The sequence below is a fragment of the Salvelinus alpinus genome, chromosome 32, assembly GCF_045679555.1.
Source record: "Salvelinus alpinus chromosome 32, SLU_Salpinus.1, whole genome shotgun sequence".
Taxonomy (NCBI): Eukaryota; Metazoa; Chordata; class Actinopteri; order Salmoniformes; family Salmonidae; genus Salvelinus; species Salvelinus alpinus.
In genome coordinates, this window is record NC_092117.1 from 21,315,238 (window position 1) to 21,891,953 (window position 576,716).

Below are 576,716 nucleotides of genomic sequence, written 5' to 3' on the forward strand. Positions count from 1 at the left end.
GTCCTTGGCCAGCTCTCCTGCTATCTCTCTCAGAATGACCTTCTTGATCCAAATCAGTCAGGTTTCAAGACTAGTCATTCAACTGAGACTGCTCTTCTCTGTGTCACGGAGGCGCTCCGCACTGCTAAAGCTAACTCTCTCTCCTCTGCTCTCATCCTTCTAGACCTATCGGCTGCCTTTGATACTGTGAACCATCAGATCCTCCTCTCCACCCTCTCCGAGCTGGGCATCTCCGGCGCGGCCCACGCTTGGATTGCGTCCTACTTGACAGGTCGCTCCTACCAGGTGGCGTGGCGAGAATCTGTCTCCGCACCACGTGCTCTCACCACTGGTGTCCCCCAGGGCTCTGTTCTAGGCCCTCTCCTATTCTCGCTATACACCAAGTCACTTGGCTCTGTCATATCCTCACATGGTCTCTCCTATCATTGCTATGCAGACGACACACAATTAATCTTCTCCTTTCCCCCCTCTGATAACCAGGTGGTGAATCGCATCTCTGCATGTCTGGCAGACATATCAGTGTGGATGACGGATCACCACCTCAAGCTGAACCTCGGCAAGACGGAGCTGCTCTTCCTCCCGGGGAAGGACTGCCCGTTCCATGATCTCGCCATCACGGTTGACAACTCCATTGTGTCCTCCTCCCAGAGTGCTAAGAACCTTGGCGTGATCCTGGACAACACCCTGTCGTTCTCAACTAACATCAAGGCGGTGACCCGTTCCTGTAGGTTCATGCTCTACAACATTCGCAGAGTACGACCCTGCCTCACGCAGGAAGCGGCGCAGGTCCTAATCCAGGCACTTGTCATCTCCCGTCTGGATTACTGCAACTCGCTGTTGGCTGGGCTCCCTGCCTGTGCCATTAAACCCCTACAACTCATCCAGAACGCCGCAGCCCGTCTGGTGTTCAACTTTCCCAAGTTCTCTCACGTCACCCCGCTCCTCCGCTCTCTCCACTGGCTTCCAGTTGAAGCTCGCATCCGCTACAAGACCATGGTGCTTGCCTACGGAGCTGTGAGGGGAACGGCACCTCCGTACCTTCAGGCTCTGATCAGGCCCTACACCCAAACAAGGGCACTGCGTTCATCCACCTCTGGCCTGCTCGCCTCCCTACCTCTGAGGAAGTACAGTTCCCGCTCAGCCCAGTCAAAACTGTTCGCTGCTCTGGCACCCCAATGGTGGAACAAACTCCCTCACGACGCCAGGTCAGCGGAGTCAATCACCACCTTCCGGAGACACCTGAAACCCCACCTCTTTAAGGAATACCTAGGATAGGATAAAGTAATCCTTCTAACCCCCCCCCTTAAAAGAGTTAGATGCACTATTGTAAAGTGGTTGTTCCACTGGATATCATAAGGTGAATGCACCAATTTGTAAGTCGCTCTGGATAAGAGCGTCTGCTAAATGACTTAAATGTAAATGTAAAATTTTGTGGGACTCTTTGTAGAGCGGATGGTGGTGGCTGAGAAATGTCTGCTTTAGCTCATGTAGCTCCTTCTGCAGGTCCTGAATGTGGCTGGTGTTGACTGTTCTGGACAGTTCCTCTCTAAGTCTGCACACTTCCATCCTGAGAGCCTGGTTGTCCTCCTCAACATTTTTCATTGCACACTACAGCGCCTTGATCTCATCCCTATGCTGACTCACCAGGCTGATCTCCTCCTCTGCTGTGATACTGCAGGTGTCACGTGTGAGAGACGCATGCTCAGGGCTGTGTCTGCTGCAGGCTAGAGAGGGACACTGGGGACTACATATTGGGGCACAGAGGGTGTGGAGGCTGTTGTAGGTTGTGACAGTGTAGAGGTTTTAAGTTCAGCAACAAGAGGTTTTATCTGGTCAAAGTAGGGGAAAAATTTATCCAGTCTGGCCTCTGAACCTTGAATCATCACAGTGCCATTATTATAAATATTAACGTTACATTTGGGGGTGAAATTAATGTAAAATTGTGTCATTGTTCTGTTTTCTGACATTTGAAGTTCCTTGTTGATCTTGTGGAGAGCTGTGTGCCAAGTATTAGGATCATCTGTGTAGAACAGAACGTCTCATTTTATTTCTTTGTTCGCTTTCAGGAGGAAGTTTGCCCTCTGAGTCTCTGGGGATTGTATTAGCAATTTAATTTATTTTTGAATTAATTTTTACCTGACTCAAGACTTTTTCCTTGTAGCATTTTCAGGATACGTGATGGCAAGGTCTCTGAAACAATGCTTAGAGAATGCATCCATCTTCATCTCCATGGTGACCTGTTTAAACATTACACTCTGTTCTAGAATGATATGCATGTGCCTCTAGATGAAAGCACTTATTTAAATAATGCACCTATAGGTGAATGTGACTTTTAATGTGCAGAACACAGCAATGAATTAAAATAACTAAACTGTTCACATATAATACAATTATTTTAAAAGAAATTGCAATTTCAGTAGGAGCTCTTAAGTGCTGCTGCTCGTGAATTGGTTGCTAGGAGACTGTTTTTGTTGCACAGCAAGTATTCTATTATTTGGTTTCAATAAATAAGAAAGGGGTTAAGTGATTTGAATGCTAATATCTCCAACTCAGAAACAGTAGGAACAGACTCAATACGTAAAACAGGATCCCCATTGGCTATAACATGTACTATTATCAGATTAACATATTTTTAATTATGTAATCTACCAGATCAGTTGCATCCATGGTCTGTATAATTACAGGGTGGCAAGTAGCCTAGCAGTTAGAGCTTTGGGCCAGTAACTGAAAGGTCGCTGGTTCAAATCACTGAGCCGACAAGGTGCCCTTGAGCAATGCACTTAACCCTGATTTGATCCAGGGATGACATACTACTATGGCTGACCCTGTAAAAAAACACATTTCTCTACACCAATCTGATGTATGTGACAATAAAACTTGCTTTATTGTGCACCGTGCAGCAATCTGGTGACAAATGGCACTCATTGTCCCTCTGGGATAGATCACCTACAGTACTGTCTGTCCCTTCTGCCTTTACCTGACCAGGGTTCAGTTAACCTAAAGCTTCGTAGCTAATGTTGCTCATAACAACCCCAGACCAAGACTATACGTAGTAAGCAAAGTGCTTCATTTGGGGAATTTCATTCAAACTGTGAGACTGGGTTTGAATTCTTTTTTGAGCCCTAATAATTAATATTAATTTATATTCATATTATTTGAAAAACTGTTGTATCTCATTGAGGCCGCATCTTAAACTAGAGTCAATTGGCGCACCCATAAATCACACGGTGACGTCATTTTAAATATTGAATATTGTGTTTATGCTAGAGACTTACCTTTTCTTCTCGTGGCTGCAGCTCAATCTACTCTTAATATAAAGTGTATGCCTATTCCACAACATGGGGCTACACACAAGAGGATCCGGACAAGAAAATGACTGCGGTGGATATTGCTAGCTAGCATGAGGATGAAAATGGCAGTTTCTGGGGAAAACTAGCAGCCTTTTAATCTTCTCGATAGAGCAGTGTGGATAAAGGTACAATTTAGAGTACAGTGGCATATCCCATCCCGCATTGAGGTATGTTTTCTGATCCATATCTCGCAATGGCTCCACGGTGTCTTAATGTAAACTTCTTCAGTCTAGGGTCTATTTTTATCCACTTCCTGTCTGACTGACGTGCCCAAAGTAAACTGCCTGTTACTCAGACGCAGAAGCCAGGATATGCATATAATTGGTACCATTGGATGTAAAACACTTTGAAGTTTGTAGAAATGTTAAAAATAATGTATGAGACTATAACACAATTGATATGGTAAGAGAAAATCCAAAGAAAAACTCTTACAATAGAAAGCTATGGGTTATATGCAATTCCAGCTTCCAGATTACAATTCCTCTGGCTTCCACTAGATGTCCACAGTCTTTGTTCAAGGTTTCAGGCTTGTTTCTTCCCAAACGAGGAAGAATTTTGAGTTTAGATATTGGGAGTCAGAGTTGCTTATTTTGCTTTTCTATTGAACATACTTCTTTCCGTATGAAATATTATAGTTTAATTACATTTTAGGGTACCTGAGGATTAAATAGAAATGTATTTTGACTTGTTTTAAAAAAAAGTTTAGGGTAGCTTTTTGGATTCCTTTCTCTGCATGTTGAACGAGTGGATTACTCAAATCAATGGCGCCAACTAAACAGACTTTTTGGGATATAAAGAAGGATTTTATCTAACAAAACGACCATGCATGTTGTAGCTGGAACCCTTTGGATTGCAAATCAGATGAAGATTTTCAAAAAGTAAGTGAATATTTAATCGCTGTTTGTGATTTTATGAAGCCAGTGCTGGTTGAAAAATATTTTGATGTGGGGTGCCGTCTTCAAACATACACATGGCATGCTTTCGCTGTAAAGCCTATTGTAAATCGGACAATGTAGTTAGATTAACAACAATTTAAGCTTTTAACTGATATAAGACACTTGTATGTACCAAGATGTTTAATATCCATAATTTTTATGATTATTTATTTGAATTGCGCACCCTCCAATTTCACCGGAAGATGTCGACTGTCCCAGAGAGGTTTTTAATGTAACTATGATTGCGTTCCAACCTCAGTCTAGGTCAGTGTAAATAAGCGTAATGGTAGGGTCGGCATCTTCTGGCAATAAGTCTAATAATTCCCCACTATCAAATGATGAAACTCTCATGAACACAACAGTGTTGGTTGTTTCGATCTACGGCAGTCGTCTGAACTCTCTATCACGGACGTTCTAATTTCAAAAGAGGTCTTCTCGCAAAACTGACTGAAAGTAACCCAGTACCGGGCTGTAAAAATGTGTCATGAATAACGTGACCAAACACGGGTCTATAGGACAGACACTTCAAAACCATATTCGTTATGATTTGACTGTATGTTTTGCTGTGTACAAAAGTTATTCAATGTGTTTCTATGGGCTATGGCAGTAAAGGACAATTTCAATGTTTAATTAAATAAAGACATGTTATATTTTTATACCAACAGGGCTCCTAAAATTCTAAAACAAATGGCTAAATTATACAATTTTAATGTACAGATACCCCAAAAAAGTATTTAATTAAGTACTTTACACCACTGAAAAAAGTAATTAAATATTGAAAACACTTACTAGATTTGACTACCACCAAGCTACTGCAAAATGTAGTTTAATCACTAGTTGAACTACATGTAGTTCACTACTCACCAACACTGCATTCCTTGTTATCTGTCTTCAAGTTTTGTGAACAAATGTGTTGGAAATTGAGGTTCTGTCTTCTATTGTAAGTTAGTCTCCAGCTAGTCTGTTGCATGCATGAAATGTTCCTCAGGTATTACATTTTAAGAAATGTAGATATAAAATCTCTTATTTGAAGATTCACCATGGGAGAGACTTCAATTCAAAAGGAGCAATGTAGCAAAGTACAGTATATGTAGGAAATACACAAAACACAGCAGGACCAGTGTATTTCCAATTCCAGGCACGGGAAACTTGAGAAATGTTGTAGATGAGTATTACTTGTGTATATTGTACACATGTTGAATGCTACCGTAAGGCAATCCTGACAAAGGTAAAGGGGGGTGACACATAATATCTCCTACAAAGCACTGACAGCTCTTCTCAAGTCCTCTGACCTTGGGGAGTAATTTTGCGGATCAATATTTGCCCGTATAGAGTGTGGACTGAGAGAACACACCAATACTTAAGATATGATGGGAGACAGAGACAATCTCAAGGACTAGTGGAGGGGAAAGTATTGGTTTTCAAATCATGTTTGGGTGAAACAAAACGTTTCTATGAATGTGCTAAAATATTTATGATTATGTGCGCTTCTACAGGGAATGTACACACATGGTTTAATAAATAAAAGAGTTAGTCTTTGTTCCTGTAAGGGCAATATCATGGCACAGAGGACTTTGTTATGCTGTTAATAATACCCCATAGGCTTCCTTAACATACATATCAAATCACCCTGTGAAATGGTTTCTTTACTGTGAGAGGAAATGCAGTATTGGAATTCAATATACAACAAAGTGGTTGAGAAATGAACTCTTGCATTGGTGATACTTGTAGTCTCAAAGCTTACCGTATGCTTCCCAGTCGAAACAGTTCCCGGATATATTATGATGAAATGTTGTGACGTTTTGGTCACTTGGGCTAGGGAAGGATTTGCTGTTCGCATTTTGTTTATTTTCTTGAGGCAAGTCGAAGTTCGGTAGCCCTTCATTGGTGATTGGTCAACAGTACTACTACTACTAGGAGTGGGAATTATGGACGGGATTCTTCAATTAAGTGTTTGTTGTCATCCACTTGAGAAATACTGCACCAAACATTTTAGTTAGATGTAGAAAGACCTCTGCAAAAAACGTCAAAATGAATTACAGGTTTATTGATTTATCTAACATTAATTCAGACAATTTTGGGAAGTGTTTCTGGCTATGTTGTTGCTATGGTGACGAAAGCAAAAGTTTTTAGGGAGAATGCGAGCACAGACGGTCGCTTCGCCTCGGAGAAAAACCTAACCTATTTATGAGGACGCCTTTAGATGTGGCATTTAGCTGACCTCTAACCTCTCTCCACCTTACAGGATCACACTTTATTATGGATTGTCCATCTGTCATAGTATCAACAAACTATCTGTTGATAAGCAACTGCTTTGTAAGGTTACGGTTAGGGTTAGGTTTAGAGTAAGGGTAAGGGTCAAGGTTAAGGCTAGGGTAAGGGTTAAGTTTAGGGTTTGGATAACGGTTAAGGTTAGGGTTAGGGCTAGGGTTAGGGTTAGTAGCAGTGGAGGCTCCTCAGAAAATGAAGGACTACCCTCCTCAGTGAATTTCATAAAAATGTAAATTGTAAAACATAAAAAAAGTTATCTTTTTATATAAAACTATTCTAATTATGATCAAGTCACCAAATAATTGATTAAAACACAGTAACCTCAACAGTACTCTGTAGGGTAGCACCCTGGTGTACGCAGAGGACAGCTGGCTTCCGACCTCCTCTGGGTACATTGCCTTCAATACAAAACCTAGGAGGCTTATGGTTCTCACCCCTTTCCATAGACTTACACAGTAATCCTCTTGCAGCATGAACTGACATGTTGTCCACCCAATCAAATGATTAGAAAATTAATCTAGTACTGAAAGCATTATCTACAGCTAGCTAGCACTGCAGTGCATAACATGTGGTGAGTAGTTGACTCAAAGAGAGAGAAAGACAGTAGTTGAACAGTTTTGAACAAATTCATTTTTTCAAAAATGGAGGAGAAGCAAGAGAGAAGTAGAGAGAGATTGTCATTGTTTTCACTTACTTAGCTAGAAAATGCAATTAGCTAGTTTAGCCTACTGAAACACCCTGCTCAAACAAATGGGTGTTATGTTAGCTAGCAGGCTATGATTTTCAAACACAACACTGGAACTCTTTCAAGTCAAGGTAAGCTTTTGGTTTTACTAATTTATTGCCACCGGGGCCCACCAGTGTAACTGCTTACTGACTGTACACTGTAATTTTACTGCATGATTGTAGTGAGTATAGTAACGCGTTAATTCTATTAGCTATGCTGACAATCACATTACTTTAGCTAATATAGTGATAACGATGTAGGCTGTGTGTAGAAGTTCGCCTTGGAAAGTTTTTTTTGCCTGGTCACATACAGCTGATGTGTTGTTCGTTGAAGTCCACAAGCAAAGGGAAGAGGTGAGAGGAGGAGAGCGCATAGATGCAAGAAGGAATACAACGTGGCTGCTATGAAAGTGAACTGTGTTTACACGTGATCAGGGGTGTATTCATTCTGCCGATTCTGTTGAAAAACATTTCGTAAACAGAAGCAAACGGAACAAAACGGGTATAAAAATACCTGGATTTGTCCAATGGAAACTCTTGTTTGCAACTGTTGGACTAATGATTACACCCTAGATCAACTAGATTCATGCACGAGTGTGCAAGGCGGTACACAATTTGTCCGTGTCACTGTCTGTCACCTCAAATTTGTCTCTCGAACTGTGTGCATGCACCTATGTTGTAAACTGTCATTCATAGGCTAGGTTGTAGCAACCTCATGATGGGTACAGTGAACATTTGAGTATCATGTAGTAGCCTAAACCTATCGCTGTTACAATATGAATGACAGTCATCCAATATGCCGTAATAGAAATAAGGCCTAGCTCATGAAAAAAAATGTTGTCCTCCCTCATCTTAAATGGCAATGACCACCACTGGTTAGTAGATAGTTGAAATGTTACTGATAGCCCTTGCATGTGTTGAGGCATTCCAAAAAGGTTCATGTAAATGGAAGATATCAGTTTAAGTGCAATTACTGGTCAAATAAGTTTAGCAAAAACTTAACCTTCAACTCTCAGCAAAGACAACCAAGATGACACAGCATCAACATCTGAGTCAGCAGCAACTGCCCATGGTATTGATTAGCACACCAAGCAGAAAGCAGACTAATGAAGTGCTTTGAGAGGCTAGTTAAGGATCATATCACCTCTACCTTACCTGACACCCTAGACACACTTCAATTTGCTTACCACCCCAATACATCCACAGACGATGCAATCGTCATTGAACTGCACACTGCCCTATCCCACCTGGACAAGAGGAATACCTATGTAAGAATGCTGTTCATTGACTATAGCTCAATGAACAGGCTGCCCCCAGGTGGTAGGAAACAACACCTCCACTTCACTGATCCTCAACACAGGGGCCCCACAAGGGTGTGTACAGTCCCCTCCTATACTCCCTTTTCACCCATGACTGCGTGGCCAAACACGCCTCCAACTCAATCATCAAGTTTGCAGATGACACAACCATAGTAGGCCTGATTACCAACAATGACGAGACAGCCTATAGGGAGGAAGTGAGGGACCTGGCGGTCTGCGTTGCCAAGGGCTAAAATAGATGTCAGTTCTATTTGTGACGCAGATCGCGCTGCAAGTCCTGCCTCTCCCATCTCCTCATTGGTTTATAGAAGCAGGTACCCACATGCCATCTCCTCATTGGTTATACCCACGTGGGTGACTGGAAGACGAACGAGGTCAGTGGCGATAATGCACCTAATTTATGAAAGTTGCCAATCACAATATAAAGTCAAGAGAAGAAAAAGCCTGGAAGGTGGAGAGATGACTAGAAACGATTCGGTTGACTGTTTTATGTGTGGATTAATTGGCAGCGTAGAGGACCTTGTGCATTTCAGGTAAAATAACAACTCAATATTTACATCCCAGGACAAATTAGCTAGCAACAGCAAGCTAGCTAAATAGGTCAAATTAGCTAGCAAGTGCAAGCTAGCTAGCTAAGTTGCCATAAATGTTTCATGCTTTTCGACCTGTCCCTAGATTAATATAATTAGTTCAGAGTTTGTTTTGATATTTTAACCTGCGTGTTGTGATCGCGTTTGGTGTGGGGGGACAAAATACATTTATGCACGATGGCGGATGATGGCGCACGCGCGCAGCTGGTTTGGGTGCAGTATTAGTGTATGTAAACTTCCGACTTCAACTGTATATACTGTATTCTATTCTACTGTATTTTAGCCAATGCCACTCTGACATTGCTCATCCTAATATTTATATATTTCTTAATTCCATTATTTTCCTTTTAGATTTGTGTGTATTATTGTGAATTGTTAATTATTTCTGCACTGTTGGAGCTAGGAAAACAAGCATTTCGCTGCAACCACAATAACATAAACTAAATATGTGTATGTGACCAATAACATTTGATTTGATAAGGCAGACTGTATTGCTGTGATCTCTGATGGATGGTCCAATGTACGTGGTGAAGGTATTATCAATTACATTGTCTGTACTCCCCAGCCAGCGTTTTACAAGCAAATTACTTGCAGATGAGCTGATCAAGATCATCAATGAACTTGGTTCCCCAAAAAGTTTTTTGCCATAGTTACAGACAATGAGGGAAATATGAAAGCTTGGAGTCAAGTCAAATAAGCCTTCCCTCACTTCACTCCAATCGGCAGTGCAGCTCATTCAGGACATTCCTTGAAGATGTGTTTTGGGACATTCCTTGAAGATGTGTTTTGGGAGCACGTTGGCAACTACCTGACCTTACTCACCCCAATTGCGTCTGCCATTAACCAGGTGGAGGGAGATGGGGCAGTCTGGTCAGATGTTTAATGACTCTTCACAGATCTGCGTGAGCAGATTGGTGCTGCACTGACAACGTCTTTGCTGGATGAAGCCGAAGAAGAGGCAGTTTTGGAAATGATTGACAAAAGGCAAGACTTCTGCACCAAGCTCATCCATGCAGCTTTTTGCTAAATCCAAAATGTGCCAGAAAGCCTCCAATCCTATCTGCGGAGCAGATAATGTCAGCATACGACATGACAGGTCATGGCACACCACCTTCAGCTGGATGAGGGAAAGGTTCTGGGGAGTTTGGCCAAATTCAGGACGTAGGATGGCTTGTGGAAAGATGATGGGATTTGGACTTCTGCTGAACACACCAGTGTGTCAAACTGGTAAAAGATACTCTGCAGCTTTGAAGCCTTGTCCTCCATTGCCTCAGTCATACTGCAGATACCACCTACATATGCCGTGTTGGAGTGCAATTGGTCACTCTTTGGGATTGCGCACACCAAGGTAATCTTTTTATAATGCATTGATGATGTCCTGGTTTTATTGTCTCTGTCTATTTCTGTATTTATTGGTGTTGTATGTATTGTACGCATCTTTTATTAAGGCGTGCGATAGGCTGACCAACAAAAGGGTCTATGGTGGCAAATGGTGGCATTTCGTTCTGAATTTGAAACTGTTTGAGCCAATAACAGATGTCACAACACAAGATGAAAGTGGCTCAGAAGAATATAAGTATGACGGCGGCCAGTTGTCCAAGTACTAATGCAGTTCAAGAAAGAGTTAAGAAAATATTTACCAAATAAAGTAAAGTAAAAAAATAATAAAAAGTAACACAATAAATAACAATAACGAGGCTATATACAGAGGGTACCGGAACCAAGTCAATATGCGGGGGTACAGCTGAGTCGAGGTAATTTGTACATGTAGGTAGGGGTAAAGTGATTATAAATAAACAATAAACAGCAATTAGCAAGGGGGTGGGTCAATGTAAATAGTCCAGGTGGCCATTTGATTAAGTGTTCAGCAGTCTTATGGCTTGGTGGTAGAAGCTGTTAAGGAGCCTTTTGCTTCTAGACTTTGCGCTCTGGTATCGCTTGCCGTGCGGTAGAAGAGAACAGTCTATGACTTGGGTGACTGGAGTTTTTGACAATTTTGGGTGCTTTCCTCTGACACAGCTTAGTATATACAGTAGGTCCTGGATGGCAGGAAGCTTGGCCCCAGTGATGTACTGGGCCGTACGCACTACCCTCTGTAGCGCCTTATGGTTAGATGCTCAGCAGTTGCCATACCAGGTGGTGATGCAACCGGTCAGGATGCTCTCAATGGTGCAGCTGTATAACTTTTTGAGGATCTGGGGACCCATGACAAGTCTTTTCAGTCTCCTGAGGGGGAAAAGGTGTTGTTGTGCCCTCTTCACGGCTGTCTTGGTGTGTTTGTATCTGCTTTAGTTTTTGCTTGTAAGCAGGAATCAGGAGGATAGAATTATGGTCGGATTTGCCAAATAGAGGGCGATGGTAAGCTTTGCATGCATCTCTGTGTGTGGAGTAAATGCGCTGAGTGTACAAAACATTAAGGACACTTTCCTAATATTGAGCTGCACCCCCACCCTTTTTCCATCAGAACAGCCTCAATTTCTCAGGGCATGGACTCTACAAGGTGTTGAAAGCATTCCACAGAGATTCTGGCCCATGCTGACTCCAATGCTTCCCACAGTTGTGTAAAATTGTCTGGATGTCCTTTGGGTGGTGGACCATTCTTGATACACACGCAAAACTGTTGAGAGTGAAAACCCAGCAGCGTTGCAGTTCTTGACACAAACCGGTAAACCTGGCACCTACTACCATACCTCGTTCAAAGGCACAAATATTTTGTCTTGCCCAGTCACCCTCTGAATGGCAAACATACACAATCCATGTATTCAGTTGTCTCAGGGCTTAAAAAATATTAGTTTAACCTGTCATCTTTCAACCTGTTTAACTTTGATTCATCTACATTGATTGAAGTGGACTTAACAAGTGACATCAGTAAGGGATCATAGCGTTCACCTTGATTCACCTGGTCAGTTTATGTCATAGAAAGAGCAGGTGTCCTTAATGTTTTGTACACTCAATGTATATCTTTGTTGTAAATGCTTTGGGGCGGCACTTGTGGCAGTTGAGAAAAATAAATAAAAACGTTTTTTATGTTAATTAATTATGTTCTCAATGATCTTTCCACTCATAGACAAGTTTTTAAAAAATGTACTAGGCAAGTCAGTTAAGAACAAATTCTTATTTTCAATGACGGCCTAGGAACAGTAGGTTAACTGCCCTGTTCAGGGGCAGAACGACAGATTTTTACCTTGTCAGTTCAGGGATTTGATCTTGCAACCTTTCGGTTACTAGTCCAATGCTCTAACCACTAACCGCCCCAGTGCGGCAGGTAGCCTAGGATTGACAAAGATGTAAAGAATGTGACGATTAAAGTTTAATTACCAAAATTACAATATATTACCATAAATTCCATGGTAATTACCAGTTACTGAATATTCCGTTAATTTTGGTAAACTACCAGTAGCGTTGCAACACTACTCCTGACTATTTATCTCTTCTCATTTTATGACAATAGGCTTCATCCAATTCAGTCTAAATGGATATGATTAAGATGAAAGAGAAGCATAGCCATGGGTGTAGGGGTGCTGATGATGCTGCAGCAACCTCTGAATAATAATAATAAATAAAAAATACAGATATGTTTTTGAATTAGTGTATTATAATTTTTTTCTCATAGAAGTGGTGCACTGGGCCTTTACTAGTCCAGTATTAGCAGACCAATTTAGCCATCTGAGGCACTGGCAAAAATGTTTTGTTGTTGTTTTTTATATGACTTTCCATTTAACATCAGTCATATGTTTGTAACCATTATGGTGGGCCACAGGAGGTTGGTGGCTCCTTAATTGGGGAAGACAGGTTCTTGGTAATGGCTGGAGCGGAATCAGTGGAATGGAGAAGGGTATCAAACACATGGATTCCATGTGTTTGATGTCATTGCATTCGCTCTGTTCCAGCCATTATTATGAACCGTCCTCCCCTCAACAGCCTCCACTGATGGGGCCCCAAGTATAACACAGAATTGTGATGGAATTCTGTATTGTTGGCTTGCTTTGTTTTTCATATGTTCACAAAACCGTGTTTAATGTTTTCTATCTGTGTTGTGTCACAATACAGGGTTACTCTCTCCACAGTGTACTTCTCATCACTGTCATATTCTCATTTCTACCACATACAGAATGTTATTTGAGTAGAACCAGAAGAAGTGCTCACGACTGCACTGCATTGTGTTATCTTTGTCTCATACTTCTGTTGAATGAACATGACACTTCCATTCTTCTACTTTGCTGTTGGTGAAAAGAAATGAATATTCAGTGTGTGGCCTATACTGAACGGCATCCTTCTCATACCTGAGCAGAACAGTATGATCAGTGTGATAAACAACTTCTCTCTATTTGATAAATAATCCAGGAGAAACACAGCATACCGACAGAGCCATGAAATGTTTATGCCGTCCTCTGCAAAACCCTTCGGAATATCAAGCAAAAAGAACCAAGAGTGATGAAAAGACACTGGGGAGAGTAGACCTGTATTTCTTACATATTTTTTCAAAGAAATGGAAGTACTCTTACTGAAAAAAGCCATCAAGTCCTGCTCAACAGGCTGGATGGTTTGGGTGTTGAGGTCACCGCACTCTCCTGTCTACAATCCTACCTCACCAACTGGAGCCACAACATCTCCATTAATGGCCATACCTCTGACTCTGCTGCTGTCACACAGGGTGTCCCCCAGAGCAATGTGCTGGGCCCCTTACTCTTCATAATCTCCAATTTAACCTCGACTACCACACCGAGATCCACAGAGCATTCGGAAAGTATTCAGACCCCTTCACTTCTTCCACATTTTGTTACGTTACAGCATTATTCTAAAATATATATATATATAAATGTCCTCATCATTCTACACATAATGAGAAAGCGAAAACAGGTAGATTTTTTGCAATAGTTTTTTTTTTACAAAAATGAAATACTTTATTTACATAAGTATTCAGACCCTTTGCTATGAGACTCGAAATTGAGCTCAGGTGCATCCTGTTTCCATTGATAAATTATTGCGATGTTTATACAACTTGATTGGAACCAACCTGTGGTAAATGTAATTGATTTTATTTGGAAAGGCACACACCTGTCTATTTAAGGACCCACTGTTGACCTTATGTGTATCTTTTTGTCAATAACACCTGGTGCGCGATGTCTAATATTAAAGAAGTCTCGAGGTATTGCTTGCCTGAGGTAGAGTACCTTATGATAAGCTGTCGACCCCACTATCTACCAAGAGAGTTATTCGTAGCCGTCTATTTACCACAACAAAGCAAAGCTGGCACTAAGACCGCTCTCAACCAACTCTATAAGGCCAAAAGCAAAGAAGAAAATATTCACCCAGAAGCGGCGCTCCTAGTGGCTGGGGACTTTAATGCAGGAAAACTTAAATCAGTTTTACCAAGTTTTTACCAGCATATCACATGTGCAACCAGGGGGGAAAAAATCCTAGACCACCTTTACTCCAGACACAGAGATGCATACAAAGCTCTCCCACGCCCTCCATTTGGCAAATCTGCCCACAGTTCTATCCTCCTGATTTCTGCTTACAAGCAAAAACTAAAGCAGGAAGTACCAGTGACTCACTCAATACAGAAGTGGTCAGATGACGCAGATGCTACACTACAGGACTGTTTTGCTAGCACAGACTGGAATATGTTCCGGGATTCATCCAATGGCTTTGAGGAATACCTCACCTCAGTCATTGGCTTCATCAATAAGTGTATCGATGACGTCGTCTCCACAGTGACTGTACGTACATATCCCAACCAGAAGCCATGGATTACAGGCAACATCCGCATCGAGCTGAAGGTTAGAACTGCCGCTTTCAAGGAGCGGGAGACTAATCCGAACGCTTATAAGAAATCCCACTTTGCCCTCAGATGAACCATCAAACATGCAAAGTGTCAATCCAGGATTAAGATTTAATCATACTACACCGGCTCTGATGCTCGCCGGATGTGGCATGGCTTGAAAACTATTACGGACTACAAAGGGAAACCAAGATGCGAGCTGCCCAGTGACACGAGCCTACCAAACGAGCTAAATGCAAGCAACACTGAAGCATGCATGAGAGCACCAGCTGTTCTGGATGACTGTGTGATAACGCTCTCAGTAGCCGATGTGAACAAAACCTTTAAACAGGTCAACATTCACAAAGCTGCTGGGCCAGACGGATTACCAGGACGTGTACTCAAAGAATACGCAGACCAACTGTCAAGTGTCTTCACTGAAATTTTCAACCTCTCCCTGACCGAGTCTGTAATATCTACATGTTTCAAGCAGACCACCATAGTCCCTGTGCCCAAGGAAGTGAAGGTAACCTCCCTAAGTGATTCCCGCCCCGTGGCACTCACGTTGGTAGCCATGAAGTGCTTTGAAAGGCTGGTCATGGCTCACATCAACACCATCCTCCTGGACACCCTTGACCCACTCCAATTCGCATACCACCCCAACAGATCCACAGATGACACAATCTCTATTGCACTCCCCACCGCCCTTTCTCACCTGGACAAAATGAACAAAATGAATGTGATAATGCTGTTCATCGACTACAGCTCAGCGTTCAACACCATAGTACCCTCAAAGCTCATCACTAAGCTAAGGACTCTGGGACTAAATACCTCTCTCTACACATGGATCTTGGACTTCCTGACGGGTCACCCCAGGTGGTAAGAGTAGGCAACAACACATCTGCCACGCTGATCCTTAACACTGGGGCCCCTCGGGGATGTGTACTTAGTCCCCTCCTGTATTCCCTGTTCACACACAACTGCGCGGCCAAGCACGACTCCAACACCATCATTAAGTTTGCTGACGACACAACAGTGGTAGGCCTGATCACCGACAATGATGAGACGGCCTATAGGGAGGAGATCAGAGAACTGGCTGTGTGGTGCAGGGACAACAACCTCTCCCTCAGTGTGAGCAAGACAAGGGAGCTGATCGTGGACTACAGGAAAAGGCAGGCCGAACAGGCCCCCATTTACATCAACGGGGCTGTAATGGAGCGGGTCAAGAGTTTCAAGTTCCTTGGTGTCCACATCACCAACTAATTATCATGGTCCAAATATACCAAGACAGTCGTGAAGAGGGTACGACAAAACCTTTTCCCCCTCAGGAGACTGGAAAGATTTGGCATGGGCCCCCATATCCTCAAAAGGTTCTACAGCTGCACCATCGAGAGCATCCTGACCGGTTGCATCACCGCCTGGTATGGAAACTGCTCGGCATCTGACCGTAAGGCGCTACAGAGGGTAGTGCGAACGGCCCAGTACATCACTGGGGCCAAGCTTACTGCCATCCAGGACCTATATAATGGGCGATGTGACTCCAGTCACCCAAGTCATAGACTGTTTTCTCTGCTACCGCACAGCAAGTGGTACCGGAGCGCCACATCTAGGACCAAAAGGTTACTCAACAGCCTCTACCCCTAAGCCATTAGACTGCTGAACAATTCAGAAAAATTGCCACCGGACAATTTACATTGACACCCCCCCCCTTGTACACTGCTGGTACTCGCTGTTTGTTTGTTACCTATGCATAGTCACATCGCCCCCACCTACATGTACAGATTACCTCAACTAGCCTGTACCCCTGCACACTGACCCGGTACCGTTGCCCTGTGTATATAGCCTCGTTATTGTTATTATTATTGTGGTACTTTTTATTATTACTTTTTATTTTAGCCTACTTGGTAAATGTTGTCTTCTTCTTGAACTGCACTGTTGGTTAAGGGCTTGTAAGTAAGCATTTCACGGTGAAGTCTACACTTGTTGTATTCGGCGCATGTGGCAAATAAAGTTTAATTTAATTTGAAAGTGGATGTCAGTGCAAAATCCAAGCCATGAGGTCAAAGAAATTGTACTTAGAGCTCCGAGACAGGATTGTGTCGAGGCACAGATCTGGGGAAGGGTACCAAAAAAACGTCTGCAGCATTGAAGGTCCCCAACAACACAGTGGCCTCCATCATTCTGAAATGGAAGAAGTTTGGAACCACCAAGACTTTTCCAAGAGCTGGCCGCCCGGCCAAACTGAGCAATCGGGGGAGAAGGGCCTTTGTCGGGAAGGTGACCAAGAACCCAATGGTCACCCTGACAGAGCTCTAGAGTTCCTCTGTGGAGATGGGAGAACCTTCCAGAAGGACAACCCATCTCTGTAGTACTCCACCAATCAGGCCTTTATGATAGAGTGGCCAGACGGAAGCCACTCCTCAGTAAAAGGCACATGACAGCCCGCTTGGAGTTTGCCAACAGACACCTAAAGGACTCTCAGACCATACGAAAAAAGATTCTCTGGTCTGATGAAACGAAGATTGAACTCTTTGACCTGAATGCCAAGTATCGCGTCTGGAGGAAACCTGTCACCATATCTACGGTGAAGCATGGTGGTGGTAGCAAAGTACAAAGAGATCCTTGATGAAAACCTGCTCCAGAGCGCTCAGGACCTCAGACTGGGGCGAAGGTTCACCTTCCAACAGGATAACGACCCTAAACACACAACCAAGACAACGCAGGAGTGGCTTTGAGACATGTCTCAGAATTTCCTTGAGTGGCCCAAACAGATCCCGAACTTGAACCCATTCGAACATCTCTGGAGAGACCTGAAAATAGCTGTGCAGCGACGCTCCTCCATCCAACCTGACAGAGCTTGAGAGGATTTGCAGAGAAGAATGGGATAAACTCCCCAAATACAGGTGTGCCAAGCATGTAGCGCCATACCGGAGAAGACTCGAGGCTGTAATCGCTTCCAAAAGTTCTTCAACAAAGTACTGAGTAAAGGAGCCTGAATACTTTTTAAAATATGGTGTTTTTATTTTTTATATATATTTTATATTATATTTTTATAAAAATGTATAAAAAACTGTTTTTGCTTTGTCATTAATGGGTATTGTGTGTAGATTGATGAGTTAAAAAAAAAGATATAAATACAATTTCGAATAAGGCTGTAACATAACATAATGTGGAAAAAGTCAAGGGGTCTGAATACTTTCCGAATGCACTGTGTGTATATATATATTTGATATATTTTCCTTTATAATTTTCCCCTAACCCTACCACCCTTCCCCCAATTGGAGTAAACTAATGCACAACAACACTTGACGAAATGGTCTATTACTCTGTCATGCTTTTATTTTTTGTTGTCCTTGACTACCTGGCTAAGTGCTTGCTCGCTAGCCTAACTTCCATTCATGGGCAACGTTAAGCTATTGAAATTATTGAAATTCCTCCCTCTCAGGCCAGGGGCACAATGTATTAATTCATGGTTGGTTCAGAATCGCCGTTATAATCATTGGCCAGTACAGAGAATTAAGTAAAAATTCCTATCTCCGTCCATGGCTAATTTAGGAAAGGGACAATTTTAGCTAGCTAGCTAGCCACCGGAGGACAACAACACAACGAGATGGAACAATTCAAGTGGTTTCTGGCAATGACGTATTCCTCCAATGCAATTGGCTTATATTTTACACTTTTTTATCAACGGAGGCCAAATGACTTCCCTTGCATTCAATGCTACAGGTGGCAACAATGTCATACTCTTTTGGACCAAACAGCATCAGATAGATGGCCTACACATACAGTGAGAGAGGGGCTCTGTTTCGCTCAGCTGCTTTCTCCGGTGAGATACATTCAGCCTCTTGTGAATTGAATGAAAATTATGAAACACAGAGAAACAAAATATACATTATTTTATGTATTTTTCTAATTTTATTCATGGCTTCCCTTGGTACCCATGAATCCCCACCACTGCTTAAATGTCCTGGTACTTGGTAGAGTTCATGATGCCATTGACCTAAACAAGGGCCCCACAAAGATCCACCACCATGTTTTACAGTAGGTATTAGGTTATTTTCTGCATAACATATGCATCCTTCTTTCGATGCCAAACTCACCACTGGTGTGCATAGCCAAAGAGCTCTATTTTCGTGTCATGTCACCATAGCACTGGTTCCAATCTAAGTGCCAATGCTATTGAGAAAATTCCAGGCATTTACATTTTCTGTTTGTTCTCAATAAGGCTTTTTTTCTGGAAACCCTTCCAATTTACCTATTGGCATGGAAGTGGCGTGTAATTGTAGATTTGGACTCATGGTGACCTGAAGATGCGACCAAGTTCTGTAATTCTCCAACTTTGGCCTCTGGGATTTTTCTTTGCGAACCATCTTCAAACCATCTTCCTCACTGTGCGTAGGGACAAGATACACTTGAATCCAAAACCAGCCAAGTTTACCACTGTTCCAGTGGTTTTTAAAGTCCCAATAGTAGTAAATTTAATTTTAGCAATTTTTTGTACCCATTGCCTGATTTATGAACGTCAACAACCATTTGTCTCTTTTCATTTGTGAGCTCTTTGCCTTTTCCCGTGGTGACAGATGACAAAAGGATTTTACATGCATGTTACCTAATTTTGATACCCCAGTGAAACATGAAGCTATGGAAGGCCATAATACAATATATAGTTCTTTAAACTGAGATTAGTTTTAAAAAGTAAAATGTCAATGCAGATTTTTTATTGTTTTTTCATTTATAAGAATCTTTAGGGCTGCCAGTAATTGACAGCTACACTATCTTGTTAAACAAGTGATACGAATTTCTCTGAGCAATTGTATTAGTATAAAATCATATAATTTCCCAAAATATTTGTTCATACAATATAGCTCAGTATTTTAATTATTCATTTTTTTACAATATTTTTAGCTCATCTTTATCAAGGTTGCCAATCATTTTATATTACTGGTTTCCTTTAGGCACCAAAAACACAATTAGCAAAGTTGGCAACCTCACCCTCAACATTGATGACACCATTGTCTCTCCCTTCTCCCACTCACGCAACCTTGGTGTCCTCCTGGAGTCCTTCGAATACCAAATCAGACATACTGTCAAATTCTCATTCTTCCACCTCTGCAACATTGCTAAAGTTAGGTCCTTCCTCTCCCATCATGCCCCTCATACATGCATTCATCTCCTCCCACCTTGACAATTGCAACTGTCTACTTTCCGGGATCAACTCAAGCTCCCTCAATACGTTTCAAATAATTCACAACTCTGCAGCCCGACTTCCCACCCATAGGTCCTGGCAGCACACTTTTTTGTCACATACATCGCATAGGTGCAATGAAATGTGTTGTTTTAGATGATCAGCCATAGTAGTAAGTCACCCCTGGAGCAAGTTAGGGTTAAGTGCCTTGCTCAAGAGCTCAGACAGATTTTTCACCTTGTCGGCTCAGGTATTTGAACCAGCAACCTTTCGGTTACAAGCCCAACACTCTAACTGCTAGGCTACCTGCCGCCCTTGTGAACCCTTTTTGGACATTTTTTTTTAACCTTTTTTGGCTCTAGGTACAACCCTCTCCTCCAGGGACAGCCGATGGAACCCTTTTCGGTTCTAGATAGCACCTTTTTTTCTAAGAGTGTAGCTGGCACAGCCAGAAAGTCATAAAATCAATTTTAAACCTAACCCTTACCACACTGCTAACCTTATAAGTCCAAAAAGCACATTTTTGTTTTGATAAATTTTTACAATATAGACAATTTTAACTTTGCAGTTGGCCCATCTAGCTCAAAATCGCTCAGTTCTGCTTCAAGGACAAGACTCATCCTAATCAAATTTCATATGTCTTTATGACAACATTATTTATGTTTAGACCTTTCAAAACCTTAAATGTAGAAGATGTCTTGATTAGTGAAATGTTTTACTTTTGTTATATGCCATCAATACATGTTACACCCAGCTAATGTGCATAGTGTAAAGAAGGCACCTAATACAGCTTTCCAACTAGTGAAGTTGTTAATAGACAAACAGGGATATTTGGCAAGTTATGTGTTGTGATTTTAAAGTACATTTGGCATTCAACCAGGCTTGCCAAAATATTTTCGTTTAGCAATAATACATTTCCCCCTTAGAGTCTATGAAACGACAAAAGTTGAGGCCTGCCTATTGTACTGAACTGTGACCATAAACTGAATGTATAAATTGTGTGGCTTTGAAAACTGAAACACTTCTTATTGGGTGTCCAACTTATGGAGAACATTTCACCCCAGCACATGTTTCTTTATGTTCGCCTGCCATATCACCATAGTAAAACATGATAATTAAAACTCTCACAAATTAACTAGCTATCTCTATCAGTGCGTCTCTCTCTGTCTGGGAGTCTGTGCTCTACTCTAAGAGGCCTGTTTTTTTAAACACCAGCTGGCAGCTCAGTGAAAAAGAGCCAATAAGTTGGAAAAATAACAAATAATGTAGTTATCTTATAACAAAGTAAAACATAAGTGTTGCACATTGATTTGAATGACTGATATGTCTGACAATCAGGGTTAGGGTTATGGTTAAGCCCGAGTATGGATGTAAGGCTAACCTGGCATAAGTCATGGCAAAATGTGTAACATTAGAAGAAATTGGCTTTAAAACTACTAAAATCTCACCACCCCATGGGAAAATGTGTAGAATTGCAGGAAAGTTGCTGTAAAACTGCAATCCAAAAAAAGGCTCTGTAAAGCAAACATATTTGGTTTACCATTTATTAATAACAGATCCCAACATGCAACAATTTCTAAGATTTTACTGAGTTACAGTTCATATAAGGAAATCAGTCAATTAGGCCCTAATCTATGGATTTCACATGACTGGGAAATGCCTTGAATAAAAGGTAGGGGCGTGGATCAAAAAATAAGTCAGTATCTGGTGTGACCACCATTTGTTTCATGCAGCGCGACAAATCTCCTTTGCATAGAGTTGATCAGGCTGTTGATTGTGGCCGGTGGAATGTTGTCCCACTCCTCTTCGATGGCTGTGCGAAGTTGCTGGAAATTGGCGGGAACTGGAACACGCTGTCGTACACGTCGATCCAGAGCATCCCAAACATGCTCAATGGGTGACTTGTCTGGTGAGTATGCAGGCCATGGAAGAACTGGGACATTTTCAGCTTCAAGGAATTGTGTACAGATCCTTGCGACATGGGGCCGTGCATTATCATGCTGAAACATGAGGTGATGGCGGCGGATGAACGGCATGACAATGGGCCTCAGGATCTCGTCATGGTGTCTCTGTGCATTCAAATTGCCATTGATAAAATGCAATTGTATTCATTGTCTGTAGCTTATGCCTGCCCATACCATAATCCCACCGTCACCATGGGGCACTCTGTTCACAACGTTAACATCTGCAAACCACACAACACCATAAACGTTGTCTGCCATCTGCCTGGTATAGTTGAAACTGTGATTCATCCGTGAAGAGTACACCTCTCCAGCGTGCCAGTGGCCATCGAAGGTGAGCATTTGCCCACTAAAGTCGGTTACAACACCAAACTGCAGTCAGGTCAAGACCCTGGTGAGGACAACGAGCACACAGATGAGCTTCCCTGAGACTGTTTCTGCAGTGTGAGCAGAAATTATTCAGTCGTGCAAACCCACTGTTTCATCAACTGTCCGGGTGGCTTGTCTCAGACCATCCCGCAGGTGAAGAAGCCGGATGTGGAGGTCCTGGGCTGGCGTGTTTACACGTGGTCTGCAATTGTGAGGCCGGTTGAAAGTACTGCTAAATTCTCTAAAACGACTTTTGAGATGGCTTATGGTAGAGAAATTAACATAAAATGATCTGGCAACAGCTCTGGTAGACATTCCTGCAGTCAGCATGCCAATTGCACCCTGCTCAAAACTTGAGACATCTGTGGCATTGTGTTATGTGACAAAATTGCCAATTTTAGTGACCTTTTATTTTCCCCAGCACAGGGTGTACCTGTGTAATGATCATGCTGTTTAATCAGCTTCTTGATATGCCACACCTGTCAGGTGGATGGATTATCATGGCAAAGGAGAAATTATTACTAACAGCGATATAAACTCATTTGTGCACAACATTTTTGTGAAATAAATGTTTTGTGCATATGGAACATTTCAGGGATCTTTTATTTCAGCTCCTGAAACATGGGACCAACACTTTGCATGTTTGTCACGCTCGTCATCCTCCTCATCTGAGGAGGAGAAGTTTGAAGGATCGGAGGACCAATATGCAGCGTGGTAAGTGTTCATCTTGATATTTATTATCATAGAGAACACTTAACGAAACTATACAAAAATAACAAACAACGAACGTGAAGCTAATAAATAATAGTGCTGACACAAAAACACTACACATAGACAATCACCCACAACCCACAATGACAAAACAGGCTACCTAAATATGGTTCCAAATCAGAGACAACGACTAACACCTGCCTCTGATTGAGAACCATATCAGGCCAAACACAGTAACAGACAAACTAGACCTACAACATAGAATGCCCACTCAGATCACACCCTGACCAAACAAAACATATAAACATACAAAGCAAACTATGGTCAGGGCGTGACAATGTTGCATTTATATTTTTGTTCAGTATATTAATATTAGAGTTTTTAATCCTCGTGCTAAGTTAATGTGCAGCAGGTAATTGTATAGCTAATAGGCTATATGTTTGTAGATTGACTGAGGTTCACCTCAGCTACAGCAACCAATATGAGAACGACTAGGGACCTCACTCAAACTCATAGCCTGGCTATGGCAAAATGTCAATATAAATCCTTTATAAAAGCCTTTGATAAAGACAGGTAAACTAGATAATAGGTAAATAACGTACATTTCTAAAAATAAGTTCATGATAGGGGTTCATTCCCAAACAGTCTGAATGGAATAATAAATTGGATGTGTGTGTCAACTCTTCCACTAGTACCAAAATTGTGAGATATTTTTGGAGTCAAATCAAACTGCAGACAGGCAGACACTTAAATCTAATTCTCTGTTTAAGATGGATGTCAGGTAGAAGATGCAGTCTATGATAACTGTCCTGACAGCTGGACAGTCAGTCTGCTTCCATTTCAAAAGGCATCAGCACCAGTGTTGGCACGGAAGGCATGTCAGCATAGCAGAACTAAACTGTTGTACGCTACAATAACTGCTGAGGAGGGATATGGTGTGTGAATTTAGATGCAAGTTTAGTGTGGGACAACTTTTTTTAGGTTATTCCTTCAGATTGAATCAAATGCTGGTCTCAGTTGGAAGTGAGACAAAGTTTGAACATACTGGGTCCATACTTGCGAACAGGGGCGCAACTTTCACTGGGGACGGGGGGACATTCTGAAATTGCATTATTGTCCCCCCAAGTTTTATCATTGGAATGTGACACAAAACAAGACAATGGTGTGCAACAGGACCATGCGGACGCCTCCGAGTGTCGGGAAGGCTGTTTGGAGTTCTTACCCGACTGGATTTAAAAAATTAAGCTGCGCCCCTAATTGCAAACATTTGAAAAAGTTTAACCTGGACCCCAAAATGAGCATCAGTCAATTACAATTGTCAACATAGTTGCACGTGATAGAACGCTACATTGTATTGTAGCTGGTCCCATCAGAGAACTGGCACATGTTAGCCGTATCCTAACTTCACCAGCTGACAGTAATTATTTCCTGTAACAAATTCCGCATCAGCCTATCAAAGATCTTGGACTTTATATCCACCAACCAGTGGCATTTATTAAAATAGGTCAACTTGGCCACCAGAGGGATATTTAGAAATTCCAAATTCAAAGGTTTTCTTTTGTTACACTAGGTCTGTAAACGTTAGTGACCCAATATTGCATGAAGCTTCCTTGACAAAGCGACTAGCTACTAAGGGATGGTTAGAAATGTACAGAATGGGGACCTGGAGGAAAATGGAGGAGTATCATGCTATTTCAATTTCAGTCAAGTGGAGGGTTTAGTATTTTTTTATTCTAGTCCAGGGGAGGGTCATGTCAATTGTAAATTATTAAATGTCTATATTTTCAGGTAGGCTATTTAACCAGGTAGGCTAGTTGAGAACAAGTTCTCATTTGCAACTGCGACCTGGCCAAGATAAAGCAAAGCAGTTCGACACATACAACAACACAGTTACACATGGAAATAACAAACATACAGTCAATAATACAGTAGAAAAAGTATATATACAGCATGTGCAAATGAGGTAGGATAAGGGAAGGTAAGGCAATAAATAGGCCATGGTGGCGAAATAATTACAGTATAGCAATTAAACACTGGAATGGTAGATGTGCAAGTAGAGATTTGCAAGTAGAGATAATGATTAATGTGCAAGTAGAGATACTGGGGTGCAAAGGAGCAAGAGAAATAAATAAATACATTAATGGGATGAGGTAGTTGGATGGGCTATTTACAGATGGGCTGTGTACAGGTGCAGCGATCTGTGAGCTGCTCTGACAGCTGGGGCTTAAAGCTAGTGAGGGAGATATGAGTCTTCAGCTTCAGTGATTTCAGTTCATTCCAGTCATTGGCAGCAGAGAACTGGAAGGAAAGGCGGCCAAAGGAAGAATTGGCTTTGGGGGTGACCAGTGAGATATACCTGCTGGAGCGCGTGCTATGGGTGGGTGCTGCTATGGTGACCAGTGAGCTGAGATAAGGCGAGGCTTTACCTAGCAGAGACTTGTAGATGACCTGGAGCCAGTGGGTTTGGCGACGAGTATGAAGCTTATTAGGCTATATCTGTGATTCTCCACTGGGTGCTCAATATCAATTGAACCTATAGGCTATTTAGTGTGGTCTCAATCTAATGATACATAACCTATAGTTATATAAAGTGCATGCTTGGAGAATCACAGAGCAAAGTACAATTTAGAAGAAAATGCTCTTCTATTCCGAATCTTTTGCACTGCTGGGAAGGTGTAAATAAAATTATGCTGTATTACACACTGAAATGGATATTCCAACCCCGGCCTGCTCTGGTTGCCTTTTTCTGTGCTGCCTAACCAATGGCGGTGCTGTGTAGGTCTTACGTGGCAGTTCAGGAGGAGAGTCAAAAATGGCACCCACAAACATGGCAGCTCTGCCTCTAGCTCCAAAGCAATTGTGCAGTCTTTAATTGTTTTGTATGTTATTTCTTACATTATTAGCCCAGAGAGTTTTTTGTGTTATTACATACAGCAGGAAATAACTTTTGAATATCAGAGCGATGGTAACTCACCAGTATTACAACCAGGAGTACGACTTTCCTGAATTGGATTCTTTGTTCCTACCCCCCTGGGCAATTGAACTTATCCCAGAGGCTGCTCCAAGAGGCTGCTCCACCGCTTCCGAGTATACTACTCGCTAATGTTCAGTCTCTGGAGTAGAAAAGTAGACGACCTCAGGGCGAGGATCTCCTTCCAGACAGACATCAGGGACTGTAACTTACTCTGTTTCACGGAATCATGGCTCTCTCCGGATATTTTGTCCCCTTCCATACAGCCATCTGGGTTCTAAGTTCATCGCACAAACAGGAATAAAGAACTCTCTGGGAAGAAGAAAGGCAGGGGTGAATGTTTCATGATTAACTACTCATGGCGTGATTGTGATAACATACAGAAACTCAAGTCCTTTTGATGAACCAACCTAGAATACCTCACAATCAGATGCTGACTTTATGACCTCCCAAGAGAATTCTCTTCGGTTATAGTCACAGCCGTGTATATTCCCCCTCAAGCCGATACCACGACGACCCTCAAGGAACTACACTGGACTTTGTGCAAACTGGAAACCACATATCCTGAGTCCGCATTTATTGTAGCTGAGAATTTTAACAAAGCAAATTTGAGGAAAACGCAACCGAAGTTCTATCAACACATTGACTGTAATACTTGTGCTGCTAAAATACTCGACCACTGCTACTCCAACTTCCGGGACACCTACAAGTGTCACGCCCTGTTCTGTTTCACCTGTCCTTGTGCTTGTCTCCACTCCCTCCAGGTGTCGCCCATCTTCCCCACTTATCCTCTTGGTATTTATACCTGTGTTTTCTGTCTGTCTGTGCCAGATCGTCTTGTTTGTCAAGCTTACCAGCGTTTGTCCTGTCAGCTCCTGTCTTTTCCCAGCCTCTCTTTTCTCGTCCTCCTGGTTTTTGACCCTTGCCTGTCCTGACCCTGTACCGGCCCGCCTGACCACTCTGCCTGTCCCTGACCCTGAGCTTGCCTGCCATCTTGTACCTTTGCTCCTACTCTGGATTATCGACCCCTGCCTGCCTTGACCTGTTGGTTGCCTGCCCCGTTGTTACAATTAATATTGTTACTTCACACTGTCTGCTCTTGGATCTTACCTTGATACATGATACAAGGCACTCCCCCATTCTCCCTTCGGCAAATCAGATCATGACTACATTTTGCTCATCCCTTCCTATAGGCAGAAACTCAAACACGAAGTACCCGTGCTAAGGTCCATTCAATGCTGGTCTGACCAATCAGAATCAATGCTTCAAGATTGTTTTGATCACGCGGACTGGGATATGTTCCAGGTAGCCGCTGAGAATTTATTCTATTTATTTTTATTTAACTAGGCAAGTCAGTTAAGAACAAATTCTTATTTACAATGACGGCCTACCAAAAGGCAAAAGGCCTCCTTAAAAATGTAAAATAAAAAATATATAAATATAGGACAAAACACACATCACGACAAGAGAGAAAACACTACATAAAGAGAGACCTAAGACAACAACATAGCAAGGCAGCAAGACATGACAACATAGCATGGTAGCAATACAACATGACAACAAAGCTCTCCAAAGGGTGGTGCGGTCTTCCCAAAACATCACCGGTGGCATACTGCCTGCCCTCCAGGACACTTACAGCGCCAGATGTCACAGGAAGGCCAAAATGACCATCAAGGACATCAACCACCTGAGCCACGGCCTGTTCACCCCGCTATCATCCAGAAGGTGAGTACAGTACAGGTACAGTACAGGTACATCAAATCTGGGACCAAGAGACTGACAAAAAGCTTCTATCTCAAGGCCATCAGACTGTTAACCTCTCTGGGATATGTGGGACGCTAGCGTCCCGTATGGCCAACATCCAGTGAAAATGCAGAGCGCCAAATTCAAATAAATTACTATAGAAATTACACTTTCATGAAATCACACATGCAATACACCAAATTATAGCTACACTTGTTGTAAATCCAGCCAAGGTGTCAGATTTAAAAAAGGCTTTACGAGGAAAGCACACCAAACGATTACGTTAGGTCAGTACATAGCCACCGAAAAACACAGCCATTTTTCCAGCCAAAGAGAGGAGTCACAAAAAGCATAAATAGAGATAAAATGAATCAATAACCTTTGATGATCTTCATCATATGACACTCATAGGACTTCATGTTACACAATGCATGTATGTTTTGATCGATAAAGTTCATATTTATATCCAAAAATCTCAGTTTACATTGGCGCGTTACGTTCAGTAATGTTTTGCTTCCTAAACATCCAGTGATTTTGCAGAGAGCCACATCAATTTACAGAAATACTCATCATAAACATTGATAAAAATACAAGTGTTATGCATGGAACTTCATATAAACTTCTCCTTAATGCAACCGCTGTGTCAGATTTCAAAAAAGCTTTACCGAAAAAGCACACCATGCAATAATCTGAGTACAGTGCTCAGAGCCCAAACAAGCCAAAGAGATATCCGCCATGTTGTGGAGTCAACAAAGTCAGAAATAGCATTATAAATATTCACTTACCTTTGATGATCTTCATCAGAGTGCACTCCCAGGAATCCCAGTTCCACAATAAATGTTAGATTTGTTCGATAAAGTCCATAATTTATGTCCAAACACCTCCTTTTGGTCGCGCGTTTAGTACACAATCCAAACTGACGACGCGCTGGCAGGTCCAGGTGAAAGTTCAGACGAAAAGTCATATTACAGTTCGTAGAAACATGTCAAACTAAGTATAGAATCAATCTTTAGGATGTTTTTATCATAAATCTTCAATAATGTTCCAACCGGAGAATTCCTTTGTCTTCAGAAATGCAATGGAACGCAAGCTACCTCTCATGTGAATGTGCATGACCAGCTCGTGGCACTCTGCCAGACCTCTGACTCAATCCCCTCTCATTCCCCCCTCCTTTAGGACAGAGTAGCAGGCAGTTTACTCTGGGCACCTTTTTACTGCCCCCCTGTTCCAAAGAAGTTAAATAGCCATCACTAGCTGACTACCACTCGATTACTCAATCAACTCTTCCTTGCTGAGCGGCCTTTGAGGTTCTGTCGATATAGGACTCATTTTACCGTGGATATAGATACTTTTGTACCTGTTTCCTCCAGCATCTTCACAAGGTCCTTTGCTGTTGTTCTGGGATTGATTTGCACTTTTCGCACCAAAGTACGTTCATCTCTAGGAGACAGACCTGAGAGGTATAACGGCTGCGTGGTCCCATGGTGTTTATACTTGTGTAGTATTGTTTGTACAGATAAATGTGGTACCTTCAGGCGTTTGGAAATTGCTCCCAAAGACGAACCAGACTTGCACAGTCAACTTAGTGTATGTAAACTCTGACCCACTGGAATTGTGACACAGTGAACTATAAGTGAAATAATCTGTCTGTAAACAATTGTTGGAAGAATTACTTGTGTCATGCACAAAGTAGATGTCCTAACCGACTTGCCAAAACTATAGTTTGTTAACATGAAATTTGTGGAGTGGTTGAAAACGAGTTTTAATGACTCCAACCTAAGTGTATGTAAACTTCTGACTTCAACTGTATATATTTCTTAACTCCATTATTTTACTTTAGATTTGTTTATATTGTTTTGAATTGTTAGATATTAGTGCACTGTTGGAGCTAGGAACACAAGCATTTTGCTACACCCGCAATAACATCTGCTAAATATGTGTATGTGACCAATACAATTTGATTTGATTTCTTCCGAAAGTTATTTTTGATGAGGCCTAGTCCAGAAAATGTCATGTTTTGTCTTTGATCATCATGTCTTGTCCCTGTGCTTCCCTCTGCTGGTCTTATTAGGTTCTTTCCCTCTTTCTATCTCTCTCTCTCCTCCTCCCTCTCTTCCTCTCCCGCTCTCTCTCTCTATCGTTCCGTTCCTGCTCCCAGCTGTTTCTCATTCTCCTAACGACCTCATTTACTCTTTCACACCTGTCCCCTATTTTGCCCTCTGATTAGAGTCCCTATTTCTCCCTCTGTTTTCCGCTTCTGTCCTTGTCGGATTCTTGTTTGATGTTTGCTGTTCTGTGTCCTTGTTCCGCCCTGTCGTGTTTTTGCCTTCTTCAGATGCTGCGTGTGAGCAGGTGTCTATGTCAGCTACGGCCTGTGCCTTCCTGAAGCGACCTGCAGTCTGTGGTCGCGTCTCCAGTCGTTCCTCTCTACTGACGAGAGGATTTCAGTTTCCTGTTTTGGATTTACCTTTGATAATATCCAGGAGAATCATTGTTTGTTTAATACTGGAATAAAGACTCTGTTTCTATTACGTCGCTTTTGGGTCCTCATTCACCAGCATAACAGAAAACTCTATATCGAGCATGCGGACTAGCTTATATGTTCTGTTCAGTTTGTGAAGGAGAGAAAAGATGAGAAGGTCAACTTTAATAGCGTTCTAATACTATAATTGATTTTGTGAAAACAATGTTTCTTGCCCATGATGCATTTATCAGAGTTATTGACCTCACAATAAGCCAGATCTGAGTAACTTACATTGTCGTGCTGAAAGTTGAAGCGGCAGCCTCGAGACAATCAATCGGAAATGAACAGCTCATTGTGCTGAAAGTAGGCAAATTCGAGTAGGCATAATTCATTTAAACCATCTTCATTTTAATTTGCCTTTACTAACAAGAGGGATTTGTGTTGGAGCCTCTTTCTTCCTGTTTAAGAAATGTGGTAGGTCCACCTATTTGACAGACGGAATTAGGCTATAGGCTGCTTTAGACATAGATTTGTCAGCCAATTCCTCCACCCAACATGCACTCTTTATGTAGCCTATGTCGTGACGTATTAGTTCATGTGACGACTGCTGCTCATCGAATGATTAACGGTTTATAATTGCCTGATTAAATTAATCAGGCAATTATTAACTCATTAACCTGGGGCACCATGGGAAAATTAGTTTTATTGAGTTTCTATTTCCCAAATTAACTCAAAGAATATCAGAATATCAATTTTACAACAGTCGCTAATTAATCAATTTCCTCTACAGTCTCATTCTGAACGTTGCATAATCCGGGAATCTGCACAAACCCAAGTCCCACCAATGAGTTCGTACCACACCAATTTCAGTTGATTATGTATTTACTAGAAAGCTAAAATTATAATAAAAGATACACATACACAAAACACAGTCTAGGCTATTGGTTAGAACTTAGTATAACGGGCCAACACACTCTGACGCGTGTTACCCAAAATGGGGATTCAAAAGAGAGAGAAAAAGAGAAAGTACACAAGAGAAATATACATTTGGGTGCATTTGTCAGCTATGCTTATTTTAACCCTAACCTTGCCTCGAACTGCCGCTCTTATGGGTCAGAATATAATGATGTAATTACGTGTTGAAGGTCTCCGCTGTGGGTCTCTGCGTGGACCGTTTCGTCTTCTCGGATGGCGCACTTCTCTGGTGGCCTCACGATGTCAGTATCCTTTTTGCTTAGTGGTCTGATTCCTCGCCCTCGTTCTGAAAGGGGTCTTCTGAGGACAGGGCTCACAGCGTAGGAATGAAAACAGTGTAGGTACACGCTTCGATGGGGAGTGGAGACCGGGTGATCTGTTCTAAATTCACCCTCTTAGACGCAGCTACTCATCCGTAGCATGGATAGAATAAGGTTCCTTTGTCTTCAACCTCGTGTTGCGTTTTGGGTTCGTTGACTACTCAGACCTTGGCTGCAGCTCGGGTCACTTAGTCTGATATGTTAATTCTTAACTCACATGTCTTATACCCTCGGGTCAGAAGTGGGCGTAACCGCCTTTATGGCAATTCTCTGGGCGTACGAAGTGATGAGGCAAGGTCTAGATTTTACTCAGATCCAATTTAGACAACTAACTTCACATTTCATCTTTACAAAAACATTCTCTTTGATTTGGACATTTTCCACACAATGTACAATGTATAAACATCAAGCACATATTAGGAAAACTCTTAAAGTTACAATGTTTTCGTTATAACGTCGTCCTTTGACTTTTAATAACATAACAAAAATTACATTCATTTTCATATACCATCTATCGTCATTACCACCATTGTGGCTGACGAAACCATTGTTCCAAAGTCCATTTATTGCATGTTTAATGTTCTGAGGCCGGTTCTCCATAGTGAGAGGACAAAGGAATTTTGTCTGTTGCCTAAGATTTACAATGGGAGTGAGGGGTCATAAAACCCCCACATCTTCATACCCCTAGATCTCTCCTCCTCTGTTGGGGTGAGAGATAATCTGTAGGGTTGTGGTCTCCTGTAACCTGACCTGATCAGGACAGTCATGACACCTACCTTCGTGTCAGTGAAGGGCTGGTAAGTGAAAACCAGGTCTCAAATGAGAGGGTATGCCATAGGCTTACCATTTATTAAAGGCCCAATGCATTAAAAAACATGAGTTTCCTGCATCTTATACATTGCATTCGGAAAGTTATTCAGACCCCTTGACTTTTTCCACATTTTGCTACATTACAGACATATTCTAAAATGGATTCAAATGTTTTTTCCCCCCTCATCAACTTACTCACAATACCCCATAATGACAAAACATAAACAGATTTTTTTACATTTTAGCACATTTATTTGAAAAAAACCTGAAAATATCACATTTACATAGGTATTCAGACCATTTACTCAGTACTTTGTTGATGCACCGTTGGCAGCGATTACAGCCTTGAGTCTTCTTGGGTATGACGCTACAAGGTTGGCACACCTGTATTTGGGGACTTTCTCCCATTTTTCTCTGCAGATCCACTCAAGCTCTGTCAGGTTGGATGGGATTGTCGCTGCACAGCTATTTTCAGGTCTCTCCAGAGATGTTCGATCAGGTTCAAGTGCGGACTATGGCTGGGCCACTCAAGGACATTCAGAGACTTTTCTCCAAGCCACTCCTACGTTGTCTTGGCTGTGTGCTTAAGGGCGTCCTGTTGGATGGTGAACTTTCGCCCCAGTCTGAGGTCCTGAGCGCTCTGGAGCAGGTTTTCATCAAGGATCTCTCTGTGCTTTGCTCTGTTATTCTTTCCCTCAATCCTGACTAGTCTCCCATTCCCTGCCACTGAAAAACGTCCCCACAGCATGAAGCTGCCACCACCATACTTTACCGTAGGGATGGTGGCAGGTTTCCTTTAGGTGCCTTTTGGAAAAAACTCTAAGCGGGCTGTCGTGCCTTTTACTGAGGAGTGGCTTCCGCCTGATTGGTGGAGTGCTGCAGAAATGGGTTGTCCTTCTGGAAGGTTCTCCCATCTCAACAGAGGAACTTTGGAGCTCTGTCAGAGTGACCATCGGGTTCTTGGTCACCTCTCTGACCAAGGCCCTTCTCCCCCGATTGCTCAGTTTGGCCGGGCGGGCGCTCTAGGAAGAGTCTTGGTATTTCCAAACTTCTTCCATTTAAAACCTCTCTAGGCTAGATGGGACGCTACCGTCCCACCTGACCAACATCCAGTGAAAGCGCAGGGCGCCAAATTCAAACTACAGAATTGTAAATATTTAACATTCTTGAAAATACATATGCAGTAGGTCAAAATAAAGCTTAACTTCTTGTTAATCCAGCCAAGGTGTCACATTTTAAAAAGGCTTTACGGCGAAAACATACCATCCGATTATCTGAGGACAGCACTCCATCAAACAAACACATGACAATCATATTTCAACCCGCCAGGCGCAACACAAAACTCAGAAATAACGATATAATTCATGCCTTACCTTTGAAGATATTCTTCTGTTGGCACTCCAAAATGTCTCATAAACATCACAAATGGTCCTTTTGTTTGATAATGTCCTTTTTTATATCCATAAAAACTCAGTTTAGCTGTTACCCTCCGTCAAAATGCATACAAAATGAATCCCAAACGTTACTAATAAACTTTTCCAAACAAGTTTAACAACATTAATAATCAAACCTTAGGTATCCTAATACGCAAATAAACAATCAAATTTAAGACGGAGAATCTTTAAGTCTTTTCCGGAGATAAACAACAAAGAACGCGTTTTCCTCCACGCGCTTGGAATCACTAAAGCCAAAATGGGAGCCACCTAGAAAAACTTCAATTTCCGGGTCATTTAAAAAGAAAAAAAGCCTGAAACTCTTTCTAAAGACTGTTGACATCTAGTGGAAGCACTAGGAACTGCAATTCGGGAGGACTTGGGCTTATAATTAAAATTCAAGCCATTGAAAACAGTGGTAAGCTGAATTTTTGGGGGGGGGGTGGTTTTCCATATCAGTTCTGTTATACTCACAGACATAATTCTAACCTCTCTGGTACCTCGACAACAGCCAGTGAAATTGCAGGGCGCCAAATTCAAAACAACAGAAATCCCATAATAAAAATTCCTCAAACATACAAGTATTATCCACCATTTTAAAGATAAACTTCTTGTAAATCCAACCAGTGTCCGATTTCAAAAAGGCTTTACTGCGAAAGCACATCATGCGATTATGTTAGGTCAGCACCTAGTCACAGAAAACCATACAGCCATTTTCCAGCCAAGGAGAGGGCTCACAAGTCAGAAATAGCGATTAAATTAATCACTAACCTTTGATGATCTTCATCAGATGGCACTCATAGGACTTCGTGTTACACAATGCATGTATGTTTTGTTCAATAAAGTTCATATTTATATCCAAAAATCTCAGTTTATATTAGCGCGTTAAGTTCAGAAATGCATTGTCTCAAACAAACATCCGGTGAAAGTGCAGAGAGCCACATCAAATTACAGAAATACTCATCATAAACATTGATAAACGAAATTAAACATACAAATAAAGATAAACTTCTCCTTAATGCAACCACTGTGTCAGATTTCAAAAAGACTTTACGGAGAAAGCACACTTTGCGATTATGTTAGGTCAGCACCTAGCCACAGAAACCCATACAGCCATTTTCCAGCCAAGGAGAGTGTCACAAAAGTCAGAAATAGCATTCAAATTAATCACTTACCTTTGATGATCTTCATCTGGTGGCACTCCCAGGTCTCCATGTTAGAAAATAAATGTTTGTTTTGTTCGATAATGTCCCTCTTTATGACCAAAAACCTCCTTTTTGTTTGCGCATTTTGTCCAGTAATCCGAATGCTTAAAACCTCTACCGCTTCTCTCTCCCGGATCCTGGATCCTCCTCATCAAAAAAGCTGACTAGCATAGCCTAGCCTAACGGGACAGGGATATCATATAATATAATTTTCATGAAATCACAAGTCCAATACAGCAAATGAAAGATAAACATCTTGTGAATCCAGCCATCATTTCCGAAACACAATATGTATTTCTATTAGCTAACCACAATAGCCAAACACACAACTGCATATTTTCACCATGTTTCCACCGCATAGGTAGCTTTCACAAAACCGACAAAATAGAGATAAAATTAGTCACTAACCAAGAAACAACTTCATCAGATGACAGTCTTATAACATGTTATACAATACATTTATGTTTTGTTCGAAAATTTGCATATTTGAGGTATAAATCATAGTTTTACATTGCAGCTACCATCAAAAATAGCACCAAAGCAGCCAGAATAATTACAGAGAGCAACGTGAAATACATAAATACTCATCATAAAACATTTATGAAAAATACATGGTGTACAGCAAATGAAAGATAAACATCTTGTGAATCCAGCCAATATTTCAGATTTTTTAAGTGTTTTACAGCGAAAACACAATATAGAATTATATTAGCTTACCACAATAGCCAAACACACAAACGCATTTATTCACCGCAAAGGTAGCTTTCGCAAAAACCAGCAAAAGATATAAAATTAATCACTAACCTTTGGACAACTTCATCAGATGACAGTCTTATAACATCATGTTATACAATACATTTATGTTTTGTTCGAAAATTTGCATATTTAGAGCTGCAAATCGTGGTTATACATTGTGAATACGTAGCAACATTTTCCCAGAATGTCCGGAGATATTTTGGACACTCACCTAATCTGACCAAAGAAGTCATCATAAACTTTACATAAAAATACTTGTTGTATGGCAAATGAAAGATACACTGGTTCTTAATGCAACAGCTGTGTTAGATTTTTAAATATAACTTTACTACAACATACAAAATACATTATTGTGAGACAGCGCTCACATATTCTCCACCCTGTTGGATTCTACATATTCCACAGAAATACGAAATAACATCATAAAGGTTTTCTTACTTTTGCTGAGCTTCCATCAGAATGTTGTACAAGGAGTCCTATTTCCAGAATAAATCGTTGTTTGGTTTTAGAATGTCCATTTCTCCTGTCGAATTCGCGCCACAATGCTAGCCAAGGTTGCTAACATTCCCACCCTCTCTTGGCGCAAAGAACGGAAAACTCCAAAAGTCCCAATAAACGTTGAATAAACTGATAAAACTCGGTTGAAAAAACCTACTTTATGATGTTATTATCATATGTATCAAATAAAATCAGAGCCGGAGATATTCGCCGTGTATACCGAACGCTTTTCAGAAGACAATGTCGAGCTCCCCTGCGCGCCTTCGAGGACAAAGAAAATACCGGACCTGTCACTCCAAAAGCTCTTATTCGACCTCAGATCAAGCTAGACACCCCATTCCATCTTCCACTGCCTGTTGACATCTAGTGGAAGGCGTATGAAGTGCATGCCAGTTGAATAGGCAGGCCCTGAAACAGAGCCTCGTTTTCAGATTTTTCACTTCCTGTATGGAAGTTTGCTGCCAAATGAGTTCTGTTTTACTCACAGATATAATTCAAACAGTTTTAGAAACTTGAGAGTGTTTTCTATCCAATATTAATAATAATATGCATATTGTATGATCTAGAATAGAGTACGAGGCCGTTTAAATTGGGCATGATTTTTTCCAAAGTGAAAACAGCGCCCCCTATTGACAAGAAGTTTTAAGGCGCGTGCACTAAGTCCAGACGAAAAGTTTTTAAAAAGTACAATAAAAGTTAGTAGAAACATGCCAAACGATGTTTAAAATCAATCTTCCAGTTGTTTTTGTCATAAATAATCAATAACCCTATTTCAACTGGACAAAAGCTTCGTCAATAGGAAAGGAGAAACAAGAAAGGCGCGTTCCCGATCAGGCGCATGGCTGATGAATGGAAATTTCCACTGGCCACTGATTGAAAGTGCTGTATCTCCCTCATTTTTCAGAGTAAAAGCCTGAAACCATGCCTAAAGACTGGCCACATGTAGAGGAAGCCAAAGAGCTTGTGAACTGGGTCCTAAGTCTTTGTATGGTGGATAGGCTTTCAATGGAAAAACAGCCTCTCAAAATAATAGTACTTCCTGGTTGGATTTTCCTCGGGTTTTCGCCTGCCATATCAGTTCTGTTATACTCACAGACATTATTTTATCAGTTTTGGAAACTTTAGAGTGTTTTCTATCCAAATATATCACTAATTATATGCATATCCTATCTTCTGGGCCTGAGTAGCAGGCAGTTTAATTTTGGGCATGCTTTTCATCCAAAATTCTGAATGCTGCGCCCTACCCTAGTGAAGTTAACAGTTTTAGAAAACACTCTAAAGTTTCTATCTAAATCTACCAATTATATGCATACCCTAGCTTCTGGGCCTGAGAAACAGGCAGTTTACTTTGGGAGCGCTTTTCATCCGGGCGTGAAAATACTGCCCCCGATCCCAAATAAGTTTTAAGACTGATGGAGGCCACTGTGTTCTTGGGGACCTTCAATGCTGCGGACATTTTTTGTACCCTTCCCCAGATCTGTGCCTCAACACAATCTTGTCTCGGAGTTCCATGGGCAATTCCCTATACTTCATGGCTTGGTTTTTGTTCTGACATGCACTGTCAACTGTGGGACCTTATATAGACAGGTGTATGCCTTTCCAAATCATGTCCAATCAATTGAATTTACCACAGGGGGACTACAGGATGATCAATGGAAACAGGATGTACCTGAGCTTAATTTCAAGTCTCATAGCAAACAGTCTGAATACTTATGTAAATAAGGTTTTTCATTTGTCATTATGGGGTATTGTGTGTAGATTGATGAGGGAAAAAAACAATTGCATCCATTTTAGAATAAGGATGTAACCTAACAAAATGTGGAAAAAGTAAAGGGCTCTGAATACTTTCCGAATGCACTGTATATATTTCCACACTATGAGATTGGAATAATACTGTCAAATTGTGAAAACTATGAAAACGCCATTTTAGTGTATGAGCTGTTTGAAAGGTCCACCTGAAATTTCAGCCTGTTTTAGTGGGATGGAGTTTTACTAGGTAATAGTTCCAAACCAATAACAGCTCATTTTCACTTTTCCCCTCCCCACTCCCTATAACGACACAAGGCGAGACCCAGATGCAGACACAGGAGGCAGATGGTTTGAGTCTCTGCTATTTATTGAACAACAAGGTGCAGGCAAGAGGCAGATCGAGGACAGGCAACAGTTCATAACTAGGTCAGAGTACAAACAGTACAGTGCGGCAGGCAGGCAGGCTCAAGGTCACGGGCAGACAGAATGGTCAGGCAGGGGGAGTCAGTGTCAGGGCAGGCAAAAGGTCACAACCAGGAGGACTAGAGAAGAGAGACTAGGAAAAACTGCTTGGAAAATCACTGGTTGACTTGGCAAGACAAGACAAACTGCATATAGACAAACAGAGAACAGAGGTATAAATACACTGAGGGTAATAGGAAAGATGGGTGACACCTGGAGGGGGGGTGGAGACAATCACAAGGACAGGTGAAGCAGATCAGGGTGTGACACTCCCAGACAGTCATAGTAAAAATCTTGCTTGAGAAATTGCTCTTTGCTAAGATTATTTTTTTTTGTCTTTGTCACCATTTAGTCGAAAATGTACGTAAGGTACTTAATTGTTACTCAGAAATTAGCATTGTACCTTTAAAGAAAATGTCAAAAAGCATAGGCATACCCCTTGAAAGTACCATGCTCAGATTTTTAATGCCGTCTGATAACTACGCCAACTACATCAACGATTTTAATTGACCAATTTGGAATTTGACCCGGGGACAGTTTTGTTGCAAACAAGACGCCCTGCATTTTAGAAATCCTGTATGATAAGATGAATGCATAGGCCTATCTCTGTCCATTCTTATGTTGCCAGATGGTCAAAGCACAAAGCTGTATTTATTTATATCCACTAGATGGAACTGTCCCTTTAAGAGGTCAGTAAATAATGTGTACAAGCTGTTATGGGATTGCGCCTATGCAGTGTGAAACAGTGAGAGCAAGCAATTACATTGGAGAGCTGTTGTAATCCAACGTGGGTACAACATTACTTTAGATGGATTGACATGAGGGTGTTAGCTTCTTGTTAACTGAATACCAGTGCTCCAAGAACCACGTTGTGGAGTTGTGAATATTATTTGAAGCTAACTAATAACACACAAACAATTATACATTTTCATGTCTTTATTGAACACACCGTGTAAACATTCACAATGCAGGGTGGGAAAAGTATGGGAACCCTTGGATTAAATAACTGGTTGACCCTCCTTTGGCAGCAATAACCACAACCAAACATTTTCTGTAGTTGCGGATCAGACCTGCACAATGGTCATGAGGAATTTTGGACCATTCCTCTTTACAAAACTGTTTCAGATCAGCAATATTATTGGGATGTCTTTTGTGAACTCATCTCGTGAGGTCATGCCACAGCATCTCAATTGGGTTGAGGTCAGGACCACTCCAGACGGTGTATTTTCTTCCGTTGAAGCCATTCTGTTTTTTATTTACTTCTGTGTTTTGGGTTGTTGTCCTGTTGCATCACCCAACTTCTGTTGAGCTTCAATTGGCAGACAGATAGCCTAACATTCTCCTGCAAAATGTTTTGATAAACTTGGGAATTCATTTTTCTGTCGATGATAGCAAGCTTTCCGGGCCCTGAGGCAGCAAAACAGCTCTAAACCATGATGCTCCCTCCACCATACTTTACAGTTGGGATGAGGTTTTGATGTTGGTGTGCTGTGCCTTTTTTTCTCCTAGTGTTTTGTGTTCCTTCCAAACAACTCAACTGTAGTTTCATCTTTCCACAGAATATTTTGCCAGTGGCGCTGTGGAACATCCAGGTGCACTTTTGCAAACTTCAGACGTGCAGCAATGTTTTTTTTGGACAGCAGTGGATTTTTCCGTGGTGTCCTCCGATGAACACCATTCTTGCTTAGTGTTTTACGTATTGTAGACTCGCCAACAGAGATGTTAGCATGTTCCAGAGATTTCTGTAAGTCTTTAGCTGACACTCTAGTATTCTTCATAGCTTCATCGGGATAGGGGGCAGCATTTCGACTTTGAACAAATTGCGTGCCCAAACGGAATTTCCTCCTACTCTGTCCCAGAAGGTAATACATGCATATTATTATTACTATTGTATAGAAAACACTCTGAAGTTTCTAAAACTGTTTGAATTATTTCTGTAAGTATAACAGAACTCATTTGGCAGACAAAAACCTGAGAAGAGGTCAAAACAGGAAATGAGAACTCGATTTTCAAAACAGTGTCAAATGATACCCCTTCTTATATGGATAAGCAAAGACTTCCTAGGGCTTCCACTAGATGTCACCGTCTTTAGATTTGAGTTATATGATTATACTATAAAGGAGGGGCTCATAGGAGCTATTTTACTGAGTGGTCGTCAGAAACTTTGTCTCTTTTGGCGCGCTCATGAGAGAGAGTGCTCTCGTTCCAATGCTCTTTCTTCAGACAATGAAATTCTCCGGTTGGATCCTTATTGATGATTAATGTAAAACACATACTAAATATGGATTGCATACATCATTTGAACTGTTTCTACGACCTGTAACGGAACTTTTTAAGTTTTTGTCTGGAGGGATTGCTCGTGCGTCATGAAAATGGATTTCTGGGCTGAACATGCTAACAACAAGTGGCTAAATGATGGGCTTTATGGAACTTTTCAGTCATTTATTGTCGATCTGGGAATTCTGGGAGTGCCTTCTGATGAAGTTATTCAAAGGTAAGTGCATATTTATAGTGTTTTTGTAGCTTTTGTTGACGCCAAAATGGCGACTATTTCTTTGGCTGGATTGTGCTCTGAGCGCCGTTCTCAGATTAATCTTTTTCCGTAAAGTTTATTTTGAAATCTGACACAGTGGTTGCATAGAGGATAAGTTTATCTTTAATTATGTGAATAACACTTGCATCTTTTATCAATGTTTATTATGAGTATTTCTGCAAAATCACCAGATGTTTTGGAATCAAAACATTACTGCACATAACGCGCCAATGTAAACTGAGATTTTTTTTATATATATATATGCACATTATCGAACAAAACATAAATGTATTGTGTAACATGATGTTATATGACTCATCTGATGAAGATGTTCAAAGGTTAATGATTAATTCTATCTCTATTTGTAGGTTTTGTGAAAGCTACCTTTGCTGTGAAAGAAATGTCTGTGCTTTTTTGGATTTGGTGGTGAGCTAACATAAATATATGTGGTGTTTTCGCTGTAAAACATTAAAAAAATCGGACATGTTGGCTGGATTCACAAGATGTTTATCTTTCATTTGCTGTTTTTGTCACGTTCTGACCTTTGTCACGTTCTGACCTTTGTTTTGTCTTTATTTAGTATGGTCAGGGCGTGAGTTGGGGTGGGCTGTCTATGTGTGTTTTTCTATGTTGGGGTTTTGTGTTCGGCCTGGTATGATTCTCAATCAGAGGCAGCTGTCAATCGTTGTCCCTGATTGAGAATCATACTTAGGCAGCCTGGGTTTCACTTTTGGTTTGTGGGTGTTTGTTGCCGTGTCAGTGTTTGTTCGCCACACGGTACTGTTTCGTTCGTTATTCTTCGTTTATTGTTTTGTTCCATTGTTCCGTGTTGCTTATTAAAAAGACATGAACACTTACCACGCTGCGCTTTGGTCCTCCTCGCTTTCTCCTAACGACGAGCGTTACAGAAACACCCACCAACCAAGGACCAAGCAGCGTGGTAACAGGCAGCGGCAGCAGGAGCAGCGCAAGAAGGAGGAATGGACATGGGAAGACGTTTTGGACGGCAAGGGTTGCTACACATGGGAAGAGATCCTGGCTGGAAAGGATCGCCTCCCATGGGAACAGGTGGAGGTAGCTAGGAGAGCAGAGGCAGCCAGAGAGAGGAGCCAGCGATGTGAGGAGGCAGCACGGCAGCGCGACAGGTACGAGAGGCAGCCCCCCAAAACATTTTTGGGGGGCACACGGGGAGTGTGGCTAAGCCAGGTAGCAGACCTGAGCTCACTCCTCGTGCTTATTATAAGCAGCGCGTTACTGGTCAGGCACCGTGTTATGTGGTTAAGCGCACGGTGTCCCCAGTACGTGCCCATAGCCCGGTGCGCTATAGGGCAGCCCCCCGAAAGTGTCATGCGAGTGTGGGCATCCAGCCAGGGCGTATTGTGCCTGCTCAGCGTGTCTGGTCTCCGGTACGCCGTTTCGGTCCAGGGTATCCTGCGCCGGCTCTGCGTGCTGTGGCTCCGGGGCGCTGGGAGGGTGCAGTGCGTCCTATGCCTGCGCTCCGCTCGTACCGGGCAAATGTGGGAGTGGAGCCTAAGGGAGAGGTGCGCATAGTAGGCACTAGATCTCCAGTGCTCACCCACAGCCCGGTTCAACCTGTGCCTGCACTCTGGAGGGTCCGGGCTAGAGTAGTTATCCAGCCTGGGGGAGTGGTGCCAAGACTGCGCACCGAGAGTGCTCATGCGAGTGCTCGGGCCTCCAGCCAGGGCGTCCTGTGCCTGCTCAGCGTGCTGGTCTCCGGTACGCCGTCCCAGTCCAGGCTGTCCTGCGCCGGCTCTGCGTGCTGTGGCTCCGGGGCGCTGGGAGGGTGCAGTGCGTCCTATGCCTGCGCTCCGCTCGTACCGGGCAAATGTGGGAGTGGAGCCTAAGGGAGAGGTGCGCATAGTAGGCACTAGATCTCCAGTGCTCACCCACAGCCCGGTTCAACCTGTGCCTGCACTCTGGAGGGTCCGGGCTAGAGTAGTTATCCAGCCTGGGGGAGTGGTGCCAAGACTGCGCACCAGAGCTCCAGTGCTCCCCCACAGCCCGGTCCTTCAGGTGCCTCCTCCTAACACCAAGCCTCCTGTAAGTCTCCCCAGCCTGGTGGGTCCTGTGGCAGCCCCACGCACCAGGCTGTCTCTCCATCTCCTCCCTACAGGTGTGCCCGTCTGTCCAGCGCCGCCTGCGCTGCCCATCTGCCCAGCACCGCCTGCGCTGCCCGTCTGCCCAGCGCCGCCTGAGCTACCCGTCTGACCAGCGCCGTCTGAGCTGCCCGTCTGCCAGGAGCCGCCAGAGCCGCCCGTCTGCCAGGAGCCGCCAGAGCCGCCAGCCAGCCAGGAGCCACCAGAGCCGCCAGTCAGCCAGGAGCCGCCAGCCAGCCAGGAGCCGCCAGAGCCGCCAGCCAGCCAGGATCCGCCAGAGCCGTCAGTCAGCCAGGCGATGCCAAAATCGCCCTTCACTCTGGAGCTGCCGGAGGCGTCCTTCACTCCAGCGCTGCTGGAGTCTCCCGCCTGTCCGGCGCTGCCGGAATTCCCCGTTCATTCGGGACCCATGTCTAGGGTCCCCAGTCCAAGGTCGGTGGCGAGGGTCGCCGCTTTAAAGAGGCCACGGAGGCGGGCGAAGAGGCGCACTAAAACTATGGTGAAGTGGGGTCCACGTCCCGCGCCAGAGCCGCCACCGCGGACAGATGCCCACCCAGACCCTCCCCTATAGGTTCAGGTTTTGCGGCCGGAGTCCGTAACCTTTGGGGGGGGGGGGTACTGTCACGTTCTGACCTTTATTTCCTTTGTTTTGTCTTTATTTAGTATGGTCAGGGCGTGAGTTGGGGTGGGCTGTCTATGTGTGTTTTTCTATGTTGGGGTTTTGTGTTCGGCCTGGTATGATTCTCAATCAGAGGCAGCTGTCAATCGTTGTCCCTGATTGAGAATCATACTTAGGCAGCCTGGGTTTCACTTTTGGTTTGTGGGTGTTTGTTGCCGTGTCAGTGTCACACGGTACTGTTTCGTTCGTTATTCTTCGTTTATTGTTTTGTTCCAGTGTTCCGTGTTGCTTATTAAAAAGACATGAACACTTACCACGCTGCGCTTTGGTCCTCCTCGCTTTCTCCTAACGACGAGCGTTACAGTATTGGACTTGTTAATGTGTGAAAGTTAAATATTTCAAAAAAATATTTTTGAATTTCCCGCGCTGCCTTTTCAGTGGAATGTGGCGGAACCCCAGTCCTAGACAGGTTTTAACCTCAGTGAACATTCTGCGCTGTGCTCTTGCAGTCATCTTTGCAGGATGGCCACTCCTAGGCAGAGTAGCAACAGTGCTGAACTTTCTCCATTTAAGGACAATTTATCTTACCGCGGACTGATGAACATCAAGGCTTTTAGAGATACTTTTGTAACCCTTTCCAGCTTTATGCAAGTCAACAATTCTTAATCTTATGTCGTCTGAGATTTATTTTGTTCGAGGCATGGTTCACATCAGGCAATGCTTCTTGTGAACAGCAAACAAAAATTTTGTGAGTGTTTTTTATAGGGCAAGGCAGCTCTAACCAACATCTCCAATTTTGTCTCGTTGATTGGATTCCAGGTTAACTGACTCCTGACTCCAATTAGCTTTTGGAGGAGTCATTAGCCTTGGGGTTCACATACATTTTCCAACATACACTGTGAATGTTTAATGTATGTATTCAATATAGACAAGAAAAATACAATAATTTGTGTGTTATTAGTTTAAGCACACTATGTTTGTCTATTGTTGTGACTTAGAAGATCAGATCAAATTTGATGACCAGTTTTTGCAGAATTTCAGGTAATTGCAAAGGGTTCACATACTTTTTCTTGCCACTGTACATAGTTAGTCTATCATTCTTTTATAGGCTACCTGCTGCTGAATAGTCCCTCTCTCTCCCCTAGGGAAACAGCCCACTTGCACAAGCAGATTATGCACCTCACACACACACAGAGACGCGCTGAATGCTAGGCATAATTCTGATCATGGCTGATATGGATACTGAACAAAAATATAAACACAACATGTAAAGTGTTCGTCCCATGTTTCATGAGCTGAAATAAAAGATCCCCGAAAAATGCAAAAAAATCTTGTTTCTTTCAAATGTTGTGCAGAAATTTGTTTACACCCCTGTTAGTGAGCATTTATCCTTTGACAAAATAATCCATCCACCTGACAGGTGTGGCATATCAAGAAGCTGATTAAACAGCATGATCATTACACAGGTGCACCTTGTCCTGGGGACAATAAAAGACCATTCTAAAATGTGCAGTTTTGTCACACAACACAATGCCACAGATGTCTTAAGTTTTGAGGGAGTGCGCAATTGACATGCTGACTGGAGGAATGTCCACTAGAGCTGTTGCCAGAGAATCTAATGTTCATTTCTCTACCATGCCGCCTCTAATGTAATTTTAGAGATTTTGGCAGTATGTCCAACAAGCCTCACAACCACAGACCACATGTAAGCATGCCAGCCCAGGACCACCGCTTCTGGCTTCTCCAACAGCGGGATCTCTGAGACCAGCCACCCAGACAGCTGATGAAACTGAGGAGTATTTTTGTCTTTAATAAAGACATTTTCTGAGGAAAAACTCATTCTGATTGCCTGGTCATGGCTCCCCAGTGAGTTGACCTGGCTCTCAAGTGGGTGGAACTATGCCCTCCCAGGCCCACCTATGGCTGTGCCCCTGCTTAGTCATGTGAAATCCATAACTTAGGACCTAATTAACTTATTTCAATTAACTGATTCCCTTATATGAACTGTAACTCAGTAAAATCTCTTGAAATTGTTGCATGTCTCATTTAAATTTTTAATTCAGTAAAAGATTTTTAAGTGATTGATAATACATATAATAATATATACCCCCCCCCCATTTTCTCCCCAATTACTTGATATTCAATTGTTAGTTACGATCTTGTTTCATTGCTGCAACTTCCCAACAGGCTCGGGAGGCGAAGGTTGAGTCATGCATCCTCCGAAACATGATCAGTCAAACCGCGCCTCTTAACACCAGCTTGCTTAACCCGGAAGCCAGACACACCAATGTGTTGGAGGAAACACTGTTCAACTGATGACCGGGGTCAGCCTGTAAGCTCCCGGCCCACCACAAAGAGTCGCTAGACCGCGATGAGCCAAATAAAGCCCCCCCCCCTGGCCAAAACCCTTCCCTAAACTGGATAACCCTAAGCTAATGGTGCGCCGCCCTACGGACCAATGTAATGCAGTGCCTTAGACTGCTTCGCCACTCGGGAGGCCCAGAATGTTAATTTCTATGTCGCAGGGATCTATCACCATCCCTCCGCCACAGCGGGCGCAATAAATACTGTGTCTGAGCCACTATCCCCATTCATAGCCTCTGAAATAGTGATATTGGGGGATCTGAATCTCAATTGGCTTACTCCCTTGTCTGAAGGTCTTAATCAGCATGTATTGATCTGAACACACGCCCACGCGTTTGAATGTAAAGACTCCTGCTAAATCCACTTTAATTGATCTCATACTTACAAATAACCCGAATAAATCCTCAATTAGTGGTGTCTTTTCCATGGACCTCAGTGATCACTGTCCCATAGTCTGTCAGAAACACAAACTTGTCTAAAACTAAACCATGCCTTATCACTAAGAGAAACTTTAAAACCTTCCATGAGCAAGGGCCCTTCCATGATTTTCTTATCTTGAAGGCTTACTTAGTGTTAACCCCTAAAAGTCTACGCTGTGGGTGAAGATATAAGAAAACTCAGGAAAGATATTTCTTTACACATATTTAACCCTAACAAAACTAGTTCCATACATCCATTCATTGTTTAAACGGTACCGGTGAGTAAAGCGGTTATTGAAGTGTCTCCTGGTCTGACAAACAGAGCTGTAGCTCTGCCACTTCCCACCGCAAATGCGGAAGTCTGATGCTGTGGATTGAGATGAAGCCCATGTAAAAAAAAAAAAAATGTTATCTCTCACTTAAACAGACTGATCTTGATGGGGATGTTTTTATTATGTACAGTTGAAGTCGGAAGCTTACATACACCTTAGCCAAATACATTTACACTCCGTTTTTTACAAATCCTGACATTTAATCTTAGTAAAAATTCCCTGTCTTAGGTCAGTTAAGATCACCACTTTATTTTATGAATGTGAAATGTCAGAATAATAGTAGAGAGAATGATTTATTTAAGATTTTATTTCTTTCATCACATTCCCAGTGGTTCAGAAGTTTACATACACTCAATTAGTATTTGGTAGCATTGCATTTAAATTGTTTAACTTGGGTCAAACGTTTCAGGAAGTCTTCCACAAGCTTCGCACAATAAGTTGGGTGAATTTTGGCTCATTCATCCTGACAGAGCTCGTGTAACTGAGTCAGGTTTGTAGGCCTCCTTGTTCGCACACGCTTTTTCAGTTCTGCCCACAAATCTTCTATAGGATTGAGGTCAGGGTTTTGTGATGCCCACTCTACCTTGACTTTGTTGTCCTTAAGCCATTTTTCCACAACTTTGAAAGTATGCTTGGGGTCATTGTCCATTTGGAAGACCCATTTGCGACCAAGCTTTAACTTCCTGACTGATGTCTTGAGATGTCTTGAGATGTTGCTTCAATATATCCACATAATCTATTTTGTGAAGTGCACCAGTCCCTCCTGCAGCAAGCACCCCCACAACATGATGCTGCCACCCCCGTGCTTCACGATTGGGAGGGTGTTCTTCTGCTTGCATCCTCCCCCTTTTTCCTCCAAACATAACGATGGTCATTATGGCCAAACAGATCTATTTTTGTTTCATCAGACCAGAGGACATTTCTCCAAAAAGTAAGATATTTGTCCCCATGTGCAGTTGCAAACCGTAGTCTGGCTTTTTTATGGCAATTTTGGAGCAGTGGCCTCTTCTTTGCTGAGCTGCCTTTCAGGTTCTGTCCATATATGACTCATTTTACTGTGGATATAGATACTTTTGTACCTGTTTACTCCAGCATCTTCACAAGGTCCTTTGCTGTTGTTCTGGGATTAATTTGCACTTTTTGCACCAAAGTACCTTCATCTCTAGGAGACAGACCTGAGAGGTATAATGGCTGCGTGGTCCCATGGTGTTTATACTTGTGTACTATTGTTTGTACAGATGAACATGGTACCTTCAGGCATTTGGAAATTGCTCCCAAGGATGAACCAGACTTGTGGAGGTCTACCATTTTTTAAGGTAGGCCTTGAAATACATTGGGAAAATGACTTGTGTCATGCACAAAGTAGATGTCCGTACCGACTTGCCAAAACTATAGTTTGTTAACATGAAATTTGTGGAGTGGTTGAAAAACGAGTTTTAATGACTCCAACCTAAGTGTATGTAAACTTCCGACTTCAACTGTACATACGGGTGCATCAATCGACTCTTAAGGATTAAAGTATGCCGGAGAGTGTATGGTTCAGTGTTGCTTGCCTCGAAGCGAGCATAGAAGGCATATTAGCTCGTCTGATAGGCTTGCATCACTGGGAAACTTGCGGCTGGCTTCCGTTTGTAATCTGTAATAGTTTGCAAGTCATGCCACATCCGAAGAGTGTCAGAGCTGGTGTAGTAGGCTTTGATCTTAGTCCTATATTGACACTTTACCTGTTTGATGGCTCATAGGAGGTATTAGCGGGATTTCTTATAAGCGTTCTGATCATTGTCCCGCTCCTTGAAAGCGACAGTTCTAGCCTTTAGCTCAGTGAGGATGTTGCCTGTAATCCATGGCTTTTTTTGGGGATATCTGCATATGGTTGTTGTGGGTGGGACGTCGTCGATGCACTTATTAATGAAGCCGGTGGCTGATGGTCACTCCTCAATGTTATCGGATGAATCCCAGAACATATTCCAGTCTGTGCTAGTGAAGCAGTCATGTAGTTTAGCATCCGTTTCATTGGACAACTTCCGTATTGTTGTGTGGTACTTCCTGTTTTAAGTTTTTGCTTGTAAGCAGTAATTCCCAGGTGAGTCATGCATCCCAAATATCTGATGGGGCACAAAGTACATGAGGATGCATATCTAAGCACATCTCTTGAGCTGTTTCTATCCTCCTGACAGGTAGTTTTTTTTAAAGAAACTAAATATGCTTCTCTGCATCTCTGCTTAAATCCGGGTAAAAGATTTGAAGGAGTGTGAGATGTATTTAGTACATGTAGTTATTTATTGCCTTTCTAAACTCTACCAACCTTGTCTGAAGGCATGCCAGCAAAGATAGCTAGACAAGCTAGCTACTCTAACTTGATGGATAGCCTGAAATTGCTTTTTGATAGCTAGTTATGAGGATGGGAGATTAGGAACCAATCTGGGCTAGTTAAAGCCAACATAATAAAATTGCTAGGTGGCTAGTGTCACGTTTGTCGTAGTGAGGAGACCAAGGCGTGATGTGAATACAATCTTCCTTAATAAAACGAAGAACACTTAAACAAACTAGCAAAAACAACAAAACGAACGTGAAGCTATAATAACAGAGTGCTGACATGCAACTACACATAGACAACTACCCATAGACAACTACCCACACAGACAGGTGGGAAAAGGCAACCTAAGTATGGTTCTCAATCAGAGACAACGATAGACAGCTGCCTCTGATTGAGAACCACACCCGGCCAAACACACAGAAATACAAATCATAGAAAAAAGAACATAGAATAACCACCCAAATCACACCCTGACCAAACCAAAATAGAGACATAAAAAGCTCTCTACGGTCAGGGCGTGACAGCTAGTAGTATTACAGAGAAACAAACAAACAAAAAATACATATTTTGCATCTACACACAATACCCCATAGTGATAAAGTGAAAACATGTTTTTAGAATCAATACTTTGTACCAATGGCGGTGATTAAAGCTTTAAGATGTCTTGGGTATGTCTGTATCTGCTTTATGCATATGGATATGTGGATTTTCCCCCATTCTTCCTTGCAGATTTTTTCAAGCTCTGTTGAGTTCGATGGGGAGTGGCGGTGAACAGCAATCTTCAAGTATTTCCACAGATTTTCAATTGTCAAGTCTGGGCTTTGGCTGGGTCACTAAAGGACTTTTACATTCTTGTTCTGAAGCCATTCCAGTGTTGCTTTGGCTGTATGCTTGGGTCATTGTCCTGTTGGAATATAAATCTTCGCCCCATTCTAATATTGTTTGCACTCTGTAGCAGGTTCTCATCAAGGATTTGTCTGTATTTGGCTCCATTCATTGTTCCCTTTACTCTTATCAGTCTCCCAGTCCCTGCCGAAGAAAAGCATCCCCATAGCATGATGCTTCCACCACCATGCTTCATGGTAGAGATGGTGTTAGACGGGTGATGATCTGTGCCTGGTTTTCTCCAGACATAGCGATTTGCATTTAGGCCAAAATGTAACATTTTTGTCTCTTCAGACCACAGAATCTTTTGCCTTTTGCTCTCAGACTCTTTCCACCTGCCTTTTTTTGCAAATTCCAGGCGTGCTGTCATGTGCCTTTTTCTCAGGAATGGATTCCGTCTGGCCACTCTCCCATAAAGCCCAGTGCTATAGAGACTGTTGTCTTTCTGGCAGGTTCTCCAATCTCAGCCAAGAAACTCTGTACTTCTGTCAGAGTGGTAATTGGGTTTTTGGTCACCTCCCTAACCAAGGTCTTTCTTGCCTGGTTGCTTAGTTTAGTTGGATGGCCAGCTCTAGGCAGAGTATGGGTAGTTCCATATTCAATTTCTCCACGATGGAGACTACTGTGCTCTTGGAAACTTTCAACACTATACATTGTTTTATACCCTTCCCCATATATATGCCTTATCACAATTCTATCTCTGTGATCTATGGACAGTTCCTTGGACTTCATGGTTTAGTTTCTGCTCTGACATGCACATTCAACTGTGGGACCTTATGTAGAATGGTGTGTTTCTTTCTAAATCATGTCCAAACAGTTAAATTGTCCACAGGTGGACTCCAATCAAGTTGTAGGATGATCAAATTTTTAGGATGATCAAATTTCTAAAAACATGTTTTCCCTTTCTATTCATGTGGTATTGTGTGTGCATATGGGTGAGAGAAAACAATCTATTTAATCAATTTGAATCCTGACTGTAACACAACAAAATGTGGAATAAGTAATGTGGTATGAATAGTTTCTGAAGGCACTTTATATACAGTACATGTCAAAAGTTTGGACACACCTACTTATTCAAGGCTTTTTGTTTATTTTTACAGTATTCTGTAAAACATCAAAAACTATGAAATAACACATGTGGAATCATGTAGTAACCAAAAAAGTCAAGGCAAAGTAGCCACCCTTTGCCTTGATGACAGCTTTGCACACTCTTGGCATTCTCTCAAACAGCTTCATGAGGTAGTCACCTGGAATGCATTTCAATTAACAGGTGTACCTTCTTGAAAGTTAATTTGTTGAATTTCTTTCCTTCTTAATGCGTTTGAGTCAATCAGTTGTGTTGTGACAAGGTAGGGGTGGTATACAGAAGGTAGCCCTATTTGGTAAAAGACCAAGCCCATATTATGGCACAAACAGCTCAAATAAGCAAAGAGAAACAACAGTCCATTACTTTAAGACATGAAGGTCAGTCAATATGGAAATGTCAAGAACTTTTAACTTTTCTTCAAGTGCAGTCGCATAAACCATCAAGCGCTATGATGAAACTGGCTCTTATGAGGCTCTCATGGCGGTCCTCATGAGAGCCAGTTTCATCATAGTGCTTGATGGTTTTTGCGATGACCCAGAGTTAACTCTGCTGCAGAGGATACATTAAAGTTACAAGCCTTACACAGAATCTCAAATGCAAAATATATTTTGATTTGTTTAACACTTTTTTGTATACTACATGATTACATATGTGTTATTTCATAGTTTTGATGTCTTCACTATTATTCTACAATGTAGAAAATAGTAAAAATAAGAAAACGCCTTTTGACCGGTAGTGTATTTATATACTGTATTCTATCCTATTCTAATGTATCTTAGTTTATGCCGCTCTGACATTGCTCGTCCAAATATTAATATATTCTAATTCCATTCCTTTACTTAGATTGTGTGTATTGTTCGATATTACTTGTTAGATATTACTGCACTGTTGGAGCTAGAAACACAAGCATTTCGCTACACACGCAATAACATCTGCTAAACACGTATATGTGACAAATACAATTTGATTTGATTTGACCACATAATTATAATAAACAATAACATCTGCTAAACACATCTGCTAAACACGTATATGTGACAAATACAATTTGATTTGATTTGATTTGACCACATAATTATAATAAACAACTGATTATCTGATAAGAAGTGTTAACATTTTAACACACCACAGAATTATAATAAAAAACTTAATTGTCTGATAAGAAGTGTTAACATTTTAACACACCACAGAATTATAATAAAAAACGTAATTGTCTGATAAGAAGTGTTAACACTTTAACACACCACAGAATTATAATAAAAAACTTAATTGTCTGATAAGAAGTGTTAACATTTTAACACACCACAGAATTATAATAAAAAACGTAATTGTCTGATAAGAAGTGTTAACACTTTAACACACCACATTACTCAACACATTGCAACAACAAAAAATGACACCTGCTCAGAGTTCTGCCATAAACCTTCCGCGGACCAATGACTGAGCCCCTGGTCATGTATGCGCACATGCGAACACACACATACTGTACATACACACACACAGACACGCACACGCTAAACGTCTGTCCCTTACCAGACACTTGCTTACTCTGACAGTGATCTGATTCACCACGAGGAACCTTTGGCAAGGCAGGCAGATATTAGTCTAGATTTCCTCAGTTGGGCTGTTTGTCAGGGGCTTTACTGTTTATTTGATCTGATGAACTGCAGCCCTTACAGTCATCTGGTGTCATAGCCACGGGAAGGTTTCCGCGCTGCAGACGGTTATATCGGTCCGCTAATACATGACTATTAACTGCACTACTTCTGTGAAATAATATATTTTTCTCAAATATATATATATACAGTACCAGTCAAAAGTTTGCACACACCTACTCATTCAAGGGCTTTTCTTTATTTTTACAATTTGGCTGAGCTGTCAAAGCAAAGGGTGGCTACTTCGAAGAATCTCATATATAAAATATATTTTGAACACTTTTTTGGTTACTACATGATTCCACATGTGCTATTTTATAGTGTTGATGTCTTCACTACTATTCTACAATGTAGAAAATAGTACAAATAAGAAAACTAAAGAAAAAGTAGGTGTGTCCAAACTTTTGACTGGTACTGTACATATATATTTTTTTTTCCGATTTTTCAGGGGGTGCTGTAGCACCCTCAGCACCCCTAGTTCTTGCGGCTATGTCTGGTGCACTCAACTATTGTACACTGAGTGTACAAAACATTAGGAACACCTTCGGAATGTTGAGTTACACCCTCTTTTGCCCTCAGAACAGTCTCAATTTGGTGTCCAAAGCCTTCTACAGGGATGCTGGCGCATGTTGACTCCAATGCTTCCCACAGTTGGCTGGATGTCCTTTGGGTGTTGGACATTTCTTGATACAGATGGGGAAGTGTTGAGCATGAAAAACCCAGCAGCGTTGCAGTTCTTGACTCTCTCAAACTGGTGCACTTGGTATCTACTACCATACCTCATTCAAAGGCACTTAAATAATTTGACCTGCCCATTTACCCTCTGAATGACACAATCCATCTCTCTATTGTCTCAAGGCTTAAACTTCTTATGGCTGGGGGCAGTATTGAGTAGCTTGGATGAATAAGGTGCCCAGAGGTGCCCAGAGTAAACAGCCTGCTCCTCAGTCCCAGTTGCTAATATATGCATATTATTAGTAGATTTGGATAGAAAAAACTCTGAAGTTTCTAAAACTGTTTGAATGATGTCTGTGAGTATAACAGAACTCATATGGCAGGCAAAAACCTGAGAAAGAATCCAACCAGGAAGTGGGAAATCTGAGGTTGGTCGTTTTTCAACTCATTCCCTATTGAAGATACAGTGGGATATGGGTCATGTTGCACTTCCTAAGGCTTCCACTAGATGTTTGAGGCTTCTACTGTGAAGTGGGGCCGAATGAGAGGGGAATGAGTCAGAGGTCTGGCAGAATGCTTTGAGCTTGTGACGCTCGTTCACGTGAGAGCGAGCTCTGTTCCATTTGCTTTTCTGAAGACAAAGGAATTCTCCGGTTGGAACGTTATTGAAGATTTATGTTAAAAACATCCTAAAGTTTGATTCTATACATCGTTTGACATGTTTCTACGGACTGTTACGGAACTTTTTGACATTTCGTCTGCTCCTAGTGAACGCGCTTCGTGACTTTGGATTTGTTTACAAAACGCGCGAACAAAAGTAGCTATTTGGAAATAAATGATTGACATTATCAAAACAAACATTTATTGTGGAACTGGGAGTCCTGAGAGTGCATTCTGATGAAGATCACCAAAGGTAAGTGAATATTTATCATGTTATTTCTGACTTCTGTTGACTGCACAATATGGCAGATATCTTTTTGTCTGGTTTGGGCTCTGAGCGCCGTACTCAGATTATTGCATGGTTTGCTTTTTCCGTAAAGCTTTTTTTAAATCTGACACAGAGGTTGCATTAAGGAGAAGTGGATCTAAAATTCCATGTATAACACTTGTATCTTCGATCAACGTTTATTATGAGTATTTCTGGAAATTGATGTGGCTCTCTGCAAAATCACCGGATGTTTTTGGAACTACTGAACATAACGCGTCAATGTATACTGAGATTCTTGGATATAAATATGAACTTTACCGAACAAAACATACATGTATTGTGTAACATGAAGTCCTATGAGTGTCATCTGATGAAGATCATCAAAGGTTAGTGATTCATTTTATCTCTATTTCTGCTTTTTGTGACTCCAGTCTTTGGCTGGAAAAATGGCTGTGTTTTTCTGTGACTTGGCGGTGACCTAACATAATCGTTCGTGGGGCTTTCGCTGTAAAGCCTATTTGAATTTGGACACTGTGGTGGGATTAACAACAAGATGACCTTTAAAATGGTATAAGATACTTGTATGTTTGAGGAATTTTAATTATGAGATTTCTGTTGTTTGAATTTGGCGCCCGTTAGCGGGATCTCAGCCATAAGAAGTGTTAAACATTCTTCTTTAACCCATTTCTTCCCCTTCATCTACAATGATTGAGTGGAGTTAACAGGTGACTTCAATAAGGGATCATAGCTTTCACCTGGATTCACCTGGTCAGTCTGTCATGGAAAGAGCTGGTGTTCCTAATTTGTTGTACACTCAGTGAATATCCTCTTCATCTTTGAAATGTATCTTTGAATTATCTCTGATTTTAGCCTCTAAGCTAATTATTTAGTAAATAATAAATGGCAATTATCTATGCAACATGATTGTCTGCATATTCTACATCAATTTCCCCAAGTAGGGGCTGAAGCTGGTACGGTGCATATCTGAGACGAGACGTTAAGTGTTGTTGGGGTACATGAGGTGTTGCTTCATCATCGCATCTCCATGGAGAGAACGACATTGGTCTGAGAAGGAGGAATACATGTAGGCTACTGTATGTCAACAAATGTGCATGTGGTCTCACTGTCAGGACCCGGTGCGAGAAACAGTCACTAAATCGGCAGAACCCAGAAGATGAGGCAGACACAGCAGTACTAGAGATGGTGGTTTAATAAAAAATAGATATCTTCCAAAATACAAAGAAAATCCACAAAGTGGTAAAAACAGCAAGGGAAAAACAAACCTCAAAAGACTAATCCAAAATACAAAAGAACAAAACCAGAGAACCTCTGGAAAATCCAACAAGAGAAAAATATATGTTCACAACAAGGCTTGGGCTGGGGCTGGGTGCTAACATACAAACACTGAGCAAGGAACTGAGGAACACACAGGGATTAAATACTAACAAGGGAACGACATACAGGTGCAAACAATAATTAGAGCAAGGGAAAAACAAAAGGTACAAAAAAGGTGCAATGGGGACATCTAGTGACAAAAAACCAGAACAGTCCTGGCCAAAACCTGACAGAATCCCCCTCCTAGGAACGGCTCCTGACGTTCCTACCAGCCTTCTCAGGGTGGAGGGCCCTGAACTGACGAATGAGGTCAGGGTCCAGTATGTCCTTGGCAGGAACCCAGGAGCGCTCCTCGGGACCGTAGCCTTCCCAGTCCACCAGATACTGCCAGGACCGCTGCACCCGGCGGGAGTCCAGTATCCGGTGGACGGTGTAAGCCGACTGGCCTCCGATGACACAGGGCGGAGGGGGAGGTCTGCCTGCCGGAATAAGGGGAGAAAAAACAACAGGTTTTAATAAAGAAATGTGAAATGTGGGATTGATTTTAAGGGATCTGGGTAAGTGCAGGCGAAAAGTAACGGGATTGACTCTCCTGGCAATCTTAAAGGGTCCGATGAATCTCTGGGACAGCTTGCGAGACTCCACCCGTAGCGGTAAGTTTTTTGTTGAGAGCCATACTCTCTGGCCGGGGTACAGGGTAGGACCGGGACGGCGACGTCTGTTGGCTTGTCGTTGGTACTGCTGTGAGGAACGCAGAAGATTAAGACGGGCCTTCTTCCACGTAAGCCGACAGCGTCTGATGAACCTCGAGGCTGAAGGCACTCTGACTTCTGCCTCCTGGTCCGGGAACAATAGAGGAGCATAGCCAAACTGACACTCGTGCGGGGATATACCAGTGGAGGAGGAGCACAAGGTGTTGTGCGCGTACTCGGCCCAAACAATGAAGGATGACCATGTGGATGGGTTGTTGGAAACCATACATCTGAGGGTGGTTTCCAGCTCCTGATTCATCCTCTCAGTTTGGCCGTTGGACTCCGGATGGTACCCTGAAGATAAACTGGCCGTGGCCCCTATGAGTTGGCAGAAGGCCTTCCAAAACCTTGAGGCGAACTGGGGACCTCTGTCGGAAACCATATCTTGCGGGATGCCAAAGACTCGGAACACATGGTTAATCACCAACTCAGCTGTTTCCTTGGCAGAAGGTAATTTGGTCAAGGGAACAAACCTGGCCGCCTTAGAAAACCTGTCGATGATGACTAGGATCGTAGTATTACCATGGGACGGAGGAAGGCCAGTAATAAAGTCCAGCGAGATATGGGACCAGGGTCGGTGGGGAATAGATAAAGGGTGAAGGAGTCCTTGAGGGCGGAGGTGAGAAGATTTGCCCTGGCAGCACACGGAACAGGCCTTGACGAAAGTGGCAACGTCTTCTTTTATGGTGGGCCACCAGAACTTACGCTGGATGAACTCCAAGGTGCGACCTACGCCCGGGTGACAGGTGAGGCGAGAGGAGTGCCCCCACAGAAGGACTTGGGACCTTGCTGCCTTGGGAACAAACAACCGATTAGCAGGACCTCCTCCAGGGCCCGGTTCGATGGCTTGAGCTTGTTTCACGGTATCCTCCACTTGCCACGAGATCGGAGCCACGATCTTAGCGGCAGGAAGAACAGTCATGTCAGTATCTTCTCGAATGGCAGGAGAGTAGACTCGTGACAAGGCATCCGGTTTGAGATTCTTCGACCCGGGTCTATAGGTGAGAATAAACTGGAATCGGCTGAAGAAAAGAGACCATCGAGCTTGTCTGGAGTTCAACCGCTTCGCCTGCTGGATATACTCCAGATTTTTGTGGTCCGTAAGCACTTGAAACGGTTGAGAAGCCCCCTCGAGCCAGTGTCTCCATTCCTTCAATGCCATCTTAACCGCTAGGAGTTCACGATCCCCCACATCGTAATTCCTCTCGGCCGGGGTAAGCCGGTGAGAGAAGAAGGCGCAAGGATGAAGCCTCTTGTCTTCACCCCTCTGAGACAGGACAGCTCCAACACCAACCTCTGATGCGTCTACCTCCACCACAAAAGGTTCATCCGCCGTCGGTAGTGTCAGGATGGGAGCAGAGAGGATGCGCTGCTTGAGTCCTTGGAAGGCCGTCTCAGCTTCTCTTCCCCACAGAAACCTTGTGTTGCCACCCTTGGTTAAAGCTGAGAGAGGGGCTGCCACCGAGCTGAAGTTCTTGATGAACTTGCGGTAGAAGTTAGTGAAGCCCAGGAAACGCTGAACTTCCTTAACGGACTTGAGGGTGGGCCAATCTGCTACCGCCCCTACCTTCTTGGGGTCCATCTGGACTCGACCGGGTTCCACTACAAATCCCAGGAACTGTACTCGAGAGGAATGGAATTCACACTTTTCCGGCTTAACGTACAAATGGCTGTCTAGGAGGCGTTTGAGCACTTGTCTGACATGCTTAGTGTGTTCTTGAAGGGAGCTCGAAAAGATGAGGATGTCATCCAAGTAAACAAACACGAAAATGTTAAGCATATCCCTAAGCACATCGTTTATGAGCGCTTGGAACACAGCCGGGGCGTTGGTCAGGCCGAAGGGCATCACCAAGTATTCGTAGTGACCAGTAGGCGTGTTGAAAGCGGTCTTCCACTCGTCACCGGGTTTGATCCGCACAAGATGGTATGCGTTCCGCAGGTCAAGCTTAGTGAAGACCACTGCTTCCTGGAGCAGCTCAAAGGCTGTGGCCATAAGGGGTAGCGGGTAGCGGTTACGGACGGTTATGGCATTAAGTCCCCGGTAGTCGATGCAAGGACGTAATCCCCCGTCTTTTTTGGCCACAAAGAAAAACCCTGCTCCCGCCGGCGAGGTGGATGGACGCATGAGGCCTGCTGCCAGAGCGTCCTTGATGTAGGTATCCATAGCAGCTCGTTCGGGAGGAGATAGGGAAAAGATCCGACCCCTGGGGGGGCAGGTGCCCGGAAACAGGTCGATGGGGCAATCGTAAGGTCTATGGGGTGGTAGTTTGGTGGCCCTCTGTTTGCTAAATACCGGTTTGAGGTCATGGTAACACTCGGGAACTCGGGACAGGTCGATGGATTCTAGAGACTCGGGAGGGGAACTCGGGGAACTTGGGAAGATACAAGTGGCTTGGCACGTAGGACCCCACTGCTTGATAGTGCCCACAGACCAGTCGATGTGAGGGTTATGGCTGTGAAGCCAGGGGTATCCAAGGACGAGAGGGAACTCGGAACACGAGGTCAGATGAAAGTTCATCACTTCCTGGTGTTGGGAAACTGAAAGACGCAAGGGGGTAGTGACACGAGTGACAAGTCCAGATCCCAAAGGGCTTCCATCCAACGTAGTAACCCTTATGGGGTCACTTAGAGGTTCAGAGGGAACGCCATTCTCCTTCGCCCAGACACCATCCATGAAGTTACCTGCGGCTCCAGAGTCTACCAAGGCTTGAAGGGGAAGCTCGTGGTTGTCCCAGGAAAGGGTAACTGGAATGAGCAGGCGGGAGTTGGATGGATGAGAGGAGGTTATGTTTCCCGTTACCGTCCTCCCAGGCCTGCACGGGAGAGTGCGTTTTCCCTGGAGCCCGGGACACGTGGAGAGGAAATGGCCCGGTTTGCCGCAATATAGACAGCATCGCTCCCTCATCCGGCGGTCTCTCTCAGCCTGGGAGATGCGTCCAACCTGCATGGGTTCCGGTGGAGTCAGCGGGGATAAAGGTGGAGACTCGGAGCTGGGACCGATAGGAGCTAGGGTGAGAGATCTACGGTTGAGCTCTCTCTCTCTCAGACGCTGGTCTATGCGTGAAGCCAACTTGATCAGGGACTCGAGGTTGTCCGGTGGTTCCCGAGTGGCCAGTTCATCTTGGATGGTGTCGGAAAGACCCTTCAAAAAGCACACTGTGAGCGCCTCGTCATTCCAGCCACTCGCTGCTGCCACCGTGCGGAACTGGATGGCATAGTCCGTCACGCTGCGCCGACCTTGGCGGAGAGTCAGGAGCTGTTTGGCTGAGTCAGGACCGCTGGTAGGACCTTGAAACACTCGCTTGAATTCTTCAGCAAAGGTAGAGTAGCTGGCACAGCAGGGACTTTGGGCATCCCACACAGCAGTAGCCCAGGCTAGGGCTTTTTCCGACAGCAGGGTGATGATATATGCTATCTTGGACCGGTCGGTGGGAAATGACGAGGGTTGCAGCTCGAAGGAGAGAGAACATTGGGTGAAAAACCCCTTACAACCACTCGGATCACCTGGGAACCGTTGGGGAGGCGGCAGACGAGGTTCAGCCAGGGGGTTAACTGCCACGGGCACTTGAATCTGATGAACTGGAGCAGAAGCGGTTGCAGGAGAAAGTTGATCAGAAATCTGCTTTATGGAAGTCATCATCTCCAACAGAAGTTGAGAATGTCCAGCCATTAAGACCTCTTGCTGAACCAGAGCAGCTTCGTGACGTTGGACAGTCCCCTCGTGGTGGGACAGCATGGGAAAAAAGTCCTGGGTACTGGCTGCCTCTGGGTTCATTTTAATGGCTCAGTGTTTCTGTCAGGACCCGGTGTGAGAAACAGTCACTAAATCGGCAGAACCCAGAAGATGAGGCAGACACAGCAGTACTAGAGATGGTGGTTTAATAAAAAATAGATATCTTCCAAAATACAAAGAAAATCCACAAAGTGGTAAAAACAGCAAGGGAAAAACAAACCTCAAAAGACTAATCCAAAATACAAAAGAACAAAACCAGAGAACCTCTGGAAAATCCAACAAGAGAAAAATATATGTTCACAACAAGGCTTGGGCTGGGGCTGGGTGCTAACATACAAACACTGAGCAAGGAACTGAGGAACACACAGGGATTAAATACTAACAAGGGAACGACATACAGGTGCAAACAATAATTAGAGCAAGGGAAAAACAAAAGGTACAAAAAAGGTGCAATGGGGACATCTAGTGACAAAAAAACAGAACAGTCCTGGCCAAAACCTGACACTCACTTGAGAAACACGACACAGTAATTGCAACCTTCTTCCCTACATAGGTTTGTAAAGGGTTCTTTTCAACTAATAGTTTTTTATGTATTTGCATGATGTCTTAGATTTCGAAGATTGAGTAGAGTTATAATGTTAAGCATAGTTTTGCTTCTGAGCAGACAGGTGGTCAATCATGTTAATGTGATCAATCAACCCATACAATTATCAATTGCTGTCTGTAGATTTCCATTTAAAGTTATTTCAGGCACATCACATGTTATTTGTATAACCAGCATATTATTAAATTATATCTACCATGTAACTTTGAAGTGCATGCCTTTCATATTTTAGTCAGTCCCCAAGTGTTTTTTCTCATTCCACACTCATACAATAATGAATCCTAGGATTTTCATCTGTTGTTGCTATGTGCTAATTTTATTGGAATAATTAGCATGGGTACGGTAGGCTGAAGACCTGTAATGGTATTTAAATTAAGATGCATATTTTTCTTAAGCCTTACTGTACGATTTGTTGTTATGTAATGGTGAAATGTTTAGAATCAGATGGAACATTCATTAATTACCCTTAGATAACGTAAATGTTTTTCAATCCTATCAACATGTTAAATGTGCAACCAGAGGGAAAAATATTCTAGAACACCTGTACTCCACACACAGAGACGCAAACAAAGCTCTCTCTCGCCCTCCATTTGGTAAATCCAACCACAACTCTATCCTCCTGATTCCTGCTTACAAGCAAAAATTAAAGCAGGAAGCACCAGTGACTCGTTCTATAAAAAAGTGGTCAGTGTCACGCCCTGGCCATAGAGAGGCTTTTATTCTCTATTTTGGTTAGGCCAGGGTGTGACTAGGGTGGGCATTCTAGTTTCTTTATTTCTATGTTTTCTGTTTCTATGTTTTGGCCGGGTATGGTTCTCAATCAGGGACAGCTGTCTATCGTTGTCTCTGATTGGGAATTATACTTAGGCGGCCTGTTTTATCACCTTAGTTGTGGGTAGTTGACTTTGTTAGTGGCCTGTAAACACCCTAGTAAGCTTCACGTTCGTTTTTGTTGTTTCTTGTTTTGTTGGCGACATTCTTAAATAAAAAGAAATGTACGCTCAGCACGCTGCACCTTGGTCCGGTCATTTCCCTGACGACGTGCGTGACAGAACTACCCACCACAAACGGACCAAGCAGCGTGGTAAGGAGGACTGGACATGGGAGGACATCCTGAATGGGAAAGGATCCTGGACGTGGTAGTAGATCCTGGCGGGAAAGGACCGCCTGCCGTGGGAGCAGGTGGAAGCAGCGAGGAAGACGGAGGCAGCGAGTAAATGGGCCCAGGATTACACAGGGTCACGGCTGGCATGTAAGACCGGGAGGCCACTCCCCCCAAAAATTGGGGGGGGGGACACACAAGGAGATTGGCTGAGTCAGGTTGGAGACCTGAGCCAACTCCTCATGCTTACCGTAGGGAGCGTGGTACTAGTCAGGCACCGTGTTATGAGGTGGAGCGCACGGTGTCTCCAGTGCGCGTTCACAGCCCGGTGCGCTACATTCCAGCTCCCCGCATCGGGCCAGGCTTGAGTGGGCATCCAGCCAGGACGGATGGTGCCGGCTCAGCGCATCTGGCCGCTAGTGCGTCTCTACGGCCCAGGATATCCTGCGCCGGCTTTGCACACTGTGTCTCCGGTGCGTCTGCACACCACAGTGCGTCCTGTGCCAGCGCCCCGCCTTTGCCGGGCAAAGGTAACCATCCAGCCAGGACGGGTTGTGCAGGCTCTATGCTCGAGACCTCCAGTGCGCCTCCACGGCCCAGTGTATCCGGTGCCTGCTCCAAGAACCAGGCCTCCAGTATGTCTCCCCAGCCTGGTGAGTCATGTGCCTGCTCCCAGAACCAGGCCTCCTGTATGTCTCCCCAGCCGGGTGAGTCCTGTGCCTGCTCCCAGAACCAGGCCTCCTGTATGTCTCCCCAGTCTGGTAAGCCCTGTGGCAGCTCCACACACCAAGCTGTCCATACGTCTCCTCACTCCAGTGATGATCCATGGCACGAAGCCGCCAGTGATGATCCATGGCACGAAGCCTCCAGTGATGATCCATGGCACGAAGCCTCCAGTGATGATCCATGGCACGAAGCCTCCAGTGATGATCCATGGCACGAAGCCTCCAGTGATGATTCATGGCACGAAGCCTCCAGTGATGATTCATGGCATGAAGCCTCCAGTATTGATCCGCAGTCCGGAGCCTGCAGCGCCGGTCTCCAGTCCGGAGCCTCCAGCGACGGCCTTCAGTCCGGAGCCTCCAACGACGGTCTCCAGTCCGGAACCTCCAACGACGTTCTCCAGTCCGGAGCCTCCAGAGACGGCCTCCAGTCCGGAGCCTCCAGTAACGGTCCCCAGTACGGAGCCGTCAGCGAGGGTCCACAGTCCGGGGACTGCAGCGAAAGTCCCCAGTCCAGAGGCGCCACCAAAGTGGGGGGAGCCAGAGGTGGAGTGGGGTCTGCGTCCCACACCGGAGCCGCCACCGAAGTAGATGCCCACCCGGACCCTCCCTATAGAGTCAGGTTTTGCGGACTGGAGGGGGGGGGGGGGGGGGGGGTACTGTCACGACCCTGGCCATAGAGAGACTTTTATTCTCTATTTTGGTTAGGCCAAGGTGTGACTAGGGTGGGCATTCTAGTTTCTTTATTTCTATTTTTCTGTTTCTATGTTTTGGCCCGGTATGGTTCTCAATCAGGGACAGCTGTCTATCCAGTGACATGAGCCTACCAGATGAGCTAAATCACTTCTATGCTCGCTTCGAGGCAAGCAACACTGAGGCATGCATGAGAGCATCAGCTGTTCCGGACGACTGTGTGATCATGCTCTCCATAGCCGATGTGAGTAAGACCTTTAAACAGGTCAACATTCACAAGGCTGCGGGGCCAGACGGATTAACAGGACGTGTGCTCTGGGCATGTGCTGACCAACTGGCAAGTGTCTTCACTGACATTTTCAACATGTCCCTGATTGAGTCTGTAATACCAACATGTTTCAAACAGACCACCATAGTCCCTGTGCACAAGAACACTAAGGCAACCTGCCTAAATGACTACAGACACGTAGCACTCATGTCTGTAGCCATGAAGTGCTTCGAAAGGCTGGTCATGGCTCACATCAACACCATTATCCCAGAATCCCGAGACCCACTCCAATTTGCATACCGCCCAAGCAGATCCACAGATGATGCAATCTATATTGCACTCCACACTGCCCTTTCCCACCTGGACAAAAGGAAAACCTATGTGAGAATGCTATTCATTGACTACAGCTCATCGTTCAACACCATAGTATCCTCAAAGCTCATCACTAAGCTAAGGATCCTGGGACTAAACACCTCCCTCTACAACTGGATCCTGGACTTCCTGACGGGCCGCCCTCAGGTGGTGAGGGTAGGTAGCAACACATGTGCCACGCTGATCCTCAACACTGGAGCCCCCCAGGGGTGCGTGCTCAGTCTCCTCCTGTACTCCCTGTTCACCCACGAATGCATGGCCAGGCACGACTCCAACACCATCATTAAGTTTGCAGATGACACAACAGTGGTAGGCCTGATCACCGACAACAACGAGACAGCCTATAGGGAGGAGGTCAGAGACCTGGCCGGGTGGTGCCAGAATAACAACCTGTCCCTCAATGTAACCAAGACTAAGCAGATGATTGTGGACTACAGGAAAATGAGGACTGAGCACGCCCCCATTCTCATCGACAGGTCTGTGGTGGAGCAGGTTGAGAGCTTCAAGTTCCTTGGTGTCCACATCACCAAATAACTAGAGTAGTCCAAACACACCAAGACAGTCGCACAACAAAGCCTATTCCCCCTCAGGAAACTAAGAAGATTTGGCATGGGTCCTGAGATCCTCAAAAGGTTCTACAGTTGCAACATCGAGAGCATCCTGACTGGTTGCATTACTGCCTGGTACGGCAATTGCTCGGCCTCCGACCGCAAGGCATGACAGAGGGTAGTGCGTACGGCACAGTACATCACTGGAGCTAAGCTGCCTGCCATCCAGGACCTCTACACCAGGCCAGAGGAAGGCCAGTGTCAGAGGAAGGCCCTAAAAATGGTCAAGACCCCAGCCACCCCAGTCATAGACTGTTCTCTCTACTACCGCATGGCATGCGGTACCGGAGTGCCAAGTCTAGGACAAAAAGGCTTCTCAACAGTTTTTACCCCCAAGCCATAAGACTCCTGAACAGGTAATCAAATGTCTACCCGGACTATCTTCATTGTGTGCCCCCCTCTTTTATGCTGCTGCTACTCTCTGTTTATCATATATGCATAGTCACTTTAACTATACATTCATGTACATACTACCTCAATTGTCCCGACCAACTAGTGCTCCCGCACATTGGCTAACCGGGCTATCTGCTTTGTGTCCCGCCACCCACCACCTGCCAACCACTCTTTTACGCTACTGCTACTCTCTGTTCATCATATAGGCATAGTCACTTTAACCATATCTACATGTACATACTACCTCAATCAGCCCGACTAACCGGTGTCTGTATGTAGCCTCGCTACTTTTATAGCTTCGCTACTGTATATAGCCTCGCTGCTGTTATTTTTCACTGTCTTTTTACTGTTGTTTTTATTTCTTTACTTACCTATTGTTCACCTAATACATGTTTTGCACTATTGGTTAGATCCTGTAAGTAAGCATTTCACTGTAAGTCTACACCTGTTGTATTCGGCGCACGTGACAAATAAACTTTGATTTGATTTGATTTTAAGTCTTTCATGGGGTTTTTCTGACAATTTGCAATCAGTCAATCAATCAAATGTATTTATTAATCCCTTTTTACATCAGCAGATGTCACAAAGTGCTTGTACAGAAACCCAGCCTAAAACCCCAAACAGCAAGCAATGCAGATTTCTAAGAAAAACTCCCTAGAAAGGCAGGAACCTAGGAAAAAACCTAGAGAAGAACCAGGCTCTGAGGGGTGGCCAGTCCTCTTCTGGCTGTGCCAGGTGGAGATAAGATTACATGGCCAATAAGGCCAGATTGTTTTTCAAGATGTTCAAACACTCATGAACATCTTGAAGAACAATCTGGCCTTATTGGCCATGTAATCGCTTTGCATTGCTTGCTGTTTGGGGTTTTAGGCTGGGTTTCTGTACAAGCACTTTGTGACATCTGCTGATGTAAAAAGGGATTAATAAATACATTTGATTGATTGATTGACCATCAGGGTCAAATAATAATAATCCCAGTGGTTATAGAGGGTGCAACAGTTCAGCACCTCAGAAGTAAATGTCATTTGGCTTTTCATAGCCGAGCATTCAGAGGTCAAGACAGCAGGTGCGGGGGGGAGAGAAAGAGAGAGAGAAAAAAAACAGGAGGAGACTGGAGCAGCAGTACAACCAGGTGGACTGGGGACAGCCAGGAGTCATCAGGCCAGGTGGTCCTGATGCATGGTCCTAGGGCTCAGGTCCTCCAGGAGGAGAGGGCGAGAGAATTAGAGGGAGCATACTTAATTAAATTCACACAAGACACCAGATAAAACAGGATAATTACAACAGATATAACAGACTGACCCAAGCCCCCCAGCACATACACTGCAGCAGTGTTCATACAGCAGGGCGATGATTACCTCGAAATATGATTTATTAATCAAGTCACACACATTAGTCTGTTTCCTCACTTGCATGTTTGCTTGTAAACAATGAATCCATTTACAAGATAATCAACAGCTTTCCATACGTTTCATCAGCCATTGATGTCAAATTGTGACCGACCGCCTTGATTCAGTCTTACAGTATGTAACAAAATTTGAAATAGTGTTTTTTACATTGGATAAAAGCATAGATACAGAGCTTCAAAATGGTAGGTCATACAATGGTATATCATACACTGCATTTGAGGAAAAGTCATTCTGCTTTGAAAGTTGATAAACGTGTAACCTCACTTTTGAGAAAATGGCCTTTGAATATTTTTGGCACCAACTGGAGAGCTCTTCTTTGTCTACACTCATTCAGCATCGTTCACATCCTCTTAAGCTTTAGCTCGACCCATCTCTTAAAAGCTTGATCTGAGCGTTCTGTACTAACAACAGCAGTCAAGCACCCAAGCTAACTTGCTATCTACTTCCAGAGAACAGCTCACTGAACATTACTCCCCCTAGCAGAGCTGGTTAGATTGTTTTTATGTTTTCCAGAGCATTGGTGACTGCAACTGTGCTGTCAGATTGTCCGTTAATAAATTCAGAGCGTTTCGCTCTCGGAGCGTTCAGAGCCTGCACTGGATGCTCTGGCTGAGGAGTAGGGTTGATCCGAGCGTTCTGACCTCACAACGGCAGTCAAGCACCCAAGCAAACTGGATGACATTGGCTCGCTTGCTAGCTACTTCTAGACACAAATGAGAGAATACCCCACTCTGATCATTTTACTCGCACTAGCAGAGCTGGTTAGGCTGTTTTCATGTTATCCACAGCGTTGGTGACTGTAACATGCTTACCACACAGCTCGCATCGCGGGCACAAACGTTGCGAAATAAATGTACACATACATGTTATTCAATCATTGCACCCACACTGGTCGCGCGTGTCAACGAGTTCTATTGGTGACGTTTGACACGCTGCAAGTCCCGCCTCTCCCATCTCCTCATTAGTTTTTGTAGCATAAACCCACGAGTGTGATCAAAAGATGAAGTGAAGTTCACACTCCAGTACAGTTGGTAGTGGTAATGCACCTTAACGTTGGTTGCCAACCGCCATAAAGTTCAAAGAAGAAGAAGAAGCCTGAAGGAGGAGAGATTACTAGAAACTAACTCTTATCTCTATTATTTTATCTGTGAATTAATGGTCGGAGTAGAGGACCTTGTGCATTTCAGGTAAAATAACAACCCAATGTTTATATTCCAGGACAAATTAACTAGCAACAGCAAGCTAGCTAACTAAATTGTCATAAATGTTTAATGGTTTTCGACCTGGCCCCAAATTAATATAGTTGGTTCCGATTTCGTTTTGATATTTCAACCTGTGTGTCCTGATCGCATCTAATGTGAGTGGACAAAATCAACATGCGCGCGATGGTGCATGTGGACGCACGCGCGTGAACGGTCTGGTCAGCATGTAACTGTGCTGCTGGCATCAATTTAATTATGCTTTTTTGTAAACGTTTACTGACACCGGCCATATTCAACAGGTATTAAGCATTCATCAGTTATTCTGCACTCTGGCACAGTCAGACGAGAGTGCTCTGAAATCGGAGTAGATGGCCAGACTGAATTTACCAATGCACCCAAAAAGGTTACTTGCATAGTGGAGTCTTTAGTTAAAACATGTAGCTAGCTAGCTAGGTAAACAATGAACCACAATCCCAACTCATGACGTTACTACCCTGCATGAATCTGCAGGTAGCTAACCAACCAGGTTCAATGTTAGCTAGCTAACATTAGGCTATAACTAGCCAAGCAAATGTCTCTGAGATACAAATAATAAGATCATACACGTAACATTAGCTAGCGAGCCAAACAAATAATGTTAGCTAGCTAGCTAACAGTACACTTTAAATGAAAACAACTTTCTGTACAAATTTGAAAAGTGTAATATCTGAAAATGTAGCTAGCTAGACTATCTTACCTGTGCTCTGAAATCGGAGTAGACAGCCAGAGCAAATTTACCAGCTACGTCTATCAACAGTTGTCTCAGTGACATTCTATTGAAATGGATACTTGCATAGTGGAGTCTTTTGTTAAGACATTTAGCTAGCTAGCTAACAGTATACTTTAACTTGAAATGAAAACGACTTTGTCAAAATGAGAAACGTGTAATATCTGAAAATGTAGCAAGCTAGACTATCTTGCCCATATACATCATGGTTGGTTGCTTCTCCCTGTCACGGATGCCATGGTTGCCCTTAGTTTGAAATTGTAATCCAGATACAGGTGTTATCTCCTTAACTATCATATTCTAATTCCACTGATTTCAAAACGCTATCCTCCAGAAAGTGGAGAGCAACATTTATGCAGTTCTACTAAGCAATATATATATTTTTTAAAGCCGCGTTAGGATCAGGATTACCTACACATACTAACCAGCTAAAATAGACAGAAGTATGCTGTATGGCAGACCAATCTGAACTAATCTCTCAGTATGTCCAGCCCACTCATTATCTCAACCAATCATGGCTAGCGGGAAGGTTGCTGACTTTTTCTGTGGCTAAACCAACTAGGCTTGTAATTTAACAACATATGGCATACAATTTGTTATTAAGGCAAATGAAAATTCATGTTCCAGAAGGCATTTCTGCCAAAAAAACACAATTTAGGGATCTATTTAATCAGATCCACTGTTGCCATCATCCACATAGCTGTTGTTTTGGCAGTGTAGGAGATCCCCAAGTGGCTCCAGGCATTTTACCTAAAGTGGACATTGCAATTCGCTGCATGAAGTCACATTAAGAGAAATCCCATGCAGCCTTGTTTACAAATTCGAACACTGGAATTATTTGGTTGAATGATTCTCAATTTGACCGTCATTATTTCTATATAGCCTACCCTTTCTAGTTGTGAACTTCTAATGCAAGTGGGATGGGTGTGGCTTCGTGACAATAACCAAGAGCAGCTGCTCACCAATTTGACAGCTCCAATGCAGTTCCACCTCTGACACTGCCAAAACATCAGCTATGCGGGTGTCGGCTATCGCCGGTTAACGCTTGAATCAAGGCCTTAATTTACTGGCAATTATTCACCTGAATGAATAATACTACAAAACATTGATTATATATGCAAATGAACTTATATCATAACATTTTTACCATCTTTTTTTATTCCATACAAGGGATATGTAAAATAATTAATACACACTGAGGTATATCAATTCGGTAACACTTACTTGACACCAAGCGTCATAACACGTTATGACACATCATAGCCATGTCATAACAGCTGACTTAACTTGTCATAACCTGTCATAATATGGTCATAACACTTATTTATGCCTGTTGTGACATGTCATTATTTTATGGCTGGTTATGACATCTACATAATGTCAAAACCCACATTTATTCAAATTTGTGTTTTCCCTGCCAAGAAGTTTCCTTTTGTTTGAAAATGTGTTTCTTAAGTCCTTTGACATTTTGTAACGAATTCTTTACGGTCATGTTTTTTCCCAACACATTAAAAAATATATATACTTAAAAAATATATATATATACATTATGACACTTTCATAAAGCATTATGTGTCACTTTACTTGGACTAAGAAAATGCACTTGATGACACGGTCAAAAAGCATTATGATCATCATAATCATATTAACCAGATAGGCCTATCACGTACATGCCCTTATATCAGTCATCAGTCAAAAAGAGGGTGTCTTGTCCTGCTCCAGTCAACAGAAACAGAGTACTGGGGTAGGTGCATGTCTAACATCAATATGTGTGAAATTACAATGCTAATTTAATATGGTCAATTTCAGAAAATTTTATATAACGTAAACATACTGTTGACACGTGTAATGGAATGTTTTGCCTTGTGTGGCAGGTTTTGAGTCTCTCTCTCTCTCTCTCTTTCGTTTTGGTAAGTTTGCTAGCGGTTTTCTTGTACTGTTGGCAGGTTTTCAGGCAGATGCCGTTAAGCACGTTGTTTCATTCCGGAGGCAAGTGTTCATGTTTCTGAATAACAATGAGCAACAGCTAAATGTGCATTTTAAAGTCAGGTATGGAGAGCGGCTCTACGCAGGGTTTGCCAGCAGTGATAGTCTACAGTGTTTTGAATATGGGGATTTGGGGCAAAAGAGCTTTCCGTGACCACATAAAGGCCATAGACAAGGTGAGGGTACAAGCGCCCGTGGGGGACATCGAGGTCAACGTGCAGGGGGAAATGAGACACAGACAGCAGAGGCTGGGCCTAGTCATGACAGAGATAGTGGGGTAGCTGAGGCTGGGTCTAGTCGAGCTATGGATGGTGGTGTAGCTGAGGCTGGGTCTAGTCAGGCTAGAAATGGTGGGGTAGCTGAGGCTGGGCCTAGTCGTGCTATGGATGGTAGTGTAGATGAGGCTGGGCCTAATCAGGCTAGAGATGGTGGGGTAGATGAGGCTGGGCCTAGTCATGCTATGGAGGGTGGTGTAGATTAGACTGGGTCTAGTCAGGTTATGCTAGTGGATGAGGAGTTGGGAAGTGTAAGAGACTAGGGGGAGGAGGAAATGGATGCTCCCAGCTCCTTCTTCTTTGGATTGGAAAGACAGAGCGGTGAAGCCAAGGGTATGCATTGTCTATGACTGTCTGATGGGTAGGTGACCTCTGTGGTGGGGGAGATGCGGGAGCGAACTGTGGAGTTTTATACTGAGTTGTATAGGGAATAAATGTGTATTCCTATGTGTGCTCAGGTCTTGTTTGCAGAGCTCCCTAAGCTCTATCTGGCACAGAGGGATGAAATGGACATTCCTCTGTTGTCCCATGAACTGGCAGAGGCCGTAACCCAAATGTAATTTTTTATGAAACTCCACTGGGAGTCCATCGACCCCCGGTGCACAACTGGGGGAGTTGTGCACCGGGGGTCGATGGACTCCCAGTGGAGTTTCATAAAAAATTCTGGGGAATAATTGGACTGGACTTCTTTTGTATGTTGCGTGAATGCGTTGGGGTATGAGAGTTGCCGATGAGCTGCCGTCGGGCGGAACTGACTCTCCTGCCCAAAAAGGGGACTTGTGTGAACTTAAGAACTGGAGGCTTGTGGCATTGGACTGCAAGATATTTGCCAAGGTTTTAATTTTTTTTATTTAACCAGGTAGGCTAGTTGAGAACAAGTTCTCATTTGCAACTGCGACCTGGCCAAGATAAAGAAAAGCAGTTCGACACATACAGCAACACAGAGTTACACATGGAATAAACAAACACACAATAAATAATACAGTAGAAAAATCTATATACAGCATGTGCAAATGAGGTAGGATAAGAGAGGTAAGGCAATAAATAGGCTATGGTGGCAAATTAATTACAATAACGCAATTAAACACTGGAATGGTAGGATGTGCAGAAAATGAATGTGCAAGATGAGATACTGGGGTGCAAAGGAGCAAGATAAATAAATAAATACAGTATGGGGATGAGGTAGATAAGGTCCTCTCTTTCAGACTGAAGTCCCATCTGGACTCGATAGTACATAAGGACCAAACATATTGTGTATCGGGACGCTCAATCATGGACAACTTGTTCTTAATCAGGGACATGTTGGACTTGTCGAGAGGTTCTAATGTGAACTTTGGACTAGTCTCTTTAGATCAAGAGAAGGCTTTTTATAGAGTGGACTATGAGTATCTGTTTAATGTTATGTCTGGGTTTGGGTTTGGGGAAAGGTTTTTGACCTGTGTGAAGATGTTGTATGCTGTGGCGTCATGTATGGTCAAGGTGGGAGGGGGGCTCAGTAGGCCAGTTAGGGTGAGACGGGGCATTAGACAAGGATGCCCTCTATCGTGGCAGTTATATACACTAGCCATTGAGCCTTTTTTGAGCCTGCTATGCAGGAGACTGCAGGGAGAGTGCTGGAAAGGCATGGGTCTGGTGACAGGCATAGCAGTGTCAGCGTATGCAGATTACATTTCTGTGATGGTCAGGGATGGTCAGGATATGCAGGCACTAGAGATTAGTCTGAAGGCGTACGAGGGAGCTTCATCAGCTAAGGTAAACTGGGGCAAGAGCAAAGCTCTGCTATGGGGGGGACAAGGACCCCTCCTCTGCTTCCAGGGGGTTTGCAGTGGGGTTGTGAAGGGCTTAAAATGTTGGGGGTGTACCTGGGCTCGGAGAGGTGGTTCGGGAAGAACTGGGAAGGGCTGTAACAGGCAGTGGTGTCAAGACTGGCCAGGTGGCTAAGTCACTTTAACTCCACCTACATGTACAGTTGAAGTCAGAAGTTTACATACACTTAGGTTGGAATCATTAAAACTCGTTTTCAACCACTCCACAAATTTCTTGTTAACAAACTATAGTTTTGGCAAGTCGATTAGGACATCTACTTTGTGTATGACACAATAAATTTTTCCAACGATTGTTTACAGACAGATTATTTCAGTTATAATTCACTGTATCACAATTCCAGTGGGTCAGAAGTTTACATACACTAAGTTGACTGTGCCTTTAAACAGCTGGGAAAATTCCAGAAAATTATGTCATGGCTTTAGAAGCTTCTGATGGGCTAATTGACAACATTTGAGTAAATTGGAGGTGTACCTGTGGATGTATTTCAAGGCTTACCTTCAAACGCACTGCCTCTTTGCTTGACATCATGGGAAAATCAAAAGAAATCAGCCAAGACCTCCGAAAAAAATGGTAGACCTCCACAAGTCTGGTTCATCCTTGGGAGCAATTTCCAAACGCCTGAAGGTACCACGTTCATCTGTACAAACAATAGTACGCAAGTATAAACACCATGGGACCACGCAGCCATCATACTGCTCAGGAAGGAGCTGCATTCTGTCTCCTAGAGATGAATGTACTTTGGTGTGAAAAGTGCAAATCAATCCAAGAACAACAGCAAAGGACCTTGTGAAGATGCTGGAGGACACAGGTACAAAAGTATTGATATCCACAGTAAAACAAGTCCTATTTTGACGTAACCTGAAAGGCCGCTCAGCAAGGAAGAAGCCACTGCTCCAAAACCGGCATAAAAAAAGCCAGACTACGGTTTGCAACTGCACATGGGGACAAAGATCATACTTTTTGGAGAAATGTCCTCTGGCCTGATGAAACAAAAATAGAACTGTTTGGCCATAATGACTATTGTTATGTTTGGAGTAAAATGGGGGAGGCTTGCAAGCAGAAGAACACCATGCCAACCGTGAAGCACGGGGGTGGCAGCATCATGTTGTGGGAGTGCTTTGCTGCAGGAGGGACTGGTGCACTTCACAAAATAGATGGCATCATGAGGTAGGGAAATTATGTGGATATATTGAAGCAACATCTCAAGACCTCAGTCAGGAAGTTAAAGCTTGGTCGCAAATGGGTCTTCCAAATAGACAATGACCCCAAGCATACTTCCAAAGTTGTGGCAAAATGGCTTAAGGACAACAAAGTCAAGGTATTGGAGTGTCCAGCACAAAGCCCTAACCTTAATCTCATAGAACATTTGTGGGCAGAACTGAAAAAGCGTGTGCGAGCAAGGAGGCCTTCAAACCTGACTCAGTTACACCAGCTCTGTCAGGAGGAATGGGCCAAAATCCTTATTGTGGGAAGCTTGTGGAAGGCTACCCGAAACGTTTGACCCAAGTTAAACAATTTAAAGGCAATGCTACCAAATACTAATTGAGTGTATGTAAACTTATGACCCACTGTGAATGTGCTGAAAGAAATAAAAGCTGAAATAAATCATTCTCTTTACTATTATTCTGACATTTCACATTCTTAAAATAAAGTGGTGATCCTAACTGACCTAAAACAGGGAATTTTTACAAGGATTAAATGCCAGGAATTGTGAAAAACTGAGTTTAAATGCATTTGGCAAAGGTGTATGTAAACTTCCGACTTCAATTGTACATATTACCTCAATTACCTCGACTAACCATTGCCACCGCACATTGATTAACTCTGTACCAGTACCCCCTGTATGTAGCCTCACTTCTGTTATTTTACAGCTGCTCTTTAATTATTTGTTACTATTATTTTTTACTTAACACTTATTTTTCTTACAACTGCATTGTTGGTTAAGGGCTTGTAAGTAAGAATTTTGCTGCAAGGTCTACACCTGTTGTATTCGGCGCATGTGACAAATACAATTTGATTTGATTTGAGATGTGGAGAAGTCTGTCCATAATAAACCACTGCTCTGCCTTTTGAACAACACTCTGAACAAGGCAGGTCCTACAGGCTCTAGTTTTGTCGCACCTGGACTACTGTTAAGTCTTGTGGTCAGGTGCCACAAAGAGAGAACTCTGAAAATTATAATTGGCTCAGAACAGCATGGCTGGCCCTTAAAAAGTACATGGAGAGCTAACATTAAAAATATGCATGTGAATCTCTCATGGCTCAAAGTGGAAGAAAGATTGACTTCATCACTACTTGTTTTTGGAAGAGGTGTTGACATGCTGAATGCACCGCGGTATCTATTTAAACTACTAGCACACAGCTCAGACACCCATGCATACCCCACAAGACATGCAACCAGAGGTCTCTTCACAGTCCCCAGAACAGACTATGGGAGGCACACAGTACTACATAGAGCCATGACTATTGAGCCATTGAACTCTATTCCACATCAGGTAACTGATGCAAGCAGTAGAATCAGATTTAAAAAAACAGTAAAGACTACACCTTATGGAACAGAGGGGACTGTGAAGAGACACACACACACATAGGCACAGACACACATACACATGATAAGACACATGTTCTACACACACATACACATACAGTGGGGAGAACAAGTATTTGATACACTGCCGATTTTGCAGGTTTTCCTACTTACAAAGCATGTAGAGGTCTGTAATTCTTATCATAGGTACACTTCAACTGTGAGAGACGGAATCTAAAACAAAAATCCAGAAAATCACATTGTATGATTTTTAAGTAATTAATTTGCATTACAGACCTCTACATGCTTTGTAAGTAGGAAAACCTGCAAAATCGGCAGTGTATCAAATACTTGTTCTCCCCACTGTAGATGTTGTATTGTAAATATGTGATAGTGGAGTAGTGGCCTGAGGGAACACATTAAATGTATTGGACAAAGTGTTGTGAAATGTAAAGTCATGTAATATTTCAAATTGTATATAACTGCCTTGGTGTTGCTGGACTCCAGGAAGAGTAGCTGGTGCCTTGGCAGCAGCTAACGGGGATACTTAATAAATACAAATACAAGTACAAATGTAACTCATGTTAATTTGCGTGTTCCTTAAAGTCTCAATGCTTATTTTTGCCTCAGGATATTAATTTAACACCATTTCATTTAGGAAAGTGTAACATGCAATTGTAATTGTGGATATTACAAGTTTCTTCCAAACTAACAGCCCCTCATTATACTCTACAGCCAAACAAACTCAACATGTGTCAGCTATGTGTTAAGTAAATAAATATTTTGTTTAGTCTTTGAAAACCTGAGGCCATTACGGAGCAGTGCCTCTACCTGGCAGATTATCATCTTTTGTTCAGCCTGGTGAAATGGGCAGGCAATGACATAGAGAGGATAAGAAACCCAATGGTGCCATTTTCTGCAGAAAACCAACCGTGCACACCATTGCTTTTACCTACGGAAACCAAGTAATTCAATAACGTTGCTCCAATACAACATCTCCACTTTTTGACAGAGCCAACATAGAACTGCTTAAATTAGCATTTGTGCTGGTGTGTGTGAAAAAGATGCACTAGCTGGGGAAATACAGTCAATAAGTCGTAGAATGCAACAACACCTGTCACCCCCGTCTACACCTCCTTTCATCCACTGTCTTCTACCTGGCCACGTTGCCATGGCAACTACAGCATTTAAGCACATACAATATAGTAGGCTCTGGGGGTCCACCTAAGCTTGTAGACTTGACCAGACAAATAGGGTTTGGTTCACCTTCAGTGATTCAAATGAAGCCTTAATAACTAATTAACTAATTTGGGGGGGGGGGGGGGGCAGCATTTCACTCTTCAGAGAGTGACGACAATGAACCTCCTGTTTTTTGCCAGCCAGATGTTCACGTGTAGATGAGAGGACATTTTAATTTTGTGTGTATGAAATGTGTCGTAGTCCAGTAGGCTATCACACAACATGTGTGGTTTTTATTACCTGTGGTGTATGATGAATCAATTATTAAACCCCTACTGTGTCAGACCTTAATACTAAATGAAATTCCCCATGTCCAAGTTTCATGTTAAAGGTGAACTCCACTTAAAAACTATATATAGTTTTTATATAGTAATATATTTATATATATATATATATAAATATTAGTCCACTCTTGATACAGTTCCAAAATGTTTTGCATGTCAGCAGTCAAGTTTTCAAGATATTGGCCTTAAGAAGAAAAGTGTCACCGGCCACATTATCATAATGATGCTAAATAGCTTCATAGTCCATCAGGCTGTTCTTACAGATGTCTAAACTGCTGAATAATGGATGTTGTTATTGTCAGCTCTAGTGTTGAATGGTATATCAGTACCACAGTAATATCACAGTACCAAAACATCATAATACTTATGATACCAACGTTTTAGAATACCATAGTACTATTTCATATGATACTACCAAATTTTCCTGTTAATAAAGTCCCTTCAGTTGAATTTAGGCGTCCTGCTAGCGGAACAACTTCAGGTGAAACTGGAGGGCGTGTAATTCAAATAAATAATCATAAAAATTATAAACATTTAGGTATATATAAGTGTCTAATGTCTGCTGAAATCTTAAATTCTTGTTAATCTAACTGCACTGTTCGATTTACAGTAGCTATTACAGCGAAAACATGCCATGTGATTGTTTGAGGACGGCACCCCACATCAAAATATTTTTCCACCGGCACAGGTTTCATACATTCACATATAACGATTAAATATTCACTTACTTTTTGAAAATCTTCCCCTGATTTGTCATCCAAAGGGTCCCAGCTATAACATGTAGTGTCGTTTTGTTAGATAAAATCCTTCTTTATATCCCAAAAAGTCAGTTTAGTTGGCGCCATCGATTTGAGTAATCCTCTCGTTCAACATGCAGAGAAAGGAATCCGAAAATCTACCCCTAAACGTTGTTTCAACAAGTCAAAATATGTTTCTATTTACTCCTCAGATATCCTAAAATGTAATCAAACTATAATATTTATTTTGGAAAGAAGTATGTTCAATAGGAAACCGATTTTAGCAGGTGCATAATTCCTTCATTGCGAGCGCAAACACGAATTTCCAAGACTGTGTCCTTCTACTAAAACTGTTATTTCTTATTTGTTTTTGAAGTTACAAGTCTGAAACATTGAACATAGACTGCTAACAGTAGAAGCCATAGGAATTTACAATATGACCTTTCTCTTGCATTTATATTCTGGTTGTTTTTACTTTGGGCAGGTCATTCAGGCAGGAAATTGAGAAAAAAGGGACCTATCCCTAAGAAGTTTTAAGCAACACTAGTCACTTGTATGCGACAGTCCAATACTATCCACTTCACTTTCATACACATATCACTTGTGGGAGCTGTAATCAGCCAGCCGGCAGCCACATCCCCTTCCAGCCATCACTCACCTGCTTCTCTCAGTCCGCAGAGTGCAGTGTGAGCAAAGTTGATACATTGTATAATTTCATAAAGCACAGGCCAGTCTGAGTAGGCTTTGCAAGTTCGCTGTCACGCAGTCTCTAGGTGCCAGAGAGGATAAATAGAGCACAGCTTCACGACAGGCAGGCTTGCAGCTTTACATCAAAGACAACGTATTGTCTCCAGCTCAAACGGTAATAAAAAATATGACCCATATTACTGGAGCTACCTTTTTCCCCTGCGTGTTTTCACACTGATTTTATATAATTTCACAAACCATGCCGCAGGTTGTTTTAAACTAATCCCGGGTTGCTAATTATTGGTTTGATAAACAATTTTGTTCAGTCAGGCAAATGTGATTGGCACATAAAGAAAGTAAAAGGGTCTGCTTCACCACTCATGAGATGTGTTTCAAAGGAAGGATTCATATGTAGGCCTAAACTGTATCAAACAATCTATCTCTTTCTGATGGTCCTTATATTCTGTTTGGTGCTTAACGTTTTCAAGTTGGGAAGTGTGTGTATGTGTTTGTGGGAGAGAGAGTGGTGTGTGTGTGTGTGTGTTTGAGAGAGAGAGAGGGAGGGAGGGAGCTCTGTGTGGGTCTCTTTACTGAAGAGTAAAGAAGGTTTCATGCCATGTTTTCTGCTTACTGCCACAATGTAATGCAGATCATTATGCATGTATATTCCTTTCTCCCATTTCTCCAGCCAAATCACAGGTAGGCCTTTGAAAATTTGAGCAAATCAGTCATTCTATGCAGCATTGTATTATACAGTGTGAAGTTAAATTCTATCTGTGTTGTATTGAGTAGAAGTGTGAATAGAAGGGACATGTTTTCTGTGTAGCACATGCTCATAATGTTTAGAAAAGAAAAAGCATCAGAGAGAATGGATGAAGAGGATGCTAGGTCACTCAGAATTTTCCCCCCTGTGGTGTCGTGATAATATGCGGTGTCGTGATACTTGGTCTGGTATGGTATTGTTAGTAAAATGTTGGTATCGTGACAACACTAGTCAGCTCAGCTCTCTCACTACCCATAGTCTATCAGCTAATAAGTAACGAGTTATGTCAAAATATGAAGACTCACTCCTAGCCTTAACCCCCACCCCTTCAAATATGTTAAGGATTGGAGCAGACATCTCAGTGTGATAACATCCTGTGCATTCTGTCTAACTGTCCCCTCCATGTATTCTAACAAGCTTCAAGACAACATTTTGTGAGACGTTTTTAGGCAGGCACATACAAGGACAATAGGCCAATTCCTGATGGGCCTTTCCTTTACAATTGGAACTATGGGAAGCTTCTACAGTAAAATATCATAATTTTCTTCTCTGGGCCTTTCAAAATCTAATGAGACCTCCAATAGAAGTTGGCTGGTCTGTCTATGTACATTAAGGACCACAAAGCAGCACATGCTTTTCCTGGACAGGGAGTGGGAGATACACACTCAACAGGAAATTGTGTCTGGCAGTTCGAGCAGCAAATATTTCAGGATTTAGCTGGCCAAAGCTAACACTTTAGTAATAATGACATTCTTGCTAATTTTAAAGAAGTACTATTCATTTGGTTAGATTTGTCTTTTTGATTAACAAAATGTTTTAAATTAGAAGCTTTGAAATAGGAAGCTTATTAGTTCAAAAGGACTGACATTCTCTATTGTTTTTTTATTGTATTTAAGACATTGAGAGCCTCAGATGATTTTCAGCAGATTTAAACCTTTTCTTTTAATTACACAATGTAAGGCTTCAGCTAGCACTTGCAGTTTGGTTTAGATTACAATGTTCTTCATTCTTTCTACAACAGGTCTTACTTTCTCAAAATGTATGAGTCATTTCATCCACATCTCGAATGACTGACAGATTGTGTTAGATGAGGCTAATTGTTACGACTTCTAGGAGTAGTGGGTGCGGAGTCAGGCGCAGAGAGCAGAGGGTTTAGGACAACCGTATGTATTCCGGTGACAGAAAAGGTCACGCCAAAAACACCAGGCGCATAAAATGACCGGCCCAAAAACAGGACCCAAACAGTCCGGAGAAAATAAGAAAAATGCACATCCACAAAACGAACTGAGAAACAAGCCCGCACAAAAGCAGGCGGGCATAACCGGCTTAAATAGCCCTAACCAAAACCCAAACAAGAAACAGGTGTAACCAATAAGACAAAACCAACAGAAAAGGAAAAGGGGATCGGTGGCAGCTAGTAGACCGGTGACGACGACTGCCGAGCGCCGCCCGAACAGGAAGACGAGCCACCTTCGGTGGGAGTCGTGACACTAATGATATGTTTGAACACCTTTTTTTTTTCAAATAACGTATTTTATTTACTTCCAATCTTCCATGGCAAAATGGAATTAATAATTTAGTAGATTAAAATCAGACCAGAAACAGAAATGTTGGACAGTGAATGTGTGCGTAAAAAAATTGATTCACGGAAACTGTCAGATGCATTATGTATTACATTTGTTTGGTGGCAGGTAGCATAGCAGTTAAGAGCGTTGGGCCAGTAACCCAAAGGTTGCTGGTTCAAATCCCAGAGCCGCCGCCTAGGTGAAAAATCAGTTGATGTACCCTTGAGCAAGGCACTTAACCCTAATTGCTCTGGATAAGAGTGTCTGCTAAAATTACAATGTAAATGTTTGCATGGGGTAAATAATTGGTCGGATGGTAAGAAAATACACGTGCTAACAGGTTGGATTGTTTCTATTGGTTATTTAAGTCAGATGTCATTGAGTTCTCCCTATGGGCATAGGGATGAGTGAACAGTGACTGATGAATCCCAGCATGGTCATAAGTCATGCAAGTCACATTCTGTACAACATATAAGTGTAATGCATTACCTATTTGGTATTATACTGTAAGTGATTGAGCGATCACGAGAAATATATTTTCCAGTGGTAAATATATATATCTTATCGAAATCATAATATCCCCCCAAGTTTGGTACTATCTGTGATTCAATTTGGAATATCCATTGAACAGTTAGGCTGTGACTACATGATAATGCTTTAATTTGTATAGTGTATTATGGGTGAAAGCATAAGCTAACTTTACATTAGTCTCTGCAATGAAGCATGTCTTGTTTAATTAAACACATCCAACAGTCCTGTCTCTCTAAATGGATTCTGATTGTGTATGTGTTATTGTGATGAAACAGTTGGCCAGGCTCAAGTTAACAAGAATCCACTATAAGAACATGTCTGGGTGTTACAGGGATTTGTATTGAACCCATTCCATCCTGGTAAAGTGCAAATCTCAGTAGGTTGTGGCAAACTGTATATGACACTAAAGCAAGCAAAATGTGAGCCCTGTGTACTTTGTTTGACCTTTAACTCCAAGCATGCTGTGTGACTTAGTGTTAACATACGGTTGTGTTTAGGAGTAGAAACAGTTTCATTCTGAGTCTCACTAGGTCCAACCTGAAAACAGAGCTGCACAAGCTTCTGTCAAAAATGATTGATGGGTAAATAACTGAAACTATGATGTTTCATTGCCGGAACTCTCTGAAAAAAGTGCCAGGATTATCAATGTAGTGAAGGAATCACATCAGAAGAAGAAACTTTGTTGATGTGTTTGTATTTAAGTTTTTCAACTGGAAGATCTTAGATGATGGATGCCATTGGCTGATGAGCAATTCCCATTAAGAAGAGGAAACTAGAAAAGATAGAACGACAGTTATCAAAGGCCAGGAGTTCTTCCAGTTAAACCTCTTCAACAAAGTCAGAGACTACACACAAGCCTGTCCTTTGTGATACTAGTCCACCTGCAATGGGACATACTGTACAGGGACACCAGAAGATGGATGGGATCAAACATAGATGAGGAAAAACTCAAGAAAGAATGTGAAGAAAGTATAGTAATCAGGGAAACCAACAGCCAGCCTGCCCATTGTAGTTCTCCAGCTCACCTACTACAAGACTGACAACAGCCTGTCCATACTAATTATCCTGTTCTCCACTGGACAACACAATCCATTTTCAAAGGGTGATTGGCTTTACAGATGTCTGTTGAATGCATGGAAACAACATTGTTTGCAATTGTATTTTTCTCTCTCTCTGTTCTTTTTATTATTTTACAAGAAAGGAATTATGCCACATGCTTATTAAACACATACTCAACTTCAAGGCAGAAGACAGTTTAGCCACCAGATATGCTTCCTTGTTCCTTTTAAGATAAGAGTAATGACATTGTGTATGTAAACCATAAAACACTGCGGATTGCAACACAACATGAAAAGATGCAGGTTAAGTGAATGACATTCTCTGTTTTAATACTGTATGGAAATACTGAATGGTAGGCCTACAACCAGGAGGCATTTGATGAATGCAACTTAGTTCGATATGGATGTACATACTGAACATGGGAGAAACTTATATTGGTTTCCATGTTGACATAATTCCCCCTGCCTTTAGAACAGTTGTACCATTTCAAACATTATGCAAGGATGTAAATATGGGTATGAACAATACTGAAAACCCCAGTGCTCAGACTCTAGTCTCACGCCTATTTCCTGTTGACAGATCAGTAGTCAAGTGTGATGAAACACACATCACATCTGTTGAAGATCAGCAACATATACTTAACATCACTGTACCACACCTTATAATCTTGTCACAAAAAAACGATATGCAGTGTAAATAACAGCACTGAGTAGGCCACAGGACATATGAGAGCGTTTTGATGTTTGTTCTGAAATGAAGTAACCTACAATCAATTTTGAACTGGACCATCACGTCACATCACCTCTTGTGCTGCCGTCTTCTGAAAGAAGACAACAAATTGGCCATTAGACAGCATGCATGGTAAGAAATTATTAGTAGCTAGTATAGTTATGGGTGAGCTATCGTGCCATGCTTCTCACTCTCTAACCTCTTGAGTGAATCGTGTACAGAACAGAATTTCATGTTCCATAGTTCTAGTTGTTAGTCTAATTGTCTGAAGGTGTATAAAGACTGCACCCCTAAACACTGATTTGATGTACAGGGTAAATTCAATATGCCCTGTTTTCTCAGTGAAAGTCTGTTGTACAGTACAATATGTACAGTACAACATGTTATTGCATACAGTTTAGTTTCTCCTGTGGTTTGACTCACAAATGGCTCTGTCACACTATTGGACATATGTAGGGAAATTTAGTTCCATAGAGAGGGTGGCATGCAAAATCTATTACAAAAGCAAAAAATAGAGTCATTTGTCTGAAAGCTTCAATCACGACTGAATCACAGAAAAAAACCTACTTAAGCAACAGTGGAGCTCTCTCTGTCTGCCTCTGACCAGCGCTGTAATTTCACATGGCAAGCATTCATGCCCCCTATCTGTGAGGTGTTTGGCTAACCTTCATCAACATTGGTCATGCAGCCTCTCACCAGCAGCTAAATGGCAGGAGATTATATGAGAATGGTCTCCATCTGACATGGGTGACAGCTTGCATTATCTCCCAGATGTGCCTCCTCTCCCCAAGAGCCACGTTAGTACAGCCTTAAAGCAACATTTTATATGCAACACCCACACAGTCACAATCCCTACTCAAAAGTGTTAGACAATGTCCCGAGGGGATGCCTCCTATTTGCAGCATATTCAATTAGACAAGCCAATTCTCCCTAGGATAAGGGGAAGAATTCTACAGTACACATCGTAATAAAAAGAAAACTGATTGGCTACAGTGACTGTCTGAATACATGATAATCAAGCCTCCTTGGGGATTGGATATCCTGTCAGCACTGTCAAAGTCACCCTCGCTTTATGCATTCATGTCTATTACCCCCCTGGGCCACGGTACACAGTACACACATATGTCCGAAGGAATAGAAGTGGCTGTAGTGGCAGGGGGACATGATTTCTATGCTGTAGAATATGAATTCAGCACTGATGATGAGGTAAAAAGGCTCGCCATTATGTAACCCTAGGATTAAATAATAATGGTTTAGCATTCTGGAGGGGTAATACTGAAAGTGACAGCTGGATTTTAAAGTTCCATAATAATGCATACATTAAACCACTACTGGAACCAGGTACAGTGCCTTCAGAAAGTATTCACACCTCTTGACTATTTCCCCCAAAATGTTGTTATACAGAATTAATTTAAAATAGATTAAATTGAGATGTTGTGTCACTGGCTTACACACAATACCCCAAAGTGGAATCATGTTTTTGATAATTTTTTTACTAATTAATTCAAAATGAAAAGCTGAAAAGTATTCAACCCATTTGTTATGGCAAGCCTAAATAAGCCCAAGAGTAAAACATTGCTTAACAAGTCACATAATAAGTTGCATAGACTCACTCTGTGTGCAATAATAGTGTTTAACATTATTTTTGAATGACTACCACATCTCTGTACCCCACATATACAGTTATCTGTAAAGTCCCTCAGTCAAGCAGTGAATTTCAAACACAACCACAAGAAAGGTTTTCCAATGCCTCGCAAAAAGGGCACCTATTGGTAGATGTAATTTTTTTTTTTTTTACATTTAAACAAAAATGACATTAAATACAATATCCCTTTGAGCTTATTAATTACACTTGGATGGTGTATCAATTCACCCAGTCACTACAAAGATACAGGCGTCATTCCTAACACAGTTGCCGGAGAGGAAGGAAACAACTCAGGGATTTCATGAGAACAATGGTGACTTTAAAACAGTTACAGAGTTTAATGGCTGTGATTGGAGAAAACGGAGGATGGATGAACAACATTGTAGTTACTCCTCAATACTAACCTAATTGTCACGCCCTGACCGTAGAGAGCCTCTTTATTTCTCTATTTGGTCAGATCAGGGTGTGATTAGGGTGGGCATTCTAGTTTTTCATTTTCTATGTTGGCCTGGGATGGTTCCCAATCAGAAGCAGCTGTCTATCGTTGTTTCTGATTGGGGATCATATTTAGGCAGCCTTTTTCCCACCTGGTGTTTGTAGGATCTTGTTTTTGTGTAGTGCCTGTTAGCCCTGCATTTGCGTCACGTTTCGTTTCTGTCTGTATTTTGTTTTGGTGATTTTCATTTATTAAAATATTATGTGGAACTCTATGCACACTGCGCCTTGGTCCAATCATTCAAACGATTGTGACACTAATTGACAGAGTGAAAAGAATGAAGCCTGTACAGAATAAAAATATTCCAAAACATGGAAAGTAAAGTAATAGTGCAAAAAATGTGGCAAAGTAATTCACTTTTTGTGTGAAAAAAAGGTGTTATAACACAAGGTGTTATGTTTGGGCCAAATCCAATAAAACAATTTACTGAGTACCACTTTTTTCAAGCATAGTGGTGGCTGCAACATGTTATTGATATGCTTGTCGTCATTAAGGACTGGGAAGTTTTTCAGGTTAAAAAATAAACATAATGTAGCTAAACACAGGCAAAATCCTAATTCAGTCTGCTTTCCACAACGCACTGGGAGATTAATTTACCTTTCAGCAGGACAATAACCTAAAACACAAGCCCAAATCTACACTGGAGCTGCTTAACAAGAACACAGTGAATGTTCCTGAACGGCTGAGTTACAGTTAAGACTTAAATCTACTTGAAAATCTATGGCAAGACCTGAAAATGGTTGTCTAGCAATGACCAACAACCAATTTGACAGAGCTTGAAGAATTTTGAAAAGAATAATGGGCAAATGTTGCACAATCCAAGTATGGAAAGCTCTTACATGCTGACCAGACCGGACATGTCGCGCTGCAAAATAAATGTACACATACATGTTATTCAATCATTGAACCCAAACTGCTCGCGTGCGTCAGCGAGCGTCTGCGTGTCCAGATGCTAAAATAGAAATTGGTTCTATTTGTGACGCTCAACACGCTGCAAGTCCGGCCTCTCCCATCTCCTCATTGGTTTTTAGGAACATATACCCACGTGGGTGATTGAAAGATGAATTTAGGTCCGTAATGCACCAAAAGTTGGTTGCCAACTGCCATATAAAGTCCAAAATAATAATAAGAATAATGAAGGAAGAAGGACAGATGACTAGAAACAAATTCGGTTTAATGTTTTATCTGTGGATGAATTGTCGGAGTAGCGGACCTTGTACATTTCAGATAATAGCAACCCAATGTTTATATCCCAGGACAAATGAGCTAGCAACGGCAAGCTAGCCAACTAAATTTACATAAATGTTCAACGTTTTTCGACCTGTCCCCAAATTAATATAATCGGTTCTGAGTTTGTTTTAATATTTCAAACCCGCGTGTCCTAATCGTGTTTGAACGTGATGGCACACGTGTTTCGGGGGACGCATGACTCAACCTTCGGCTCCCGAGCACGTTGGGGAATTGCAGAGGTGAGACCAGATCAAAAAGGGGTGTATTATGGTGTATTATGTATGTTATGGTGTATTGGGTGTAGTTGGGTGAGAAAAATATGTTTGGTAACCATATAGAATTCAGGCTGTAACACAACAAAATGTGTAATAAGTCAAGGGGTAGGAATACTTTCTCAAGGCACTGTAAATTACCTCGTTATATCCATAAGTGACAGTTTGATGCATGGATGAGCAGGAGCTGTCATTCTTATAGAGGGCCATAACCTTTGCATGTGCAGTCTGTCATCCTTGAATTCACATGAGTTAAGTGTCACAGACTTGTTGTGGAGGTGACCTCTAAAGGATTGATTTCTGCTTTATTTGTTCTTCCTTTTGGGCACGAGAGCAATAGATGGTTTGGTATGGCTCTGTGATGAAACCAAATAAGCTGAATTATAGAAATGTGAGAACAAATTGCTGTAGTCACTTCGATATTAAACTGCTCATTTATCAAGTAAATTACTTAACCCCTTAGTTTTCTGAGTTAGTGCCATTTCAAAAAATAAAATATTCAAGGGATATCTACACAGAGCTGTGTCTGAATACAATTTATTGAGAAACAAAACTATTTTGTCTCTGACCTCAGTGACTTGGTCCTGTAGGTACAGGATTCCCAAGTAATATCGAATGCAGTAAACATTTGAACCTTTCACTATGAAATGATGTGGTTTAGGGCCATTCTTCAGCCCTTCTTCTGATCTCTTATCTCAGTGGCAGCACTTACACAGTCACTCACAATAGACTGTCACCCAGTTAACAAAGGTGGACAGAAGACTTAAGGAAAGGTTCCCTGGCTCTTTGTTGATGTTATTTGCGAGGACAGAGTACATTAAATATGCATAAAGAGGAAGAGAAGATGTTGTCCAACCACAACACAGTGTTCCTTTGACTGTGGTTATTTTTGTTATAACCGGCCTTATTGATGTGGATGAGGAACTTTGAAGTTCTTAAAAACATGTTCAAGAGTAAACATGTTTGGAAATCATTTGTGAAGGCTGATGTAGAAGTGTAAAATCTAAGTTTAGACATAATCTACAGTTATTACACACAGGGAAAGTCAGCCTCATGCTTAAATGGGCAATCTGCAGTTGCTACATATTGGACTTATAAATAACCTTATGATTCTTGAAGAATATTACTTATAAATGCCTCATGAGCTTAGTTCAACTGTCGTACCCCATCAGAACCCATAAGGTTGTACACTGTAAATGTAAACAAACACTGTAAACTAAATGTAAACAAACACTGATGTAAACCATCTATAATTCATTGCTATTGATACATCAAATTACAGGTGAGCCACTTTCTCCTAAAGCACCATGTGGATTGATCTAATCAGTGCACAACGTGGAGTAAATTACCATGTAATTTATAACAAAACACCTTTTAATGAAACATTTTACAGATAAATAACACTCACCTTCAAACTTCTCCATCACAATGTGGGATGACTTTGTGGATCTGGGCTCACCCCTCATCAGTACCTCTTCAAAAGAAAAACAGAAAGGTTCATGCTAAGTGTCACCTTTGATGGTCAATTCAACATTTGACAGTGTGAGTGTGAATAAATGTAGCTCTTCAGTGAGCCTCACTCCCTGATAATTATTATGTGCTATTGATATTAGCCTGTCGCTAAACCTTTAGCCTGGACCCAAATTCTAACAATTCTAGGAACAGAGAACATTTTTGTAATGTTACCTGTAATGTTACCGCAGTATGAGTCATAATACACATAAAACTTAGTGGTCAAACAAGAAAATGATTCCAATCGTTTTTTCACCATTCAGTTTTCCCATAGGGGATTTTTTAGAAACGCTTAGAATAAGGTCTGTGTTTTGTGTAGGCTTACCCTGGCATGACGTTTTGATAACCGTGTAAATCTCTCTACGACAAGGTGGCTTTTTTCAATATATTCGCCTGTTTTTTCAGTTCATTCAGAAAGTATTCAGACCCCTTGACTTTTTCCACATTTTGTTATGTTACACCCTTATTCTAAAATTAATTAATTAAATCAATAAAATCTACACACAATACCCCATAATGACAAAACAAAAACAGTTTTATTTTTTCCCCAAATGTATTACAATTGTTTTTTAAGAAATACCTTATTTAAATAAGTATTCAGACCCTTTGCCATGAGACTAAAAATTGATCTCATGTGCATTCTGTTTCCATTGATCATCCTTGGAATCGGAATCCACCTGTGGTAAATTCAATTGATTGGACATGATTTGGAAAGGCATACACCTGTCTTTATAAGGTCCCACAGTTGACAGTGCATGTCAGAGCAAAAACCAAGCCATGAGGTCAAAGAAATTGTCCATAGAGCTCAGAGACAGGATTGTGTCGAGGCACAGATCTGGGGAAGGGTACCAAACACTTTCTGCAGCATTGAAGGTCCCCAAGAACACACACAGTGGCCTCATTCTTAAATGGAAGAAGTTTGGAACCACATAGACTCTTCCTAGAGCTGGCCGCCTGGGCCAAACTGAGAAATCTGGGGAGAAGGGCCTTGGTCAGGGAGGTGACCAAGAACCCAATGGTCACTCTGACAGAGCTCCAGAGTTCCTCTGTGGAGATGGGAGAACCTTCCAGAAGGACAACCATATCTGCAGCACTCCACCAATCAGGCCTTTATGGTAGAGTGGCCAGATGGAAGCCAATCCTCAGTAAAAGGTACATGACAGCCCACTTGGAGTTTGCCAAAAGGCAACTAAATGACTCTAAGACCATGAGAAACAAGATTATCTGGTCTTATGAAACCAAGATGTAACTTTTCGGCCTGAATGCCAAGCTTCACGTCTGGAGGAAACCTGGCCCATCTCTACGGTGGTGGCAGCATCATGCTGTGGAGATATTTTTCAGCGGCAGGGACTGGGAAACTAGTCAGGATCGAGGGAAAGATGAACGGAGCAAAGTACAGAGAGATCCTTGATGACCAACCGACCAGAGCTTGAGAGGTTCTGCAGAGAAGATGGAAGAAACTCCCCAAATACAGGTGTGCCATGCTTGTAGCGTCATACCCAAGAAGACTTGAGGCTGTAATCGCTGCCAAAAGTGCTTCAACAAAGGCTCTGAATGCTTATGTAAATGTGATATTTCAGTTTGCATTTTTTATACATTAGCAAAAATTTCTAAAAAACTGTTTTTGCTTTGTCATTATGCAGCTATTGTGTGGAGATTGATGATGTCACATCTGCTCCTGCTACGCCCTCTGGTGTTCATCCGGTGTCTTCTTGACCTGCAGTAACTCCCCCTGTACACTCTCTCTCTCTCCCTCTCTGTGTGATTGTGTGGTTGGAGACAGGTGTGCTGAGTCAGAGCAGATCCCTACCAGCTGCAACTCGTTCCATAATCAAGACCTCTACGAATACTCAGTCCTGCCACTTCCACTCTGCCAGATCATAATCTCTGCTCAGTCAGTTCATAATACTAGCCATGTATTATTACTCAAGTTCCTGTTACTCTGCTGTGCCTGTTTCCCTGCCTGACACCGTTTATCCTCTCATTGCAGTTACTGCTCTGTCTCTGGCTTCTGTTCCACATCTCACCACCCAACTACCTTGCTCTGGATTTTACTCACCACCACTACCTTGAATTCCCCTCAGGACCTGTTTACCCTGTTCTACTCAGCCAACTCCAACCTCAGTCTCCACATCTGGTTTTTCTGCAACTCATCCGAGCTTCCCCGGATCTGCACTCCATTTCTCTCTATGCAACAATAAATATAAATATCATCCCTGTTTCCTCATCTGAGTCTGCTCTTGGGTTCCCCTGTGTCACTCCGCTTAACAGATGAGGGAACAAAACAGTTTCATCAATTTTAGAATATGGCTGTAACGTAACAAAATGTAGAAAGTCAAAGGGTCTGAATACTTTCCGAATGCATTGTACCCCCAAAAATGAAATGCTAATTAGCTGCTGATGTGGCTATCATAAATAACTGCAAATGACATGATGACCTGGATGAGACAAAGGTAAGAATCTCTGGATTAAATATGTAATGTTAGCATTACATTTTGTAATGAATAAATTGGCTATATTCTTTTTAAATGTACAATTCTGTGAACTCTTGTGCAAGTTTTAAATTGACACAATACCTGTTAGCAAAGGTGTCAGTTAGATATGACGTGCAGGAACTTGCAGGGATTTGTAGTCTTGCATGATGTCTACTTTGATGCTAATTAGCATTTTAGAATCTGAGAGTAAATAGAGCCGAATATATTGATAGTCACCTTGTCCGAGAGAGAGTTACATTGTTATCAAAACGTCCCGCCAGGGTAACCCTACACGAAACACAGCCCTTATTTTAGATGATTGTTGGAAAAACAATTGTAACCATTTCCCTGTTTGACCGCTAGGTTTAATGGGTATTATGACACCTCCACTGTGGGGCTCTATGAATTATTTGTTTTTCAACGCCAAACCCACCGCCGGTGTGCATGGCCAAAGAGCTCTATTTTCATGTCATCTGACTATAGCACCGCCTGGAGTTTGTTCAACGCCATTGGCACTTGGATTGGAACCGGTGCTACGGTTAGATGAGATGAAAATAGAGCTCTTTGGCCAAGAACCAGTGGTGGGTTTGGCATTGAAAAACAGAAGCATATGCAGAAAGGTACCTCATACCTACAGTAACATATGGTGGTGGATCTTTGTTATGGGGCTATTTGGCTTCTTCTAGTCCCACGGCCCTTGTTAAGGTGAACGGCATCATGAACTTTACCAAGTACCAGAACATGTACTTGAACCCCGTTGAAAACCTGTGGTTTGATTTGAAGAGGGCAGTCCAGAGGACCAGACAAAGGATGTCAAGGATCTGGAAGGATTCTGTATGGAGGGATGGTCTAAGATCCCTCCCAATGTGTTCTACAGTTCATAAAACATTTAAGAGAAAAGCTCAGTGTCGTTATCCTCGCAAGGGGAGGGTGCTAGAGTATTGAAAACGGGCTGCCAAAACTGTTAACCTTTATCTTTTAGATTATTTTAGATTATTTTCTCAATTGTTTAATAACAGCTCTTTCTCTGAGAAATTGTATTAGTATAAAATGGGGCTATAAATTTCACAATTTTAACATATAATTAAATTTCACAATTTTAACATATAATTAAATTTCACAATTTTATATAATTTCACCATTTTCTTTTAGCATACAACATAGCTTGGTGTTTGTATTATTTATTTTCTAGTCTTTTTTGCTCATCTTTATCAAGGAAGCCGATAATTATGGACCTGATTGTATATGTTCTGGCATATGTTCTGGCTCTTGTCAGTGTTGCTTTCCCCAAAATCGCAGACTTTTGCTTTGACGTAACAAAGCTCTGATGCAAATATGTCTGTTCTTCCTGCAGAGAGTTTGCCATTATTTCATTCTGGATTATTTGACTCACACAGATTATATTTGGCTTGGATGTTACTCCTTAATGTAACATTCTGGTAAACATCTGTCCATGTCCATGGCAGCACTTTCTAGAGAAATATGTTGCTCAGAAAATGTGATAATAGGGAACTTGGCTACTCAGGGGAACTTATCTAGCTGAGATATGATAAAAGCCTTTCAATCACAATTTGATGAATCAAAGTGCCCTGCAGAGTCCATTCTTTGCCATAAAATGTATTATTTTTTCATAGAAAAAAGACTTCTACAGTAAGTATATCAAACAAGATTAGGATGGCTCCCTGAGAACTCCCTAATTATGAAACCTGTTAGGGCTCAAGAAACTGGACACCAGCACTCTAATCACAGCAACAAGAACAAGTGATATTGTTTAATCATACTGTAGTTTCAAATGACTTTGGTTTCAATTCCTGCCTGGCATTTTAAAAAGTAAAACAGAAAACAAATAGCTTTATTGATTCAATTATACCCCCTTGTCCTGCTAAATGAAGGCAGGCATATAACCACAGGTATCAAATCAGAAAAACGTTATAACATGTCTACTAGTTTTACAGCTGAATATGTGGTGACTAGCAAAGAGGACATCAACTCATCATTGGGAATACTCAAGTCGTTTTTGGTTTAGAAATAGTGTTGATTTACAGAATTGCGAGAGTAATTACAACACTGTATGATTTGACAGGCTCACAAAAATAAGATCCTATTTGATGTCAGAGTAATTACTTTGTGTATCCCCCAATTAGAGGATGTTATTAGCTGCTAAGATCAGAGAATTCAAAATGAGTAATGATTTGGAAGATAAATGGTCTAACACCTCTGAACTGTAGGCCTTATATAGATCATTTTCCCACGTTCGTGGAACCGCATTCACGGTAAACGCTACATAAACGCTGCGGTCGGCTCAGTTGGAAATTACCTTTAAATGTTAAGCGCATTTAAAGGCTGTAACAACAATATAGGTGTGTGTGTGTGTGTGTGTGTGTGTTTTGGATTGTGTCGTTTTTTCTTGTTTTTATGTTTTCGTATTCCTACAACTATTCTGACAATGTGGTGCCAGAACAGGCGTCCCCAGTAGGTAGTATAAACACGTACAGTTGAAGTCGGAAGTTTACATACACTTAGGTTGGAGTCATTAAAACTCATTTTTCAACCACTCCACAAATTTGTTAATAACAAACTATAGTTTTGGCAAGTCGGTTAGGACATCTACTTTCTGCATGACACAAGTAATTTTTCCAACAATTGTTTACAGACAGATTATTTCACTTATAATTCACTGTATCACAATTCCAGTGGGTCAGAAGTTTACATACACTAAGTTGACTGTGCCTTTAAACAGCTTGGAAAATTCAAGAAAATTTGAATCAATTGGAGGTGTACCTGTGGATGTATTTCAAGGCCTACCTTCAAACTCAGGGCCTCTTTGCTTGACATCATGGGAAAATCAAAATAAATCAGCCAACACTTCAGAAAAACAATTGTAGATCCCCACAAGTCTGGTTCATCCTTGGGAGCAATTTTCAAATGCCTGAAGGTACCACGTTCATCTGTACAAACAATAGTACGCAAATATAAACACCATGGGACCACGCAGCCGTCATACCGCTCAGGAAGGAGAAGTGTTCTGTCTCCTAGAGATGAACGTACTTTGGTATGAAAAGTGCAAATCAATCCAAGAACAACAGCAAAGGAAAATTTGTAGAAAATTTGTGGGCGGAACTGAAAAAGCGTGTGCGAGCAAAGAGGCCTACAAACCTGACTCAGTTACATCAGCTCTGTCAGGAGGAATGGGCCAAAATTCACCCAACTTATGGTGGGATATTTGTGGAAGGCTACCCAAAACGTTTGACCCAAGTTAAACAATTTAACGGCAACGCTACCAAATACTAATTGAGTGTATGTAAACTTCTGACTCACTGGGAATGTGATGAAAGAAATAAAATATGAAATAGATCATTCTCTCTACTATTATTCTGACATTTCACATTCTTAAAATAAAGTGGTAATCCTAACTGACATAAGACAGGGAAATTTTACAAAATGAAATTTCAGGAATTGTGAAAATCTGAGTTTTTAAATGTATTTGGATAAGGTGTATGTAAACTTCCGACTTCAACTGTATGCGTGTGTGTGTTTATGATTGTGTATTTCTTTCTTCTGATTTTATGTTTTAGTTTTCCTACAACTATTCTGACAACCTTTTGTTCTCAGACTTAAAGGACAAACACAAACAATCAACAAGGCTATGTATGCTGGCTTAGACCAGCAGCTCCTGGTAGAACAGTGGTGTCAGTAACATTGTCACTCTAACAATGAGTGCACTGCAGCTGGCATTCAGCTACAACTTACTGACGTCTGCTGATATTGCGGTACAGTCTGCAGCTTCAGTTATGGTTGTTTTCACTTAATGAATGTTTTTACTTTTATCAACCAATACTCCCACAATACAGTGCAACTATTAAATCAAAACAAATTGTATTGGTCACATACACATGGTTAGCAGAAGTTATTGCGAGTGTAACGAAATGCTTGTGCTTCTAGTTACGACACTGCAGCAATATCTAACATGTAATCTAACAATCCCACAACAACTATGCAATATACACAAATCTAAGTAAAGGAATGGAATAAGAATATAAAAATATGGATGAGCAATGACCGAGAGGGATAGGCAAGATGCAATAGATGGTATAGAATACAGTATATACATATGAGATGAGTAATGCAGGATATGTAAACATTATTAAAGTGGCATTGTTAAAGTTACTAGTGATCCATTTATTAAAGTGGCCAATGATTTCAAGTCCGTATGTAGGCAGTAGCCTCTCTGTGTTAGTAATGGCTGTTTAACATTCTGATGGCCTTAAGATAAAAGCTGTTTTTCAGTCTCTCGGTCCCAGCTTTGATGCACCTGTACTGACCACGCCTTCTGGATGATAGTGGGGTGAACAGGCAGTAGCTCAGGTGGTTGTTGTCCTTGATTTTCTTTTTGGCCTTCCTGTGACATCGGGTGCTGTAAGTGTCCTGGAGGGCAATTAGTTTGCCCCCGGTGATGCATTGTACAGACCGCATCACCCTCTGGAGAACCTTGCGGTTGTGGGCGGTGCAGTTGCCGTACCAGACGGTGATACAGCCCGGCAGGATGCTCTCATTTGTGCATCTGTAAAAGTTAGTGAGGGTTTTTGGTGACAAGCCACATTTCTTCAGCCTCCTGAGGTTGAAGAGGCGCTGTTGCACCTTCTTCACAACACTGTCTGTGTGGGTGGACCATTTCAGTTTGTCCATGATGTGTACGCCGAGGAACTTAAAACTATCCACCTTCTCCACTGCTGTCCCGTCAATGTGGATAGGGGGGGTACTCCCTCTGCTGTTTCCTGAAGTCCACGATCATCTCCTTTTGTTGACGTTGAGTGAGAGGTTGTTTTCCTGACACCACACTCCTCTCTGTAGGTTGTCTCGTCGTTGTTGGTAATCAAGCCTACTACTGTTGTGTCGTCTGCAAACTTGACGATTGCGTTGGAGGCGTGCATAGCCATGCAGTCATGGGTGAATAGGGAGTACAGGAGGGGACTGAGCATGCACCCTTGTGGGGCCCCAGTGTTGAGGATCAGCGAAGTGGAGATGTTGTTTCTTACCTTCACCACCTGGGGCGGCTCTTCAGGAAGTCCAGGACACAATTGCACAGGGTGGGGTTGAGACCCAGGGCCTCAAGCTTAATGATGAGCTTGGAGGGTGCTATGGTGTTGAATCCTGAGCTATTGTCAATGAACTGCATTCTTACATAGGTATTCCTCTTGTCCAAATAGGATAGGGCAGTGTGCAGCGTTATGGTGATTGCATCATCTGTGAACCGATTGGGGTGGTAAGCAAATTGAAGTGGGTCTAGGGTATCAGGTAGGGTGGAGGTGATATGATCCATTTAAATAACGTAAAATTGATCAGAAATACAGTGTACATAGACATGTTGTAAATTACTTTTGTAGCTGGAAATGGCAGATTCTTTATGGAATGTCTACAGTACATAGGCATACAGAGGCCCATTATCAGCAACCATCACTCCTGTGTTCCAATGGCACTTTGTGTTAGCTAATCCAAGCTTATCGTTTTAAAAGACTAATTGATCATTAGAAAACGCTTTTGCAATTATGTTAGCACTGCTGAAAACTGTTGTCCCTGATTAAAGAAGCAATAAAACTGGCCTTCTTTAGACTAGAGTATCTGGAGCATCAGGATTTGTGGGTTCGATTACAGGCTCAAAATGGCCAGAAACAAATAACTTTCTTCTGAAACTCGTCAGTTTATTCTTGTTCTGAGAAAGGAAGGCTATTCCATGTGAGAAATTGCCAAGACACTAAGGATCTCGTACAACATTGTGTAGTACTCCCTTCATAGAACAGCGCAAACTGGCTCTAACCAGAATAGAAAGAGGAGTGGGAGGCCCCGGTGCACAACTGAGCAAGAGGACAAGTACATTAGAGTGTCTAGTTTGAGAAACAGACGCCTCACAAGTCTTCAACTGGCAGCTTCATTAAATAGTACCCTCAAACACCAGTCTCAATGTCTACAGTGAAGAAGCGACTCCGGGATGCTGGCCTTCTAGGCAGAGTTCCTTTGTCCAGTGTCTGTGTTATTTTGCCCATCTTAATCTTTTATTTTTATTGGCCAGTCTGAGATATGGCTTTTTCTTTGCAACTCTGCCTATTCCAGACCATCCCGCAGCCGTCTTGACGTATTCAGTGCCCCATCAGATTTTTGCAGTGCATGACACTGCTCCCTGATATCCCTAAGGATGAAGTGAGAGCCGGGCCCACTAGCTTCTTATCCAGAGAGGCTCCTAGGGGTTCAGTGAAGCAGGTAGATCACCAAGGAAGGAGAGAGCTCATTAACCACAGGGAATATAATCACAATAGCTCTGCTTCCTGCTGCTCATAAGAACAAAGGGGGAAAAACACGACACAAGCAGTGTTAACTGACAAAGCGTTAAATGAATGGGGTGAGCCATACAAATGGGAATTAGCTGCCTTTCACGGTGTGGTAATTGAAAGTGGTGTCTGCCATTTGAAGTTTAGAATTTCATTAGTGCTCTAGCTGGGACAGGGTAGAGTAAGGACAGGGTAGAGGACCACTATAGTGTTGGCCAATCACTCAATCACACTACTTGATGAGGTGGCTCTGGTCTGGGACAGTACCTGAAAGGAAGGCCTGCCATAGAGAGTACATTATATGAACTGACCAGTCAAACGCTTTGGCAAAATCTGTTCACAGCTATAATTCCCAGTTAAAACACCGTAATCCAATGCAAATTAAATGTCAACATTGATAACTTGACAAGACAGTTGGTAGACCGTAGAGTATTACTTGGTAGTATTTAAGAATTGTATTTTTTTTCTGGGTGACTTACTTTCCTTAGGAGTTCCCTTTCATCATAAACTTTTAGGACAGAGCAGTAAGATGTTGAGTGTGGAAACATTGTTTAATACATACTAGGTCACTGATCCAGATGCCCCTTTCTTTAGGGGAGGGTGAGGTGGGGGTGGGGAGGATAGTTGCTCAGGCTGGGTTGATGAATATTTCACAGTCGGCCCTCCGCCTTGTCTCTCTACATCAGTTCACACCTGACGCAGCTCTGCCGTGCCTCTGGAATACACCGTCACCGTTCTCCGCTGTGTCCTTGTTCCTCCAGTGCACGAACGCCCAGACAGGCTGCATTAGAGGGCCGCGGTCGACAGGTAACCTTCCACTACTGTCCACTCCGGTTACAGCAGCACGGCCAAATGGCTTAGCAATTCTTTGCTGAGCTGTGTGTCCGGGATGTTTAGTGTTTTAAATGGATCAGACAGGCGTTAGAAAGAGGAAGACCAGAGGGCAAGAGAGCAGTGTAGTGTCCCTTAGGAAATGTATAGTGCAGCAGTCAATGTTTTCAACCAGGGAGAGAGAGAGCAAAGTTGCTGAGTCATTTTAATCCTGACTATCAGCGATCAGGACAGAAGCCGTGAGGTTGAGTGAGCGCTCTGTCACTAAAGATGCAGGTTAGAGACCACTTAAATAGAACTGATAGGTATTTCCGCTGCTGTCTGATGGTGTTGGCACTTTTCTCCTTCCTTGCCTTTTCTTCGTGGGCACTTTATGGCAGTCTAGATCAGTGCCCACACACTGAGGTATGATTAGTGTCAGATTTGGTCTTGGGCTTGTGGTAACAGAGTAATTCTGCTTTGTAGTAAATGATAAAGACCATGTCCCCAAGTGAAAACCAAAAAGAAAAATAGAATAGGCATTAATTCAACCCCCACCAGACCACCAACAGGAAATTAATGAATATATACAGCATAATTACCATTTTACCTTCTTATAGTTACGTAAGGAATAGGTAATTTGAGGTTACTGCAACTACACTCCCAGGTGCAATGTTTGTTTTGCATTTGTCAGAATCCAATTGAATTTCAACTAGAGCCCAATCAATCTCCAGAGATTCCCTGTGTCTTTTGGGGCCACAGATGCTAATGAGCTCTGATTGCAGGAGTGTCTGATTATCTGGGTGAGTCCAGCAAAGGCACAGAGGAAGACCCAGCTGTCCTGGCTGCTGCAAATCAACATCATTTCAGTCTTGGCATTTGCAGCCATGAGAGTGAAAGCAAATCTGTTTGCTGCTGTTTCATAACTGAGGTCTGAAACTGATAGGTGTTCTTTCTAAAGCTAATCAACATGGTTGAATGCATTTAGAATAGTATATTCTCCCACAGAAAATACAATTTTGGTGTTTTACTGTATCAAATTACTGTCACCCCAATATTGGCCTCCCCAATTGTGAGTTTTTTGTGGCTTTGGTAGGCTGATAGGGCTGCCCTCTTGCTTTGTCAGGGAAATTGTTGATATTCCATATGCTCATTAGATTAAGCGTTTTGGCAGCCAAGCTCCCTAGACTTGAATTTACAATACTTTACTCTTAGCTTGGAATTCTCAGATAATCAGTGTTTAGATGTTTTGTTTGAGTATTGTTAGCCACCACATAATGATGAACAAGGTATTTTTGGGGGAATGGAACAGTGTTGTTTGTGGGTTAGTTGCTATGCTGCACTGAGTGGTTGGGGAGCATTGTGGCCATGGAGCCCTGCAAGGCCTGACGTCTTTCAAAGGAGATGATCTTGGCGTCTGAGAAAATGTAACAATGACATATTTCAAGGTTGTCTAAACATTGCGTTAGTTATACAAGAAAATATGATATTAAATATTATTTTCTGGGTTGCCCATCTACATAGCTTTGCTCTCGCTCCCTGTCTCCGTCTCTCCCTCCCCCTACCGCTCTCTCTCGGCCTCAAGGGAGACAGTCCTTCATTATAGACATGGCCCAGTTTAGCATGTACGGAGCAGTTCCCATCGATCTGTTTGGCTCTCCAGACCTATCCCATAGCCCTCTCATTAGGGAGAGCCTGGGGGAAAGTGTTAGCACACGCACAGTAATAAGGGCAGATTTAACAAGGCTCATCTCACCCATCTTCATCTCTCCTCCTCAGACCACCCCTCTCCCCTCTTGAACTTCTTTACTGCAGCTCTGCTAAACACTCTCTCCCCTCTCCCTCATAATTCTCTCTCTTCCATCGCTCCCTGTCTGTCTCCCCCCCCCCCCCCCTTCCGTCCTCTACTGTGGAATACACACATCTCTATATTGTAAAACAAGTTATATTTCTATTATGTCTGGTTATCAGATCAAATCAAATTGTATTGGTCACATACACGTGGTTAGCAGATGTAATTGCGAGTGTAGCGAAATGCTTATGCTTCTAGATCCAACAGTGCAGCAGTATCTAACAGGTAATATCTAACAATTCCACAACAAAACCTAATATCTAACAAATTCCACAACAAAACCTAATACACACAATCTAGTAAAGGATTGGGATGAGAACATATAAGTATAAAATATATGGATGAGCAGTGACAGAGCGGCTAAGATGCAATAGATCGTAAAGAATAGATAGTGAAGATACAGTATACAGTATAAGAGATGAGTAATGTGAGATATGTACAATTCTTAAAGTGTCACTATTAAAGTAACTAGTGTTCCATTTATTAAAGTGGCCAATGATATCAAGTCTACAGAGAGGCATCCGCACCTGTACTGACCACGCCTTCTGGATGGAAGTGGGGTGAACAGGCAGTGGCTCAAGTGGTTATTGTCCTTGTTAATCTTTTTTGCCTTCCTGTGACATCGGGTGTTGTAGGTGTCCTGGAGGGCAGGTAGTTTGCCCCCGGTGATACATTGTGCAGACTGCACCACCCTCTGGAGAGCTTGCGGTTGTGGGCGGTGCAGTTGCCGAACCAGGCGGTGATACAGCCTGACAGGATGCTCTCAATTGTGAACCTGTAAAAGTTAGTGAGGGTTTTTGGTGACAAGCCAAATTTCTTCAACCTCCTGAGGTTACACGATGATGTAACACTAATAATGTTACATCATCATGATTCTGTATGTAGAATATCACAGCTATTCCCCAACACTGCACCATCATATCTCTTTTAACGCCTCTCATTCATCGCTATGAAATGTCCAATAAGAAGGTCAATGACAGATGTGAAGGGGAAAGAACACATTCTAAGATTGTGCCTGTCTATCAACAGAATCCATTTTCAGTGGAGCACCACAGAAAATGAGAGAGTGGAGCTGTGTGTGTGTGTGTGCGTGCGTGCGTGCGTGCGTGCGTGCGTGCGTGCGCCTGTGCCTGTGCGTTCGTGTCTGTTTAAGTGCTCTGAAAGAGTGTTGACCAGGAGCGTGTCTTTGAATAAAGGACAACTCTATTAGGTTTTGGAGGAGGAGAGCAGTGCTACAGTATATGACATCAGAGATTTTCTGGGCAGGTATTGAGTGATTGGTGTGTACCGAGTTAATCTCTCCCTTCCCAGTTTTAGGAGTACACACACTTTTAAGGCAGCTGTTCCTCTTGAAGCTAAACTGTGCCTTCCATCTCCATCGTGCTTGAGAGGCATTATCAATAGCTAGGCCATTCACTAAAGCAGCTAACCTCCCATCCCTATTCCTGTAGCAACAATCATTGAAATTGTTAAAAGGTAAAAAATAAAACTCAGATAAATGCAACAGTTGGACAATGGATGAAGATACCTTAAACATTTGTTGTTGTGTTACACAACCTAACACTGCTCCATCATTTCTGTTTCATCACTTCCCATTCATCGCTGTGAAATGTTATGTTTCACGTGTCCAATAGGAAGGTCAATGACAGATGTGGAGAGGAAAGAACACGTTCTAAGATTGTGCCTGTCTATCAACAGAAACCATTTCAGTTGAGCACCACAGAATGGGAGAGAGGGGAGCTTTGTGTGTGTCTGTCTGTTTAAGTGCTCTGAAAGAGAGGTGACCAGGAGCATGTCTCTGAATAAAGGACTATTAGGTTTTGGAGGAGGAGAGTAGTGATACTGTGCCTTCAGAAAGTATTCATACCCTTTGACTAATTCCACATTTTGTTGTGTTACAGCCTGAATTCAAAATGGATTAAATGGATTTTGCTCTTACCCATCTACACACAGCACCCAATAATTACAAAGTGAAAACATGTTTTTTAGAATTTTTAGCAAATTTATTGAAAATTAAATACAGAAATATCTCATTTAAAAGTATTCACACACATGAATTAATACTTTGTAGAACCAACTTTGGCAGCGATTACAGCATTGATTTGTCTTGGGCATGTCTGCATCAGCTTTGCACATATGGATTTGGGTATTTTCTCCCATTCTTCTTTGCAGATTTTCTCAAGCTCTGTTAAGTTAGATGGGGAGCGGCGGTGAACAGCAATCTTCAAGTCTTTCTACAGATTTTCAATGGGATTCAAGTCTGGGCTTTGGCTGGGACACTCAAGGACTTCCACATTGTTGTTTTGAAGCCACTGCAGCATTGCTTTGACTGTATGCATGGGGTCATTGTCCTGTTGGATCGTAAATCTTCACCCCAGTCTGTCGTTCTATTCAACTATTTGCCTCTAATTGGTTCCATTCATTGTTCCCGCTATCCTTAACGTCTCCCAGTCCCTGCCACTGAAAAGCATCCCTGTAGCATGATGCTGCCACCACCATGTTTTATGGTAGGGATGGTGTTAGACGGGTAATGAGCTGTGCCTGGTTTTCTCCAGATAAAATGCTTTGCATTCAGGCCATAGAGTTACATTTTTGTTGTTCATCTGGCAGGATCTCCCATCTCAGCCAAGGAACTCTGTAGTTATGTCAGAGTGGTCATTGGGTTCTTGGTCACCTCCATGACCAAGGTCCCTCTTGCCTGGTTGCTCAGTTTGGTTGGACGGCCAGCTCTAGATGCAATCTGGATAGTTCCATATTTTTTCCATTTCCCAATGATGGAGACCACTGAGCTCTTGGAAATGTTTAACAATCTAGAAATTGTTTTATACCCTCCCCCAGATGTATGCCTCATCACAATTCTATCTCTGAGATCTACTGACAGTTCCTTGGACTTCATGGTGTAGTTTCTGCTCTGACATGCACTGTCAACTGTGGGACCATACAGTATAGAGACAGGTGTGTTTCTCTCTAAATCTAAACAATCTCAAGGATGATCAAAGGAAATTGGATGCAACTGAGCTCAATTTAGAGTGTCATTGAAAAGGAGACTGAATAATTATGTAAATGACATATTTCTGTAATTAATTTAATACATTTGGTAAAATTTCTAAGCACATGTTATCCATTTGTCATTATGGGGTATTGTGTGCATATAGGTCAGACGAAATAGATCTAATCAATGTTTTATTCAGGCTGTAACACAACGAATGTGGAATAAGTAATGTGGTATGAATACTTTCTGAAGGCACTGTATATGACATCTAAGATTTTCCGGGCAGGTATACAGTGATTGGTGTGTACTGCACTAATCTCTCCCTACCCAGTTTTAAGAATACACACACTTTTAAGGCAGCTGTTCCTTTTAAAACTAAGCTGAGCCGTTCGTCTCCGCTGTGCTTGAAAGGCATTATCAATAGCTAGGCCATTCACTGAAGCAGCCAGCATCCCATCCTAGCAATGGTCGTCAAAATTGTTAAAAGGTTAAAAATACAATTCTGATAGATGCAACAGTGTGACAATGGATGAAGATACTCCAAACTTGAAGTTAAGATCCATTAGATATCGACTGAATTATAGCACATAAAACTTGTATTTTTGGACTCATCACAATAGTCCCTAATGACTTTGAGAAAATAACGTTGATCCATTCAAAGATGGCCACACTATTCCAGTAGTTGCACATTAGCACATATGCTAATATGCTAAAATACAATACTTCAGAAATCTTCTTGTCATGAACCATAGGACCAAATGACACCAAATTTGGAATGTAGACCCATAGTGCATGTCTTAGCTTAGTTTGAGAAAAGCTAAGGGATTGGTTAAAAAAAAGAGTGTCCACTTAAACCATAAATTATATATTTATTATTATAAATCCATTCCACAGTGGTGTATTAACTTGAAACATATCATGGGCATCCCTAAGATGAACCATACTGAATTTGGTGTTGGTATTTCAAAAAACAAGAAAACTATTAACAACTCATTTTTTGCATTTGTAACGTTAATGCACAAAATCATCTTCCTCTAATGAACCTTAAGTCAGATTCACTCCAGATGTTGTTTTTAGACTCATGATTGCACATAAAGGAAGATAGTTCCTACATGATAAAGTGCTTACTTTGTTATCCAACTGATCTTGTGTCCTTTCTGTCATACTGTGAACATCATTCATTGCTGCTCGCAGCTATATTTAGGAATTACTGTTCTCACGTTCTCTTGCGTAATTCAACAAGTGTGTCAAGAGAAGGATACCCACCCAATCAACAAGCCTTGCTCTAGAATTTTCCTGCATCACAGAATTTACATGAATTCACTGAAAACCTGCACTTACACACGATTATATTAAGCATTGCACTTCATGTAGCCTAAGTTTGGCTAGCTAATAGCCTAACCACCGATCAAGCAACATTACATTGGCAGAAAATTGTGAATGGACAAAACGTTAAAATCCTGTTGCTGCAGGGTTATTTTGCTGTGACAATATTGATCAAATTAAGATCTTACATCTCTACATACTTGTTGTTTGTGAGATCAGACATATCACTATAATCCAAGTTTTCATTTTTGGAAGTTGCTTTTCAACTATATTAAATGATTACTGTTTTCAATTGCACAAACAATGAACAGCCACCAAAATAAAGTTATCTTTCTTAATTTTTGTGTGTTTAGTGTTGAGTGTTGAGAAGTGTGAGACGATGCATTAAATCCAAGACCAAGAGTTGCCATTCTTATAGATGCAACGAAAAACCATTGTATTCCATTGAGCCCACTTCAGACTCAACCGGGGTGTGTTTGACTGACAGGTCATTACAAACTTTTCCACAGTTGTAACATGAATAGTAAAACACGAATGGCACCACCAATGCTGTGGAAAAGTCGCAAGAGTAAAAGGAAATCAATCAATTATTCCAGTGAGATTTAAGTGATTTTGCCCCCCTCAAATCCTCATGTGTGAGGGCCATACGTTTAGCTAATTTCTGTGCTGGATTGTACAGTATAGGTCCCTATAAAATATTGAAAGAATTGCCTATTTCTGTAGTTTTTTCCAAAAACGAATTCTCAGTTTTGTTTTTCCAGGTATCAGATTTGTCTGTTTTTTTAATTTTTCGCTTTCAAAATCACACTTTTTTTTGAACAGACCAACAATGCTTATAACTACATCAGGAGACCACTTTGGATGTCTGGGAAAAATCTAATTTTATTATTTTATTTTTGGGTGTAGATACCCTTTAATTCAAGTGCACAACAGCAAGAGACTTGTTTGGTCATGGTGTTTGTATAGCACACATGTTATTGCAGAGTTTGCTTAACAAATCGTCACTGGATTGATGCAAATAATCATGATATCATTCTACAACTTTGTAGTTAAAGGTCCAATACAGCCATTTTTATCTCAAATAGCTCAGTCAGGGTTTGCCTCTTCAGAAAGTTGAAGGAAAATATGATTCACTGATGAATTGTGTTCATGTCTTATGATAATCTTGGGCATATTCATTATTTTTCGAATAAATGCAATACATTTAGTTGATTTCCTACTAAATTCTATGTAAATTTTTGAATATTGTTGAATTCCGTTTTTATTGTTGATTCCGTGATTCCATCCGCATTCTACGCATCATGGATTTTTATAGGGCCCTAAGTGTAGGCAAAGCTCTCTAAGTATGGAGCTCAGTGGAGCCCAGAGGCTAGAATGCCACACCTTCTGCAGCTGTGCTTCTATGTTCTCCTGTTGGGAGGAAGTGGAATTCAACCATTGAGATGATAAAGCGGCCGTCAGTGGGGCTGGCCACATTTATCAATTTCTGACAAATACGCTACCGGCAACATCAATCTAGCCTAATCCCACCAACTGAGGGACAGGTGGGAGAGCGATCAGAAGGGTGTCCGTGACACGGTAGATCAGAGCAGGGAGGGGAGTCCCTCTGTTGTGTCCTATGAAGAAGAGGGAAAGCATCTAGGTGAGGCAGGAGATAAGGGGAGGATCTTGTGTGACACACTCAAGATCATTGATGTCATTTTTTTTATTTGTTGACGTCAACACAATATTTTGTTACTCATTGAGAAATTGGGCAATAAAATATGAATAAATATGTGGCACTTAAAAAAACTGACACTAAAGTAAAGGAACAATTTTTTGATGAGAGGCAGAACTTTAAACGGAAGGTTCTCAGTCATTAAACTGTGTTGCTCTGTCCATGATGAAGGACCTTCCCATTGAAGTGAATGAGGTTCCATGTGTTGCCTTTTTCCCTTCCCGTTACCTTAGCTTTCTTTTCCCCTTCCCGTTACCTTAGCTTTGTTTTTCCCTTCCCGTTACCTTAGCTTTGTTTTTCCCTTCCCGTTACCTTAGCTTTCTTTTCCCCTTCCCGTTACCTTAGCTTTCTTTTCCCCTTCCCGTTACCTTAGCTTTCTTTTCCCTTCCCGTTACCTTAGCTTTCTTTTCCCCTTCCCGTTACCTTAGCTTTCTTTTCCCCTTCCCGTTACCTTAGCTTTCTTTTCCCTTCCCGTTACCTTAGCTTTCTTTTTCCCTTCCCGTTATCTTAGCTTTCTTTTCCCTTCCTGTTACCTTAGCTTTCTTTTTCCCTTCCCTTCCCGTTACCTTAGCTTTCTTTTCCCCTTCCCGTTACCTTAGATTTCTTTTTCCCTTCCCGTTATCTTAGCTTTCTTTTCCCCTTCCCGTTACCTTAGCTTTCTTTTCCCCTTCCCGTTACCTTAGCTTTCTTTTCATTTTTGGCTGGCTGTATTTTTCTTTGTTAGTCATTCAAGTCTATTATGAAGATTGATTTCACACCACTTTAATCCTTTTCATTCTATAAAGGTTGCAATTATATTGTTGGAGCCACAATACCTCTATTGAAGTGGAGGTGTACGTCTTTATGATTGGCTGCTCAAGAGAGCTACAGACATAAGTTGAAAGTATATTTCATGCCCCTATCCCTCACTTTTTGTTCAACACCCACCTGGCTCCCTCTGCCCCGCAGGGCTGTCTACTGAGAGTGCTCCAACTCTACACCAACAAACATTAGTCTGTAATGACAGCAATAACACTGCCAGCTGGGGAAATATGGGCTTTGGAGACTCAATCATGAGGTAACAAATAGGAACGAAACAGGCAAACAGTAATATTATGACTTCTCAAGGCAGTGGTGCTCTATTTGAAATAAAATAGTTTTTGAGCAAATATCTGAAATATATGTTGTCTATGATCTAATGACAAGTCAAGGACGAGAAAGCACAAAGGAAGTTGCAGAAATGAAACAGTTCAAATCATCGCTGAGTATGCCATTCCCCTATTCCTTTCATCACTCTCTACAGAGAACAGATAGGCTTTTGAAAAATGTTGTGTGGCAGTCAGTAGAAACAGGAGGACATACCGGTAGCCTCTGTCAGACACAGGTGAAGTATGACCCACTTAACAGACTAGAAGATTTCTCTAACATGGCGAATCATTTCCATGTCAGCAAAATCAATGTAGTGGCAGAACAGCTGGCAATGAACTCCCCAAGAAATGTGCTGAGCCCTTCCTTCTAGTAGAGGGCCCTTGCCTTGCTTTGCCTCTACTACTCAGCCTAATTATTGAAATCTTGAGGTGCTACACATTAAACAGGTTCCCGACTTAAGATTTAAAGTGGTTGGAAATCTCTGAGGTGAGGATTTAAAATAAAATAAAAAATCTCATATTAGATTAATGTAATTCTGGCAAGATTTGGCGTGTCATATTATAGTGTGCTTTCGATTGATAGCTCATTTAATTAAGGTTTCGTTTTCATTATGTCTGTTCTCACCAATGACTGATATTTACACTAGATGACTGATGGGATTAAATGGGGGGGGGGGGGGTTGAAACCACCTTGCATCCATCTTGGTAATGCCCCACCTTTGTGAAAATATTTTCAAAACTATAGAAATGCATTTATTAATGTCTTCATTCATTTTTGCCACATTGTATTCAATTACAGACACCTTAATGCATACTTTTAAAGTATATTATGTGAGCTAAACATAAACAAATATATATACAGTACCTGTCAAGAGTTTGGACACACCTACTCATTCAAGGGTTTTTCTTAATATTTTACTATTTTCTACATTGTAGAATAATAGTGATGACATCAAAACTATGAAATAACACATATGGAATAATGTAGTAACCAAAAAAGCATAACGTGACACCCTTTGCCTTGATGACAGCTTTGCACACTCTTGGAATTCTCTAAACCAGCTTTATGAGGTAGTCACCTGGAATGCATTTCCATTAACAGGTGTGCCTTGTAAAAGTACATTTGTGGAATTTCTTTCCTTCTTAATGTGTTTGGGCCAATCAATTGTCTTGCGACAAGGTAGGGGTGGTATACAGAAGACAGCCCTATTAGGTAAAAGACCAAGTCCATATTATGGAAAGAACAGCTCAAATAAGCAAAGACAAACGACAGTCCATCACCATCATTACTTTAAACTTCTTATGGCTGCATCCCGCTACCGGGATCGATATGACAGCAGCCAGTGAAAGTGCAGAGCGCCAAATTCAAACAACAGAAATCTCATAATTAAAATTCCTCAAACATACATGTGTCATATCATTTTAACGGTAATCTTGTTGTTAATCCCACCAAAGTGTCCAATTTCAAATATGCTTTTCAGCGAAAGCACTACAAACGATTATGTTAGGTCACCACCAAACCACAATAAGCACAGCCATTTTTCCAGCGAAAGATAGCTTTCACAAAAAGCAGAAATAGAGAGAAAATTAATCACTAACCTTTGATTATCTTCATCAGATGACACTCATAGGACTTCATGTTACACAATACATGCATGTTTTGTTTGATAAAGTTCATATTTATAACAAAAAATCTGAGTTTACATTGGCGCGTTACATTCACTAGTTCCAAAAACATCAAGTGATTTTGCATAACCACATCGTTTCAACAGAAATACTCATCATAAATGTAGATGATGATACAAGTTATACACATGGAATTATAGATATACCTCTCCTTAATGCAACCGCTGTGTCAGATTTAAAAAAAAAAGCAAATCATGCAATAATCTGAGACGGAGCTCAGAACAATAGCCAAATTAGCCGCCATGTTGGGGTCAACAGAAACCAGAAAATACATGATAAATGTTTCCTTACCTTTGATGAACTTCATCAGAATGCAGTCCTAGGAATCCCAGGTCCACAATAAATGCTTGATTTGTTCGATAATGTCCGTTATTTATGTCCAATTAGCTACTTTGGTTAGCGCGTTAGCGGTAAACAATTCCAAAGTCACAAAGCGCATCCACTATAACGTGACGAAATGTCCAAAAGTTCCGTAACAGTCAGTAGAAACATGTCAAACGATGTATTGAATCAATCTTTAGAATGTTGTTAACATACATCTTGAATAACGTTCCGGAGAATTACATTGACTTCAGTTGAGCGATGGAACGGAGCTGCCTCTCACGTGAACGCGCGTGTTCAATGCGTGGTCACCTCATGGCAGTGGTGAATCATTCCTGTCTCCTTCGGCCCCCCTTCACATTAGAGTCATCAGACAAAGTTCTATTGACTGTTGACATATAGTGGAAGCCGTAGGAAGTGAAAACCCATCCATATCTCGCTGTAATTTCATTGGGAGCTTGGTTGAAAATCTACCAGCCTCAGAAAAAATCCAAACAGGAAGTGGAACTTCTCAGCTTTTTGCCTGCCATATGAGTTCTGTTATACTCACAGACATAATTCAAACCGTTTTAGAAACTTCAGAGTGTTTTCTATCCAATACGAATAATAATATGCATATATTAGCAACTAGGACTGAGGAGCAGGCAGTTTTGTCACGATCGTTATATGGTGGAAGAGAGGAGGACCAAGGCGCAGCGTGATAACAATACATTCTTCCTTTAATTAAGCGAAACGAAGAACACTATACAAACTATACAAAACAACAAACGAACGAACGTGATGCTATAAACAAATAGTGCTGACACAAACACTACACATAGACATAGACAATAACCCACGAACTACCCAATGAATATGGCTGCCTAAATATGGTTCCCAATCAGAGACAACGATAGACAGCTGTCTCTAATTGAGAACCAATCCAGGCAACCATAGACATACATCACACCTAGACTAGTAAACACCCATAGACAATAAAAAACACCTGCATCCCATAGTTTACTATGGGCACCTCTGTGCACCTTTCATCCAAGCTACTCAATACTGCCCCTGCAGCCATAAGAAGTTAAGACATGAAGGTCAGCCAATGCGGACAATTTCAAGAACTTTGAAAATGTAGTGCAGTCGCAAAAACCATCAAGCGCAATGATGAAACTGGCTCTCATGAGGATCGCCACAGGAATGGAAGACCCAGAGTTACCTCTGCTGCAGGGGATACGTTCATTAGAGTTACCAGACTCAGAAATTGCAGCCCAAATAAATGCTTCAGAGTTCAAGTAACAGACACATCTCAACATCAACTGTTCAGAGGAGACTGTGTGAATCAGGCCTTCATGGTCGAATTGCTGCAGAGAAACCACTACTAAAGGACACCAATAAGAAGAAGAGACTTGCCTGGCATCCACAATCACCCGACTTCAACCCAATTGAGATGGTTTGGGATGAGTTGGACTGCAGAGTGAAGGAAAAGCAGCCAACAAGTGCTCAGCATATGTGGGAACTCCTTCAAGACTGTTGGAAAAGCATTCGAGGTGAAGCTGGTTGAGAATGCCAAGAGTGTGCAAAGCTGTCATCGAGGCAAAGGGTGGCTACTTTGAAGAATCTCAAATATAAAATATATTTTGATTTGTTTAACACTGTTTTGGTTACTACATGATTCCATGTGTGTTATTTCATAGTTTTGATGTCTTCACTACTATTCTACAAATGTATAAAATAGTAAAAATAAAGAAAAACCCTTGACTGATTAGGTGTGTCCAAATTTTTTACGGGTATTTATTCCTTAAAGTATATCTATTTTTATTACTTATGTTACTGTCCCCAATATAACAAAAACATGCTTAAATACATGGAACTTTGTCCTTGAAATGTAATTGAATTACTGTAGAATTCCATTAATTCCTATGGAGGACTGCTCCTACTAGGGAGTGCCATTATGGCACACAGTTGGCTTCAAAGCCTCTCAATGGCCAATTCATAGCATCAGCAATCCAGGGTTTATACATCATTGGTTCTCACTGCCGTAATGTTATTTTAATATCATAATACTCCTGACATGATTATCCCTTCTCGTGTATGGGTGAAGCTTCTCATGGAAGAAGCTTCTCATGGATACTCAAAGATGAGTGTGTGTGTGGTATTCGTTGGCCTGATAGCATAGTATGCCCTATGTGTGGGTGAGTGTACTGTATGTTTAGGAGTGTTTGTGATTTTTTATTCCCAGTCATCTCAAGAGCCCCTTGTTCTTGGAGCACCTCTCATTAATCTTTCATAGGTCCTCTAGTCACCGTATGTATACTTTGGGCAATTAGCCGGTGTTCCCTGCTGTACAGTCTGGCCTGTGGTGAGCGAGTGATAAATCTTTGACGCGGTAGGTGTTGATAAATCAGTGGCAACAGGGCCCCTTAGGATCACCTCCACTACCATCATTAGCAACCAGGCTGCATCCTAAGACGGCTTTATAGTGAAGTGCTATTGATCTCCATAAACGTGGAGGGAGCAACACGTTCTCTTGCTCCTATCACGGTTATGTTGCGTTCTTCGTTTTGCTCCTGAAATAATGATTTGCTATCTCAGTCACACTTCAAACCATCCGCGAGGTTGTTTGATCTCTCAAGTACTGACACAGTCCTCCTAATTTGAGGCCAACTGAGAAACGACTGATAGTTTAGGCCGTGATCCTGTGTTCAGGGTTTCGTGTCTCTCTCTCTCTCTATTTGTTGTCTTTAGTCTGACGGAAGAAATAATTTCATACACCGGTCGGCGTTTGACAGGGATGAGATTCACCCGGTAATTGTGGCAAGTTTTTCTTCATGAGCCTTACATACAGACCAAGTGAGGTGGTGTTCGAAATTTGTTCTGGAAGATGCATTTTAACAGACCAATAAGCCTGAGGTAAATAAAAACACTGCAAAACATCCCTTTGAAATTTGCAAGATACAGAGAAATGTACAGTTTAGGAAGAAAATTGTGCTTACAAGTGATATGGACAACTTCAAAGCTAAGGCAACAAATGATCAATGCATTGATACTGAGTAATAAAGCAGAGAGGAGTTCAACTAATTGCATTGATGGCGTCAGTCTACCCAATACAAACTATTTAATCATCATTGACAAGGCCCAATTGATACCCTGATGAAGTTAGTAGTAATACTGCTTGCAAAGACTTTATTTCCCAACTCTTTCATGGGTCTATTTGGATACAGACCAGCTAAGACAAACTAATGACAGACTCTTACCTATTTTCATCCATAAAGATGCAAGTCGTAAATTCATACAAATAAGCCTGTCCTCAAAGGCTGGTTCTTGTAATGTATTTGTTATATACCAGCAGGATTTCATCAATATCGAGTGATCTCTCTGTCTGAACATACAGTAGACACTAGTTGGGGAGGAGAGAAAGGACACATAAGAAATATCTTCAAAGCTTGGTGGCATTTTCTGTATGTACCTGTCTCTCCCTTTATTGCTGTCTGAAACACAGACACACACACACACACACACACACACACACACACACACACACACACACACACACACACACACACACACACACACACACACACACACACACAGACAGACACAGTAGTGAAGCAGCTCCAATTGATTTCATGTCTGAATTCTGTACTTGGATGAATTATTCCACTCAGGTCAAAGTCTCTCGAATAATGAATATTAAAATTTGAGATAAAAGATTAGCCAGAAAAGCTAAGTGTGAATTATATCAAACATTAACATCTCAAACATGGATTGTGTTTATTAATTAATAATAACAAACTCAAACTTGAAAGAGAGGTTAAGGAGCTCTCTTTATATTTCCAAAAGCGTTCTCTCTCTCAGGCTTGTGTGTTTACAATCTTCAGTCGGAGGTCAAGGTTATGACACAGATCTTCTCACCTCTCTCAGACCTGTGTGAACACCTGATTAGAGTGAATAGCTTGCTGGGAGTAGGACATTCAATTATGTTGCCTTGGAGGCACCTGTGAAATAATGACTCTATTATTTTCTCACCTCGCAAACACTTTTTTCTCTGCAAATCAACATTGGATCAAAATGGGTAGTCTTTTTGAGATACTATTGTAACAACATATTGATGTACAGCAGTTATATAATGTAACATTGTAATAACAGGTTCATGTCCCTTCTGTGTTTTACATTGTATTACCAGGTTCATGTCCCTTCCGTGTTTTACATTGTAATACCAGGTTCATGTCCCTTCCGTATTTTACATTGTAGTACCAGGTCCATGTCCCTTCTGTATTTTACATTGTAAAACCAGGTTCATGTCCCTTCTGTGTTTTACATTGTAATACCGTCATACGTGTTTTTCCCACAGCAATAATCGAGTAAATGTACATTTTTATAAACAATGCAGCACTGTTACAAATGAATGTTGGATTGCATTCATTCACTGGATCAGCTTTTAGAATATAAAGGGAAAGGGAAAGGGGGATACCTAGTCAGTTAGACAACTGAATGCCTTCAACTGAAATGTGTCTTCCGCATTTAACCCAACCCCTCTGTAAAATCCCATTATTGACACCACTGCTTAGCCTACCAGTCTTACTGCTCAATATGCTATCTGATAATTGATAATTGTTCGCTGATGCAGGCCATTTACATATCTTTGAAGATGTCACATTGCAATTATAGTGTTCATCAGTTTGTATTATACATTCACTTTGAACATGAATCATACAGATTTTTCTATAGAGTAGCACATGTTTCTCAATGCCCAGCCAGTCCACAGCAAGTATGATCAGCATGTCCTGCAGCAAAGGAATGGTAACATCTATCCTTTGCACTGACTCATTGAAATTTGTATGAAAACACATGAGCGGTGTTTGAATAAATCAGCAAAATGGAGTCCAAAATAAGGGATTTTTAAAATGAAGGCTAGCGTCTGGGGATCTGATTATGACCGTGTTCTGCTGCCATCGTCTCTCTCACGTCCCTTTTTTTCACTTTCAAAACACCCCGTCTCGCCTGCAGCGTTTGTGAATATTTGAAAGTATCGCCTTGAGGAAGAGAGCAGAGTTGGCATCTCCCTTTAAGAGAGGCACGGTAGCCTACACTGTGGAAGTGAGGCAGAAAACTCCTCAAACAACGCAAGTTGAATGTAAAAAGTTCCTCTGTGCCTTTGTGCTGTGTCACAGTTTAGGTATTTAGAAGCCATTGTATGAATTGGCAAATGTTGCTTCATGGAGCAAAGATGAGAGGGATAAAAACAGAAAAATATCAAATGTTTCAATACATTTCCTTTAGATTAAAAACTGATAACTCATTAATGGACAAATCACAGACTAGCCATTCACATTGTTAATACTGTAAATGTTTCATTAAGGTAAGATCTTACTTGACCTGTAATTAATGCATAATAAAGAGAGTAAAAATGTATTTGATCAAACAAGCACTATAGATAGAATTATCATTACTCTCCAGGGTCTAGTGAGATTTGCTGAAAAGTTAACTGTCGGAATCAAGGCCAACCCTTTCCTTACCCACAACTCACTAGATGTTAATTAGCTCTAGCTGGTAAAGCTAGTGTGGGACCGTAATTAAGGGACTTTGATTTTGATAGCGGAAGCTGTAGCTCTAGGGCATAAAGAGCAGGGGTTGCTGGGGTAGCTCTTCAGTTTAGGGTTTGCGTGCCACGGCATGGGCGTATTCATTATGTCTATTCTGTTGCAAAACGTTTCTTAAATGGAAACAAACGGAACTAGAAACTCCCGTTTTGCCTAATGATTACATCCAAGGTTCCAGCTCTCTACTCATATGATCTCTCCTTACATTTGATTAGTCCCCTGAAGTTGTGTGGTCGCTCTAATTAAACATTGGAATCTATATCTGTGCATGGATATTTTTACCCTGGCCTCAAAGTAGAGATAATCAATTGAATCTGATAGTATTGTACAGAATAGTCAGACATACAGAATAAGTGGGGATGGGAGAACCTTGACCACCTGTCAGATTTCTTGTCAATCAGTCACCAAGAGTCTTTAAGTGCTTCCCACCAGTTTTCATTCACTTCTCAGCTAATCAACCTCCTACCAGTCTAATCTGTAACTTCAAAAAAGTGAAGTTCAAGTGCACAGTTTCTTGAATGCTTCAGCAGAATTAGATTAATATTCACATATTCTTAAAAGCTGTCACGTGGAGAGAGGTTAAAGTGAGCACACTCTTAAAGGGTGTCCTATGCAGAGATCGATGGTAGAGAATATGGTGCACTGTAGAGAATATTAGACTGGAAGGAAATTGAAGTGACTCCCTTTAACTCCCTTTCTCCCTGGCATGGTTTGCCTCTGCCCTGTAGGCACACGCACTACACACATTCAATAACAACACATTGGGATATTGGTGTCTCTAGAAACAAACACAGCGGGTAACATAGATTTTCTGTTTGCCGTTGTGAGTGACAGAGTGGCTCATTTCTTCGTTAAAATCACAAAGGGACACTTCATGACAACCATGACTAGTGTTGTTTTGTCACTGTCTCTATTGACACTGAAGTTCAAGTACGCACTTCCTCAGAGAGTTATGTGATCAACAAGTTCACACACACACATGCATCTTGCTTTATAGATGGGTTAGCTGACAATGTCATGAAAACGATGCTTGAGCTTCAAGGGGGCAGAAGGCTGTGTGTTGTTATGGTTCTGGATGGCCAGATACTGTAGCTAGCAACAATTACTAGAAACTGCCATTTGGTGAATCGTAAGTGGCTTGTTAAAGCTTGTTTGATCTTGTTCTTGATACCATGTCTTGTTTTGAAGTCACGTCTATGCTAATATGGCTAACATTTGCTAGTTAGCAAACCAAGAACTATAACAATGTATTTGAGGGACATGTGCTCATTGTGCAACTTTATTTACAGTACCAGTCAAAAGTTTGGGCACACCTACTCATTCCAGGATTTTTTCTACATTGTAGAATAATAGTAAAGACATCAACTATGAAATAACAAAAAAGTGTTAAACAAATCAAAATAAATGGTATATTTGAGATTCTTCAAAGTAGCCACCCTTTACCTTTAAGACAGCTTTGCACACTCTTTGCAGTTCCCACATATGCTGAGCACTTGTTGGCTGTTTTTTCTTCACTCTGCGGTCCAACTCAACCCAAACCATCTCAATTGGGTTGAGGTCGTGTGATTGTGGAAGCCAGGTCATCTGATGTAGCTCTCCATCACTCTGCTTTTGGTCAAATAGCCCTTACACAGCCTGGAGGTGTAAATGTAGAAAATAGTAAAAATAGAGAAAAACCCTTGAATGAGTAGATGTGTCCAAACTTGACTGGTACTGTATGTTTTTAATAAACATTGAAGACGAAATATAGTTTACATGTTATCAACAGAGATTTTGTTCTAAAATCTTTCATTTTAATTACTATGTTATTTTCCACAGGCGATATTCTGTAGCTGAGAGATTATTTACTGCTGATTAGCAAGGATGCAGGGACTCAATCTGTATTTCTGGACATAGCTATCATAGAGGAGGAAATATGAAACAAGAAGATCCTCCTTGTTCAAACACACAACCATAGACAACTGGGAGATGTTTGTTTACCTGACTTTTGCAAAACCTGGAACTCAGTAGACAGTGGACTCAGATATATACTTTTAGGATGAAAGCTTGCACATTCTGTATGTACACAGCTGAGAATTGTGTTTTTTATTCTGATCTTTCAAGGGGTGCTATAGCACCTTCAGCACCCCTACTTGCCGCGGCTATGCCAAGCTTTCAATAGAGCGACAGTGATTGGTGCGGAAGTGGGGTCAGGGTTCATACACTGTCCTGCCAAGTGAGGCTTCAAAAATATAGTTTCTTCAAAGACTCTGGTTCGCTCCCTTCCCCCTATTGCACCTTAGATGACTGGATCCTCCAGACTCTCCTTTGACTGATAACTCTCCCAAAGCTTCAAAGCTAGGCAACTAGCTGCAATACAGGCCCATGATACCCCAAAGACCTCTACAAACTGTGCTGTTATCTACAGTATGTGGGGTTTCTCATTCGTCTATCAAACCTACAGGGAATATCACTACAACTTCTGACATGGGATGTTGAAGTCAGCATTCTGCTCATTAGGATTCAGCTTTCAGCTGTGGAAATATTCTGTAGTTTGTTAGTGAAATATTACAATTTCTTTTACATTTTAGTCATTTAGCAGATGCTCTTAGCAGCACGTCTGGTCCTCAAATGTACATGGAGGGAGGGCCAATGTCAATAACATGCATGTCAGTCTCCTGGTTCAGAGTTGAGGAGAAATGAACTGCATCACTGCTGGTCTTTGTAAGAAGTATTGACGTGCTGAAAGTATCTAATTGTCTGTTCAACCAGTTAACACACAGCTAAAAAAAAACATACATACCCCACAAGACATGCAATCAGGGGTCTCTTCACAGTCCCCAAGTCCAGAACAGAGGCTGGAAGACGCACAGCACTGTATAGAGACCTCAAACTCAACTCTGGACCTTGAAGCCAGTTTCAGTTTTTTTTTCCATTGTTCCCCTCTAATCAGGGACTGATTTAGACACGGGACACCAGGTGTGTGCAATTAATTATCAGGTAGGACAGAAAACCAGCAGACTCCAAACCTCAAATGGTAAGAGTTGAATACCCCTGATATAGAGCAATGACTATATGGAATTCTCTTCCAGGTAACTCAGGCAAGCAATAAAATCTGTTTAAAAAAATAGATAAAACAAAACCTCAAGAAACAACACAGACTCTGACACACACACCCACGTACATTATTCTTATTATTATTCATTTTTCTTTATTTTCTCTTTCATCTTAAAATAGTCCTAGTGTTCTTTAGTCGTAGTGTTTTTACGTCATATTCAGTGGCGACACAGAGTTTATTTGAGCCCCACCTGTTAAGCTAAAAAAATATATATACACAAAAAATACTTTATTTAAATAAAAAAATGGCGCCTGTTTTGCATGTTATTTTGGAATTAATACATGGCACATATCAGTTTCCAAACAATGTATAAAAAAAATATTTGAGTTAATAAAAGCGCATGCAAACATGGTCTCTTTTTTGCTTTCTTGAGTAAGGCAGCTCCAAAATGCAGGTGTTTCAGCCTAGCTCAGTGCTTTTTGTGGTTGTAGGGCACCCAGTGGAAAACACAGGGTGTCGGGGTTGGTAATGTTCTCTAGTTGCGCCGTGATTGGCTCCGTGTTCTGTCACTCATGGGGACACTACGTCACCGCAAAATCTATGGGGAGAGCTTGAAAATTCAAGTCCCTTTGGTGCTGCCATAGAGTTATTTTAGAAGTGCCCATCCAAAAAGGCTTAAGGTCATTGGCCACACATAAAATGACGTCAAATCACATTATATCTACCATAGTTTTGATTGGACTGATCATGTCAACATCATACTTTCAAAATCTTAGCTAGCAAGCTAGCAGTCATCATCATGAATCAAGTTAACAATCTACTGGCAAATCCTTTTCAATATGAAAAGAAATGAAGAGAAATTATAGATAAAACGTATCAGGGCTCATTGGCCATTGGACATAAATATTATACAACAAGTTGGAAATCGCAAATTCAACAATGAGTTAGGAAGGAATCAGTGGCTTACTGCAAGCATTAGTGGAGTGGGTGTGTGATCCAAGTCTGAGTTTAAGGGTCTCTTTTCCTACAAGAGCACAAAACGTGGAAGCTACATTTAAAGCTGTCTTTGAAAAGCCAGTCAGGTAAAAAGCTTTCGTCTTAATTAAAGGGGCATTATATTTTGAGAGGCTTGAATATGCAAATAAGCCAATAGGCAGATGGGTAGCCTATATTGTCTAATTCTCTGTATGGTAATAATAATTAATTATATTTTGTAAAGTGGATTCTTGCATCATACAACACAATACAATGCAATTTACAGTAATCTATTTGGCCCATGCTGTTACAGACCAAGTAAATAATAATGAATTAATGTCAAGCCCTTCATAATGTAAAAACGTTTTTAAAAGTCTCATGCAATGTAGGCCTACATTGAACACCACCTATAGGCTATATCATAGAAATCAAAGCTATTTCCATGTGAAAATGTTATAGGATTTGCTACATTGGTTTGGTTGGTAGGCCTACACTATGCTCAGTCAAAATAGCCTATTGGCTACTGTCAAAAACTGTAAGGGTACAGCCTCAGTGTTCACTATAAACGTGCGCCGGAAATTGCACAAATTCAAGTTTCCGCTCACAAGACCTAAAATGTATCATTGGTCGTGTTGTTCTTTAGTCGTAGTGTTCTTAGTTAAAATGTGTGTTGCTGTTCCTGTCCATTAGAGTTCTGTATTTTGTCATGCTCTATGTTTTGTGTGGACCCCAGGAGGAGTAGCTGCTGCTTCTTCTACAGCTAATGGGGATCCGAATAAAATAATTTTAAAGAATCCTAAATCTTATCCAGAGCAACTTAGTTAGGACTAGAACAATTCAGAAAACAAGACACAGTAGATTCAGCACAACCTCCATTTATTCCATCCACAAAACTCATACAGCAGGGGCACAACACATCAGGAAAACCATAGATCTGTTGCCATCATAGAGACAGAGGACTCATCTTTGTATCTGTGCCTTTTTAGCATCTTTATCTTTTTATTTAACCTTTATTTAACTAGACAAGTCAGTTTAAGAACAAATTCTTATTTACAATGACAGCCTACCCCAGGCAAACTCTAGGCCAATTGTGCACCGGCCTATGGAACTCCCAATCACGGCCGGTTGTGATACAGCCAGGAATCGAACCAGGGTCTGTAGTGACACCTCTAGCACCGTGCCTTAGACCTCTGCGCCACACGGGAGCACTAGCATCTGTGACATGAGCAGCGCCATTGAGGCCATCTCCATTTTACTATAGTCAATTTTTTTCACGATTGGCTGGTCCCTCTTGATGACCCAGTTAGACATGGACTACAACAGGGTCACCAGGAGGGATCAACCAATGAAGTTGTAAGTCCCACCCAGTTGACTACATTAAAATGGCGCTACAGTACCCATGCTAATATGGCCTATAATTCTCTATGGTTGCCGTCACTCCTAGACGTAGTTGGCTGCAGAATCATTCATTCTCTCTTCCGCCTAGTATTACATTAATGAATGCCACTTGACACCCATATATCTGGCATGTCAGGTCTGAATCAGTTGATGAAAACAAGCAACAGACAACAATGGCCCACAATAACAGGGGCTGATGCAGCCTGCTTTAAAGCATGAATAAGCGGAATCCTGCACAACAACAACTTGACATCTTTCACTGCTTGACCTGAGGTAAATGACTCCAAAACAGACCTGGCAAGTTTGATACAGTCTTTATTGCTGTCTCACACAACCTCCAGGAGAAGGAACGTGACGTACAGTACAAACAGAGAAAGGAAAACACAAAAGAATCCAGTCAAATCTTTAACAAATCTCCAGTTTAGTGTTCCTTCAGTCGCAACTGTCATTTAAAGTGCATCGCTGATTAGCTTCAAAAAAAAAAATCCACTTGCATATAGGTAAACAACAGTTGTTAGGCATATAGCGTTGCTTCAATATCAGTGTGTATATTGGTTAATATAGCTGTTGTTTCTTACAATATTGCATGTTATGCAATGGGATAATGTATTACAGCAGGATGGGTGGATAGGTAATTTGACATGAAATACAGAAACAAGAAATGTTAAACATTGAAGATAGACATATACCTCTCACAACGGTTGTAATTACACTTTAGTAACTAAGTAACTAAGTAAGTAATCAACAAATGAGTTAACTGGTGTGTAAACTTCTAGTGGTTTATGTGTAAGTAGTGGAAAAACAGGAGGGAATTGTAGTCCTGTTGCATTAAAAGTGTAGGTAGATTCACAATTATTAATTAACCCCCATGTTGTTAGAAATGTGATCAGAGTACGCCCAAAGCCTTGACCGACAACCAAACAGCAGAGTGGACAACCCTATCCTAAACGGAACCTGCACAATTGCATCAAATATGTCATCTTTAACAACAGCTACAAAAAAGTAAAGTATAATATGCTAATGATGATAGGCAGGCAGCTATGTTCCATTAACTAACACAATGAACAAAAAAGGCTTGCTAGTTTTGCCACTAAAGAGAACGTGTTAGAAATGGCTAATTCATTCCGCTTGTTTTGTTGCAGTGTGGGCTCTTTGTTCTGGTTTAGCTAACTCAGGTGTCTCCGGCAATTTCTAACATGAGATCTACTTCAAAAAATGCTGCGAGCTACTCATTTATCTGCTTGCTTTTTTCTGTTGTTTCACTCAGACAATTACTTATCGAAAAACAACAAAATTGGATGTTCAGAATGCATAAATCACATCAAAATAAAAATGTCTTGATTTTTTTCCCAAAATGTATACATTTGAGTGTAATTCCCCTTTAATTCAAGTACACACCTAGCAAGAGACGAATGTGTTTGGCTAGCGATTTATCTGTTTAGGCCTAGTGCACATCATGGCAGAGTACGGGCTGCGAGATCGACCTGTTGGACCCCCGAGATAGTTATACTCCTGCTTTAGAATTATTGATGAAAGCTATTGATTGGCTGATGGAGAGAACAGCATTACCCTTTCTCCCTGGCTTTATTTCTGTGGCCTGTGGGCACATACTGTACACCTGACACACACACACACACCCAATGAAAACACTGCCAGATTGGTGTATCTAGAGACTCACACACATCCTCCCTTCTCACTAAAAACCAAGGTCCTATTGATTTCTCTGTTTGGAATTACCAAGCAGTATTGACTGACAGGTCCGGATGGCATGGGACATCTCACCATGGCAAACACAAATATTCTCTCTCCCACAAAACTCCCACACAAACACACACACACACACACACACACACACACACACACACACACACACACACACACACACACACACACACACACACACACACACACACACACACACACACACACACACACACACACACACACACACACACACACACACACACCTGTCATCACCTGGGCTCAGCTCAGTCCCCCAGGACCACACTGGCACCCATCTTGTCTTGCTGTAGGGGACAGATGGATCAATGTCCATATGAGAATTTTCCAGAAGTGTGTGTGTCTCTCAGTCGGTCGGATTTATACTAAATGAAAAAAACAAGACACTGTTGACCATCTAGCTTACTATAATACATTACTTGAAACAACACTACTGTGTACAGTGATTTGAATTTATGGACAGCGCTAAAGTGGTGAGAGTATTTGGTGTGTGTGTGTGTGTTATGTGTGTGTGTTTTCATGTGTGCATGGTATTAATGGGTACTGTAAAACAGAGAGTGCCAGAGGCATTAACTTACAGCCATAGCCCACATTCATGGAAGCTGCCATAGTCTGTCAGAAACTGTTTAACACACTCTCCATGTCTGAATGCATCCAAACGTTAACCACTATTCTGAAGAGGAGATAAACACAACCCTCAAATCCTCAAACTGACCTTAGCCCTAAACTCAAAATACAATAAACACTGACGTTGATCTCAGATGAAAGGGAGAGCACCCACACACAGACACACATCACCTTACATACTCATAGAGGTGAAATAGGACTACAAGATGAAATGTGGTTAATTCAGGAGAATTGTGTTTATGTTTGAGCCTCTTTCTTTGAATGATTCTTCATTCAACCCATTTCCCTGTTTGAGCAGAAAGCTCCACTCCTTATTTCTCCCCCCACCTCTTCTTTTTTTCTGTCATTCTATTTTTACCCTCTGGGAGAAATGTAACATTGCTGAGGTCATGGAAGACCATGGTCAAACCATGTTCTGCTGTTCCAGAGGAAGGACCCATGTGAGTGTGAGTAGAGTTGACCGGAGCATTCTGTACAGTCTTGGCGTTCTTAAAGAAAACACACGTGTGAGATTACCAGATAAAAAATATTAATGTTTGTCATATACAGAAAAATAATGAGTATGTGCAATGAAAGGCTGCTAAGTAAGTAAGTAACTGGACAATTTATGAAGGAGATTTGTCAGTTAGAAACAGTCCCTCCATGCATCTCAGTCATAACCATGAGGCTGTGGAAGAGGAGAGATGTGATACAGTATATAATATGTTTGATGATGTGAACTCTTCAATGGATCTTTGGCTTGGGGAGGCGTGACAGGATGGGGGGAACCAGGACTCTAGCTCTGAGAAGTCCCAGGTCTAGCATTTCCAGACTAGGGGGGCTGGTGCTCTCGAGGTCCCTCCTGACCTCCAGCGTGCAGGGCTGAGCAAGCACACTGCGGCCCAAGGAGGGGCCTACTGCCTGGGGACCAGAATTGAAGCAGGGTAGACCCCTGGAGGGAGGCGGCAGCTGCTTGGTCCTGTGGTTGGCCAGCAGTCCTACAGAGCCTGATCGGAAAAGAGAGCCATTAGCGTACCTCTGAGGCAGAGCTGGGACAGACACGCGTTTGTGGAGGCGAGGCCGCTGCAGGACGCGAGGGCAGCCAGGGCCCTCTGGAGAGGCTCGCTGCCCCCCGTCTGGCCTGGACAGCGCTCCTGTTGCTGGGCTGCTGGCTGCAGGGAGCCCCTGGGTAGGGCTGGGAGTGGTCCCAGGCCCTTCTCTGTCATTGATGTTGAGCTGGGTGCTGAGCAGCACGCTCAACTCATCTGGGTTGGGCACTGGGGGAGTGTCGACACCCCTGGCCGGGCTTCTAGCAGGGCGGTCAGAGTCTGTGCAAGGGGACCCATCTCCCCTGCTCCTCCTTCTCTGGGGGTCACTGTGGCCCTCGGTGAGGGCTGTTTTTACTAGTCTTTCCTGGGTGAGGTGCTCGTGGTGGCTGGGGCTGGAAGGCTGTAGTATTTGAAGCTATGGAAGAAAAACAAAAACATACACATGATTATCAATTCACCAGTAGTGAGTTATCCTTCTTAAAGGTCTATAATTGATGAAGATGTTAATTTACAGTGTAAATGTTTTCTATCTACAATTCCAGATGAGGTTTCCCCATTCAGTTTTTCAATTCATTCTTGGAACAAAAACTTGCCCTTAATTAAAAATGGGTGAAAACTGTAGACTGTGGACAGCGAGCCAAGATTCTTTGCCCTGAGGACTTGTTTGTACTCTAACAATCAGTGAGAGTAGTAGTAGTCAAACAGTGGTCCTCCCACCCACCTAGCATAGGCCAGTGCATCAGACAAACAGCAGATCTAACACTGAGTCAGGGAAGAGCACAGCTGGCTGCTAGCTGTGGGTCCTGAGTTCAGGGTGACCTATCAGTTAGTATGTGGTACGAGATTATTCTCCTGTCGGGAGAGAACCAGGCTGGAGCAAGGAAAGTCCATGGTTAGAGCAGGGTTTTGAGGGCAACCATACTCCACTCTTCTTTACCCTGTGGTGATATCCAGTGAGAGGGGAATGAAGGCTTGAGGTTGTGGTGGTCGGCGTTGTGTCTCTCAGACAGCCTGAGGGGTCATACATCAACCAGACTTCTGTAGACATAAAACAGACTGGTATACTACTGGTCTGTGGGCTTATATACATCCTAGTCAAAGGTGGCTGTTGGGAGGAGCTATAGGAGGACTGGCTCATTGTAGTGACTGGAATGGAATACATGGAACGGAGCCAAACAAGTGGTTTCCATATGTTTGATACCGTTCCATGTATTCCATTCCAGCCATTACAATGAGCCAGTCCTCCTATAGCTCCTTCCACCAGCCGCCTCTGCTCCTAGTCATTAACAAGTTCATGCTTTCTAGTCCTTTCTAGTGCTTTCTTTATTGTCTGTGAACCTGCAGTCAATAAAATGGGACATATCTTGTGATGATCATCCTCCTAAATCCTACCAATCCTTAGGAGACTGCCATCTTTATGATCTAGTATGAGTCAGTACTCTAGTTGTGCTCCAGGGCCCTGTGTCAGGGTGGAGCTGGGTTGGGCAGTCAATTCAGGAAGTGATTTGAATTTAAAATCAGAAAAAAAATGTGCTTCTACTTTTCAGTTTATTGAGAAGTCATTGAAAAGAAGTATCCTATTTCAATTATTGAATTGTATTGTTGGTTTACTTCCTGAATTGACTGCCTACAAACTGAATTGAGCCCAACCCTGCTCTGTGTGAATCCCTCCTAAGCCAAAGGGAACATACTTATGATGGCCCTGGTCTGGCCAAGGCAGTCCGCCTCAAACATCCAAGAGGAGACCAGGGAGGCGTCTGTTCCAGCAGTAACCTGACAGAGGCAATGGGATGATTAGGCCCACAGCTCCACCAGGTGGTCATCTCCCGTACTACACCAATCAGATATGGTAAACATCATGATTGTCTATGGTGATTATGCTTTTTATTAGATTACCATGAGTACCCACTATATGCCTCCTGCCTGCAATTCCTTTTTGATAACATTCTAGACATTGACAAGCACAACCACCAAAAAGAACGAATGTAACAAAATACATTACATCACCAAAAGTATGTGGACACCTCTCGTCGAACATCTCATTCCAAAATCTTGGGCATTAAAATATGGAGTTGGTCCCCCCTTTGCTGCTATAACAGCCTCCACTCTTCTGGGAAGGCTTTCCACTAGATGCTGGAACATTGCTGCTGGGACTTGCTTCCATTCAGCCACAAGAGAGTTAATGAGGTCGGGCACTTATGTTGGGCGATTAGGCCTGGCTCGCAGTTGGCGTTCCAATTTATCCCAAAGGTGTTCGATGGGGTTGAGGTCAGGGCTCTGTGCAGGCCAGTCAAGTTCTTCCACACCAACTGTCGACAAACCATTAATGTATGGACCTCGCTTTGTGCATGGGAGCATTGTCATGCTGAAACAAGAAAGGGCCTTCCCCAAACTGTTGCCACAAAGTTGGAAGCACAGAATCATCTAGAATGCCATTGTATGCTGTAGCATTAAGATTTCCCTTCACTGGAACTAAGGGGCCAAGCCCGAACCATGAAAAACAGCCCCGGACCATTATTCCTCCTCCACTAAACTTTACAGTTGGCACTATGCATTGGGGAATGTAGCGTTCTCCTGGCATCACCAAACCCAGATTCGTCCATCAGACTGCCAGAAGGTGAAGTGTGATTCATCACTCCAGAAAGCACGTTTCCATTGCTCCAGAGTCCAATGGCTTTACACCACTCCAGCTGACGCTTGGCATTGCGTGTAGTGATCTTAGGCTTGTGTGCGGCTGCTCGGCCATGGAAACCCATTTCATGAAGCTCCTGACGAAACAGTTCCTGTGCTGACGTTGCTTCCTGAGGCAGTTTGGAACTCGGTAGTGAGTTTTGCAACCGAGGACAGATGATTTTTTACACGCTACGCGCTTCAGAACTCGGCGGTCCCGTTCTGTGAGCTTGTGTGGCCTACCACTTCGCGGCTGATCCGTGGTTGCTCCTAGACGTTTCCAATTAACAATAACAGCACTTACAGTTGACCAGGGCAGCTCTAGCAGGGCAAAAAATTGACGAACTGACTTGTTGGAAAGGTGGCATCCTATGACGGTGCCACGTTGAAAGTCACTGAGCTCTTCAATAAGGCCATTCTACTGCCAATGTTTGTCTATGGAGATTGCATGGCTGTGTGCTCAAATTTTATACACCTGTCAGCAACGGGTGTGGCTAAAATAGCCAAATCCACTAATTTGAAGGGGTGTCCACATATTTTTGGTGATGTATGTATGAAAAAATAGCACACCATATTGAAATCTAAAGCAGAAATGTGTAAATAAATGAGAAATCGAGTGAATAGTTTTCTATCCCACAGGAGTGGCCAGTGTATAAATAAGAGGTTCTACATCTGTGATTTTGAGTGGACTGTCTATGAAGTACAATAGGACATCCCTTTATAACATAATTTACAAGTTATCTGCCCAGGCTATCAAACCAATCTCAACAACCCCATCCCACTGTGTCAATAAAACTACAGTGATTTAAGCATAATGAGTGCAGAAGGACCTAGATATTGTGGAATTGAAATATTATACTAATTTAGCTCCCTGGAAATCCCCCTATTATCACCCTCTGAATATTGCAAATGATGATCATTATCTATTTCAGCTCTAGTTTAGTGCACAATCGTATATTGGTTGCTGCGAAAATAGTGGCAATTTCAATTTTGTCTACATTACACTGCTCAGATTAGAGCCAATGATACAGGGGGAGAGAAGCCTGATTGCTTTCATTTGTCGACTGCTGGCTTAGCTAAACTGTTTGTGATTACATAGTGGGACAGCGAAAGCTGACAACAGAGATAATGGGGCTTCAAATACATGTGGCCTTGTTCAGGAGCTATATATTTTTTTGGAAAGCCAATTTAAAAATACAGTAGATGTTTATTGATGCATGCATTATAATTTAACAGAGCAATGCAGGCCCAGCAGGAAGACAAGGTAGACTCCAAACTCAACATGCATTATAATTTAACAGAGCAATGCAGGCCCAGCAGGAAGACAAGGTAGACTCCAAACTCAACATGCATTATCATTTAACAGAGCAATGCAGGCCCAGCAGGAAGACAAGGTAGACTCCAAACTCAACATGCATTATCATTTAACAGAGCAATGCAGGCCCAGCAGGAAGACAAGGTAGACTCCAAACTCAACATGCATTATCATTTAACAGAGCAATGCAGGCCCAGCAGGAAGACAAGGTAGACTCCAAACTCAACATGCATTATCATTTAACAGAGCAATGCAGGCCCAGCAGGAAGACAAGGTAGACTCCAAACTCAACATGCATTATCATTTAACAGAGCAATGCAGGCCCAGCAGGAAGACAAGGTAGACTCCAAACACAACATGCATTATAATTTAACAGAGCAATGCAGGCCCAGCAGGAAGACAAGGTAGACTCCAAACTCAACATGCATTATAATTTAACAGAGCAATGCAGGCCCAGCAGGAAGACAAGGTAGACTCCAAACTGAACCCAAGGCATGCAGATGCACATCAACACTGGCATGCTTTCATTGTGCCACGTCATGCTACGCCAGGGTGATGGTTAGACGGTTACTGTACCACGCTTTGTCAGTGATGTAATGCACAAGGTGCTCCATTCCTTGCCAAAGGCATTATGGGAGAGGCAGAGGGAGAGAAAGAACATTGACAAGGTATTCCCAGAGAGAGAGAGAGAAAGATGGGATGAGAGAGAGATCGATAGACAGATGAGAAAGACGAGCAGAAGGCAGACTGACAGAGGAGAGACACACACACAGGATTAAGATAGTAAGGTAGCTGAAAAGGAGCACTTGCATCAATGAGTGATGACATCTTCACTGGCATTCACATTTTCGTAGACAAATACCTTGACCAATGACCACTCCATCATAATGACTCAGTGTCCCATTCAGGCACAGTAAAAGACAGACATACTCACATCACACCTGAATTCAAGGGTTAAATGGTTAATTGCAAACAAGCTCAATCCAGTGCATTTGGCTACAACACATTAAAACAGCTCCCTCTTTCATCTCTCTCCCTCTCTCTCACTCTCATTCTGTGTTTACATGGTACGAGGTAGACGGCAAACCGGATGTCGTTGTTTTCAATAAGAGCATGACGGTCAATGCCATTGAGGTTGGCGGTGAATGGCGTCAGCTGCCAAGGTAGACGGGACTTGCCGTCAGAGTTCAAATATGAAAACTTTTGCCGTAGCGTTGTTTTTTCTATCGGATGTTGATTTGCACTGTTTGTTTACTGAAATCACCATAGCAACGCATTCCATCGTGCTCGTTTGCTTTTGCCGTCACAGTCTTTCTTGCTTTCTTGTCCCGCTTGGCCGACTGGTATAACGGTTTTTGCGTCCCTCATCTAAACGCAGGATAATATCATGTGTGGACTCATAACTCTGTCAATACACCCCTTTGATTGACAGCGGGATTGCCACATTATGTTTGTCAATCCTAATACAAGAGCAGCCAATAGACTGCCCCGGGTTGTGGAAACGCACCCTCCTTCGGAGTCTTGACTCCCTGTCACTGAACTCATCCAAGCATTAGCTAGTCTTGTTCCTTTACACTAGGGTGTCTGATAACGATCCAAGTCAATTTACTAAAACTACCCGCTGCATTTGCTCACTCAACCTTGCTACCAACTGATTTCCCCAAACACACAGGTGACTGAACTGAACACCACTCACCCACCTAACTGAATTCAAGTGTTAATGGGTAGATCATATTAAAAGGAAGAAAGTAATGACAGAGAGAAACATGTCAAGGGGGGCAGAGACACGGGATAATTGAGGGGAGCAGAGAAGGAGACAGAAGGGTAAGTGAGAGGGTCAGAGGGGGGTTGGGTTAGTGACTCACTCTGTCTGCGCTGGGGCATGCTGGTGCGGGGCGGCCCATGGTACTGGCTCTGCCAGGGGGAGAAGAAGGGGGCGGGCGGCACACCCTGCACAGAGAAAAGACAAAGGAGGCGTGACATACACTGACACACACACACACACACTGACTGACACACACACAGACACTGACTGACACACACACACACACACACACACACACACTGACAGACACTGACTGACAGACACACACTGACTGACACCGACTCACACACACACTGAAAGACACCGACTGACACCGACTGACACCGACTGAAACTGACACATACACACAGACACTGACTGACACACACACACACAGACATACTGACATACATACTGACACTGACAGACAGACTGACTGACATATTGACAGACATACAGACTGACACTGACAGACATACTGACACTGACAGACAGACTGACAGACAGACTGACAGACAGACTGACACTGACAGACTGACACTGACAGACAGACTGACAGACATACTGACACTGACAGACATACTGACACTGACAGACAGACTGACACTGACAGACATACTGACACTGACAGACATACTGACACTGACAGACATACTGACAGACAGACTGACATACTGACACTGACAGACTGACAGACATACTGACACTGACAGACATACAGACAGACTGACATACTGACACTGACAGACAGACATACATACTGACACTGACAGACAGACTGACACTGACAGACATACTGACACTGACAGACATACTGACACTGACAGACATACTGACACTGACTGACATACTGACAGACAGACAGACATACTGACACTGACAGACATACTGACATACTGACACTGACAGACATACTGACACTGACAGACATACTGACACTGACAGACATACTGACACTGACAGGCAGACTGACATACTGACACTGACAGACATACTGACAGACAGACTGACATACTGACACTGACAGACAGACTGACACTGACAGACAGACTGACACTGACAGACAGACTGACATACTGACACTGACAGACATACTGACAGACAGACTGACACTGACAGACAGACTGACATACATACTGACACTGACAGACAGACTGACACTGACAGACAGACTGACACTGACAGACATACTGACACTGACAGACATACTGACAGACAGACTGACATACTGACAGACAGACTGACAGACAGACTGACAGACAGACTGACATACTGACAGACATACTGACACTGACAGACTGACATACTGACACTGACACTGACAGACATACTGACACTGACAGACAGACTGACACTGACAGACACTGACATACTGACACTGACAGACTGACACTGACTGACACACAGAGACACTGACAGACACACACTGACAGAGACACTGACAGACACACACTGACAGAGACACTGACAGAAACACTGACACTGACAGACTGACACACACACTGACAATGACTGACACACACACAAACTGACAAACACACAAACTGACAAACACACAAACTGACAAACACACACACACACACACACACACACACACACACACACACACACACACACACACACACACACACACACACACACACACACACACACACACTGACTGACACACACACACTAACACAAACTGACTGAAACTGACACACAAACTGACTGAAACTGACACACACACTGACTGAAACTGACACACACACACCGACTGAAACTGACACACACACACACACACTGACTGAAACTGACACACACACACGCTGACTGAAACTGACACACACACGCTGACTGAAACTGACACACACACGCTGACTGAAACTGACACACACACACACACACACACACACACACACACACACTGACTGACACACACACACTAACACAAACTGACTGAAACTGACACACAAACTGACTGAAACTGACACACACACTGACTGAAACTGACACACACACACTGACTGAAACTGACACACACACACACTGACTGAAACTGACACACACACACACTGACTGAAACTGACACACACACGCTGACTGAAACTGACACACACACACGCACCGACTGAAACTGACACACACACACGCACCGACTAAAACACACACACGCACCGACTGAAACTGACACACACACACTGACTGAAACTGACACACAAACTGACTGAAACTGACACACAAACTGACTGAAACTGACACACAAACTGACTGAAACTGACACACAAACTGACTGAAACTGACACACACACTGACTGACACACACACTGACTGAAACTGACACACACACTGACTGAAACTGACACACACACACTGACTGAAACTGACACACACTGACTGACACACACACTGACAGACACTGTTTTCTCCACAAGACATCCAGCCATGTTATGAGCGATTGTGTGAGTAGGAAGCATGACGTCGACGAGCATGAAAAAACACACACCCTGTTAACATGCTAACGTTAGTGGGATGACGTTTCGACTTTGTAAAGACCATTTACAAAAGTAAGAAAGGTAGAGTCACATATTGTAAAGCCAGCCAGCCTGTCGCAGAACTAGTGCTTAATTTGACTTCTCATTTCCAGGTGAAGGAATGCAGGGAGGAAGAAGGAAGGGTTATCAACCCAATCTCTCCATTTCACTCTGCAGCCAGGGACAGACATCAATGTCAGTCAGCAGACAGCAAGTAGCCGAAATCAATTGTACCCCACTGTTCCTCCCACCCCCACCACCACCAAGACCACATCGCTCACTCTGTCTGTTATTTGTCTCCTCTTACATCCTCACTCTCTGTTTCCCTGCTCTAGGATGTCAATGCAAAAACATAACACTTTTGAAAGGCATACAAGTTAAAATGTATGTTGTACTTATGTGAACCTCTCTCCAATAGCTACTTCCTTTATTTTCAATCGCAGTCTCTCTCACTCGCTCTCTTTCCCACAGTCTATTACGTTTAGCATTGAATAATCAGACAGAATGTTTGTCTGTGTGTGAGGGCGAATGCCTGTCCTCAATAACCGCCCCAATCCCACCTGAAGAGTCCCAAACTGGGCATAAACATAAAAGCATTCTGGGTAAAAGAGGAGTGGAGGTGCGGCCGCAGGCGCTACGTTAACCAGAGATGACAGTCAACAGGTTCTCCTGACTGTTTGGGGCCGGCTCTTAAATTGCCCAAATCTCTTCAATCCGAGAGGGACATATATGCATCTAGGGTGAAAGAGATTGGACTCTCTGGGGGGCCCCGCGCTATTTCAAAGACCCCCACGGTTAGGGAAGTGGATGAGAAATGAGGTTTCTGATCAACCTCCTCCCTGTCATTCTTGTACAACACAATTACAGCAGTACCCTTCTGCATGGCCACCTGCCACGGCTTCATTTGCAGAAAGGAAAGTTTGAAATGGGAAAGAGGGCCTGGGCTAGCCTAGAGCTGACAGTGACTGGCATTTTTATTGGGCTGTCTGCAGCTCAGGGAGAGCTATCCCATCTTAATCTAACATTCTGGTGTGAAGACATAGCTACTTCCCATGTCTGACAGTTCAGGGGGAACACTTTTACTTTACTGACTTTATTGTCTCAGTGAAATGTTGTTGCAGTATCATGTACACGCTTAAAGTGGTGTTTAAATACAAATTGACAATAAAAAATTCATAACAGTTACATACAGTGTATACCGATGAAAGAAGACCAGCCTGCTGACCTTACTGGGTGGATAAGATCGGAACATTAACCAGAGCTGTTTAGAAGGTATATCACACCTGACACAAATGATTGTCTAGTTGTGTTTTTCCTATACCTACACCCAGAGGGGAGTAGTTCAAAGTCCAGGTACAGGGGGTGGCTTGGGTCTAAAAGGATTTTGTGAGCCTTGCGGAGGGCCCTGACCTTAAAGATCTCATCTAGGCCTGTCTGTTTGACTCCAAATACCTTGCTTGCTGTGGTGATAATCCTTCTCAGCATATTTTCTGTCTGACATTGCCAAACCAACAAACAATACAAAAAGTTTTAAAAAGTGAATACTTGCTGTACAAGATGTATAGGAGTGGGGACAAAACACATCCCTGTGGGGAGCCTGTCTTGGTGGTGCGTTGGTCTGATACACGGGGACCCACCTTGACCTCTGGCTCAGGAAGTCCAACAGCCACAACCCCCCACCCCCATCTAAGGAGAAGTCCCTTACGAGTGAGTCTCTGTGCCAGAATGTACGGCTGGATTGTGTTAAAGGCAGAAGAAATGTCAACTAACAGAACTCTGACATGGGATTTGGCGCCCTCTAGATATCTATAGACCATGTTGAGGAGCGTAAGAACGGCATCATCAACTCCTCTGCTGGGCTGATAGACTAAATGAAAAGGGTCGAGGATATGGCTTTTCACAATTTCTGCAAAGCATTTCATTACTAAGGATGTCAAGGCGACAGGGCAGTTGTCATTCAGCACAGAGGGATTAGATTCTTTAGGAATGTGTATAATTGTTGAGTTGTTCCACAACAATGGCAGGTGTTGCTGGATGAGGGAGGATTGGAAATGGTAAAAACACCAGATAATTGTTCAGCACAGTACTTTAACACTATTTTGTCTAGGCATGGGCTTTCGTGTGTATTACATCCCCTGAACAATTTCAAATCATCAACCTATTTAACAATAACCCTCTCACACATTTGTAATGACACTTTCATTAGTTGCACCTCGTCTGATTCAAATTGTAAGAAGAAAACATTCAGTTCATTAGCCATGTTCTTCCCCACATGTCCACTGATTTTGTCTGGGCCTCAAGCACACAAGTAGATGGACCCGTTATTAGATGGATTTGTCTTTCATCATGATGTCATTAGCATGCTAACAGTGTCTTGGCCTAACATGTCAGTGTGAAGCATTAATAAGGTGTGCATACTGCTGTTGATGTGTTCATGATGAAGCAAAGCACAAGCAGTTATACTAGTAAAGTGTTCACTTCCCCTTTCATCTTACAAACTGGTCTGAGGCCTTATTTGTGGAGCATGGTGTCATTACTCATTACAAATGATCAAGCCATTAGCAGTTCTGCTAGCAGTGTCCTGAAGTACCTTGTATCATCCACTAGATAAAAAGTATTTCGCTAGACTGAGGACAGCACCAAGAGAAGCAATACAACCCAGGTCTGTACACAAATGTTTACTTCGGTAGTTCTGGCAATTAAATTTGCACCTGTCTGATAATATGAAGTTGATTTACAAAGCAGCAGCGTTCAGGTGGTAGCTGGGGGCAGTGCGGTGAGTGTGGAATCTCTGGGGTCTCTCTCTCTCTACCTCTCTCCCTCCTGCTGACAGGATGACAAGAGCATTGTGTCTAATTACCACTTCGATAATGATAGAAAGAAAGGGAGGGGAAAAGAGAGAGGACGAAAAGAAAATAGAAAAGTTTGAGGAGGAGAGACAGGAAGACAGTAATTAGCCTTTTGTCTTGGTGTGACGAAACAAGGTTTTGCATTCTATTATTCTTCCTGCCTGTTTGATTTTCTACATTATTAATGAGGCCGTTTGGTATTCCCCTGTTGTCTAAGCCCTTTGTTCAGAGACCTCTTCTCCTGTCCTCTTTCAATCCTGAACCTCCAGGCACACATGCGCACTCTCTCGATCTCTCTCTATCGCTCTCGAATCACAGCATTGCATTAACAGTGTATCAATTAAGCCATAGGGAGTTATATCTGATAACATGAGTACCATTCATATCTTCTGTAGTTAAAGTGGACTACGTTAAATCTATCAAAGTGTGGTGTGTAGAAGACTCCCGTTCCATAAGAGGTCAGAAAGCCCTGACAACATCCTGATCATCAGACACCTCCCTCTGAGTAGTGTATTGGGTAAACCTCAAAAAGAGACTAGTAGGCAAGCACCAGGATGTCACACAACAACAGTATCGGTAGTAATTAGGATCAGAGAAGATATTCGACCTCTGATTAATTATTTAATTACTAAGATGAGGTTTAAGGGCGTTCCATAGTGACATGGTGTGAGATAAGTCATGCTTCAATAACTGTACCTGCTAGCAATATGTGTCCCACATCCGAAGATACATCCATAATCTGTAGACGGTTCTGATTGGAGAATCACCATTTGTATCGCCGAGCAGTGAACAAGAAACTATTAAACCCAGTTTTTAGATGGACACCCCTCCACAAATCAAAATCTAACATGGATGCCAATGTTTTGTTCTGGTTTTGCACGCACACATTTCCTCTACTGCGAGAATGATTAGCTAGACAAACAGGTGTGAAACACAGACCAGTGTGCACGCAAAGTGAGGATACAACATGGAATGTGATGCCAATGGTGATTCTCCAATCAGAACCGTCTACAGATTATGGATGTATCTTCGGATGTGGGACACATGTTGCTAGCAGGTACAGTTATTGAAGCATGACTTATCTCACACCATGTCACTATGGAACGCCCTTAAACCTCATCTTAGTAATTAAATAATTAATCAGAGGTCAAATATTGGGCCAATGTTCCACCTGCTCCAACAGTCCCTTTGAACTGTCTGTGGAGAGAGAGAGTGTGTGTGAGTGAGTGAGTGAGTGAGTGAGTGAGTGAGTGAGTGAGTGAGTGAGTGAGTGAGTGAGTGGGTGAGTGAGTGACAACAAGAATATTTAAATAGGGAAAAAATAAGCGAGAATGACACATACAGAGGTAGAAAGATAAAAGAGGTAGTCACTACACCTGCCTTGTGTGTAGATGGCTGAGGGCTGACGGCTGAGGGCTGAGGGCTGACGGCTTGTCTCAAACACACAGACAGTCTCACTATCCATTAAGTGGTTCCACCATTTAGGACAATGGTGATGGGGTGGGGGATCTGGAGGTGTAGTACCAGTGAGTAAGTTGAATGGGAGGATAGGGTGTGAGGAAGGGGACTATAGGTGATGGACTGACTTGATGACTGACTAGCAGTGGACAGATGAGACTGGATGTGGGTCTCCATTCTCCAGGTATATATTATACAGGTGTACTCACGGCATGGCTGTTTCCTTGTCCTCTCCAGGGGGTCTGTGTGGCCTTGTCTTGGTGCGTCTGTCTGTCCTCCTCGAGCGACGGTGGCCTCTGGTGACAGTGACAGCTCCCAGGCTGGTCAGCATGAGCAGACTGGGGCAGGAGAGAGAGTTACCACTAATGTATCAGGAAAATACAATACCAACTGATCTACTAAGGTGAATTGGTATTCAAAAACTACTAGACCCTATTAACTCTAATAATATGGAGGTCATTCCCAGTGGGTTTTCAACTTTAGACTATAGCAGTGGATCAGCTGCTAATTCACAGTTTGTCGTTAAAGAATGTATTCATTCCAGGAGCACCAAGGTCAAATGAGGGGAGGTTAATATTCCATCCAATTGATAACTTCATATTATTAATTAAGCTGAGCTACATTAAAATGCAACATACCCACGTCTGTCTCTCTGCTCACAGTTCAATAAAAACAACACCAACCACCCTTTGCTAATGAGTAAAACAGAACATCTGCATGAACTCCTGGCAGCTCAACCCACAGAGCATTCAGTATTTCTTTCTCCCTATTTGGCTAATTAGATCATTCTCTCTATTATTCTTTCTCTCATCTACTATTCAATCAGTAACTCCCTTACTATTTCTCTCCATAGTAATGATATATTATTATATCTCCCTCTCCCCCTCCCCCCCCCCCCCCCTAATTGGGAGAACTAGAGCGGTTGGAACACTGATGTTGCTGTGACATTTGCTATTACTGTACCTTACGTTGCTGTGACATTTGCTATTGCTCTACATGGGGAATTTGAATAATGTCAGTGGACGGTCTGGTTGTTTACCTAACGAGCACACTAGGCCCTGGACACTAATGAACGTCACAACACTGATGGATCCATGTGAAAGCAAACATAACTGAGGTTAGTATGTCGGTGTCTTGACTATGGAATTGGTAGAAACACAACTCCCACGTGTAATGTGTTGCATTATGATGGAGGCAAACGCACTGGCAGAGAATGACTGCCGTTGTCTCACTGACCCCTCCTGGAGACTCACCGCCTGTTGCTGTCGTGTGAGCTGTGTGATTGTCCTGTCCTTATCCCTCAGCTCCTCCCTGAGCTCCCGCACCTCCTTCATTAGCTCCTCCAACTGGAACACATACACAGTGGTTCATTCTGAAAACGGCTAACAATGCTACTTGTCTTGGTTCCTGGATGTGGCTGACTGTACCTGTATAGTTGTGCTGTTATCCTCCTCAACCTCCTCACCCTCCTTCACAACCTCTGGGCCTCCATCCACCATCTACAAACACAAAGCACACACACAACACATAGGTTTCAGTATTCTGAACGTATGGATATTGACAGTTGATTATAATGATACTACTAATTGCTACTAAGTTTGGAGCCTCTTCTGTAATGTCTTCTGTAGACAGGCCTTGCTCTAGCTAGCCTATAGCCAGCTGGGTACACTGATAAAGCCAGTTGCTTGTAGCTCAGAGAGATCAATTACGATTAAAGTAGAGCGTCATTTTACAGCTGCTGCCCACAGCACATCATCACAGCTCCAAAGAAAGATAATTAAGAAGAGAACATCTAATGGTGCCCAAGGCCAAACTACCCTGCTAAATACAGACAACAAACAGACAGACATACTTTCAGACTTTCTCAATTAGACATTTTTGTCATTTAGCAATTACATGACTATAATCAACAGCAACAGCATTACTTAGTGTAACGAACCTTGCCTAGGTAGGCCTGTTTTATGATCCCCCCTTAACAGGTTAACCCTTATTGGAGTAGTGGTTAGCAGGTCTGCCTACGTGCTGGGAGACCCGCAAGGGGCGTTACACTGTTGCCGTTTGCTACGATCTCTACATGTTTGCACAGTCAGAGGTCAAATTAACATGAATCAAACATGGGTACAAATAACGCACATTTATACACATCACTTTGGTCCCGATGAAAGATGTTCCTTTTTGGAGATAATTAACATGTTCTCCGCTCTGACAAGCAAATCAAATTACTATCACAGAGAGTGGTTGTGTGGTGCTTTGTCATGTCACAGACCCTCTTTGGGTGCAGTTGACTTGTTTTGGAGGAATGTAATGTGCTGAGGGCTGTGAGGGCAAAGCCAATATCACCCAGCCAGACACTAACATAGATAATGGGGTCCTACAGGGCCAGACAGAGACACTGTACCGTCAAAAGCTGTACACTACTGATTAACTGTCTCACACATCACATCACTGACTCTGTGTGTTTGTGTGTGTGTCTCTGTTGAATGGAATGCGTCATCTGACAGATCTATTAAGTGATTAGGAACCATAGGTAACCACAAGGGAGGAGGATTGGCTCCAGGAGTAATAACAGGTAAGAAGAGATGACTGACACACAGAATAAAACCCTGTGCCACAGCTTAACTGTTGCTCACTCTCAAGACATGGGCATGAGACATGGCATTCACAGTAAAGCCAGCAGCTATTTTCTACATCACAAAATGGATTAAACCAGTGCATCTCTGCTACACAGGCCTAAAGGGTCACTGTGACTGGCATGTGGCAGTGTAGATTTCTACTGCCTTTAAACTTCAGAAGCTTTCGGTCACCTGGATGTTTTGATGTGTGATAAACTCCTATAAAGCTACTGCTTAATAAAACATGTGCAGCCTCCGTCTGGCAAATTAAAAACTCTAACCTGACATCATAGTTATCCTAATCAAGTGACATTTTATTGGACGCTAAATCTATTTGATTCTAAAAGGAGCTGACGCCAGTGACAAGATGTGATTTCCACTTGCTTAGTCAGTAAATAGCTCAAATCAACTAAGTGATTAGATTGGAATTGTATTGAGTTCCTAAAGACTGCCTTCGAGACTTTGAGGGTGTGTGTGTGTGTGTGTGTGTGTGTGTGTGTGTGTGTGTGTGTTACCTGTAATAAACTATTGAGTTTGAGCAGCTTGTTTTTCACAGAGCTGCAGTCCTGGGCCATGTGTTTGAGTGTGAGCTCATCCAGCGCCCCCAAGTAGCCATCGTGTCTCCCTACAGGAGGAAGAGGACGGGGGCCAACCATGAACCCTCCATGACAAGTGTAACCCTCATACTGCTGGAACACTGGACCCCTGGGAGAGGATGGATAGAGAGAGAACAGAGAGAGAGAAGAGAGAAAAAGAGGAGCATGTGTTATTATTATATTATAGAAAGAGGAGAGGCAGTAAGAGAATGACCTTTGCCACATTGACTAGGCTTAAATGGGAAAATTAAGTCATTTATCAAATGCACTCTGGCTTTATCCAGAAAATATCCAATAATGGCCAATCATATTTCACACAGCAGCTTTATATTCATGAATACAGTACACCTAGTAGACTATGTTGTGTTTGGTCTTTTTGCCATTTTCATGCTGCGTCTCACCTGTTGTCATTATGGAAGTGGTCTAGTCCATTCCAGCGAGGCTGTCTCCTCCTCCAGTGACCCTTTCGTCCCCCCCTCTCTGAGCGGTCAGAATGGGCCATCTCATCAGCGTCTAGATGGATGGATGGATGGATAGATCGGTCATCCACAAGGTAGCTTAGAAGTGTGTGTGTGCGTGTGTGTGTGTGTGTAGTGGTTCTATATGTTGCATGTAAACAGCAGAGGAGGCTGGTGGGAGGCTGAAATTGAATAAATGGAATGGAGTAGGGCTGTCCACGACAAAAACAAATCTTTGTCGACCAAGAGTCGTCTGTTCTTTCGACGAATCGGTCAAAATATTTTTTTATCAAATCAACTGTATTATGCACTGAGCTTGTCTGATGCTTTAAGCAAACGGTTTGATTAAATAATTAAGACACACAAATGACTGATTTGATTGTGCCAGGCTCAGACTTGCTGCGCTGTGTTAAAAAAAGACAGTATGACTGTGTGACTAGCACCTGAATCAGTAGACTATTAAACATACACTCATACAGGTAACACAAGCAGGATCAGTCTTTTTTCTGTAGATCGGAAAGTATTCAGACCCCTTGACTTTTTCCACATTTTGTTACGTTACAGCTTTATTCTGAAACTGATTAAATTGTTTTTATAATCTGCACACAATACCCGCATAATGATAAAGCAAAAACAGTTTTTTTTTTTATAAATGTTTGCAAATGTATAACATTTTTGGAACTGAAATATCACATTTACATAAGTATTCAGACCCTTTACCCAGTACTTTATTGAAGCACTTTTGGCAGAGATTACAGCCTCAAGTCCTCCTGGGTATGATGCTGCAAGCTTGGCATACCTGTATTTGGAGAGTTTCTCCCATTCTTCTCTGAAGATCCTCTCAAGCTCTGTCAGGTTGGATGGGGAGCGTTGCTGCACAGCTATTTTCAGATCTCTCCAGAGATGTTCGATCGGGTTCAAGTCCGGGTTCTGGCTGGGCCACTAAAGGACATTCAGAGACTTGTCCCGAAGCCACTCCTGCGTTGTCTAGGCTGTGTGCTTAGGGTTGTTATCCTGTTGGAAAGTGAACCTTCGCCACAGTCTGAGCTCCTGAGCGCTCTGAAGCAGGTTTTCATCAAGAATCTCTGTACTTTGCTCTGTTCATCTTTGCCACGATCCTGACTAGTCTCCCAGTCCCTGCTGCTGAAAAACATGATGCTGGCACCACCATGCTTCACCTTATTTTTTGTATTTATTTTTTGACATATATTTTTAATTAACCTTTATTTAACTAGGCAAGTCAATTAAGAACAAATTCTTCTTTACAATGACGGCCTACACCGGCCAAACCCGGGCGACGCTGGGCCAATTGTGCGGCGCCCAATGGGTTGTGATACACCTTAGGGATGGGCCAGGTTTCCTCCAGACTTGACGCTTGGCATTCAGGCCAAAGTGTTCAATCTTGGTTTCATCTGACCAGATAATAATTTGTCTCATGGTCTGAGAGTCTTTTGGCAAACTCCAAGTGGGCTGTCATGTGCCTTTTACTGAGGAGTAGCTTCCGTCTGGCCACTCTACCATAAAGGCCTGATTAGTGGAGTGCTGCAGAGATGGTTATCTTTCTGGAAGGTTCTCCCATCATCCACAGAGGAAATCTAGAGCTCTGTCAGACTGACCATCGGATTCTTGGTCACCTTCCTGACCACGGCCCTTCTCCTCAGATTTCTCAGTTTGGCCGGGGGAGCAGCTCTTGGAAGAGTCTTGGTGGTTCCAAACATCTTACATTTAAGAATGATGGAGGCCACTGTGTTCTTGGAGACCTTCAATACTGCAGACATTTTTTGGTAACCTTCCCCAGATCTGTGCCTCGACACAATCCTGTCTCTGAGCTCTACAGACAATTCCTTCGACCTCATGGCTTGGTTTTTGCTCTGACATGGACTGTCAACTGTGGAACCTTATATAGACAGGTGTGTGTCTTTCCAAATCATGTCCAATCAATTGAATTTACCACAGATGGACTCCAATCAAGTTGTAGCAACATCTCAAGGATGATCAATGGAAACAGGATGCACCTGAGCTCAATTTTGAGTCTCATAGCAAAGGGTCTGAATACTTATGTAAATATGGTATTTCTGTTTTTTGCAAACATTTCTAAAAACCTGTCATTATGGGGTATTGTGTGTAGATTGCTGAGGATTTTTTATACATTTTAGAATAAGGCTGTAATGTAACAAAATGTGGAAAAAGTCAAGGGGTCTGAATACTTTCTGAAGGCTCTGTATGTGGATGATTTATGAAGCCAGGCACATTTAACAGTTAGGCTATTGATTATGGACCTAATTAAGTCAGGGTGTCCTCTCCTCACTTTTCCTAGACAATTAAGGCAAGGGCTGTTATCCAACGTGGGAGAAAGCACATTTGTTATAAAATAATTATATTTTTTATTTGTGTTGCATCATTGTTCTTACATAATATAACAATATACAATTTCAGTAGCACATGTCTTAGACTGATGGACTGTGGCATCCCCACGGCCTCCACAATAAACAGGTGTCTTGTACACCATGATTTTTTTTTTTTTGCTACTGCTCGACTAAAGAAATCTCGGTCGACCAACAGCCTATCGACCAAACAATCGACCAGTCGACTAAGTGGGGTCAGCCCTAGAATGGAGTCAAACGTGGCTTCCATTTGTTTGATGTGTTCAATACCATTCCATTCTGGTAAACAGAGTCCTGTATACACTCTGCCAAGCATACACAAACATTGCCTCATGGGACAAGATTAACTTAGTGGGACTTTTATTTGTATATATATATATATACACACACACACACACACACACACACACACACACACACACACACACACACACACACACACACACACACACACACACACACACACACACACACACACACACACACACACACACACAAATAGTGAAATAATGATACTTCAAGCAGTTTTTCATCTCATAACACATTCACTGATTTGTACTGAATAAGACATCAAACCCAAGAAGAAGGCAGTTCTAGCTTCAAGCTAAGACCAACAGTCAGACAGTATGACTCTCAGGGGTTAACATCAACAGAGAAAATTAACAAACTCATACACACCCACAAAACACCCACCCACAAAATACTTACATTACAGACACAGACAGACACACAATTACTCTTCCAAATAGAGCAACCAAGGAACATAAATATTTGGCAACACTCTAATCAAACAAGCCATTAATGAACTGAGACAAAATAAAAAAGACAAACTGCATAAAATTGTGTGCCAGTCTTCAAATAACTCAATCTTACGGTTGTAGCATGAGAGTTCTTCAGCTGAGGACTAGACAAATACCTTACCCAGCCTCTCTCCACATACCGTAACTGAAGACGACCCCGTCTAAATAGTTAGCCCAGTAATTCCAGAAGTGACCTGCTACATTCCAACATGCTCTGCAACATCCGTGAACTTCTTCTCAACATGTACAAAACTCAAATCCAAAGATTACAAATCCAAAGTGGTAAAACGAAGAGGGAAAAGAGTGGGCTAAAGTCCTAGTCAGCTTTTTAAAGGGCTGGAGAAACTCTTCCACCCTGCTGTCTGTTTCCGGAGAAACTCCCCAAGTGGCCAGAGAGGGAGAGGCTGGGGTGGCTGTGTCTGTGGCCAGGCAGAGAGTCACCGGCTTGGGCAGGGTGGGGAGAGACCACCAGGACCTCTCCTGTCATTGGAGCTGGAGCCTGCCTTCAGGAGAAAATAGCAGGGCCTCCTTTTCCCTTCCCCTTCCTGCTTGGCTGGCAGAGCCTGTGCCCATGGGAAGGAGGGAGGAAGGGGAGGAGAGGGAGGATGGGCCTAAGGCTATGCTACATTGAAGCTCTCTCCTTTCCTCCCCTCTCTTTAGGCCTGCCACGGAGGGCTGAGCATGGCTGGACCCTCTGTCCGCTCCCCTGTCCCTTAACTACGACCCCTCGCTATGACATAGAGCTATAAATAAATACGGTCTCTTTCCAGGATGCCGGTTGGATTCACAATCCTTCAGAGTGAACGTTCCTGTCACACACACACACACACACAAACACAACACACTCAATGTAGCGCTCTGTGAACTGAAAAACCAGTCTGTGTGTGTGTTTGTGTGTATAGAGACAGAACGAGATGCACTTTGGGTTGTCTGTGAGTTTTATGGTCATAAAGGGACCCTTGTTAGCAATCCTTTGGCAAGACTGGTCAGCAGTCTCACACTGGGCCAAGTGTTTTCAGAGCAGTGGAAAGAACTGCATTCGCCATGAATGACACTGTCAGTATGGCATTCACAATACAGTGGAGACTTCATTACCTAAGATTCATGATCAATGACCGATGATCTCTGACGTAGGGAGTTTGTGATGGCTTGTATAACGCAGACACACACATAGATGCCCACACACACCCACAGCACACCTACACACACAAATACAATCCTGCTGTCTCTGAGAATAGAGACCTATTCACCAAAACTATCTCCTTACCTAATCAGCAGTTGAAATAGGACCAGAGGAATGTGTCATGATTAGAGATTAAATTGTCATTTCCATAGGTGTGCCATGATTACATTTACAGAATGGAATCAAGAGCTACACTCAAAAGGTGAGAGTGTCTGGTCACAGTGATTAGGCTTTAATTGGAATGATTATGGCTCTACTGAACCAATCATTAGTGTTGAGCACCAAGCCTGGGGAAAGATGAAAGATGAAAGATGAAGGAAGCGATGACTGTACCTGGAGCCACTGTTGTCTGTGTTCGTAGAGATCCGTCCTCAGGGAGGTCCACGTCCAGCATGAGGTCGTCGTCCTCCAGGTCAGCTGGCTCCAGGGGGTCCAGGTTGTTCAGAATGTCCTGCATGGTGGAAGAGACAAAAGTTGGTTCAATTGATGTTATGTTATTTCGATTCAATTTATATTATGACAATACTCAAGCGAGTAAGCGAACTGTTTTGTTTTGTCAGTTCACAAGAGATCCTCAAAAAAAGATTGTACAGAATGTCGGGGTATTTCAAAAACATCTCACAACGCTCCCATCTGTAAAGATTAGTTCACTGTTTTTGTCTGCCGGTGCAAAAGTAGTGAGTACATTTTTATGCTAACAGTTCTCCCTTTGAATCAGATTCTCACGGACAAACACAGGTTGTTATTCAAAACAACAAGAAGCAGAGTCGGAGACAACAAAAGATTTGCAGAAATGAATTTCTCAAAAGAAACATCACTCTTGAATGAGTATAATAATATAAAATCGGTAAGTATGTCTTATTATTAAAGCTAAAATAGTCTGCACTTTGCTTGTTGTTGAATTCAAAGCATAACATACCCAAAAGCAAAAAAGGCAAGAGTACAAATTATTACTTCAAAGTATGAAGTGTTGATTTGTACTCCTCACCTTTTTGCTTTCCAAAGCATCAATTCCCAGGCAATGTTGTGCTTCAGCAGAAAATGAAAATACATAGCGAGGCCTTTACTTGAACATGTACCCACAAAATGATGGTGGTTGGTGGTATTTAATGGATGGTGTGTTATTAAAGGTTAGAGAATGGTTATCTAAATCAAAAACTGGCATTGAAGCAGGGAACCATGATAGAAAACAGAAAAATAACAATCCAATATCTTCTGATCCATACTTATATCTGCCAGTGCACCCAACTGAACTGTACTCAGTCTTTCTCCCACACGCCTGCTCTCCTCTGCGCCCTCCTCTGCTTTTTACTACTTCTATTATCACCCTCTTTACTTCTCCCACTCTCTTTTTCCCTTTCTCTGTCCTCTTCCTCTCGTCTCCTCGCTCTCTTCCATTCTCCTCACCTCCTCCCCCACTCCATCCCTCTCTCCTCTAGAGGTTCCTCATGCAGAGCAGGCCTTAGTCACGGCACGTTGCTCGAGAGGAAATGGCATTTCACACTGGCAGGCTGCAGCTTAGCTGAGCGGGCCACATAATCTCCCCCAAGGAGGAGAAAAAGGCTGGTTGAATGAACTGGGAATCTGGGGTCATATTTCACACAAATCCCACTCCAGCTGACTGCCCTGGGGCTCTGACGTTGGAACCGCCAGCCAAACAGAGAGGACTGGGGAGTCCAACAGAACCACAGTACCAGAGCAGGTCCCCATGTTGAAATGAAGCTAGCTCCAGTGGTGGTCCCCTCAGTGGTGCTGAACTGCGTGTTCAGTAGATGCAGACTAATGGGCAACTGATTTTCAGGATTAGCATGATTATCCATCTCTCTCGCCTTACATCTTTCATATAAGGATATTTCATTCATTGAGTTTACACGATGTTCAAATATTTAATCGATTGAGGTTACACATTATTCACATTATGATTACATCAATTCAGGATGCATTTTGCTGTGGTTGTGTACAGGGACTGTAACATGCTATGGAAATTCCTGCACCATTCTGTGTCCCTCAGTCAGTTAACCTCACATTCCCCATCTTCTCCCTACTACCCTCTCAATCTGCACCCGGCGGGGAGATCAATGGAGAATAATAAACCAAAGGAAAAGCCTTGGCCCATTCAACCCCATATTGAATTGAAACTTCAAACAAACACAACTCTCTGTTCAGATATGAATCTGAGGTTAGCTGAGGCTCAAAACACACACAGATGACCTCATATGACCCACTAGTATATGACCCACTAGTGTGATTAATATATGATGTAGCTTTGCCCCCACAACCCAAGCCCTGCAGAACTTCAGCCTGCCTAACCCAGAAACGTAATCAATACAACATGAAACTAGAACAAATGAAAAAGACTAACTTCTGGGTAAATGATTGTTCTACTGTATAAGGAATCATGGGTACAAATATAAACATCCAAACGTCTAATACATCCTAGAGGGGCTTAGGAAATTAGTCTGAAACTGTTCAAATCAATAGCTGTCGCAGATTCTCAGACGTAGTCACCAGCCCCTCTGCCTGAGATTAGAATTATCATGGCATTTTCATTACATGTCCATTCTGCTTCCCATAACTCTCAATGAAGGCTTCAGAGCTGCCTGCAGATCAACTGCTGCTCCTTCAGTAGATCTTCACTCTAATTGAAGGTCATTCCCAGACTAAATGTAACACAGTGGGGCTTACTGCAATGTAAGATACTGAAGATTTCAAAACTGTTTCTTTGATAAAAGACCAATACAGTATCTCCAAATAAAGTTTTACTAACCTGTGTGTGAGTATGCCTCCACAATGCCTCCACAATGACATTATGTTGAACTTATTCTACACTGAAGTTCTGAGTTGAAAGCACTAAGCTTGTCCTTTAAATATAAAATATGCCCTCTACCTCTACAATGATAGCACTTCTTTGTAATCCAATTATTCGACTCATTTACTGCTCTTGAACTAATGCATTTCCCCCAAACTCAATTCTCAGGCTCTAGCCAACTGCATATGACCATTCTCTGTGGTTCTATAAAGGATGTAATGTGGTGTAATCTAGGCGTCCGTTGCTGCAAAGGGCTTATTGACTTTTACAGGGACAATTAGAGGGTCACTATGAGCAAGGAAAGTGTTAGAGAGATTGATGAGAGCAGAACTTCCCTTCCAAGGACACTAGGATGATACTGACTTGGGCACAAAAGAGAGATTTAAGGAGAGAAGGCCCCATAGCGCTGATCTAAGGTCAGTTGTGCTGCTTTAGGTTGGGACATTCAGGGTTGGGATGGTTAAAGGTGATAGGCAAAGGTTTCCCTGTACATTTAAAACTTTTTTTTATAACAGCTACATTTGAAAGACCTTCAAAATCGTGACTTGTCCAGATAATCAGAGACTAAAAACCAGTAAAACATAACATTTCTCATTAATTGTCATACCCCGCAGTCTGTTGACAGACGCTACGATACCATTTATGTTACGTGTGTCTGTCCACAAAAATTATGAGCTCACAGGCTGGATTTTGTACTGGTAGGAACACAAGCAGAATTTTCACATTTTCCATTAGATCCAGCTATTTCAGTGAGGAAATAATCCGGTGCCAGGATCATTTGCCCTCTGACTGCCTACAGTGACCTCGCATAAAGAAACGTTCCAAAAAGCGGAATCCGCATTGACCACCATAGAGAGTCAACGAACGTTTTATTTCCGCTTTGCCCAGCGGAGTGGAACCCGACGGTCATATGGGCGGCAGAAGTGGTGGGAAATAGATCACTGCTCTATTTTCTCTGCTTCTGGTGACAGGTGCCCCTTCGTTCAGCCAACCCGAACCCACCAGAATGTGTTGGAGGGAGAGTGGTCGGTGTATATTGGTTTAAATTCATCCAGATTTCAAATGGGGAAAATGGGGGACATTATATGAACGCTTTCATTTGCGGAAGCAGAAGCGGATTCTGACGCCAGTGTGTGAATACGGCTTGAGAGCGGCGGCGGTCGGATTTATGCTAAATGACAAGACAAGAAGCTGTTGTCCATCTAGCTGACTATAATAAATGACTTGAAACGACACTGTTTACAGGGTTTTGTATTTAAGGACAGTGCTAAAGTGGTGCTTGTATTTGGTGTGTGTGTGTGTTCTGATACGGTGTCTCTTTGTACTTGGCATGAGGGAATTAGGCCTTTCATAATTACACTACATACATCTCTCCCTCTTCGTTCCATTTTCATCCTCCTGTCATCTCTATTTGATGCGAACAGAGCTACGGGGATAAGTGAGTGACAGATTCGTCCTCCACTCTTTTCATAAACCTCTGCCTTCATTATGCCTCCTTCAACCAGGTGCCTGCCTTTGCCTTGCCTGCCTGCCCACACTTGACTGCTTTTATCAACTTCATAATCAATTCAACAAACCCAAAAGCAGCAAAGTAAAAGTAAGCCTGGTTTACATCAAGCAGGCTATATAAGGAAAGACGCGAGGAGGCAAAACTAGACCGTTTTAGAATGTTATGTTGTGGAACAAAATGACAGTCTAAATGGAGATTAAATGGAGACCTTCGACTATCACATTTAAAACAGACTAAGGGAGTTACTAATAGTTTCCACTGTGGTCAGCAACCAACAGGAAAATATGATGACTACATTGAGCCCACTAATCTTAGGGCTGACACAGATCACCGTCATCATTGTAAATACTTTCAAAAAAACAGTAGTAACCACTATCAAATGTGTTTCTACAGGTTCTGGCTGACGACACATTGGTTCAGTATAGCAGCTATAAATGCATGCAGGCGTATGTCATATACTAAGAGGGAAGACAGAAGGCAAGAGAGAGAAATAAGAAATCAATTAATTATCAGACAAGACAATGTAGGGACATGTTAGCTAATATCTAGGCTGCTTTGTTTGCCACGCAGAAATTGCCAACTAATATGACAACAGTCTGCTTGCTGAGTGTGTGTACTATAACAGCAGTGTACTGCAGAGAGAAAGGCTTAACACCTAGCTCATTTATCTGCTAATGAATTAGGCTGTCACCACCCAGCGCTACAAAGCCTAACATTAGATCCAAATAAATAAATCAAGAAGCAGCAGCTCTGCGGCTTTGAAGTCAGAGAGGAGGCGAGGATTAGAGACAGAGCGCCGTCAGGAGCTTGCTCTGCTACTGAGAGGATATGTCTCACATGAGAGAAGCCGAGTTCAAATAAAAACACAGCAAATACTAGGTATCTGCAGAAATAAGGAATAAACAGGCCAAGGAGAGAGTAAGTGAAAATAATAGAAGAGAGAGTGGCTTCACATTGTTTATTCCAATGTCTATCAGTGACAGCATTTCGGTGGAAATAGCCATTTCAGGTACATTAGAATGAATACAGACAGCCACTCTACAATATGTCTTCCACTGGCTATTTTTAACCAAAGCACATGTTTTTATGAAAATGAAAGGCTACAGAAGTGTTCATACACGTTTTGATTTCACTTGGTTTTGAGAAACTTACCCCAACAGCGATAGACCTCCTCGGGCTCATTGGGCAGTATGAGGGGAAGCAGAAAACATGAACAACGGCTACAGAAACACCCAAATACGGCATTTTAGAAACAGCAAAGCTCCCAATATAGTGAGGCAGGTCTTTAGATGTTGTACATATCGTGTCATTTCGAACTTTATCCAGACTGTTATATTTCATTTTGTTGGACTCAAACGTTACTTTTTCATGCATATGCATGCACTTACATTCTTGTTTCCATTGTGATGATAGTGACGGTCTCTATAGCAACCAAATCGAGCCAAATAAATATTAGCTGTTGCCATATCATTATAGCCCATTTAGGACATATCTTTGCCAATATCCACAAAACAGACAAGCGTCAACTTTCATCTGCAGGATGCTTGTACACACGCAAGCAGGGATAAGAATGGGAATGTGAACGTATCGCTCGAGTTCAACAAAATATCATGCCATTTATATCCAAAACAGAGATTAATAAAATGCTATTATAATGCATTAAAACCTATAATATGAGGGTAGGAGTACTTCTAATTATGAAGCTGGCTGTCTACTACTCAACAGCAGGCTATAGGAAATCATCAAGTGAAAAACATGGAAACCAGGTGATGTACTTCTCTTACCACACACACACTTATGTCATATTTAACTTAACACTGTCATCAAGTGGAGTAACAGAGGTATTGCAACACAGCTTAACTAGGATGACTGATTTTTTTTTGTCTGGGTTCTGTGTTATGAAGCTCTTTTACAACACAGGATCATAAGACGTTTGTCAGGTTAATCCAACACCAGATCATCATGGCTGGCTGTTGCCTCTTAAGAGACTTGTCTGTCTACACTGAGTGTACAAAACATTAGGAACACCTTCCAACATCATCATCTGCACATCTATCACTCCAGTGTTAATCTGCTAAAATGTAATTACTTCGCTACTACTGCCTATTTATTGCCTTACCTGTTTACTCCATTTGCACACACTGTATATAGATGTTTCTATTGTTGTTGACTGTACTTTTGTCCTGGCCAGGTCGCAGTTGTAAATGAGAACTTGTTTTCAACTGGCCTACCTGGTTAAATAAAGGTGAAATAAAATAATAATAAAAAATACCCATAAAATTTTTTTTTTTTTTAAATCAACCAACACATTTGAGTTCAGTCATAAAATGTGTTGTAATATTTGTTCCATCTTTTCAGGGGGATGAAATTGAAATTATAGCTAGCTCTGCAATGTTTGTTGGAAAAAGAGAGATACTTTGAAAAAAGTATCCTTTTCAATTAATCGAAAGTGAGACATGGCAATCAGCACAAAGGCAAAAAGGCAATTTTTAAACAATGGATGAGCTTTTCTTAGAAATCTACTTGAGAACCATTTAGGGTTGAATAAGTGAAGTTTTTAGAGAGAGGTTTAGTGCTTTTATATTTAATCATCTCAACCCACCCACCCAATTCATATTCATTATATAGATAGGCACATTTTATCTTGTCTGGTTTAGCGTCCCAAGTTAAGCGAACATTTTTTTGCTCATATGATTTTAAAAATGAATCATTAGGAGTAGGCAGTGCCATAAGTGAGTAAACTGAGATATGACTAAGGAGTTAATCAGGGCAATTTTTTCCATAAATAGACAGGTATTCATCTCTCCGTGGTTGCAGGATCTTGTCTAGTTTTACAAGTTTCCTTTTGAAATTCCTTGAGGAGAGCTCATTTATATCTTTTGTGATATGAATACCAAGTATGTCTACTTCACCGTCAGCCCATTTTATAGGTAAACTGCAGGGTAATGTAAAATTATAAATTTTTAAAGATCCAATACGTAATATTGTGCACTTATCATAATTAGGTTTTAGTCCAGAGAGTCCAGAAAATGTATCTAGATCTTCAATGAGACATTGCAGGGATCTAGCTTGCGGACTTAATATAAAACTTGAGTTATCGGCATTCATGGACACCTTTGTTTTTAAACCTTGGATTTCTAATCCTCTAATGTGGTTATTGGATCTGATTTTAATGACTAGCATTTCGATGGCCATAACGAATAGATATGGTGACAGCGGCCACCCTTGTTTAACTCCTCTTGACAATTCAAAACTCTCTGAGAAGTAGCCGTCATTTACTATTTTACACCTGGGGTTGCTATACATTATTTTTACCCATTTTATAAGAGAATCACCGAAACTGAAAAAATCCAGGCATTTATAATTAAAATCCAGTCTTACTTTATCAGCTATAGATACCAGGCCTGGCCTCTAAGATGTTTCATGACGTTCTATTATTTCTAGTAGTTGTCGTATATATTATCTTCAATGTATCGTCCATGTAAAAAACCTGTCTGATCAGGATGAACAATACCTGGTAAAACCTATGCATTTCGCTAGTATTTTTGCATTACAACATTAAAGTGTAAGGGGCCTCCAGTTTCTTAGATAGACTGGGTCTTTATATTTGCCATCTGGGTCTTGTTTTAATAATAGAGAAATCAGACCTTCCTGCTGAGTACCTGACAGACTACCATTTCTATAGGAGTAGTTAAAACAATCTAACAATGGAGCTTTTAGTATATCAAAAAAGGATATACTAAGAATTCCTTACCGTAATCTTCATTCAGTGGGATAGGATGGGACGAAAAAGAGAACATCACCTAAAATAATTAGCTTCCTCTTTTAAAATATAATTTGGAGAATCATAGATGACTCCGTCTTCAGTAACGAGTTTCTCCAAATTTTATTTGTTAGCGTTCCTGTACTGGAGATTCAGGAAGCATTTTGTGCATTTTTATCCATATTCCATCCAGTTTGATTTATTTTTGTAATAGATTACATTAGATTGTTCTTGAATAAGTTCCTCAAGTTATTTTTGTTTTTCCTCATACATATTTTGTATCTCTGTAGTGTCATTTTTATTGCTATCTACCTGTACTATTAGTTTGTCTTGTCTCTTTAGACAGAAACTGCTTTTTTATTATTGATGAATATTGAATTGAATGACCTCTGAAGGTACATTTGAAGGTATCCCAAACAATAAGGGGATTTGCGGAACCTATATTATACTGGAAAAATTCAGTTATAAATTATTTTGTCTTAGTTAAAAATAGGTTGTCCTCCAGTAAACTTCGATAGAATTTCCAATATCCCCGTCCACGTGGAAACCCTATAAGAGTTATGCCAATTAAATGATTATCCGATCGCATTCTGTCTCCTATTAAAACTTTTTTAACCCTTGATGCAAGAGAGAAAGAGACAAGAAAGTAGTCAAGACGAATAGCTTGATTAAGTCTCCTCCATGTATATCTCACTAGGTTGGTTTTTTTAGTCTCCAAATATGAACTATTTCTAATGTGTCCATAATATTTGTGATTCCTTAAGGGCACGGTGATGGTAGTTTGTAGAGTGATTACCTTTACGGTCCATTGAGGTACTTAACACTGTGTTATAGTCTCCTACCATAATGATTTGATCATTTGTTGCCTGTAAGTTCAATAAATTGGTATAAATGTTTTCGAAAAAGTATGGATCATCCTGATTTGGACCATATAGATTAATCAGCCAAATCTGTTTTTCATCCACTTTCATATTCAAAAAGATCCACCTTTCTTGCGAATCATTCGTGACTATTTGCACATTCAGATCAAAATGTTTGTTAATTAATATCATCACACCTTTTGAGTTCCTTTGTCCATGACAGTAATTATTTCACCACCACATTCCTTTTCCCACGCAACTTCATCTAAGGATGTAGAGTAAGTTTCCTGTAAACAGTATATGTTATATTCCTTTTCTTTTAGCCACGTGAAGACTGATCTTCTTTACTTATAATCTGCTAAACTGTTACAATTATAACTGGTTATACTTATTTCACCCCTTACCATAACTAGATACTATTCTCAGTCTAAATTGACCATAATTAGTGCTTGTAAAGTTACTTCCATCAGAGGTATTATGACAGTCAAAACTAGAGCTTTCAAATGTCTGATATTTATAATTCAAGAAAAAGGTTCTAGCAATATCTGTTTTATTCCCTTGCCTGTTTGCCTGTGAGCCAATGCCTCAGATGTTAGAAAATTGAGACAAGATATTATGTGTGTAGCAAATCTGAGTAGGTTGATGTGTATGATATTGTATGTGATTTAGTGAGAGTGTGTACGATGTCTGTATAAGAGTAAGATTATAATGTCTGCTGTCCAAATAAATAATAACTCCGCCAATTTGCATGTTTGAGTGTCTGTGTGTGTAACATGTAGTGGGTATAGCCTTGATATTCATGATGATAATTGTAATTCATATCGTATCACCGTCATAGTTGCATCATAATTAACTTTAACATCATTGAAAAACACATCCCAGCATTTCCATAGCAATTGACGTTTCACATGATCATGAAAGAGACCTTGCATTACTCTAGAGACGGCTTCACTACAGTACAAATGAAATCCGTACAATATGTTATTACAGTCCCCTGTTCTACTCCAATCTATACTTCTTTATCAGTGTAACAAATGGCTTTGGCCACATGGTGTCACCCTACATACATGCTTTACTTTGCTGTGTTTGCTCTGCATCACGTGTTCCAAACAAATGCAGCACATCTCAAGGGTGCTTTGACCCAATAGGCCAAACAATTAGGACACAGTATGTTAGATGGACCCTATTCTACTAGGCTTACCAGATACATGAATGTCTTTGTCATTGTATCAGTACAATGATTTATGGCTGTTGGATTGTGGGTTCGATTCCCGAAGCCGTTCGCATGACTTTAAGTCGTTTGGATAAAAGCGTCTGCTAAATATTATATATTAGAGAGAGTCACTCACACCCACTCAGAACAGTTGGCATCCCCAGACAGCTCTCTCCTCAATACACACTGTCTCAGTTGTCTATGCATCAGTGTTCGGTCAACAGTTCTGTGTCTTCATGTAATGGTAAACCCCAGAGGAAGGGAAGAAAAGACTAAGCTGATTAACTGTTTTAAATCCCCGTCATTAAGCTCGTTAAACATTCCAGAGCCAATGGCACCGGAACACAGAGAGGAAAACAGAAAGAAACTGTTCGATTATCTCCAGGAGATCATATGTGGCTTGTAAGGAGCTATGCAGACATTCCTGAATCTGGGAACCTCAAAGGAAGGAGACCTTGGTTGGGAGTGGGTGGCTGGCAGCCTTGGCATTCACATTCCCTTTCTGACCTGAGGCTTTGTTCTCCTAATCCCTAATTAAGGATCTAATTTAACAGAAGTTTTAGCAGCGGGATCAATTGATAGAATAAAGCAGGTAGCTCTTGCTGAGAGGACTGGACTGACATAATAGGGTCAAAGGTACACACTATCAGGCCTCTGGTGAATACCAACACTAGTCAATCAGATGAATTAACTTTGTACTGTACTGTGCATCATACAGAAATGACAGTATGTCATTAAAATCAAATCAAATCAAATCAAATTTATTAGTCACATACACATGGTTAGCAGATGTTAATGCGAGTGTAGCGAAATGCTTGTGCTTCTAGTTCCGACAATGCAGTAATAACCAACAGTAATCTAACCTAACAATTCCACACTACTACCTTACACACACACACAAGTGTAAAGGGATAAAGAATATGTACATAAAGATATATGGATGAGTGGTGGTACAGAACGGCATGGCAGATGCAGTAGATGGTATAGAGTACGGTATATACATATGAGATGAGTACTGTAGGGTATGTAAACATAAAGTGGCATAGTTTAAAGTGGCTAGTGGTACATGTATTGCATAAAGATGGCAAGATGCAGTAGATGATATAGAGTACAGTATATATACATATGAGATGGGTAATGTAGGGTATGTAAACATTGTATTAAGTGGCATTGCTTAAAGTGGCTAGTGGTACATTTTTACATAATTTCCATCAGTTCCCATTTTTAAAGTGGCTGGAGTTGAGTCAGTATGTTGGCAGCGGCCGCTAAATGTTAGTGGTGGCTGTTTAACAGTCTGATGGCCTTGAGATAGAAGCTGTTTTTCAGTCTCTCGGTCCCTGCTTTGATGCACCTGTACTGACCTCGCCTTCTGGATGATAGCGGGGTGAACAGGCAGTGGCTTGGGTGGTTGTTGTCCTTGATGATCTTTATGGCCTTCCTGTGACATCGGGTGGTGTAGGTGTCCTGGAGGGCAGGTAGTTTGCCCCTGGTGATGCGTTCTGCAGACCTCACTACCCTCTGGAGAGCCTTACGGTTGTGGGCGGAGCAGTTGCCGTACCAGGCGGTGATACAGCCCGACAGGATGCTCTCGATTGTGCATCTGTAGAAGTTTGTGAGTGCTTTTGGTGACAAGCCGAATTTCTTCAGCCTCCTGAGGTTGAAGAGGCGCTGCTGCGCCTTCTTCACAACGCTGTCTGTGTGGGTGGACCAGTTCAGTTTGTCCGTGATGTGTACACCGAGGAACTTAAAACTTTCCACCTTCTCCACTACTGACCCGTCGATGTGGATAGGGGGGTGCTCCCTCTGCTGTTTCCTGAAGTCCACAATCATCTCCTTTGTTTTGTTGACGTTGAGTATGAGGTTATTTTCCTGACACCACACTCCGAGGGCCCTCACCTCCTCCCTGTAGGCCGTCTCGTCGTTGTTGGTGATCAAGCCTACCACTGTAGTGTCATCCGCAAACTTGATGATTGAGTTGGAGGCGTGCATGGCCACGCAGTCGTGGGTGAACAGGGAGTACAGGAGAGGGCTCAGAACGCACCCTTGTGGGGCCCCAGTGTTGAGGATCAGCGGGGTGGAGATGTTGTTACCTACCCTCACCACCTGGGGGCGGCCCGTCAGGAAGTCCAGGACCCAGTTGCACAGGGCGGGGTCGAGACCCAGGGTCTCGAGCTTGATGACGAGTTTGGAGGGTACTATGGTGTTAAATGCTGAGCTGTAATCGATGAACAGCATTCTCACATGGGTATTCCTCTTGTCCAGATGGGTTAGGGCAGTGTGCAGTGTGGTTGCGATTGCGTCGTCTGTGGACCTATTGGGTCGGTAAGCAAATTGGAGTGGGTCTAGGGTGTCCGGTAGGGTGGAGGTGATATGGTCCTTGACTAGTCTCTCAAAGCACTTCATGATGACGGAAGTGAGTGCTACGGGGCGGTAGTCGTTTAGCTCAGTTACCTTAGCTTTCTTGGGAACAGGAACAATGGTGGCCCTCTTGAAGCATGTGGGAACAGCAGACTGGGATAAGGATTGATTGAATATGTCCGTAAACACACCAGCCAGCTGGTCTGCGCATGCTCTGAGGACGCGGCTGGGAATGCCGTCTGGGCCTGCAGCCTTGCGAGGGTTAACACGTTTAAATGTTTTACTCACCTCGGCTGCAGTGAAGGAGAGCCCGCAGGTTTTGGTAGGGGGCCGTGTCAGTGGCACTGTATTGTCCTCAAAGCGGGCAAAAAAGTTGTTTAGCCTGTCTGGGAGCAAGACATCCTGGTCCTCGACGGGGCTGGTTTTCTTTTTGTAATCCGTGATTGACTGTAGACCCTGCCACATACCTCTTGTGTCTGAGCTGTTGAATTTCGACTCGATTTTGTCTCTGTACTGAGACTTGGCCTGTTTGATTGCCTTGCGGAGAGAATAGCTACACTGTTTGTATTCGGTCATGCTTCCGGTCACCTTGCCCTGGTTAAAAGCAGTGGTTCGCGCTTTCAGTTTCACGCGAATGCTGCCGTCAATCCACGGTTTCTGGTTTGGGAATGTTTTTATCGTTGCTGTGGGTACGACATCGTCAATGCACTTCCTAATGAACTCGCTCACCGAATCAGCATATTCGTCAATATTGTTGTTGGACGCGATGCGGAACATATTCCAATCTGCGTGATCGAAGCAGTCTTGAAGCGTGGATTCAGATTGGTCGGACCAGCGTTGAACAGACCTGAGCGCGGGAGCTTGTTGTTTGAGTTTTTGTTTGTAGGCTGGAATCAACAAAATGGAGTCGTGGTCAGCTTTTCCGAAAGGGGGGCGGGGGAGGGCCTTATAAGCGTCGCGGAAATTAGTATTACTAGTCAGTGATACTATATCAAGTGTATGCTAAGCGGAAGACAAGGGAATTGCGGACAATAAAACTGTCCGTTTTTCTAAACAATGACTAAATATTCTCCTGACCCTCTCTATGTTCTGACTGTATCTGACCAGCCAGGTAAATATGGGTGTTTCCGTGTGTATGAATTTGGTACCCTGGGGAAAACCAAGCGTTGACTCACCATGCTGTTGAGGCGGTCTGAGTCATCATAGCTCTCACATGGGTGTGTTCTGGGTCCCAGGGGCTCCAGATCCTCCTCGTCCCACATGTAAGTGCCCCCCGAGCTGTTGGAGGGGGACAGCTCCAGAGACGAGCCCTGAAGGAAGTCTCCCCTCTCTGGGGGCAGGATGTCAAGGACTGTCCTCACCCCAACTTCCTCCTTCCGCCCTGCACATGAGACACAAACAGGCCAAACAGTTCATACTGTACATTTTACTGACTGTCAGGAATGACGGGACTGAAGCAGTGTTATCAAAGCTCTAGAGTGGTTAATCGTGGCAACTAGTAGTAACAAATCACAACAGCAGAAGATAAGATTTCAGCAGGTGTTTTTTTCGCTTACCTGAGAGGCCCATCTCATTCCAGTTCATGGTCTCATTCAGGAAGCTCCGCAGGCGGGTCTGAGTGGCAGTACTATCTCTCGTCCTGTTGTCTGGGACATCCCCATCAGCCAGGTTATTAAAGTCATCCAAGAACTCCTCGCTGGTGTCTCCTCGAGAGAGCGATGAGGCTGAGGAGAGAGACATGTCCTCTAGCCCCTCCCCTGTCCCCCTGAGCTGCCCCCCTGAGGTCCTGTCGCTGTCACTAAGGGGGTCTGGAGTGAGGGTGAGGGGGGGTGACTCTGCCCTAACCCCGTCCCCCACTCCTCCAGCCCTGACCTCCCCCTTCACCCTCCCTGTAAACAGGGGTTTCTGCTGCTTGACCTGGCCAGGCCGTGTCAGTCTATAGCCCAGAGCAGAAGGCTTGTTCAGAACACAGTTGGGGAGAAGAGGTTTTTTCAGGGCACTAGGGGTTGTGGAGGGGGAGCCGGCTGAAGAGAGGCTCCGAGGATACTGAAGCCCCCCCAGCCCTGTCCCCAGGCCGAGGCCCATCCCCAGGCCCTGCCTCCCATTCGACAGCTGGTGGGGTCTGATGTGGTTGGTCCTGGGTGGTTGTAGCTGGGTGTTGGCCAGAGGCTTGGCCAGCTCCACTGCCCGGTTAAAGGAGAAGGAGCGTGCCATGGGCAAGTTGGTCGGGGACGGGATCTGCTTGAAGTGGGTGAAACTCTGCGAGCGCACCATGTTGTCCAGTGTGAGGGACTTGAGGCTGTCACTGGACTGGGACAGGCTATCTCTAGAGCTGCTGCGCGGGGAGCTGGAGCTGGCCCGTGGCCTCACCAGCCCTGAGCCTGACTGTCCTGGGCCATCAGTAGCTCCATTTTGGCCTAGTTTGGGGCCTCCACTGAAGGAGTTGCTCTGCCCCTGTCTGGGCCCTGCCTTGGGGCTGGTCTTTGCGGCTTGGCGGGGGATGGCCCTGGGGCTGGAAGTAGATGACTCAGACGAACCAGACCTCCTAACCCTCTTAGGGGTGGATGGGGAGGGTTTCTTGATCTCCCTCCCCCATGTGGAGTGCTGAGTCTTGGGCTTGTCCCCTCCCTCCTTTGGGCATGCATCATCTTCAAGGCTAGTGGGGGTGGTTGGAGTACTGCCCCCGTCTTTCCTCCATTTTAGAGAGAAGGAGGAGGCACGGACCACCCCATTGGGTCTTGCTGGGGGGGTGGTCTTGCTGTCTTGGGGTGAAGGGGTGGTTCCATTGGGTAGGGGGCTGGTGACCCCCGTGGTGGGGCGGACACCGAACTTAGGCAGTCTGGACACCATGGCAAGCTTGATGAGTGTCTTCTCTTCCATCAGCTGTCAGCACAGTGTGTGAGAGAGAGAGAGAGAGAGAGATCAAAATTACATTTCTGTTGCAAATTCATACTCTCATGCATGCGTGGATGTGGCGGTCCTTGGCTGGCGTGGTTACACATAGTCTGCAGTTGTGAGGCCGGTTGGACGTACTGACAAATTCTCTAAAACAACATTGGAGGCAGATTATGGTAGAGAAATTAACATTAAATTCCCAGGCAACAGCTCTGGTGGCCATTCCTGTGGTCAGCATGCCAATTTCACTCTCCCTCAAAACTTGAGACATCTGTGGCATTGTGTTGTATGACAGAACTGCACATTTTAAAGTGCCCTTTTATTGTCCCTAGCACAAGGTGCACCTGTGTAATGATCATGCTATTTAATCAGCTACTTGATATACCACACCTGTCTAGTAGATTATATTGGTAAATGAGAAATGCTCACTAATAGGGATGTAAACAAATTTGTGCACAACATGTTGGAGAAATAAGCTTTTTGTGCATGTGGAAAATGTAGGAGATTTTTTATTTCAGCTCATGAAACATGGGACCAACACTCTACATGTTGCGTTTATATTTTTGTTCAGTATATATACAGTATGTTGTAGCAGTGAGACAGACAATGACATGATGTCATGATTCCTAGATTAGTCATAATTTATTTGGGTCAATGACTAGACTGGATACCGGTATTGACACAAGGATTCCGGCCCTACAGCGTTCTGTGTCGAGCGTGGCAGTCTGGCACAAGATCATAGCTAACTCATTGTTATTTTTTTCTATGCAACGATATGCAAGTTGAAAAGAGTAAACATTCTGGAGTCAATCCCTGATAGACAGAATCCTTTGTTGGACTGTAGAGTACCAGAAACAACCGTCTGTTATTTCACTATTTCAATATCAGTCTTCTCCTCTAAATCTACAGAGTTAGATTTGTAAACCACAGACAATGAAGAATGAACTTTGAAAGATATTTGGCGGACTTTCCCCATTGTCTTCTCTATTCATTACCACTTTAGATATGCTTCAATGGGACCTCTGGGTTTCCCCCCCAACTTAACGAAGCTGATGAGTCACAGCTACCTTATCATAAAAACACCAGAGCACCATAGGCTTTATTATATCACAGAACCATAGGGCATAATAGTGAATCATATTTGGCTCAAAGGGAAGGGGAAGTTTTAGGTTCCGCATGTAGTATAGCTTCCTTTTTTTGCAGCACCTGGTAAAGAACCTTCATCTTCCTTATCCAACGGTTCCCCATTCCCAGACCCATTACTACTAATCTGGATCAGCTCCAGAACAGAGGCTGCATTGAGGCAGCGCACACACGCACACACGCACACACACACACACACACACACACACACACACACACACACACACACACACACACACACACACACAAAGCAGGTCACTTCATAATGACAATAATAAGGGCTGTTGTAAAGACCTTGTTGATGCTGAAATATGTGCCGGTCGCCTTAACAAGGTCAGAAGGTTGTGGAGGAGGGGAATTTGCATGTCCGGCTTATCTGACACAGGAATAGTGGGCCAAGTATGGTCCATTTAATTCATGAGCATGGATAAACTGCTACACGGTGTCGCTCATCCAAGGGCCATGCTGACTGGCATCATTGTTTTTTAAATTGTTTATTGTCCATCATCAGATAAATCCCTCCAAAAGGGGAAATTCCAGATAGTTATGGGAACTATAGCGTCTTAAGAGGAAACTCCAGGGAAGTTTCAGTTGGTCAACTTAAGACTATCAGAACATAATGGGGTAAAGAGGAAATGTGTTAATAGAAGGAAATAGAATTTGAAGGGATGTGTTGGCCTGAGTCCCAACCCCACAGTGCAGCCATGTGATACCGGGACATCAGAACCTGAGGGTAAGATGCCAAGATGGCTTGGCCAAGTACAGGACAGGACCCCAAGTAGGACACTGAGGCTGGGACTCAGGACAGCTCAGTCAATACTGAATGGAGGATGGACGTAAGCCGTTGGTGAGTTTAGGCCTAACTCCATTATCCTTCAGTTATAGCCGTTCAATTCAAATAATGAATGCAGCCTGGGTGGTCTGGGCAGTCTTGTCAGACTCCAGTCAGAAGCCTGTCAAAGAGACACCATTGTATAAGCCTGTAATAACTAGTACTTCAAAAATAAATCATTCTAGATGACTAATATGTGTTTCCATAGTATTCATACACAACCACAGAATACGGGGGGTGCTAGTTAACCTAATACATACGGATATCTACTGCTCTATTGGTAAAGGGAAATTCCACAGTAACAGGGACACTGAGACTCAAATTTTTCACATAAAGACGTAGGTCAAACAAAAAACAATAATTGCAAAGTTAAACAAACCATGCAACTCTATGCACAAGGATTAATTTTAACAATTTCCAAAGACATTTTTACAAAAAACCATTTAGTTTAAGAACAGTGCAGATTTTTCCCCTACTGTGTTATTGACTTGTTTATTGTTTACTCCATGTGTAACTCTGTGTTGTTGTCTGTTCACACTGCTATGCTTTATCTTGGCCAGGTCGCAGTTGTAAATGAGAACTTGTTCTCAACTAGCCTACCTGGTTAAATAAAGGTGAAATAAATTAAATAAATAAAAAAAGATGCAAAGTTTGGTAACAGAATTGATGACAGTAACAGCACAAACTGTCATTCTGTTAACAAACTTTACAACTCTACTGTTCTTCAAGTAAATGTGATTATTTACATTTACATTTAAGTCATTTAGCAGACGCTCTTATCCAGAGCGACTTACAAATTGGTGCATTCACCTTATGATATCCAGTGGAACAACCACTTTACAATAGTGCATCTAACTCTTTTAAGGGGGGGGGGGTTAGAAGGATTACTTTATCCTATCCTAGGTATTCCTTAAAGAGGTGGGGTTTCAGGTGTCTCCGGAAGGTGGTGATTGACTCCGCTGACCTGGCGTCGTGAGGGAGTTTGTTCCACCATTGGGGTGCCAGAGCAGCGAACAGTTTTGACTGGGCTGAGCGGGAACTGTACTTCCTCAGAGGTAGGGAGGCGAGCAGGCCAGAGGTGGATGAACGCAGTGCCCTTGTTTGGGTGTAGGGCCTGATCAGAGCCTGAAGGTACGGAGGTGCCGTTCCCCTCACAGCTCCGTAGGCAAGCACCATGGTCTTGTAGCGGATGCGAGCTTCAACTGGAAGCCAGTGGAGAGAGCGGAGGAGCGGGGTGACGTGAGAGAACTTGGGAAAGTTGAACACCAGACGGGCTGCGGCGTTCTGGATGAGTTGTAGGGGTTTAATGGCACAGGCAGGGAGCCCAGCCAACAGCGAGTTGCAGTAATCCAGACGGGAGATGACAAGTGCCTGGATTAGGACCTGCGCCGCTTCCTGCGTGAGGCAGGGTCGTACTCTGCGAATGTTGTAGAGCATGAACCTACAGGAACGGGTCACCGCCTTGATGTTAGTTGAGAACGACAGGGTGTTGTCCAGGATCACGCCAAGGTTCTTAGCACTCTGGGAGGAGGACACAATGGAGTTGTCAACCGTGATGGCGAGATCATGGAACGGGCAGTCCTTCCCCGGGAGGAAGAGCAGCTCCGTCTTGCCGAGGTTCAGCTTGAGGTGGTGATCCGTCATCCACACTGATATATCTGCCAGACATGCAGAGATGCGATTCACCACCTGGTTATCAGAGGGGGGAAAGGAGAAGATTAATTGTGTGTCGTCTGCATAGCAATGATAGGAGAGACCATGTGAGGATATGACAGAGCCAAGTGACTTGGTGTATAGCGAGAATATATATATATTATAAAATTATCAGTGGACATTTGTTAAAGTAGTCCTTGGCAGTCAAAAACTACATTTTCCGGTGTTTTATATATATTTCCACACTATTAGGTTGGAATAATACTGTGAAATTGTGATAAAGCCCTTTAAGTGTACGAGCGGTTTGAAAAGAACCACCTGAAATGTCTGCCTGCTTTGGAGGGATGGAGTTTTGGCCTGCCTTGTGACATCACCAGGCGGTTAATTAGTCAATAGGCCAATAAGAAAGACCGTTCCAAACCTCTTTGTCAATAACAGTTCGTTTTTAGTTTTTCCCTCCCCACTGAGACCACTCTCAGACAGTCTTGCTCTTTGCTTAGAAGCTATTTTTGTTTATTTTTAACCATTTTAATTGAAAACAATCACTTCATTGTTAACCAGAAATGATTTAATGAAATAACATTTAATTTGTCACATGCGCCAAATACAACAGGTAGACCTTACAGTGAAACGCTTACTTACAAGCCCTTAACCAACAATGCAGTTTTAAGAAAATACCTAAAAAAAATATTAATAAAAGTAAGAAATAATTCAAGAGCAGCAGTAAAAGCACAATAGTGAAGCTATATACAGGGGGTACCGGTACAGAGTCAATCATTGTGCAGGGGCACAGGTTAGTCGAGGTAATTGAGGTAATATGTACATGTAGGTAGAGTTATTAAAGTGACTATGCACAGATAATAACAGAGAGTATCAGCAGTGTAGAAGGGAGGGGGGGATGCAAATAGTCTGGGTAGCCATTTGATTAGATGTTCAGGAGTCTTATGGCTTGGGGGTAGAAGCCTCTTGGACCTAGACTTGGCGCTACGGTACCACTTGATATTGAGAACAAAATGGATGCATTGCATTGCAATAATTGGTTTTTGTTTGACATACATTTAGAAAAATCGGAGTCTCAGTGTCACACTGTTCCCGTGGAATCGCCCTAAACCGGTGATGGGCAACTGGCGGCCCCACTTTTGGTAAGTTAGTGTAGCGGCTAGCTATCTACACTTGTATTAATTATGGTCAAATCACTGACCGAGGGGCCCTCATTGATTTTGTTAGTTACTCTCACTCAGAAATCAAATTTTCCTCTCTACCCCATGGCAAAATATGTACAATTGCAGGAAGTTATCTGTTAAACTGCACATTTTTCTCTCCGCCCCATGACAAAATGAGTAGAATTGCATGAAATGTGTTATAAAATTCCAAAATCTGCCCTCCGCCCCATGGCAAAAGATTTCGAATTGCAGCAAACTTGCTTTAAAACTGCAACATTTTCTCTACGCCCCATGGCAAAATGTATACAATTGCAGGAAATTAACATACATTTTTTCCTCTCTGCTGTCAAGAAGAGGGCCGCTAAAATTGTTGGTCGCAAGGTGGGGGGCCAACCCTATCAAATTACCCATCCCTGCCCTTTTACATTGATGTGCCACTTCCTGTTCTTGCTGAGTAAATCCTTGTGTTTTGGACAAAAAACCTACAGAAGTGTACTTAAAACTAAAGGATGACATTGGGCCATTAATCCACAAAGCTGGTTTGTGTGTGTGTGTCTGGGAACACTGACCTCACACTACACATTGACCCACATTCCCACACGCACACACTGTGCCATCACCAGCCCAAACTGACACTGCAATGTAATAGAGAATAGAGTTGCTGCCAGCCTCACTAATCTGCCTCGCACACTCTCTTAGAAATCAGGTCAGTCACAGGAGACAACGTAGCCAAAGCCTCTTTGCCCAGGGAGGGGGTAGGGCAGGGTTGTGGGGGAGGACGGGCATATACGGGGTTTCTCACTGACACACTGCTGTCATAGATCAATAAGCTCACCCAGGTTCCATTCATATCCAGAGTGACACACGACTACACCCTGACGCAGCTTCGGGCAACCATCTTCAGCTGGCCAGCAAGGCTGCTTGATATGTGCGTACTTATCCTATAACCCCCCCCCCCCCACAGAACATACTGTATCTTAAATGTATTTATTTCAAGAATATTCACACCAATAATTGAATTACCAAAACAGAATCACTAGACCAGTAAATGTAAAATACACATTTTCTCTGCTCTGTAATGTACGATATACACCAACTCACATGAACAAAATTGCCAACAACTGCTGCTGTACTGAAGGCATTAACTCATTGTCCTCACAGCTTAATTTGTGGCCTGCACTAAGACCAGTACAAACATGTTAGCACAGCCTCATTAAACAGAAACAAATAGCAACTGTAAGCAAACAGGGCAACTGACACACATCCAGTATATGAGGTTCATAGAGTCAGGGTTACCAACACACCATCTGTCACTCACTCAAAGCTCCTACATTGCCCCCTCCCCCAAAGCATTGTGATAAATAAACATCCCTGAACTAACACACTATACCACCTGCCCTTCAGAAGTTTACATACACTTAGGTTGGAGTCATTAAAACTCGTTTTTCAACCACTCCACAGATGTCTTGTTAACAAACTATAGTTTTGGCAAGTCGGTTAGGACATCTACTTTGTGCATGACAAATCATTTTTCCAACAACTGTTTACAGACAGATTATTTCACTTATAATTCACTGTAACACAATTCCAGTGGGTCAGAGGTTTACCTACACTAAGTTGACTGTGCCTTTAAACAGCTTGGGAAATTCCAGAAAATTATGTCATGGCTTTAGAAGCTTCTGTTAGGCTAATTTACATCATTTGAGTCAATTGGAGGTGTACCTGTGGATGTATTTCAAGGCCTACCTTCAAACTCAGTGCCTCTTTGCTTGACATCATGGGAAAATCAAAAGAAGTCAGTCAAGACCTCAGAAAAAATATTGTAGACCTCCACAAGTCTGGTTCATCCTCAGGAGCAATTTCAAAACGCCTGAAGGTACCACGTTCATCTGTACAAACAATAGTACGCAAGTATAAACACTATGGGATGCGTTCGGTCTCCTAAAGATGAACGTACTTTGCTGCGAAAAGTGCAAATCAATCCCAGAACAACAGCAAAGTACCTTGTGAAAATGCTGGAGGAAACAGGTACAAAAGTATCTATATCCACAGTAAATCGAGTCCTATATCGACATAACCTGAAAGGCTGCTCAGCAAGGAAGAAGCCACTGCTCCAAAACCGGCATAAAAAAGCCAGACTATGGTTTGCAACTGCACATGGGGGCAAAGATCGTACTTTTTAGAGAAATTTCCTTTGGTCTGATGAAACAAAAATAGAACTGTTTGGCCATAATGACCATAATTATGTTTGGAGGAAAAAGGGGGAGGCTTGCAAGCCGAAGAACACCATCCCAACCGTGAAGCACGGGGGTGGCAGCATCACGTTGTGGGGGTGCTTTGCTGCAGGAGGGACTGGTGCACTTCACAAAATAGATGGCATCATGAGGCAGAAAAATTATGTGGATATATTGAAGCAACATCTCAAGACATCAGTCAGGAAGTTAAAGATTGGTCGCAAATGGGTCTTCCAAATAGACAATGACCCCAAGCATTCTTCCAAAGTTATAGCAAAATGGCTTAAGGATAAAGTCAAGGTATTGGAGTGACAGTCACAAAGCCCTGACCTCAATCCTATAGAACATTTGTGGGCAGAACTGAAAAAGCGTGTGCGAGCAAGGAGGCCTACAAACCTGACTCAGCTACACCAGCTCTGTCAGGAGGAATGGGCCAAAATTCACCCAACTTATTGTGGGAAGCTTATGGAAGGCTACACGAAACGTTTGACTCAAGTTAAACAATTTAAAGGCAATGCTACCAAATACTAATTGAGTATGTAAACTTCTGACCCACTGGGAATGTGATGAAAGAAACAAAAGCTGCAATAAATCATTCTCTCTACTATTATTCTGAGATTTCACATTCTTAAAATAAAGTGGTGATCCTAACTGACCTAAAACAGGGAATTTTTACAAGGATTAAATGCCAGGAATTGTGAAAAACTGAGTTCAAATGTATTTGGCTAAGGTGTATGTAAACTTCAACTGTGTGTACACACACACATACACACACACACACACACACACACACACACACACACACACAAGTTTGAACACACCTACTCATTCCAGGATTTTTCTTAATTTTTTACTATTTTCTACATTGTAGAATATATATACTCTCTATAAAATATGTATGATTTAATTGCCAAAGTAATACTACGTGGTGGGTGTACCTGTAAGTGAAATCTCTAATATAGTGTCTAATGTAATCTACATAATCCATATCAAACAGATTAGACATACAGCTCAGACATGGCATGTCTTAATGTGTCCTCCATTAAATCAGAGTGCACTGCAGCTGCATCATCATCTGTGTTAGAGAGTGGGTCTTTCCTTACTCCCTTATGCGTTTGGAGAGTTTTTGATTTGGCAGTGCAGCTTTCCGGAACGCATTTCCGACCCAGAGGCTACAGTTAGCACTTGGCAAAGATACAGCAAGCCTAGAAAATGGTTTGAATTGTGCAGGACAAAATACAGACAGTATAGACGTTGAGTTAGATAATTTAGTTTTCTTGTTTGGCATTTCTATAATGTTTAGGGTTTAAATTATTGGGTGATATGATGGCCCGACAAGCAGTGGGAGAGGGTCAAGGAATGGAGATTGTGTAAGTAAATAATTATTACTTACTCCTCTAGCAAATCTCTCTCTCACACACACACACACACAGACACTCTAATCAGTCCACGCCCCCTTGAAATACAGACTAGCATTATTCAAGAGCAACAGGATAGACACAGATAGCACATGACAGCTCCTGGGCTGTGATCAACTGGGAAGTGGGGTTACGCATGAGTGCATCATACAGCAGCCGTCCCAGCCCCCATCTCCAAAACCCCATGCTGCCCTGCTATAACCCTCCCCACGCTCTTCAGTCTCCACTATCTGCCAATAGGTCGGAGTACAGGAGCGACCAATAACTACTAGGCCTTCCTCTCTGTAGAAGCGTCTCTCTTCATCTCAAACACAAACACAACCAACCAACCTAGGGAGCCTCTGTCTAGATACTAAGAGCTAGGTCATAAGGGCGGTAAGCAATGAAGGAGGGAAGAGATAGGAAAAGCGAGGGGGAAACTGGATTATCATGCTGTATCTTCTTTCCATTAATGGACCTTTGCACTGGTTTCCAGTAGGGCCGGGATGATACCAGTATGACGATACTTGTTAGTATCATAGCAAGGAAACAAAGCGCAAAGCAGAAATAACTTCTTTAGGAAAACAGCCCTAATGTTGGAAACATACATCATTATGTTGTCATCCAGAGTCACATGTGTTTATTTTCCTAGCTATAGCAGACAATATTTTATGTATAAAAGGTTTTTAAATTACCAAAGTTTGGTCTGCTTCATGTTATCATTTTTGCCATGGAAAAAAATACTGGTATCTACTGTAACCTCTTAGTTTCCAGGAGGTTACAGTAGACCATGGCCTCTCCCACATCCTCTCTCTTCGTCCTCTTACTGAGCAGAGCTGAGCCAGGCTCCACAGTGTGCTCTCTGTACTGCAGCCTCAGTAAATCTAACTGTCATCTGACTCTTAGAGTGAATAAATGTGTCTGATCAATTACTCTACACCATCAGTTTGATGGGCAACTGGTCCAATTCTCAGACATAAGCCTAGAACTAGAGCTTTCACAGTGGAGGTAAACTCACAGCCACCCATGCAACACAACCCTGTCAGTCTAACCCAGATGCAGTAGTTCATCCAAATCTGGACATGGACTCCTTCCACTGGCTCTGCAAACAGAAGGCTGTGTAAAAGAGAGACATCCATTAGTGTTTCTCAAACCCCGATACATGAACCAGATGGTTCGCTGAAACTAATTTAAACAGTTCTCAAATGCAAGTTGTACAATCGGTGGGCGTCAGAGAACAATTGCGTGCCAGTCCTTGGGAAAGGGTTGAGAAACACTGCCTCAGTGTAGTGTAACCTCCCTCCACCATTCCCAAAGGGATCCCAAACTAACCATTAGCTGATGCTAATTGAATGAGACAGCGAGGAAAGCTACACTGAGGCTATGCTAACTAATGAAAATCGAATGAGTTAGCAAAGCTATACTGATGCTACGCCAAGTGATGCTCAACGATTGAGAGAGCATGGAAAGCTATGCTAGTGCTATATTCTAACAAGCAAATCAAATGGATGAGGAAGCGTGATGCAGGATAGGCTTCCATTACCGTGCTGCACTGCACGTGGTGCTCTATCAGAGCAAAGCATTACACCACACTACGCCACCACCCATCTCTCACAGTGACTCAATGACAGCAGGGGACATCCCTGTAGACATTACAAGCAGCACTTAGCTTTCCGCGGGAATTATACATTATCTTTGCAGTCCACCTGGCTTGACCCCACAGAGTCTTCTAGTTACTCAAGTTCCCAGACATCAATGTTGAAACCACAGTTAGAGACTGTTTAGACATTCAGTATAGCTCATGCATTTTCTCCCGTGTCTTAGACAGTGAGCTGGCACCCAGTTGAGGTATTGCTACGCAAAGACAGAGAAATAACCTTTTCAGTTGGCTATGTATTCAGTCTGACTGTATACAGTATGTGTGTGAGATTGGGTGGGGAGCTAAGGGGGAACTGAAAGGGGCTTTGAAGGGTCCTTTAATATTTGATGGGACGTCTTTTAGGAGCCAGGTTAAAGATGTGAAGCATACTCCACACAAGTCTCTCACACAAGGCAGTGTTCGGAGCAATGAAAGTGACAAAGTTAGAGTACTGTACATGAAAGAAAGGGTACATGCCACCAAGAGATCATTCACACACAATTTACCCTGAAAAAGCTGAAGTGGCATTTCTCAGTGTGAAACTAGTCACAAGCACACAACTGTGACTACTAAAAGAAATATCAACTTGGCAATAGCTATGAGAACCCATTTTAGAGGGCTCAACAGACACATTTCAGAGGGATATCTGCCTGTAAACAGGATCTGTTATCGGTCTATTAAAGATACAGTGTCAATCAGTGAAGGCTGCTAAGGGGAGGACGGCTCATAATAATGCTGTAATTGAGTAAATGGAATTCCATGCGCTCCTTTCCAGACATTATTATGAGCAGTCTTCCCCTCAGCAGCTTCCACTGGTTTCAAGTTGTTCCCCAGTCAGTCAGACATGCCCAGTAAAAAATAAGAACTATTGAGAATGTTCCTCAATAGCCACTCTTTACAAGCTTCTGTGATGTCATACACCATCTTGATTCGCATTCAACCTTGGCTTATTTTCACATCACATTTATTCTAGCTGCAGAATGGTTCTCGACCATTGATGGCCTGATAAAACCTACCCCTGCAAACCTATGTGAACTTTCCTCCACATCTAAATGTGACGAGTTTGCAGCATATTTCAGAGATAAGATGACACCCATTAGGCTGGGTATCAGTCAAGCAAGACCTGATGAGAAGTTTGATGACATGTGCCCTAGCATATCACGCAAAGGCACTATGGATAACATTTCCCTGGTTGACACAGACATGCTCAGGAAAGTGATCTCAATTTAAGCCCTTTACCTGCCTTCTCGATCCTATCCCCACCACCTTCTTCAAAACAGTTTTTAACTGCATATCTGAACAAGTGCAAACTATTGTTAATCCCCCCCTGTTAACAGGCACTTTCCCCACTGCACTAAAAACCTGCTATGGTGAAACTCTGTCTGAAGAAAAGTAATCTAGATTCTTCAGGTTTTAGCAATTTTCAGCCAGTCTCCAACCTTAAATTCTTAAGCAAAATTCTGGAGCAATTGGTTTTCAAACAGCTAAATGATAACTCTATTTTTGAAAAATGTCAATCTGGTTTCCGGGCCCCCCACAGCATAGAGGACCCCTTAGTTAAAGTGGTAAATGAACTTAGAGCCAATACAGATGCCAAACAGTTCTCTGTCCTTGTATTCTTGGATTTAAGTGCTGCATTTGACACTGTTGACCATGATGCCCTTCTGGACAGAATGTAGAGATGGGTTGTCCTCTCTGGTCCAGTTCTAAATTGGTTTAGGACGTATTTAACCGGTCAGAGTTTTTTGTCACCCTTGGTGAACATAACTCAGAGAGAATACATATCACATGGTGTTTCACAAGGTTCGATTTTGGGTCTGGTACTGTTCAGTTTATATATGTTACCCCTTGGCAGCATTATCAGAAATCACAGCATTGAATTTCACTGCTACGCAGACGATACACAACTTTACATTTCTGTGTCACCAGAGGATATTAGCTCTGTGGATAAATTATTAGACCGTATTAGTTATTTAAATACTTGGATGGCTCACAACTTCCTCCAGCTAAATCAAGACAAGACCGAGGTACTTATTGTTGGAGCCAAAGTACAGAGAGAGAATCTGGCCACACATTTTATTTCACGGCAATAAAGATAAAACCCCAGTTATAAAGCCTAGGTGTTATTCTATATATCTGAACTCAATTTCGAATCACACATTATTAATGTGCCCAAAATAGCTTTTTACCACCTGAGGAACATTGCCACGGTGCGTCCGTTTCTCTCTCAGGTTGCTACAGAGAGAGACTCATTATTTACCCATTATTTATTTACTAGCAGGCTTGACTACTGTAATGCTCTCCTGTCTGGTCTACCAAAAAAATCCTGCAAAACATATAGAATGTTGCAGCATGGGTACTGACCAAGGCCAGACGGAGAGCACACAATACACCGATTTCAAGGTCTGCACGGCAGCCTGTGAGTTTTAGAATGAATTTAAAGATAATTGTATTGTTTTTTAAATCAATCCACAATTGTGCACGCCAATACATGTCAAATCAAATCATATTAGTCACATGCGCCGAATACAACAGGTGTAGACCTTACAGTGGAATGCTTACTTACGAATAGGCGCCCTGTGTGAAAACTTTATGAGAAACAGTGACATATACTCTGACTGACCTAAAATCATAAATCCCATATTGTTCTTTCAGTCAAGCCAACCCAAGCTTCACTCTGCAAGTAGGCTAATAGTAGGCCTACTATTGAAACAGATAAATGAGGCTGTCACCTGAGGTCACCTATTTTGGATTCAAAACGGTAAACTTCGTCGAAAGGTGACTAGTTTGCATCCCTGATTACAGAACAACTCTATTGACCTGAAATTAGTGCTGATTGCAGGTAAAAATAAGTATATGTTGTTCTCTAGAGTGCATACAAATAACACTGATGATTTAAGCACATGTACTTTGGTTGGTGTCCATATTGATCGTTTCCCCGCTTACAAATATCTGGGCATATGGATAGATGAAAACCTGTCTTTTAAAAAGCATATTGATGAGTTAGTTAAGAAGCTGAGAATAAAAATGGGCTTCTTCTATAGAAATCTCACTAAATAGTAGAAAAGAGATCATTCAGTCGACGTTCCTATCGGTCCTAGACGATGTTGACATCATCTATATGATAGCAGCTGCCACTTTATTAAAGCAGTTAGATGCAGTTTATCATAGTGACAGTTTTAGTACTCATCACTGCATTACCTAGCAGAAAGTTGGTTGGCCCTCTCTGATGTCACATAGGTTGATACATTGCTATGTTTTTATTGATAAAGCCTTTCCACAAGAAGACCCAGTGTCCCTAACATCATTACTAAACTTACCACACCCGCTCTCAGGGATGGCTAACTCTGGAAATTCCTTTGGTCTTTACTTAGTTAGGTAAATCAGCGGTTTATTTTTTTGCACCTTATTGGCGTAACAATCTTCAAAATGTTCTTAAATTTGATGTTCTGGTGCCTCTAGGGCAATTCAGAAAGTTGATTGAGGACCTTATTACTGATGAGATGAATGTGTTCATTTTTTATGACAGTGTTTTCTTCTTTCTGCTTGTATTTTGATGTGTGTATTTTCTGTAATGTACAGTATGTAATTCAGAGCTCATCTGTAAAAGAGAGCTTGGTCTCAGTATGACTCCCTGACCAAATAAAGGTTAAATACAAATGTCAAAGTGGAATTCTGTTTTTACAAATGAATTACAAATGAAAAGCTGAAATGTCTTGAGTCCATAAGTATTCAACCTCTTTACGGGGAGCCTAAATAAGTTCAGGAGTAAAAATGTGCATAACAAGTCACATAAGTTGCACGGACTCTCTATGTGCAATAATAGTGTTTAACATGATTTTTGAATGACTATCTCATATCTGTACCCCACACATACAATTATCTGTAAGGTCTCAAAGTTGAACACTGAATTGCAAACACAGATTCAACCACAAAGACCAGGGAGGTTTTCCAATGCCTTGCAAAGAAGGGCACTTATTGGTAGATGAGGTAAAAATTAAAAAAAAGCTGACATTGAATATCCCTTTGAGCATGGTGAAATTATTAATTACACTTTGGATGATGTAGCAATACACCCAGTCACTACAAAGATACAGGCATAATTCCTAACTCAGTTGCCGGAGAGGAAGGAAACCGCTCAGGGATTTCACCATGAGGCCAATGGTGAAAATTGAGGATGCATCAACAACATTGTAGTTACTCCACAATACTAACATAAATGACCGAGTGAAAAGAAGGAAGCACGTACAGAATAAAAATATTCCAGAACATATATCCTGTTTGCAATAAGGCACTTAAGTAAAACAAAAACAAAAAGTGGCAATGAAATGTCCTGACTACAAAGCATTATGTTTGGGGCAAATCCAACACAACAGATCACCGAGTACCACTCTTCATATTTTCAAGCATGGGAGTGGCTGCATCATGTTATGGGTATGCTTGTCATCGGCAAGGACTGGGGAGTTGAGGCATAATCCTAGAGGAAAAGCTGGTTCAGTCTGCTTTCCAACAGACACTAGGAGACAAATTCACCTTTCAGCAGGACAATAACCTAAAATACAAGGTCAAATCTACACTGGAGTTGCTTACCAAGACGACATTGAATTTTCCTGAATGGCCTTGTTAAAGTTTTGACTTAAAATCCACTTGAAAATCTATGACAAGACTTGAAAATACCTGTCTAGTAATGATCAACAACAGAGTTGACAAAGCCTGAATAATAAGAATAATGTGCAAATATTGTACCATCCAGGTGTGCAAAGCTCTTAGAGACTTACCCAGAAAGACTCACAGCTGTAATCACTGCCAAAGGTGATAATAACATGTATTGACTCAGGGGTATGAATACCTTTGTAAATTAGATATTTCTGTATTTCATTTTCAATATATTTGCTAACATTTCTAACAAATTTTCACTTATAGAGTATTGTGTGTAGATGGGTGAGAAGTATTATTTTTGTAATCCATTTTTAATTCAGGCTGTAAATGTGGAATAATTCAAGGGGTATGAATACTTTCTGAAGGCACTGTCTTTTATAAAGAATGACATCCTCATATGCGTTCTCCTGTTCTATTGGTTTTCTTTAAACTTTCTTTCATTGTCCAGCAGCCAAAGGCATTATCCTAGTCATATTAGCAACCCATGATAGTTGATGAATCTTAAAATCTCCCCTCTTTCTATATTTCTAATTTCCATCTCTGTCCATAAAGCCACTTGCATGAGCAGTGCGCATTTTACAACGGTGTTTATCTGCACATTTTGGAACATATTGACGTGTGCACATTGCTGCACTTAAATGGGGAAAAAATAGTTCATCAACATTTTAAGCTAAACATTGTGATCTGTTCCATCAGCCTTACCTATTGATACTGTGTATACCTCCACTACACTACTTTGATATGCAGCATGGGGATTAAGAAGTGAGTACACACAATTCCCACTGAAAAATAAGTGGGTATACGGGATATACCTGCATATACCCTCCACAACACCACTGACCCACCCTGTCTTCAAGAGCTTATCGTGTCTCAACCGATGGCAGGTACAAAACAAAAACCTCAGATGATATAAAGTACAACATATGTGAATATGAAGAAAAAACTAATTTTTAGATCATTCACTATACCATGACAACCCTGTTTGTAAGCTTTTAAATGATATCAAACTCAACTGTTTATCTTTACCAGTGATGAAGACATGGATGTCTCATGGTATGGTGCGGTATGCAAAATGGGTCAACTTTGAGGAACTCCATCTCTTGAATGTTTTGGCATTCAGGTCCAAAAAGTGGACAAACATGTATGGAAGGTTTTGTTTAATTAAAAGGGATGCTGTTAAAAAGTGCTTGAATTCATATGGATTTAACATGTCTCTTATCAATCACTGCTCCCCTCCAGGCTTCCAGAGTGGTGCAGCGGTCTAAGGCACTACATCGCAGTGCTAGAGGCATCACTACAGACCTGGGTTCAATCCCGGGCTATATCACAACCGCCTGTTATCGGGAGTCCCAAAAGGCGGCGCACAATTGGCCCAGTGTCGTCCGGGTTAGCAGTGGGTTTGGCCGGGGTAGGCCGTCATTGTAAATAAGAATTTGTTCTTAACTGACTTGCCTAGTTAAATAAAGCTTAAATAAATAGTCTATTGATTACTGAATCAATATCGAGAGAAAATAACTAATAGTGATACAGTAGCAACTCAGAACCGCCGTCACAAACATTGAATCTAATTTCTCCATTAAACATTATAATGACTCCCTAATATGATGTGTGGTTCTGGATAATGGCCCTGTGCGCTGCTGCAGTGCGAGTCAGGTTAGAATTTTAATATAGGAAATGTGACTTGAAAAGGCTTGAACAGCTATATCACTGAAATCACATTTCCCAACAACAGCAATCTCTTATCTTCTTAACACTCAGCCGTGTCCTGTGCAGTGTGCAGGCGTGTTCGTGCTCATATGACCTTCGACATCAAACACTGTTAGAAGACTGCAGTGCGTTTGACAACCCGTTTACTTCTTGGCCTCTGATTGGCTGCGGGGGAGAGCGAGGCTGATGAGTGTCCTGCAGCAGCGTTGGTGGTGTCAATCACTGTCAGTGAAGTCATTAAAGGAGTTTATCGAGCGACAGGAGGACATACTTACCTCTACTCTCTCACCCATAGAAAATAATATAATACTTATGCTCACATGCCCTTTGCTATTGATAAAAGGGTAGAGGTGAGAATCCATTGGTAAATACATTTTAGTCACCGTCATCAGATGCTCTTATTAATCCAATAATGACTTCAACTCTAAAGTAGGCATCAAATCTGTGCTCAGTACTTCTGACGTATTAGAACACATAGCCATATTCTTTATTTGCTGATGTGGAAATCACATCTTTATTCCTGGCTGGTGGAGAAGGAATGTCCCTTGGAATGCCTGAGCAAAGACATGTTACAAGGAGCTGAACAGGCACGCTGGGCATGTGCCTAGGGAACCACCAACCAATTATTTTGTTTGGAGAGAGATAAGCCTTGCTTTTTCTTTCTGTGGCTGTACCACTGTGTGGAAGTCATGTGACATTCATATGACCCAGCTTTCACGTACTTTAGACACACACAATTACACTGGAGGGTTGTGAACAGCACAAAGAAAATATGGAGATCATTTACCTTGAGAAATGGTGCATCAAGCTACTATGAGTTAGCCTGGTCACTGTGTTCACCATTCTGTCATATATTGAAGTCAAATACCTTTTTAGATATCAGCTATTGCAAACAATTTGTGATCCCGCCGGCAGATATATTATTATACGGGGTACCTTGCAGTCCGAGCAGTTGACTTTAATTAATGTGTATGGTCCCAACAAAGATGACTCTAAATTCTTTCACAATTTGTTTCTAAACCTTTCCACACAGGAAATGATATTGTTGCAGGAGACTTTAATTGCACTTTAGATCTTGTTAAAGATCGCACCTCAGGTTCAAACTACTCCCACACCTAATGTAGGAAAACCATACAGCATTTTATGAAGGATTCAATTTAGAGATTTGGAGAAACATGAAACCAGATGATGTGGAATATTCGTGTTACTTTATCACTCACCAGACCTATTCCCGAATCAACTATTTTTTGATCTCAGCAGCAATACGCTCTAAAATTTTACTTTGCTTTTATTATAACATTGTCATCTCTGACCATGCTCCAGCATCTCTTATATATTCCGATTCTAATTTAGTATGTGACCCACCTAAATGGCGCTTCCAACCTAAATGGCTGCAAGATACAAGTTTTACAGAATACATTGGACAGCAAATTGACCTATACTTTTCAATTAATATAACACAGACTTCAGCTTGTACTAGATGGGAAGTCTTTAAAGCTTCATAAGGGGTCAAATTATACATTTCACCAGCTCCAAGATAAAAAAATACTTGTCAAAAAATGAAATTACTTGAAACCAAAATTAAAACTCAGGAGAGAGAAATTTTCCTCACTAATTCCACAGGTGCACACAAGGAGTTGCTCTTGCTCAGGGCTCAATATAACAGAATGTATGCGGGTAGAGCTGCAGCAAGCTTATTGAGACTAAACCAATCATATTATGACCAGGGTGAAAAAGCTGGGAAGCTGTTGGCCTTGCGAATCAAACAGCAGCAAGCAGAGAGAGCAATCAATTAAACTCAGGATGCAGAGGGAGCTGTGATGGTGGACCCTCGGGAGACAAACAATACCTTTAAATCCTTTTATGAAAAAGCATATGCATCAGAGTATCCTCCTGAAACTGATACCCAGGCTAGCTTTTTAGATAGAATAATCTGAAGTATTGGGAAACTCCGATCTAAGGATATTCTTAATGCTGAGCTGACAGTGGAGGAAATGTCCAATGCAATTGATAGTATGAGGGCGGGGGCCATCGCCCAGATGGGCTGCCCGTTGACATCTACAAGAGATTTAAGATCAAACTATGCACTCCCCTCCTGGAGATGTTTTTGGAATCTTACGAAAATGCCCCCTTCTTTGAGAGGTAAAACCTGGAAAGCTGCATATCAAATGTGATTCCTATCGTGCCATTTCACTTTTGAATTCTGACACTAAGGTTCTTCGTAAAGCACATAGCAAAAAAATATGACATTCCTAGAATTAAAAAAATATATATTTACAGCTAAGGAGCTTCCTCGTGGCTGCCCAAAACCTAACAGAACCCCTTCTGTCCACTTTAGAAAATATGATCTCAACCCATTGTAATGGTAAGGGTAGAATTTCAGGTCTATGCAATATGCTAGAGTCTGGCTCAACAGAATACTCTGCGCACAAACTGAACTCTTGGAACAAAGATATTCACGAGTTCCTCTGTCCAGTGTCTGTGTTCTTTTGCCCATCTTCATCTTTGCTTTTTATTGGCCAGTCTGAGATGGCTTTTTCTTTGCAACTCTGCCTAGAAGGCCAGCATCCCGGAGTCGCCTCTTCACTGTTGACGTTGAGACTGGTGTTTTGCGGGTACTATTTAATGAAGCTGCCAGTTGAGGACTTGTGAGGCATCTGTTTCTCAAACTAGACACTCTAATGTACTTGTCCTCTTGCTCAGTTGTGCACGGGGGCCTACCAATCCTCTTTCTATTCTGGTTAGAGCCAGTTTGTGCTGTTCTGTGAAGGCCTGTAATCGAAGCCACAAATGCAGATGCTCCAGATACTCAACTAGTCTAAAAAGGACAGTTTTATTGCTTCTTTACATCAGGACAACAGTTTTCAGCTGTGCTAACAATTGCAAAAGGGTTTTCTAATGATCAATTAGCCTTTAAAAATGATAAACTTGCATTAGATTACCTAACGTGCCATTGGAACACAGGAGTGATGGTTGCTGATAATGGGCCTCTGTGCGCCTATGTAGATATTCCATTAAAAATCAGCAATTTCCAGCTACAATAGTCATTTACAACATTAACAATATCTACACTGTATTTCTGATATATTTGATGTTATTTTAATGGACCAAATGTTTTTCTTTCAAAAACAAGGAAATTTGTAAGTGACCCCAAGTGACCCCAAAGTAGTGTATAAAAAAAAAGATATATATATGTTGTTCATCAACTACAGCTCAACCTTCAACATAGTGCCTTCCAAGCTCATCACTAATCTCGCAGCCCTGGGTCTGAACCCCGCCCTGTGCAACTGGATCCTGGACTTCCTGACGGGTGTCCCCAGGTGGTGAAGGTAGGCAACAACAGCTCCACTACACTGATCCTCAACACGGGGGCCACACAAGGGTGCATGCTCAACCCCCTCCTAAACTCGCAGTTTACCCATGACTGCGTGGCCATGCACATCTCCAACTCAATCATTAAGTTTGCAGATGACACAACTGTGGTAGGCCTGATTACCAACAACAATGAGAGAGCCTACAGAGAGGAGGTGAGGGCCCTGGCAGAGTGATCCCAGGAAAATAACCTCTCCCTCAGTGTCAACAAACTTAAGGAGCTGAACGTAGACAGCATAGAGAGCACTCGCCCATCCACATCGACAGGGACCGCAGTGGAGCGGGTGAAAAGCTTCAAGTTTCTCGGCGTGCCCATCACTGACAACCTGAAATGGTCATCCACACAGACAGTGTGGTGAAGAAGGATCTCAGCCACCCGACCCACGGCCTGTTCACCCCAATACCATCTAGCAGGCAGAGACAGTACAGGTCCATCAAAGCTGGGACCGAAAGACTGATAAGACAGCTTCTATCTCCCGGCCATCAGACTGTTAAAACAGTCACCACTAGTCATCCTCCACCCAGTACCCTGCCCTGAACTTTAGTCAACGTTACTAGCCGGCTACCACCCAGTACTCAACCCTGTTCCTTAGAGAATGGTGCCCTATGTACATAGTCACTGAACACTGATCACTTTAATAATGTTTACATAATGTTTTATGTATTTTAGAGTATCCTATATAATAACTACTGCTGTACACACCTTTCTATTAATTTACTGCCTATAATGTAAATATACACCATCATATAAATATATATTTATAATCCGGACTCTGACATTACTCGTTCTAATATTTCTATATTTCTTAATTCCTTTCTTTATATTTTGGGGGATTTGTGTGTATTGTCCCACTCCTTGAAAGCGGCAGCGCTACCATTTAGCTCAGTGCGGATGTTGCCTGTAATCCATGGCTTCTGGTTGGGGTATGTACGTACAGTCACTGTGGGGATGACATCCTCGATGCACTGATAAAACTAGTCACTGACGTGGTGTACTCCTCAATGCCATCAGAGGAATCCCAGAACATATTCCAGTCTGTGCTAGTAAAACAGTCCAGTAGTTTATCATCTGCTTCATCTGACCACTTTTTTATAGACCGAATCACTGGTGCTTCCTGCTTTAATTTTTGCTTGTAAGCAAGAATCAGGAGGATAGAATTATGGTCAGATTTGCCAATTGGAGGGTGATGGAAAGCATTGTACGCATCTCTGTGTGTGGAGTAAAGGTGGTCTAGAGTTTCTTTCCCTCTGGTTGCACATTTAACATGCTGATAGAAATTAGGTAAAACTAATTTAAGTTTCCCTGCATTAAAGTCCCCGGCCACTAGGAGCACCACCTCTGGATGAGCATTTTCCTGTTTGCTTATGGCGGTATACAGCTCATTGAGTGTGGTTTTAGTGCCAGCATCAATCTGTGGTGGTATGTAAACAGCTACAGTAAAATACAGATGAAAACTCTCTAGGTAGATAGTGTGGTCTACATCTTATCATGAGATACTCTACCTCAGGCGAGAAAAACCTTGAGACTTCCTTAGATATCGTGCACCAGCTGTTGTTTACATATATGCATAGTCCCCCGCCCTGTACCCTATGTGACATCTGTATAACCACTAAAGCGCACCAACTATTGTACTTTACTACTTTCCCTACCTGCTAACTCAGTAGAGGTCAGACTAACAGACCAATAACATTGCACTGACAGTCACTGAGGTGAAAGCTCAGCGTAATTTCATTGACATGTTTAGGGTTCTCCTCACATGACACAGACAGACTGGCAGACTCAAAACAGATGCTCAAAACAGACATGCCACAAGTTCAGTCACTTCAATTGCAGTCCTCAGCCACAATCCACTGATACCAACAATGACATCACTCACAACCCTCCCTTTGCTGTAAAGTGATACGACACTCCTCTCATATCTCATATCTCATTTGACATATGTAACAAGATCAGACAACCATGACTGCTTATGAGTCATATGATGGATGCTAGCCAATCATAATGGGGGGTATGAGAGTGATGTAGATCAATGCTAATGTAGTTGGATTCAATACACACCCTATAGCTTCTTAGTCCACAATGTGTTTAAAATAGTAGTCTTTTATTAGCTCCATCTCATTTCCATGTCTTTAGCCAGTAGGAGGGGCATGCTATTGGGCTGTGTATTGAACAGGAGAGCACTGGTTTCAAATGTCACCATCTCATAAATAAGTGATATCAAAGTGTTACCAAGACCACAATCAGGTTGTTAGAGAGGCTATGTAGTGGTAGGTGGGAAGAGAGATCCCATCTGACAGTGAGTGCTTGGCATATCCTAAGCAAACTCTTTGGGAAGAATAACAGCTTGCAGTAGGTGGAATGTTTAGGGCAATGTTGAATAACAAAATGAAAAATAGTGGAATGGATTTACTCCAATATTTGACACAAGAAGAAACCAATTCAAAAGAGAGGACGCTGAATGTCATCCTCGCGGGTTATATGTTCAGGAAAACACCCCCGTGGCAGTTTAGCATCACATTAGCCTGCATATTGGACGGCTATTTTAAATGTATAAGAGCTTTTTTAAGAGAGCCACAGACTACATTAGACATGGTGATGCTTGGAATTGGAATAACTCAGCAGTTTAGAGTGCAGAAATCCAAAGCCAGCATACTAAAGCTCTTGCATATAGGGCATTGTTCACACACACAGACATGCACACACCCATGTACACTTTCTATAAAAGCACCAGTTCAGAGTGCAGCAGCAGTCCATAAGCAGCACTTATTGGTCCCAGCCCTAGCCCTGGGGGCAAAGAGCAGACCCTATGCTGAAACTAGTATCACATGACAAGGGGGGGGGGGGGGTATTATTGAATGAAACAACATGGAGGCCTAATGGAGGGGGCCTCTGGGGCCTTGTATAGGAAGGTCTCAATGGAGCTGCCAGCTGCTGCTGGGAGCTGGAGGGCATTACTAAGAGACTGGAAACAGCACATATGCTGCTTGTCATCCAAACACAGAGCCAAGATGGCAGTCAGCACAAATCAGACTTGAGGTGGGACACATCATGCTGATGCCTTGTCTAGCCTTAGTATACACATTGATACAACACACCTGTCTGCCAGTATTAGCAACCCCTGCACATTATTAATCTACTTAAGTGCAACGAGGCTCATAAATATCCTATGATTCAAAACACTCCCAATCAAACAAAGATCCATAATCTTACCCATCACACCTGTGTACACACAGTCCCTTCACATGCATGTCACAGTGTTGCTTTTGGCTAGTGGAAAGTCCAATCACATTCTGAGAGTCTGTTTATTACTAATTTAGGTGAAAAGGATATGGGATTCAATGTTGCTTTATTGACAATGAGAGACTAAAAACAGTGCCACGCACACCTTCCACCGGACCGTGAAACACATAGCTCTGTCAGATAGCAGCGATTAGCTGGGCTAAATATAGCTGTAATGATAGGCCCCATCGTGAGACTGTGGAGACGGAGAAACAGATCAGACTACCGTCAAAGTCACATCAAGCCCACATTACAACCAGCTCTACTGAAACTTTTCAGAGTGGGGTTTGTGGGCCACTCTGGCATTCATGTTCTACTGTTAGACACACACAGTCTTCTATTGAGCACTGCTACCCAAATCCTCTCTGGGGTCAGACATTCAATTGTTATAGTAATGTTATAACACATTGCTAAACCACAATACAATTAAAAACAACAGACATGAGATTACACTGCCAGGCCACTCTGGCAATAAAGGTGTTGAGTTTAAACCAATTGTTAAATACTCAGTTGTTCAATGCTCACTCACCTTAAAAATAGCAGGTTAGTTGTAAATTCAAGTCCTTGAGATACAAGTAAACTCTTGACTCTCCGTGACACAGTGCCGTGACTAAACATGCAACCTTTATGCTGGTGTGGTCTAGTAATGACATCTTATCTGTTCAACTAGACAGTTTTTCAGGGCCACCACCATTGCCGGGTATGACTGGTTTGTGCTGCTTTCACACACCGGCCATGACAGATTGTGTGTATTAGAAATACACGCACAAATATACAGACATACACACGACCCGAGTATACCCTGATACTACGAGTTGTGGAGGTCCTCCATGGGCAGAACCTCTGTGGAGACATTCAGCTGTTGTGGGGTAGTGTGGTCGTAAACACAAACTAGCCAACGCAGCAGGCTGGGACCTACACAGACAGGTGCCAGGGGAACACACACAGAGATATGTGGAAGTGGAGGAGAACGCCTCCATCAGAGCACCAAGGAATGTCCAGCTCACTTACACTATGGAGTGTCAAAACTGGCAATGAATACAATCCCAGTCAGAGGAATTCCACTTGTTTTGTACATTTGGGGTGATGGTACAGAGAGCTTAGCGCTGTCTGGGTTATCTATTTCACTTGGCAGACAGTATCAGATGTCATTGATTGACAATAACTGGTCTTGATGGATTATGTATCGAAATCATGTGTATTAAAAGATGCAGTCAGGGAACTTAAACATAACAAATGTGTAACATATTGTACGAATTAGATTCATAACATAGGTTATGCAGTGCCTTCGGAAAGTTATATATATACCGTGCCTTCGGAAAGTATTCAGACCACTTGACATTTTGTTACGTTACAGCCTTATTCTAACGTTGATTACATTTTTTAAATGTTCCCTCGATCTACACACAATACCCCATTATGACAAAATGTTCGCTAATATATTAAAAATTAAAAACGGAAATATAACATTTACATAAGTATTCAGACCCCTATACTCAGTACTTTGTTGAAGCACTTTAGGCAGCGTTTAAAACATCGAGTCTTCTTTGGTATGATGCTACAAGCTTGGCACACCTGTATTTGGGGAGTTTCTCCCATTCTTCTCTGCAGATCCTCTCAATCTCTGTCAGGTTGGATGGGGAGCGTTGCTGCACAGCTAATTTCAGGTTCCTCCAGAGATGTTTGATCGGGTTCAAGTCCGGGTTCTGGCTGGGCCACTCAAGGACATTCAGAGACTTGTCCCGAAGCCACTCCTGCGTTGTCTTGGCAGTGTGCTTAGGGTCGTTGTCCTTTGGGAAGGTGAACCTTCACCCCAGTCTGAGGTCCTGAGTGCTCTGGAACAAGTTTTCATAAAGGATCTCTCTGTACTTTGCTCCATTCATCTTTCCCTCGATCCTGACTAGTCTCCCAGTCCCTGCTGCTGAAAAACATCCCCACAGCATGAAGCTGCCACCACCATGCTTTACCGTAGGGATGGTGCCAGGTTTCCTCCAGACGTGACACTTGGCATTCAGGTCAAAGAGTTCAATCTTTGTTTCATCAGACCAGAGAATCTGGTTTCTCATGGTCTGAGAGTCTTTAGGTGCCTTTATGGCCACTACCATAAAGGCCTGATTGGTGGAGTGCTGCAGAGATGGTTATCCTTCTGCAAGGTTCTCCCATCTCCACAGAGGAACTCTAGAGCTCTGTCAGAGTGACCATCGGGTTCTTGGTCACCTCCCTGACCAAGGCCCTTCTCCCCCGATTGCTCAGTTTGGCCAAGTGGCCAGCTCTAGGAAGAGTCTTGGCGGTTCCAAACTTCTTCCATTTAAGAATGATGGAGGCCACTGTGTTCATGGGGACCTTCAATGCTGAAAAAATGTTTTTATACCCTTCCCCAGATCTGTGCCTCGACATAATCCTGTCTCAGAGGATGGGGGTATTTGTGTGTAGATTGCTGAGGAATTGTTTTTATTAATCAATTTTAGAATAAGGCTGTAACATAACAAAATGTGGAAAAAGTCAAAGGGTCTGAATACTCTCCGAAGGAACTGTATGTATAGTTGTTTTTTTGAGGACGTAAGAGATCATATGAAATGGATGACATAGTACACAAAAACTGGGACCCGTTTTGGCTTGTGAGCACAACTTCCATAACTACTGGCTGAAATTATACAAAAGATCTGGAGCGTCACATTAAGTGCCCTCTAGTACAAATGTGAACAAAAAATATGAATAATAATACGTCAATGAACAGTTACATAATTCCCATGGTTATTTTATACCACTATTACATAAATGTCTAAGCATAACATAAACATTCACGGTACAGTAACATCCCCAGGGTTATAACAGTGTGTCTTCTGCATGGCTGGAGAGCAGTAGGGAAAGAGAGCGTTTGTACTTTTGGCCTTAGTTAGGATGATCGGTTGACAGATGCAGAGCCGTCGGAAAACGTGTGGGGAGGCGGCATTTGCCACAGCATTTTTCATAATTTTTCAATTATGTGTGATTTAGTTTAACAAAATATATTGACGCAAACATTAAAATAGTTGTTTTTTTAGACTGATTTGCCTCATGATTTGTCAACTCAGACACAATTTAATCTGTCCTTCACATCAGAGTGTTGCTTGAGGTTCTTTGCAAGTCGTGGCCAATCAGATTCACAGAAATCGGTTGTGCAGGCCGGGCACAAAGCACAAAGCTCAAGGCGTGCTCTTCACTTTCCTCCAGTATTTATTTAGCAAGCGTGATAACACATCACTCCCGACAGACACAAGCAAAAACTTCATTCATCTAACACTAGAGATCTGAAGTATGGCATGGAAATGAGACTATTTTTCAGTCTGATCAACTGTAGGCTACTATCAACAGCAGCTGCATAGTCTAGCCTACTACAGTATGCGCCCTGTCCCTCTAGCCAGGGTAAACAAAGCGGTAACGCTGTGTATTTATAGTCCATTTGATTGTGAGAAAATGTGAATGGGATCAAATTTGGTTTATATTCAAACATGGGCTGACTAGGCAACCTAGACTTTTTCAATCCAAAATGCTTAACTGGAATTAATCAATAATCACAATAGCTGACATAGATTGAGTAAATGTTTTATTAGGCCTACAGTTGCACAGGGCAGAACAACACAATGTCAACCTGGATGAAACAAGCTCAGCCCTGTGAGTTTTATTGTCCAATCATGATGCTTTCTCTGTGTATAGAAAACCCTGTTCTTTAAAATATAATTCATATGTACAAGTACAAGGCTGCTGCAGTTTGACAGGGTTTTTATATTCCCCAAGGTGTGGAGTTTTTCTAAACCATGTGACCTGATTCTAAAAACTTTGGTCCCATCATAGCCCATATTAAACCTTTTTACAACAGATTAATCATGTCATACCATATAAGATCCAGGGTTTTACCTGGTTAGGTTACCAGATCAGGAAAATCTATTGGACCCAGAATAGTTTTTCCGCCACTAAGGCTGTAGCGGTCATGACATTTTGTCAGCCGGTGATTGTCATGCAAATAACTACCGGTCTCACGGTAATTGATCGTTAATTAACATAAACACGTTTAGCATCTCCTGGCTTCCACACATAGCCTACAAGCCACAGAAGCACACCGTTGGAACATCTACATTTTAAAACGTTTTTTAAAAAGCCTACACCATCACAATAAATCCATGATTTATTTTAGGTCTAAAGAAACATGATATGAAGAAAATGTAGCCTATTTCAGAAGAACAGAATAGCATATTTTGAGTTGTCCTTATGTTAGGCGCTGATCTGGCTACGCCATATGGCTGTGGGCTACACTAGTTAATTTAGCTGACAAGATTTGCTTAGAATTCTGTGGCATTATTTTATAGTATGAATAATAGAATTGAACATAGCCAAATAAAATAGAAAGTATATTTTCTACAAATGATTTCTGAGGGAATGCGCACATGCGGCTATTCTGTGTTAAGCAGTTAACAGAGAAACAGATGCTGCTATATGCTTAATTTAGAGTTTGTCGTAGCTGAATCAGAATTAGTTAGGTAACATAGATAAATAAGATATTTTATTTACTTTCATACTATGCAGAATATCAGAAAGGGAGAAGGGCTCCACTATGTCTGTACGCTAGTCACTCCCTTCTTTTCCCATTGGGGGGAGGAGTATGGAAGTGTCTGGAATCATTGTATTACCCCTCTCATACTGTTGAACTTATCTTTCATGGTATATGACCTAGAGAATCACTCCCCTTTCTGAGCTTGTCCAGGGGGGGGTGTATTTGAGATGGGAGTATCTAGAATTGACAATTGATATATGCCATTGGATGAGGTAATGTTTTGGTCCTAAGTGGTACCAAGAACGAGATTAGAACCTCGGTTAAAGAGACCAAACTGAACGATAATTTATAGCTAATGCTATAAATTATGGGATACTCCTCTTTCAAGTAAAAGGTTCTTTGTGAACTGTTCCTAAGATCTGTGTTTCGTCATGTGAGTTGAGAGGGGTGTGTCTTGGCTATAAATGATACTAAGAATTGTTTTGTAGGGACTCTCAGAGAATTAATCTGAGGGTTAAAAGGGCTATGGTGAAGCTCATATACTTAAAGATGGACGTTATAATATAACTCTGACTTGTGTGTGGTTTGCTCTCTCATCACATAGTAATACAGGAAATTACCACAACAAGTTATTTATGCAACTTGGGGCGGCGTTGGGCCAGTAACAGAAAGGTTGCTAGATCGAATCCCCGAGCTGACAAGGTAAAAATCTGTTGTTCCGCCCCTGAACAAGGCAGTTAACCCACTGGCTGCATAATGCGACGAGTTGATGATTTGAAAAAAGTTGCATGAAAGACATGAGCTCTGCTCTGTTTCTTGTGCAGCCTGAACACCAGTGGAGGCTCCTCGGAGGAGTAAGGGGAGGACTTCTTAGTGAAATTCATTAAAATAAAAAGTTAAACATTAAAAAAGTTATTATTTTTAGATAAAACTATACTAAATATATTCAAGTAATCAAATAATTTTTTACAACACACTGTTTTGCAATGAAGGTCTACAGTAGCGTCACGACTTCCGCCGAAGTTGGTCCCTCTCCTTGTTCGATCCACTTTTAATTTTCCATTGGTTTTGTCTTGTCTTCCATCACACCTGGTTCCAATTCCATCAATTACATGTTGTGTATTTAACCCTCTGTTCCCCCCCATGTCGTTGTCCGTAATTGTTTCTTGTAGTGCTTGTGCACAGTATGCTGGTGATTACCGGGTTTTGTTTGACCCATTTCATGTATTGTTCTGTTGACGGTGGTTTACGTTTATTTAACAACACCGTTGTAAATCAGTTTTCGCTCTCTTGCACCTGACTTCTCTGCCGCCAGTACGCACCTCATTACAAGTAGCCTCAGTAGCACTCTGTAGGGTAGCACCATGGTGTAGTCGGATGACAGCTAGCTTCTGTCCTCCTCTGGGTACATTGACTTCTATACAAAATCTAGGAGACTCATGGTTCTCAACCCCTTCCATAGACTTACACAGTAATTATGTCAACTTCTGGAGGACTTCAACCTATCAGAGCTCTTGCAGCATGAATTGACATGTCGTCCATCCAATCAAAGGATCAGAAAATGAATCTAGGTCTTAAACCATAAGCTACAGCTGGCTAGCACTGCAGTGCATAAACTGTGGTGAGTTGTTGATTTAAAAAGAGAGAAATACAGTAGTTAAAAAGTTTGAACAAGGGCCTCCCGGGTGGCGCAGTGGTCTAGGGCACTGCATCGCAGTGCTAGCTGCGCCACCAGAGTCTCTGGGTTCGCGCCCAGGCTCTGTCACAGCCGGCCGCGACCGGGAGGTCCGTGGGGCGACGCACAATTGGCCCAGCGTCGTCCGGGTTAGGGAGGGTTTGGCCGGTAGGGATATCCTTGTCTCATCGCGCTCCAGCGACTCCTGTGGCGGGCCGGGCGCAGTGCGCGCTAACCAAGGGGGCCAGGTGCACGGTGTTTCCTCCGACACATTGGTGCGGCTGGCTTCCGGGTTGGAGGCGCGCTATGTTAAGAAGCAGTGCGGCTTGGTTGGGTTGTGCTTCGGAGGACGCATGGCTTTCGACCTTCGTCTCTCCCGAGCCCGTATGGGAGTTGTAGCGATGAGACAAGATAGTAATTACTAGCGATTGGATACCACGAAAATTGGGGAGAAAAGGGGGTAAAATTTAAAAAATATATAAAAAAATAACAATAAGTTTGAACAAATTGACTTCTTCCTAAGTTAAGGAGAAGCAAGAGAGAAAGAGCTATATTTGGATGTATTATTTTTTATTTATTTGTACTTTCACTTAGCTAGCCAATTCAGCTAGCTAGTTTAGTCTACTCAAACACCCAGCTCAAACAGAGAGGGATACTATGTTAGCTAGCTGGCTGTGGCTATCCAACACTGGAACTCTTCCAAGTCAAGGTAAGCTTTTGGTTTTATAAATGTATTGCCACTGGGTCCCACCAGTGTAACTGCTAAATTTATTTTGCAGCTAGCAAGTTTAGCCTACTCAAACACCCAACTCAAACAGAGAGTAATGCTATGTTAGCTAGCTGGCTATGGCTATCCAACACTGGAACTCTTCCAAGTCAAGGTAAGCTTTTGGTTTTATAAATGTATTGCCAAAGGGGCCCGCAGGTGTAACTGAAAAACTGTTTCTTACTGTACACTGTACTGCATGATTGTAGCGGGTTTACTAACACATTAGTTCTAGTTGACTATGATGTGACAACTATGTAGGCTGTGTGTAGCTCTTAGCGGTCATGATATGAAGGTTTGGCTTGGAAAGTAGTTTTTTCGCCTGGTCAAAGATAGCGGATTTTTTGTGCACTGAAGTCCACATGCGAAGGGAAAAGGTGAAAGGAGGAGAATGTGTAGATAGTTGTGAGAAGGAATTATATAAACAATGAGGAAAGTGATTGTGCTGTTTTTATGTGGCTGCTATGAAAGTGAACTGTTTACGTGTGATCAACGAAAAACATTTCTTAAACGGAAGCAACCGGAGTGAAAAAGGGATAAACATACCTGAATTTGTCTAATAGAAACTCTCATTTGCAACTGTTGGACTAATGATTACGTCCTAGATTAGCTAGATGCAGGCAAGCGTGTGCAAAGCAGTATTGAACATGTCACTGTCTGTCACCTTGATAACTCAAAATTCTCTTGACCTTTGCACCTACATTGTAAACTTTAATTAATAGGCTAGGTTGTAGCAACCTCATGATGGGTACAGGGAAAATTTGAGGAGCATGTAAGATCCTAAACCTATTGATGTTACATTGAGAAGGGTGAATGGAATATGAATGACAGTCATCCAATACGCTGTGATAGAAATAAGGCCATGCTCATAAAGAAAATCATCTTAAAAGGCACCGACCACCACCGCTGCACAGACTTCATCAAATCAAATTGTATTAGTCACATGCGCCGAATACAACAGGTGTAGACTTTACAGTGAAATGCTTACTTACGAGCCCATAAACAACAGTGCAGTTTAAAAAAATACAGATAAGTATAAAAAATAAAAGTAACAAGTAATTAAAGTACAGCAGTAAAATAACAATAGCGAGACTATATACAGGGGGGTACCGGTACAGAGTCAATGTGCGGGGGCACCGGTTAGTTGAGGTAATATGTACACGTAGGTAGAGTTATTGAAGTGACTATGCATTGATGATAACAACAGAGCGTAGCAGCGGTGTAAAAGAGGGGGGGGGGGGGGGGGCAATGCAAATAGTCTGGGTAGCCATTTGATTAGGTGTTCAGGCAGTCTTATGACTTGGGGGGATAGAAGCTGTTTAGAAGCCTCTTGACCTAGACTTGATGCTCCGGTACCGCTTGCCGTGCGGTAACAGAGAGAACAGTCTATGACTAGGGTGGCTGGAGGCTTTGACATTTTTCAGGGCCTTCCTCTGACACCGCCTGGTATAGAGGTCCTGGATGGCAGGAAGATTGGCCCCAGTGATGTACTGAGCCGTTCGCACTACCCTCTGTAGCACCTTGCGGTCGGAGGCCGAGCAGTTGCCATACCAGGCAGTGATGCAACCAGTCAGGATGCTCTCGATGGTGCAGCTATAGATCCTCAAAAGTTTCTGAGGACCCATGCCAAATATTTTCAGTCTCCTGAGGGGGAATAGGTTTTGTCGTGCCCTCTTCATGACTGTCTTGGTGTACTTGGACCATGTTAGTTTGTTGGTGATGTGGACACCAAGGAACTTGAAGCTCTCAACCTGCTCCAATGCAGCACCGTCCTGTAGTCCACAATCATTTCCTTTGTCTTGATCACATTGAGGGAGAGGTTGTTGTCCTGGCACCACACGGTCAAGTCTCTGACCTCCTGCCTATAGCCTGTCTCATCGTTGTCTTTGATCAGGACTACCACTGTTGTGTCATCGGCAAACTTAATGATGGTATTGGAGTCGTGCCTGGCCATGCAGTCATGAGTGAACAGGGAGCACAGGACGGGACTGAGCACGCACCCCTGAGGAGCTCCAGTGTTGAGGATCAGTGTGGCGGATGTGTTGTTACCTACCCTTACCACCTGGGGGCGGTCCGTCAGGAAGTCCTGAATCCAGTTGCAGAGGGAGGTGTTTAGTCCCAGGGTCCTTAGCTTAGTGATGAGCTTTGAGGGCACTATGGTGTTTAACGCTGAGCTGTAGTCAATGAATAGCATTCTCACATAGGTGTTCCTTTAGTCCAGGTGGGAAAGGGCAGTGTGGAATGCAATAGAGATTGCATCTGTGGATCTGTTGGGGCGGTATGCAAATTGGAGTGGGTCTAGGGTTACTGGGATAATGGTGTGATGTGAGCCATGACCAGCCTTTCAAAGCACTTCATGGCTACAGATGTGAGTGCTATGGGTCAGTAGTCATTTAGGCAGGTTACCTTAGTGTTCTTGGGCACAGGCACTATGGTGGTCTGATTAAAACGTTGGTATTACAGACTTGGACAGGGAGAGGTTGAAAATGTCAGTGGCCAGTTGGTCAGCTCATGCTCGCAGTACACGTCCTGGTAATCCTTGTGAATGCTGACCTCTTTAAAGGTCTTACTCACATTGGCTGCGGAGAGCATGATCACACAGTCTTCCGGAACAGCTGGTGCTCTCATGCATGTGTCAGTGCCATTTGCCTCGAAGCGAGCATAGTAGTTTAGCTCGTCTGGTAGGCTTGTGTCACTGGGCAGCTCTCGGCTGTGCTTCCCCTCATAGTCTGTCATGGTTTGCAAGCCCTGCCACATCCGACGAGCATCAGAGTCGGTGTAGTACGATTCGATCTTAGTCCTTTATTGACACTTTGCCTGTTTGATGGTTCGTCGGAGGGCATAGTGGGATTTCTTATAAGATTCCGGGTACGAGTCCTGCTCCTTGAAAGCTGCAGCTTTAGCCTTTAGCTCAGTGTGGATGTTGCCTGTAATCCATGGCTTCTGGTTGGGGTATGTACGTATGGTCGCTGTGGCGACAACATCATCAATGCACTTATTGATGAAGCCAATGACTGATGTGGTGTACCCCTCAATGCCATCGGAGGAATCCCAGAACATATTCCAGTCTGTGCAAGCAAAACAGTCCTGTAGCTTAGCATCTGCTTCATCCGACCACTTTTTTATTGATCTAGTCACTGGTGCTTCCTGCTTACATTTTTGCTTGTAAGCAAGAGGATAGAATTATGGTCAGATTTTCCAACTGGAGGGAGCGCCGCCTCTGGGTGAGCGTCATCTTGTTTGCTTATGGCGGAATACAGCTCATTCAGTGCTGTGTTAGTGCCAGCCTCTGACTGTGGTGGTATGTAAACAGCTACGAAAAATACAGATGAAAACTCTCTAGGTAGATAGTGTGGTCTACAGTTTATCATGAGATACTCTACCTCAGGCGAGCAATAGCTCGAGACTTCCTTAGATATTGTGCACCAGTTGTTATTTACAAAAATACATAGTCCGCCGCCTCTTGTCTTACCAGACGCCGCTGTTCTATCCTGCAGGTACAGCGTACAACCAGCCAGCTGTATGTTGATAGTGTAGCTGTTCAGCCATGACTCCGTGAGGCATAAGATATTACAGTTTTGAATGTCCCGTTGGTAGTTTAATCTTCCGCATAGGTCATCGATTTTATTCTCCAAAGATTGCACGTTTGCCAGCAGAATGGAAGGAAGTGGGGGTTTATTCGATCGCCTATGAATTCTCAGAAGGCAGCCTGCCCTCTGGGCCTGTTGCCGAGAAAGTAGTATATCATTCGCGTCGGGCTCGTCAGACTCGTTAAAGGAAAAAAAGGATTCTGCCAGTCCATGGTGAGTAATCGCAGTCCCTCCATTAGTTATTTTCGGTCATAAGAGACGGTAGCGGCAACATTATGTACAAAATAAGTAAAAAAATAAGTTACAAACATCCCAAATAAACGAATAAAAAAACACAATCGGTTGGGGACACGTAAAACATCTGCCTTCTTCTACGGCGCAATTTTATCAGTCTCTCATTCACAATTTGACAAGCACTTGATAATATTCTCACCCATCGGACTATTCTTAATTTAATCTGGTCTTTACATTTAGCCTATAGGTGGAATTATTTTTAATTTAGAATGGCCCACCTCTGGATGGATGAGAGAGCACACTAGGTTGACATGAGTTATGAATCATGGCACGACCCAGAAGACTACCTCTAATTATATACTGGGTGGTTCGAGCCCTGAATGCTGATTGGCTGACAGCTGTGGTATATCAGACTGTATACCACGAGTATGACAAAACATTTATTTTTACTACTCTAATTATGTTGTTAACCAGTTTATAATAGCAATAAGGCACCTTGGGGGTTTGTGATATATGGCTAATATACCATGCATGGCTAAGGGCTGTATCCAGGCACTCCACGTTGCGTCATACATAAGAACAGCCTTTAGCCGTGGTATACTGGCCATATACCACACCTCCTCTGGCCTTATTGCCTAATAATAAACTGGGTGGTTTGAGCATTGAATGCTAATTAGCTGAAAGTCGTGGTATATACCACAAGTATGACAAAACATATTTGTACTGTTCTAATTACTTTAGCAACCAGTTTATACGAGCAATAAGGCACCTAGGGGGTTTATGGTATACGGCCAATATACCACGGCTAAGGGCTGTATCCATGCACTTTGTGTTGCGTGCATAAGAACAGCCCTTAGCCATGGTATATTAGCCATATACCTGTACCCCCTCGTGCTTATTGCTTAAATATACCAGTGACTAAACACAACAGTGATGAGAGACAGAGAACAACCATTTGAGCCATTGCAATGAGTCAAGTTCTGATTCTATGCCCATTCTAGAAAATATTACATAAAATAATTTACAAGTAATCCATGTATTGTACTTTATATTCCTTACTCTTCTACAGAAGGACTCAAATGATTACCCTGAGTAATGACTTCTGTTATTGACATGTTATTGTGGTTATCATGTAAATATTGTATATTTATACACGGTATCTCCTCTTTCCCTATCACACAGGTGACATGCGCTCAGAATACCATGGATAAAGAAAAGTACTACAGAGTAGTACAAATGGTACATTTTGAATTAGTATAGTGATAAACTTTTTTTTAAAGTAAAATGGACTCCTACCTGGAAGAACAGAATTATGAAGTTATTCAGTCAGGTTTCCTAGGGTCCACGGTCCAAGGAAGGCAAGTGTCAGATGAAGGCAGTGGCTGTCCTGAAGTTGAAGTTATCCTCTTGGTATCACCATCGCCAAGTTTGTTTCTCTATGTAAGAACAGTTTTCTTTAGAATTTGAACAATAAGTGGAAAACGCAACAACAAAAAATGGCAGAAAGAGAATTAAACCGAATTCTTGTTGATCAAGAAAACATTATCTTGAGTCTTGACGTTGAAATGTGGTTACAATTCAATTACTGAAATATGCCTAATGTAAAGAACCTTGGAAATAACCCCAGGTTTCGCTATAAACTCGTCCCCAGACACTTCCGCTTTTCGGCGCAATGGCCTGGGGACGAGGTTAGTTGCACTTTAGTCATGACAAACGCAAACTACAGCATTATCGTGTCAACACCGATACAATGTAATGATAACGTCGAATGATGTTCGGAAGCAACAGTCATACATATCCACGTGTCCGTGCCGTCAAATAATTCAAACGTCCATCAGAAAACAGTTCAGCGGAATTCTCAAAGGAGATTAGATGCATGATGCTTTATCATTCCAGCATCCTCTTCTACTCGATGGGCGGAGCGTTCAGACGTCACCTGGACCTCAATAGAGTCCCGCGGCGGAGGTGTCATAATACCCATAAAACCTAGCAGTCAAACAGGGAAATGGTTCCAATCGTTTTTCCATCTTTAATATTTCCCATAAGATATTTCAGAAACACTTAAAATAATGTCTGTGTTTCGTGTAGGCTTACCATGGCATGACGTTTTGATAACCATGTACTTCTCTCTTGGACAAGATTACTTTTATCAATATACTCAGCTCTATTTACTCTCAGATTTGAAAATGCTAATTGATATCAAAGTAGACATGCAAAACTACAAATCCCTGCAAGCTCCTGCACATGATCTCTAGCTGACACCTTTGCTAACAGGTATTGTGTGAATGTAAAATTTGAACAAAACAGTTTACAGAATTGTCCATTTGAAGAAATGTTGCCAATTTATTCATTACTACATTTAGCTAACATTAGATAATTAATCCAGAGATTCTAACCTTTGCCTTGATTCAGCAGTCTCGAACCGATCATCATGGCATTTGTAGTTCTTTATGATAGCCACATTAGCAGCTAATCAGCTTTTAATTTTGGGGGGGGTAAATACAGGTGAATATATTGATAAAAGTCACCTTGTCCAAGAGAGATTCACACGGTTATCAAAACATCACGCCAGGGTAAGTCTACACAAAACACAGCCATTATTTTAGTGTTTCTAAAATCCCCTATGGGAAAAATGAGTGTGGTAAAATGATTGGAACCATTTCCCTGTTTGACCACTAGGTTTTATGAGTATTATGAGTATTATTACCAAAATATTATTACCAAAATACTCAGAGTAATATTATTCATGGGCAATATTTTGGGTGGCAGGTAGCCTAGTGGTTAGAGTGTTGGGCCAGTAACCAAAAGGTATCTGGATCAAATCCCCAAGCTGACAGGGTAAAAAAAAAAAAAATTGCCCCTGAACAAGGCAGTGTTCCCCGGTAGGCTGTCATTGTAATTAAGAATTTGTTCTTAACTGACTTGCCTAGTTAAATTTAAAAAATATTTAAAAAATAATGACTCATGTTGTGGTACTCTATGGCTTGGCAACATCTCTAATCTCAACGTGTGAGATAACAAGTGATGCAAATTATTTCATTTTAGTAGAACCCCCATTTGGACGGTTCTTTAACAAAAGTAAAAGCCGTTAGAAATGTTGCATATCTTTCCCAATTTGAATAACTAGTCCACGTGATCGACAGGAGTCATGATTCATGTTTTTCTGCCTTCCCAAGCTTCGACCTCAGTCATTCTCATTAGCGCTGTTGACACTGACGTCAGCTGTCATATTTTCATCCTGCCCTCAGTGTAAATGTGCACGCTCACTAGTATGAGCTTTTACGCACGTATGGGATATACAGTAAGGCAGGCACATGTGTTATCAGAGAGTAAGGTATGTAAAACATTTGCATAAAAAACATAATGAAAATAGGGGGTTGGATCATTTCTGCACATAAATAATCTCAAACGTTCCTGTATACGTCCCTACCATGGTCCCCACCCCCCACCTTCTCTCTTTCTCTCTAGCTCGCTCTCTCTCACTCGCACACACAGACACACACACACACACATACACAGTATATGACTCCTTCTCTTCTCACATCAATACACGTACACTGAACAATTATCAGAGGGATAAAAGTGCATGTTTTCGTTCCACTCTTAGCAGTTACCTCTCAAATCCCCTTTGATGATCATCCATGTGAAGGGAAGCTTCTCTTCATGACATTTTAATCTAGTGAGAAACCTGAGAGCTCTCTGGTCTAAACGTTTCCAACCAATAAACGAAGGGAAGAACTTACATTCAAATAGAAAATACAATCATAAAAATGTAGGTTCTGTTGTGGGATCATGTACAGTACAATAAACCAAGTTATTCATGTAATGATATGTCTAATAAAATCTGTATAGTGGTCATGCATCACAATGACCACTAGGTGACAGTGTTAAGCTTCTCCTGACATCGCCCCCTAGTCAGTCAGTCATCTCCCCATCTCACTATCTTCAGCCCCCAACAAACTGTGTAAAGTGTGTCCCTTTATAAGGACTGAGGAAAATATTGGATGCTCATACCTAGAAGTTTCTCTGAAAACTGAGAAAAGCAATTGCTAGGGGCATCATATGTTTGTCCATTGTGATTACAACACTCCCAGGACCTCTATACCAGGAGCTGTCAGAGGAAGGCCCTAAAATGAAAAGACTCCAGCCACCCAAATCATAGACTGTACTCTCTGCTGCCGCACAGCAAGCTGTACCGATGCACCAAGTCTGGAACCAACAGGACCCTGAACAGTTTCTACCCTCAAGCCATAAGACTGCTAAATAGTTAGTTAAATAGTTAACCAAATAGCTTCTTGGAGTATCTGCATTGACCCTATTTGCACTAACTTTTTTGACTCCTCACATATGCTGCTGCTACTGTTTTTTATCTATCCTGTTGCCTAGTCATTCTATTCCTAGTTGTATGTACAGTTGAAGTCGGAAGTTTACATACACTTAGGTTGGAGTCATTAAAACTCGTTTTTCAACCACTCCACAAATGTCTTGTTAATAAACTATAGTTTTGGAAAGTCGGTTAGGACATCTACTTTGTGCATGACACAAGTATTTTTCCAACAATTGTTTACAGACAGATTATTTAATTTATAATTCACTGTATCACAATTCCAGTGGGTCAGAAGTTTACATACACTAAGTTGACTGTGTCTTTAATAAACATCTTGGAAAATTCCAGAAAATGATGTCACAGCTTTAGAAGCTTCTGATAAGCTAATTGACATTATTTGAGTCAATTGGAGGTGTACCTGTGGATGTATTTCAAGGCCTACCTTCAAACTCAGTGCCTCTTTGCTTGACATCATGGGAAAATCCAAAGAAATCAGCCACGGCCTCAGAAAAATAAGTGTAGACCTCCATAAGTCTGGTTCATCCTTGGGAGCAATTTCCAAACTCCTGAAGGTACCACGTTCATCTGTACAAACAATAGTACGCAAGTTTAAACACCATGGGACCACACAGCCATCATACCGCTCAAGAAGGAGACGCGTTCTGTCTCCTAGAGATGAACGTATTTTGGTGCGAAAAGTGAAAATCAATCCCAGAACAACAGCAAAGTACCTTGTGAAGATGCTGGATTAAACAGGTACAAAAGTATCTATATCCACAGTAAAACGAGTCCTATATCGACATAACCTGAAAGGCCGCTCAGCAAGGAAGAAGCCACTGCTCCAAAACCGACATAAAAAAAGCCAGACTACGGTTTGCAACTGCACATGGGGACAAAGATCGTACTTTTTGGAGAAATTTCCTCTGGTCTGATGAAACAAAAATAGAACTGTTTGGCCATAATGACCATTGTTATGTTTGGAGGAAAATGGGGAAGGCTTGCAAGCCGAAGAACACCATCCAAACCGTGAAGCACGGGGGTGGCAGCATCATGTTGTGGGGGTGCTTTGCTGCAGGAGGGACTGGTGTACTTCACAAAATAGATGGCATCATGAGGCAGGAAAATTATGTGAATTTATTGAAGCAACATCTCAAGACATCAGTCAGGAAGTTAAAGCTTGGTCGCAAATGGTTCCTCCAACTGGACAAATACCCCAAGCATACTTCCAAAGTTGTGGCAAAATGGCTTAAGGACAACACAGTCAAGGTATTGGAGTGGCCATCACAAAGCCCTGACCTCAACCCTATAGAAAATGTGTGGGCAGAACTGAAAAAGCGTGTGCGAGCAAGGAGGCCTACAAACCTGACTCAGTTACACCAGCTCTGTCAGGAGGAATGGGCCAAAATTCACCCACCTTATTGTGGGAAGCTTGTGGAAGGCTACCCGAAATGTTTGACCCAAGTTAAACAATTTAAAGGCAATGCTACCAAATACTAATTGAGTGTATGTAAACCTCTGACCCACTGGGAATGTGATGAAAGAAATAAAAGCTGAAATAAATAATTCTCTCTACTATTATTCCAACATTTCACATTCTTAAAATAAAGTGGTGATCCTAACTGACCTAAGACAGGGATTTTTAAATAGGATTAAATGTCAGCAATTGTAAAAAACTGAGTTTAAATGAATTTGGCTAAGGTGTATGTAAACTTCTGACTCCAACTGTACATATCTACATCAATTACCTCGTACCCCTACACATAGACTCAATACTAGTACCCCCTGTATATACCAAAGTTATCGTTACTCATTGTGTATTGTATTTATTATTACGTGTTATTACTTTTCTATTATTTCTCTGTTTTCTTTCTCTGCATTGTTGGGAAGTGTAAGCATTTCGCTGTTTGTCTACTACACCTGTTGTATCAGACGGCTACAGTATCACGGTCCGCTAATACTAGTAATTGTTTTATTCTTCAGATTTTTCTGGTTTTTGCTGCAGCACTCTCAGCACCTTTACTTCCCGCGGCTATTAGGAAAGGGGAACTGGTTCTCATTGAGGCTGGCAGTCCATCACAGACACATACATTTACAGGCCAGAGCACACATGGATTCAGCCAATACATCTCTCTCTCTCTCTCTTTACATCATAAGTCAAATCAAACCCCCTAATAAACACTCACAACACCTACTGTCTGTCTGAATTGCATTTTCTGTTTTCATCTAATTGAGTGATTGACTGATTGACTGACTGAAGGTGCATATTTTCTCTGAGTATTTTGGTCTGCTGATGTGGCCTATAAACAGGGGGCTATTGTAAACTGAAGATTAAGAGGAGGAGGTAGAAAGGAGGGGAGAGGAGGGGCAGATAAGGCAGGATTGTAAGAATAGGAGATCAAATAAAAGGAGGGAGAAAGTTTAGGCAGCAGAACTTAAAAACAGATACCTTTAAGGAACGGGTGTAAAGGAGAGGGAAAGATATGTAGCTGGCAAGACGCAGAACAGCAAGCGGAATAGCAATAGAGGATAGAAGCAAGCGAAACTCTGGTAAGATTTCTGAAGCTGTCTGGGAAAATGACTTGTTCCATATAATGACTTCCTCTGTTGATGGCTAATGTCCTCCTGTCCATGTAACTCAATCTGTCTCCTACAGCACAGTAATTGGAAATTATTGCTTTCTTTTGACTGAGCCTCGTTGTTTTTTTCTGGATTATTGGAATGACTGGTGAATAATGGAGGGAAATTACACCAAATAAGAAAATATGTGTATGTTGTCCAAGCATATATTGACAATCTCAAAGTTATATTTCTCTTTCACTCTTCCGTAAGGGTTATTTTACAGTGAATCATATGAAAGGAAATTGTTTTATTTAATTCATTTGATAAACAAGTAGTATACATAAATTGGCCATGTCACTGAAATAGTTCTGTTTGGTTTATTTCTCCTGCAGGACTGTTAGCAACTCTCTTCTCTCGCGTTCAGCCTGACTATGAACCTGCTCTACCTGCTGGCCCTGGCTTTTCACCCTGACCTGGCCATGGTGAGTATAACCTTTCTCCTCATTACATTAGGAGGCTGGGACCTGTTCGGGAGAGTGCAATGTTACAGAAGGTTCAGACAGAAATGTTACAGAAGATTGTAGAACAGATATAATTGTTTGTCTGTCACAGTCTATGGTCTGTCATGTCGAATAGTGAATGTTGTCAGCTCTATTCATTATATATCTATCTGCAACGTTCTACATTTTTGATCTCGTTAAATACGTCCCAAGTAGGACGGAAAGTTGGGACTTTTATACCTTGAAGAATGTTCATAGACGTCAACGCATACTTTTATATCCAGCCAGGCACCTGGTAAAAGTGTGTGTATAGCTGAGGAAATCACTTGGTATGTCAAAACAACTGAAGGAAAAATGGTAGGTCTTTACTGAAATAGGACAACCTTTCATGTAGCATACACATTGAGAAATTTTCCCACATGTTGGAATGAGTTGGAGATAAATCAACATTCCTCTGTTTGTTATTGAGATGGATTTGAGTTGGAGTTGTTAGGCAATAAATTCATGTTAAAGGAAAACTCCACCCAAAACTAGCTTTTGGTATTTGTGTAATTAGTCCAATGTTAATATAGTAAAAATATATTTTGCATGTCAGCAATCAAGTTTTCAAGATATATCACTTTCAAAATACAGAAATCATATGATGCTAAATGCATCATGCCAGCAGTATTTCTGTATTTTGAAAGTGATATATCTTGAAAACTTGATTGCTGACATGCAAAACATTTTGGGACTATATCAACAATGGACTAATGAAACAATTGGGCTTTGGGAGCTGAAGGAGCTAAAGGAGCTGAGGCCCCAGTATTTTGGGTCACAACCCACTGGGCACAGACGTCAACGTGCATTCCACATTATTTCAACGTAATTTCATTGAAATGACGTGGAAACAATGTTGATTCAACCAGTGTGTGCCCAGTGGGAATGCACCTGTTTCTCATCAGGTGCATTCAGGGCAGATGTGGGTCTGGCTCAGACTACAAAGACCATAGTAGTGGATTGAGGATAATGGGGATTTGGTGGGTTTGGAGCATCCCCCCTTGCAGTGGGGGCTGTTCTATGCCAGTCAGGGTTTCATACACTACAGAGGTTATAGAGGAGACAAGTCATCGATTAACATAGCTTCAATATGAACAGTGAAAGGACTTGAATTGGCTTGAAATTATTTGCTATCAGTGGCAGACTGTCAGGCATGTACAGATTTATCATGGTTGAAGATAAATCTGAAAATTTGGGAGAGGTTCTGACTGTTGCTTGGCTGTTATTTGTCTAAGAACCCAACCACCCAAAATATAATTCAACACAAAAGTCTGTATACAAAACAGAGCAGTTAAGTTGTCTACTCATGTTGAGTGGATAGGCCCTTCTAGAAGAAGAAGAAACGCACACCTATTTAGGCGAGGTGCTGGCTAGCGGAGTAGAACACTTAAAAATAAAGGAGAGCCGCACACTCTAGGAGCTCAGATGCAAAAATGTAATATCCTGTAACGTTCGTCTATTTCTTCCTCCTCCTCGGATGAGGAGAGGCGAGAAGGATCGGACCAAAATGCAGCGTAGGTGGAATACATGATGACATTTATTTAAACAAGACGAAACGGAGAATACTGACAAACTATACAAAACAACAAACGATGTGAACAAACCTGAACTAGAGAACATAACGCACTAACAGGAACGAACACATACAAGAACGAAAACGAAACAGTCCCGTGTGGTGCGACATACACAGACACAGGAACAATCACCCACAAACAAACAGTGTGAACAGCCTACCTAAATATGGTTCTCAATCAGAGGAAACGTAAAACACCTGCCCCTGATTGAGAACCATATCAGGCTAATTAACCATGAACCCAACATAGAAACACATAACATAGAATGCCCACCCCAACTCACGCCCTGACCACACCAAACAAATACAAAAACAAGGAAAACAGGTCAGGAACGTGACATATCCAACGTTTCGACAGCCAAGCTGTCTTCATCAGGGTATAATCACAAACACTGCGGGATGACTCGTTTATATAGTGTCAAACAATATGCTGTACTAGTACAGCATTTTCAAAAGAACACAGCATTAAAAGACAAACACATGTTCAAGGTTTATTCCATGTTACAAACTGATAACAGACTGGTCTGTCTCTTTTTGCTGCCGAATTCTATGTGTTTCAGGGAGGCAGAGCCCAGCGCAAACAATGGCAGGCTGAGAGCAGTCTGAGACCATATCTGGGTAGAGTGGACCCAGGTGAGATACAGTTGAAGTCGAAAGTTTACATACACCTTTGGCAAATACATTTAAACTCAGTTTTTCACAATTCCTGACATTTATTCAGAGTAAAAATTCCCTGTCTTAGGTCAGTTAGGATCAACACTTTATTTTAAGAATGTGAAATGTCGGAATAATAGTAGAGAGAATGATTTATTTCAGCTTTTATTTATTTCATCACATTCCAGGTGGGTCAGAAGTTTACATACACTCAATTAGTATTTAGTAGCATTGCCTTTGAATTGTTTAACTTGGGTCAAACGTTTTGAGTGGCCTTCCACAAGCTTCCCACAATAAGTTGTGTGAATTTTGGCTCATTCCTCCTGACAGAGCTGGTGTAACTGAGTCAGGTTTGTAGGCCTCCTTGCTCGCACACGCTTTTTCAGTTCTGCCCACACATTTTCTAGAGGATTGAAGTCTGGGCTTTGTGCTGGCCACTCCAATACCTTGACTGTGTTGTCCTTAAGCCATTTTGCCACAACTTTGGAAGTATGCTTGGGGTCATTGTCCATTTGGAAGACCCATTTGCGACCAAGCTTTAACTTCCTGACTGATGTCTTGAGATGTTGCTTCAATAAATTCACATAATTTTCCTGCCTCATGATGCCATCTATTTTGTGAAGTGCACCAGTCCCTCCTGCAGCAAAGCACCCCCGCAACATGATGCTGCCACCCCCGTGCTTCACGGTTGGGATGGTGTTCTTCGGCTTGCAAGCCTCCCCTTTTTCCTCCAAACATAACAATGGTCATTATGGCCAAACAGTTCTATTTTGGTTTCATCAGACCAGAGGAAATTTCTCCAAAAAGTACGATCTTTGTCCCTAGCAGCAGTGGCTTCTTCCTTGCTGAGCGGCCTTTCAGGTTATGTCGATATAGGACTCGTTTTACTGTGGATATAGATACTTTTGTACCTGTTTAATCCAACATCTTCACAAGGTCCTTTGCTGTTGTTCTGGGATTGATTTGCACTTTTCGCACCAAAGTACGTTCATCTCTAGGAGACAGAACGCGTTTCCTTCCTGAGCAGTATGACGGCTGCGTAGTCCCATGGTGTTTATACTTGCGTACTTTTGTTTGTACAGATGAACGTGGTACCTTCAGGCATTTGGAAATTGCTCCCAATGATAAACCTGACTGGTGGTGGTCTACAATTTGTTTTCTGAAGTCTTGGCTGATTTTTTTTGATTTTCCCATGTTGTCAAGCAAAGAGGCACTGAGTTTGAAGGTAGGCATTGAAATACATTCACAGGTACACCTCCAATTGACTCAAATTATATCAATTAGCCTATCAGAAGCTTCTAAAGCCATAACATGATTTTCTGGAATTTTCCAAGCTGTTTATTAAAGGCACAGTCAACTTAGTGTATGTAAACTTCTGACCCACTGGAATTGTGATATAGTGAAATAATCTGTCTGTAAACAATTGTTGGAAAAATTACTTGTGTCATGCATGTTCTAACCGACTTACCAAAACTATAGTTTATGAAGTGGTTGAAAAACGAGTCTTAATGACACCAACCTAAGTGTATGTAAACTTCCGACTTCAACTGTAAGTCTGCCATCATTAACCCTAAAAGCGCCAAATTGGTAATGTTAGCAAAGAGGCACTGTCTGTCAAGCAGTAACACTTTCTCTTTTATTAACCTTTTGTAAAACAAGTAAATGGTTTTAATTCCCCCAAATAAACATATCTTTTAACATTTGCACACATTTATAGTGAAATTTGATGTTTAAAACACATTGACCTTGTTTGTTTAGACTGCAAATAACCCCATTGTAGTTCTGTATCGACTGATTTTATGTTCAAAGCATGAAGTCTCTTCCACCTCCCTCCCTTCCTCCCTCCCTCTCCATTTATCCATCTATCCATATGCAAGTCCTACTATGTGAGCTTCTGAAGTGTCACAGTCCAATGGGCTCCTGGTGCCAGGTGGTGCAGGACAACGGAGTCCTCTTCCCAAAGTGTGTGTGTCCTAAGACCTGCCCACGGTAGGGCCACACCACAAACGTAATTAAGTTGTATTCAAGTGATAAAGAAAGGTGCCTTGCACTACAGTATGTCATTGTGCTTGTAATGACCTATGTGTGCAGGCAGGGGGCACCAGTGTGCAGTGTTCTGGGAAAGACCTATGGGAACGAGTGTCTGCTGCATAGAGAAGCCTGCCGCAAGAGACGTCACATTGGACTGGCTCATAAAGGGCCTTGTCTGGGTAGGACTCACAAACACACACAGTACTGCAGTACTATACCTACATAATACGTCTTCTTCAAGACCAGGTTCCACTTCATGCTTGATTATATTTGTTTCCAAGTTTCCAAGGCAAACTGTACAGAGGAGGAGTATGGCCAGTTCCCATACCGCCTCATGGACTGGTTCCTCCTATTGAGTCGCATGGGAGAGACCTACGCCCCCTACGCCCCGCCTCAGAGCTGCCTGAGCCACGCCCAGCGCTCCCAACTAGCCCAGGTAACAGACAAGACAGAGGAATAGGGCTGGGCTACTCTGGTCCTGGAGGGCTGCAGTGTCCGCAAGATCTACCGCACCTAATTACACTTATCATGAACTAACTTGAGGAGCATGAAGAGCACTTTGATTTGTGTTGTGGTGTGAAATTGTTACAGTTACCGGGAGCAGATGTCATTTAAGGTTAAAAAGCTCCTGTGTAGCTTATTGTGTGGTCTTCCACTACTCAGAATGAGGGAGCATTCAGGAACCCCAGTATAAATAGACTGTCAATAATCACTAAATGATTCAATAAGAAAGATAACTGGGTGGTAATATTATATCCTCATTCCTGCCTTCCTGACCTCTAGCCCTCCCTTTATCTATTCAACTAACCACATCTTTAACCCAGCTTTGTCCTCCTTCCTCCCTCTCTAGACTCTGTCCATCCTCCTTTTAGGTAAATTGGCATTAGGAGTGCTGGGTGAATAGCTCATTGTTGTCATTCAATATTCCTCTGCTTCGATGTCTCCTCTCTCTCCTGAATTGTATAGCGGAGGTTTGGCCTGCTGGACAAGAACAAGGATGGAAAGCTGAGCCGGAAAGACCTGAGGAAGCTACGCTACAAAAGAATGCCTCTAGAGCACTGTGCTACCTCCTTCTTCCAGTGAGCCCCACTCTGAATACACACTTACACTTAATCTTTCTTGTCCTCTATGCACCACATACAAATGATGACATGTCCAAATCCCATTATGTTTATCCCTGTCTTTATCAGTTGCCAACTGTCAACATCCTTTAATCTCAGTCAATACAGGAAATTAATTCAAATTCAACTGATAATTTGAGAATGTTATGGAAAAATTTGAAATTGGGGGCAATGACCTATTTGTAAAGAGAAGGTCAAATGATTTCCTTAGTGTAAAGGATTAAAATGTCAATCGCCCCCATTCCATGTTGCACCTCCCATCCGCATGTTCTCTCTGCACCCCATCCTCAGCAGACATCCTCTGTGCCAACCCCCTTCCTGTGAGCCGCCCCTCTCCCTCTACTACTCAGCCAACCCACCTCCCCACTCATCACACTCTCCTCTCTATCTCATCCATCCCTCTAACACTCTCTCCTCCATACCCCATGTCCTCATCCCTCTCTTTCCTCCCTACTAAGTCTATCCTCTCTCTCTCCACCCCTCTCCCGCCTCAGTCGTAAAGCTGGTGTGTGTTGCCAGTCTGCAGTGACAGGTTTTGTGGGAGTGGGGCTGGCTGGCTCAATGTCAACCTATTCCCAGCAATGATAATGTTTATTACCCACTGTGCTTCCCGCTGTGTGTGGATTAGCACAAATGGAAATGGTACCCTTCAAAGATAATGTTTCTGTGTGGGTGAAGACAAATGTCAGTCTGTTCATATTGTATGCAGATGTGTTTGTTTGCATAAGTTCTTTGTGTTTGTGTGTGTGTCTGCGTGTGTGCATGCATGTGTGTGTGTGTGTGTGTGTGTGTGTGTGTGTGTGTGTGTGTGTGTGTGTGTGTGTGTGTGTGTGTGTGTGTGTGTGTGTGTGTGTGTGTGTGTGTGTGTGTGTGTGTGTGTGTGTGTGTGTGTGTGTGTGTGTGTGTGTGTGTGTGTGTGTATTTGCAATAGTATATGTTTGTTTGTGTGTATTTGTATTTATTAAGGATCTAAGGCAGCAGCTACTCTTCCTGGGGTGCAGCAACATAAAGGCAGTTATATACATTACATTTCATACCACTTTTCACAACATATTAAGCGTGTGCCTTCAGGCCACTACTCTACTACCGCATATCTACAATACAAAATCCATGTGTGCGTGTGTGTAGAGTGTGTGTGTTATCATGTGTATGCGTGTGTCTGTGCCTGTGTGAGCGTCTCTTCACAGTCCCCGCTGTCCACTATGTATTTTTATCTGTTTTTGAAATCTGATTCTATTGCTTGCATCAGTTACCTGATGTGGAATAGAGTTCCATGCAGCCATGGCTCTATGTAGTACTGTGTGCCTCCCATAGTCTGTTCTGGACTTTGGGATTGTGAAGAGACCTCTGGTGGTATGTCTTGTGGGGTATGCATGGGTGTCTGAGCTGTGTGCTAGTAGTTTAAACAGACACCTCGGTGCATTCAGCATGTTAATACTTTTTACAAAAACAAGCAGTGATGAAGTCAATATTTCTTCACTTTGAGCCATAAGAGATTGACATGCATGTTATTAATGTTAGGTCACTGTGTATATTTAAGAGCCATCTTAAATTAAGTTAAACATGTATTGTAAATGTTTATCAGCACAGCATTATGACAGCATTTTCTATACTGCAGAGCCAATTGTAATTTTCCTAAGTCCCTCTTTGTGGCACCTGACCACACAACTGGACAGTAGTCCAGGTGCGACAAAACTAGGGCCTGTAGGACCTGTCTTGTTGATAGTGTTGTTAAGAAGGCAGAGCAATGCTTTATTATGGACAGACTTCTCCCCATCTTAGCTACTGTTTCATCAACATGTTTTGACCATGATTGTTTACAATCCAGGTTTACTCCAAGCAGTTTAGTCACCTCAACTTGCTTAATTTCCACAGTATTCATTGCAAGATTTAGTTGAGGTTTAGGGTTTGGTAAATTGTTTTTCCAAATGGAATGCTTTTAGTTTTTGAAATATATAACTTATTTTTTTGCCACCCATTCTGAAACTGACTGCACCTCTTTGTTAAGTGTTGCAGTAAATTCACTCGCTGTGGTAGCTGACGTGTAAAGTATAGAGTCATCCGCATATATAGAAACACTGGCTTTACTCAATGTTATAAGTAAATATTGAAAAAGGTACAGAGCCTAGACAGCTGCCCTGGGGAATTCCTGATTCTACCTGGATTATGTTGGCGAGGCTTCCATTAAAGAACACCCTCTGTGTTCTGTTAGATAGGTAACTATTTATCTACAATATAGCAGGGGGTGTAAAGCCATAAAACATATTGTATGACCTCTTATATACTATATTAGGCCCAGCCTTTTGAACTTTGGTTTTCCTAGATATGGCTACTATATTGTGATCACTACATCTGATGGATTTGGATAACTTTAAAGCAAATTTCTGCAGCATTAGAAAAGATGTGATCAATACATGTTGATGATTTCATTCCTGTGCTGTTTGTAAATACCCTGGTAGGTTGATTGAAAACCTGAACCAGGTTGCAGGCACTGGTTACAGTTTGAAGCTTTTTTTTGAGTGGACAGTTTGATGAAAGCCAGTCAACGTTAAGGTCACTCAGAAAATATATCTCTCTGTTGATATCACATACATTATCAAGCATTTCACAAATATTATCCAGACACTAACTGTTAGAATTTGGTGGTCTATAGCATCTTCCCACAAGAATGGGCTTTAGGTGAGGCAGGTGAACCTGTAGCCATATTACTTCAACAGTATTTAACGGTAGATCCTCTCTAAGCTTTACAGGAATGTGGTTCTGAATATAGTCTGCAACACCGCCCCTATTGGCATTTCTGTATTTTTTATAACCATGTATTGCTACAACTGTATCATCATCACTGTAAACTCTCCTTCCAGACTCATATTAAACATCTCCAATCCAAAATTAAATCTAGAATCGGCTTCCGATTTCTCAACAAAGCCTCTTTCACTCACGGCGCCAAACATACCCTCGTAAAACTGACTATCCTACCGATCCTCGACTTTGGCGATGTCATTTACAAAATAGCCAATACTCTACTCAGCAAACTGGATGCAGTCTATCACAGTGCCATCCGTTTTGTCACCAACGCCCCTTATACCACCCACCACTGCGACCTGTATGCTCTAGTCGGCTGGCCCTCGCTGCACACTGGCTCCAGGTCATAAAAAAAAATAATAATAAATAAAGGCTAGTTGAGAACAAGTTCTCATTTGCAACTGCGACCTGGCCAAGATAAAGCAGTGTGAACAGACAACAACACAGAGTTACACATGGAGTAAACAATAAACAAGTCAATAACATAGTAGGGGGGAAAAAGAAAAAAAAAGAGAATCTATATACAATGTGTGCAAAAGGCATGAGGAGGTAGGCAATAAATAGGCCATAGGAGCGAATAATTACAATTTAGCAGATTAACACTGGGGTGATAAATCATCAGATGATCATGTGCAAGTAGAGATACTGGTATGCAAAAGAGCAGAAAAGTAAATAAATAAAAACAGTATGGGGATGAGGTAGGTAAATTGGGTGGGCTATATACCGATGGACTATGTACAGCTGCAGCGATCGGTTAGCTGCTCAGATAGCAGATGTTTAAAGTTGTTGAGGGAGATAAAAGTCTCCAACTTCAGAGATTTTTGCAATTCGTTCCAGTCGCAGGCAGCAGAGAACTGGAAGGAAAGGCGGCCAAATGAGGTTTTGGCTTTAGGGATGATCAGTGAGATACACCTGCTGGAGCGCGTGCTACGGGTAGGTGTTGCCATCGTGACCAGTGAACTGAGATAAGGGGGCGCTTTACCTAGCATAGCCTTGTAGATGACCTGGAGCCAGTGGGTCTGACGACGAACATGTAGCGAGGGCCAGCCGACTAGAGCATACAGGTCGCAGTGGTGGGTGGTATAAGGTGCTTTAGTAACAAAACGGATGGCACTGTGATAAACTGCATCCAGTTTGCTGAGTAGAGTATTGGAAGCTATTTTGTAGATGACATCGCCGAAGTCGAGGATCGGTAGGATAGTCAGTTTTACTAGGGTAAGTTTGGCGGCGTGAGTGAAGGAGGCTTTGTTGCGAAATAGAAAGCCGACTCTAGATTTGATTTTGGATTGGAGATGTTTGATATGAGTCTGGAAGGAGAGTTTGCAGTCTAGCCAGACACCTAGGTACTTATAGATGTCCACATATTCTAGGTCGGAACCATCCAGGGTGGTGATGCTAGTCGGGCGTGCGGGTGCAGGCAGCGACCGGTTGAAAAGCATGCATTTGGTTTTACTAGCGTTTAAGAGCAGTTGGAGGCCACGGAAGGAGTGTTGTATGGCATTGAAGCTCGTTTGGAGGTTAGATAGCACAGTGTCCAAGGAAGGGCCAGAAGTATACAGAATGGTGTCGTCTGCGTAGAGGTGGATCAGGGAATTGCCCGCAGCAAGAGCAACATCATTGATATATACAGAGAAAAGAGTCGGCCCGAGAATTGAACCCTGTGGTACCCCCATAGAGACTGCCAGAGGACCGGACAATATGCCCTCCGATTTGACACACTGAACTCTGTCTGCGAAGTAGTTGGTGAACCAGGCAAGGCAGTCATTAGAAAAACCGAGGCTACTGAGTCTGCCGATAAGAATATGGTGATTGACAGAGTCGAAAGCCTTGGCCAGGTCGATGAAGACGGCTGCACAGTACTGTCTTTTATCAATGGCGGTTATGATATCGTTTAGTACCTTGAGCGTGGCTATAAGTCTATGCTAGGTAAAGCTCCGCCTTATCTCAGCTCACTGGTCACCATAACAACACCCACCCGTAGCAAGCGCTCCAGCAGGTATATCTCACTGGTCATCCCCAAAGCCAACACCTCCTTTGGCCGCCTTTCCTTCCAGTTCTCTGCTGCCAATGACTGTAACGAATTGCAAAAATCGCTGAAACTGGAGACTTGTATTTCCCTCATTAACTTTAAACATCAGCTAACCGATTGCTGCAGCTGTACATAGCCCATCTGTAAATAGCCAACCCAATCTACCTACTTTATCCCCATATTGTTTTTATTTACTTTTCTGCTCTTTTGCACACCAGTATTTCTACTTGAACATCACCATCTATCACTTCAGTGTTATTTTGCTAAATTGTAATTGCTTCGCTACTATGGCGAAGCAATTAATTACTTACTACTACTACTTATTTATTGCATTACCTCCTCATGCCATTTGCACAAACTGTATATAGACTTTATTTTTTCTCTATTGTGTTATTGACTGTACACTTGTTTATTCCATGTGTAACTCTGTGTTGTTTGTGTCGCACTGCTTTGCTTTATCTTGGCCAGGTCGCAGTTGTAAATGACAACTCATTCTCAACTAGCCTACCTGGTTAAATAAAGGTGAAATAAATAAAAAATGTATTATTTAAGTGAGTTTCAGAGATAGTCAGAATATGAATGTCGTCTGTTACTAGCAAGTTATTAGTGCCATGAACATTGTTTCTTAGGCTACAGTATGTTAATGTGGGCTATTTTTAGCACTTTTCTGGGATGCTAGATTGTTTGTATTGCTTTACTGGGAAGCCTATCAGCAGTATACATGACAATGTTATTTATGTTTGAGCTGATAGTGCAGGGTGAGCTGCACAGTGGGGCAAACCTCCTCAGTGCTAACAGTATAACTCTGGTTCATAGGCACACGATTACTGTATACAATAGCTGTAGGATCGACAGAGGCATTCAGGGGAGTTAGAGGGACATAAATTAGGTTACTTACATTGTGACTGCCAACACCCCTGGGATAATGTACATTTGCTGCAGCATTACAACAACGACACAATGGTAGGGATTATCTGAGCTGGGCTTGGGTCATTGATAAGTCATTGTCTCAACGCAGCCTTGAAATGTGTGAACAGATTCCAGGGGTCAAGATGATTTGGATGGACTCCGTCATTCCTGTAGAGCATCTTCCGTTTCCAAAAGGTGTCAAAGTGATCTATAAATGTTATTCCAACAGAGCTACAGTAATCTTTTATGTGGTATTGTGTATGTTTATTCTCTGCATACAGGTCGTGTGACCATAACAAGAACAGTAAGGTGACCCTGCATGAATGGATCTCCTGTCTGGTGGATCGCTCAGAGATCTGGTTCCACAGCTTCATGTGTGGGTCCCGTAACTTCACTATCTAAACTATGCAACATTATCAAATCAAATTGTATTGTATTTGTCACATTCTTCGTAAACAACAAGTGTAGACTAACAGTGGAATGAGTACTTACGGGCCCTTCCCAATAACACGTAATAATACAAGTAATAATAAATACACAATGAGCAACGATAACTTGGCCATTACCCTTAAATCCTAGTGAGTCATCTGTTTCGTCTTTAATTTAACTACATTTGATTACAGCAAATGCTTTGATTACAACAATTGATTATAGCAAATGCTTCTTTCTCTCTCTGACAGCTATGAAAATGGGATCCGGTAAGCTGTGTCCCATGAAGACTGACAACCACCTTTGACCTGGATATGAACACCTCTCCTCTCGAATTGTGTATTTATTCCTTGTTACTTCTCATTTTTATCTCTCTGCATTATTGGGAAGGGCCCGTCAGTAAGCATTTCAATGTTAGTCTACACCTGTTGTTTATGAAGCATGTGACAAATAACATTTTATTTTATTTTAATTTGATTTGTCTACATGTGCATCTGTTTATCAATGCTATCTACATTCTACAATCATCAGCATCAATTAATTATCCACTGCCAGTATCATATTTCCACTACTCCCTCTAACGGTCACACTCAGTACTGCATTTGTTTTTGATTAATGACATCATCTGTTTTGAGAAGTCCACTGTAGATTCGTCTGTGTGGAGAAATGGCCTGTAATAAATGTCTATGAGAATTGGCTACCCTCTTAGTGTCCATATGGGGATGGACGGAAGAGAGAGGGGCTCATTGAGAACCAGGAGGACGTGTTGCATGGATCAAGCATTCAATTACTGTGGAAGGAGAGATAGATGGTGAAATCCTCACAGAGACAATGGGATACTGTGATGGAGGGAGGATGGAGGGAAGAGATAGAAAAGAGATGATGTAAGGAAAGGAAGCTTAGTGTGAGAAGCCGTTACCAGGGAAGGGAACAAGGGATAATAGGGGGAGACGGGGGAAGAAAGAGGAGTGTGGTAATGCACTGTAAACGAAGGAGGGAAATAAGAAAGTGTGTTTATGGAAGGGGGGGTAATGCACTGTAAATGGGGAGTAGAGATGGCGGTGGGTAAAGTAATGCATGAAAAATGGATCAGAAATGAGAGAAAGAACAAAAGGGGGATGGAATAGTCTGAGAGAAGTGGGAGAAGAACTGTAACTGAGAAGAGGTTTTATGTTGTGGGAATAGTAGCCATGGCGTATGATATTTGTCAACAGGAAGCAGGAAATGAAGAAATAATGCCCTCTTGTAAGGTCAAAGAGCCAAATCATCAGCCCTTACACAGTCCAGTACATCATTTTGAGATATTTGATCTGATGCCTCAGCTTTTCCACAGCTCTCATTGTGTTTTGTTTCGTCTGTGCGTGTGTGTATTCTAAAAGTTCAATAGGGGATGTGCGTGGCCCGGGGTGGGTTCCTCGGTTCCACTGGTGTCTCTGGATTAATTATCCCTCACATTTTTCTTCGCCGGGAGGAGGAAAGATAGAGAGAGATATTTCAATATTCAACATTAGATACAGATGCTTCTCAGACACGGGGCAACAGAGGCTTGAGATTTGCAATGTGCCCAGATAAACCCCCAAAGAATCAAAACAAGATTTTTTCCCTGATGTCTCAGATTCACTCTCGTCACTTCTGATTAAAACGAGACCGCTGGAGGCAGTATCAGAGTTTTAGAAAAGAAGAGAGGAAAAAACAGACGGTGAGAGGAGCTGTAAATGAACAGATATAGGAGCGTGATCGGAGATCAGCCAATTGAGAGCAGGCTGTATGAACTAATGAGTGACCTGCACATCAAGCTGTTAACACAGTCACCACGGCAAGTGGAAAGGAGCTCTGAATACAAATTCCATCCCCCCTTCAATTGCTCCCCATCCCAGGGGACTCGCTCCTTTATCTGTGAAAATGAAATGTGTTGTTGGGGCCACCCCTGGAGGTCCCTGCCTCCCTCCCTCTTTGCGTCTTCATCCCCTACATTAATAGATTCCCACTCATTACCTCAAGACCTACTGCCCCACCTCCAACTCCACCACCCCCCATCCCCCACACCCAGGGGAGGGTAAAACTGATCCACAGGGCCCCCCTCCTGTCCTGCCCGTTGTCCCTCCCCCCTCTATACTTACTCACACTCACCTACAATCTTCTTCTCCTCTTTCTGTTGTCACATGTTGGATGTTGTATAGCTAGATCTTTCACATCCCCCAACCTAACCTTCTCCCCTCCCCGTGGTGATATGATCTGAGATGGTGAGATAGTGTATGTCTCTGTCTTCCCCCTCCCTCTCTCTCTTTCTCTCCCTTTCTCTCTCCCTCCCTCCCTCTCTCTCTTCCTCTCTCTCTCTCTCTCTCTCTCTCTCTCTAGGGACCCTCTGCCAGCTCAGGAGCAGATGGGTGGCTGGTGATGATACGTTGTTAAAAATAAAGATTCCTGTTAACCCGTTGTCAGCTAGCAACCTCTCTCTCAATTCAATTCAAGGGCTATATTGGCATGGGAAACACATGTTAACATTGCCAAATATCTCTATCTCAAACACTGGCCAGGCAACACTCCACAACACAGTCACAGCACTGTGTTGCTACATCCAGTCACTCTACAAACAGTCACCATGCTGTTTGTCCCGTACAACTGAGCCCCCAACCCTAAAAATATTCCATTTAATACATGATCGTCAGAAAGACGGTGCCTGCATTATGCATGACTTGTAAGCATACATAAATAATGAATGAATGTGGCAATTGTGCAGTTTCTTTCATGCAATTATTTAAATGAAATTTTCTCTCTTGGTTTTGTTGCTCTCAGCGGACGGAGTTAGTCCAGTGACTGTTCGTTGATAAATTATTAAGGGCAATATAAGAGAGGGAAAGCTGTGAGATCAAAAGAAATATCCAGGCCAGCTCTGATGGCGCAAACCCCACCAAAGAAAGAGAGAGAAACTGAGAGATGGAGAGAGGCTCTGCGTTTTGTGGGTGTCTGACCTGGTATACCTGTCATAGGCTAGCAGGCAAGCTGAGTTACCTTACAGATACAACGGCGGCAGAGGTGGATTCTGGAACAGGAATCCACCTCTGACATTACTTTCGGAAATGCTGATCCATTTCCCCCCACTAAACAGCAGCACTGAAATAAATGTAATATGCACGCAGTCAGTTGTAAATAGGCTATAACCCCCAAAGGTCAATCAGAATCTAGCCTTCAAAGCATCAGCTATATCGTGCTCTGCCAGATTTTCAACTTTTAAAACTTCAGAGGGATTCTAAAGTGGGCCAGGGAGGGAGAAATAGGGGGAGAGCTGATAGCTTTGAAAGAGTCCAGCAGCGGTGAGGGGTCCTTCCTAAAAAGGGTGACAGATTTTGATACTGCTTCGATCATTAATATTCTCATTAATACATTTGCAGGAGGTATTGCTTTCAGCCCCCATATTGCAGAGGGCTCTGAGGTTAGTGTAATGACAGACAATACCCCCTCTGGGTGAACTGGCTCCATTCAGAGCTCCTCAAAAGCCTTGCTGAAGTAGCTAAAGAATGGGTCAGAAAAGCCCTGGTGAGGGAAAAGAGAGGGGGGTAGCACACAATGCAAACGATATTGATTAAAGACCGGAGCAAAGAGTACCTACGTGAGGCACTCCATTGTGTGTCTTTGTGTGGAGATGAGAGGGAAGGCTGGGTGGGGTTGGAGAGCCACTGATATCAATGTGCTTCTTGCTCCTCTGAGAGCTGTACTTGTCCCCTACGTGGCTCCGTACCTCCTCCCACCACACCACTCCAACCTAGTTCCCGGCTTTAGACATTGCTTTCCCCACGCTATACTGTGTTGTGCTACTGTCACTGGCTGGTGTGGACACAGTGGTATTTCAATGACATTGTCTTCTGTCTGTTAAGCCGTTATTCTTGTGTTCATAGTCAATTAGAGGAACTCTTGGCACCAAATCAAATGCCAGAACAAGATGTGATCTCATGCTCCCAGTTCATAATCAAGACAGATCTTATCAGATCCTCCAGCGAATGGTTAATGTGGGCAAGTTTTGTATCATCACCCTCTCCCCATCCTCTGCCATTGCTCCTGACAACCCCCCCCCCCCTCCCCCCTTCTGCACACTCCCTCCACCACAACCCCCACTCTGCGACCTCACCACCCGTCCCCTCACTCTCACCCACTTACTCACTCAGTCACTCTCAGTCTGAACAGACACACACACACACACATTAACACTACACACGTGTCAACCTCTGTTCGATTTTTGCTACTCACTTGCCAGTGAGCTTGGAACAGGACTGGAGAATAGGAGAGAAAAAGAGGAGAAAAGAGGAGAGGAGAAGAGAGGAGAAGAGGAAAAGAGGGGAGAAGAGAGAGAAGCTTTACTCACGGACTGGCTGACATTCACATAACGATCACAGATCTTCTAGGACACGTACAGAGCAAGGCTCCACGTGTGACTGAGTGGGACCTGCAGATACCCAATACTGTGCCTTGGGACCTGAACACACACATTGGGAGTTGTGCTGTGGTAGCCAGACACCTATTAAAGCAGAGAGGCAAACCCCAAGGAAGGGAAGGGGGCGTCCAACAACAACCTGAGTGTTGACTCGAGCTCCTCCTCCCGTCCGTCTCTCATCCTCCTCTTGTCCATCTCTCCTCTCATCCTTCGTATTCTGCTCTGGAGTGCACTGTGAGGTAAGGACACGCATGTTGTCGTTGTCAAGTGCCTGTGTGTGCATCATCTTGAAATGTTCACATCGATAAACAAGCCTGGATGTTATTCAAACTTGATTTCTACATCAGAGCCTTTTTTTCTCTCAGTCTCAGGAGGTTGGAGAAAGCTATGTGGGGGTTTGGAGTACTTTGCATTTGTTGTCGGTGGGACAAATAGATGACGCAGATAGTGAAGCTTTTATGTAGTTCTTCTTGTTTGTATTTATATCATTTTCTACATAGCTTTCCTCTAAACCATTGTATGTTTGACTATGACTGCTTGCCTGTTAATCATTTGTCTGGCTGTCTCTCCGTCAGACTGCCTCGTTCTCTGTGTCTCTCTGTCAGCCTGTATCTCAGTCTGTTCCTCTAGTTCCCCAGAAGAGTTGTTAAGTGTGAATGTGTAGTGGGAAGTGATAGCAGAAGGAAAGAGGACCTATGCAATGAAGATCCAGCAAGAATGTGTGTGTGTGTGTGTGTGTGTGTGTGTGTGTGTGTGTGTGTGTGTGTGTGTGTGTGTGTGTGTGTGTGTGTGTGTGTGTGTGTGTGTGTGTGTGTGTGTGTGTGTGTGTGTGTGTGTGTGTGTGTGTGTGTGTGTGTGTGTGTGTGTGTGTGTGTGTGTGTGTGTGCACATGTGTGTGTGTGTGTGTGTGTGTGTGCACATGTGTGTGTGTGTGTGTGCACGTGTGTGCGTGTGCACATGTGTGTGTGTGTGTGACAGAGAGAGAGAAGGAGAGAGAGAAAGAAGGGGTGGTAGATGTGAGGGAGAGCGAGAAGGCTAACACACTCAGACACTAGCAATGGGGTAGAAAAAACAGCCGTAAAATCTTATCAAGGTCCAGCTCCCCTACCCTCCACCTCCCACCCCCTCGCCATACCATGCACCCCCCCATGCCATTTAATCTGTCCCTCCAACCCACTCACAGGAGGCAGATGGGACCCCTGAGTCTAGGACAGAAGGCATCTGACACCGTGTCCCTACTGATAACTTACAGTAGGACTGAGCACTCTGAAACTGACTCCAGGCCTGTGTGCACCAAGACTCAGTGAAGGCTGATTAGAGATAGTGGCTATACAAGAGAAAAGTAGAAGGATTTATGTAAATGTACATTTAGTGCTGAAAAACAAATGAAACAAGCAAAAATAAAGAAATTAGATAGGAGCGACTTACTGTAAGAGAGACAGAAATGAGAGATGGAGGAAGAAAGAGAGACATGATAATAAACTCAATGCCCTGTGTAAAGCTAAAGCAGTGTATTTATAGAGCGCTTTGGTTAAGTTCACTATGCTCTCTCTCTCTCTCTCTCTCTCTCTCTCTCTCTCTCTCTCTCTCTCTCTCTCTCTCTCTCTCTCTCTCTCTCTCTCTCTCTCTCTCTCTCTCTCTCTCTCTCTCTCTCTCTCTCTCTCTCTCTCTCTCTCTCTCTCTCTCTCTCTCTCTCTCTCTCTCTCTTTCTTTGAACAACCCTTTTTCGTTCCAGGAAATACCCGTTTGGTTCCAAGTAGAACCGTTTTGGGCTCTAACTCTTTCCACAGAAGATTATATTTAGACCCCAAAAGGGTTCTACCTGGAACCAAAAGGGGATTTATCTGGAACCAAAAAGGGTTATCCTTTTGGCTGTAATTTGCTGAGGAGACGTATGCATATTTTATCAGCAGGCACATTTAGAGAAAAAACAAGTCTGAATGAGAGAGAGAAAGACACAGAGAGACAGAAAGAGAGAGAAGGGGTGTGTGAGAGAGAAGAGGACAGAGAGAGAAAAATAGAGAAGGGGACAGAGGGGGTGGGGGGGCAGAGGTCTGGTTTATAGTATGCATGTGGCACCAGTTATGAGCCCATTAGACATGGAGCAGTAAACACCACTTAGCTTAATTTGTGTGCCTTCTTCCATCACACTTTCTCTTATTTTCCTGTCACAGTCTCTCTCCATTTCTCATTCTCTATTACTCTGGACCCCATGTCCTTACCCTCCTCTCATTCTCTATTACTCTGGACCCCATGTCCTTCTCCTCCTCTCATTCTCTATTACTCTGGACCCCATGTCCTTACCCTCCTCTCATTCTCTATTACTCTGGACCCCATGTCCTTCCCCTCCTCTCATTCTCTATTACTCTGGACCCCATGTCCTTCCCCTCCTCTCATTCTCCATTACTCTGGACCCCATGTCCTTCCCCTCCTCTCATTCTCCATTACTCTGGACCCCATGTCCTTCCCCTTCTCTCAATCCCTATTACTCTGGACCCATGTCCTTCCCCTTCTCTCAATCCCTATTACTCTGGACCCCATGGGATTCCCCTTCTCTCAATCCCTATTACTCTGGACCCATGTCCTTCCCCTTCTCTCAATCCCTATTACTCTGGACCCCATGTCCTTACCCTCCTCTCATTCTCTATTACTCTGGACCCCATGGGATTCCCCTTCTCTCATTCTCTATTACTCTGGACCCCATGTCTTTCCTGTCCTCTCATCCTCTATTACTCTAGACCCCATGTCCTTCCCCTTCTCTCATTCCCTATTACTCTGGACCCATGTCCTTCCCCTACTCTCATTCTCTATTGCTCTGGATCCCATGTCCTTACACTCCTCTCATTTCTCTCATTACTCTCTCTCTCTCTCACTCCCCCTCCCTCTCTCATTTATCTTTCTCCCAATCTCCCTCCCTCTCTGTAAAAGCTTTATGGGTTTCTCACTCCTCTACTGAGATAATGAGATCCTCCGTACTTTGTAATGATGCAGCTGTTGTTGGTGTGGAACTTGGAGGTCCCAGGGCCTGATCAAGACTCAGATTCATCTGCCTAGTGCCTATGTACGATTGTCATCTGATCTGCAGGGCACAGCCTTGACGCTGACAAACACACGCCAACAAGAGGACGTTTTTGAAGACTGTGACTTTGAACGAATGCATTTTCTCTCTGGAGACAAGAGCCAAGACCTGTAATCATATCTACAAATCATCACAACCGCGAGAACAGGACAGAAAAAAAACATCCCAATCTGAAAACGGTTTCAAAGTTCTTGCAGCTTTATCTGCTTTTGTCAAAAGAATCTGTATTCCAATTGGATTATACTAAAGCACCTGCAGGTGTTGTTTACGTCAATCCAAAGTAAATTGGCTGCTTTTCTCCGATAACATGGGATGTAAAGACCATGAAAACATACCCTATATTTAGAGAACAAACCCATTTGAACTACCTTACTATAAATAGAGATATACAGTAAATTCAAAGGAATCCACTTCTGAGTGATATTTGCAATCCACTTCACACTTTGAAAGTCGTAAAATGAGGGATTTTTCACCAAGTGTCAAGCTGCGCCATACAGATCCAGAGTATTATAGCAAGACAGTTTGCTTTCCTGCATGAATAATTCTGTGTGAACAGCGGAAATGTTACCTCATATTAATGAATCATCTGCTGCTAGACCTCTTTAGTACTTGATGAATGGTAGGAGCAGAACTACGTGATGGAACTGATGGATGCTTTTTACCTTTCCCCTGTTCTTTCAGTTCCTGGGGGACGGCATAGTGGTGTCCGAGTGTGAATGATGGCAGCGATGGCCTGGTATCTCTGCCTGGCCGTGTCTCTCCTCTGTGGCACCCCCTGGCCCCAAGGACACTCAGCTCTGGCTCCTGAGAACGAGGTGCCACTCCGCCCCACCGCCTGGCTGCCTGATGGAAAGGTCACCACCATACATCTGCCCAAAGGACGCACCCGGAGGTACAGCACAGAGACCCCATCAGGGGAGGTGGATAGTATTGCGCACTAAATGTTTATGTTCCATGTCCTGGACATAGATTGAAATACTTAAGAGAGGCCTCTGTTGAATATCCTGTCTTTGTCCAACTTTATACTGTCACTACAAAGGGCTATAATTACAAGTTACCTACATGGTGATTTCCTGTGTAATTCTTCATGGGTTTGAGCAACAACAATGATAGCCTTAATCTTAATAGCCATTCCTTTAGTTGTTGGAAAGGCAGCGGTTCAGTGCTGTGGCCCCATGGGCAGGAAGAGCAGCCCACTTGGCCCAGGCTCTGCTGATCAGTGCCAGTTGTAGAGCTCTAACACTGGGAGCTGTAAATTGGAATATGGGCATCCGTGTGAGCTGCAGTCTGTCCATTGATGCATTTGTGCATAATGAAACAAAATGTTTAGAAAATGAGAAAAAAATCTGCTAATGATGATTCTAATGAATCAATCAATTAAACCAAGTATTACCCTTCACAACTTTAGCATGGCACAGCTGTTGAGAAACAGCAGCACAGTAGCAGTTGATCCAGAACATACATGTAAAAGAAGGACGATACTTTTCAAAGGGCAAAGTAAATATTCTGGAGGCTGTGATAACATAGAGGTCAATTACATTACGTCTCGATATTGAATGACTCACCTTGATGAGTGATGTTGGTGACAGTACAAAGACGATCAAATAAGGATGTCAGAATCAGTCGGTGATAATGATGTAATGGTCAGTTGGTGAGTTTGAATCTAATTCTATTGTGAAGATGAACAATAAGCTTGTAGAAGGAGACTATAATGTCTAAGCACATAGATGTGGTGGGTCTAATGTGGAGATGTGAGCAAAGAGATCTCTATCTGTACAGCACAGGTCCATGGAAGCTCATCACAGATTGTTAGGTGACCTCTCCTTGTTAACTGTATGGGTTTATCAGTGTATGGAGAAAAAAGCTGATAGACATTTTGTACATTTTTTTAATGCTTTGGTGGCTACATGTTACAGTACCTTTCTAAGTGTGGGACGAAAAAGGCATGAAAACATTTGAAGTGGAATCCCTTTTTTGTGTGGTACCTATCTTCGTGCAGGCTGTACTTCACACTGAAGAAGAAGGTTGCGATGATGTCTGTGACCGTCAGTCCCTGTGACCTCCCCATCGAGTGGACCCTTGAAGCCCGAACCCTGAAGGACAAACCGCCTAAGAGTCTGCACTGTGAGTGTGAAACACTGATAGACAATAAAAGCAATTACACACAACACCCTCTCACATGTCATTTCTATTCATATCAATTCGGTTTCATTACACCACAATCCAATTCAAACTGGAGACATTTATTTTTGACATAGTGGCCATTAAAAGACTAACCCTGGTCATAAATGTCTACAAGATAGGAGAGACTTAATCAATCCATTGGTCTTGTTCTCTCTTTCCACATCTCTGTTTTCCTCTCTCCCCCTCTCTTACTCACACACACAGTACTGAGCCCAGGATACTGAATAAAACCGGTTTAGTTTATCACTGGACAATCTTTCCAAGCATTTTACCTTTTGCTTTCTTTAATTTCAAAGCAAGAAGGACAGTAATATATCTAAATGCCACACTTTTTTCCTGAATGTAAGAGAGATTAGACTGAAGTATTGCCAGTACTTGAGAACGAGAGAGTTAAAACATTTGCCATTTCAAATAAGACATACACTGAGAGCGAAATAGATAGGTTTGTACAAAACGGCATGCAAGTTCTACCCTGTACAGTATAAACTGAAATTCAGCTTAAGTTAGACCTTTAGCATTCTATTGAAAATGTATCATATTCACGCCCAAGATCAGACTCTGCAGTTTTTATTTGTGATGCTATGGGCTAAGTGAAACCCGAAATAGAGCATATCTGGTGAAAACCTCTTCAAGAGTTGCAAAGATATAACTTGAGTGACAAAATAAAGAACAGATAAATCTAAGCTACATAACTACATTCATTTAAATGTTATAATAATCTATGGTTGTGCATTAAAAAAAAAAGATTTTGTGCATCGAAACACAAAAGTTGCCTTTTTAGGCCAGCAATGAACATCCACCATGACCCTCACCAGCCTGCTTAGTTAAAATCAGTGGGTATTTTAGATGGACAGACAGCTTTATGAAGTTAACAGTGACACATACACTGAGTGTGCAAAACATGAGTCTTTTTCTGAGGGCAAAGGGGGGTGTAACTCAATACTATGAAGCCGTTCCTAATGTTTTGTACACTCAGTGTAAATCATTCAGTGTGTGAACCCAAGGCTTCCCAACCTCTGCCTAAATTATTCAGTTAGATTGTGTAACATTTGGTACCCTTTCATTTCCGTAATAAAAAGTAACTGCCCTTAAGAACCCAGGAATCCCTTTGAAAACAGTATGTGTGGGATTGATGTCAGAAACATTTATTCTAGTGTCAAAATTGAATAAAAAGTGTACATTGGATACATTTGGTAATAAAGTCAGTATCGTCTAAAACGGAGTTTGGAACCTCCGTGTTTCACAAGGAGTAAATTAAGGTTGGGTTTGGATTACGATGTCAACATATCATGCCCCCTTTTTCCAAGCTCCACGTGCACAACGCCCCTCCCTTCCATGAATGTGGCTTCATTATTTCATCGCCCTCAACGCGTTCTAAAAATCACGGCGTGAAAAGACCAATACGGATTGCACAGCCAACAACTATGGTTTGCATGCCCTGCCGAAGGACCCTATCACGCGGAATAGGTGGTTGGAGTTTATTGCGGTCTCCAGTGGTGGTGAGTATACCCGTAGCTAGACCATAGACTGAAGGTGGTGTATATTTTGATCATCATTATCACTGTGATCTCTAGCATAGCTGACTTTAGCTAACTAGTTAGGTACCAAGCTAACGTTAGCCTACCTCAATACAACTCGGATTTGGCTTGGAAACACGATAACATTTCAAAAGAAGGCAAATAATTAGTAGCAACACCTTTTGTAATGATTCTGATGTCACCAGATAGCCAGCCAACTAATATTGAGGAAACCACCATATTTTAGCTAGCTAACGTTAGCATTGCTAGCTATCTTTGACGAACTTTTCTAGTAACAATAATGACAACATTGGCATCTCCCTAAAGTAAATTTGATGACATCATAATATGGTTTAAGTTGTTTCCTAATAATTATTTGCGTACTTTAACAATGTCGTCATATTTCCATGCAGCTCTAAATTAGTGTAATTTAGACGAAACTGTCACATTAGCCTCCGAGGCGAGATGCAACCCTTGTAGGGCACAAATAGATACTGAATGCAGCTAGTTATGGTGGTACTAGCTAACTCATGTCTGACAACAACAGTGTAGTGACTAACAGCAACAAACTCAAACCAACCCAGGGCCATAGCAAAATATGTCATAGTTGGTTGCATAGTGTAACGGCATCACTGCCCTGAATCTGATCCAATCTGGAGCCAGTCAGTTTACATCTGTAAAACATAGAATTACGATCCAAATGAAATTACGTTATTTTTTGAGCTCTGTTTATAATTGAGGGATGATGATAATCCTTGACCCTGTTTTTCTGTTAGATAAAGTGCACAGTTGGGTGCCAGACTGATCCTCTGGTCATGAATGGACCTACCAAAAGGAGCAAAGGTGGGTATCATAAAATGTCCAGCAATGTGATTGCAATGGTTTAGAGACCTCCAAAAATAATTTAGTTCACTTGTTATTTTCACAGCTTGTAAGGTAAGACCTCAGAATAAAAGTTGTCATGTGACACAATTACTCTTGTGACACCTATGTTGCCATTCTCCCTCAACGATGAAAAGGACACGCCATCATGAGGCCTCTGATAGTGGCCCGCGTTACTGGACTGATGACACAGTCGGCTTCATCAACAACGACAGGGAAGTGCATTAGCAAAAAGCTTTGTCCTTTCTTTAGAACAAAATGCAATTTACTACTTGGCTGTCTATTATATCACCCTGTCACAGGCCCTCCCTGTCAACACAACCTCATAAGATTGCCTGCTACAGTTGTTCGAGAGCTGTCCAGTTTACAGCCAAACATGCAGCATAGAGAAGACCAACAAGGGGGCCCTCATCAGCATCATGCAGACATGCCCTGGCTGTGAGCATTCCTATGAATGGAACAGTCAATCACATGTTGGCAAGTATCTGGTTAGCAACCTTCACCTATCGGCGGCAACTGCTTTCACAGGGTCACCTTCTGTACAAATACAGAAGGTAACTTATTTCATTACTTTGATACATTTGATAACCCAATTGTGAAACATAATTTATGTAAACTGATATTATTTGTTGCTTATTTTCTAATTCTTAGATGCATGTAGTGTCCAGGGCATAACCTAGCCTGGTGGAACCAGCCTGATCGCTGTTTTCATCATTCTACTTCACTTCACATTTGATGATATCTGAAGTGAAATAGAAAGGTGAACGCAGTGATCAGGTTGGTTCCACCAGGCTAGTCATAACCACCATTGATAATGTAATCGTGTGTGACCAACCAGTATCTTTGATAAGGGGCCAGGAGCTGTTCTATGCTACTATGCCCATCAATAGGGCTCTGGCAAAGACCTCGCCTCACCTCTTGCCTGCTCACCAACGGTCGTCGATGGCAAGACCAGACTCACGTAGGTTTAGTCTGACCTGTTCAGACTTCTACATAGTACCCTTTTGTGTGTCAGATGTGACCTATGTGTTCACAGAAACATGTATGGAGCCAGCACATGTAGACTTGCAAGATTATGTGATGAAGTCCAGACAGGCTTGATACTGATGTTTTTGAATGGAGACCTGGCACTCAGCATTAAAATGTAACTAGACACAACTTATTTGTATTGTCTTTTTTGTTTGTTATTTAATGCTATCAGTCAATATGGGGAGAGAGATACCTTGTGTATTCTGCACTGTGATCATGGAACTCCTGTTATATACAGTACAACACACAGGAAGGTATGACTATACTTGACATGTTTGCCAAGGTAACCCCATTACCACCAGACAAAATACCAATAGGCACAGTATCCGTTTCGCCTGGGAATGACAATGAAAGGTGTACATTGTTATGTTAGCTGAACACTGCTTCTATGGCAGTGGTATTAAAACTTTTTCAGCGGGGACACCCGCTGCCGACCCCATCTCACCCCAAATCTAATGACAACCTTAACAATCTGTAAAATTTGATTTTCACAACAACAAATAACAAAATTGAGAACTGTTGCATACATTTACTCAATTGTATTTTTCAAATGATCTTCCTCAGGAAGGTTTGTATATTGTTCCATACAATAATCTGTACTCTGAATGTTTTATTTGTTATGTGAAGGGTTGTTTATTCTACATGGGCCTGTTACTACATATGAAAATGATCAAAACTCTTAGTTTAGAATATCTACATAAATTCAGCAATTGCATTCTTCCCATGTCACTCTGTAGGATACTGACCTATTCAAAACTTCCTCCAACATCTGACCATACATCTGCCTGTAGTTATTGAACTCAACCTGCAGGAGGTTTGGTGTGATTGAGTTTGGGGGAAACGGCTGCGGGCAAGGTTCTGTCAGATGGGTGTCTTGGTGGTGGAAAGGATACACCCACATCAAATGACACCTCCAAGCCAACTCATGTTTGGCTTCTGTCATGGCCGTCATCATTCACATTTATTTATAAAGCCCTTATTACATCAGCGGTTGTCACAAAGTGCTTATACAGAAACGCAGCCTAAAAACACAAAGAGCAAGCAATGCAGATGTAGAAGCACAGTGGTTAGGAAAACCTCCCAAGAAAGGCAGGAACTTACAAAGAAACCTAGAGAGGAACCAGGCTCTGAGGGATGGACAGTCCTCTTCTGGCTGTGCCGGGTGGAGATTATAAGAGTACATGGCTATTAATGCCAGATCGTTTTTCAAGATGTTCAAATGTTCATAGATGACCAGCAGGGTCAAATAATAATCCCAGTGGTTATAGAGGGTGCAACAGGTCAGCACCTCAGGAGTAAATGTCAGTTGGCTTTTCATAGCTGAGCATTCAGAGGTCGAGACAGCAGGTGCAGTAGATTTTGGGGGGGTTCAAAACAGCAGGTCCTGGACAAGGTGCGTCCGGTGAGAGAGATGGGAGAATTAGAGGGAGCATACCTAAGATCACACAAGACACCAGATAAGACAGGAGAATTACACCAGATAGGACAGACTGACCCTTGCCCCCCAGCACATAGCCTACTGTAGCATTGATACTGGAGACTGCAAGGGGGGGGGTCGGGGGAAACTGTGGCCCCTTCAGGCAGGATATAACCCCACCCACTTTTCCAAAGCACAGCCCACACCAAAGTGATATCACTAACTTAGTACCCTGAGACAAGGCAGAGTAAAGCCCACAAAGTTCTTCCCCACCGCATGAGCCAAAGGGGACGCAAAACCGGACAAAAAGATCACATCAGTGACTCAATGCCGCCAGCATTTCTTGAGGCGCAAGCCAAAAACCTAGGCCAAATCAGCAGGTGCAGTTCCCCTTTATGTCAGGAGAAACTGTAAATGCTTATGGTGAAAAGGGGTTCATATGAATAAGGTAAACTCTTTTTAGCACTTCATTGATTATAGTTGAGTACTGTATGAATTAAAAGTAATCAAGATACATATTGAACTGTAAGACTCTTCAATGACTGTGAGAGCATGTTCTGTCTAGTTAGTGTAAGTCTGTGTGTGGCACTGTGTGCATGTGTGAGGCAGAATATTCATGACCTGTGGCTTAACTGTTTTCTGCACAGGGAGTACCAAGAAGAGTATGCCAGAGGTGTGGTGGAGAGGACCTGGAACTGAAGCCAAGATACACACCTACACTGGCAACGCCATGAACACCTACACAGGTCCTTCGTACGCCCCAGCATCTATCTACATCCTCAGGCTGCGGTCCAAGGATCAGGACACCAGGGCTACTGTGTACCTCCATGAGGGCTCTGGGATCTCCTGGGCCTTTCCACAGCTTCCCTCTGACTCCCGTGTCCACACCCTGGGTGTAGGAATGACCAGTGTCACCCTCAGCTGGGCCCCCAGTGCCTCCCTCAAAAGGCTGCACACCCAACGCAGCTATGACTACTGTGTCCTCATAAATCGCAAACACAACTACCGCAACCTTTGTGCCGCCCAGGAGGGCATCAGGAAGGAGCGGGAGAAAGACAAGAAAAGGGAGAAGAAGGACAAACAGAGGAAAGTAACTGTGTGGCCGATTCTCAAAGACTGGTGGTGGCAGCAGTGGGATGCTGACACTGAGCTCCGGTCACCCGCTGCGCTCCGTGACGACTATGGTCATCTCCAATGTGTTTGTAAGGGAACAGAGAGCGTGTGCACTGTCTCTGAGCTCGTCCCTGACACGCAATACTACTTTGACGTATTTTTGATTGACAGGCTAAATGGAACCAGTGCCGCATATACTGGAACATTCGCTCAAACACACGAGGAGGCCCGACCAGCTATCACACCACTCAGGGAAGGGGAGCTCCGGTGGGTGACCTTCCGGGATGGAGGCTCAACCTCTGGGGAGTTCTTTAGCTTCCGCCCCCGGGGCTGGCAACAGAGTGGCCTGCTCACTCTACAGAGCTGCGGAAGCAGTGAGAAGATCAACATCACCGTTTCCAGCAAGGGCAAAGAGCTGAGCTCCCAGGCTGTGGGAGAAAACCTGGCTCAGATCTGGCTCCAGGGCAGCCTTTCCTACCTCATCCACTTGGAGAAAGAGGGAACGGCGGCTCCCAGACAAGCTGCTCCAGGAGTACTGAAGGCCTCTGTTAAGATGCAGGCGTCCTCCACTTACCATCGTCAAGGGATACCTTCGCTCCCCTCCACTCTGCAGATAAAGTCTTTCAACAGGCTCAGGAGCTGTGAATCTGTCACCCTGGCCTGGATGGGCACAGAGGAGAGGAGCCTTTACTGCGTGTACCGCCAGAGGCTGGGTAAAGGGGGGGGTAAGAAGGGAGGCACGGCACCCTGCCTGGGGCCTGAGTCACGGTCGGACACTGAGAGGGTCCTGTGTAAATACTTCCAGGAGCTCAACCCTCGACGGGCTGTCACGACAGCCGTGATCGGAGGCCTGGAGCCTGGGGTGGCCTACATATTTGATGTCTATCTAATGAGACGCTGGGGGATCCCCATAAAGTACAGCAGCAAGACAGTAAGAACCAGGAAGGAGTGCTGAGCTGCTGCCCACTCCTAGTCTCAGTCTGCAGCAGCAATGGACTTAACAAAGAGGTGATTTAAAAAGACTTACCATGACAAAGTCATTCTACTACGAGGGAGACTGTTACGAAATGTGGTACTCCCTCTGAAGAGTGGTCACATTTGAACACTGGTACTCATGGATTGGGTAGGAGTAGCAGAGGGGCGACTGCACACCAGCAAAATTAATTACATTTCAGTAACCTGTGCTTTTTGTCTTTTTGTTTATAGTTGTTGATGATGTGCCAGTTGTCCAGGTACTAATTGTGTGACTGAGTACAAAGGAGGATATACGTTTTTGATTCATACAAATTTTCAGTGAAGACTGTGCCAAGAAATATGCAACAGAAGCAGATAGAGATTTGATTATACTTTGCAATGGGGAGAGAGAACTTATGGCAAGAACCTACAGTATATATTTAGTGCTGCATTGTTTTGTTTCAATATTCTACAGGCTTAAAACACAGATAGGGTAATCTATTGATGCTTAGCGCAGTCAATGTGTATCTTGTGTTCTGCTTTCGCATGAAGTAGATCAAATTTGTTAGCGACTAGCTTCATTGTCGTTGATGTATTATTGTGCTATACTTCAAATACACCAATAAACACACATTAGGTATCTGTATCCTGGTATCAACATTCATCACTATCCTCTTTTGGTTGACTTGTCGCTTTGCTTAGTTAGTTGAGAAAACAAATTGAGAGATCAACGCACCCCTACCCTATACTAACTTGCATTTATTTATCTCTAGGCTACTTGGATGATTACTACAAAACTAAAGAGTAAGACTAAAGATCATAAATGTATCATAACAAATATCTCAAATCTAAAGAACATGATTTAAAATACTTTCGATGACAACATTATTGATATAGAGGCAATAATGATTGAGAAATCACTGCACTTCCTGATTTGACCTCATTAAGAAATGCCATGACTGAATTCAAACTTGAGTTGGTTTTTGGGTGTCTCTTGTGTGTTTTAAGGTGGGAACAGGTAGCCAAATTATATTGCCAGTTAGCTTCAGCTGGCTGGTGTGCAATAGTGGCGAAGTTGTTTGGACATTGGATAGCCTATCTCTGGGGATAGTTAGGAACTGTCAATGATTTACACAATGTAAATGGGACAATATTTTAATGTTGCACAACTTTAAGGTGACTAAATTATTTAAATTCATATATGAATTTCTGGTTTGATGTTTTTAGGTCATTGAAATTTGACTTTAAAAAATATTGTCCCATGTACATTATATAATTTACTTATGGTCCCTAACTAGCCCCATAGGGATATCGAATGGTCCATGCCATCTGGAGTACGTCCCTACCCCATTGAAGTTGAAATTTTAAATGGTACGGGATGGTTAGGATTTAGGGTAGGTATGTCCCAAGGATCCCGGATAACACTGACAAATATCAAACAAAATTGACCATGGGCTTTACAATGGCATCGCCTGCAGCTACTCCGAATTGATGATTACTTGGGAGCTGCCAGCTGTGGGCAGGCTTAAATTAATCCAAGCCAAGGAAAACTGTTAGGATATTATGCTTCATTCAGTTACATTTTTTCCCCCTATCAATCTCAGTTTTGGACAAGACTGACTTTATGACCAACATTTACCTATTTACACTTTGTAGTCAATTTTGACACTATAATAAATGTTTCTGACTCAATTCCACATAAGCCATTTAAAGAACGAGAAGTTTTGTAGGCGAAGTCGCTCTTTAAGTCACTGTTTTTTTTCACTGTTAAAATTTCGTGGTATCCAATTGGCAGTTACAGTCTTGTCTCATCGCTGCCACTCCCGTACGGACTCGGGAAAGCCGTGCGTCCTGCGAAACACAACCCAACCAAGCCGCACTGCTTCTTGATACAATGCCCGCTGAACGTGGAAGCCAGCCGCACCAATCGCGTTTTGAACCACGTGCTATAAGACCCAACCGGCGTTTCATACGACAGAGCCTGGACTCACTCGAACCCAGATTCTCTAGTGGCACAGCTAGCACTGTGATGCTGTGCCCGACCACCCCGCTACTCGTTAAGTCACTGTACCTGCTTCAACAGACAGAATTGGTGTTCATCAACCTGTGCCTAAAATGATTGACACAAATGGGTCGTCACTAGTTACCACGGTCACAAAGACATAAACCCCGCCCATTAAAAAAAGTATCTTCTTGAAATGAGATTTGAAAGCTAACCTTCACCAAACTGTTAACTGTATGCCTAACACTAACCTTAAATTAAGACATATTAAGCACGTTTTTCATTATATTTTACGATAGACTTTGTGGCGGTGGTAACTAGTGAAAGCCACACAAATGTAACATACGCTAAAAAACGTGACCAAGAGAGGTACGTTTACGCTACGTACACTCCGTTGACAGGACAGCGCGCCAAATTTTGTAAACAAAGCAAGTGAAGCTTTCAACCAGTTATCCACCATTTTGATAAAGAAGATTTCAAGGTAGGTAGAGGTTTTAAAACGCTATTACAAATAACGTTATGAATAATGTATGCAGACAATAATTGTTTTGTTATAATTTACAGGGGCTTTTAAAAAACAACAAAGGGGCGACATTGCCACTGTTTTAGTAAACAAGAGGGCTGGAGAAATGTAGCCAAGTAACGTTACGTAAGCGAACCACTCAAAATCCATGGACAAACCTAGCTATGCATGCATACATACAGTAACTACAAGGACTGAACATCAATGGGAATAAAATTGCAGTTTTAATCATGTTTTGAGGCTATATAGTGTTAGCCTAAAATGTCATTGTTTACAAACAATGAAGTTAAACAATTATTGTATTTTGGGTTCTGATGGGGTACAGCAGTTGAACTAAGCTCATTAGTGATTTATAAGTTATATTCTTCAAGAATCATTGGCTATAACGTTATGTGGTTACATTTCTCCAGCCCATAGTGTTATATATATATAAATACACAGTTGAAGTCGGAAGTTTACATACACCTTAGCCAAATACATTTAAACTCAGTTTTTCACAATTCCTGATATTTAATCCTAGTAAAAATTCCCTGTTTTAGGTCAGTTAGGATCACCACTTTATTTTAAGAATGTGAAATGTCAGAATAATAGTAGAGAGAATGATTTATTTCAGATTTGATTTATTTCATCACATTGCCAGTGGGTCAGAAGTTTACATACACTCAATTAGTATTTGGTAGCATTGTCATTAAATTGTTTAACTTGGGTCAAACGTTTCAGGTAGCCTTCCACAAGCTTCCCACAATAAGTTGGGTGAATTTTGGCCAATTCCTCCTGACAGAGTTGGTGTAACTGAGACAGGTTTGTAGGCCTCCTTGCTCGCACACGCTTTTCCCACACATTTCTATAGGATTGAGGTCAGGGCTTTGTGATGGCTACTCCAATACCTTGACTTTGTTGTTCTTAAACCATTTTGCTTGGGGTCATTGTCCATTTGGAAGACCCATTTGCGACCAAGCTTTAACTTCAATTGTCTTGAGATGTTGCTTCAATACATCCACATAATTTTCATCCCTCATGATGCCATCTATTTTGTGAAATGCACCAGTCCCTCCTGCAGCAAAGCACCCCCACAACATGATGCTGCCCTCCCGTGCTTCAAGGTTGGGATGGTGTTCGTCGGCTTGCAAGTCTCCTCCTTTTTCCTCCAAACATAACAATGGTCATTAAGGCCAAACAGTTATATTTTTGTTTCATCAGACCAGAGGAAATTTCTCCAAAAAGTACGATCTTTGTCCCCATGTGCAGTTGCAAACCGTAGTCTGGCTTTTTTTAATGGTAGTTTTGGAGCAGTGGCTTCTTCCTTGCTGAGCAGCCTTTCAGGTTACGTCGATATAGGACTTGTTTTACTGTGGATATCAATACTTTTGTACCCGTTTACTCCAGCATCTTCACAAGGTCCTTTGCTGTTGTTCTGGGATTGATTTGCACTTTTCGCACCTAAGTACGTTCATCTCTAGGAGACAGAATGCATCTTCTTCCTTAGCGGTATGACGGCTGCCTGGTCCCATGGTGTTTATACTTTCTTGCTATTGTTTGTACAGATGAACATGGTACTTTCAGGCATTTGGAAATTGCTCCCATGGATGAACCAGACTTGTGAAGGTCTACAATTGTTTTTCTGAGGTCTTGGCTGATTTCTTTTGATTTTCCCATGATGTTAAGCAAAGAGGCACTGAGTTTGAAGGTAGGCCTTGAAATACATCCACAGGTACACCTCCAATTGACTCAAATGATGTCAATTAGCCTATCAGAAGCTTCTAAAGCTATGACAATTTTCTGGAATTTCCCAAGCTGTTTAAGCGCACAGTCAATTTAGTGTATGTAAACTTCTGACCCACTGGAATTGTGATACAGTGAATTATAAGTGAAATAATCTGTCTGTAAACAATTGTTGGAAAAAGGACTTGTGTCATGCACAAAGTAGATGTCCTAACCGACTTGCCTAACTATAGTTTGTTATTAACAAGAAATTTGTGGAGTGGTTGAAAACGTGTTTTAATGACTCCAACCTAAGTGTATATAAATTGTATATATATACAGTACCAGTCAAAAGTTTGTCAAAAGTCCAGTCAAAAGTCTGTATATACAGTACCAGTCAAAAGTTTGGACACACCTACTCATTCAAGTCTATTTTGTACTATTTTCTACATTGTAGAATAATAGTGAAGACATCAACACTTTTTTTAGTTTTTTTTTGTTGCTATTTTGCACCCCAGTATCTCTACTTGCACATCATCATCTGCACATCTATTCCATCATTAGTCCTTTGTCCTTGTCTTGTCGTGTACCGTGTGTATATATATATTTACATATTTCTTCGCATATCTTTTATATATTTTCTTTTCCAAAAACTCAACTTCAAAACACTCTCCTGCAACCCGCCTCACCAATTAAAAATAAAAATAAAAAAAGGTATTATTTACCTCAAATCTGAAATCCACAATAGAAGCTAGCCAGAAGCTAGCCAGAAGCTAGCCAGTTTACTGCCTAACGTTAGTTATCAGCTAACCACGGTTTGTGGTCATCAGCTATCCTTTAGCTCGAAAAGCTATCGCCAGTTTTGTACAACGCGACTCAGACCAGAACATACTGGACCTATTTTTCTCTCCATATCCCCGGATTTCAACCGCAAGCTCTGGACATTTACACCTGGATATCGCAGCTAGCTAGCTGCTATCAGTGTGACTATTGGCTTACGTCGATCCCGGAGCAAACATCAATTATTCCGGAGCTAGCCAGCTGAAGAGTTCTATCAGCCACTCCTGGGCTACAATCACCTATCCGGACCCGTTTTACTGCCGATGCGGAGCCCCACCGAGCCTTCACGACTGGACTACCGACGTTGTCTGCCCGAGGGAGTTATCCAACTGGCCCCTCCGTCGCGACGTTACCTGAACGCCCATCTCCGGCTCGCTAATCGTTAGCTGTCTTATCGGCTGCTATCTGAATAGGTCTATCGGACTATTTTTCTTGGGTCACTATAACTATATCTATTTTGCCAATTGGATTGATCCCCTCTACCACACGGAACCGCACTAATCTACCATCGGAAACGCACGAGGTGGCTAAAAACAGACCTCCATCCTATGCTAGCTTGCTACCGATGGCCCGGCTAGCTGTCTGAATCGCCGTTACCCCAACCAACCCCACTACTCACTGGACCCTTATGATCACTCGACTAAGCATGCCTCTCCTTAATGTCAATATGCCTTGTCCACTGCTGTTCTGGTTAGTGTTTATTGGCTTATTTCACTGTAGAGCCTCTAGCCCTGCTCTTTATACCTTATCCAACCTTTCAGTTCCACCACCCACACATGCGATGACATCACCTGGTTTCAATGATGTTTTTAGAGACAATATCTCTCTCATCATCGCTCAATACCTAGGTTTACCTCCACTGTATTCACATCCTACCATACCTTTGTCTGTATAGCTATTTTTATCGCCCCCAGAAACCTCCTTTTACCCTCTGTTCCGGACGTTCTAGACGACCAATTCTCATAGCTTTTAGCCGTACCCTTATCCTATTCCTCCTCTGTTCCTCTGGTGATGTAGAGGTGAATCCAGGCCCTGCAGTGCCTAGCTCAACTCCTATTCCCCAGGCGCTCTCTTTTGATGACTTCTGTAACCGTAATAGCCTTGGTTTCATGCATGTTAACATTAGAAGCCTCCTCCCTAAGTTTGTTTTATTCACTGCTTTAGCACACTCTGCCAACCCGGATGTTCTAGCCGTGTCTGAATCCTGGCTTAGGAAGACCACCAAAAATTCTGAAATCTCCATTCCTAACTACAACATTTTCAGACAAGATAGAACGGCCAAAGGGGGCGGTGTTGCAATCTACTGCAAAGATAGCCTGCAGAGTTCTGTCCTACTATCCAGGTCTGTACCCAAGATATTTGAACTTCTACTTTTAAAAATCCACCTCTCTAAAAACAAGTCTCTCACCGTTGCCGCCTGCTATAGACCACCCTCTGCCCCCAGCTGTGCTCTGGACACCATATGTGAACTGATTGCCCCCCATCTATCTTCAGAGCTCGTGCTGCTAGGCGACCTAAACTGGAACATGCTTAACACCCCAGCCATTTTACAATCTAAGCTTGATGCCCTCAATCTCACACAAATTATCAATGAACCTACCAGGTACCACCCCAAAGCCGTAAACACGGGCACCCTCATAGATATCATCCTAACCAACTTGCCCTCTAAATACACCTCTGTTGTTTTCAACCAAGATCTCAGCGATCACTACCTCATTGCCTGCATCCGTAATGGGTCAGCGGTCAAACGACCTCCACTCATCACTGTCAAACGCTCCCTGAAACACTTCAGCGAGCAGGCCTTTCTAATCGATCCTGGAAGGATATAGATCTCATCCCGTCAGTAGAGGATGCCTGGTTATTTATTTTTTTAAATGCCTTCCTCACCATCTTAAATAAGCATGCCCCATTCAAGAAATTTAGAACCAGGAACAGATATAGCCCTTGGTTCTCTCCAGACCTGACTGCCCTTAACCAACACAAAAACATCCTATGGCGTTCTGCATTAGCATCGAACAGCCCCCGTGATATGCAACTTTTCAGGGAAGCTAGAAACCAATATACACAGGCAGTTAGAAAAGCCAAGGCTAGCTTTTTCAAGCAGAAATTTGCTTCCTGCAACACAAACTCAAAAAAGTTCTGGGACACTGTAAAGTCCATGGAGAATAAGAACACCTCCTCCCAGCTGCCCACTGCACTGAGGACAGGAAACACTGTCACCACCGATAAATCCACTATAATTGAGAATTTCAATAAGCATTTTTCTACGGCTGGCCATGCTTTCCACCTGGCTACCCCTACCCCGGTCAACAGCACTGCACGCCCCACAGCAACTCGCCAAAGCCTTCCCCGTTTCTCCTCCCAAATCCAGTCAGCTGATGTTCTGAAAGAGCTGCAAAATCTGGACCCCTACAAATCAGCCGGGCTAGACAATCTGGACCCTTTCTTTCTAAAATTATCTGCCGAAATTATTGCAACTCTTATTACTAGCCTGTTCAACCTCTCTTTCGTGTCGTCTGTGATTCCCAAAGATTGGAAAGCAGCTGCGGTCATCCCCCTCTTCAAAGGGGGGGACACTCTTGACCCAAACTGCTACAGACCTATATCTATCCTACCCTTCCTTTCTAAGGTCTTCGAAAGCCAAGTCAACAAACAGATTACCGACCATTTCGAATCCCACCATACCTTCTCCGCTATGCAATCTGGTTTCAGAGCTGGTCATTGGTGCACCTCAGCCACGCTCAAGGTCCTAAACGATATCCTAACCGCCATCGATAAGAAACAATACTGTGCAGCCGTATTCATTGACCTTGCCAAGGCTTTCGACTCTGTCAATCATCACATCCTCATCGGCAGACTCGATAGCCTTGGTTTCTCAAATGATTGCCTCGCCTGGTTCACCAACTACTTCTCTGATAGAGTTCAGTGTGTCAAATCGGAGGGCCTGTTGTCCGGGCCTCTGGCAGTCTCTATGTGGGTGCCACAGGGTTCAATTCTTGGACCGACTCTCTTCTCTGTATACATCAATGATGTCGCTCTTGCTGCTGGTGAGTCTCTGATCCACCTCTACGCAGACGACACCATTCTGTATACTTCTGGCCCTTCTTTGGACACTGTGTTAACAACCCTCCAGACGAGCTTCAATGGCATACAACTCTCCTTCCGTGGCCTCCAATTGCTCTTAAATACAAGTAAAACTAAATGCATGCTCTTCAACCGATCGATACCTGCCCGCCCGTCCAACATCACTACTCTGGACGGTTCTGACTTAGAATATGTGGACAACTACAAATACCTAGGTGTCTGGTTAGACTGTAAACTCTCCTTCCAGACTCACATCAAACATCTCCAATCCAAAGTTAAATCTAGAATTGGCTTCCTATTTCGCAACAAAGCATCCTTCACTCATGCTGCCAAACATACCCTTGTAAAACTGACCATCCTACCGATCCTCGACTTCGGCGATGTCATTTACAAAATAGCCTCCAATACCCTACTCAATAAATAGGATGCAGTCTATCACAGTGCCATCCGTTTTGTCACCAAAGCCCCATATACTACCCACCACTGCGACCTGTACGCTCTCATTGGCTGGCCCTCGCTTCATACTCGTCGCCAAACCCACTGGCTCCAGGTCATCTACAAGACCCTGCTAGGTAAAGTCCACCCTTATCTCAGCTCGCTGGTCACCATAGCAGCACCCACCTGTAGCACACGCTCCAACAGGTATATCTCTCTGGTCACCCCCAAAACCATTTCTTACTTTGGCCGCCTCTCCTTCCAGTTCTCTGCTGCCAATGACTGGAATGAACTACAAAAATCTCTGAAACTGGAAGCACTTATCTCCCTCACTAGCTTTAAGCACCAGCTGTCAGAGCAGCTCACAGATTACTGCACCTGTACATAGCCCATCTATAATTTAGCCCAAACAACTACCTCTCCCCCTACTGTATTTATTTATTTATTTTGCTCCTTTGCACCCCATTATGTCTATCTCTACTTTGCACATTCTTCCACTGCAAATCTACCATTACAGTGTTTTACTTGCTATATTGTATTTACTTCGCCACCATGGCCTTTTTTTTGCCTTTACCTCCCTTATCTCACCTCATTTGCTCACATTGTATATAAACATATTTTTCTACTGTATTATTGACTGTATGTTTGTTTTACTCCATGTGTAACTCTGTGTTGTTGTATGTGTCGAACTGCTTTGCTTTATCTTGGCCAGGTCGCAATTGTAAATGAGAACTTGTTCTCAACTTGCCTACCTGGTTAAATAAAGGTGAAATAAAATAAATCTATCACTCTAGTGTTAATGCTAAATTGTAATTATTTCGCCTCTATGGCCTATTTATTGCCTTACCTCCCTAATCTTACTACATTTGCACACACTGTACATAGATTTTTGTATTATGTTATTGACTGTACGTTTGTTTATTCCATGTGTAACTCTGTGTTGTTGTTTTTGTCACACTGCTTTATCTTGGCCAAGTCGCAGTTGTAAATGAGAACTTGTTCTCAACTGTCCTACCTGGTTAAAGAAAGGTGAAATATATATATTTTTTAAAAGATGGAATCATGTAGTAACCAAACAAGTGTTAAATAAAGTAGCCACCCTTTGCCTTGATGACAGCTTTGCACAATATTGGCACTCTCAACCAGCTTCACCTGGAATGCTTTTCCAACAGTCTTGAAGGAGTTCCCACATATGCTGAGCACTTGTTGGCTGCTTTTCCTTCACTCTGAGGTCCAACTCATCCCAAACCATCTCAATTGTTTTGAGGTTGGGTGATTGTGGAGGCCAGGCAAGTCTCTTCTTCTTATTGGTGACCTTTAGTAGTGGTTTCTCTGCAGAAATTTGACCATGAAGGCCTGATTCACGCAGTCTCTTCTGAACAGCTGATGTTGAGGTGTGTCTGTTACTTGAACTCTGTGAAGCATTTATTTGGGCTGCAATTTCTGAAGCTGGTAACTCTAATGAACTTATCCTCTGCAGCAGAGGTAACTCTGGGTCTTCCTTTCCTGTGGCGGTCCTCATGAGAGCCAGTTTCATCATAGCGCTTGATAGTTTTTGCGACTGCACTTGAATACATTTTCAATGTTCTTGAAATTTTCCGCATTGGCTGACCTTCATGTCTTAAAGTAATGATGGAATGTCAGTTTAATTGTTCTTCGGTATTTTCTTAGGCACACACATACAAGTTCAAATCCTAAGCTACGCCTTGCTCAGACAGTCTGTTTTTCCACTATACAGATACATTGTTTAATCTAATCCTGACTAAAACTACACACATCATCAGATTATAATTTTATGATTCTAATCAATTATAAGGTTTCAGAGTGGAATTATTTACCAAATAGGGCTATCTTCTGTATACCCGCCTACCTTGTCACAAGACAACTGATTTGTCTCAAACGCAAAGGAAAGAAATTCCACAAATTAACTTTTAGGAAGGCATACCTGTTAATTGAAATGCATTCTAGGTGACTATCTCATGAAGCTTGTTGAGAGAATGCCAAGAATGTGCAAAGCTGTCATCAAGGCAAAGGGTGGCTACTTTGAAGAATCTCAAACATTAAATATGTTTAGATTTGTTGTACACTTTTTTCGTTACTACATGATTCGATGTGTGTTATTTCATAGTTTCAATCGCAGATTTCCCTTTTAACCTAAAGTTGACAGATAGGGATGTGGCTACTCGACCAGTGTCAAGCACTGTTCAACACCTCCAGCCTCTATGGGGTGCTGGGCGTCTCCAAGGAGGCGACAGACGCAGAGATCCGACACAGCTACTACAAGGTGTCGCTCAGGGTTCACCCAGATCGTGCTCCCGAAGACCTGCAGGCAACAGAGAAATTTCAGGTGGGAAAGTGTCAACTAAAACACCTACTCAAATCTGCAGTTAGCCTAGTTCACCTAGCTAACTGGTTAGAATTGTATTTTACTGTATTTACCTAGCCCCTTTCTTTCAGGTGCTTGGGAAGTTATATGCAGTGTTGAGTGACAAGGAGCAGAGGGCAGTGTATGATGAGCAGGGACTTGTGGCTGAGGAATCTGACTCACTGCAGCAGGACCAATGCTGGGAGGAGTACTGGAGGTTGCTGTTCCCTAAGGTAGCCTAACTATATAACTATCTAAAGCTGATTAACATCTTCACCATACACCATACTTTTTAGGCCCTCCTGAGAGAACTTTTCTTTTTCATACCGTAGCCATAAAATAGTCACTAGACGTGTGTAATTTTGAGTAATGTACCTTAATCATTACAAGACTGTCATCAGCATCACCCAGTACCATCTTCCTCTGTATCTCCCCAGCTTCTTGACTTTCTTTATCCGCCTGGAAGCAAATAACAAACACCCAGTATAATGTCACAATTAGAATTTGTTATAACAACCATCTCTCCTTCATTAGATCACATTGGAGGACATCCAGGAGTTTGAGAGGAAGTACAAAGGCACGGAGGAGGAGAGGCAGGATGTGATGCAGATTTACCTGCAGCACCAGGGGGACATGGACGCCATCATGGCCTCAGCCCTGTGCTGCTCTCAGGAGGACGAGCCCAGGATCACAGCCCTTATACAGACAGCCATCCAGGCAGGGGAGCTCACGGCCTACCCTGCATTCACCCAGGAGAGCACCAGGAAGAAGAAAACACGCAAACAGAAGGTACAGTGTGCTTTAATCAAATACTTCCTCGGTTGGTAATTTTTTTTAGTTCACATTTGTGAGAATACTTTGTTGTTATTTCCTTCCAGGCTGATGAAGAAAGACAAGAAGCTGAGGAGATGCAGAGAGAGATGGGACTCAATGATGCTGATGACAGTCTTGTACTGATGTTAAAGGTAAGTTGAATCACACAACCAAGATCTTAACTGGTGACTGTTTTAGGCGTTCAGGTAAGGCATTAATGGTGTGTATTTCTGTCTCGTTAACAGCAAAAGCAGAAGTCCAGAGAGCAGAATTTTAACTCTTTCCTGTCTGACCTGGAAGCCAAATACTCCAAGGGAGGAAAAGCCAAAGCAGGAGGGAAAGGAAAAAAGTGAAGACTTCAAACCCTTGAAGTTAAGACAAGGTAGAAGTTAAGGTCAAATTTGTATCAAAACTTGACACCTGCATGCCCCCTAGTCACACATCTATCACGTATTTCTATACAAATTATCTTCTTGATCTAAGCTCCGCTAGCACCTCTGCTGAAAGTAGAACATGGCTTCTACTGCAGTGAGGTGAATTGTCCCAGTACTTAAACAGCCCCTCTATTCCCTGGAATGTCTCCTGTGGCTTACACTAAGCCCTCATCACGTTAAGGTTTGTTAGGAAAACATCTAATACCTACCTTTTAGTTGGCGTCTCTCTAAGGCTTGTCTTTTCTCTTCCTGTTAAGGTATGCTATGTGAAACCCCAAAGTTTTGTGCTTGTCTTTTTTACATGGGAAAATAAAAGTAATGTCCTTATAAAAGTACAAAGCAGCCAGTCGAAGCATGTCAGTGTTCAAAAGGCTTTTGTTCCTCCCTGTATGTTGGACTTGCCATTCGGGTCATCCTACGAAAATTGTCTTTCCTGTCCCCTGCCTTAACCACCAGGAAAAACACTTATGTTAGATAATGACATGTTGTTTTAATTTAAGTGTTTTGTTAATAAAACATATGTAAAACAGATATTGCAAACTATTTATATATAGTGCGTTCGGAAAGTATTCAGACCCCTTGATTTTTCCCCCACAGTTTTACTTTACAGCCTTATTCTAAAATGTATTAAAAAACATGTTTTTCCTCAATCTACACACAATACCCCATAATGAGAAAGCAAAAACTGTTTTTTAGAAATTTTTGAAAATAAGTATTCAGACCCTTTACTCAGTAACTTGTTGAAGCACCTTTGGCAGCGATTACAGCCTCGAGCCTTCTTGGGTATGACGCTACAAGCTTAGCACACCTGTATTTGGGGAGTATCTCCCATTCTTCTCTGCAGATCCTCAAGCTCTGTCAGGTTGGATAGGGATCGTCACTGCACAGCTATTTTCAGGTCTCTCCAGAGATGTTCGATTGGGTTCAAGTCCGGGCTCTGGCTGGGCCACTCAAGGACATTCAGAGCCTTGTCTCAAAGCCACTCCTGCATTGTCTTGGCTGTGTGCTTAGGGTCGTTGTCCTGTTGGAAGGTGAAGCTTTTCCCCAGTCTGAGGTCCTGAGCACTCTGAAGCAGGTTTTCATCAAGGATCTCTCTGTACTTTGCTCTGTTCATCTTTCCCTTTATCCTGACTAGTCTCCCAGTCCCTGACACTGGAAAACATCCCCACAGCATGATGCTGCCACCACCATGCTTCACTGTAGGGGTGGTGCCATGTTTCTTCCAGATGTGACGCTTGGCATTCTGGCCAGAGTTCAATCTTGGTTTCATCAAGATTCATCTATAACGTAACAAAATGTGGAAAAAGGGAAGGGGTCTGAATACTTTCCAAGTGCACTATATATACACAGTTGAAGTCAGAAGTTTACATACACCTTCACCAAATACATTTAAACTCAGTATTTCACAATTCCTGACATTTAATCCTAGTAAGAATTCCCTGTCTTAGGTCAGTTAGGATCACCACTTTATTTAAAAAATGTGAAATGTCAGAATAATAGTTGAGAGAATGATTTGTTTCAGCTTTGATTTCTTTCATCACATTCCCAGTGGGTCAGAAGTTTACATATACTCAATTAGTATTTGGTAGCATTGCCTTTTAAATTGTTTAACTTGGTTTCAGGAAGCCTTCCATAAGCTTCCCACAATAAGTTGGGTGAATTTTGGCCCATTCCTCCTGACAGAGCTGGTGTAGCTGAGTCAGGTTTGTAGGCCTCCTTGCTCGCACACGCTTTTTCAGTTCTGCCCACAAATTTTTCCATAGGATTGAGGTCAGGGCTTTGTGATGGCTACTCCAATACCTTGACTTTGTTGTCCTTAAGCCATTTTTCTACAACTTTGGAAGTATGCTTGGGGTCATTGTCCATTTGGAAGACCCATTTGCGACCAAGCTTTAACTTCCTGACTGATGTCTTGAGATGTTGCTTCAATATATCCACATAATTTTCATCCCTCATGATGCCATCTATTTTGTGAAATGCACCAGTCCCTCCTGCAGCAAAGCACCCCCACAACATGATGCTGCCCTCCCGTGCTTCAAGGTTGGGATGGTGTTCGTCGGCTTGCAAGTCTCCTCCTTTTTCCTCCAAACATAACAATGGTCATTAAGGCCAAACAGTTATATTTTTGTTTCATCAGACCAGAGGAAATTTCTCCAAAAAGTACGATCTTTGTCCCCATGTGCAGTTGCAAACCGTAGTCTGGCTTTTTTTAATGGTAGTTTTGGAGCAGTGGCTTCTTCCTTGCTGAGCAGCCTTTCAGGTTACGTCGATATAGGACTTGTTTTACTGTGGATATCAATACTTTTGTACCTGTTTCCTCCATCATCTTCACAAGGTCCTTTGCTGTTGTTCTGGGATTGATTTGCACTTTTCGCACCTAAGTACGTTCATCTCTAGGAGACAGAATGCGTCTCCTTCCTTAGCGGTATGACGGCTGCATGGTCCCATGGTGTTTATACTTGCGTACTATTGTTTGTACAGATGAACGTGGTACCTTCAGGCATTTGGAAATTGCTCCCAAGGATGAACCAGACTTGTGAAGGTCTAAAAAAAATTAAAAAAAATAAATGTGGAGGTCTTGGCTGATTTCTTTTCCTTTTCCCATGATGTCAAGCAGAGGCACTGATTTTGAAGGTAGGCCTTGAAATACATCCACAGATACACCTCCATTTGACGTCAATTAGCCTATCAGAAGCTTCTAACATTTTCTTGAATTTCCCAAGCTGTTTAAAGGCACAGTCAACTTAGTGTTTGTAAACTTCTGACCCACTGGAATTGTGATACAGTGAAATATTCTGTCTTTAAACAATTGTTGGAAAAAGGACTTGTGTGTCATGTACAAAGTAGATGTCCTAACCGACTTGCCAAAACTATAGTTTGTTATTAACAAGAAATTTGTGGAGTGGATTTATTTCCCCACTCTAAATGTCATACATTAGAAAGTATTAGGTATTTAGTGGATTACTTAAACTAATATCAACTAAATATAACTAATTTACAGGGAATAGCTCTCCCTCAATTTCATGTCAATGGTGTTACGCCATTAAATACAATTTTAAAAGGCAACATCCTTGTGAACTTTTCCTGGGTCAAATGTTCATTGGAGCTGTTTTTGAAAAGCACATGGTGAGTCTGCAGTCTCTTCATGTTAGCAATTTGATCATTCATTTGGTAATTTCATGCGACGCTTTGAGATCGGTCGCTGGTGTTAGTTTATAGTATGGGGAAAAGGAAATTTGATTAAAATAATTTATCAAATCACATGATTTAAGTCATTTATTCACAATTTAAGAAGTGTGGTTTGAGCTACTGTGGCCACCATCTTAGATATTCTATTTTTTTTCACTGGTTATTGTTCCTGCTGTTTTTATTAGAACAGTCTGATGATTTGTCACTGGTGTTATAGAAGAATGTGTTTTGTTTAAAGAAAATGTTTTTATATTATCATTAACCTTTGTCTTGGATTATATATGTAAAGTAAATACTCAAATTACATTCTGGAAAGCCTTAATTGTCATTAAAATATAGGGAACACCGGTGACAAAGGCAACACAAGCATTTTAATATAATATACAACAACAAAAAATACGCTGTCATTTATTTTCATTAACGTTGTTACAGCATTAACTATTATCTGACTAATTTGTAAAAACTTTTTATTGGCTGGTCAAAAAGCCACCATTTTCGTAGAACGACTCATTCCCTGCATAGAATAATTTAAGAGTATAGAGATCAGAGAACATATACATTGACATATATCCATCCAAACATACAGTATATACCAACATACATACAGTTAGGTTTAATAAGACGGGTTACTGTTTTTGGCAGCCAGGTAAACAGAGTTCCAACATACAAAAATAGGGCTCTAGAAAAACAAAAAATAGCATCAAATAAAATCACCTAACAGTACAATGCGGAAATGTTCCTTGTTGTATAAAGTGTTGTTTGAAAGCCCCGTTGGGAGTGGCAGCAGGGCCTTGCATCCTGCCGGGCTGAGGTTGGTGGAGGTGGCCGAGGATGATAACCCAGCCACAAAGCCAAGTTCCACTGCCAAAGTCAAAATTGGCAAAAAATGTATAGCTTTTTATTTTTTACTTTAAAGTTAGGCATATGGTTAGCAGTGTGGTTAGGTTTAAAATCATATTGTAAGAAGAGAAATTGTAGAAATGGGCAGGGTTTAATGATAATTATGACTTTGTGGCTGTGTTAACTAATGACAACCGGTTGAAGGTGCTACAACCCAGGTCTGCTACTGCGGGATGTGAAGCCCCCCCGGCTGTAGGAGCGTGCTGGGACTGACACAGGCACCAGTACAGCTGAGAAGAGGAGAGCAGGACAAAGATGAGTGTTAATGAGCATTGATAGTTATTATTCAAATCATCTGTCTGAAAATAATGACTTTTCTCGTTAGATAACCAGAGGCTACAACCGAATTCTCTCAAACATAATTAGACCGCAACCCAGCGACATGTTTTATAAATGAGGAGGACCACAGATGGCTCCTACTGACCTGGGGGAGGGGCTTGTGTGTCAGGCTCCTCCTCATCCTTGATGGGGGAGTGGCCCAGAGGGTGGTGGATGAAGGAGTCCAGGAAGGAGGAGCTGCTGATGCCCAGACTGATGCCCAGACTGATGCCCATCACTCCGATGCCCAAAGAGTCTGCCATTGTACCAGACAGAGACTCAATGAGTCAGCCACAAAAATTCATGCGTAGAAATTGTGTACAGTATTCAATGTAAAACGAGGTGCCCACCTGTACCCAAAGATTCTCTGCCAGGACGCCCCTGTCCAATGTTGTCCAGCACCGTGAAGGAGCGGCGGTAAGGTGTGTCTGACTGCAACAGAACCCAGAGTTAAATCTCACGGACTGGGACGCAGGCAAACATATTCCATATTTATCCATTACAATATAAACCTACAAAATATGCCTAAATTCGTTCTGTAGCGGTATAATAACTTTTACCGTGTGTGACTATAGCCATACCCTGTAGGTGTGGGTGGTGTTGGGACGGGAGAATACGTCCAATTGATGAAGCCGATCCCGAGGAAGCAAACTACCAGCTTCATCTGTAACAGCACTATGGGCACGACTGGACAAGCCTCTATGCCGCTACACACACAAAATAAAATAGTGTTGTGTTATTAGCAGGTGATAGTATTAAGTGTTGTCAAGTCAGTGCAAGATGTACAACTAGTATGCAGAGTTCTACTCGTCCAATACCTGAGTAGGTCTGAAGTGCTGTCCAGAATGCGTGGGTTCAGCTTCTCCTGTGCCGATGGGGGGAAGGAGTGTGTTCCTGCTCAGAGGTATCAGAGGCGAGGCCAGGCAGTCACTGGCTGTGGGTCTGGAGAGAGTAACAGCCCCGTTCACTTTCCACACTTTCCATAAAGTTACACAAGTCCCTTTAACATGGAGCAGACTGAAATCATTCCACACGAGGGCAAATGATACTGTATGCTTCACACAGATCTTTAACTCAGGGTTCATTAAAAGTTCACCCGTTGGTACTTAATCACACACAACTCCTTACATCTCTTCCACTTCCCTTCTGCTGAACAGAACGCCACAAGGCAAGAGTTAAACGGCAAACAGCTTTCAAAGTAATCTCTCTGCACAGACGGTTCTCCAGCTTCAGAGCAATAAATAAGACTGGAGTGAGGAGGGCGGCGATGTACATGGAAGAGGACAGGGACCAGATGGAGAATGGGTAACCCCGTTTAAGTTAACTCACAGGCGTGTCCCACGGATGACCTCCTCCATGGAGCCGGCGGCACTGAACTGTGTCAGGCAGGGAACCAAGGGCAGAAGGGTGCGTGGGGGGGGGTTACGGCGTAGCGCCGACTGGGGCGGACGGGACAGGGAGGAGGAGCTCTGCTCTAGCGCCCGGCGAGGACGGGGCTTGCTGGACGGGATCACGCTGGACCCTGGCCGATGGGTCACCACCACCCTCTCCTCAGGGTCCCTGAGAAGGAAGCAGTGAACCTTAACTCAAAGTAACATATGCACAAACCTACATATCCATAGTTAATAACCGTTCCCTCCTCTCTTATTTAATGATAAGAGGTGAGTGGTTCACGGCTACAGTTAACTCCTTATGCTACACTCTACTAATAAAGATTGTTATAGTATCAGCATGAGTATGATCAGTCTCCATACTGGGCTCTCTCCATCACGCCCAGGTTCCTCTGCTGCAGGGGGATGCCGTGGATCACTATGAGGTCGTTGAGGTTGTGATGCGTCACCGCTGCCCCTACTGGTACCCGACTGGACTGTAGGAGGGAGGGGGGCAGAAGAAGATACAGAGTTATACTAGGCAAAAGTGGTCATTCACCCTAAAAAAGCTACAGCCACATCATCACTACGGACACTTGCACGTCACCACAGTCAGCTCCAACTTAGATTTTCTACATGCAACCGAGTGGAGACGACATACCACCACCCACTTGAGATGATTAGACAAAATAGCAAATTAAAGCGGGAAGTAAATAAAAGCATTCCAAAATGGTCATTATTGAATGAAATAAGAGACGTGTGTAAAAAAAATACTCAACAGTTGGTTAAGAAGTATGAAAGTGACTAAAAGTGGTATGGTTTGTGTTATTCAACAGGCACAAGCACATTCAGTCTAGGAGTGAATAATAACATGCCGCTGTGGATGGCGTCGATCGGCGCCATTTTGGCTCTGGGTGAGAGTTACATACAGTGGATGGCTTTTTCTGCTTTTTGGATTTCCGTCTGGACTTGTGCTTTGAGACCCTTGATTTTGTGGTCTTTGGGGGGAAAACGGATGACCAAATGAGAGAGAGAAAAGGAGAGAGTGAGGTGTACAGATACAAGGTTGTTGGTTTGAAAGGTGTGAAACAGACCAAGGAACAAGACAGAGTAGGGAACAAAAAGAAGGAAGGAAAGAAAAAAGGATTAAAGTTAATGAATTGATAGCCTTCAAAACAAGAGTGAGAAGAACTACGGACAGCAGGGGAAAACAATTCAGCATCAGTGTGACTGTTTTCAGTTTGCCGAATTTGTCCTAAACTCTCAAACACATCTGAAAGTTATTATGGAGTTCAATTACAGTGCTTATTAACATTTCTTATTGACATAAAACCTACATCCTAGGAGTAGGATGTTCCACTCTCTGAGGAGGTGGTCCTTCAACCCCCTCTCAGGGCACTGACCTGGGGTTGCAGGCTGCCTGTTAGCTGGGGCACCCTGATCTGGCCTAGCCTGGGGAGAAGGGTGGGAAGTGTGGACAGAAGCAGGAAAGAATTCTCAGCATCAGACTGTGATGGGCTGAAGTTCACTGCAGTCTTCTCATCATCTGTCAATAAGAAGGGGGCAGAATACTGTCAATTTGACAATAATGGAGTTGTTGGTTTAAAAGTCAATGACAAGTCTAAAGTGCATATAAGACATAGCCCTGTGGTCCTACTTGAGACATAGCCCTGTGGTCCTACCTGAGACACAGCCCTGTGGTCCTACCTGAGACACAGCCCTGTGGTCCTACCTGAGACACAGCCCTGTGGTCCTACCTGAGACACAGCCCTGTGGTCCTACCTGAGACACAGCCCTGTGGTCCTACCTGAGACACAGCCCTGTGGTCCTACCTGAGACACAGCCCTGTGGTCCTACCTGAGACACAGCCCTGTGGTCCTACCTGAGACACAGCCCTGTGGTCCTACCTGAGACACAGCCCTGTGGTACTACTTGAGACACAGCCCTGTCGTCCTACTTGAGACACAGCCCTGTTGTCCTACTTGAGACATAGCCCTGTCGTCCTACTTGAGACATAGCCCTGTGGTCCTACCTGAGACATAGCCCTGTGGTCCTACCTGAGACATAGCCCTGTGGTCCTACCTGAGACATAGCCCTCCCAATGCCTGCGGACCAGCTCCTCCATCCAGCCAACCAGCTCTCGCCACACGTCGTCAAAGAGCAAGTCCAGGGCCGCCTGTCTGCGACAGCGATAGGGAGACACAGGAGGCAGGCAGTACCGCCGCCGACCATTCCCCACCCACCCCCGCTCCCACTCGTCATCCCTGTAAAAGTCAAACCACAGATTAAACCATCAACACAACAGACCTTAAGCAAAATAATGTCAAAGCCTTTCAAATACTAAGCTTTGTTTTAGGTTACTTGGTACAATGGAACCCTTGGGATAATCCTAAAAGTAGGCTACAAGCTCAATCAAGTGCACCATACTTTAAAGTATTTGAAATGCCCCTATAGTTAAAGGGTCCTAAATAGGAGAGCTGGGTGGTGACTCACATGTCCCTGCTGTCAAAGGCCAGGTACTCCTCCATCAGGCCTTCAGCCTCGATCACCTTGGGCCGGTCATGACCTCTGGATCCACTGGGAGTACCAGGGGGGTGGTCAACTGCCACACAGGGCCTGGACAGCACAGCCCTTTTCCCCTGCACACACAGACTGGACACACAAACAACATGGTTCACACTGACATCGGTTTCTCAACAGCATCAGTCCAAACTTTTTAGCTAGCCAAAGTAGACTAGCCAGTGCCAGTATGCCTTGTGTTACTTAGTTCACTTGCTGTTTGACAAGCCACACAGTATGTAGGTCACAAAACCACAAAGCTAACGGTAATCTATAATTGATGGGTTAACAGCATCAGTAGCCAGTGCTCACTCTGTGCTGGGGCCGGGCTTGTCCTTATCCTGGGGCTTGCTACTACTGCTGTCCTTCTGTCCAGCTGCAGTGGTGCTGGCGGGTGTCCCGGTCCCCTTCCCTGAGGTGGCGTACCACTGAAAGCCCTCGTCACTGGGACACACCAGCTGACTACCCAGAATCCTGTGGGTTCACATAGTAGGGTGGATAGGAGGTGAAACGGTAATTAGAACTTCAATGAATCCAATGAAAATGAATTTATTTGATTAACAATTGAATTTTGTAATGCTGAGCCAATGGTCTAGGACACATTTTCTCATTGTGTATAGGGGCCCAATGGTTTTGGGCCGATCATTATGTGGTAAGTAGTTCCTTCTCGGGTTTGCAAACACATCTAAATCAGATTTATCTTAGGTACCTTTAAGTTAGACTGCTCTTGTTAAGAAGTATAACTGTACCAAATGACCTTCAGCGATACATTTACAGGTGAGGAGTGGCAGTAATGTGTGACAGTGTGAGAAGTGAGAGATGAGGGGGTGTAGGGTGAGGACCCACCGTAAGTGAGGGAACCTGAATGCCCACTGATGACACTCATCTTGCAGCCCCAGTAGATGCGCCCCACCCCGCCCCTCGTAAAGCTCCTCATCAATCTCCTCAAACATCTGCTGCACCTGTCGCGACGCCGCCTTGTCAAACTCCTGAGGGATGGAGAGAGGGAAGGGAAAAAGAGACAGTGAGAGGAGCCCCTACAGAGAGGCACACTATGACAGAAGGTTGTTGCTTTTCAAGCTACTTATCAATTATTAGCAGCACGTTGCTGAGCGCTGTTCATTTCACAGCAGGCTACATGGCTCCCAGGTGACTGTGTGTGAGTGATTGTGCTGGAGCAAGTAATACCATTTGCATGTATATTTCAGAGACTGTGTGTGCGTGCACAGGCGAGTGTTTGTGTGTACTGTACAATATTAAGTTCGTAACTTAGGACTGTAGGGGTATGAGTTCTATGAGGCCTTCTGAGGACATGGCTGTGTAAATAAATCTGAGTTTTTTTGTTTTGTTTCTGAAGGCAAGCTCTAGAAAGCTCAGCATCACGACGAAGCGAAACCATGAGTGAAATGACCTCTGCAGACAGAGCAGATTGTCCTCATTACTAAGTCATTACAATACAAACATGATTACTCTAATGTAATCATGTTTGTACTACCGCCCCGTAGCACTCACTTCCGTCATCATGAAGTGCTTTGAGAGACTAGTCAAGGACCATATCACCTCCACCCTACCTGACACCCTAGACCCACTCCAATTTGCTTACCGACCCAATAGGTCCACAGACGATGCAATCGCAATCACACTGCACACTGCCCTAACCCATCTGGACAAGAGGAATACCTATGTGAGAATGCTGTTCATCGACTACAGCTCAGCATTTAACACCATAGTACCCTCCAAACTCGTCATCAAGCTCGAGACCCTGGGTCTCGACCCCGCCCTGTGCAACTGGGTCCTGGACTTCCTGACAGGCCGCCCCCAGGTGGTGAGGGTAGGTGACAACATCTCCACCCCGCTGATCCTCAACACCGGGGCCCCACAAGGGTGCGTTCTGAGCCCTCTCCTGTACTCCCTGTTCACCCACGACTGCGTGGCCATGCACGCCTCCAACTCAATCGTCAAGTTTGATTACCAACAACGACGAGACGGCCTACAGGGAGGAGGTGAGGGCCCTCGGAGTGTGGTGTCAGGAAAATAACCTCACACTCAACGTCAACAAAACAAAGGAGATGATTGTGGACTTCAGGAAACAGCAGAGGGAGCACCCCCCTATCCACATCGACGGGACAGTAGTGGAGAAGGTGGAAAGTTTTAAGTTCCTCGGTGTACACATCACGGACAAACTGAATTGGTCCACCCACACAGACAGCGTTGTGAAGAAGGCGCAATAGCGCCTCTTCAACCTCAGGAGGCTGAAGAAATTCGGCTTGTCACCAAAAGCACTCACAAACTTCTACAGATGCACAATCGAGAGCATCCTGTCGGGCTGTATCACCGCCTGGTACGGCAACTGCTCCGCCCACAACCGTAAGGCTCTCCAGAGGGTAGTGAGGTCTGCACAACGCATCACCGAGGGAAAACTACCCGCCCTCCAGGACACCTACACCACCCGATGTCACAGGAAGGCCATAAAGATAATCAAGGACAACAACCACCCAAGCCACTGCCTGTTCACCCCGCTATCATCCAGAAGGCGAGGTCAGTACAGGTGCATCAAAGCAGGGACCGAGAGACTGAAAAACAGCTTCTATCTCAAGGCCATCAGACTGTTAAATAGCCACCACTAACATTTAGTGGCCGCTGCCAACATACTGACTCAACTCCAGCCACTTTAATAATGGGAATTGATGGAAATTATGTAAAAATGTACCACTAGCCACTTTAAACAATGCCACTTAATATAATGTTTACATACCCTACATTACTCATCTCATATGTATATGTATATACTGTACTCTATATCATCTACTGCATCTTGCCATCTTTATGTAATACATGTATCACTAGCCACTTTAAACTATGCCACTTTATGTTTACATACCCTACATTACTCATCTCATATGTATATACTGTACTCTATACCATCTACTGCATCTTGCCTATGCCGTTCTGTACCATCACTCATTCATATATCTTTATGTACATATTCTTTATCCCTTTACACTTGTGTGTATAAGGTAGTAGTTGTGGAATTGTTAGGTTAGATTACTTGTTGGTTATTACTGCATTGTCGGAACTAGAAGCACAAGCATTTCGCTACACTCGCATTAACATCTGCTAACCATGTGTATGTGACAAATAAAATTTGATTTGATTTAATGGTAATCTGCATACAAGACTGTTGTAGCATTCAGCATGGCTATGCCTAGCTATATATGCACTTCAAAATACTCAGCACATAGGGCATTTGAACTGAAAGATTCTGGCAGCCAGCTGAGAAGGTGAGGTGAGACTTACATCATAGCCCCAGGAGAAGACAGAGCTCCTCTCTGTAGAGATGCCTGTCCCTGTGTAGCTGTGGATCCCAGACCAGGCCCGCGTTGTGTTTCCAGTGGTGACCGTTGGAGAGTCTGACCGGTTAGAGGCTGCAGACGTCGTCTCAGAGCTGCAAAAGAGGACAGACATTGTTTACATGTTGCTGTACGTTACAGTGTTGTGTGTTGTTGAGTGTACCAGTGAGCAGTGAGGTATATTACTGTGCTGTTCAGATTATGTAACTGGCTACCTCCCTCTATTTTGTCTCCTTGCCTTCACTTGTAGGGCTGCTCCCTACAAGTGTACATGGTTTCACCTGTCCGGTTCATCGAAAACAGGTCATACCTGTTGTAAGTGGAGACAGCTTCCTGAAGGTCATGGAGGAGGTGCTGGGGGAGGAAGTCATCGTCTACCTCTTCTGGGAGAGGGTGATGGTCAAGGTGGCTTCGGGATAAGCCACGACTGCAGAGAAGGGAAAATATAGCTGAATAAAACATGAATAAGCAATAGCATTGATAGATATATCTTTCATTGTAATACTTTGGTGGGTTCATATTTATTGTTGTAAAAAGACATTGATCCCAAAACAAACAAGGAGTGAAATATGAGGTAGGAGTGGGACCCTTACGTCATCAGTTTACAGCATTGAACAACATCATCCTATTGCATCCATATGTGTAATGGAGGCAACTGACCATGGCTTGGTTTGACAAATGGGGTGTCACGTGTGACATGGTCACTACATTATCCTTTACGTTGTCACCCGATAATTAGCCAACCAACAATCTAACTTTAGTCAATCAGGTTACCATATTTCAATCTCGAATGACAGAAATTACAATTAACAAAGAATGACAAGCTTGTCCACTAGCTAGCAACCATTACTTACATCTCAAGACTGTGCGTTACCGGCCGCCTGGTGTATCGCGAAATCATCCTTTTCTCCGTTTTTATCGCCTCATGCCCCCCCGAGTGTCCTCTCTCACCGTGCTTCCCTCTGATTCGTGGCTCCACTTGCTCTTTTGGCAGAGGTTTGTCATTTTCAGCCGCCCGCGGTTCAATATCACTTGTACACCCTAGCAAGTTACCTAGCTAGCTTTGATGTGGAACTTAATTGCAGCGAACTTGCTAACGTTAACAAACATTAGCTAGCAATCTAGCTACTAGATTCGCTAACGTTAGCTAACTGAGAGGGAGAACCAAACCGCGCCTTTGTGCACGAAGTGGCCTATTAATATACAAATGCAATGGAATACTTCAAATAAAACGCGGCCTAAAAGTATTATGGTATTATAAGTATTATAGGTTGTGTTTCAGGCAGCGCCAGTAAAATAATCAATATAGCCATTTACTACAGCATCCCTCACGACAAGAGAGAATTAGCACTACAACAACAATAACAAGGCTGTCATGGATACCTAACTTTCTTATCCTATACCTCACGGGAAATGTATTTTGATCTCCTCTAAAATGACCTTTTGCAAAAAATATAAAAGACTACAACTCCCTGTGTTCTGTGCGATGTTCCTATTGCGCTACAAAATTATGTCCGTCTCTCACCTGGAAACATTGTCTACGCATAGAATTAAAAACAATTGTAATTCCACATTTTATGTAAATTGTACAACTTTTCTATTGATTCGTTTTGTGTATCGTAATTTTGAAGCAAAATTTCATCGAAGTATATTATTATTTCTGGGATTAAATGCGTGTCATATAGGAACAAATTACAAACACGGTAGTATTATAACCGAGATGGTAGGAGAAAAAACAGTGCCTCTAACGGCATGAGAATGACAGAACTTGACAACTCATTTTATTTTTTATGGGATTCCTTCTTGAAGATTAACGTTAAAACATATACATAATAGACAAGGCAAGATAAGACCTCTCTCAGGACTGTGACTAAGTTAACGTTAATTGATCATGCGATTAGCTGGTAAAGACACTGACTAGTTAGGATGCTAGCTTCATTTTATTGACAAGACTTCGTTTGCAAATGTCATGTAATGTTCAGTTTAAAAGAATAGGCCTATCATTGAAGAATATTAGATCAAGAAATCATGTGATCAATGGCAGTTACATATAGTTAAACAATAAGTTTATCGATAAAAGACAAGCTGCCTGTCTGAACAGTTTGGAAGCTGAGCTTGTACCCTATAATTCAGTTATGATTCAAATGTCATTATAGAGATGTCGTATGACCTGACCTACAACAGTCTCTGCTGATTACAAAGCAAAGGAACATAACTTATCTTGTTATTGTTCATATCATAGGTTCATCAAGCCACCGCCACTATGGACCCACTTAGGAGAACAGCTGTGCAAGAGGACATGGTCCAGTACTATTTCTTCTTGGTTCAGCCTAACCTCTTAGACACACAGTCTGATGATCTACGTCTGCAACAGCTAGTGTAGGAGATTTTGGCCAAGGTTGCCCCTCTCCTTGTGCAGTATATCTGGCAACAGCAGCCATTCAACCTCAAGTACCATACTGAGAAAGGTACAGTACTGGTTCTGACCTGGATACAAATGTTCTTTGAGGATTGAAGGATTTGTTATACAAATCATTTTGATGCTTTGACTGAATGAATGGTGATCACGTCTTGATTGTACCTGCAGGGGGAGTTCCTGCACACATTGGAGGCAGCGCTGTGTTTGGGGACAGTGTGGAGGATGAGTGGTTCATCTTATACCTCCTGCTTCAGATCACACAAGCCTTCCCAGAACTTGCTGCCAGGTAGAGTGGAGCACACGGACCTGCAAAGCTCTGTATTACTTCCAGTTAGTTTCAACTTGCCAGTGATATTTACTTTAACTTGCAGGTTAGAGAACAATGACGGGGAGTTCCTTCTGATCGAAGCAGCAGATTATCTTCCCATGTGGTTGAACCCAGAGAGCAGTGGAAACCGAGTAAGTTGTCTACGTGTGATGTAGCCCATTTAGCGCCTATTTACGATAGTATTTTCTGTCCAGGGAGTTGTGTTAAGAGCCCTGACACTTGCACTAAACGTTAACACGCATGTGGTACTATTTTCACATCAAATGAAATTTTATTTGTCACATGCGCCAAATACAACAGATGTAGTCCTTACAGTGAAATGCTTACTTACAAGCCCTTAACCAACGATGCAGTTTTAAGAAAATACCTAAAAAAAGTAAGAGATAAGAAAAAACAAATAATTAAAGAGCAGCAGTAAATAACAATAGCGGGGCTATATACAGGCGGTACCGGTACAGAGTCAATGTGTCAATGTGCCGTGGCACCGGTGTTGAGGTAATTGAGATATTTATGTACATGCAGGTAGGGTTGTTAAAGTGGCTATTCATAGATAATAACAGAGAGTAGTAGCAGGAGTCTTATGGCTTGGGGGTAGAAGCTGTTTAGAAGCCTCTTGGACCTAGACTTGGCTCTCCGGTACCGCTTACCGTGCGGTAGCAGAGAGAACAGTCTATGACTTGGGTGGCTGGAGTCTTTGATGATTTTCATGGCCTTCCTCTGACACCGCCTGGTATAGAGGTCCTGGATGGCAGGAAGCTTGGCCCCGTTGATGTACTGGGCCGTACGCACTACCCTCTGTAGTGCCTTGCGGTCGGAGGCCGAACAGTTGCCATATCAGGCAGTGATGCAACCCGTCAGGATGCTCTCGATGGTGCAGCTGTAAATTATTTTGAAGATCTGAGCCATGCCAAATCTCCTGAGGTTAGGTTTTGTCGTGAACTGTCTTGGTGTGCTTGGACCATGTTAGTTTGTTGATGTTTTGGAAACAAAAGGAACATTTGTACACTTTTTTATAGGGTTAGGGTTCCCACATGGCCATATTTCCATGTTACAGCAGTTGTTTACGTAAAACAGATGGAAGACAGTCGACTACCTGTGCTAATTAGCTATCTGCGTCTCTGAACACCTGTGCGTAAATGGAAGACGGACACCATAAACGTGTTTTCACTGAAAAATACCGTCGGCTGCAACTGCGTTTAAAACAGTGTACGGCCGTGTGTATTTTACATTTGTGAAATAATTGATGTGATATGAAAGTAGATGGCTTTATGTTTCTAGAACCGTACTGCAATTGACAATCGATTCACGTTTACATGGAATGTTTGGGCTGCCAGAGCCAATTCTCCTTTAAACAGAACATGTAAGGTCCTTGAACTATAAGGAGTAACATCAGGCTACATTATTAGGCTATGTGTGATGATGACTACAAATTGTTTATCACTCTGTCTGTCACTCTGTCTGTACATCTCTTCACATAGCTGACTATCCCTTCGTTTGTTGTCTCTGTAGGCCTATATCAGTCTGTCCATCTGTGTCTCTCCCCCTGGTTCTGGTCTGCTAGGTGTTCCTCCACAGGGGTGAGCTGTACATCCTGCCCTGACCTCCCGCTCTAGTGGAGTTGGCCTGCCCATGAATGCAGTGCCCAGCGTGAACCAGGCTCTGGTCCTGCTCTCGTCCCACACACAGGCCTGTCTGGCCAGCCCCAAGATCCGCACTACTCTGGGGAAAAGACTGGAGGGGTGAGTGACGCAGCAGAAATAACACTATGAAGTGTTGAAGTGATTGTACGTTTTCTGTTTGAGGGTAGATTTGAGCCTTATGATTAGGGCCAGGCCTTTGGCTGTTTTCTTTCTAGCCCGCATTTCGATCATCTGACCTCAAGAGGCCGATATAGCGCCTTCTCACACCACATGTGAATTAATTGTCACGTGTGCATACCGTGACAATCTAATGTAATTATCCAATTAGTCCAAAATAAATTCCCAACCATGTGGATTGACTTCAAGTCAATTGTTTGCCGACAATTGTCATCAGCAGCCTACACTTTAGACTAATGCACCAAATTATTACTATCAACATAAATATTTTACTTGTTTGTTATCAACATTATATAGGAATAATCCGCATTTTATCTAAGAAAATGGAGCCTATTGCCGAACAAAGTAGCCATTTTCATTCGCTATAGAAATACATGTAAATGTTGAGGATATGCAAGCGCCAATATCCCAAAATGTGCGATTTCATTAACAAGTAAAACCATATGGCCATTTTCCAACCAAGGAGAGGTGTCACAAAAGTCAGAAATAGTGTTAAAATTAATCACTTACCTTTGATGATCTTCATCTGATGCCACTCCCAGGTCTCCATGTTAGACAACAAATGTTCGTTTTGTTCGATAAAGTTCATCTTTATGTCCAAATACCTCTTTTTTGTTAGCGCGTTTAGTCCAGTAATCCAAATGCGCGGGCACTAAGTCCAGACGAAAAGTCAAAATAGTTCCATTACAGTTTGTAGAAACATGTCAAACGATGTATAGAATCAATCTTTAGGATGTTTTTATCATAAATCTTCAATAATATTCCACCTGGACAATTCCTTTGTCATTAGAAATGAAAGGGAACGGAGCTTGTGCTCACGGCCGCGCACGCATGACTAAACTAAAGGCTTTCAGCCTGATCACTGGTTCAAACAGCTCTTATTCGCTCCCCTTTCATAGTAGAAGCCTGAAACAAAGTTCTAAAGACTGTTGACATCTAGTGGAAGCCTTAGGAAGTGCAATCTGACCCCATAGACACAGTTTATTGGATAGGCAATCACTTGAAAAACTACAAACCTCAGATTTCCCACTTCCTGGTTGGATTTTTCTCAGGTTTTCGCCTGCCATATGAGTTCTGTTATACTCACAGACATCATTCAAACAGTTTTAGAAACTTCAGAGTGTTTTCTATCCAAATCTACTAATAATATGCATATCCTTGCCTCTGGGCCTGAGTAGCAGGCAGTTTACTCTGGGCACGCTTTTCATCCAGATGTGAAAATACTGCCCCCTACACCAAAGAAGTTTTAACTTCTTAGCAAGAGCAGTTTCTCCAGCAAAAAAAAAATTGAGTGGGGAGGGGAAAACTGAAAATTAGCTGTTATTGGCAGAGAGGTTTGGAACTCTTTCTTATTGGTCTATTAACTAATTAACTGCCAAAACTCCATCCCACCAAAACATGCTGAAATTTAAGGCTGTCTGTTCAAGCAGCTCTTACACTAAAAGGTCATTATCATAATTGTCATAGTATTGTTCCAATCTCATAGTGTGAAAAAAAAAATATATATTATATATACACACACACACACACACACACACACACACACACACACACACACACACACACACACACACACACACACACAGTTGAAGTTGGAAGTTTACATAAACCTTAGACAAAAACATTTAAACTCCGTTTTTTTTACAATTCCTGATATTTAATCCTAGTAAAAATTCCCTGTCTTAGGTCAGTTAGGATCACCACTTTATTTTAAGAATGTGAAATGTCAGAATAATAGTAGAGAATGATTGATTTATTTCAGCTTTTATTTATTTCATCACATTCCCAGTGGGTCAGAAGTTTACATACACTCAATTAGTATCTGGTAGCATTGCCTTTAAATTGTTTAACTTGGGTCAAACGTTTCGGGTAGCCTTACACAAGCTTCCCACAAGAAGTTGGGTGAATTTTGGCCCATTCCTCCTGACAGAGCTGGTTTAACTGAGTCAGGGTTGTAGGCCTCCTTGCTCGCACATGCTTTTTCAGTTCTGCCCACAAATTTTCTATAGGATTGAGGTCAGGGATTTGTGATGGCCACTCCAATACCTTGACTTTGTTGTCCTTAAGCCATTTTGCCACAACTTTCGAAGTATGCTTGGGGTCATTGTCTATTTGGAAGACCCATTTGCGACCAAGCTTTAACTTCCTGACTGATGTCTTGAGATGTTGCTTCAATATATCCACATAATTTTCCTGCCTCAAGATGCCATCTATTTTGTGAAGTGCACCAGTCCCTCCTGCAGCAAAGCACTCCAACATCATGATGCTGTCCCCCCCCTGTGCTTCACGGTTGGGATGGTGTTCTACTGCTTGCAAGCCTCCCCCTTTTTCCTCCAAACACAATGATGGTCATTATGGCCAAACAGTTCTATTTTTGTTTCATCAGACCAGAGGACATTTCTCCAAAAAGTACAATCTTTGTCCCCATGTGCAGTTGCAAACCGTAGTCTGGCTTTTTATGGCGGTTTTGGAGCAGTGGCTTCATCCTTGCTGAGTGGCCTTTCAGGTTATGTTGATATAGGACTCGTTTTACTGTGGATATAGATACTTTTGTACCTGTTTCCTCCAGCATCTTCACAAGGTCCTTTGCTGTTGTTCTGGGATTGATTTGCACTTTTCGCACCAAAGTACATTAATTTCTAGGAGAGAACGCTTCTCCTTCCTTAGCGGTATGATGGGTGTGTGGTCCCATGGTGTTTATACTTGCGTACTTTTGTTTGTACAGATGAACGTGGTACCTTCAGTTGTTTGGACATTTTTCCCGAGGATGAAACAGACTTGTGGAGGTCTACAATTTATTTTCTGAGGTCTTGGCTGATTTCTTTTGATTTTTCCCATGATGTCAAGCAAAGAGGCACTGAGTTTGAAGGTAGGCCTTGAAATACATCCACAGGTACACCTCCAATTGACTCAAATGATGTCAATTAGTCTATCAGAAGCTTCTAAAGCCATGACATAATTTTCTGGAATTTTACAAGCTGTTTAAAGGCACAGTCAACTTAGTGCATGTAAACGTCTGGCCCACTGGAATTGTGATACAGTGAATTAGAAGTGAAATAGTGTATCTGTAAACAATTGTTGGAAAAATTACTTGTGTCATGCACAAAGTAGATGTCCTAACCGACTTGCCAAAACTATAGTTTGTTAAACAAGAAATTTGTGGAGTGGTTGAAAAACGAGTTTGAATGACTCCAACCTAAGTGTATGTAAACTTTCGACTTCAACTGTATAACACACAGGAAAGTAACGTTTTTGACTGCACTGGGCCTTTAAGAACAGCCAACGAATACATTGTGAAATGATGAGGATGAGACTGTTTCGCTTTATCCTCCACAACCTGCCGCCTATCTAAATTGTCTTGGGTAGACGCATTCTTCTGAGACAGCGTAATGTGTTTTCTTTTATTTCAGATGGCAGTTTATCTTTTCTTTCCATTTATAATCTAATGTTAAATTGCAGGTTTTGCAGAATATATTGTTGTCATCTGCGATGATAATCGCAGCGGGGTACTGGCACGCTCTTTTTTTCAAGCTATATTCTGATTTTGAATTTCTAATATTTTCTGGTTGGATTCATATGCCTTGTTCACATTGGCAGTTTGAAGTGACTCAAAGGAAATACAAATTGCATATCGGATTCAAATCAGTTATTTTTCCAGCAGTCTGAACAGCCCAAAAGCACTGTTCAGCAGCTACGTAGCTGGCAAAGTGACTGCTGTGGCTAGTCAAAAAGGACTCGTTTTAAAAGTTGGATCATCTTATCCTTTTGTTACACTATGATTCATTCAATGCAACTAGGAAACGTCAATGGCGGACATTGTTGTCATTTTAGCTCAGTACATAACTTGTGAGTGATAGGAAGCACGAGCACCACTGTCTGAACACACACACAACCGATTTGGTCACTTGTAACTTGCTGTTTGGACAGTCCAATATTCCAAAACGGATTTGAATGACATCGTCAGTGTGCATCGTGTGATTTTAACCAATTATGAGTTGGCATTGCCTACTAATTGTCTACTAATTGGTTGATGTCATTGGAAACACTTGTCTATCTTTTTAATACATGAAAGTGCCATTTTCACATGTTGGGGTGGTGCTTGAGATGCTGAATATGAAGTTGAACATGTTTTTAATTTCCCTTTAAGACCTGCAGTGTGAACATGGCTATATATAGTCTCTCCCCTTTAACTGTCCTAATTAGCCCATTTTTATAACCTCCGATGATCAGAGATTGAGTCTGTTGGAGATGGTCAGCTTAAGCAAAAAAAGAGGTCTAGAATCACTGATATACAAATAGTATTCCCTGCCAAATAATAGACTTTGCAATTTAAGATTCATAGAGCTTTGCCCATCCCTGGCTTAGGCACCCCACCCCACCAAACACATACACACAACCAGACATTGAATGATTTCATTGGAAACAGCTTGTGTCAATTAAACATTTCCTACGATTTTCTACCTGTAGCAAACCTAGTGGATAATGATGGAAATACCAGTAACTAAAACTAAAAAACAACCAAAACTCCTGGCCCTACTTATAATTGCTCAGAAATGCATACAGTACTTAAGAGTATAAAGACTTGTTTAGGTCAAGACACACATTCAAGCCTACTGTCATAATGACCATGAGTTGGGGTGTCTGTGCTTCACAGATATCCAGAGAAGATCCATGCAAACCTTCATGCTCACTGCTTCCTACCCGCGGGCATTGCTACAGTGTTGGCACAGCGACCAGACCTGGTTGCCCCGGCAGTGTCAGCTTTCTACCTGAGGGATCCAGTAGATCTCCAGGCCTGTTGTACATTCCAGACCTTTCCCTCCGACACACGAGTCCTAACCGCGGTACACACAAGTTGACTTTGACTGGTTGACGCATGTATTTATTGTGTGTTATGTAGTGTAGTTTGCAGTGTAGTTTTGTTTCGGTATGTTAGTGCTGTATTTACATGTTGTCTATATGTATTTCCAGGTGACGTTCACCCATTGCCTGTACGCCCAGATGCAGCAGTAGCATTTCACCCCCGACCGGAGGAGGTTTGATTTATTTGTTTGATTTAACATGTATAAATATTTGATGCATGATAGATATTATATGATATACAGTACCAGTCAAAAGTTGGGACACCTATTCATTCCAGGGTTTTTCTTTATTTTTACTATTTTCTACATTGTAGAATAATAGTGAAGACATCAAAACTATGAAATAACACATATGGAATCATGTAGTAACCCAAAAAGTGTGAAACAAACCAAAATATATTTGTGATTCTTCAAAGTAGCCACCCTTTGCCTTGATGACAGCTTTGCACACTCTTGGTATTCTCTCAACCAGCTTCATGAGGTAGCTTCATGAGGTAGTCACCTGCAATGCATTTCAAATAACAGGTGTGCTTTGTTAAGTTAATTTGTGGAATTTCTTTCCTTCTTAATGTGTTTGAGCCAATCAGTTGTGTTGTGACAAGGTAGGGATGGTATACAGAAGATAGCCCTATTTTGTAAAAGACCAAGTCCACATTATTGCAGGAACAGCTCAAATAAGCAAAGAGAAACAACAGTCCATCATTACTTTAAGACATGAAGGTCTGTCAATCTGGAAAATTTCAAGAACTTTGAAAGTATCTTCAAGTGCTGTTGCAAAAACCATCAAGTGCTTTGATGAAACTGGCTCTCATGAGGACCACCACAGGTAAGGAAGACCCAGAGATGGCTCTGCTGCAGAGGATAAGTTCATTAGAGTTAACTGCACCTCAGATTGCAGCCCAAATAAATGCTTTATTTATTAAAGCATTTATTTGGGCTGCAATCTGAGGTGCAGTTAACTCTAATGAACTTATCCTCTGCAGCAGAGCCATCTCTGGGTCTTCAAGTAACAGACACATCTCAACATCAACTGTTCAAAGGAGACTGTGTGAATCAGGCCTTCATGGTCGAATTGCTGCAAAGAAACCACTACTAAATGACACCAATAAGAAGAAGAGACTTGAAACACGTCCAAGAAACACGAGCAACGGACATTAGACCAGTGGAAATGTGTCCTTTGGTCTGGAGTCCAAATTGGAGATTTTTGGTTCTAGCCGCCATGTCTTTGTAAGACACGGTGTGGGTGAACAGATGATCTCCGCATGTGTGGTTCCCACCGTGAAGCACCTATTCATTCCAGGGTTTTTCTTTTCTTTTTACTATTTTCTACAACAGGCCTGGAATGTACAACAGGTGTGATGGTGTGGGTGGGGGTGTGTGCTTTGCTGGTGACACTGTCTGTGATTTGTTTTGAATTCAAGGCACCCTTAACCAGCATGACTACCACAGCATTCTGCAGCGATACGCTGGTTTGCGCTTAGTGGGACTATCATTTGTTTTTCAACAGCTCTATGACCCAACACACCTCCAGGCTGTGTAAGGGCTATTTGACCAAGAAGGAGAGTGATGGAGTGCTGCATCAGATGACCTGGCCTCCACAATCACCCAACCCCAACCCAATTGAGATGATTTGGGAGGAGTTGGACTGCAGAGTGAAGGAAAAGCAGCCAACAAGTGCTCAGCATTTTTTTCTCCATTTAACTAGGCAAGTCAGTTAAGAACAAAATCTTATTTACAATGACGGCCTACCCTGGCCTAACCCAGACGACGGTGGGCCAATTGTGCGCTGCCCTATGGGACTCCCAATCGTGGCCAGATGTGATGCGGTCTGGATTCGAACCAGGTACTGCAGTGACACCTCTTGCACTGCAATGCAGTGTCTTAGACCACTGCGCCACTCGGGAGCCCTATGTGGGAACTCCTTCAAGACTGTTGGAAAAGCATTCCTCATGAAGCTGGTTGAGAGAATGCCATGAGTGTGCAAAGCTGTCATCAAGGCAAAGGGTGGCTTGACACACTGGTGTCTGTTAATCTACATGTGTGCCTGCATATATGTGTGTGAATACACTCTATCGTGTGTGTGTGTGTGTGTTTAACTCTGGTGACAGGGCCCCAGGTGAGGAGATCCTTCAGCTGCTACAGAGCTGGGATCCCTGCAACATGGAAGAACTGAGGAAACGCGAGGCCCATCTACCCCCAGAGGACAGTGGGTAAACACCTCCTATTACTACAGTACAGCAGTCACTCAGTCTAGTACCAGCTCAGGTGTATTGAGTAAAGTCCCTGTTATTATATGACACTTACCGCGCTGATATGTTCACACCACAAAGTAGACTGCTGGCTTTCGTGTCAGATAAAACCATACGGGCATAAGGCCTGCTGATTTCTTTAGAGGAAGGGTTCAGCCTTTACTGAACATACCCATATCGTAAACTGGGTAAATAAGCGGTTTCCATAATGATGAGCTAGAATGAGCTTATCAAGGTTGGTTGAAACACTGATTTTCTCATGTCTCCCCCATCTCCAGGTGAGAGTTGGCTGGATATTTCAGCCCAGGAGCTGGAGCATCTGTTGGAGGATAGGGGGAGGGGAGGAGTGGGGGTGGGCGGCTTAAGCCCATCCACACCGAACAGACGCAGGGGGGGAAGGGGTGAGGAGGGGGGCAGCTACAGCCTGGTGGCTGTGACCCAAGGCATAAAGAACTTCATCAACGCCATGTCTTCACATGAGGGGGCCCAACTACCCTGGTGAGACTGACGGTCTGTCTGTCCACACTGTTCTACTTAGCCCTGTATGCGGTATGCTAACTGCTATGAGATAATACTGTGTAGAATGCTAACGTATGCTAGCTGCTGACTGGCTGACTGTAACGGGTATCATTGTAATTTGCCTTTGTTTATGTTACAGGTCCCATTCAAATTAGCCTTTCGGGTTTGATCCAGACTCTATGGCCAGTGCACTGGACAGACTACTGGGTATGTAGTTGCCTTGGGGTCCTGAGGACCAAGTTTGGGAAACACTGCTGTATTGGTTTCTAGCACTTGGAGTAGAGATCACTTTCTGAGTCTAAATGCAAGCTGAGATCTACTGCTCAGATTTTAACTATGCAATTAAAAACAGTTCTGTATCAATGAGGTTTGTGCAATAGGCTATAGGCCCAGTACATTATCACTGCCAATTGGTTATGCTTGAATTGCCCTGCCAGTGTTGTTCTACTCAAACTATTTTGAAATGATATACAAAAAAATAGGAATATGATCACACTGGTAGTATATAATTTGTTGTATTACTTGTGAGGCTGACGAGCATAATATACAGCGCATTCGGGAAAGTATTCAGACCCCTTCACTTTTGTTACGTCACAGCCTTTTTCTAAAATGGATTAAATTACAATGTTTTCCTCATCAATCTACTCACAATACCCCACAATGACAAATCAAAAACAGGCTTTCAGACATTTTTGCAAATTTATAAAAAACAGAAATATCTTATTTACTTAAGTATTCAGACCCTTCCAGAAGGACAACCATCTCTGCAGCCCTCCACCAATCAGACCTTTATGGTAGAGTGGCCAGACGGAAGCCACTACACCAATTTCTACAGAATTTTGCTTAAGAATGGAATGTTGGAGATTGGCTTAACATTTCTAAATCAATCCAGCCCAAAGGTTAGGAACAAAATGCAATTGTAGTAAAAGTCCCAAGCGATGCACCATGGGAGTTGAAGTCTTGCTCCTAGAGTGAATAATACTGCTCTGTAGTAAAGCTATGTATCCTGCTCCTGGCACAGATCTAGGATCAGATTATCCTTGACAAATCCTCCCTTTAATCATTAGGAGGAATGCAAAACTGACTTCAGACTGATTAGTCTCTACGATCAACTTCATCCTCCTCTATGTTGGATCTCTACAACAGGCTGTACAAAGGTCTTGTTAATCCACGTGCTGTGTGTAGTAGTGCTGCAGCCAGCGGTGAGAAGGCCAGAGCGGCCATGTTGACCAAGAGATTCTGTAGCGCTCCCAGCATCAGTATGGCCAGCAGGTACCCCATGAATAGCAGGCTATGCCAGCTACCCTCGCCCAGTGCCCGGGGGCCCTCCGGGTGCAGCAGGCACAGGAAGCCCAGCACCAGGCTCTGGTTCACCATCAGGGTGAAGTACAGGTCAAAGGGCGAGGTGTGGGAGCTGATGTGGCGCCGGTGCTCGTTCTCAGCCACCTTGGCCAGCCAGGTCAGAGAGAGGCTGTGGAGAAGGAGGGCCAGTGGGGCGTAGAGACACTCCAGAACCTCCACTGACGGGACACCCTGAGACACTGCAGGGAGAAGGGGTGAGTTAGTGTACTGACACAACAGATGATTGACACACCATCACATTTGAGACTATTAGTCTGTTGTTAACTGGTAAATGCTGGTTAGAGAGCCGGCTTTCCCCTCAAGCTAAACACTGTAAACACATTTGCCTGTGATAGTGACAGAGGTGAAAGTGATGACTGTGATAAGGCCCGTTAGGTGGACTGACGGGAGTAGTGCCAGTCGCAGGCCATGGCTCCAGCCCACACAGAGCAGGGGCAGCAGGCCCATGGTGAGTGGGTACATGCCAGAGTGGGCACTGGCCTCTGCCCACACACCCAGCACAGCCTGGGCACTCCCACAGATAGAGGGCACCAGCAGGCGCTCTCCCAGAGACAGAGAGTAGGGCTTCAGTGGTGCCAGGCCCACGGCATGGAGGACCAGCAAGTATAGCAGAGTCACCAGCACCTGGGAGAGACATGCCATAAACACAGGTAAACATTAGCCATCATTAGCCATTTTAAACATTAGCCATCATTAGCCATCATTAGCCATTTTAAACATTAGCCATCATTAGCCATTTTAAACATTAGCCATCCTGGAGATTGCAAGACGTAGCCGATTATGTCCTGAAGTATCAAGAAAAAAACAAACTCAGGTGATTTAGGGTATTTTTTGCCTTGGGCCTGGGTCTTCCAATCATGCATGTGCAACACATGTACTGTATCAATTCACCCAGGGTCTCACTCACAGATATACTTTAGTTCAACTTCACATCCGCAAGTACAGTGAAATTCTTCACTTGCAAGCTCAACCCAACAGTGCAGTAATCAATATCAAAATAGTATAACTAATAAAAAATGAAATGTATATATATTTTGTATATATATTCTGGTCAGTGCCAGTACCACATTTACATTGTGCAGGGATACTGAAGTATTTGAGGTAGATATGTACATGTAGGCGGGGATTAGGAGAAAGTGACTGGTAGCAGGATAAATAATAAATATGATAATAATAACTAGAAGGCTTGCTAAAGCTCTTTTAAAGGTATTTTTGTGATAGTGAAAGAAGTTTAAAAAGTTGTACTTTGATTATATAACTTGAATAGTGAAATCATAAAAAAATCTATTGATAGTCAGTAGTGATCAGAAGATTTGGTCAGTAGTTGTGTGGTTCAGTAGTTGTGGTCAGTAGTTGTGTGGTTGTGGTCAAAAGTTGTGTGGATATAGTAGTTAGATGTGTGGTCAGAAGTTATGTGGTTGTGGTCACTAGATGTGCTTAGCAGTTATGTGGTTGTGGTCAGTTGTTGTGGTCAGTAGATAAGTGGTCAGTAGTTGTGTGGTCAGAAATTCTGCAGTTGTGGTCAGTATTTGTGTGGTTGTGGTCAGAGGTTGTGTGGTTGTGGTCACTAGATGTGGTAAGCAGTTGTGTGGTTGTGGTCAGTATTTGTGTGGTTGTGGTCAGAAGTTGTGTGGTTGTGGTCAGTAGTTGTGTGGTTGTGGTCACTAGATGTGGTAAGCAGTTGTGTAGTTGTGGTCAGAAGTTGTGTGGTTGTGGTCATTAGATGTTGTAAGAAACTGTTTTTGTGGTCAGAAGTTGGGTGGTTGTGGTCAGTAGTTGTGGTCAGCAGTTGAGTTGTCAGTAGTTGTTTGGTAAGAAGTTGTGTGCTTCTGGTCTAAATTGTGTAGTTGTGGTCAGAAGTTGTGTGGTTGTGGTCAGTAGTTGTGGTCAGTAGATGAGAGATCAGTATTTGTGTTATCAGAAGTCGTGTGGTTGTGGTCAGTAGTCGTGTGGTTGTGGTTACTAGATGTAGTAAGCAGTTGTGTTGTTATGGTCAGAAGTTGTGTGGTTGTGGTCAGTTGTAGTGGTCAGTAGTTGAGTGGTCAGTAGTTTTGTGGTTGTGGTCACTAGATGTGGTCAGCAATTGTGTAGTTATGGTCAAAAGTTGTGTGGTTGTGGTCAGTTGTAGTGGTCAGTAGTTGTGTGGTCAGACGTTTTGCGGTTGTGGTCAGAAGTTGTGTGGTTGTGGTTAGAATTTGCGTTCTTGTGGTCTGAAGTTGTGTTGTTGTCAGTAGTTGTGTGTTTGTGGTCACTAGATGTGGTCAGAAGTTGTGTGTTTGTGGTCAGTACTTGTGTGGTTGTGGTCAGAAATTGTGCAGTTGTGGTCAGTAGTTATGTTTTAATGGTCACTAGATGTGGTCAGCAGTGGTGTCGTTGTGGTCAGAAGTTATGTGGTTGTGGTCAGTAGCTGTGGTCAGCAGTCGAATGGTTGGTAGGTGTGTTCTCATAAGTTGTGTGATTGTGGTCAGTAGCTGTGTGGTTGTGGTCAGTAGTTGTGTGGTTGTGGTCAGTAGCTGTGGTCAGCAGTCGAATGGTCGGTAGGTGTGTTCTCATAAGTTGTGTGATTGTGGTCAGTAGCTGTGGTCAGCAGTTGAATGTCAGTAGGTGTGTTATCATAAGTTGTGTGGTTGTGGTCAGTAGTTGTGTGGTTGTGGTCAGTAGTTGTGTGGTTGTGGTCAGTAGTTGCATGGTTTTGGTCAGTAGTTTGTGGTTGTGGTCAATAGTTGTGTGGTCAGTAGTCGTGTGGTTGTGGTCAGAAGTTGTGTGGTTGTGGTCAGAAGTTGTGTGGTTGTGGTAAGTAGTTGTGTGGTTGTGGTCAGTAGTTGTGGTCAGTGGTTGTGGTCAGCTGTTGAGTGGTCAGAAGGTGTGCTATCATAAGTTGTGTGGTTGTGGTCAGTTGTTGTGTGGTTGTGGTCAGTAGTTGTGTGGTTGTGGTAAGTCATTGTGTGGTTGTGGTCACTAGATATGGTAACCAATTGTCTTATTGTGGTCAGACGTTGTGTCATTGTGGTCAATAGTTGTGTGGTTGTGGTCAGTAGTTGTGTGGTTGTGGTAAGTCATTGTGTGGTTGTGGTCACTAGATATGGTAAGCAATTGTCTTATTGTGGTCAGAAGTTGTGTGGTTGTGGTCAGTAGTTGTGTGGTTGTGGTCAAAAGTTGTGTGGTTGTCGTCAGAAGTTGTGGTCAGTAGTTGAGTTCAGCAGTTGGATGGTCATTAGGTGTGTTATCATAAGTTGTGTGGTTGTGATCAGTAGTTGTGTGGTTGTGGTCAGAAGTTGTGTGGTTGTTGTCAGTAGCTCGGTGGTTGTGGTCACTAGATGTGGTCAGAAGTTGTGTGATTGTGGTCAGTAGTTGTGCGGTTGTGGTCAAAAGTTGTGTGGTTTTGGTTAGTAGTTGTTGTCAAAAGTTTGAGTGATCAGTAGTTGTATGGTTTTGGTCAGAAGTTGTGTGGTTGTGGTCAATAGATGTGGTCAGTAGTTGTGTGGTTGTGGTCTGTAGTTGTGTGGTCAATATTTGTGTAGTTGTGATCAGTAATTGTGGTCACTCTCTTCACTCTCGTCATCATTTTTGCCCTCTGTGTCTGTGAGTATCAATAGCAACGGCTCCATTTAGGCTGCTCAATGATGACACAGAGACCTGTTAGTACACGTGAGCTAGAATTATTAACTATTCCTAATCCGCTCTATCCAGTCAGAGGGGTACACCCCACCCTTCTCTTTAGAGACAGGCAAACTAGCCAGTTAAGTTATTTAGAGCACTAAGCATGATCCTGCAAAGGAGCACAAAGCTAGTAAGCATTAGAAATCTTCTCTTTATCATTTCAGGTCGTTCAGACCGGGAAAGTATTCTTAATCTTAACGCTAGCTGTTTGGTCTGAAACAGATTGACAAATCATGGGAATTTGAAGAGCTATGGAGACATTCATTGAAGCGAGTCAAGCATTGCTAGGCAACAGTAGCCTTGGCAACACTGCTGCCTTTTGGCTAAAGCAAGTGTGAGAAACATGTTAACATACATTTAGCATTCGGAAAGAATTCCCTTCCCTTTTTCCACATTTTGTTTTGTTACGGCCTTATTCTAAAATGTGTTAAATCATTTTTTCCCCTCATCAATCTACACATATTACCCAATAATGAAAAAGCGAAAACAGGTTTTTAGAAATGTTTGCAAATGTATTCAAATAAAAAAACAGAAATACATTTTTTTATCTAAGTATTCAGACCCTTTGCTATGAGATTAGAAATTGAGCACAGGTGCCTCCTGTTTCCATTGATCATCCTTGAGATGTTTCTACAACTTGATTGGAGTCCACCTGTGGTAAATTCAATTCATTAGACATGATTTGGAAAAGCACACACCTGTTTATATAAGGTCCCACAGTTGACAGTGCATGTGAGAACAAAAAACAAAGCATGAGGTCGTAGGAATTGTCCATAGAGCTCCGAGACAGGATTGCATCGACGCACAGATCTGGGGAAGGGTGCCCCAGAAAATTTTGCGCCATTGACGGTCTCGAAGAACACAGTGGCCTCAATAATTTTTAAATGGAAGTAGTTCGGAACCACCAAGACTCTTCCTTAAGCTGGCTTCCCGGCCAAACTGAGCAATCGTGGAGAGAAGGGCCTTGGTCAGGGAGGTGTCCAAGAACCCGATGGTCACTCTGACATAGCTCCAGAGTTTCTCTGGGGAGATGGGAGAACCTTCCAGAAGGACAACCGTCTCTGCAGCACTCCACCAATCAGGCCTTTATGGTAGAGTGGCCAGACGGAAGCCACTCCTCAGTAAAAGGCACATGAAAGCCCGCTTGGAATTTGCCAAAAGGCACCTAAAGGACACTCAGACCATGAAAAACAAGATTCTCTGGTCTGATGAAACCAAGATTAAACTCTTTGGCCTGAATGCCAAGTGTCACGTCTGGAGGAAACCTGGCACCATCCCTACGGTAAAGCATGGTGGTGGCAGCATCATGCTGTGAGGATGTTTTTCAGCGGCAGGGACTGGGAGACTAGTCAGGATCGAGGGGAAGATGAACGGAGCAAAGTATATAGAGATCCTTGATGAAAACCTGCTCCAGGTAACCACGCTCAGGACCTCAGACTGGGGCGAAGGCTCACCTTCCAACAGGACAGCGACCCTAAGCACACAGCCACGACAACGCAGGAGTGGCTTCGGGATAAGTCTCTGAATGTCCTTGAGTGCCCCAGCCAGAGCCCGGACTTGAACCCATTCGAACATCTCTGGAGAGATCTAAAAATAGCTGTGCAGTAACACTCCCCATCCAACCTGACAGAGCTTGAGAGGATCTGCAGAGAAGAATGGGAGAAACTCCCCAAATACAGGTGTGCCAAGCTTGTAGCATCATACCCAAGAAGACTTGAGGCTGTAATCACTTCCAAAGGTGCTTCAACAAAGTACTGGGTCTGAATACTTATGTAAATGTGATATTTCACTTTTCTATTTATAATACATTTGCAAAAAAAAACAGTTTTTGCTTTGTCATTATGGGGTATCGTGTGTAGATTGATGAGATTAAAAAAAATCTATTTTAGATTAAGGCTGTAACGTAACAAAGTGTGAAAAAAGTCAAGGGGCCTGAATACTTTCTGAAAGTCAAGTGCACCTATAGGCTTACAGCTGGCCAATCAGATAGCTCAGATCACCCTGTCTGCACATTTTCCTCAAGCTATAGACTGTAAAAACAAATCTTGAATGCACAGCAAGTTGATACAGTGAGATTTCAAAACTTGTAAAACCTTGACTAGAGAGAGAGACTCAATGAATACAGCAAAGACCTGCAGTGTTTATGAGTAAGTTGTTTTTCAGCACTGTCAACACTTTGTTCGACTATTTTATTTATTTATTTATTTTATTTTTTCAGGGGGTGGATCAGCTTTAATATTCAATGTAATTGTCTGTCTATCATTTCCAATCCCATTTGGAGTAAACTGATAAACATTAACATTTAGGTTTATATACAGTTTATATACATATTATACACATTTTACAGACACAATCTACTTTACAATAGTTATATTTTGTTTGTTTTTAGTCCTTCCTCTATTTCTGATAATCCATCCAGTTTGATTTCTATTTGTAACTGTGCTATTTCACAAAATGTATAACCTATATACATTTTACAGACCCTGTGTGTTTTACGTTTGTTATCTTGTTGTTATTAGTTCCACCCTTCAGCTCCATTCAACCCCTCCCATCTATCTCTTAACACCATCCATTTTGGATTTCTATTTGCCATATATTTTTCCATTGTGCTGTGATGCTTCACAAAAGTACTGAACCTTTCTATTCTCATAGCTTCTACAGATTGTAAATTAAACATTTTTGCTAAAATAATTATTATATTATTGATCGATTGACTATGACTTTTCAAATCACCCAGTTTTGCTATCAGCAGAGTTAGTTAAAGGTAAATGTTGCTATTCTTCAGCCATTCCTGGACCTATGACCAAAAATGAGCTACATATGGACAGTACCAAAATAATGACTCTGCCTCCTCGCAGCAAAATCTGCAGAGCTGAGAAGATTGTATCCCCCATATATATATATATATATATACAGTGGGGAGAACAAGTATTTGATACACTGCCGATTTTGCATGTTTTCCTACTTACAAAGCATGTAGAGGTCTGTAATTTTTATCATAGGTACACTTCAACTGTGAGAGACGGAATCTAAAACAAAAATCCAGAAAATCACATTGTATGATTTTTAAGTATTTAATTTGCATTTTATTGCATGACATAAGTATTTGATACATCAGAAAAGCAGAACTTAATATTTGGTACAGAAACCTTTGTTTGCAATTACAGAGATCATACGTTTCCTGTAGTTCTTGACCAGGTTTGCACACACTGCAGCAGGGATTTTGGCCCACTCCTCCATACAGACCTTCTCCAGATCCTTCAGGTTTCGGGGCTGTCGCTGGGCAATACGGACCTTCAGCTCCCTCCAAAGATTTTCTATTGGGTTCAGGTCTGGAGACTGGCTAGGCCACTCCAGGACCTTGAGATGCTTCTTACGGAGCCACTCCTTAGTTGCCCTGGCTGTGTGTTTCGGGTCGTTGTCATGCTGGAAGACCCAGCCACGACCCATCTTCAATGCTCTTACTGAGGGAAGGAGGTTGTTGGCCAAGATCTCGCGATACATGGTCCCATCCATCCTCCCCTCAATACGGTGCAGTCGTCCTGTCCCCTTTACAGAAAAGCATCCCCAAAGAATGATGTTTCCACCTCCATGCTTCACGGTTGAGATGGTGATCTTGGGGTTGTACTCATCCTTCTTCTTCCTCCAAACACGGCGAGTGGAGTTTAGACCAAAAAGCTCTATTTTTGTCTCAACAGACCACATGACCTTCTCCCATTCCTCCTCTGGATCATCCAGATGGTCATTGGCAAACTTCAGACGGGCCTGGAAATGCGCTGGCTTGAGCAGGGGGACCTTGCGTGCGCTGCAGGATTTTAATCCATGACGGCGTAGTGTGTTACTAATGGTTTTCTTTGAGACTGTGGTCCCAGCTCTCTTCAGGTCATTGACCAGGTCCTGCCGTGTAGTTCTGGCTGATCCCTCACCTTCCTCATGATCATTGATGCCCCACGAGGTGAGATCTTGCATGGAGCCCCAGACCGAGGGTGATTGACCATCATCTTGAACTTCTTCCATGTTCTAATAATTGCGCCAACAGTTGTTGCCTTCTCACCAAGCTGCTTGCCTATTGTCCTGTAGCCCATCCCAGCCTTGTGCAGGTCTACAATTTAACCCTGATATCCTTACAGAGCTCTCTGGTCTTGGCCATTGTGGAGAGGTTGGAGTCTGTTTGATTGAGGTTGTGGACAGGTGTCTTTTATACAGGTAACGAGTTCAAACAGGTGCAGTTAATACAGGTAATGAGTGGAGAACAGGAGGGCTTCTTAAAGAAAAACTAACAGGTCTGTGAGAGCCGGAATTCTTACTGGTTGGTAGGTGATCAAATACTTATGTCATGCAATAAAATGCAAATTAATTACTTAAAAATCATACAATTTGATTTTCTGGATTTCTGTTTTAGATTCCGTCTCTCACAGTTGAAGTGTACCTATGATAAAAATTACAGACCTCTACATGCTTTGTAAGTAGGAAAACCTGCAATATCGGCAGTGTATCAAATACTTGTTCTCCCCACTGTATATATATATATATATATATATATATATATATATAACATTCTATTGGTTGCAAGAATTCTGTATAATAATTTAAATAGAAAAATGTGAAGTTTTGAATCCGACATCGTTTTGCGTGTCAAATCATAAACCATGTGCCATGGAATCGGTACATCGAAAATCTCTTCCCAACTATTTTGCAATTTGTATGGCACAACTGTCATTTTTTTGGTCCTTAATTGAAATTGGTATATTTTTATTTATCACAATTTTCTTTAACCATTTTTGGTCTTTAATGCAAGCCGGACAGACAAGTTCCTTACTTTTTCCCCCTTCCACTTGCCTCTTCCATTTTTGTGGTAATGCTGCAATTAGTTGGTTGTAATTTTGGGTAGAGCAGACATTTCCATATGTCTGTGGTAGCTGCATGTGTGACATAACTTCACCAGTGCTAAAAACTATACCTTAAAAAAAATATATATTGAAAAATATTTTGGGGGGGATCAATTAGTATATTTGAGTTTAACCACAATATTTGTTGTATTATTTGTTCTGTCTTCTTAGATGGATTAAACTGAAATTGCAACCAACTTTCTAAGGCTTGTTTAGTTTTAAAAAACAACATATTTTGGAGATTATTTTGTTTTCAAATAACCGAAAGTGAGCAGTTGTAATCTAAATAAAGGGGAAAAGGCCCTTGAAAATGGGGTGAGACATTCTTACTAATTTACTAGAAAACCATTTCGGATTTAAGTATAACTTTTGTATGACTGATGCCTTTAGTGAGAGGTCTAATGCTTTAATATTTAATCATTTCTGCCCTCCGAATTCATATTTGTTATATTAATAGGCCCTTTTAATTTTGTCTGGCTTGCCAATCCAAATAAAATTGAATATTTTTTGTTCATGTAATTTAAAAAGCAGGTCACTAGGTGTAGGCAAAACCATAAGCAATAAGTAAACTGTGATATGACTAAAGAGTTAATCAGGGTGTTTTTTCCACAAACAGACAGGTATTTTCCTTTCCGTGGTAGCAAGATCTTGTCTATTTTTGCTAACTTTCTATTAAAATGTATTGGAGTAAGATAATTTCTTTCTTTTGGGATTTGTATACCGAGTATGTCCACATCTCCGTCAGACCATTTAATTGGTAAACTACACGGTAATGTAAAATTTGCATTTTTTAGTGATCCAATACGTAATATTATCATAATTTGGTTTTAATCCAGGGAGGTTAGAAAAAGTATCTAGATCCTCTATGAGGCTGTGGAGGGATTCTAATTGTAGTTTTAAAAGAAAACATGAATCAGCGCACAATGACACCTTTGTTTTTAAGCCACGGATGTCTAATCCCTTAATATTATTGTTGGATCTAATTTTAACAGCTAACATTTAGATGGCAATAAGAAATTGATATGCCCGATAGTGGACAACCTTGTTTTACTCCTCTTGACAGTTTAGAACTTTCTGAGATGTAGCCATTATTTTCTATTTTACACCTAGGGTTACTATACATAACTTTAACCCATTTTATAAGAGATTCTCCAAAATGTAAATATTCTATATATAAACTCCACTCCTACTTTATCAAAAGCCTTTTCAAAATCAGCTATGAAACCAGATATGGTTTCCCCGATATTTCATAGTATTCTATTGTTTCCAGTACTTGTCTTATATTATCTCCAATGTATCGTCCATGTAAAAAAAACTGTCTTATTAGGATGAATAATATCTGACAATACTTTTTTAATTCTATGCTCCAAGCATTTACCTAGAATTTTTGCATTACAGCACTGAAGTGTAAGAGGCCTCCAATTTTTAAAACGGACTGGATCTTCATATATACCACTTGGATCCTGTTTGGTATACTTCCACTGGTATGCCATCCAGCCCTGGAGTTTTCCCGGACTTAAAGGCTTTAATTGCATCAAGAAGTTCTTCCTCTGTAATTTGGCCTTCACGTGAGTCTTTCTGTACAGATGTAAATTTTACATTAATAATAGGGAAAAAATCTATACAATTAGCTTCGGTTCCTGGAGATGGAGGAGACTGAAATGAAAACATATTCTTAAAGTACTTCACTTCCTCTTTCAAAATATCGTTCGGTGAATCATGCGTGACTCCATCATTTGTAACAAGTTTCAATAAAAAAATTGGTAGCATTTCTATGTTGAAGGCTGAAAAATAATTTGGTCCATTTTCCCCCATATTCCATCCAGTCCATTTCTTTTTATAATACACTGCTCAAAGAAATAAAGGGAACACTTAAACAACACAATGTAACTCCAAGTCAATCACACTTCTGTGAAATCAAACTGTCCACTTAGGAAGCAACACTGATTGACAATAAATTTCACATGCTGTTGTGCAAATGGAATAGACAAAAGGTGGAAATTATAGGCAATTAGCAAGACACCCCCAATAAAGGAGTGGTTCTGCAGGTGGTGACCACAGACCACTTCTCAGTTCCTATGCTTCCTGGCTGATGTTTTGGTCACTTTTGAATGCTGGCGGTGCTTTCACTCTAGTGGTAGCATGAGACGGAGTCTACAACCCACACAAGTGGCTCAGGTAGTGCAGCTCATCCAGGATGGCACATCAATGCGAGCTGTGGCAAGAAGGTTTGCTGTGTCTGTCAGCGTAGTGTCCAGAGCATGGAGGCGCTACCAGGAGACAGGCCAGTACATCAGGAGACGTGGAGGAGGCCGTAGGAGGTTAACAACCCAGCAGCAGGACCGCTACCTCCGCCTTTGTGCAAGGAGGAGCAGGAGGAGCACTGCCAGAGCCCTGCAAAATGACCTCCAGCAGGCCACAAATGTGCATGTGTCTGCTCAAACGGTCAGAAACAGACTCCATGAGGGTGGTATGAGGGCCCGACGTCCACAGGTGGGGGTTGTGCTTACAGCCCAACACCGTGCAGGACGTTTGGCATTTGCCAGAGAACACCAAGATTGGCAAATTCGCCACTGGCGCCCTGTGCTCTTCACAGATGAAAGCAGGTTCACACTGAGCACATGAGCACATGTGACAGACGTGACAGAGTCTGGAGACGCCGTGGAGAACGTTCTGCTGCCTGCAACATCCTCCAGCATGACCGGTTTGGAAGTGGGTCAGTCATGGTGTGGGGTGGGATTTCTTTGTGGGGCCGCACAGCCCTCCATGTGCTCGCCAGAGGTAGCCTGACTGCCATTAGGTACCGAGATGAGATCCTCAGACCCCTTGTGAGACCATATGCTGACACATGCACATTTGTGGCCTGCTGGAGGTCATTTTGCAGGGCTCTGGCAGTGCTCCTCCTTGCACAAAGGCAGAGGTAGCGGTCCTGCTGCTGGGTTGTTGCCCTCCTACGGCCTCCTCCACGTCTCCTGATGTACTGGCCTGTCTCCTGGTAGCGCCTCCATGCTCTGGACACTACGCTGACAGACACAGCAAACCTTCTTGCCACAGCTCGCATTGATGTGCCATCCTGGATGAGCTGCACTACCTGAGCCACTTGTGTGGGTTGTAGACTCCGTCTCATGCTACCACTAGAGTGAAAGCACCGCCAGCATTCAAAAGTGACCAAAACATCAGCCAGGAAGCATAGGAACTGAGAAGTGGTCTGTGGTCACCACCTGCAGAACCACTCCTTTATTGGGGGTGTCTTGCTAATTGCCTATAATTTCCACCTTTTGTCTATTCCATTTGCACAACAGCATGTGAAATGTATTGTCAATCAGTGTTGCTTCCTAAGTGGACAGTTTGATTTCACAGAAGTGTGATTGACTTGGAGTTACATTGTGTTGTTTAAGTGTTCCCTTTATTTTTTTGAGCAGTGTATATTACACTGGATCTTTCTTGAATAAGTTCCTCCATTTCTTTTTGTTTTTCCTCTATCTTAACCTTTTATTGCTATCAAACTGTACTGTTAGTCCTTCAATTTCCTTTGTTAATATGTACTCTTTTGACCTAAATTGCTTTTGTTTTATAGATGAGTACTGAATTGCATGGCCTCTAAAGGCACATTTAAAAGTGTCCCATACAATAAGGGGAAGATGTACATTCTCCCTACTTCCACTCACACTACAACCAGCACTGCAGCTGCAATGAATGAGTGTAGCAAAGTGTTCCGATGAGCTTGCGTTGTTATTATTAGCGGCTTCTGTCTTCTTTATTATCAAGGAATATTTCACTTTCTCTGGTCATAGGAGTAATGCAGGAATGCAGGAATAATGCAGTGTGACTTGAGTTTTGCCATCAGCTGGACGACTGTGTCCCCTTTTCTCAGTGGAGGGAGAGCGGAGGGACGGTGAGTTGGGTGAGAGGCAGCCTCACCGCTGCTCTCTCCCTCCCCTCAGACTGACCATCAGATGCAGGCCATCAGCCCAGTAAAAAAAAAGCTAATGATTATGCTCACTCAGCTGTGCCTCACAAATTATACAACAAATGACCTATTACCAGTGTGATCATATACTGTACACGTTTTTTTTTTACATGTGTATATATGGATGATTTCAAAATGGTCAGAGAAGAACAACATTGGCAGGGCAATTCAAGCATATCCAATATGCAGTGATAATGTATTGGGCCTATAGCCTACTACACAAACGTCATTGCTACAGAACTGTTTTTAATTGGTTAATGTTGCATAAGCTGACGTTGTCTAAGTCATGTTTAAAAAAAATCTGAGCGGTAGATCTCGGCTTGACTCAGAAATGGATCTTGACTCAGAAAAGGTTGGTGACCACTGCTGTAAGTGTACACATACACGGAGACTCCCTAATATACAAGCACACACTCATAACCACATTCTATAAGCACATAAATCAAATCAAATGTTATTGGTCACATACACATATTTAGCAGATGTTATTGCAGTTGTAGTGAAATGCTTGTGTTCCTAGCTCCAACAGTACTAGCATCAGGGGAGTACCCATACTAATCTATGGGAACAGATTGAGAATATGTGACTAGAAGCACATTTCAGGAAATAGCTAAATTATTACTTGTAAAAGTTACTACATAGCAAAGGCCTAATGATGATAAGAAACATTGTTGGCTCATGCAAAATCCTAACACCACAACTCAAAACCCATCACAGATTATTCCTATAATAACCCTGAACAAATGGTGGCCTACCTGTACAAAGGTGATTGGTACAGCAAACGGGTAGTGGTACTGGGGAATGAAGATGTCAGCTACAAAGCTGCGGAGCCGATCTGCCAGGGCATATAACACCACGACCACAAGGGTGGCACTAAAGCAGAGTAATGGCACAAGAGGCTTCCATACATCAGATGAAAGCCTCCTCAGTGTACAAGCACTCCTCCTCCATCTCATCCACCAGGGACTGCTCAGGGAACACAATGGTACAGAGTGTTACGGATGGAGTGTAGTTCATGAGATTATTGATTAACACATACACTAATTGGAATGCACTGCAATTAACTGCTTATCAAACAAGTGTCTACATTTAAGTACTATTCAACTATTGTCTACTATTATATAAAACAGGTGAATACCATTCTGTGAGGAGACAGCCCACAGTAGTGGGGTGGGTACCCCTGTGGTTCATTGGCATAGTCCAACTGCCTCTCAGCGAGGGGAAGAGGGGCTGGAGTCAAACTATCAGCCCTTTTACTGCAGCAGGTAATGGAGGTAGAGTCATCGTTCCTCCACTCCCTAAATATTGGGCGATCACCGATCACTTCCATGGTACAAATCACATTGATATCTTTATTTCTTTATTATTTTAACTTACCATTGCGGTGAGGTACTGTAGTTGTAATTGCCAAAACACTTTGACAGAACAATAAATGGAATACACCCTATATATACTCAGACACTAATCTATAAGCTGTGAACTTTAGACTCTGTCACTAACCGGCTACCACCTGGTACTCTACCCTGCACCTTAGAGACTGCTGCCCTACACTCTTAGAAAAAAGGTGCTATCTAGAACCAAAAAGGGTTCTTCGGCTGTCCTCATTGAAGAACCCTTTGAAAAACCCCTTTTGGTTCCAGGTAGAACCCTTTAGAACCCGTTCTACCTGCAATCAAAAAGGGATCTCCTATGGGGACAGAACCCTTTTTTTCTTAGTGTATGTGCTGTACATAGTCATTGAACACTGGTCACTTTAATAATGTTTACATACTGTTTTACCACTTCATATGTATGTACTGTATTCTAGTCAAGGCTTATCCTATTTAACTACTGCTGTACACACCTTTTCTATTCACCTACTGTCTATAATGTCTATACACATAGCTAATTTCCTGCAATTCTATCCATTTTGCATGGGGTTTCGTACTGTGTATTTATATACTGGATTCTTGACATAGCTCACTCTAATATATCTACACTACATATCATTCTTAGTATATCTTGTGTAAATTCATCCGGTGTATATATGTATAGATTGCATTTGGATTACTGTTAGTGCTATTTCGTTCTAGATTTCTTAATTTCTTGTTATTTTAATAATTTTCTATTTGTGTACTTGTTTGACATTTTACTGCATTGTTAGGAGCTAGTAAAATAAGCATTGCGCTGCACCCGCTATAACATACGCTAAACTGTCTACACAACCAACAAACTTTGATTTGATTTATAAGAAAATGTTCTGTTGTTTCCTAGACATTTCATATCCACCTTTCTATCTGTAATCTGTAATATAGGGTGAGAAGATTGGTTTGTTTTTACAAAAGGGCATGCTATTAGTAACATTATGAGATTGGAAATGTCATTATGTAAATAAACCATGCATATTGTACTTATTTTACATCTTGGCAAACGGAACTTACTGAAGGGACGATGATACTGTACAATGGTAGTGTACATAGCTAGTCTGCATGTAACCTCACACACGACAATCATAAACATGTGACATAGGCACCATATAAAACTCAAATAGACCCAAGCATAAGAACAACAAATCTAACATTGTTACACTTAATATGTGCACGATGAAAACTGTCAAACTGATGGACTTACCATTGAGTCTCAATTCCATCATGGTGTTTTTACAGTAGGTGTTTATTCCACTTATTCAACATTCCACAATCTCCTCCAGCGTCCCTCTTCTTCCTCTCCTCTCCAAGCAATATCCACATTTGAAACAGGTTGGTGGGGTATATTAACCACAGAAGCGTGTTCCATATCAACCAGGTTTAAAACAGTGCCCTTCCTCTGTTCTGTGTGGCAGCGGTGGAGTGTGTGATGGCCAATGGCCTGAGCGGAATGCATTTTCCATGAGAACCTACATGAACACTAAGCACTCAGTTAGGTATTGACATCTAGATGGACTTTAACCTTACAAAGTGTCTCTGTTGGTAGGCAAAAACCACTAACAAATAAAGTATGTGTCTATATATTCTTGAATAGGGAAATATTGTTACATTTGCATTGCATCAAACTCCATCTCTATTTTGTTGAACAGAAAAGGATTAAGAAACAGTAGCCCTCTAAAATGAGTGATGAACAGTTGTTCTACACACCATATGTAAATAGATCAAATCAAATCAAGTTTATTTTATATAGCCCTTCGTACATCAGCTAATATCTCGAAGTGCTGTACAGAAACCCAGCCTAAAACCCCAAACAGCAAGCAATGCAGGTGTAGAAGCACGGTGGCTAGGAAAAACTACCTAGAAAGGCCAAAACCTAGGAAGAAACCTAGAGAGGAACCAGGCTATGAGGGGTGGCCAGTCCTCTTCTGGCTGTGCCGGGTGGAGATTATAACAGAACTATGCCAAGATGTTCAAAATATTCATAAGTGACAAGCATGGTCAAATAATAATCATGAATAATTTTCAGTTGGCTTTTCATAGCCGATCATTAAGAGTTGAAAATAGCAGGTCTGGGACAGGTGGAGGTTCCATAACCGCAGGCAGAACAGTTGAAACTGGAATAGCAGCAAGGCCAGGTGGACTGGGGACAGCAAGGAGTCATCATGCCTGGTAGTCCTGACGTATGGTCCTAGGGCTCAGGTCCTCCGAGAGAGAGAGAGAAAGAAAGAGAGAATTAGAGAGAGCCAAGATTTTCAAAATGTTCATAAATGACAAGCATGATCAAATAATAATCAGGAATAAATATCAGTTGGCTTTTCATAGCCGATCATTAAGAGTTGAAAACAGCAGGTCTGGGACAGGTAGGGGTTCCATAACCGCAGGCAGAACAGCTGAAACTGGAATAGCAGCAAGGCCAGGCAGACTGGGGACAGCAAGGAGTCATCATGCCCGGTTTGCCGTGACGTATGGTCCTAGGGCTCAGGTCCTCCGAGAGAGAGAAAGAAAGAGAAGGAGAGAATTAGAGAGAGCCAAGATTTTCAAAATGTTCATAAATGACAAGCATGGTCAAATAATAATCAGGAATAAATATCAGTTGGCTTTTCATAGCCGATCATTAAGAGTTGAAAACAGCAGGTCTGGGACAGGTAGGGGTTCCATAACCGCAGGCAGAACAGCTGAAACTGGAATAGCAGCAAGGCCAGGCGGACTGGGGACAGCAAGGAGTCATCATGCCCGGTTTGCCGTGACGTATGGTCCTAGGGCTCAGGTTCTCCGAGAGAGAGAAAGAAAGAGAGAACGAGAGAATTAGAGAGAGCATACTTAAATTCACACAGGACACTGGATAAGATAGGAGAAGTACTCCAGGTATAACCAACTGACCCCAAAGGTGGTTGATATAATCCCTAAAAGGAGAGGTGTTTTCAGATAGAACAATCTGACAGATTTTACCCCATGCATGCCAGCTGGTTATATACCCAGGATGCAATTGTAGGCATTGTATACCCTGAAGCTATTTGGAAAATAACTGTGAGCCACATTGTAGATGGTCGTAAACTTTGACACATTGTACAAATATCATGGCTTGGTCCTGGTTTTATGCTATATGCTTGTAGAGCTTATACTGTATGTAGCCTATTGTTAAAAGCACATATACAGTACCTGTGTGTGTCATGACTGCTTTATATACTGTATGGAAGTTCTGTTCGACCTATGTCTGATCTTTGACTTTCCTTTCTTAAATTCCTAAATAAACTATGTATTTGTCTGATTTATGCTCAGCATTTGTAGCCATACATATTTACCTTATCATTCAACTAGGATACTGGAACACAAATGTGACATGCCATACTGCTTAGTATGACTTCATGGAGGTGTGTCTAATCCTACAGTAACCCTGGTGGGAATCTCATCACTGATCATTCACAGCGTGGTACAGACATCTGCTTGTGACATTGTTGACCCCCCCCCCATTCAAAGGGCCTTATTGGCATGGGAAACATATGTTTACATTGCCAAAGAAAGTAAAATAGATAATAAACAATAGTGAAATAAACAATAAAAAATGTACAGTAAACATTACACTCACAAAAGTTTCAAAGGAATAGAGACATTTTAAATGTCATATTTCTCTCTCCTCTCGCTCTCTCTGTCCTAACTCTCCGCAACACTGACACTCCTGTGCTATTCCAGCAGAGGAGAACAGCAATTATCAAGTATTTCTGAAAAAGTTTTTTTTTGTTGCCTGAACAAATTACTGAAAATACATGTGTTAGTGAACACAGAACATGCATGTGAGTGTGTGTACTAGCTGGCCTCTGTATCTCCCTACCAAACTTCACAACACCTCAGAAATGTGTAGTAACCTGAGCCATGCAGCCATCTGGGCAAAGCGCTCAAAGTAAACAGACTCATGTGACTTGAGAAGAGAAGGAGGTTCTCTGGTCTCTGTATTCAAACAGCAGAGAGGGCCTAATGCATAGCCAGGGTACTATAGCAACATGCCTGATCAAACTAGCACACAACACAGTACTTTGATGGAACCTGGAGAGACGGATTCATCAAGATTGGTTGATACTTTATCAGTAACATCAACAGTTCTACTTATTAAAATAATTAATCAAGCTGATGTCCTCACCATTGTGTGGTTGTGTTGTATTGTATAATCATATAAGCTTATACCCCTAATATATTTCAGTGTCTATGACTGCCATAGGTATTCATAAAAAGATCAACAATTGAAATATCTGTTGAACATGTTGGAGGTGTTTAATGGATCTGTCGATTGTAGAACAATATAGAATAATTTTTGACAGAATCATTTGATTTGGGAGCGATGGAGTCATACAACAGGGGTCCATGAGGAAAACCTGATTTGGGGTGGTGTTCATGGTCTGACTATATGGTAGAGTGAGACCGAAGGCCGTTCTCTTCTTTCTATCACTCTCCTCCCTCACCTGTCACAGCCAGCACCCATGTGGCATTCTAGAGTACTTATCACTGCTAAGTCGTCAAGGCAACCCGCTAAAATAAGGCCCTGACAAGGAGGTGTGAGAGTGACTGAGAAAAAAGGCAAGGAAAACAACTCTTTTACACCGGAGCCAAGCAAACCAGTTTTGTGGCAATTTGACAGACATTTAACCGTATATATATTTGGTTGGCTGGTCAAGAATTTGCCTGAAATTTTGACTATTCTCACTATGGAAGGATATCTCCCTGATTAGGGGGCAGCAGCTGCGCCTCCCAAATGTCTGGCACTGGGAAACAACATGGGCATAGTGGTGTCCAGGTGAGTGTAAGGTCTAACTGCTAGCTATAGGCATCTCAGCTTGTGTCAGTAGTCTAATATGGGTTGCCGTGCATGCATCCCTGAAGAATATAATTCTGTTGGTCAAATATATTGCTGAATAAATAATACATCTAATGTCCTTTGTTAACGCTGGGTAATGCAGCTCTGTCTTTGTGTATTTGTCTCAGAGTGACTAACTGTCGAATAGAACCATCCAGAAAACGCAGCAACGCCTTGCAACCTAAAAACAACACCCCCTACAGGAAGGTCAATGGTACTATCAAATCATCCCAATGTCACACACTGACTCCAGTGCAGAGACAGACCCAAGGTAGGTTATCAGCCCATATTAGATCAAGTGGATATAAGATTAAGTATAAATGTGGATTTAAAGTTGTGACTGGAGTTATCATGAGGGGATTTATGATCAAAGGACCACAATCTGTGCCTCCCGAGTGGTGCAGCGGTCTAAAGCACTGTATAGCAATGCTAGATGCGTTACTACAGACCTGGGTTCATTCCTGGGCTGTGCCACGATCGGCCATGGCCGGGAGTCCCATAGGACGGCACACAATTGTCCGGGCGAGGGGAGGGTTTGGCTGATGGGGCTTTACTTGGCTCATCATCATCATCACGCTCTAGCGACTCCTTGTGGCGGGCCGGGTGCCTGCAAGCTGAACCCAGTCGCCAGTTGAACATTGTTTGCAATATGCATTTCGGCTCTGTGTGTATGATTTTCTCTGATGTGTGTGTGTGTGAGCGTAGGTACATGTGTGTGTGCATACTGTTGTCCAGTAGTGTGTGAGCCTGAGGTGCAGGAGGTGTTAATTCCTGCCTTCCCAGAGAGGGTGAGTGTGCAGCGAGGCTACATCACCCCCCAGCAGGTATATAACCTGTTGAATGCAGAGGCTGGACATCCCGCTCTACATGATCCGAATTACATCCTCATCCTGGACTGTCGCAGTGCAGAGAGGTGGGAGCACTCACGCAACACACCTTCAGAACACAAACATGCACACCCAATGTAGCCACTTGATCACTACACCTCACAGACTTGTTGTAGATACGTGGAAGTAGTGTAGGGGCCCGAGGGCACAGACTTAATGTGTTGTTAAAATTGTATAACTGCCTTCATTTTGCTGGACCCCAGGAAGAGTAGCTTCTGCCTTGGCAGGAACTAATGGGGATTCATAATAAATACAAATACTTACTGTAAAAGCATTGTGTTGATATGTGTGTGTTCATTGGTTGTCAGGTACAAGCAGAGTCATCTGGTTACAGCCAGGGCTAGTGTGACAGTGATCCACCCAGATCTGGGCTGTCTGATCAGCTGTGTGCAGCTCCAGGAGTTCTCTATCATATTGCTGTACGCTGAGGAGGGCCACAGCCCAGGTAATACACTGCACACTCCTTTGCTACAACATAGGGAGCATCAGACACAATCAACACAGACACTGTACAACCTCAGCAACACAAAAGCACCCTTCTAACCTTCACTGTGTGGTTGTTTTATGTCCGTCTGTGTGTGTATCAGTGGGCAGTGTGGAGGCTAGGGCAGCCTCCCCGTTCCTCCAGCGCTGCTTCTTCCAGCTCAGTGACCTGGGCATGGACCCTGTCATCCTCCTAGGGGGCTTCACCGCCTTCCACACCCTCTACCCCTTCCTCTGCACCTCCCGCATGGCTCTTCTAGAGCCCGACAGGTACACCCTCACCATCTACCCCTCTGAGATCCTGGAGGGGGAGCTCTACCAGGGCTCAGCTGCCCAGGCCTCTGACTACCACATCCTTGAGAACCTTAACATCACCCATGTGGTCAACGCTACGGCTGAATACCCTGATGCATTTCCCAGCACCCTCAGCTACCTTAGGCTGCGGCTGAGCGATGACGCCCAGCAGGACTTGGTGGAGGCGCTGCCCCAGGCGGCGAGGTTCATTGCTGGGGCCCTGAGCAGCGAGGTTGGGGGTAGGGTGCTGGTGCACTGCAGCATGGGGCGGAGCCGTAGCTCGGCGCTAACGCTAGCCTTCCTAATGCAGCACCAGCGCTGGACACTACTGCACGCCATCCGCTGGCTGAAGGAGAGGAGAGCATGCACGGCGCCCAACGTGAACTTCCTGCTGCAGCTGTTGACCTACGAGAAGCAGCTGTTCGGACGAAGGCTTACCTCGCTGGACGACATCCGCCTGTGAAGTTATGTGGTTTGCGCAGTGCAGTTTCTGTGCATAATTCATGGAGAGGGAGGTGGACTGTGGACAGAGCCCACTGTGATTCAAATAATGGCGTTTTTAAAGACTCATTGGGAGAGTTGTATGACCTTGATGGTCTTAATAACTTTAAGCTGTTTGGTTTTCTTTGTCATTGTTGCCCTAGGTCTAGGACTGTATTTTATTAAGGGTTATTTGAGGGATGATGTTTTTTCAGAACACTGGGACGCTGATGTTGCAGCATTACAGTGGATAAGGGGAGAGGAAGTGAATGTATTTGCATCAGTGCTGATACCAGCTTATGCAGAGGCCATCTGTGTATTCAAAGCTTGGTTAGAAACTTGTTCAGCTCTAATATTTTGTCTGGGACCTGGTAGAGCTACAAATAATATAAACATATTTCCCTGTTTCTCCTATCACTGAACATAAAACTACTGAACAGTTATTTTATTTATTTATTTATTTTACCGTTATTTTACCAGGTAAGTTGACTGAGAACACGTTCTCATTTGCAGCAACAACCTGGGGAATAGTTACAGGGGAGAGGAGGGGGATGAATGAGCCAATTGTAAACTGGGGATTATTAGGTGACCATGATGGTTTGAGGGCCAGATTGGGAATTTAGCCAGGACACCGGGGTTAACACCCCTACTCTTACGATAAGTGCCATGGGATCTTTAATGACCTCGGAGAGTCAGGACACCCGTTTAACGTCCCATCCGAAAGACGGCACCCTACACAGGGCAGTGTCCCCAATCACTGCCCTGGGGCATTGGGATATTTTTTTTTTTTTTTAGACCAGAGGAAAGAGTGCCTCCTACTGGCCCTCCAACACCACTTCCAGCAGCATCTGGTCTCCCATCCAGGGACTGACCAGGACCAACCCTGCTTAGCTTCAGAAGCAAGCCAGCAGTGGTATGCAGGGTGGTATGCTTATGCTTAGAAGAAAGCAGAGTCATCTGGTGGCTACTAGACATTTTGCATTCAAAGTGAGGATGCTCTGTGTATGAAACACGTGGATATAAATTCCAGTTGAAAGGGCCTCAAGTGGTCAAAGTTGGGTTGTTATTGCCATATCGTTTACACCTGTGTCCAGGCCTTTGAATGGAGTAAAGAAAGGCGGAGGAAATGGAGGAAGTAACCTACATAAATTGGTACAATAGTGTGTTTTAAAAACTGTGAACAGGTCACTGCAGGGATAAAGGAGAATGGGTATTGAGTTCTTTTTTTCCCAATACAAAAGTGGACACACATACAAGAGTTTGTTCACACTGACTGTACCGTGCAGAAAGGTACTTTCTTCCAAATTAATAGATGGCTGTTTCTGTACACAGGGCTAACAGTGGATTATCCCATTTGATTCATAAGACTGAATGTGACTGAATGTGGCTGTATTGCCCCCCACACACACACACACACACACACACATACACCAAGCTCCTCCCCTGCAGCTCCCTCCAGCCAGCTTCCTTCTAGAAAAACTGGGAAGCAGATCAAGAATCTTCTGGAATGTGGAAGGACCACATGATAAATGACCCCGCCTCCTACTACTGGGGTGAAATTGGCCAAAAAGTTCTTAGTACCTGTGCCTGTTAAAGAAATAGCCATGAAACTTACAGTAAACAAATCCAAATAGAAAAAATAAGTTTGGTGTGACTATTGCAGCCTGGCCTTTAGGCTAAGGGCCTATAATGGCTTACATTGCTTAAATTATTTGCATACACATATTACATTTTTAGTGGCAAACTGTCAAAGTAAGAATCAACCAACATAAAAGGACAAAAACTTTTTTTAGTAGGGTCTAGGCTAATTGAATGTAAAAGTGTTCAGATGTGGACATAAACCAAACACCAGTTACACACTGTAAACAGTAGTGCATTCTGGAATGCCTAACAGACTAATTCTTCATCATATTTAGGAGTAACATCATTTTATCACGTGTCTGGAGCAAAACGTCCATGCTAATTGTTATATCCCAATAATGACAGGGAAGTAAGGGAAGTAAGGGAACACTTCAGAATTGGTGTGGACGCATGCTCAAAAATTCTCCCCTGAAAATCCCCAGTACCAAACTAGGGTTGAGTGCGTGTGTGCGACTCTGCACGTAGCAGTTTCCGAGGATAGAACCTGCCGCCAGATGGCGAGCCGAGGACCGATGACACGCTGAGGATAAGAGCGACTGGAGGTTGGGGCTGTCATAAACGGTACCAAAGCAACGAGCAGGGACACCTTTGGAGAGCTTGCGAGCGGCTGCCGGGAATATATTTTGGCCACCGGAGTGTTTTTGTGCCACCGTTCCAAGACAAGTCTCTCTTATCATTTCGGTAATAATTCATGTTTGTTTGCATGTTGACAATTATCTGTTTGTTTAAACCTAGCCTAGTGTTAAATTTGATTACCATATCGGATGAGACCTGTATTATTAATAGATAACTTTCTCAATAACTTTCTCTACAAACACGTTGCATGTCCAATATGTGATATCAATTGCTTTTAGTCAGTCTATTGTCTCTATTCTATCAATGAAACTCGTCTTGTCATTTATTTATTTGTAGCCTACTTTACGCACAAAACCTAGCGCCAGGCATCCTATTCCAAACCCATCCACTGCGTAAAATTCCGATGCAACGTGGGTATGAGTTTATTTACACATGACTGTGCCTGCGAAATCTCTCCGTCTCAATAGACTAGAATGCTATGAAAACGTTCCAGATATTGCTTTATTAGGCTATATTTTAAAAGTGACATACGTATGAATATGCCATGGCACTAGCAGGCTATCAAAAGGAAATGTTACAAGCCTTCCTTGGCTAAAATGAATAAACCTGACACTTAACGAAATCGAAAACCGTGGCTGTTACATCGTTGTTAGTGATTGTTACATAGCGGCAAGTCATTTATGCACACGTTGTTACAAAATTAACGTGTGTTTACTGACCTACAAAGGCAAATTGTGTTTATTGGCTGAAGGGGCTAACTGAGTTACTTACTGAATTAACAAGTTGTCTCAATATCCAGTTTCTTGCCGATTGCAGGTAGTAGAGCAATCACATCATTCACAAACTCACATCCCGAGAAACGTCCTTGCGGGGGAGGGGCGAAGACGTGGCAGTACTCTCCACCTTCTCTCTGACTGATTCTGGAACTTTCACTCATAACTACACTACCGGTCAAAAGTTTTGGAACACCTACTCATTCAAGGGTTTTTCTTTATTTTTACTATTTTCTACATTGTAGAATAATAGTGGAGACATCAAAACTATGAAATAACACATATGGAATCATGTGGTAACCAAAAAAAGTGTTAAACAGATCAAAATATATTTGAGATTTGAGACTCTTCAAATAGCCACCCTTTGCCTTGATGACAGCTTTGCACACTCTTGCCATTATTCCAACCAGCTTCATGAGATAGTCACATGGAATGCATTTCAATGAACAGGTGTGCCTTCTTAAAAGTTAATTTGTGGAATTTCTTTCCTTAATGCGTTTGAGCCAATCAGTTGTGTTGTGACAAGGAAGGGGGTTATACAGAAGATAGTCCTATTTGGTAAAAGACCAAGTCCATATTATGGCAAGAACAGCTCAAATAAGCAAAGAGAAACAACAGTTCATCATTAGTTTAAGACATGAAGGTCAATCAATACGGAAACTTTCAAAAACTTTTAAAGTTTCTTCAAGTGCAGTTGCAAAAACCATCAAGCGCGATGATGAAACTGGCTCTCATGAGGACTGCCACAGGAAAGGAAGACCCAGAGTTATCTCTGCTACAGAGGATAAGTCCATTAGAGTTACCAGCCTCAGAAAATGCAGCCCAAATAAATGCTTCAAAGAGTTCAGGGAACAGACACATCTCAATATCAACTGTTCAGAGGAGACTGTGTAAATCAGGCCTTCATGGTCGAATTGCTGCAAAGAAACCATTACTAAAGGACACCAATAAGAAGAGACTTGCTTGGTCCAAGAAACACGAGCAATGGACATTAGACCAGTGGAAATTTGTCCTTTGGTCTGGAGTCCAAATTGGAGATTTTTGGTTCCAGCCGCCATGTCTTTGTGAGACGCGGTGTGGGTGAACGGATGATCTCCGCATGTCTATTTCCCACCGTAAAGCATGGAGGAGGAGGTGTGATGGTGTGAGGGTGCTTTTCTGGTGACACTGTCTGTGATTTGTTCAGAATTCAAAGCACACTTAACCAGCATGGCTACCACAGAATTCTGCAGCGATACGCCATCCCATCTGGTTTGGGCTTAGTGGGACTATCATTTGTTTTTCAACAGGACAATGACCCAACACACTTCTAGGCTGTGTAAGAGCTATTTTACCAAGAAGGAGAGTGATGGAGTGCTGCATCAGATGACCTGGCCTCCACAAACCCCCGACCTCAACCAAATTGAGATGGTTTGGGATCAGTCGGACCGCAGAGTGAAGGAAAAGCAGCCATCAAGGCAAAGGGTCGCTATTTGAAAAATCTCAAATATTTTTTGATGTCTCCCGGGTGGCGCAGTGGTCTAAGGCACTGCATTGCAGTGCTAGCTGTGCCATCAGAGACTCTGGGTTTGAGACCAGGCTCTGTTGCGACCGGGAGGTCCATGGGGCGACGCACAATTGGCCTAGCGTCGTCCGGGTTAGGGAGGGTTTGGCCGGTAGGGACTTAAATCCGGAACACTAAATTGAGTATGTTAAGCTTGGTATGGTTACATAAGACAGAAGGTTACTTAACACAAATACGAAAGTAGGGTGGCTGGGTAGGCATATAATGAGAATGTCATGCAACATGTTCGAATCTCATCACAGACAAGTTTCGAATTTGTGCTAATTAACAACTTTGCAACTACTTAGCATGTTAGCTAAACCTAACCGTTTAACATAACTCCTAACCTTATCCCCTAGCCTAGCTAATATTAGCCACCTAGCTAATGTTAGCATTAGCCACCTTGGTAACGTTAGTCACAACAAATTGGAATTTGTAATATATCTTATGTTTTTCAAATTCATAACATATTGTACTAATTGCAATTAGTAACATATTCTACAAATTGCAATTAGTAACATATCATACTAAATGGATGATGGACATCCACAAATTAACACATACAGTACCATACGAAACGTAACATATCATACTAATTTGAGTATCCTGGATTTACATTTACTATGTTACGTCTACCCCTGCATCCAGGTTGTTATTCTCCCAAAAATGACTGTAGTACAGTTTGGGGATTTTTTTTACCTTTCAGGTTTATGTAAGTATTTGGGCTTCAGCAGCCCTCAAATATATGGACTATAGTAATAGAATGAATTGATGTCACATTTCAAGTTTGTTTTTGGTGTCAGGTTGTGTGACCTTTGAGCCTCCCCTTTCACAGACATTTCTCACCAGACCAGGATAATACTAAACTGGGCCAATGATGTCCTGTCAAATGGTGCATTTTGAGCTCTTGTGTGTTGGTGGCCTTGTATGGCACACTTAATCTAGTGGGGTCTTTTTGTGAAAACCATGGCCACTGTTAAAGAATTACGACTGAGGATAACAATATTACTTTGAAGGTTGTAGCTATCAATTGTCCTATTAACAATCACCCATATTAGCAAACGTATTTAATTTCAAACTTCACATTTCTCTAGTAGCGCCCTATAGGTTATTTATTGTAATGAACAATATCAGCAAAATCTCCATGATAAGTGGTCGGTTTGGTCGGTGTCGATCATTTCTGGATTATCTTTCCACCTATAGTGTGGGGTCATTGTATCAGGGGCGCAACTTTGGTTTTAGAAGTGGGGGGGGGAATAATAATAATAATTCTTATTAAAAAATGTTTGATCCAGTCGGATATAACACTCCAAACAGCCTACCCGACCACTCGGAGACGTCCGCATGGTCCCACCGTGGCCTCGTTTTGTATCACATTCCAATGATAAAACTGGGGGGGATAAAAATGCAATTTCAGAATGTGAGGGGGGGCATGTCCCCCGTCCCCAGTGAAAGTTGCGCCCCTGCATTGTATGGTTTATGTTGTATAAAATTGTAAAGATAAGACCTTTATTAAATGACTTGCGAGGTTAATACTTCTCTTCTATAATATCAGTGCTTTTGTATGTCTAGGATATTGCAGGTTTTACAGAATATCTGTACAGATGGGTGCTCCACGACTCTCCCTAAAAACCACAGGAATGGAGCCTTCATATCTACATTTCAAGTGTGAAGTCATGCAGTCTGAAATTTCTCCATGGCCTACACTCTTAGAAAAATAGGTGCTATCAAGAACCTAAATGGGTTCTTCGGCTTTCCCCATAGAAGAACCCTTTGAAGAACCCTTTTTGGTTCCAGTTAGAACTGATTTCCAGAGAGGGTTCTACCTGGAACCCTTTTTTGTCTTTGTGATCATAACAGATCAGTTAGCATCTATCATATCAGGTGATTTTTATTTAACTAGGCAAGTCAGTTAAGAACAAATTCTTATTTACAATGATGGCCTACCGGGGAACAGTGGGTTAACTGCCTTGTTCAGGGGCAGAATGACAAATGTTTACCTTGTCAGCTCTGGGATTCAATCCAGCAACCTTTCAGTTACTGGCCCAACACGCTAACCACTAGGCTACCTGCCACCCCCTGTGCTTATAAGATATTCCAGTTGAAGGTGAAACAAAGCTCAAACAGTAGTCTGAATTCAACATCATACAATAAGGATGTGTGCGTGCATGTGGGTGTGCGTGTGCGTGCATGTGGGTGTGCGTGTGGGTGCATGTGGGTGTGCGCGCGCGTGCATGTGGGTGTGCGTGCATGTGGGTGTGCGTGTGCGTGCATGTGGGTGTGCGCGCGCGTGCGTTTGAAGTACCAGAATGCTCACTTTGGTCAGACACAGGAAGGTTTCATTCTAATAGTGTAGGATGTTGACACTTAGTCTGGTCATCCAAAGGTTAGTCATGACTGTGTGTGTTTCATCCAGCCTTTGAAATACACTAACAGCCCCTATAACTCCCTTTTAAAGCAAATTTAATACAGTCATTAGTTATATTACAACTTCACTTCACAAATGGCGAAACTGTAACAATGTGAGGCTAATGATCTAAAACTAAAAAAAATGTGATTGACAGACCGGGAAGGTTTTTTCACTCACAAGTGATATTCTGTCTGTGGCACTGGCACAATACCTCTATTACCTAATATAACCACCAGCTGCTTTGCCAATCCCTTGTCCATCCCTTGTCTATCCCTTGTCCATCCCTTGTCCATCCCTTGTCTATCCCTTGTCTATCCCTTGTCTATCCCTTGTCCATCCCTTGTCTATCCCTTGTCTATCCCTTGTCTATCCCTTGTCTATCCCTTGTCTATCCCTTGTCAATATTTAATTTTCCCACTGACTTGCCCTCTATTTGCCATGCGTTAGTAACTGGAGGGTAATGACTGACTTCTGTAAGTGTAGCTTGGACATAAGCCTCAAACTGTGAATGAGTGATTGAACCTCATTGAGGTGTGTGTGTTTCCCAGGTAACACAGTGTAATGAGAGAGTTGACGTAAAAGGACTTAACTCTACAGTAGCACTGGATAACACTAACCTCAGGCTTGTTTGAAACAAGTAGGCCCTACAGGCATATGACAAGTACTAACGGATTATTGGTCCAAGGAGGTTAAACCTCAGGGAAAGAACGCAGACTCATTTTGTAAAGTGGTTCATCTGTTTTCTATACAGGCAAAGGGATTTCTCCTGGGACTGGTTACTGCTAGTTGAAACCCAGTTACGTACGGGTGTCTGTAGAGCAGCCATTTGAGGTTAGTGGCTCTCTTAGAGGCTTGGTAATTAACAGTAACACTTTACATGCTCTGGCATAACACTTTGAGGCCATTATCATAACAGTGACACTGTCACTACTGTCACTCTGCACTCTGCAATAAGGTTGATATTCTTATGCTGCCAATCTGCTATAAAACTCATAAGTGAAGTGTTACTGTCATTTGAGCACCAGTGAGAAACATTACTGTAAGTGGTGTAGTACTATGTAAGACAACTCTGTGTCTCTCTGTGATAAATAGAATTTAACACGTGAACGTATAAAGCATTTAACGTGTACACACCGTTTTGCACTTACAGTTCTTGGCTTCTGGCTCTTTCCACTCCCTGTTGACCTTCATAGAAATATCACCTGTATGTGTTTCCTTTGTTTTCAATCAAATCCTCACTCTGTTTAAGAAAATGAGGACTTGCCTAAGCCTGTCCATTGCCTAAACCTTCAGTAGATAGAGTCTCTGTTGGCTGAGTTGGTGCCAGAGGGGGGAAGGTACGTGCAATGACCTTTACATTGGCAGCGGGTTAGTATTTTTTATATATACTTCATATTGGCGCTGCTTTCAATCCTGTCTCTCTTTGACCCCCTTATTCATAATATGGTGAGTTATGCGTAAAGGTAATCCTATATGCCATAATTATAGATATCCAAATATTAGAAATTGTACTTGTGACCTTATTTTTTGGGTCCTTCCTACTTCCTCAGCCTTCATCTCATGTGCACAGTAGAATGCAGATGTGTGTCACCAGCTTGTATGTTTTAGATGTTAGTGATCGTCAGTCCTGTGTCAAGTGTCTTCCAAACAACCCTCGAGGTTGCCAGATTGGTATTTCCGTATCAGTGCAGCTAGGATTTAGATGTATGCACCTGTTTTTAGTTATGTTTTGCCTGCAGTATTTAAACAATATAAACTCTTATGCTAGGATGAATTGGGTGTGTGTCAGCTACAGGACAAAGAGTGCTACTGCTTTCAGCCAGATCAGCTACTGTTAACGCAGAGAGGTTATACTGCAGGCTTTGTCCAATGTTGCCATTCGTTCTTACATGCTTAATGAGTAGTAGGTATGCTAGATAAGCTAATGTGTAGAGGGGTGATTCATTTTTGTTGCTAAATAGAGAAATCTGCTGGATAGTACTGTAGCATTCACGGAACTTCCAGTGTTAAAGTTTCCCGCAATGTGGGCTTGTCTCTATTGATGAGGTATTGTCTGTGTGTTTTAAAGACCCCAGGCTAATAGGGACGTGTGTTTGTGAAATAGAGGTAATGTCTATGTGTGAAGTCCCCTCCTCCCCTCCTCCCATTTCTGGCCCATCCGTCCGCCTCCATGTCCATCCCTGAGGGCAATATAGACAGGCATGTTTGTTCAAACAAGGCCCACGCTACTTCCCTGACACACACACACTGGACGACTAGTGGAGGCTCGCTATGGGGGTAGGAAGAGCACAGTACCACTCCCGCAGGGCTAAGTCATGTCTAGATAGGGGCAGCCAGGCAAAAGCCATGACAGTGCCAACTCCAGAGCTCATGTTCCAAGCTAGGCACTCTATGGCCACATCCAAGGGGTTATATTCATCTCAGTGTGGTGGGTGAGGCAGAGAGGAAGTCATTCAATGTAATACTGTTTTAGAGGACTACTCTCTTTGAAACACACTAACACACGCGCATGCATGCACACACCCACCCACACACTAACACTCCCTTTCTTTTTTTCTGTTTGCTATTTCCCTATGGCTTATTCTTCCACGGCCTCACACTGACGAAACCACTCTTTGGGGGTTGAGGATTGAGGCCTCGCTGTGTCAGCCTGCAGACAGCCAGGGTTAGGGTTTGTCCTGCCTTCAAGGAATGTCCATTCCCACTTCTATTTTAAGTATTTGAGAGGCAGCACAGGTATAGCTAATTGTATGTGTTTTCTGACCTGTGTGTCAGGATAGTCTAAACTCTGGGGGAAAAGATGAGTGGACTATGATGCTATAAGTTTCAGATGTATCGGAGAAATTCTGGGAAATATAATTCGCAATTATATTCTTCATCAAGAAATTCTCTCCTGTAGATCATTGGACCATTCTGTCAAAAGGGAACGCCCCTGTTGATTATGACTATTTCTAGTACATTAGCTGACAGAGTGTTCGAGTGAGCAAACAACATACGTTCATTGTCCTTCTTTCACTCCTCCTCATTCTGGCCTCCTCTATTTTCCTCTCTCTGCCACCCCCTCTCTCTCTCTCTATCTCTCTGTCTTTCTCTCTCCCAGTATGTCCAGGATGGAGGGACAGTGTTGGTGGTATTTACTGGTGTTGAGCTGCCTGTTCCAGACTCTTTCAGCCCACAGTGACTTTTACACATCCATCGGTGAGACTCCTCCCATCCCTATGAGATACATAGTCATATGGTTGTGAGACAGGTGTTGGGTCTGCCCTCAAAGCCTGTCTGTCAAGCACATACTGTGCATTTTATCTACCCAGAAGTACGGGTTTCTACCCGAAAGTACGGGTTCTTATTTTTTCTCATCTACACAGAAGTTGAAAGATATAGTACACAGTGTATTCCTTATCATCATGTGTATGATTGGTTTAACTAAACTTAAAATAAAGTTTGATAATGTGTGCATTTTCCTCCCTTAGGTCACATGACAGATCTGTTGTACACAGAGAAAGACTTAGTCACTTCACTGAAGAATTATATCACGGCAGAGGAGAACAAGCTGAAGCAGGTTAAACAGTGAGTGTCCACACGCACACGCGCACACGCACACGCACACAGAGTAGCTGAATTGTGTCTCTTCTCCCATCCCTCTCTTAGGTGGGCAGAGAAGCTGGATGTGTTATCAGCCATAGCCATGCAGGACCCCGAGGGCTTTCTGGGAAACCCGGTCAACGCCTTCAAACTGATGAAGAGGCTGAACACAGAATGGGGAGACCTGGAGAGCCTGGTGCTGAAGGACACCAAGGACGGTTAGATATGATGACACTATGAAGTTCACATTAGAAGAGATGAAAAGGAAGTTGAAAAGTAGTCACAAAGCAGCAATGACAGATACTAGTTTTTTAACATAAATTATTTGCTGCAATGTTTGTTTGTCTTTTAGATGCTCACAGTGAGCATCCTCACTAATGAGGATCTCTGTCCTTCTCTCAGGCTTCATCTCTAACCTGACCCTCCAGAGGCAACACTTCCCTACCGATGAGGACCAGACAGGCGCAGCCAAGGCACTGCTCAGACTGCAGGACACCTACAGACTGGACACCATCACCATCTCTACAGGAGACCTGCCAGGTAATGTTAGGGAGCGCTAGAGAGAGAACCTCAGGCCTTTCATAATTTGTAGGTTTGTAATCACTGACTCATCCACAGGAGTGACGCACAAGAGCCCCATGACAGTGGAGGACTGCTTTGAGCTGGGGAAAATTGCCTACAGCGAGGTGGACTACTACCACACTGAGCTATGGACGGAACAGGCCCTAAAGCAGCTGGACGAAGGAGAGGAGTCTACCGTGGACAAGGTCACCGTGTTGGACTACCTCAGCTATGCTATTTACCAGCAGGGGGATCTAGGCAGGGCCCTGGAGCTCACCAAGAGGCTACTCATGCTGGGTGAGTTACCCTAATGCGGCTCAGAATGAAAGGAGTTAAACTAGTCACACCGGGAGCGAGGATTTGAAGGACACACTGACAGAGTTAAAGGAGAGCACACTAAAGGAGCTAAGTTATGGGATGGGTATACTTGGAGGTTAACTGGTAGTGTAACACTGTGAATGTTAATGAGTGCTGAGGGAATATGATGCCCTCCGGGTGAATCATTGAACAACATTTGCTGTCCTGTATGCCCAGCATAAACTGGTATAGAGGATTACTCATGAAATGTCCCAGGTGGCAGTAGGGTCTGAAGTTAGTGATTCAGATAGATCCAGATGAAAATTCTAAATGACTCTTCCTTGTCTGTTTACTGTATGAGCATCAGTATTCCATCTCACTGTCCCCTCTCTCACCTCACTCCAGACCCGGAACACCAGCGTGCCAACGGCAACCTGAAGTACTTTGAGTTTCAACTGATAAATCAGAGGAAGGCCCAGGCCCAGGAGGCCCAGAAGGCCCGGGAGGAGGGCAAGGAGCGAAGGAAGAGACTGACGAGTGATGCCTCCAAGAAGAAGAAGCGCTTCAGGGAGCCTGTCCCAGAGAGGAAGATGTATGAGATGCTGTGTCGAGGGGAGGGCATCAAGCTGGTGAGGAGGAATTACTCACTCACACACACACACACATACGAAAAATGTATCAACACCTACAAAAATGTCCATTCATTATAATCAACATAATAATGAATATTTCCTGTTACTGCAGGATTATTTTCCTGCTATAGCAACTGGCTCAAATTAAGATCCTACGTCTGTATGTGTAAATCTGTCTGTCTTACCTCCCTCTATCCGCCCCGTCTCTGCCTTGTAGACCCCCCGCAGACAGAGACGGCTTTTCTGCCGTTACTTTGACAACCACGGTCACCCCAAGTACCTCCTGAGCCCGGTGAAGCAGGAGGATGAGTGGGACCGGCCCTACATAGTCCGCTACCATGACATCATCTCTCATGGCGAGATTGAGAAGGTCAAAGAGCTGGCCAAGCCCAGAGTGAGTTCCACTCTCTGTCAGTGTGTGTGTGCTATATTGAGATAATAAGGGTTCAGAAGGGTGTCATGGCCACACAGATGTGTCTGAGAGAAGGGTTTCATGGTCCTACAGAAGTGGATTTGCTGTGGATATGTTCTGTGGTAATCAGAGAGGCTCGTACTAGTAACTGTCTGACCAGCTGCAGCTGTGTCTGCAGAGTCAAGGCCACTAGTAGACAGAATGAATAGGAAATGTTCATGCTAAACATAAACACTTATCCCACTGGGCACAGACATCATTTCAACGTCTAGTTTTGGTTTACATTTGGTTGAGTTGTCAACTAACATCAATTCAACAAAACATGTCACCATGTCATTGGATTTAGGTTAAAAGACAACATTTCCTTACATTGATGACTTTTTCAAATCCAAACAGTCAGACATGGAAACAACATTGATTCAACCAGTTTTTGCCCAGTGGGATGACAGTATGTATCGATCAATTCAATGAGTGTTGACTTACTTCTAGACACATATTCAGACTATTAGTAGAGGTCTTTGAACTTGATGTTGACCTAGTAGTAGTTGCCAAGAGTCCATGAAAAAAGTGATTTTCAGACAAAGGCCTATTGCTATAAATGGTTAGACAGGACGTATTCCCAGAGGGAACAGCAAGCTTTTAGTGTGTGTGGTGAGGGGTGTATATCAAAGAGCCATGGAAGTGGAGGTAGGTTGAGCCCTGTTAGCCCACGCAAAGCAGGGTCTGGGGGGTGGAGGTGGGTGATGAAGGTGGTGTCAGGGTACCCTCTAAACCCCCTCTCCCTGCCTTATAGCTCCGCCGGGCCACCATCTCCAACCCCATCACTGGTGTGCTCGAGACTGCCCCCTACAGGATCAGCAAGAGGTAAGGTGTAGCCAGGTGCAGGCAGGGGAGAGAAGGGTGTCAAGGGGAGGGGTGGAACAGGAGGGGGAGCACCCATAAACCCTCTCCTCATTCGCACCCCAGCTCAAACCCCTCCTCTTACACCTGCCACTGGCCTATGCCTCTGTGTCCGGACCGTATTCCTCCCTCCCTCCAACGCTGAAAGACTCCTCTGCAGAAGCACAGAACCATACTTTTACTGAACCCTCCTTCACTCTCTCTCTGATTCATTTTCTTAGTCTAACCATAAATCAGATTCTAGAATAGTTCAGGGGTGTTCTAGAAGTTCAGAGTATAAGCTAATGAATAAGGAGAGATGATTGTATGGTCCTGTCTGTGGGGAAAATGTGTTTCTGCTCAGGAGTTCTCTAGGATGTTAACCCAGTGGAGTGGGAGGAGAAAAGGTGTAGTTGCTTTTGGCCAACTAAGGGTGTGTCGGGAGCAGTACTTTTCACAAATACTCTGTTCCTTTCATCACTAATGTAATCACTAGTTCAGCATTCTCCTAAACTAGAGAATAAACCATTAAGTTATACTACCCTTGGGTTAAAGGACTGGCCCTGAAACAACCCCTGGCATACTGCTGGAATAACATTAACCGCTTGTGACCGAATCTGCTTTTCTCTCTCCTCTATGTTTCTTTCACTTCCCGTTTCCCTCTACTTCATCTATCGTTTTGGTGTGTTACCTCTCTCTCTCTCTCTGTCTGTCTGTTTTTTCTTGTGCCCGGGCAACTAGCTATGGCAGCCACAGTACATGACCCCCTAACTGGGAAACTCACCACGGCCATGTACAGAGTCTCCAAGAGGTAAGGGGTCAAAGGTCATAATACATTTGGGTCTCCAGAGACCCCCCCCCATCCCCTCTGGTCTCCCATCCCATACCACCTGACCTGCCCTGCATCCCCAGGATGTGCTATCCAGGTTTTGGCATGTCTTTGGGTCAGTAGGGCCACCTCACCACCTTTTTCTGCAATGAATCTATGCTGCTCTCTTACAATCAGATGAATGAGGTCATTCTGGCTTCTCTCCTCCTCTGTGCTACTGTGCAGACAGGGCCAATTACACCTCAAGTTTGTGCACACGAACGAACGCACATCCACCCACATTCCCTCTCTCTCGCTCTCTCTCTCTCAGTTCATAATTTTGATGAATAGTGAGTGCCCACTTGTGTAGATCTAATACACCAGACAACCCCAATCTATGGTCAGACTGCTGATTGTAGGGGAACATGCCAATCTTTAGTCATAGTTACTTTAATAACTTTAATCTTCTTAAAAATAGAAATGCTCATGCCACACCCATACCACCCCCATACCACCCCACATCACTTTGGTTTTACTGCGCCTGCTTATTACTGTGTATATTGGAGTGTGTATTTGTGTGTGTGTTTGCTAGGGTGTGCACGTGTGTCTGCATGCAAGTGTAGATGTGTGTGTGTCTATCTGCCTGTGTGTCTGGGTCTGTGTCTTCGTGTTGAAGTATGTGCAACTGTGTGTGTGGTGAAGGGTTAACTGAACTGAGCGTGAACCTCATTTAAACTGACAACGAGGTCAAAGTGGGAAAGTAATCACAGCAGGGGAGAGAATTTGAAGGAAGAGAAACTTTTTGACCTAACCAGCACTCTATCATGTCCAATTTATATTTTACTGTCTTCACTTCCCTAACAGCAACTTCTAATAAATCACTTTACTCGCACACACATAGACTAACACACATCTTAGTTTTGAATTTGGCTAACCTTACAAGGAATTTCAGTATTAAGTAATACACACAGTATATTGCACTGGGAAAGAGGAGTCATCTTATTGGCTGAGAGATTCAACAATGTATCCAATAAAAAGGGATGGTGTGTGTAGAGCAGATGGCTGAACTTGAATGGACCTCAAACTTTAGCCCTCTCGCCGTGAAAACATTGCTACAACTCTCACTTTATGCAGTGTATGGCAAATCTATTAAGCAGAGAATCTACCATTTTAATGCTATTTTCTGTGGTTTGACACTTTTTTATTTTCACACTGTGCCTCGTGGTGCATGACCCAGAAAAACGACTACAAAATAATCTTGAGGTCCATGAAATGACAGATAAGTTATTGTGACGTCTTTATATGATATGTGAAAGAAGCCATGACTCCCAGTGAGAATGGAATGCTCCCTGTTGGAGGGGGTGTTTTAGACCACTGGGCCAGGGTGGATGGTGAAAGACTGGTAGTGTTCACTAAAAGCATTCAAAAAAATCTCCCCTCTGGGCCCCTAAAGTAAACTCATCAACCACCAAAGCCCTTGTGACCTCCAGAACTCTCCCAAGTCACGCGATGACTGCAAACTCAGAGCTTCAGCCTATAGAAGGCTTAAATGATTGAAAAGTACATAAATAATACACACAACTTTATTTAGTTACTCCTAAACTTCACTCTGACCAATGTACGCTGAGCTGATTGGAGACTCTGTCGGGACGCTTTCTAAAGTCCTTCCTCTTCCTGTCTCAACGCTCCTCCCACTTCTCATGTATCATCTGCACGTAACACATGAACCTACTGTAGTGTATATATTTAATCTTCAGCAGTAGCTTGCAGCATGCTTTGTCTGTTCTCTCTCTCTCCTAGACTGTTCATCCGTAATAACTACTATACTATAGTGACTCTACCACCCCCCTGTGACGATTTACACACCCTGTATTTGACCTGTTATCCCTGCACCCCTGTGTCCTTCCCCTGTCCCAGTGCTTGGCTAACAGCGTATGAACACCCAATGATTGACCAAATAAACCAGCGGATTGAGGACCTCACAGGACTGGAGATGGACACTGCGGAAGAGTTGCAGGTAAAGTGTGTGTGTTTGAGTGTGTGTCGTTGTTTGAGATGGTTGACAGTTACATTTCCAATATTAATGATCTCACTGTTGCTTTGCAGGTTGCAAACTATGGTGTGGGTGGGCAGTATGAGCCCCACTTTGACTTTGGACGGGTTAGTATTGCCCTGCAGCCTTGATTTAATGACTGCACACATTATTGCTGTAACACGTTTTTGGATTGCATATAGCAGGGATCATCAACTAGATTCAGCAGCTAGACTATTTCTTTCTTGAGCAGATGGACAGGGGGCCGGACCATAATTACTAATAATTTGTAGACTGCAAATTGACCGCAAGAAGCCCAAACAGATATACTGTATGTGATTGTACACAAATGTTAGCAAGGCTTAAAATGATTATGTTTTAGTCAAATGATATATCTCTCTATTATGCGTGGGATTACTTTGGAACAGAATTCCAAAATTCAAATAACTCTGAGCTGTTTTGATGGTGTTGTTAGAGTCTTTTATGTAAACAACAAAATTGAATGGGCAACAGTGACACTTAGGATGTGGCATTTCTGCTCATAATGATCACGTGATGTCATGATATCTTGTGTTTCTCGCTCTACAGAAAGATGAGCCTGATGCCTTCAAAGAGCTGGGAACTGGAAACCGCATAGCCACCTGGCTTTTCTATGTGAGTGCTCTGTATTCATGAGACTGCTTCCTTCTTTGCCCCCTGCCCTAAAATAAATACTATTTTTTTGGTCTCTTGAAGAGTCCAAGGTGATAATAGTTGATGACTAGTTCCTGTTTTCTCGGTTCTAGATGAGTGACGTGGCAGCAGGAGGTGCTACAGTATTCCCAGATGTGGGTGCTGCAGTATGGCCCAAAAAGGTGACTAAATGCTTGTGAGCAATGAGCATGTGTATTTGCAGCCTACAGTATGTGTATGACTGTAGGTACATAGTTCCCTGTAACCTGTCTCTACTGTGTGTGATGTATTACAGGGGACTGCCGTGTTTTGGTACAACCTGTTTCCCAGTGGGGAGGGAGACTACAGTACAAGGCACGCAGCCTGCCCAGTATTGGTGGGCAACAAGTGGGGTGAGTTTGTGTGTTGAAACGACCTAAATGTAGCTGTGTAAATGTCTATGACACTGTTATAACCATAGACATCCTATTAAATGACCATTATTACTAGTATTGTAATTCCTAAATCTGTAGTTATAACTCCCACCACGGTCATTCCTTTACTTTTCTCAAGTGATCATTGTTGTGGTCTTCACCAAGTTCTCTGATATAAGCTGAGTGTACAAAACATTAAGAACACCTTCCTAATATTGAGTTGCCCTCAGAAACAGCCTCAAATCGCCGGGGCATGGCCTCTACAAGGTGTCGAAAGCGTTCCACTGGGATGCTGGCCCATGTTGACCCCAATGTTTCCCACAGTTGTGTCAAGTTGGCTGGATGTCCTTTGGATGGTGGACCATTCTTAATACACACGGGAAACTGTTGAGAGTGAAAAACCCAACAATGTTGCAGTTCTTGGCACATACTACCATACCCAGTTCAAAGGCACTTAAATATTTTGTCATGCCCATTCACCATCTGCATGGCACACATACATAATCCATGTCTCAATTGCTTAAAAATCCTTCTTGAACCTTTCTCCTCTCCTTCATCTACACTGATTGAAGTGGATTTAACAAGTCATAGCTTTCACCTGGATTCACCTGCTCAGTCTATGTCATGGAAAGAGCAGATTTTCCTAATGTTTTGTACACAGTATTGCAGACTAGAGTACTGTAGATTTTTTACCAGACTAGGCTATGGTACAGTAGCTAACGTCTTTCTCTGTTCTCCTTGTCACCCGCAGTATCAAACAAATGGATCCATGAAAGAGGGCAGGAGTTCCGGCGACCCTGTGGCCTGAATGAGACTGCATGATGAGGGAAGGCTTTTCCCTTCCATGCCCCTCTTCTTCTACCCCTCTCCTCCTCTATCCTTCTCTTCCTCTACCCCTCTTCAACCCCAGGGTCTGAGAGCACTGCTGTGGATGACAGGCCGTGAAAAGGGGGCCATTGGCATCCCTCCTTCTCCTCTTCCTCCCTCCTTCACGTCATCCGTTCCTTACCCCCGCTCTGTACCTCTGAGCCCAGGATGTTTTGGGGCTTTCAGCTTGGACAGTATTAGTGGTGTTCTGACTGACATGGTGCTCTCATGGCTCTTTGATATGTCTCAAATGAACACGTGTGTTCACCCTTATGTCTTTGTTTGCACTTTTTACGGGCTCTGTACACAGCAGAAAATGGTCATTTCAGAGCACAGGTTCTGCATCTTGCTCTGTTCTAATGTAAATAATATCTCCTCTCTAAGTGCATGTCCATAGTATTCCATGGACTGTTTTCTCAATTCAGGTCAAGTGTTTACTCCATCTCTTATTTCAACACTGATGTCACTCCAGTTTATACTAACATATCTCTCTCAAAAACACACACCACACACACAGACATACACTCCCACGTACAGCACAGACAATCTTATCTGACGTTTAACTGTTTATAGCTGGGGTATCATTTGTTTTTTAAGATCTGGTTTGGTATTTAACTGACTTTGGATTTGAATACTCACTCACGTTTTTAACAGAACATTTGATACTTTGGCCATACAGATGAGTTGCGCTTCCCCATTTGTGTGATGGAAAAGAGGGAGGGAGAAACATTGGACATGGTGTCTTTAAAATCTTGGAAAATTCACTCAGATTCATGCAACCTTAAAGTGTATAGATGTGGGCCCATCCATAAAAAGTAGTGGTGTTTTTTTAGAAGGCAAGACAAAGAATTTCTGGTGTTTTCCCCACTGAAAAGTATTGTGAGGCCTGTTTCTTTATGTAATACTATCTGGGGGCTTCAAGGAAGAAACATGATATTTATATCTGACAAGATTCACCATTGTGTGGTTTGTACATCCTTTCAAATATGCAGGAATATTTTTGGAAGTGTGAAATTAATTTTTTCTATAGAAATAAAGTCTAAATGTCATTGCTACCCACCTGAGTGATGTTGTTTTTTTCCCTCTCTGTTACGTTCGTCGATGGAAGGATCGGACCAAGGTGCAGTGTGGTAGGCGTACAACTTTATTTATTTAATGAACACCGAAAAAACAACAAATACAAAACGTCTAGTAGGGCTAAACAGCACAGTACCAAAAACAAGATCCCACAAACTACAGGTGGGAAAAGGCTGCCTAAGTATGATCCCCAATCAGAGACAACGATAGACAGCTGCCTCTGATTGGGAACCATACCCGGCCAACAAAGAAATAGAAAACATAAATTGCCCACCCTAGTCACACCCTGACCTAACCAAATAGAGAATTAAAAGGATCTCTAAGGTCAAGGCGTGACACTCTCATCAACTACATTTTTAAAGCCCTCAGCTATGACCCCTACATTTTCAGGTGGGTGTTTTGTAGGCCATCTTCACTAAAATATCCAATAGGAAGTACTGTAGTCTATGATGGTTTATAAAAGCTACAATGGATGTGAGATGCTATGTACTGTTTATGTGTGAGGAAGGAAGAGAAAGTGTGTGTGTGTGGTCAGCTGTAGACACACGGTGCCATATCAGAACACTGGCCTGGCTCCAGATTGATTGGAAGGGAGGAGGCCTCTGTCTGTGCTGGTGAATGAAAGAATGTGTTTGGTATCATCAGAAATACAATATTGTGTGCATGTGTGGGTGGGTGGGTGGGTGGGTGGGTGGGTGCAGACGCGCCTGTTAAATCACTGCTAGGACCTGATTGCTGTCACACCCCCTTGCCTTATTAGAGTCCAGAATAACATTCCTAAGGTCTACACTGTTGGAGGGGACAGTGTCCAGACCTGGGAATTAAATTCCAAGAGCTATCTGCGGCTTCTCTCCCTAATCACTTCAATTATCCTATGGTGTCCTACAGTGCCTCTGTGTGTACACAGATGGGAAAGCACTTATTATCTCCAAAGTTATTATCACTAGGGACATTTTATTTTATTTTTTTACCTGGTATTTCCAGCATTATCCACTAGGTTTGCTGCCTGTAGAAAATATGAAGAATAATTATATAATTGACACAAGCTGTCTCCAATCAATGAATCCGACCGGGACTCAAACCCGGGTCTAGCACCTGTCAAGCCAACAAAATGAACTATAGAGTACCACAGTATGAGTCATAAGTACTACTACTGCAACCACATCAGTTGAAATGATATTGTCAATGCTTTGGATGCTAAGTTGAATTGTGCTGCTCTATTTCTAGATTTGTCAAAAGCTTTTGATGCAGTTGATCATTCAATCTTATAGAGTAAGCTGTCTGTGTTAAGCCTTGGCACTGATGCCTGTATGGTTTCAGAATTATCTTAGCGACAGAACCCAGGCTTTTATGATAGACGGCGTTAACCTCTTAAATATGTTTAATATTGTGTATTATGTGTTTTATTATAGTGTGTTTTATTTGTAATGTATACAGTGCATTCGGAAAGTATTCAGACCCCTTGACTTACAGCCTTATTCTAAAATGGATTCAATTTTTTTTTCCCTCTCATCAATCTACATACTCTACCGCATAATGACAAAGCATAAAACAGGATTTTAGAATTTTTGGCAAATTAATTAAAAATTAAAAATTGAACAATCTCATTTACAGAAGTATTCAGACCCTTTACTCAGTACTTTGTTGAAGCACCTTTGGCAGCGATTACAGCCTCAAGTCTTCTTGGGTATGACGCTACAAGTGTGGCACACCTGTATTTGGGGAGTTTCTTCCATTCTTATCTGCAGATCTTCTCAAGCTCTGTCAGGTTGGATGGGGAGTGTCACTGCACAGCTATTTTCAGGTCTCTCCAGAGATGTTCGATCAGGTTCAAGTCCTGGGTCTGGCTGGGCCACTCAAGGACATTCAGAGACTTGTCCTGAAGCCACTCCTGCGTTGTCTTGGCTGTGTGCTTAGGGTCGTTGTCCTTTTGGAAGGGGAACCTTCGCCCCCAGTCTGAGGTCCTGAGCAGAGATGGAAAAAGTACCCAATTGTCATACTTGATTAAAATTAAAGATACCGTAATAGAAAATGACTCAAGTAAAAGGGAAAGTCACCCAGTAAAATAATACTTGCGTCAAAGTCTAAAAGTATTTGGTTTTAAATATACTTTAAGTATCAAAAGTAAATGTAATTGTTATATACTTAAGTATCAAAACTAAAAGTATATATTACATTTCACATTCCTTATGTTAAAACCTCTACGGGATCGGGGTCCCCCCCGTCGGACGGTTGAGCTAACGTAGGCTAATGTGATTAGCATGAGGTTATAAGTAACAACAAAAAAATCCCAGGACATAGACATATCTGATATGGGCAGAAAGCTTAAATTCTTGTTAAATCTAACTGCACTGTCCAATTTACAGTAGCTATTACAGTGAAAGAATACCATGCTATTGTTTGAGGAGAGTGCACAATTATGAACTTGAAAATGTATAAATAAACCAATAAGGCATATTTGGGCAGTCTTGATACAACATTTTGAACAGATATGCAATGGTTCATTGGATCAGTCTAATACTTTGCACATACACTGCTGCCATCTAGTGGCCAAAATCTAAATTGCACCTGGACTGGAAAATTATGGCCTTTCTCTTGCATTTCAAGGATGATGGTCCAAAACAATCAAAATAAATAAACGCATGTTTTTTTTCTTTGTATTATCTTTTACCAGATCTAATATGTTATATTCTCCTACATTAATTTCCCATTTCCACAAACTTCAAAATGTTTTCTTTCAAATGGAATCAAGAATATGCATATCCTCGCTTCAGGTCCTGATCTACAGGCAGTTAGATTTGGGTTTTTGGGTAGATTTTAAGTAAAAGGGTCGGATCCTTTAAGCCAGGTATTCCTAAAATACATTTCTTCACATTTTCAAACAGTCCATTTATGAGTAGCCTCGTATCACTGCCCAAAATTCTATTAAATAATCGTGTGTTCTGCGAAATAACAACACAATGTCAAATACAGGTAGCCTAGTCAAATAATTAACATCCAATCACATTAACCGTTACTCTCTCGTGGGAATTCCACTAACGGTCCTTATGTAGCCAAACGTAGCTGCTGCTCATTCCATTTGCTCGAAAATTGATGAATGGTTAAAAAAAGTAAGGCCCACGTCCATAGAAACACATACCAGCTCTACTGGTAGTACTGCTACTACCAGCAGTACTACACCTGCACCTGTCGACGACACAAGTTGTTCTTCCACAAGCACATCCAATGCTAATTCTATATTTGTTGTTAACCCAGCTAGCATGGACTCTGACGATTGTGAATCTGATGCAGCCGAAGAGCTACTGCCCCCTTACCTGGGAAAGCACTGAACAACAGACAGGGACGTTGGACCATCGAAGAGGCGCAAATATGATGAGAACTACATTGTTTTGGGGTTCACTTATATTGGGAATAGTGCCTTTTCTCAGCCACAGTGTGTTATATGTGCAAAAGTACTATCTCACAACTAGATGAAACCACTCTTCAGCAGGCATTTAGAAACAAAACATGCCAATTTGAAAAATAAGCCACGGGAGGTTTTATTGCGAGAATGAAGACGACTTTCAAGTAGTAAGACATGTAAAAGCAACAGATACCATTAATAAGAAGGGGCTAGAAGCGTCTTATATGGTGAGCTACCGAGTGGCTAGGACAGGCAAGCCCCATACTATTGCGGAGGACTTAACTCTTCCTGCTGCCGCGGATATGGCTGGGGCAATGCTGGGGGGAAAGTACAAAAAAACTATACAGGCAATGCCTTCATCAAACAACACTGTTTCACGATGCATCAGTGACATGGCAGGAGATGTTTTGAAACACTTACTGCTTCGCATACAAGCCAGTGAATTATATGCGTTACAGCTGGATGAGTCAACAGACGTGGCGGGCCTGGCACAGCTTCTGGTATATGTCTGTTACGTTTATGAGGGGTCAATTAAGGAAGACATCCTCTTCTGCAAACCACTGGAAACCAGGACAATGGGAGAGGATATTTTTTAATTATTGGACAGCTTGTGACATCAAATGGACTTTGGTGTTCAAGATGTGTTGGTATCTGTACTGAATCGTGCAAAAGCCATGACATGGAAACATAGTGGAGCGGTAACACGCGTGCAAGCAGTTGCTCCCGACGCCATGTGGGTACACTGCGGCATCCATCGAGAGGCTCTTGCTGCCAAAGGAATGCCTGACATTTTGAAAGACGTTTTGGACACTACAGTGAAAATGGTTAACTTTGTTAAAGCAAGGCCCTTGAACTCTTGTGTATTTTCTGCACTATGCAATGATATGGGCCGCGACCATGTAACGCTTTTACAACATACAGAAGTGCGCTGGTTATCAAGGGTAAAGTATTGACACGTTTTGAGAGACGAGCTTAAAGTTTTCTTTACTGACCATAATTTTCACTTGTCTGAGCGCTTGCATAATGACGAGTTTCTCACACGACTGGCCTATCTGGGTGATGTTTTTTCTCGCCTGAATGATCTGAATCTAAGATTACAGCGCAGGTACTTTCCAGCAACGGATGACACTAACGATCTTCTTCATCTGAGGAAAAGGAAAGATCGGACCAAAATGCAGCGTGGTAAGTGTCCATGTTAATTTAATATAACTTTTTCATCTGAGCTCCTAGAGTGTGCGGCTCTCCTTTATTTTGAAGTTTTCTACTCCGCTAGCCAGCACCTCGCCTAAATAGGTGTGCGTTTCTTTTTATTCTAATTTAATATAACTGAACACGAAATACAAAAATAACAAAGTGAAACAACAAAAATCGAAACAGTCCTGAAAGATGACACAACACAAAACAGGAAACAACTACCCACAAACACCAGGTGGGAAAAGGCTACGAAAATTGTGAAAATTGAATTTAATCAGAAGCCACTGCCAGATTTCTGGATTGGGCTGCGCTCAGAGTATCCTGCCTTGGCAAATCGCGTGGTCAAGACACTGATGCCCTTTGCAACCACGTACCTATGTGAGAGTGGATTCTTGGCCCTCACTAGCATGAAGACTAAATACAGGCACAGACTGTGTGTGGAAAATGATTTAAGACTGGGACTCTCTCCAATACAACCCAACATTGCAGAGTTACGTGCATCCTTTCAAGCACACCCTTCTCATTAACCTGTGGTTATTCACAATTTTCGATGAACAAATACGGTTTTATATGTAAGATGGCTAAATAAAGAGAAAAATTATTGATTATTATTAGATTATTATGTGTGCCCTGTTCCTATAAGAGCTCTATGTCACTTCCCACGAGCCGGGTTGTGACAAAAACTCACACTCATTCTTATGTTTAATAAATGCATCGTATAGTGTGTGGCAGGCTTACAATGATGGCAAAAAACAACATTTGAGAGTGCGCTGACCCTGGTGCTAGAGGGGGTACACAGCTGGAGGTTAAATGTTTGAAGGGGTACGGAACTATAAAAGGTTTGGGAACCACCGCTTTAAGCAAACCAGACGACACAATTACATATTTTATTTATGGATATCCAGGGGCACAATCCAACACTTAAAACATCATTTACAAACAAAGCATTTGTGTTTAGTGAGTCCACCAGATCAGAGTCAGTAGGGATGACCAGGGATGTTCTCTTGATAAGTGTGTGAATTTGACCATTTTCCTGTCCTGCTAAGCTTTTGAAATGTAAGAAGTACTTTTGGATGTCAGGGGAAATGTATGTAGTTAAAAGTAAATTATTTTCTTTAGAAAAGTGGGGGAGTAAAAGTAAAAGTAGTAAAAATATAAATAGTAAAGTAGAATACAGACACCCCAAAAAACTACTTAAGTAATACTTTAAAGTCTTTTTACTTAATTACTTTACACCACTGGTCCTGAGCGCTCTAGAGCAGGTTTTCATCAAGGATCTATCTGTTCATCTTTCCCTTAATCTCGACTTATCTCCCAGTCCTTGTCATTGAAAAGCATCTTATTAGCATGATGCTGCCACCACCATGCTTCACCGTAGGGATGGTGCTATATTTCCTCCAGATGTAACACTTGGCATTTAGGCCAAAGAGTTCAATCTTGGTTTCATCAGAACAGAGAGTCTTGGTTCTCATGGTCTGAGAGTCCTTTAGGTGCCATTTGGCAAATTCCAACTGGGCTGTTATGTACCTTTTACTGAGGAGTGGCTTCCGTCTGGACACTTTACTATAAAAGCCTGATTGGTGGAGTGTTGCAGAGATGGTTGTCCTTCTGGAAGGTTCTCCCATCTCCACAGAGGAACTCTGGAGCTCTGTCAGAGTGACCATTGGGTTCTTGGTCACCTCCCTGACCATGGCCCTTCTCCCCCGATTGCTCAGTTTGGCTGTGCGGCCAGCTGACAGGTGTGTGCCTTTCCAAATCATGTCCAATCAATTGAATTTACCACAGCTAGACTCCAATCAAGTTCTAGAAACATCTCAAGGAGGATCAATGAAAACATGATGCACCTGACCTCAATTTCGGGTCTCATAGCAAAGGGTCTGAATACTTATGTAAATAAGGTATTTCTGTTTTAGTTTTTTTTATACATTTGCATTTTTATACATTTTCTAAAAACCAGTTTTTGCCTTGTCATTATGGGGTATTGTGTGTAGATTGATGAGGACATTTTTTTATTTAATCCATTTTAGAATAAGGCTGTAATGTAAGAAAATGTGGAAAAAGGGAAGGGGTCTGAATACTTTCTGAATGCACTATTGTGTTTTATTTATGTATTGTGTTTTATTTGTAAACATATACAGGGCTCTCTTGTAAAATATTTTTTATCTCAATGTGAATCCGTTTAAATAAAGGTTTATACAAAATAAATAATACCCATTAAACCTAGCGGTCAAACAGGGAAATGGTTCCAATCGTTTTTCCACGATTAATTTTTCCGGTAGGGGATTTTAGAATCGCTTAAAATAAGGGCTGTGTTTTGTGTAAGTTTATCCAGGCGTGATGTTTTGGTAACCATGTAAATCTCTCTAGGACAAGGTGACCCAAAAATAAAATGCTAATTAGCTGCTATTGTGCCTATCATAAAGAACTACAAATGCCATGATGGTATGGACGAAGCTGCCAAATCGAGGCAAAGGTAAGAATCTCTGGATTAACTATCTAATGTTAGATAAATGTAGTAATGAATAAATGGGAAAAATGTCTTTAAATGGACAATTTTGTGAACTGTCTTGTGCAAGTTTTAAATTAACACAACACCTTTTAGCAAAGGTCTCAGCTAGAGATGACACGCAGGAGCTTGCAGGGATTTGTAGTTTTGCTTGATGTCTACTTTGATGCTGATTAGCATTCTCGAATCTGAGAGTAAATAGATCTGAATATATTGATAAAAGTCACCTTGTCTGAGAGAGATTTACATGGTTATCAAAACGTCATGCCAGGGTAAGCCTACATGATGCACAGCCCTTATTTTAGTGTTTCTAAAATCCCCCCTGGGAAAAATGAACGGTGGAAAAACGATTGGAACCATTTCCCTGTTTGGCCACTAGGTTTTATGGGTATTATGACACCTCCACTATGTGACTCTATGCCAAGAGCTCTGAACCTCTTGAGGAGCCTGAGGTCATTACATAACCCTTTCCTAAAGCATATCTTATGCTTCCCAGCTGAAACATTTCACGCATATATTTTGACAACATTTCGTGACGTTTTTGTTTTTGGTCTTAGGCCCCCTAAAAAATGTGGCTGTTTGTGCACAAGTCGAAGTCCAGTAGTCAAGGTCTAGGCCCCTTCGTTGGTGATTGATCAACAGTAATACTCCTAGTTAAAGTGGAAACATTAAGTCATTAAGTGTTTGTTGTCACCCAACAATAGATGACTAATTTTCATGAAAAAAATGTCACTCTCCGAAATACTGCACCAAACATCTTAGCTAGATGTAAAACTGCAAGACTAACCTCTGCATAAACCTCAACATTAATGACAGACCTCTTTATTTATCTTAAATTAAATCAGACACTATTGAGATAGTGTTTTTGAATATGTTGTTGCTACGGTGGCTCAAGATGGACAAACAACAGTAATATTGCAGCTTTTTTCTTGTTTTTCAAGCGAAGGTCTTTCGGGAGTATGCATTGCCTAGCCGAGTTCTGCCAGGAGCAAACCGAACCTATCTATGCGCACACTATAAGGGGATAGCGTTTCTTCATTTTTCTCTATACCAAGCCTCTCACTTGTACACAGCTCTCCGATGACCTCTCCGATGACAAGACAGTCAAGCCAACACATGAACCATTACGCCAATAGGTCGGACATTTTGGCTTAACGGTTAAGGTGTTGGCTGGACAGTCACTGGGTTCGAGTCCAGGTCCTGCCTACTCCCCGAGTTCGCCACAACATGGTTTCATTGTCTCAACTGCCCCTAATTTACTACAACTTCCGAGTGCTTAGGAGAGGGTCAGCTTGAGCAAAGTGAGGTGTAGAATCACTGATCTACAAATAGGATTCCTTGACAAATTATAGGCTTTGTCCAATTAAGATTCGTAGAGTGACGCCTCCCCTGGCTTATTAGCCGATCCGCCTACAGATCCCCCACAATCATGATGGGGCACACTCTTTTCACGCCACTTCGATACAAAGTGATATTCGTAGCAGGTTAGGGAAGCATTTTCACTAACCCTTTCCCTAACTTTAACCTCAGTCTCCTAACCTGCTGCATACGTTTCCCTAACCTGCTACATCGAAGTGGCGTGATAAGAGTGTTTCCTCTGAGTGTATAGCGCTCTGCGCGCCTGCCATGTGACCTGTCAGTACTAATTGCTATCAGCATTTGTTCCACTGTGGCAACTGCGGCCAGACCGAACACCCGCAAGCGTGTGAGAGAGGGAGTCAAATAGAAAGATAGGGAGACAGAGGAAGTTACCCAGCCCAGAAAAAAATATTAAATTATCAGAGTCTAAATAGATAAGGATATTGGAGGACAAAAACGATTTGAATTTGGGGGAATACAAAGACTTAAGACGCAATGATGACCCAAATAGAGACGACAGTGCATTATAATAACGGATTCGGGGATGAGGAGGACTACATGATACAGGAGGATGAGTGGGACAGGGACATGTTGCTGGACCCTGCCTGGGAAAAACAGCAAAGAAAGGTAAGGCAAGAGAAGATGACCTGCAGATAACCAATTTAACAAATTAACGTTACGCAGTACAGTAGGACTACTTTACGCACGGGATTGGGAGTTCATATGAGAGCAAATTAACATTTGTTTGCATTTCCATTGTTTTATTAATTTAATATTGAGTTATTCACGTTGAGCGCAGGCTCAAAACTCTGTCTCTTGTTCCTGGTATTTGGTTCAGCCGGAGCCGGGGGTCTGTCTTGGCTCCAGTTGACGGGAATATTGACGGACGGATGCGGTGGGTACCAGCTAACAATAGCTCAATGAGCGGCTCTTAAGACTGTTGCCATTCCACTGATACGCGAGGAATGAGAACTGTCAACAGATGCTTCTAACACATGATGACGTCCTTGGGATTAGAATGAATGCTATATCTAGAGACCAAACGGCATTATAGTAGGTTAATCCAGTGTCCTTAGTGTGGAACTATTTTGTTTATAGAAACCACAAAATACTGTTCCAAGCATCTGAATATTAGGCCCCCAACTCAGTATCCGTCAACTGGTCTCAAACAAAAGGTTATTATGTCTTCCTTCGAAATGCTCATCGCAGCGGGAAGAAGGGGTGCTGAGGGTGCTGCAGCACCCCTGATAAATCACAATTTGTAACCTTTATTTAACTAGGCAAGTCAGTTAAGAACAAATTCGTATTTAAAATGACGGCCTACACCGGCCAAACCCAGACGATGCTGGGCCAATTATGCGCCGCCCTGTGGGACTCCCAATCACGAGTGGTGCAGTGCTCTAAGGCACTGCATATCAGTGCAAGAGGCGTCATATATGTGATATATATATATATATATATATATATATATATATATACACCTGCTCATTCAAGGGTTTTTCTTTATTTGGACTATTTTCTACATTGTAGAATAATAGTGAAGACATCAAAACTATGAAATAACACGTAGTAACCAAAAAAGTGTTAAACAAATCAAAATATATTTGAGATTTGAGATTCTTCAAAGTAGCCACCCTTTGCCTTGATGACAGCTTTGCACACTCTTGGCATTCTCTCAACCAGCTTCACCTGGAATGCTTTTCCAAAAGTTGAAGGCGTTCCCACATATACTGAGCACTTGTTGGCTGCTTTTCCTTCACTCTGCGGTCCAACTCATCCCAAAACATCTCAATTGGGTTGAGGTCGGGTGACTGTGGATGCCAGGTCATCTAATGCAGCACTCCATCACTCTCCTTCTTGCTCAAACAGCCCTTACACAGCCTGGAGGTGTGTTGGGTCATTATCCTGTTGAAAAACAAATGATAGTCCACTAAGCGGACACCAGATGTGATGGCGTATCGCTGCAGAATGCTGTGGTAGCCATAATGGTTAAGTGTACCTTGAATTCTAAATAAATGACCGACAGTGTCACCAGCAAACTCCCCGCACACTATCACACCTCCTCCTCCATGCTTCACGATGGGAACCACACATGCGGAGACCATCCGTTCACCTACACTGCGTCTCACAAAGATAGGGCGGTTGGAACCAAAAATCTCAAATTTGGACTCATCAGACCAAAGAACAGATTTCCACCGGTCTAATGTCCATTGCTCATGTTTCTTGGCCCAGGCAAGTCTCTTCTTATTATTGGTGGCCTTTAGTAGTGGTTTCTTTGCAGCATTTTCGACGATGAAGGCCTGATTCACGCAGTCTCCTCTGAACAGTTGATGTTGAGACGTGTCTTTTACTTGACCTCTGTAAAGCATTTATTTGGGCTGCAATTTCTGAGGCTGGTAACTCTAATGAACTTATCCTCTGCAGCAGAGGTAACTCTGGGTCTTCTTTTCCTGTGGCGATCCTCATGAGAGCCAGTTTCATCATAGTGATGGTTAGTTTTTGTGACTGTACTTGAAAACTTTAAAAGTTCTTGACATTTTCCGTATTGACTGACATTCATGTCTTAAATTAATGATGGACTGTCATTTTTCTTTGCAAATTTGAGCTGTTCTTGCAATAATATGGATTTGGTCTTTTACCAATTAGAGCTATCTTCTGTGTACCACCCCTACCTTGTCACCTCACAACTGATTGGCACAAACGCATTAAGAAGGAAAGACATCCCACAAAGAAACTTTTAACAAGACGGATCCCAGGTGACTACCTCATGAAGCTGGTTGAGAGAATGCCAAGAGTGTGCAAAGTTGTCATCAAGCCAAAGGTTGGCTACTTTGAAGAATCTCAAATATACTTCTTTGGTTACTACATGATTCCATATGTGTTATTTAATAGTTTTGATGTCGTCACTATTATTCTACAACGCAGAAAATAGTAAAAATAATGAAAAACCCTGGATAGAGTAGGTGTGTCCAAACTTTTGACTTGTAATGTATATACAAAAATAATAATATTTGTGCACTAGGCCTTTATTACTACTGTATGAGCGGGTTGAAAAATACTTGTCAGCAGAGCATTTCATCATTTCCCCAAACTTTATTGCTATGGAAGAGGTTGAACTGTTCCTCAAATATCTTGGTTTAATGAGGCAAAACAAATATTTATTTTAGGTGCGTGCTAAAGAAGACCTACAGTTGAAGTCGGAAGTTTACATACACTTAGGTCGGAGTCATTAAAACTCGTTTTTCAACCACTCAACAAATTTCTTGTCAACAAACTGTAGTTTTGGCAAGTCGTTTAGGACATCTACTTTGTGCATGACACAAGTAATCTTTCCAACAATTGTTTACAGACAGATTATTTCACTTATAACTCACTGTATCACAATTCCAGTGGGTCAGAAGTTTACATACACTAAGTTGACTGTGCCTTTAAACAGCTTGGAAAATTCTAGAAAATTATGTCATGGTTTTAGAAGCTTCTGATAGGCTAATTGACATAATTTGAGTCAATTGGAGGTGTACCTGTGGATGTATTTCAAGGCCTACCTTGAAACTCAGTGCCTCTTTGCTTGACATCATGGGAAAATCAAAAGAAATCAGCCAAGACCTCAGAAAAAAAATTGTAGACCTCCACAAGTCTGGTTCATCCTTGGGAACAATTTCCAAATGCCAGAAGGTACCACGTTCATCTGTACAAACAATAGTACGCAAGTATAAACACCATGGGACTACGCAGCCGTCATACCGCTCAGGAAGGAGACACGTTCTCTCTCCTAGAGATGAACGTACTTTGGTGTGAGAAGTGAAAATCAATCCCAGAACAACAGCAAAGGCCCTTGTGAAGATGCTGGAGGAAACAGGCACAAAAGTATCTATATCCACAGTTAAACGAGACCTATATCGACATAACCTGAAAGGCCGCTCAGCAAGGAAGAAGCCACTGCTCCAAAACCGGCATAAAAAAGCAAGACTACGGTTTGCAACTGCACATGGGGACAAAGATTGTACTTTTTGGAGAAATGTCCTCTGGTCTGATGAATCAAAAATAGAACTGTTTAGCCATAATGACCAGCGTTATGTTTGGAGGAAAAAGGGGGAGGCTTGCAAGCCGAAGAACACCATCCCAACCGTGAAGCACGGGGGTGGAGGCATCATGTTGTGGGGGTGCTTTGTTGCAGGAGGGACTGGTCCACTTCACAAAATAGATGGCATCATGAGACAGGAAAATTATGTGGATATATTGAAGCAACATCTCAAGACATCAGTCGGGAAGTTAAAGCTTGGTCACAAATGGGTCTTCCAAATGGACAATGACCCCAAGCATACTTCCAAAGTTGTGGCAAAATGGCTTAAGGACAACAAAGTCAAGGTATTGGAGTGGCCATCACAAAGCCCTGACCTCATACCTATAGAACATTTGTGGGCAGAACTGAAAAAGTGTGTGCGAGCAAGGAGGCGTACAAACCTGACTCATTTACACCAGCTCTGTCAGGAGGAATGGGCCAAAATTCTTATTGGGGGAAGGCTACCCAAAACATTTGACTCAAGTTAAACAATTTAAAGGCAATGCTACCAAATACTAATTGAGTGTATGTAAACTTCTGACCCACTGGGAATGTGATGAAAGAAATAAAAGCTGAAATAAATCCTTCTCTCTACTATTATTCTGACATTTCACAATCTTAAAATAAAGTGGTGATCCTAACTGACCTAAGACAGGGAGTTTTTACTAGGATTAAATGTCAGAAATTGTGAAAAACTGAGTTTAAATGTATTTGGGTAAGGTGTATGTAAACTCCCGACTTCAACTGTATGTGCCTACTGAGGGCCTTCTGCCTGGTATAGTTGGATAGCAATTTTGACCACGTGGGATTTGTTTCAGTTCTCAGTATCTTCTCTGGCGTCTTAAGTGGGACTCTATATTAGCTTTCCCTAATAATTTCCCTTAACTTTAATCCTATTACCCAGTAAGAGCCACAGGGGAAGACAGGGCTGCCCTTGAATAAGACCTGCTGACACCCTGAACTGTTCTTACCTTTATCCTAACATGCCCATTACGCTACAATGTTCAAATCAAATCATCAAATCAAATTTTATTAGTCACATACACATGGTTAGCAGATGTTAATGCGAGTGTAGCGAAATGCTTGTGCTTCTAGTTCCGACAATGCAGTAATAACAACAAGTAATCTAACCTAACAATTCCACAACTACTACCTTATACACACAAGTGTAAAGGGATAAAGAATATGTACATAAAGATATATGAATGAGTGATGGTACAGAACGGCATAGGCAAGATGCAGTAGATGGTATAGAGTACGGTATATACATATGAGATGAGTACTGTAGGGTATGTAAACATAAAGTGGCATAGTTTAAAGTGGCTAGTGGTACATGTATTACATAAAGATGGCAAGATGCAGTAGATGATATAGAGTACAGTATATACATATACATATGAGATGGGTAATGTAGGGTATGTAACATTATATTAAGTGGCATTGTTTAAAGTGGCTAGTGGTACATTTTTACATAATTTCCATCAATTCCCATTTTTAAAGTGGCTGGAGTTGAGTCAGTATGTTGGCAGCGGCCGCTAAATGTTAGTGGTGGCTGTTTAACAGTCTGATGGCCTTGAGATAGAAGCTGTTTTTCAGTCTCTCGGTCCCTGCTTTGATGCACCTGTACTGACCTCGCCTTCTGGATGATAGCGGGGTGAACAGGCAGTGGCTTGGGTGGTTGTTGTCCTTGATGATCTTTATGGCCTTCCTGTGACATCGGGTGGTGTAGGTGTCCTGGAGGGCAGGTAGTTTGCCCCCGGTGATGCGTTCTGCAGACCTCACTACCCTCTGGAGAGCCTTACGGTTGTGGGCGGAGCAGTTGCCGTACCAGGCGGTGATACAGCCCGACAGGATGCTCTCGATTGTGCATCTGTAGAAGTTTGTGAGTGCTTTTGGTGACAAGCCGAATTTCTTCAGCCTCCTGAGGTTGAAGAGGCGCTGCTGCGCCTTCTTCACAACGCTGTCTGTGTGGGTGGACCAATTCAGTTTGTCCGTGATGTGTACACCGAGGAACTTAAAACTTTCCACCTTCTCCACTACTGACCCGTCGATGTGGATAGGGGGGTGCTCCCTCTGCTGTTTCCTGAAGTCCACAATCATCTCCTTTGTTTTGTTGACGTTGAGTGTGAGGTTATTTTCCTGACACCACACTCCGAGGGCCCTCACCTCCTCCCTGTAGGCCGTCTCGTCGTTGTTGGTAATCAAGCCTACCACTGTAGTCCAGGACCCAGTTGCACAGGGCGGGGTCGAGACCCAGGGTCTCGAGCTTGATGACGAGTTTGGAGGGTACTATGGTGTTAAATGCTGAGCTGTAATCGATGAACAGCATTCTCACATAGGTATTCCTCTTGTCCAGATGGGTTAGGGCAGTGTGCAGTGTGGTTGCGATTGCGTCGTCTGTGGACCTATTGGGTCGGTAAGCAAATTGGAGTGGGTCTAGGGTGTCCGGTAGGGTGGAGGTGATATGGTCCTTGACTAGTCTCTCAAAGCACTTCATGATGACGGAAGTGAGTGCTACGGGGCGGTAGTCGTTTAGCTCAGTTACCTTAGCTTTCTTGGGAACAGGAACAATGGTGGCCCTCTTGAAGCATGTGGGAACAGCAGACTGGGATAAGGATTGATTGAATATGTCCGTAAACACACCAGCCAGCTGGTCTGCGCATGCTCTGAGGACGCGGCTGGGAATGCCGTCTGGGCCTGCAGCCTTGCGAGGGTTAACACGTTTAAATGTTTTACTCACCTCGGCTGCAGTGAAGGAGAGCCCGCAGGTTTTGGTAGCGGGCCGTGTCAGTGGCACTGTATTGTCCTCAAAGCGGGCAAAAAAGTTATTTAGCCTGTCTGGGAGCAAGACATCCTGGTCCGCGACGGGGCTGGTTTTCTTTTTGTAATCCGTGATAGACTGTAGACCCTGCCACATACCTCTTGTGTCTGAGCTGTTGAATTGCGACTCTATTTTGTCTCTGTACTGGGACTTAGCCTGTTTGATAGCCTTGCGGAGAGAATAGCTACACTGTTTGTATTCGGTCATGTTTCCGGTCACCTTGCCCTGGTTAAATGTTGTAGCACATGCTAGGTGTTCCACCTGACACAACCAGGTATGCCACCCACTGATTTGGCCTGGTGTCGTGAAAATAACCTTGGCACATAAGACATTCTTGGAATCAAGACTGAAAACAATGAAGAAACAGCCTCAGGTGTTTGAACAAGTTTGAAATGATCTAGCAAAATCACCTATTTTTCTTTTATATAAAAATAAATGTAGGATTCTTAGACACCTTACAAAACATTATTGAACTTATATTCTTTACCTCCGGAACACACCCCATTAAGTCACAAAGGCTCAGCTACTTCAATGACGGGTGGTCCTCATTGGACATGATTCATAAATATATTTAGCTCTGATCGTCAGGGCTGATGGAGGGGGGAAAAGGGGTGGGGGGTCGACAACTCTGGCGGGATCGGGTCTGGAGGGCCAGCCATGTTCTAAAGAGGAGGCAGCCGTTCAATGTCACATACACTTTGGTCTCTTTTGTCATGTGGAATGCGGCCTTTGTTTCAAAGCCTCTAATATTCCTAATTAGGACAGTCATTCCCCCGGGCAGCCTCTCCAGATGGGTGACATTAACCCACAGCCTCTGGGGGACCAGGCTATGTGCTATAAGAACTTAAGGGCCAGAGGATCACTCTCCCAGTCATGCTGTGTGAACTGGAATGGCTTGAAAACACAGCATGTCAATAAAGCCTACAAACATTCCCTGTGTTTACACACAGTACCGTCAACACTGTAGATGGAAGCTGGAGGCAGATTTAGAAATCACATTCCTGGTTGTTGTAAGGAGTCTAATTGAGGCTGATCCACTGAGGCCATTTGAGAAGAGATGTTCAAAGTATCCAATTCAATTTACTTTAGATCACTCCCAGTTTGTGACACATCCAAGAAATTACATATTTAGGTGTTTCAATTTAGTCCCATAGCCCTCCACCCGTTTTAGCCTCTGCCCTTTCGGTATTCACATACCTGGAAGGGCTGGATAGATTGGGAAAGCAATATGGCAATAGCTCCACTTAGCATTTTTTATTTACCCAACAGCAGTTAACATTTTAGTAAAAGTGTGTCTCTTTTCTTTGCAAAGAGAAACAAGTGAGAGAAGAATGCACTGTTTGCATGTGGCATTTTCATCTCATCTTGATATTCAGTGAAAATGTTTTCTCCCTGTCTCTTATCACTAGGACCACGAGAGCATGCTAAATTGAACACCTTATATCCTCTGGAAAGTGAGCTGAGGTCTGCTCAGGGCTTTCAACTGTACAGTGTTGATTGCCTTTGCGTTCTGGTTGCTGATGTGAGATAACTTAATATAAACATAGCAGGAGAGAGTGCTCATGTTGAAGTCTTGCATAATAATACAGTACAAAGCATGAACACATAATTCAAATCAAATTCCTGTGTATGTGGGAGCACAAATTATTTTATCCTTTACAATAGGCGCTAGGTTGGTTGGAGGGAAGGTGTTATTTTAAACCAAGGAGTTTGCTGACCGTCAACAAATAGGTTCATCTCAATATGTGGCACTTGCCATAGGTACCAGAGTCATCACAATTTATGACCTCCGGCTAAGTCCTGCTAAGCTGTTCTCTTGTGTGTTTACAACCAGGCTATATACTAGAGCTGGGCGATATGGACAAAAATCCATATTGTGATGAAAGAAATTGGGGAGGTAGCTACTTTCATAACGTTGGTTGGCAAACACTTTCAAATGGGAAGCGTATATGATCCTTCCAATTGGAAAAGGTCATGTCAAATTCACTGTTCAAGTTTTAAAACGTTGTGGAACATTCTACTTTAGATGAATAAGACCATTAATGGAAAACTCACTCAAGGTTCACTGATGAGCTCACAGGAAGTCTCTATCATCAATGCTCAACCCCATCCTAATTTGAAATCACTGCATCAAAGTTATGTGAAGATTAAATTGTACTATTTGTATTTTACTCACCAAAATAAAATTTCCTTTGTAGACCTTCACAGCTTGGTGTAACTCCCACCTGAGGAAAGCAGGAACACAGATTGAGAACATTGAGGACGACTTTAGGAATGGCCTCAAACTCATGCTTCTCTTGGAAGTTATTTCAGGTAATGTTTGTTGAATATATAGTTGAATACATTGATTGGTAGTCATTACACTTAGAGTTAAATGCTGTTTGTTTCTCCCAGGTGAGAGGTTACCCAAGCCTGACAGAGGGAAGATGCGTTTTCACAAGATTGCCAACGTCAACAAAGCCTTAGATTTCATCACCAGCAAAGGAGTGAAACTTGTCTCTATTGGAGCTGAAGGTGATGTTTTATTCAGGCAGTACTTCATGTTCAGGCAGCTCAGTATCTTTTGATTTATTTGATTGATCCATTCATTATTTTATATTTTAGTCATTTAGCAGACACTTTTATCCAGAGTAATTTACAGGAGCAATTAGGGTTAAGTGCCTTGCTCAAGGAGACAACGCTAGATTTTTCACCTAGTTGGCTCATGGATTCGAACCAGCGACCTTTCAGTCACTGGCCCATCACTTTTAATCGCTAGCCTACCTGCCACCCCATTATCTTTTTGCAGTTCCCACTCTAATTATGTGATGGATCTGATGGTAATTGGATGTTTTCCCCTCAGAAATTGTGGATGGTAACATTAAGATGACACTTGGAATGATATGGACCATCATCCTCCGCTTTGCCATCCAGGACATCTCTGTAGAAGGTAAGATACAACAATTCAAACAAAATAGGATACTTAAAAATATGCCTTTATTACCATTGTATAATAGATTATGTCCTGCATATGGATTTTTTTTATACTATAGCTACCTTCTTGGCCAGGTCTCCCTTGAAAAGAGATGATCTGTATTGACTTCCTGGTTTAATTAAATAGAGATCTCACTGGGGAATAGCGCTGTTGAAGAACTATTTATCTCTCCTCTCAGAAACCTCTGCAAAGGAAGGCCTTCTCTTGTGGTGCCAGAGAAAGACTGCCCCCTACAGGAACGTCAATGTCCAGAACTTCCATGTTAGGTGAGAACACTTTTTAGGCTTTGACTAATATGTCTTTTTTCTATTTTATTATATTCTGTACTAATGTGTTAGTACTAAGTGATAAGACAGGCAAAGCTTGCAAACACTGTAGCTCTCTAGGACCAGCACTGGTAAACTCTGCTTTACTCAGTTATCATACCACTCTGACTTCTGACCTCTGACCTGGTTATCTCTGCTGCCTGCTGGTGAAGCTGGAAGGACGGACTGGCCTTCTGTGCCCTGATTCACAGACACAGGCCTGACCTCATCGACTACGCTAAGCTCAACAAGGTCTCTTGTGTGTCCCAAACACTAACCATGATGGTGTCAAGTGCCTCCCACATACTAACAGAGAAGGAAGGGTTCCCTATGTCCAGAGTAATAACTTCAGTCTTTTCACACAGTGTGGATTAACAGAAAGTTATTGACTTTAGAGAAGCAGATATTAGAGTGCTTTGTTATGTTTAACTCGCCCAATTTCTCCTTACTGATGTCTGCATTCACTGTCTTAATGACATGCTCACCTGGCCCACCATTGTATAAAGCTGGAAGGACGGTTTAGCCTTCTGTGCCCTGATACACAAACACAGGCCAGATCTAATCAACTATCACAATCTGAAGGTATCGTATGTGTAAATAAAAAGTAGACGATGTTGTGTGTAGAATTGCGTGTGCACTGTGTAGTTGTATGCTGTTCTAGGCTTATCCTTTGGTAGACTGGGTCACTGTAGTGCGTTCATTAGAGTTCAAGAGTATATTGGTGTATCGGTGTTCAGGTGTTGTGTATAGACACATTTTGTCAAATAAAATGTGTAAGTGTAAAGAGTAGGCCACAGTGTGGAATATACATGTTTCTCCTTACACCTTGTAAGCTGTGGTCTTTTTAATAGTGACTGACATTTAAATCTCCATCCTGAACTGACTTAGTCCTGACTGGGAATAGACAGAGAAATGTGAGTCACATCCCAGGAGAGCCCAGGGTTTACCTCAGCTGTGGCTGGCAGATACCTGTGCCTGGTACTGCTCTTTATAGGGCAATCAATCTATTCACGGTTGTTTGGAAATAGACAGGAAAATGGATAGATCTGTGGAACCCAAATCTTTTGGAAAGCCAGAGGCTTTGGGTTTCAGTAGAGGTCCCCCCCCTCTCTTGTACATATGCACACACACACGCGCGCACGCACACACCTATATCAGAATCACCTTTATATGCCCCTCTGCCCCCCCAACACTCCCACGCGTGCATTGAGCCTAGACAGACCCTGTCAGCTGTCATGTCTGGCTCCAGGTGAGCGGGCTCAGTAAGCCCTGAGTGTTAGCTTGCTGAAATGTCTCCGTGTGGGGAACAGGCTCATGGGTATCTGCCCGCCCTGGATCTCTGCAGCTGCCACTGTCCTGTAACAGGCCTTTTCCCCTCGGCCGGCATCAGTGGAACAGACTTAGGACAATGGCAGCAGCATGAGCCCTCTCCTCCCACTAAACACACTGACTCACCCTACCCCATTAGTGAGGAGGCACTTACTGACTGTCTGTCACCTGTTTGGTTAATTCCATCACTGGATACACAACAGTTTGTAAACTGGTTTCAAATACTGTACACATGCACATGTTTTCTCATATAAAAAGTAAATGAGAAGATGACTTTGTTTATTAGTTTAATTGGAAAGTATGTTTCTATAATATTTATACTTTTCTAGGATGATCCTATGGGGAACCTGAACCTGGCATTTGAAATAGCAGAGAAGCACCTGGATATTCCCAAGATGCTGGACGCAGAAGGTAATGTCTTCTAAGGAAACAACGTTTTGAAAATCGCCATTAGCTATAGGCATGTCATTCTGCTCATTATGAAAACATAAACCATCTTATCTGGTACTGTAATGGTGGGAGTCAGACTGTGGGTTTTGTTACAGGATTGCCTGGAAGAGATTGCCAGGAAGATTGTCTGTACTTGTATGCACATTGTAATGATGAAGTCCTATGTGCCTGGTCTCCCCACACAGATTTTATAAGCGCAGCCAGGCCAGACGACAGGACTGTTATGACCTATATGTCCAGTTTGTATCACACATTTGCAGTGGTACAGAAGGTGAGGGGACATTGATGCTGTGTAGTCCTAGTGTCAATGTGACCTGGTCCTTGTTTAGATCTCTTTGCCATAGCCCACCCCACCTTCCCTCCAGGATAGCCCTGCGCTACGATGTTCAGGTTTGGAGTCGATCTGTGGTCCTTTTCCTCTGTCAGTGTTCTTGTGTTTCCTGTTCCCCACCTTCCCTATCTTCCTCCTTTTGTACTTGTTGTCTGTCACCCTCTTCTGTCCCTCCCTCCCTCTGTAGACATCATCAACACCCCCAAGCCTGATGAGAGAGCTATCATGACCTATGTGTCCTGCTTCTATCATGCATTTGCTGGAGCCGAGCAGGTATACAGCTTGCACCATGAACAGTTTGAATTGCGTTTGTGAATGCAATGTGTTGTGGGTACAATACCTCCAAAACCAATTGATGATGATTACCATATGTCAATCACTCCTCTCTAGCCTATGAGTTGTTTGAGGTCATAATTCTATTAAGTTGGCAAATTGTGAGTTTCACTTTGAAATTAATGTTTTTGGAACGATGCACACAGATTGCGTTAAAAGTATGACTTAAATGGTGTGCGTGTTGGGGGTGGGGGGGTGTACTGTATGAGGAATTGTATTGCATGAGGAATTGCATTAGATATGAGACAAGAACCACCTCACCTCTCTTTCCCCCCTCCCCTCCCCTAACCTCTCTTTCCCCCCTCCCCTCAACTCTCTTTCCCCCCCTTCACTCACTTCTCCCTCCCCCTCCCCTCACCACTCTTTCCCCCCTCCCCTCAACTCTTTCCCCCCTTCCCTTACTTCTCCTTCCCCCTCCCCTCACTTCTCCTTCCCCCCTCCCCTCACTTCTCCTTCTCCCCTCCCCTCATCTCTTTTTCCCCCCTCCCCTCAAATCTCTTTCTTACCTTCCCTCACTTCTCCTCCCCCCCTCACCTCACTTCTCCTTCTCCCCTCCCCTTCCATCCCCTCACCTCTCTTTCCTCCCTCACCACTCTTTCCCCCCTCCCCTCACCTCTCTTTCTCCTCTCCACTCATCTCTCTTTCCTCCCTCCCCTTGGTAGGCTGAGACGGCGGCTAACAGGATCTGTAAAGTGCTGGGTGTGAACCAGGAGAATGAGAAACTGATGGAGGAATACGAGAGGCTGGCCAGCGAGGTAAAGCAACACAGAAGCATACATTTGGACATATGCTTTCATATTGGTAAACTGTCTTAGGAGAGCTACTTCTACCCCAATCTGAATACTCAAAAAGTCCATTGTCTTACACAAACTTGTAGGAATAGAATTTCCCAGTATTTAAATAAAATTCAATGTCGAATTCCTACTTAACTGAATTGAGAGGAATGACAACAAATGAACCGCAAATGAAGCTCCACCCCATCATCACCCACTGTGTTCCGTAGCTACTGGAGTGGGTCCGCCGGACCACCCCATGGTTGGAGAACAGGACTGCAGAGAAGACCATGGTTGAGATGCAGAGAAAGCTGAAAGATTTCAGAGACTACCGCCGCATGCACAAGCCCCCCAAGGTGCAGGAGAAGTGCCAGCTGGAGATCAGCTTCAACACCCTGCAGACCAAGCTGCGCATCAGCAACCGTCCCGCTTTCATGCCCTCGGAGGGAAAGATGGTGTCTGTAAGTGTAAACACCCAGCATTCAATGATACATCATATCAAACTGATGAAACAGTCATCAGTCAAATCACAGTAGTTGTAGATAGCTATGAATATAGATCATCCAAAATACCAAGGTAAACACCAAGGCACTTTTGCCAAAACCCTGATAGAGTTAAAAGCCTTTTTAATAGCATATCTACTGAGCGTGGTGCTTTGCTGGTTTTGACCCGTGTCTTTGTGTCTCGATGTGGCTGTAGGACATAGCCAGTGCATGGCAGGGGCTGGAGGGGGCAGAGAAAGGCTACGAGGAGTGGCTTCTGACAGAGATCCGAAAGCTCGAGAGACTGGACCACCTGGCTGAAAAGTTCCGCCAGAAAGCCAGCACCCATGAGACCTGGGCTAATGGTATGTCTGGGATATGATTGTCTGTCTGTCTGTGGAGGGTTCACTTATGTTTCTGGTTTTTCTAGAGTTTGAAGTTTGAATGTAATTGATTAGCTCCAAATCCTTAGAGATATGTCAATGGGAAAATGTCAGTAAATCTTCAACATTTGTTTTGGCTAATGTCTCAGTTTCTCTCGCTGTCTGTGTGTATGACCCAGGTAAAGAGCTGATTCTATCTCAGAAGGACTACGAGACGGCCACCCTGACAGAGGTGCGGGCGTTGCTACGGAAACACGAGTCGTTTGAGAGTGACCTGGCTGCTCATCAGGACAGGGTGGAGCAGATCGCTGCCATCGCACAGGAGCTCAAGTATGGATCCTTCCTTTAATCTTCAGGCTAGGCGTCCCGCTAGCGGGACAACTTCCGGTGAACCTGGAGGGCGCGCAATTCAAATAAATAATCATAAAAATGATGGATATTAAACATTTAGGTACATACAAGTGTCTTATATCGGTTGAAAGCTTAAATTATTGTTAGTTTAACTGCACTGTCCGATTTACAGTAGGATTTACAGCGAAAGCATGCCATGCGATTGTTTGAGGACGGCGCCCCGCATCAAAATATTTTTCCACCGGCACAGGTTTCATAAATTCACAAATAGCGATTACATATTCACTTACTTTTTGAACATCATCCTCTGATTTGTCATCCAAAGGGTCCCAGCTATAACATGTAGTCATTTTGTTAGATAAAACCCTTCTTTATATCCCAAAAAGTCAGTTTAGTTGGCGCCATCGATTTGAGTAATCCACTCGTTCAATATGCCAAGATAGGAATCGGAAATCTACCCCTAACCTTTGTTTCAACAAGTGAAAATACATTTATATTTAATCCTCAGATACCCTAAAATGTAATCAAACTATAATATTTCATACGGAAAGTAATATGTTCAATAGGAAACCAATATTAGCAGGTGCGTGTTCTCTTCATGGCGCGCTCACACACGGAATTCCAAGACTGTGTCCCTGTAGTTAAACTCAGTATTCTTACTCGTTTTGGAAGAAACAAGCCTGAAGCCTTGAACATTGAGTGCTGACACCTAGTGGAAGCCATAGGAATTGCATACTGGGAGCTAGATTTAATTATTTCCCTATACGTTCCATTGTAAGAGCATGGGCTCTCAAAAAAAAGAATTCTGGTTGGTTTTTCTTTGGATTTTCTCCCACCATATCTATGGTGTTATAGTCGCCTACATTATTTTAACATTTCTACAAACTTCAAAGTGTCTTCTTTCCAATGGTGCCAATTATATGCATATCCTGGCTTCAGGGCCTGAGCAACAGGCAGTTTACTTTGGGCACGTCAGTCAGGCGGAAATTGAGAAAAAAGGACCCTCTAACCCTCCTAACCATCATCCCAACCAAGTCCTATTCCTAAAATCATGGCTTTGACAAGGACTACGACTGGAATTCTTCTTAAATAATACCAAACAGTCTGAAGTTGCTCTTCATTGACCTGTATGCTTCCTGTGGTGTTGTGCAGTGAGCTGGACTATTATGATGTGGCTGCTGTCAACCAGAGGTGCCAGAGAATCTGTGACCTGTGGGATCAACTTGGTACACTGACCCAGAAGAGGAGAGAGGCTCTGGAGGTGAGTGAAGGGGGTTGAAGTTTGGGACATGACATGTTATATTCCCAGCTAAGGTAAACTGGCTAAGCTGCTGTGCCAAGTGAAAAGTAAGCCAGCACAGTACAGCTTGGTAGTGTGGGAATAAGAACCAGTTCCATCAATCCAGAAGAGAGCTGAAGAGGTAAGGCCATGAATGACGTTACCTTGGGGTGGGGTGGATTGTTCACAGGACAACTTAACCCATAATAATTCTAAATCTCATGTATATTATATTGAGATAGCTAAGAGTGAGATATGAATACACAGCTGATTGAGGGTGGGGTAATGTGTCCACTTAGTCTACTGATGGCACATTTACAGTGCCTTCAGAAAGTATTCACACCCCTTGACTTTTCCCACATGAAGTTGTGTTACAGCCTGAATTTAAATGATATTATATTGAGATTTATGGTCACTGGCCTAAACACACAATAACCCATAATGTCAAAGTGGAATTGTGTTTTTAGAACTGCTTACGAATAAATAAAACATGACAAGCTGTAATGTCTTGAGTCAATAAGTATTAAACCACTTTGTTGTGGCAATCCTAAATAAGTTCAGGAGTAAATAATTTTCTTATCAAGTCACTATAATAAGTTGCATGAACTCAGTTTGTGTGCAATAATAGTGTTTAACAGGATTTTTGAATAACTACCTCAGCTCTGTACCCCACACATTCAATTATCTGTAAGGTCCCTCAGTTGAGCAGTGAATTTCAAACACAGATTAAACCACAAAGACTAGGCCGGTTTTCCAATGCCTCTCAAAGAAGGGAACCTATTGGTAGATGGTTAAAAATGTAAATAGCAGATATCGAATATCCCTTTGAGCATGGTGAAGTTATTAATTACACTTGGGATGGTGTATCAATACTCCCAGTCATTGCAAAGATACAGCCTTCCTTCCTAACTCAGTTGCCATAAGGCCAATGGTGACTGTAGAACAGTTACAGAGTTTAATGGCTGAGGATGAATCAACAATATTGTAGTAACACAATATTAACCTAATTGACAGAGGGAAAAGAAGGAAACCAGTATACCAGAACCAGAATAAAAACATTCCAAAACATGCATCCTGTTTACAAGGCGCTAAAGTAATACTGCAAAAATTGTGTCAAAGCAATTCACTTTTTGTTCTGAATAAAAAGTGTTATGTTTGTGGCAAATACAATACATTACTAAGTACCACTCTGCATATTTTCAAGAATAGTGGTTGTGCTGACAAACTGCCTGGGAGCTCCTCAGTGGTGAAACTCCTCCTCCTTCAATCAGTGGTGAACCAGGTGGAACAAATCTTCCAGGCAATCAGGGCGTGCCAGCACCTGGCTCTGCTGTTGTCTTTAGACCGCAGTGAAAGGAGCATTTATAACACCACAAGACCAAGGAAACTTTATCTTTGTGATCAAGGTGACTGTGCAAGTCCAAGCCCTCCACAAAACTGTGAAAGACAGCCGGTAAGCGCCATATTAGCCATGCTTGGCTAGACTGACTTAAGCAGTGCACTGCTAATGATACTCTGGAAAACACAGACTCTTAACTCTTAACTTTGATAGGACTTTTGCAGTGGTATTTATAACTTCAAATGTTGTTTGTGGGGTATAAAGGAAAAGTAAGAAGAGCCAAATTCATTGTTGACAAATAACTTGTTTGAAATGGTTAAAAGTAATTTAAACTTTGTAGAAATCTTAGTAAACCAAGTTCTTAATTCGGTAACAAATGTATAGTCTAAAAAATCTTTGGCTAAAAAATGTAAGAGTTGTCTGCTTAAAACTACTGATTAGAAAATAAAAGTAATTTTTTTACTACTAAAAATATTTTGAATGTATTTGGCTAAAATGCAAATTTAGAGAAAATATACTGATTCTGCTCATTTGATTAAAAATGGTGGGTTTCTATTTTGGGAAACATTTCCTCAAAAGTGGAAACCTTGTGTTTTATGGTGGCAGAAATGTGTTTATCTGGGATGAATGTGGATAATTTTGTGTATTTGATTGGGCTGTCAACTCAAATAGTAACTTATATTTGTCATCTCTTTTTTGAGGTTTTTCACCTGTTTACTGCCAACCAAAGAATGGTAAATAAAAGACAAACAACTGATTCCATGGCTGTTTATTGAGTGAAATCCAGTTAAAATCTTCATGTGGAGGGACTGTCCTTTTCAAGTGGGGAATTGCACAAGAAAGAGGTCAACTTGACAGTGGTGGCAGCATCATGTTATGGGTATGCTTATAATCATTAAGGACTGGGTAGTATTTCAGGATAAAAAATAAATGGAATGGAGATGAGCACAGGCAAAATCCTAGAGGAAAACCTGGTTCAGTCTGCTTTCCACCAGACACTGGGAGATGAATTCACCTTTCAGCAGGACAATAACCTAAAACACAAGGCCGAATCTACACTGGAGTTGTTTACCAAGAAGACAGTGAATGTTCCTGAGCGGCTCGACAACACATTTGACAGAGCTTGAAGAATTTTATAAAATAATGGACAAATGTTGCAAAAGCTAGGTGTGGATGGTTCTTAGAGACTTATGTAAATTAGGTATTTCTGTATTGCATTTTCAATAAAACATGTTTTCACTTTGTCATTATGGGGTATTGTGTGTAGATGGGTGAATTCAGGCTGTAACACAACAAAATGTGGAATAAATCAAGGGGTATGAATAATTTCTGAAGGCACTGTATGTAGATATGGTTACCGGTCCAGCATCTGGCTGGCAGGATGCCCACAGTCCTTTTCCTCTGATCCACACTGGGCACTCATGACCTACAAATGTGTCAAGAAAAACAGCCAGGCCTGGGATTAGGGTGACTGACATGGGCTGCTGTCTGCCCCCTCTCCCTGCCCAAAGGAAGGGGTCTAATATGGATTAGACCCATTCCTTTGGGCAGGGAGACCACCTTGCCAATTCAGCGGTCAATTGGGTCATGTCAATGTGATGCATCCTGGGATTAGCAGTCCAAACAGGCAATGTTGATGAATTGTCAATGAGATTAATGACAAGTGTTTTTTTCTCTCCTATTTTCCAGAGGACAGAGAAGTTGCTGGAAACCATTGATCAGTTGTTCCTGGAGTTTGCCAAGAGATCAGCACCGTTCAACAACTGGATGGAAGGGGCCATGGAGGATCTGCAGGACATGTTTATTGTACACACTATCGATGAGGTTCAGGTACATAATTTTTATTTATTTAACTAGGCAAGTCAGTTAAGAACAAATTCTTATTTTCAATGACGGCCTAGGAACAGTGGGTTAACAGGCTTGTTCTGTGGCAGAACAACATATTTTGACCTTGTCAGCTCGGGGATTCGATCTTGCAACCTTTCGGTTACTAGTCCAACGCTCTAACCACTAGGCTACCTGCCACCCCATAATGCTCGCTATAAGTATTTTAATCATTCTATGGTTGTTACAACTGTTACGTCATTTTGACACAGTGCCCATTACTTGCCATGTTCTTGTAAGTACAAGCCAACACGGCAACTTCTCCTCTCCTCCTTCCCTGCAGAGCCTGATCTCTTCCCATGAGCAGTTCAAGGCCACCCTCCCAGAGGCAGACGGAGAGAGACAGGCCATCCTGGGGATCCACATGGAGGTGCAGAAGATCTCCCAGAGCTACGGCATCAAGGCCAACCTCATCAACCCCTACAGCACCATCACCACCGAGGAACTCCTCGCCAAGTGGGACAGGGTAGGACCTCGAAATTCACATAGTACACTTGAGACACGGATGCATATACTCAGTGACTTTCTATGTCAGGTTGATGTATGTGTTGTCGTCATGTTGCTGACCAGGTGAAGAAGCTGGTTCCCCAGAGAGAAGGCTCCCTCCAGGAAGAGCTAGCCCGGCAGCATGCTAGCGAGAGGCTGAGACGGCAGTTTGCTGTCCAGGCTAACCTCATCGGACCATGGATACAGACAAGGATGGAGGTCAGAGAGTCAGCCATCTGTTTATTGTCTAGGGCAGGGGTCTCTAACACTGGTCCTGGAGAGCTACTCTCTGGTTGTAACCTACAGGATGGTAGCTCTTCAGGAACAGGGTTGGAGAGCCCTGGTCTAGGGGTATCTTTAGAACTGGAACAAAAACCTGAATTGCTCATTTGTGTGGTTCTGACAGGAGATTGGCCGCTGCTCCCTGGAGGTGGGTGGTACCCTGGAGGACCAGATGACCCAGCTGAAGCAGTTTGAGCACGTCATCGTCACCTACAAGCCCAACATCGACAAGCTGGAGGGAGACCACCAGCTCATCCAGGAGTCTCTGGTGTTTGACAACAAGCACACCAACTACACTATGGAGGTACTGCAGAGCACCACAGAGAGACGGTCTCTGCATGCAGTCTATTAAGATTAGATGTGGTCATGGGGATAATGATGATGGATGTCTTTGAGATTTCATTGGCAGCTGGTTAATCTGCCTGTCTGTGTCTATATCTGTCTTGTCATCATGGTAACAGCACATCCGTGTGGGCTGGGAGCTCCTCCTCACCACCATCGCCCGCACCATCAACGAGATCGAGACCCAGATCCTGACCCGTGATGCCAAGGGCATCAGCCAGGAACAGATGCACGAGTTCCGCTCTTCCTTCAACCACTTTGATCGGGTACAGTGCTCCTTCCGCTTCCTGTACTCCCGGTTCTCTGATTCATATATTAACATTTAACCTGAATGGCATAATGTATAGGTCTATAAAAAAAACAAAGTATTTTGATATTGGTTCCACATTGTTGTAATGCTTCATGTTATAGACACTTGCATGTGTGTGAGAGAGAGACACTTCTGAGTGTGACTAACACCCCCTCTAACACCTGGCCCCAGGAGAACACAGGCAAACTGCGTTGTGAGGAGTTCAAGGCCTGTCTGATCAGCCTAGGTCATGTGGGCAATGACCATCAGGTACTCAACCCTACTGACCTCTAACCTTTCATGATCCCTGACTGACCTCTCGCTGATGACTTGGGCTTCTTCCCTCCCTTCTAGAGTAGACCACACCTGCTGCTACCTCTCATATTTTTTGTTGTTGTATCGATATTTTGACAGTTGGGCTCTACAGCATGACAATGTTGGTGGCAGCAGCTTTGGCCTATTATGACAGTTCATTTAGAATTGACTACTAAAGTATTTATTGTCTCTCTCTCCATGTCTTCTAATGTTACTGTCTTTGTCACTGTGTCCATCTGTCTGGTTGTGTCTATGTGTCCATTTCTCTGTGTTAGCTTTGGCCTTCTCTCATTCCTGATCTCCACTGCTCTGCCATCCACCTTCTCTTGGTCCCCCTTCTCCTCCCTGTCCCATCCCTTCTCCTCCCTGTGCTGTGACCCACTCCCAACCTCCACCCTACGACCCTTGACCTCTGACTACAGAAGAAACACGGGGCGATGGACACTGATGACTTTAGAGCCTGTCTGATCTCCATGGGTTATGATTTGGTAGGAGTCTCAATATGCTCATGCAGAATTACAGTATGGAAACAATGCATAATAATACCAAGAGCTATTGATAATATACTGTATGTGTAATGACGCAATGACGAATAAAGATATGTGTTCTTTTCTCTGATTTCTCTCTCCCTGATCTCTGTCTCTCTTTGACTGTCAGGGTGAAGTGGAATTTGCCCGCATCATGATGCTGGTAGATCCCAGTGCCACTGGCATGGTGTCTTTCCAATCCTTTATCGATTTTATGACCAGAGAAACCACTGACACAGACACAGCCGACCAGGTCGTGGCATCCTTCAGGATCCTGGCAGCCGATAAGGTATGTGTGTGCGAGAGAAAGAGAAAGTGAATGGGAGTGTGGAAATTGAGTGGACCATGTCAATCACACAGAAGGGGTGAATTCAGTATAACAGTAAACAGGCATATTATTCTGTCAGATTAGGAAAATTTGGTAGAGCGGACTTCTCTAAATGAGCCCGTTCTCTCCCCCCTACCCCTTCTCCTCCCCCCTCCACAGCCCTACATCCTGGTTGAGGAGCTGAGGAGGGAGCTCCCCCCTGACCAGGCAGAGTACTGCATCTTGAGGATGGCCCCCTACAGTGGTCCAGGGGGACCCGTGGGGGCTCTAGACTACACTGCCTTCTCCACTGCCCTCTACGGAGAGAGTGACCTCTAACTCTGCAAGATGACCCCCAAGATTGACCTTTTGACTCCAGCCAAAACTTCTGGATGAAATCCCCTTTAATCCACTGTAAAAGCAAGGATTATGATTATTTAAATGTTGGGATATCTGTTTGCTGATTTGAGAGAATAGATCTGGACTATTTTAGCAAAAGCTTGATTGAAATGACAGTAAAGTATGCCATTTAAGTATCATAATAGGTTCTATGATAGCACACTGATAACAGTGTAAGGTTATCAAGTGTGCCTCTCATACTCCATTCTAAAAAGTAATGACACACATGTTGTTTATGTCAACAAAATGTACTTGTGATATAATCATAGCACATGGTGCCTGCTCTATGCTAACTTTTCTCGCAAGTTACCCAATATAAATGAAGAACAATTTGGCTAAAGGCTATGAGTGATTGATTGAACAATACGTTACACAGTTCACACAAAATATATACATCTCAAACCCAAAGCTAAGAGCCTCTTCACACACTTACTAGACATTTTTCGTAAACATGTCGGCTACACGTTACTCAAATGTAAACCTCTGGAGGTAGTGCACAACACTCTCTCAACAGCTGCCCCCCTTGAAGCAGTGTAAACAGAATTGTCTTGTTAATTGAGCCAACACACCTACAGTATAAATGGTAATAGTAGAGCAATGTGTTTCAAACAGTTGAAATGTATAGACATTTTCCTAATATCTGAGACTGAATATTGCAGTAACAGCCAGTTACATTCTGAAACTGTTGCAGTAGCTGTCGGCTGCACTGAGCCAGGTAAAACGATGGAAGCCCATCCTCACCACCAAAAACATGTCAAATGATGGCTATGTTTTCTTTGTTTTTTTGTAACATTGTGTGGTGATTTCAGAGGTGGCTCCACAGGTCCCAGAGTGGTGGGAGAAAATTGTTTTCCTAGGGCCCGTTTTTCATGATCTGGCAGTAGGCTAACCTAACCAACTCTGTACCCTAGTTGTAGCATTTGACATAGTAATAAATCAGCTGTACAAAAAAAAGGTTTTATATGGGCTATGATGGCATCAGATAATTTTCCTAATCAAGTCATATGTGTTTTTTAAAAGCCCCTGGAAAACTCCTGGCCCTAGGGAGGATGGAAACATTAAAACCGTTTACACAGACAAAGAAAGAACAACTGCGATTGGACAAAAACAGACAAAAAATGAACAGATCTGAGCTCGCTGTATGCAGGATTGCATCATTTAGGCCTTTGCATCTGTAATTAAAAAGATACTCATACTGAATGTCATCACTATTGTGTTGATTCATTAATTCCAGTCAATACTTGTTTAAAAAAAAAAAGGCGTAGGTAGCCTAGCCACCCGAAGTGTGAATATAAACCAAATATGATCACATTCACATTTTCCCAAAATGTGGGATATTTTGGGCTATAAATATATGTCTTATGCTATAAAATCATGATGTTAAGTTTTCCCTGGCCAGGCCCAGATAGGATCAGAGCACAGAGGCTGTTTCTTTAGGCTACCTGCAGCTGTCGTTATCTGTAGGCTACAGTTGAACAGACGAAAGCACAGACTAATTGTGCATGTTGGCAAATCACGATTCATACAATTAAATACAATTGGTGGCGTTTATGGGCTTCCATATAAAACAGCTCATCACGGTAAATTATCTTATACCCACGTTTTCAGTCGCAATTATTTGCTTCTAACATGTAATGATTTGCATGATTTTTTATCAAAATTAAGCCTGGTTTGTTGTAATACTGTAAGGTAGTCCTTCTGTACTTTTATATTCGTGTGAGAAGGTTAATCGTTTGTTTTTGATAGGCTAACGTTACACTACTTGATGAAGACATGCCATTATAGCAACGCCGTGATTTTGTCTTGAAGCTAAAATGTAATGAGTGTAGCCTACAGACGAGAAAATAAACGCCTTTAATTTTTGAATTATTCAAGATTGTAATATGATTTGGTTGCATTATTCAATAGTGTAATATGTTTTACAAGAAAGGTTTCTGTCATTGTTGAATAGTTTGTGCTTACCGGCTAATGGATACCGTGATATTTAAGGTCAATTTGAGCTGCGGTCTCGGACCAAGAATGTTCCGTTGCCAGCCACAAAAAAAGGTAGGCAAAGATTATTGATATACTGACAAGACACTTGTCTCTCCTCCCTAACAATGGGAGTTTTTGTCCAGTGGCACATCGGGCTGTCTAGCTCCCGCCTATCCTTTCTTTGGATTGGTGCATACATCTAATTATTTTAATACTTTAGAAAATATTCGATAAGGGTTGTTGACGTCAACCACATGTACTCAATGGAGAGCGATGCTACGCTACTAGCTTTATTTCATGAATATGCATAGGCATCTCAAGACAACTCCAATATAAAGTGTTTTTTCTCAAAGTTACCATCACGTGTCCTACTTATCAATAGAGTAGTAACAAACTAAGCATGACGTAATTTCAATTTGATCAAATAAACCTCACTTAGCAAATAAGTCATACATTTTTTTCCGACGCTCATTGACGTCCATACAAAAACTCATTGGTGGGTGAAAAAAACGCCACCTGCTGGAGGGAGACAGATTTTCAGCCGAGTTGGGCCTCTTTGCCTGCTCTCTGAGGTAAAGCAAGGATTTAATGTGAATTGAAAATTAGAATTCTCTTTGCCACACACCATTTTCTTATTTGCGGACAAAAGGAGTTTGGTCACACCAAAATGAATAGCTTTGCCTGTTTGATGATATTGCTTATTGCCTTAAACAATTCCTATCAAATTCCTACATACTTTGTATCAAACCTCAGTGGGTTTAGCCAACTGGATTTCCCAGTTGAAGATGGGGAGGGAGGAGATAATCACTGTACTAAATGTGTGACTGTTTGAGACACTGTAATGTTGACAAGAGTAGTATACTTTGCGCTTTGAAGTGAATCGATTATTCAATAAACCCTTATCACTTATGTGTATTTTACTTTACATATTAAGAGAGCACAGTTAAATACAACATTGTGTTTCTCTCTTTGGGGTAGAAGTGTGGAAACTAGACTTTTTGTAGGCCTAGACTGTAAAAGCCATATTTCCATTTCTTACAGTTGATTAAAGTAGGCTACTGGTATAAGAAACTGAAAATTAAATTCACAATTCAAACATATGAATACAGATGTAGGATCTTAATTTGATCACCCAGTTGCAGGATAACTTTCCTGTGATGCAGGAAATGTCAAAAGTTAAAAAGTTTAAATAAGCTTCCACTTTGACATTTCAGACTTGATTTTTACCTACGAAAGATGTATCAACCCCTACAAAAATGTCAATTCATTGTAATCCACATAATAAATCACATTTCCTTTTGCTGCAGGATTGTTTTACTGCTGTAGCAGACTGGCTCAAATTAAGATCCTACATCTGTATAATCAAATAAAAATTGTCTGTAAAATCCGATGTGAATATGTCCTACATTTGATAAGATTGGCAGGGCAAGGGCTGTCAATGGTAGCATTCCTGTAGGTAGGAGCTACTGTATGCTATGCAAATCAATCTAGGCCTAGATTTATGTGGTAGTGGAGTATGGGCCTGAGGGTTGTGAATTCTGTAATGAATGTATTGTAATGTTTTTTAAATTGTTTAACTGCCTTAATTTTTTACGGACCCCAGGAAGAGTAGCTGCCTTGGCAGCAGCTAATGGTGATCCATAATAAATACAAAATACGAAATACTGTATGAGTGTGATTATGAGCCCAAAGAGGGCCATCATCATCTGTGTAGTGGTGCACCATTTCCGCTACATACAAACTATTTAATGTTGCTAAATACAGTTAGACATTAACTATAAAAATATGTGACCCACACTGAAAAACATTTTCTTCAGCGTTTATTGATGCGAATCTCGCGTACAGCGACAGTTGTTAACATATTAATATCTCAGACATATTCCCTGTAGCTCATTAAAATTGTTGTCAATATCTTCCTGCCTTTTGAGAAATCTTTGTTGTCAATAAAGTATTCAAGAAAAACTTTTCTTACCTGTATCTTGTCTATGTTTCCCAGGGGAGGGGTATGTTGCTTATGTGTGCATGCGCCCAGTGGAGTGCAGGTAGTAGTTTATGAATAAGCGTATACATTGTCGTGTTGCGATGGGGTGTTTACTTTGTAAGACACATATTCATTTTTTGAGTACTTTTGTGCCAACATGGCAATGTCCCACTAGGCACAGACATCAATTCAACGTCTATTCCACGTTGATTCAACGTAATTTCATTGAAATTACATGAAAACAACATTGATTCAATCATTGTGTGCACATTGGGGTAGGACAAAAATTGTGATAACGTGGTCTAGTTACCTGACGCCACATGTTTATACAGTGTATGGGGATAGTAGGCCTATATTCCACAAGCACATGCTTTCTGACAAAGAGTAGTATTTAAATCAGTTAATTGGTTTCATCTCTTCAGATGAGAAGGCCGGGAACAGACAGATGTATGGTACGATATGTCAAGTTTGGTCCAATTTATTTCGCTACAGGTTATTTGCAATGTCACACTGAGCCCAAGTGTCTTTCTTTGGAATACATTTTTTTTTAGTATTGAGCACACGAATGCAATCTGAATGACTAGAAATGTAAGTTTACATTAAGTAAAATATTGTGACTTGCTTCAGCTCTTTAAAAGTATTTTTGTGTTAGTTGAAGAAGTTGAAAATGTTTTACTCAAGTGAAGCAGTGAAATATATAGTTAAAGTTAAATATATGAAAATATCTGGTCTGATTACTTTGACAGACTACTATATCAACCTTGGTGTCTCACCTAACTATCTTAAGTTGAATCCACTAATGTAAGCTCTGCTAAATGACTAAAATGTAAAAATGTAACCTTATAATTTTTGGAGTGTTGGGCAGTTAGATCACATATTTCATCACAAACAACTACACTCAGAATACTACACATTTAATCAAAAGGAATTAGAAAAGGGGCACTTACTCTGGTACAGTTTCATTGCCATGGCCATTCATACTGTACTGAATACTGAATATCCACTGTTAATGTGGATATATTCAATAACAACCCATTTGTACTCTTTCTCTGCTGCTGATTAATTTCCTAGTATTTTTCTCACTTCCCCTATGTCAGATTGTTACAGTATTACTGCTGCTCTACTTACAGTATGGTTTGAAACTTAACGTATACATTTCTAATTATAATACACTAATTATTCTGTAATAATAACCAGCAACATACACAGTTAAATTATTCCCCCCCAAAAAATTTAAAGGTCAAACTGACACAATTATCCCAAATAAAATATCATCATGGCTGCCTCTGCATGCATGCAATACATCCTCCAGACTTATGCTGCAATCATTTCATCAGAGATTATATATCAGTCCCTCCGGGATTTTGCAGGGATTTTTGTTATATTTGCGGGCAGAAATGCTTGATTTTGCTGCTGCAATTCTGAAATTTTGCATGGCAATATGCAATGATTTTATCCAATTGTTGCGAAAATGTGCTGACGAGGGAAATAGTTTGTTGATGTGTGGCTTGATTGAACCATATATGATTGAACCATTATTTTTGTACTGCGGTGATGGGTCAGTTTTGTGCAATAATATTGAGATGATTTGACTGTTTTATGCAGAAATAGTGTAAGATTGGTAAAAATTTGCAAGCCCTCGCATTGAGATCGCAGAATCGCAGAATCCTGGAGGCACTGATATATGATAATTCCGATTGATTCATACTATGACAAATCATCATTCTATGAACTCTATGGGTTTGGAGAGGCACTTCTCACTATCATGCCTGTTGGTTTGTGGGCTCTCTCTCTCTCCCTCTCTGCCTGTTTGTCTGTTCATGATAGCAACAAACAAAGTCTTAACACATGGAACACACCTTCATGACCCATAATTACTGTGATGAAGTTAAAGACCTTTAAAGCACTCAAATTATCCAGATAGTTTGCCAGGAGTGATGTGCAGGCAGTTTCCAAGAACCTTACTTACAGTCATTTGAACTTCTTTGAATAAAACTCTTGTGCCCTCTTTCTTTCTGTTCTTGACTGGTGGCACATTAATTAGACAGTGATTGTGCAATTAATTCTGTAGCTAGCAAGTATTATTGGCTTCAAAACATTCACTATCAGTTTTTCACACAGTCAGAACTACCCAGCGTTAGCGTTAGATGGACTTTGCTCTCTGTTCTATTGGTGAATGTGCAATCACTGGAGAAGAAACTGGATGAGCTCCTGTTCGAGGCTATCCTATCAACGGGACCTGAAAAACTGTAATATATTATGTTTCTTGTGGCTGATCGAGGAAATGAATATACCAGTCAAAAGTTTGGACACACCTACTAATTCAAGGGTTTTTCTTTATTTTGACTATTGTCTACATTGTAGAATAGTAGTGAATACATCAGAACTATGAAATAACATATACATAATTATGTAGTAACCAAAAAAGTGTAAAACAAATCTAAATATATCTATATTTGAGATTCTTCAAAGTAGCCACCCTTTGCCTTTATGACAGCTTTGCACACTCTTGGCGTTCTCTCAACCAGCTTCATGATGTAGTTACCTGGAATGCATTTCAATTAACAAGTGTGCCTTGTTAAAAGATAATTTGTGGAATTTCTTTCCTTCTTAATGCGTTTGAGCTAATCAGTTGTGACGATGTCTCGCTGGTTTTGCTATGCATTGTCAAGACCGAATGGAAGACTCTGGTAAGACGAAGGGAGGAGGGGCGTGTCTCTTTGTTAACAACAGCTGGTGTGTGATCTCTAATGTTTATAAGGAAGTTGAAAGTTTTTGCTTACCTGATTTAGAATACGTCATAATAAGCTGCAGACCATACTATTTACCATGAGAATTTTCATCTATATTTTTCATAGCTGTCTGTTTAACACTACAAACTGATGCTGGCACTAAGACCACACTCAAAGAGCTTTATAGGACCATAAGCAAACAAGAAAATTTACATTCAGAGGTCGCGTTTCTCATGGCCGGTGATTTTAATGCAGGGAAACTGAAATCCATTTTACTACATTTTTACAAGTATGTCACCTGGTGAACTAAACAAAACCTACAGGGGACAATGACACAACATCCCCAAAATGTCCAAAAAACGTCCTCTGGGACCAATCAGTAACTAGACAAAACTTCTAGGGGACCATGACACAACGTCTTTAGGCAACCATTTTGTGATGTGCCAGGGACGTTGTAACAACTCATTATTGCTTGCAGGGTATCGCCCGTAGCACATGTTTATAGCTATGAAATTATTTGAAAGGCTGGTCATGGTTCACATCAACACCATCATCCCAGACACCCTGGACCCCCTCCAATTCGTATACCGTCCCAACAGATCCACAGATGATGCAATCACTATTGCACTCCACATTGCCATCGCCCACCTGGACAAAAGGAATACCTATGTAACATGCTGACCAGACCGGACACGTCGCGTGCGCGAGCGTCGCAAAATAAATTTTGAAATCCATGTTATTCAATTATTGCTCCCACACTGCTCGCGCGCGCCAACGAGTGTCTGCGGCCAACGAGCGTCAAGGGCTAAAATAGAACTCATTCCTATTTCTGACGCAGATCGCGCTGCAAGTCCTGCCTCTCCCATCTCCTCATTGGTTTATAGAAGTAGGTACCCACGTGCCATCTCCTCATTGGTTTATAGAAGCAGGTACCCACGTGCCATCTCCTCATTGGTTATACCCACGTGGGTGATAGAAAGACGAACTGTTTTGCCGGTAGTCGTGGTAATACAATGAAAGTTTAGATGCGATCCCCATATAATTTAAACGATGAAAAAGCCTGGAAGGAGGAGAGATGACTAGAAATTATTCGGTTGGCCGTTTTATGTGTTGATGAATTGTCGGAGTAGAGATCCTTGTGCATTTCAGGTAAAATAACAACTCAATGTTTATATCCCAGGACAAATTAGCTAGCAACAGAAAGCTAGCTAAATAGGACAAATTAACGTTAGCTAGCAAGTGCAAGCTAACTAGCTAAATTACCATACATGTTTAATCCTTTTCGACCTGTCCCCAAATTAATGTCATTGGTTCAGAGTTTGTTTTGATATTTTAACCTGCGTGTGGTGATCGCGTTTGGTGTGGGGGGGCAAAATAAATGTATGCACGATGGCGCACGCGCGCAGCCGGTTTGGGCAAGGTGTAAGAATGCTGTTGAGCTCTCCCCGTAGATTTTGCGGTGACGTAGTGTCCCCATGAGTGACAGAACACTGAGCCAATCACTGAGCAACTAGAGAACATTACCAACTCTTACACTCTGTTTTTTCTGCTGGTTGCCCCACCACCACAGAAAGCACTGAGCTAGGCTGGAACACCTGCATTTTGAAGCTGCTTAACTCAAGAAAGTTAAGCAGACCATATTTGTATGCGACTTTATTAACTCAAAAGTTTTTTTGTATTTTTTTTTGTTTACATTGTTTGCAAACTGATATGTGACATATATTAATTCCAAAATAACATGCAAAACAGGCAACAACAAAAAAAAACGGTGGGGCTCAAACAGGTGAGATCACCCTGAATGAAGGGTTGCTACTGATAACAATAAATCATTTTTACAATATTTAAAGTGGGAACTCTTGCTGTGGCAAGTCTTATTCATTAGGCCTACTCTGCACTATTCAATAAATCGTCTTGCCTCATGTGGTATATATAGGGCTACCTGTCCTATCACCTCCATTGGCTGCCTGTGAGATATTGTGCGCCTTGACAATGAGAGATGTGGGTGGCCAAACTATTGAGCAACAGTACATTTAGCAGATTGCGCTTTTAATGCACGGAATTGCGCAGGTTGGTCGATGCACGTGCGTGGTCGTGGACAATGGTAGACTGTAGCCTATTTTTACCTGCCAAGCGCGCGCTGGGTCAAAAATGATAAAGCGCCATCCAATGAGCGTTGGTCAATCTCACAGATTATTTTTCAACTAGGCCTTCTACAGACAGTGAACTGCTTTACATATTCGGACATGGCTGAATCAGGAGAAAGCGAAGATGAGATCCAATTTCTACGTACGGTAAGTAGGCTAATGCTACGGAGTATTTAACTCTGGTGGCGGCATTTGCGGCAAAATTGGAAGAAGGTTGGGTTATGCAGGGCATCGATACGGTAGCCAGAAATTGAAACATTTACAGGTGTATAATAATCACTGGTACATTCGGCCACAATTGTCAGGTGTAACGTTACATGCTTTTTTACTTGTTAACTTTTTCCCACGGTCACTCACTTGTTTGAAAACTTCTTAAACAAATAAGAAAAGCCAAACCTTTGTTTTCATGATAGAGTTTAGAGTAGAAACTGTTAATTTTTTGTCTATTTGAAAGTTACTCGGCTGTATTGAATGGCCATTACTTGTCTTTAAAACTAACTGTGTGTTGGCTACCATGACATGTTTTGTTTGCTAATGAAACAAGAGTTACAGAATTGTTACTCTCTCTATTGCTCTCCTCTCATTTGAGCGAATAACAACAACCATTTATTTCTTTTTTTTGTCACTGACAAATTAATTGCTAACCTTTACTCCAAATTCAAACTCATTAACCTATTTTTGTAGAAATATATTAGTTTATTTATTTTTTCTGTGCAACTACTTGGGCTACAGTAAATTGAGCTTAAGCATTTGTTCTATTTTTAACTGTATTTTCAACCACAGAGAATGATGGAGGCCTATCATTCTCTGTGGTTGTGAGTCCTCTCAGGGCTTGGTATCTCAGCTCTCTGATAAAGACATGTCACGAGTGGAGTGCTGGTTGATGCTGTGTGGGACAGTCACATGCTTCGGTTGACTGGTGAGGGCCGTGGTGACAGGTACTGGTTCAGGCATTATGGTCTCTCAGACCATACTAAAGGTTTAAACTAAGTAACTTTATGCAGTTCATTTTCAGTGTTTCCCCTATGATTTTTTTCAGCAGTGGTGGCAAAGTTGAGAGAACATTTGCCAAGGAGCTGAAAGAACATGTGCAGTTTAAAGCTAATTTCCTGCAATTCTACACATTTTGTCATGGCTTACGCGATGTTCTTTCAGTGCCTTCAAAGTATTCCAACCCCTTGACCTTTTACACATTTTGTTGTGTTACAGCCTGAATTTAAAATAGATTAAATTGAGATTTTTTGTCACTGGCCTACACAATACCCCATATTGTCAAAGTTGAATTAGGTTTTTATAAATTTGTACAAATTCATTAAAAATGAAAAGCTGAAATGTCTTGAGTCAATAAGTATTCACCCCTTTGTTATGGCAAGCCTAAATAAGTTCATCATTAAAATGTGCTTAACAAGTCACATAATAAGTTGCTTGGATTCACTCCCTGTGCAGTAATAGTGTTTAACATGATTTTTAAATTACTCCCTCATCTCTGTACCCCACATATACAATTATCTGTAACGTCTTCCAGTCGAGCAGTGAATTTCAAACAAAGATTCAAGCACAAAGACCAGGGAGGTTTTCCAATGCCTCGCAAAGAAGGGCACCTATTGGTAGATGGGTACAAATAAAAAAGGCAGACATTGAATATACCTTTGAGCAGGGTGAAGTTATTAATTACAATTTGAATGGACTATCAATACACCCAGTCACCACAAAGAGACAGGCGTCCTTCCTAACATAGTTGCCGGAGAGGAAGGAAACTGCTCAGGGATTTCACCATGAGGCCAATGGTGACTTTAAAATGACTGTGATAGAAGAAAACTGAGGATGGATCAACAACATTGTAGTTACACCACAATATTAACCTAATTGACAGAGTGAAAAGAAGGAAGCCTGTACAGAATAAAAATATTCCAAAACATGCATCCTGTTTGCAACAAGGCACTAAAGTTATAATGCAAAAAATGTGGGAAGGCAATTCACTTTTTGCCCTGAATACAAAGTTATATGTTTGGGGCAAATCCAATACAACAGATTACTGAGTACCACTCTCCATAATTTCAAGCATAGTGTTAGCTGCGTATGCTTGTAATTGTTGGGGAGTTTTTCAGGATAAAAAAATAAATGGAATGGAGGAGCTAAGCAACAGCAAAATCCTAGAGGAAAACCTGGTTCAGTCTTCTTTCCACCAGACACTGGGAAATGAATTCACCTTTCAGCAGGACAGTAACCTGAAACACAAGGCCAAATCTACATTGGAGTTGCTTACCAAGAAGACAGTGAATGTTCCTGAGTGTCTGAGTTACAGTTTTGACTTAAATCGACTTGAAAATCTGTGGCAAGACAGGAAAATGGTTGTCTAGCAATGATCAACAACCAATTTGACAGAGCTTGAAGAATTTAGAAAATAATAAATGGGCAAATGTTGCGCAATCCAGGTGTGGGAAAGCTCTAAGAGACTTACCCAGAAAAACTCACAGATGTAATCGCTGCCAAAGGTGCTTCAACAAATTATTGACTCAGGGGTGGGAATACTGTATTTCTGGTTTTAGTCATTTAAGTTTACACTGAACACATTTGACCAACTATTATATTTTTTTACAGTGTTTTTTGGAGTGGTGGCAATAATTTAGAAGTGGTGGCCCGCTGCTGTTAAATTAATATGGGGAAAACTGATTTGGCTGTGGCCCTTATCTCTGTTCGTAAAGAACTTGTGATGGGCCATGTTAGCCTCTCTGCCCTGACCTGACTGACTCTGCAATGCATGATTGAGGTCAGGATCCAATTCAGACCCTTTGAAAGCTTATGGGATATTGACCTTTTTTTATTTATGGCCTGAGTGGAAATGGCATTCTTGACCTCAGCCAGCTCTGAGCCCTATTCCTTATTCAGTTAGGTCCCTAAGTGGTTCTACTGTGCAGCGGGACTGATAAAGTCCAGAGGTTGCTGATAGTAGGGTGGAATGGAGTGTGAGGCAGGGGTCAGACAACAGTGACACCTCAGTGGTGGCATCATGCCCTGGGCACTGAGAGGTGTTCCAGTCTGGCTGCTAGTCCCTCCTCTCTCCACAGTCTCTCAGCTCTCCTTATATGGCTGTGACCTGATTCCCTTGGAGTGCACTTTAAAAAGGAGTTAACCACTCACTGTTATACAATGTTGAAGTACTGTCTAAGTTCATTTTACAGCATGAAATTATTTCTGTCAGTTTCATTGAATGTTTTTCAGGTGAAAACAACTAGCTCACAATATTTATTAACAGCAATGTGGTATACTATGTGCCCCTGCCTCTGTCAGAATGATGAGGTGGTGCTGCAGTGCATCTTCACATCCCAACAGGAGCATCTGAAACTGTGCCTGGCTGCAGAGGGCTTTGGCTGCAGACTCTGTTGTCTGGAGTCCACCTCCAACTGCAAGGTATAGCTTCATCCCACAGCATGGTCTTTGGAATCAGAGAATGCCAGATCAGAGGATTGATAAGAGTCTGATTAATCAGGAGTATGTGCACTGTGTTCCCCAGAATGTTCCTCCAGACCTGTCGGTGTGTTCCTTTGTGCTGGCCCAGTGTCTGTCTGTCAGAGCTCTGCAGGAGATGCTGGCTAACAGGGAGGACCAAGCAGCAGGGGTGAGCTAACAGCTTGGGTCTCATTCTAGCCTAACTATAATGGATTTCTGTGAAGTCATGGTTCATGGTTGTGTTCTAATAAGAGCTGTAGTTATGTTGTGTTGTGCAGGCTGGTCAGGGAGGTGGTCATCGCACCCTCCTCTACGGTCATGCTGTACTGCTCATACACTCCTACAGCAGGATGGTGAGCTTTCTCAACCAATCACAGTATCTGTCTGGAGAACTAAGACTTTTCATTTTGGTTGTGTAAATCCCATGAGGAAACCTGTGTGTTTGATTATGCCGTTTATTCCAGTCATAAGGGGTTGTTCAAGGTTTAAATGGACCTTTCTACGTTTTCTTCTTCTTCAGTATCTTTGCTGTTTGTCCACATCCCAGTCTTCGACAGATAAGCTAGCGTTTGATGTTGGTCTGCAGGATGATAAAACAGGTATTTCACATAATTTTAAAGATGTGTTCCAGTGCTTGGTGGAACATCAGAAAGTGCTTGTTTTGATGATGTTTAGATATCAATTCAGTAGGCCTATGAGTAGTATGCCCTTTGTTCTGGCAATCAACCACATTCCATACAAATTACCTGTGTGTCCAGGTGAGGCATGCTGGTGGACCATTCACCCTGCATCCAAGCAGAGGTCAGAGGGGGAGAAGGTCCGTGTCGGGGACGACCTCATCCTGGTCAGTGTGTCATCTGAGAGATACCTGGTGAGTGACCAGAGAAGTGCATGTAGAGATATAATGAGATGGCAGACAAGGCAGGTACCCTTCAAAGAGGAGATAAATAGCTAACGTGCTAATGTTTGAATAAACTTCAATAGTGTCTGAAATAGACCCCAGAAAAATAGCAGCCACTTTATGGATGGTTTATTTAGAAACGGTTTCCATTATGTGAAATCATTGTAAATCCTGATCTCTCTTGATTCTCCATAACTGTCATGATCTTGTTAAGGCTCTTGTCTTGGTTGTTTCCCTGCAGCATTTGTCCTATGGGAGTGTGATAGACAATACGAGTGAGAGTGGCAGCCTCATTGTGGACGCAGCCTTCCAGCAGACCCTCTGGAGGGTCGCCCCCATCTGTTCTGGGAGTGGAGTTGCTCAAGGCAGGTTGCCTCTTTCTGTCAATACAGAGAACACAACCTAAATGCACATTACAACCCTGCCATTTTGGGAGTGTACTGTATATTGGATATTATTACGTGTTATTTCTTGATTGTAATCCTTGACTTTCCTTTGTGTGCTAATCGTAGGGTATCTGAAGGGAGGGGACACGTTGAGGCTGCTGCATGGACACACAGACGAATGTCTGACTGTCCCATCTACAGACCAGGGGGAGGAGCTACGCAAGTAAGTCCCAGAGTCACACCCATACACACGACCAAGCATTTTGATTATTTAAATGCTCCCAATCATTCACTCATGCAAGCCTGTGTTCTCTCATCGCTCATTCTCTTGCTCTCTCTCATGTCCTTAGGGTGGTGCACTACGAGGGTGGAGCAGTGTCCAGTCATGCCCGCTCTCTCTGGAGGCTCGAGATCCTGCGTGTTGCGTAAGTCTCTCACATCTTTTTTCCATACCCTTCATACACTGATTTTCCAAATCCACCCCATAAGATGCAGGCATGTGTATCTGTGGTCGTTAAAGATACGCTCACTTGTATTTGGTCAGGTAGAGTGGTAACGGTAAGATGAGGCAAAAATAATCATAGGATTTGAGTGAGGACAGCATTCCTCCCTCTCCTTAACGCTGCTGCCATAGCTCCATGCACTTACTGCATACTGACTGAGCTCTAACTGACTGAGCATAACAACTATTTCCAACAGCTGGAGTAGTAGCAACACACGCTGGTGTCAGCCATTCCGGCTCCGCCATGTCACCACAGGGAGGTACCTGAGTCTGACCGAGGAGAGAGGCCTTCACCTGGTGGACAGGGAGAGGGCTGACGTGAAGTCCACATCCTTCTGCTTCCGACCCTCTAAGGTCTGAGGTCAAATGCCAAATTCATTGTTTTTTTGCCTACCCCAAATACATAGACCAAATCTGATAACCAGCGGTGTCAATTGTTGATGGTGATCAGAATTACATTTCCACATCACTCTTTAGGAGAAGCTAGAATGTGGCCCAAAGAAGGACATTGATGGTATGGGTGCCTCAGAGATCAAGTATGGAGACTCCATGTGCTACGTCCAGCATGTGGACTCTGGTCTGTGGCTCACCTATCAAGCAATTGATGCCAAGTGTGCCCGCTTGGGAGCAGTGCAGCGCAAGGTAATATAATGTATTTTTCCAGTACTCATTTCTGCTGAACTTCATCACACTGTAGGCTTACTCAGTATTTGAGTCATTGCTTGGACATATGCGTAGCTTTTAGTTGTTTACTTTTTTTCTGTTAAATGTGTACTGTATTGTGTTTTATTGTCACATTGTCCTATGACCTTTTCTCCAGGCCATTATGCACAGTGAGGGTCACATGGATGACGGTCTGAGCCTGTCCCGTTCTCAGTGGGAGGAGTCCCACACGGCCAGACTCATCCGCAGCACCGTCCTCCTCTTCACAGGCTTCATCAGGTAGGCCATCACACAGCCCTCTAGGAACCTGGCTAACTGGGTTCCCCAAGTGAGGGATTTAGCTGAGGTAACAGTGTGATTGGTTGAGAGTGCAGAGTGTAAATGATGGAGCCATTGTGTAGTTTGTGGACACTTGGGCTCGTACTAGCAAGGCCTGGACAAAAAATCTTGGAAAATCTTGGAAATGTTCTATCTTCTCTCAATCCCCTCTCTTGTTTTTAGGAGACTTGATGGTCTCAGTCAGCGAGCGAACACCCCCTCCTTAAACCTGCCACTAGAGACAGTGGCCCTAAGTTTGCAGGATCTGATTGGCTACCTCCAGCCACCTGGGGAGGGGCTAGGACATGAGGCTAGGCAGAACAGTGTGCGAGCTCTGAAGAACAGACAGAATCTATTTCAAGAGGAGGTAATAGTGATTTCATTAGCCTTGGGGCCCTTGAATCTATTGTCCCCAGAAGTGGCATGACAAAATACGTTTTCTGCATCTGTATGGTTCAAGGATGTTTTTGTTCGGAAATGTGCTATTTTATCTCTTGATATCTCTTTCTCTTTCAGGGGGTCATCGGTTTAGTTCTTGACTGTATTGACCGTTTACACCTATACAGCAGTGCCTCTCATTTTGCTGCAGCTGCTGGGAAGGAGGCAGGAGATGACTGGGAGAACATCCTCAACTCCTTCTATGAACTACTGGGTGAGAATGACCCACTCAGCATTAAATACTCTGTGTATAAGAACTTCATGCACTACCACCCCACATTCGACTGACTATAAAAATGATGCATGGGAAATCTGTATAGATCTACAAGTAAAAAGTCATACTTAGTTTCATCTTTGTTTTCTATTCCCCTCCAGCTGCTCTTATCAGGGGAAATCGCAGGAACTGTGCCCAGTTCTCAGGCTCCCTGGACTGGCTGGTGAGCAGGCTGGAGGGACTGGAGGCCTCCACTGGTAAGTGCATCATTTTGGAGTTCTACTTTTACCCATGACCTCTTAGGACAAGAATGGTCCCTTTCAGAAAAACCCCATGATTTCACATGTGGAAAATCACATGATTTCACGTGAAAACATGTGTTTTTGGAACACTTCACATGTGATCACGTGAAATACATGTGGTTTTTCCGTAAAGGGGTGACACACATTAGATTTTACATGTAGATGCTGCGACTAAGTTGTGTCTGTTGTGTAGGTGTCCTGGAGGTTTTACACTGTGTCCTTGTGGAGAGTCCTGAGACTCTCAACTTTATAAGGGAAGGACACATTAAATCCATCATCTCTCTACTGGATAAGCATGGGCGGAACCATAAGGTACGTACACTCTCAGTACCTTTTCTCTGTTAAATAATTGTGTTTTATTGAAATATTAACCTGATTTCTTGACATATTAACCTGTGTATGGTTTTATCCCAGGTCCTGGATGTGCTGTGTTCTCTCTGTGTGTGTCATGGTATGGCAGTGCGTTCCAACCAGCATCTGATCTGTGATAACCTGCTACCAGAGCGAGACCTGCTTCTCCAGACTCGCCTCGTCAACCAGGTCACCAGGTACACAACCATTATTCACCCTCTGACTCACACTGATATTTCCATTCGTTAATACATACAGTTGAAGTCAGAAGTTTACATACACCTAGCCAAATACATTTAAACTCAGTTTTTCACAATTCCTGACATTTAATCCTAGTAAAAATTCCATGTCTTAGGTCAGTTAGGATCACCACTTTATTTTAAGAATGCGAAATCTCAGAAAAATAGTAGAGAGAATGATTTATCTCAGCTTTTATTTCTTTCATCACATTCCCAGTGGGTCAGAAGTTTACATACACTCAATTAGTATTGGGTACCATTGCCTTTAAATTGTTTAACTTGAGTTAAATGTTTTGGGTAGCCTTCCCACAATAAGAATGTTGGCCCATTCCTCCTGACAGAGCTGGTGTAAATGAGTCAGGTTTGTAGGCCTCCTTGCTCGCACACGCTTTTTCAGTTCTGCCCACAAATGTTCTATAGGATTAAGGTCAGGGCTTTGTAATGGCCACTCCAATACCTTGACTTTGTTATCCTTAAGCCATTTTGCCACAACTTTGGAAGTATGCTTGGGGTCATTGTCCATTTGGAAGACCCATTTGTGACCAAGCTTTAACTTTCCGACTGATGTCTTGAGATGTTGCTTCAATATATCCACATCATTTTCCTGCCTCATGATGCCATCTATTTTGTAAAGTGCATCAGTCCCTCCTGCAACAAAGCACCCCCACAACATGATGCTGCCACCTCCGTGCTTCACGGTTGGGATGGTGTTCTTCGGCTTGCAAGCATCCCCCTTTTTCCTCCAAACATAACGCTGGTCATTATGGCTAAACAGTTCTATTTTTGTTTCATCAGACCAGAGGACATTTCTCCAAAAGGTACGATCTTTGTCCTCATGTGCAGTTGCAAACCGTAGTCTGGCTTTTTTATGGCGGTTTTGGAGCAGTGGCTTCTTCCTTGCTGAGCGGCCTTTCAGGTTATGTCGATATAGGACTCGTTTTACTGTGGATATAGATACTTTTGTACCTGTTTCCTCCAGCATCTTCACGATGTCCTTTGCTGTTGTTCTGGGATTGATTTGCACTTTTCGCACCAAAGTACGTTCATCTCTAGGAGACGGAATGCTTCTCCTTCATGAGCGGTATGACGGCTGCGTGGTCCCATGGTGTTTATACTTGCGTACTTTGTTTGTACAGATGAACGTGGTACCTTCAGTTGTTTGGAAATTTTTCCCAAGGATGAACCAGACTTGTGGAGGTCTACAATTTTTCTTCTGAGGTATTGGTGGATTTTTTTTGATTTTCCCATGATGTCAAGCAAAGAGGCACTGAGTTTGAAGGTAGGCCTTGAAATACATCCACAGGTACACCTCCAATTGACTCAAATTATGTAAATTTGCCTATCAGAAGCTTCTAAAGCCATGACAATTATCTGGAATTTTCCAAGCTGTTTAAAGGCACAGTCAACTTAGTGCGTGTAAACTTCTGACCCACTTGAATTGTGATACTGTGAATTATAAGTGAAATAATCTGTCTGTAAACAATTGTTGGAAAAATTACTTGTGTCATGCACAAAGTAGATGTCCTAACCGACTTGCCTAAACTATAGTTTGTTAACAAGATATTTTTGGAGTGGTTGAAAAATGAGTTTTAATGACTCCAACCTAAGTGTATGTAAACTTCTGACTTCAACTGTACATTTTATTCCCAAGTATTGCCATTGTTATTTAAAGAAAAACAGCTTCTGTGAAAGTGTCACCAAAACACCTTAGTTCGTTACATGTAAATTGTGACTAGTAATTTGACAGGATCTCAGCTGTCAATGATTTATGGAGTTAGTGAAACCAAATCATGACATTCTGTTGATTAACCATTTATAATTCAGAAATGATAAGGGATGTTTTTGTGGTAGTAAACTACTTTATATTTTAAAATATATATTTTTTTATTCCTTCTCACCACCCCTCTGTTTCTGTCAATTCACCATTACTTAGGAAACCACCTGGTGAAGATTTTCCCTTTCCCTTGATATTCTCGTTTTCCATTTCAACACTTGACTGCTCTTTATCTTCTGAGCTCTCAAAGGCAGATTCACGAGCAACGTCTCTGTCACTCCCACAGCTCTTTATATTTTCACCGCTCCCCTGCTTCTTCTCTCTGCTCTTAATGCTCCCACAGCACTTGTCAATCTTCCTCTCCTTAAATGTTGTCCTGCTTTGCTTGGTCCACCTATCTCCTCTCCTTCATTTTCATTACTTTTTCTCCATCCCTGCAAGGCTCAGATGCTCCCTCCATCTCTCTCACCATCACTTATTTCTCTAGAGGTCCCAGCCTCTTCTTCTCTCATCTCCTCTGCCATTTTCTCCATCTCCAACCTCCTTTTTTCTTCTTGTACCCTTTGATCGAGGGAACTCTACATCTCTTTCTGGAGATCATCCCTCTTCCTGCCCAACTCCCTCTTTATCTTCTTCTCCCTTTTTAGTTTCTCTCTCTCCATTTCTGCCCTCTGTCTCCCTGATCTCGGCAATAGTCTCCATTTCCATCATTCTCCTTTCTTCTCTCTGTCTCTTTTCCTCTACCTTCCTCTCTCGTTCTGTCACACTTTCCTCCTGTCCCACCAACTCCTTTCTCAGCTCGTCCACCATCTACAACCGTCAGGGAGCACTCACTCTCGTAGTGCTATTGCTTATTTGTTTTCTAGTCTCTATAAAATTAGAATTACATTGTGATATTGCACTGGGTCATGTTGCCATAGACACTTTTATTCTACAGTTACTTTGTCAACAATCTCATGACGTCATTCTGACATAATGTTTGATAACCATGACTATAGTTCTGTGCAGCGGTGTACACGTCATACAAATATTTAAGGGATAATCAACAATGGTCTATGCGTTCTCTGGAACATAATGAATGACGTGGAGTGGAGCCAACCTTCCACGGAGTTGTATTATTTTCCAGAGAACGCATAGAGCCCAGAGTTGATTAGCCCTTTTATACCATAGCTATAATTGAACACATTTGCCACTAGCAATGTGTTCAATTGCAGGTAGAAATGTGTTCAACATCCACTGAAGTAGCTAACAAGTTTCTAGATAGTGACAGTTGTTGCCTTGGTTACCAAACAAACAGACCTGCTAGTTTAGCTAACCATCAATCAAATGGCAATAATGTTTTCAGTTTTACTTTTGCTTTCAAAAGCAGCATAGAACATGTATGAACTATAGCCATTGAATTGTGCCGTGCAAATATACTGTGCGTTATAGGGAAATAATGCACGCTCCAAAATGCCTTCAAGCCAATCAGAAACGAGTATTCAACAATGCCATGTTATAAAATGATGATATTATATGGTACACATATCAGAGATGTCGTTAAAGTAATGATGACCATACCAATAAAACCAATGCCAGTGACCACATACTTATATCCTTCACCATCAAATATACAGAGAAGATGAGCATTTGATTGAAATTAGTTATCATCTTTTTATGATCATTTCAATATGATAATATGAAACCACGTGGCTAAGGCAATAGAAAATGCCATCAGGAAGAGAGCAGAACTGCTGTTTTCCCGTGATTAGAAGAATTGTTGTACATTGAGTGCTTGTCAGAATGCATATTTCCCTCCCTATGGCACTCGTAACTTGAATGCACCTCGAGAGGAATATTTCTCTCATAGAACACACAACAAGCTGACTAGGTAAATAGATAAACTATTCTACAATGGGGTTGTCAGATTTATTTTATTCATTACTCGTTTTGTTTGCAGAGGAAAGGTACATGTGGACTGTTGTAGCCACTTCAAAGCGCCTCAGCAGAAATATTAGTTAATGTTCTATATTTTTTTGCCATGGTGTCAATGATTTTGCAATGGCGCAGCGCCACAGCTAAATGACTGCAGCGGAAACACTGATTTTAGTATTATTTCATACCAGTGTTTGATAGTTAAATACTTTTTCAGTACCAAGTTAAATACTTTTTCAGTACCAACATGGAGCGTCTCGCTAAATATTTAGGAATGAGTGCTTACTCTATTACTCTTTGTTGCTCTGTACTGGATATTGCTAGGCTATGATAATCAGGATACATAGCTATCTTTATGGTTTCTGCTCTCTGTTAAAAGAACTGACAGAATGCCGTTTCAACTGATGTTCTCCTGAATTAGAATCTTCATTCTCTTGTGATGGCATGGTTCTTTCTAACATCATCAACTGTAATGTCATAATCAGTTGATATTGAGGTAGTGATTAAAACAGCTTTATGGCCAACAGTATCACATTTAAAATGTAAGAAATAACTATTTGTATTTCATCATCAATAAGACCTGGCTCAGTATACAGGAATAAGAAGTACTAGCCTACCACATTCCACTACACATCAACATTAAATCATTCTGATTAAAAAATCTATCTAGTTTCATCTTGACATGTTTTTATTTAAGCCCTCCACATCTGATTGCTTTTCGTCTTTAAAGTTTTCAATTGTTTTAATGTTTATTGAATAGGGCGCTAACAGTATCCCCATTACCCCTTTATTCATCCCTCCTGAACAAAAAAACAAACAATTCCCTCTAGCAAAACAAACAAACAAAATAAGAAACAAACAAACTAATTAAACTAATATCTGTTAGACCAGTCACTATAAGACAAACAAGTGCTCCAGTGTCATAAGTCTTTTGTCCAGTTGCTGAAAGTAATGAGGAACTTCAACAAGCATTTCTCAACGGCTGGCCATGAATTCCACCTGGCTACTCCAACCTCGGCCAACAGCTCCGCCCCCCCCCGCAGCTACTCGCCCAAGCGTCCCCAGCTTCTCCTTTACCCAAATCCAGATAGCAGATGTTCTGAAAGAGCTGCAAAACCTGGACCCATACAAATCAGCTGGGCTTGACAATCTAGACCCTCTATTTCTGAAACTATCCGCCGCCATTGTCGCAACCCCTATTACCAGCCTGTTCAACCTCTCTTTCATATCGTCTGAGATCCCCAAGGATTGGAAAGCTGCCGCGGTCATCCCCCTCTTCAAAGGGGGAGACACCCTGGACCCAAACTGTTACAGACCGATATCCATCCTGCCCTGCCTATCTAAGGTCTTCGAAAGCCAAGTTAATAAACATATCACTGACCATCTCGAATCCCACCGTACCTTCCCGCTGTGCAGTCCGGTTTCCGAGCCGGTCACGGGTGCACCTCAGCCACGCTCAAGGTACTAAACGATATCATAACCGCCATCGATAAAAGACAGTACTGCAGACTCAGTAGCTTCGGTTTTTCTGATGACTGCCTTGCCTGGTTCACCAACTACTTTGCAGACAGAGTTCAGTGTGTCAAATCGGAGGGCATGTTGTCCAGTCCTCTGGCAGTCTCTATGGGGGTGCCACAGGGTTCAATTCTCGGGCCGACTCTTTTCTCTGTATATATCAATGATGTTGCTCTTGCTGCGGGCGATTCCCTGATCCACCTCTACGCAGACGACACCATTCTGTATACTTCTGGCCCTTCCTTGGACACTGTGCTATCTAACCTCCAAACGAGCTTCAATGCCATACAACACTCCTTCCGTGGCCTCCAACTGCTCTTAAACGCTAGTAAAACCAAATGCATGCTTTTCAACCGTTCGCTGCCTGCACCCGCCCGCCCGACTAGCATCACCACCCTGGACAGTTCCGACCTAGAATATGTGGACATCTATAAATACCTAGGTGTCTGGCTAGACTGTAAACTCTCCTTCCAGACTCATATTAAACATCTCCAATCGAAAATCAAATCAAGAATCGGCTTTCTATTTCGCAACAAAGCTTCCTTCACTCACGCCGACATACTTACCCTAGTAAAACTGACTATCCTACCGATCCTCGACTTCGGCGATGTCATCTACAAAATAGCTTCCAATACTCTACTCAGCAAACTAGATGCAGTTTATCATAGTGCCATCCGTTTTGTTACTTAAACACCTTATACCACCCACCACTGCGACCTGTATGCTCTAGTCGGCTGGCCCTCGCTACATATTCGTCGCCAGACCCACTGGCTCCAGGTCATCTATAAGTCCATGCTAGGTAAAGCTCTGCCTTATCTCAGTTCACTGGTCACGATAACAACACCCACCCGTAGCACGCGCTCCAGCAGGTATATCTCACTGATCATCCCAAAAGCCAACACCTCATTTGGCCGCCTTTCCTTCCAGTTCTCTGCTGCCTGTGACTGGAACGAATTGCAAAAATCGCTTAAGTTGGAGACTTTTATTTCCCTCACCAACTTTAAACATCTGCTATCTGAGCAGCTAACCGATCGCTGCAGCTGTACATAGTCCATCTGTAAACAGCCCACCCAATTTACCTACCTCATCCCCTTACTGTTTTTATTTATTTACTTTTCTGCTCTTTTGCACACCAGTATCTCTACTTGCACATGATCATCTGATGATTTATCACTCCAGTGTTAATCTGCTAAATTGTAATTATTCACTCCTATGGCCTATTTATTGCCTACCTCCTCATGCATTTTGCACACAATGTATATACACTCATTTTTCCCCCTACTGTGTTAATGACTTGTTTATTGTTTACTCCATGTGTAACTCTGTGTTGTTGTCTGTTCACACTGCTATGCTTTATCTTGGCCAGGTCGCAGTTGTAAATGAGAACTTGTTCTCAACTAGCCTACCTGGTTAAATAAAGGTGAAATAAAAATAAATAAATAAATAAAATCTCCCCTCTCCTCTTTACCAAAGCATGAGGCCCAACATCTTCCTGGCCCTGGGTGATGACTCGGCCCAGTACAGGAGGTGGTACTATGAGATGACTGTAGACCAGGTGGAGCCCTTCCTCACGGCTGAGCCCACTCACCTGCGTGTGGGCTGGGCCAACACTGAGGGTTACAACCCCTATCTCACGGGTGGAGAGGCCTGGGGGGGCAACGGGGTAGGAGATGACCTAAGCTCCTATGGCTTTGACGGGCTGTACCTCTGGTCAGGTGAGGGAACACTACGAGAAGGGAAAATTAATGAATGTTCGCTGGTGTTATTATGTGCTGGATAGGAGCAGTTTCATTGAAAAAGTCTTCACAATCATGAAGCAAATGCATCTGTCATTTCTGCCATGAACTTTTTGTGATTAGTTTATTATGTTTTATTACATACTCAGGTTACAGGGGAAAGCATTTCATACAGAATCTACGTCTGCCAACTATGAATGTAAAGTCTGGCACTCTATCTGTCCTGTACATCAGGCTGTGTTGGCCGGAGAGTGAGCTCTCCCTATCACCACCTTCTGAGGGAGGACGATGTGGTCAGCTGCTGCATTGACCTCGTTGCCCCCTGCATCTCCTTCCGGGTCAACGGGCAGCCGGTCCAGGGCATGCTGGAAAACTTCAACACTGACGGACTGCTCTTCCCAGTGGTCAGCTTCTCTGCTGGTGTCAAGTGAGAGTATTACCTATGTGTTGTTGGCATACTTTCCGTTCTTTCAATGCATCTACCTATATTTCTGGAGTGCTTTTCTGAAAACACAATTTCCCATTTCTCTATGAATGTGATCTGATTCTGTTTCAATGTCCAGGTAATAAATGTGTGGCTCTGTCTGCTCAAATCTATCTGTCTGTCTGGACTGTGTGAGCACAGGGTGCGTTTTCTGCTGGGTGGGAGACATGGAGAGTTCCGTTTCCTGCCCCCTCCAGGCTTCGCCCCGTGTTCCGAGGCTCTGCTCCCCAGGGTGAAGCTGAGGGTGGAGCCGTGTCAGGACTTCACCCAGGAGCAATACCTTCTGGGCCCCACTGTACCCCTCACCCCAGCAACCTTTACCCCTAGTCCAGTAGACATCAGCCAGGTACCAAATCCAGTAGTACTTTGACCTCTTTGCACATTTGTCCATGGCCTTTAAAGCATGTCGGTGCATACAACCTACTTTAGCTAAGTGAAAACAGACCTATCTTTCTTCCATCTTTTATCATATACCCCAACCCATGTGGTTCCTTAGGTGGTGTTGCCTGTTCAACTGGAGCATATTCGTGAGAGACTAGCAGAAAACACCCATGAGCTGTGGGTCATGGACAAGATTGACCTTGGATGGACCCATGGAGCTGTGAGTGATGCAACTACTGAATGGGTTATGGCCTTGTATCCAAATCCCTTACATACATTCCGGGTTTCTTGGTCTACTGATTGTATGGTTTCCATAGCAAGCTGCTCACAGCTGTTCATGTCAACAGTGTATATGTATTTTGACAGATGTGTATTGTGATGTAGGTGAGAGATGACAGTAAGAAGCAGGACCCCTGTCTGGTGGAGTTCTCCAGGCTCCCAGAACAGGAGCGGAACCACAGCCTTCAGATGTCCCAGGACACTCTCCGGTAAGCCTCCTCTGCCATTCACACATTCACACATTCACATCAAAAGGACCTGTCAAGACACTTATTTTGTCTTTATTCTACTTCTTTGTGAAGGACTCTCGTTGCCCTTGGTTTGCATATTGGACTGGCAGATGGCCGTGCTGATGAGGGAGTGAGATACCTGAGGCTCTCCAACAAGTATGTAGCTCTACTCTTGAGACTCTTTATGAGTGAGTGTTCCTCCTGTCTTTTGTACTAAATTAACCTTTCCTCTCCTGTCTAGGTATGAGATGCCTAGTGGGTACAGACCAGCCCCGGTAGACCTGAGCCACATCATCCTGAGTCCTGCCCAGGAGGCGGTGGTGGAGCTGCTGGCTGAGAACGATCACAACGTGTGGGCCAGGGACCGGATCAGGCAGGGCTGGACCTACAGCTCACACCAGGTAGGCTTTGATACAAGGGTAGACCTAGCCAAACTACAGCAGCGGGATTAATTAAATATCTGCTTTACCAAGAGCCTTGAAATAGAAGTCCATAAAAATGTTAGCTGGTCTTTTGATAGTGGTAAGCCTTGTTTGTAGTTGTGGATGAGATGACCTTCCTGATATGTCTTGATGAAGGATTTGAAGTAGCAGACTAGTTTGGTCTGTACAGTGAGTGTACAAAACATTAAGAACACCTTCCTAATATTGAGTTGCACCACCTTTTGCCCTTAGTACAGCCTCAATTTGTCTGGGCATGGATTCTATAAGGTGTCGAAAGCATTCCACGGGGATGCTGGCCCATGTTGACTCCAATGCTTCCCACAATTGTGTCAAGTTGGCTGGATGTCCTTTGGGTGGTGGACTGTTGTTGATACACACAAGAAACTGTTATTTAAAAAACTCAGCAGCGTTGCAGTTCTTGACACACTCAAACCGGTGCGCCTGGCACCTACTACCATACCCCATTCAAAGGCACTTAAATATTTTGTTTTTCCCATTCACCCTCTGAATGGCACACATACACAATCCATGTCTCAATTGTCTCAAGGTTTGAAAATCATTCTTTAACCTGTCTCCTCCCCTTCATCTACACTGATTGAAGTGGATTTAACAAGTGACATCAATAAGGGATCATAGCTTTCTCCTGGATTCACCTGGTCAGTCTAATGTTTTGTACACTCAGTGTATGTGATAGTAATATAGCGGTAATGAGTGCTAATTCATTCTCTCTGTTTTTTCTAGGATGTGAAGGCCAAGCGGAGCCCCCACCTGGTGCCCTACAGCCTGCTGGATGAGAGGAGCAGACAATCTGGCAGAGACGGTGTGAGGGAGGCTGTGTGCACCCTGCTGGGCTACGGCTACAGTCTGGAGCCCCTGGACCAGGACAGAGGTATGGATGATTTCACGTTCCACTTTAGCAATCATTTTAATCATTATTATAATCTTGTGCACCTCTAATAATTATTCAAAGGTTATTTTAATGTGCTGTGTGGTGGAAAATTTGTCATGCTATCCCGTGTTTTACTGCGTAAAGTATTGTCTCTTGTTATATGCTAGTATTTCTGTGCTGTTACTCCTTTGGATTTCAGCTGTGATGCCAGACCCATGTCACACAGCGGCTGAGAAGTTCAGGGTCTTCAGGGCAGACAAGTTGTATGCTGTGACCAGGGGGAAGTGGTACTTTGAGTTTGAGGCGGTGACGGAAGGGGACATGAGGGTAGGCTGGGCTCGTCCCCACTGCACACCGAATGGGGAACTAGGATCAGACATGCAGGCTTTTGTGTTTGACGGCTCCAAGGTGAGAAGACTGAAATGACTACTGGTGACATGCTGTCATCAATAATATTATTTAGGATACATAGATAAGCTCCCACCGTTAGAAGCGAGTCATGGATTGGACATTACACACAGCTAAGCGTGTAGCCATTGGTAAGTTTTCTTGCAATTGCTCACTTCTGTCTCTCACACACAGGCCCAGTGGTGTCACCAGGGAGGTGAGCCCCTGGGTCGGCCCTGGCAGAGTGGTGATGTGGTGGGCTGTATGGTTGACATGGGTGAATGCACCATGATGGTCACTCTCAATGGAGAGGTGCTTTTGAACGACCGCGGATCAGAGCTGGCTGCCAAGGACTTTGACATCAACCAGGGTTTGTTAATTTGGTCAAACTCTTCTACCTCATAAACACCAACTGGATGTGTTAACCTGATGGTTTTCCCTCCTTCCCCTGTTCCTGTCATTGCTAGGCTTCCTCCCTGTGTGTTGTCTCGGGGTGAACCAGAAGGCCAGGCTGAATCTGGGTCGTGACGTGGCCTCACTGTGTTACTTCACAGAGTGTGGCCTACAGGAAGGTTATAAGCCATTTGCTGTAAACATGGCCAGAGACCCAGCCCTGTGGATGAGCTGGAGACAACCACAGTTCATCCCTGTACAGACAGACCATGATAGCATACAGGTTAGTCACCACACATCCACAAGCCAACCTGGCCTGAACCAGGGGGTACACTACAAAGCAGGATCAATGAGTCAGCCAGCTAACTTTGGTAAACAACCAGAAATAACTATTGATTTGATTAGGGCTGACCCCATTTAGTCGACTGGTCGATTGTTTGGTCGATAGGCTGTTGGTCGACCCAGGTTTTTTTTTGTTGAGCAGTCTAAAATATCTGTTTTTTATGGCACATGAGACACCTGTCTTATTCACGCCTGTCTCAGTGGACTTTAAAACTTCTTATGGATCAAATCCCGTTAGCGGGATCGATTAAACAACATCCGGTGAAATGGCAGAGCGCGAAATTCAAAAAAAATTATTTGAAATATTTAATTCATACATTCACAAGTGCAATACACCAAATTAAAGCTTAACTTCTTGTTAATCTAGCCACTGTGTCAGATTTCAAAAAGGCTTTACGGCGAAAGCAAACCATGCGATTATCTGAGGACAGCACCCCATCAAACAAACACATGACAATCATATTTCAACTCGCCAGGCGCGACACAAAACTCAGAAATAACGATATAATTCATGCCTTACCTTTGAAGAGCTTCTTCTGTTGGCACTCCAATATGTCCCATAAACATCACAAATGGTCCTTTTGTTCGATTAATTACGTCGTTATATCCCCAAAAGGTCAATTTATTTGGCGCATTTGATTCAGTAAAACACTGGTTCCAACTCGCCCAGCATGACTACAAAATATCTAATAAGTTACCTGTAAACTTTGTCCAAACATTTCAAACAACTTTCCTAATCCAACTTTAAGTATTTTAAAAGTATTTAAAAAAAATTTTAAGACGGGATAAACTGTGTTCAATAGAGGATAAAATGAAAGTGGAGCGAGCTTCAGGTCACGCGCCCCAAACAAAAGAGTACACTTGGCTATACACCCAGAAAGGAAAGGGCTACTTCTTCACTACTCAAAGGAAAAACATCAACCAATTTCTAAAGGCTGTTGACATCTGTTGGAAGCCATAGGAACTGCAAGCATATTTCTATTAAAACGGGCTTGACATAGGAAAACAATGGAAAACAGATTGACGTAAAAACAAAATTTCCCCTGGATGGATTGTGCTCTGGGTTTCCCCTGCCAAATCAGTTCTGTTATACTCACAGACATTATTCAAATAGTTTTAGAAACTTCAGAGCGTTTCCTATCCAAATCTACTAATGATATGCATATCCTAGCTTCTGGGCCTGAGTAGCAGGCAGTTTACTTTGGGCGCGCTTTTCATCCGGACGTGAAAATACCGCCCCCTATCCCAGAGAGGTTTTAAACCTTGCGCAAATGGCCTACAGCTGTGTCTTTCTGGAGCTCACTGGAAGAGAAACTCTGAGGGCACAGAATATTTTATACAATGTTGCAAGTTTGCTAGCAGGAGCTTCAGGCCTGACCAAAGTTAATAGTTGATACAATGTTTCAAGTTCCGTGCAGACAGTCCATGCGTAGCCAATGTGATTCATAGCATGTTTATTTCTATCAGGATATTTTCAACCTGCAGGCTGCAATGTTTTTTTTTGTTGGCTTTATGTAGGCTATTTTTACATAGATGGCAATAGAAGTTACTTTTAGAATTTTGATTAACCACATGATAATGATGTTGAAATATGAAGACTATTATAAATGAAATGAAACTGTTCCACAAAAATGTTAATATAATAGTCATAACTGGTACGCAGATCGGTAGAAATGGTAAGATAAATTGGCACTCCAAATGGAAAAGGTTGCCGTTCCCTGGTGTAGCTTATTTGGAGCGTAACAGCAGGAGCGTAACAGCAGAATCTGCAAAAGCCAGCAGCAGTGGGAGGAACAGGTTTTTTTTCTTCTGGTTAGGCTATCTTGATCTCTGGCTCCCTCGATTCATTTGTGTGTCTTAATTATTTAATCACAGTGTGCTTAAAGCATCAGACTTTCTCAGTAGCCTACATATAGTTGATTTTATTAAAACACATAGGGTTTGTCTATATAGGGAAAAATACACGTTTAAACATTTTGACCAATCGATTGGTTGAAAGAACAAATTACTCTAGGTCAACCAAGATTTTTGGGGGTTGGGGACAGCCCTAGATTTGATACCTACTTACTAAAGTTAAACTTAAATACTGTATGTGTTTGGTTTTTCAGTCAATTAGACCATGCCCATTTCAAGCTTATCTTTCTAAAAAATGTAAAGTTATTTCAGAATATTTATTCAAGTCATTGATCTTGCTTTGTAGTATACCCCTCAGTACTGTATGGGTCAATCTCTCGACTACAAGCATGTACAAGGGAGTTTAATCATACCATTATATTTAGTAGCATAGGTCTTATTGAAGAAATGTGAGTATAATTCTATAAGTTGTCTTGTTTTACAAGGTGACACGAATCACTGGGTCCACTGAGAGCCCACCGTGCCTAAAGGTAACACAGAGGTCATTGGGGCCCCAGAGTTGTGGCAGTGACATGGGGTTCTACAGACTCAGTATGCCTATAGAGTGTGCTGAGGCCTTCTCCAGACCAGTAGGGGCTACTCTACCTATCAGCAGCAGTGTCTCCACAGCCAGGAAAGACCTGCAGGAGTTTGAGGTGGACTCTGACTTTGAGATGCTGCTGAAATCAGCTCATGTTTACACTGGCTCCAGGGATGAGCTTAACCACAAGGACTACAGCCATGATAAAACATCCAAACTCAAACAACGGTATGGAGAAGAGACCAGGCTATGACAAACAATACATATACTGTATAATGGTTTGGGAAAATTTTCAGAGGGAAAAATGCTCGCATTTCATGGTGTTGATATGCATTTTTAAATAAAAGTAAATCTGTGTATGTGTGCTCCTAGGTTCATGTTGAAGAAACCCAAACCAGAGTTGAACAAAAGCCACTCATCTGCCCGTCTACTGCAGGAGGTTCATGCTGACAAAGATGACTATGACCATCTGGCCCAGTCCACTACGGTAATACTCTTCAACAATTTTTTACCCATTTCAGACAGAATATGTGGTATATTACCTGTACAAAAATATAAGGCAATGTTTATATGATTCCCTTTCAAACAGCCCCTTATGAACCACTTTCTTGCAGGTATACCCCTTTAATAATAATAACTTTATTTGTGTAGCGCTTTTCAATACAGGTAACAAAGTGATTCACATCATAAAATAATACAATAAAATAAAAAATACTAACAAAGAAACAAAAACAAAAGGAGAAAAAAAAGATATGTAATTAAAATCATACATTGAAATCCAGCATCTTCATAAAAGTGTCTTCAGCAGGGAGATTAAAAGAGGCACTGAATCTGCAAGCCTGATCTCCTCTGGCAGACCATTTCAAAGTCTAGGGGCCCTAATGGAAAATGACAGGTCTCCTTTAGTTTTCACACAGGCCTAGAGGTGTCACCAGGTTGGTGAGCCCCTGGGTTGGCCCTGGCATAGTGGTGAAGTGGTGGGCTATATGGTTGACATGAGAGAATGCATCATGTCATGGTTAACAGTGTCCTGGCTCGTAGGGAGATAACAGATCTGAGATTTAGGATGGAGCTAAACCAAGGCTAGCCTTAAACGTGATTAATAACATTTTAAAATATATTCTAAAAGTGACTGGTAGTATAGAGCAGCTAAAATAGGTGTGATATGGTTAAATTACCTGGTGCCTGTTAAAAGCCGAGCAGCAGCGTTTTGAACTAATTGTAGACGTTGGAGTGAGTTTTGACTGAGACAGGTATACAAAGAGTTACAGTAATCCTGGCGTGAGGAAATCATTGACTGAGTGACTTTTATACATATCAGTGGGTAATTGGCAAATTGGGAGGGGTGGGGGGTGTTGTTAAACCATGGAGTCTGTTTGCATTTGAAATTAGGGAGGTGTTAAACAATGAAAGTGTTAATGAATTTACCTGCAGAAAGCAGAGAACCATTCACACAACCCCAATAGCTGTATTTTGGTAACCGTGTCTGTGAAAATGAAGGAATCATGACTAGGTCTTTAGGTGGGTATTATTTTTCCATGTTTTTTACCCCCTACCGCTTTCTGATGTACAAATGGTAAAAAGAAGCAGGCATGGTAGAATAGTTAGATTTTTGTCTGTGTATGGAAGGGGTAAAGATAGCAAAGTCAATCGAGGGCATTTGTTAAAGGAAAATCAGTAACTCCCTGTAATCTTCCACAGTACTATTACTCAGTGAGGGTGTTACCTGGTCAGGACCCCTCCACTGTCTGGGTGGGCTGGGTCACCTCTGACTTCCACCAGCACCAGCTGACCTTTGACCTGGAAAAGATCCGCACAGTGACCGTCACCCTCGGAAATGACATGGGCAAGGTCCATGAGAGGTCGGTTCAATAAGGGACAAAGCAACATCATTTTGTGTCTACATTTTCTCTAGACATGTTTTGATCATAATGTTTAAAAAGTGTTTTACAATCACTGTATTATTATTACAATAATGCTTTCAGACTAAAGTTCGATTTTGACATTCCCACCTTGTATTTCTGTATGTCAGTGTGAAACGTAGTAACTGCTACATGGTGTGCGCCGGAGAGAGCACGGGCCTGGGGCAGAGCAGGAGGAGTGCAGGCCTGGCCATAGGCTGTCTGATAGACACCACCACTGGACTGCTAACATTCAGCTCCAATGGCATGGAGCTGGGGACCTTCTTTCAGGTAAAGTCAACTGTTAAAGGCAACTAACAATGTTGCAAAGACAATGTTGCTGTGACAAAGAGAAGAAGGCTCCAAAAGCAAATACATATTAGTCATTAGTATTTCATGTGAATTTGTGTTTTTCTCAATAGGTTGATTTATAAAGAGAAGTTCCTACCAGTTGGGATATGATAGAATGTGTCTCTGAGCTATTCTTATTAACTGACCAAACTGCTATCAACCAGGTGGAGCCCAGCACTAGGCTGTTTCCTGCAGTCTTTGCCAAGGCCAACAGCTCCAATGTGTTCCAGTTTGAGCTAGGGCGCGTAAAGGTAACCTAAATGCTTTATTCATTGGTCACACTGTGATGACTCTCTCAGTTTGTCCAATTTCAAATGTGTTGTTTACAATACTATACAATCCCCAATGCATGTCCATACTGTTTAAAAATATATACATGTATATATTACCATAATGGCCCTGCTACCGCATCCACAGGGCTACTTAACATTGTCATGAATGAAAAGCCTTGTGTTATTCTCTGTTCAGAACATGCTGCCCCTGTCAGCGGGTCTGTTCAGGAGCCAGAGGAGGAATGCTATGCCCCAGTGTCCCCCCAGGCTGCAGGTGCAGGTGCTGTCGCCCATCCTTTGGACCCGTGTACCAGACCACACACTGAGGGTGCAGGCTGCCCACCCTGAAGACCGCCTCGGCTGGAGGGTCCAGTGCTTAGAGCCCCTGCAGGTCATGACCCTGCTCATCCCAGAGGAGAACAGGTCAGAGGTCAAAGGTCATATTTACTAATGCCTCAGAGCTTTCCAGGAGGAACGTATTGAGTCAGGAATGAATTTACTGTCAAAGCAAAGACACATTGTAACATTGCACTTAAAAAGAAATAAAGTTGCACACTCTAAATATGCTCCCAACAATTTAATGGGTAAACCTGAGCTTTTTTTACATTGCATTTAGGTTATACTATTTATCTCTCCCCCTGTAGGTGTGTGGACATCCTGGAACTCTCTGAGTTAGGTGACCTTCTGTCTTTCCATCACCACACCCTGCTCCTCTACTCTGCCCTCTGTGCTCTGGGCAATACTCGTGTGGGCCACGCCCTCTGCAGCCACCTGGACCAATCACAGCTCCTCTATGCCATCCAGAGCCCCCGCCTCCCCGGGCCGCTCCGCTCCGCCTTCTACCACCTCCTGGGCCAGGTGCACCTCAGCACCCATGCCACGGCCCGCCTCGCTATGAACCACGAGTACATCGTCCCCATGACGGAGCAGACCAGGGCCATCACCCTCTACCCCAGCCCCAGGGCTAGTCGAAGCCCCCAGTGGGTTCCCAGAATGGGCCTCAGCACCTCCCTCAGACCCCGGATGCACTTCACCTCCCCCTGCTTCATCAGAGGAGATGGCATGGGAGTCAATGGGGATACTTGTGGTGATGGCGTGGTTCCGACTGGGGAAGGCATCCATATAGACAGCCCAGAGATCCCACTGGAACTTCTGAAGGACCTGACAGGGAATATGCTGACTGAGGCTGTGTGGGCTGTGGGGCAGGGTGTGAGGGATCCTGAAGGGGGCAGCATTGAGCTGCTGCTGGTGCCCCTAATTCGGCTGTTCCACACCCTGCTGGTGATGGGGTTGTTTGGGGACGAGGATCTAGGGAAAGTGTTGACACTGATCGAGCCTGGGGTCGTCTCCCGACCTGCAGATTGTTCCCAAGAAGAGGAGCAGGAGGAGGAAGAGGAAGAGCAGGAGGATGAAAATGTGCCAGATAGTGATAGGGAAAGTGTGATGGAGAGGGAGGGGGATAAAAGGAGGAAAATTCCAAAGCTTCCAACAAAAGGACTGCTTCAGATGAAGCTACCAGAAGCTGTCAAACTTGAGGTACACTTTAGGAAGAAATACCTTGATTTTGGATATGATGTTTTCCTTTGTGGTACATGACTTGTCTTTGTCAATAGAAAAATTGACTGACTTGACATGAGCTCACCCCCCTAACCTGGATGTTCCTGTCCCTCTCTGTCCAGATCTGCCACCTGTTCCAATACCTGTGTGACTGTCAGGTGCGTCACAGGGTGGAGGCGGTGGTGGCCTTCTCAGACACTTTCGTGGGGTACCTGCAGGAGAACCAGCGCTTCCGCTACAATGAGGTGATACAGGCTCTCCACATGTCTGCTGCCCTCACCGCCCGCAAGACCAAGGAGTTCCGCTCCCCGCCACAAGAACAGGTCAGGGGTCAGAGAGGAGACTGCTAAGGGAAATGTACACATCTGGTCTAAGTGGCTAGTATTATTGGAGGGATTAAATAACTTGAATATAAAATAGACACAGAGAGAGACTTTTTGTTCAAATCAAATCACATTTTATTTGTCACATGCGCTGAATACCGTGAAATGCTTACTTACAAGCCCTTAACCAACAATGCAGTTCAAGAAATAGAGTTAAGAAAATATTTACTAAATAAAATAAAAAAGTAACACAATAAAATTACATATACAGGGGGTACCGGTACCGAGTCAATGTGTGGAGGTACAGGTTAGTTGAGGTAATTTGTACATGTAGGTAGGGGTAAAGTGACTATGCATAGATAATAAACAGTGAGGAGCAGCAGTGTAAAAACAAGGGGGGGGTGCTAATGTAAATAGTTGGGGTGGCCATTTTATTAATTGTTCAGCAGTCTTATAGCTTGGGGGTAGAAGCTGTTAAGTAGCCTTTTGGACCTAGACTTGGCGCTCCTGTACCACTTGCTGTGCGGTAGCAGAGAGAACTGTCTGACTGGGTGACTGGAGTCTGAAGTCGTTGACAAATTTTTTGGGACTTCTTCTGACACCGCCTAGTATAGAGGTCCTGGATGGCAGGAAGCTTGGCCCCAGTGATGTACTGGGCCATACGCACTACCCTCTGTAGCGCGTTACGGTCGGATGCCGAGCAGTTGCCATACCAGGCAGTGATGCAACCGGTCAGGATGCTCTCGATGGTGTAGCTGTAGAACCTTTTGAGGATCTGAGGACCCATGCAAAATCTTTTCAGTCTCTTGAGGGGGAAAAGGTGTTGTTGTGCCCTCTTCGCGACTGTCCAAACTGTGTCCAAACTGTGTGTTTGGACCATGATAGTTTGTTGGTGATGTGGACACCAAGCAACTTGAAACTCTCGACCCGCTCCACTACAGGCCCCTCGATGTTAATGGGGGCCTGTTTAGCCCTCCTTTTCCTATAATCCACGATCAGCTCCTTTGTCTTGCTCACATTGAGGGAGAGGTTGTTTATCTGGCACCACACTGACAGGTCTCTGACCTCCTCCCTATAGGCTGTCTTATCGTTGTTGGTGATCAGGCCTACCACTGTTGTGTCGTCAGCAAACTTAATGATGGTGTTGGAGTCGTGCTTGGCCACGCAGTCGTGGGTGAACAGGGAGTACAGGAGGGGACTGAGCACGCACCCCTGAGTGGCTCCAGTGTTGAGGATCGGCATGGCAGGTGTGTTGTTGCCTACCCTCACCACCTGGGGGCGGCCCTTCTGGAAGTCCAGGAACCATTTGCAGAGGGAGGTGTTTAGTCCCAGGGTCCTTAGCTTATTGATGAACTTTGTGGGCACTATGGTGTTGAACACTGAGCTGTAGTCAATGAAGAGCATTCTCACATACAGTAGGTGTTCCTTTTGTCCAGGTAGGAAAGGGCAGTGTGGAGTGCGATTGAGATTGCGTTATCTGCAGATCTGTTAGAGCGGTATGTGAATTGGAGTGGGTCTAGGGTTTCCGGGATGATGGTGTTGATGTGAACCATGACCAACCTTTTCAAAGCACTTCATGGCTACTGACGTGAGTGCCACAGGGCGGTAATCATTTAGGCCGTTTACCTTCGCATTCTTGGGCACAGGGACTATGGTGGTCTGCTTGAAACATGTAGATATTACATACTCGGTCAGGGTGAAATTGAAAATGTCAGTGAAGACACTTGCCAGTCCTGGTAATCCGTCTGGCCCTGCGGCCTTGTGAATGTTGACCTGTTTAAAGGTCTTGCTCACGTCGGCTACGGAGCGCGTGATCACACAGTCGTCCAGAGAGCTGGTGCTCTCATGCAGGGGGGCATTTGTAGTTCATAGTTGTATCTATGTCCATAAAGTGTAAAATTATATAATAAGATCTTTATCTACTGGAGCATTACTGTATCTCCTCTACTCCCATCCACGCAGATCAACATGTTACTGGGCTTCAGAGAGGAGCAGGGGGACTGTCCGTGTCCAGAGGACATCAGAGAGCAGCTGCTGGACTTCCACCAGGACCTCATGACTCACTGTGGTAGGTACCAGATCAATCTAGACTACTGTACTCCTGTCCTCATGACTCACTGTGGTAGGTCATAGAGAATAACCTGAACAAGTGGGGTGTCATACAACAGCGTAAGCTTGTGTAAGAGAGCGTACAGTTACTAACTTATCATACTATGCTTTCTAGAGACTTTGAAAGGGCATGGTATGGTACCTGGAATTGTACGTCCTGGGTTTTTGTTTTTTTACATGTATTTCTCCAATGCCTTATACAATGATCTGTTGGTTGGCTTACTACAGTGGCAAGAAAAAGCATGTGAACCCTTTGGAATTACCTGGATTTCTGCATAAATTGGTCATAAAATTTGATCTGATCTTCATCTAAGTCACAACAATAGACAAAGGCAGTGTGAATAAATTATTAACACACAAATTCTTGGATTTTTCTTGTCTATATTGAATACATAATTTAAACTTTCACAGTGTAGGTTGGAAAAATGATGTGAACCCCTAGGCTAATGACTTCTCCAAAAGCTAATTGGAGTCAGGAGTCAGCTAACCTGGAGTCCAATCAATGAGACGAGATTGGAGATGTTGGTTAGAGCTGCCCTGCCCTATAAAAAACACTCACAAAATTTGTATTTGTTATTCAGAAGAAGCATTGCCTGTTGTGAACCATGCCTTTAAGAAAAGAGATATCAAAAGACCTAAGATTAAGAATTGTTGACTTGCATAATGATGGAAATGGTTACAAAAGTATCTCTAAAAGCTTGATGTTCATCAGTCCACGGTAAGACAAATTATCTATAAATGGAGAAAGTTCAGCACTGTTGCTACTCTCCCTAGGAGTGGCCGTCCTGCAAAGACGACTGCAAGAGCACAGTGCAGAATGCTAAATGAAGTTAAGAAGAATCCTAGAATGTCAGCTAAAGACTTACAGAAATCTCTGGGACATGCTAACACCTCTGTTGACGAGTATACGATACGTAAAGCACTAAACAAGAATGATGATCATGGGAGGACACCACGGAAGAAGCCACTGCTGTCCAAAAAAAACATTGCGGTACATTTGAAGTTCGCAAAAGAGCACCTGGATGTTCCACAGCGCTACTGGAAAAATATTCTGTGGACAGACGAAACTACAGTTGAGTTGTTTGGAAGGAACACACAACACTATGTGAGTAGAAAAAAAAGGCACAGCACACCAACATCAAAACCTCATCCCCACTGTAAAGTATGGTGGCGGGAGCATCATGGTTTGGGGCTGCTTTGCTGCCGCAGGGCCTGGACAGCTTGCTATCATCGATGGAAAAATGCAGGATTGCAGGATTGCAGGATAATGTAAGGCTATCTGTCCGGCAATTGAAGCTCAACAGAAGTTGGGTGATGCAACAGGACAATGACAAAAAACACAGAAGTAAATGAACAACAGTAGGCTTCAACAGAAGAAAATACGCTTTCTGGAGTGGCCCAGTCAGAGTCCTGATCTCAACCCGATTGAGATGATGTAGCATGACCTCAAAAGAGCGGTTAAATAACTTAACTAATACAGAGGAATGGCCCAAAATTCCTCCTGACCGTTGTGCAGGTTTGATCCACAACTACAAAAAATGTTTGGTTCACGTTATTGCTGCAAAAAGGAGGGTCAACCAGTTATTAAATCCAAAGGTTCACATACTTTTCCCACCCTGCACTGTGAATGTTTACACAGTGTGTTCAATAAAGACATGAAAACGTCTAATTGTTATTTCTTTTAATTTTCTTTTTGGGGGTGGATCAGCTTAATATTGCAGAAAGATTGTTGCTTCCATCAATGTAATTATCTGCATAATTTCCAATCCCCCATATATATAGACATACATACTTTTTTTTGGAATATACCTTTATTATTCCCCGCAAACCCTACCACCCTTCCCCCAATTGGAGTAAACTAATAAACAATAAGACTTAGGCTTCTACCTTCAGTATATACATCTTATACACATTTTACAGACACAATCTATTTTACAATAGTTATATTTTGTTTGTTTTTAGTCCTTCCTCTATTTCTGATATCCATCCAGTTTGATTTCTATTTGTAACTGTGCTATTTCACAAAATTTCTGAACCTATATACATTTTACAGACCCCGTATGTTTTACATTGGTTATCTTGTTATTAGTCCCACCCTTCAGCTCCATTCAACCCCTCCCATCTATCTCAACACCATCCATTTTGGATTTCTATTTGCCATGTATTTTTAAACTGTGCTGTGATGCTTGACAAAACTACTGAACCTTTCTATTCTCACAGCTTCTACAGATTGTAAATTAAAAATAAACATTTTTGCTAAAATAATTATTATATAATTGAGTGATTGACTATGACTTTTCAAATCACCCAGTATTGCTATCTGCAGCGTTAGTTCTAGGCAAATGTTGAAATTCTTCAGCCATTCCTGGACCTGTGACCAAAAACGAGCTACATATGGACAATATAAAAATAAATTATCTAATGACTCTGCCTCCTCACAGCAAAATCTTATATGGTATGGCACAGCTGTCAGTTTTTTGGTCCTTAAATTAAATTGGTATATGTTTTTATTTATCAAACTTTTTATCACAACGAATAATTCTTTGTGTGTTATTAGTTTAAGCAGAGTGTGTTTGTCTATTGTTGTGACTTAGATGAAGATAACATTTTATGACAAATCTATGCAGAAATCCAGGTAATTCCAAAGGGTTCACATATTGTTACCATCAGATCCTCCTCTCCACCCTCTCCGAGCTGGGCATCTCCGGCGCGGCCCACGCTTGGATTGCGTCCTACCTGACAGGTCGCTCCTACCAGGTGGCGTGGCGAGAATCTGTCTCCGCACCACGTGCTCTCACCACTGGTGTCCCCCAGGGCTCTGTTCTAGGCCCTCTCCTATTCTCGCTATACACCAAGTCACTTGGCTCTGTCATATCCTCACATGGTCTCTCCTATCATTGCTATGCAGACGACACACAATTAATCTTCTCCTTTCCCCCCTCTGATAACCAGGTGGTGAATCGCATCTCTGCATGTCTGGCAGACATATCAGTGTGGATGACGGATCACCACCTCAAGCTGAACCTCGGCAAGACGGAGCTGCTCTTCCTCCCGGGGAAGGACTGCCCGTTCCATGATCTCGCCATCACGGTTGACAACTCCATTGTGTCCTCCTCCCAGAGTGCTAAGAACCTTGGCGTGATCCTGGACAACACCCTGTCGTTCTCAACTAACATCAAGGCGGTGACCCGTTCCTGTAGGTTCATGCTCTACAACATTCGCAGAGTACGACCCTGCCTCACGCAGGAAGCGGCGCAGGTCCTAATCCAGGCACTTGTCATCTCCCGTCTGGATTACTGCAACTCGCTGTTGGCTGGGCTCCCTGCCTGTGCCATTAAACCCCTACAACTCATCCAGAACGCCGCAGCCCGTCTGGTGTTCAACTTTCCCAAGTTCTCTCACGTCACCCCGCTCCTCCGCTCTCTCCACTGGCTTCCAGTTGAAGCTCGCATCCGCTACAAGACCATGGTGCTTGCCTACGGAGCTGTGAGGGGAACGGCACCTCCGTACCTTCAGGCTCTGATCAGGCCCTACACCCAAACAAGGGCACTGCGTTCATCCACCTCTGGCCTGCTCGCCTCCCTACCTCTGAGGAAGTACAGTTCCCGCTCAGCCCAGTCAAAACTGTTCGCTGCTCTGGCACCCCAATGGTGGAACAAACTCCCTCACGACGCCAGGTCAGCGGAGTCAATCACCACCTTCCGGAGACACCTGAAACCCCACCTCTTTAAGGAATACCTAGGATAGGATAAAGTAATCCTTCTAACCCCCCCCCCCCCTTAAAAGAGTTAGATGCACTATTGTAAAGTGGTTGTTCCACTGGATATCATAAGGTGAATGCACCAATTTGTAAGTCGCTCTGGATAAGAGCGTCTGCTAAATGACTTAAATGTAAATGTAAATGTTAAATGTAAATATTGTTTCTTGCCACTCTATGTGCAGGAATTGAAGTTGACCATGACACAGAGGTTGTGGAGGATTCCAATCGCTCCATCAAAGATCGTCTCTTCAGCTTGGTTGGGAGAGTAATCAGCTTGAAGAGGAGATCTGCAGATCCTGAAGAGGAAGACAGAGCACAGAATACCAGTAAGCCAAACTCTACAACGGGGGGGGGGGGGGGGGGGGGGGGGGGTGGATCTTACGACACAACATTAAGGATGATTTTTTATATTGTCAAGCTAGAAGTAGGCTACTAACAGTGGTCTTTGTGTCTCCCCCATAGTGACTCTTCAGCAGCTCATCTCTGACACGGTGGTGCGCTGGGCCCAGGAGTGTGTGATAGAGAACCCAGCTCTGGTCAGGGCCATGTTCTCTCTGTTGCACCGGCAGTACGAGGGCTTGGGGGGCCAGATGGGCACTCCCCTCCACAAGGCCTACACCATCAGCCAGGTGTCAGTGGAGGACACCATGGCCTTGCTGGCCTCTCTGGTGCAGATTCGCTCTCTGCTCAGCGTCCGCATGGGCAAGGAGGAGGAGAGACTCATGATCCGGGGACTGGGGTACGAATGGAGAACTACTGCTAGTTCTCTGCTAGCTCTACTCTTGCCTCTACATAAATGCCAAGCTAACCCATGTCTTGATTCATAATACAAGCTCTGTTCTGTGGAAATGTTCAAATGTAATTGAATTTACTTCTAAAAATGTGATCGCAACATTGAGCCCAAAAACACATTCATAATATCTGTTCACCAATCTTCAGCCCTGGCGCTGAACCCCTGCATTGTTTATTTCCTGTGCAGAGACATAATGAACAATAAGGTGTTCTACCAGCACCCCAACCTGATGAGGGCTCTGGGGATGCACGAGACGGTCATGGAGGTGATGGTGAACGTCCTGGGGGAGGGAGAGTCCAAGGTGAGACTGATGTGATATGTATCGAAAAAGAATGAACGTGTCCATTGTGAGAAAAGTGAATTAAGTGTGAGTTGTTCTCTCTGCTTCTTTAGGAGATCACCTTTCCTAAGATGGTGGCCCATTGCTGTCGCTTCCTTTGTTACTTCTGTCGCATCAGTAGGCACAATCAGGGATCCATGTTCGAGCACCTCAGCTACCTGTTGGATAATAGCAGTGTTGGCCTAGGTGAGCTGTGGAAGACTATGATTACTATCAACAGTAACTTGAAATGCCATTCTCTTTGTATGTTTCCCAGTGTCAGCAACAGCAAATCAGCAACACTGTAAGCCTTATACTTATTATTATTTTTAATTATCCCAGTGAGGATTTAAATATGTTTAGTACTCTCCTTAGCATCTCCGTCCATGCGTGGAGCAACCCCTCTGGATGTGGCAGCTGCCTCTGTCATGGACAACAATGAGCTGGCCCTGGCCCTGAGGGAACCAGACCTGGAAAAAGTGAGAAAGATCTGTCCCTCCTTCTTTATCTCCCTCAATCTTTTTTCTGTCCCTGACTGCATACAGTATGTTATCCTCTTTTGTCTGTTCAGCTCTCTCCTTTAACTTTATTCTCTCTCTCTCTCTGTCCTCTGTGTCTCTCTGTAGGTGGTGCAGTACTTGGCAGGCTGTGGTCTACAGAGTTGTCCCATGCTGGTGTCTAAAGGCTACCCTGACATTGGTTGGAACCCTGTGGAGGGGGAACGCTACCTGGACTTCCTACGCTTTGCTGTCTTTTGCAACGGTAACCTGTTACAACTGACTATACAGATACTCTAACTGTAGATGTAGTTCATGACTGATAACAGCTAGACTACAGAGTAGAAATTAGGCTAATAATCATTCGATTCCTGACAGGGGAGAGTGTGGAGGAGAATGCCTACTCGGTAGTGAGGCTGCTGATTCGCCGTCCGGAGTGTTTTGGCCCCGCCCTGCGAGGTGAGGGTGGCGATGGTCTCCTGGCAGCCATGGAGGAAGCCATCAGGATCTCAGAGGACCTGACTATGGACGGACCCTCCACGACCTACGAGTCCAACAGAACACTGTGAGTTAGAAAGGGAACACTGGAAGAACAAGTCTTTTGCCCTAGTAAACCAGTGATTTTTGGTTTTTCCTACTGGTCAGCCAGAAGATAGGCTTCCCCACACACAATTAGAAGACAAATACTATATATATATTTATATATATATATATATATATATACACTATATTGTGTGTACTGTAATTCTATGACCGTCCCCTCTTCAGCTTGATTCAATAAGGCATCTAGTTATGTCAACTGACCTTTAAACATGAGTAAAATCATTATGTTGCACAGCACCTGAGTCATGTAAACGCTTCTCTCTTCCCGCCCACATAGGAACGTGCTGCAGGATGAGGAGGATGACATAATCCACATGGGCCACTCCATCATGACCTTCTACTCCGCCCTCATCGACCTGCTGGGCCGCTGTGCCCCGGAGATGCACGTTAGTCTGTTTCACCTCCTGATGGGACCCTGTCAATAGTCCAATATACTAGTGCTCTAATGTAGGACTAGAAAAAGCTCCCCTGGGGCTACATTGATTGGCCATGCAGTGATTGACACTGCAGAATAATCCAAACCTTATGGGTTAATAAGCTTTATTTGTGTCTGTGTCATATGTGTACCTTTGGCAACTGTGTCATTTGTGTCATGTGTCTGTCATATGCTACACATTACCTGACAGCTAGATCATTTGACGTTGGCTGTTTCTCTAAAGTCTTTGAAGACATTGGAATGAATGGCAAAGCTTAAGAATAAAAGACCAATAAAGCTGATCACTTTGACTTGATTATGTTTGTCCAGCTGATCCATGCTGGGAAGGGCGAGGCCATCCGTATCCGGGCCATCCTGAGGTCCCTCATCCCCATCCAGGACCTGGAGGGAGTCATCGGCATCCCCTTCCAAATCCCCTCTCTAGCAAAAGGTCAGTCCTCTGTGAGAAGTCACTATAGTCTTATGTGGTTGTCAACCCAATCTTTGCAGCTTGTACAGTACTGTTTACATTTTTTTTTACAGGTATGTTTGTTCTAGTCTCATCCTCCCACTGGTGCTTTCTCTGTTATATGGTAGCAATTAGTCTGGGGTTAAGTTGGCTCAAGTTTTGAGACGGCTCGCCAAGCATGTATTACAGAACCACCATCATTTAAAATTAGCCAAAATATAATGTGGTGAAATGATTGTCCAAATCTCCTTCTGTGCTTGTCATTTATCCAGATGGCACCATAGTCGAACCAGACCCATCCACTGTGTTCTGCCCGGACCACAAGGCAGCCATGGTGCTGTTCCTGGACCGTGTGTACGGCATCGAGGACCAGAACTTCCTGCTCCACCTGTTGGAAGTGGGCTTCCTGCCAGACCTGCAGGCTGTGGCCTCTTTGGACACAGTGAGGGAGACATTGACCATACTGACACAGCACCACTGGAATGATCCACTGGACTTGAGGGACCTACAGGAATGCCCACTGGAGTGATTCACTATAACCCCATTGGAGTGTTCAGCCACTGCACATTGTGGGACACAGAGTGAGACTATCACATCACAAGGATTACCCTGTAACGCAAATGACGTGCACCATTAATACATTCATGAGATTTGAGTTAGGGTTAGTGTTGGAGATCTAGGCTTTGTAGTGTCTACTAAAGAACACGGTGGGGCAGTGTTACCTTACTCACTGCATCTTTCCTCACTCACTCACTCATTCACTCCCCCTTCCACTCATTCTTACTAGTCTTCAATGTCCTATCCCTCTCCATTTTTGACTCTGTCAGACTTTTATGGATCAAATCCTTTTTTCTCTCTGTCTCTTTTGCCTCCCCTAGGCTAAAACTGCCCCTCTCTTTTTGGTTCTGACACTTCTGTAAACAAAATTTCACCTGGCTGCTCCTCTCCCTGCAGACTGATCTGAGTGCCACAGACATGGCCCTGGCACTGAACAGGTACCTGTGTACGGCTGTGCTGCCCCTGCTCACTAAGTGCTCCAGCCTGTTGTCTGGGACAGAGGGCCAGGGGCCGCTGGTGGATGCTCTCCTCCAGGCCGTCTACCGCCTGTCCAGGGCCCTCAGCCTCACCAAGGCCCAGAGAGACGCCATCGAGGACTGCATGCTGGCCATATGCAGGTGGGGACATGGAGGAACTAATATTATTATAGTCACTCCACACAGCTCACTTCTCTCCTCTATCACTTGCACACCTTCACACCATAAAGGCAGAACGGGAGCAGTTATTTAGAATCAGATATAATTCAAAGGCAATTGTCGGTGCATACTCTATTTCTGTGTATGTGTTCTGCTTGTGTCCTCAGTAAGCTCAGGCCGTCCATGATGCAACCTCTACTCCGACGGCTTGTTTTTGATGTGCCCCTTCTGACAAATCACACTAAAATACCACTCAAGGTTAGTTATATAATAGTAGTCACACACATACACAGGTCATGTAATGTAGGTGTGTATTTGGACATATACCACATTTCTGAAGAAATTGACTTTCGCCACTCCCTCCTTCCAGCTGTTGACCAATCACTATGAGCAGAGCTGGAAGTACTACTGTCTGATTGGAGGTTTGGGGAACCTGGGCTCCGCCTCAGAGGAGGAGCTTCACCTCTGCAGGAAGCTGTTCTGGGGAGTGTTCAATGCTCTGTCCAGGAAGGTACAGTTGGACCAACTCTTCAGCCTGTCTCAAAACAACCATTTGATGTTAACAGAGCTAATGGGATGAGTGTAAGCAATAGCCTGCAATGGGAACTCCCAAAAGCCTATTTGAAGGATAAGTCATATTGTAATTGGATCCCTTCACATCTATAAACATCTATTGGATAGGTGCATGGGGTTTGTTTTCAGACCAAGCGTTAATGCTACTGCCCACACTAACCCACCCAGTCTATGATTTATATTACGTATGTCTTTTCCTATGTAGCCCCAAGGCATGTGTTTGTTCATCTCCCTGTCTCCTCTCCTAAACAGCACTATGACACTGAGCTCTCCAAGCTGGCTCTGCAGTGTCTGGCAGCTGCAGCTGGAGCCCTCCCTCCTGACCACATGGACCCTGGCTGTGTAGCCTGGATTAAGAGACACCCCTCCATGGACGCACAGGGACACTTTGACCCCCAGCCTGTAGACACCTCCAAGTGAGCCTGTGGCTAGAACCTTAGTGATACCATTATTCATCTCCTCTCTTGTGGAAATGCTCTTTAAATGGATATATATATATAATAATTAAGTGGGTGCTTACATTTGTCCTATTTCACACATGTGAATTGGACATTTGCATATCTTACTTCTCCTGAGAGTGGGGTCAGAGCCAGGGATCAGCCATTATTGATGGCGACCCTGGAGCAATTAGGGTTAAGTGCCTTGCTCAAGAACACATCGACCGATTTTTCACCTAGTCGGCTTGGGGATTTGAACCAGCGACCTTTCGGTTACTGGCCCAGCGCTCCTAACTGCTAGGCTACCTGTCGCCCTCTATATATATATTATAAAATATATATGTCCATTTAAAGAGCATTTTATATATTATATTGTTCTGATATGTGTTATAAAGTTATAATTTTTTCCCGTTATTAGTGTGTCAGTACCAGAGAAACTGGAATTTGTGGTGAATAAATATGCAGAACACACCCATGAGAAGTGGTCAATGGACAAGGTAACTGAGCTTTGAGTTTACTATGAGTATATTAGTTTTGAGTTTAAAATATGTACTGTACAAGAACTCTGTGGACACTGTCATTCTATGTAATGTGTGAACTGCTGTGTATGAAGAAGATTATGCTGTGTGTGTATAGGAATATCATACTGTATATGATTAATTATGTATGTTTGTCTTTCCTATGTCTCAGTTTGCCAATGGGTGGGTCCATGGGGAGCTCTGTGAAAAGACCAAAGTACACCCTCTCCTGAAGCCTTACAGAGCTCTGGCTGAGAGGGTAGGTCTAAGCTACAACAGAGTACTGTTTGTTTTAGGATTTGATTGATATTTCGAATAAAATATCGATGTGTCTAATATTTGTCTGTCGTGAACATATTGCAGTTCAAAAGTTTTATCATCCTGCTACTGTCACATTGGTTTTCCTCAGGACAAAGAGGCATATCGCTGGTCTGTAAAGGAGACCGTGCGAAGTATGTTGGCCTTTGGCTGGACCATAGAGAGAACTAAAGAGGGAGATGGCCTTGGCCTACTCACCTGCTCACGCCGCTTCTCCCAGGCTGGACAGGTAAAGTACTACAGTATTATAGGACCTGGATCCATAAGACCTCACACAGTACTGTTGGCATGATCTTGTTTAAGTCCTGCTCTGATATGAACCTGTTGACTTTTTTGCATTTTTTTGCATTTCTTCCTTCCTTGCTTTCTTCTTTGAAACTGACCAGCTGTACTGTCCATATTGTTGTTGTAGATGTTGTTCCCATTTGTTGTTGCTGTTGCTTTCATTCACACTGAATTTACTGAACTATTGCAATGGATGCATAAAAAGATGTAAATGAATGCATGTCTCTGTCTCTGAGGTTTAGCTGTCGTTTGAAGGAGCATCAACTTTCACCCCCAAGCCAATGGACATGAGCAGTGTGACACTCTCATGGGACCAGTGTGTAAGTCAGGACATAGACATACTGTATTCATATACAATTAGGATTGTTATTGACTGTATTGACTGATTGTTTTATACTTTCCTTCAGTCTGTGACTGAATTGCTGGCTGAGAACTACCATAACACCTGGTCCAGGAAGAAGAAGCAGGAAGTGGATGCTAAAGGTAGCATTTCATCACAAACCATGATGAATTAAGCTCTAACAGGGTTTTTGCCTCTACTATAGATGATTTCGTGTACCTCTGGCAACTTGAAACCAGGCCAAAAAGTTACTCAGTGGTTCTGAAGCAAAGTGCTGTGCAGAATGATTCATCTACATAATGACTTTTCATCTCAAATAAATGCTTATGTGAAAAAGATTGGTAAATTCTCTTAAATGCGCTGGCTATCCTTTCTGAATTTCATATACGTTAATCTATTATACTTTGATCTAATTTGTTACTCCAGGGGGAGGGGGTCATTCTACGCTGGTGCCCTATGATACCCTCCCTACCAAGGAGAAAGCCAAACTGAGAGAGAAAGCCCAGGATGTCCTGAAGTTCTTCCAGCTGAACGGCTACACAGTGTGGAGGTGAGGAACTGGCTGTCAATGACTATGACAACTGATGCTAGTGGTCATTGTTCTGTAGCCCTTTACACTTGTACCTGTATACAGGTTGATAATGGCAGATTTGGACACTGTTGGAGCTAGAAACACAAGCATTTCGTTACACCTGCAATAACATCTGCTAAACACGTGTATGTGACCAATAAAATGTGATTTGATTTGATAAGCGCCTAAATTGGAACACAGTGGATGTACAGTAACATGCTATACATGACATCAGAGCTCTGGGTCTGCACTTCACAGTGCTGAATGGGTTTTGACTGACAGCCGTTCTGAACTTGAGCACCGCAAGCATTGAGAAGTTGCCCCTATCCTTCCTGCTAATTGTGCAACTTTTGCAAAAATAATTGCTGTCATTTATTTTCAAAGATGAGACGTTGAGGATTATAATGCATTCCGCTTTGATGTCATACAAGCAAGCCAAACACCCGTGAATCTGAATGTGCACTTCATATTTCCATATCATAAACCTCATAATGTTTGATGTACAGTTTCAAGATGACATGACGTTATACCCTGGGTTGTTCTGACCATGAATGAGCCTATGTTTGTTGTATTGTGAAGAAAATCTCCTGCGGACCGCGCATCTGAATGCACTCATGACTCCATTCTATGCATATAAATTGCTTAGTGAAAGCCTAACACTATAAGGTCGTATTTTATAATTTAGCTATTCACGTTGGCAATAGAGGAAGCTTTCAAATTAGGCCCACCTGACCCAGATTGCAATTTATAATGGACCGTTTTTGGATTGCGTAAACAACAACACTAATTTTGTGAAGGTGGGGATGCAGAGTTATGTTCCAAAGAAAATAACTACAAGTGTTTCTGCTCTAGTTCCTCAACGGCACAGCTAGGAGTGCTTAGAAAAGCACCATATAGTTGAAGACTCTTCTTTGAGTCATAAAAGTGCAGCGAAATTACGTAGGAACTGTTCACACTTTGGAGAGGTGTGTGGCCACTTGGAAATACCAGTTAGACCTCGCACTCAAATCCTTGTCATTTTTTGGTCTTATGTTGCGCCTACCCCAAATCTTTCAAGAATATTCTTATGTTACTGAATGTATCCAGAGTATTTTCAGATTTTGTTGTCAACAAATGCGGCGAAAAGAACAGTAATGCACATGAAATCAACAGTGTAACGTTTGGATTCAGTCTTGTGTCAGGTGAACTGTTGTGTCCTCACCTTTTAGTCTAATCATTTTCCCATAATCTCCAAACTGTTACTTTTTAATTGCTACAATATGTATGCATATGCTATCCATATTGTTTCAATGTAGCCATATCCATATAGTCCAATTCCCACCAGTGTAAGGGGTTAATCATTGTCGTGCATCCTTAACCTAAAACGTTCATTAAATATCGAACTGTTATGTGCCTTACTCAAATGTATACAGTAAACCTCTATTAGCCTCAGTGTCCAGACAATCTGTCTTCCTGACTTCTTGACGACATCACTGTACTGCATCTCTGCACAGGGACAGAAAGGCAGCAGAGATGGACTCACCAGCCATAGCAAACCGTTTTGCCTACACTTTCCTACAGCAGCTCCTCTCATACACAGAGGAGACCCAAGAATACATGCAGGAGCTGGGTAAGGATGGTAGCCATACATCATCAGACATCTTTCCTTTTATAAGTGACGTCAGAAGTTTCACTCATCTCTTACAACACATAGCATGTAATTGGATATGTTGTGTTTTTCCTCAGAGCTTATGCAGGCAAGAGGTCAGATGCCAATAGAGGCTCCCCACCAACAGCAGGTTGACTTCTTCAGCAAGGTTTGTAAACGTAAAACCACTTTTATTTTCCAGTCCAACAACTGAGATGGGCATGTACTGTAGGTGGATGTGAAAGAACAGTTTCCACTCTGTTGTCCTGCTTGATTTGTCCCTGGCTATTATTCATTTCTTTACAACCACACACTGATATAGGCTAATTCGTTTTGTTGGGAGGTTGCCATGGGCAACTCAGTAAGTGAAAGCTATTGTGGCTCCAGGAATTGATACAGCCATTTTGGAAACCCATGTGGGCGTGTCGATTGCCATCAGACCGTTGATTAAGCCTCCCACGCTCCCTGTAAAGAGACAGAAAATAAAAGGGTCTAATTCCCACTGATGGGACCACTGATTCATGCTGCAGCCAGCCATGTATCTCTGCAGTCTCCACACAGAGAACAATGCTAAGACATAGCAACAAATACAGCACAACAACTATGACTTTTCCATAGGAAATAACTCAAAACAGACACAATGGGTAAAAACAGGGTCAATTTACCAAACTACATTGATAAAGTGATATGAATAGTCCATATTGGTGTGCTGACACAAATAAATAGTGTGTTAGGTTTATTGGGTTAGATTTGCCTAAAAACACGTCTCCCACAGGTGGCGTTACCCCTTCTGGAGCAGTACCTGAAGAACCATCGCCTCTATTTCCTTTCCACCGCAGCCAGATCACGAGGCAACGGAGGTCATGCCTCCAATAAGGAGAAGGAGATGGTCACCAGGTATCGGTCATTAACATATTACAATAATAACATGTTAGCAGCATTTAGCTTTTAAGTGTTTTTGTCATAACTGTCTATGCACTTTAAAATGGGCATTTAAACCAACTTTGCTTTAAATGTGCCCAGGAACATAGAGGTGTCCTCTGTCTTCTCTACCTTTTACATTCTCATCATATTTCATTTTATTTTCCTCTTCTCTCCATCCCTCTCTCTTGTCCCATCTTCAGCCTGTTCTGCAAATTGGGAGCTCTTGTCAGACAAAGGATCTCTCTGTTTGGTAAGGATGGTGTAAAGTTAACATGAAGCTTATTTACTCAAGATCTGTTTACATCTCATGTTCATGTTTTCATATTGCTACTGTTTGCGTTCATCTGCATATACAATAGAAAATGATTTGGGAAGGGTGTAACACGACTCAGGAGATGGGGCGACACCTGGAGGGGGGTGGAGACTAGCACAAGACAGGTGAAACGGATCAGGGTGATGGTTTTATGTGGAATCATACTGCCCCACAGAACCCTTCCAGCCCTTCAATGGTTCTTTGCAGTTCAAAAAATGTTTCTTTCCTCTTTTAGTAATAATTATAATGTAGGGCCGGTGGCTTATTCAGATATTTTGGGGCATGTCTTTTTATGCAACAATGAATGAGAGTGTCAGTTCAGTTTATCTAATCTATTGTGTTATGCTATTGCATGTTAAATATAACTATGGCCAGTGACGGTGTCTTGTGAAAGACTCACGTATGGCCTTGTGTAATTTGAGAACTGTTGACTAAGTCAGTAGTTCTCAATTCTCTCCTCAGGGACTCCCAGCTGTTCCAGAGCTAACACACCTAATTCAACGTGTTAATACACACACCTATAAACACAACCTGTAATTGTAATTATTTAATATGGCTATTACAAAATAATAAAAAACCTTGAATGGTTCAACAAAGAACCTTTGAGATTGAGCAAGGTTCTTTATTAAACCATTCTCCATAAAGGTTATATAAAGAACCATAAAAATGGGTTCTATATAGCCCTAAAAAGGGTTGTAACTAGTGGAATCCTTTTTTGGTTCTTTTTTAGCACCATACATGGGTTCTTTGTAGCACCATACATGTTCCATTTAGAACCTTGAGCATGGTTCTTTATAGAACCTTCAAAAAAAGGTTCCATATAGCACCAAAAAGGGTTCTGCTATGGTTACAAGCCAAATAAGCCTTATTTGGCACTATATAGAACCATTTGGTCTTAGTGTGTACAAAGACACATAACCTATCCGTCTCCACACACCTAAGCCCCAGATCCTATTAGCAGTTTATGAGATTGTGATCCCTATGATTTTGATTTCCCCTGTGTGTGTTTCCTCAGGGAGCGATGCACCTTCCATCGTCAGCTGTCTTCTCATACTGGCCCAGTCTCTTGATGTCAGGTAGATAACACCGTCTCACTGTTACCCAGATCGGCTGAGCTGTTGTCACTCAGGCACTTGATGTTATCTGATATCTGTTGGTATCGCTGTTGGTGGCAGGGCTGCATTGTAAGATTGCGATCTCAATGGAACTCACCTGCTTAGATAAAGGATTCAGTTGATAAATTAACAAATAGTGTTGCCAATAGCTAGAGGACTCATGTGTAGTAGTCTTTCTTTAGTGAGCAGATATATTTGATGAGGAAAAAGACTATATAAAAATGCTCTTCATTCATGTTTGCAAATTACACTCTTTGACATTATAAACAGTATATTGCTAATTTAGACCAGATGTTATATATGAGCCAATAATGGCATTCAATTCATTCAATAATATGGGTAACTTCCTTCAGGACTTTGATGAAGACTGCTCCAGAATCAGCCAGGGTCTCGCTACGGTCCTTCTTCGAGGCTGCAGCGGTGGACCTGGAGATGACCGTGGAGAACCTCTCTATGACCCAGAGCTGGACCCAGTCCAGAGGGGTGGCCCAGATCCTGGACTACACCAATACCACCCTGCTGCCGACTCTCACCTCCATTTTTGAACACCTCAGCCACAATCAGTATGGAGAGGACCTCTTGGGTATGTGTGGCTCTGTATCCTGGGAGGTAGAATAATATGTGTGGTGTTATTATGAGAGTTTGTCAGTTTGGGGAGGCCCTACATCAGAATAATCATTCATCCTCTCAAAGTTGAGTAAGGTATTTATGGTTACTGGTGGGATAAATGGATGTCTTGTGTATTTTCCAGGTTGACGTTTATTGGAATGAGTCTTGTGCTGGAGGCAGAACTGAGTGATTTCTACTACATAGGCCAGCTGGAAAATTGGCAATATTGTAAAAATGTATGAAAACTAAAATGAGCTTTTTGGTCTTAATTTAAGGTTAGGGTTAGGCATTAGGGTTAGCAGTGTGGTTAGGGTAAGGTTTAAAATCAGATTTTATGACTTTGTGGCTGTGCCAGCTAGTGACAACTGCAGAGCTGACTCCAGAACAAGATTCATGACGAAAAATGCTAATCTGCTGGCTGTATGAGTCACTCTCAAAACCCACAGTATCAATAGTGTAAATACAATCATCCAAGTCAATCTGTAATCACAACCTCTTGTCTTCCAACCACGTTGTCCACAAGAGCCCATCTTCCATCATACCGTACATTGTCAATGTCCTCCATATGTCTGGTAGCGGGTGAGACGCCAGTGAGCAGCTGGATTTAAGACCTCTTAAATCATTCAGAGATGCCCTCCCCTCTCAGCCAGCTTCCATTCCTCATCTCATTAAATCTCAGTCATTTACATGGCGAGGTGGCACATTCTCTCTGCCAGTGATCACGATTGCTATTCACTAATTATTTATTACATTAATCAAATCTCACCCACTGTGAGCCCTCGTTGTCTCTACATATCAACTTCCCTCTAGCCTTCACACTGTAGCCACTAGCCAACACTCAGGAAGTTGTCTGGAAATCTTAAGCTTCAGAGGGATTTATACAGCGAGTCTCACCTTCTCCTTTACAGTGGACAGTGTCCAGGTGTCCTGTTATAAGATCCTCAACAGCCTCCACTCACTTGGCATCAGCAAAAGTTTCTACGTGGAGGGGTACTTTTTGTCATTTAGCTTTGTGTGATGTAGCATTCCAGTATTTGACAGTTAATGTATATGTTTGTAAATGCTCCAGATTAATACAGTCGTAAAGTATGCACGACTTTGTACACATCAATATTCCTCTCTCTCCGTGGCTTAATATGGCTGTGTTGTCATGCACATGGCGTATTGTGTGGGAGACAGAGGGGTCAGCAATCTGTGCGTGTGTTTGTAGGCAGAGGCCGTCAGCAGGAGCGTGTCTGGCAGCGCTGTCAGGGGCTTTCCCTGTGTGTTTCCTGGAGCCAGCTCTGAATGAGGACAACCCGTACTCCATCTACAACACCATGAGCCCCAGAGAGCGAGAGGGTAACCGTACACACACCTACTACTCTGTTTAGTTACACTCTAAGAGAAAAAGTTGCTATCTAGAACCTAAAAGGGTTATTTGGCTGTCCCCATAGGGGAACCTTTTGAAGAAACCTTTTTGGTTCCAGGTAGAAGAACTCTTTTGGGTTTCTTGTAGAGCCCTTTCCACAAATAACCCTTTTTTTCTTGGAGTGTAGCTGAGGTGTTTGAATCTGTCCCTTCTCCTTTGTTTCAGATGTGGGAGTTCCGGACGAGGTGGAGGAGGTGTGTCCCCTCTTGCCATCTCTGCAGCAGCTTCTGGGGGAGGTGGAGGAGCTGGCAGGGGCAGGCTCAGGGGCACGCCAAGCCCAGTACAGCCATGTCACCGAGATCACCCTACCCTTGCTCTGCAGCTACGTGTCCCGTTGGTGGCAGCACGGTCCCGAGGGCCAGCTGGAGAGCCCGGTCTGCACCTCACTCACCTCCCAGCATGCAAGCACACTGCTGGGCAACATCCTCCGCATCATCCACAACCACTTGGGAACAGGCCAGGGAGACTGGATGAAGCGCCTGGCAGGTAGCCCTATACTGCTCTCTTTTCCATCTGCATCTTCTGTCCACCCTAAGGATGATATATTAGTTGTCATCACAGCCCTGCACAGGATCCAGTTGTCTTCAGTCCATATGTTTGCCTCATAGCCTCAATCACTCACTATTACTCATTGTTTGTGGCACCATGAAACAGTGTTCATTTAAACACTTTCAGGCCTAATTTCCCAGTTGTTTCATCTAGACATGCCTTCCACTCATGTCATGATTGTATCAATCAGTTCTCTCATTCTAAAGCACTAATTGTCAGTCTCTCTGAATAAAAGCGTCTGCTGAATGACTAAATTAATTAGACTAAATGAATCCTTCCTTTCAGTTTTCTCTCAGCCAATCATCTGCCAGGCCCACCCCCAGTTGCTGAGGAGCCACTTCCTGCCTCTGATGGAGAAACTGAAGGAGAGGGCAGAATCAGTGCTTCAGGAGGAGGAGCAGATAAAGGCTGAGGGGAGGGCCGATGCGTCTGAGGCGGAGCTACAGATTCAGGAGAAATTCATTGTGCTGGTGCGAGACCTCTACGCCTTTTACCCTGTCCTCATCCCATTCGTGGACTACAATAGGTAAGGCATCCTGCCCAGGAGATGGGGATATGGGAGGGAAAATGATAATGTTCACTGATCATTATTGAATACATAACAAACCAGTAATATATCAACATGTGACTAACAGTCAGGGTTATATTTTGACAACATGGAAAGTGGTGTTTTCTTATAATTTTTACATCTGAGATTCTGACAATATTATACTGAACATAAATATAAACACAACATGCAACAATTTCAAAGATTTTACTGAGTTACAGTTCATGTAAGGAAATCAGTCAGTTAAAATAAATGAATTATGCCCTAATATATGGATTTCACATGACTGGAATACAGATATGCATCTACTGGTCACAGATACCTTAAAAAAAACAGGTAGGGGTGTGGATCAGAAAACCAGTCAGTATGTGGTGTGACCACCATTTGCCTCATGCAGCGCAACATCTCCTTCGCATAGAGTTAGTCAGGCTGTTTGTGGCCTGTGGAATGTTGTCCCACTCCTCTTCAATGGCTGTGCAAAGTTACAGGAATTGTGTACAAATCCTTGTGATATGGGGCTGTGCATTATGCTGAAACATGAGGTGATGGCGGCGGATGAATGGCACAACAATGGGCCTCAGGATCGCGCCACAGTATCTCTGTGCATTCAAATTGCCATCGATAAAATGCAATTGTGTTTGTTGTCTGTAGCTTATGCCTGCACATACCATAACTCCACCGCCACCATGAGGTACTCTGTTCACATCGTTGACATCAGCAAACCCCTCGCCCACACAACGCCATACATGTGGTCTACGATTGTTAGGACGGTTGGACGTACTGCCAAATTCTCTAAAACAACGTTGGAGGCGGCTTATGGTATAGAAATTAACATTAGATTCTCCGGCAACAGCTCTGGTGGACATTCCTGCATTCAGCACGCTAATTGCACGCTCCCTCAAAACTTGAGACATCTGTGGCATTATGCTGTGTGACAAAGCTGTCACACTCACTACCAGGGATGTAAACAAATTTGTTTACAAAACTTGAGAGAAATAAGCTTTTTGTGCATACGGAACATTTCTGGGATATTTTATTTCAGCTCATGAAACATGGAACCAACACTTTACATGTTGTGTTTATATTTTTGTTCAGTGTAGAATGTGTTGATGCATTTTGTTTACAGCTCTCACATATTGTTGTTTCAGAGCAAGTTGGCTACGGGAACCGAACCATGAGGCTGAGAAGATGTTCGGCATGGTGGCAGAGATCTTCATATTCTGGGCCAAGTCTCACGTGTGTGAAATAACAAAGATTTGGATGTTGCCTCGCATCTTAATGATGTTCTCACTTGTAACCCGTCTGATTTGCTATTGCAGAACTTCAAATGGGAGGAACAGAACTATGTGGTCCAGAATGAGATCAACAACATGGCTTTCTTGGTCAATAATAACAATCACAAAATGTCCAAGGTGAAAACCTTACAGATTTGTTTCTTAACTACCACAAACAGCACTGGGTGTCCATTATGTGTGCTTTGTGGTTGTGTAAAACATATGAATAAATAATTTACATTCTAACCATGCAAAGTGAATGATTGAAGTATAAGTCAACTATGTATTTCTATTCATGGTTTTTAATGAGCAGGTGTCAGACCAGGAGAGGAGGAAGATGAAGCGGAAAGGGGATCGCTACTCCACACAGACCTCTCTCATCGTAGCCTCCCTGAAGAGATTGCTTCCTGTGGGACTGAGTGCGTGTTCCCCAGCAGACCGCGGCCTTATCACACTGGCCAAGAGCCGCTTCACTCAGGTATGGAATTTGGTATTTTATTAGGATCCCCAATAGCTGTTGCAAAAGCAGCAGCTACTCTTCCTGGGGTCCACACAAAACATGAAACATAATACAGAATGACATAATACAGAACATCTATAGACAAGAACAGCTCAGACAGAACTACATAAAAAAAAAATGTGAAAGGCACACGTAGCCTACATATCAATCCTTTGTTTAATCCCAGTGGCAGGTCATTGGTAAAAATAGAAAAGAGAGCTGCCCTGTGCTACACCACACTTTACATGTTTGACATTAGAGAAGCTTCTATTAAAGAAAACCCTTTGTTCTATTAGATAGATAGCATTGAATCCACGATATGGTAGAGGTTGAAAAGCCATAACACATATGTGTTTATTCAACAACACGTATGTGTTATGGTTTTTCAACCTCTGCCGTATTGTGGATTCAGAGCTATGTGGAGTACTAAACACACACCTTCATCTTTCACTGCACAGTGAACTACAATGGAATTTTTTGTTTCACCTTTATTTATACAGGTAAGTCAGTTAAGAACAAATTCTTATTTACAATGACGGCCTGTCAGGGAGCGAGTGCAGCACGTAAATTACATGTCTATACCTGATACTGCTCAAAGATGTTTTGTCACTGTATGTCATGTAACGGCAATGTGCAAACCCCATGTTTTGTGTCTCCAATCTGCTATCGTTAATAATGACAGCTCACTGCTTTTCACAGAAGGACACAGAGGACGAGATTCGAGAGAGCATTCATAATGGCCTGCTACGTCTTCAGAGCAAAGTAATTGCAATCATAGTACATATGATTTAAACCCCATGGTTTTCCTTGTCGTACTCATAGCATACAGAATACACAGGAACCATAGGTCCAAACCATCTATTAACTTGCCCACATCTTATGTAGCTATTACAACGATTCTTATTTTGCAACTTCAATTCTCATATGACATAAATGAACTGAATATATCCATGTATAAAACACACATGATCAGCTCCAGTAATCTAACCCCACTAACTAGAACTGCCAATGATGTCTTTTGAGCATCATGTGAATTGAAAATTGTAATATCTCTGCCATTTTTCAAGTCATGCCCCCCCCGTCCTTGACTTTTCCTAAATAGTCCATTTAACACACTGATGTTGTCCTGCGGGGGGGCAGTGGATGGGGCCTTCCTGGGGCATACATTAACACTTCATTATAATTACATTCATAAAACATTTTTGCAGTGGAGCTGTTAAATGCATATATGGGAAACACTGAATGTGTAAGTGCCAAGTCCCAGCGACGCTTGTGCTAACAGTCTGCTCTCTGTGTTGTACCAGCGGGAGGCCCCAGGGGCTCGGTGGCAGGATGTCCTGTTCAGGGACTTCCCAGGCCCCACACGGGACACCTCTGACCCTCTGAGGACAGTAGAAAGGGTCCTGGACATTGCTTGCGTGCTTTACCACCTGGACCAGGTGGGCTTAGAGAATGCTGCTCTCTTACCCTATGATATACTATTAGTAGAGCTTTTAGTAAAGCCTTGAATCACAGAAGTTAGCTACTCTCTGGCTCCCAAAGCTATTTAGACTTGGCTATGGTTGTGTAACAAAATACCTTTTGAAAAGTAGCTAAAAACACAATTTGATTGTTATCTGAATCTGAACATTTGCCTTTGTCTGTAGGTAGAGCATCCCCAGAGGAAGAAGGCAGTGTGTCACAAGGTGTTATCCAAACAGAGGAAGAGAGCTGTGGTGGCCTGCCTTAGAATGGCTCCTCTCTACAACCTACCCAGGTATCCCAGAAACCTCAGCTAGTGGATGATTGGTGTCAGGTTTTATTACCTTTCTGAACCACCCATCCCGGTATCGGGATAATTGTCATCAGCAACGCTGAATAGCATAGCGCCACAGTCAAATAATATTACTAAAAAATATTCATATTCATGAAATCACAAGTGCAATATTGCAAAACACAGCTTAGCCTGTTGTTAATCCACCTGTCGTCTCAGATGTTGAAATTATGCTTTACAGCGAAAGCAATACAAGCGTTTGTGTAAGTTTATCGATCGCTCGACAAAACATTAAGTACACTTAGCATCAGGTAACTTGGTCACGAAAATCAGAAAAGCAATCCAGTTAATCGTTTACCTTTGATGATCTTCGGATGTTTTCACTCACGAGACTCCCAGTTAGACAACAAATGTTCCTTTTGTTCCATAAAGATAATTTTTATATCCAAATACCATTCGTTTTGCACAGTAAACAGTGGTCCATTTGGTAAGTACAGCGAGAATATGAAACGGCAGAGCAGGATATTGTAGTAGTGTGGTGATTGGGATGCACTGTAAAACCCAGAGATGACCCACTGGGCACAAACTGTTTGAATCAACATTGTTTCAGTGTAATTTGTCAATGTATTGTGACGTGGAAACTATGTGTAAAATGCATTTGATTTGAAAAAAGTAATCAAAAGTAATCAACCCTCAACTGTTGTTTTGATGGTGAAATTTCAACCACAAGATTGTCATCCTGGTAACCAAATTTCAACATAGACAAACCCTTTAGAAAATATGTCAGATCTTCAATGTTATATCCACTATCAGAAAAAAAACAATAGGCTGGACAGTACCTCCTACTGGACAATTGATTTACAGCTACCTTTTGGTTTCCCGTCCAGGGTTTTAACCAAGCCCAGTTTAGCTATGTTTGTCACTGGCTATTACCAATGTGCTATCGTGAGAATGATTGTAAAGAGATCTCCACTTAAGAACTAAATAGATTCATTGTTGTTATCAAAGTCATTCCAAAGAGTAGATTTAGCAGAGACAATCAAATGTGACCAGACTTTATCACTCAAATATCATCAATGATGCTATTTATGCCTACAGTATATAGCATCTGCAAAGTAATCAACAGCTATTGTTTCAATTCAACCCATAATTAAACTAAAAATAGACAATATAATAGGCCTAGTGTTTCAAGCTCTGGTTGATTTCAAATGTAATGATATTTTGTGATATTGAATTGTGTTTGGTTGTCAACGCAACCAAATATCAACATTTGAAGGAGATGTACAGTATATTTTGCTTGGATAGTTCCATCTGTGCCACTGACTTAGTCTGGCTTTAATTTCAGTTTGTCTGCAAATTAATAATTGATATGTTGGATTCACATCTCCATCTCAACCAGAAATCTAAGCTAAACAATAGGACTAAATCAAATCAAACATTATTTAAAGTATGTTTAAGGTTTGATTTGATTTAGTCATATTCTTGATGGGATTCCAGCATATCAATTATTAAAAGTAATATTAAATTGTAATAATGAAAAGTGATATTGTGTTTGGGTGACAATGCAACCAAATATCAACATTAAAAGAGATGTATCTACTGCTTGAATAGTTCCATTTGAGCCACTGGCATAATCCCATTCTTTAACTTTTTTGAAATACCTTTTAAAAGCATATTAACTTGTTAACAAATTATATGTTGGATTCACATCTCCAACTCAACCAAAAAAGTTAAAGAATGGGATTATGCCAGTGGCTCAGATGGAATAATCCAACAATCTCTTTTAAATGTTGATATTTGATTGTGTTGTTAACCAAACAATTCAATATTACTTTGTAATACAATAAATATCCCTAAGCTAAGTCTATTTTACAAACTAATTAAACCTTAAAATGAGTAACATCCATGGCCACATTTTGAGGTTACTGTAACTATTAATGTCTTATGTAATTATATAAAACATGAATGTTCAAGATAGCATGCATAGGTCATCGCAGGTCTCTGGAGATCTTCACAATTTCTACGTCTGTGCAGATTCTCCAACAGCATTGATCACTTGCACCATGTACTTTTAATGTAATCTCAACCTTAATCCAGGTCATTTGGTTCTGCTATTAGTTGAAGCACAGTGGTAAGACATTGATCTGTTGTATAAATAAACAAATATATATCTGACATTGTATTTTGAACTTTCCTGTTCTTTTAAATTGTTGAAAGTGCAGTGAAAGACATTTGGGTGACAACTAAACCAAAGATCTGACATTGTTTTCCATTGGAATTTTGTTGTGCTTTAAGATGGTTGAAAGCATAGTGATAACACATTGTAAATTCAACAACATTTTGGCTGTCTTCTTGAGTGGGTGAATATAGGTTGTAATCTCATTGATCAACGTCTCAACCAAATATTACCCAATTATCCACGTTGAAATGGCGTGGTGTTCTCAGTGGGAAGTCCATATAACCATACCCCTGTCAGGCAGGTTATATGAACACAGCAATGTTAGCATAGTAAAAGGCTTGTGGGTTTGTACAGTGATATAACTTCTAGATTTACATACAAGATTAACATATAAACTAGCAGCCCCAAGACAGTTCTCCACCATCTGTCCAATGTAAAGGGATCCTGAGTTAGATTAAATAAGAAGCCTTGAATTCATGAGTCTAATCACAACTCATTCCTATACGCTATTCCTTCCTGTGTCTCGATTCTCCCTCTCTCCCTCCCTCCCCCGCTTCACTTACCTCCTCTATAGGCACCGGGCTGTCAACCTCTTTCTACAGGGCTATGACAAGTGCTGGATATCTGCTGAGGATCACTCCTTTGAGGAAAAGTTGGTTGACGATTTGGCTGTAAGTGTCAGTGTGAGCATTCTCAACCGACAACAGTGTGAAAGTTTAATTCAGCTCATTACTTCATCTTTGTACGTCTCTTTCACACGGTCTTATTATAGCTATCCATTCATTCATGTTTTCTGGTGTTTCTGGTGTTTCATTACTACTTCATTCATTGTTTGATTGGACACATTTGCCATTGAGTTTTACCTAGTGATTATTTGTGAGGGCTCTTATATTTGGGTTGTCACCCTTACGTAAAAAACACGTGATTTTCAACATTTAAAATCATGTTGTTTTTCTGTGAGGGAATTGTTACTCTGGGTTCAATTAGAACTTTGTTTCTCTCCATGGAAGTCGGATTGAGGGAAATAACATGGCAAAGCTCAATTCCCAGACACTTCCGGCACTCAGTGGGCTTAACAACTAAATAGAGTGCTAAAAAGGGTGTTAACTCTATCAGTCCCAAGGCCCCAGCAAAAATTGGCTTTTCATTTATCTGACTTTCATTTATCTGCATGTCCAGCTCTTATATTTAGCCTCACAATAAAGTGTTTTACCATTTTATTTTCAGGACAACCAGAGCACAAAACAATTTGACATTAACAGTTGCATTCATAAGTTTAAAGGTCCACCAAAGCAAAAAGCCTATAAAAAATGAATTTATGTTAATGCTGTAAGTACAGACATGGTTTACTCAGTTGGAAATTAATATCCAACTAGTCAGGGATAACTGTGTGGAGTTTGGGGTTTGTGACAGCAAACTTCAGAAAGTATTCATACCCCTTGACTTATTCCACATTTTGATGTGTTACAGACGGAATTCAAATTGTATTAAATAAAACATTCTCACCCATCTACACACAATAACCCATATTGACAAAATGGTTATTGTCCTGCTGAAAGGTGAATTTGTATCCCAGTGTCTGTTGGAAAGCAGACTGAAAAAGGTTATCTAGGATTTATTCCATTTATTTTTATCCATATAAACTCCCTAGTCCTTACCGATGACAAGCATACCCATAACATGATTCACCATGCTAGAAAATATGAAGAGTGGTACTCAGTACTCAGTGTTGTGTTGGATTTGCCCCAAACACAACGCTTTGTATTCAGGATATAAAGTTCATTTCTTTGTCACAATTCTGTAACCATTTAAAGTCATTGGCCTCATGGTGAAATCCCTAAGCGGTTTCCTTCCTCTCTGGCAACTGAGTTAGGAAGGACACTTCTATCTTTGTAGTGACTGGGTGTTATTGACACACCATCCAAAGTGTAATTAATAACTTCATGCTCAAAGAGATATTCAATGTCAGTTTTTTTTACCCATCTACCAATAGATTCCCTTTGCGAGGCATTGGAAAACCTCCCTGGTCTTTGTGGTTGAATCTGTGTTTGAAATTCACTGCTCGACTGAGGGGCCTTACAGATAATTGTATGTGTGGCGTACAGAAATTACGTAGTCATTCAAAAATCATGTTATACACTATTGCTCACAGAGTCCATGCAACTTATTATATGACTTGTTAAGCTCATTTTACTCCTGAACTTATTTAGGCTTGCCATAACAAAGGGGATGAATACCTACTGACTCAAGACATTTCAGCTATTCATTTTTTATTAATTTATAAACATTTCTAAAAACATCATTTCACTTTGACATTATGGGGTATTGTGTGTAGTTGGCCAAGTCCTAAATCACGTCAGCGTTACGGTGGGACTCATTGGGTTAAGGGATGGGTGACTGAATTTATGTATATGACATTGGGTCTGAGGGGGGGTCAGGCATGGGCGCCTATACTGTAGATAGACGGTCAGTGTGACGCACATGTACAGAGTGGGTGTTGTGGGTGTTGAGCCAAAAGGCTCCTTAACAGCTTATACCTCCAAGCCATGAGACTGCTGAACAATTAATCAAATGGCCACCCGGACTATTTGCATTGACACCCTCCCCTTTGTTTTTACACTGCTGTTTATTATCTACGCATAGTCACTTTACGCCTACCTATATGTACAAATTACCTCGACTAACCTGTACCCCCGCACACTGACTCGGTACCCCCTGAATATAGCCTCATTATTGATATTTTAGTGTGTTACTTTTTTTATTTTATTCTTTTTTACTTTAGTTGATTTAGTCAATATTTTCTTAACTCTATTTTCTTAAAACTGCATTGTTGGTTAAGGGCTTGTAAGTAAGCATTTCACAGTAAGGTCTCTACACCTGTATTCGGCGCTTGTGACAAATAAAATTATATTTGATTAGTGGTGTGTTTACGTTGCAGAGAGCTGGAAAGCAGGAGCGTTCTGAGAGAGAGGAGGAAGGAGAGGACGATGACGAACAGATTGATCCGCTCCTGCAGCTCATCACACTGTTCAGTCGGAGTGCTCTGACCGAGAGGTGTGTGTGTGTGTGTGTGTGTGCACATGCCAGTGTTATTCCTGTATTAAGGACAATCAGAGGTAAAACATCAGAATATTGGGCCTCCCAAGTGGGGCAGCAGTCTAAGACACTGCATCGCAGTGATTGAAGCATCACTACAGACCCGGGTTCGATCCCAGGCTGTGTCACAACCGGCTGTGACTGGGAGTCCCATAGGGCGGCGCACAATTGGCCCAGCGTCGTTCGTGTTAGGGGAGGTTTTTGCTGGGGGGGCTTTACTTGGCTCATCAAGCTCTAGCGACTCCTTGTGGCGGGCCAGGCACCTGTGGGTGTTTCCTCCGACACATTGGTGCGGCTGGCTTCTGGGTTAAGCCGAGCGGGTGTTAAGAAGCGCGGTTTTGCGTGTCATGTTTCGGAGGACGCATGACTCGACCTTCGCCTCTCCTGAGCCCGTTGGGGAGTTGCAGCGATGAGAAAAGATCTTAATTGGATTGCAATTGGATATCACAAAATTGGGGAGAAAAAGGGAGTAAATAAAAAATAAACATCAGATTATTAAACTTTCTAGTTTTATTGAATTAGAAACATTTGCCTTATCCGTTTTTTATACGGGGCAATATAGTTTAATCAGCTGTGCAATGAGTCATTATCTTTTCCTATACTTAGTTGCAAAGGAAAGTTAATTGAAATGTTTATTCAAATTCTAAAGCAATTAGCCTTGCCTGCGCTGACATTTCTCTGCCACTTCCCATGTCCACAGTAAGCTTGGCGATGACAGTCTTTACATGTCCTATGCTGCCATAATGGCAAAGGTAAGACAGAGTATACAGTAGCAGTGTGTATTTCTATACTTGGGAATGTTCTTATTCATCACTGTTCATCTGAGATTCTCAACTTCTGCTCAATCCATCTTTCTGTCCAATCAAATCTCCCCAGAGTTGCTGTGGTGAAGTGGATGAGGAGGTGAAAAGCTTTGAAGTAAGTGACTCAATTCCGCCTTTCAATACAATCTCATGATGGAATTACAATCTCATTATGGAAAGATAGGCACTTACACTACAGAGGAAGAGAAGGTGAAAAGCTTTGAAGTAAGTGACTCATTTCTCTCCTATGTAGTATGTTTTTCTATATTTCATTTATTTTGATCATTTTTATCATGAGATTGTATTGGTTTATTAATGAGTTGATAATTAGTTCATTGAGTGGTCTGTTGCTTTGTTTGCAATTGGGTCATTCAGTCCAATATTGATTAACTGACTGACATCAGATTGATTTGATTATTTTGTTGGATGGATCTATGAATGATCAGGAGAAGGAGATGGAGAAACAGAAGCTGTTGTATCAGCAGGCCAGGCTGCATGACCGTGGAGCTGCTCAGATGGTCCTCCAGACTATCAGTGCTAGTAAAGGTAACCAGAGTACCAACTGTTTTGGAATGTGGCTTTTTAGATATCACTAAAGTATTCTAAGTTACCTATAATCCAAAATACAGTAATGTTTAAACATTGTAAGTAAATTGAAAAATGGCTTGATTGTTGCAATTTGTGACATTGAGTTGATGTAATTATTTATTTCACAAAGGTGACATGGGGTCCATGGTGGCCTCCACTCTGAAGCTTGGTATTTCTATTCTGAATGGAGGAAATACCACTGTTCAGCAGGTACGGGCAGTCTTTGATAACATAATTAGTTATCGGTTTTAGCTACAGATGAGGACACTTTGTTCTGAATGCTGGTTCAGGTAAACACCGTTCAGGCTAAGAATAAACTGTATTTGTTACTTTTCCACACTTTCTCCAAGCATTTTTTTCACTCTATATAAATGTAGGATCTTAATTTGAGCCAGTTTGTAACAGCAGGAAAATAATCCTCCAGCAATAAGAAATGTGAATTATTATGTGGATTATAATTAATGGCCATTTTTGTAGGGGTTGATACAAAAAAATGTAAGGGAAAATCTAGTCTGAAATTTCTAAATGGAAATTACAAACTTCAGAAACCTCAAATACACTACAAGTTTTACATCTCCTGCATTGCAGGACAGTTATCCTGCAACAGGGTGATCAAATTAAGATCCTGCATCTGTACTGCAAGTTACATGGCTGTTACATACATGGTACAACATCATGGTGATATTCACAACAAGAGGAATATCCTTTCTCTTTGTCATGCAATATGGTCTCCTCATCCTATATACAGCTAATTGTTTGATGTTTTGTTTCACAGAAAATGTTGGATTACCTGAAAGAGAAGAGGGACGTGGGTTTCTTCCAAAGTGTGGCAGGACTCATACAGTCTTGTAGGTGGGTACATACGGGGCCGGCTCCAGGCATAAGTGACCTAAGCTGTTGAAGTCGAAAGTTTACATACACTTAGGTTGGAGTCATTAAAACTCGTTTTTTTAACCACCACACATTTCTTGTTAACAAATTATAGTTTTGGCATGTCGGTTAGGACATCTACTTTGTGCATGACACAAGTAATTTTTCCAGCAATTGTTTACAGACAGATTATTTAACTTATAATTCACTGTATCACAATTCCAGTGGGTCAGAAGTTTACATGCACTAAGTTGACTGTGCCTTTAAACAGCTTGGAAAATTCCAGAAAATGATGTCATGGCTTTAGAAGCTTCTGATAGGCTAATTGACATCATTTGAGTCAATTGGAGGTGTACCTGTGGATGTATTTCAAGGCCTACCTTCAAACTCTGTGCTTGACATCATGGGAAAATCCAAAGAAATCAGCCAAGACCTCAGAAAAACAATTGTAGACCTCCACAAATCTGGTTCATCCTTGGGAGAAATTTCCAAACTCCTGAAGGTACCACGTTCATCTGTACAAACAATAGTACGCAAGTATAAACACCATGGGACCACGCTGCCGTCATACTGTTCAGGAAGGAGATGCGTTCTGTCTCCTAGAGATGAACGTACTTTGGTGCGAAAAGTGCAAATCAATCCCAGAACAACAGCAAAGGACCTTGTAAGATGCTGAAGGAAACAGGTACAAAAGTATCTATATCCACAGTAAAACGAGTCCTGTATCGACATAACCTGAAAGGCCACTCAGCAAGGAAGAAGCCACTGCTCCAAAACGACATAAAAAAGCCAGACTACGGTTTGCAACTGCACATGGGGACAAAGATCGTACTTTTTGGAGAAATTTCCTCTGGTCTGTTGAAACAAAAATAGAATTGTTTGGCCATAATGACCATTGTTATGTTTGGAGGAAAAAGGGGGACGCTTGAAAGCCGAAGAACACCATTCCAATTGTGAAACACGGGGGTGGCAGCATTATGTTGTGGGGGTGCTTTGCTGCAGGAGGGACTGGTGCACTTCACAAAATAGATTGCATCATGAGATTGGAAAATGATGTGGATATATTGAAGCAACATCTCAAGACATCAGTCAGGAAGGTAAAGCTTGGTCGCAAATGGGTCTTCCAAATGGACAATGACCCCAAGCATACTTCCAAAGTTGTGGCAAAATGGCTTAAGGACAACAAAGTCAAGGTATTGGAGTGGCCATCACAAAGCGCTGACCTCAATCCTATAGAACATTTCTGGGCAGGACTGAAAAAGTGTGTGCGACCGAGGCGTACAAACCTGACTCAGTTACACCAGCTCTTTCAGGAGGAATGGGCCAAAATGCACCCAACTTATTGTGGGAAGCTTGTGAAAGGCTATCTGAAACCTTTGACCCAAGTTAAACAATTTAAAGGCAATGCTACCAAATACTAATTGAGTGTATGTAAACTTCTGACCCACTGGGAATGTGATGAATGACATAAAAGCTGAAATAAATCATTCTCTCTACTATTATTCTGACATTTCACGTTCTTAAAATCAAGTGGTGATCCTAAGTGACCTAAGACAAGGAATTTTTACTAGGATTAAATACCAGGACTTGTGAAAAACTGAGTTTAAATGTATTTGGCTAAGGTGTATGTAAACTTCTGACTTCAACTGTATATACTACTGGTCAAAAGTTTTAGAACACCTACTCATTCCAGGGTTTTTGTTGTTTTTTACTATTTTATATATTGTAGAATAATACTGAAGATATCAAAACTATGAAATGACACATATGGAATCATGTAGTAACCAAAAAAGTGTTAAACAAATAACAACATATTTTATATTTTATATTCTTCAAATAGCCACCATTTGCCTTGATGAAAGCTTTGCACTCTTGGCATTCTCTCATCCATCTTCATGAGGTAGGCACCTGGAATGCATTTCAATTAACGGACTTGCTTTCTTAAAAGTTACGTTTGTGCCAATCAGTTGTATTATGACCAAGTCCATATTATGGCAAGAACAGCTCAAATAAGCAAAGAGAAACAACAGTCCATCATTACTTTAAGACATGAAGGTCAGTCAATACGGAACATTACAAGATCTTTGAATGTTTCTTCAAGTTCAGTCACAAAAAGGCAATGCAAATAGTCTGGGTAGCCATTTGATTAGATGTTCAGGAGTCTTATGGCTTGGGGGTAGAAGTTGTTTAGAAGCCTCTTGGACCTAGACTTGGCGCGCCGGTACCGCTTGCCGTGCGATAGCAGAGTGAACAGTCTATGACTAGGGTGGCTGGAGTCTTCGACAATTTTTAGGGCCTTCCTCTGACACTGCCTGGTATAGAGGTCCTGGATGGCAGGAAGCTTGGCCCAGGTGATGTACTGGGCCGTACGCACTACACTCTGTAGTGCCTTGTGGTCGGAGGCTGAGCAGTTGCCATACCAGGCAGTGATGCAACCCGTCAGGATGCTCTCTGGTGCAGCTGTAAAACCTTTTGAGGATCTGAGGACCCATGACAAATCTTTTCATCGTCTCCTGAGGGGGAATAGGTTTTGTCGTGCCCTCTCCACGACTGTCATGGTGTGCCTGGAAAGTTGGATCCGCCTGTAGTGTGGTTTTCCACTTTAAATTTGAGTGTCACTCCAAATCCAGACCTCCATGGGTTGATAAATTTGATTTCCATTGATAATTTTTGTGTGATTTTGTTGTCAGCACATTCAACTATGTAAAGAAAAAAGTATTTAATAAGAATATTTCATTCATTCAGATCTAGGATGTGTTATTTTAGTGTTCCCTTTATTTTTTTGATACTACCAGTCAAAAGTTTTAGAACATTCAAAGGTTTTTCTTTATTTTGTTGCATTACAACCTGTAATTTAAATGGATTTTTATTTGGATTTCATGTAATGGACATACACAAAATAGTCCAAATTGGTGAAGTGAAGTTAAAAAAATATCTTGTTTCAAAAAATTTAATATCTATTCACCCCCTTTGCTATGAAGCCCCTAAATAAGATCTGGTGCAACCAATTACCTTCAGAAGTCACATAATTAGTTAAATAAAGTCCACCTGTGTACAATCTAAGTGTCACATGATCTCAGTATATGTACACGTGTTCTGAAAGGCCCCAGAGTCTGGGGGCACCACCAAGCAAGGGGCACCACCAAGCAAGCGGCACTATGAAGACCAAGGAGCTCTACAAACAGGTCAGGGACAAAGTTGTGGAGAAGTACAGATCATGGTTGGGTTATAAAAAATACCTGAAACTTTGAACATCCCACAGGCACCATTAAATCCATTATTAAAACATGGAAAGAATATGGCACCACAACAAACCTGCCAAGAGAGTGCCGCCCACCAAAACTCACAGACCAGGCAAGGAGGGCATTAATCAGAGGGGCAACAAAGAGACCAAAGATAACCCTGAAGGAGCTGCAAAGCTCTACAGCGGAGATTGGCGTGTCTGCCCATAGGACCACTTTAGCCGTACACTCCACAGAGTTGGGCTTTACGGAAGAGTGGCCAGATAAAAGCCATTGCTTAAACAAAAAAATAAGCAAACACATTTGGTGTTTGCCAAAAGGCGTATGGGAGACTCCCCAAACATATAGAAGAAGGTACTCTGGTCAGATGAGACTAAAATTGTGCTTTTTGGCCACCAAGGAAAGAGCTATCTGGTTCACACCCAATACCTCTCATCACACCAAGAATAACATCCCCACAGTGAAGCAGGGTGGTGGCAGCATCTTGCTGTGGGCATGTTTTTCATCGGCAGGGACTGGGAAACTGGTCAGAATTTAAGGAATGATGGATGGCGCTAAATACAGGGAAAATCCTGAGGGAAACCTTTCAGTCTTCCAGAGATTTGAGACTGGGACGGATATTCACCTTCCAGCAGGACAATGGCCCTAAGCATACTGCTAATGCAACACTCGAGTGGTTTAAGGGGAAACATTTAAATGTCTTGGAATGGCTTAGTTAATGCCCAGACCTCAATCCAATTGAGAATCTGTGGTATGACTTAAAGATTGCTGTACACCAGCGGAACCCATCCATCTTGAAGGAGCTGGAGCAGTTTTGCCTTGAAGAATGGGCAAAAATCCCAGTGGCTAGATGTGCCAAGTTTATAGAGACATACCCCAAAAGACTTACAGCTGTAATTGCTGCAAAAGGTGGCTCTACAAAGTAGTATTGACTTTGGGGAGGTGAATAGTTATGCACGCTTAAGTTTTCTGTTTTTTTTGTCTTATTTCTTGTTTGTTTCACAATAAAAAAATATTTTGCATCGCCATAAATCCATTTTAATTGCAGGTTGTAAGGCAACAAAATAGGAAGTATGCCAAGGTGGGTGAATACTTTCGCAAGCCATTGTATATACAGTGGGGCAAAAAAGTATTTAGTCAGCCACCAATTGTGCAAGTTCTCCCACTTAAAAAGATGAGAGAGCCCTGTAATTTTCATCATAGGTACACTTCAACTATGACAGACAAAATGAGAAATTAATTTCCAGAAAATCACATTGTAGGATTTTTAATGAATTTATTTGCAAATTATGGTGGAAAATAAGTATTTGGTCACCTACAAACAAGCAAGATTTCTGGCTCTCACAGATTTCTGGCTCAAACAACTGATTGGCTCAAACGCATTAAGAAGGAAAGAAATTCCACAAATGAGCTTTTAAGAAGCCACACTTTTTACTTGAAATGCATTCCAGGTGACTACCTCATGAAGCTGGTTGAGAGAATGCCAAGAGTGTGCAAAGCTGTCATCAAGGCAAAGGGTGGCTACTTTGAAGAATCTCAAACATAAAATATTTTTTAGATTCGTTTAACACTTTCTTTGGTTACTACATTATTCCATATGTGTTATTTCATAGTTTTGATGTCTTCACTATTATTGTACAATGTAAAAATAAAGAAAAACCCTTGAATGAGTAGGTGTGTCCAAACTTTTGACTGATACTGTATAAATATCGTCAGTTTTTCTCTTATGTCAGCCACTGACAGTCACTCAATTAGCCATGTCAGCTAACAATTTTTTGATTTGATTGGTTGTTAGTCTTGCCAGCTATCTAAACTTGTAATAATCAAGGCCGAAAACTGACCCAGGGCCCAGGGGCCCTGACCTCCAGGTGGCCCCCATTTGATTTGGTTAGTCATTCTCATTGAGATATCATATTAACATGGCATAAGTCATAGCGAAATGTGTAGAATTGCACAAAAAAATGCATGAAATGTGTTGTAAAATTGCAAAATGTTCTCTACGCCCCATGGCAAAATGTGTAAAACTGAAGCAAATGAACATAACATTTTCGGTGGCCACAAAAATGTTTTGCCGCAAGGTGTGGGACCCACAAAAGGCTAGGGCTGTCCCTGTGTACATGGTAACATAATCCTCAATATCATCTGTCACAGAGGCTATACTTGGTGAACATGACAGGACTGACATGCAGGCATCCCTTTACGTCTTTTGTTGTCTTTTCTGACTCAGTGTGCTGGATTTGAATGCGTTTGAGAGGCAGAACAAAGCCGAAGGATTAGGGATGGTCATCCAGGAGAGCTCAGGTACATTATGGAAATGAAAAATCCACTGACCGCTAAGATCTGACTGCTGAAGTGAGTTAAGATTGAATGTAAAGAACCTTGGCTCTGATACCGTACTCATGATCTTTCATTCTGTACATATCTATTCTCTCTCTCTCTCTCTCTCTCTCTTTCTCTTTCTCTTTCTCTTTCTCTTTCTCTTTCTCTCTTTCTCTCTCTCTCTCTCTCTCTCTCTTTCTCTCTTTCTCTCTTTCTCTCTTTCTCTCTTTCTCTCTCTCTCTCTCTTTCTCTCTCTCTCTCTCAGGGGACAAGGTTATGCCTGATGAGAAGTTGACCTGTGATCTTTTTCGCTTCCTACAGCTCCTCTGTGAAGGACACAACTCAGGTGCTCACCCATAACCGTTTTAACCAAAGTGCACTTCTCTCTATGTGTTATGGCAGAGGCGTGTTATTGGGCTGTTAAAAACTGATTACGCTTGCAAATTGTCCCATAGATTTTCAGAATTATTTGAGAACACAAACAGGAAACAACACGACTGTGAACATCATTATATCCACTGTGGACTACCTTCTCAGAGTACAGGTTAACAATTTGATCTACGAGACATTATCTGTATGATACATTTTGATTGATTTGGCCTGTAACCTGATTCAATATAATTTACAAGCCTTTTAAATATTTTGGTACTATCATGATTTGAATCTCCTTCCTACTAATATGTCTCCAGGAGTCGATAAGTGATTTCTACTGGTATTACTCTGGGAAGGATGTGATTGACGAACATGGCCAGCGTAACTTCTCCAAGGCCATCAATGTGGCCAAACAGGTCTTCAACTCTCTCACAGAGTACATCCAGGTTGGTTGAGCCCTAGGTGCTGATTCATCCCACTGGGCACACACTGTTGAATCAACATTGTTTCAACGTCCCTAGGTGCTGATTCATCCCACTGGGCACACACTGTTGAATCAACATTGTTTCAACGTCATTTCAAGGAAATTACGTTGAACCAATGTGGAATAGACGTTGAATTGACATCTATGCCCAGTGGGTGTCATTTTCTCCACTGAGAGGTTGACCCATTTCAAATGGTATTTCATGTATTTAACTATTGTGAATTATGTTATGTGTGTTTTTACAGTATGTGTGTTTGTCTCAGTTCTGGCTATTGACAGTTTACCCAGCTGGGAAGCTAACTGGCTCATTGTATTACTGTCCTCTCCAGGGGCCGTGTACTGGTAACCAGCAGAGTCTGGCCCACAGTCGTCTATGGGATGCAGTGGTGGGCTTTCTCCATGTCTTTGCTCACATGCAGATGAAGCTGTCTCAGGTCAGTGTGGTGTAGAACTCAAGAGGTGGAGGACCAGGGTCAATAAGACCCATGAATATTCCAGTCATGTAAAGAATGCATGTAGAGCTTAACAAGCTTTCCCTTTTTCCCAATGGGCCGTTTCATTGTTTAGGTTTTACACTTAATCAAACTAGTTGTTACATGTTTTGTTTTGGTGTTTTGTCATTTATAGGATTCCAGCCAAATTGAAATTCTGAAAGAATTGATGGATTTGCAAAAGGACATGGTTGTTATGTTGTTGTCCATGTTAGAAGGTAAGATTCAAACTAGTTGAGTTGTTTACATGGTGAATATATTTGTGAATTGCAATAGACAAAGCTAAACTTGTGAACTCATCTCACTTTCTTCTCTAGGTAATGTGGTAAATGGAACAATTGGCAAGCAGATGGTGGACATGTTGGTGGAATCATCTAGCAATGTTGAGATGATCCTAAAGTTCTTCGACATGTTCCTCAAACTCAAAGACCTGACATCCTCTGACGCATTCAAAGAGTATGATCACGACGGCAAAGGTCGCATCTCCAAAAAGGACTTCCAGAAGGCCATGGAGGCCTACAAGCGCTACTCTCAATCCGAGACCCAGTTCCTCCTCTCCTGCACGGAGACGGATGAAAGCGAGCTCCTGGATTATGAGGCCTTTGTGGATCGCTTCCACGAGCCAGCCAAAGACATTGGCTTCAACATTGCTGTTCTCCTAACCAACCTGTCCGAGCACATGCCTCACGATTCACGTCTTGGTACCTTTCTGCAGCTTGCAGAGTGTGTTCTGAGCTACTTCCAACCCTACCTGGGCCGTATTGAGATCCTTGGCAGTGGCAAGCGCATCGAGAGGGTCTACTTTGAGATCAGCGAGTCCAGCCGCACGCAGTGGGAGAAGCCTCAGGTCAAAGAGTCCAAGAGACAGTTCATATTTGACGTGGTCAATGAGGGCGACGGGAAAGAGAAGATGGAGATGTTTGTCAACTTCTGCGAAGACACCATCTTTGAGATGCAGCTGGCTGCCCAGATATCAGGGACAGACACTGGGGAGAGGACCGCAGGCAAAGAGGCTGAAGAAGAGGAAGAAAAAGACAGGGGGAAGAATGACGAGGAGGAGTTGGAAAGATCCAAAATGGGATTTTTCTCCATGTCCACAATATGGCTCATCGTCTTCGCTCTACCTTATGGCTTGATGATGCTGATGTCTATGCTCTCTGTGAAAAACCTGAAGAAGCATATTAAGAAGACAACTCTGAGGAATTTAGTCATGGTATTTGCTTCCTTCTTCCAGGCCATGATCATGGGTCTGGTTCACTTTGTCTGTTCTGTAGTTCGCTTCTTCTTATATGTACTGTACATTGTTTTTGTAAGTGGAGGACTCATAGAGGGGGCCAAGAAGATAAGGGTGTTCGACCTTTTTGGAGGCATCCTTGACCCCACACTCGATGAGGTCACAGGGGGGTCAGGGGGTTACAGGGAGAGGAGATACAGCACAAGGTCCTCCCGGGACGAGCTGAGGGGGCTGGGCCAGTCAACAGTTTCCTCCAGTGACACCAATGTCCTGTCAGACATTTTCGGTCTGCGAGTGAGGAGAGAAGGAGGTCAATACAGACTAATGACTCATGACTTAACAGCCAGTCTGACTGACCTGTTCAACACAGCCACTGGCCAACAATCCCCTGCTGAGCCCAATGGGAAACAACAGGTATTATTGCAGTATTTTTATGACTGTTGTCCTTCGTGAGCTAGATATGGCATGCTTGGTTTGTTGGTGCCGTAGAACCATACTGTATTTATTCCATAAAATCTTTCCCTTCAACATTTTGCTCAGTTTAGGTCGAAACCTGTTGACAGTTTGTCCAAACACTATTGTGTGTGATCGAGGTTAGTAATGTACTCTTGGGTCATGTTTAATGCATATCCTATTACTGGCTTCAGGTTGAGGGTGCCAGAGAAGAAGATGGTAAAGAAGGAGAAGAGAAAGAGTCTGAGTTGGAGAAAGCAGAGTGAGTATTTTTCAAATTCACCTTTAAAGACCTGATTACATTCTGACCGTAATCCTGACTCAGAATAACTACAGGCAAATTGAAACGAAGAAAATGACTGAATATTTTGTTGTGTTAGCGTAATTTGTTTCCATCACAGGATGGAAACAAATTAATATAATACAGTTTAGGTTGACTTTGAGCTGAAGTTTAAAACTGACTTTGCAGAAGGGAAGATTCTGAGAAGGAGGCGGCGAAGGCTAAACTGAGAGTTAGGATATGCTCCAGCAAACCTGAGGAGCCAGAGCCTCAGGAATCAGCCTTCTGGGAAATGATAACCACTCACCAGAAGAGACTGTTGGTTAGAAACTCTCTATCACACACACACACACACACACACACACACACACACACACACACACACACACACACACACACACACACACACACACACACACACACACACACACACACACACACACACACACACACACACACACACACACACACAAACAAGTATTTTCTCCCTCCTCTGAATTTGACCATATCTCATTTCTCAGAATTACTTTGCGAGGAATTTCTACAACATGCGGATGCTGGCTTTGTTTGTTGCCTTCTCTATCAACTTCATTCTCCTTTTCTACAAGGTGAGTTACTGTGTGACTGCCAGTGCAAATATTTAAATTGACATTTCCGGCTGGTCTGTGAAATTGAATGATTGTCTTACTGTCCTTAACTGTCTCATTGTTACTGTGTCCCAGGTGTCATCATCCTCTTCTGTAACTGAGGAAGAGGAGAAGGTGGCAGTGCTTTACGACAGCTCAGGGGACCTGGATGAAGAAGGCACCTTGGTCAATGACAACACCTCAGGCATTATGCAGTTTGTCCTGGAGGAGAGCACTGGTTACATGGAGCCCTCTCTCCGCTTCCTGTCCATCGCTCACACCCTCATCTCTTTCTGCTGTATCATTGGCTACTACTGCTTGAAGGTACGACAGCTCACAGGGAACAGACAGCCAATCAGTCCACTGTGACAGTGCATACCAATGAGTGTTGCGGCAATAGTCTTTAGTTTATAGTAGCTAGTAATTAGATCCATTGAGGGCTACACATCTTTGGTTTTCCACCACCAACTACACTCTTAGAAAAAAGGGGTCATAAAGGGTTCTTTGGCTGTCCCCATAAGAGAACACTTTTTGGTTGCAGGTAGACCCCTTTTGGGTTCCATGTAGAACCTTTTCTACAGAGGGTTCGACCTGGAATCCAAAAGGGTTTTCCTATGGGGAACGTTTTGGTTCCAGGTAGAAAAAAAGTTCAAGGGTCAGCCGTGGGGTCAGCCGGGGTACCCTTTAAGGTTCTAGATAGCATATTTTTTCTAAGAGTGTAAGGAGCAAATGTAGTGCATTTGAAATGCGAACTTTATAAGTAATAGTGTTTTTTCTACTTACTGCATCACTTTGTTGTTTGTGATTGGCTGCTACTGTAGGTCCCGCTGGTTATTTTTAAGCGGGAGAAAGACGTGGCGAGGAAGATGGAGTTTGACGGCCTCTATGTCACTGAGCAGCCACCTGATGAGGACATCAAAGGCCAATGGGACAGGCTTGTCATCACCACACAGTCAGTCCTCTCATAGGGCCTTTATAGCTGCTTAATAAACCCTGTCTATCGGCTACTTTGGTTGAACTACAACACTTTAAAGTCCTACATTCCTCTGATCTACAGTTCCGTGTAGTTCAGTGAGGAGCAGGCTGAATTCTGTAATGACATACAGAACCAGTGTGTCAGTGCATCACTGTGCATGCTCAGATCTCTCTCATAGACTCTCATAGACCGTTACAACTTTTATTGTGGAACTCTTTTTGATTTATTCTACAAAACAAGAAGTTGTGTTTTATGATGCTCGATTATGTTTTTTGTTTCAGATCATTTCCCAGTAATTACTGGGATAAATTTGTGAAAAGGAAGGTAGGTACAGTAGCCCTATTCACCTCACATGATTCTCTGTGTATAGTTGCGTCAGCGTCTACACATATATCACAGCACAGTAGTGTAATAAAAAGAGACTGGAGATCTATGAACCATGTAATGGCTTAAGCAATTATTCTCTCTCCATAGCATTGCCGTTAAAGTCAATCACCCTCAACCTTTCTCTTCAGGTGATGGACAAGTATGGGAAGTTTTATGGTTGTGACCGCATCAGTGAGCTGCTGGGGCTGGATAAGGCTGCTCTCGACTTCAGCTCCGAGGGACAGGAGAGGAGAAGGCCCAGGAGAGAGGGAGCCTGGACTGCTCTGTGAGTGGATATGTGTGATCCCTTAAATCCATGTACTGTTTACTGTACTATACTGTTCTGTACTGTACATACCTCCTGTGTGAGGCTAGAGTCTAGGTCTATCAGTCACTAACTTACATCGCTGAACTAAGTCGGCTGTAGCCACACCCTTCACTAGCCAGGAATAGATAGACGGGTTGGTTGTTTAGCATCAAAACCGACGCGTGCATAATTGTGGGGCAAAACAGACAGGGTTGGCTTAGATTGTTGACAACATGTAAACTATATTTCGTCTCCAATGTTTATTGAAAACATAAATTTGCACAATGAGCACTTGTTGTCTCTCAAATACATTGTTTCAGTTGTTGGTTAGCTAGCTAGCAAATGTTTTGCCGTATTAGCATAGATGTGATATGACTCAAAATATCTCCAAACAAGACATGGTATCAATAAGAAGATAAAACTATCTGAAACAAGCCACCTACGATTCCCCACATGGCAGCTTCTTGTCGTTGTTGCTAGCTATCTGACCGTTCAGAATCATAACACTACACGGACTTCTGCCTCAACAGTGCGCACCCATCATTTTCGTGACATTGCCAGCCAACCCATCTATAGAATCCCCACAAATGTTTGTCTCTAAATAGAATATGTCATTCAATGACAGTGTGAAAGGTACTTTACAAAGAAAACATGATCTTGTATTCAGCAGCACTTTGAGCACTATCGGCTAAAGCGACAGCACTGATGTCAGGCGTGGGTGTGTCTGTGTCTTACTTGAAGAAATGAGAATAAAACAGAATGTGCAGTACTTTACATTCTGAAGTGTCTTGACAGAAGGTGGCAGTAATGTGCAGTTTGAATCAGGTTGTATTGCAATAATCCAATGTGTTTTGTAAATGGTTATGACAAATTATAAAACGGGACGTGTGAGTCCTTTTGGTTACATATCTGAGTAATATGTGGTTATTCAAACTCAAGGAGTTCTATGTTCAGTACAATATACAGGTAACTGCCTAAATAAAGAAAACACTAACATAAAGGGCGTTGGGCCACCACGAGCCGCCAGAACAGCTTCAATGAACCTTGGCATATATTCTACAAGTGTCTAGAACTCTATTGGAGGTATGCGACACCATTATTTCACGAGAAATTCCATAATTTGGTGTTTTGTTGATGGTGATGAAGAACACTGTCTCAGGCGCCACTCCAGAATCTCCCATAAGTATTCAATTGGGTTGCGATCTAGTGACTGAGACATACACACACCCTTTAAACCCCTTATGCTCCTTTGAGACCCCTCTGATCTCTTCTAGCCATGGTAGCCAAAATAATGGGCAACTGGGTATTTTTATACATGACCCTAAGCATGATGGGATGTTAATTGCTTAATTAACTCAGGAACCACGTGTGTGGAAGCACCTGCTTTCAATATACTTTGTATCCCTCATTTACTCAAGTGTTGCTTTTATTATGGCAGTTACCCGCATGAAGAAAGCTAGTGTAAGGGTTTGTGCTCAGGCTGGAATGAAAGGCGGCCGTTGCGTGGGAGAGAAAATATGTGTAGAGTTAATAAAGTACTCACTCTCAAAACCATGAAAAGGAATAACCCAAGGAGGCCGATATGCTCCATTCCTTTTGAATTTTTATATAGCACCTTGCACTTTCACTTTTTGTATTCTTTTGAGCATGAATTAAATCAGTGATATTATTTTTGCATTTCGGCCTCCTTGGGTTATTCCTTTTCATGGTTTTGAGAGTGAGTACTTTTTTAACTCTACAGTTACCTGTATGACTCTCTTATTTGTATTGAGGGTGTCCCCTTAACTGAAGAGACCAGACAGGGATGTATCCATGCCTAAGAAGACTGACTAGATATGTCTGTTTCAGATTAAACTCAATTGATATCAAGTATCAGGTGTGGAAACTAGGAGTAGTGTTCACTGACAACGTAAGTAAAGCAGCCGTTTACTTTATCGTCCTACTGTGTTCTATATATGATGATGACTCATCCTTACATATGTGTTTTATAGTCATTGTTTTCCATAGATAATAATGTAGATCATATGATGATAGCTGCTATAGTGTCTGTGATGTACCCAAGCTGTCTTCCTGTCTTATCTCGTGTGTGTACACAGTCCTTCCTGTACCTGGCATGGTATATGACCATGTCTGTCCTGGGCCACTATAATAACTTCTTCTTCGCTGCTCACCTGTTGGATATTGCCATGGGCTTTAAGACACTTAGAACCATCCTGACCTCTGTTACCCACAATGGCAAACAGGTACAGTATAGACAACTATAAAACCCTGTTGCCATGTGGGGTGGGGGGGGGGCTTTAGAGAATATTACATTTCCATAATGCTGTATATGTTTGTCAGTTGGTCCTGACTTTAGGGCTGCTGGCAGTGGTGGTGTATCTCTACACCGTGGTGGCCTTCAACTTCTTCCGCAAGTTCTACAACAAGAGTGAAGATGGAGTAGCTCTGGACATGAAATGTGACGACATGCTCACTGTGAGTTCAGCACATGTAGTAGCACATGCATGCAGACACACTGACACATAGTCTAAACTAGCCACGGAGTCTGAGAAGCCAAAGAGAAGGATTTCTGACAGTGATGCCCATAGTTGAGGTGAACATAGCCTTTGCCTTAATGCCCCTCTATATCCACCCTAGATTGATGGACACTTGGATTAAGATAACCCTCTCCAGCCTGAGCTGGGCTCTTTGTCTCACTGGGAATGAATTCTCCACTTTAATATGGTCTTGTCTGTTTTATTCCAATATGGATTTCACTGTCACTCACTCAGGACAGACAGACTTGTTATGCTTTAGAAATGCATTGCATTACAATACAATACACCAGACTTGAAGGTTCACCGGTAATGTTAGTATGGCACGTAGATATGTACATGCATGCAATATCTCAGCAACAACATGTTTAGTTAAAGAATAAGATTGCTCAACTCGTTCATAATAAGAGTTGTGAATGCCCCATGGACTACCCCAGCAATGTTAAGTAGCAAAGTCAATTGGCTACTCCTCCTTGTTCTCCAGTGCTATATGTTCCACATGTATGTGGGCGTGAGAGCGGGGGGTGGCATCGGTGATGAGATTGAGGACCCGGCCGGGGACGAGTTTGAGGTGGTCAGGATCATCTTTGACATCACCTTCTTCTTCTTCGTCATCGTCATCCTCCTGGCCATCATTCAGGGTGAGACAGAATGTAGACGCTACACACACACACATTTTTCTCCATTGTTCACCAGTGAGTCAGATAGATTTGTCGGTCTTTATGAATATTTCATATGTGATTGAGAATAGAGCAATGCTAATGTATCGGTTTATCCCTCCAGTGTCTTAAAGTTCTCCTGTAACCTGTCAGTTAATCATGCACCAACACTCAAGTCTGTGTTTCCTGTAGGTTTGATAATTGATGCCTTTGGGGAGCTCCGTGACCAGCAGGAGCAGGTGAAAGAGGACATGGAGGTGAGAAGTTTCGTGCTTTCTTTAAAGCATTCACACACACCTATGTAATTATTTGAAGAACCTACCGCACCTGTAATTCTCTCTTTCAAACATTTCCTAAAACATTATCTGTAAAAGTGACTTATCAAAGGAAGTTATCCTTACCCTACCATAGCGCACTTTTGGGTGCAGTAACAATATTGGTTTTGCCATATGGACTATCTTGAGGTCAACTCTAATCAGTGTGTAAATTGATGAGACTGTGGCTCATGTTTTAAGCGGATTCAGAGAGTGTTGTCAGAGCGTGTTATTCAATCAGTAGTCTTAATGAGGATATACTTATCTCTAATGAGATGGAGATAATTAGACCATGTTTTGAAAAAAAGGTTGTAAATTGCATATGCAGATAACCTGGGCTGTGGTTTATCAGAAAATACATATTTGCATCCCTATACATCTTTAAATTGAAGTAGATGGGAACCTTTTAGAGACAACACTCAGATACATGTGCATGTGCACGTGCACACACCACTTTAAGGAATAATGTGTTCTGAAAGTCGGAGAGTGTATTTGCGGCATAATGAATTGATCTTGTGAAATGCAAATGAGGTCATTTCTTCATTTGATTACTAGGGCTGTCAAATTAAGAAAATAAATGTAGGCAAGTCCCGTGTGGCTCAGATGGTACAGCATGGCACTTGCAACACCAGAGTTGTGGGTTCGATTCCCATGGGGGACCAGTACAAACAAAAAAAATATGAAACTGTATCCACTCGCTACTATGTTGCTCTGGATAAGTGTGTCTCGTAAAATGTTAATTGTCAGATGGGCTGTGATTAATCGCGTTGTTGTGAAGCACACTTTAACCTCAATGTCAATTTGTTTTTACATCACATTGTAGATTTTAGGTATATACAGTGCCTTCGGAAAGTATTCAGACCCCTTGACTTTTTCCACATTTTGTTACGTTAGAGCCTTGTACTAAAATTGATTAAATCGTTTTTCCCCTCATCAATCTACACACAATACCCCATAATGATAAAGCAAAAACAGGTTTTTATACATTTTTGTATTCAGACCCTTGACTCAGTATTTTATTGAAGCACCTTTGGCAGCAATTACAGAATCGAGTCTTCTTGGGTATGATGCTACAAGCTTGGCACACCTATATTTGGGGAGTTTCTCCCATTCTTCTCTGCAGATCCTCTAAAGCTTTGTCAAGTTGGATGGGGAGTGTCGCTGCACAGCTATTTTCAGATCTCTCCAGAGATGTTCGAACGGGTTCAAGTCCGGGCTCTGGCTGGGCCACTCAAGGACATTGAGACTTGTTCCGAAGCCACTCCTGCGTCGTCTTGGCTGTGTGCATAGGGTCGTTGTCCTGTTGGAAGGTCCTGAACACTCTGGAGCAGGTTTTCATCAAGGATCTCTCTATACTTTGCTCTGTTCATCTCCCTCGATCCTGACTAGTCTCCCAGTCCTTGCCGCTGAAAAACATCCCCACAGCATGATGGTGCCACCACCATGCTTCACCGTAGGGATGGTGCCAGGTTTCCTCCAGACGCTACTCTTGGCATTCAGGCCAAAGAGTTCAATCTTGGTTTCATCAGAACAGAGAATCTTGTTTCTCATTGTCTGAGAGTCTTTAGGTGCCTTTTGGCAAACTCAAAACAGGCTGTCATGTGCCTTTTACTGAGGAGTGGCTTCCGTCTGGCCACTCTACCATAAAGGCCTGATTGGTGGAATGCTGCAGTGATGGTTGTCCTTCTCGAGGGTTCTCCCATCTCCACAGAAGGAATTCTAGAGCTCTGTCAGAGTGACACCTCCCTGACCAAGGCCCTTCTCACCCGATTGCTCAGTTTGGCCGGGTGGCCAGCTCTAGGAAGAGTCTTGGTGGTTCCAAACTTCTTCCATTTAAACTTCTTCGGGATCAGTGTCCCTTCCACGGGACGGTTGAGCTAATGTAGGCTAATGCGATTAGCATTAGGTTGTAAGTAACAAGAACATTTCCCAGGACATAGACATATCTGATATTTGCAGAAATCTTAAATTCTTGTTAATCTAACTGCACTGTCCAATTTACAGTAGCTATTACAGTGAAATAATACCATGCTAATGATTGAGGAGAGTGCACCATTTTGAACATGTAAAGTTATTAATAAACATATTAGGCACATTTGGGCAGTCTTGATAGAAAATGTTGAACAGAAATGCAACAGTTCATTGGATCAATCTAAAACTTTGCACATACAGTGATGCCATCTAGTGGCCAAAATCTAAATTGCACCTGTGCTGGAATAATACATTATGGCATTTCTCTTGCATTTCAAAGATGATGGTACGAAAAAAATACAAAACAACGGTTATTTTTTTCTTTGTATTATCTTTTACCAGATCTATTGTGTTATATTCTCATACATTCTTTTCACATTTCCACAAACTTCAAAGTGTTTCCTTTCAAAGGGTACCAAGAAAATACATATCCTTGCTTCAGGGCCTGAGCTACAGGCAGTTAGAATTGGGTATGTCATTTTAGGCGAAAATGTAAAAAATGGGGCGGATTCTTCTGGAAGGTTCTCCCATCTCCACAGTGGAACTCGGCGGGTTCTTGGCCCAGGCCCTTCTCCGCTGATTGCTCAGTTTGGCCGGGTGGCCAGTACTAGGAAGACTCTTGGTGGTTCTAAACTTCTTCCACATTCTCCATCATGCTCTGGACACTACGCTGACAGACACAGCAAACCTTCTTGCCACAGCTCGCATTGATGTGCCATCCTGGATGAGCTGCATTACCTGAGCCACTTGTGTGGGTTGTAGACTCCGTCTCATGCTACCACTAGAGTGAAAGCACCGCCAGCATTCAAAAGTGACCAAAACATCAGCCAGGAAGCATAGGAACTGAGAAGTGGTCTGTGGTCACCACCTGCAGAACCACTCCTTTATTGGGGGTGTCTTGCTAATTGCCTATAATTTCTACCTTTTGTCTATTCCATTTGCACAACAGCATGTGAAATTTATTGTCAATCAGTGTTGCTTCCTAAGTGGACAGTTTGATTTCACAGAAGTGTGATTGACTTGGAGTTACATTGTGTTGTTTAAGTGTTCCCTTTATTTTTTTGAGCAGTATATATACAGGTGTGTGCCTTTCCAAATCATGTCCAATCAATTGAATTTACCACAGGTGGACTCCAATCCAGTTGTATAAACATCTCAAGGATGATCAATGGAAAGAGGATGCGCCTGAGCTCAATTTCGAGTCTCATAGCAAAGGGTCTGAATACTTATTTATATAAGGTATTTCTGTTATGTATTTTTAATACATTTGCAAACATTTCTAAAAACCTGTTTTTGCTTTGTCGTTATGGGGTATTGTGTGTCGATTTAATTAGGATGTTTTTTGTATTTAATCCATTTTAGAATAAGGCTGTAATGTAACAAAATGTAGAAAAATACTCTGAAAACTTTCCAAAGGCACTGCAGATGATGTATTTTGGATGTATTCAGTGTATTTTCAATTCTTTCAAAAAATTGTGCACTAAAATTACAAGAAAGTTAACTCGAGTTAACTGATTAACAGCCCTAATGATTACCCAGTCTACAATGAATGACCTTTTACAATATTTCAAATTACTTCTAGAATACAGTACGCATGAAAACAACTAAAGCAGAGTTAGAATTAGGGGAATGCATTCACTATCTTTAACACAATAAGTACTTGTCGTGTTGGTTGTCTCTTTATGTTATTCACATGGAACAATATGCATGTGCTATAAATGTGTTATGTAAATGTGAGATACCTCTCTCTTCCTTCCCTGCAGACCAAGTGTTTCATCTGTGGAATCGGGAATGACTACTTGGACAATGTGCCCCATGGATTCGAAACACACACTCTGCAGGAACACAACCTGGCCAACTATCTGTGAGTTGATACCTGCGGTCTAGTTTCACTGATATGTAACACTTTACTTAAATAAACCTGCCATCTGTAGCCTCGTGTGCCTGACGTCTAGGCTTTGGACTAACATGCTCTCAACACTGACATCACACAATCACAGGAATGACATGCCTGTCATACGATGATTGCTGACATATCATACCTCTGCCTTACACGACTTGTTAAGCAGAACATTTTCTTATAGTCATTTAAAAAAAACTTTTGTGTGAAATGAGGTAATTGCTTGTCATGTACTTCCATCAGATATTTTTACAGGTGTAATGTAGTTTTGTAGGCAGTAATATGACCATGATTAGGTATAGCCATTTATAAGATCTGCTCTGTGATTAGTCAATGATTGAAGGAATCATTATCATGTCCACATTTGATTGCATCTCAATTCATGTGGAGCTTCACTTGTCCAACAGGAAATGTATATAGATGTCAATATATACTATTACATTAAATGTGGTGCTCAATGCTTAAATGGCCACTCTTAGCTCTCTTCAACAGTTTATTACTAATGTCAATATTAATGACCCGTTTCATTATTTAGGGTGTTTTATTTTAGCACTATTGGTTGATATGCATCTCTAATCATGTAAGCTGAGACTTATTATTTTATTATGAGTTGGAAATCACTGACATCGTTATAATTGGCGAGTCAATTATACCGGCCTCCCCATCAAAATTAGACGATACGTCCACAATAGTTTACTAAGGCCAGCTAACATTGCATGTGGTTATGTAACAGTCGTCACTGTGCTGCTTAGCAGTATTGCTTCCTTGCTCACAATATCCTTACCAGTACTTGTGCTCACGCTAGTAATGCACGGGTTGACTCCTAAAGTTAACGTCAATCCACAGAGGAAAAAAGGACAATGTCGGAGTTTCGTTCAATAGGAGAAAGCTGTGAAATGGAGAGTTGAAAATAAAGAGAAGGGAGGGCCAGAAAAGTAATGTTTGGGAAAGATTTTGTGAAGTGGTAAAAGAGGATGATACTGTGCAAATGAATGGTGCTGATGGGTAGCCTAACGGCCTTCACTAATGGCCTGGCAGTCCCTCTAATCACTCTAAACACTTCATGATTGCGAAGGATTTTTTTTATTTAATCCATTTTAGAATAAGGCTATAACGTAACAACTTGGAAAAAGTCAAGGGTTCGAATACTTTCCGAAGGCACTGTACACTCTTAGAAAAAAAGGTGCTATCTAGAACCTTGTCATGCCCTGACCTTAGAGATCCTTGTTATTCTCTATGTTTGGTTAGGTCAGGGTGTGATTTGGGTGGGCATTCTATGTTCTCTATTTCTTTGTGTTTGGCCGAGTATGGTTCCCAATCAGAGGCAGCTGTCTTTCATTGTCTCTGATTGGGGATCATACTTAGGCAGCCCTTTTTCCCTCCTTCAGTGTGGGATCTTGTCTTTGTTTGAGTGCATGTAGTTTGCACGACGAAGCTTTTCGTTCATTGTATTGTTTTTTTCCTTGGTGGAACATTTAAATAAAAGAATGTACGCCTACCACGCTGCACCTTGGTCTCCTTCCGACGACAAACGTTACAAATCTATAATGGTTATTTGGCTGTCCCTTTGAAAAACCCTTTTTGTTTCCAGGTAGAACCATTTTGGATTACATGTAAAACCATTTTAACAGATGGTTCTACATGGAACCCAAAATAGTTTTACCTACAATTAAAAAGGGTTCTACCTGGAACCAAAAGTGGTTCTCCTATTGGGATAGCCGAATAACCATTTTGGAACCTTTTTTTCAAAGAGTGTAGAGGTGCTATCTTTTTAAGCATCATAAAAGCTGATAATATTTCAACTCCATAAAATATGCATCCAAGCCAAACTGAAACCTAATCAGAAACATGTTAGGTTTTCCTAGCTTTTTATTTCGTTACATTTGGTCAAACTGATGTAATTTGGGAATTTTGTAAAGAAAAGTTATTGCATTTTCTCCACGGTCCCTAAATGTCTTTGCTCCTCAAAAAAAGCAGAGATGACAGAACTTTACCGTTGTCAATTAGATTTAAGCATTCATTCTATCATTTCTGACATTATTCTGGTGAGCAACAGTTTGTTTAGTGTTCTAGGACAACATATAATGACAGAAAGGAAGCTGCATCTATCTAATTATAGACAAATAGCCTACCAACATGTATAAACATGAACTAAATCAGACAAAAAAAATCCTGCACCCCCTGTCAATTCCCGCTGTCTCTGACTGAAGCCTACAAGGCATTTTTGTATATTAGCGGGTTAGGGTTGGGTGCGGGCTTCGGAGTTTCACTTTATCACATATAGTCGGGCGGATGGGTTATTAGCAATTGCAGGCGGTTGCAGGTGAACAAACAGCTGACCCGCGCACCACTAGCTCAAGCCTTCTGCCTCGCCAACACGTGACTGTGCTGCTTTAGAACGTACTAACTATTTGCCCACTAAAAATGATTAAATTCATTGGAGCCATTTCAAGCTGTGGGGTGAGTTTATCCGGTACGATCTGACTCCATTACACTTACTGTTATTGTGTACTGTAACTTTCAACATGTGTTTTGCTACGAATACCATACATTTTCAATAGAGTAGAATGAGATTCCATTTTTTTGTTGTGAAAGCCCTCAACCCTGTTTCCAAATCGACCATGTTCTACTGCCTGTATCAGTCACATGTTGGTAGGAGTTTCTCAATGTGTCTCTCAACCTGTTCTTTCCTGACAGATTCTTTGTGATGTACCTCATTAACAAAGATGAAACGGAACACACGGGCCAGGTAATACTGCTGATATCCACCTATTCTGTGCATCAAGTTACGTGAAAGATCATGATGTAGCCTAATATATGAATTCCTGTTGCCCTTGACACTGTTGACTTGTCCTTGACAGGAATCCTACGTATGGAAAATGTACCAGGAGCGATGCTGGGAATTCTTTCCTGTCGGTGACTGTTTCCGTAAACAGTATGAAGACCAGCTCTGCTGAAGGGATGAGGGATATCTGATGTGTGTCATGATAACATCATCATATAGGATGACACGGTGCCTTCAGAAAGTATTCACACCCCTTGACTTTTTCCACATTTTGTTGTCACAGCCCAAATGTTATATTGATTATTTTGTGTCACTGGCCTATACACACTACCCCATAATGTAGAAGTCTAATTATGTTTTCAACATTTTTACACATTAATTACAAATGAAAAGCTGAAATGTCTTGAGTCAGTAAGTATTCAACCCCTTTCTTAAGGCAAGCCTAAATAGGTTCAGGAGTGAAAATGTGCTTAACAAGTCACATAGAGCGAGTCCATGGAACTTATTATGTGCAACAATAGTGTTTAACATGATTTTTGAATGACTACCTCAGCTCTGTACCAAACACATACAATAATCTGTAAGGTCCCTCAGTCGAGCAGTGAATTTCAAGCACAGATTCAACCATAAAGACCAGGGAGGTTTTCCAATGCCTCGCAAAGAAGAGCACCTATTGCTAGATGGATAAAAATGCACTAAAAAGCAGACATTGAATATCCTTTTGAGCAGGGTGAAGTCATTATTACCGTTTGGATTGTGTATCAATACACTAACTCATTTGCCAGAGAGGAAGGAAACCGCTCAGGGATTTCACCATGAGGCCAATGGTGACTTTAAAACAGTTACAGAATTATGGCAAGAAAATGTACTTTATGTCCAGAAAACAAAGTGTTATGTTTGGGGCAAGTCCAACATAACACATCACTGAGTACCACTCTTTATATTTTCAAGCATGTTGGTGGCTGCATCATGTTATGGGTATCCAAGGACTATGGAGTTTTTTATGATACAAATAAATGGAATAGAGCTAAGCAAAGGCAAAATCCTAGGTTTTTGTCCTGTTATTTACCTAGTTACAGTTTTGACTTAAAAGATCTATGGCAAGACCTGAAAATGGTTGTCTAGCAATGATCAACAACCAATTTGACAGCTTGAGGAATTTAAAAAATAGTAAATGGCAAATATTGCACAATCCAGGTGTGGAAAGGTCTTAGAGGCTTACCCAGAAAGATTCACAGCTGTAATCGATGCCAAAGGTGACTCAGGAGTGTGAATTCTTATGTAAATTAGATATTTCTGTATGGATTTTTCAAAACATTTGCTAACATAAAAAAAAATACATGTTTTCACTTTGTCATTATGGATTATTGTGTGTACATGTGTGAGAAAAATATATTTAATCCATTTTGAATTCAGGCTGTAACACAACAAAATGTGGAATAAGTCAAGGGGTATGAATACTTTCTGAAAGCACTTTGGAATGAGGCTCAAACTCACCTTAAATATGGTATGCACTGAAGTCAACTACTGAATATTATCAACTGGGTGGTTCGAGCCCTGAATGCTGATTGGCTGACAGCCATGGTATATTTTTATTTAACCTTCATTTAACTAAGCAAGTCAGTTAAGAACAACTTCTTATTTACAATGACGGCCTACCAAAAGGCAAAAGGCCTCCTGTGAGGACAGTGGGCTGGGATTAAAAATAAAACAAATATAAGACAAAACACGCATCAAGACTAGAGAGACAACACTGCATAAAGAGAGACCTAAGACAACAACAGCATGGCAGCAATACATGACAACACAGCATGGAAGCAACACAACATGACAACAACATGGTACTGTAGCAACACAACATGGTAGCAGAAATGGTACAAACATTATTGGGCACAGACAACAGCACAAAGGGCAAGAAAGGTAGAGACAACAATACATCACGTGAAGCAGCCGCAACTGTCAGTAAGAGTGTCCGTGATTGAGTCTTTAAATGAAGAGATGGAGATAAAACTGTCCAGTTTGAGTGTTTGTTGCAGCTCGTTCCAGTCGCTAGCTGCAGCAAACTGAAAAGAGTAGCAACCCAGGGATGTGTGTGCTTTGGGGACCTTTAACAGAATGTGACTGGCAGAACAGGTGTTGTATGTGGAGGATGAGGGCTGCAGTAGGTATCTCAGATAGGGGGGAGTGAGGCCTAAGAGGGTTTTATAATAAGCATCAACCAGTGGGTCTTGCGACGGGTATACATAGATGACCAGTTCACAGAGGAGTATAGAGTGCAGTGATGTGTCCTATAGGAAACATTGGTGGAAAATCTGATGGCCGAATGGCCAAAAACATCTAGCCCTTCGAGAGCACCCTTACCTGCCGATCTATAAATTACGTCTCCGTAATCTAGCATGGGTAGGATGGTCATCTGAATCAGGGTTAGTTTGGCAGCTGGGGTGAATCAAATCAAAAAAGAGGAGCAATTACGATAGAGAAAACCAAGTCTAGATTTAACCTTACAGGGAACCCAAACTAGATGCGCGCCATAGTGCATAAATGTATTTTGTCCCCCCCCTACACCGAATGCGATCACGACACGCAGGTTAAAATATCACAACAAACTCTGAACCAATTACATTAATTTGGGGACAGGTCGAAAAGCATTAAACATTCATGGCAATTTAGCTAGCTAGCTTGCACTTGCTAGCTAATTTGTCCTATTTACTAGCTTGCTGTTGCTAGCTAATTTGTCCTGGGATATAAACATTGAGTTGTTATTTTACCTGAAATGCACAAGGTCCTCTACTCCGACAATTAATCCACACATAAAACGGTGAACTGAATCGTTTCTAGTCATTTCTCCTAGGCTTTTTCTTCTCTTGACTTTATATTGCGATTGGCAACTTTCATAAATTAGGTGCATTACCGCCACTGACCTCGTTCGTCTTTCAGTCACCCACGTGGGTATAACCAATCAGGTGATGGCACGTGGGTACATGCTTCTATAAGCCAATGAGGAGATGGGAGAGGCAGAACTTGCAGCGCGATCTGCGTCACAAATAGAACTGACTTCTATTTTAGCCCTTGGCAACGCAGACGCTCGTTGGCACGCGTGAGCAGTGTGGGTGCAATAATAGATTTCTACATTTATTTTGCAACGCGAGTGGTGTAGTCTTCCTGTTAGCCTGCAGCTTTGATATGTGCTGATATGATATATATCAGACAGTATACCACGGGTATGACCAAACATTTATATTTACTGCTCTAATTACATTGGTAACCAGTTTATAATAGCAATAAGGCACCTTGGGGGTTTGTGGTTTATGGCCAATATACCACGGCTATGGGCTATGTCCAGGCAACCCCGCGATGCGTCGTGCGTAAGAACAGCCCATAGCTGTGGTTTATTGGCCATATACCACACCCCCTCAGGCCTTATAGCTTAATGATCTATATATTTTTTGTCACACTGCATCTGTTAACAGTTTACCACTCATTTAGTAGATTTCCTATCTTCCTATGTATAATCCAGAGTGACGAATGTGGACTGTCAAATGGAGAAGGATGATATCCACGTTTATCCCTGGTCTGAAAGCATAATGTATGTGTTTTGTGTGGAGAGAATTAGTCACTTAAATACACCAGCTCTAGTTGTTGAGATGACTGCCCTTACAAAAAAAAAATGGAAAAAGATGTGGTTTTCGGGCACGTGTGTGAACACGTGTAAACAAATCATGGAAAAATGTTCACGTGATGAAAAAATATTTTTTAAATCTTCACATGAGTCAGACAAATAGGTTTTTTGAGTTCACATGTTATTTTTCATCACTCCCAGCTACATCTGGTTTCCCATCCAGGCACCAACCACGACCAACCTTGCTTAGCCTCAGTGGCAAACCATCAGTGGGATGCAGGGTGCTATGTTGCTGGAATGAATGTGCCAAAACCTACAACTGGAAAAAAGGCAGGAAAGGCAAAGGCCAGGGTAACATCCAAAGATAGGGAAAATTGCAGGAAAGAAGGACGTGTTTATTTTAAAATCGTGTTACCATAAAAACAATTTGACTGAAAAAATAAAAAAAATCATCCATTTAAAATGTATTTCTTCTCGCATTTCGAAATTATTTCCTTGCAATGATTTCATAAGTTTGACTTGATATTAACAGCACAAAAGTAACTCACTCACTAGAGGATTGCACCATATAATAACACTATTACTCTTATTAAAGGTGTTTAAAGCAGCAATCCTTAATTGAAACATTAACAAAGTTGACTCCCTGCCACAGTTGTGGTAAAAAGCTGAGGGACGGGGCTGGAGAAATGCAACCCCTCTGAAATCTATAGACGACACTATGGATTACATTTAACATTTTAGTTATTTAGCAGATGCTCTTATCCAGAGCGATTTACAGTTAGTGCAGTCATCTTAAGACAGCTAGGTGGGACAAACACACATCACAGTCATAGTAAGTACACTTTTCCTCAATAAAGTAGCTGTCAGCAAAGTCTGATAGCTACTAATGGTTGAGATAAGGAGGGGTATTATTTATGATACTCTTTGAAGAGGTAGGGTTTCAGGTGATTTCGGAAGAGGGATAGGGACTGCTGTCCTGAATAAGTTGCAGGGGTTTGATGGCACAAGCTGACTGTCCATGATATCAAAACTATAATTTTAACCATGTTTTGAGGCTATGCAGTAGTTGGTTACAAACATTGCAGGAAAACAAGGTCATATTTTGGGTATTGATGGGTTACAACAGCTGAACTAAGCTCATGAGGCATTTATACGTTATATTCTTTAAGAATCAATGGGTATATATAATTTATATGTCAAAAAATGGATGTAGCAACTAAGGATTGACCCTTTAACAGGCAGTTACCGTCATACAGTAGAACTATGTCGCCATTTGAACGTGATCCATTAACCTGCTCCCCAAAAACTGTTCTGCGAATGTCCCGCAAAATCCTTCCCTTGTTCCGCATTTGGGCATTTCAGATGTGATCACCCTAATTCCACCGGTGGAACATTGCTAGTGCAACATGTTAACACTATCTTTTCTCATGTGAGGAGAATATAACATTACTTAAACTCCACGTCAAATTCGATTTTCCCTTTCACATGTGGAATTGTAAATTCACATGTGAAAAACAATCACGTGAATGTTTTTCACATGTGAAACTGAATATCCGATTTTCACATGAAACCACAAATTTGAAACTTCAATTCACATGTGAGGTGACAACATGTTATCCTCCTTACATGTGAAAAGGTGGTGTTAACATGTGAACTCTAAATTAAATACATGTGAAAATATAGTTTCACGTGTAAAATTTAAAACAGCTATTTCACATATAAAACTGCAAATTTACATGTAATAAATGTCACATTAATTCAAGTGCATTAACTGTACATCAGTAGTTTTTCTTCCATTCATATTTTTATAAGCATTTTGGATGCTACTACTTGAGTATTACCAAGAAGAAGTAGCAAACAAAAGTTGTGTGAATATAAGTCTGGGAGCATGTCAAATCTTCAGTCAGTCTCCAATCTGTCCATTCAGAGCCATGTCTCTCTGGTATGCCTCTCTTACACAGAGATAAACACTTTAGCTCTCACATCTGTTCCTCTCACCCTTCTACTATCAGGCTGACTCTCCAGTCTGAACAACGTTCGGAGCGGTGCAGGGCCAAACCCTCACCATGACTGTGAAATGAATCGCCCATGCTTAACAGCATGATGGACCACTGCTTCAGAGGGCCCTAGCGCATTCTTAGAGGCTCTAAGCGCAACAAAATGATTACAGGACCGCGGTGAGGACAGTTAACCATTAAATGCTGTGTGTAGGAGATTGGCAGGAGTGAGACGGGGTCCTGCGTGCCACCTGCATATATCGTCCTCATTATGCTGAGGTCGATTAGCAAGCAGGGTATTACTGTGGCTTTGTTTTGATTTGTCTCATAAGACCTAGCAGGAAATTAGTGTTGCTTTGTTTTACTCCAGTTGATTGAACAAAGACAGGTTGAATACGTTCCCTGTTCATCATTGTGATCTCAATGAACTCGTTCAAGGGTCTTTTCATAAAATCATAAATGGAACTGGATTATGTTCATTGTAACAACAACAATAAAAACTCCATTGCTGGGTCCTTTGCACATAACGTGGCAATTGTTCCATTGGAAATGTGCTACTTGGGGAAAATGAATGTCTCTAACATATTGAACATAAAGGAGGCCACCCAGATTTACCTACAGTAAAACAGACTATCCCAGGGCATGGATGGTTGAGATTATCTATGGTTGTCACATCCTTCCTCCTCCAGAGCAAGGACATGAAACCCCTCTCTCATCGAAACCCTCTCCCCGTTGAAAGGTATCCCATTCCAAAATGAATGAAGAACAGATGCCCAACTTGCCTTGTGGTTCCCTCGATGAACAGAAGCTAGCTGTTGAACCAGCTGAGCAGCCTTCTAAACGATTGTTACAGGAACACAGTGTGCTGAACCTTAGACACTCGTCCTTAAACCAACCCAAATAAAACATGTTGTGTTTAGTGGCTACCGGCCACCGAGCCTTGATCAAAGGCACCCAGGACAAGATGGATGATAGGAAAGCAGACAGCAATGCTATTTCCACGTAGCAGAGCAGACGGCGCCGTTTCCCAACATCCTTAAACAGTAGTTGAGTCATGTTGAGGACAGCTGGTCCTGGCTCTGCAGTCTGCAGCACGTCTGTGCCTGGCTGCTGCGGTGGAGTATGGACTAGAGGGCCACGTGATCAGCCTCATTACTGGGGCTAACGGAGAAGTGTGGACAGCAGCACAGCCCGGGCTATCTGATAGCAACGCCGACCACAGCCCAGTTAGTAGAGAGCTGCAGCTATCTGTAGCAGCTGCCGACTACACAAGAATGGCTTTTGTACAGACATACTGTATATATTTTATTAGGCAGGCACATTATACCCCATACAAAGAAGAACACCATGCAAATACTGGAGAATAGAAATAGAGTTTACATAAGGTCTCATATCTCCTTGGTGAAATCCCCACTGGGTTTTCTGTCTGACATAAACCAATAATATAGAATATAGGGTGGCAGGTAGCCTAGCCGTTAAAGGTCGCTGGTTTGAATCCCTGCCGACTAAGTGAAAGGTGATTAACTCTAATTCTTTAAATTGCTTTGGATAATAAAACTGAAAGCACGAAACACCACATTTAACCATGGTAAGGTGACTGGGAATATACAAACAGTGTAGTTATTCCCTCCATTAGGCAATCAAACAGGCAAATGTCAGTACAGAGACAAAGTGGAGTCGCAATTCAACGGCTCAGACACGAGACGTATGTGGCAGGGACTACAGACAAACACGGATTACAAAGGGAAAAGCACTCATGTCGTCTTCTTCCCGGACAATCTAAAAACCTTCTTCGCCCGCTTTGAGGATAAGTGCCACCGACGGTGGGCCCGCTCCCAAGGACAGGGATCTCTTGTTCTCAGTGGCAGATGTAAGACATTTAAGCGTGTTAACCCTCGCAAGGCTGCCGGCCCAGACGGCATCCCTAGCCGCTTTTTTCAGAGCATGCGCAGACCAGCTGGTTGGAGTGTTTATGGTCATATTCAATCTCTCCCTATCCCAGTCTGCTGTCCCCACTTGCTTCAAGATGTCCACCATTGTTCCTGTTCCCAAGAAAGCAAAGGTAACTGAACTAAATGACTAAATGGCCCCGTAGCACTCACTTCTGTCATCATGAAGTGCTTTGAGAGGCTAGTTAAGGATCATATCACCTCTACCTTACCTAACACCCTAGACCCACTTCAATTTGCATACCGCCCCAATAGATAAACAAATGATGCAATCGCCATCGCACTGCACACTACCCTATCCCATATGGACAAGATCTGGACAAGATGAATACCTATGTAAGAATGCTGTTCATTGACTATACAGTAGCTCAGCCTTCAACACCATAGTACCCTCCAAGCTCATCATAAAGCTTGGGGCCCTGGGTCTCAACCCTTCCCTGTGCAACTGGGTCCTGGATCCTGACAGCCATCCTCAGGTGGTGACGGTAGGAAACAAAATCTCCACTTCGCTGATCCTCAGCACAGGGACCCCACAAGGGTGTTTGCTCAGCTCCGTCCTGTACTCCCTGTTGGCCCATGACTGCGTGACCAGATGGCACAACAGTAGTAGGCCTGATTACCAACAATGACGAGACAGCCTACAGGGAGGAGGTAAGGGCCCTGGCGGAGTGGTGCCAGGAAAATAACCTAACGCAACAGTGCCTCTTCAACCTCAGGAGGCTGAAGAAATGTGGATTGGCCCCTAAGACCCTCACAAACTTTTACAGATGCACATTTGAGAGCATCCTGTCAGGCTGTATCACCACCTGGTACGGCAACTGCACCGCCCGCAACCGCAAGGCTCTCCAGAGGGTGGTACGGTCTGCCCAACGCATCACTGGGGGCACACTGCCTGCCCTCCATGACACCTACAGCACCCAATGTCACAGGAAGGCCAAAAATATAATCAAGGACATCAACCACCTGAGCCACGGCCTGTTCACCCCGCTACAATCCAGAAGGCGAAATCAGTACAGGTGCATCAAAGCTGGGACTGAGAGACTGAAAAACAGCTTCTATCTCAACGCCTTCAGACTGTTAAATAGCCATCACTAGCCAGTTATCACCCGGTTACTCATCCGCACACCTTAGAGGCTGCTGCCCTATATATATATAGACATGGACCTGTCACTTGAATAATGTTTACATACTGCTTTACTCATTACATATGTATATACTGTATTCTATTCTCCTGCATTTTAGTCAATGCCACTCCGACGTTGCTCGTCCTAATATTTACATATTCTTAATTCTATTATTTTACTTTTAGATTTGTGTGTATTGTTGTGAATTGTTACGTACTGCACTGTTGGAGCTAGAAACACAAGCATTTCGCTACACCCGCAATAACATCTGCTAAATATGTGTTTGTGACCAATACAATTTGATTTGATAAGAGTGTCTGCTAAATTATTCAACTTTAAATGTAAAAATGTGACATAAAGGAAATTGTAATTATTAGAACCAGTTGTCAGGCTTCAATGTGAATGGATCCATCAACTCTGCCCAAAGGTCCAAATTATACAAAAGCATTCAGATAATGTGCGTGTGGCTGGGAGTCAGGAATATGATTTTTTTTTTTATAGTCATGAACAGATAGATGGCTGTAGAACATCTGTGTATGCATCAAGGCAAGGTAGATACTGTTGGATCACTCAAGAAATCATCCTAATACTTCTTTCTTCAGAAACACCAGCAGAATATATGAAAATATAATACCGGCCATAAATCAATAAAAGATGACAAAAGGAAAGAAATGGGTGTAAACAGCAGAGGGAAGGAATACTAAAGCCACATCTCTACCATTGCCATTCTAAGGAAGTTCAGTTGACTAATTGGGTCAGATTATTTACCATTGCCTATGTCTGTCTTTCCGTATTTATGACTCAACAAAAATATATATGAAAAACTCCTATCCCTTCAGACTAACTTGGTCTCAAATACCATGACTTGTATTTTGATGTTTTTAGTTTGCTTTCAAAGCAACACAGTACAGTACTGTTATTCGTCATACTTGAATGACTTATTATAATTCCCACCGCTACTCCTCTTACAGCAGTTTGTAACTTTCATCGTTGGGAGAAAGAGAGGAGGACCAAGGTGCAGCGTGGTAAGTATTCATTATCTCTTTTAATGAAAACTAATACTCGAACAAAAACAACAAAACACGAGAATGAAACGAAACAGTCCTGAACGGTGAAAATACAAAACACAGAACAGAAAATAATCACCCACGAAACACAGGTGGAAAAAGGCTACCTAAGTATGATTCTCAATCAGAGACAACTAACAACACCTGCCTCTGATTGAGAACCATACCAGGCCAAAACGCAAAACACAACATAGAAAAACGAACATAGACAACCCACCCAACTCACGCCCTGACCATACTAAAACAAAGACAGAACGTGACAATGTTATGCAAAACAAACCATTTCAACTTTATAAGGTGCAGAGAGTTCTAATTTGAGTTGCCTATATGTTTATTTTTGCTACTCAACATTACATTTTTTAACCATTTAACATGGACGTCGATGGTGACCAAAATAGGACATTTTTGGAACACTGCTGTTCATACACCTTTTAAGATGCACACTCCAAACCTCGTAAAAATAAATCTAAACTATTATACCTTATACAATATTCAACTTTTTGTAACTCCAAAAACTCCTATTAGTTAACATGGTGTTTCAAAACAAAACTGAATTGCCTAGCAACCCAGCAACCAGGTTTATATGAACAGGTAACTCATGTTATCAGAATCATTCACCAAGTACATTTACAAATACTCAGAATTGTACTTGGTGATATGGTGCTGCTAGTTCTAGACAACATCTAGAGACAGAATACAGGCAAAAGAGTTTAAACAAAGTTGACATACATTATATACAACTAGGCAGAGTGAGCATAGAGCTGTAAGAGAATGAGCAGATGTACAAATGTACAGTTTGTGTATGGTTGATATACAGTGGATGTACAAATTTACAGTATCAGTATGAGTATATCTAAATGCAGAGAGATGCACAGAGTTCAATGCAGTTTAGTGCATTTATTTAGTGTACAGTTAAGAGATGCCTTGATGTGGTGTGCAGGATAGAGTGCATAGTCCTTTAGTCTCTATGGGCCAGATGGCCAGTTGGTGAGGGGCACAGCCAGGGGGAAGAAACTGTTCAGGTGGTGGGAGGTTTTGGTCATGGGTGACATGAACAGCCTGCCAGGGGTGACCAAGGTGGGAGGGGTGGTGATGATCTTTCCTGCACTGCCCTGGAGTTGTTGCAATTCTACATATTATCACATAGCTTAAGCCAGGGATATCATCAACTAGATTCAGCCGGGGTCCGTTTTCTTCTTGAGCGCTTGGTCAGGCGGCCGGAACAAATAATTTGTAGACTGCAAATTGACCGCAAGAAGCCCAAAGAGATATAATATTTGCTACCTGGGGGATATTGTATGGTATTTTTTGGTTAGAAAATGCCCATATTAATGTTTGGTGGCAGTGACTAACCATATGATGGATTGCAGTCTCTCCTTGTCCATAAGAAACCAACATGTAAATATGTAATTCATTTGGGTGAACTATCCCTCTAAAATAGGACGGTAGAAAATCCTACCTAGAAGTAGCTCTCCAAGAGGGTTGGCTGCCAAGCCCTGATCTACAGTACCTGTCAAAGAAATTGGACACACCTACTTATTCCAAGGTTTTTCTTTATTTTTACTATTTTTTACATTGTAAAATAATAGTGAAGACATCAAAACTATGTAATAACACATTTGGAATGATGTAGTAACTAAACAAATCAAAATATATTTTATATTTGAGATTCTTCAAAGTTGCCACCCTTCGCCTTGATGAAGGCTTTGCACACTCTTGGCATTCTCTCAACCAGCTTCATGAGGTAGTCACTTGGACTGCATTTCAATTAAGAGGCGAGCCTTGTTAAAAGTTCATTTGTGGAATTTATTTCCTTCTTATTAATGCATTTGAGCCAATCAGTTGTGTTGTGACAAGGTAGGGGTGGTATACAGAAGATAGCCCTATTTGGGAAAAGACCAAGACCATATTATGGCAAGAACAGCTCAAATAAGCAAAGAGAATCGACAGTCCATCATTACTTTAAGACATGAATATCAGTCAATCTGGAAAATTTGTGCAGTTGCAAAAACCATCAAGCGCTATGATGAAACTGGCTCTCATGAGGACTGCTGCAGGGGATAAGTTCATTAGAGTTAACTGCACCTCAGATTGCAGCCCAAATAAATGCTTCACAGAGTTCAATTAACAGACACATCTCAACATCAACTGTTCAGTGGAGACTGCATGAATCAGGCCTTCGAATTGCTGTAAAGAAACTACTACTAAAGGACACCAATAATAAGAATAGACTTGCTTGGGCCAAGAAACATGACCAATGGACATTAGACTGGTAGAAATCTGTCCTTTGGTCTGATGAGTCCAAATTTGATATTTTTGGTTCCAACTGCTGTGTCATTGTGAGACGCAGAGTAGGTGAACGGACGATCTCCACATGTGTGGTTCCCACCGTAAAGCATGGAGGAGGAGGTGTGATGGTGTGGGGGTGCTTTTCTGGTGACACTGTCTGTGATGGATTTAGAGTTCAAGGCACACTTAACCAGCATGGCTACCACCGCATTCTGCAGCGATACGCCATCCCATCTGGTGTGCGCTTAGTGGGACTATCATTTGGTTTTTAACAGGACAATGACCCAATACACCTCCAGGCTGTGTAAGGGCTATTTGACCAAGTAGGAGAGCGATGGAGTGCTGCATCAGATGACCTGGCATCAACAATCACCCGACCTCAACCCAATTGAGATAGTTTGGGATGAGTTGATCCGCAGAGTGAAGGAAAAGCAGCCAAGTGCTCAGCATATGTGGGAACTCCTTCAAGACTGTTGGAAAAGCATTCCTCATGAAACTGGTTGAGAGAATGCAGAGAGTGTGCAAAGCTGTCATCAAGTCAAAGAGTGGCTACCTTGAAGAATCTCAAATCTAAAATATATTTTTATTTGTTTAACACTTTTTTGCTTACTACATGTTTCCATATGTGTTATTTCATAGTGTTGATGCCTTCACTATATTTCTACAATTTAGATAATAGTAAAAAAATATATAGAAATCCTTGAATGAGTAGGTGTGTCCAAACTTTTGTCTGGTACTGTATTTCATTATATAATTTCACTTACTCCTTTCTTCTCTGTAAATGCCGTCATGGCTGTATTTTTACTGTAGGACTAACACGGAACCCAAATCAGCTGCGCGCGTGCGCCATCGTGCATACATTTATTTTGTCCCCTTACACCAAACGCGATCACGACACGCAGGTTAAAATATCAAAACAAACTCCGAACCAATGACATTAATTTGGGGACAGGTCGAAAAGCATTAAACATGTATGGCAATTTAGCTAGTTAGCTTGCACTCGCTAGCTAATTTGTCCTATTTAGCTAGCTTGCTGTTGCTAGCTAATTTGTCCTGGGATATAAACATTGAGTTGTTATTTTACCTGAAATGCACAAGGTCCTCTACTCCGACAATTAATCCACACATAAAACAGCTAACCGAATCGTTTCTAGTCATCTCTCCTCCTTCCAGGCTTTTTCATCTTTGAACTTATATGGTGATCCATCTAAACTTTCATAGTATTACCACGACAACCGACGAAACAGTTTGTCTTTCAATCACCCACGTGGGTATAACCAATGAGGAGATGGCACGTGGGTACCTGCTTCTATAAACCAATGAGGAGATGGGAGAGGCAGGACTTGCAGCGCGATCTGCGTCAGAAATAGTAAGGAGTTCTATTTTAGCCTTTGGCATCGCAGACGCTCGTTGGTGCGCGCGAGCAGTGTGGGTGAAATAATTGAGTAACATGGATTTCTAAATGTATTTTGCGACGCTCGCGCACGCGACGTGTCCGGTCTGGTCAGCATGTTACACGGAACCCAAACCGGCTGCGCGCGTGCGCCATCGTGCATAAATTTATTTTGCCCCCCCACACCAAACGCGATCACGACACGCAGGTTAAAATATCAAAACAAACTCTGAACCAATGACATTAATTTGGGGACAGGTCGAAAAGCATGAACCATGTATGGCAATTTAGCTAGCTAGCTTGCACTTGCTAGCTAACGTTAATTTGTCCAATTTAGCTAGCTTGCTGTTGCTAGCTAATTTGGTGATCGCATCTAAACTTTCATTGTATTACCACGACAACCCGCAACAAAGTTTGTCTTTCAGTCACCCACGTGGGTATAACCAATGAGGAGATGGCACGTGGGTACCTATCTTTCCGATTTGGTCCTGCCGTACATACCTACACGTACGCTACGGTCAAGACGCAGGCCTCCTAATTGTCCCTAGAATTTCTAAGCAAACAGCTGGAGGCAGGGCTTTCTCCTATAGATCTCCATTTTTATGGAATGGTCTGCCTACCCATGTGAGAGACGCAGACTCGGTCTCAACTTTTAAGTCTTTACTGAAGACTCATCTCTTCAGTGTGTCATATTATTGAGTGTAGTCTGGCCCAGGAGTGTGAAGGTGAACGGAAAGGCTCTGGAGCAACGAACCACTCTTGCTGTCTCTACCTGGCCGGTTCCCCTCTCTCCACTGGGATTCTCTGCCTCTAACCCTATTACAGGGGCTGAGTCACTGGCTTACTGGTGCTCTTTCATGATCTTCCTGTCTGGGTTGGCGCCCCCCCTTGGGTTGTGCCGTGGCGGAGATCTTTGTGGGCTATACTCGGCCTTGTCTCAGGATGGTAAGTTGGTGGTTGACGATATCCCTCTAGTGGTGTGGGGGCTGTGCTTTGGCAAAGTGGGTGGGGTTATATCCTTCCTGTTTGGCCCTGTCCGGGGGTATCATCGGATGGGGCCACAGTGTCTCCTGACCCCTCCTGTCTCAGCCTCCAGTATTTATGCTGCAATAGTTTATGTGTCGGGGGGCTAGGGTCAGTTTGTTATATCTGGAGTACTTCTCCTGTCTTATCCGGTGTCCTGTGTGAATTTAAGTATGCTCTCTCTAATTCTCTCTTTCTTTCTCTCTCTCGAAGGACCTGAACCCTAGGAACATGCCTCAGGACTACCTGGCATGATGACTCCTTGCTGTCCCCAGTCCACCTGGCCGTGCTGCTGCTCCAGTTTCAACTGTTCTGCATGCGGCTATGGAACCCTGACCTGTTCACCGGACGTGCTACCTGTCCCAGACCTGCTGTTTTCAACTCTCTAGAGACCGCAGGAGCGGTAGAGATACTCTTAATGATCGGCTATGAAAAGCCAACTGACATTTACTCCTGAGGTGCTGACTTGCTGCACCCGCGACAACTACTGTGATTATTATTATTTGACAATGCTGGTCATTTATGACCATTTGAACATCTTGGCCATGTTCTGTTATAATCTCCACCCGGCACAGCCAGAAGAGGACTGGCAACCCCTCATAGCCTGGTTCCTCTAAGTTTCTTCCTAGGTTTTGGCCTCTCTAGGGAGTTTTTCCTAGCCACCGTGCTTCTACACCTGCATTGCTTGCTGTTTGGGGTTTTAGGCTGGGTTTCTGTACAGCACTTTGAGATATCAGCTGATGTAAGAAGGGCTTTATAAATACATTTGATTTGTGTAGATTGATAAAGATTTTTTTTATTTAATCTATTTTAGAATAAGACTGTAACGTAACAAAATGTGTAAAAAGTCAAGGGGTCTGAATATTTTCCGAATGCACTGTAGTTAGGAATATATAACAATTTAGGAATATATAACTACACGTCACCATAACTACACATGCAGGCTTGACGACTCATCCGTAAATCGCAGTTAACAGTACAGATCACACCTTAGAAAATGATGAAGCTAGATGACATTTTGCTCAAATTTGCTTCCGCTAAACAGTGGCTCGCAGCACAAAAAATATGTCCAAAGAACGTTTTGGTAATTTGGTGTCACCCCAAGGTGCATCTTCTCTAACCAACACAAACTTTGCACCTAAAGTGGCAAGAAAAAGTATGTGAACCCTTTGGAATAACCTGGAGTTCTGCATAAATTGGTCATAAAATGTGATCTTATCTTCATCTAAGTCACAACAATAGACAAACACAGTCTGCTTAAACTAATAACACACAAACAATTATATGTTTTCATGTCTTTATTTTATATTTTACTAGGCAAATCAGTTAAGAACAAATTCTTATTTTCAATGACGGCCTAGGAACAGTGGGTTAACTGCCTTGTTCAGTGGCAGAGCGACAGATTTTTACCTTGTCAGCTCGGGGATTCAATTTTCACCCCCACTTTTCTCCCCAATTTCGTGGTATCCAATTGGTAGTAGTTACAGTCTTGTCTCATCGCTGCAACTCCCGTACAGACTCGGGAGAGGCGAAGGTCGAGAGCCATGCGTACTCCGAAACACAACCCAACCAAGCCGCACTGCTTCTTGACACAATGCCCAACCAACCCGGAAGCCAGTTACACCAATGTGTTGGAGGTAACACCGTACACCTGGTGACCGTGTCAGCGTGCACTGCGCCTTGCCCGCCACAGGAGTCGCTAGTGCGCGATGAGACAAGGATATCCCTACCGGCCAAACCCTCTCTAACCCGGACGATGCTGGGCCAATTGTGCACCGCCCCATGAGCCTCGCGGTCGTGGCCGGCTGCGACAGAGCCTGGGCTCGAACCCAGAATCTCTAGTGGCACAGCTAGCACTGCGATGCAGTGCCTTAGACCACTGCGCCACTCAGGAGGCCCGCATCACCCAAATTCTGTTGAGCTTCAATTCGCGGACAGATAGCCTTACATTCTCCTGCAAAATGTCTTGATAAACCTGGGAATTCATTTTTCCATCGAAGATAGCAAGCTGTCAAGGCCCTAAGGCAGCCCCAAACCATGATGCTCCCTCCACCATACTTTACAGTTGGGATGAGGTTTTGATGTTGGTGTGCTGGGCCTTTTTTTCTCCACAGTGTTGTGTGTTCCTTCCAAACAACTCAACTGCAGTTTCGTCTGTCCACAGAATATTTTGCCAGAAGCGCTGTGGAACATCCAGGTGCTCTTTTGCGAACTTCAGATGTGCAGCAATGTTTTTTCTGGACAGCAGTGGCTTCTTCCGTGGTGTCCTCCCATGAACACCATTCTTGTTTAGTGTTTTACGTATCATAGACTCGTCAACAGAGATGTTAGCATGTTCCAGAGATTTCTGTAAGTCTTTAGCTGACACTCTAGGATTCTTCTTAACCTCATTGAACATTCTGCGCTGTGCTCTTGCTTTCATCTTTGCAGGATGGCCACTCCTAGGGAGAGTAGCAACAGTGCTAAACTTTCTCCATTTATAGACAATTTGTCTTACTGTGGACTGATGAACATCAAGGCTTTTAGAGTTACTTTTGTAACCCTTTCCAGCATTATGAAGTCAACAATTCTTAATCTTAGGTGTTCTGAGATCTCTTTTGTTTGAGGCATGGTTCACATCAGGCAATGTTTATTTTGAATAGAAAACTAACATTTTGAGTGTTTTTTTATAGTGCAGAGCAACTAACCAACATCTCCAATCTCGTCTCATTGATTGGACTCCAGGTTAGCTGACTCCAATTAGCTTTTGGAGAAGTCATTAGCCTAGAGGTTCACATACTTTTTCCAATCTACACTGTGAATGTTAAAATGATGTATTCAATATAGACAAGAAAAATACAATAATTTGTGTGTTATTATTTTAAGCACACTGTGTTTGCCTATTGTTGTGACTTAGATGAAGATCAGACCAAATTTTATGACCAATTTATGCTGAAATCAAGGTAATTCCAAAGTAGTGATGTCGTCTTAGAGCCGGCTCTTGTACGTGCACTTTGGGAGAGGGCTCGCATATCAGAAGAGCTGAATCTATTCATAAAAATGTAGATATAAATAATCAAAAGATTTAAATGAATAGAATTAACTAATTCAAAGAACGAAAAAAGAAAGAAAATAATATAGGCCTAAATGCTCAAGCTCACACACATTCGTTCTGACTGTCTGCTCAGACTAACAGCCTCACCTGTTGTTCATGTCAATCAGACACGCAGTGTCAACCAATGAACCAAAGATGCGTGAGGGAGGGCCGAGCCAACTCACTCACAGTCACACACTTAGCAGCCGAGGAGAGCGAGGACAACAGCTGGAAAATGAGTCGGAAGCACAGTAGCATTTGGATGCATTTTAGTAATGCAGACAATGTTAGAGCACAGTGTAGAATTTGCCAAAACAAAATCTCATATAAAGACGGTTCTACGCACAACCTACACCAGCATATGCGAACTGTGCACCCAACTGTGAAGCTAGCTGTAGCTAGCTGTAGCGGAGCTTCGAGAAACTAGCGGGCCTGCTAGTGATAGTGGTGGAACCAGCACCTCCACACGTGGAGATGTATCCACTCAGTCAAGTAGGCCTACTCTGCGACCCACAGCAATGCAGTCCTTCTATGGACCAGTTTATGCCAAAGTCTATGTCTGTAGCAAAACAAGGCCAAAATGATATTGCATTGGCTAAAATTATTGCCACTGATTTCCAGCCATTTTGATCATGGAGGACAGAGGTTTTAGAAATTATTGGTCTAAATCCAATGTACACAATTCCAAGCAGGAAAACCCTTTCAAAATCACTTATTCCACAACTGTACGAGAGCATACAGGCTTCAGTGCGGGAAAGAGTCCAAAAAGCTACTGCAGTTTGCCTTAGCACTGACTGCTGGACATCAAGGGTAACCACTTCTTACATGTCGGTTACATGTCACTTCATTGAAGATTTTTTGATGTCTAGCTGTCTTCTGGACTGCTTTGAGTTCAGCGACAGACACACCTCAGAGAACTTGGCAGAGGAACTGTTGAGAGTGGCCTGTGAATGGCAAGTAGATGGAAAAGCGACAATGCAGCTAACATAACCAAAGCCATGAAAATGTTACAATGGACCCATCATCCATGTCTTGCCCACACAATCAACCTGATTGTAAGATATACTCTGAAGGCGATGAAGCCCACTGTGGACAAAGTGAAAGCAGCTGTGGAATACTTCCACAGGAGCACAGTAGGTGCTGAAAAACTAAAGTCTACACAACGCCAGATGGGGATGCCTGAGCTGAGGCCTAAACAAGACTGCACTACAAGGTGGAATTCAATGTGACAGCCTCAAAAATTATACTCTGTGTAAGGGTCTGCAGTGAATCACAGCCAGCCGCCAGAGAGAAGCAAATGTAACCACAGGACATGTGACAGAGTTGATGGACACCCTATGTTCATCAATGGACAGAAAGTTCCACAGAATGGAATATAATCACGTGCTATCAGAAGCCACTGCACTTGACCCCAGATTTAAGAAGTTAGCCTTCAGTGATGCCAGAGCAATTGATGAGGCTCTTCAAAGAATAACCTCAGCAGCAGGGAGGGACAGCCCCAGCAGTCAGCTGGCTCAGGCACCAGGGCAACAGGAAGAAGAGGGATCAGATGGAGCAGAAGCACCAGCAGTAGTGCCACAAACGTCTGCTGTTTGGATGCTGTTTGACAAGAGAGCAACTAGGGATGCAGCATGAAGGAATCCATCAGCAGATGCCATAATGGAGGTCCGATCCTATTTGGAGGAGCCCCTCCTGCAGATCCTCTGAGCTGGTGGAAGAACAAGGCCTCTGTCTACCCACGGCTTACTAAAGTCATGACAGGAATACTCTGCATAGTGGTCACATCCGTTCCCTCTGAGAGGGTCTTTTCGAAAACGGGACAAATAATTACTGAGAAAAGAAACCGCATCAGCCCCTCGAAAGTGAGGCAGCTTGCATTTCTGAATGCAAATCTCTCATAAAAGCAAAATATGGTCAGAATTTCTGTGTGCTGCTGGTTATAACATGGCAATAAAGAAGAGAGAAAAGATGGACCAGTTTAATGTTTTAAGTGGGGTGCTGCAGTTTTGCACATTGTTATTTATTTGTCTTTGATATGGTGCAATATTCTATTATTATGTTGTTCAGATTGTATTCGTTTTGAATTGTTACATTTATATGCACTTTGTTTATATACATTTAAAAAGTTATACTTTAAATGCACATGTGTAATAGCATTCTTTTTTTTACATGTATTTCAATTTGTGGGATGCTGCAGTTTTGCAAATTGTAATTTATTTTTCTTTGATATGGTGCAATATTATATTATGCTGTTCAGATTGTATTCGTTTTGAATGGTTAGATTTATATGCACTTTGTTTATGTAACAGTATAGCTTCCGTCCCTCTCCTCGACCCTACCTGGGCACACATCTACACCTGACACCCACGAAGCATCGTTACCCATCGCTCCACAAAAGCCGCGGCCCTTGCAGAGCAAGGGGAACAACTACTTCAAGGTCTCAGAGCGAGTGATGTCACCGATTAAAACGCTATTAGCGAGCACCCCGCTAACTAGCTAGCCATTTCACATCGGTTACATTTATATACATTCAAAAGTTATACTTTAAATGCAAATGTTTAATACCATTATTTTTCATAACAAACCAAATAATTTCAAATACATTATGGTTAAGGTAGAGTATGATTTCATGTAATAATTGAATTTGAATTATTTTAACACCAATCATAGTCAAGCTATCGCAAACTGTTTGACTTGAAAAATACAAAACATATATTTTTTAAAGAGCCGTTTGGGAGCCAAAAGAGCCGGCTCTTTTTGGTGAGCTGAGCCGAACGAGCCGGCTCACGGAAAAGAGCCGGAATGCCCATCACTATTCCAAAGGGTTTACATACTTTTTCTTGCCACTGTATATATACCGGAACAGTAAATGGAAGTGTTCGAGGGCACTTGTCAAGAGGAGTGGGCAAATCAGCCATTACACGTTCAATAATTAACAATAGGCGAAAATAGACACTTATTTGATCATAACAGGCGGGGATAATGTCTCATACCACCTGTGGTCTACATATCCTTTACACATACAGTTTGTGGAAGCAGGCCTAGTGTATTCTATCATTAAATTACTAAATTATGTAAACAGTAAGATATTCCCTAAAACATTGAATTAGCATTGTAGCATACATCGATCGCCTCCACTCTCGGTGCCAATTACTGTTACTATTGAAATCATGCAGCCGTTCAAATCAAATCAAACGTATTTATATAGCCCTTCTTACATCAGCTGATATCTCAAAGTGCTGTGCAGAAACCCAGCCTAAAACCCCAAACAGCAAACAATGCAGGTGTAGAAGCACGGTGGCTAGGAAAAACTCCCCAGAAAGGCCAAAACCTAGGACGAAACCTAGAGAGGAACCAGGCTATCAGGGGAACCAGGCCAAGTTGTGGAAATTGTGGAAACAGTCAAGGGGTATGAATACTTTCCGAATGCACTGTATCTCACTATGTAAACTTCTTCCACTTCCATTAATAGTAATACTTTTAGTCAGTTGAGCAAACACACTAAATGTATTCTGAAACTTCCTTTTCTAGTTAATTTCTACCCTTCGTGTCAGCATGTGTGTCACAAAGCCTGGAGTGGTGGGTGCGGAGTCAAGCGCAGAGAGCAGAGGATAATGGGGAAACCGGACTTTATTTCGGCCTCCAATATTAACGCCCAAAACAACAGGCGAATAATCAAAAATTGTCCAACCCAACACAGGGCACAGACAGACAGGAACACTACACACAACAACCTCGACTGACAGAAAACAAGCCCGCACAAAAACAGGCGGGCCTAACAGGCTTAAATAGTCCTGAATCAAAACAAAATAAGAGACAGATGCAACCAATAAGACAAAACCAACAGAAAAGGAAAAGGGGATCGGTGGCAGCTAGTAGACCGGCGACGACGACCGCCGAGCGCCGCCCGAACAGGCAGGGGAGCCACCTTCGGTGGGAGTCGTGACAATGTGTTTGCAGTCGTTGAAGGACATGTCATTTAAGTGTGTTGACTCAAAGGTCAAGAGGTGGCTGTTTGTTCAGCCGTGTCTCATCCACATATCCTTAGACAGAAATGTCAACGAGTGTTTTCTTACTTTCTCAAACTTTCTCTAGTCTGTCAGAATCACTTGAGGTGTGCTTAATGGACTGAAGTGGAGATGTAAGATATAGAGATGCATCCCCTGATGCTCCCGGAGAGGCAGAGGCAGGCTCAATATCATGCATCCACAATGAGGCAAGTTCTCACTGTAGTCAGCCAGGTGTTACTCTATGCACTTGGGAGCTCATCACAGAAGTAGAGGAAGAAATATACAGTACTGTCAGCTAAAATGTGAGCTAGAAGTCCAGATAAAAAATGATCTTAGTTGAAATATACCTGTACTTATCTTCCTTGGTTTGATTCCCATAAGGCATTACATTGTGTTCCATCTGTTGGAAATGTCTAGCAAACATTATCACAATGATTCAAGCACTCGCGCTGGTTTGTTAACACATTTTTTTTTAAATCTTACCTTTCAATTATGGTTTTAGAATACATCAACTACATATGTCAGAATAAAATAACCATCAGACTAATGTTCAGACATTTTCAGAAAGGTCAGAAACCTTTCACTACACTACTTGAGGCTTCAAAGAGCCAATCTGGTTTTATTCTAATACCGGACCCAGCTGGGAACCTTCATCTTTAATAACTACAACTGCAGAAAATCAAACATGCCATTTCTTATCAGAAGTTCAAAGACTACAGCATTAATATTTCAATTGCACAAGGAGATGAAAAGATGGAATTCATAGGTACAGTATCAAACATTTCGTAGTAGTGAACATTTCGGTGTAGTTACATATTAAGAACATGCAGACATGCAGGTTTTTTGACGCAGTTTAAATATATACAGTAGCACCAAAATATAAAAGTTGGTGCAGGTTACAATTTGTGCAGAAAGCAAAATTCAACTTACAATGCACCCTGTCTGCACCTTGATTTCCAATGCACCTTGAAATTATAGGTAATATTGTCTCGCTAAGTTCTTTGTTGCTGTCTCTGTCTTGGGAACATTTTGCATAGGGAATAGAATGGTTTCATATCAGTGTTGCCAGTGTTTGACACAGTTCACTCTGACATACAGTACCAGTCAAAAGTTTGGACACACCTACTCATTCCAGGGTTTTACTTTATTTTTACTATTTTCTACATTGTAGAATAATAGTGAAGACATCAAAACTATGAAATAACACATATGGAATCATGTAGTAACCAAAAAAGTGTTAATAGGCGTGCCTTGTTAAAAGTTAATTTGTGGAATTTCTTTCCTTCTTAATGCGTTTGAGCCAATCAGTTGTGATGTGACAAGGTAGGGGTGGCATACAGAAGATAGCCCTATTTGGTAAAAGACCAAGTCCATATTATTGCAAGAACAGTTCAAAAAAGCTAAGAGAAATGACATCATTACATTAAGACATAAAGGTCAGTCAATCTGGAAAATTTGAAGAACTTTGAAAGTTTCTTCAAGTGCAGTCACAAAAACCATCAAGCGCTATGATGAAACTGGCTCTCATGAGGACTGCCACAGGAAAGGAAGACACAGAGTTACCTCTGCTGCAGAGAACAAGTTAATTAGACTTAACTGCACCTCAGATTACATCCCAAATAAATGCTTCACGGAGGTCAAGTAACAGACACATCTCAACATCAACTGTTGATGAGACAGCATTCTGCAGCGATTCACAATCCCATCTGGTTTGCACTTAGTGGGCCTATCATTTGTTTTTCAACAAGATAATGACCCAAAACACCTCCAGGCTGTGTAAGGCCTATTTGACCTAGAAGGAGAGTGATGGAGTGCTGCATCAGATGACCTGGCCTCCACAATCACCCGACCTCAACCAAATTGAGATGGTTTGGGATGAGTTGGACCCCACAATAAAGGAAAAGCAGCCAACATGTGCTCAGCATATGTGGGAACTCCTTCAAGACTGTTGGAAAAGCATTCCAGATAAAGCTGGTTGAGAGAATGCCAAGAGTGTGCAAAGCTGTCATCAAGGCAAAGGGTGGCTACTTTGAAGAATCTCAAATATAAAATATATTTTGATTTGTTTAACACTTGTTTAATACATGATTCCATATGTGTTATTTCATAGTTTTGATGTCTTCACTATCATTCTACAATGTAGAATAATAGTATAAATAAAGAAAAACCCTTGAATGAGTAGGTGTGTCCAAACTTTTGACTGGTACTGTACAAAATCATAACTTTCTGATATCAGCTCTAATTTTGACTGCAGCAGAGCTAGAGTTTCTTGTAATGCTTCCCAGTAAACATGTATTACCATATGTGAGCAAGGGAGACAGAGGGCTCCCCACATTAGCATTTAGATTGGAGACCTCCATGCCAAGAGAAAGCCAATTATCAATGAGGGTTTAGTAGGGAGGAAACAAAGCTAAAATGGCAGAGACCACAGAGGCGAGTTAACACCTCAACCTAGATTATCTCTATGAACCTCCCCTTCTGATAGAAAACCTATGTCCATCCCCCGCTCTATTCAGGTTGGTGACCACTGTCCCCCCGTAGAACACCTTTGCCGGAGAGATGCAGAGGGTGGCAGTTGCTGGCATTAATAATTAAAATGTAAATGAGCTCACTCAAAGGTGGGCTGAAACAGTTGGGAAAATAATCTACTTTCCTGCTGCATCTGTGTTTTACATTGTCCCTGTTTTTCATGGAACTCTGTATTTCTGGTTTATCTTTGGGACTGATTGCGAGACCAATTAATTATATATGATACCTTAATCAGTCTTTTGAAATGTAATATATTGGTTTACACTGAAGGAATAATTGTGAATATTGAACATCTCAATCGTATTGTTATTGTTCATTAGTGCACGGAGCTAGACCTGATAGTGTTGTTTATGTCAAAGTTCTAAAATATAGATTTTCTTGTGATCCATTCACAAATGTCAGGGCATCCGACAGATGTTACTGCTCAGTTTTTCTGTCTAGCACTTCTGACAAACATTCAGGGGTGCTTAGAGGGGAAAAGCTGAGGGAGAAAGAGCTGAGAGATTGAATATGTGTCGAGAGAAAATAGGGAGGCAAAGATTGTTGGATTTTGTCAAAAAGGTGCAAAAGTGCAGTAAATATGAATCACTTTATTTGTCAGTTGCATTAATTTAAAAAATAACTACTTTTGCCAAACAACTCTCAAAATTGACCTCATGGCCTTTATTTCAAAATAAAGCTTTTCCCAAGAATAACTGCAGTTCCATGTGTTCAAAACATGAGCACTTGTGGTATCATATAGCCTAGGCTACTAAGCACAAACTGGTAACATACTACAAGGTAAATGTTGCGTTATATTATGTTACTAGTTTGTGTTTAGTAGCTTAGGTTATATGCTACCACAAGTACTCCCGTTGTGAACACATAGAATGCTATTCTGTTCTTTTGAAATACATTTTCTTAGGTTCTAATGTTTCTAAAGACCTGCCAAATGAAATAATAATGGATTTCTTTGTGATAGATTTAACACTTATTTACTTGAATTGAATTTTTTGCAGTTTTTATTTTTACATATAGTCTACAGTTACATAAAGTAATACAATGCTATTCAGTTACATAAAGTAATAGAAATGTATTCTTTGAAATATTACCTAATGTTACCTAAAACCTTCTTAAACACAACCAAAGTTGTATGAAATGTATTAGACTGTTAGAAGGTTGACGTCAAAATGACAGGTCATTGGCTCAGAACGGCATGGCACGAAGCCCGGCTTTTGTGGTGTTACATTTTGAAGTGACAAAGGCTTTTTATGTTCACCTGCAATATAAAGCACTCTCGTGCACCAAACATCCAGGCAGCCAATGTACTGTGTGCCTGAGTGGCTCTGGCATTTGCAGACTAGCAGATCCTCAATCACTGTCCAAATATATTGAGATCGGGAAAGGTCGCAACATAGCAAGAATGCAGTAACTTGGCTAGCCTAATGGCCTGAATGATGAGCAAGACATCTCTACTTCTTTCTTTCTCCCTCTCCCCACTATCTCGCTCTCTCTCTCACTCTCTCTCTCTGTGTCTTTCTGCCTCTCCCTCTCTCTCTGTCTCTCATAAATTTGAATTTTAATCTAAATACAGTCATCTAGTCCGTGTGAAGGTTTTAGCTCAAACCTAAAAACCTAAAATGATAGACCTTTCTGATTATTCACTCAGTTTGAAAAGCACCTTAATCCCAACACAATTTTACAGAATTAATTTATGTTGGTAAATTTCTCTGAGTACACATTTCTCTGAGAAATTGACTGCAGTAAAAAATCCCTTCGATGGGCAGTAGATTGCAAAACGATACAGGTATTAAAGTATTAAGGTCCAATCGATAGAGCTATAACAAATATCAGTGGGATAAGCCGAGATCATCAGCCTCCCATCAAAGCTTCCTGAGAGTGAGAGAGACAGAATGAGTGACAGGAGAGACCTGGATGTAATGTAATAATATCTCTGCTGCTGCTAGCCTACAGTTAAGACAATAGGACATGCAGAAGATGTTAGGTCTCTGCTCTCTCCCTTTTGTCACATTTTCCAGTTGAAGCCTTGTGTGTACAGTTGATTTAGATTTCTATAGAGTAGCACAGGGCGGCAGAGGTCCTGAGAACTGCTCGAGCCTGATCTGGACTACGTTGTTTCACCAGGCCTGTGAGCATGTGATTAACCTACATCGATACATGGCACCGGTCACCCTAGCCTGGCTGTGCTTGGATCTGCTTGGCTTCGGGGTCAGGAGGGAGAATGCCTGGGTGAAGATGGAGGTGTGATTTTGACTGGATGAATGGTGACAGCCGATATACTGCATGCTTGAAACTGGCTGTTAGTTATTACCTGATTTAACCCAGTGATTGTAAGGAAAGCGGCCGTTCATCACCTTATCTTGCTCCCTCAGGTGAGCCACTGAGACAGTGCACACTCTTAGAAAAAAGGGTTCCAACAGGGTTCTTCAGATGTCCCCATAGGAGAACCATTTTTGGTTCCAGGTAGAACCCTTTTGGGTTCCATATAGAACCCTCTGTAGAAAGGGTTCTATATGGAACCCAAAAGGTTTCTCCTATGAGGACAGCAGAAGAACCCTTTACCTTTATTCTTTTCTATGAGTGTAGGCTGGTCTTTTTGGTGCATTTCATGTTGCAAAGTCCAGTGAAACTGAGTAGAACAAACTTCGCTGCTTGATTCTGAACAGTTGTACAAAGAGCTCCAGCCTCAAACCAACAAACCTAAACCCAGCAGGAGACTCTATACTTCAGCAACTGTATTTTTTGATAAATCCTTTATACTGAAATATGAAATACCAAGCTCTATTGACATAAAAAACTGCACATCTTTCAATTCTGCTACCTTTTATCCTGTAGCCATTGGCTCTAAATACCTGATATGCTTGAGAACAGAAAATCAAAGGGTAAACAAGCTTCAATATGTTCCCTCATAAAAGACGGAAATTATGACTGGAATTTGTTTTGCCACTGTCAATGCCATGAAGGCCTCTCAGACCCAAGGGAAGTTCAGGCCCTCTATCCACAGCCTGGCCCTCTAGCCACAGCCTGGCCCTCTATCCACAGCCTGGCCCTCTATCCACAGCCTGGCCCTCTAGCTACAGCCTGGCCCTCTATCCACAGCCTGGCCCTCTAGCCACAGCCTGGCCCTCTATCCACAGCCTGGCCCTCTAGCCACAGCCTGGCCCTCTATCCACAGCCTGGCCCTCTAGCCATTCCCTGCCTATCTGCCTCTCCTTTCATCTCCAGCACTTGGCTCCTGGTTTTTGAATCAGTCCTTTATTGTATTACATTTCAAGCTGACTGTAAAAAGTACCTACAGTTGAAGTCTGAGGTTTACATACACTGAGGTTGGAGTCATTGAAACTCGTTTTTCAACCACTCCACAAATTTCTTGTTAACAAACTATAGATTTGGCAAGTCGGTTAGGACATCTACTATGTGCATGACACAAGTCATTTTTTCAATAATTGTTTACAGACAGATGATTTCACTTATAATTCACTGTTTCACAATTCCAGTGGGTCAGACGTTTACATACACTAAGTTGACTGTACCTTTAAACAGCTTGGAAAATTTCAGAAAATGATGCCATGGCTTTAGAAGCTTCTGATAGGCTAATTTACATAATTTGAGTCAATTGGAGGTGTACCTGTGGATGTATTTCAAGGCCTACCTTCAAACGCAGTGCCTCTTTGCTTGACATCATGGGAAAATCAAAAGAAATCAGCCAAGACCTCAGAAAAAAATTGTAGACCTCCACAAGTCTGGTTCATCCTTGAGAGCAATTTCCAAACGCCTGAAGGTACCACGTTCATCTGTACAAACAATAGCACGCAAGTATAAACACCATGGGACCACGCAGCCTTCATACCGCTCAGGAAGGAGCGGTATGGAGAATTCTCTCCACTATTATTCTGACATTTCACATTCTTAAAATAAAGTGGTGATCCTAACTGACCTAAGACAGGGAATTTTTACTAGGATTAATTGTCAGGAATTGTGAAAAACTGAGTTTAAATGTACTTGGCTAAGGTGTATGTAAACTTCTGACTTCAACTGTATATTGACAAATTAAATTCTTTGAAGGGTATACATCCCATATATTTTGTACCCACCCTCTGGCAGCTACTTGTTTACCTTCAAAATAAATACTCTAGTTCCTCACATTGAGCACAAAGTCACTGTCACACTTGACTTACATTTTTGGCACAGAGCAACAACTCTTCTTTGCAGAGAGCCTGCAAATCAAATTTGCCACCTGATTACATTGACTACGTCTGGCTCTTGATTTCCTTTTTGATTATATTCAGTTCATTATTCTACCGGCCGTATACCAGAGCAATTATGCTTCCATGTTTATTATCCTAGCGTGTTTTCACTGTGATTATCTTGTAATCACTGTTACATCGACAACTATGGGGTCAATACGGAGGAAATTAGACGCATCTGAATTTGACCTTTCAGAGAAAATGTATGTGTTTATTTTTTGTTACCTAGGACACTCCTCTATCCCTCCTACTTCCTTATCGTTCTTATCCTCACATCACACAACCTCTCAGGCCATGGACTGATTACTGCAGTCTGTCAACTTACTACTGGTTGAAATTCCAGCAATTCTATACCACTGCTGTGTCCTTGAGAATGAAGAAAGCCCACTATCTGTTTTGTTAGGCATCCCGCTGTAAAGCTGGGTAATGTCATCAATGTACACCATGTATGGTCTGCAGCACGTCTTTTCCAATAATCTTTAGTTTTTCGAAGAAAACAAGCAGGATACATACCACTGAAGTGAGAGAGCAGATTAACATCAAAGTCTATCCCCTCTCGGCTCATCTCATATAATCCTCCTGTGGCCAAGGATATAATATTAGTCTATAGGTTAGAGGTCACCTGTTTTAAGCCAGGGGTTGGTCCCTACCTCCCACACATCACTGATATAATCTTTAGAGACTTTTGCAGTTGGAAGGAGCAACTGTGATCATCCTTAACATTTTTTATTCATGTTAACGACCTTCTTCAATGACCATGGTCCAATATCCATAACGCCAAACGTCTGTCACTTAACAGCAAAGGAAATGACTACTTGTGAGTTAATGGATGTATTCCTGAAACAGTATGTGTACAAGATATATGATTAAAGGGTTAAATACGTTAAATTACAGTGTGATAAAGATGTCTCGCTCTACATGTTTTAAATCATTTGCAGAGATTGACTACACTGTAGAAATTGCTGCTAATTACAAGACTGCGATACTCATAATTCTGTGTTTACCAAATGTAATTTATCAATTACAGCAGAAACGATCCAGCAAGCAGTTTTAATCACTTACCATGAGAACAATCTTTTGAGTATGATAAGCATGTGTGATTCCCCTGCAAAAACGCTGCTGAACATTACTGTTCCTTTCCCTTTCATCCAACAGTGAGGAGTCTGAAGGGTCCTCTAGCAACAGCTGGATGCAGGTAGGACCAGATAAGGGGAGCAATTGTAACATTCCTTTAGATAAGAATGTGTTTAGTCAGATTAATGTTTGCAAGAAATGAAAACCTGCTGAGCATGACTGTACTTTCCCTCCAACAGTGTGGAGTCAGAAGAGTCCTCTAGCCACAGTTGGCCTCAAGCAGGGCCAAACAAGGGGAGAGACTGCAAATATCTGATGGTAGGGTGCTGGGACACTGCTCCTGCTGAATTCCCTTGGCTCTAGAGATTAGGGGGTGTTTGGAGGAGCCCACATTTGGTTTTCTGGTCACATCTCTGCCCCCAGCTAGAAGAGTCTTACCCACCCGCGGATGCTCAAGGGCCAGTGTTGCCTGTCACCCCGGTGCAGATCTGTGAGATTCTAGAGGACTAAAGATTGTGTATCTACCTGTCAAATATCCACTTCCTTTCAGTAATGCAGCTGCTGGAGTACTCTAGTACTGTATAAAAGGTTGAATAGATGGATAAAGCGGTGGATGGATGGATGGATGGATGGAGTGTTATTAGTAGTGAGTGATGTAGCAGTGGTTACTACAGTAGTAGTATTAGTATTGACTGCAGTACAGTATTAGTATTAGTACTGACTGCAGTACAGTAGTAGTATTATGATTGGCTGCAGTACAGTAGTAGTATTAGTACTGAGTACAGTAGTAGCAGTTGTAGTAGTATTAACTACATTACAGTAGTACTATTGGTACTGACTGCAGTACAGTAGTAGTATTAGTATTGACTGCAGTACAGTAGTAGCATTAGTATTGACTGCAGTACAGTAGTAGGCTAGTAGTATTTGAAGGACAATGGAAGTATGCTTAAAAAAACAATCTTGTTAAAAAAACAATAAAAATATACGTTGTTAGGTCCATCATCATTCATCGTGTGTTTTCAGCAGGTGTCCTCGTTCTAGAGCCAGGTGCCCTCGTCCAGCTGCAGGTGTATTCTAAAACTTTATTCTAGTATGGATAGATGGATGGATGGAGGTATTAAATGATAAAAGGAATGAACAAATATATTTTTATGATGGAATAAAATATTTTAATGTTTTTACAAACACACACACACACACACAATTATAAATTGTGAGGTGAAGATAATTGTTCACCCAACAGGATTGTCTTTCATATGTGGTTTCACCAGTTGTCATCGTTCTGGAGCCAGGTGCCCTCGTCCAGCACATTTCCGTGCTCTCCAGTAATGAACCACCTGGCTTTGTAGCGTTGGTCTCCTCTGTCTTCCCCGAGGTCCCACACCTCCATAAACAGTATCTCTTCAGGCTCTTCCAAGCAGTCAGAAGTCAGGCCAAGTTTCTGGAGATCGATAATCTAGGAGTCTAGGTACTGGTCCAGGGCGGAGCTGAGGTGATTGGTTTGTGAATTCGACTGAGGCTGGTATTGCCTATTGAGGCCTGTCAGGTTATTCATAACCCCCAGACAATGGCACACAAAGAATAAATTTTTTCCCCTTGCTTTCTTCATTGTCAAAAAGAAAAGAAGAATTATTGCTTCCAAAATGTAGAATTGGAACTAACAAACACGGTTGCATGGTAAAGGTCAACATTCCAAGTCAAGTATCCTTTGTGACATCGATATGATGAGAATGAGAATTAGATGATCACATCACGTTCTAATGTAATAATTCTCATAATCTCTCAGTTTCGATTTATTGGTTTATTCGGATCCCCATCAGCTTTTGCAGAGGCAGCAGCTACTTTTTCTGAGGTCCACAAAAACACAAAACATGACAACAAGACACTGATACACAAAAGTGACACAAATGTAAAATACAACAATATACAAACAAAACAACAACAAAATAGTACAAACATTACAACAACAAAAATAATGTGTGTGTCTGATATTGTTACCCTAAAGCTGATACCCCACATCTGATGTTATTGCTCTTGTATAACTTTAGAGGAGAGTATACTCTTTACTCTCCCCTCTATCTCTCTCACACATACTATTATAAGTCGTGGTGTGCAGATATTCTGGATTTATACCAGTGGCGGTCAGTGCCATTTCAGATGAGACAGGACGATTTGTTTTTCATGAGCATGGCCTTATTTCATATTCCATTCACCTAGTTCAATGTAACAGCGATAGGTGTAGGCTACTACATGATACTCTAATTTTCCCTATACCCATCATGAGGTTGCTACAACCTAGCCTACTGTATGAATGAAAGTTTACAATGTAGGTGCACGCAGGTTGAGAGACAAATTTGATATGACAGACATGGACAGACAGTGACATTCAATACTGCCTTGCACACTCTTGCCTGCATCTAGCTGATAGTGGATGTAATCATTAGTCTAACAGTTGCAAACAAGATTTTCTATTGGACAAATTCAGGTATGTTTATCCCCGTTTTGTTCGCTTTGCTTCTGTTTAAGAAACGTTTTTCAACAGAATCGACGGAATGAATACACCCCTGATCACGCATAAACACAGTTCACAGTTTCATAACAGCCACGTTGTATTCCTTCTCGCATCTACGTTATGCGCTCTCCTCCACTCACCTTTTCCCTTCACTTGTGAACTTCAATGCACAACACCTCAGCTGTATGTGACCAGGCGTAAAAAACTTTACAAGGCAAACCGCTACACACAGCCTACATTGTTGTCACCATATTAGCTAAAGTAACGTCATAGTCAGCATAGCTAATGGAACTAACGCATTAGTAAAACCTCCACAATCATGCAGTAATGTTACACCAGCGGGCCCCGGTGGCAATAAATTAGTAAAACCAAAAGCTACCCTTGACTTGGAAGAGTTCCAGTGTTGTGTTGGATAGTCATAGCCAGCTAGCTAACATAGCATCCCACTCTTTGAGCAGGGTGTTCGGATACCACCCTGCATACCACTGCTGGCTTGGTTCTGTAGCTAAGCAGGGTGGGTCCTGGTCAGTCCCTGGATGGGAGACCAGGTGCTGCTGGAAGTGGTGTTGGAGGGCCAGTAGGAGGCACTCTTTCCTCTGGTCTAAACAAAAGATCCCAATGCCCCAGGGCAGTGATTGGGGACACTGCTCTGTGTAGGGTGCTGTCTTTCGGATGGGACGTTAAACGGGTGTCCTGACTCTCTGAGGTCATTAAAGATCCCATGGCACTTATCGTAAGAGTAGGGGTGTTAACCCCGGTGTCCTGGCTAAATTCCCAATCTGGCCCTCAACCATCACGGTCACCTAATAATCCCCAGTTTACAATTGGCTCATTCATCCCCCTCCTCTCCCCTGTAACTATTCCCCAGGTCGTTGCTGCAAATGAGAACGTGTTCTCAGTCAACTTACCTGGTAAAATAACGGTAAAATTAAAAAAAAAAAAAAATATTAAAAATAAACTAGCTAGCTAAGTAAGTGAAACTGAAAATGGAAAAAAATTATACTCTCTCTCTCTATTCCACTCTTGCTTCTCCTTCATTTAGGAATAAATTCATTTGTTCAAAACTGTTCAACTATTTTCTTTCTGTCTCTTTGAGTCAACTACTCACCACATGCACTGCAGTGCTAGGTAGCTGTAGCTTATGCTTTCAGTACTAGATTCATTCTCTTATCCTTTGATTGGGTGGACAACATGTCAGTTCATGCTGCAATAGCTCTGATAGTAGGACGTCCTCCAGAAGTTGTCATAATTACTGTGTAAGGGAAGGGGGTGAAAACAATGAGCCTCCTAGGTTTTGTATTGAAGTCAATGTACTCAGAGGAGGACAGAAGCTAGCTGTCCTCCGGTTACACCATGGTGCTACACTACAGAGTGCTGTTGAGCCTACTGTAGACATTCTTTGCAAAATAGTGTGGTTTAATAAATGTTTTGGTGACATGATTATATTTAGTATAGTTTTATCTAAGACGGATAACTTTTTAAATGTTTAACATTTTACATTTTTACGAAATTCACAGAGGAGGATGGTCCTCCCCTTCCTCCTCTGAGGAGCCTCCATTGATTTATACTTATTCTCTACTTGGTGGTCCAGACATCCTCATTACCTCCATCACAAAAGCTACTCTACACTGAGTATACAAAACATTAGGAACACCTGCTCTTTCCATGACAGACTGACCAGGTGAATCCAGGTGAAAGCTATGATCCCTTATTGATGTCACTTGTTAAATCCACTTCAATCAGTGTAGATGAAGTGGAAGAGACAGATTAAAGAAGGATTTTTAAGCCTTGAGACAATTCAGACATGGATTGTGTATGTGTGCCATTCAGAGGGTGAATGGGCAAGACAAAATATTTAAGTGCCTTTGAACGGGGTATGGTAGTAGGTGCCAGGCACACCAATTTCAGTGTGTCAAGAACTGCAACACTGCTGAGTTTTTCACTCTCAACAGTTTCCTGTGTGTATCCAGAATGGTCCACCACCCAAAGGACAACCAGCCAACTTGACACAACTGTGGAAAGTATTGAAGTCAACATGGGACAGCATCCCTGTGCAACGCTTTCGACGCCTTGCAGTCTATGCCCGACGAATTGAGGCTGTTCTGAGAGCAAAAGGGGGTGCAACTCAATATTAGGTGTTCCTAATATTTAGTATACTCAGTGTATTTTCTCTCTCTCCCATTGTTCTGCCTTTCTTACGCTCTCATCTCTCTCTCTCTCTCTCTCTCTCTCTCTCTCTCTCTCTCTCTCTCTCTCTCTCTCTCTCTCTCTCTCTCAATATTCTCTGTGTGGATGAGCAGCATACAGGAAATTGGCAGAGCACCGAGAGGCATCTGATCCTTCAGCTAAATTGACCTTTGCCCCTTGGGTCCAGCAGTCTACCAGTCTAACAACTCCAGTATCAAATTGGGATCAAGTGTTCCAGCCTCTCTATCAGCTTACCTGGATTCTGTTGGAAGACATTAAAGGAGTGAAGTAGAGGTTTATTTTATGTCTTACCGAGGACATCGTATTGACATGCTGTCTGTTACTTAACTGAGGGAATACCAAAATGAATGCAGAGATTTTGCTGGTTTAATTGTCCCAGTAAATTGGACTTAATTTCTGAGGCACAACTGCATTATTGTGATTGGCACAGTAGAAGATGAGAATTCAAACCCTCTGCTTCTCTAATTGGGTCCCCAACAAAACCAATTTCGATAGTGTGGTGCACGTCTCACAGATGAAGCCGGCTTCCGCCTGTCTGTTTTCTTAATGTTGTATATTTCATGTTAACAAAATACAACACCCTCTGAGTATACCCCAGCTTAGCTGTTTGATTTTGATATCAACACTTGCCAGGAACTTTATAATTGTTTTATTTTATTTATTTGGCTCAACCCTCCTTCCCACTCAAAGCATGTTGAGAAAAGGTTCATTTAAACCAAAATAGATCATTAGGATCTCACACTGCAACCCCATAGATGTAAACAACACCATTGAACAGTTTCAGAACTAAGCTCAGAATTCAAAACTAATAATTTTTTTATTTAACTAGGCAAGTTAGTTAAGAACACATTCTTATTTACAATGACGGCCTACCCCAGCCAAACCCTAACAACGCTGGGCCAATTGTGCGCCGCCCTATGGGACTCCCAATCATGGCCGGTTGTGATACAGCCTGGAATCAAACCAGGGTCTGTAGTGACGCCTCTAGTACTGAGATGCAGTGCCTTAGACCGCTGCGCCACTCAAAAGCCCTTAACCAATAAGTTAAACTCTGTGACTGATCTGTGATTTTCTAAACCTAATTAGGGTGAATCATAAACAAGTACTCTGAGTGTACAAAACACTAGGAACACCTGCTCTTTCCATGACAGACTTACCAGGTGAATAAAGGTGAAAGCTATGGTCCACCACCAAAAGGACATCCACCCAAAGGACGCATTGGAGTCAACATGGGCCTGCATCCTGTGGAAAGCTTTCGACACCTTGTAGTCCATGCACCGATGAATTGAGGCTGTACTAAGGGCAAAAGGGGGTGCAACTCAATATTAGGAAGGTGTTTATCTCCCAGCTTAAAGGAGAGTTTTTGTTGTTGGTTGTCAAACCTGAAGTGTTATTAACACAAGTAAGAAAGTGATTGAAGGACAGAGGAAGCTGGAGACACCCTAAGACCATTATCTAAAACCTTATCTGTGTGGGTTCCCAACAAATCTGTATATATGGCTGACCGTTTTCTATCAATACTCTGGGATGTCGATGCAAGTTCCTCCTAGCATGGCTTGAGTGGCTAATTGTGTTCTTGTCCAATCAGCAAGCTGACCTGACCTGCCGTACACTCTCCTCTCAGTATGTGGCTAATGAAAAATGTGTGAATTTGTGAACATATCTGACAGAAAGGAATGTCCCTCATGATCCAATGTGGTGTGTGTATGTGTTCATGCATGCTTCCTGTTGGCAGTCTCTGTCCCGGATGTAATTTTCACCTGAGGCGGCTGCCAGTCTTAGCCCTGTAGTGTTGGCACCACCTTAGCAGAGCACTGTGTGCCAGACCTAATGAAGACACACAGATGTGCTGGTAAACAAATAATCCACTGACACAATGGCACTGCCACACACATCTACCACCATTCAGGAAGACAGCCAGGGGACTTAAAAAATTCCCCAACTTTGCTCAGAGAGAGAGAGAGAGGGGGGAGAGAGAGAGATCATGAGCAGATGAGCTTCTGCATTTTTCTGCAGTTCTTAGAAAAAGATAGATTTAGAGTTAGATGAACTTGGATTTTTCAGCAAGGACATATACAGGATACAACCCTCCACAACATAACCTTCACTCCAAATCAAAACTCAAAACCTACAACCTGATTTTGGACAGAATTACAGAATTACCTAGAAGGCTTACAACTACCAAAGATTATTATTCCCAAGCTATACAGCAAATGCTCTGTCAAACAAACAGAGGGGGTGTTACCTATGGGTGGAAACTCAGGATACTAGACAACAAGGACTCTGAGTCAGCTAATATACATCTCTATAAGTCTGGAACAGTATTGGTACAGGGAAACTGCAAACAGTTTCACCTTGACTTTCACCTAATCATCGAAATAGCTCAGCAGGAGAAGCTCTCCCTTGAGAAAAATACCCCCACTCTGAACGGGTCAGATCAGACCTCTTCATTACATAAACCCAAGAGACGAGCAACTCCAAGCGGAAAGTCAACCTCCGAACACAGTACTACTCCTTCATTGAAATGAAGGATAAATTCACCCAGCTGGAGGTAAGGCAGGTAGAGCTGGAACAGCAGGTGATTACACTCCAGTCAGCATAGACCCAGACAACAGTCCAGCACAACAACACCCCCTTAACTAGACCTGGAGAGCTGGAGGTGGAGAGACACATATCTGCACTCTGGACTGTAGTGAGACAACATCTACAGGAGAGAGAGCAGGAGCAGGAGAAGAACAGAGCACTAGAGGAGAGGATCAGACTGCTGGAGGAGAGGGTGAGGGGGATGCTGTGTGACAGAGAACAACCCATTAGAAAGGTGGCCACCCCCACAGAGAAGCCAGCATAACAGCCAACCTCAGCTCCCGACAAAAGTCTCGACACCACAGGAGAACAGTCCACCCCAGACCCTGACCATAGCGCCAACAACTCAGCGGGACAGACAAATGAAGAAGCCCAAGCCCAGGGGATCCAATCCCCTCTGCGCAGCCCAATTGTCAGCCACCAAGATAGCCCTCCTGACAACCCCCCCCCCCCCCACCCCCCCCCACCCACTGAGGACATACACAAGACACAGATTGTACTCCTTATGGACTCAAGAGGGAAATATATACAATAAAAAATAAAAAATTCCCAAACATAGAGTGTCTAAACTCTCAGCGCGCCCTAGACCTTCTGTCTGAGGACAAACTAGGATCACCCAGCCACATAATAATACACACAGGCACAAATGACCTGAGAGCACAGCAGGAAAGGGTGGCCACAGCACTCAAGGGAGTGATTGAAGAAGCTTCTTCTACTTTCCCCAACGCACAAGTGGTTATCTCCACCCTGGTGGTTATCTCCACCCTGGTGGTTATCTCCACCCTGCTACCATGAAAAGACTTCCACCCTTCTGCCATACAGCGGGTAAACGCAAGTACAGCCCCAACACTTCACACAGAAGCAACACATCAATAGACACCCCGCCCAGACCAGTGAGATGCTCTCCCAGACATACGGACCCCCCCCCCCCCCCCCCCCCCGAGGACCCACGCTGAGAGAACCTACATTCAGACCACAACACCACCAGCCACATCCACACCCCCACCCCAACCAATCAACACCCCCCCCCCCAAGTCAACCATGCCCACACCCCATTTAGGCCCCCTCAGATCAGACCTATGCCCCTCCTGCCCATCCCATGCCCCCCACTCCCGCAAAGAGGGCCTCAACATGGAAGTCACACATACGCTGAGGCCGTGAGTGGGCAAACAAACCCAACCCCCACTCTTACACTAGCCCAAGCCAATGGAATGTACAAGATGCTCAGCAGGCTCTGCTCACACTTTTTTTTTTCTAAGGGGCTTAATATTGCGGAAAGATTGTTGCTTCCATCAATGTGTGATTTCCTTTCCGGTCCATAGAGGTATTTAAGACCGTATTAAAATCTCCCACCATAATAATAGAGTCTAGTGTTGCTTGTAGAGTTGATAAATTCTTATATATATTTTCAAAGAAGCTTGGATCATCATTATTTGGACCGTATAAGTTAATAATCCATATCTGTTTATTGTCCAATAACATATTTAAAATAAGCCATCTACCTTGATGATCTGTTTGGACAATTTGCACATTTGGATCAAAATTACTGTTAATTAAAACCATCACCCCTTTTGAATTTCTTTGCCCATGGGAGAAATATATTTCGCCTCCCCAGTCCTTTTTCCACATAACTTCATCTAAAATTGTTGAATGAGTTTCCTGTAAACAATAGATATTATATTCTTTCTCTTTTAGCCAGGTAAATACTGATCATCTTTTCTTATTATCTGCTAAGCCATTACAATTGTAACTGGCTATACTTATTACACCACTTACCATAATAAGACACAACTTTCAATTCTATTTATCAAAATATATGTTTGTAAACGTACCATTAAAAAGTAACATGATGATTGAGTGTCTATGTAGCTGTACCATGATATTTGCATTGCTACTAAGTAAACCTCCAATTGGTCCCCACTATTCTACTCGCTAGAAGCCCTCCTCATCCCGAGTTGGGTTGTCATCCCAATGCCCGGCAGACCACCCCCGACCCCTCGTATCCCATAGCCCTGAAGAGACTGGGATCCATCCTTCGAAAAGAGCACAGAGTGCCATTTACAGAACAGAAGTAGATCAACCGCCAAATGCATTTCCATCGCCCTCACCTCAATATGTATTATATATAGCCATCAATTAACTATTCATATTTGTAGTAATGTAGGCAATTTATGCAAAGGATTTTACCTCTCACCAGTATGCCCATTACCAAAATTACATTATTGCAAGCAATTATTATATTTGCAAACAATTATTGTGAATCATCCTATATTGTCCCTAACATCTTTTACTCCTTCGCAACAGTTGTGGGATACACAGGTACACCCACACACTCAAACACACTCAACCCTTTCCCCCCACACAACCATAGGCTCACATTCTCAACAGTTGCACCATCCCAGAGCCCAACTCAAGAAAGGTCTTGATTTACGAATGCATATACAGTTGCAGCTGTATGAGAAGGCCTGCAAGACTGTGCAAAAAAAAGTTATGGGCAGAAATTGAGAGGTTTTATTAACCATTTTCACGTCCTAGATGATGGAGGTCAAATGTACACCTTTTCCCTGAAACACCCACAACACGGTCCCCCGTACTGACCATATCCCCAAGCATCTCCATGCAGCAGTCAGACTTTTGTTTTTGTGCCACCAGGGCCACCAGGCTCTGCTCACACTTACTGGCCTGAGGCCAAACCACCAACAACAATGGACACTTTATGGAACACAAAGCCTTCACTATCTCATCCTGGAATATCTAAGGCCTGAGGTCATCTGCTTTTGGCCTAAAGAGCAGGAACCTGGACTTCACCAAATAAATCAGAAATACAGACATTGTCATCCTACAAGAAACATGGTATAGAGGAGACGGACCCACTGGTTGCCCTCTAAGTTACAGAGAGTTGGTAGTCCCATCCACCAAACTACCAGGTGTGAAACAGGGAAGGGACTCAGGGGGTATGCTAATTTGGTATAGAGCAGACCTAACTCACTCTATGAAATTAATAAAACCAGGAACATTTTACATTTGGCTAGAAATTCAACCTATATCCCCCCACTAGAATCCCCATACTTTAATGAAGACCGCTTCCCCATCCTGGAGGGGGAAATCAATCATTTCCAGGCCCAGGGACATGTACTAGTCTGTGGCGACCTAAATGCCAGAACCGGACAAGAACCTGACACCCTCAGCACACGGGGACAAACACCTGCCTGGAGGTAACAGCATTTCCTCCCACATATGCCTCCCTAAGCACACCTATGACAACATAACCAACAAAAACGGGTCTCAGCTCCTGCAGCTCTGTCGTACGCTAAGAATGTACATAGTCAATGGTAGGCTTCGAGGGGACTCCTATGGTAGGTACACCTATAGCTCATCTCTTGGCTGTAGTACTGTAGACTACTTCATCACTAACCTCAACCCAGAGTCTCTCAGAGCATTCACAGTCAGCCCACTGACACCCCTATCAGATCACAGCAAAATCACAGTCTACTTGAACAAAGTAATACACAATCATGAGGCATCAAAGCCAAAGAAACTGAGTAATATTAAGAAATGCTATAGATGGAAGGAATGTAGTGTGGAAACCTACCAAAAAACAATTAGGCAACAACAAATTCAATCCCTTTTAGACAAATTCCTTGACAAAACGTTCCACTGTAATAGAGAAGGTGTAAACTTGGCAGTAGATAATCTAACAGTATATTTGACCTCCCAGCTTCCTTCCTCAAATCTAAAAATGTAAAACAGAAAACAGAAGAAAAAGAACAACAATGACAAATGGTTTGATGAAGAATGCAAAAACGCAAGAAAGAAATTGAGAAACCTGTCCAACCAAAAACATAGAGACCCAGAAAACCTGAATCTACGCCTTCCCTATGGTGAATCACTAAAACAATACAGAAATACACTACGGAAAAAGGAAGGAACAGCACTTTTGAAATCAACTCAATGTAATTGAAGAATCCATAGACTCTAACCACTTCTGGGAAAATTGGAAAAAACTAAACTAACAACAACACAGAGAATTAAATCATAACCGCCATCGATAAAAGACAGGACTGTGTCATTTCGGCGGTGTCATTTACAAAATAGCCTCCAAGACTCTACTCAGCAAACTGGATGCAGTCTATCACAGTGCCATCTGTTTTGTCACCAAAGCCCCATATACTACCCACCCCTGCGACCTGTACGCTCTCGTTGGCTCGTCCTTGCTACATATTCGTCGCCAAACCCACTGGCTCCAGGTCATCTATAAGTCTTTGGTAGGTAAAGATCCGCCTTATCTCAGCTCACTGGTCACCATAGCAACACCCACCCGTAGCACGGGGTCCAGCAGGTATATTTCACTGGTCATCCCCAAAGCCAACAGATCCTTTGGCCGCCTTTCCTTCCAGTTCTCTGCTGCCAATGCCTGGAAGGAATTGCAAAAATCACTGAAGTTGGAGACTTATAAATGTGAAATAAATAAAATTTAAATAAATAAATAAAAATCTATCCAAAATGGATAAAAAACTTCTCCAATCTTTTTGGCTCTATAACAAAGAACAAAGAACAAGCAGCAAACACATATAGATGATCAAATACAAATCTTAGAATCAACTATTAAAGACCCACTGGATTATCCAATTACCTTGAAGAAACTACAGGACAAAATAAAAACCCTCCAACCCAAAAAGGCCTGTTGATGGTATGCTCAATGAAATGATAAAATATACAGATAACAAATTCCAATTGGCTATACTTAAACTCTTTAACATCATCCTTAGCTCTGGCATCTTTCCCAATATTTGGAATCAAGGACTGATCACCCCAATCCAAAAAAGTGGAGACAAATTTGACCCCAATAACTACCGTAGGATATGCATCAACAGCAACCTTGGGAAAATCCTCTGCATTATCATTAACAGCAGACTTGTACATTTTCTCAGTGAAAACAATGTACTGAGCAAATGTCAAATTGGCTTTTTACCAAATGATCATACGACAGACCACGCATTTGCCCTGCACACCCTAATTGACAAACAAACAAACAAACCAAAACAAAGGCAAAGTCTTCTCATGCTTTGTTGATTTCAAGAAAGCCTTTGACTCAATTTGGCATGCGGGTCTGCTATACAAGTTGATGGAAAGTGGTGTTGGGGGAAAAATATACGACATTATAAAATCCATGTACACAAACAACAAGTGTGTGGTTAAAATTGGCAAAAAAACACACATTTCTTCCCACAGGGCCGTGGGGTGAGACAGGGATGCAGCTTAAGCCCCACCCTCTTCAACATATATATATCAACAAGTTGGTGAGGGCACTAGAACAGTCTGCAGCACCCAGCCTCACCCTACTAGAATCTGAAGTCAAATATCTACTGTTTGCTGATGAGCTGGTACTTCTGTCAGCAACCAAGGGCCCACAGCAGCACCTAGATCTTCTGCATAGATTATGCCAGACCTGGGCCCTGACAGTAAATCTCAGTAAGAACAAAATAAGGGTATTCCAAAAAAGGTCCAGTTGCCAGGACCAAAAATACAAATTCCATCTAGACACCGTTGCCCTAGAGGACACAAAAAACGATACATACTTTGGCCTAAACATCAGCGCCACAGGTAACTTCTACAAAGCTGTGAACAATCTGAGAGACAAGGCAAGAAGGGCCTTCAATGCCATCAAAAGGAACAAAAAATGTGACATACCAATTAGGATCTGGCTAAAAATACTTGAATCAGTTATAGAACCCATTGCCCTTTATGGTTGTGAGGTCTGGAGTCCGCTCACTAACCAAGAATTCACAAAATGGGACAAACACCAAATTGAGACTGCATGCAGAATTTTGCAAAAATATCCTCTGTGTATAACGTAAATCACCAAATAATGCACGCAGAGCAGAATTAGGCCGATACGCGCTAATTATCAAAATCCAGAAAAGAGCTGCTAAATTCTACAACCACCTAAAAGGAAGCGATTTCCAACCTTCCATAAAAAAGCCATCACCTACAGAGAGATTAACCTGGAGAAGAGTCCTCTAAGCAAGCTGGTCCTGGGGCTCTGTTGACAAACACAAACAGACCCCAGAAAGCCCCAGGACAGCAACACAATTAGACCCAACCAAATCATGAGAAAACAAAAAGATAATTACTAGACACATTGGAAAGAATTCACAAAAAGAGCAAACTAGAATGCTATTTGGCTCTAAACAGAGAGTACACAGTGGCAGAATACCTGACCACTGTGACTGACCCAAACTTAAATAAAGCTTTGACTATGTACAGACTCAGTGAGCATAGCCTTGCTATTGAGAAAGGCTGCCGAAGGCAGGCCTGGCTCTCAAGAGAAGACAGGCTATGTGCACACTGCCCACAAATGAGGTGGAAACTGAGATGCACTTCCTAACTTCCTGCCAAATGTATGATTTGGCAGGAATATTAGAGACACCTATTTGCCTCAGATTACACAGACCCACAAAGAATTTGAAAACAAACCCGGTTTTGATAAACTCCCATATCTACTGGGTGAAATACCACAGTGTGCATCACAGCAGCAAGATTTGTGACCTGTTGCCACAAGAAAAGGGCAACCAGTGAAGAACACTTACCATTGTAAATACAACCCATATTTATGTTTATTTATTTTCCCTTTTGTACTTTAACTATTTGCACATCATTACAACACTGTATATAGACATAATATGACATTTGAAATGTCTTTATTCTTTTGGAACTTCTGTGAGTGTAATGTTTACTGTTCATTTTTATTGTTTATTTCACTTTTGTATATTATCTACTTCACTTGTTTTGGCAATGTTAACATATGTTTCCTATGCCAATAAAGCACCTTGAATTGAATTGAAAGAGAGAGAGAGAGAGAGAGAGAGAGAGACATAGGGTGGTGTTTAAGTTAAGACTCACTACTCTGAAAATGGATTTTTCCCTACAGCTATCTGTACAAACAGGTAACATATTGGTTTTTCTTAAATCGTTTGGTCAGAGCTCTATTCCACCTGAGGCTTTCCAAAAACACTGTGGGCTAAAACACAGCATACAAATAACAAACTTATTTTGAGGAAAGCCCAGCTACTCCCAACATGCGGAAAAATGTTTTGCTGCTGTGTTTTAGGCTGCCACACTGTAACCAATCATCAGATTTGGAATCCCATTTACTTTCTTAATTAAGCTTAGCGAAAGCTTTTTTATTTTCAAATGAGCTTGCCTTCTTTTACTTCATGCATTGTTCAGGCTAACAATTCAATTATTCTTCATTGTGCTTCACAAAGAGCATGACCTCAATAAAAAAAAATCCTCTTCTAAGGTATTAACACATGTAGGGATTTGACACAGTGGCATTCCCTCTTATGGAGTCCTACTGCATATCTGGGAAGTGAATGCTTTATGGAGAGGGATAAAACCAGGTGGTGAAGCCGCAATGTTTATCCACCTCACCTCAGGTATTGTTCTCATCCAATGTCAAGCCAATGGAAGCTGTATGGCTGTGCTGTGCTTGTTAGTTATCCACTTGAGAAAAGCAAATATTTAAGGTGGAGAAATTAGTTTCACAACGTGTCCCATCTTTTTACAGTGTAGCACTCTCACATACTGTACCAGCGTCATTCACGCCCGTCTCATTGACTTTGGCCCTGTGGAGTGGAGTGAGTAACAGAATGTTCCCTACGGAGGTTATCATTGTCACAGAGAGGCTAAATGGTCAAAGGCAGAGAGCCTCTCTCTGGTTCCTACTCGGGTATTAGCCAGCTGTCATCTACTGCAATCACACCATAATCAAGGACTTCTTTTATGCTGCTGTTACGTACATGACTTTTATCTCACAGATTGATGCCCTTGGATATGATCTGGACTCAGGCCATGTTATATGAAAGTTGGCCTACTATAGAAGCATTCATGCAGTGGCATCATGTATACAGAGAAACATGAATTCCAACCTTACCATGAACTGTATAGAGTTAAATTAGATTTTTTTTATTCAATTTTTTATTCACTCCCATTTAAAATGAAACATCAAAGTTGGGAGTTATTTTACTCCAGTTAAGTCCTTTAGGACTATACTTCCATATGTATTTACTGTATACTATTTTTGTTCTTCATCTGTTTGTTGTAATTGTAGTAATCTCATTCATAATATTGTATTTTGTACAACTCCTGAGGCTCAACAGAAACGGCAGACATTAAACAGGCAGGATCCCGCTTAGAGGTAATGCTATCTTATGTGTTATTGCCAGAGACCTTCTCTGTGTCCATTAAATATGTTTTATCCAGCATTAAGCTCTGTGCTTGGCTGAAATGATTGTGTGATTATACCTGCATGGACTAGTAATATAAGTTTAAATACCAGCTCCAGATGTGTATCATATCCTCTAGAAGTATAATGGAGGGTTAGACTGGCTACTGGCAGTTAGCTACTGTGTATCCCCTTCCCCATTATCATTTCTCTCCCTACAATACAGTGGGGCAAATAAGTATTTAGTCAGCCAGCAATTGTGCAAGTTCTCCCACTTAAAAAGATGAGAGAGGCCTGTAATTTTCATCATAGGTACACTTCAACTATGACAGACAAAATGAGAAAAAAAATCCAGAAAATCACATTGTAGGATTTTTAATGAATTTATTTGCAAATTATGGTGGAAAATTTCAATAACAAAAGTTTATCTCAATACTTTGTTATATACCCTTTGTTGGCAATGACAGAGGTCAAAAGTTTTCTGTAAGTCTTCACAAGCTTTTCACACACTGTTACTGGTATTTTGGCCCATTCCTCCATGCAGATCTCCTCTAGAGCAGTGATGTTTTGGGGCTGTTGCTGGGCAACACGGACTTTCAACTCCCTCCAAAGATTTTCTATGGGGTTGAGATCTGGACACTGGCTAGGCCACTCCAGGACCTTGAAATGCTTCTTACGAAGCCACTCCTTCGTTGCCCGGGCGGTGTGTTTGGGATCATTGTCATGCTGAAAGACCCAGCCACGTTTCATCTTCAATGCCCTTGCTGATGGAAGGAGGTTTTCACTCAAAATCTCACGATACATGGCCCCATTCATTCTTTCCTTTACACGGATCAGTCGTCCTGGTCCCTTTGCAGAAAAACAGCCCCAAAGCATGATGTTTCCACCCCCATGCTTCACAGTAGGTATGGTGTTCTTTGGATGCAACTCCAAACACGACGAGTTGAGTTTTTACCAAAAAGTTCTATTTTGGTTTCATCTGACCATATGACATTCTCCCAATCTTCTTCTGGATCATCCAAATGCTCTCTAGCAAACTTCAGACGGGCCTGGACATGTACTGGCTTAAGCATGGGGACATGTCTGGCACTGCAGGATTTGAGTCCCTGGCGGCGTAGTGTGTTACTGATGGTAGGCTTTGTTACTTTGGTCCCAGCTCTCTGCAGGTCATTCACTAGGTCCCCCTGTGTGGTTCTGGGATTTTTGCTCACCGTTCTTGTGATGGTATTTACTACAGTGTTTTTTGTTTACTATAGTTTCTACAGTATACTGCAACATTCTGTAGTAAGTACTACACATGATCGAGGGATAGTACAGTGTGTAGTATAGTATTCTACAGTAGTTTACTATAGAATTTTATAGTAAGTATTCTACAGTAAACTGTAGTATTTTTTTATGTGGGGGTATCAACAACATCTGCCCACTCCTCATCTTCCTGTCTGGATGTCCAATTCCGAATTAATCAAGAATCCAAGAATCTGTTCTGGAGACAGTACGGATGAGAATCCATAGTTTTGGCCTTTGAAGGTAACCATCTTTCAGATACAGCGAAGAAAAATAAATAAGAAATTGTCTTTATTAGGCCTACACTTCTTTCTAATCTATCTCTGTTTCTCTGTCTCACACACACTTTACCCCTTCTGAACACTTGTCTTTTGAAGTGCGCCCAATGAAGAGCCTCTGACTTTCTCCCTTTATTAGTTGCTAATCAGCGGAAACTGTGTGTATAATCAGGAAGGGGAATAGTGTATGTGAGGGATTCTGGGATTTTGGAGAAGGTAGGAGCGAGCCAATGAACATCTGGTGAACAGGTGTTACGGTAAGACACACTGAGTCACATAAGGCAGCGCACTTCAAAAGACAAGTGTTCAGAAGGGGTAAAGTGTGTGTGAGACAGAGAAACAGAGATAGATCTTCCTGTTCTGGTTGGCGCCCCCTCGTATTCGTTCCGTGGGGGAGATCTTCGTGGGCTATACTCTGCCTTCTCTCAGGGTAGTAAGTTGGTGGTTGAAGTTATCCTTCTAGTGGTGTGGGGGCTGTGCTTTGGCAAAGTGGGTGGGGTTATATCCTGCCTGGTTGGCCCTGTCCGGGGGTATAGTCGGAAGGGGCCACAGTGTCTCCCGACCCCTCCTGTCTCAGCCTCCAGTAATTATGCTGCAATAGTATTTGTGTCAGAGGGCTAGGGTCAGTCTGTTATATCGGGAGTATTTCTCCCGTCTTATCTGGTGTCCTGTGTGAATTTAAGTATGCTCCCTCTAATTCTCTCTCTTTCTCTTCTCTCGGAGGACCTGAGCCCTAGGACCATGCCTCAGGACTACCTGGCCTGATGACTCCTTGCTGTCCCCAGTCCACCTGGTAGTGCTGCTGCTCCAGTTTCAACTGTTCTGCCTGTGGCTACGGAACCCTGACCTGTTCACCAGACGTGCTACCTTGTCCAGGACCTGCTGTTTTTCGACTCTCTCTACTCTCTCTCTCTACTTTACTGTGGCTTCACATAGGGAACTTGTATTAGTCTTAGAAACAATGATACCAAGAGGATCTGTCCAGATGCTCAACCAGACGGTTGTGAGAAAGTTGTTATTGTTTTCTAAAATCAATTTAATCGCAAGTCTTCTTCAGCACCGCCCAAATTATTTTGTTATTGTGCATCTTCAGAAAGTGCACAAACTTGAAATTCAGTTGAGGTCAGTTAACTGATAAGCAGTTGCTTCTTATCATACATTTTCCCCATTTTCTTCAAATCAGTTCGAACCACCTCCCTCATATAATTTATTGTCAAGGTTAGATGCTTGAATGTTTACATCTTCGGAAAAAAGCTTAGTGTTTGGTCCACGTTTCAGTACATCGCAATTTGAATTTTGATGCATGTGATATTCAACCTTGATTCAACAGACATTTTTTCTTTTTTTACCGATGTAATGGTGAAGATGACCGTTATTTAGTTCTAAGTTAGTTATAGTTTCATTTTTTTATTACATTACATTCGATTATTGACTACCATTTTATTGTTACTATTTTTATATTTAATTTTGTATTATTATTTACTGCCATTCTATATTATTATTTGTCATTGTTTATAATTTTATTGCTTTGGCAATATTGACACAATGTTTTTCATGCCAATAAAGCAGCTTGAATTTGAATTGAATTTGAATTTGAGAGAGAGAATCATTTAATTCAGTACTGTTATCTTTAGATATGTTCTATACGACTGATGATGCTAATTAATTAGCTATTTGTATTAGTGTAATTAAAATGCTCTGTGATTTGTACATTGAGTCAGCGCAGAAATGTTAAGCCATAGTTGGCACAGGGGCATGTGCACCTTCAGATTTGTCCTTTTTTTTTTTTTAAAGGGTAATAGGGGGTAATACTACTAGCCACCTAACAATTTTCTGAAGTTGTCTTTAGCTAGCGCAGATAGGTTCCCAATCTCCCTACCCAATTTCAGGCTATCAATCGAGTTATAGTAGGTTGCTGGCAAGGTTGGTAGACTTTAGAAAAGCAAGCAATTTCTACATTTACTAAATAAGACTCACATTCCTTTTCATCCTTTACCCAGATTTTAGTGGAAATGCAGAGAAGCATATTTAGTTTCTTTAAAAAAATAACCATCAGTCAGGAGGATACAGACATCTCAAGAGGAATGCTGAGATATTCAGAAAAATATTAACATTATTTACATAGAATTAAGCATAATATTTATAGCTCTAGATACTCCCAGTCAATATTCACGTCATAAGAAGGAATTACCCTCGATCACGTCCACATATTGGGGAAAACAAACATTCTTTCCCATTGACCTCCATTGTAAAAGAGCCAACTTCATCGTCCATTTTTAGTTATACAGAAATTACAACACATACCGAAAAGCTGCTGTGTACATGTTACCAATGTACATGTTACCAGGTAAAGACCTACGGACCTACGGTTTGCAATGCTCCCACGTAGCGACATAGAGACTGCGAAAGAGCCCTGTGGCTTCAGGCTATTCGGCGAATGGAAAATGGAAAATGTGGGGACCCGGTGTCCAAGCATACTACACGTAACTATGTGTGTGGAAATTCTTTAATCACAGGTGATACATTTAACTTGTTTAGTATAGTCAGTTTGTAACCCCATTCACTACTTGTAGCTGGATAGTCCATGTGTTTGTGTTGTTGGTGTTGGCTAGCTTAATGTTCTGGTCGGTAACTAGCTAGCACTCACTCACGTGGCTGCTATCACCATCATGAAAAGGGGCATGAGGGAAGCCCTACAATATAATGTTTCCTAAGTAGTGAGAACGCTTGGGAGCAGGCAATGTTGAAAGTCATCTTTAGACATGTACTTTTTAAAATGTTATTTAATGACTAAAACAAGCAGACAACTAGAAAATTGCATTTGAAAAAGGTCATGTTTTTGCTGTGAGGCAATGGGGTAACCTACTGAAGGTAAACACAGGTTGTTAACCCCACAGGTGGGTAAGGCCTTCAGCGTTCTATCTAATACCGACTGGGACTATTGCAGGTGTTTGAAAAATTCACAATTCTCCAACTAACCCCCCTCCAGACCAACCCCCAGCCACTCTCACGTACTTTGTGCCCCCTCAGATATTTGGGGTGTATGACGCCCCTGTGGTAACCCTCAGATATTTGGGGTGTATGACGCCCCTGTGGTAAGTGGTTGGTGTTATGACGGTGACAGTTACAGCTGGGTTTTAGATGACAAGAGGCAACAGTGTGGAACTGGGCTGCAATAGCCTGTTCTGAGAGCTTCATGTTGAGCTCAACATGGCATGGTGGGACACAGAATTGAGTACCGCTACTGTTTGTATTATTTTAAAGATGCATTTAGCACTACCAAGCTACAGTTGGAGTGAACCTACAGTATTAAATCTTATATAAATATGTTTTGCTTTGGGCTGTGCTATAGTGTAGGGTGACACTCTGTCCAAGGTTGAGGTTGCTTCCTCCAATTGTCCTCATTTTTTTCTTTATTTGTCCACTAACTTGCATTGATGGATTAGGCTTAGGGATTTCATATGACATTCTATGGCCTCACCTTGATTTTCACAGTGCAAATATGCCTTCAAATGTGCTTTCAAACCATACACAAATGTTTTGTGGCACCCATTTGAGAGAAGGTAAAGTAATCCACTTTCTATTACGATTAAAGGGGAGAGAACGTGACAAAAATAAGTATGATTCAGGTGAACCCACTCGCTCTCTATAGTCATTGAAAGATTCAGAATGCTGAATGGCCATAGGTTTTATAGACTTTCTTGACACTGTGAGTGATGGTGATTGTATCCATTTCCGACATTGTACGGGTCACAGGCTATAGGGTTCCTGAACAAGCTAAGTAGCACTGTGGATTGTAATTCCCACTACACCTTTCCAACAAATGAAAATCATTGAGTCAATTCTTAGTGATTTACCAATTTGGCTTCATGTTGATTCCATTATGTTATATTGTGAGGTTTTGCTTCTTCCACTTTTCAAATCAGTGCATGGTTTACAGCTTGCTGAATGAAAATGTAGGAACTTGATTACATGTTTACAGATCAAAAATATGTGAATTGTGAATCAAGAAAATGTGCTGAATACCATTTATGATGGATCGGGCTCCTGAAAAGGGGAACAATGCTCTGTGATTAGGCACATGCAGACTAAAGTGTCTGCTAGTACGTGACAAGCAGAATGAGTGGACTGAAAATCAAGTCAATTCATACGATTATTCCATCAAGCACCGAACAAAGATCAAACGCTATATAGCCTCAAAACATGGTTAAAACTATCATTTTTATATTGTGAATGATCAATCCATCCATAGCTCTGTTTTTTAATTTGAGAGTGTTTAGATTTCCCCAGCCCGGTTCCTCAGCTTTCTACCAAAACAGTGGCGGGGAGTTTGCTTTGTTATTGTTTCAACAGCTAATTCCCCCTTTAAAGTTTTTGTGAGCACAATGTATAATGCACCCATTGAGAAAGTGTGCCTGAGAGTCAGTCAGTATTCAGACATGAATCATACCGACTTGTGATCAGTGTTTGAATGGGACTCCCATCCCATAGTAGCGCTCTAATAGTACCCTGCACTGTATGTCTGGGTGTGTTCCCAGCTCTGCTTCATGTCACACATTATTATTAACCCCCGGGCAGGCATTTGATAGCCGGGGCTGCTGTCCTATAGAAGGCCCTTACAATCAGAGCCCCCATAGAGAACATAGAGGTCCTGCAGAAAGGGAACTCTCTGAAGCTGACGAAAGCTGCTTGTATGCTAACGGGGATGACATGGAAAAGGATCAGAGCGAGAGTGAGAGAGAGTGAGAGTGAGAGAGAAAGAGAGATGAGAAGTAGAGGGGGAAGACAGTAGGGAGTGAACGAGTGAGTGAAAGAGAAAGTATGGTAAGCAGAGATGGAGAGGAGGAGAAGTGTCGGAGAGAGACTGAGTCAGTAGGGCACTGTCGCTATGATGGAAAGCGAGAGGGCAATGTCGCTATGATGGAAAGCGGGAGAGCTCAGACAGAAAGGAGAGGAAAGGATATGTACGGAGAGAGGTTGGAGAGAGAAACAAAGACAGACACAGAGATGGATCAGAGCAGCTTTGGTTTAGTATTCTGGTCCAACAGTGAAATTCAATAACTCATATCTCATATTTACATATTATGTCAAGGACATACAGCAGCTATCCCTTGCCTATGAAGGAATAATTATACATGCCTACCAAATTGGATGCCCTCCACAAAATTAATGCACTGTTCAGCGAGCATTCTGAAAGGGACTTTCATTGTCACAATAAGGTGATGTTATTAACATTTTGTATTGCTTGTATACCTTAGAAATAGTTAGATACATGCTCTTTTTAATCTACAATAACATACAGTTGAAGTCGAAAGTTTACATACACTTAGGTTGGAGTCATTAAAACCCCTTTTTGACTCCACACATTTATTGTTAACAAACTATAGTTTTGGCAAGTCGGTTAGGACATCTACTTTGTGCATGACACAAGCCATTTTTTCAATAATTGTTTACAGACAGACTATTTCACTTATAATTCACTGTATCACAATTCCAGTGGGTCAGAAGTTTACATAGACTAAGTTGACTGTACCTTTAAACAAGTTGGAAAATTCCAGAAAATGATGTCATGGCTTTAGAAGCTTATGATAGCTTATGACATCATTTGAGTCAATTGGAGGTGTACCTGTGGATGTATTTCAAGGCCTACCTTCAAACTCTGTGCCTCTTTACTTGACATCATGGGAAAATCAAAAGAAATCAGCCAAGACCTCAGAAAAAAATGTGTAGACCTCCACAAGTCTGGTTCATCCTTGGGAGCAAAATACCTGAAGGTACCATGTTCATCTGTACAAACAATAATACACAAGTATAAACACCATGGGACCACGCAGCCGTCATACCACTCAGGAAGGAGACGCATTCTGTCTCCTAGAGATGAATGTACTTTGGTGTGAAAAGTGCAAATCAATCCCAGAACAACAGCAAAGGACCTTGTGAAGATGCTGGAGGAAACAGGTGCAAAATTATTTTTTATCCACAATAAAACAAGTCCTATATCGACATAACCTGAAAGGCTGCTCAGCAAGGAAGATGCTACTGCTCCAAACCCGCCATAAAAAAGCCAGACTACGGTTTGCAACTGCACATGGGGACAAGGATCGTACTTTTTGGAGAAATGTCCTCTGGTCTGATGGAACAAAAATAGAACTGTTTGGCCATAATGACCATCAATGTTTTGAGGAAAAAGGGGAATGCTTGCAAGCCGAAGAACACCATCCCAACCGTGAAGCACGGGGGTGGCATCATTATGTTGTGGGGGTGTTTTGCTGCAGGAGGGACTGGTGCACTTCACAAAATAGATGGCATCATGAGGACGGGAAATGATGTCGATATATTGAAGCAACATCTCAAGACATCAGTCAGGTGCGAACAAGTTAAAGCTTGTTCGCAAATTGGTCTTCCAAATGGACAATGACCCCAAGCATACTTCGAAAGTTGTGGCAAAATGGCTTAAGGACAACAAAGTCAAGGTAATGGAGTGGCCATCACAAAGTCCTGACCTCAACCTATAGAAAATTTGTGGGCAGAACTGAAAAACCGTGTGCGAGCAAGGAGGCGTACAAACCTGACTCAGCTACATCAGCTCTGTCAGGAGGAATGGGCCAAAATTCACCCAACTTATTGTGGGAAGCTTGTGGAAAGCTACCCAAAACATTTGACCCAAGTTAAGCAATTTAAAGGCAATGCTACCAAATACTAATTGAGTGTATGTAAACTTCTGACTCACTGGGAATGTGATGGAAGAAATAAAAGCTGAAATAAATCATTCTCCCTACTATTATTCTAACATTTCACATTCTTAAAATAAAGTGGTGATCCTAACTGACCTAAGACAGAGAATTTTTGCTAGGATTAAATGTCAGGAATTGTGAAAAACTGAGTTTAAATGTATTTGACTAAGGTGTATGTAAACTTCCGACTTCAACTATACACAAGGATGCAACTGGCATACATATTCTCTCTCAGCCACAGACGGAAATATTTAGTGGCACACAACTTTTATGATTGTATACCATCGTAAAACAAGATGACATTTGATAGTGATTTTACCACATATATATAATGTATGCTAATTCTGTGATTGTATGCACTGATTGACAATGAACATATACTGCTTTGCTTCACTAAACTCTGATGATTCCTGGTGATCATCAAAGTCCAAGATGGCGTAGCAGTCAGACGTCTTTGTCTTTGTCTTGTCTCGTCCCATGTATATATCTTTTTCTATCTTTTTCTTCGCATTCTTTTGAATATATTTTCTAAACCTCAACTTCAAAATACTCTCCTGCAACCCGCTTCACCCAATGCGGTGTGGATCTGTTTTTTTCTAAAGTATTTCTATTTACGTCTGAACTGGAATACCTCAACTGAAGCTAGCTTGCTAACTAGCTACCAGCTATCAGTCAGCTAACCACTGCTAGCGGTCATCAGCTAACCTTTAGCTCGCAAAGCTCTCGCCAGTTCGTACAACGCGTTTCAAACCAGAGCATACCGGACCTATTTTTCTCTCCATATCCCCGGATTCCTATCGCAAACTCTGAACCTTTTCATCTGGATCATCACAGCTAGCTAACCGCAACCCGGGTTGACTACTCCTGGATAATGTTTCCGTCCCGGAGCTAGCACCAACTAGCCTGGAGCTAACCCATGCTAGACCCATCTCCCGGATAGGGCTCCTAGGCTACTCCTGAAGCCCACTCCTCGGCTACAATATTGGGACCACTTCTACTGCCGGTACAGGGCACAGAACCCCGCCGATCCTTCACGACTGGAATACCGACATAATCTGTCCAAGGATCCCAACAGGCCCCTCAGGCGCGACGTCCCCTGAAGGCCCATTCTGGTAACCGCGGCCTGCTAGCTATCTAGAACATATTGGACTGTCAGCTCATCCATCGGCGAGTTTCTTGGACCACTATACCCATTTTGCCAATTGGACATGGACCCCTCTGCTACTTGGAACCTTACTAATTCCACGACTGGTCTATCGACGTCACCGCACAAGGAGGCAAAAACAGACTTTCCCCCATCGCGACGTTCATCTAAGGCCCTTATGATAGCTTGCTAGCCCGGGACTACTAACTGTTAGCTTGCTAGCCCCGACCTGCTAACTGTCTGAATCGCCGTGTCCCCAGCAAGCCCAACCACTCACTGGACCCATACGATCACTTGGCTACGCATGCCTCTCCCTAATATCAATATGCCTTGTCCATTACTGTCTTGGTTAGTGATTACTGTCTTATTTCACTGTAGAGCCTTTAGCCCCGCTCAATATGCCTTAACCAGCCATGTTGTTCCACCTCCCACATACGCGATGACATCACCTGGTTTAAACGTCTCTAGAGACTATATCTCTCTCATCATTACTCAATGCCTAGGTTTAACTCCAATGTACTATCTTCCTACCATACCTTTGTCTGTACATTATGCCTTGAATCTATGCTATCGTGCCCAGAAACCTGCTCCCGTTACTCTCTGTTCCGAACGTGCTAGACGGCCAGTTCTTATAGCCTTTAGCCGTACCCTTATCCTACTTCTCCTCTGTACCTTTGGTGATGTAGAGGTTAATCCAGGACCTGCAGTGCCCAGCTCCACTCCTACTCCCCAGGTTCTCTCATTTGTTGACTTCTGTAACCGTAAAAGCCTTGGTTTCATGCATGTTAACATTAGAAGCCTACTCCCTAAATTTGCTTTATTCACTGCTTTAGCACATTCTGCTAACCCGGATGTCTTAGCCGTGTCTGAATCCTGGCTTAGGAAAACCACCAAAAACCCTGACATTTCCATCCCTAACTATAACATTTTCCACCAAGATAGAACTGCCAAAGGGGGCGGGGTTGCAATCTACTGCAGAGATAGCCTGCAGATTTCTATCTTACTATCCAGGTCCAAAACAATTCGAGCTTCTACTTCTAAAAATTCACCTTTCCAGAAACAAGTCTCACCGTTGCCGCTTTCTATAGACCACCCTCTGCCCCAAGCTGTGCCCTGGACACCATATGTGAATTGATTGCCCCCCATCTATCTTCTGAGCTCGTGCTGCTAGGTGACCTAAACTGGGACATGCTTAACACACCGGCCATCCTACAACTCAACTTGATGCACTCAATCTCACACAAATTATCTATGAACCTACCAGGTACAATCCCAAATCCGTAAATACTGGCACCCTCATACATATCATCCTAACTAACTCGCCCTCCAAATACACCTCTGCTGTTTTCAACCAAGATCTCAGCGATCACTGCCTCATTGCCTGCATCCGTATGACGACCCCTCATCACTGTCAAACGCTCCCTAAAACACTTCAGCGAACAGGCCTTTCTATTCGACCTGGCCGGGGTATCCTGGAATTACATTGACCTCATCCCGTCAGTAGAGGATGCCTGGTTATTCTTTAAAAGTGCCTTCCTCACTATCTTAAACAAGCATGCTCCATTCAAAAAATGTAGAACCAGGAATAGCCCTTGGTTCACTCCAGACCTGTCTGCCCTTGACCAGCACAAAAACATCCTGTGGCGTTCTGCATTAGCATCTAATAGCCCCCGTGATATGCAACTTTTCAGGGAAGTTAGGAACCAATATACACAGGCAGTTAGGAAAGCTAAGGCTAGCTTTTTCAAACAGAAATTTGCATCCTGTAGTACAAACTCAAAAAAATTCTGGGACACTGTAAAGCCCATGGAGAATAAGAACACCTCCTCCCAGCTGCCCACTGCACTGAGGCTAGGAAACACTGTCACTACCGATAAATCCACAATAATTGAGAATTTCAATAAGCATTTTTCTACGGCTGGCCATGCTTTCCACCTGGCTACCCCTACCCCGGTCAACAGCCCTGCGCTCCCCACAGCAACTCGCCCAAACCTCCCCCACTTCTCCTTCACCCAAATCCAGATAGCTGATGTTCTGAAAAAAGCTGGACCCCTACAAACCAGCCGGGCTAGACAATCTGGACCCTCTCTTTCTAAAATGATCTGCCAAAATTGTTGCAACCCCTTTTACTAGCCTGTTCAAACTCTCTTTCGTATCGTCTGAGATTCCCATAGATTGTAAAGCTGCCGCGGTCATCCCCCTCTTCAAAGGGGGAGACACTCTAGACCCAAACTGCTACAGACCTATATCTATTCTACCCTGCCTTTCTAAGGTCTTTGAAAGCCAAGTTAATAAACAGATTACCGACCATTTCGAATCTCACCGTACCTTCTCCGCTATGCAATCTGGTTTCAGAGCTGGTCATGGGTGCACCTCAGCCACGCTCAAGGTCCTAAACGATATCATAACTGCCATCTATAAGAGACATAACTGTGCAGCCGTCTTCATCGAGCTGGCTAAGACTTTCGACTCTGTCAATCACAACATTCTTATTGGCAGACTCAACAGCCTTGGTTTCTCAAATGATTGCCTCGCTTGGTTCACCAACTACTTCTCCAATAGAGTTCAGTATGTCAAATCGGAGGGCCTGTTGTCCGGACCTCTGGCAGTCTCTATGGGGGTGCCACATGGTTCAATTCTCGGGCCGACTCTATTTTCCGTATACATCAATGATGTCGCTCTCGCTGCTGGTGATTCTTTGATCCACCTCTACGCAGACGATACCATTCTGTATACCTCTGGCCCTTCGTTAGACACTGTGTTAACTAATCTCCAGATGAGCTTCAATGCCATACAACTCTCCTTCCGTGGCTCCAACTGCTCTTAAATGCAAGTAAAACTAAATGCATGCTCTTCAACCGATGGCTGCCCGTACCTGCCCGCCCGTCCAGCATCACTACTCTGGACGGTTCTGATTTAGAATATGTGGACAACTACAAATACCTAGGTGTCTGGTTAGACTGTAAACTCTCCTTCCAGACTAAACGTCTCCAATCCAAAATTAAATCTAGAATCGGCTTCCTATTTCGCAACAAAGCATCCTTCACTCATGCTGCCATACATAACCTCGTAAAACTGACCATCCTACCGATCCCCGACTTCGGCGATGTCATTTACAAAATAGCCTCCAACACTCTACTCAACAAATTGGATGCAGTCTATCACAGTGCCATCTGCTATGTCACCAAAGCCCCATATACTACCCACCACTGTGACATGTATGCTCTCGTTGGCTGGCCCTCGCTTCATACTCGTCGCCAAACCCACTGGCTCCAGGTCATCTACAAGTCTCTGCTAGGTAAAGCCCCGCCTTTTCTCAGCTCACTGGTCACCATATCATCACCCACCCGTAGCACGCGCTCCAGCAGGTATATCTCACTGGTCACCCCCAAAGCCAATTCTTCCTTTGGCTGCCTCTCCTTCCAGTTCTCTGCTGCCAATGACTGGAACGAACTGCAAAAATCTCTGAAGCTGGAGACTCTTACCTCCCTCACTAGCTTTAAGCACCAGCTGTCAGAGCAGCTCACAGATCACTGCACCTGTACATAGCTCATCTGTAAATAGCCCATCCAATATACCTCTTCCCCATACTGTATTTATTTATTTATCTTGCTCCTTTGCACCCCAGTATCTCAACTTGCACATTCATCCTCTGCACATTCTACCATTCCAGTATTTAATTGCTATATTGTAATTACTTTGCCACCATGGCCTATTTATTGCCTTACCTCTCTTATCCTACCTCATTTGTACATGTTGTATATAGATTTTCCTACTGTATTATTGATTGTATGTTTGTTTATTCCATGTGTAACTCTGTGTTGTTGTATGTGTAGAACTGCTTTGCTTTATCTTGGCCAGGTCACAGTTGCAACTGATAACTTGTTCTCAACTAGCCTACCTGGTAAAATAAAGGTAAAATAAAAATAATAAAATAAAATAAATTATATGAAGATGGGCCTTGTGCCGAGATGTGAGTAGTGCTGAGCATATTCTTGTCACAACCAAAGTTCAAACATGGCTAACATGCTGACCACACTGCTTGCATCTTGTGCGCGAGCATTGCAAAATAAATGTACACATACATGTTATTCAATCATTGCACCCAACGTTGGCGCGCTTGCGTGCGCCAACGAACGTCTGCATTGCCAGGCGCTAAAATAGATGTCAGCTCTATTTGTAATGCTGAACGCAGTGCAAGTCCTGCCTCTCCCATCTCCTCATTGGTTTATAGAAGCAGATGCCATCTCCCCATTGGTTGTACCCACGTGGGTGATTAAAATATGAACTGAGGTCGGTCAATCGTGGTAATACACCTATGAAAGTTAGATGTCAGTCGCCATATAAAGAAGAAAAAAGCCTGGAAGGAGGAGAGATGACTAGAAACGATTCGGTTGACCGTTTTATGTGTGGATTAATTACCTGGACCTTGTGCATTTCAGGTAAAATAACAACTCAGCGTTTATATCCCAGGACAAATTAGCTAACAACAGCAAGCTATCAAAATAGGACACATTAGCTAGCAACTGCAAGCTAGCTAGCTAAATTGCCATACATGTTTAATGCTTTTCGACCAAATGAATATAATTGGTTCAGAGTTTGTTTTGATAATTCAACCTGTGTGTCGTGATCGCGTTTGGTGTGGGGGGACAAAATCAATTTGCGCACGATGGTGCACGCGCTCGTCCGGTTTGGGTATGGTGTTAGAGGAAATTATGTTTACCATTACAGTGGCAAGGCCGTATTACCCTGTGTCTATTATTTTACAGATGAATCAGTATTATGAAAGCCACCCCGGATGACACTATAAAAGAGTATTGAAGGAGGGTAAGCTCCTGACTTTTGTTGTGAGGTTACAGACAGTGGGTCATATGTGTCCATACAAAAACACAATACTCCACAACCCCGAAAGAAAGCATGGACTCCGTTGCACAATGGTAAGAGTGTGTGGAAGGCCACTGGTCCAAAACTTTTGCCTCTGACCAATTGACCTGCCATAGCAGGTCAATTGGTCAGGTGTAAAATTGGAAAAGTGTGAAATTGAAGGATGATGGGCTCACAACCTAATTTTCAGCTCTAGAGTGGGAAGGGGGGATGGTCAATTATCTTTCTTAAGGCAACGGGAACCTCAATTTAAAGACTAAGTACTTTCCACCATGTAATCTGATTGAGAATAACTAATGATTATTATGATAAAACTATTATTTATTACAACTGCAGCTGCAGCAATCAATATCCTGTTTGCTTGGTTTTCTAGGGTGTAGTTTTTTATAAATTGGTTTTAAGGTCAATATTTGTCCTTGTTCTATTGTACTTTCTTTCTTTGTTTGTGTGTTTGTTTCTTTCTGGTATCGCTTTCTTAAATCTCTACAAGCACACCCACAGGATTTACCTAAAATCTAGGGACTATCTGATCACATGGTGAAGTGCTCACTCCAAAGGCCTCAGACACACCAACAGCGTTTTCTGGCTACTTAGCACCTCTGAAAGTAATTTGTGAACCGAGTGTGCACCGATTTTACATGTTGAATGGCATGAAAAAATGTCCGCAGTCAGACGTCTACAGCGGCTGGTCCCTAAAATACAGCGGCTGAACTATTGGCAGATGAAGGTTAGACCGCATTCGTTGCAATGTGTGCGAGCCTTTAAATATACATCACTCAATGACCTGAAGAGTCAACCCACATACAGCACTGCACTGTCTCAACATGTCACACACGCGCACGCACACGCATGACGATGATGATGATACGGTGTTTATCAGAAATGATATTTAGATTATATCATTTAACCAGGGCTATACATTTGTCTGATTGTCAAAGGAATATAGAAGTTCTGAATTTAAATATGACGGTGGGGCTGGCCAGCAGTCTATGCTGGATAAATAAGTAGGGCGAGAGAGCCCATTCCCCAAGTCTCTGACAGTATTTATAATTGGTTTACACATTCCACCGCGGATTAACATTCACTTCTTATTTGTGTTTTAATCAATCAATTAAAACATTTGGTTTGGCATCCTGTCTTGCTCGTGTCAAACCACACTTAATCATATCTACTGTAAATATATAGTTTTATTTCAACGGATTCATGTACTAAACACTAAATTATTGGAAACAAGGTTGTGTTTTTTAAACATGTGAGTGCCTTGGACACTGCAGCTTTGTTATTATGTTCAGCAACAACAACAAAAAACATTTGAAGATATGACAAGATGGTAATTACAGGATAGTAATTCAACGCACAATACGTGTCATTCCTTGCATCATTTGATCACTGTATCAAATGTTTCATCCACTAGAAATCCTTGCATTCCACACAGAGCTCCTGGAATGATCAATAAATCCTCGATAAAACGACGGTTGTGCCACCTGCTGGTACGTCATTGTCCTCCTGGCCAATCACACTAATGTACCCGGAGAGACACTTCCCGTGCGCTCCTGGAGATTCCACAGCCTTCCGTAATTAGTGCCCGGTCCTTGGCGGATACGCTGACCGGCGAACAGACTACAGTTAAGCAAGGCGCGAGCGGCAAGGCTGCGCACACTGTCAGAGGACTTCAACGTTTTTATTTGGACTGACCTATGAAACTGTGCGGAACTGTGGACTGCGTCCTTAAGCCAAATGTATCGTCCTTGGCTTTATCCGTCAATTAATACAGTTGTTTGTAAGAGGTAAGTACAAATGTGTGAGTAATATTACAATGTGTGTTTTGTAAAAATATTATATTTTATTAGGTTATATACTTTTTTTTCTTGGTCACGGTTTCTTGAATTTCTTTCTAGTAACGTTATATGCATAGTTGTACGCAGTTTCACCATCATGTTGCTGATTAATGTTGCAGTGTACCATTGTCATATTCTCTGAAATTACAGAAAATGTGATAATTATAATATTTGGAAATTGTTTAGTTGTGTCATTTACTATTACACACCTTTTTATATTGTCTACATTCTAATATCGCTATTTTCTAAGTTTGAGGAAGCAAGTGCTAGCGCATATAGCTATAGCTTTTTATTTAATGTGCTGACGTTACACCCCAGCATCCTCTACTGCAAACTGGTCCCTGAAAATAAATGAAAAAATGTTGCTGCCTCTCTTCATCATTTAATTTCCTTGTATTTGTGCATGATAGTTATGTGCATTGTTAGAGAAAGGGAATTGAATTGTGCCCTTACATGGCATGTGGCAGCTTTCATGTATTGTGGTTAATGTTTATTTACAATGTCCAAAAATGGAAAGGCAAAGGGTACTTGAGGGTACTTTGACGTAGTGTCAGATAATGTCAAGCTTTATAGCATTGGTAACAAACTATGTAATCTACAGCCACCCCAGTGGTATAACTGTCTTATTCAAGCTTTATATAGGTTTTTAAAATATATTTTTACATTATTCCAAGCCAGATGTTTCACTCATATGTTTAGAGGCTTAAATCATATATGCTTGCCATTTTTTGGGGAATTGTTGCATGATATACAAACTGTCGGCTATACCTGGAATGTGTTTGATAAAATATGTATTTACATGCGGAGACTGAGCCAGTTGACTGAACATTAGAGATACAGGTTTTGTGGTTTGGTATTTGTTACAGTTGCTATACTGTAGGTAAAGTGGCTTTGGCCTATAGATGGAAGGTTCCATGGGAATGTTGTGACAGCCTGAGATGATCATTGTTGACTAGCTACAGATTGTACCCCAGATAATGTGATATAACCAAAGATCTTTGGTGTCCATTACTGGGCGTTACAGGAAAGCCCAACATCTTTTGTTCTCGATTTGGCCAAAGTGGTATCTTATAAATGTCCATGTCCAGTTGCAGGTGGTTCGTTTGAATTTAGACACCCACCTATCTCCATCAATAAGAGAAGATTTGAAATAGGCAAGATGGTGGCGTATACATTGTTGGATTACTTCATGGAGCATTTTCAAAAATTCAAATTAACCGCCTGCAACTGGACACAGACATATATTTATAAGGTACTTATTTCGGGGCGGCAGGTAGCCTAGCGGTTAGAGCGTTGGGCCAGTAACCAGCAAGCCTTCAACATATTCTTATAGCCTACATATTCTTACCTCTATGTTAATTGATATCCATTGAATTGTGTCCATTCTATGTTTTGGAAAGTTTTGCATAAATATAAAAAGATAGATGGTATCATCATAAAACAATATCAATTTAGATCATACAAGGGACTAACAAACCTTACCTTAAATTGAGGAGATCTTTACATTTTTCAGTTAAGTGCCTTCACCTGCTGTCCTTTCAAATTCAAATCGAAATATTTCAGTTGGGCAGTTAGGTTCCTGCAAGAACCCCACCAACTAAGGAGTTTCCTCGATAAACCCCACCTCCTATGGGGTTCTTGGAAGAACCTTTTGGGTACCATTTTCAGTGCCAAGAACCCTAAGGTTTTTCAAAACAATTTAGAAGAACCCTTGTTGAACCCCTCATTTTTTGTGTATTACATTACCTGGTGTACAATGTGTAGCTAATTTTTGACGTGTTTTCATGGTGTGGTACTGAAGGATATACAACGGGTGGGTTTAATCCTGGATGCTGATTGGTTAAAACCGTGTTCCAGCCAGTGTCTATTCCACAAGATAGCACCGGCTAAGGCAATGAGGTTGAAATGCTTATTTACTGTTCCATCTCATTGCGTAATCCACGGTCTCATCATCCCAACCAGGCAATTTATAAACTTGATCTCCACTGTAAGAAAGCATATAGACATTCTCTTTCTTTTGGTTTTCAACAGCAGAGATTTGTATAAACCTTGCTATCTGTCTCTCCAACATTTGCAACATTGTTTCAATATTGAAATCTCCAGCTGGCCCATAGTAATAAACATGTTGGGAGTCGGGATGAGACAGACAGGCAACTTCTCTCAGCCAGTCGAAATCATGAATCAGCTTCATTTTTATGGATATGTCAATAGAAATACAGATCAGATGAAACAAAATGCAGATAGTTTGCTGTTTTTCCAGCAAACTGGGAGGGGGGCTCGTGCTGGCTATTCAGCAGCCTGATGGTCTGGGGGTAGAAGCTATTGGCCAGTCTGAAAGCTTTTGCTATGATGCTTCTATACTGCCTTTGTCTCATTGATGGAAGTGGGGAGAACAGGCCGTGGCTCGGGTGGCTGAGGTCCTTGATCTTCTTGGCCGTCCTGCGACACCTGGTGTTTGGGTGTTCTGTAGGGCAGGCAGTGTGCACCCAATGGTGCGTCCGGCTGAGTGTACCACCCTCTGTAGAGCCTTGCGGTCAGCAACCAGGTTGTGATACAGCCCGACAGTATGCTCTCGGTGGTGCTTCTGTAGAACACTATGAGGGCCCTCGAGGACAAGCAGGATAATGCCCTCGAAGCCAGTGTTTGGAGGATATATTGGCACGTTTTGGTCATTATCACTTAAATAATACACCCTTGGTTGGCCTTAGTGGGGCTGGTTAGACAATTGTTGCTCAGACAAAACTGCATTGCTGTTCTTGCTGTAAAGGTGAACTTTTCAATGTATTATAGTGAAAATATTTCAGTCCTTGACCTACATCATTGTAACCATACAGGTCCATTGTACTGTATATTGGCACAATTGTTGCATTTATTTGTGTTTTCCTGAGGAAATATGAGGGAGTGTTAAGGTCTCAAACTACTTTCCTTCACAATTGCATTTTTGTTACAACTCCTAAACAACACAGGCGTATCTTGAAGAAAGGTCTCATTCGTGTTCCAATTATTTTATGGTACATTGCAGTAGGAAGCTGTGTCTACTTTTAGAGCAGCAGTTATGGGCTTACTGCAGTCAGATGGCCAGACGCATCATCTATGTCACTCATTGAGCTTCATTAGTCTTCATCTTTATGTTAAATCCACTGTAATCCACTTTCCCAGGACTTCAGAACAGACCAGTACAGAGTGGCTATATTTAGACAGGCCACCACTCATTCCATGCCACTGCTTTTGTTTGTGACATCTCTTTTCAGATAGAAAACCTATCTAAGGGCAATCTTGCTTTGTTGGAAAACTCCTCAGCTATTGGGGATATTGCTTTTGAGCACTTTGTTACAATTTCCAGGTAAGGGCAAAAGCATTCTGGGAAATTTAGATGGAATGGTTCAATGGGAAGATAACTCTGCAAAGAGGCGGTTAGGTTGAAATACCTGTGAAGTATTGGAGAAGGTGTTGAAAGTCTCTGCAGATCATTCCTTTATTGTAAACACATGTATCAGGTATGAAGGTAAGACCCAGATGCAGACAACGTCGAATTAACCTCTTTGGGGCCACCTGGCCAACATCCAGTGAAATTGCAGAGCACGAAATTCAAAATACAAAATCCATAATATATTAAACATTCATGAAAATACAAGTGTTATACATCAGTTAAAAGCTCAACTTCTTGTTAATCCAGCCGCTTTGTCAGATTTCAAAAAGGCTTTACGGCAAAAGCATACCATGCGATTATCTGAGGACAGCGCCCCGCATACAAAAGCATTACAAACATTTTCCAAACAAGCAGAGGCGTCACGAAAGTCAGAAATAGCGCTAAAATAAATCACTTACCTTTGAAGATCTTCCTCTGTTTGCAATCCAAAGGGTCCCAGCTACATCACAAATGGTTGTTTTGTTCGATAAAGTCCTTCTTTATATCCCCAAAAAGTCAGTTTAGTTGGCGCGCTTGACTCAGTAATCCACCGGTTTCCCTTGTTCAGAATGCATACAAATGAATCCCGAAAGTTACCAATAAACTTCGTCCAAACAAGTCAAACAACGTTTCTAATCAATCCTCAGGTACCCTAATATGTAAATAAACGATCAAATTTAAGATGGAGAATAGTATGTTCATTACCGGAAATAAATAACGAAGTGCTCGCCCTCACCGACACACGCCACAATACTACAGCCAAAATGGGAGGCACCTAGAAAAACTACAAATTCGAGCTCATTTTTCAAAAATCAAGCCTGAAACTCTTTCTAAAGACTGTTGACATGTACTGGAAGCCTTAGGAACAGCAATCTTGGAGGTATTCCTTTGATATTCCCATAGACAGCCATTATAATGAGTGGTGAGCTCAACAACAAAAAATTCCCGGATGGATTCTCCTCGGCTTTTCGCCTGCTATATTAGTTCTGTTATACTCAGAGATTCTTTTAACAGTTTTGGAAACTTCAGAGTGTTTTCTATCCAATACTACCAACTATATGCATATCCTAGCTTCTGGGCCTGAGTAACAGGCAGTTTACTTTGGGCACCTCAGTCATCCAAACTTCCGAATACTGCCCCCTACCCCGAAGAAGTTAACAATGGTTTAATAATCCAACAGGGGCAGGCAATAGACAGGTCAAGTCAGGCAGAGGTCAGTAAACCAGAGGTGGGGCAACGGTACCGGACGGCAGGCAGGCTCAGTGTCAGGCAGAATGGTCAGGCAGGCGGGCTCAGAGTCAGGACATGCAAGGGTCAAAACCAGGAGGGCGAGAAAAAGAGAGACTGGGAAAAGCAGGAGCTGAGACACAAAAACACTAGTTGACTTGACAAACAAGATGAACTGGCAACAGACCAACAGAGAACACAGGTATAAATACACAGGGTATAATGGGGAAGATGGGCGACACCTGAAGGGGGGGTGGAGACAATCACAAAGACAGGTGAAACAGATCAGGGTGTGACAGTACACCCCTCCCCTCCTCAAGGGGCGCCACCTGGCGTCCTACCTGGGCGCATACCTGGTTGACCGGGGTGCTGGCGGTGGAAGTCGGCGATGAGGGCTGGGTCCAGGATGTCTCTAGCAGGGATCCAGCACCTCTCCTCCGGGCCATAACCTTGATAGCACCCGTAGACCAGTTGATGAGGGGATTGTGTCGCTGGAGCCAGGAGAATCCCAAGACCACGAGAATCTGCGGGGGACTTGATGAGCAGGAATTGAATGGTCTCGCTGTGATTCCCTGACACACGTAGGTTGATGGGAGTGGTGATATGGGTGACCCGACCTATAGAGCGCGCGACCAGCACTCTAACATCCATGGGAATGGAGAGGGGCTGAGTGGGGATGTTCAGCTCGGAAGCCAGTGTGGCGTCCAAAAAGCTCTCATCGGCCCCAGAGTCAATGAGGACCCAGAGAGATTTTGACTGGTTTCCCCACAGCAGAATGACATGAAAAGGTGTGCGAGTAAGGGAAGCAGAAAAGGTCTCCATATGGCCCACCAGAGTTCTCACTCCTACCGGTGAGCCTGGTCTTTTACCGGGCAAGAGGACACAAAATTACCAAATGTCCCGCAATACAGACAGCTCCTTGTGTTGATCCTGTGTTGCCGTTCCATGGGCGAGAGCCCAGCTCTGCCTAGTTGGATAGGTTCGGGACACAGTGCCTCGGCCATCTTCGGTGACTCTCGAGGAAGGACGGGAAACCTCGGGTGCTCTTGGCAACGGGACCATCGGGGACTTCCGGGATGACTCGGAGGCGAGGTGGAATCCCTGGATGTGCAAGCAAAATTGAATTTCCTCTCCATCCATCGTTCGCGCAATCGTCCATCGATGCAGATGGTCAGAGCGATGAGGGAGTCGAGATCCGTGGGTAACTCCCGAGCAGCAAGCTCGTCCTTAACCTCCTCCGAGAATCCGTGCAGGAACATGTCGAACCGTGCTTCCTGGTTCCACGCACTCTCCGCTGCCAAAGTGCGGAATCCACCGCAGAGTCGGCCACTCTGCAGGTGTACTACCGGAGCTGGATTAGCTTCCGGGCAGCTTCTCCCCCGGAGAACGGGGCATCAAAAATCTTCCTCACCTCTCTCATGAACCCCTCCAGACTCACGCACATGGCCGGCTGTTGATCCCATACAGCGGTAGCCCAGGTGAGAGTCCTCCCAGACATCAGCGTGATGAGGTAGGCCATCTTGGAGCGATCCGAGGGGAAGGAGGAGGGCTGAAGCTCGAAAATGAGGGCACACTGAGCTAGAAACACCTGACAGGTGCTCGGCTCTCCATTAAAGCGTTCCGGGGGAGGGAAACGGGGCTCCCGGGAAGGTGGAGTGGCCGGTGGGGCGGCGCTGCTAACCGCCGAGTCAGAGGGGAGCTGGGGGTACCACTGTGGCAGGCTGCCCCCAGACAGCAGCATGTCCAACGCCCGGTCATGGCGCTCAGCCAATGTTTGGACACCCTCCATAAGACAACAAAGCAATTCCTCATGCCAACCAATGGATGCTCCTTGGGAAGAGATGGTGTTGCGCAGCTGGCCTGGGTCTGCTGGGTCAGTCATGGACAGTTCGTACTATCAGGTATGAAGGTAAGACCCAGATGCAGACAACGTCGAATTAACAATGGTTTAATAATCCAACAGGGGCAGGCAATAGACAGGTCAAGGCAGGCAGGGGATCAATAAACCAGAGGTGGGGCAACGGTACCGGACGGCAGGCAGGCAGGCTCAGGGTAGGCAGAGGTCAATAATCCAGAGGTGGGGCAAAGGTACAGGTCGACATGCAGGCTCAGGGGCAGGTAGAGTGTTCAGGCAGGTGGACTCAGAGTCAGGACAGACAAGGGTCAAAACCAGGAGGGCGAGAAAAAGAGAGACTGGGAAAAGCAGGAGCTGAGACACAAAAACGCTGGTTGACTTGACAAACAAGACGAACTGGCAACAGACCAACAGAGAACACAGGTATAAATACACAGGGGGTAATGGGGAAGATGGGCGACACCTGGAGGGGGGTGGATACAATCACAATGACAGATGAAACAGATCAGGGTGTGACAACATGGTTGGTGGTTCATCAACGTAGTAGCAAAATGCTCAAGGATCCACCCATGCAATCCATATGAAAGATCCGGCGTGTTGAGTGTTGGGCTTTTAACGGAATGGTCGCTAGTTTGAATCCCAGAGCTGACAAGGTGAAACAGCTTTTGATGTTCCTTGAACAAGACACTTAACCCAAATTGTGCTATGGTTGCCGTTGATAATGGCTGACCCTGGCTGTGACCCCACTCTCGGGGAGTTGGGATATGCAAAAAAGAAATGTAAAATATAATCACCCACCTAATTATTATTCCATGAAAGTCTATAAAAAAATCCCTGTTGGCATAGTGGATGAAATCAGTATTAACTGACTCTCTGTTTTTTTGAAACTCTGGTCTAAGGTATATTGCCTGTTGTAAAACAATGATCAATCTGGTGTACAGTATAGCCTTCTCTTTACAGAGTCTCAGTAGTGCACTTAGACCCCACGGGCCTGATTGTAGCAAGGCCTTGTGAGGTGACTGGCTGCTGTCTGTGCTGTCTCTGCTGCTGCTCTCACAAGGCCTGTTTAGCTTCACAGAAACTGGGAAAATAGACATTGCATCCAGTAGCATGTCGTGCCCCTCCCATATCCCAAAGACATTTCAAAACACACAGCCTAGCTACGTATGCAGCCGATGTATGGGCTGCATTTAAAAAGAGCAATGATTACAATGGAGTTTAATGCACAGTTTTACTGCATCAGTAACAACTTCAGACAATGAAAGGCCTCCTATAGTCAGGGGCATTCAGTGTAGGCAATAGTTGATTGGACTATTGATTAGTTAATTAAATTGTTTTAGTAGTTGCAAAGTGCTCTTCATTCATTGACCTTTACCTCCAGGATGTGGCTTGGTGTGAAGTGCACCCTAGGCGTATAGTTAGGTGCTCTTATGAGTGCTGTTAAAGGAGCTTATTGTTTGTATTGGCATATTGTACTGTATCTACAGTTGGCTACTTAGAGATCCCCGACCAAAGTCAGATAATGAAAAGTGTGCAATGGGCAGTTTTTGGGTAAAATGGGAAAATGCATTATGGTAGGAGAGTGGACATCATCAATCAGGACATTTTATAGCCAATGTTTTCCTTCAGTTGAAATCCCCACATTTCTTTGAGAACAGCACATCTAAAACAGCACATTGGATGTGCTGTTTTGACTGTAATGGAGACACTCCACAGTGCTGGTATTCATATTTCTATACTTATCAAATGTAAGTGTTGAGGACTGGTCCCCTTCAGGCAGCTCTTCTGTGCTGATGCCTTTCTCTTTCTCTGATAGTGCGAGTCGAGGGAATGTTGATTCATGGTTAATATACTGTATGGAGCCCTTTTTTTGTGCCTGCTCTGTCTCTTCTATGTACATAAATCAATAAGGCCTAGCTGTCCATTTTGTGAGGAAGGGCGCATGAGAGGTGTAGAAGGAAAGAGATAGAAAGGGAAAGAGGGAGGGAGTGAGTGAGTGAGGGACAGAGATAGGGAGTAAAAATAAGTGAGAGGGAGGGAGGGATAGACAGACAGACCTGCTGTACCCTGGCCTTATATGACAGCCTGTTTATCCAAGGCAGCCTCTACTCCAGTCAAGGCGAGTCTAGGGCCAGGCAGCTCCACTCCAGGCAAGGCGAGTCCAGGGCCAGGCAGCTGTGTGTGGAGGGATAGGGTACAGAGAGAGGGTGGAAATTAAAGGGATAGAGTTAGTGGAACAGACAGAAGGAGAAGGAGAAGGAGCGCGAGGTGGTGAGAGCAGCAGAGGAACAAAGCAAAAACACTGACAAACTCTCAATTACAGTGATTTGCTACTGTGTTTTCTTCAAACAAGCTGCTGACTGTGTTAGATGGTTTGTTTATAATTCCGAGCTAATGTAATGGCTCACAATACTGATATGATAAAATATTACTTTCTAAATGAAACTTCAATAGGTTGTTTCTTTTACTTCTTTGTGGCATACTAGTCAGTCATGTTGTTTTGGCTTTTTTTACTCCAAACAATTGTTGCATACAATTCTTTTCTCTGGGTATATTTCCAAGTAGGAATAGCAAAGTTTATTTTCTGAACGTCTCTTCAATATTTTCTTTGTGAGATGTACTGTAGCTTAAGCAACTAATTTGATCAAAATGTGCAGAAGATAAAATGGTGAAAAACCATGTTGTGTGTCAATCCATGGGTTTCCCATTTGGGTTGTCTTTTCTCCTTGATTAAATAAACACCCAGTGTTAATCAGGCTGCCCACACACCCTCGTGTCTCACACAATACAACCATCTAGAACACACATCTACTTCTTTGTGAGTCATCAGCTTAGAGGGAGTCAAGCTACAAAGGAAACCAGTGACAAATGGAATTCTAAGATAATGAGCTTTAAATGTATTGAATTGTTCCCCACAATGAAATCGGGGAAAGGACTGTGGATCTGTCTCCGTCAGTTTGTTCGTATGTTAGTCACATGCGATATCTCAGACAACACTCAGACAAAACTTGGGTGAATGATGTGTCTTTCCATAGAGATCCGGCATTTTACACTGATTACACTGATTGGTCAAATGGTGGCGCTATAACAAGAGATTGAAAATCAAACTTTGAAAGGTCATGCTCCTAACCCCATTTGACCTAAAGTCATGGCATTCGGTACATAGGTCCCTCTTCTCACAAGGAACACATTTTCCTCAGGGACCCAGAAGGTCCGCCATGATGGATTTACCTCCGTTTTGAATTTTGTGAAAACACTTCTGGCACTGAATGACCATGTGGCATTTATGGACAAAGGTCTCAGCGGGATATTTTCCAGACTAGTACCTAAAACAACATGGCCTCTATTGACCAATAAATATTCATATGGGCGTGGTCTGGCACATAAATGAATATAAATTAGTCAAGGATATTGGTATTGCAACACAATTTGGTACACATGTTGCAAACACTGTCAAGACTCAACATATGTAAGAACATTCATATTGACCAAACAGTGGCACTATAACGGGCACATGTTTATATCTTTTGATCTGTTTGACTGAGTGTGAAATTTGGCACACATGCTGAGGGATGTGAGTCTAGCTAACCCACGCAATATCTCAGAGATAACTTGCACGAATTTGACAACTTGGGTGAATGATGCATCTGGCTATAGAAATCCGTCATTTACAAAATTACATTGATTGGCCCAAAGGGGGCGCTGTATTATTCATAGGGGACAACATGTTTACTGTTGTCTTGTATGTTATTTCGAGTAACATAAAAAAAATAATTGTAGCTTATAATTCAGAGTTTTCAGTTTATTAGATGTTGAATTATTCCACAAGGCTACATTAAATGTAAAATCATTAGGTTTTTGTCAAACGAACCCAGGAGAATCTGTAGCAGAGTTTCTTTCAATAAAGCTGTGGCATATTCAATTTGAAACATGTCTCCTGCTTGTTTTCCTCGTTGCCTAGCTGTGTTTGTTTCTCTTCGCCTCTCTGGTTCTTTGATGACACAACTCATCAACCACATCTTCAGCATGTCAAACATCATTTCAGACACTCTGCTAGAATGCATACCTGAAATACATTTTCTTCACAAGTTTTCGCATTAATTGTTTTTTTATTGTCTAGTGAGGTGAAGTGTTTTGTTGATAGACACTGATTCATTTATGCACCTTCTGCACACACATTTCCTAATTTCTGTCTTGTCATGTTTTTTTGTGGAGGAAGAAAGTAAATGTCCAGAGAAGGAAAGGTGCACAATATTGGATTAGTCCACAGAGCATTTGATCATTACTAGGGTTGCAAAGGGAGGGTATATTACTGGAAACTTTCTAAGTTTACCAGTGAACTACCAGAATTTGGATATCTTTCCGGGATTTTAAGTAATTTATCTCAAGACATCTTTGGCCCTTTTGCGTATTTCAGATTATCACAGGTGTCTGTAATTATCTCTGGCCCTCTCTCTGGCCTTGTCACATGTAAAATACATAAAATAGACAAATAGAATGAAAAAGCTGTAAAACATTATCCTAAATATAAACCATCAACTTAGTAAATACCATTGGTGTTTAATATGAGGTTTTAAGCATGAAATATATTTTATATTAATTTTATACACTTTTATTTATTTTACTATATCAATATGTATTTGTTGTCAAACTCGTGGCAGTTGTGTACAAATCAGTAGTTGGACGAGTTGCAGAGGTAACTGAAAATAATGCTTGTTAATTAGATGCTTTTTTCATTAATTAGGCTGTTTTCTCTTGAACCGTATTGTCTATCTATTAGAAACTCATGGACAATATGAACACAGATATAAAAACATGAATACTATATATGAATCCATTTTTTTTTTACAAGTTATTTAAAGTATAAATAAGCAAAATTACGATAGATGGCCGTATATTTTCTGTTAATTACCAAAATTACTGAAGATTCTGGTAACTTTGGTAAATTACCAGTAGCTTTGCAACCCTAATCATTACCATTCCTCTCAAAGGCTGCACAGTTTGTCTTGTCAGAGCCTCCATAGTACCTACCAGTAAGAGATAAGAGATATAGACAGTCTGTAATATGCTCTCACTCCTTATGTCATGACGCCAGTGATTTTCAGGTTGGAAAGTTGTAGTTCTAGAAAGATGCGCTAGTTTTCGACTTGGAATTCTGAGTTGGATGACTGTTCAAAACGATTTTCCCAGTCAGAGGGCGTTTATTTTTTTGGGGAATTCCCATTTGTTTTGAACACAGCAGTTTGTATTGTTCTCCCGTACTGTTCTCTCTGGGAGCACAAACCAACACCTGCTTAGAAACGTCACCATGGCTATGTGTGATTGATACATGCATGTCTATCAGTGCTACCAGGAGAGAGAGAGAGCCCTCTGGCCAACTCCTGGGAAGTACATTAAACAGGGAGACCTGTACCAACTAGCCTGGGGGCTTGGGAGATACATTCACTTTTCACAAAGAAACAGCAGTAATGGGAGCATTGCACATGAGATATGGAACTAGTTTCCTTCTCGTCATTGTAGCTAGCTATAAAGAAACCACTGGGGTCAAATGTTCTATTGTTAGATAGACAGCCTACTATGTAAAGACGGAATGTATGTATCCAGGATATATGATGACACATTGTACAGCAGACGGCCACCTATGATTTCTATGACATTTTACAGCTACAAATCAATAGAACAGGATTAGGAGAATCCAGATTTATTATCCACTTGTATTGGGAGACAAACAGTGGAGCTCAGTCTCTGTGTACATTCCCACGGTTGCCCCTGGTTATTCCAATACAAGCCGGTCGATGAGTGGCCAATGATAAATCAATTGGCTTTCCCTGAATTACTGCAAGATTAGATGTTCTTTTTACAACCCCCATCAGATGTTACAAATGCAAAATGATCCTGATTTGGGAGAATCCCTTGGTATCAGTCTCTTGTGCATAGGGTTGCAAAGCAGTTATTTTGATAATTAACAGAAAATCTATCATCATTTTGGTAACGCATACTTGAATAACTTAATACAAAAATAAATATATATATATAGTATTCATGTTTAAATCTGTGTCCATATTTTCCATGAGTTTCTAGTAGATAGATCATATGGTTCAAGAGAAAATAGCCTAATTAATGAAAAAAGCATCTGCAACTTGTCCAACTATTGACTTTTTTTTTACAACTGCCACCATTTTGATGCCAAAACATTGACAACAAATACATAGACATAGTCAAATAAATAAAACTGTATAAAATAAATATAAAATATATTTCATGCTGAAACCCTCATATTCATCACCAATGGTATTCACTAAATTGATTGGTTTATATTTAGGATAATGTTTTACAGCTTTGTCATTCTATTTTTTATTAGAAAATCATTATTTAATTATTTCTTATATTTTACATGTGATAAGGTCAGAGAGAGGGCCAGAGATAATTACAGACACCTGTGATAATCTGAAAAACCCAGAAGGGCCACTAGATGTCCTGAGATAGATTACATAAAAACCTTGAAAGATACAAAAATTCTGGTATTTACTGGTACATTTTGAAAGTTTCCAGTAATACACCCTCCCTTTGCAACCCTCCTTGTGCACAATCACATTTCCTTTTCATTATTCTTTCACCTCTTGACTGCCAGATCATAATAACATTTAACACACCCAGGGAATTGTCAGCGCTCCACAAGTGATAATAATCTGGAGCTCATGGTCATTCCTGGAATGTCGACATTTGGCGTGACATGACAGTGCTCTGATGGAAGTGTGAAGACATTGATTTTGACGTAAATTTTCCATATGGCTAATCTGTTTTAGTTCACTGTATTATCGCTGTTATAGAAAATGTCCTCAAGGCAAAAAGCGTAAAATCTTATTACATAAACAGTCTGTAATTTAGTGAAACAAATAGTTATTTTCCTATTAGTGGTAACTATATCAAATTGTGAACTTGGGAAATATTGAGATCCTACGATGCTGAAGGAAATTCTGAGCAAAAATTCTGAGCAATAATTAGGATCTGAAGTGGCTGAAGTGGAATCTTTGGATTGGACACAGTCCCTGAACAAGAAGGAATTAAATGGTTTGGCAAGGCTCCAACCAATGTATTCATGGCAGACATTCACTGGCAGACAGAAGTAAATTGTTTATTGCTTTGATGCTCTCTTGTTTTTTAAAAGTAATCATAATCTGAGCTCACTGCATTTCTTTATACAACATGGACACACACTGAATGGAGTAAATGCAAATTACTATCATTCAGCCAAAACAGAGCATACACATAAATATGACATTTAATTTGAAGCAACTTTCACCACCCTACATAAAAACTGACAGTATTAGAATCTACAAAAATATCATTGTTTAGTTTCTTGTGTCATTAAGGTAACATAGAAACACAGTTTTGAATATGACCTGTAGCTGACCTACAGTAGTTTGCCATGTAGGTCAAGTTAATTGTAAAGAGCTTGTTTACAGCAAGCTTATACTTCAGAGTTTTTGTCAAAAGAACCCAGAAGAATCCGTTGCGGTTTCCCTCGCTAAGTCGTTGCCTAGCTTTGTTTGTTTCACTTCACATCCCTGGTTCTTTGATGACACACCTCATCAACCACATCTTCAGCATGTCAAACATAATTTCAGGCACTGCTAGAATGCATACCTGAATTACATTTCCTTCACAAGTTTTCAACTTCAGACGTTGTTTTAGGGTGAAGTGTTTTGTTGATCGACACTAATTAATTAATGCACCTTCTGCACCACACATTCTCATTTCTTGTTCATGTTATTTTGTGGAGGAAGAAAATACATGTCCCCAGAAGGAAAGGGAATTGGAATTGTCCATACAGAGCATTTGATCATTACTATTCCTCTCAACGGCTGCACAGTTTGTCTTGACAGAGCCTCCACAGTCTATACCATTCAGGGATAAGAGTTATAGACACTGTCATGGTTACTCCTTGTGTCCCTATGTCACCAACCTACATAACAGCTGACAGTATTAGAATCTACAAAAATATAATTGCTTAATTTCTTATGTCCAATGTTGTTTATAGGATTAGTTTGTCTTCCAAGAAAAGATTGTGGTTGAGAGAACTAGCTCTTGATAATTTGGCCCAGATCTGCATTGCCCTATCATCTAAAAACTGCTCCTCACAGGCTCCATCTTCAGTGCTTCAATGTCTGCCTTCCAGGATGCAATCATCTGGCCTATGTAAGTACTTACAGTACATCAGTCAATCCGTTAACTGCTGCAAAGTGTCAGGGGAGTCGGACGTCTTTGTGACCCTGTTGCTGCTCCTCTGACGTTTATTATTTACTTATAAAGATATCATGATATTATGTGATGTCATTAATAAATAACGAAAGCCTATTTAGAGCTTGAGGGAGCAGCTACGAGTCTGAGTCATTTCCCTGTCTTCTCCGTAAAGACTCATTCAGCCCAGGCAGGTCTGTTTCTAATAACCGAGAACTCCAGCCTTACATCATAATCAGGAGATGTCTGGCTTTATTTACATAGTTCCTAATCAAGTGTTGGGACCACCTTTTTTTGGGTGTGTTTCATGGCTTTAGTATTGTTAATGTGAAAAAGGAAAGGCCCAGATGCATGTGGGTAGGGTTCAGTCAGGTGTTTAATTGCCTGCTCGGTGGATGCCTCGGATGGAAAATCCTTAACTATTAAACGGTACACTTAATCATTGCCAAGAAGACAGAACTACAGTTGGCTTTCAAGAGCCAGCCATTAACCAAATTCTTCGATTAACCCTCGCCTTCACACATATTGTGTTTGGTCATCTAGCTGATGAAGCCAATCCATTTCCCTGTGTCAAAAAGCATGTAATGAAAAGAGAAATCTTTCACAATGCCCAACACATGGTAGTGTGTTTCTGGTAGCATTCTGAGTAGTGCATAACCAAAATACTGTCCTCTGAAAAAGCAGTCACTTCAAAATGTTGTTTGTGTCTTGGTACACTGGCCAGGTAGCCGCAATGAACCTTCTTTTTGTTTCCTTTGATTAATATACAGTGGCAAGAAAAATTATGTGAACCCTTTGGAATTACCTGGATTTCTGCATAAATTTGTCATTACATTTGATCTGATCTTCATCTAAGTCACAACAATAGATAAACATAGTGTAATTAAACTAATAACACACATTATTGTATTTTTCTTGTCTATATTGAATACATACATTAAACATTCACAGTGTATGTTGGAAAAGGTATGTGAACCCCTAGGCTAATGACTTCTCCAAAAGCTAATTGGAGTCAGTTAACCTGGAGTCCAATCAATGAGATGAAATTGGAGATGTTGGTTACAGCTGGCTGGCCCTATAAAAAACACTCACAAAATGTTAGTTTGCTATTCACAAGAATCATTCCCTGATGTGAACCATGCCTCGAACAAAAGAGATCTCAGAAGACCTAAGATTAAGAATTGTTGACTTGCATAATGCTGGAAAGGGTTACAAAAGTATCTCTAAAAACATTGTTGTTCATTAGTCCACGGTGAAACAAATTGTCTATAAATGGAGAAAGTTTAGCACTGTTGCTACTCTGCCTAGGAGTGGCCGTCCTGCAAAGATGACTGCAAGAGCACAGCGCAGAATGCGCCATGAGTGTCAGCTAAAGACTTATGGAAATCTCTGGAACATGCTAACATCTCTGTTGGCGAGTCTACAATACGTTAAACACTAAGCAAGAATGGTGTTCATCGGAGGACACCACGGAAAAAGCCACTGCTGTCCAAAAAAAACATTGCTGCATGACTGAAGTTTGCAAAAGTGCACCTGGATGTTCTACAGCGCTACTGGCAAAATATTCTGTGGACAGATGAAACTACAGTTGAGTTGTTTGGAAGGAACACAAAACACTATGTGAGGAGAAAAAATGGCACAGCACACCAACATCAAAACCTCATCCCAACTGTAAAGTATGGTGGAGGGAGCATCATGGTTTAGAGCTGCTTTGCTGCCTCAGGGCCCGTTTAGCTTGCTATCATCGACAGAAAAAATGAATTCCCAAGTTTGTCAAGACATTTTGCGGAAGAATGTTAGGCTATCTGTCCGCGAATTGAAGCTCAACAGAAGTTGGGTGATGCAACAGGATAACGACCCAAAACACAGAAGTAAAACAACAACAGAATGGCTTCAACAGAATAATTCTGATTCTGGAGTGGCCCAGTCAGAGTCCTGACCTCAACCCGATTGAGATGCTGTGGCATGACCTCAAGAGATGAGCTCACACCAGACATCCCAAGAATATTGCTGATCTGAAACAGTTTTGTAAAGAGGAATGGTCCAAAATTCCTCCTGACCATTGTGCAGGTCTGATCCGCAACTACAGAAAGCATTTGGTTGAGGTTATTGCTGCTAAAGGAAGGTCAACCAGTTATTTAATCCAAGGGTTCATATACTTTTTTCACCCTGCATTGTGAATGTTTACACGGTGTGTTCAATAAAGACATGAAACGTATAATTGTTTGTGTGTTATTAGTTTAAGTAAACTGTGTTTGTCTGTTGTTGTGACCTAGATGAAGATCAGATCAAATTTTATGACCAATTTATGCAGAAATCCAGGTATTTCCAAAGGGTTCACATACTTTTTCTTGCCACTGTAGAACAAATATAAACATGGTTTGTATTGATTGCTTTTCTGAAAATAGCCAACTCGTTCATGTCTGTTATTGGACCCTGTCATTGTGTTTAAGTGGTGGTTAAGTCTTTGTGTTCACACTCAATGAGTCCATCAGTCAGTGGATGTGACATGCAAAACGTAAACATGACACAGGCCTTGTCTGAACAGCGGGCTCGGTCGATTGCTGCACCAAACACATCCATCATGGAGACATATGCAAATGATCCTAGCATACTGGGTCTGACATCGGTACTCTTCCTTTAGCCTGTTCATAAGTCTTGTCAGAACACAAGCTGAATAAAACAAGCAAGCATACACTTCTTTAGCCAGTTTTCTTCATCAACATTAAAGGTTATAAATTGTCCTCAAACTCGATAATAATCTTCATCATGAAAGGTTGATTTTCAGTTTACAACCATCATCATCATCATTATGGCTCTTAAAAAGCCAGAGAACTGTAGCGTAACCTTTCACAGTCCTATCAACTCAAGTGCTAAAGAGCCCTGGTTAGGGTCAATGTAACTTCAATGCAACAAAATGGAAAGTTCATTTAGAGTCGGCTTAGCAAGCAACAGAGATCATATTCATGAGCAATGACCAAATGTAGATTTTTAAGCTCTTGGTAAACTTTAAGTTCCCGTTTTTTCTGGAAAGCAAAATTTGTTCAATACATTTTGGTGGATTCCTACAGTCAACACATTCAATATTTTCTTTTTTTAATGCACCTTATGGTTATACAAGTCAACACTTGCATGCATAGCTGGGGGCTTTTCTAATTTTCGGACTGATGTTATGTCTGGCATGGATGGGACAAAATTAATTTCCCTCCATCACAGGCTCTCTGTTTGCTTACATTGGGCATAATGAACCATTAATTCACTGCTGTCGCCTGCAGACCGCAGTCATTTTGAGAAGAATTAGCTCTTGGAGAGACAGGGCAGATACAGAAAAATTAAGAGTCAAGGCATATAAGAGTTTCCATATACCCTGTGCCACAAGACACTGGTCATTTTAGTTAAGATGGGCATTTGTCTTAATGGGGGAGGCATATATTCATTTATGCCTGTTTATTCACAGTGTATTTTTGTTGGTATTTTTGCCAATGATTGTAAGGGGGGCATTATTTGCAGACCCTAACCAGTAGGCCTAGCCCGAGGGCGTCATACACCTTAGTAGTGATTGCCATATTTGGTGTCTTTCTCACTGTGTTATACTATGTTGGTTATACAAGTGGATGAAAGTGAGGGGGCCCATTCCAACCAGCTTGAAAGAGCTTGCCCCTGACCAGAACAACACAATATTAGAGCTAGTCTTAAAGCCCTCTCTCCCTGTAGGGCCCAGTCTGTCTCTGTTCCCTCTGTGAATTCTCTCTATTAAGTCCTCATCACTGCTGACTCTCCCATCTCCAGTGGACAGGGTTCAGCTGTTCTTTCCCCCTCAGTCGACCCAGTGAAAACAGCCTGCTTAATTAGTATTAGAAGGGCCTCAACTATCTGTCACATCTGAGAGTCAATGCTGTTGGTTTAAGGTGTTGGTTTAAGGATCTGTGAGTATCTATATACTTGCGTGTCACTGAATGTGACATTGTGACAAGTTATTTAAATAAATAAGACTTCTAAAGGGTTTTAGTTAGGAGTGTTGTAAAGGAATCATTCTTATCTTTCTCAGTCAGATCAGTTTGAAATGTAAAAATAGATGCCTGTCACGATCGTCAATGGGAGAGAGAGAGGACCAAGGCGCAGCGTGTGGAAAATACATCTTCTCTTTATTAGAAGAAGGACAACGAAACAAAACAACAAACATGAAGCTATCAAAGACTAAGTGCAAACATGCAACATAGACACAGACAATTACCCACAAAACCCCAATGCCTATGACTGCCTTAAATATGGCTCTCAATCACAGCTGCCTCTAATTGAGAACCAATCTAGGCAGCCATAGACATAACTAGACAACTACACTAGACACTACAAAAACACATACATTCCCCATGTCACACCCTGACCTAACTAAAAAACATAAAGAAAACAAAGAATACTAAGGCCAGGGCGTGACAATGCCGTTCTTGATTGAAGGCGGTACCACTTGCTGCTAATCGCTTGTACAGTACAGTATATCCTTCTGTACTTTTTACTTAGTAAGCTTTTACATAGCCACTGTTGCCACAGGTCTTCAATAATGTTTTTTAGGATCTAACAGTCTTTGACATATTCTTTGACAAAGTCTTTGTAAAGACAACCAACAAAACGTTCAATATTTCTGTTGTCTTTTCATCTTCTCTCAGTTTATACAATTTGTGTTGTTTGATGTTAAAGGTCTGGGAGCATAAGAAAGATATTGCATTGGAACATCAACTTTTTGTTCTTGTCAACACTGGATGGCTAAATATATTTTTTTTTAAACTTTTAAAAGCAAAATAAAAAGCCTAAATATGCTGTTCCCATGATATCAGAATATTGACTTTGAATCCTACATGGAAATAACGATACATGCGAAAGTCTCAGCAGAGATGATTTGAAAACACAAAGACTTCTCACTAGTGAGTGTGCCTTACTATGGAAAACGTATATGGGAAGGAGTTAACTAATAAGTCCTTCGGATGCCGTGAGAAAATATTGCTTGAGGATGGTTTGGTAGTGAAGTGTTTGTTTTAGTGACACACTATTTGAAGGGCCCCAAATGTCATCCTTAGACTGTTTGATTCCTGTTTGATTCCTCTCTCAACCTCTGACCTTTTTCCCCCAGTTTTCCATTCCACAGGAAAACCTTCACAGCATCTTACACAGCCTTTAAAGATCTGCAGTAGAAATAGTATGTCTCTTTTGATTGACTCTGCTAAAATATTTAAAGGGCAACTGCACTGCCTGATTTTGCCTCATTTTAGATTTGGTTCATTAAGAAAAGCCAGCGGCCATTACTGAATTCAAACAGGAGTTGGTTTCAGGGTGTGGTTTGATGTGGGTGTGTCTTGTGTGTGTTCACAGGTGGGAAGAGTTAGTCAGATTATTTAGCCAATTAGCTTCAACTGGTGTGCGACCGTAGCAACATCTAATTGACTTTGGATAGCCTATCTCTGGGGATAGTTAAAGACCATCAATAAATTACACAATGTAAATGGAACAATATTTTAATGTTGCACATCTTTCAGTTGTCTCATTAAATGCTTTCAATATTTGCATATGAAATTCTATTTTCTTTTTTGGTTTTCGGTTTTTAAGTCATTGAAATTGGAGCTATTGACCTTTTAAAATATTGTCCCATGTACATTGTGTAATTTGCTGATGGTCGCTAACTAGCCCCAAATTGACCACGGGCATTACGATCGGGTTGTGTGCAGCTGCGCCCCGAATTGATGGTTACTTTGGTGCTGCCAGCTGTGGGCATGTGGGCAGGATTGAAATAAACCCAAACCACAGAAAACTGTTAGGATATCCTTCATTCCGTGACATACCATTTTCAAACTACATCTCACAAACCTCCGTTTTGGAGGAGACTGACTTTATGATCAAAGTTATCCTATTTACACTTGGTAGTCAATTTTTACACCTGAATAAATATTTCTTATGGATATACAGTGCATTCAGAAAGTATTCAGACTCCTTTTTCCACATTTTGTTGTTACAGCCTTTTTCTAAAATTCTCATTAATCTACACACAATACCCTATAATAACAAAGCGAAATCAGGTTTTTAGAAATGTTTGCAAATATATATATATATATATATATATATATATATATAAAAACTAGGTATTTAGGTAAGTATTCAGACCTCTTCCTATGAGACTTGAAATTGAGCTCAGGTGCAGCCTGTTTCTATTTATCATCTTGAGATGTTCCCATCAACTTGATTGGAGTCCACCTGTGGTAAATTCAATTGATTGGACATGATGTGGAAAGGCACACACCTGTCTATATGAGGTCCCACCGTTGACAGTGCATGTCAGAACAAAAACCAAGCCATGAGGTTGAAGGAGTTGTCTGTAGAGCTCCGAGACAGGATTGTGTCGAGGCACAGATCTGGGGAAGGGTACCAAAAAATGTTTGCAGCATTGAAGGTCCCCTTCAATGGCCTCCATCATTCCATCATTCCATCACAGTGGCCTCCATCATTCTTAAATGGAAGAAGTTTGGAACCACCAAGACTCTTTCTAGAGCTAGTCCAAACTGAGCAATGGTGAAGCATGGTGGTGGCAGCATCATGCTGTGGGGATGTTTTTCAGCGGCAGGGACTGGGAGACTAGTCAGAATCGAAGGAAAGATGAACGGAGCAAAGTTCAGAGAGATCCTTGCTCAGGACCTCAGACTGGGGCGAAGGTTCACCTTCCAACAAGACAATGACCCTAAGCACACAGCCAAGACAACGCAGGAGTGGCTTCGGGACAAGTCTCTGAATGTCCTTGAGTGGCCGAGCCAGAGCCGGGACTTGAACCTGATCGAACATCTCTGGAGAGAATTGAAAATAGCTCTGCACCAACGCTCCCCATCCAACCCGAGAGAGCTTGAGAGGATCTGCAAGGAAGACTGAGAAACTCCCCAAATTACATTTACATTTACATTTAAGTCATTTAGCAGACGCTCTTATCCAGAGCGACTTACAAATTGGTGCATTCACCTTATGATATCCAGTGGAACAACCACTTTACAATAGTGCATCTAACTCTTTTAAGGGGGGGGGGGGGGTAGAAGGATTACTTTATCCTATCCTAGGTATTCCTTAAAGAGGTGGGGTTTCAGGTGTCTCCGGAAGGTGGTGATTGACTCCGCTGACCTGGCGTCGTGAGGGAGTTTGTTCCACCATTGGGGTGCCAGAGCAGCGAACAGTTTTGACTGGGCTGAGCGGGAACTGTACTTCCTCAGAGGTAGGGAGGCGAGCAGGCCAGAGGTGGATGAACGCAGTGCCCTTGTTTGGGTGTAGGGCCTGATCAGAGCCTGAAGGTACGGAGGTGCCGTTCCCCTCACAGCTCCGTAGGCAAGCACCATGGTCTTGTAACGGATGCGAGCTTCAACTGGAAGCCAGTGGAGAGAGCGGAGGAGCGGGGTGACGTGAGAGAACTTGGGAAAGTTGAACACCAGACGGGCTGCGGCGTTCTGGATGAGTTGTAGGGGTTTAATGGCACAGGCAGGGAGCCCAGCCAACAGCGAGTTGCAGTAATCCAGACGGGAGATGACAAGTGCCTGGATTAGGACCTGCGCCGCTTCCTGCGTGAGGCAGGGTCGTACTCTGCGAATGTTGTAGAGCATGAACCTACAGGAACGGGTCACCGCCTTGATGTTAGTTGAGAACGACAGGGTGTTGTCCAGGATCACGCCAAGGTTCTTAGCACTCTGGGAGGAGGACACAATGGAGTTGTCAACCGTGATGGCGAGATCATGGAACGGGCAGTCCTTCCCCGGGAGGAAGAGCAGCTCCGTCTTGCCGAGGTTCAGCTTGAGGTGGTGATCCGTCATCCACACTGATATGTCTGCCAGACATGCAGAGATGCGATTCACCACCTGGTTATCAGAGGGGGGAAAGGAGAAGATTAATTGTGTGTCGTCTGCATAGCAATGATAGGAGAGACCATGTGAGGATATGACAGAGCCAAGTGACTTGGTGTATAGCGAGAATAGGAGAGGGCCTAGAACAGAGCCCTGGGGGACACCAGTGGTGAGAGCACGTGGTGCGGAGACAGATTCTCGCCACGCCACCTGGTAGGAGCGACCTGTCAGGTAGGACGCAATCCAAGCGTGGGCCGCGCCGGAGATGCCCAGCTCGGAGAGGGTGGAGAGGAGGATCTGATGGTTCACAGTATCAAAGGCAGCCGATAGGTCTAGAAGGATGAGAGCAGAGGAGAGAGAGTTAGCTTTAGCAGTGCGGAGCGCCTCCGTGACACAGAGAAGAGCAGTCTCAGTTGAATGACTAGTCTTGAAACCTGACTGATTTGGATCAAGAAGGTCATTCTGAGAGAGATAGCAGGAGAGCTGGCCAAGGACGGCACGTTCAAGAGTTTTGGAGAGAAAAGAAAGAAGGGATACTGGTCTGTAGTTGTTGACATCGGAGGGATCGAGTGTAGGTTTTTTCAGAAGGGGTGCAACTCTCGCTCTCTTGAAGACGGAAGGGACGTAGCCAGCGGTCAAGGATGAGTTGATGAGCGAGGTGAGGTAAGGGAGAAGGTCTCCGGAAATGGTCTGGAGAAGAGAGGAGGGGATAGGGTCAAGCGGGCAGGTTGTTGGGCGGCCGGCCGTCACAAGACGCGAGATTTCATCTGGAGAGAGAGGGGAGAAAGAGGACAAAGCACAGGGTAGGGCAGTGTGAGCAGAACCAGCGGTGTCGTTTGACTTAGCAAACGAGGATCGGATGTCGTCGACCTTCTTTTCAAAATGGTTGACGAAGTCATCAGCAGAGAGGGAGGAGGGGGGAGGAGGGGGAGGAGGATTCAGGAGGGAGGAGAAGGTGGCAAAGAGCTTCCTAGGGTTAGAGGCAGATGCTTGGAATTTAGAGTGGTAGAAATTGGCTTTAGCAGCAGAGACAGAAGAGGAGAATGTAGAGAGGAGGGAGTGAAAGGATGCCAGGTCCGCAGGGAGGCGAGTTTTCCTCCATTTCCGCTCGGCTGCCCGGAGCCCTGTTCTGTGAGCTCGCAATGAGTCGTCGAGCCACGGAGCAGGAGGGGAGGACCGAGCCGGCCTGGAGGATAGGGGACATAGAGAGTCAAAGGATGCAGAAAGGGAGGAGAGGAGGGTTGAGGAGGCAGAATCAGGAGATAGGTTGGAGAAGGTTTGAGCAGAGGGAAGAGATGATAGGATGGAAGAGGAGAGAGTAGCGGGGGAGAGAGAGCGAAGGTTGGGACGGCGCGATACCATCCGAGTAGGGGCAGTGTGGGAAGTGTTGGATGAGAGCGAGAGGGAAAAGGATACAAGGTAGTGGTCGGAGACTTGGAGGGGAGTTGCAATGAGATTAGTGGAAGAACAGCATCTAGTAAAGATGAGGTCAAGCGTATTGCCTGCCTTGTGAGTAGGGGGGGAAGGTGAGAGGGTGAGGTCAAAAGAGGAGAGGAGTGGAAAGAAGGAGGCAGAGAGGAATGAGTCAAAGGTAGACGTGGGGAGGTTAAAGTCACCCAGAACTGTGAGAGGTGAGCCATCCTCAGGAAAGGAACTTATCAGGGCGTCAAGCTCATTGATGAACTCTCCAAGGGAACCTGGAGGGCGATAAATGATAAGGATGTTAAGCTTGAAAGGGCTGGTAACTGTGACAGCATGGAATTCAAAGGAGGCGATAGACAGATGGGTCAGGGGAGAAAGAGAGAATGTCCACTTGGGAGAGATGAGGATCCCAGTGCCACCACCCCGCTGACCAGAAGCTCTCGGGGTGTGCGAGAACACGTGGGCAGACGAGGAGAGAGCAGTAGGAGTAGCAGTGTTATCAGTGGTAATCCATGTTTCCGTCAGTGCCAAGAAGTCGAGGGACTGGAGGGAAGCATAGGCTGAGATGAACTCTGCCTTGTTGGCCGCAGATCGGCAGTTCCAGAGGCTGCCTGAGACCTGGAACTCCACGTGGGTCGTGCGCGCTGGGACCACCAGGTTAGAGTAGCAGCACACAAATTCTGGTGTGCCAAGCTCATGGTGTCATACCCAAGAAGACTCAAGGCTGTAATTGCTGCCAAATGTGCTTCAACAAAGTACTGAGTAAAGGGTCTGAATACTGATATTTCAGTTTTTATTTTTTATAAATTTGCAGATTTTCCCCAAAATACGTTTTTTGCTTTCTCATTATGAAGTATTGTGTGTAGACTGATGAGGGGGGAAAAAACTATTTAATACATTTTAGAATAAGGCTGTAACGTAACAAAATGTCAAAAAAGTAAAGGGGTCTGAATACTTTCCGAATGCACTGTACATAGGCTATTTTCAATACAAGAAGTTGCATTTTAGGGGTAGTTGGTCTTTAAACACTTGCTCTGTTGGCATTGGCACAGCAACAATTGCTTAATTATCTTTGAGAATTTAGAACAGGTTCTATCTCCGTTGGGTCATGGATATTGGCATTTGGGACATGAATATGAAATTTGTGTTCTATTCAACCCTTGAAATTACTGAATTTGGAGTAGAAATGACCCATGCTCTGATATTCAATATTATTCCTTTTATTTGCTGCATGGTGCTGAGATGAAAGGAGTGATGTAAAAAAAGCCCTCCCCTCACCCCTGCCCTCCCCTGCACCCCACCCTATATCACCTCTGCTGTAGCTTCCCCTCAGACAGTCACATATGGATGAGTGAGCATGGATCTCTGCTCGCGCGCGCACACACACACACACACACACACACACACACACACACACACACACACACACAGTGATTCAGCTAGGAACTCTGTTGGAATGTTGGGTGCTGTGAAGCAGTGATGATGAACGCCTTGATGACAGTTGGCTCAATGGAGCATGCCGTCAGGATTATTAATTAAGTGTCAAAGGAACTCGACTGAGCTGTGTTCAATTACCCACCACAGATATCATATTATAAGCTACATCAGTTATCACATATTACTTTTCATTTTATCCATCCCTTTGTAGGAAGTGTTGGTATAAGTGTGAGGTAGTTTGAAAGTTAACTCCAAATACCAGAGCAAAATCAATGATCTGTCTGGTCTATTTTACTTGAATAATTTTATGCACCCTAGCCAGTGCTTGGATTTCATTGGAGCAAAGAAAGTGTGGTTGTTCAGTCAAAATCCCAAAAGCTTAAATAGTTATTGCTTTTATCTCTTTTTATTGCCACCTTGATCATTCACCTGTATTTCCCTGATCTCCCGGCTCACACAACAGGATATAGTCTGTTTCTTTTTAAACTTAGCCTCACAAATGGCTTGTGTAAGATTTTTTTTAAAGGCTAAAACGCAACAGTACCTCAAAGCGTCTCGGTCCTGTGCCGTGTTTATCCCCCCTCCTTTCATGGTATGATGTAATAATGACCAGTAGGTCAATGTAGCACGGCAAGGTTAATGAGATACTGTAGACTACATGTTCTGCTTAGTTATTCATGGATACAGTAACAATAAACTTGACACCCAGTGTCATATCACTTTATGACACAGTCAAAGCTATGTCATAATATAAAAGCCAACACTAAAAGCTGACATAACTTGTCATAACCTATCATAATATGGTCATAACACTGTCATAACTCATATTTACACCTGTTGTGGCATATATTGTTATTGTGTTATTTTATGTCTGGTTATGACACCTATATAAGAGTGCCCAAACATTGTCTGATCTGTTTATTAGGCCTACAAAAATGGGAGACACAAATACAATATGACGTCCATCTAACCTGGAGGAAATTGCATGGTGCTATTTTTGAAATACAAAAAAAAGTGGCACTGACCCAATGATAATGACAGTGAATATGCACATAATGGCCGATGTTCTCCACTAGTGCTAATAATACTTTTTGCTGAAGTTGAGAATTTTGATAACTAAAAGACAGATTGGAGTCTTTTCATTGTCTACTCCTTACAGCAATAGCCATTTGTTTTCCAAACTGTTTTCAGCAATTGTGTTTTTAAATGTTGCGATATGCCTGGCTGGGTCTCTTAATTATTTATTTAACCTTTATTTAACTAGGCAAGTCAGTTAAGAACAAATTCGTATTTACAATGACGGCCTACAAAAAGGCTAAAGGCCTCCTGCGGGGATGGGGGCTGGGATTAAAAATAAAAAATAAAATAAAAATATAGGACAAAACACTCTGATTATCACAGGCAGTCGCAACTTAACCATCATCTGTTTGGTATTTGCCACGTTCTCTGCCCAAATTTATGTCTAATAGCAATTAAATGTAGGCTACATTTGTCCTAGCGCTGAGGAAAGATTGACCCAACACAAGCAGTCATATTTTCTAACTCTCGGCTGACAAACTACAATATGAATTAGCTAATAGCAATTATTATGTATAATTAATCACATCACGGGTGAGCACACCATTGATCGAAATAATTAGGTAAAGCACTTTTTAGAAATCGAAAGTAATCCGACGGTTAGTTTCAGCGCAGCCATGCATTTTTTTTTCCTCACAGAAACCGAAGATAATAAGAGAAGACGAGATGAGTTTGGTCTGTTTATAGTATGCATGTTGAAGGGGTGTGTCGTCTACCGTCGTTCACATCCCACCATTCATTTCCGGAAGTCCTCAAAAAACGAGTGAACTCTTACTCACCTCATTTTGTTATAACATCTTTGGTCAAACAGACGATTACGTGAACCCAGAATGCATTGAACGTCAACAAACATGACTACACAGCTGGAATTAGCTTAGCTCATCATAATCAGTACAACCTTCAAAAAAGTATTTTACACACATAATATGTGCCCATTACAATCTGTGCAAGAATCGGAATGCATGATTTGTCACCTAGATTTGAAAACATGTGAATAAAACCGTAAATACACAAATAATTGCCACACAAAACATTTTCTGATAGTGATTTATTGATACAAGTGGCGCGTGCCGGCAGTCAACCACGTACCCTCTCACTCTAAACCATTCAGTGTTGTTGTTTATGTATGTAGCTAGTGAGATGAGCTGAAGCATTAGCAATGTCTTTCAAAAGGAGACAACAAACAAATGTGGAAATTCTGGAGATTTTTTAAAATTCTGACAATGAGTCTGAGTATGAAAGTCAGGAATCAGATTCTGACAGTGACAGTGAGGAGCTGCCCCCCAACCTTGTAGCCATTGAGAACCCTGAATCTGAATTTCCCTTGTCCACTGACAAAGTCCCAGTTCCCTTTGAAGATGCTGGTGGTGATGGAGGCATACCAACAGTGGATGAAGTACAGGAGTTCTGTGGTAGCTGGAAGGCCACCAGTCATTTCACCCCTCCTGGCCCTGCTGTTTCACCCCTCCTGGCCCTGGTGTTTGCTTTGATGAGTCCCAGTCTGGAGTGCAACGCCCCTTGCCATTTCCAACTGAGGCAGAGTGCTTCAAGTTGTTTCTGACAGAGGAGCTGGTGGGAGACATAGTAGAGACCAATTGCTATGCCTTGGAGCTACAGGATAAGAGAGAGCCAGGAGTGGGGGACAACCACAATTAGTGAAATGTATACATTCCTGGTGACAGTAAAGACTGCTTTCTAGTTCTGCTGCTATGACTGCATTTCATCAACGCTACTACCATCCTAAATGACCCATTATACAAAATAAGAAATGTTAACAGCTGGCAGTAAAGTGGCATGACAAACGAGACGTCCATGTCCTCTCCACTGTCCATACAGCAACCATGTCGGCCACAGGGAAGGTGGACCACCTGACGGGAGAGAGAAACAAACCAGACAGAGAAACATGAAACCAGACTGCGTGCTTGACTATTACCTCAAAATGGGGGCAGTGGATGATAAACAGCTTTGTGGAATGCACTCAGAAAACGACCAAGTGGTATAAGATATTTTTCAATTTTTCCAGGGTAGCGTCAAAATACAACATGCCAATACTTCTGACGCATTTAGCATTGTTTTACAGAACTAATAGAATAATGTAACTAGCTACATAAGCACGATTGAATATAACACCATAAAAGGTGAGTAACGTTACCTCGCGTGTCCGCGGTTATAAGGAATATATACAAATATATTATGCTCCATTCACACAGTGAGCTATAGTAGAAACGGTATAACACGACACAATAACGTAATTAGGCACTTACTTTGATAGAAACGCAGTCTTGATTTGAAGATGGGTGTCTGGAGTGACGCCTCTAGCACTGAGACGCTGTGCCACTTGGGAGTCATAAGGCCAGGGTAGCTTCAAAATACAACACATGCTAATACTTCCCTGACGCAATTAGCATTGTTTTCCAGAGCTAATAGGAGAATGTAGCTAGCTACCTAAGCATTGAGTATAACACCATAAATGTTATGAAATGAGTAACGTTACATCGCGTGTCCGCGGTTATAAGGAATATACACAAAAACATGATGCTACAGTAGAAACGACATAACACGACATGCAGAAACTATTATAACGTAATAAGGAACTTTGATAGAAACGCACACATTTCCAAAGGTATTATTGGTAACGAAAACAACTTTGATTTCGATGCAGGCGACAGGTGGAATAATATGAACACGTGTATGCAGGACGGCAGATGAGTAAATGTCCTGCACAAACAATTGAGAAGTGTTTGGGGAATTTTGTCCGGGTCAGAAATGTCAAAAAAATTAATTGGTCCGCAAAAGTAAAAATGACTACTTTTATGTGAATGAATGAGGCGGAACACACCTCATTTCAAACTGTTATTAGAAAATAAAAAACTTGTTAGAAATAATTTAAAATTGACAAATAAAAACAGGCTGCGTGCTTTTGTTTGAGGGCAGCGCGGATGAAATGTACTGTTACATAACAAACACATTCTGGAATGGAGAGAACGTTCTAATATCACGTGCATAAAAAAACTCACGCTGGGGCGACCGTTAGAGATATTTGGAACTCACGCATGAAAGGGCTAATTAATGATTTATTTACTCTACCTTACGTCAGTCTCATTCCAAACGTCGTAAATCGTTGATCTGCACGAACCCAGTCTTCACTATGAGTCATCCATACATCAATTGTCTTAAATCATTTATTTATTACTAACTAATTAATTCACAGAAATGCATAAACAAACAAACTTAAAATAGTTACATGAAATGATAGGAGAAAATATGCCCTATTGGGCTAAACCGGCATGGCGGCTGTTAGACAAAGGGAAAGTTGCGTTCGACTAAGAATTCACTACAGAGTCCATAATTATAACAATTGACATGCTAATCCTTACACATGAACGCTCACTCATTCGGGAACAATTGCAATCAATATATATATAGTTACGTTCAGTGTGTGTGTCGCCTTGGTCGTTGGAGAGAAGTTCGTTTTGGTTGGAGTGAAGTTCTGTCTCGGTTGTGGATTGTTCAGAGTGTCATTCGTTATAGAATGGATGTTTCGGCGGTTCTCTTTCTTCGCGTTCAATGATACCGAATTCCTAGCTGCAGACTAGAAGTCAATATCAAAGACTTGTTATGATTCGTATAAGAGTTTTAACCACGTGGGATGGTTAAAAGATTCAGCAGTCTGGTCTCAAACCTTGGCCCTCTCGTTATCGAGGTAAGCTGGTCTGCAACCTTTGTCCTCTCGTGATTGAGAGAAACATGGTCTTAATGGTAATTTCCTAAAGTTGGCTTTTATTCAGATAGCAGAGAGGGGTGGTCCCATGGTCTCTGACCCAACTGGCTCAGGGGCGGTCCTTGGATTTAGTTCAAATACAACAGGGAGTTGTATTTTCCTTCATTAAACAGTTCAAAATCATATTACACAATTATACAAACAGTATCATACTCACTCATTCATTTTATACAACACACAGATGTAAACCTCATATCTGAGGTTATTATATAAACAGCGGTATGGTAATGTGGTCCCACAGTCTCACGTGAGTTTCCCACGTGGTGACCAATGGACATGTTAATAGCTGGACTGTCCACCGATCTTTCCTACTTGTGCAGGAATATGAAATATGTTCGTACCTCAAGTTCTGTGAGGTGGAAGAGAATTCCTTTGTCCTGAAAGTTTACCCTCTCTCTTAATACTGTTTGTGGTGGGGAGATTCTCAGGAATTTACGACATCTCTCTGTGATCACCGCATGGGTTGTGGTGGAAAGGGAGAGGCAGGGAGAGGGGGATGGGGTTTGCAGTACCCAAGCAGGCGACGTCATGACACCCCCTAATTAACCAAAATGAAACCAGGTGAAACACAAAACAGACATAACCAAAAGAAAAGGAAAAAGGATCGGTGGCAGCTAGTAGACCGGCGACGACGACCGGCCGAGCGCCGCCCGAACAGGGAGAGGAGCCACCTTCGGTGGAAGTCGTGACATCATCCCCCTTGGAATTGTTCCTAATTTGTTGGGGGTTTGTATCATTTCATTTACACAACATGCCTACCACTTTGAAGATGATAAATATTTTATTTTGTGAAATAAACAAGAAATAAGACAAAAAAACAGAACTTGAGCGTGCATAACAATTCACACACCCCCCCCCCCTCCCCCCCCCATTGCAATTAGAACTGCAAGTCACTTGGGGTATGTCTCTATAAACTTGGCACATCTAGCCACTGGGATTTTTGCCCATTCTTCAAGGCAAAACTGCTCCAGCTCCTTCAAGTTGGATGTATTCCGCTGGTGTACAGCAATATTTAAGTCATACCACAGATTCTCAATTGGATTGAGGTCTGGTCTTTGACTAGGCCATTCCAATACATTTAAATGTTTCCCCTTAAACCACTCGAGTGTTGCTTTAGCAGTATGCTTAGGGTCATTGTCCTGCTGGAAGGTGAACCTCCGTCCCAGTCTCAAATCTCTGGAAGACTGAAACAGGTTTCCCTCAAGAATTTCCCTGTATTTAGCACCATCCGTCATTAATTTAATTCTGACCAGTTTCCCAGTTCCCACCAATAAAAAAACATCCTCACAGCATGCTGCCACCACACTTCCCTGTGGGGATGGTGTTCACGGAGTTTTGCGAGGCGTTGGGTTGTCGCCAGACATTGCGTTGTCCTTGATGGCCAAAAGCTAAATTTTAGTCTTATCTGACCAGAGCACGTTCTTCCATATGTTTGGGGAGTCTCCCACATGCCTTTTGGCGAACACCAAACGTGTTTGCTTATTTTTTTCTTTAAGCAATGGCTTTTTTCTGGCCACTCTTCCATAAAGCCCAGCTCTGTGGCGTGTACAGCTTAAAGTGGTCCTATGGACAGATTCTTCAATCTCCGCTGTGGAGCTTTGCAGCTCCTTCAGGGTTATCACATCGCTCATAAGCTCCCGAGTATACAACTCGCCAATGTCCAGTCTCTTGACAACAAGGTAGATGAAATTCGAACAAGGGTTGCCTTCCAGAGAGACATCAGAGATTGTAACATTCTCTGTTTCACAGAAACATGGCTCACTCGGGATATGTTATCAGAGTCGGTACAGCCACCCGGTTTCTTCACACATCGCGCCGACAGAAACAAACATCTCTCTGGTAAGAAGAAGGGCGGGGGTGTATGCCTTATGATTAACGACTCATGGTGTAATCACAACAACATAGAGGTATCAAGTCCTTTTGTTCACCTGACCTAGAATTCCTTACGATCAAATTCCGACCACATTATCTACCAAGAGAATTGTCTTCGATTATAATCACAGCCGTGTACTGTATATCTCCCCCCAAGCAGACACCTTGACGGCCCTGAAAGAACTTCACTGGACTCTCTGTAAACTGGAAACCATATATCCTGAGGCTGCATTTATTGTAGCTGGGGATTTTAACAAAGCTAATCTGAAAACAAGGCTCCCTAAATTTTAACAGCATATCGAATGCGCGACTCGAGCTGGCAGCATTCTGGATTATTGCTACTCTAACTTCCGCAACGCATACAAAGCCCTCCGCCGCCCTCCTTTCGGCAAATCTGACCACGACTCAATTTTTTTTCTCCCAGCTTATAGACAGAAACTAAAACAGGAAACGCCCGTGCTCAGGTCTGTTCAACGCTGGTCTGACCAATCAGATTCCATGCTTCACGATTGCTTCGATCACGTGGACTGGGATATGTTCCGGATAGCCTCAGACAACAACATTGATGTATATGCTGACTCAGTGAGTGAGTTTATTAGCAAGTGCATCGGTGATGTTGTACCCACGGTGACTAATAAAACCTTCCCCAACCAGAAACCATGGATTGATGGCAGCATTTGCGCAAAACTGAAAGTGCGAACCACTGCTTTTAATCATGGCAAGGCTACCGGAAACATGACCGAATACAAACAGTGTAGCTATTCCCGCCGCAAGGCAAACAAGCTAAGCGTCAGTACAGAGACAAAGTAGAGTCGCCATTCAACGGCTCAGACACAAGACGTATGTGGCAGGGTCTACAGTCAATCACGGATTACAAAGAGGAAGCCAGCCCTGTCGCGGACACCGACGTCTTGCTCCCAGAAAATTAAACAGCTTCTTTGCTCGCTTTGAGGACAATACAGTGTCACTGCCACGGCCGCTACCAAAACCTGTGGACTCTCCATCACCATGGTCAATGTGAGTAAAACATTTAAACGTGTTAACCCTCGCAAGGCTGCCGGCCCAGACGGCATCCCTAGCCGAGTCCTCAGAGCATGTGCAGACCGGCTGCCTGGTGTGTTTACGGACATATTCAATCAATCCCTATCCCAGTCTGCTGTGCACACATACTCCAAGAGGAGTTCTTGTTCCTGTTCCCAAGAAAGCTAAGGTAACTGAGCTAAATGACTATCGCCCCGTAGCACTCACTTCTGTCATCATGAAGTGCTTTGCGAGACTAGTCAAGGATCATATCACCTCCACCCTACCTGACACCCTAGACCCACTCCAATTTGCTTACCGCCCCAATAGGTCCACAGACGACGCAATCGCAATCACACTGCACACTGCCCTAACCCATCTGGACAAGAGGAATACCTATGTAAGAATGCTGTTCATTGATTACAGCTCACCATTTAACACCATACTACCCTCCAAACTCGTCATTAAGCTCGAGACCCTGGGTCTCGACACCGCCCTGTGCAACTGGGTCCTGAACTTTCTGACGGGTCGCCCCCAGGTGGTGAGGGTAGGAAACCACATCTCCACCCCGCTGATCCTCAACAATGGGGCCCCACAAGGGTGCATTCTCAGCCCTCTCCTGTACTCCCTGTTCACCCATGACTGCGTGGCCATGCACGCCTCCAACTCAATCATCAAGTTTGCAGACAACACTACAGTGGTAGGCTTGATTACCAACAACGATGAGACGGCCTACAGGGAGGAGGTGAGGGCCCTCGGAGTGTGGTGTCAGGAAATTAACCTCACACTCAACGTAAACAAAACAAAGGAGATGATTGTGGACTTCAGGAAACAGCAGAGGGAGCACCCCCAGCCACATCGACGGGACAGTAGTGGAAAAGGTGAAAAGTTTTAAGTTCCTCTGCGTACACATCACGGACAAACTTAAATGGTCCACCCACACAGACAGCGTGGTGAAGAAGGCGCAACAGCGCCTCTTCAACCTCAGGAGGCTGAATAAATTTGGCTTGTCACCGAAAACACTCACAAACTTTTACAGATGCACAATCGAGAGCATCCTGTCGGGCTGTATCACCGCCTGTATCACCACCCACAACCGTAAGGCTCTCCAGAGGGTAGTGCGGTCCGGGGGCAAACTACCTGCCCTCCAGGACACCTACATCACCCGATGTCACAGGAAGGCCAAAAATATCATCAAGGACAACAACCACCCGAGCCACTGCCTGTTCACCCCGCTATCATCCAGAAGGCGAGGTCACTACAGGTGCATCAAAGCTGGGACCGAGAGACTGAAAAACAGCTTCTATCTCAAGGCCATCAGACTGTTAAACAGCCATCACTAACATTGAGTGGCTGCTGACAACATACTGACTCAAATCTCTAGTCACTTTAATAATAAAAAATTGGATGTAATAAATGTATCACTCGTCACTTTAAACAATGTCACTATATATAATGTTTACATACCCTACATTACTCATCTCATATGTATATACTGTACTCTATAACATTTACATTTAAGTCATTTAGCAGACGCTCTTATCCAGAGCGACTTACAAATTGGGAAGTTCATACATATTCATCCTGGTCCCCCCGTGGGGAATGAACCCACAATCCTGGCGTTGCAAGCGCCATGCTCTACCAACTGAGCCACACGGGACCATCTACTGCATCTACTGCATCTTGCCATTGCTGCACGGCTATCGCTCATCCATATACACTGCTCAAAAAAATAAAGGGAACACTTAAACAACACAATGTAACTCCAAGTCAATCACACTTCTGTGAAATCAAACTGTCCACTTAGGAAGCAACACTGATTGACAATACATTTCACATGCTGTTGTGCAAATGGAATAGACAACAGGTGGAAATTATAGGCAATTAGCAAGACACCCCCAATAAAGGAGTGGTTCTGCAGGTGGTGACCACAGACCACTTCTCAGTTCCTATGCTTCCTGGCTGATGTTTTGGTCACTTTTGAATGCTGGCGGTGCTTTCACTCTAGTGGTAGCATGAGACGGAGTCTACAACCCACACAAGTGGCTCAGGTAGTGCAGCTCATCCAGGATGGCACATCAATGCGAGCTGTGGCAAGAAGGTTTGCTGTGTCTGTCAGCGTAGTGTCCAGAGCATGGAGGAGCTACCAGGAGACAGGCCAGTACATCAGGAGACGTGGAGGAGGCCGTAGGAGGGCAACAACCCAGCAGCAGGACCGTTACCTCCGCCTTTGTGCAAGGAGGAGCAGGAGGAGCACTGCCAGAGCCCTGCAAAATGACCTCCAGCAGGCCACAAATGTGCATGTGTCTGCTCAAACGGTCAGAAACAGACTCCATGAGGGTGGTATGAGGGCCCGACATCCACAGGTGGGGGTTGTGCTTACAGCCCAACACCGTGCAGGACGTTTGGCATTTGCCAGAGAACACCAAGATTGGCAAATTCGCCACTGGCGCCCTGTGCTCTTCACAGATGAAAGCAGGTTCACACTGAGCACGTGACAGACGTGACAGAGTCTGGAGACGCCGTAGAGAACGTTCCGCTGCCTGCAACATCCTCCAGCATGACCGGTTTGGCGGTGGGTCAGTCATGGTGTGGGGTGGCATTTCTTTGGGGGGCCGCACAGCCCTCCATGTGCTCGCCAGAGGTAGCCTGACTGCCATTAGGTACCGAGATGAGATCCTCAGACCTCTTGTGAGACCATATGCTGGTGCGGTTGGCCCTGGGTTCCTCCTAATGCAAGACAATGCTAGACCTCATGTGGCTGGAGTGTGTCAGCAGTTCCTGCAAGAGGAAGGCATTGATGCTATGGACTGGCCCGCCCGTTCCCCAGACCTGAATCCAATTGAGCACATCTGGGACATCATGTCTCGCTCCATCCACCAACGCCACGTTGCACCACAGACTGTCCAGGAGTTGGCGGATGCTTTAGTCCAGGTCTGGGAGGAGATCCCTCAGGAGACCATCCGCAACCTCATCAGGAGCATGCCCAGGCGTTGTAGGGAGGTCATATAGGCACGTGGAGGCCACACACACTACTGAGCCTCATTTTGACTTGTTTTAAGGACATTACATCAAAGTTGGATCAGCCTGTAGTGTGGTTTTCCACTTTTTTGAGTGTGACTCCAAATCCAGACCTCCATGGGTTGATAAATTTGATTTCCATTGATAATTTTTGTGTGATTTTGTTGTCAGCACATTCAACTATGTAAAGAAAAAAGTATTTAAGAATATTTCATTCATTCAGATCTAGGATGTGTTATTTTAGTGTTCCCTTTATTTTTTTGAGCAGTGTATTTATATGTACATATTCTTATTCATTCCTTTACACTTGTGTGTATAAGATAGTTGTGAAATTGTTAGATTACTTGTTAGATATTACTGTACGGTCGGAACTAGAAGCACAAGCATTTCGCTATACTCGCATTAACATCTGCTAACCATGTGTATGTGACCAATAAAATTTGATTTGATTTGAAGGTTTTCATTTTGAGCCCTGACGCCTACAGAAAGATGCTGTTGTTCGAGTGCTGTGATAAAAAGTAGGTTATAGATTCTTAATTCCCATCCTCATTCAGAATAAATGTATAATTGGTGACATAAAGAGATAAAAGCACATTTGATTACTATGCACTTCCTACTCATTACGTTTGTACAAATACACAACTTTCAATCAATCATTCACTGGTGTGTCATCACTGTGATTTTGGAGCTGTATAGGACTGAGGCCATCACTTCTCTCCCAGTCATGGCCAACCAGCTCTCCAGACTGTGGAAGACAAGGTCACATGCACCCTCCCATACAGAATTCTTGTCTTCCTCCACAACCACTGCTCTAAAACCTGTGGCTGTTGCCTTGTGGATTTGGTCCCTTCGTCCAGCACAGCCTTTAGCGGTGACACGACAGTCAGAATTGAGTCTCTTTTCCTAGCTTCTTGAAGACTAGAACTAGCTAGTTGGAAAATTAGGCTTTTCCGAAAGCCTGTTGGCAAGACTGCCATTACATCCTCCCCTCGCACAAATGATCAAAATGGTAAAAAAATCAAAAATGGTCGGCTAGCCTAACTTTAGCTACCGGCTTGTTTACTTATCCCTGCTGGGGGGCGTAGGAAATTGACAAGGAAGTGTGAGAGGCATTGCGCATGCACATTGCGTGCATAAGAAGACCAATCAAAACATTTGGTCAAATTCTGATTGAATATCTAATTTTACACAGCCTCCTGTCCAGACCAGTGAGTCACAGCTCTTCCTCACTGTGTAGTCACTAGTCACGTGGATCGTGCCAGGCTAATTCTTTACAAACGTTCTGCTTATGGACCTTCCTCATTAGAATTCATATAGTGGTTGAAATTAGGCCTGTCAAACAAATAAAATAATTAATCGAGGCATGAGTTCATTGTGATTAATCACAATTTCTGAATTTGCTCACATTTGGCCCTAAATATAAAAAAATCTCAAAAGCAGTGCATTGAGTTATAGGCATACTATGTTTTGATTGTAAGGGAAAGAAACACAAAATAATCTGTATCAGAATGATTTTAATGGAATTTTCACCATAAACAACACAACAGTCATATCACTATAAGGGATTGTGTAGGTCATTTATTATTGTAAAGGAATAATGCCTAGTTGTCTTGTTATGGGATGCTAAGTCTATCCTCCAATGGTCAGCACTGTCATACTAAGGATCTTGGCTAGGCAGCAACCACATTCAAGTTCTTCATTTTACAGCCCAGTCCCACAGTTCTATATTAAAAGTGTAATGAGAAAAGGTTCCGGTTGGTTTTTGAATTGAAAAATCATATCCCCCGCAATCTGTCTCACTCTGTCTCTTTCTCCATTTTCTGAATTAAAGTGGAGTATTTTGGGACTGCAGGACCAATATCAAGATTTATACTTAGCTTTCATTCCCTGCCAAGGAGATAAATTATAATCTATTGACCTGAGCTGAGTGAGGCCAGCCAGATAAACATTAGGAGCGTGTGTAACTTCAGCATTATGCTTATGAGTTATTTCCCATTCTTCCCTTGCCTGGCTACCCATCCACATCTCTCCGGCCAACTGACGTTCCTTCTCCACCATGATGCTGGATTTGCCTCATTCCACTACAATTTCTAGAATGCGAACACATTCTAAATGTTCGGATTGATCCCTGAAACCGATGGGTTGGGCTAGAGCCGGCCTACACGATGACGCTATCAACTTTGATACTCTGATTGTTTATATTTGTTGAAGATGATCCAATCACTGATGAATTTGTTTTTGTACAAACAATGCCACTCATTTTGAAGTCACACAAAATACTTTTAGTCTTTCAGTTTCAGACCAAATGTATGTAGCGATCGAAAGAGCAGCGGTATGAAGTTCAGAGTGAGTCGTTAGGCAACCTCTTCCCTCAGATGATGTGAAGGTTGAAGTCGTGAAGTCTGATGTGATGGTTGCATTTTTATCTCAGTGGCTGGTGACTATTACTGGCTGTCATATCCGCCTCCTGGCAGTTTATACCACTATGATACTTGACTTTTATACACAGTCCATTATTCCTTCAGTGTCAGTTTCATACAGGGCAAGGTCAGTAAACACACCTATGAACATGCTTTAAGCCCAATCCACGGTTACTGCCTTAGCCAGAAGGGAGGATTTCACCTTTGGAACACCCAGTAGAACTCATCTGTAAATAAATCCTCTGTAAAGATTTGTAAATGCAGTTAACATTTGACATCCAATCCATGAGGAACAACCCACTTGGCACACACTGGTTGAATCAATGTTGTTTCCACATCATTTAAATAACATTTTGTTGAACTAAAGTGGAATAGACATTGAATTGATGTCTGTGCTCAGTGGGAAGTTGTAAGTGTAGGAGCTCTCCATCGTGCCCTCTAACCAAGCACTTTCAGATCCTTCAGTGCATCAACCGAGCAGTGCTCCTAACTGATTGCATTTTGTATTGTAAATGTTTATGTATAGTGCTAGGCTTTGAGAACATATATTATATCCCTGTCCATCTGTGGAACCTGCACTGCCATCCTTCCTTCAAATAGCCTCCAAGTAATCCCTAAGGATAGGTTCATTTTCTTTTAACATTCAACATTTGGCCCTAAATTGACTGTGACAGTGGAGACAGTGGGTTTGTTTGACCTTCCTCAGGATAAAGAGCTTTAAAAAACAGAATAAAGATGTATGCCTCACTTTGGCTAACACTCAAAGTATCTATCTCCTTAGCTCTCTTGGAAGGATTATGTAAAGTAACACTTTCAATGATTATATTGATATTAGACTATTAAAGGTATTCACTCAGATATTAGCATGCTCTCAATTAAGGGGTAAATAGGATTTTGTTAGAGTTCTAATTATTCATGTTGTTTATGAAGTTCATCATGAGGACATCAGAGAGTGAATTAAGCTTATTAACACGGACTGACAGCAACATCAATTACTGGATTTTCACTACAAATGTTATATTTCAGTAACACCATTCATTTTTATCATTCATGAATATGCCAGGACTCAGTATGTCTCTGTGGCTAAGGAAAGAAGGAGCCTATCTGCCTTGGAAAATGACCCTGACATGTCTCATGTCAGCTGGAGAACCATTGCACCTGCATTTCAATGGAAGCCCAGTACAATTTCAGCAGAGGGTGGGACTTGACTGACACAGGTTCAAATGTCCCACATTGATATTCCCTTCTCAGTTAAAAGCAGTCTAATTAAACTGCATGCCAAACAGTAAGGGTGGCCTGGTCAATATCATAGTGCTTATTTGCTGTCACAAAGCCATTGATAAAAGCTCTCTGACTCTAGCCCACACAATGCAGAGACAGGCTTATAAGTGGATGGATAGTTTTAAATTCATGTCTGTTGTGTTTATGTTACATTATGAAACATGGCTGTGACTTTAAGACCGCTGGCACCACTTTCTCTGTCATGAGGTTTATATAGTCGCTCCTTGAAGTAAACAGAAGAGGAGACTGATGTGGGATGCTACACATGGCCGAGTGTTGTATATGGGTTTTCCGTATGGCTGTTGTATCCTTGTGTGGGGAACATTACTCATGGAATAAACATCTAAGTGATGAAAACATTAACTCATAGGATGTACTACAGCCTACATTATAACATGTTATTTTCAGAGATGTGTCATGACGTTGGCCTGGGGGTAGGTTGATGACAGTCATAAATACCTCTTCCCCGCTTTTTCCTCTCTCTACCCTACTGATGTGAAATTTGAAAACCCCTTGGTTAACATAGATATTCTGGGAACATCAGAAGGTGGGGGGAAATGAACTATATTCTGGTAATCCGACCAATTGAACATATACGGTGGTACTTAATGAATATGATGTCAGTTCGGTTGTCATCTGGGACATTCCCATCAATGATAGGGTGACATAAACTCTACAGTGGAAAGTCTACACATCACAGTTATCAGATTCACATGGAATTGTTGTTCAATTTAAATGTATAAATAATGAAATTATTCATGATGGGATGAAATGTGATTTTAGCTACTAAAATGTGAGAATTGGGTTTTCATGAGTGAATTAGGCCCAACTCAGTGGCCCGCCCGCCCACGTGAAGAGACATATGTTGTAAACTATGAAACACACCCCTTTTCTCCCTCCACTATATAAGCCCTTGACGAAAATTTCACCTCCTGTTCCAAGGATGTGAGGACGACGGTCCATACGTTGAAAAGGACTAACATGTCAACTACAGAACTAAGCCAACATCAGCGTGAGCTTGGTTGCGAATGGTATGAACTTTGAACTTTTATTCACTACAGAAGTGATATCGCCTAGACATTGAATTAGCAACAGCAGCTGCAAATGTAAATTAGGAAAGAACAGAGTATCCCGTCTACCACACAACGACGTTACTACAACGTATCCAATTGACCACCAGAGACATTCTTCAAAGGACAAAGGACTCGGTTGGGCAACACGGCCTCCCATCTACCACCAACCTACCGAAGCGCAGCTCAGAGTAAATATTTATTGCATTTTCCTTTTCCAAATGGGTGGTAATTTAGAATGCATAAGATACTGTATTTACGACAGCACAGCTTCGCCCTTTTGTTCCTCAGTCTTCCCGCTCTTTCACTCAAACCCAGCCCCTTTTCTTTTGTGTAACCAGCTGTCATATCTGTTCCACCCGCTAGGGACGTTTTCCTTTATGACGTAATTTGTAATCAAGGTATGATTCATTCTGTGTATATGTAATTCTGTGTGATTAGTTAGGTATATAGTAAATACATAATTAAACCCAATTTTGTATTGCTGATTCAACTTGTTAGCCAGGGTTTGTGAAGATAACCAAGAATTTACAACTTTCAGATGAGACTGAATTAAGGTGACGATTAATATTGACTGCTATTGATGTCAAATATTACTAGGTCTTTAAGAGTTTATTCGGAAGATAACAGCTCTATAAATATTATTTCGTGGTGCCCCGACTTTCTAGTTAATTACATTTACATGATTAGCTCAATCAGGTAATAGTTATTACGGAGAAAGGATTTTATAGAATAGCATGTCATATCACTTAATCCGGCATAGCCAAAGACACGACAGATGTGACTTAACTCATCTTCCAATTGTCCACCTAACCTCGCGACTTTCCTCACTCCTGATAGAGCAGGGATCGTCAAATAGATTCAGCCGCGGGCTGATTTTTTCTTGAGCGGATAATTTGTAGTCTGCAAATTGACTGCAATAAGCCCAAAACAAAGATAATATTTGACTAAAACAATCATTTCAAACCTTGCTTACATTGTATACGATCACATATACAATATCTCTCTATTATGCTTGGGAATACTTTGGAACAGATTTCCAAAATTAAAATCCCTTGGAGCTGATTGGCTCTTGGTTTTACAGTCTTTATATCTTTTAATAATAATAATACAATTGCTTGTGGGCCGCCAGTTGGGGAACCCTATTATAGAGTAGAATAGCTTTTGGTCAGTGAGACTGACAGTTATGTAATTTGGATTAGAGAAAGTGATTCAATTCACACAATCATTCAAGATGAGTGATCAAACATAATTGGATTGTAACTGATTCTAAATTCCCTTACAGGACACAGAAGGGTCTGTGGCATGCTAAGTAGGTCTTATCTGTGCAAACAGATGGGTTTTATCCCACTGAGTTCCAGGCAGTCCGTGTCATGACTATAGAGATGACCATGGGTTTCTCTGGAAACAGGGGTCTTCATTCCCCACCATCAGCAACACTCTCATCCCCAACTCACCCCCTCTCACACATTCCTCTATGCGGTAGCACAGCTGGACAGAATATACACCTCAGTACGCCATCACTTCATCATACTGAGGTATTTATTAGACATGCACTAAGCCCTGACTTACCCTGGTTATGACCTATCAACGAATCAAGTAAGCATCATTGTAGGTGGTTTAACACATATGTAGAATGTGGGTGTTATCTTGTCTTAAAAGCTTTTAGTTAGGAGATATCCAATACCATGTGTGCCCTTGTTGTTGTCATGATGCAAGGTTTCAGGTTTGAGGCCCTTTTTTATGATGTCACATTGGACCTCAGACCTCTTAAAGTGGAACAGTCAGCGTTTTAACTACTTTGCAGATATGAACAAACAGACAATCATAATATCAGTCAAAAATATCAAATTCTCAGTTTATGCTTCAAAACCAACTTTATAAGAGGTTTTAAAAATAGGTTATATTTGACGCAAAATTCCATGATATACAGTAAGGCAATAGATGGATGCAGTTCAATGCAGTTCAATGGTAGTCTAACAAATATTGCTATCAGCTTGTAAATCACAGCTGGCCTGGTACATTGTTTGCTTCCTGCACCCATTCAGGATGCACTGTTTCAGTTTCAATGACTCAATATTTTGAACAAAAACGGACAACTGTAACTAAGGCTGGAAATGTCAATACAATCAAATTAGCAAGGGCAATGATCCCAAGTCAGTCATAATGGGGCTAATAGGCTAGCGCACGTGTCAAACACAAGACCCGCAGGTCGAATAGGAAACACAAGCGAGTATAAAGGAGTCAACAGTTAAGTCATCTACTTTATGAAATTGCAGCATGATTCCCTGTAGCCAAGTTTTAGTTATTTGGAGTTATTAAATACTTTGTGATTAGGGTTACAGAATATTATGCACATCTCACGCAGAGCTGCAAAGGCTGGACAGGTATTATTTAGCTCTTTTTTGTTTTAATACGTTAAAATGCTATATATGTACATACTGTAAGTGGACATTATAAAGGGTCATGTTTAAAAAAATTAATTAAAAAAATGGCACGTTTGGGTAGCAGTTGCATGTAAAAATAAAAAAATAAATAAGCTATGTCTGGCCCGGCGAATTCATTGTTTTTTCAGTTTGGCCCGTGCACTGATTGAGTTTGACACCCCTGGGCTAGCGTATCTATTGATGTAACTAGCTATTTATTTAGTAAGCTAACAACACGGAGCCTAACGTTAGCTAACTAGCTGCTGACCGACTTTTTCACCTCATATCGTTTTTCTTTGGCTCCAGCTAGAGATGCTGCAGGTGTCACTTAGTTAGCTAGTAATAAATGTGAATCGCTTTGCTAGTAAGCTAGCTATGCTGAACTTGAATTATTGTTATCCACAGGTAACATATATCTTAGTTGTCAATCAAATGTATCAAATGCATCGATCAAATGGGCAGGCAGGCAAGTTCCCATTCAGTTGTCAACTTGGTTTGGGACGAGCATGCATTGGCACAATTTGGCAGGCAAACTGCAGAAGGACGAGCAGGCTACTATTCCCCATCGTCAGTGCAAATTTGAATGTCAACTCGCTGAAAAAGTTAGAGGTTTTATCTAATTTTCCATCATTAGATTTTAGCTCATCTCACTCTGGCTAGCGTTAGTTGTTGATCTTGTTGTTGTTGATGTGCATAGGCAACTGAGGGAGAGAGAGATTACCTTTTTATGGTTGTTTGATCAATTGGATTGTGAAGTTCCAAAATGTCAGAGGACTCCTGTGGTATTTGCATATTTGCAGAAATCCATTCGGGTGAATTTTGTGGAATTTTTCTACTGCATGTTAAAACACACAGTGCAGCTCAAAGTTAATTATTGCAGGCCCATGTGGGAAACGGCTTATTTGCATATAGGCCTACTGTAGCTCTGATTGTCTATGGTCTGCGTAGACACCAGTTTACTGCAATGTCTATTAATTGTCCAAACGCACGGCCGTTTCCCACTCTATATTGCTATTGAGTTTTCACAAATGCCTTGCTATACGTCATTCCCAAACATTCTATGAATTTCTGAAAATTTGAAAATTAACATATGTAGGTGCTCGCTTGTACTCGCTTGTATATGAAAATATTTTTTATAAGATTTAATGTTGCTAAAATGCTGTCAGTTCCACTTTAAATCACTGTGAGCCCATTGTTTCACACTGAAAATGGAAGGTCCCAAAACAGTTTTTCTCCCTCCAGGGTAAGATGAAGACAAACAGTCAGTGAAATGGGTTATCAACGTGGTATCAGCCAGTTTATGTGCAGAGCAGATTGAAGTTATACCCTAGTTGGGAAAGATAAGACTACTCTTTAAAAAAGAAATGCCTGAGCTTACATAAAATACGACCCAGCTTGTGAATTCTCTTCTAGCTGTGTGCTGAGAGAGAGAGGAATATGGGCTCGCTGAAGCTTAATTAAAACCAAGGTTGTGTCCTGTAGATGTTACGCTCCCCCGAACTGTCAACTGATTTCGACAGGCCGTTTGGCTAGGGCACAGACAGACAGCCACTGTAGCTTAGATTTTGAGCAAGGGTAGCTGTGTGTTACATATGTTATGAAAATAATGAATGAAACTAATGAGATAATGTCAAGAGGACTATGGACATGTCCCATTTAGTTCATTTCATGTTAATGACCAATACTCCCTGAGAACCCTTTCGATGACAATTCTGACCAATTATAAATACTTAAACTTAAATAAGTTATTCTTATAACCTTATTATGACCTTATTATGACGTGAATTCACCCACACACACGCGCATGCGCACACACACGCACACACACACATGCACACGCACACGCAAACGCACACTTAGATTAGCAATGGCCTATTGTGTTAGCAAGTCTCATGTCAGATGATTTCCATTTCTCATTATGGAGGAAAAGTCATCCTATTCATGCTTCACGCATATTAAGAGTCACATTAGCCTTTCTCTTCAGATTAAGGAAGGAAGCTGGGAACATGTTCATTGTCTCATTTTAACTCCATATCCTTTTTATGGCAATCATATGAATGTCTTTGAATACTCAGCCAAAAGCTGCCTATAATTAGCTAAGTGAGGTCACTGATCTTAAAATGAAATACCATGTCTTGATGGAATGCACTAACTGTAAAAGCACTGTTTTTGGGGAGAATGAGAATTGGTCATACAGTATGTCAATAGACAACCAATTAATGGTTACAAAGTAAGTGGAAAATATTTAGCTACATACAGAATTTGTGTTGATGATGATGTTTGTCAATACAGAAGCTATTACGTTTTATTATCACTAATATGCAGCAATATTGATCTATTGATCTAGCCCACCGTTCAAGTGCAACATGCGATGAAAGGACCTTCCAATACAATCAGCACAGGAAATTAATTATTTTACATCTGCTGTAGTACTGTTACTATAATAATGTAGTCAGCTACCTGTATAGAAATCCTATCTGTGCTTCTAATAAGGTCCCATCCATCTTGTCATTGGCCCATTCTCATTGAGTGTCTCCTGCAACAGACCCTTTCTTTAGCAAAGATGTTTTAGTCTTGGAACCCATTCATGACCAGTGCTATTTTTTTATGGGTTGATAGGGGGTTCATATTTTCTCTTAACTAGAAGACGTATTATTTAATCAGATGTCATAAATTCTCCTTTATTTGCATAACAAGCAATGCAGAGCAAGTATCAGTAGGTGTCACGTTGTATAAATGATTGAAGACAGGCGCAGGAATTCGTAATAGGGGAGGACGAAGCCCAAAGGCACAGGGACGAAGCACAAAACAAACACGTATACAAACAGAATGAGCGAGATAAAACCTCTAATAAATAGACAGGACGAGACCCGCAATACACTACACGGTGCGAGATCCGTAATAAAAAATGCACAACAATACACAGGACGAGACCCGTAATAACAAGGGCACAATACACGCAGGATGAAAGCCGAAAACACAAAGCACAGGTACTCACAGACCAGCTGACATGGGTACAATAACCAACAAGACAATGGTGAACAGAGGGCACATATATACAATTACTAATCAGGGGAATTGGAATCAGGTGTGTATAATGAGAGTTCAGGGATGCCTAGGGTCCGGTGACGTAGACCTCCGGAACTGGTGCACGGGAGTCAGTGACAGTAGGTCTATGTAGAGACTGAAAGAGTCTGTCTGTTTGACATATGCAACCCAGTGGGCAATGGAAGCCATTTGAAGTGAGCTTCTCGTGGAGCCGTGAAAGGTTCAACGAATTGTGTGAGGGGTAGAAATGTGCGGATTTCTCCGTTCTCTTCTCCGGACGTTATGTGAGGCAGTTCAATGACGAGAAATGTCTCGGTCCCTGGTGCAAAAACGTTGTGCTATCCATGATCACAAGTACAGGACATCAATAAGCTGCTCCCAAACATTTTAAACCAGCATCAGGAAATTGAGTCTATCATGTGGGATTCAATTACATTATGAAGGGCAGCTCAGAACAGCTCAAAATGGATTTTAAAGAACTGATTGGGTCACTGTTTGACACCAACAAACGCCCTATAATATCTGGCCCTCTACCCTCCCTAAATCGTGGCATTGAACATTTCAGCAGACTTTTAGCCCTCCATAACTGGCTACGAGACTACTGCAGCTCTGTGGGTATAACATGTATTGACAATTTTGCTACCTTCTGGAGACAAAGCTTGTTTTATAATTATGATGGTATCCACCCAAATCATTTAGGTTCCTGGATCCTTTCACAGCGTTATAAGCCTGCGTTGAGACAATGACTTATATAATGGCCTTAAGCCCAGCTCAGTTAATCCCTACCATTGTGTCGATCAGTTGTCATAATGCTACAGCAAATGTACATTATCCCAGCGGCATTGGAAGACACAATGTAAGTAACCTAATTGATGTCCCTCTAAATGCCCTGAATGTCTCTGCTGATCCCACTGCTATTGTATACAGTAATCATGTGCCTATGAACCAGAGTGATGCTGTTAGCACTGAGGCGGTGTGTCCTAGTAGGAAGTCCACTGTGTGCAGCTCACCCTGACGTAACATAAATAACATGAGCGTGTCTACTTCTGCTAAGCTTCCCAGTAAAGCAATGACAACAATCAAGCATCCCAGAAAAGTGCTAAAAATAGCCCAAGTTGACATTTGTAGCCTAAGAAACAAGGTTCATGAGTCAATAACTTGCTAGTAAGAGATGATATTCATAGTCTGACTATCTCTGATACAGTGGTAGCAATACATGGTAATAACATCTACAGAAAAGACAGAAATGCCAATGGGGTGGTGTTGCGGTCTATATTAAAAACCACATTTCTGCAAATGTTAGAGAGAATCTCATGTTAAATACTGTTGAAGTAATATGGCTAGGTTCATCTGCCTCACCTAAATCCATTCTTGTGGGAAGCTGCTATAAACCACCAAGTGCTAACAGTCTGTATCTGGATAATATGTGTGAAATGCTTGATATTGATATTAACAGAGAGGTATATTTTCTGTAACCAGTGCCTGCAGCCTTGTTCAGGTAATCAGTCAACCTACCAGGGTAGTTACAAACAGCACAGGAATTAAATCATCAACATGTATTGATCACATCTTTACTAATGTGGCAGGAATTTGCTTTAAAGCAGTATCCAAATCCATTGGATGTATTGATCACAATATAGTAGCCATATCTAGGAAAACCAAAGTTCCAAAGGCTTGGCCTAATATAGTGTATAAGAGGTCATACAAACGTTTTTTTTGTATTGATTCTTATGTTGATGATCTAAATCATGTTTGCAGGTCTGTGGTGTGTAATGAGGAGCAACCAGACGCTGCACTTGACAAATTTATGAAATTGCTTATTCCAGTTACTAATAAGCATGCACCCATTAAGAAAATTACTGTAAAAACTGTTAGATTCCATTGGATTGATGAGGAATTGAAAAATTATATGGTTGAGAGGGATGAGGAAAAAAGGTATGGCAACATGTCTGGCAGCACAATCGATTGGCAAACGTAGATTGAGAAATCATGTGACTAAATCTAATAACAAAAAGAAGAAGAAACTATACTATGAAACAAAGATAAATGATATAAAGAATGATAGTAAAAGGCTTTGGAGCAAAAAGGCAAACTCAGCTCCATCATTCATTGAATCAGATGGCTCATTTATCTCAAAACCCACTGATATTGCCAACTACTTTAATTATTTTTAATTGGCAAGATTAGCAAACTTAGGCATGACATGCCAGCAACAAACGCTGACACTACACATCGAAGTATATCTGACCAAATTATGAAAAACAATCATTGTAATCTTGAATTCCGTAATGTAGGAGACATGAACAAATTATTGTTGTCTGTCAACAACGACAAGCCAACATGGATGGAAAATTACTGAGGATAATAGCGGACGATATTGCCACTCCTATTTGCCATATCTTCAATTTAAGCCTACTAGAAAGTGTGTGCCCTCATGCCTTGAGGGAAGCAAAAGTCATTCCGCTATCGAAGAATAGTAAAGCCCCCTTTAGGGGCTCAAATAGCAAACCAATCAGCCTGTTACTAACCCGTAGTAAACTTTTGGAAAAAAATGTTTTTGACCAGATACAATTCTATTTTACAGTAAACAAATTGACAACAGACTTTCAGCACACTTATAGTGAAGTACAATCAACAAGCATTTTACTGATTACTGATTATTAGCTGAGAGAAATTGATGATAAAAAGATTGTGGGGGCTGTTTTGTTAGACTTCAGTGCGGCTTTTGACATTATCGATCATAGACTGTTGCTGGAAAAACGTATATGTGCTATACACCCCCTGCTATATTGTGGATAAAGAGTGACCTGTCTAACAGAACATAAATGGAATGGAAGCCTCTCCAACATAATCCAGGTAGAATCAGGAATTCCCCAGGGCAGCTGTCTAGGCCCCATACTTTTTTCAATCTTTACTAACGACACGCTTTGAGTAAAGCCAGTGTGTCTATGTATGCAGATGACTCAACACTATACACGTCAGCTACTACAGTGACTGAAATGACTCATCAAAGAGCTGCAGTTAGTTTCAGAATGGGTGGCAAGGAATACGTTAGTCCTAAATATTTCTAAAGTTAAAAGCATTGTATTTGGTACAAATCATTCACTAAACCCTAAACCTCAACTAACTCTTGTAATGAATAATGTGGAAATTATTGCTTGGAGTAATCCTGGATTGTAAACTGTCATGGTCAAAAACATATTGATACAACAGTAGCTAAGATGGGGAGAAGTCTGTCCATAATATAGCGCTTCTCTGCCTTATCACCAGTATCAACAAGGCAGGTCCTACAGGCCCTAGTTTTGTCACGCCTGGACTACTATTCAGTTGTGTGGTCAGATGCCACAAAGAGGGACTTAGGAAAATTGCAATTGGCTCAGAACAGGGCAGCACGGCGGGCCCTTGGATATACTCAGAGAGCTAACATTAATAATTTGCATGTCAATCTCTGCTGTCTCAAAGTGGAGGAGAGATTGACTTCATCACTACTTGTATTTGCGAGAAGTGTTGACATGTTGAATGTACCAAGCTGTCTTTTTGAACTACTAGCACACAGCTTGGACACCCATTCATAGCCCACAAGACATGCCACCAGAGGTCTCTTCACAGTCCCCAAGTCCAGAACAGACTTTGGCACACATTACTACATAGAGCCATGACTACATGGAACTCTATTCCACATCGAGTAACTCATGCAAGCAGTAATATTAGATTTAAAAAACGGATACAAATATAACTTATGGAACAGAGACACAAACCCAGGCACAGACACATGATACATATACACACATAATAACATACGCACTATACACACATGTACACATGGATTTTGTGTTGTAGATATGTGGTAGTAGAGTTGTGGCCTGAGGGCACACACTTAATGTGTTGTGAAATCTGTTGTGAATGTATTGTAATGTTTTTAAAATTGTATAACTACCTTAATTTTGCTTCCTTGGCAGCAGCTTATGGGAATCCATAATAAATACAAATACAGATAGGCGTGATGTAATCAGATGAATTGAGTCTTCTGAGAGCTGATTTACGTAGTGACCCAGAGAATACTGAGCCTGTATCTCAGCTTTAACGGCAAATCAATTCCAGCACATATCTGAAAGGCATCAAAGATGAGTGTGAACTTTTTTTGCCTTCTAAGGTGACAGAGAGACATTTTTCTGTAGGTCCAGTCCTTTACTAGGGACTTTTGTTATTGTATTTCAACACAGTATTCCAAGGTTCTGTGTTCAGTTCATGAGGTGTATTGTTAATGGGATAAATAACCCTTTTAGGTTCTATATAGCCTCTTTTTTTCTAAGAGTGTACAGTAGTTACAACAAGGACTGATCCAGGCTTCAATTTCGTCTCTCTCTCTCGCTCCCTCTCTCTCTCTCTTGCTCTCTTTCTGCTTTCCTCCCCTCCCCTCTCCCTCCTTCCCCCCCCCCCCCCCCCTCCCTCTCCCTCTCCTCCAGACACCATGACCCAGTCGGAGGATAAGCACTCACAAGTGGACGGCACAGATACTGAAATGGACGTCATAGACGCTGAAATGCACTCCACTGAAAGGTGACTTCCAGCCACTTCACCTTCCCAAACTTTTTGGTGAGTAAACTGAATCCTTCACAGTTCTGTGGACAGATAAGAGACACATGCTCCTTCCCCCTGCCTGTCACTGTCTACTTGCTTTCTCATAAAGACCTAACTGTATATAATGGTAATCGTAGAAAGTCTTTATGCCCCAACTGAGGAGAGCTGTCTTCAGCTGAATCAAGAATCTTTTTAATGTTTTTGTCGTTGTTTTCTGCCGGCCCCCTCTGAAATGGCAGTCAGCTGACTGGGCCTAAACGTCTCTTGCTTTAAACTTGCAGTATTGATTGGCTGGACCCAGTAGAAATTGTGTTTTCATCTGGGTGAGAAACATGCCTGGGCAAAATCTTTATTTCTTAATTAAGGCCAGTCTCAATGATGGGGCCACCGTTTCATTCCCTTTTGTAGAATGACTAAAAGTACACATCATCATCAATTTGAGATTGCCTCCATCTGGAGAATAGGCCTTTATGACATACAGACCCCCCTGTTGTGTGTGAGTGTGTCAGACGAAGGGGATACACACCCCTACTGTGTGTCAGACAAGGGGCATGTGGTGATGGATATTGATCGGTGATCAGATGCATTAATGTGGACTGTTTATTGTTTCTCACACTGGGTCGATGTGGGATTGTGCGTGAATGTGCATGTGTGTGAACATTTGTGTATGTGTGTTCATGCTTGTGGGTGTGCGTATGTGGGGGGTAGGGGCTGTACATGTCTGTAAGTGTGATTGTACTTTTCACTTGCTCCACTCAGAAATCAATGAATGAAGAATGGAGAGATTCCAGACCATGTGACCATTTTTAAGGATTGCGACCTACGTAGAAAGGCTAGTTACGTGACTCATGTTCAACATTGTTCAATCAACTGGTGTCCTTCAAAATAGCCTCTGGATTTAGTTTATTTATGATTATGCATTGGCTCAGATTTGTGTAGTTAATATACTGACCTATGGGTTGATATAAGTGCAATTCCCTACCACACAATATCATTCGGACTTGATTGGCATTGGCAATCTACTCCCAAATATTTTGTGCCTACCTAACCACTCAAATGGTGGCCTAAATTAATGATGGACTTCTGTCAGTTCAATGAAAAGAAAAAGAGGAGGGCCATTCAGTTTTATATGAACACTTTTCCATCCATACTGGCAGAGATGAGTTTCAATTGTATTTCAACAGAGGCCTGCAGGGCCAGATTGACTATTCGAGGCAATGTTCTGTACGCTAAACAAGATTGACTTCATGATCGATAGAACAGGCCTTACGTCAGGCCAAAATAATTGTTTCAAGCTCTGCTGGGGTATACACGGGCTCTCAAATCTGCCTGGTTATAAATCCGATAGAACTGTGTCAACATCCGTTTGTGAAACTGAGGTAGCAATATTCACCAAGTGATGTAATTAAACAGTTTTTGTCATTTCATTTTTGTGAATATAATTACTTGTCCAGTATAATGCCTGGGGTCCACTCATTGTTTGGATCTCAGCGGTGTCTCCTATTAAAGTAACTGTTTCCATATTTCTATGAAATATGACCTACAATTAATTACAATATGAGTGAAATAGTTTTCCTTCCAAAAAATGGTATTTCAAGTATTTTAAAAAGCAGCTTTTCTGTGTTAGAATGGTGTGGGCATATCCCAACAACAGAATGGTGTTGTCACGACTCGAACTGAAGGTGGCTCCTCTTCCTATTCGGGCGGCACTCGGCGGTCATCGTCACCGGTCTACTAGCTGCCACCGATCCCCTTTTCCTTTTCTGTTGGTTTTGTCTTATTGGTTACACCTGTTTCTTGTTTGGGTTTTGGTTAGGGCTATTTAAGCCGGTTATGCCCGCCTGCTTTTGTGCGGGCTTGTTCCTCTGTTAGTTTGTGGATGTGCATTTGTATCTTATTTTCTCCGGACTGTTTGGGTCCTGTTTTTGGGCCGGTCAGTTTGTATGCGCCTGGTGTTTTTGGCGTGACCGTTTCTGTACCGGAATAAATACGATTGTCCTAACCCTCTGCTCTCTGCGCCTGACTCCAAACCCACTACTCCTAGAAGTCCTGACAGGTGTGGACATATACTGGTCAATAAAAATATTCATGCATTTTGACCAGCTCAGCCAATGAGCCAACATGACAACATATTCTATATTCATATTCTATGAGGAAATAGCAAGCATTTTTGAAACGGTCTGTTTGAGATACAAGTTTTGGGTGGGGGTTTTGAAGTGTTTTTCACCAATTTATGCTCTGGCCACAAATACGAGTATAGGACGAGCCAACAATATTATTTGGGTATGAGTTAACAGAATATTAACATTTAACCGTTAGATTTTCACTGGACAGTTACTAACAGCTCTTGGGGAAAGTTACTTATACAGTAACTCAGCGGCTTGGTATTCATGTATGGATATAGTATCTCATGTCAACCCATGTTATATTCTTAATTTAAGTCTGTAGTAAACAGTAGAAACCGGGTCTCATACCCGATAATAAGGTTGGGGACAAACAGTAAGGTTAATATGAGGACTCAGTGTTGAGATAATTGGAACCGCTGAGACATCATTAAAATGGGTCTTGCATATTATAAATGATGAAGGTTAGGTTAGGTGACTTTGTTTTGATCTGGTTCTGGAATCTGTTAAAGCTGTTTTATACCGTCGTTTTTCATACAAACAGAATAAACTAGTCATGATTATTTTATAACTGTTGTGTTCTTTGCTGAGTTGTTGGTCACGGGTCTGTACGTGTGTGCTTTTGGTATTCAGATGCAGTCTTGAACCGCGTTCATTTGCAACTCTTAAATATTTATTCATGATCTATAGGTGTAGAATTTGAGCCAGTTTGCTACATCAGGAAACATTTTCCTGCAGCAACTAGACATGTGAATTATTATGTGGACTATAATTAATGGACATTTTTGTAAGGGTTGATACATTTTTCATATGGGAAAATCAAGTCTGAAATTTTAATGTGGAAATTACAAACTTCAGAAAACTTTTTAAACCTCAAATACACTATAACGTTCTAAATGTCCTGCATTGCATGAAAGTTCTCCAGGGTGATCAAATTAAGATCCTACATCTGCATAGCATGACTGCCATTAATTAAGAACAATGGGTAGAGGTGGGCAGAACATGACAATGAGAGATGAAGGGTATAGAGGAGTAAGGGAGCCAGAAGCCCACAGTGTGACTCTACCCTTGATTACTTTTTAATTGGCTACTTGTAAAGGCCCCAGGGCTGTTGTCACCAGACAAAGTAGCTGGCAAGGCAAAGTGATCTGAATTCCATGTCAGTCTTGAGGCGTGGATAAGGGAACGGGCAGGTATACAGAAGTGGGTGAAGATACATTCTGTCAATCCCCTAGTCAGTGGAGCTGCTATGTTCTGAATAACTCAATCTGGGACCTTTTAAAAAGACAGATAGTGGCGCTATCATTTCCCTTCAGTTATTCAGTGCATCTGCCCAATCAAATGGGGATTTCAAAAATACTATATTAGCCCTACAGCCATGATTTATTATGTTCCTCACGAATGAAAACTTATCGTCGTACTACAGTGCATTCGGAAAGTACTTAGACCCCTTGACTTTTTCCACATTTTGTTACGTTACAGCCTTATTCTAAAATATATTAAATAGTTTTTTCCCCTCATCAATCTACACACCATACCCTATAATGGCAAAACAAATAACTTATTTTTAACATTTTTGCAAATGTATTAAAAAAAAAAAAAAAGGGAAATATCACATTTCAGTATTCAGACCCTTTGCTCAGTACTTTGTTGAAAAACAATTGGCAGCATTTACAGCCTTGAGTCTTCTTGGGTATGACGCTACAAGCTTGGCACATGTATTTGGAGAGTTTCTCCAATTCTTCTCTGCAGATTCTCTCAAGCTCTCTCAGGTTGCATGGGGAGCGTCGCTGCACAGCTATTTTCAGGTCTCTCCAGCGATGTTTGATTGGGTTCAAGTCCGGGCTTTGGCTGGGCCACTCAAGGACATTCAGAGACTTGTCCCGAAGCCACTCCTGCGTTGTCTTGGCTGTGTGCTTAGGGTAGTTGTCTTGGCTGTGTGCTTAGGGTCGAGGTCCTGAGCGCTCTGGAGCAGGTTTTCATCAAGGATCTCTCTGTACTTTGCTCTGTTCATCTGTCCTTCGATCCTGACTAGTGTCCCAGTCCCTGCTGCTGAAAAACATCCCCACAGCATGATGCTGCCACCACCATGCTTCACTGTAGGGATGATGCCAGGTTTCCTCCAGATGTGACTCTTGGCATTCAGGCCGAAGAGTTCAATCTTGGTTTCATCAGACCAGAGGATCTTGTTTCTCATGGTCTGAGAGTCCTTTAGGTGCCTTTTGGCAACTCCAAGCAGGCTGTCATGTACCTTGTACTGAGGAGTTGCTTCCGACTGGCCACTCTACACTAAAGGCCTGATTGGTGGAGTGGTGCAGAGATGGTTGTCCTTCTGGAAGGTTTTCCCACCTCCACAGAGGAACTCTGGAGCTATGTCAGAGTGACTGTCGGGTTCTTGGTCACCTCCCTGACCAAGGCCCTTCTTCCCCTATTGCTCAGTTTGGCCGGTTGGCCTGCTGTAGGAAGAGTCTTGGAGGTTCCAAACTTCTTCCATTTAAGAATGAAGGACGTCACTGTGTTCAGACATTTTTTGGTATCCTTCCCTAGATCTGTTCCTCGACACAATCCTGTCTCGGACCTCTACGGACAATTCCTTAGACCTCATGGCTTGGTTTTTTCTCTGACATGCACTGTCAACTGTGGGACCTTGAATAGACAGGTGTGTGCCTTTCCAAATCATGTCCAATCAATTGAATTTACCACAGGTGGACTCCAATCAAGTTCTAGAAACATCTCAAAGGTGATCAATGGAAACAGCGTGCACCTGAGCTCAATTTCGAGTCTCATGGCAAAGGGTCTGAATACTTATCTACACTACCGTTCAAAAGTTTGGGGACACTTAGAAATGTCCTTGTTTTTGAATGAAAATCAAATTTTTTGTCCATTAAAATAACATCAAATTGATCAAAAATACAGTGTAGACATTGTTCATGTTGTAATTGACTATTGTAGCTGGAAACAGCTTATTTTTATTGAAATATCTACATAGGCGTATAGAGGCCCATTATCAGCAACCATCTCTCCTGTGTTCCAATGGCATGTTGTGTTAGCTAATCGAAGTTTATCATTTTAAAAGGCTAATTGATAATAAGAAAACCCTTTTGCAATTATGTTAGCAGAGCTGAAAACTGTTGTGCTGATTAAAGGAGCAATAAAACTGGCCTTCTTTAGACTAGTTGAGTATCTAGACTCTCTAATGTACTTGTCCTCTTCCTCAGTTGTGCACCGGGGCCTCCCACTCCCCTTTCTATTCTGATTAGAGACAGTTTGCGCTGTTCTGTGAAGGGAGTAGTACACAGTGTTGAACGAGATCTTCAGTTTCTTGGCAAGTTCTTGCATGGAATAGCCTTCATTTCTGAGAACAAGAATAGACTGATAAGTTTCAGAAGAAAGTTATTTGTTTCTGGCCATTTTGAGCCTGTAATCGAACCCACAAATGCTGATGCTCCAGATACTCAACTAGCTCAACTAGCTATTTTATACATTCAGCATCACTCCATCAAGCGAAATATGGTATTATTGTTAACAAAGATACGGTGCCTTCAGAAAGTATTTACACCCCTTCACTTTTTCCACCTTTTGTTTGGGATTAAAATGTATTTCATTGTCATTTTTTTTGTCAATTATCCAGACAAAATACTTTGTTTGTGGAAGTGGAAGAAAAATTCTAACATTTGAAAAAAAAAATATATATATAAAAAAGAAAACACAAATATATCTTCCTTACATAAGTATTCAACCCCCTGAGTCAATACACCTTTTAATCACCTTTGAATCACCTTTGGCAGCGATTACAACTGTGAATACGTTTTCTGGGTAAGTCTCTAAGAGCTTTGCACACCTGGATTGTACAATATTTGCAAGCTATTCTTTTAAAAATTCTTGAAACTCTGTCAAGTTGGTAGTTAATCATTGCTAGATTGCCATTTTCAAGTCTTGCCATAGATTTTCAAGCCGATTTGAGTCATAAGTGTAACTAGGCCACTCAGGAACATTCAATGTCGTCTTGGTAAGTAACTCCAGTGTATATTTGGCATTGGGTTTTAGGTTATTATCCTGCTGAAAGATGATTTTCTCCCAGTGTCTGTTGGAAAGCAGACTGAACCAGGTTTTCTTCTAGGATTTTGCCTGTGCTTAACTCTATTCCGTTTATTTTTATCTTACAAAACGTCCAAGTCCTTGCAGTTGACAAGCATACCCATTACATGATGCAGCCAACCACCATCCTTGAAAATATGGAGAGTGGTACTCAGTGATGTGTTGTGTTCTATTTGCCCCAAACATAACACTTTGTATTCAGGATAAAAAGTGAATAGCTTTGCCACATTTTTTGCAGTTTTACTTTAGTTTCTTATTGCAACATAATGCATGTTTTGGAATATTTTTATTCTGCACGGGCTTTCTTCTTTTCACTCTGTAATTTAATTTAGTATTGTAGAGTAACTATGATGTTGTTGATCCATCCTCAGTTTTCTCCTATCACAGCCATTAAACTCTCTAACTGTTTTAAAGTCACCATTGGCCTCCTGGTGAAATCCCTGAAGGGTTTCCTTCCTCTATGGCAACTGAGTTAGAAAGGACGCCTGTATCTTTGTAATGACTGGGTGTATTCATACACCATCCAAAGTGTAATTTATAACTTCACCATACTCAAAGTGTCTGCTTTTTAAAAACGTTTACCCATCTACCAATAGCTGCCCTTCTTTGCAAGGCACTGGAAAACCTCCCAGGTTTCGTGATTGAATCTGTGTTTGAAATTCACTGCTCGAGTGAGGGACCTTACAGATAATAATATATGTGAGGTACAGAGATGAGGTAGTCATTCAAAAATCATGTTAAACACTATTATTTCACACAGAGTGAATTGATGTTACTTACTATGTGATTTGTTCAGCACATTTTTACTCCTGAACTTATTTAGGCTTGCCATAACAAAAGGGTTAACTACTTATTGACAAAAGACATTTTAGCTTTTCATTTTTAATTACATTTCTAAACATTTCTAAAAACATAATTCAACTTTGACATTATGGGGTATTGTGTAGGCCAATGACACAACATCTCAATTTAATCAATTTTAAATTCAGGCTGTAACACAACAAAATGTGGAAAAAGTCAAGGGGTGTTAATACTTTCTGAAGGCACTGTATATACATATTTTTCAGGATGTATCTCTGGAAATAATCAGAATTCATGTAAACATGACAGTTTTGAAAACATAGCTTTTCCAAAAAATAGTGGTCTCTTGGCATAAGTTGGGTTAAGTTGAGCCGCGGGACAGGGTATGTAAAGCCATCTACAAATTTCTATGTTGTGTCATGACATTGGCCTGTGGGTAAGGTTTATGACCCCCCCATAAATACCTTTCTCCCTTCCCTCTCTCTCTGACTCTACTGAGGGACTCTTGAATAGCCTTTGTTAAACATAGAGAGTCTAGGAACATCAAACAAGTGGAGGGAAAGGAACCATATTTCGGTAATAGAACCAGTTGAAAATATGCGTTGGTACTTAATGAATATGATGTCAGTTCGGTTGTCATCTGAGACATTATGACTGATGACAGGACGACATAAACTGTATCTGGGAAAGTCTACACATTATAGTTATCAGATTCACATGGAATTGTTGTGCAATTTAAATGAAACTATTTGTGAAAAGATTAAATGTAATTTTAGCTTCCAAATGAGAGAATTGGGTTTTCATAAGATTAGAGCTCTGCTCAATCAGTGGCCCGCCCCTGTGAAGAGACATGGGTTATAAACTATGAAACACACCCTTCTCTCCCTCCACTATATAAGCCCTTGGCGAAAATGTAACCTTCTGTTCCGGGTACATTAGGATGACGGTCCGATGTCAGAAGGATTCAGATAATAACTACAGAACGAAGCCAAGCTCAGCGTGAGCTTTGGTTGCGAATGGTATGAACTTTGAACTCTTATTCGCTACAGAAGTGATACCTCCTAGCCGTTGAGTTAGCGGCGGCCGCTGTTCCGTCCGCTAGGGACGTTTTCCTTTATGACATAATTTGTAATCAAGGTATGATTAATTCTGTGTATATGTAATTCTGTGTGATTAGTTAGATATATAGTAAATAAATTATTAAACCCAATTTTGTATTGCTGATTCAAATTGTTAGCCAGGGTTCGTGAAGATAACCAAGAATTTACAACTTTCAGATGAGACTGAAAAAAGGTGACGATTAATATTGACTGCTATTGATGTCAAATATTACTAGGTCTTTCAGAGTTTATTCGGAAGATAACAGCTCTATAAACACTCTTTCATGGTGCCCCGAATTTCTAGTTAATTACATTTACATGATTAGCTCAATCAGGTAATATTAATTACAGAGAAAGAATCTTATAGAATAGCATGTCATATCACTTATCCGGCATAGCCAAAGACACGACAGTTGAATGAAATATTTCCATTACCTTTTTAAAACCATGTCAATCTTCATTTCCCAAACACAATTCAACACAAACCCAATCTCTTATTTGTCTTTTAATAATTCTAAGCATATTTTAACACAGGCTTAACACCTAACAAACATTGTATTTTTTTTAAAACACTTTCAACATAGGCCCTGTTGTTACCTCATATCCCAGCAATAACGCCTTGCATTACGCCTGGAAAGAAAACACTTACATTTGCTCAACTTGCCATTGGCTTGATTTACCCCATGGCCATTGGCTCAACTTACCCCAAAGCAAACATTTTGACTATATTAGCTCACAATCTACTTTGGTTTAGTTACAAGCATCATGAAACCACTGGTGAAAGTCTGTTTTTTGGACCTAACTTGCTTAACACTTTTTCCATGTGGTTTCATCTTTCACAGACTCCATGAAATGATGATCTCGTCCTAAATATTTGGTCAAATTATTTGTTTTGTGTATAGTTATCTAGAAACAAGGGTAGCTCAACTTACCCCTTTGGCTCAACTTACCCCTCTCTCCACCTATTTGTTCTACCCAGTCTTCAGTACAAGATTGAATTTGAACTTTTTTTATTTTAGGGCAACCAGGTTTTGTTTCCTGTGCTCTATTTCAGTAGTTTCATTATCTTTTTTACACAGTTCCCTTCCTGCTTAAGACCGTGTCCAAGTAATCTGTGTCTCTAGTAGTGGATTTTTGGGGGGGGTTTCTTTAAATTCATAAATCCCTTTAACCTTCCAGCAAAAGTAGCACCAAGAAATTCCTCCCTGTGAAACCACTTCATTACTGAAATATGAAAGCTTTTCTAAATGTTCTTAGAATGTTAATATGTAGCCTACATTCACCTTTTCTGACATCACGCTTTTATTGACCAGAATGTTAAAATATGTAATCTTATATTTTCCCAATTTACATGTACGTATGCGTACGTTCATGAGGATTATCGTAAAGTCTCCTGTGATCTACTATTCATAGTACATGCATTATGCAACTTCAAGGTGGCTGATCTGAGACAATACCATGAATGACATGGCAAGGTCATTACCAGAGGATTAACAGACGTCACTTTGACCTAAAAATGGGGTGTATCTATTATCACCTGTCACAAATGTAGGCCTACTTGCTCGTTGTCTTTTACTTTGAAGAAAATGACAATTGGAACATTGAGAGAGGGCTTCAGTGTCTGTGACAGGCCATCAATTTACTGTCTCAAAGGAAACAAAAGAGCTGTCATAGTTTACACACACAATGGAAATCTTGTTTGGCCCTCAAACATAAATAATCCCCAGTGTTCTTTAAAGAGTTGTTTGAAAGGGTTGAATCTATTTCAGAAGATTGGCTTCCGATACCATCTTCTCTGTGTCATCTCTTGACTGAGTCATTTTAGAGGGTCATTTTCTTCATCCCAATAGAGTATCCATGGGAAAACCTGCCAATAAATGCTGGATCTTAAAGTGATGAATGATGATACATTACATGTACAAGCCAATTGACTGTAAAGGGATTTTTATCAAATCAAAAGGGTTTTCTTGAGTGCCATAAACTTTGCAGCGCTTGATTCCATTAAAGCATGTTTTATTCCAAAAGCCACCCAGACAGAGATGCCCAAATACTTTGAAGCACTTTGCAAATGTTGAGTCCTAACTCTTTGGTAATTAATACTGTCTGGTTCTGGTCCTGTTGAGTGTTTGGCAGTGTGATTAATACAGGGAACTTCATGTTTCTACTCTTGGCTTCAGATGGGCAGCATTCTGGTAAATTGTACATCTCCTCTCCTGACACCGTTCATCTCTTTGGTCATCTCTCTCTCTCTGTCTCTCTCTCTGTCTCTCTCACTCGCTCTCTCTTTTGAATTCCCTCTCCCTCTCTCTCATTAATTTTGTGTGGTATGTTATTTAGAAGACATAGGTTGCAGCTGGTATGTGTGTGGTATAATTCACTGAATTGACGCGTGGCGGTGAGATAAAGATTGTTTGAGGAGAGGACAGAAACAGAACAGGACATTTCTCATCCTGACTACTGAGTCTGTACTGTTCTGTACTCAGCTGAACGGTATGTCTCAGTAATTGCTACAGAGAAAATAATGATAAAGATACTAAAGCAAGACACAGGAAGTAACACGTTCCGTGGTGAATATGAATGTTATTTTATCCAACTATATCATACTGTAGATACATTTGTAGACTTACTAGACTATCAGCATATAAACTACAAGATCAGAGGAGAGGTTAACATCTGTCATCCATTGCCATCCAACCATCCTATGATGCTAACTGACACAACATTTCTCATTTTGCAGTGTCTCTGTCCAAGTGGATGTTTTTCCATTTGGGGGCTGAAATCTGAAGATCTTGAATTGATGATTCTGGCTTTAATTAGTATAGCCTGTTTTAGTGATCTCAATAATTCTTTACAGGCTATGCTAATCTGGGCCAGAACCAGCAATGCTTTGGGATGGACAAATTCACCAGACTCTTTACGATGTACATGCAATGTTTTAATTTATTAAATTCTGTTTTTTTTATGGCTAAATGCTCAAATACGAATGACTAGATAGATAAAGTCCACCTGCTAACCTCTGCTTTTGGTTTTGTAAGGTAAAGATATCACTTAAAAATCGGTGGGTAAACTCTATATTTTCTATACATTTTTTCTGTGATAGGTGGGTAAACGCCTATCCATTACACCACTGATAGGTGGGTAAACGCCTATCCACTACACCACTGATAGGTGGGTAAACGCCTATCCACTACACCACTGATAGGTGGGTAAACGCCTATCCACTACACCACTGATAGGTGGGTAAACGCCTATCCACTACACCACTGATAGGTGGGTAAACGCCTATCCACTACACCACTGATAGGTGGGTAAACGCCTATCCACTACACCACTGATAGGTGGGTAAACGCCTATCCACTACACCACTGATAGGTGGGTAAACGCCTATCCACTACACCACTGATAGGTGGGTAAACGCCTATCCACTACACCACTGATAGGTGGGTAAACGCCTATCCACTACACCACTGATAGGTGGGTAAACGCCTATCCACTACACCACTGATAGGTGGGTAAACGCCTATCCACTACACCACTGATAGGTGGGTAAACGCCTATCCACTACACCACTGATAGGTGGGTAAACACCTATCCACTACACCACTGATAGGTGGGTAAACGCCTATCCACTACACCACTGATAGGTGGGTAAACTCCTATCCACTACACCACTGATTGTATCGTTATTGATTTGTTAAAGATAGCACCATGTTATGTGTGCAACTATCAGTGTGTCATTCAGGACAAACATGTGGCTACTGTGGGGGGCTGCTTTGGCATCAACTACATGGTCAGTGTAAATTTCGGTATCCTCATCACTATCTACCCATTACCAGTTATGGCAGGACTAATTTTCTCCCCTAGCTTTCTCGATTCGCTTCTGTCTCTGTGAGGGCGACAATTAAAAGTATTGATGACTAAATCTAGACTCCCCACTAGTGGAGGCTGGTGGGAGGAGCTATAGGACGATGAGCTCATTAAAAAATATATATATTTCACCTTTATTTAGCCAGGTAGGCAAGTTGAGAACAAGTTCTCATTTACAACTGCGACCTGGCCAAGAATGAAGCAAAGCAGTTCGACACATACAACAACACAGAGTTACACATGGAATAAACAAAACATACAGTCAATAATACAGTTGAAGAAAATCTATATACAGTGTGTGCAAATGAGGTAAGAAAAGGGAGGTAAGGAAATAAATAGGCCATGGTGGCAAAGTAATTGAATGTGCAAGTAGAGATACAGTAATGGCTGGAATGTTGTAAATGGGAGGGAGTCAAACATGTGTTTTCCATATGTTTGATGTGTTTGATACCGTTCCATTAATTCTATTCCAGCCATTACAATGAGCCGTCCTCCGATAGCTGCACCCACCAGCCTACTCTGCTCCTCACTATAGTGCATTCTCGATTAACCCAGAGGTCACAGAGCGGTGTGGATCCTTTGGACAGGTAATTTAACAGTATGCCTCCCCTTTAACAAAGTCGTTATCTCCTTTAAAGTCCTCTGACCTTGAGGGGTGAAATAGTGAGCACAACTCTACCTCTGAGGAAGTACAGTTCCCGCTCAGCCCAGTCAAAACTGTTCGCTGCTCTGGCACCCCAATGGTGGAACAAACTCCCTCACGACGCCAGGTCAGCGGAGTCAATCACCACCTTCCGGAGACACCTGAAACCCCACCTCTTTAAGGAATACCTAGGATAGGATAAAGTAATCCTTCTAACCCCCCCCCCCCTTAAAAGAGTTAGATGCACTATTGTAAAGTGGTTGTTCCACTGGATATCATAAGGTGAATGCACCAATTTGTAAGTCGCTCTGGATAAGAGCGTCTGCTAAATGACTTAAATGTAAATGTAAATGTAAATGTAACTCATGATATAGTGTTTTCCTTACAGTGTATAATTAAAACCATTCAGGGTGCTGAGCACAGAACATGGTGTGATCAACATGCTACATTCTATTCTAGAGGTATTCACAGCAGTTTCTCATGTGCTGTGTTTGGCGATATATTGCTGTACAGGATCCTGTGTTCCCTGTTGTCTTATAATATTATCTGCAAGACAACGCCATTTGTACTGTATCAGCTCGTGCTAATGGCGATTCCCTTCATCATGTCAATGATGTGTTGATATTGATGCATACTGTTTGTTGAACTCTTTGACAGTATCCTTTTTTAAACTCTAGCCAAGTTTTGTTTTGGTCAGTCTGTGTTGCTGTTGCTACAGTATATCCATGCATGATACTGTCCATGCAATGCGGGTTCTCTGATAATCCTGAACTTCAACCTTTAAAGCTCCTGTAGTGTTGCAGACTGGAGCCTCTCAGCTGTATTCATGAGGCACAGTGTATTCAGTCACCCGGGGACTGGCTCTCTGGCTTGGCCCTTAAGTGGCAGGGGAGTAAACAGCAGAGGTGTCTGACTCTGCAGGCGTTTGGCTCGAACCTCTCCACCTCCTCCCACCCTCTTATCTCTCTGGCGTAGGCAAGGGATATCAAAGGACCTGTATGGTGCCTTAGGCTGTATGTTTATCCCATGCAGAAGGGAAGGGAGATAGTTACATAACCGCTACTGCTAGTGAAATAATATAATGATAGTGCACATTCATTACCTTTGAGGTTATTAGTTCTGGTGTTTTTCTATTCTAATCTAGTGTAGTATATAGAGGGAAATATCAGTGTGATAATACACACAACTTTGATATAGCGTTTATAAACTCAGCAAAAAAAGAAACGTCCTCTCACTGTCAACTGCGTTTATTTTCAGCAAACTTAACATGTGTAAATATTTGTATGAACATAACAATATTTAACAACTGAGACAGAAACTGAACAAGTTCCACAGACATGTGACTAACAGAAATTGAATAATGTGTCCCTGAACAAATTGGGGGTCAAAATCAAAAGTAACAGTCAGTATCTGGTGTGGCCGCCAGCTGCATTAAGTACTGCAGTGCATCTCCTCTTCATGGACTGCACCAGATTTGCCAGTTCTTGCTGTGAGATGTTACCCCACTCTTCCACCAAGGCACCTGCAAGTTCCCAGATATTTCTGGGGGGAATGGCCCTAGCCCTCAGCCTCCGATCCAACAGGTCCCAGACGTGCTCAATGGGATTGAGATCCGGGCTCTTCGCTGGCCATGGCAGAACACTGACATTCCTGCCTTGCAGGAAATCACGCACAGAACGAGCAGTATGGCTGGTGGCATTGTCATGCTGGAGGGTCATGTCAGGATGAGCCTGCAGGAAGGGTACCACATGAGGGAGGAGGATGTCTTCCCTGTAACGCACAGCGTTGAGATTGCCTGCAATGACAACAAGCTCAGTCCGATGATGCTTTGACACACCGCCCCAGACCATGACGGACCCTCCACCTCCAAATCGATCCCGCTCCAGAGTACAGGCCTCGGTGTAACTCTCATTCCTTCGACAATGAACGCGAATCCGATCACAACCCCTGGGGAGACAAAACCGCGACTCGTCAGTGAAGAGCACTTTTTGCCAGTCCTGTCTGGTCCAGCGACGGTGGGTTTGTGCCCATAGGCGCGACGTTGTTGCCGGTGATGTCTGGTAAGGACCTGCCTTACAACAGGCCTACAAGTCCTTGTCATCCTGTACCTGTCCCGCAGGTGTGATGTTCGGATGTACCGATCCTGTGCAGGTGTTGTTACACATGGTCTGCCACTGCGAGGACAATCAGCTGTCCGTCCTGTCTCCCTGTAGCTCTGTCTTAGGCGTCTCACAGTACGGACATTGAAATGTATTGCCCTGGCCACATCTGCAGTCCTCATGCCTCCTTGCAGCATGCCTAAGGCACGTTCATGCAGATGAGCAGGGACCCTAGGCATCTTTCATTTGGTGTTTTTCAGAGTCAGTAGAAAGGCCTCTTTAGTGTCCTAAGTTTTCATAACTGTGACCTTAATTGCCTACCGTCTGTAAGCTGTTAGTGTCTTAATGACCATTCCACAGGTGCATGTTCATTAATTGTTTATGGTTCATTGAACAAGCATGGGAAACAGTGTTTAAACCCTTTACAATGAAGATCTGTGAAGTTATTTGGATTTTACGAATTATCTTTGAAAGACAGGGTTCTGAAAAAGGGACATTTCTTTTTTTGCTGAGTTTAGTATTATTTGTTGATGAATGTTTCTGCCTTTGCAGCTGACCATAATTAACTTGCCTGTATAATATGACATTCATCTTCTTCAACTGTGTTCAAATGCTTAATACGGTCTGTTAGAGGGGGAGCTTTGCTCTACAGAAGGCTATTGATTCCATTACTGCGCTCCCCGTACATCAGCTTTGTCCTAATAAAGTTAACGCTCTCAATTATCTCTCTCCACTGAGGCTTTGCTCTGTCTTGATCTTGTCTCTACTCAATCACCCCGTCAATGAATTTTATGTCCAATTATGTCAGGTAATTACATTAGCTTGTCTTGGGGAGTAGGAACTGAAATCAAATTATGTTAACTTTTTCCTCCTGCTGTCCATTGTTTATGTTACCTCTGCATGTGTTTATGACATGCCATTGTAAGTATTCTTTCTTACTTCGGCAAGTCTTTTTATGTTTGGCACTTTGTAATACTGCATCTGTGCCCTATCTAAATTCCGCCAACCTTTGTGACCTAATTTAACCTTGAGGAAAGTGCACTCGGATGCATGTTGCTAACCAACATAACAAATCTCATAGCTATGGCGGAGGGAGCTGAGTCAAGCAAGGCGTCCTAAGGTCACCTTATCACATTGTTATATCCCAGAGCACCAGACTTCTCTCATTTAGCTCAATTACTGATTACAGTATGGGGAAAGTGATATGGCTGCTCTGCTGTGTGGTCATGCTTTATAAGGAGGTGTGTAGCTCTCTCTCACCATGCACTGATAAGCACAGGGTTTGAATTCCCCTGTTTTGCATCATTGCCAGAAGCAGAATAAATAAACGAACAAATGTAGGTTTTCGCATTTCATTTGGACTAATTCAAGACTGACCACAGGCCATGAGAGGTCATTTGGAGTCTCACTCATTTGTTAACGTGTCAAGAAAAATAAACGCAGAATATCAGTTACTAAAGACAGAATTTTTGTTTAACCCTTACTGCGTACGCTATGTGTGTAATTGTAATGCAAGTCTTGTGTGCTTTGCAGTTAAACGCTGTTGGAAAATACTTGTCTTTTGAAGTTATTTCTGTTGCATTTTTTTGCTGGAGGATAATGTAACGATGCCTCTAACCAGGCAGGTGAGGTTCAATATCTCACGCCATTGGTTTTCGTGTGTGTGTGTGTGTGTGTGTGTGTGTGTGTGTGTGTGTGTGTGTGTGTGTGTGTGTGTGTGTGTGTGTGTGTGTGTGTGTGTGTGTGTGTGTGTGTGTGTGTGTGTGTGTGTGTGTGCGTGTGCGTGTGCGTGTGCGTGTGTGCGTGTGTGCGTGCGTGCACGCACGCACGCACGTGCACTTGTGAGTGCGTGCGTGCAGGAGAACATTCTTGGAGCAGAATATCCAGCCAAGTAGACCAATCTGATTTGAATGAGTCCTAACATTACAGGGTGTTTTCCTGTTCATTTCTCAGCAAATTCAGACTTTGTTGCCTCGTGTCCGTCAGGTAACTATTGGCGTGATTTGTGAGGTGCAATAACACTAACAGCCATTTTCTCTGTGAATTATTGAAGCCAAGAACTCCCCTGTTCTGCAATTCATGACAGTCCATTGATTTGGCTCTTTTTTATTTGGATAAAAAAAGGTATTCAGAAATATGTTTTATTCCCCATGGGATCTTTTCTACTGCACACTTTTTACATTTGTGTCTCTGAGCACTTAGCAAAATGCAAAGACCCAGCTACATCTCCCAGACCCAGACAGTAGTCAAGACCAGCTCCCCAGTGAAAACACAATTTCTTTAGATATATTCTGCAGACTGATGCCTGTGCTGGCCCTCTTGCTGCAGTCAATGATGTGCTAAACAGGGATTATGTGCATCATCAAACATGGCTCCTATTTTGCATCTATTTAACATTTATTTTTATACTAACTACAGACAAAGCTATCTCAATGATAGATAGAAGAGATTATACAGGCAGACCTGAATATTTATCCATCCTAAGTAATGTCATTGGGACTAAAGATAACCATCCTTTTTACCCTTGAATTTCAGTTCACACAGAGTCAATGAATGCACATATTTAGAAAATGCTACTCAGATTGTTGGGATTATTTCTTGTCACATTGGATTCCATGAGAGTGGCTAAAAACCCTGTCTTTCAGTTATCTTTTATGGTGCATCTATGGCGAGTTGTGTTTTTTCTCTTCTCTCCATTACCTTGAGGAATGACAGGGCCGTTAAAAAAAGGAAGGATCATTATCACACACCTATCCCTGTCCTTCACCCTCTCCCTCTTTCTCTCTCTCTCTCCAGTCTCTCTCTCTCTGTGTCCTCTGTCATGGTATGTTTTATAGGGGCAGGAATAACCCCTACACACAGTTGGCAGCGTACCATCAGCATTATGGTGGAGGTGTATTTGCTGTTGGTCAGCATAAAATCCGGTTGAGTCTAGTGTCCCACTGTATGTCATTGGTCAAGGCTATGGGTGTGTAAAGGCAATCATGTGTATTGGGAATGTGTAATGAGAGAGGTTAGAGATGGTAGTATGTGACTTATGCAGGTTGGCTATGGGGACAAGGTTACTGTAATGTAAGGAGAGAAATGTATCCCTGAAATTCAAAATAGACCTTGGTCACCTTTTCCTTAGTTATCCTGGGGAAATGCTTTTACAATTGGAATGTGAGACTGTGTATTATTGGTATCTAGGCCTATGACATTGTACTGTATCATCCCTGCAAACCACTAATTTGAACTCGTTATTTCTTGAATTATTTTCACATGAAAACAATATTCCACTTGGAAATGTGTTTCTGTATGAATAATAGAAAATAATGAATTAACTTAATCACACACAACAGCAAATGCTGCTCCGTGCACATAGTAATTATCCCAACTTCCCGTCAATGAAACGACCCCGCGGCTAAAAATAATTGATCTTCTCCAGACTTCTAGTATTGGTCTGTTTATTTTTTATCTTCAAAATATTTCCTTCACTAGCTACGTTTCCATCCAATTGGCAACAGACTTTCATGTGAATACTCTAAAATCTACAACAACAAAAAATCGGAGCATTTTCCCACCAGAGATGTGTTTCCATCAAATTGACTTGTTGGGGATGAAAGGCTGTGCGTGATGAGGTAGTGCACATGAAATTACCTTTTACAGTTAAATTTGTACCAAATAAAAAATACAAGTTAAATGGGTTTCTGTAGCATTTTCAACTCTACTGATGGTTTCCGCACACAAAAAAAGCGTTATATAGCGAGTGTCCCCAGTCTGGTATTGGCACATGCGCTCTAGCCAACAGCTCACAGATACAGTGTGGGTATAGTCTACATGATGAGATTATTATGGACAAAAAAGCGAGATTTTATTTGGCAGCCAAGCATCGATGATTATGTCACCAGAATAAGACCCTTGATATTTATCGGAAAGGAGCATCAAGTTCATCACCATGCACTTCCACCACCTTGTGAAGCTCATCACCATGCACTTCCACCACCTTGTGAAGCTCATCACCATGCACTTCCACCACCTTGTGAAGTTCATCACCATGCACTTCCACCACCTTGTGAAGCTCATCACCATGCACTTCCACCACCTTGTGAAGTTCATCACCATGCACTTCCACCACCTTGTGAAGCTCATCACCATGCACTTCCACCACCTTGTGAAGCTCATCACCATGCACTTCCACCACCTTGTGAAGCTCATCACCATGCACTTCCACCACCTTGTGAAGCTCATCACCATGCACTTCCACCACCTTGTGAAGCTCATCACCATGCACTTCCACCACCTTGTGAAGCTCATCACCATGCACTTCCACCACCTTGTGAAGTTCATCATAACATATAATATATCTGTTTATTTGCAATTTTTTTTACACTCCCTTTTTTCCCCAATTTCGTGATTATGATCTTGTCTCTTCACTGAAACTCCCCAACAGGCTTGGGAGAGGCAAAGGTCAAGTCATGCGTCCTCCGAAACATGACCCTCCAAGGCGCGCTTCTTAACACCCGCCCGCTTAATCCGGAAGCCAGCTGCACCAATGTGTCGGAGGAAACATTGTTCAACTGACAATCGAAGTCAGCCTGCAGGCACCTGGCCCACCACAAGGAGTCGCTAGAGCACGATGAGCCAAGTAAAGCCAACCCCGGCCAAGCCCTCCCCTAACCGGGACTACGCTGGGTCAATTGTGCACCACCTTATGGGACTCCCGGTCACAATCCTGTCTCGGAGCTCTACGGACAATTCCCTCGACCTCATGGCTTGGTTTTTGCTCTGACATTCACTGTCAACTGTGGGACCTTATATAGACAGGTGTGTGCCTTTCCAACTCATGTCCAATCAATTAAATATACCACAGGTGGACTCCAATCAAGTTGTAGAAACATCTCAAGGATAATCAACGGAAACAGGATGCACCTGAGCTCAATTTCAAGTCTCACAGCAAAGGTCTGAATACTTATGTAAATATGATATTTCTGTTTTTGCTTCGTCATTATGGGATATTGTGTGTAGATTGATCAGGATTTTCTTTTTTATAAGGCTGTAACGTAACAAAATGGGGGGGAAATTAAGGGGTCTGATTACTTTCCGAAGGCACTGTACTTTGATCTGATTACAGCATTGCATGTTGAAAGGAATGAACACTATTGTGATGTTAATGAATTCAATTGCCTAACATTGTACCCAAGTTGATCTACAGCACATGGTGATGTGCTTGTCCCTGTGAATACAAAAGGTGATATGAATGATACATTTATCACATTAAATCGATGCATATGAACATAGTCGTTATACACATTAGTCTCCAGCTGACCTAATCAAATGCTCAGCATGAGAGAAATCCAATATTCACAGTTGGTCCTCAATCTAATGGTTGGAACAACTTCTGAAATGTTTTTCCTCCAACCAGACTCAGCCCATGCAGTAAATTATTACTAAATGCAAAATCATGTTGCTGTAAGTGTGAAATTAACATGTGCATTACCATATGCAATACCTAGTACATTACTGTAGCAAATCATGGGGTTAGTCATGGGGAACAGTCAAATCATGCAGGGGCTTTGCACATGCTGAACCCCAACACACTACTGGCTACACAAAAAGAGCGTGTTGGTGTTGATAAAGTTAGACAGTGCCAAGTGAAGAGATGTGGCCGCTACACTGATAGTGTTACTGGTTTGCTAATCATAATGAATAAAACAACCCTTTAAATTAAATACTTACCCAGTATCCCTGCCACTCTCTCTCCTCTCACCCTCGCTCTCTCTTTCTCGTTGGTATTTGGTATTTTATTAGGATCCCTATTAGCTGTTGCGATAGCAGTAGCTACTCTTCCTGGGGTACGCACACAACATGAAACATGACATAATACAGAACCTTAATAGACAAGAACAGCTCAAGGACAGAACCTCTCTCTCTGGGTGAATGAGGAGACTGAAAAACTCCTGTGTCAGCATCTCTGAAGAAGAAAGAACAACGTGCTGTTTTTTTTACGTCATGCAGGATGGAGCAGAGAGGCAAAGGAAGCGTAGATGCTGTTTGTCAGACTTCCTGGTTTGGAAGCAGACTGATCAATATGCATAGTTGTAGGGTCCTGTAGCACAGCGGGTAGCCAGGCCTACACCCCATATTAGTTATAGGTGCTGCTTGTACAGAATTTAATCCCATATAGTACATGACGTGCTAACAAAGCCATAATACCAGCCTGGGCCAAAAATAGCCAATCATTTGTTTGTTCCCAAACCACACGTGTCACGTGCAATAGGCCTAATCATTAAATTCACGTTGAGGATGTAGAAAAGTGGAGCAGCTGAACAGCCATAAAATGTGTCCTTAGAAAGCATCTCCAGGTCAGGAATCTGACTTCCCTAGGGATGCATGGGTAATTTAAGGTCCACAACAGTAAATGTCGAACACGGCCCTATTTCAATAGGCGAGGAGAGCGGTGATAAATTGCTTACTGTTGCCTCACCTCCCACAGTTTGAGACGTATTTCACCCTTACATGAAACACTATCTGAGGCTCTCATCAACAGCTTAAATCCATGTTCAGTTCACCCTTATTTATTCATGAAACAACATGGAGAAGGGCCATGGTAACCAATAACACAGTAAATCCATTGTTGTTGTTTCCATCTCTGATGGAGAAGATCAGAGGTATTTGGCACTGTGATATCACAGTTTTTTTCATACATTTCTCATTTGCTGTTTTAGAGATTAGGATGATCTCTTTTGAGAGTATTAGCTACCTTTATAGAATTTCGCTTTAATAAAATGGCTTTCAAAGGTAATATAATTTTTTAAGTCTGGTCCCCAGAAATGGTGTGTTGTCTGTAATTTAAATGAGACTATTGAGTCTATTTTATCTACATTCTTTGTAATGGTCTCACATTTTTAGAATATTATGTGTGTTGAAACTGTCACAGAGTCACAATGATAGCTGTCACACCCTGGCCTTAGTTATCTTTGTTTTCATTATTATTTTAGTTAGGTCAGGGTGTGACATGGTGTAGTATGTGTTTTTGTATTGTCTAGGGTGTTGTATGGTTTAGGGGGTTAAGTAGAGTAGATGGTTTAGTGTTCAGTGTAGGTGTCTAGGAAAGTCTATGGTTGCCTGAATTGGTTCTCAATTAGAGACAGCTGGTTATTGTTGTCTCTGATTGGGAGCCATATTTAAGGCAGCCATAGGCTTTAGCTGGTTGTGGGTAATTGTCTATGTCTAGTCTATGTTGCATGTTTGCACTTAGTCATTTATAGCTTCACGTTCGTCGTTTTGTTTTTCGTTTGTTCTTCTTCAAAATAAAGAGAAGATGTATTTTGCACACGCTGCGCCTTGGTCCACTCTCTCTAAAGAAGACGATCGTGACAGAACTACCCACCAACCATGGATCAAGCAGCGTGAGCGGAACCAACAACAGCGGCAAAGTAACCAGGACTCGTGGACATGGGAGGATGTATTGGACGGCAAGGGTTGCTACACATGGGAGGAGAACCGAGCTGGAAGAGATCGCCTCCCATGGGAACAGCTGGAGGCGATTAGGAGAGCAGAGGCAACCGGAGAGAGGAACCGGAGTTATGAGGGTACGGGACTAGCAAGGAAGCCTGTGAGTAAACCCCAAAAATTTCTTGGGGGGTGGCTTAGAGGGAGAGTGGCGAAGTCAGGTAGGAAACCTGCGCCCACTCCCTGTACTTACCGTGGAGAGCGAGAGTACGGGCAGACACCGTGTTACGCAGTAGAGCGCATGGTGTCTCCTGTACGTGTGCACAGCCCGGTGCGGTACATACCAGCTCCTCGTATCGGCCGGGCCAGATTGAGCATTGAGCCAAGTGCCATGAAGCCGGCTCTACACATCTGGCCACCAGTGCGTCTCCTCGGGCCGGCTTACATGGCACCAGCCTTACGCATGGTGTCCCCGGTTCGCCTACATAGCCCGGTGCGGGTTATTCCACCTCCCCGCACTGGTCGGGCGACGGGAAGCATACAACCAGGTAAGGTTGGGCAGGCTCAGTGCTCAAGGGAGCCAGTACGCCTTCACGGTCCGGTATTTCCGGCGCCACCTCCCCGCTCCAGACCAGTACCTACACCACGCACCAAGCCTCCTGTGTGTCCCCAGAGTCCTGTGCGTCCTGTTGCTGCTCCCCGCACTAGCCCTGAGATGCGTGTCCCCAGTCCGGTACCACCAGTTCCGGCACCACGCACTAGGCCTAATGTGCGCTCCCAGGGTCCAGCATGCCCTGTTCCTTCTCCCCGCACTAGCCTGAAGGTGCGTGTCTTTAGCCCGGTACCTCCAGTTCCGGCACCACGCACCAGGCCTACAGTGTGTCTCAGCCGGCCAGAGTCTGCCGTCTGCCCAACGGCGCCTGAACTGCCCGTCTGCCCAACGGCGCCTGAACTGCCCGTCTGCCCAACGGCGCCTGAACTGCCCGTCTGCCCAAAGGCGCCTGAACTGCCCGTCTGCCCAACGCTGTCTGAACTGTCCGTCTGCCAAGCGCCGAATTAACTGCCCGTCTGTACTGAGTCTTCAAAGCCGCCCGTCTGTACTGAGCCTGCAAAGCCGCCCGTCTGCCATGAGCCTTCAGAGCCGTCCGCCAGACAGGAGCCGCCAGAGCCTTCCGCCAGACAGGAGCCGCTAGAGCCTTCCGCCAGACAGGAGCAGCCAGAGCCTTCCGCCAGACAGGATCAGCCAGAGCCTTCCGCCAGACAGGATCAGCCAGAGTCTTCCGCCAGACAGGATCAGCCAGAGCCTTCCGCCAGACAGGATCAGCCAGAACCTTCAGACAGGATCAGCCAGAGCCTTCCGCCAGACAGGATCAGCCAGAGCCTTCCGCCAGACAGGATCAGCCAGAGCCTTCCGCCAGACAGGATCAGCCAGAGCCTTCCGCCAGACAGGATCAGCCAGAGCCGTCAGCCAGCCATGAGCAGCCAGATCCGTCAGCCAGCCATGAGCAGCCAGATCCGTCAGCCAGCCATGAGCAGCCAGACCTGTCAGCCAGCCATGAGCAGCCAGATCCGTCAGCCAGCCATGAGCAGCCAGATCCGTCAACCAGCCATGAGCAGCCAGATCCGTCAGCCAGCCATGAGCAGCCATATCCGTCAGCCAGCCATGAGCAGCCAGATCCGTCAGCCAGCCATGAGCAGCCAGATCCGTCAGCCAGCCATGAGCAGCCAGATCCGTCAGCCAGCCATGAGCAGCCAGATCAGTCAGCCAGCCATGAGCAGCCAGATCCGTCAGCCAGCCATGAGCAGCCAGATCCGTCAGCCAGCCATGAGCAGCCAGATCCGTCAGCCAGCCATGAGCAGCCATATCCGTCATCCAGCCATGAGCAGCCAGATCCGTCAGCCAGCCATGAGCAGCCAGATCCGTCAGCCAGCCATGAGCAGCCAGATCCGTCAGCCAGCCATGAGCAGCCAGATCAGTCAGCCAGCCATGAGCAGCCAGATCCGTCAGCCAGCCATGAGCAGCCAGATCCGTCAGCCAGCCATGAGCAGCCAGATCCGTCAGCCAGCCATGAGCCGTCCAGCCATGAGCCGTCCAGCCAGGATCCGCCAGAGCCGTCCAGCCAGGATCCGCCAGAGCCGTCCAGCCAGGATCCGCCAGAGCCGTCCAGCCAGGATCCGCCAGAGCCGTCCAGCCAGGATCCGCCAGAGCCGTCCAGCCAGGATCCGCCAGAGCCGTCCAGCCAGGATCCGCCAGAGCCAGCCAGCCAGGATCCGCCATTCAGTCCGGTGCTGCCCCTTAGTCCGGTGCTGCCCCTTAGTCCGGTGCTGCCCCTTATCCCGGTGCTGCCCCTTATCCCGGTGCTGCCCCTTATCCCGGTGCTGCCCCTTATCCTGGTGCTGCCCCTTAGTCCGGTGCTGCCCCTTAGTCCGGTGCTGCCACTTAGTCCGGTGCTGCCCCTTAATCCAGTGGGGTTAAGTTGGAGGGTGGTCATTTGGAGGAGGCTACGAAAGCGGGTAGTAACTATGGTGGGGTGGGGACCACGACCAGTACCAGAGCCGCCACCGTGGACAGACGCCCACCCAGACCCTCCCCTAGACTTTATGCTGGTGCGTCCGGAGTTCGCACCTTAAGGGGGGGGGTTATGTCACACCCTGGCCTTAGTTATCTTTGTTTTCATTATTATTTTAGTTAGGTCAGGGTGTGACATGGTGTAGTATGTGTTTTTGTATTGTCTAGGGTGTTGTATGGTTTAGGGGGTTAAGTAGAGTAGATGGTTTAGTGTTCAGTGTAGGTGTCTAGGAAAGTCTATGGTTGCCTGAATTGGTTCTCAATTAGAGACAGCTGGTTATTGTTGTCTCTGATTGGGAGCCATATTTAAGGCAGCCATAGGCTTTAGCTGGTTGTGGGTAATTGTCTATGTCTAGTCTATGTTGCATGTTTGCACTTAGTCATTTATAGCTTCACGTTCGTCGTTTTGTTTTTCGTTTGTTCTTCTTCAAAATAAAGAGAAGATGTATTTTGCACACGCTGCGCCTTGGTCCACTCTCTCTAAAGAAGACGATCGTGACAATAGCCACTGAACTTGGGATCATTCACAATGTTTCAGAGAAACGTAGAACAAAAATGATGCGTAATTGCATCAGATGCTAGATTAAGTTCTCAGGCAAGATGTAAAGAGAAAGATACTAACGCGACTTGCAAAGTCTCCACCAGTGGAGGAAGGGGAGGACGATCCTCCTCAGTGAATAAAAAAAAAATACAAATAGTGAAACATTTAAAAAGTTATAATTTTTTGAAAAAAACATACTAAATATAATGACGTCTCTAAATAATTGATTAAAACACATTATTTTGCAATGAAGGTCGACAGTAGGCTCAACAGCACTCTACAGGGTAGCACCATGGTGTAGCCGGAGGACAGCTAGTTTCCGTACTCCTCTGAGTACATTGACTTCTAAACGAAACCTAGGAGGCTCGTGGTTCTTACCCCCCTCCATAAATTTACACAGTAATTATGACAACTTCAAGAGGACATCCTCCTACCTATCAAAACTCTTGCAGCATGAACTTACATGTCCACCCAATCAAAGGATCAGAGAATGAATCTATACTGTCAAAGTTAAAATCAGTCAATTTAAATAAATTCAATAGGCCCTAATCTATGGATTTCACATGACTGGGCAGGGGCCTGGGAGGGCATAGGCCCACCCACTGGGAGCCAGGACCTACCAATCAGAATGTGTTTTTCCCCACAAAAGGGCTTTATTACTGACAGAAATACTTCTGAGTTCCATCAGTTGTCCGGGTGGCAGGTCTCAGACGATCCTGCAGGTGAAGAAGCAAGATGTGGAGGTCCTAGGCTGGCATGGTTACATGTGGTCTGCGGTTGTGAGGCCGGTTGGACGGAGGTGGCTTATGGTAGAGAAATTAACATTATATTCTCTGGCAACAGCTCTGGAGGACATTCCTGCATTCAGCATTCCAATTGCACGCTCCCTCAAAACTTGAGACATCTGTGGCATTGTGTTGTGTGACAAAACTGCACATTTTACAGTGGCCTTTAATTGTCCCCTGCAAAAGGTGTAATGATCATGCTGTTTAATTCTTGCCACTAGGGGGCCATTTCGACATAGTCCAAATTCGTCTCCAAATTAAACTGCCTCGTACTCAATTCTTGCTCGTACAATATGCATATTATTATTACTATTGGATAGAAAACACTCTCTAGTTTCTAAAACCGTTTGAATTATGTCTGTGGGTGAAACAGAACTCGACTTAGAGCAATTTTCCTATGTGTATGTCAGAATTCAGAATTGTACTGGCTGCTCTGAGACCTGTGTATTAATTTGCCTGTCCTCTATTGGTTGAGATGCACTGCATACGCCTTCCCCTGGGTGTCAGCGAATAGGGAGACTTGAAATGGACTCTCTGCATAGTCCCCAAAGGTTATAAATTGAATTGGAATCACGGTGGCCAATCTTTTGGATCTTCGCTCGGGCGCAAAGAGGAGCCTTGCGTATCGTTGTGGAAGCTCTGGTTTTAGCTCCTTAGATAATTCCGGTCATGTTTTTATTCGATATAAGCTTTAAAGACATCATAATCTTGTTATTTTGAACCGAATTATTTCAGTTTATATCAGTTTATTGCGATTTTCTGGCATTTCTTTGTGACGCACTTTCAAGAGTTGGACACTTTCCCTGTACATGCCGAACGTTAGTGGCCATTTCGACAGGACAAGAGGACATCTTTCGACCAAAAGACGATTAGACCGGAGAAAGGACACATTGCCCAAGATTCTGATGGAAGCTCAGCTAATAGTAAGAACTATTTATGCTGATAAATCGTTGTTCTGTTGAAAAATGTTAAACGTATAAGCTGCCATTTTTTTTTGGGTAGCTTCGTTTTGGCGCAACTTGTATTGCGCAGTAAGGTTAATTTTAAAAATGTAATTCAGCGATTGCATTAAGAACTAATTTGTCTTTCAAATGCTGTCCACGCTGTATTTTTTAGTCAAGTTTATGATTATTTAATGATTAGACTAAGTCACTCTCCAAGATGGCGCCCGACATTTTCTGCCCAGTTTAGCTACTTTTCTCATTGTATAACCACGATTTTTGTGGCTAAATATGCACATTTTTGAACAAACTCTATATGCATTGTGTAATATGATGTTACAGGACTGTCATCTGAAGAATTCTGAGAAGGTTAGTGAAAAAATGTATATATTTTGGTGGCGATAACGTTATCGCCCCCTTTGCCTTGATTTAATGCTGGGGTGATGTTAGCTCATGTGGTATGCTAATATAACGATATATTGTGTTTTCGCTGTAAAACACTTAGAAAATCTGAAATATTGTCTGGATTCACAAGATCTGTGTCTTTCGATTGCTGTAGGCTGTGTATTTTTCAGAAATGTTTTAGGATGAGTATTTTGGTAATTGACGTCGGTCTCTGTAATTATTCCGGCTGCTTCCAATGCTATTTCAGATTGCAGCTGCAATGTACAACTGTGATTTATACCTGAAAAATTCACATTTTTCTAAAAAAACATATCCTATACCATAAATATGTTATCAGACTGTCATCTTATGAAGTTGTTTCTTGGTTAGTGGCTATATATATCTTTATTTAGTCGAATTAGTGATAGCTACTGATGCAGGAAAAAAATGGTGGACAAAAAAAAGTTGTGTCTTTTGCTATGGTGGTTAGCTAATAGAAATACATATTTTGTCTTCCCTGTAAAACATTTAAAAAATCGGAAATGATGGCTGGATTCACAAGATCTGTATCTTTCATTTGGTGTCTTGGACTTGTGATTTCATGAACATTTGATTATATGATATCCCTGTCGCTTTAGGCTAGGCTATGCTAGTCAGCTTTTTTGATGGGGGGGATCCCGGATCCGGGTTTGTGACTCTATAAAGGTTTTAATCAGCTTCTTGATATGCCACACCTGTCAGGTAGATGGATTGTCTTGGCAAAGGATAAATGCTCACTGACAGGGCTGTAATGAAATTTGTGCACAAAATTTGAGAGAAATAAGCTTTTTGTGGTGAGTAGTTGACTCAAAGACCGAGAAAGACAATAGTTTAACAGTTTTGAACAAATAGTTTTCTTCAAAAATTAAGGAAAAGCAAGAGAGTTAGAGAGAGAGAGAGTGAATGTATCTAGCTAGTTTAGCCTACTCAAACACCCGGCTCAAACAGAGAGGGATGCTTTGTTAGCTCAACACTATATTATGGACATACTTCTCCCCATCTAGCTACTGTTGTGTCAATATGTTTTGACCATGACAGTTTACAATCCAGGGTTACTCCAAGCAGTTTAGTCACCTCAACTTGCTCAATTTCCACATTATTTATTACAAGATTTAGTTGAGGTTCAGGGTTTAGTGAGTGATTTGTCCCAAATGCTATGCTTTTAGTTTTATAAATATTTAGGACTAACTTATTCCTTGCCACCCACTATGAAACTAACTGCATCTCTTTGTTAAGTGGCAGGTAGCCTAGTGGTTAGAGCATTGGGCCAGTAACCGAAAGGTTGTTGGCTCGAATCAACGAGCTGATAAGGTCTGTTCTGCTCCTGAACAAGGCAGTTAACCCACTGTTCCCCGGTGGGCCGTCATTGTAAATAACAATTGGTTCTTAACTGACTTGCCTAGTAAAATAAAAATGTCTGTCACCTTGATTACTCAAATGTCTCTTGGCCTGTGTTCAACAACTTTGTAAACTTTCATTCATAGGCTAGGTTGTAGCAACCTCATGATGGTTATATGGTAAATGTTTGTATCATGTAGTAGCCTAAACCTATCAATGTTATATTGAACTGGGTGAATGGAATATGAATGAGATTCATCCAATATACTGTAATAGAAATAAGGCCATGCTCATGAAAAAAACATTATCCTCCCTCATCTTAAACACACTGACCGCCACCTCCTAAACTGAAACTTTCTGCAAGTTACAGGAAAGTCTATGCGCCAAATGTCCCCTCTCCTGCCAAATTTCAAAAGATTCGAGCACCTGTGAAATGTTGATTTGTCCAAATGATCAATGAAAAGAAAATCTGCATACCAGAGCTAAGTTCCTTGTTAGTCATCACATTCCACAGTCCGTTGACAGATGCTACTACCATTTATGTTACGTACGTCTGTCCAGAGAGATTAATAGTGTCACAGTGTCAAGGAGGTGTGACTGCTGCTCGCAATGGTTGTTCCTTAGTTATTCTAACACTGCTTAATCATATGGAAGCCCTGTGCAACCCCAGCATGACTAGAACAGTAGTGTTGCTGTCATTGTTATTGGCATGAATCTTCTGGTAGATTGCTGTAGTTATAACAACTGAAAGGCTTCGGTCCCACTGATGTCACCCTGCATTTATATCCTATTACCTGCCCCAACAGATTTTCTTTTAAGTAGGTCTTTATTTATCTTATTTGTAACCTCTGATAATAATCTGATGATTAATATCATGGTATTAAGAACACACTCTTAGTTTGGCTGGCTGTTTTTGTCTTTTGCTTTCTTGCATTATTTGGATAAAAGTCCAAAACAATGAGCTAAATGGATAACTTTTACACAGTGTTTGGCTATTATTTACACCGATGAGTGCTGGACTAGGTCCTCTTGTTTTGAGGAATGTCAAAGAACAGTGAAGGTCTACCTACCTATGTTTACCTATGTCTGCTTATGTCTACTTATGCCTACCTATGTCTACGTATTTCTACCTATGTCTACCTATGTCTCATATGTCTACCTATCTCTACCTATGTCTACCAGTTAAAAGTTTGGACACACCTACTCATTCAAAGGTCTTTCTTTATTTTTACTATTTTATAGTGAAGACATCAAAACTATGAAATAACACATGTAGTAGCCATGTAGTAACCAAAAAAGTGTTAAGCAAATCAAAATATATTTTATATTTGAGATTCTTCAAAGTAGCCACCCTTTACCTTGATGACAGCTTTGCATGCTCTTGGCATTCTCTCAACCAGCTTCACCTGGAATGCTTTTCCAACAGTCTTGAAGGAGTTCCCGCATATGCTGAGCACTTGTTGGCTGCTTTTCCTTCACTCTGCGGTCCAAGTCATCCCAAACCATCTCAATTGGGTTGAGGTCGGGTGATTGTGGAAGCCAGGTCATTTGATGCAGCACTCCATCGCTCTCCTTTTGGTTAAATAGCCCTTGCACAGCTTGAATGTGTGTTGGGTTTTTGTCCTGTTGAATAACAAATGATAGTCCCACTAAGCGCAAACCAGATGGGATGGCGTATTTCTGCAGAATGCTGTGGTAGGCATGCTGGTTAAGTGTGCCTTGAATTCAAATTCAAAATAAATCACTGACAGTGTCTCCAGCAAATGACCCCCACATCATCCTACCCCCACACACACACGCACACACATGCACAATCTCTCTCACACAAACACACACACCGGTTACTTCCTTTGCAAACTTCCCATGAACTCTAGAAGTCGCAGAGGCAGTACAGTCCACATCTTTATACACACCACCTCATACAGTACACTGCCCTTAAAACATACCAGCCATTCCTTACTGTAAAGTCACTTACAATGGAGAAAGGAAATAGCACCTCTAAGTCGAATGGGCTTATCATTTATATTGCTCACTGGAGTCATATGTTAGCATCATTTTCGACTGAGGAGGACAGTGCATTCAGTCAGCTGGAACTACAATTAATGAGATAATTGAGAGAAATTATGGTAAAGCACAGCAGGATGCCAGGCAGTCACAGCCAATTTAACCAGGATTTAACCAGCACCCAGGCTGCATTCCCCGGGTTTCTCCCCCTCTCTATCCTACACCACTCCCCTGCTCTCTATTCTGTACTTTTCATTTCTACACTTTGACTGTGTAGTGTTATTCCCCTTTTACCTCTTATCTCTCTCTTTTTCTAACACGACTTGCCTCAAACTATTGACTCTATTTTCTAATCACTCTCACTCTCATTCTCTCTCTCTCTCTCTCTCTCTCTCTCTCTCTCTCTCTCTCTCTCTCTCTCTCTCTCTCTCTCTCTCTCTCTCTTTCTCTCTCTCTCTCTCTCTCTCTCTCTCTCTCTCTCTCTCTCTCTCTCTCTCTCTCTCTCTCTCTCTCTCTCTCTCTCTCTCTCTCTCTCTCTCTCTCTCTCTCTCTCTTTCTCTCTCTCTCTCTCTCTCTCTCTCTTTCTCTTTCTCTCTTTCTCTCTCTCTTTCTCTCTCTCTCTCTTTCTTTCTCTCTCTCTTTCTCTCTCTCTTTCTCTCTCTCTTTCTCTCTCTCTTTCTCTCTTTCTCTCACATGCTTTACTTGATCTGTGTTAGGACTCATTCCCTATTTCCAACCTCACCTATCGACTTATATAACACAAGGCAAGTCACGTTCTATCTAGCCTTTTTTCTACTGTATGCCTATTTCTAAATTAGTATCAGACTTCAGTACAATGTTGCCCTGTGCCTTCAAATTCCTTTTGAAAAGTCTGTTTGGAGAAAATGGAACTTTCGTCCTCTGGGAGGTTTAGAGAACACATGACTGAGTGAAAGTGATGATCTGGGCTGTGCAACTGTCGTATGGCATGAGTTTGGTATGCTTCCACATCTTTTCAATGACAGACACTTCTGTTTAACCCATTGAGATTCACAGCACTGACTCATCACTAATGTAGGTTGGCTGTGTGTAGGACCATTCTAAGTAGCAGCACAACAAAAGTGCAATGCCAAGCTGTTGAAGATATCCTAGGACATTTCTTCTATGGTTTTGTGTCACAGTAATGTTCCATCCATGTCATCATTTATGTGATGCATGATGATCAACTTTAGTTCCTTAAGTGCAAAGAGGCCTTAAGCATTTAACTGCAGTACAGTATTGCATTTCTCCAGAAACAGTCTCGCTATCCATCACACAAGCTCCAAGGTAGAAATGATTTATTATCACTCTAGAATTTACACTACATGATCAAAAGTATGTGGACATCTGCTCGTCGAACATCTCATTACAAAATAATGGCCATTAATATAGAGTTGGGCCCCCCTTTGCTGCTATAACAGCCTGCTATAACAGCCTCCACTCTTGGGCACATAAATGTACACTACCGTTCAACAGTTTGGGGTCACTTAGAAATGTCCTTGTTTTTTAAAGAAAAGCAAATTTTTTGTCCATTAAAATAACATCAAATTGATCAGAAATACAGGGTAGACAGTGTTATTGTTGTAAATGACTATTGTAGCTGGAAATGGCTGATTTTTAATGGAATATCTACATAGGCGAACAGTGGCCCATTATCAGCAACCATCACTGTTCCAATGGCACGTTGTGTTAGCTAATCCAAGTTTATAATTCTAAAAGGCTAATTGATCATCAGAAAACCGTTTTGCATTTATCTTAGCACTGCTGAAAACTGTTGTGCTGATTAAAGGAGCAATACTACTGGCCTTCTTTAGACTAGTTGAGTATCTGGAGTATCAGCATTTGTGGGTTCGATTACAGGCTCAAAATGGCCAGAAACAAATAACTTTCTTCTGAAACTCGTCAGTCTATTCTTGTTTTGAGAAATGAAGGCTATTCCATGCGAGAAATTGCCAAGAAACTGAAGATCTCGTTCAACGCTGTGTACTACTCCTTTCTCAGAACAGCGCAAACTGGCTCTAACCAGAATAGAACGAGGAGTGGGAGGCCCCAGTGCACAACTGAGCAAGAGGACAAGTAGATTAGAGAGTTTGAGAAACAGACGCCTCACAAGTCCTCAACTGGCAGCTTCACTAAATATTACCCGCAAAACACCAGTTTCAACGTCAACATGTCACGTTCCTGACCTGTTTTCCTTTGTTTTTGTATGTGTTTAGTTGGTCAGGGCGTGAGTTGGGGTGGGCATTCTATGTTATGTGTTTCTATGTTGGGTTAAATGTGTTTCCTGATATGGTTCTCAATTAGAGGCAGGTGTTTGACGTTTCTTCTGATTGAGAACCATATTAAGGAAGGCTGTTCTCACTGTTTGTTGGTGGGTGATTGTTCCTGTGTCTGTGTCTGTTTGCACCACACGGGATTGTTTCGTTTGTTCGTTCGTTTGGCTAGTCTTTCCTGTTCGTGCGTTCTTCGTGTCTATGTAAGTTCTCAAGTTCAGGTCTGTCTACGTCGTTTTGTTGTTTTGTTTCTATTCAAGTGTTCTTCGTATGTTCGTCTTTGCTTTAATAAATATTCATTATGTCTACATACCTCGCTGCGTGTTGGTCCGATCCATGCTCCTCCTCGTCCGAGGAGGAGGAATATGACGAACGTTACAGAATCACCCACCAACAAAGGATCAAGCAGCGGGGTAACGGGCAGCAGCGACAGCAGCGGCCCATTACACAGGACTCCTGGACATGGGAGGAAATTTTGGAGGGAAAAGGACCCTGGGCTAAGGTTGGAGAGAATCGCCGCTCTCGGGAGGAGAAGGAGGCAGCTAAAGCCCAGGAGCGGTGGTATGAGGAGGCAGCACGTAAGCGAGGCTGGAAGCCGGAGAGTCAAGCCCAAAAATCTCTTGGGGGGGGGCTAAAAGGGAGTGTGGCGAAGTCAGGTAGGAGACCTGCGCCAACTCCCTATGCTTACCGTGGAGTGGGAGAGTACGGGCAGACACCGTGTTATGCGGTAGAGCGCATGGTGTCTCCTGTACGTGTGCATAGCCCGGTGCGGGTTATTCCACCTCCCCGCACTGGCAGGGCTAGATTGAGTATTGAGCCGGATGTCATGAAGCATACATGGCACCAGCCTTACGCATGGTGTCCCCGGTTCGCCTACACAGCACAGTGCGGGTTATTCCACCTCCCCGCACTGGTCGGGCTACGGGGAGCATACAACCAGGTAAGGTTGGGCAGGCTCAGTGCTCAAGGGAGCCAGTACGCCTGCATGGTCCGGTATATCCGGCGCCACCTCCCCGCCCCAGCCCAGTACCACCAGTGCCTACACCACGCACCAGGCTTCCTGTGCGTCTCCAGAGCCCTGTTCCTCCTCCACGCACTAGCCCTATGGTGCGTGTCTTCAGCCCGGTACCACCAGTTCCAGCACCACGCACCAAGCCTCCTGTGCGTCTCCAGAGCCCTGTTCCTCCTCCACGCACTAGCCCTATGGTGCGTGTCTCCTGCCTATTACCACCAGTGCCTACACCACGCACCAAGCCTCCTGTGCGTCTCCAGAGTCCTGTGCGTCCTGTTGCTGCTCCCCGCACTAGCCTGAAGGTGCGTGTCCTTAGCCCGGTACCTCCAGTTCCGGCACCACGCACCAGGCCTACAGTGCGCCTCAGCCGGCCAGAGTCTGCCGTCTGCCCAGCGGCGCCTGAACTGCCCGTCTGCCCAGCGGCGCCTGAACTGCCCGTCTGCCCAGCGGCGCCTGAACTGCCCGTCTGCCCAACGGCGCCTGAACTGCCCGTCTGCCCAACGCCGTCTGAGCTGTCCGTCTGCCAAGCGCCGCATGAACTGCCCGTCTGTACTGAGCCTTCAAAGCCGCACGTCTGTACTGAGCCTGCAAAGCCGCCCGTCTGTACTGAGCCTTCAAAGCCGCCCGTCTGTCATGAGCCTTCAGAGCCGTCCGCCAGACAGGAGCCGCTAGAGCCGTCCGCCAGACAGGAGCCGCTAGAGCCGTCCGCTAGACAAGAGCCGCTAGAGCCGTCCGCCAGACAGGAGCAGCCAGAGCCTTCCACCAGACAGGAGCAGCCAGAGCCTTCCGCCAGACAGGAGCAGCCAGAGCCTTCCGCCAGACAGGAGCAGCCAGAGCCATCCGCCAGACAGGAGCAGCCAGAGCCTTCCGCCAGACAGGAGCAGCCAGAGCCTTCCGCCAGACAGGAGCAGCCAGAGCCTTCCGCCAGCCATGAGCAGCCAGAGCCGCCAGCCAGCCATGAGCAGCCAGAGCCGCCAGCCAGCCATGAGCAGCCAGAGCCGCCAGCCAGCCATGAGCAGCCAGAGCCGCGAGCCAGCCATGAGCAGCCAGAGCCGCCAGCCAGCCATGAGCAGCCAGAGCCGTCAGCCAGCCATGAGCAGCCAGAGCCGACAGCCAGCCATGAGCAGCCAGAGCCGCCAGCCAGCCATGAGCAGCCAGAGCCGTCAACCAGCCATGAGCAGCCAGAGCCGTCAGCCAGCCATGATCAGCCAGAGCCGTCAGCCAGCCATGAGCAGCCAGAGCCGTCAGCCAGCCATGAGCAGCCCCTCAGTCCGGAGCAGCCCCTCAGTCCGGAGCAGCCCCTCAGTCCGGAGCTGCCCCTCAGTCCGGAGCTGCCCCTCAGTCCGGAGCTGCCCCTCAGTCCGGAGCTGCCCCTCAGTCCGGAGCTGCCCCTCAGTCCGGAGCTGCCCCTTAATCCAGTGGGGTTAATGTGGAGGGTGGCCATTTGGAGGAGGCTACGGAAGCGGGGTTTGACTATGGTGGGGTGGGGACCACGTCCGGAGCCGGAGCCGCCACCGTGGACAGATGCCCACCCAGACCCTCCCCTAGACTTTAGGTGGTGCGCCCGGAGTTCGCACCTTGAGGGGGGGGGTTCTGTCACGTTCCTGACCTGTTTTCCTTTGTTTTTGTATGTGTTTAGTTGGTCAGGGCGTGAGTTGGGGTGGGTATTCTATGTTATGTGTTTCTATGTTGGGTTAAATGTGTTTCCTGATATGGTTCTCAATTAGAGGCAGGTGTTTGACGTTTCCTCTGATTGAGAACCATATTAAGGTAGGCTGTTCTCACTGTTTGTTGGTGGGTGATTGTTCCTGTGTCTGTGTCTGTTTGCACCACACGGGACTGTTTCGTTTGTTCGTTCGTTTGGCTAGTCTTTCCTGTTTGTGCGTTCTTCGTGTCTATGTAAGTTCTCAAGTTCAGGTCTGTCTACGTCGTTTTGTTGTTTTGTTTCTATTCAAGTGTTCTTCGTATGTTCGTCTTTGCTTTAATAAATATTCATTATGTCTACATACCTCGCTGCGTGTTGGTCCGATCCATGCTCCTCCTCGTCCGAGGAGGAGGAATATGACGAACGTTACAGAATCACCCACCAACAAAGGATCAAGCAGCGGGGTAAAGGGCAGCAGCGACAGCAGCGGCCCATTACACAGGACTCCTGGACATGGGAGGAAATTTTGGAGGGAAAAGGACCGAGGAGGAGGAATATGACGAACGGTACACAACAGTGAAGATGCGACTCCGGGATGCTGGCCTTCTAGGCAGAGTTGCAAGGAAAAGCCATATCTCAGACTGGCCAATAAAAATAAAAGATTAAGATGGGCAAAAGAACAGACACTGGACAAAGGAAGATTGGAAAAAAGTGTTATGGGCAGACAAATCTAAGTTTTAGGTGTTCGTATCACAAAAAAAGAACATTCGTGAGACACAGAAAAAATGAAAAGATGCTGGAGGAGTGCTTGACGCCATCTGTCAAAAATGGTGGAGGCAATGTGATGTGGGTGCTTTGGTGGTGGTAAAGTGAGAGATTTGTACAGGGTTAAAGGGATCTTGAAGAAGGAAGACTATCACTCAATTTTGCAACACCATGCCATACCCTGTGGACGGTGCTTAATTGGAGCCAATTTCCTCCTACAACAGGACAATGACCCAAAGCACAGCTCCAAACAATGCAAAGTAGTATTGTTTAGTATAGTAAATAGTCTGGGTAGCCATTTGATTAGATGTTCAGGAGTCTTATGGCTTGGGGGTAGAAGCTGTTTAGAAGCCTCTTGGACCTAGACTTAGCGCTCCGGTACCGCTTGCCGTGCGGTAGCAGAGAGAACAGTCAAGGGTGGCTGGAGTCTTTGACAATTTTTAGGGCCTTCCTCTGACACCGCCTGGTATAGAGGTCCTGGATAGCAGGAAGCTTGGCCCCAGTGACGTACTGGGTCGTTCGCACTACCCGCTGTAGTGCCTTGCGGTCGGAGGCCGAGCAGTTGCCATACCAGGCAGTGATGCAACCAGTAAGGATGTTCCCGATGGTGCAGCTATAGAACCTTTTGAGGATTTGAGGACCCATGCCAAATCGTTTCAGTCTCCTGAGGGGGAACAGGTTTTGCCATGCCCTCTTCATGACTGTCTTGGTGTGCTTGGACCATGTTAGTTTGTTGGTGATGTGGACACCAAGGAACTTGAAGCTCTCAACCTGCTCCACTGCAGCCCCGTCGATGAGAATGGGGGTGTGCTCGGTCCTCCTTTTCCCGTAGTCCACAATCATATCCTTTGTCTTGATCACGTTGAGGGAGAGGTTGTTGTCCTGGCACCACATGGCCAGGTCTCTGACCTCCTCCCTATAGGCTGTCTCGTCATTGTAGGTGATCAGGACTACCACTGTTGTGTCATCGGCAAACTTAATAATGGTGTTGGAGTCGTGCCTGGCCGTGCAGTCATGAGTGAACAGGGAGTACAGGAGGGGACTGAGCACACACCCCTGAGGGTCCCCTAGATTGAGGATCAGCGTGGCCGATGTGTTGTTACCTACCCTTACCACCTGGGGGCGGCCCGTCAGGAAGTCCAGGATCCAGATGCAGAGGGAAATGTTGAGTCCCAGGGTCCTTAGCTTATTGATGAGCTTTGAGGACACTATTGTGTTGAACGCTGAGCTGTAATCAATGAATAGCATTCTCACATAGGTGTTCCTTTTGTCCAGGTGGGAACGGGCAGGGTGGAGTGCAATAGAGATTGCATCATCTGTGGATCTGTTGGGGCGGTATGCAAATTGGAGTGGGTCTAGGGTTACTGGGATAATGGTGTGATGTGAGCCATGACCAGCCTTTCAAAGTACTTCATGGCTACAGACGTGAGTGCTACAGGTCAGTAGTAATTTAGGCAGGTTACCTTAGTGTTCTTGGGCACAGGCACTATGGTGGTCTGTTTAAAACATGTTGGTATTACAGACTCGGTCAGGGAGAGGTTGAAAATGTCAGTGAAGACACTTGCCAGTTGGTCAGTGCATTCTCGCAGTATACGTCCTGGTAATCCATCTGGCCTTGTGAATGTTGACCTGTTTAAAGGTCTTACTCACATCGGTTGCAGAGAGCGTGATCACACAGTCTTCCGGAACAGATGCTCACATGCATATTTCAGTGTTATTTGCCTCGAAGCGAGCATAGAAGTAGTTTAGCTCATCCGGTATGCTCGTGTCACTGGGCAGCTCTCGGCTGTGCTTCATTTTGTAATCTGTAATGGTTTGCAATCCCCCAACATCCGACGAGTATCAGAGCCGGTGTAGTACGATTTGATCTTAGTACTGTATTGACGCTTTGCCTGTTTGATGGTTCGTCGGAGGGCATAGCGGGATTTCTTCTAAGCTTGCGGGTTAGAGTCCCGCTCCTTGAAAGCGGCAGCACTAGCCTTTAGCTCAGTGCGGATGTTGCCTGTAATCCATGGCTTCTGGTTTGGGTATGTACGTACAGTCACTGTGGGTACGACGTCATCGATGCACTTATTGATGAAGCCAATGACTGATGTGGTGTACTCCTCAGTGCCATACTTACATGATTGGAGCATAACATATAAACGTCATGTCACAATATTGCTTCTCTGACAGGGTCATAATTTGAAATTGATTGCAGGTGAACATAGACAGACTAATGGGTGTTTTAGAATGTCCAAGGCTGTAATAGCATGAATGACAATGAAAGGTTAAAGGGTAAATTATAAGAAAACTTGTCAGCTCAGTAAATTGCTTTTATTGCATGTGATGAAGCCAATGACTGATGTGGTGTACTCCTCAATGCCATCGGAGGAGTCCGGGAACATATTCCAGTCTGTGCTAGCAAAACAGTCCTGTAGCTTAGCAATTGTGTCACGGCATCTGTGTCACGTAGTGCTGCTCATTCTGTTCACCAGTTCTGAAGGTCAACGTCACCGGCACTCTAGGCTGCACTGAACGATGTCGATACGCGCACCTGGTTCCAATTCCTCACTGATTGTGTTTGTATAAATGTGCCCTTTGTTTCCCCATTATTATAAAAAAATATTTACCTTTATTTAACTAGGCAAGTCAGTTAAGAACAAATTCTTATTTTCAATGATGGCCTATGAACAGTGGGTTAACTGCCTTGTTCAGGGGCAGAATGCCAGATTTTTACCTTGTCATCTCAGGGATTTGATCATGCAACCGTTTTGGTTGCTAGTCTAATGCTCTAACCGCTAGGCTACCTGCCGCCCCATTGGGCTGTCGATTAATGTTCCCATGTCCATTGGTCGTGTGAGTACCTATGCGTTGTCTCAGCCTGTGCTGCGTGTTTTTTGCATTGTCTATTACGGTCTCGTCCCGTGTCGTTCAACAAGGTTTACCCTCGCTTTTCTGTTTGAGCACATCCCAGTGTTTTGTATACGTGTTTGTTTTGGGTGTATTAAAAACCCAGATGATGTATTCCTGTGCCTGTCTCCAAATCCTTTATACCAGCGTGACAATCTGCTTCATCTGACCACTTTTTTTATTAACCGAGTCACTGCTGCTTCCTGCTTAAATCTTTGCTTGTAAGCAGGAATCAGGAGGATAGAATTATGGTCAGATTTGCCAAATGGAGGGCGAGGGAGAGCTTTGTATGTGTCTCTGTGTGTGGAGTAAAGGTGGTCCAGATTTGTTTTCCCTCTGGTTGAACATTTAACATGCTGATACAAATTTGGTAAAACGGATTTAGGTTTCCCTGCATTAATGCCCCCGGCTACTAGGAGCGCCGCCTCTGGTTGAGCGTTTTCTTGTTTGCTAATGGCGGAATAGAGCTCATTCAATGCAATGTTAGTTCCAGTCTGTGGTGGTATGTAAACAGCTACGAAAAATACAGATGAAAACTTTAGGTAGATAGTGTGGTCTACAGCTTATCATGAGATACTCTACCTCAGGCGAGTAATAGCTTGAGACTTCCTTAGATATAGTGCACCAGCTGTTATTTACAAAAATACATAGTCCGCCGCACCTTGTCTTACCAGACGCCGCTGAGGTAACCTGCCGGTACAGCATATAACCAACCAGCTGTATGTTGATAGTGTCGTCGTTCAGGCACGACTCCGTGAAGCATACGATATTACAGTTTTGAATGTCCCATTGGTAGTTTAATCGTCCGCGTCGTTCATCAATTTCATTCTCCAAAGATTGCGTGTTTGCTAGCAGAATGGAGGGAAGTGGGGGTTTATTCGATCGCTTATGAATTCTCAGAAGGCAGCCCGACCCTCTGGCCCCTTTTTCTCCACCTCCTCTTCATGCAAATCACGGGGATCTGGGCCTGTTCCCGAGAAAGCAGTATATCATTCGCTTCGGGCTCGTCAAACTCATTAAAGGAAAAAAAGGATTCTGCCAGTCCGTGGTGAGTAATCGCAGTCCTGATATCTAGAAGTTATTTCCGGTCATAAGACATGGTAGCGGCAACATTATGTACAAAATAAGTTAAAAAATAAGTTCAAACAACGCAAATAAACAATCAAAAAAACACAATCGGTTGGGGACACGTAAAACGTCAGCCTTCTTCTCTGGCTCCATTGTTATATTGTTTCCACGTCATTTAAACAACAAAAAATCTATGTGATGATGAATCACCGTGGAAAACTCAATGGATTTTGGAAAAGTAATCAACATATAGGCATTTCTTCTTTACCTAAATCCAATGACATGGTGACGTGTTTTGTAGATTTCATGTTGAATTCAGGTTAGTTGACAACTCAACCAAATGTACTGTATATCAAAAGTAGACGTTGATCTGACGTCTGTGCCCAGTGGTTAACTGTAATGAGGCCTGTGTAATTGAGATCTGCCTCCTGAATGTTAGGAGGAGACACTCTGCCACATGCAATTTGGCTAATTTAATCTTTTCCCCAGTTGTTATTTTTGGTCTAATGTGCCCTCTTCAGGATATTGCATCAATGTTGTATCATATGCAGGTAGCTTGGCGGTAGGAGCGTTGGGCCAGAAACCAGCAGGTAGCTTGGCGGTAGGAGCATTGGGCCAGAAACCGAAAGGTTGCTGGATCCAATCACTGAGCTGACAAGGTAAAAATCTGTTATTCTGCCCCCGAGCAAGGCAGTTAACCCACTGTTCCCTGGGTGCCGTGGATGTTGATTAAGGCAGCCTTCTGCACCTCTCTGATTCAGAGGGGTTGCGTTAAATGCGGAAGACACGTTTCAGTTGAATGCATTCAGTTGTACAGTAGACTACGTATCCCCCTTCCCCTTATGAAAGCATCATTTTGCTTCTGATCAGTTTAGAGAATCTTTTGACCAGTCATCAT

The 576,716-nt window shown here is 42.5% G+C and overlaps 12 protein-coding genes, 2 long non-coding RNA genes and 1 pseudogene across 26 annotated transcripts in view; 9 read left to right on the forward strand and 6 right to left on the reverse strand.

Moving 5' to 3' along the window:
• Window positions 1-119,742: 119,742 nt before the first annotated feature.
• ccser2a (coiled-coil serine-rich protein 2a) lies at window positions 119,743-182,808 on the reverse strand. The gene is made up of 12 exons (XM_071380692.1): window positions 182,498-182,808; window positions 157,551-158,877; window positions 157,170-157,375; window positions 143,815-143,932; window positions 139,058-139,169; window positions 138,576-138,765; window positions 136,876-136,947; window positions 136,702-136,794; window positions 135,658-135,786; window positions 128,690-128,774; window positions 123,777-123,877; window positions 119,743-123,254 (listed from the first exon to the last, which is right to left on the reverse strand). Exons 2-12 carry the CDS (start codon window positions 158,872-158,874, stop codon window positions 122,535-122,537), a joined length of 3,150 nt encoding a protein of 1,049 aa, XP_071236793.1. The 5' UTR covers window positions 158,875-158,877; window positions 182,498-182,808; the 3' UTR covers window positions 119,743-122,534.
• On the reverse strand, window positions 159,513-194,665 carry LOC139562726 (uncharacterized). Its single transcript, XM_071380693.1, has 2 exons — window positions 194,061-194,665; window positions 159,513-162,553 (listed from the first exon to the last, which is right to left on the reverse strand). Exon 2 carries the CDS (start codon window positions 162,506-162,508, stop codon window positions 161,759-161,761), a length of 750 nt encoding a protein of 249 aa, XP_071236794.1. The 5' UTR covers window positions 162,509-162,553; window positions 194,061-194,665; the 3' UTR covers window positions 159,513-161,758.
• A 4,844-nt stretch (window positions 194,666-199,509) lies between these two features.
• Window positions 199,510-212,435, forward strand: LOC139562292 (SPARC-like). The gene is made up of 9 exons (XM_071379869.1): window positions 199,510-199,638; window positions 200,043-200,132; window positions 202,323-202,395; window positions 204,294-204,405; window positions 204,508-204,626; window positions 204,729-204,883; window positions 205,414-205,526; window positions 211,590-211,684; window positions 211,989-212,435. The coding sequence occupies exons 2-9, from the start codon at window positions 200,082-200,084 to the stop codon at window positions 212,042-212,044; spliced, it is 774 nt and encodes a 257-aa protein (XP_071235970.1). The 5' UTR covers window positions 199,510-199,638; window positions 200,043-200,081; the 3' UTR covers window positions 212,045-212,435.
• A 3,453-nt stretch (window positions 212,436-215,888) lies between these two features.
• On the forward strand, window positions 215,889-228,987 carry LOC139562280 (protein NDNF-like). Of its 5 annotated transcripts, none has more exons than XM_071379845.1 (5): window positions 222,856-222,928; window positions 223,723-223,789; window positions 223,966-224,305; window positions 224,667-224,789; window positions 226,922-228,987. In XM_071379845.1, exons 3-5 carry the CDS (start codon window positions 224,248-224,250, stop codon window positions 228,340-228,342), a joined length of 1,602 nt encoding a protein of 533 aa, XP_071235946.1. In that variant the 5' UTR covers window positions 222,856-222,928; window positions 223,723-223,789; window positions 223,966-224,247; the 3' UTR covers window positions 228,343-228,987. The 5 variants fall into 5 exon arrangements, with proteins under 5 accessions (XP_071235943.1, XP_071235944.1, XP_071235946.1 ...); XM_071379844.1 differs by having other exon boundaries at window positions 222,861-222,928; window positions 223,875-224,305; XM_071379846.1 differs by having other exon boundaries at window positions 222,913-222,928; window positions 224,131-224,305.
• Window positions 228,988-230,692: 1,705 nt separating this feature from the next.
• Window positions 230,693-241,069, forward strand: LOC139562663 (dnaJ homolog subfamily C member 9-like). 3 transcript variants are annotated; one of them, XM_071380545.1, is made up of 6 exons: window positions 230,693-230,824; window positions 239,087-239,273; window positions 239,384-239,524; window positions 239,826-240,080; window positions 240,170-240,256; window positions 240,350-241,069. In XM_071380545.1, exons 2-6 carry the CDS (start codon window positions 239,100-239,102, stop codon window positions 240,455-240,457), a joined length of 765 nt encoding a protein of 254 aa, XP_071236646.1. In that variant the 5' UTR covers window positions 230,693-230,824; window positions 239,087-239,099; the 3' UTR covers window positions 240,458-241,069. The 3 variants fall into 3 exon arrangements, with proteins under 3 accessions (XP_071236646.1, XP_071236647.1, XP_071236648.1); XM_071380546.1 differs by having other exon boundaries at window positions 230,774-230,824; window positions 239,094-239,273; XM_071380547.1 differs by lacking the exon at window positions 230,693-230,824 and adding an exon at window positions 237,938-237,955 and having other exon boundaries at window positions 239,094-239,273.
• A 3,007-nt stretch (window positions 241,070-244,076) lies between these two features.
• On the reverse strand, window positions 244,077-253,601 carry LOC139562662 (protein FAM149B1-like). 4 transcript variants are annotated; one of them, XM_071380542.1, is made up of 16 exons: window positions 253,079-253,601; window positions 252,535-252,651; window positions 252,172-252,319; window positions 249,721-249,863; window positions 249,187-249,348; window positions 248,809-248,967; window positions 248,398-248,579; window positions 247,719-247,861; window positions 247,245-247,313; window positions 246,700-246,812; window positions 246,275-246,505; window positions 245,764-245,887; window positions 245,527-245,652; window positions 245,296-245,377; window positions 245,052-245,201; window positions 244,077-244,857 (listed from the first exon to the last, which is right to left on the reverse strand). In XM_071380542.1, the coding sequence occupies exons 1-16, from the start codon at window positions 253,123-253,125 to the stop codon at window positions 244,775-244,777; spliced, it is 2,079 nt and encodes a 692-aa protein (XP_071236643.1). In that variant the 5' UTR covers window positions 253,126-253,601; the 3' UTR covers window positions 244,077-244,774. The 4 variants fall into 4 exon arrangements, with proteins under 4 accessions (XP_071236643.1, XP_071236642.1, XP_071236644.1 ...); XM_071380541.1 differs by having other exon boundaries at window positions 247,191-247,313; window positions 253,079-253,275; XM_071380543.1 differs by lacking the exon at window positions 247,245-247,313 and having other exon boundaries at window positions 253,079-253,275.
• An 870-nt stretch (window positions 253,602-254,471) lies between these two features.
• On the forward strand, window positions 254,472-264,633 carry LOC139562514 (protein ecdysoneless homolog; annotated as a pseudogene).
• Window positions 262,629-279,557, reverse strand: LOC139562108 (uncharacterized). The gene is made up of 4 exons (XM_071379457.1): window positions 279,438-279,557; window positions 279,055-279,265; window positions 266,166-266,404; window positions 262,629-265,959 (listed from the first exon to the last, which is right to left on the reverse strand). The coding sequence occupies exons 1-4, from the start codon at window positions 279,494-279,496 to the stop codon at window positions 265,857-265,859; spliced, it is 612 nt and encodes a 203-aa protein (XP_071235558.1). The 5' UTR covers window positions 279,497-279,557; the 3' UTR covers window positions 262,629-265,856.
• A 1,701-nt stretch (window positions 279,558-281,258) lies between these two features.
• Window positions 281,259-287,109, forward strand: LOC139562107 (serine/threonine/tyrosine-interacting-like protein 1). Its single transcript, XM_071379456.1, has 4 exons — window positions 281,259-284,491; window positions 284,680-285,464; window positions 285,747-285,883; window positions 286,026-287,109. The coding sequence occupies exons 2-4, from the start codon at window positions 285,235-285,237 to the stop codon at window positions 286,676-286,678; spliced, it is 1,020 nt and encodes a 339-aa protein (XP_071235557.1). The 5' UTR covers window positions 281,259-284,491; window positions 284,680-285,234; the 3' UTR covers window positions 286,679-287,109.
• A 1,663-nt stretch (window positions 287,110-288,772) lies between these two features.
• On the forward strand, window positions 288,773-305,848 carry LOC139562106 (prolyl 4-hydroxylase subunit alpha-1-like). The gene is made up of 15 exons (XM_071379455.1): window positions 288,773-289,017; window positions 296,739-296,836; window positions 297,109-297,205; window positions 297,287-297,438; window positions 297,623-297,760; window positions 297,839-298,078; window positions 298,484-298,707; window positions 298,928-299,104; window positions 299,916-299,986; window positions 302,727-302,826; window positions 302,916-302,969; window positions 303,430-303,495; window positions 303,627-303,695; window positions 303,809-303,905; window positions 304,678-305,848. Exons 2-15 carry the CDS (start codon window positions 296,740-296,742, stop codon window positions 304,746-304,748), a joined length of 1,653 nt encoding a protein of 550 aa, XP_071235556.1. The 5' UTR covers window positions 288,773-289,017; window position 296,739; the 3' UTR covers window positions 304,749-305,848.
• An 8,785-nt stretch (window positions 305,849-314,633) lies between these two features.
• On the forward strand, window positions 314,634-336,711 carry LOC139562331 (alpha-actinin-2). 2 transcript variants are annotated; one of them, XM_071379979.1, is made up of 22 exons: window positions 314,634-314,959; window positions 323,415-323,529; window positions 323,611-323,730; window positions 324,059-324,145; window positions 324,369-324,456; window positions 324,669-324,747; window positions 326,154-326,235; window positions 326,793-326,878; window positions 327,601-327,693; window positions 327,942-328,172; window positions 328,411-328,558; window positions 328,756-328,906; window positions 330,080-330,188; window positions 333,235-333,375; window positions 333,713-333,895; window positions 334,000-334,134; window positions 334,322-334,501; window positions 334,659-334,805; window positions 335,021-335,098; window positions 335,566-335,631; window positions 335,801-335,959; window positions 336,158-336,711. In XM_071379979.1, exons 1-22 carry the CDS (start codon window positions 314,828-314,830, stop codon window positions 336,314-336,316), a joined length of 2,769 nt encoding a protein of 922 aa, XP_071236080.1. In that variant the 5' UTR covers window positions 314,634-314,827; the 3' UTR covers window positions 336,317-336,711. The 2 variants fall into 2 exon arrangements, with proteins under 2 accessions (XP_071236080.1, XP_071236081.1); XM_071379980.1 differs by lacking the exon at window positions 335,021-335,098.
• Window positions 336,712-345,254: 8,543 nt separating this feature from the next.
• Window positions 345,255-427,324, forward strand: LOC139562390 (ryanodine receptor 2-like). 2 transcript variants are annotated; one of them, XM_071380083.1, is made up of 102 exons: window positions 345,255-345,354; window positions 348,499-348,618; window positions 348,722-348,826; window positions 348,936-349,010; window positions 349,178-349,256; window positions 349,416-349,528; window positions 349,800-349,931; window positions 350,052-350,167; window positions 350,295-350,369; window positions 350,644-350,800; window positions 350,924-351,088; window positions 351,267-351,388; window positions 351,611-351,794; window positions 351,944-352,079; window positions 352,241-352,336; window positions 352,575-352,693; window positions 352,796-352,929; window positions 359,648-359,889; window positions 360,145-360,337; window positions 360,536-360,740; window positions 360,891-360,995; window positions 361,160-361,263; window positions 361,357-361,440; window positions 361,526-361,685; window positions 362,469-362,616; window positions 362,816-363,024; window positions 363,199-363,373; window positions 363,471-363,679; window positions 366,078-366,400; window positions 366,545-366,659; window positions 367,874-368,034; window positions 368,205-368,364; window positions 368,589-368,675; window positions 368,893-369,119; window positions 369,341-370,232; window positions 370,376-370,576; window positions 372,539-372,644; window positions 376,628-376,771; window positions 376,908-377,184; window positions 377,425-377,539; window positions 377,632-377,764; window positions 377,933-378,036; window positions 378,184-378,319; window positions 378,433-378,619; window positions 378,935-379,043; window positions 379,403-379,523; window positions 379,814-379,983; window positions 380,496-380,716; window positions 380,902-380,992; window positions 381,105-381,245; window positions 381,560-381,723; window positions 382,163-382,241; window positions 382,435-382,521; window positions 382,672-382,809; window positions 383,108-383,185; window positions 383,273-383,348; window positions 383,632-383,755; window positions 385,270-385,385; window positions 385,502-385,572; window positions 386,179-386,300; window positions 386,528-386,577; window positions 387,656-387,716; window positions 388,109-388,338; window positions 389,273-389,354; window positions 389,575-389,705; window positions 389,941-390,261; window positions 390,610-390,850; window positions 392,020-392,107; window positions 392,191-392,283; window positions 392,459-392,623; window positions 393,344-393,406; window positions 393,949-394,083; window positions 394,291-394,400; window positions 397,151-397,247; window positions 399,515-399,630; window positions 400,373-400,424; window positions 400,549-400,590; window positions 400,922-401,021; window positions 401,194-401,273; window positions 401,839-401,915; window positions 407,403-407,476; window positions 407,760-407,840; window positions 407,950-408,038; window positions 408,184-408,312; window positions 408,680-408,784; window positions 408,978-409,059; window positions 409,159-410,489; window positions 410,723-410,790; window positions 410,998-411,130; window positions 411,330-411,416; window positions 411,531-411,758; window positions 412,256-412,386; window positions 412,692-412,734; window positions 412,926-413,062; window positions 414,932-414,992; window positions 415,180-415,326; window positions 415,424-415,558; window positions 416,102-416,258; window positions 416,469-416,533; window positions 420,325-420,425; window positions 423,159-423,210; window positions 423,323-427,324. In XM_071380083.1, the coding sequence occupies exons 1-102, from the start codon at window positions 345,307-345,309 to the stop codon at window positions 423,416-423,418; spliced, it is 14,952 nt and encodes a 4,983-aa protein (XP_071236184.1). In that variant the 5' UTR covers window positions 345,255-345,306; the 3' UTR covers window positions 423,419-427,324. The 2 variants fall into 2 exon arrangements, with proteins under 2 accessions (XP_071236184.1, XP_071236183.1); XM_071380082.1 differs by lacking the exons at window positions 345,255-345,354; window positions 348,499-348,618; window positions 348,722-348,826; ... (2 more) ...; window positions 349,416-349,528; window positions 349,800-349,931 and having other exon boundaries at window positions 350,075-350,167.
• A 54,621-nt stretch (window positions 427,325-481,945) lies between these two features.
• Window positions 481,946-576,716, forward strand: part of LOC139562432 (muscarinic acetylcholine receptor M3-like) — a 120,329-nt gene continuing 25,558 nt past the window's right edge. Inside the window, exons 1-2 of one of the 2 annotated variants that reach the window (XM_071380148.1) lie at window positions 481,946-482,052; window positions 535,265-535,394. The gene's annotated coding sequence lies outside the window, so the exon portion shown is untranslated. Of the gene's footprint in view, window positions 482,053-484,057; window positions 484,282-535,264; window positions 535,395-576,716 lie in introns of those variants that run through there. The other variant, XM_071380147.1, reaches the window with a different exon arrangement.
• On the reverse strand, window positions 511,891-513,627 carry LOC139562404 (uncharacterized). The gene is made up of 2 exons (XR_011672348.1): window positions 513,124-513,627; window positions 511,891-512,727 (listed from the first exon to the last, which is right to left on the reverse strand). It is a non-coding gene; the product is annotated as an uncharacterized lncRNA (long non-coding RNA).
• On the reverse strand, window positions 514,028-515,156 carry LOC139562405 (uncharacterized). The gene is made up of 2 exons (XR_011672349.1): window positions 514,580-515,156; window positions 514,028-514,541 (listed from the first exon to the last, which is right to left on the reverse strand). It is a non-coding gene; the product is annotated as an uncharacterized lncRNA (long non-coding RNA).

Excerpts from the sequence above, each read along its gene's own strand:
- ccser2a (XM_071380692.1), bottom strand. The coding sequence starts at position 158,874 with ATGGAAGAGAAGACACTCATCAAGCTTGCCATGGTGTCCAGACTGCCT. Across the intron at positions 136,795-136,875 it reads ATAACAGCACAACTATACAG|TTGGAGGAGCTAATGAAGGA; the intron begins GTACAGTCAGCC and ends TATGTGTTCCAG. Across the intron at positions 135,787-136,701 it reads TCACACGACAGCAACAGGCG|TCTGCTCATGCTGACCAGCC; the intron begins GTGAGTCTCCAG and ends CTCCTGCCCCAG.
- LOC139562726 (XM_071380693.1), bottom strand. The coding sequence starts at position 162,508 with ATGACGGATCACCACCTCAAGCTGAACCTCGGCAAGACGGAGCTGCTC.
- LOC139562292 (XM_071379869.1), top strand. The coding sequence starts at position 200,082 with ATGAACCTGCTCTACCTGCTGGCCCTGGCTTTTCACCCTGACCTGGCC. Across the intron at positions 202,396-204,293 it reads TCTGGGTAGAGTGGACCCAG|TCCTACTATGTGAGCTTCTG; the intron begins GTGAGATACAGT and ends TCCATATGCAAG. Across the intron at positions 211,685-211,988 it reads CTGGTTCCACAGCTTCATGT|CTATGAAAATGGGATCCGGT; the intron begins GTGGGTCCCGTA and ends TCTCTCTGACAG.
- LOC139562280 (XM_071379842.1), top strand. The coding sequence starts at position 219,962 with ATGATGGCAGCGATGGCCTGGTATCTCTGCCTGGCCGTGTCTCTCCTC. Across the intron at positions 220,138-221,244 it reads CCCAAAGGACGCACCCGGAG|GCTGTACTTCACACTGAAGA; the intron begins GTACAGCACAGA and ends ATCTTCGTGCAG. Across the intron at positions 221,370-226,921 it reads ACCGCCTAAGAGTCTGCACT|GGAGTACCAAGAAGAGTATG; the intron begins GTGAGTGTGAAA and ends TTTTCTGCACAG.
- LOC139562663 (XM_071380545.1), top strand. The coding sequence starts at position 239,100 with ATGTGGCTACTCGACCAGTGTCAAGCACTGTTCAACACCTCCAGCCTC. Across the intron at positions 240,081-240,169 it reads AGAAAACACGCAAACAGAAG|GCTGATGAAGAAAGACAAGA; the intron begins GTACAGTGTGCT and ends ATTTCCTTCCAG. Across the intron at positions 240,257-240,349 it reads GTCTTGTACTGATGTTAAAG|CAAAAGCAGAAGTCCAGAGA; the intron begins GTAAGTTGAATC and ends TCTCGTTAACAG.
- LOC139562662 (XM_071380541.1), bottom strand. The coding sequence starts at position 253,125 with ATGATTTCGCGATACACCAGGCGGCCGGTAACGCACAGTCTTGAGAT. Across the intron at positions 252,320-252,534 it reads GCTGTCTCCACTTACAACAG|CTCTGAGACGACGTCTGCAG; the intron begins GTATGACCTGTT and ends CCTCTTTTGCAG. Across the intron at positions 247,314-247,718 it reads CAGGCAGCCTGCAACCCCAG|ACCACAAAATCAAGGGTCTC; the intron begins GTCAGTGCCCTG and ends TTCCCCCCAAAG.
- LOC139562108 (XM_071379457.1), bottom strand. The coding sequence starts at position 279,496 with ATGCCAATGAACCACAGGGGTACCCACCCCACTACTGTGGGCTGTCTC. Across the intron at positions 279,266-279,437 it reads GGCTGTCTCCTCACAGAATG|TCCCTGGTGGATGAGATGGA; the intron begins GTATTCACCTGT and ends TTCCCTGAGCAG. Across the intron at positions 266,405-279,054 it reads TACCAATCACCTTTGTACAG|GTGCTGGTGACTCTGCTATA; the intron begins GTAGGCCACCAT and ends TGTCTCTCCCAG.
- LOC139562107 (XM_071379456.1), top strand. The coding sequence starts at position 285,235 with ATGTGTGTGTGTGTGAGCGTAGGTACATGTGTGTGTGCATACTGTTGT. Across the intron at positions 285,465-285,746 it reads GACTGTCGCAGTGCAGAGAG|GTACAAGCAGAGTCATCTGG; the intron begins GTGGGAGCACTC and ends ATTGGTTGTCAG. Across the intron at positions 285,884-286,025 it reads TGAGGAGGGCCACAGCCCAG|TGGGCAGTGTGGAGGCTAGG; the intron begins GTAATACACTGC and ends TGTGTGTATCAG.
- LOC139562106 (XM_071379455.1), top strand. The coding sequence starts at position 296,740 with ATGTCCAGGATGGAGGGACAGTGTTGGTGGTATTTACTGGTGTTGAGC. Across the intron at positions 296,837-297,108 it reads TGACTTTTACACATCCATCG|GTCACATGACAGATCTGTTG; the intron begins GTGAGACTCCTC and ends TTCCTCCCTTAG. Across the intron at positions 297,206-297,286 it reads AAGCTGAAGCAGGTTAAACA|GTGGGCAGAGAAGCTGGATG; the intron begins GTGAGTGTCCAC and ends TCCCTCTCTTAG.
- LOC139562331 (XM_071379979.1), top strand. The coding sequence starts at position 314,828 with ATGATGACCCAAATAGAGACGACAGTGCATTATAATAACGGATTCGGG. Across the intron at positions 326,236-326,792 it reads CAAGATGCTGGACGCAGAAG|ACATCATCAACACCCCCAAG; the intron begins GTAATGTCTTCT and ends CTCCCTCTGTAG. Across the intron at positions 326,879-327,600 it reads CATTTGCTGGAGCCGAGCAG|GCTGAGACGGCGGCTAACAG; the intron begins GTATACAGCTTG and ends TCCCCTTGGTAG.
- LOC139562390 (XM_071380083.1), top strand. The coding sequence starts at position 345,307 with ATGGCTGAATCAGGAGAAAGCGAAGATGAGATCCAATTTCTACGTACG. Across the intron at positions 383,186-383,272 it reads CACTCTCATGGGACCAGTGT|TCTGTGACTGAATTGCTGGC; the intron begins GTAAGTCAGGAC and ends ACTTTCCTTCAG. Across the intron at positions 401,274-401,838 it reads GAAATACCACTGTTCAGCAG|AAAATGTTGGATTACCTGAA; the intron begins GTACGGGCAGTC and ends TTTGTTTCACAG.